The 576,716-nt window shown below is 37.8% G+C and overlaps 2 protein-coding genes and 1 pseudogene across 5 annotated transcripts in view; 1 reads left to right on the top strand and 2 right to left on the bottom strand.

Annotated features, from left to right (window-relative positions):
- The window catches only part of NPAS3 (neuronal PAS domain protein 3), an 857,631-nt gene extending 824,924 nt beyond the window's left edge, over window positions 1-32,707 (bottom strand). For all 4 annotated transcript variants that reach the window (XM_063090950.1, XM_063090951.1, XM_063090954.1 and 1 more), the window contains exon 1: window positions 32,550-32,707. In XM_063090950.1, coding sequence (XP_062947020.1) covers window positions 32,550-32,707 — 158 coding nt within the window. The remainder of the gene's footprint in view (window positions 1-32,549) is intronic.
- Window positions 32,708-133,375: 100,668 nt separating this feature from the next.
- Window positions 133,376-486,466, bottom strand: AKAP6 (A-kinase anchoring protein 6). The gene is made up of 17 exons (XM_063090114.1): window positions 486,152-486,466; window positions 441,504-441,684; window positions 429,375-429,604; window positions 424,290-424,412; window positions 423,113-423,256; window positions 405,048-405,299; window positions 394,752-396,515; window positions 364,333-364,455; window positions 344,556-344,652; window positions 343,257-343,420; window positions 269,736-269,884; window positions 255,070-255,190; window positions 221,895-222,041; window positions 218,628-218,852; window positions 179,032-179,247; window positions 139,655-143,043; window positions 133,376-134,347 (listed from the first exon to the last, which is right to left on the bottom strand). The coding sequence occupies exons 1-16, from the start codon at window positions 486,464-486,466 to the stop codon at window positions 139,696-139,698; spliced, it is 7,599 nt and encodes a 2,532-aa protein (XP_062946184.1). The 3' UTR covers window positions 133,376-134,347; window positions 139,655-139,695.
- Window positions 346,122-351,037, top strand: LOC134371743 (keratin, type II cytoskeletal 8-like; annotated as a pseudogene).
- Window positions 486,467-576,716: the final 90,250 nt, after the last annotated feature.

Genomic DNA, 576,716 nt, shown 5'->3' with positions numbered 1-576,716 from the left:
TGGAGTTAGCTCAAGGCAAAAACTTGAAACAGATGAATGTGCTTTTAGAATGTCTCCTTTATTTAGAGTCTTCTCTTTCCTAGATACTAATCTGCAAGTGATTTTATTCAAATCTTAATCACCACTCCTCTTCCCTATATCACAGAAGAGTACTGCCCCACCACCACCAAAATCATTCTCTTGCCCACCCTAACACCCCAAGCAAAACTCTCTTAGATCAAACTAATTTACAAGAATGCCTTCCAGCAGTATACCTTGTGGAAAGAGAAAGTGTGCTAACCATTCAAATGAAGTGAGTATTTTAGGTAAAGTGGAGCAGCAGTTTTCCATTACAGGGGTGAAGGGGGGATAGGGAGCTTTCTTGTGAGTAAACAGCCTGAAATGAGTAGCATTCGGTGGTAAGCTATCCTATCCTAATCTTTCTATCACTTCTAACCATTTCCCATTCCTGAACTCAATTCTCAAGGACACTTCTAAAAATGTATTCTGTTCAACAAAGAAACATAAAAGATCTACTACTTGGCAAAGTGTTTCTTTTTTCCCCTTTCCTACAGTAGGTTCCTCAGCAGACACAGCAAGGATTTTAATAAGGGAGAGAGCAATGAATGATCAGAGGCAACCTGCTGGATTTATTATGGGTCATCTGAAATTTGGTAACCATCTGTACTCATAGGGTTGAAGATTTTAATTAAAACAAAAACGTGACTACAGGAATTTAACTGTTCCTTTATACTGCAGACTTCAGCGAAGGTTGCATATATATATCTATGCGTGTGTGTGTGTGTTTCATTGAGCAAACTTGATCTTTAGGAATTTTCAAAGATGGGAACAGGCATAAATTATTTTTAATATTTTTGGAAAAAACTAAGAAAAGTCTTTTAGATTCATTCCTTAATAAAGCTTAACAGGGTAACTAAAACATGAAGTCTTTGCTTTTAACTAGTATTATATTGGCAGAGTTTTATTATATAGAATATCTCAGGCTAACCAAGAGTCCCATTGATAGATGTCTGTCACTATCATAAAGAATGGCAACACTTGGATATCTCTTAATGAATGCCATTTACAAGAGTAAAGGATTTCAAAATGGGTTAGAAAAGAACATAATAATTTGAGTCCTTAGTAATGAAAAATTTAAAAACCATGATCATAGATTTTGTTACAATATGAACAAATTGCAGAAATAAAATACATTCCAGAAGTTTATATGAATATTAATTAGTCACTAATTAGGGAGGTTGTATGTATAAAAAATTAAAATGTGATCCAACATGGAGTTCAGAAATTATCATTTCTACTTTGCATGTTGAAAGTTACAAATGTTATTTTAAAGTTATTTACCTTCACTTCTGAAATAGGCCTTTTTAATAAATATTTCCCCAGGGAATTGAAGACAACATTATATATGACATACAATTTCCAGTTTTACTTTTTAAAACATATCCATTTCATTGAAAGAAGCCTTAAACAAAAGCTATCTTTATGTTAGAAATGATGCACATAGTAACTATTTATAGTCATAGTGGTGTGACTATTTATAGTCATAGTGGTATGACTATAAAGAAAAACACAGTCATAATTTTCACAAAAGTCCAATCTTTATTACCACATGGAGGAGGAAGAGCACGCATTTCCAAGTGGCCATTTCTGGGATGGTAATAATATCTAATAGTAACTGTCTTACCCTGGGTATGTGTTATGAGTTGAACTGTGCCCCCTGCCAAAAAAGATATGTTGAAGTCCTAATGCCCTGTACCTTCGAATGTGACCTCATTTGGAAATAGGGTTTTTGCAGATGTAGTTAAGATGAGGTCATTACCATGGGCCCTAATCCAACATGGCCAGTGTTCTTATACAACGGAGAAATCGGCACACAGACACACACAGAGAGAACACCATGTGAAGATGACAGCAGAGACTGGGACGATGCATCAACAAGCCGAGGAGTGCCAAAGATTGCCAGCAAACCTCTAGAAGCAGGAAAGAGGTGTGGAGCAGTTTCTCCCGCACAGCCTGCAGAAGGAACCTACCCTGCCGAAATCTTGATCTTGAACTTCTAGCCTCTAGAATGAGGAGACAATAAAGCTGTGTTGTTTAAGCCACCCGGTTTGTGGTACTTTGTTACAACAGCCTTAAGAAATGAATACAGTAGAGTAATTGTTTTTTATAATTACTTTTAAACTGTACATTTATAATGTGGGGACTTTCTGAATGTATGCTTTAATTACCAATAAAAGGTAAAATGAAAATCACTCCTTCTGCAGAGGTAAGAGAAAACCATGAAACTTCGTGCAAGAATCAAAATGGACATATTATGTTAGGTCTCTGGGTTGGAAAATTAATCAAGTCACAGAACTTGAGGGTAATGGAAGCAATTGAAGGCAGCAATGACACAATCGTGAGGCCAAATATTTTGCTTTTCCTCAAAAATTAAGAATTTTCAGATATTAATTTTACCTATCTCCAACCTAAAATAAATTGATAGAAAAGAATCAAAATCAATTTCAGTTGTTTTACCATTAACAACTTTTGATTCTTTTTGTCCTATTTTTTTTAACTTTTATTTTAACATTTACTTGTACGTATTTGTGGGGTGGCGTGATTTTTCAATACTTGCATATACTGCACAATGATTCACTTAGGATAGACAGCATGGTTTTTATCCTGTGCTTTTAAATTTCATTCATAGGTTCATAAAGTCATTTTTATAAATGTTCAAGTATCTCAATGTGTTTTAAAAATTTAGTCCCTACTATTGCAAATGCCATAAAAAACAGCTTTAATTTTATTTCCCTATTCAACCTATAAGCTACCTTCTCAATCAGCCTCATTATATCGTTCTTGGTTATTTGTAACATCGGTTTCTTTTCACTTAGTTATAAAAGGCAATCCTACCTGACATTCTTTTATGAATTATGGCAGAGCACTGATAATTAATTTTTAATGCATCTTTTCCTCAAAAATGTTTCTGAAAGTAAACATTTATTTGTCTACTCCCTACTAATTCCACCATCTACCATTTAATTTTCATGACCAGGCCAGGATTTTCAAAGTCCACAAGGCTCATGTTAATCTTATTTTACAGATAAGATAGCTGAGATTCAGAAGGGCACAGTGGACATTTGAATCTAGCACCTATATAGTTCTTCCATCATAAAAAATGCATTTCAGTCTGTTATATAACAAATTCCATCAAAACCTAAAAATTTAATTCAACAGACTCCTCAAGTACTACTGATGTACAAGGTAAAAAGAGGATTTGGTTCAGACCTTTTTAAAAATAAAACTACAATCTCTATGGCAAAGATATTGCCAAAGACAATATGAGAAATATTTCCTCATAAAAACTTTGGGACATTATTGGTACATTTTTTTCCTAACAAAATACTTATGGTAATACATATCCAAGATAGTTCCTAATAATCCCACCTTCTAGTACATACACCCTTGTGTACTCCCCACCTATGCTGTACCAGGGTTGATCTCTGTGACCAGTAGAATATGGTATGACACTCCCAAGAGTGGGTTCTAAAAGACTACAGCATCCACTGTGGGTTCACTCTCATTCTCTCAGCTACTCTTTTGAGGACATTCACGCAGCTATGGAGAGGCCTAGGAGAAGAAGAACGAAGACTGCCAGGCAACAGCAACAAGGATCTGAGGCCTGTCAGCAACCATGTGAGTTGAGCCATCATAGAAGTGGACATTCCAGCTTCAGCTTTTGACTCCAACCTCGTGAGAGACCCTGAGACAGAAGCAACCAGGTAAACACTCCAAGATTCCTGCCCCTCAGAAGTTATGTTAGAAAATAAATGTTATTGTACAAGCATATTAGTTATGAAAAGTAATGTGGTTTAAAGCATGGAAAAGTACCATTATTAAACTTTATTTTGGGTTTAGGAAACATGTAATCTATAATTATACACTTATATAAAACTGGTAAGTTCATTGATATAATACAGGAAAGTTTGTATACAAAATACCTACCCAAATCACCTTCAGAACTTTAATACCAATGGCCAAATCAAAACATTTTTTGTATGTTTACATTATATGGTAGATAAATTAAGTTTTTTTAATGATCTCTTTTGTTAGACTTTCAAAACTGCCATTTTTTATGTGTCTCTAATTACACCTTTAAAAATATACAAACTTTCTCTGGCAGAATAAATAGGCTACCTGATTTACAACAGATGCGCCATTAAATCTTCAGAATTTCCTCTACTCATATGGAACTTTAAATGCCTTCATTGAGATATTTCTTCTCTATTTACTGCACATAGTGTGTAATTATGTAACAACTAGATTTTTAAAAACAACTTGAAGGAATGGTCAAAATAATGGAGAGAGGAGAGTTCAGCACATTTGGCCTAAAGAATATGGTATATCAGACAGGTAGCTGAAATCTAGAATCTGGGAGACGTGGGCTGGAATCCTGGCTATAAATTGTGCTAGCTGTGTGACCTTAGGCAATTTACTTAACTTCTCTGTACCTCAGCATCCTCATTTATAAAGTGGCTACATAACACCTACCTCATAGGTTTGAATACGAAACGAAGAATGCATAAAACACTCTTAGCACAGAGTCTAGCATATAACAACATTATGTTCATCATTTGTTAGTGCAGCAAAAAGTCAAACAAAGAGCTGAAGAAAATCTCCCAGTTGAGGACAATATTGTTTTGGATATTATCAGTTATTTCATCCATATTCTGATCGTTGTTTCTGTAATGTGATGATTTTAGAATCTGCATTTTAGTAAGAGCAAAATAATTATTCTTTGAATATTATTTTAAGGTATATCAAGGAAGAACCATGAAAAACTGAATCTTTAATTAGTGGTGTCTCAGAACTCTCAAACCATGGCTCTCCCCAGTGTATTTTTCTTTTGCCTGTAACAATGACAAAAGTCCTAATGCTGACGACCAGGATTGTTCATGCCATGCAATTATCATATTACTTGTCACTTATAGAGAACTTTATAATCTATAAAGCATTTTCCCATGCATTACCTTACTAAATTATCTACTAAGTTCTAGTTGAATACGAGACATTAATTTCAAATGTAAAATTAATCTAAACATTAAAATGGGGATTCCCATTCTGTCTAACTTCAAAGTCAATCATGGCATTAATGAATGCTTCTATCTCTTGGATTATTCTTCCAGGGGAAGAAGGGGACAAATTCTCTAGAAGCTGTGGACCACCAAGTCATTAAGGATGTGTGGAGATTGCAGTCTACCCTCCTCAGTGTCAGCTACACAAGTCATACCACTCCATCTCCTCCCCTCAAAGCCTGTACTTTGTTGAAGTAAAAGGAGAACCTCTCTTTGAAAAACCAGGAAAACCCAGTTTCAAAGTTTCCTTTTCTTCCCCAATGAATTACTTTGGAACAGCCTGGTCCATTATCTATTTTAGCAGCTCATTATTTCAATTTAATGTCCTTATCTGCTGACTTCTTTCCACTTGGCAAAGCTCCTCTTATCAAATGTTACTCTGTATTTAAAATTGGAAAGATAGCTAATATGGGCCTATTACAAGAAACACAGAAAAGACCTTATTTTGCCATTATTTATTTGCATTCAGAACTGCTTATATTTTTAAAGCAACTTCTTTAGCCTCAGAAAAGTACAGCTTTTATCATTAAATTCTGTCTAGACTTTCTTCAGGATCATCAGCTATCACCACTAAGAGAAAAGACTGGATAGTGCCAATTTAAATAACAAATAGCTTTCAGAAGGGAAAGAGATGAAGAGATCTTGAATTAGAAAGAAATAAGTACTTTAAATTTCTGGTGTAAATCCCTATACTTATTTTCCTAGATTTAGTAACCTGTTTTTAATGCTTGCATTTAAAACAGTGCCATTTATAGGCACAATCTATTCTTAACACATACTTTCATCATTTATTAAATTCCTTGTCTAGTTCTACCTTTATTCCGATGTTGTTATTTTCAATTTGAAATAAATCAGTAGTGCTTAATAGTTTCAAAATTCATTTTTAATAACAAATAAAAAAAGGGGAATCTTATGTTTTTCAATTTAAGCCAATATTAACCAACCAATTCATTTTTTGACATCTTCCTCTGCAGGTAGCAGGAAATTCTCCAAAATGCCTTACCACCCCTCCTGTCCTCTCCCTCTCTTTAATACAGTCAGGCCCTAAACTCAAATACAGACACAGTTTCTTACTAACATCAAGAAGTAACAAACATTGTACCAAATATTTGTTAATTCAGCTTCCTTTTTTTCTTGTTGCTTCCTTTGCCTTCATACCTGTAAATGAAAAGTATTTCAAGGGTTTTATATTTGTTGAATTATTTACTTAGAAAGATTTTAACTTGTGTTATACTTAGGTAACAGCACATAATATGCTATTCTGTATTTGAATTTCTAAACCACTCTCTTTACTCTTCTATTTTTTATTTACCACCAAAATGTAATAAATCCTTTCTAAAAAGAATTTAAATAAGACCATAACTGATTAGCAGAGGCCTCCTAAAAGACTCAGTTCCTCCCCCATAAAATGGGGGTATAATATCTTCCTCAGCAGGTTACTGTGGGAGTTTAATGAGATAATGTGTGTAAAGCTCTTAGCACAGTGCCTGAGACGGAAAGAGTTCAACACGTTTCATTCACAGTGACGATGATAATGACGATGATGATGAAGAAGAAGAAGAAGATGGAGGGTATAGTCCCATAGGACATCACACAGTACTCACACTGTCAATGACCAAGAGGCATCCTCAAGTGGAGGGTGGAGCAATTTATCAAAACATGTTATGCAAATTAAGTGTGCAAGAGAGCAGAACCAATACGGGGGTACTTCAAAAACTTCATGGAAAAATAGAATTGAAAGATAATACAAATCTTTCCATGAACTTTTTGAAGTACCCGTGTATAACATGGCAGCACTACAATCAGATATGAATTCACATTTTTCAGAGAACTGTTATTAGGTTTCAAATTACTGGTCAAATAACACTTTGAGTTTTAAATATTTGTTTCTGTAATGGAAATAGTTGCAAAACAGTTTCAAGTTTTAAAACGTTTATTTCAAGAACTGCCATGAAATTACCATTTACATGGGGAATTAGGCAGCACAAACATTTCTCTAAATACTTCCAGAGGTTAGTGAACAGTATAAACACATATGCTAGGTAAAACAAAACAAACCCAAACACAGAACACTGCTGTCAGGGTTCTTATTAAATGAAACTGTCTTATTACAGGTTTTAATCTCCTACTATTTCTTAAATGATCACTACTAGGTTTTACAAAAGTTCTTTGCTTTTTCCTAATTTCACATTAAATACATAAATATATATGTAATATGAATAAAATACATGGAGGAGAAATTATTTCATTCTAGAGTAAGAGACCCAAATAATGTTTTAAAATTGAAATGAATTTATGACTACATTTGACTAATTGATAGGGTAATGAGGAAAATCTGTTTTCATTATTTCTGAATTAATAAAAGTTGCAGTAGTGCATAGAATAACTGCTTCCCCCCCAAAAAGGTCTATAATTTGATATTCCACTGTGGTGTTCTTGGTGATTTGTCTGAGAAATTCTCTCAGCCAACTACCTTTCGGGCACAGGAAGAGATCTGTCTCTTTAGTTTCCATTTGTATTTGAAGTGGCTCCTTTTATATAAAAGTCTGATATTACATTTACTCTTCTCCTGTTTCAAGAAATATTCAAGAATATATACATATATACATATAATAAGATATGGCTTCTCCATGGCTACTGTAATAAATATTACCTTTCCTGCTTCTCTCCTAAACTCATTACATGAGTTTGGTAATGACTATAAAGAATATGTAAAGAATATTTTTAAGTCGATGAAAAAAACTACATAGCTACTAAGAAAATTATAAAAGTAAGGAAACCCTCTTCAATGATCCTCTTAAAGTTCTTCCATATGCTTGATTACTATCCTATAACCAAGATATACTCATCCTCCCTTCCAAAGCTCCCTGATACATACTTAGAAAGATGGGAGAAGCAACAGATTCATCCTAACTTAACAATTATTCATTACTCACACACACACACAAAAGTAAATGAAAACACATAAAATATTAAACATGGTCTGTCCCTTATGTACTGTTCATAAAATGTTTATGTGAGTTTACATAAGCTACCTGACTTCAGTCAGTACATCCCCTCTTTGTGGAGACTTCAGCATAGAAAAAAATATAGATATCACTATATTTATATTACTACTTGATAAATTCAGTAAACAAGGTTTTCTCCTCAGTAAACCTGAAAATACTCAGAAATCTCGACACAAAGTAGTTATATTGTTATTGAGGAGATGAAGTATGTCCAACACTTCTAAAACCAGCACTATGTGCATTTTCATGGAGCTTAAACTGAAAGAGTTCATTCCTTTACTATCACAGTCATAAGTAAGTCTGTGTCTACCAGAACCTTGAATACAATTCAGGCAAGCTGCAGAAGATTTCATAAAAGAAAATAAATTTTAAAATGACAAAATGACAATAGAATCAAAGTACATAAAATAGTTACTCATATAAATATAAACATAGTTTTCTGAAGGGTTAGCTTATTTCAATGGTCTAACTTTAATATCACCATACTCAAGGTCATTACTTATCTTTAAAAGCCTTCCTTGAACTACAGTTTAAGTTTGCACACATGCCTGTGCACACGCACACACACACACACACCCATACATATTAAATACCAGGCATATCCTAGCAAAAATCAGGCCAGGTCTAGGGTCAAAACTTTTATGGTTTCTGGGGAAGAAGAAACAAAGCAAAGTTTTAGGAATAAGAACATTGAGGCAGAAGTAAAGGAGTTCAAGAATTAGTCAGTGTAAGTAAACAGTGTATCTAAAAGCCAGGTAGGTGGTCAAAAGAAAGATATTAGAAAGATAGGACAAATTTCAGTGGTCAAGGCAGACAAGAGTTATATGTGCCATAGTTTGGCAGAACAAGGTAACAGTATCACCATCGACACTTTAAAGCAGACAAGAGTTATATGTGCCATAGTCTGGCAGAACAAGGTAACAGTATCACCATCGACACTTTGGCATGAGCCTGTTCTGGGGCTAGTTCATTTTCTAGAGTTTAGTGTATTTACCTGCTTATGTATTTATTTATCCACTCACTCATTTGACATATAATACACTGAGCACATATTATGTGCCAAGTACTGTACAGTTCAGTCTTGGGTCCCACTGAGTTTGAAGGCATGGACAACACACAGCTGTGCATATGGGTTTAGCGATCAGGAGAGAGAATATGGCTAAAAATGAGCAGCTGTGGTGTTGTAAGCATCTTTATTCCCTTTTATGAAGCTATGGAAATGAAATGGCTGGGTCCTTGCGGGAGTACAGAATTGGATGAGTAGAAAAGCAAGACAGAACCCTGGACAACAAACAGAGAACTTGGAGGAATACCAGAAAAGCTTGGCATCATGGAAGTCAAGGGAACAGAGTGTCTCAAAAAGGAAGGAATGAACAATAGTGTCAAATGCTGTCAAGCGATTATGGAAGATAAAGACTGAAAGTGCCTATTGTCAGTGGATGACCTCGGATATGGAGACATACAACAAAGTTGAATATATACCTGGCTAAGCTGGCTAAGAAAAGACTGAAGATAATGGTAGGTTCACGGAGCGAGAGAAAGGATATTGACACATCTGAAAGCATTCAGTTATTTGGCGGGAGGGGAACTTTCATTTTAAAGAATTTATAAGAAAAAAATCAAGGTAGAGAACAGGGGTCAATGGCTACTTAAAAAAAGAGAAACAAAACTTTAGGTAGCACTTAAAAACAGAAAGGCTCAACTTTAAAGGGAACTGATGAAGCATATTTAAGGAAATACTTAGTGAATCTGAAATAAAGGAGTACAGCAAGGAAGAGCAGTCAACATGTAAAAGCTAACCTGGAGTTTCATCGCACTGAGTTGGAGTCGTTGGCAATGAATAGAACTGCAGTGATTCAAAAGCTAGAGTTTCTACATTTACTCTACATATATGTCCTAACATATATATCCTAACATATAACTTAAAGAAAATGAGAACTTTTGTAAGCCTGTAACGCTTACCATGATGTTACCAGGAAATTCAGGATTAAGAAGTGCATGTCCCCAAACTGAGTGACAGGAGTCAGTTCAAAGGGTAAGATTCAGTGAAACAAAACTGAACATTTTTCAGCTTTCAACATTTCTAAGAGAATAGGCAAATGCAAAATAAAAACCTGAAACTGAAAATAAGTGCTTACAATGAGCAATACTTAAAGATATCGAAGAGAAGTTAAAAATTAACAAATTCAAACGTTTAGAAAGTTAAGATAATGTATTAAAGAACTTATCGCTGTGTCTGACATATAATAATACTCAGATAAACAGTAATTATTGAAATATTATTTTTAAAACTGTGAAACGTATGCATTTGCGCAAATTTTTCAGGTAAATAGGCACAGTACAGAGATGGTGTACGGTTTTCAGAGGAGAGCAATATTTCCACATGGATATTGAATGCAGAAGACCAGTTTCTTCTGGAGATGGGAAGCCAGAGTGGATCTGATCAAATTAACTAAAACCATCATCATGCTAAGGAACCACATCAAATAGCTATTCACAGGTATATTCATTTTTGGAACTCAATACCCTCACTGGGAAAATAGAATACTTTTGCCCATTAGATTGAGTTTTCATTATTAACACTGAATAGAATTTCTAACCACGTTATAGGGTAGAGCCCTGTTTATATCTGCATGGTGCATGTGTGTGGGGGGGGCATATTTTGGCTGCGTTCAGACATATTGGATGGAATTTTGGTTTCAAAAAATTGGATGTGGTGCCTTACTTGTATATTAATAAATTGGTAGTTAAATTTTATTCTAAAAATTATTCAAGACATATGTTAATATGTCTGAATAAGGTTAGTAAGCACTGAATACAAAATTCAGTGTCTACAGATTATAAACTTTGGAGAAAGTAAGCAATGTTCAGAGTAAAGACAGAAAGGAATAAGTATATTTGAACTACTGAGCCACTCTTTCTCTGGAGTTATTATTTCATTTCTTTTTGTATATTAAGTTCAAGCAAATTTATAAAGGTTTAGCTGTCCACTGGTTTGTATGAAAGTAACAATGCTCACCACTATTAGTTAATAACAGTGATGAGCTAAATGAGTTGTGCTTATTCAGTATATCCTTACATGAGATTTTCTGTGCAAAGATTTTTGTTATAGGTACTGCGTGCACAAGGCCATGTGATGAGCGAACTGTTCCACCAGAAGTGAGAGCCCCAGGAAAATGTCAGCTCTATTTGTAACCTGTTCTATTTTAAATGATTGAATTTTTCAGTTTTGGTCTAATCAACTTAAATTATTATTACAATTTTGTGAAATATAGAATTAATGGAATTTAAATTTTATGGAATTATAATTGACTATAAAGTGTGTTTAATATAATTCTAATTGGAAAGAGTTCATTGTTCCAGAATTCATCTATTTGGTGGTATAATTTGGAGGTATAAAAACTATCAATGGTATATTTGGTTCTAATTGATTTCCTTGACTCCTTGCTTAATAGAGAGTTGTGACATCCTGAACATAAAATTATTCTCTGTAGAGTTACAGGGCTATCGTCTTCAGGGAATCCAATCAGACAATGTAAATAATTTAGCTTTGAAATTCAGAACACAGAATACACTAAGAATTACTACTCATTGGTAAAAGATTTGTAATTACAAAATGCTTATTGTTCTCCATTAATTTCATTTTTAAAAATCTGAGATCATGTGCGATAGAGTTTGGACGTTTTGCCGCCGCCAAAAGTCATTTGGAAATCTGATCCCCAATGTAGCAGTGTTGGGAGCTGTTTGGTGGATCCTTCATGAATGGATTAATGCTCTCCCTGGGGGAGGAGGACCTGAGTGAGATCTCACTCTATTAGTTCCCACTATAGCTGGTTGTTTAAAAAGACCCAAGTACCTCCTCTCTCCCTCTCTCTCTCTCTCTCTCTCTCTCTCTCTCGCTTGCTTCCTCTTGCCATGTGATCTGCTTGTACCCACAGGCTGCCTGCCACTTTCCACCATGAGTAGAAGCAGTCCGAGGCCCGTGCCAGACACAGCTGTCCCAGAATCGCAAGCCAAATAAATCTCTCTTCTTTATAAATTACCTAGTCTCAGGTATTCTGTTATAGCAACACAAAATGGACTAACAACAATGGGGTATGCCAAAGGTGGTTGTAGATTTTTGACAGATAGGGGAAATTCCTGGGATGAAATATAAATATGAAATAGGCAGAATTAGAACTGGAATTTGTTTATTCCTTCATTCACTAACTCTGTTCCAGTAATGTTCCAGCACCAGGCATGCAAAATGGAGATTGGTTTATTTCCTTCCAAAGAGGTCATAATTTATATAGAAAGACAAACATAGAACAGAACTATAACTTGTTTCTTCAACATCCATCATTGTGGTTGACAGTCTTCTAAACTGGTTATGTATACTTAGAGTTTTAACAATAGATTCTGATGGTGAACTATGATCTGCTTCTCAACAGACAGACAATTTCTATCACATTACCACCTCTTCAAGAGAATCTTACAGTTTTATATCTTAGTATGATCTCCAGACATTTGACTGACATTTATGTAAGTAGTCCCACTGAACAGAAAGATTGTCTAATGTATCCAATAGAGAATATTTGGATCTAGTCTCATTACTTATTAGATTATGCTTTGATAATTCATTTGCATTAAATTATATTAATATATGTTGTTATATCTTATTGAGATAAAAATTGGGCTAGAAGAATGCAAAGGGGAAAGGCAAAATGCCAAATCACTGGGCATTGACTGGAGGTAAACACCTGATTTTATAATTGGATCTGAGTTGACCAGAAACCACAAGTTATTTTAACCAAACCTTTTAAATAAGCTACATCAACGAATTATGGTATATACAGAAGTGCAATGCTATGCAAAAGGTAGGAATATATTATGACCATAAGAGTGCCCATGTCACCATAACTCACAAAATGTATGTCTAATCACAATTGAGTAGGTTATAAAAAAAACTATGCAGGAAATAGAACCACAGATCATAATTTGCTAAACAAGATCATAATCTCCTCATAACAATCTTTTAATGCGGTACTTTAGCATTATGCTAGGTGTGATCTCCAAACTTTTGGCTGACCTATTTCTTTTGTACTGTAATCATTAGCTTTATAGAGATAGCTACTATGAAATCAGAAGATAAGTTGAGGATTTAGTATAATTGGGGGGTACAAAAAGGCTTGATACCTACGAGTCCCTTGGAGGTATTAAAAAGCAATACATAAGAGAAGAGATAGCATCAGCTGGCCCCATGCTGGGGTGAGAGGAGCAGGGTATGGGAAAGAGAAAAACAGTATAATGCAGAAAGGTAATGTGGAAAATGAAAAAGACCCAGAAGAAAGAATGAAATAGAAAATAACTCTACAAGAGTCAGAAAGAACCTAGTATGGTAAAAGAATGCCATTCCATTAACACAGACTGAGGCTTAAGCCCAGTTTCAAATCCTTAATGGTTATGACCTCATCTATAAAGTGGAAATATTAACAGAACTTACCTTATGGGGTTACGGAGAAATTTAAAGGATATAATGCAAAGACACAAAGTGAACTTTCAACAAGTTAAAGTCTACAGATGAATAGAGCAAACCAGGAAGAGAGCATGCTTACAAAATAGGACAAACATCTACTGTGATAAAATATAAATCATGAGAACATGCATAAACTAACACGATGAGGACCCATCCACTACAGAATCAGTTAAACCTATACAAGCTTGAGGTACTGCACCCTATGATTCATACTTAAGCAATTTGGGTAAGATTACATATTCGGAACCTTTGTAATCTTCTCTCCACCTAGTTGACTTCATGTTGCATTAAGCTCAAAGAAGATTTAAACTATAGGACTACTCCACCACTAGATCCTCTCATCCTTCTGCAATTATCTCGTAGTGGTTTAGACTGTTGAGAGACAAGGCTCTTTGAGTCTCTTGTACTTCTGCACATCTTGTCCTGTAAAAAAGGACAGTTTGTACTATCTCTTTCAGATTGTTTGTACAAAGAACAACCTTGGAGGATAGAGATAAGAGTCTCCACCTGAGCAAATGGAAAACTAGTTTACTGCCCATTCTAAAACATTTAGGTTCCCTAAGCTCAGGGTTCCTCTCAAAACACAACCTACTGCATGTGCGGGTATCATCTTGCCCTCTTCACATCACCCTGTGGGAACTGGGGCTCAGAGAATTCACTTAAATGCTGATACTCTGGCTACTGCTAATGCTATGAGTAATAAACTGTCTTTCATCTCTTCATCTCTGACCCTAGGATTTTTTGTCTCTTCTACCAGCATGCATTAAACTGCAGCAGGCTAACTTGTTAGCTTGCAAGTAGCGTAAAATCTCAAATCCTATGGAGTTCTTGACACGGATTTTTAGGGAAAATATACCACCCTAACTAACTGATCAAATGGTATGAATATGCCATTTCAGGAGATTCTTATGTCCCCTGAAGCTAATTCACTGACTGCTATAACACTGACAGACCACAGGACAGCAGAAACCACACTCAGTCAGGGCCTATTGAAAGTCTTTGTGACCATATATGAAACAGATGCTGCTGACAAATGAATAATAGCAAAATATAGATAGATGTCTGTCCTTGGAACAATACTTGGTAAATAAAAACTATGACAAAAGGGAGAAAAAGGCTGGATCTTTTGAGGTATAATGTGGTTTGGCTTAACTCAAGTCTGAATACTTGCTGTGAATTCCTTTCTACAAAGAACACTGCAGCTATCTAGAAAGCCCAAATTTAAATTCTATTTCAGTATTGAGTACATACTTCCAACTCTGGTGTCACATGTACCAATCCTGAATTTGTTCACTTGCTGGTAGATTTTTACTACAGTGAAAGACTATTAGCTAGATAGAAAAATATGGTTGCCAATGAAAATATGTACAACACACGTATTTAACCCAACTCATAATATTTACCCATTTTTATACTCAATAATGTAATAAAATTAAAATATTTTTTCTAAAACAGTGTTACTGTGAGACATTGTTCCAGAAGAGGTATGTGAAAGCAGTGACTAACGTATCCAGGAACATACACGTGTGGTATGGGGAGAGAAGTAAGGGCACACTAAGGATTCTTCATGTTCTATTAATAAAAATGTGTGTGTTGCTACAGGCTCCTTTTAAAAAGTGAAAATATGTTTTTTTTTAATTGTTCTAATCAGATAATCTCCTAACACCTAGCCAAAATTAGTTTTGGGTAAATAGAGTTTTGATGAGTGAAGAGAGAAAGAAAGGAGTTACAGAAGTCCAGTGCACATTATAACATTTTAAATTTTTTCCTAAGTGTTTTCATTAAGGAAGAATGATAAATTACCTTTTGAGGAACTGAGTATTTCTTTAAGGAAAAATATTTTACCAGTGATGTTCAATTATCACTGACAAGAGCATAATACAGGTATAGGAATAAAATACAAGTGGTCTTAATCTACATATAATAATAGAATACATGTATATATAGTCTAGATCTACTGTATATATGGCAAAAAAAAAGTTAAATTATCTTATAAGAATATACTTACTGTGCCTAATACCATTAATTGGAAAATTTTAAGAAAACAATAAGTGATTAAGTGATACATATATTTTAAAAGTCATTAATCTAATAGACACAAGAAATCTTTCTTTTTTTTTGAAACATAATTGACTATACATACTTGCGAGGTACAGAGTTGACTATCAGTATTTGTGTACAATATGTGATTATAAAATCAGGATTATTAGCATATTCATCATTATAAAATATAATTATTAGAAGCAAGAAATTTTACCCAATTACAAATCTTTAAATTTGTCTATACCACCATCACTAAATCAGTTTACATTTACAAGTAAGGAAGAAGAATTAGAAGAAAGCTCCTTTGAAAAACAAGGATAAAAAGAAATAACTGTTGTAGTTTGGGTAAATATTTCACTACAGAAATGTATTCCTCTATAAATGTTTTAGAAACACACAGAATTTTCAGATATTAGTGATTCCCCTAAGCACTTGCCTGTCCATCAAATGTTACATTGTTAGCTTCCTTCTTCGTGGCATATCATCTAGTTTTCAAATATTTCCAGAGTTCTTCCACTGTCTCAATTGAATTCAACCAACAAATGTATTTATCTCTAAACACTTTTAGTGTTTTTCTTTTGTGCTACATTGAGTCATGTGTTTAATGTATCACTTTAAAATATAACTTAATGCATCCTATTGCTTCCATTGCAATATTTTCTGACCATTCTTGCAATAAGAAGTTTCCTTTCAAAGATGTTTTCTTAGAAGAAAGATATTTAGATAGCCTACATTTTATTGACAGAAACCTGTATGACAAGCACCATATTTGGTCTAAAATTTTAATTTATCTATAAATAGGGAATATCTATAAATGATAATGTCATTAGAAAAAAATTGACCATGTACTTCAACTCATTATTTTGTTTCATATATCTACATAATTCAAATCATGTAATCATAGATTTTTGTGGCTGGATGGGGGTATTAGCAACTCAGTATAGAAATGAAGAAACCGAGGCTCTAAAAGGTTAAAGGTCCTGGGTAGAGTACAACTTCCAAAAAAAGATAATGGAAGACTGACACTGGTGTCTAGGATTTATGCCATTTCATAATGCTATACTAGTTCCCAAGGAGCAAGTAACCAATGGTAATTCATAACATATTGCCCTGACAAGCTCCGTATCCATGGGCTTCTGTCTTAAGCATATGTTTGTTACTGAGTAATGAAATTTTTGCATTTTACCTGCCCATTGTTGCACACACAGATTGACACCCTTTGGTGTATCTTGACATTGAGGCCTCTCTACTGACTTCAGCCCTGGTATATTTTACGGGAAGTTTAAATATCTTGTTTGTTTGTTTTTGTCTTTTTTTTGTGACCGGCACTCAGCCAGTGAGTGCACCAGCCAGTCCTATATAGGATCCGAACCCGCGGCGGGAGCGTCGCTGCGCTCCCAGCGCTGCACTCTCCCGAGTGCGCCACGGGCTCGGCCCTAAATATCTTGATTCAGCAATGTTACAGTATTACTATTACAGCTATCTCTTAAAACATATGAAAACACATTAGCTACAGCATATTGCCATTATCATAAAAAGGGCTTTGCCCCAGTCGTTTGTTTCAGTTGCTATGGAGCCACATCAATACAGCACAGGATCAAGCCTCAGGAAATTCTTAACATTCTGAAGAGAAATACAAAGATGTGGGAAAATTCTTTTTGCTAATAGTATTCTACCTTGCTAGTAGTTATATCAAATCTGAAATAAATGCTGAAAGATGGATATATCTAACTTCTTACAGTTATAAACTTCCCTGCATTAATAGAAAGGCACCAATTTTATTTTTTAAATGATTCTGATTGTCTTGTCCTAAAAACAAAACAAAAAAATACTGTATGAGATTAATCCCTACGGATGAAACCACATGCAAGAGCAGTATAGGTTAAGGAAAAATATGCCTTCATAATGTCTTTTGCTATCTGTGTTGCTAACTATAACTCTTGCATATATAATTCCATTATACTTTTATAATTCAGGGTTTTCAAAATGCTTTTGAGCCATTAATATATTTTCCTGGTTAAAATTCTTTGAGATGTTCTTAACAAGAGTCTTAGATAATGAATTTGGGCAAACTCTGGAACAGTCTTTACAGTATTATCATTCTCATTAATTTTCAGAACTACCCACTGTGTTGAGATGATTGTCATGGGCCTAAGACTTCAATTTGGCTAAATATTTTTGAATATATTTCAACATATAAGTAACTAACAGATGTTTAAATGTTAAGTTCATATGGAAGAAACAGTTAAATGTGTTTACTGTAATCTCAGTTTCTTTCCCATGAAAATTCTTATTTTACTGTTTGTTAATGTTACACAATTTCCTTTATACTTTGGTCAACAATGGATCAATAATTCCAAAATTCCTTCAAAGATAATAATCCTTTAAAACATTCAGGAATTTAAGCCATTTATGCATATATAATATTTAGCATATGTACCATCACTAGTTTTTTTTTAAAAATACTGCCTTAAATTGTAACTCAAACACTTTTATAAAACATACAGACTTTATATAAAGCATAAAACTGTACTTTTTCTTTTCTTTTTCTTTTCTTTATTTTACAGAAAGACTGCTTTCCATTTATATTCTTATTTGGCTTTAGCAACCTGATATATGATACTGCCCTAACCTGCCAGAAAAAGATGTGTAGGAGGCTTAAAATAATATTACTTTAAGAGAGTTAATGCAGCACACAGTTACACACTTTTATCCAGTTTATTCTTTTTTCTGTGTCTTTTTGGTTATCTCTGAAGACTGCTCTGTTTCCATTGTTTCATCCTTTAGCATTCACATATCAGAGCAATAAGTATTTCATTACTGGTTTATCTGTCCAGAGGCTTGAGAAGCGGTAACAATTAACCCTCCCTTCACAGTGATTGATACAGGCTTTGCTTTCAATTTGTTCCACTACACAGATCATGAAATTCTGAATGCAATCATCCTCATTGACCTACACTTTCAAACACGCAGCTACAATGAGACAAAAGTAATTATTAAAAGGAACACAGGACTACTGAGATCTGAAACAAAGTCTTTTAAAAATCTGTTAGATGACCTTCTGGTAAAATTGGCAAATTCTGATGCTAAGGAAAATGACAGCTTTGTGTCTCTGTCTGGAAATATTCAATGCAAGCTGATCAATGTATATTATGGTGATTGCAATGGCTATAGTATGTACTTAGAAAATACAGAAAGCCATTGTAGAACTGTTACAGAGTTAAACTGTTAACATTGTAGCTTCTTCTGTCTAAAATTTTTTCATGGATACTAAACTTCCTGATTTGTGTAAAAAGAAAAACACTGACCATAGCAAAGAATCAAGATTGGAAAAGCAATAGTTTTGCTCTCTAAGAAGAGCTACATACCTGAGTCCTACATTTTCCCTCTCTCCCTCCATTTAGATGAAGACTCACGGTAATAAATTAATACATTTTTTGCAAAGTCTGAAAAATAGCTTCAAATACATATTAATCTAATGCAATCAATACATATATATATGAGGAATGGAGAGGGGCTATTGGAGAGTGGTGACTAAAGAACTATATTAAAACAAGAGTTGCAGTTAAAGAAAATCAGGGCAGAAAGCAAGGCAGCAGGCCTGAGGCTCTAATCACAGAAGAGAGTGACGGAGATGAACCAATACTGCATGGATTAGCAATGAATTATTTTGAACTGTAATCATATGCCTGCACAAAAGAGAGGCAAAAACTAACCATTACTCATAAACTGATCTGCTGATTGAGAGAGAGAGAGCATAATTTCATATGCTAAAATAATTCAGGAAAATGAAAACCTAAAGATGTGGTTACACTTAAGTAACATTTTATTATTAATGTTGGCCACAAAATACATAATATGGAGTGTTTAGAGTATAAACTGTAAAGTGCTTGGATTTAAACAGGATTAAACCAACCGTTTCTTTTAAGATTAGGATGTGATATATCTACTCCTCTCCCTATTCTTCCTTGCCCCCCCAAAATCACTTTCGGGTAACTTTGACACCTCCAATGCATAATTTTTTTTATTTAGTTGTAAAGAAGAAACAGCATTTAAGGAATTAAGTTTCTTTGGAAAATCTGGAAAATTCATATCAAATGAAGATTCAATTGTTAGAACAAATTTTGTTAGGAAGAAAAAAATATCAAAACTGCTGGTGGCAAGAGATTCCTGATATTCTTATGAACAGACTGTTTAAAATGAAGAGCACTTTAATCAGTAGAGGAATCCTCACGTTTCTAATGTCTTGCTGTGCATTCTGCAGGTTATAGTAGCAGCTGGTAGAGGTCATATATCTTTTGTGAGCATCCCAAAAAGGCTCACTGCCAGACTGTTAAATTATGAATAAGCAATGAACAAAAGAATGCAGATACGGTGGTGACAAGATAATCCAAGCAAATTTATCTATGACAAATTTCACAGGATTAACAAATTACATTTACACAGAACAATAAAAATGTGCAAAAAATGATGAGCCTACTTTTCCTTACAGCATTAGGAAAACAAAAAAGTCACCAATCCACTGCATATATTTAAATTTAACTCAGTCTAAAGTAAGACATTTGTAAGACATTCAAGATATCTTTGTAACATTTTTCCATGTTAGGTACACATATACAAATATGGTATATCTGGCATATATTTTACATGAAATTTAGGTTATAAACAGTGTGTGCATGTGTGAGTGTGTATGTGTGTGTGTGTGTATACACATGTGCATACCTTATACCAAAATTTTGTACAATAAAAAAATCATCCCATTCACATATGTGAGTAGAATGCATGTTTTTCAGAAGTAGATTCTGAGGAATAAATTATTTTTGTAGAAAAAAGAATGCTCCCTCAATCTGTACAATACATATTAGTTACTAAAATATCCTTATTCATTGATGACTCCATTTTCTAGGACCAGAGAGAGAGGTTCCACAGTTTCAATCATTCTACTTGCCCCACCAAAATCATGCAACTTTTCGGAGTAAAGTGCTTCTGGATGAAGTTTAGAACTAGCATCTTTTTCCACAGCATTACGGTAGCAGAAGGAAAATTTCGAGATTTAGGGAAGAGGGTCTTAACTATGGCTACATTCACATACAGACTACCCTCAATCCAATATTAAATTTTTCTTTGTAATAAAACTGTTTTTATAAATCTTACAAATGAAAGATCCCTAGTCTATCAGATGCCGTGAGATATGACTGAAATGACCTACGATTCCATAACGGGGTCTTAAAATGCTATGTGGCATTATTTTCCAAAATACGTGATAAAGATTTGAGTTTTAATGCTTTATACTAGGTACCCAAATCAGCACCCTTTGATTCTGCATTAGCCTACTGATGACAATAAAATATGGTAATCAGATGTAATTTATTTTAAGACAGTCTGCTGTTTTAAATTTTATAGTGTATTTTTCACTTACACTTCCTATTACATTTTGCTTTTTATCTTCAATATTTTAGTAAAACATCTCTCTAAATGAGTCCTTTCCAACATTTTATAAAGCAATCTATTCTTTACATAAACAAGAAATTTGCTGAATGTAAAAGTGAATATTTAATTAAGATATACAAGCAAAATACTCACCATTTTCACCTACAAATACTCAAGTACTGCTTATCTAGTCCTTTGAAGCCCTGAAATGTCTAATATACATTTTATAGTATAGAAGAAGCTATTTGGTTGACAGCATTATATCAAAAAATGTAAAGATAAATATGACATGTTTGTCTACTACTGCAAATCTAGCATACATTTTGCAATGATCAGTGATAGAGTCAAATGCTACACAGTTTCCTAAAGTATAGTTTTTGTCAAAAAAAAAAAGTTATATATCAGACCAACCCCTATGGTTCCTGGCATAAAGAAATAAAAATGTTACCAAAGACTTTCCTTTCTTGAAGGTGCCCTGTGTGTGTGTGTGTGTGTGTATATTAGGGGCAAGGGAAATTAAATTATGACAACTTACCATTTATGTATGTATAGTAGTCCATTTTTAACATGGTATGTTTTTAATTAATTGAGTAAATATATGTAAAGCCCTTAGAACAGTACCTGTTTATTAGCACATAAGTGATATGTAAATACTTGCCATCATTATTATGATGCCAGATAATTTGGCAGGAGGCCAACTTGTACAAGTCCTTACATATTTCAAAAGACAATATCCAGAAATATGGTGAGGTACTGAAGTTTGTTATTCTGAAAGCCCTATGAAGCTGTTTCTATCCAGTCAGTGGCAAAACTATAACGTAATAAAAATGCCTCAACTGTAATCTTTAGACAAACTGTGGCACACTCCGAGGCATGGATTATACGAGTGGAAGAGGTCCTGAGTATTTCATATGCTATGACCAAAGAGGCATATGTATGTGGCAAACTGATTCCTCGGAAACCATTCAGTTAAAAATCAGCCCTAAAGTATATATAGCTGTGGAGCTTGTCCACAAAACTATTGGAATGTGAAAGGTAAGGTTAGAACACCTTAAATTTTGATTCTTCCTCTAACTTTATAAACACTGTATTCCTGAACATTTGATGAAGGACCAAAATGGAATAGATATAGTTTACTGTCCACCCAGTCTTTCTACCAATAGAACTCTCTGGCCATCAGTTCAGAAACCTTTGATTTTGGAAAGTCCAAAACTACAGGCCCTTCCAAACTGGTGTAAAGGTATCTTTCTACAGAGACTACATTGCCTAAGTCCACCTCAGAGATAAGCCTGAATTCAGGCTCTAACTCTACCACCTTCCTTGGGAATGCTAAGCCTCTATTTTCTCATCCATCATTGAGAATATTAGCACTTCCCTCATATGGCAGTGAGAAAACTAATGAGAAAGTTACTGTGAAGTATTTCATACAGGGTTTGAAACATGGCAGTGTCCAATAAGTGTTTATTATCATTACCATATGTAACCTATTTTTATTTTTAAATCCCATCAAAACATCTTCCCTAAAATTTGCTATGTCACTTATATTTATGCAGCCTCTTTTCTTTCTTTCCTCCAATAATCTCTAATAATTTTTTAGTCATTATTATATTTTACGAGTTAAATGCTTTTCTACAAGAACACTAAGATAACAGAAGTCAAAAATATAGAGTCCTATATTTCTATGAATTCTGCCCTTCTTACTCTTAGAAAAGGGTGTTTTGCATGTCCAATATAAGAGCAAGTCTATAACCAAAGCAACTCTCTTACAAGGTGTATTATTCAGTACCGTCCCTGGCACAAGTCACTATGGTCCATGGTAGAAGTTCAATAAATACAGTTGAATGAAAGAACCAATCAATAATTACAGTCTAGAGCCAGGAGTACTTTGGGCTATAGCAACATGAAATTTTCACTTGCTTCTCATGATTTTGTATACAAGACCACAAATATTCCAATTAATTCACCAAAACATTATGCTTTACAAATGTATGCACACAACAACTTCAAGTGTTGTTTAATCTTGTCCTTGTCCTAGTCATTTCAGATACAGGAGCCGTCACTTAATTCTTACTAAGCCATGTCCTATTTAGGCACTGTAGTATTACTAATATTACTACAAATTATTCTAACTATAAGGTTGCATCAAACTTAATAGTGCAAACATTCTGTTCACACTAATGAGGCCCAGCGCAGTAAAAATACCATTCAGTTACAGTTGGTTTATTACACTGCCCAATTGGGGTGGGGGGGGGAGCCACTGTTTGCTGTGAAAATACTAACATCAGTAAATGCAAACAACTGAATTTTCCCATAAATTCTAGAAGTTCCTACCTAATCATACATTTAAAGTCTCACATATTCCATTATGTGCAACTTCGATAGCATTTAAACTTAGAGTAATATTTAATCAACCAATCAACTAAAATTTTCAACATACTAACTTCTTCACTAAGTTTCAACCTTATTCTTCCTAAGCAATTAAAGACACATCTATAAAATACCTGAAGTTAGATTCCAAAGCAATTGCAATGCAGAACTTTAAAAAATCAATTAAAAGAATAAGTGATACAATGTAGAAAAAGTGACCATGTAAACAGTGTGTGGGGGGGGAGGTGGCTCTATGTGTGCTTAATTTTCTTTAAATTTAAAAGCATTCTGCATAAGAAAAAGGATCACAAGAATTGCAGAAACCCCAAAAAAGACTAAGGTTTACATTGGGGTCATTATTAATAATAAAGCACTTGAGGAAGTTTATAAGGAAAAGTATTACTAGGAATGATTCAGAAACTTTTATGATATATCCCCCATAAATATACCAAAATATGAAACTCTACAGCTTAAAACATAACTAAATAAGAGATAGACTGTCTAAATCCTTCCCCAGAAGTGTTGCTTTACAAAAGCAATATATATAAAAATATATCCTGTCACAGAAAACCTCACCACAGAGCACGTCCCATTTCAAATGGATACAATTTTAACATGCCAGTGGATCCCAGACTAAGATCTGGGGCAGCAGCGAAAAAGAGTCAAGGGGTTCATGGAAGTTCTGGCATTCCCATAAATGCTCTATTATGGAAGCAATCATTATATATAAGAATTGCAGGGAGAAATTCAAGATTCATATCCTTATAATTATCAAACTGTTCCAATTTGTGGATTATAGTTAAAGTGCAAAGAAATTCTTATCAATTCATTGTGGAGAGAAATATTAACTACGCATAACTTTTAGTCAAAAATAAAAGTTATATTTTTAATATAGAGACACAGGAACCAAAACTTTACTCATGGTAACTAGGCACTGAAAATAGCTTACATAACTTTTTTTAAAAAAAACCTAAATCATCAAATAATGTTGAATTCAATTTGTTCACTGTAACAAATCAAATCTAGTGATTGGCATATTGCACACGAGAAATACCTATATGATTCTCAATTCATAAATCAGAAATTGGAAATCTGAGAGGATGTTGCAGTGTGGGAGGGTCCTATGCAATAAAGGTCATTATAACTGGTGGCTCTGGAGCTATCCTATCTAATATCCTCTCTGGTGGTTCTATGATATGCCATGCATTACAGTTCTTGTTGACAGTCTGTTGCCTTGGAAATATTTCATTATTTCAGTTTTTCCATTTGTAGACCCTTGGCCTTGTGATATGAAGGCCATCTCATTTCATATTTTCTATTATCATTTAAGCAATCTTGTGGAGCTATTTATATATATAAGCAAGTGTTAGACAACACACATCATCATTTATCATTCTGCTTAAACTTACACTATAGAAGGAAATACCTGTAAAAAAGTCTCCACCACCACCTTTACTTTTTAAAACAAAAGCTCTGTGCTACTGGAACATGCTTTGCAAACCAGCATGGGTATATCACATGCTTGACACTTATCTCAGTCTAATTTTCTTCGTTGTACATCCACACAGTGGAAAAACTCTGTGGCAGTGCTATATAATTTGCAGTCTATTGGAGTTTAAAGAAAAACAAACAAGTTTACATACACAAGGTTTTCAACTGGTTCTTTCAGGCTGTGAAGAGGCACTTTCTGTATGTATGATTCAGAGAAATTTAAGGAGTACTAAATAGTACCCAAAGTCATTATCAAGCTTCTTTTTCCAAAATTTACTTTGTAAACATCATTATAAGAAAATGACTTTTGTACTGGATTATTACACTGATCAGACATTTCATAAATAAGACAATTCAAAAGATATATATTTTTAAACTCTATACATTTTTTATTACAGGTGTATTTGAAAAGCAGTAAGAATATAAAGAATCCATAAATGCCTTTGTGAAATTAATGATTTGGAAACCATTTTTAAATAAATGGGAGGATACAATTTAAAACATGCCCAAAGAAAGTCATATTTTATAAACATATTTGTATTCAACAGTTACAGAGAAATAATACTATTTATTAATCAGCAAGTTCTAGGCACAAGTACAAATAAAGGTGGAATGACTCTACTTAGCTGAAGCAAGTAACTATGAAAAACAACCCCTCCTGAACAAACCATCTGACTTCCCATTTCTCATTACAAAACCAAATCAACTTACACGTGTAATGTTTATGCTTAAAGTGTTAAGAGCATTTAAAATCCTGATAACAAAGTGAACCCTTGGGGCATAAAACAACTGTTTGGATAACAGGCCAAGTTTGCGGTTATGACTGTTTGAAACATTGAGTTTATAACTCCTTCCTTCCTTTCCTCTAAAGTGCTCCTCTGCCCCCTATCCCACTATTACTCCTCCCTCTACCTACAGGTTAAACCTTCTCAGATCCAACCTTTAAAATGACAGCATCCAAGCTGAACAAGAAGATGCTATTAAAGGGCATTAAATTAAATACAGTATATCCTCCTACAACTTCAATCAGAATTTCAGACCAAGTGTTATTTAGTTCAGCTCTCAAGTGGAGCAGAATAACAAATCACACACTTTGATTTACCTTCTTCGAATGCCAAATGGAGACAGGTGATAAAGAACGCACTCATGCACAAGCTATGAAGTTTCTCCTAGAAATTAATTCTATCTTCGAGATTCCTATCTCAGAGAAATTCCCAAAATGGCACACAAATAGGCCTTGCTAGAGAGATTACTGGGGCCATCCCAGTAAACACACTTACTACCAACAGAACCAGGGAAGAAAAGGGAAGCAAGAAGGAAGGAAGGAAAGAAGGAAGGAAGGGAGGGAGGGAGGGAGGGAGGGAGGGAGGGAGGGAGGGAGGGAAGAAGAGAGGGAGGGAAGAAGGGAAGAAGGGGAAAAGGAAGAGGGAAAGGAAAAGGGGGTAAAAAGGAAGGAAATCAATTATAAACTTCTGAATTCGCAAAGTGTTCATGAGCATGTTAGATAAAAAAATAATTATTAAAAGCCTTGCACAATGCTCTAATAAATTATTTTTCTACCTACAAGAGTAAAAGTAGTATGTGAATTCTTTATAAAACACTAATACTTCTTAAGAACTAAATGTTAATTTTTAGCTACATGAGTTAGATTTTCTACAGTTTGGTAGTAATAGTTAATGCTATACACATTTAATATCTTTAAAGACTGGATTATGTATGATTTATTTTCAGATATATGATTTTTACAGAATTATTTAGAGTTTAAATTAGTCAATTATGTCTCTACTTAACAAAAGTATTTCCTTAATCCTGACAATTCTGCCATTCCTATTTATGAAGGAAATAAGCATAGTACCATAGAAGCTTTTTAAAAGAATATATATCTGAATATCTCCCTATTTTCTATTGATGTAAGCTATAGGTTCAGTACAATGTTATATAAAAAATAAAACTGTCCATGTAATAATAATTAAATCTTGCAGCTAAGCACTTCTCTTTTCAAGTTCACTTAAGGTTGTGAGGAAAGTAAATGTCCCTTCTGGGGACTGGGGGTGCACATACCTCACTGTATTTGTTTTCCCCGTGAAATAATGGGTAACATTTCATACTTCCTACTGAGCCTTTCCTCTTCTGAGACAAAAAGATATTAACTTTGCTCATACCAATATGCTATATGCAATTAATGTCATTAACGCTGCCAATTAATAGCAAATAGGATTGCAAACAAAGTAGGCTGGGTGGACAGCAGGAGGGAAAACCACGTCGGGGGTGGGGGGTGGATGCTTAGTTACTGAACTCTAACAATGCTACTCACGTAGGATGGTTAAGGATATTTCGAGCACAAACTCCCTTCCCCTTTGGCTCTACTAGTTTAACTAACTTCAAACAGACATGCTCGACTGAGCCCCTCGCCTGGATATGCAATTGTCACCAGGAACTTTTTAAAACACAGATCCCCAACAGTAACTAACGGGGCATAGATACTCCAACTGCTGACATATTTTGGGTCTCGCTGCTTGTTTGTTTATTTGGATTTAAGGGTTTTCTTCTTTCTTTTTCCCTTGGGAGGGGGGATGGAGAGGAGGGAAAGATGAGAGCGGAGGGCAGAGCCGAAGACCCACAAGTTGCGGGGCTGAGGGCGCAGCCGGGGCGGCGGGGAGGCGGCGGCCGCGCGCCTGTCTCTGCTCGGCCGGCCTAGCTGCTCGGCGCGGAGACGGCCCCTGCGCGACACATTCCGGGCCTGGCGCGAGCGCCGCGCTCCCCGCCCCCGGCCTCCTCCTCCCCCTTCTCGCCTGCCTTCCCTCCCCCTCCCCAGCCTCATTCCCTTCCTAGAGAGCAGCTGCCAAGGGACCTGCGGCGGCCCCGGGGATCCCCCGGCCCCCCACCACACCGCTGCTCCCCGACACCCAGCAGCGCCTTCTTTTTGTTTGTTTGTTTCTCTTCTTTCCTTTTTTTCATTTCTCTCTCTCTCTCTCTCTTTTTTTTTTTTTTTTTTTTTCCTGTCAGCGAGTCACTCTATTCGCCGAGCCGGGGAGGTGCGACTGCTCGGAGAGCCTGGCACCACCGCCACCGCCAGAGCCCGCTCGCTGCCGCAGCCGCCGCCGGGTGGACAATGCGCGCGGGGACCTCGGGCGAGCGCTCAGCCGCAAGCCCCCAGACGAGGTCCCCGCGGGCTCGCGGCCCAGGAGGCGGGCTGTGGAGCGGGCCCCGCCACCTTGGCGGCGGCGGAGGCGGCGGCAGCGGCGGCGGCGGGAGCAGCGGCCCCGGCGGCAGGTTCAATAAACAGAAAAGTGTTACCGTTCTCGCCTGGAAGGATCCTGCTGAAAGCTGGGCTTGGTGGGCGCCATCTTCCTGCTATTTTTTTTCCTCTCTTACTTTTTGCCTCTCTCCCCCCGTCCCGGGGTGGGGGGCGTGGGGAGGGCGGGGGGTTGCGTGTGCGTGGGGTAGTGGGAGTGAGTGCGGGCGTGCGCGGTGCTCAGCGGCGGCCCGGCGGGCGGCGGCCGTGGCCGTGGCCGTGGCGGCGGCGGCGGCGGCGGCGGCCGTGCTGCTCAGGCTGGGAGGCTACGGAAAAGTAGTGGGGCTGGAGCCACGCCGGCGGCCGGCCGTCCCCTCGCGCCGCCGGTGCTCCCCGCCGCAGGTCGCCGCCTCCTCCGCCGCCTGCGCCTTCTCCTCCCCTTGCTCGCCGGGCGCCGCCGCCGTCCATGCGCCGCAGAGAGCCCGCGGCCCGGGCCGCTCCGGCTCCCGAGACATGCCCAGCGTGGAGACAGGCGACCGGCGGAGGCGGCGGAGGAGGAGGGGGAGGTGGCGACGGCGGGGGGAGGCGGCCGCGCGGCCCCGCGGGCAGCCCGGCCCAGGGCCCCGCCGCCTCCGGGTTCTCACCCTCGCGCGCCGCCACACGCACCCCCCCCCCCCACACACACACACGGTCAGCCCCCCCACCACCACCACCACCCGGAGCTGGCCTGGTGGCAGGTGGGGCACACACCCTCCCGGCGGGGGTCGACCGGGGCCTAAGCCGGGAGGGGTGGGGAGGGGGAGGATACGCAGGGGGTTCCCAGCTTGACCGCTGTGAAAGTATTTCTGGGCATTTTCCAGCTGCTTTGCTCCAGCGCGCTCTTCGCACGCAGGCACACACACCCTTCTCTCTCTCTCTCTCTCTCTCTCTATCTTCCTCTCTCTCTCTCGTTGGGGGACTGGGAAGCTCGACTGCCGGCGCAACAACGCCACTCAGTTGCAGTTTCGAACACTTCCCTTCTCTGGAGTATCGCAGCCAAGAGCAAAGAAACAGTGAGAGGAACTGGGAGGCCACGGGAGCGAGCTGGGGCAGGACACCGTCCCGGATGCGCCTTTGGGGGCAGCGGAAATAACCCGGGTGGAGGGTGCGCTGGCCCAAGCCAGGCGGCCAGAGGGCCCCGTGGGCGGACGCAGCGGCAGCACAGGCACCTCTGGCTCTGGCGCTCTCAGCGTTCCTAAGCAGGAGCAACCGCATTATTCACGCATGTACACGCGAGTGTATATGCAGACCCCAGGGCTCCCAGGTGAATCCCCAAGCGTTTAAACGCAGTTAGATACAAACGCCTCTCCCAACCTGGGACGGAACTGCTGGTCTCGGGGATCTAGCTCAGCCTTCTCCCCATTTTACAGCTCAGCGAGGCCTAGAGAAAGGGCCGCTCAGGACAGGGCCAGCGCTGGAATCTGTGACCTGGGTAGACCTTGGTCAGAGCGTTTCCTCCGCTAAACCACTTTGCAGCGTGTGGGCAGATTTTTACGGTGAGACTGGGGTCGGTCATATGTTCAGCCAGGCAAATAGAAAGGACTCCTAGAGCATTTCCAGTTTGGACAAATGGAAGAGCGTGAGGGATAACATCAGTCCTATGTAAGGCTTTGCATTTTACCTTAAACTTAAGAAACAATAAAAAGCTGAAAAGGAGGTCCCTTTCGGTCCTACGATTCCCGCAAAGCAGTGCTGGGAGTTGGAAACTTCAAACAAAAACAAGTGTTTTTCGTGGCAGAGGTGTTTAATCTGCATGGTGGTGTTTGGGTTCTCTTTGGAGTTCACTCTACAGGTAGGAGAAAATGAGAGTGATTAAGAAATGAACTGGAGTGGAGAGTGGTATGTACAAGAAATACATGGGCTGGTTGAAAAGGGGGAAAGTAGCTATTTGGAAGTTTGGGCTCCAGGACAGCCAGTCTAGGGAGTTTCTGCCCAAAGATGGCAAATGGGAGAAGCTTGTGTTCACCAAACAGGCCTCTCTTTGCTTGAAAAGCCCCCATTTCTGTCACTCCCTTAGACTCCCCAGAGGTACTTAAAATATGTTTTTGGTAAAACGATGTGTCATCGTCCGCTTTAGCACACATATTGAGGTTTCAGTGTAGAAACTAAGTCTGATCCTCAGAACCCCTGAAGCCGGACATGTTGGTGGCTTACAATACTGATTAAGTGCCAGAGGACAGAGGACTCCTGACTCAGACCCTACCTCAAACACCTGCCAGTAATCTTCTTGCCACACATGACTCACTCTCCTGCATCCAAATTAACTAAAATTAAAGGCAGTAACAGGTGTCATATCTGAGTAACAAAACCAAAGAAGGCTACATTTTTCACAGCTATCATTTTCTTTTCTGTCAATATAACAGAACATAAAAGGCAAGGGAGGGATAATGCATCCCAAAGGCTAAAGTGTAGAGTAGATTGTTTTTAAAGCCTTAGTCTTCAGAACTGCAGTGGGATTCAGAGACTTGAGAAGTGGCCCAAATTCAAAAATGAAGGTGGAAGGCACCAGTGCAGCTTTCAGTGTTGGTAGACTATGGGAGACTACCTCTAGATGCTTCAGACTTGAGGGGAAATTGGCCTCGAGATGATCTTTATGGTGAAGGACACCAACACTCAGAGCAAACCTAAAGATTGAAATTCATGACTGCCCCTTATGCACAATTTAAATCTTATAGGTTAGCTCAAGTTCCCCGGAGGTCTCTGAAATTGTCCAAAGGCCATCTGACATTTTTGACCTTTGACTCCCTACTTCACAGACCATACAATTGTGACTACTGCCTGCACTTCCTAGTTAAAGTGACCACCATATTCTGTTATTTAAATGTTTCATAAACGACAAAAAAAAAGCTGAACCGTGAAAAGAAAAAGAATCTGATTCCTTTCCTACTCCTTTATGTTTGAAAGATTCCCAAATCTTTTGTATTAAAGGATCTCGTAATCACTTACTAATTTAATCATTTAAATGAAAAAAATCTCTTTGACAAGAAATAGGCCCTTTCTGAATTATTTTCAAGAGTCTTTAAAAGTTCCGTCAATACACAGAGCATATAAGAAGTCTTGTGCAGAATATTTGCAATACTGAGCATTAACTTGGAAAACAATGTGTTATGCAAAACCTTCTCTGGTCACTGGGCCATTGGTTAGAAGGCACAAAATATGGCAGTGATAGATCATCTTAACCTTTTCAGTTTAAATACTGTTGGTTCAAATCAAAGGTTCTCAAATCAATGAAGTTTGAAATACAAGGTAAAAATAGGAACTGTTATTTGAATTATGCATTGTGTATATTTTAAGTTAAATGCCATTGGCAAATCTCTCAGATGTTTAATCGTGTGCAATCTGGAAAACACAAATATTTAATTTCACCTTTTCATGTGTTCTTTTCTCTTCCATCTTCTATAAAACTGAGCCCCACAAATGGGGACTTTGCCTTTCATATTACATTATTAGTTTTTCTCAGTGCATTTTTGTGGATTACATTTTAAATATTGGAACATCGAAAGTTTTTCTTAAGGAAAAACTTTAAGATTCTAAGACTTTTTGGTGTCAATTTTTCCCTTTCTTTCCTAATTGAACCAAATGTCACATGCATAATTTTTTTAAAAATCTATAATTATGTTTAGGAGAAAATGCAAATAAGCAGTACTTTAGAACTTCTTTCTCACCACCTAGCCTAACTTTGTAAAATTCGCTTCCTAACTCGTATCTCTGAATCTTACGCATTTGCATTATAATGCATTTAAGATGAATACTTAGCAGCGCCGAAGACTCGGATTTCATGCTGTATTTCCCTGTAGTAACAGGTGACATGATAAAACTATTATGTAGAATTACAGGTCTACAGCTACACGTGAAAACCGTTCCTATTCTGTTTGGAAACAAATGATCAATCAGCCTCCGGTGATCAATTGCCCCCCGGCTGTCCGTCAGCGCGGGTCCGCAACCGGCAGAGGCATTGAGAAAATTCTGCTGTTAAGAGGACAGGGATCCCAAACTTTGCAAAAGCACCTTGTGCGGCGTCTCAGACTTCGCTGCAACTCCTCCGCTACTCGGGGCTGAAGCTCTGGATTTGGGGCTAAGCAAAGGGCAAAGGATGATTTCACTTCGCCAGTGCACTGGAGTGCTTTTCAATCCGGACTGTGAATTACCATTATTTTTCGTCCTCATCTGTAGAACGAGGGGCAGGCAAAGTGAGCCCTGGCGATGTGCATGTGTGTTGTAAAGCAGAAAAGAGGAGGCAAAGTGAGTCCCACCCCAGCACCCTGGGGCGAGGGCACTATCCCAGCCCAAGCGGGACTACTCACCGCTGCTGGTAGGAGGTGATGCCCTGGACGTTCTGCGGGGTGCCGTTGGCCGCGGCGCCGGCCCTCCCCATGCCCGCGCCGGCCGGCACCCCCGCGGCCGCCCCGCCGGCCGCCGCGGCCGTCACCTGCACGCTGAAATCCGGAAAAATTCGGATCATCGCTGCGGCTTCGGCCCCCGGGCGCGGCGGCTCTGGGCGAGGGCTGGCGGGGGCTCGGGCTCGGGCGGCGGCAGCAGCAGCGCGAGCAGCGGCGGCGGCAGCAGCGGAGCCAGGCACCAGCCTGCAATCCCATTAGTGAGCCGCGGCCACTGTGCGCGGCGGAGAGGAGCTTTGATGTGCGCGCAGCGAGCTGGGGGGGCCGCGAGCGAGAGGAGGAGGTGCGGGGGGCGTGCGAGGGACTTGCAAACAGCAAAACGTGTCGGGGTGGGGCCTTTTTTCCCTTTTGGGGGGCGGTGGTGCTCCCCCCTCTTTCCAGGATGTTGCTCTCACTGGCTGCTCCGGCTGCGCCGCGCGAGCCCAGCTGAGGGAAGAAGGGGAGGGGGTGGCGGAGGAAGGATGCACCGGGAGGCTTGGCTAGGACTTGGCCGGTGCAAGGGAATGACGGGCAGCGGAGGGTGCATTTCTTTCCCTCCCCCCTCCACACGCGCGCGCGCGCGCGCACACACACACACACACACACCGCGCACTTCCGACCCAAAGTGCAAGACTGAGGCGCGTTCTCCCCCCTCCTTTCTCTAGAGAAATCACCACCATCCAAGCAGGCTCGCGCCTCCCGCGGCTTCCAGCAACCTGGACTCAAGCCTGCCCGCGTGTGCAGGAATGGGGGCTCAGAGCCTCCTCCTAGCCGGGACTCCTCTTTACCGCTCTTCTGCACACCAGGCAGCGCGAGGGTTGCTAAGCGCAAGTTAGGCTCCTCGAGAACTTGATACTTGTCGAGGAGGGATGGTGTGCAAAGGCGGAGGGGAAAAAAGAAGCCCCTTTTGTGCAATGGAGAGTTTGTTCCTTTATAAGAATGGGCTCTTCCCGCTTCTGGTGGGAGGGCGGGTTGGTCCTGGGCAAACTTGTGAGGTGGAGACTGTACGTCAGGCTGGAGGGATCCGGGTGTGCCCCGATGACCCTCCTCTATACGCCCCTTTAGACCGATGAAACGAATAAATTAACAGCCACAATTGAGACGAACTCTGCAAATTCCAACCACCGGGGAAACAAAAAGAGAAAACACGTGCATTTATTTCCTCGCTTCTCCCAGTTACTTCTCCACATTGTTAGATCAGCGTTTCTTTAGGGGGTGAGGAGGGATGCTTGTGGTTTGGGTGCGCCGTTTGAAGTGATGACTGCACTCCTTCTCACTCTGCTAGTGGGTGCGGGCGGTGGGAATGGATCGGTTCCCCCAGCCCTGACCAGAACCCCCCATTGCCCCACTTCCTCCCCTTTCTTCCGGCTCGAGAGCCTGGAGCGCAGTTGCGGGCGGTGGGCGCAGTCCCTACGGGGTGCAAGGTTCGGGCTCCCCTCCTCTGGCGCGCCCCGACCCCCGCCCCGCTTTGCTGGTGCTGCTGGTGCGTTCCCCTTCTCTTTCTCTCCTCCTTTCCACTCCCCGCGCACCAAGGCCCGGGCCGGGAGCCGGGGGACGAGTGGCCTCCGCGCCCTCCGCACGAACCCAAGTTGGGCTTGGCGAAGCGTGGCGACCGCGGCCGCGCCGCCCCGGCCCTCGGCCAATAGCGCCTCACCGGCGAGGCACCTGCTTAACCCTTTGAGCCTGGGGCGCAGACGGCCCGCCGGCACCCAAAGGGGCAGAACGGATTGGTCAGAAGTTGCCAAGGCCGAGAGTGGCAGAGGCCGCCCAGTCCAGCGTCCCCGCACAAGGTCTATGGGGCAGACGCCTACCCTCGCAGCAAACCCGGGCGTCCCCTCCCACTCTGATGGCTCTTGGAAAACAGCCAAGCCGCACAAAGGCGAGTCCTCGCCCCGGCGGCGTCCCGCGCCTGCCGGGGCAACCTCCGAGCTCCCTTAACCCAAGTCAGTTTCCGGAGGAGCCTCCCGCGCCCCGCAGCCGCAGGGAAACAGCGGGAGGGAGCCCCAGCTCTTGCTGGCCGGGCCCACGGCGCAGCTGCGTTTCCATTTTCCTCTCAAAGAAAATGCTTTGGACGGCAGATAATACCAAGAGATATGAAACTGCTTCGTCCGCCACGTGTTGCACGTAAAAAGAATCGTAATGAGCATCTGTGGCTTGTGCGAGAGATCCCACGAGTTAGTTGAAGACCTAACCGAGGTCCTGACTCCCTCCTTCCCTGGAAGGACTCATTTTCCAGCTTAATGGCATTCATTTAGGGGATACTTTTTCAGAGGCCAAACGCAAGGCTGTTGGATGGGGGGTGGGGGAGTAGGGTACGGGGCTGGGTTGGTGGAGAGCCGTCTTGTAAGGATCCGGTCACAGAAATGGGTCCTCGTCCCACTGGGAGCAGACAGCGGCTAGGCATCGCAGTGGATGGATCTGTGCGTTCTCCGCCCCCTCCTCCTCAGGGCGGGATCTGAAGAGATCTCAAAGACCACTCCTTGGCTCTGCGTAGGCTTTCCTGTGGAAAGAAATGGGAGATCATGCTAATTCTAGAGAGATCGGGAATGTCTCAGGGGTTGGTTGGGCAAAGTCCTCTCTGTCTGCATCTGTCAAGGCCGGCAGTATTGTAGGCCGAAGGAAGCCTGCTAAATGGCTGATGAATGAGGCTAGAATGCAGGCAGTGGCTTTCTATGAAATAGCACTTGTCTGAGTATTGGCCCGTTGTGGGACGGTGCTGTGCCTGCCACCGATGTCTAGGCCAACCAGCTGATGGAGGCTTCCAGCACGTGGCTCCTGCCTTCTTGTATACTTGACTCCAGTAATTAATGCAATATTCCAAGTTAGATCCTGCTGATCCAGAGTCAGTCCCAATGTACCCAGTGCAGCCGACGACCGGGGTGGGCGGCGGGGGGGGGGGGGGGGTATCTTTGGCCAAAAGAGCATAATTTTTAGAAAACCAGTTTCTCTTTTAAAGTCTTTCTGCACAATCGACAATGAGATATATTTACAAAAAATCACCGCTCTTTAATCGTTTCAATACCAATTCTGTGACTAGAAGAGGCCAGCAATTCCATTTTATTTACTGCTTATTTTACAGAATAGTTTGTCTGTAAATGTGTCATCCTGTTTCTCTTCCCTTTTGGAGGAAAAAATTTTCATGGAAGCCCAAGGGGCAAAATTGTCCCAATAGAAAGAATATGTGAGATCTGTTGTTAGATATTTAAAACCAAATAAGCTGAAACCTCTTCAATTATACTTTATACTATTAAAATAGTTCAATGAGCACATTCAACTTCAAAGTTCCAAGCTTTCAGTTTACCCCTATTTAAGAGAATTTTAAGGGTTCCTACCCTTCAGAAACTTTCTTTTCTAAAACAGGACTATGCAAAGTATTCAAAGAAGACTTGCACTGTAGGTTACCTTAGAATGCACATGTTCAGTCCGTTTCAGTATTTTATCCTCACATGTGTAGTTTCAGAAGGTCAGTTTGCATGCATGAGAGACATATTCCTTATTGGATCTGCTTATCTCCATGTTCATTAAGGACCTTAAGCAAAATATAAGTTTATTCTCTCATTAGTAATTCAGATTTCAGTACTCTGCTCCTTCAGTTAAAATCTTTACATGCTGGCAGCTGTTTTGAAATATCTTGAAAGTTGTTTTGGCATTCACCCAACCAAAAGGCTTCAGTTAGCACTAAACTGTATACTTTCTCATTTTATAGCCACCCCAATCTACATATTAGTGCATGTAAAGATATAAAAAAGAATTGTATAATGTTTTAACCCTGAATACATGCATATGATGTATACACAGCTATCACAATTACATATTTACATCTTTATCCTTGTTGTCAGTGTACAACTGTGCCTTTTGCTCGTATGATAATATCTACTCTCTGGAAATTCATTTCCATTTACTTAAATGGTTCGGCTTTGAATTTTCACTATTTGCTGTCAGAAGCTTCCAATGACAGGTAGGAGAGAGGAAACAAATCCTGATTGTATCTAATTTTTGCTTTACTTTTGTCAGATATTTAGGAAGAAAATAAAATAGTGTAGAGAGATCAAGATATGGTAAAGCAAAACAGAAAATAAATAGAATAAAAATACTATGTGTAATGAATAAAGGTAAGAAATGCTTTACTCTGAAATGCAGGATGTTTTTACTGAAATGATTATGCTGCAATAAGAATTTTTTTTTTTCTATAAAGAAACTCATGCGATAATTTACAACAACCTAAGAGACAAGTCTTCATTGTAGGAAGAGCCATGAGCTAATATTATGGTCTCTCCATATCCTGGGAGGGAGATTTCACATTCTGTAGAGGAGTTAAACATTTGATTTAACCTATTTTCCATCTTCACTCTTCAATCCAAATTGAATTCAAGCTCTTACTGCTAAATTTTCTATGCTATTCATATGCCCTCTAGTCCATTCAAAAGCAAAACAATAATGTCAGGGGAGTAAAAAAAAAAATAACATAAACTTAGCAGTACAGTCTTTCTTGATATTCCAGAAGAGAAGCTAAGGAATTAAGAAAGAATATCAAATAAATCATTATTTATAATATATGTATGTCCATATATAATATATAAGAAGAGTTCTGAGGAATTTTTATATTAATGCTATATATATCAAACACTGAAATACCTCAAGCTATTATGCTAAACTAATTCTCAGAGGACTTTATAAATATATAGGTAGAAAGAGAAGAGGTTTAGTTAGAAGAGAGGAAAATTCTTTAGCTATATTTTTAATTCAGTAGCAGACAGTAGGAGGAGGAATTGTTTAGAAAAATTAATATGGGTAGAGAAGGGTCTCAGAAATCCACATGATTTTTTTTAGTTAAAATATTCACATATGTGGCACATATTATTCCAAAGCATGTGCAAATTAATAGACTCTAAAAATAAACTTAGATTTAAATGCAAAGTAACTAAATACTCTCAACATATTTGGGAGGTAAATTTTTCTTTAGACAATAATCTTCAAAGTTGCTTTTACTTATTTTTTCATAACATGATTTTGGAGTTGAAATATTTCTAATTTTTAGGAAAATGATTTTAAACCTACCAGAGATTATATGAGTCCCAAATGTTGGTTCTATTTTGCTTCTTCTATTACTGACTGCATAACTTGAATTTTCATGGAGCCACAAAGATGTGAGTTGCACTTGCACCGTGGACCTAGCAGCCCATGCTAGTTTTTATTTCAGCAAAAATTATAAACAGTGCTAACTGTAGCTTTCATTTCTCTTTGACTTGGTTCCTGCAGGTAGGCATAGCCATGTAGCCAATAGACTCTTTGCTTCACTCAATTTTCTTATTAATTGTAAAATTATTAGTTCAGTGCCTGATTGATTGAAGGAGTAGCTAATTGCTTTGCATTGAAATGTTTTTTCAAGATGAAAACAATCATAATCGATGAGTTCTTATATGAATTTTTTATTTTCAATAGGATAGGATACTGTATAAACCTAATCATACAGCAAATCAAACAAATGGTTTTATTAAGCTCCATGCTGAGTCAACCATTGTTTTTATTAACTGTATATCCCTTCACCTAGAAGGATGGTTCTCAGATTTTGGGGTCCATCAGAATTACAAGAAGGGCTTGTTAAAGTACAAATTTGGAGGCCTTACCTCTGCAGGATCGTATTCTATAAATCTGGGGTAGGGCCAATAATTTGCATTTCTAACAAGTTCCTAGGTGATGCTGATGCCATTAGTACAGGCACTGTATTTGGGAGCCACTAACCTAGAGGGTTTATGACAGAACATCCAGACTTTGTTACACACACTGGCTGAGTGATCAAGGGCAAGTTATTTAAGCTCTCTTGGCTTCAGCAACCTGGTATTAACTCAATTCAACAAAATCGAATTTGTCCCATGTGGGGGAATTCAGACACAGTTCCTTTAGTTTATTAGTAACAGTAGGTATGTAAATAAATAAATTGCAATAAAGTATCCTAAGAGGAACAATAGATTTATGTAAAAGTCATCCATGTGGCACAAGGGGATGGGAGATCAACCAGATGAGAAAAGTAATGAAACATGGCCAAGAGCATGAGTGAGAGTCATGCACCTGGGGGTAAATATGGTTCTACCATTTGCAAGTTGAGTGACTTCAAGCATTTTTTTTACTTTCTCCAAGCCTCAGTTTCTTTATTTGTGAAACTAATTATATAGTTCTCAAAAGATTGTAGTAGAATTAATTGATATAAAGTGTGTAAAGTAGTACAGTGTCCAACTCGTGTTAACCACTCAATGAAAGGTAACCATTCCCATGAGAACAATCTCTGAGTCCTCTTCTGAGTTCTCTCCTGTGGTGATGGCAAAGGTCTTGATGATTACCCAGACAAGTTATAAAATACTTACATGTTCCACTTATGAATGTTAGCACGTCTAAACAGTTATTTATTCTAAACTCTGTAACAATATACCTGGAATTATGAGTGACTAACTTTTTGACCAAAGTCCAGAAAGATACCAGATAAAAGTATTGTATGTGTTCCCTGAATTTGTGAGCACTTTTCTGGAGGCTTGAAGTTCTGTTTTACTCAAAAGTCAGTAAACTTCTGACATCAGTCATATACAGGAAGTGTAGAGACATTAAATAAAATAGCTTCACAAAGTAGAAAATACAATTTGGATAACGGATCCCCTATTGTTATTATTGGGATTAAGGATATTTGGGTTTTATTCCAAATATTTTGAATCAATGAAGGAAATGATAACTGTGATCTTTCACTAGAGAATCCCTTAGTGCAATGATTCACAAACATTTTTGTTTCAAGTCCTCTTTAACTTTAAAAACTTTGCACCACTACAAGAGATTTGGGATATGTACATCACATTTATCAATATTTGCTGTATTCAAAGTTAAAACATAAGTATAAAAACTCCTTATTTATGAGTTCATTTAAAAATAACAATGATAAGTTTGTTACATAAAATAAGTAACATTTTTTATTTTTAGAAAATCTTACCCAAAACAAAAAAATAGAAGAGTGATATTGTTTTATATTTTTTGTCCTCTTTAATATATGACTTAGCGGAAGAAATTCAGATTCCCATATCTCTTCTGCATTTAATCTGTTATAACAAGTTGTTTTGATTGTATGTGAAGAAAATCCAGCCTCACATATATATGCAGTTAGAAAAGAGATGAATTTAATTTTAATAGCCTTCTCAGATAATTGTGAATATCCTTCTTTGCTGTTACACCAAAATCTAACAAGTAGTGGTTTCTTAAAAGTTACTTGTAATATGGAATCTGAAATCATATTAAATAACTTTTCATACTGTGCTCATTAAAATCCATTAATCTATAGATTTTTTTATCTATGCATAATATTGTATAATCATTCACTGATAATTTTTGATACATTGACTAGCTGGGCTATGCGAATCTTCTAAATATTGACACATTTCATTATAAAATTATCAGCAAGCAACATTTGTTAATATCACTACTAATCTGATCAGTAAAGTTTTTAAGCACTGGGAAGCTGTCAAGATCACAATGGCAGATACAAGTTTACTAAAATTTTAAGTTTCATTTGAAAGCTCAAATATTATCATTGGCAACCAAAGACTGTCAGTTTTTATATTTGAAGTGACAGGCACATTTTATTTATTTTCAAGAAATTTGGCAGATGACAAATACCCAATTCTGAATAACAATAGTCTGTTGGTTATTCTTTCTAGTATAAATGGTTTTCTATGAAACAAAAGTGGCTAGTTCAGCTTGCAACTCAAACAATTGTAAAAGTGCTTTCGTGGAGACACTCACTGTAATTAGGTACACAGTAAATATGCTTTACGTATTTTTCCCATTTAAGCACAAAGAACACTTAAAAGGTGTGCTTAAAGATCTAGATTTAGTAGAGTTAATAATGTTTACTGTTTCATCAAGCACATTGTTAAGTAAAACTGGCAAATTTTTACTGTGAGTGTGTGACAGGGAAAAATACAACAACTACTAGTGTAGTTTGGTGCCACTGCTTTGATTCATGCTAATTCCCCCGCAGTTTTGCTCGCCTTTGCTTTTACATCATTAGTGCAAGTGTCCACAGTGAAAAAGGCAAATAAGGTTTTCATATTACCAAATAATTTTGACTTCATGGACACCCCAAAAGGATCCTTAGCCCACACTTTGAGAACTGCTGCCTTAATAATATGCTATTTTCAAGTTGTTATTGTGATTAATAAATAAAAAGTTTAACTCTCTTTTTGCTGTATTTTTTGTAAAGAGTGAAAATGCACTTTGCAGTTTGTATTGCTTTACTATCAAATCATAAATGAATTATTGCCAATGTTGTACTTAGAATTTCAATTTTATGTAGAACTTAAAAATAAATACTTTGGGGGTTTGTTTGTTTGTTTGTTTGTTTGTTTGTCAACCATCCAGAAAGTGGGTATTGCAAAGCAATTCAAATACTTAGTGTTGAAGATCTGAGGTCAGAAATTAATTTTCCCTCCATCTCTGAGAAAGGAAGGGTGATCTCAGAATGAGATGCCAGAAGGATGAAAGGATGAAGCACATAAGGAGCTAGATTAAGTTTCATATCAGAAGGAAGTTTTCCATCATTCAGTACCTGAAGAGGGCCACCTCTGGAGGTGCTGGGTCTCCATTACTTGGGACATATTTTAGCAGAACAAAATGACCACCTTCTCAGAATTCAGATGAGAAATTTTTGCACTGGAGGTCTGTTGGAATCAATTTCCTTTAAGTTTGTAATTTATATAAACATAATCTTTAATCACAGCATCTCCGTACTATAAGCAAAATATCCCAACACTGTTTTCAAAGTATTGTGCAATCTGTCTAACATGATTTTTTATAAGCAACCATAAATAATTTCTTTATTGTTTATCACTATTCTAAGGCAGGGAGATTCCAAAGTTTTTATTCAAAATTTTAAAACAAACTTATTTATTATGCAAAGCATCTTTACTTTCTCAAAAAGGAAAAAGAAAAAACCTGTAATTTAAGTATTTACAATAATTAATTTTATTTAAGTACCCTGGACAGCTGCTCAAGATACAGATGAAATAGGAGGAAAGTAACTCAAACTCTTGAAGTTAGATTGCTACTTGTTATTAGTGATTCATAATCAAAGGCATATCTCAAAGAGATAATAAACCACTGAAGAATTAATCATTTAATATAGAAATTAATATAATCTTATTCAAGAATTATGTCTTGACTTTCAGATATATAATTGATTAAAATTTTAGCAAAAGTATCTTCTTATTTATAGATACAACTTTTCAGTGTTTGTGTCTCAGGGGAATCAAGAAAGGATGTATATCAGAGAAATGTTATCTGTGTCCTTTGCACAAAGCTAAGACACTAAGTAACTCTGTTTTAATTCTCCTTACTTTGACTGAGAAATGATCCCTCCTAAAAAGTGATTTTTGTGGTCATAACCAATGAAAACTAAAAACTTGAGGAGGATTCATTGAGAATTATGACTTATTTTATATATATATATATATATATATATGTATGTATGTATGTTTCTAAAGCAATTGTTCAAATTTAAAAGTATTGCCAATCTTATTTTGTTTGACTTTGAAGAGTGATACAAAATATTTTCACTTGGAAATTTCCCTGTTGCTAAAGATCTTGGCTTCTTATGATTTTCTCATATTTAATTTTTTCTTTAAAAAATTATTATTTTAAACAGTATAGAAGTAAAATAAACGGTATGTGAAGTTACCTTAGCTTTGTGTAATGAAAAACCAAATTAAGAGTTGCTTATATAAGATAGGAGTTTAGTTCTCTCTTATGTAAACATTTAGGAGTAGATGGCCCAGCACAGATGTATTCTATATTCAGGAACCCGGGTTCTTTCTGTTTTATTGCTCCACCATATCAAGGGAGTTGAACTAGTTCACACAGTGTTAAAAGACTGGCTACCCCATCCACATTGTAGGCTGCAGGGGAGGAGTGCCAGAAGTGAGGAAGAGAAGAGCATTTCTATTCCCCTGAAGAACGTACTTTGGAAGCAGCATGTACTACCCTTACAGCTCTTTGGGCAAAACTTAGTCACATGGCATGAATGACTGCAAGATAATCTGGGAAATGAAGTCTATATTACAAAGAGTCATGTGGCCAGATAAATATCAAGGTTCTATTATTGTAGAAGGGTGCAGTTTAATTAAAAAATCTACTTGAAATTAAGAGACAAACAGAAATTCACTTAATCTGAAACTAAAATATTAGAAGTAAACTCTTCATTGAAGTTTATGAGGATTAACTTTCAACAGTATTTATTTGAAATCTAGTAATAACCACATTTGGAAGTACTCACCAATGAAGCAGATGAAGATTCATTTCTGATTGTCAGTGAAGCCAGAGGGGAAAGGATATAGGCGTAAAATGTGGTGACATTTTTCCTTTTGTTAAAAAGAAGATGATGACACATTTCTAAGTATTCTCGTATAATAAGAATTTTTGTACTGCGAGGTGTAATTTTCACTTGACTTATGACATAGAACTTAAACCTAGGCAAATGTGCACTTATGATTTGTTCGATAGCAATGTGGTCATTTACTGTTCCTTTGGCACCTATTAGGAATATGAGGGAGGGATATCAAGGATCAAGATTATCCCATTACCATGCTTATACTTTGTGAGATTTAAAGGAATGATGGACTCAACCAAACCACACCTTTCATTGAGAGAAAGCCTGCAGGCATTCAACAGTTTGAGAATGAGAGAATGCCCTGTTGGAGATCTCAAAGGTCTTACCATTTACAGTCTACTTCTGCACAGACAAAACGTGTCTGGAGAACAACTTGCTCCCTCCAATGTTCTCTACCAGAGACTCTCTTACCTTCCACTTGAGTTTATTTCAAACTTTTATCTAAACTACAGATTTCTTTTGAAGAACATTTTGGTATTACATGCACTGTTCTTGCCATTTGAAAGTTACAAAGAAAGTGGTACAAATGCTTCAGATATTTTTAAAAATAGTTTAGAAAGTTCATATTCTATATGTTAGGGGTCAGGAGAGGGGAAATTTGAGGCAGAGCACCTGGATTTTAATCCCATCCAGGGACTTGGGGAAAATACTTAACCTCTCAGAGAAAGTTTTCTTTCATTTATTTCCTTTCATTGCTGCATGAATTTATGTTAACAAACACTCCTTGAGCACCAACTACATGCCAAGTATTCTTTTAAGTAGCAGTGCTACAGAAGGGTATAAAACAAAATCCCTGCTCATATGGAGCTTTCACTATAGATAAGAGGAGACAGTAATGAACAAATATAAAAGTCAGAAAAGACAACCTAATAGGGTTGTTATAAGGATGAAATAAGGTTAAAAATATATGTATATATATTTTATATATATATGTAAATATATATAAAATATATATATATATATATATAAAGTTTTTAGGACAGTGCCTGACATGGAAACATACTTATAGATGTGAGCTATTACTGGTAGTATTTCATGGATTTGGGAATAGTATGAATCAAAAAATTTGAGTTTACAATAATAGTCTAAAATAGCAGGCCTAGTCTTATATTGAGGGTGTTCCTATTTTCTAATCCCTATTTTGTAAAAAATAAAAAATTCCCAATTTCGATTCTCACAATATCTAATGGAAAATAATTCTACATTTAATGTAATTTGTACCTCCCCCTCCTTTATTTCTCTGACTTTTCAGCATAAAATATCTTCTAAAAAATATGCCCATAAAGAATTGATGGTGTTAAAATGGGTAAAGAAATGAAAATGAAAAATTAGTATTTCTTTCATCATCTGCTACTGGTCAGGCACTGTTAGGCATTTTATACTCACTCACTTTTAACCCTCATAACAACTCTATAAAGTACATATTATTAGCCCCATTTTTACAGATGGACAAACTTCATATATAGCTACAGACTTCAGTAAATATTTGGGACAATTAGAGTTTTCAACATAGCTTATATTTTTAAGTTTTTAGTTATTGTTATACAAATAATTGGCCACATATACTTTTCCTCGAAGAAACAAAGGAATGCCACATCACCAACCAGACTGAGAAGACAAATGACAGTTTTTATATCTTAATAATTATTGATCCTAAAATAAGCCAGGCTTTTTTGCTTTCCCTATTAAGTTCATTCACTTATGATATAAAATGATCATAGCACTAAGTTCAATTAGAGAGGCTCATAGAAATTTTAGCTTTTTTTTTTTTTTCTTCCCCTATTGGGTAATAATAGCAATGGCATAAATCTGTGGTTCTCAAAGTTTGGTACACAGACCAGAATCATCATCATCACCTGGGAATTTGTTAGAAATGAACATTTTTGGCCCCCGCCTATTGAGTAAAAAGCTCTCAGAATGGGGCCAGCAATCTGTATTTTAAAATGCTCTCAGGTGATCATGATGTACTCTAAATTCTGAGGGCCACTGGCATGAGTAATTATTGACAGCCTATAAATAGTGTTACAGATCATTATAATACTGTTTTCTCTGAGGCAAGACTCTCTTTCCCTAGCCAACAAAAGTTATTATTGGTTTCTTCCTTTGTAAAGAGAAAACAAAAAACAAGATATTCCTTTAAAGATCCACAATTTTAAGAAATTTCTAAATATTAATAATTTGAGATCTGCACTTACAGTAAAACTGGAGCAAACATTTCAAAGGCAACCAAAGTCCAATCTCCTTTCTAAATTCTTCTGCTTCTAAAAGGGTAGGGATCTGCATTTCCCAGATGCTGAGTGAGGTTGAGCATTTTTTCATGTGTCTGTTGGCCATTCATATATCTTCCTTTGAGAAATACCTATTCAGGCCCTTTTCCCATTTTTTAATTGGGTCATTTGTTTTTTTGATGTAAAGTTGTTTGAGTTCCTTGTATGTTCTGGATATTAATCCTTTGTCAGATGTATATTTTGCAAATATTTTCTCCCACTCTGTTGGTTGTCTTTTTACTCTGTTGATTCTTTCTTTTGCTGTGCAGAAGCTTTTTAGTTTGATATAATCCCATTTGTTTATTTTTCATATAGTTGCCTGTGCTTTGGGGGTCCTATTCATGAAGTCTGTACCCACTCCTACTTCCTGGAGTGTTTCCCCTATGTTTTCTTTAAGGAGTTTTATTGTTTCAGGATGCATATTTAATCCTTTAATCCATTTTGAGTTGATTTTAGTATATGGTTAAAGGTATGGGTCTAGTTTCATTCTCCTACATATGAGTATCTAATTTTCCCAGCACCACTTGTTGAAAAGACAGTCTCTTCTCCAGTATGTGGATTTGCTGCCTTTGTCAAAGACCAGATGGCTGTAGGCATATGGATTGATTTCTGGGTTCTCTATTCTATTCCATTGATACATGTGTCTATTTTTATGCTAGCACCATGCTGTTTTGTTTATTATAGCTTTGTAATATAGTTTAAAGTCAGGTAGTGTTGTCCTTCTGGCTTTATTTTTTGCTCAGGATTGCTTTAGCTATGCGTGGTGTTTTGTTTTTCCACATAAATGTCTGAACAGCTTTTTCCATCTCAAAGAAAAATGTCATTGGAGTTTTGATGGGGATTGCATTGAACCTGTAGATCACTTTAGGTAATATGGACATTTTCACAATGTTAATTCTTATAATCCCAGAGCAAGAGATATCTTTCCAACTTCTTGTGTCCTCTTTAATTTCTCTCAAAGGTGGTTTTTAGTTCTCTTCATAGAGATTTTTCACATCCTTGGTCAGCTTTATTCCTAAGTATTTTATTTTTTTTGGTGGCTATTGTAAATGGGCTTGCTTTCTTGATTTCTTTTTCTGCATGTTCACTGTTGGAGTATAGAAATGCTACTGATTTTTGTGTGTTGATTTTGTGTCCTGCAACTTTGCTGAAATCATTTATCAACTCTAGGAGACTTTTTTATAGAGGCTTTAGGCTGTTCAATATATAGGATCATATCATCCACAAACAGGGACACCTTGACTTCTTCCATTCCAATCTGTATGCCCTTTATTTCCTTTTCTTCTCTGATTGCTCTGGCTAGTACTTCCAACACTATGTTGAATAGGAGTGGTGAGAGTGGGCATCCTTGTCTAGTTCCTGTTTTTAAGGGAAAAGCTTTGGGCCGGCCCCGTGGTGCACTTGGGAGAGTGCAGTGCTTGGGAGCGCAGCGGCACTCCCGCCGCGGGTTCGGATCCTATATAGGAATGGCCGGTACGCTCACTGGCTGAGCACAGTGCGGGCGACACCAAGCCAAGGGTTGCGATCCCCTTACCGGTCACAAAAAGACAAAATAAATAAATAAATAAAAATAAAAAATAAGGGAAAAGCTTTCAGCTTTTCCCCATTCAGGATGATATTGGCAGTGGGCTTATCGTATATGGCTTTAATTATGTTGAGATACTTTCCATCTATGCCTAACTTGTAGAGAGTCTTTATCATGAAAGAATACTGAATTTTGTCAAATGCTTTTTCAGCATCTATAGAGATGATCATATGGTTTTTGTCTTTGCTTTTATTGATGTGGTGTATCACATTTATTGATTTGCATATGCCAGGAAATGCAAATAAAGACCACTTTGAGATACCATCTCACTCCAGTTAGGATGGCTAACATCCAAAAGACTGAGAATGATAAGTGCTGGAGAGGTTGTGGGGAAAAGGAACTCTCATACACTATTGGTGGGATTGCAAAATGGTGCAGCCTTTATGGAAAGTGGTATGGATGTTCCTTACACAATTACAGATAGATCTACCATATGACCTAGCCCTTCCACTGTTGGGAATATATCCAGGATGGAATGGAAATCATCATGCAGAAGGGATACCTGTACTCCCATGTTATTGTAGCTCTATTTACAATAGCCAAGAGTTAGAACCAACCCAAATGTCCATCATCTGATGACTGGATAAGGAAACGGTGGTATGCCTACACAATGAAATACTACTCTGCTATAAAAAAGAATGAAAATACTACCATTCACAACAACATCGATGGACTTAGAGAAAATTATATTAAGTGAAACAAGTCAGGCACAGAAAGAGAAATACCATGTGTTCTCACTTATTTGTGAGAGCTAAAAATAAATAAATAAACACACAAACAAATTAAAGGGGGTGGGAAGAAGACAGAATAACCACAAAAATTCCTTGAACTATTTAAGTCAAGTGAACAGATATGATGGGGGGGGGGGGGATGAACAGGTAAAGGGGCATGAAAATCAACTACAATGTATATTGAGAAGTAAAATTTAAAAATAAAAAACAAAAAATAAAATTCCTGCCAGAAAAATAAAATTAAATAAATAAATAAATAAAATAAAAAATCATTGCCTAAAAAATAAATGAATAAATAAAAGGGTAGGGAATATATTGCAAAGACTGAAGTTCCTGAAAGTACAGAAAAGCAAACCTAACGAAAGAGAGAGTAGAGAGCCTCACAAGCATGGTTTAGAATGCTTACTGTCCTACCTGGAGGGCCAGAAAGAACAGGTCCTGTTCAATATGTAGGAGGCCAGAGAGTGGGATTGGTTTGTTAAGGCTGTCACTGAGATTAGAGCTTCCTGAAGCTCCTGTCCTAACATCAAGTCAGTTTTTTGCTAAACTCATTCTCATTTTAAATGGGAAAAGATTAGACTGTTGAGTGCTTGGGGAAAAATATAAAACTGGCTGGTAGGCAAGCTTTCCTTTTTAAAGGAAAAATTCTCTCAGCCTTCTGAACTCAAAGATAGCTTAATAAAAGCAATGCAAAAGACTAAAACCAGAGGAAAAAAAATAAGAGGGTAAGAAAAAAGGAAACCAGATCCCCCTTAAAATCAGCATTCATTAAATATCAGTGAAAGAAAATGCCTTCAAAGTTCTTACAGAGGTACTGTTGAGACAGAGGAAGAGACTAACAAATAATTCAGAATAATACCTGGAGACTTTAACTTCAAAATAATATGGGAAACACATGGGCTAAGGATGCAGAAATATGCCTAACATTAAATTTAGCCATATATTTTCACTTGTACACTTGCCCTTCTGTGGTGTGGATGCACCTCTCACCATCTAATCAGAAACTCCTCTGACAGAGACTTGTTGCAAGATGTAAGTGGATGACAGCAAAGACTTGATTTTATTTTCATACAAATGTAAAAAAGTAGTAAAGAAAGAGCTCCTGTAGGTTAACTTATCACCCCAGCCTGTTCACCACAGAGCTCTGTCTTGCACTATGGTTTCGAGAACAGAGGCTAAAGTGGAAGTTTCTGGTGTTACTGATTTACTTGAACAGGGTACTGATGTAAAGGTCAAATGCTCTTCAAGCTGGTGGATGAGGTAGATTTTCAGCCAAAATCAGAATTTTATCAAGGTATCTGGTTAGCAGTTGTGACTGGGAATTAAATGTTAAGATGAAGACAGGAGAGCAAGAGCTTTTAGGGAGGAAAAGGGTGGTGCCTGTAAAAGACAGAGAGAAAGGAAGTAGGATTTGTCAAGAAAAGCATTTAGAACAGGATATAAATCAGATTTGTGGAAGGAGAACTGGGAGGAAGCTGAATTGAGCAGGGAGAGTCTCGGAGTGTGGAACAGTGGGGAGATAGACGGTGTGTTAGAGGAATTCCACGTTGGGCAGAAGTGGCCAGCTCCTGGTACCCCCACTATGCTCAGTCGTTGAGGTCCATCAGGGAAGAGTGTAGCCTTTGTTCAGACATTGTAACACACTCTGAAGGCATTGTGTCTGGAGGCTGTCAGCTATCTGCACCCCTCACAACTGAAGGGCAAGTTCTTTCCTGAAGGGAGATCCATGCAATACACCTCCATGGCAGCCACAGGCCACCCCTTTGCCACGTGGTTCCACTTCTCTGTATTCATTCAGGGGCAGCCAGGATTCCAATGGGTCTCTCTTCCTAAGACAAGCTACAATTCTTGCAACTGGTATTCATCTTTCCCTTCTCCACTCTCCCACTCTCCATTCCCCCTGCTCTTGCTTGTCAACTCTACTGGTGTTGGTGGTTTTTCAAAACTGTATATTTCGGGCCGACCCCGTGGCTCACTCAGGAGAGTGCGGCGCTGGGAGCGCAGCAGTGCTCCCGCCGCGGGTTCGGATCCTATATAGGGATGGCCAGTGCGCTCACTGGCTGAGCATGGTCACAAAAAAGGACCAAAAAAACAAAAGTGTATATTTCTCTGCTGCTGAAGGCTTGGACTTGTTTCAAAATCCCAGGGGTCTACACTGAGATTCTCCAAATTTGGTTTGCCATAAACTCCACTATATTTTTGTACCACTGACTCCACTAATCAGAATCATAGGGTCTGCATAATTATATGGTCCAAGCAGCAAGGCTGCCTTCACAAGAAGTCTGGACCTGCTACCTGTCCCCTGGCAGTATTCCTAGATATGCAATGTGTTGTCTCCAGAACCCAAAGAAATTTACCAGGCATTGTGTTCCCTTCTTGGTTGTATGGTATGCAAAATACAATAATTTGTATATATTTTTTCTTTACTTTGGAGGAGATATCCCAGCATAACTCTGCCTGCTGGGCCCCTAAAAACTTCATAGGCCTTTGAATCCTCAAAGGGTTTATTTCCTGTCCTCTGGAGTAAGTGTGCCTTACCAAGCCTTTCAATATGCTAGCCATCAACCTGTCTGATCAGCATAATATCAGTGCAATGAATGAATGTGATATTCAAGGAATATCCGAATGGTCTTGATCTCTTAGGACTATATTATGGCAGAGTTCACATATCTCTGGAGCAAAACTGTGAATGTATATTGTTGTCCATACCGCGTAGATGTACATTTTTTCTGTTCCCCTTTCTTGATTAGCATAGAAAGTAACACATTTGCTAAATGAAAGGCTGCATATCATGTACCTGAGGTCCTTGCTAGGATGAAATCCTATATTCCAATAGAATGCCCTTAAGTCCATAAATCCCCTTTTATCCAGTTGTACGTTCTGCCCACTTTGTCAAGCACCCTCAAAAATCTAATGCCAGAGGTACTTTTCCAGCTTCTGCTGTTTGATGCCGACTAATTTTCGTAGCAACTTTTGGATATGATTGTTTTCTCTGTTATCAGACCCAGCACAGACATTAGTTATGCTGCGTTATGCTGAGACTTCATCCTAGTTGCCAATACAGCAGCAGGACAAGTGGTAGAGGTAAGTCCTCAGGGGAAGCCCCCATTGCCTTGCTGGAAAGAAGCCCCCTGCGGTGTCTTCCCACAGGGGAGAGTTCCAGCTCTGAACAGGGATGAGTGGGCTCCCTACGCAGGCTCTGAAGGTTCAGAGGAGTCTGAAGAACCAAAATCTTTAGCGGTATCACCCAGATGTCCCCATCCCATGCATATATCAAGCTTCCTGATTTTCCCAACTAGGCTCTGGTCTTAGACCTGCCTCTCCTGAGCTTTCTATCATCTCTGAAGCTCAGTGATTCTAAGCCCTGAGTTCAGTTTTCAGTGTTTTCTGCTTTCCCGCTGTGGACGATAAAGACCACTTTTTAAGTCACCAAAAGGGCCCCATGGACTTCTCACTTAGTTTTCAGTTTAACTGCCCTGAGCTTTTTATTGTTCTTCTGAAGGGTTTCAATTCAATCTAATAACAGCAAGCCAAATTCATTATTCTCTATGCACTATTTCCTACCCATCTCCTACTCAGCACTTTTCAAAGTCCTGAATCATTGTAGCAACCAGGTTGTTTCCCTCCACAGAAACATTGTCCTAGGTCACTGCCTGTGAAGGTTTTAACAATGGGGTCACCACCTTATACCAGGAACTATGCGTGCTCTGTTTACCACCCACAGCGAGGTCCTCATTGCTAGATGAGTGCTGAATGTCCCAGGCCCTAAAACCCATCTTACCATCCATTTACATCCTTGAGGAGGCAGATGCTGAGACAGAGTTAGGAATACACTAGGTTTATTGGGAGGGGTGACACCTGTAAAAGATAAAAGGAAAAGAAGCAAGATTGGACAGGGAAAGCTTTCAGACTGAGATGCAGATCTGGAAGTGTGAAAGGAAAGTGGGAGGAAGCAAAGTAGGAGAGCCTCCGACTGCCGTGCAGATCTCTCAAAGTCTTGGCCAACGTAATGGGAAGCTCCCAGTCAAAGACTGCTCATAGAGGAGAACTGCATTGAGCAGAAATGGCCAGACCCTAGGATCCTGAGAAGGGGCCATCCAGAGTGTGTCCTTGGCTCAAGAGCTGTGATGGATCCCAAAGTCACTACAGCCAGTCACTAATTGCAATCTGAGTGTCACCCTTCCATAGTTGCCAGTCATTTAGTGAACAAATATTTATTTCTTCTCATTTCAAAAAACAATGACAGGTTTAATAGGAGATACAGAGGTGAATAAATATGGCTCTTGCTATCCAAGCACCTGGCAATGTAGAAAGGGGAGAAACTATGCACATCACAAAAAAGTGACCCAAATTGCAGAGTAGTCAGGGACATCTGTTGCTTTTGTTTGTTCAGCATCCAATTCCCTTGCAATGGAAACAGTGCTCAGTTTTGCTTTGGGGAGCCACCCTTCTCTGTTCATGTGGAAATGCTGCACCCCCATCCCCATCTTCACTTGTCCCATCAGCTCCAAGAGAGGGCATGACTTAGACCTGCCTACTTAGGACTTTTGTTGGAAATATGCTCTTTTCCCTCTGGTGGTGTTAGCTGTAAAGATGAAATGAGCCTGGAGTTACTAGGGAACACCATGTGGAGAGAGCCTGCCTGAGAATGAAGCCAAATCAAAGGAAAGCAGAGCTGAGAAAAGGAGCTTGAGAAACTGGATTTGGATGAGACACTCAGAGCCCTTTGATCCCTCCAGACTTCAAAATCTAGATCTACTCCTGGACTTTTCAGTTATGTGAGCCAATAGAGTGTCTCTTTGGCTTAAGCCTGTTTGAGACGGGTTTACTTTCAACTAGAAGTCATTTTCAACTAGAAGATTTTTAATACAAAATTGGTAGAGAAAGGGCTGAGTCTGGAACAGTGGTATATTATACAGCATAATCTTCTTTAATATGGGCCCAGAGAAGAGTCATTTAATATTAGAATTAGAAAAGGCCTTACACAGCCTCTACTTTCAGTGCAATCTATTTAAAAGAGAGTCAGTGAAGGTTGAATGATCATGTAAGGTCACAAATCCACGTGGTAGCAAATCACATTTTGATTCTAAGTCTGCAGGTTTCTAGGCCACAATTATTTTCACTGTAACAACTTATGTCCCTTGAGAGGAAGAAGATTACACAATGTTCAAACTCACAGAACTCCCAGAAACTGAAAAAAAAAAAATTACTTCATAAACAATAGCAGTCAGCTAATGCTGATTTAGTATTTAATGCCAGTAATCCTGGATAATGTGGCTATTGAAGAACAGTTACTAACGTGGGCTTCATACTATAATTTAGCATTACTTAAGTAAGAACAAAATCAAAATATGCACTTTTGAACAAAGTGTGAAATTGTTTAATCCTCACTCAATTTTCTTTTTGTGACTTGCCTGAAAATGTTCCTTCCTTTTGTTCAACACATTTCTATTCTTTTGAACTTATTTGTAAAATCTGAACTTATTTGTAAAATGGTTTTCTGGGGGAAAAACCATTTTGAGAAATTAAAATTAACTTTTTCTAGTGCATTGTTATTTACTTAATTATTGCAAAGAACTTCAGGGAGACTTTTCTGTCTTGAGAGTGCCACTACCTTGTTTTTATAATGTATTCGTATAGCGGCATTTTTTACAAATCAGGTATCCAAGATTTTAAAGGTTAGTTAAATTAAAAGCTAAATTTTTGAGGGATGACTGTGTCCACATAAAATACCTTAAGGAAAAGGTGAAGAATTTATACATTTATGAGTAATTGATTCTTTTATCATTTTTTATTTTCTAGAAAAGGGCTTATGAACCATTTGGGACTTTATATTTCAGAGAAGATTTATTTGTAGGTTTTCATTTGTTTTACCTAGGCATTACATTTTAAAAATTATTTCTAATTTTAAAATGTATGTGGATTTTTTTCATATGCCAGGCTTTTTTGTATATTTTCCGGGTTTTTCCAAAAATGTGATGGTCAATCACGTGCCCACCATCTCATAGTTAGTTTAGTGCATCAGTTTTACAAATTGCAAAATGGAAACAGAGGAGAAGACTGAAATTGAAGAGGGATGGTGAAGGGAGTGCACTCCTGTATACACCATCATTTGGCAACTCACTGGACTTCTAATTTTAAAGACAGATTTGATTTCAGGAAATGTGTCTATCATTTTCAATTCAAAGCCTATTGTTCATTCTCAAGGTGTCCCAGACAAATCTTCATATTCATGACATCATAATTGCAAATAGATGGCACTTAAAATGTATACAAAAGTGCTGTCATTGTAAACACGTAGTTAAAAATATTGATGATGAGAAAAGCAAAGAAATAAAATTTGAGCATATTAATAAGAAATGAGCAAAATCATGGTATTTCGCTATTAAGGAAAGCCTATATTTGCCTTCTTGGATTTAATAAACTCTTTTATACATTCAAGAGATATTCACTGAGCATCTATGTTCAGCACAGGGGAAGCAGAGATGAATGGACCCAATCCCCACCCTTGAGAACTTGAAGAAGCAGGGACGATAGACACATAAACAAATGACTAGGGTACCATGTGAGACATGGTGCACTAGAACTTTGTGATGCCTGATGTGAAAACGGAGATGAGAAGGTGAACGTGTCCTGGGCCAATGGAAGGGAGGACAAGAGAATCCTTCTTGGAGGAGGAAATCAGGAGGAATTTGGCAGTTGTAGAGAGAAGAGTACATTCTAGGTCAGCAGATTCTAGAAGGGGAATGGGAGCAGATATGTCTCATGCAGGGAATGGAGTGTGATCAGAGAACAGACAGGGTGTGTGGTGGACATGCAGGTGAAGCAACAAAGCAAAATGAGCAACAGAAATTAAACTCATGTTTTCATGATAGGCAGGAGTCAGATTTTAAAGACCTTGAATGCCAACTCATGGAATTGGGATTTTTTTCTTATTATCCACAGAGAGCCATCAAAGGTGTTTTCATAAGATTGTGGCATGACCATATCATGATATAGAAAGATGAAGTCTACAAGACTGCAGGTAAATTAGTGGGAATAGAGACTGTAGCTACAGACCCTTTTAGAAAACTATTCCAATAGAAAGTGGCATGGTAATGAGGGCTTGAACAGGGGTAACAGTGGAGTAAAGGAGACAGAAACGTAGCTCGGACAGAGTGGAGGTTGGTGATATTTACTAAATTAGGAAACACAGAAGAGGAATAGGTTTGCAAGTAGGATTGGGAATAGGAATTGGAGAAGTGCATAGGAAGGACATGTTGGGTTTGGGACAAGTTAAGTTGAGGTGCCTATGGGCATCTGGGTGGAGTTGTCCAGTAAACCATTAGAATATGGATCAACAGTTGCTGAGCCTGGCTGCAAACCAGCATTCATAGCACTGAGGGGGGATAGTCCATTGAAGGCAGCTCAAGTCTGTGTCCATTACACACCACAATAAAGTTGCAGTTTTTATCATAACAGTCTTTGGGGTGGTTGCAAACAGACGAGAAAACATTTTTGAGCTCACATAGCTTTCACTTGACTAGTAAAATATAGACTCCCAGAGAAAACAGGTGACCTGATCCAGCCACACAGCTGGTTGGTGTGGTAGAACCCACAATAGAATCCAGACCGCTAGGCCAGTGTTATTCCACCAGACAGAACCAAAAGAAGTTTAATTCAAAGCCTGATGTGATTTAACACATCAAACTCTCTGGGCCTCAACTTTTTCATCTATGAGGAACTTTTGGATTGGATGATCTCAAAATTCCCTTCTAACCTTCAAATTCTATTATTATGTGCCTCATTAGTGAGTAAAACTTAACCATTTCTATCCTGGTTTACCACATTCAAGCTAAGTGAATCTAAGTAAGATACAAACCCAGTAAAGCACAGTTTCCTCATCAGTACAAATTATTATGAGGATTTGATTGTGGTGGCAGCATGCTTCTACATTTAGCAGTGATCATCAGGAAAATGCTGATTAAAACAATGTGATGCTACTACGTATTCTCTAGAATGGCTAAAATGAAAAGGACAGAAGAGACCAATTATCAGCAGCTATGTGGAGAAGCTCCCAATCATTGCTGTTGGGATTGTCAATTGGTCCAACCACATTAAAAAACTGCCTTGTCTAGTAAATATGAACATATGCATACCCTATGGCCCAGCCTTTCCTCCTCAAGGAAATACCAACAGGAACACATACATCTATTAATTGAAAGTCTTGCACAAGCATATTTATGGCAACCCCATTCATTTGAGCTCCAATCTGGAAATTTCCTAAATATCCATTGACAGTAGAATAGATAAATAAATCAAAGCATATCCATGATAGAATGAGAATACAAAATGAAAAGAACAAAACTATGGACAACATAGTTAAGTTTCACCAACAAACCGAAGTCAAACACAAAATAGTACATACAGAATATTTCAATTTATGTACATAGTTTCAAAACAGGAAAAATTACACCATGGTGTCAGAAAATAGGAAGTGGTTACTCTTAAGGTAGGAATAGCTTCAGGAGTGCTGATAATATTCTGTTTCTTGATTTGGGTGCTGATTAAACAAGTATATTTGTAAAAATTCATGGAGTTCTACATCTATAGTTTTTTGCATGTACATGATAATTCAATAAAAGTTTTTTAAAATCTTCCTAATACCTACCATATGATTAGCATTCTCTATGAGTAAATAGTTATTTCTAGATATACCTATGTATTTAACTTCTAAGCATCTATCTATCTCTCTATAGTAGCATACCTTTCTGATTGATTTAGTCCTTTCTCTACAATTAATGGTTTGTTGTAATTGGGAAAAGCATGGTTTTTCCCCACTGGTTGTGGCTGACAATGTTTCCTAGTGGACAAGCGCTGAAATGGAACACCGTACAGAGTTTTACCAGTGAGCTGTTTGAAAACACCATGTTCAGGACCTTGCATGTGGAACTTGCTTAATAAATTTCAGCTAAGGGGCTATGAAGTATTTGACCCTTAATATAAAAATATAAAATCCATAATCGACTAGATTCTTGAATGAATTGACAAGTAAGTCATTATTTTTAAAGGTTGCTTTGAAAGTACCATATAAAAACATCCCAGGCCTAATCTTGTACACTTTATTCTATTTTCACTATAATTTATTACATTACAGAAAATTAATGTTGATTCTACTGTAACCGATGCTTTCTAATTATTGTAATCTGGTAGAAATATGTCCTATTGATTAGATTACCACACTAAAAATAACACACAGTTTTATTAATTAAAACATCGAGGCACGGAAACCAATGCTTAAAATTTAAATAATTTTTAAATTTAATACTGTCAGAGGTTTAAAGCCATGAAAACCAGGAGGGAAAATGTTGAAAAAATTGTTCCAAATACTGGATAGTTGTGATGCCATTAAAAAATCATCCAGGTTTTTAATTGGATTTTTCAGAGATATTTGATATGTTTTATTTCAACTTTAATTTGTGTAAAATTAGAGAATGAAAACTGGAAACTATTTTTTGTCAGCTGGAAAGAATGCTTAAAATTTAAGGGAATTAAGATTTGTGGATTGAATACGATAGTTTCTAAATCTTCAAATTCTCTAGTCCATTTTCTTTGTCCAAATTAAAATAAAAAAGGATGCTAGGTTTGAAATCCTACATGATTTATTTCCTCAAAAGCATCATTTCAAGTTTCTTGCAAAAGATAAATAATTTAACTACAACACTTCCAAAAAGAGTGGACAATTAATGATGACAGAGGTAGTTGCACAATAGCCCACTGAGAGAAAAAAAAAATTACAAGAAAGAAAAGAAATGTGAATACTTACTTGTTTTCTGAAAAGCACTTCTTCATAGCTGTGGGGTTTCCTCTTCAATGTGTATCATACACGAGTTGAAGGAAACATTCTGCTACTAAGCTGTCCTCGTGTTCATTGGCCAGTGGACTGATCTGGGGGGCATGTTTTAACAGCCTCGATTTATAGGTACCTGGACATGGCTTTATATTTACATTTAAAGGAATCCTTTGGTTGCCTGCTTCTAACTGGCCTCTAACTTCTGACCTGGGGAGACATTCCAGTGCCACCCCTGCTTCCTCCAGTACGTCTTCCTCTTCCCCGTTCCCCGTTCTCTTCCTTTGCCCCAGGTCAGCAGCCTTTAGGAGTATTTTCATTTCAAGCCTTTATTTCACAATGATGTAACAGAAGAAGGATTCCCAAAATAAATAACACCCACCACCAGCCCCCTACCATTGTCTGACAGGAAAATACCAATTAGAAGAAAAAAAGTTAATGTAAAAATGACAACTTTTAGAAAACAGCCACTAGTTTTTAGTTTTAGAGGAAATGCAAGTCTTAGTAAATAGGAAATTGCAGTGTTAAAAGAAAAATAATAGTTTAAACTTTCAAGTCCGACAACCACCTATACCAGAAAGTAATGACAAAATAAAAGTTAAAAAAGAAGGTGACGGATAGGCTGATTAAAAACGATCTTAAAAATAAGCTTCCCTTGAACTTTAAATGGAAAAATCCAGAGTTGGGATTGCCAACTGTTAACAAAGAAAAGATTATTCAGAAGAACTACGTGACTTAAACAATAACATCTTTCAGATTGCTCTGGGAAGATTGGTAGGTAATACAAAATTTAAACTAACGTTTGGACTCTGTCCATTTTGTGCACACTGAAGACATTTTTGGCATGCTATTTAAAATATTTTCATATCAGTTTATCATTCCAAAGTATAGTGAAAACATACTTTACTATTAGTATGTCCAAGGCAGAGGCCACTTTACCTTATATAGAAATAAATAATAATTCTCTGTATCCATTTTGTACTTATCTGTACCCTCTAATGTATGTAAGACACAATTTTAAGAAATTCTTTGTAAGAGCAAAACCATCACGTAAACCTGGGCAAGTTAGTTAACTGCCCCACTATGCTTTAGTTTCCCAGTCTGAAAAATGAAGATAATAGTAGTGTCTATTTCCTTAGGATATTGTGAGGATTTAATGAGTTTATACAAAAAACAGCTTAGGACAGTGTATGTATATAGTGTCAAAAATAAAGAGAAAAAAACACAATATAACAGTAATGTGATACCTACTGTTTACAACCAGTTATCAAAACATTTGTAACTGGTAGAAAAAATAAAAAGAATATGTGACCAAGATCATCTAAGGCCTGCAAAGCCTAAAATATTTACTATCTGGGCCTTTACGAAAGTACTGTATTCACCAACCCCTGCTCTAAAAGATAATCTTGACTACGATAGATATGTTTATTAAGTGTGAGTGAATAATACATATGGAATGTCAGCAATATTTAGATTTTCTCTGTGGTTACATAGCATTTACTAAGATTAAAAATTGATTATATAACCAAATTACAATTTCTTGTATAAGTTCAAATGTTACCAAAGTATTTATCAAAGAAAAGCGTTCTGAAGTATGTCTGACATCTGATGCCAGCAAATTGTTAAGCAGGCTTGTTTTATTTTGTTTTGTTCTTAAGCTTGGCCTATGAACATGATCATGAGGAGCCAGTGAGAAACGTAGATGCTCAAGGTTATTATTGTCAAATTAACCTCGTTCAGTGCTGCAGGGATGCTCAACTCCAGGCAGCATCAGCCACATTGTATTGCATGAGTATGAGTTATGCGTAGGGGTTGCCTTTTGAGCAAAAGACAGAAGGGATGAAGTCCCTGAGATGTGCAACAAAGTGGGACTGGCCTCAGCTCCTTTTTGCATGGAATAAAGCCAGTAACTGAGAAAAATAATCTAGACCATGTATTTTTATTTTAACAGACTTTTTGATATCTTCTTGTCAAGAAAGAGAATAGTTTGGATGTTTACACAATAATTTAAGCAGATTAAATAATTTCTTCCAAAGATTTAAATATGATTGGCTGGTGGATGCCAACTGGCTGGTGGCCAGGATGGTAGGACTAGTGGCCTACCATAGAATGGTTGTCTTGGTCTAGGAATACTCAACTTAGTTTTAATCCATGATCTAAAGGAGGACATAGAGGCTGTGCTTATCAACTTTGCTTCTGGCTTAAAATTGGGGGGCCTAAAGGATTCTTGGTATGGTTTCCAAATGAAAAGTTTAACAATGAACCCAACTAAGCAAAACAATCATAATCAATCAATCATTTGCATTAAGGAATGCCCTAAATCATGGCCCTCTCAATATTATTATGTTCAATTAATTTTTGAACCTAAATGTATTTTGGCTTTAAAAGACTCAGGAATTTTGAAGACATACAAATGGCCAACAAGCACATGAAAAAATGTTCAAAATCTCTAATCATCAGAGGAATGCAAATTAAAACTGCAATGCAATATCATCTGACCCCAGTTGGAATAGCTATTATCAAGAAGACAGAAAATACATGCTGAAGAAGATGAGAAGAAAAAGGAATTCTCCTACATTGTTGGTGAGAATGCAAATTGGTACAGCCATTGTGGAAAACAGTTTAGAAGTTCCTCAGAGAACTAAAAATATATATCTATCTACCGTAAGATCCAGCTATCCCACTACTGAGTATATACCCAAAGGAAATGAAATCAATACATCAAAAAGACACCTGCACTCCTATGTTCATTGCAGCACTATTCACAATATCTGAGAGACGAAATCAACCTAAATGCCCATCAGCAGATGAATGGATACAAAAACTGTAGTACATATGCAAAATGGAATACTACTCTGCTATTAAAAGAAATGATACCCTATCATTTGCAGCAACATGGATAGAACTGGATGGAACTGGAAACCATCATGTTAAGTGAAATAAGTCAGGCACAGAAAGGCAAATACTGCATGATCTCATTCATGTGGAATCTTAAAAAAAAGAAAAAAAAAAGTGGTGGTTCTCATAGAAGTAGAGAGTAGAATAGTGGTTACCAGAGGCTGGGAGGGGAGGAGGATGGGGGTGGGGGGAGGAGAAGTGGTAGGTTAACGGGTACAAAGCCATGCTATCTACCCTCAGTGAATCATTATGTGGTATATGCATGTATTGAAACAACACACTGTACCCCCAAAATATGTACAAGTAAATGTTTAAAAAAAATTAGAAAAAAAAGGCTCAGGAATTTTAAAAAGACTGGGATAAGTATGGAGGACAACAGTAATCATTAAATATTTGACTGTCTTTATTAAGTAACAGAATGCAAGCTTAATACATTTTTTCCCAGAGGTGAAATCGTAAGGCAGGATTTAACCCAAGAGTTAAAAAACCGAAAGGCTGCAAGCCAGATTTGGTCCAGAGGTGTGTTTTACTCATTACGCTCCCCCATAGTGTTTTATTTAACATTTTGAATTAATTGATCATTTTGAAAACTCACATGATGACCCATAAATATGTGGATTATCAGCTTCTCCTGAGTCACAGGAAGATCCAGCTATACCTGCCCCTCACTCCCACGGCAGCATTCAGCTGGGACAGAGTAGCTCCCACTCTCATAAGGCAAGGCCTGTGCCCTCCGGTCACCACAGTCCCCACCACTCCCTGTGGTGTTATACCTGGGCTGCTTCACTCATCTATCTACATCCCAGGCCCTAGGCATTTGAATTTGCATGACTCCTGTAAAATAAAGTAATGAAAAAATTCTGAAAAAATGGAATCTGTCTCCATATGTAGTAGATTGCTCAAAGAGGTGTTAAGCTTCCTATCGTGGAAGGCAGCCCTGTTGAAGCATATGACACAGATGTTGTAGAAAAGATTCTTGCATGAGGCTGGAGGTGAGGCTAGATCAATATTTATCAAAATTCCGGGCCGAGCCCGTGGCGCACTTGGTAGAGTGTGGCGCTGGGAGCGCTGCGACGCTCCCGCCGCGGGTTCGGATCCTATATAGAACTGGCCGGTGCACTCACTGGCTGAGTGCTGGTCATGAAAAAGGACAAAAAAAAAAAAAAAAAAATATTTATCAAAATTCTTTTTACAAGAAAAGAGACTTGCAGTGTTATTTTCTTAAATGATTTTCATTCTAATAAGTCTAATCTAATGATTCTTAAACACATAAACATAAAATCTGTGAGTTCAAATCTTATATTTGAGCTCTGATTTATATAAATTCCAAACAAATATTTAAATTAAATTCAAAATCTATTGCTATCAAGCAACTTTGTAAAAACGTTTTGAAAGTCAAATTTTTATGTTTTCAGATATCTATATTTTCATAGCTTCATGCAAGTGTTTATGATGTGAAGGCACAGACTACACGAGTATTTGTGATATTTCATCATCTACATAGTTTTGGATGAACACTTAGGCACTGTGCTTAGTTGGAACTGTAAATTTAGGGATGATTCCCAGGGTCCAAGCATCCCATAAAGGTAGGTCATTCACAACCAACATTCAGAGAAGAACAGATGATTCTAATTATGCCAATTCATTCCAATTATGAATTCTGACATGCTGGTTTATACTATTTGAGATTCACATGCATACCTGTAGGTTCCTCTTTCAAAGAAAAAGCTGTGACTCATTGAAATCAAGTCAAACAATATTTGTAGTAAGTGCTCAATGAGTCGCCACCATTGCTGGGGCTGCAAAAGATGTGTAATATAAACCTCTTGATCCTAATGGGATGAGGAAGGGAATAGGTTGTATACCAAAACAACAACAACAACAACAACAACAACAACAATAATAATAATAATAATAAATTCTGTGTTCAAGATTTACAAGTGTGAAGCCCTGGGTGATCATGTCACCATAGATGTCGCTGTGTGGGCGGTACCTGAAGTTGAGTGATGACTGAGAGTCCAGGAAGTTATGTGGTCATCACCAGGTGTATTGAAGCCATGGTAAATGGTGACAGAGCACAGGTCATAGAGGAAGATGGAGGCTTAGTGCCACCATCACTGAGGAGTTTACAGCAGCATCTTGGTGGCTAGAAGCTAAGGTGAAGGAGAGAGTGGGTTTAGGGAGATGTCCTGGATTCCAGAAGGGGATTGTTGACTGGGTAAAGTTAGGAGAATAATGTACTGGATGTAACACTGATTAAGGAATTGGCTGCCCCTTGTGTAGAACACTTTATGTGCCTCTCTTTGTATCCTCTTGGGCCACTGCTAACTTCAGGAGTTGCTGCAGCAACCAGCTTTACACAAATCTAACCCGATAGCATCTCAGCTCAGCTATACCACTCAGCTCATGTCTTCTGCCTCAGGGCTTTTCTGACAATTCGATGTGGCACTCACGGACGTGCAATCTGAAAACAGAGTTAACACTGTTTGGAACATTTGACCAAGGCTTAGCTGGTGGATGAATGCTCCCCTCTCCCATCCCTTGGGCAAACAATTCTGAGGTGCTTCCTATAATGTTCCTCAGAGCGTCACAGATGGATCACTCTCCAGTTGTCCACAGCAGTGATCAGTTTAAGAACACATTTTTGTATGGTCTTCCCCTCCTTCCTGGGTTCACTCTTTCCAGTTCCCCACCCTGTCCCCTGGGATCACTTCTCAAAAATATCCTACCTGAATGCAAGCTCTTGTTGCAGATCTGCTTTCTTGGAGGAATGTAGGAACTTTAACTGTAAATGGAAGCCATTGAGCGAGTAATAAAAAAAGGTTTCATGGTCAAGTAAAAGCCAGGTTTCAATTAAGTTGATGAGGAAGGATCCCAGAAAGACATAGAGTTTATTACAGAACACAAGTTCTAAAGGATCCTCTTAAATGGGTGCAGGTCAGAGCAAAAGCCGGTTGATAGAGATGAAAGCATGGGAGGAAGAAGAAGGTTAAATATGAACCGTGTACATTAAGTGAGTTCCTCCATAGCACAAAATAAATACGCTAATAACCATGAGGGGCACGTTTGGACAGCTGTATTTATTGCTGTGGCTTTGTAGCTGCCTTTGTCTTCATTTTTTCCTCCCCAGGCAGAACATCAGACAGCCTGGCCTTTCTGTAGAGGCCTATTTCTTGCCAACATGCTGATGTCACCCTGTGTTCAGCCCTTAATGTCACTTCAATTCACATTCATGTCTTTTGTCTTTCTCTTCGTGTCTAATTTACTATAGTTTCACTGAACTTACTTTTCTCTAAATAGGATACATGGTCAATTCATCTAAGAGAAAGTGTCAAGAAATAAAGCATATGTAGACACAACAACACCATGTAGAGTCCACTGGGGAAAAAATTTTTTTGAAATTTCAAAGATATTTTATTTTCATTTTATTTTATTATTATTTTTGGATAATTTTCTATGCATACATGTGGGGTACAACATTAATTTTGTATAATTGTATAGAATGTGTGGTGGTTAGATCAGTATAGTTAGCTTATTCATCGTTACAATACACAGTCATTCTTTGTGTCTGTCGATCGATTCTTCATTAGCCCCCTTCCTCCCCCTCCCCCCTCTGCTTTTCCAGTTCTAGCACCAACAGTTCTTTTCTCTCTTTCTAAAAGTCCAACGTATTACTATGATTGTTGGTTTTTTTTTTTCTATCTTTCTCTCTGTCTCTATTGTTTGTTTGTTTGTGGATTCAGCTCCCAGTTATGAGTGAGAACATGTGGTATTTCTCTTTCTCCAAGCTCATCCATGTTGCTGCAAATGGTAGAATTTCATTCTTTTTTATGGCTGAGTAGTATTCTATTGTGTATATATACCACAATTTCCTTATCCAGTCATCCATCAATGGACATTTAGGTTGGTTCCATCACCTGGCTTTTGTAATAGAGCTGCAATCACCATGGGAGTACAGGTATCTCTTCTCAACCTGATGATTTCCAATCCTCTGGATACATCTGGGGAAAATTTTTAAATATTCATTTACACACAATAATATAATTTAAAAAAATATACATGTGTATTTTTAGCACACAATTCTGACAATACACTAGATTCCTGGGGAAATGTTTTGTAAATCACCACTGAGTTTTGCCATATTCCTTGAACTTTTAAAATTTGAATGAATAAATCATAAAATATTTTAATTCCTATTTATTCTGAGCTGAAGTTTGCCATTTTTAAACAATTTGGTTAAAAATGTTAGGTTATAAAAGGCATTGGTAATGAGTTGTAACAAACAGAGAAAAGACATCTGTTATTACTTCCTGCACCTGCCTAGTCACAAGCCACACGTACACACTGGTCCTGCCAAACCTGTATCAGACAGCAGGCCTGGGAGAGGGGCCTGTGTTTTTAACATTCAACTGAACCTCAAATTGTTATTGCTTCGAAAGAATTCACAAAGGAGACACATTTAGTTAGGAATCATAGAAAACTGAGATCAAAAGAAACCTTTCAGGTCATCGGCTCCCCACTTCCTGCTTTAAAGACAACTATTTTGGATTTTTTCCCTCATGTGTTGCTCACCATAGCCTTAAATTTCTTCACAGACAACTCTTTATTTCATTATTTCACAGGGTAATGTTATTGAGAAAACTGCTTTGTATTTGTAGGTCTCTTGCCCACAGCAATACTAGGTGCAGTCTTTCTAATGCAGAGCAAAGATTTGATCACTCAGTTCCATCACCTCTCTTTTCTCTTATCTGCCCACATTTATGCACATTGAAGTCATCTCACACTCATAGCCATAGCTTCATTCACACACACAGCTTTTAGAATTCATCTTCTTTGTCCAGGCTCTTTCAATTATTTCTGCTATTTGTTTTTTAAGTCCTCCTCTACTTTACCTCTCATCTCTTACTGGTGAGATTTTAGCAGACTTTTTTTGAAAAATATAATTCATGACCCCATATCATAGTTGTGGTGTCAGTTTAAGTTATGGATTTCAGAGCACAATTCAACAAAACATAATCCTAACGAACCAACAGACTATAATCCACAGAAACAGATTTGTCAGGTACATCCTCCCCTCCCCTTTCTTAAATAGCTAAGTTCTCCAAAAGCTACTTGGCCATAGCAATGCTAAGATCAAGATTAAAGTGTGTTTATTAAGCATGTATTAGCAGATGTCTGCTAAGCCCCATATAGAAGTTAGTTTTAGTGCTCTGTCACTATGAGGTTGAAATCTAAGATTATCTATATGTACAGCTACTTAGAGGAAAATAGTATTCTATCGGCATCTGTTTATGTGAAGTATGTAATGGAATAGACTTGGGCTGTTTTCCATGACCAACATGTTAGTTTTCCTGTTGGGAGGTGGAATCACCCCTATACAATAGTCAATTCGTGGGGTTTAGTTGGAGCCACCCGTGCCCTGCATCTCCCAACCCACACAAACATGTGCTTGCACACCCTCTCACACTTGTACTCACTCATTTGGGGGGAGGGGGAGGGGGAAGGGAGGGGGCAGACACCTGACCTTGGCCTGGCCATTCACAGCATTCTACCTGCTGGCCATTGAAATTGCTTTTGGGATGGGAATGCAATAGAACTTAGTCCAATGAGACCCAGTCATGGGACTTTTGTGTTTCCAAAGAAGTTCTGAGAAGGTGGCACATAAACACACTGCTACTGGTGGCCTTCTCGCCAATTCTTAGAGAGTCTTCTTAAAGAAGCAACATAGAGGAAAACAAATCAAAATGATAGAGAAATCAAGTCCTGCTGACATCCTTTGAAATTTAGCATATGGCCATACTTTACTGAAGCCAGTTCTACCTCCATACTTTTCAGTTATATGAGTCTGTTACATATGTCTGTTTCTGTTTAAACCAGTTTGATTTAGGTTCCTGTCACTTGCAACTGAAACAGTCCTTACTGATGTATGTAGTTTGCCAAATAACAAGTTTAGCCAGCCTTTTATATCAGATGTTTTGAATTCTAGCACTTCTCAAAGTGACAGTCACATACCACTTGCTTCAGAATTACCTAGGGTGCCTACAAAATGCAGATTCTTAGGCTGTAACTCAAATTTCTTAATCAGAATCTATCAAGGTGAGGCTCAGGAACCTCATGATTAACAAGCTACCTCTGGTGATTATATGCACATTACATTTTGAAAAACACTTCTGAAGTCATGACTTTACATAAACTCAGATCAAGTAGTTTTTATCAAATTGACCTGTGAGTTCGGTCAAACAGCAATTCTTTTCAAAGAACCAATCATCAGATTTTAAAATGTCAGCATTGATGCAGATAGAAAACAAAGCAAATTCTTAAGGGCATATGTGAAGGAACTGTAATGGGACTTATGTGTTTAAATGACTGCATGTTCTTATCACATCTTACATACAATCTAAGCAGCCATGAGAAGAAATAGACCAGGTACAATGCTCAGAAACATTGGTAGATAAAGTAGGAGGGGAAAATTAAGTAAGTTTACCTTAAGAAGGTGCTGTAGTCAAGGCAGACCACCGTGGAGATATGATTATTCTGTGTCTTTGTTCTCTCAGATGTTGGATGAACTCTACACCTCTCCAATATGGCATTAATTTCCCACAAATGAATAACTTCTCATTTCCCAAAGAGCATCAGTACAAGAAAATACCCTTCATTTGTGAGGACCTTATAGATCCCTCTGCTTCTTTGGACCTCTTCTGTTACATTTAAATACGGATGCATTTAATTAGCTAAGTTTTTGAACCAGACACCTTTAAACTCGAGGAATTCACTTCTAAATCAGTTTTGAGGAGATGGAAAATGTGGAGAAAAATCAACATGAATCTGTGAACTGGTTAATAGGAAAATATATTGTGGTCTATACTAAGCAAAAAAAAAAAAAAAAAAAACCAAAGAAAAAAGGAAAGAAATATTAGTACACTTAACTATTCCGATGAGTCTAAAAAAATTAGGCTCAGTGAAATAATTCAAACGCAGTAAAGTATATACTGTCATTCCTATATGAAATTCTAAAAAAGGCAAAGCTACAATGAGAGAAAGTAGACCAATGTTTGCTCAGGGCTGGGAGTCAGGAGGAGGCATCTACCACAAAGAGGCAAAAGGGAAGTTTTTAGGGTGATGGAACTGTTGTCTATCTTGATTGTGGTAGAGGTTACGTTACTGTTCCCAAAAAGTACCAAATGAATACCTCCAGTGAGTGAATTATGTGTAAATTATACATCAATCAAACTATTATTAAAAAGTGAAATTTAGGTACAGTGGGAAACAATTTTATGGAGCAGGAAAAGTAGGACACAAAGAACAGTACTTGGGAGACATAGGCTAAAGTTTGGGGAGATACTGTAGGGCCTGGAGATGAAGGCAGGTCCCAGCAAAGGGAGACCTTGGAGGTCTAATGGGGAAGAGAGGGAAAGTCTTATCCTAGGGTGGGTGGCAGCTTCCTTACTCTGCCTTGCGTTGCCTGCTGGCTTCAGTGCCACAGTGATCAGAGGTAGAGGGGGCTCACAGCTCTACCTGAAGGTGATTAAAGCAGGAATGAGGACTTTGGAATTCGCCAACTGACAGGAACACAGCAACATAGGAGATATGGACCAGGAAGAGCTGGAGTCAATGAGAGTAACACAAAGTGGCATCCCAGTGTGGGCATGTGTGGTGTGCAGCTAAGAGATGTACTGGAAAGGAAGAGGACACTTCCTAGTCTAAAGAACATTGATCTAGAGACCAATGACCTTTTGTTGTAGGCAAGTCCCCTTGGAATTATTCTAAAGATGTCAACAGATGATTTGATCTAGATAAAAGTTCCAAGCCACTTACAAGTGAAAAACTAAAGGATACTAGTAAACATCCATTGAGTTAGAAAGTTATTCTCTGGGGAAAAAAGGAGCTTTGCAAAAGATAGGGAAGATTGTTTCTGAAAAATTGAGGGCATTTAGCAAGGAAGCTTGATTACAGCAGCTTTACCCAAGACCTTTCCAATGAGAATGGAAGCTTTTTTTTTTTTTTTTTTTTTGAGAGTGCTTTCCCATAAATATCCTGTCTGCATGCTGAGGGAAAAAATGAGAACAGTTGAATTCTGTTCATTTTGTGAACCCCTTAAAAATAATGGGGTGCCCTCATCAGTAGTGTTTTATGAGCCAAAGGATAGGTTTCAGCTGCCAAGGAGGATAACTTTTTATTTAAACCCTAATTTTCTCTTTCACTCATTTACTGTCATAAAGAAAATGAAATTTGGCTTTTAAAAAAAGTGGTAACTCATGTAAAGAAACAATTAGAGGGATTATTAAAAATCCATAAATTATATTAAATTTATAAAAAGCTCTTAGTGCCAATAAATAAGTCATGTTCTTATCTAGACACATTCAAACGGGGCATCCATAAAAAAGCACAAGGAAATGAAAAGTTCAAATGGAAGAAGAATCACTAGATGAATTACTTCATCCTAAATGTTGCAATTGGCTTCTTTTACAGGAACAATTTTTTTTTCCCCAGAGGTGATAAATGCAGAACCTCATCAATCTAGCTCTTTACCCTTGGCGGATACTTGTCTTTCTATATGCATATTTTTTTCTCTTTGGCTCCAGACACAAAGCAGAGTATCATTGTGATCCAGGATTCGTTTGAAGAGATTTCATCTGGAAAGAAGTCAAGCAGGGCACTAGCAGGGGAGCTTTTACAGATTATGACCTGTAATCTGATTAATACCCTGAAATACAAAGATCTGAATGTTGGGAAAAGACTACTTCATATGTGGCCATGTGCCCACCTCCCCGATCCCTTAGGAAGTCATCCCAGAGACTGAGAAGACTCAGTTTGTGCATGCTGGCAGGCTAAGGGGGAAGATAATATAGATATAATAGCATATATTCCAAATCTAGCATAGGATAATCATCTAACAATAGTATTCACTTATGCTGCTATTATTGCCATAGAATTAATATCCTTTTTAGTTTAGGATTTCATATCCATGGTCCTTGATAAAGAGAGGGTGTTAGGTTTGAATTTAAGGCTTTATTTCCACTCAGGTATTTGGGTTAATCCTTAAAGTTTTACTTTTTTACCAAAAGATTATTTAAAACCACTGCTTAACTTTACATGTCCCTTTGGAGACCAGTAAGCTTTAATTCATTCTCTTTTAGGAACCATCTGCTGAAAGTAAATCTTCATAGCATCTAAGTTAAATTGTGACTATGTTTTCCTTTATTTAAACACAAAGAAGTTTATAGAAGATACTCACTGATATAATTTTTTATCTGAAATGGAAGACTAAAGTTTATTTCCCAACTCAAACTTGATTTTTTTTTAGGTTGTTCAGTTTTCAGACAGGCTTTGAATGCTCATTTTAAAGGCCTAAGACATTATTTCTGTTTTGAAAATAATAACTGTACATGAGGGACTAAATTTCCAAAACTGTCCTTTTGTGCAGATCAATCTTCTAACACATTCACTTGCATACTCATGCCCTGTGAGCATGGGGATTAGGCATCCCTACAGTGATTCTCCAAGTAATAAACACTTGACTTAAGAACAATTTATATGCAGAAAAAGTTATCAGAGTAAGCAAACCCCAAACCCCTAGTTCCCATGGGCACCTTTGTTTCCCAGTCATATATGGGGAGCAACTTACTTAGAGGAATTCTTTATCTTACAAACATAATAACAGAGAAGTCACTGGACCTCAAAAATCTCTATCCGCCTGCTCTTTGAGGGAGTTGTTGTTCTCTGAATCTGTTCCCTCTAATGTTGATGCCACCAAGGCAGAGAGATTTGTGAGAAGTGGGAGTGCTTGTGGCTACTGGAATAACATTAGAGTTTCTGACTCACTATGGGTGAAGTTTTTGCAGGCTAGTTGGGGAACTGAATTGCATTTCTGAAAAATATTGCCAGGGAAAAAGTAAATTTCACATTTCAGACAATTGATATATACCAACTCTCAGAACTCACATACTCATATATCCAGAGTTTCTGGGATTATTCTTCTGGAGTAAGTTATTTGCCATATTGATTGAGAAACTAAAGTTAGGCCAAGTAATTTCCAGAAAAGATTCAGAGACTAAAATGACTAGAAATTCTCAAACCTATGTACGCTACATATTACTCATCTCATTCATCCTGCAGGTTGTTATTTTGTTCATACATAAACTTATTTGTCAAAAAATGAGCCAAAGCATTGTTCCAAGTGAAATTTTAGATATGAACTGTTTCAAAATCCTTTTGGGTAGGCGAGACAGTACATTTTAATTCTCAATTCTTCCATGACTCAATGCAAAGGGTCAGTTCTAGTACTACGTGCACCATCCCACAGTGTTCAAACAAATCTCATTTAAAAAACCATATTTTGCACGTCTTATACTTGTAGGGTAGAGAAGAAAAAGAAAATGAAGAAAGGGAGCTTCAATCTGAAGATGTATGGCTGACTTTGGCACTTAGGTAGTGTCTCCACCCTATTTTCTCTATTTATGAATGCTGCTTCTCTGCATTTTTACACTGAAAAATTTAAAAGCAGATTTATTTTAATAGGGAAACAACAGAACAAAATTTAAGATACCATTAATACAATTCAGGAATGGAGCAAAGTGTTAATGCAAAATGAACATACATTAGAGAACATGTAACCTTTCTCAGGATGAACTTCCCACATAAATCCTCTGCTTTCTCTGGAGGCCATGAGACAAATACCTAGGCTGTCAAAATCAGAAAGCTTTTGATATGGGGCCTGGGGCAAGTGACATAATTTTATATACCATTTTCCTCATTTGTAAAACGTGGATAAAAATACCTTCTTATTTTGCAACACTGAGAACTAAAAATAAATAATAAAATGGTTCCAATTTTGTAAAAGTACACTCTAAGATATCAGGCTTTAAATTCAAAGACTATTGAACCATTTGGCTGTGACTTCTAAATGCCTGAGCAGGTGAGTTCTAGTTCTTTTGAATATCCAAAGTTTACTTATTTATTTATTTTCCCCTTTTCTTTTAATCAACTTGCTTATTAAGTTTGGATATTTGCACTGGGCTCACAAGTCCAGGTGCAAATACATTATTCCATAATGTATTTATTATACATTATTACATTATTACATAATGTATACTTCCACATACATTATTTCACTTGGTTCTCATGGCAGCCCAGTGAGGAAGATATGATTTTTCCAGTGAGGAAACAGAAGGACAGAGGCGCTAATAACTCGCCTGAGCCTCATGACCTGAAAGCAGCAGAGGTCAGCCTTGAACCTAGGTCCAGAGGGTCAAATTGTCGTGTGGCCGGTGCAGGCTCATGGCAAGACGGGACACAGCCAGACACAGCCAGTTCTGATCAGGGAGAAGAAGGCCACACTTTTCTTTATCCCTATTGTTTTCAGAGCTGCATTAAAACCCATCAGAATAATGGGATAAGTTCTCAGGAAGAGATATGTATATATGAATATACAACAAATAAAATATAGATTCTATATAGGCAGCTGCGGAGTTCTACGTAGCTCAAGAATTGCTGATCATTAGTCCATTACCTTATTTGTTACAAATATGTTTTTCAAAGAATCAAATGGGGGAAGGAAGCAGGAGAGAACGCGCAAGAAAGAAATGCTGGTAATCACGGTGAATAACAGTCGTAGGGGTAAAGTGACAGCTCAAGGCTTTATTGTTGTCATAAAAGTGGTGCAGTTTTAGAGCTTTAAGATGAGCAAATCTCTGGGGTCTATGTCCACCGTGGTTCTAATAGCATTAGAAAGGGTGAGTGGGTATAAACAATAACAAGATTTATGTTAGTGCAAACTGCTGACTATTGACTGATTTTGAAGAGAGGAGAAAAGAGAAAGCGAAACTAGACCAGACTCCTGTTATGTCCCTATTATTGGGAAAGCGAGAAACTTGACCGATGCTAGTGGACATTAACAATGGGAAGGCAAGCAACTGATTCTGATGCCTGAAGAGTATAGTCGATAGGAATAAAATGGAAAAGAGACAAAAAAGCTGTGGTGTAGCTGTTTGGAACTGAAGGTTTCTAACCACAAAAAGGAGCTGACTGAAAGCTGTAACTCAGAGGAACAAAGATTTTCAAATCCTACTTTGTGGAATAGAGCATCTAACCTGAAGTGGCTACCAATAGAAAACAAAACCCAATACACTTTCATTCATGACTCGTCTTTCGGTTGTAAAATTGATCTGAAGCAAAAGACCTAAGATTTACCTCTTCTACTTGGACGTAACTTTTATTCCTTATTAGTGTACAAGGCATGCCATCTCCCCTCCCTTCTTCCCTTCTTTGTCAATTAAAATAACCCCGAACCAGACTCTTCTCCCTTTTCAGTTTATTATCAATTAGAAGAGATACTTTTCTACTCTGAGGAAACTTCTCATTGGTTTTATGATTATTGTTGAGCTATCACAAACATTGTGGCCTCATCGGTTTATATTAACAATATCGTTCACTCAGCTAGATGTTTTCAGTAACAACAACAAAAAATACTCCTTATTATATTCTCTTACATGGGAAGTCCATTTTCTTAAAAACTACCACATAATTATAAAAACAAATATAAAAACAAATATGCAGGAAAGGAGTCTGGCCACATGAGGGAACTTAACCAAAGTACCATTGACAGATCTTAATAAAAGAAAAATCAAGTTTAAAACACAGAATTGAATACGTGAGCACAAGATCTGCTCCCATAATCTGAGAATTTTATGGCTTCCCTAAAGAAAAGAGTATGTGGTCTGTTAAATCTGATCATAAAATATCTCCTTGAGCCTTTAAAATATAATGTGTCAGATGTTTAATCCATTCAGTATGAGCCGTTGTAGAGCTAAGATGTTAGCCCCCCGATTCCAGGACAGTCCTTCTGGTGGTTTTGCCACAGTCGACAGCCTTCAGAAAAAGGATGAAAACTATAAAGCTGAGAAAATATTGCAAATATTAGGATAGAAATACACTCTCGTTATATATTTATTAAATGTGCTTGAATATCATATCCCTACATCTACTTTTCTATATGAGCACTGAAAAGACACAAATTAAACTTTTAGGTGGTTGTCTATGGAGCATGAGATTAGTAAGAATCAGTCTTAACTTTCCATTTTGTATATCACCACATTATTTGATTTTTTCCAATTAGAATCCATTAATTTAGCCACTAAAAATAAAGTCAATAGCTTTTTCCTAAAAAACATATGAAGTGATAAAAGACCTTTTAAAGAAAAATCTTGTAGTCTCAGACAAGTTCATGCACAGTTAAAAACAAATTATTTGGGGGTGATCTATGGTTAAAACAGAAATCATGATGTTAAGAAGGGTTATTTTTATCTTAGTGCAGCTCTGTAAATTCACTAATTCATTCTAATTTTTTATTACCTTTGAGATGCATTTAGAATCAAGTAGTTAGCAATTATTTCTGCCCCAGGAAGATAAATAATTACCCTAGGTGAGCAACTGATCCATTACTAAGAGTTCATCCTAACTAAAGAACATTTTAGAGTACCAATTCTAGGGATGTATGTTGTAAAAAGATAGACTGATGATTTGAGATTTGAAGCTCATGCTGAAGTAGATTACAGCAAGACTGTAGCTTTGCAGCAAGATCATTACCAACCCTATGCTGCTTAGAAAGCTGGAATGCTCTGGGCGTAGAACCTTCTGTATTCTGAAATGAACATTCTCAAACTGAACAAAGCAGGTGTTTAAATACACACATTTCCTGTGAGAGCAAAGACTATCAACAACAGTGCAGTTAGATTTGTTTGCAAATAGTTAAAATATGTCATAGAAACAAAGGACCTAGCGTTGAGGTGCTCAAGTGAGGAAAGGGTGGGAAATAAAGGGGTGGTGGGAGGTAGCGGAGTGCTTAGAGTTGTCCAAACAATTCCATAAATCAAGTCACTTCCAAAGATATGAGAAGTAGAAGACCAAGATCACGAAAGCCCAGAAACTAAGAATTTGCAGAAGAGACACTCTATAAAGCAATTGAACAAGGAGAAAAAGGGCAAGGAAGAGATACTTCATAGAGCCAGGTCTAAACTAATGCTTTTTGCTCTACACCTTCACATTTATACTTAACCTAAAAAGATTAAAATATCATAATAATTCTGAGATTTCTGGCTCTCAACATTTCCATTATGACACATCAATAAAGCAAGGCAAGGTGACTGAGAAAGAGCGGCCGGCTTTCATTTCCTGCTCATTTGAAGGTCACTTTTGGAGATAAAGATTATATTTTTGCAGAACCAGAGGATACACGAACATTTCTAGAAACTTGTAACATCAGATGTTCTGAACGAGCGAAGGAAAATGAATGATCCTATTAAGATACTTCTGACCATAAATCAGAGGTGTTAAGCTCTGACTGGCTAACTTCAGCTTCCCATTTGACTCATTTGAAAATGGAACTGATGTGAATATAGATTGAGGAAAGATGCTCAGTCCCATTAGGGGTGGCTCATAAGCTACTTTTCACAGATCTGAGATTGAAATACAGTGTGCCTAGCACCCAGGGACAAATATTTGCATCGTTTCATTGTTAAGTGACTCTGTACGATAGTAGAAAAATGGGTGTCATGCTTGTAATACAGAAGAACTGCCTGTGTTAAAACTCACAGGCTTGCAGGGAAGAGTGGCGAGCAATTTACTAACATCCGGCACTTAGGAAGGGTGATCAGAATTTCAAGCTTAACCCTCCCCTCTCCCATTTGCAAGATCATCTATTTCTCCCCATGCACTGATGTTACAAAACTCCCTCCCTCTAACATGAACCAATTTATGCCAGTACTTCTGAATTTTTAGTTTACAGGGACTTTTTTTTCTCCAAATAGCATGGTAAAGTTCTGTCACTCACTCATGGGCAGGTATTTAACCTGTCAGAGCCTTGGTTTCCCCATCTGCAAAATGAAACTAAAATAATTCTCATCCCAGAGGGTTGCTTTGAAGCATAGAACTGGACTTTTTAAATTAAATAAAATACCTAGCTCTTAATAGATGGCCAACAATTGTAATCTTCTTTCTATTAAAAATGTGTCATGGAGGTAAAGATGATATCCTTGACAACAAAAACCCCAACAATTCAGTGATGCAAATAATTATTTTTCATTGCTGAAAACATTGAATGCATTTACCTTTGTTTTTCCAGGGCTCCACACAGTGTCTGGCACAAGATAGATACTCAATAATGTTTGTCTCAGAACTATTGCTTAAAATGACCTCTATCAATGTAAATAGATCAACTATTTCAACAGTCAGCTGAGGGGGGAAAAGCTATCAGAACAGCTGAAGAAATATCAGCGAGCATTTGTAATGGAGGCAAGTGTTTGGAAGCTTGGTGAAAGTCTCTGACTGCCTCTCTTCTGAACTGGTGGATGGCCATGCCACATGCCACTAATCAACACAACTCACAGAGCAGAACATTAGAAACAGCCATTTAAGGATTTCATAAATATCACTTACTCTTAAACGTGAAATAGTGACATAGATACTTGTATCTGCAAAGAATAGAGCAGAGACACCCAGCCACGATCTTTAGAAGAAACCAAATTAGTATCTTACATATTCTAATATAACTACCACAGGCAGTACAATTAGGGAAGTCATATATGAAGGCAATTATATGGCTAATTAAAAAAAACAACCTAAGAAATAAATAATGACTCAATCTATAAATTATAATTTTATCATCTAGGCAGTTTTTAAAACTGCAAGTTGTTGAGAAATAGAACTAAATATTTTTATGCTTAGAGTTGGCTTATAAATTATAGTCCCTTAATACTAACACAGTTCAAAGAAAGAGGAAAAAAGATATTGAAGTAGACGTCTATTGTTTTTTTAATGTAGCATTTTTTGACAAGTCTATAAAATTCTAAAAAAAAATTTTAACTTAAGCAGGACCCCACTGAAAACTCAGTGCATCTGAACTGAGATTTTTTGAGTAAATAAATGATCAAAATGCCATGTTACAGAATCCAGATTCTCTGTTTCTATATCCTAAAAAATTCTTGGTGAGGATACTCTAATTTTGTTTTGACATGTTTCTGGTGCTTGTAGGGATGACTTTTTCACCTAGGTACAAATATTGTAGTTTGTAAGGCTTTGTAAGTTGTTTCTTCATTCTGTGGCATGGCAAGGTTTTCTTTTTCTCTTCACAAGGCTAAATTTTCTTCATTCAAGTTGGAAAATTAAACTAAAATATTTAAAATAGTAAATATTTATCATAAGTTCAGAAACTATTCACTAACATTGTTTGATATAAATGATAAAATCACAAAATATTCAAAAATTAGGCTTTTTAACTTACATCTTTGAACGTATTTTTAAGGTCTAACAAACTTCATTTTAAAAAAGAAAAAAGATATCTTTTCTTTATATCATATTCTGTATTCTTGATCATATACTCAAAATATAATATTCATGGGTTCCACATTCATCCATTCATTTGTTCATTTAAGTGTTCATTCTACAATTTTTGTTGTTTCTGTATTATGCCCTAAACTGTGGAAATAATTATGAACAAATTGCACAATACTTTCTGCCTTCATAGGGTTTATGATCTAAATGGGAGAGAGACATTAAGAAAAAAATGATTCAAGATGAATAATTACAAATGGTGATAAATGCTCTTAAGAAAATGTATCGGGTATGATAGGAGCATAGAACAGGAGACCTGACCTGGTTTGGTGGTTCAGGGAAGACTTCCCTGAGGAGGAGCATTGGATTGAGGTATGAAGATTAGCGGTCAGGCTAGAAGGGAATGCCCATTTGCAAACACTTTCAAAAATTAGGAAGAATTTTTCTACTTCAAAGTAAGAGAGGGCTGGCCAGTTAGCTCAGTTGGTTAGAGCACGGTGTTACAACACCCAGGTCAAGGGTTGAGATTCCCATATGGGCCAGCTACCAAAAACAAGCAAAAAAAATAAATAAATAAACCAGTAAAATGAAGTAAGTGAGAAGAAGTCTGGAGACTCTGAAGCAATGGTTCCCATCCCTGACTGCACTGGGGGAGCTTTAAAAAAATACAGGGGCTTTGGCTCCACCCCCAGAGATTTAGATATAATTATTATGGGATGAGATGGGACTCGTAGTTTTATAAAGTTCCCCAGGTGATTCTAATGCACAGCCAAAATTCAGAACTACTGCTGTGGAGATAGGGGAGGTGTGACTAGAGGAAACACTTGGGATTAGATAATGTAGTACCTTGAGTGCCTTGTCAAGTGTTTTGGTCTTTTAAGAGTCGTGAAAAGCCTTTGAAAAATCATGTGAAAAATGGATATGCAAATAAAATGGTGGCCAACTGAGCAAATGGCTACAATAATGAGCAAATCTTTACCTTTAGTGACCTGGATACACTTCATTCATTTGGTCATATCTTTTTCCCTATGAAAAAATCATTTACTGAGATGTTAATATGGTTTTTTTCCTCCTACATTTTCTGATCCCTTGCCACCTCAAGCAAGTAACCTCGCTTGCCTCAGGGAAGGATTGTGGCAAAGTTGTTTGAAGTAAATATTCTTGAGTTTTGTAAAAGTTTTTTATCATCGAAGAAATTATTTTATTAAATTATTTCATCCTAGAGTGGAAGGGAAGAGATGGCAGTGCCTGCAAACATCAGTGTTGGTAAGATCAGAGGAGGTAGAAGACCTCATGGGAGAGAAGAATAGGGTTACGAGTGGTGGTTGGGAGTCCCACAGTGAAGAATTCCAGAGATAGTCAAGAGTTAGTGAGGATACCTTCCCCAAGAACAACGCTCTCTGCACACTATAAACCACCAGTGTTGATTAACATTGTATTTCCCACCATCCACGCAGGGTGTGAATTTGAAGTTGAGTTCAACTTGATTTAAAGAAAATGAAGATATGTGACATGTCTTACATGCTAACATTCTGGTTACAGTTCACAACCTTTATATTACATTGGGCCATATACAGTAAGCACCAATTGCATGACAGTCATCATGCTGGAGGCTAGGAATAGAGTAGCGTATGCAAGATAGACCATGGTTAGAGCTTACAGCACAGTGAGGAGGACAGACTGGAAATAAAACAATCATCTGTAAAGAGAAAAGCTAGGAAGAAAATTGCAGGGATGCTGAATGTGCAGGGAGATTACTGAAACAGAGCAGTCAGAGGTGGCCGCACTAAGAAGACATTTAAGCTGAAGGCTGAAGGAGCCAGCTACACAAAATGTCCAGAAAAGAGGGGACGGGGAGAACCTGATTTGAAAAAAAGATGGCCAGCCAGACTGGCTGTTCTTTAACAAGAAAAGAGAAGAACAATAGGAGGTGAGGTTTTAGAAGAGTCAGATTGCATAGGGCCTGAGCTAGGAAATCTGAATCATATTAAATGCAATAGAAGGCCACTGAAGAATTTTAAACAAGAGAGTAACATGATCCAATTTTAAAATTAATTATAAAATATTTTAATGTACATAAAAGTATAAACAATAAGATTATTTTATCCACCACCTTTATTTAAGAATGTTATAAGCATCTTTTTAAAGAACTAAGCTTCAACAGATACATTTGAATCTCCCATTCCTCTTTTTCTTTCTCCAGCAGTAATTCATATCCTGAAGATTTGAAGACTTTCACTATAAATATTATCAATAAAAGTTTATATAACAATCTTGATGCTTTTAAGCTGAACATCAATTGCTTATTTGTGAATCATTACTCAGTTTGCTTTTTTGATTAGTATTTGGTTTGGCAAGAATAAAAAGAGACAAGACTCACAGCTGTGATAGAGAAGACATCACTACTGAATTTAGAAAAATAAAAAGAATTATAAAGGAATATTATTAACAATTGTATGTCAACAAATTTTTTAGCCTAGATGAGATGGACAAATTCCCAGAAAGAGAAAAGTTATGAAACTGACTCAAGAAGAAATAGAAAATTTTTTGATGAGAAGTTGATGTATTTTGGTCAACTATGAAAAGCGTTGTGACAGCATCAGGTGCCAGCTATTGGCCATGCTGTGGAGCATGAGCTGGAGCTCACACATTTCCAGCTACATTTTCATAACTTCATACTGCAGCCATCACAACTAAATTAAGCCACAATTTGGTACCTAAAGCCTCTAACTGAAATTTATTTTTATAAATAAATTTTAAAATTAAAAAATATCTTTTAAAATTACAAGAAAATTTACCTGCTGACAGGCAAAAATTTTGGATGCTTTTTGCACTAGTTTTCCTTGTAAATGACTTGAGCAAGTAGGTTGGGTTTCTGATAAAGGCAGATTGGAGGTAGCACTGTATACCTGAAATTTCTCAGCTTGCTTGGCCCGTACTATAGACTATACTTTAATATTTTGAGATGCTTACAAATGACCAACTAATCAAATTGCCATGAATGTTTGGAAAATCAATCAATGCACATACACAATAATTTCCTGAAAGCTACAGGACATGTTTGTAGTCAACACTATGACAGCCCATTTAATAAAAGGCATGGCAGTCGCATTTTATACCGTATCAAAATGCAGTAACATTTCTAACCTTAAATTAACAGTAATACCTCAAAACTGCTCTGGTAGTGTTTTTTAGTGGATTAAAATTTACAATTCAGTAAATGGCTTACAATTACTTACACTTAAGAAATAAACTTTACCAATCGACTAAAATAATGCATGTTAACACTTTGTCTGTGTTTGCATGTAAAAGTAGGCAACCAGAGAACCCTTGCTGATTATGTAAGTGTTTAAATTATTTAAAAGACTCATGCTTAAGAGCTTTAAAAATTATATTGGGTGAATCTCATTTATAAAATTTTCAAGAGACTATCTCAACTTTATACTCCAGACAGGTAGGTGGGATCCACCTCCTTGGATGGTCCCAGGCTTGAGCTTCTTGAGTGACTACTGTAAGGGTACAAAGGAGAGGAAACAATGTTTGTATATGTATATAAATGTGCACCTGGAATATGTGCTTAAGATAATGACTAGTTACTGTTTCTATTAAAACACAAGAAATTAAACCACCCCCCAAAAAAGAAATAGAAAATTTGAAAAGACTTGTAACTAGTAAAAAGATTAAATTAGTAAAAAACAAAACAGACAAACAAAAAGCTTACCAAAAAGAAAAGCCCAAGCTCAGATAACTTCACAATGAATTCTATCAGACATTTAAAGAAGAATTAACACCAACACTTCACAAACTCACCTCAGAATTAGGAGAGAGCATTTCCCAACTCTTTCTCTGAGACCAGCATTTACCATGATGGCAAAATCAAATAAAAATGTCACAAGAAGGGCCGACCCCGTGGCGCACTCGGGAGAGTGCGGTGCTGGGAGCGCAGCAGCGCTCCCGCCGCAGGTTCGGATCCTATATAAGGATGGCCGGTGCGCTCACTGGCTGAGCGCGGTGCGGCCGGTCACAAAAATGACAAAAAAAAAAAAAAAATGTCACAAGAAAACTATAGACCAATATCCCTTATAAATATAGATGCAAAAATCAAAATACTAGCAAACTGAATCCAGCAGCATACAAAGGAGGATTATACACCATGATCCAGTTGAATTTATCCAAAAATGCAAGGTTGGATTAACATATGAGAATTTATCATTATTTACAAATAAGTTCCACTTATCTTTTCTTATTGGTGGAAGTCGTTCTTTATATATTCTAGATACAAGTCATGTATCAGATATATGTATTGTGAGTATCTCCTCTCAGTCTGTTGGCTACCTGTCCACTCTTACTGGTCTGTTTTGATCAATAGATGTTCTTAACTTTAATAAAATAGTTTATCAATCTTTTCAATTTAATGAAATCCAATTTATCAATTGTTGCTTTCAATGCATTTTAATTATTACAGCATTATGATAAGTTTTGGTGTCTCATGAGACAATTTCTCTCTTCCTTATGTCAAAGAAAATAAGATTTATTCAGTTTCTTCCTTTCTTTTTTCTTTCCCCATTCTTGGGTCCTTACTGTTCTAAATGCATTTAGGATTAGTTTTTAGGTTCCATGAAAAACCTTCTGTGTTTTTCATTTAAATTGCCTTAAGTATATAAATTAATTTTTGTGTTTTTGATTTATTGCATTAAATTCTTTGTATATATCATTAATAACATTTAATAATTTTTCTACTTAAATATCTTACACATCTTTTGTTTCATTCATTCACAGTTTTCGATTGTTTAGTGCCAGTCAACTTGCTGTACTCACTTATGTTCTTTTTTATTTTAATTTATTTTTTTCATTTTACATATTTATGGGGTACAGTTTATTGTTTTACTAATGCATTTATTGCATAATGATCTAATCAGAATAGTTAGCATATCTATCACTTAAACATTTATCATTTCTTTATGGTATAACATTTAAGATCCTCTTTTCTGGATATCCTGAAATATACAATACTATATTATTAGCTATTGTCACAATAGGGTGCCAGAATTTATTCTTCCTATTGAACTGTAACCTTGTAACTTTGTACCATCTACCAAATTTTTCCAAGGCCAACTTCCCCTTACCTTTTCCTGCATCTAGTAACCACTATTCTACTCTCTATTTCTCTCTTTTTAATTTATTTTTCTTAATTTACCCATGATAATTTTATATATTTATGGAGTATAATATGATATTTGGGTACATTCATACTGTGTGCAATGATCATATTAGGGTGCTTAGTATATCTACCACCTCAAACATTTGTCACTTCTTGTATTTGGAACATTCAACATCATCTTGGCTAGTTATTCAAAGACAGTACTCTGTTAATTGTAGTCTCCCTATATTACTACAGAACCCTGGATCCCATTCTTCCTGTCTCTCTTTTATATTCACCGAACACTTTTTCCTAATCCACCCCTTTCCCTTCACCCCACCAGTCCCTAGCAACCACTATTATACTCTCTACTTCTATGAGATCAACTTTTTTAGCTTCCACATATGTGTGAGAATATGTGGTATTTCTCTCTCTGTGCCTGGCTTATCTTACTAAAAATAATGTTCTCCAAGCTCATCCATATTGCTGCAAATGGCAAATTTCATTCTTTTAATGGCTGGGTAGTAGTCCATTTTGTATATATACCACATTTTCTTTATCCAGTCATCCCCGGAAGAACATTTAGATTGGTTTCTGCTCTCTGGGGTCTGGTACTTGAGAATTATTGTATTCCTTTGGTGGTGTCCTATTTTCTTGGTTTTTCATATTTCTAGTGTTTCTATATTGATGTCTGGTCATCTTACAGAGAGTTGCTTCTTCTGTTACTCTGGAGGGGGCTTTGAGGAGAGAGACTTCTTTTATTTCTGGTCTTTGCTGGCAACTCTCCTGTGTCACTGAAGTTGAGTGGGTAGTGGGCCACATGCACGGTGGCTGTGGCTGCTACTGTGGCAGCAGGCCACCCTTGCAAAGGCAGGGACTGTGGCAGTGGCTATGGTGGACCACCTGTGTGGAAATGGTTTTTTTGGCATGCTCCTGCCTTCTGCCAGATGGTGGGAGCTGTCCATAGCTCCGTTTAGATTGACTCCAACTCTTGGCTTTTGTGAATAGAGCCATGATAAACATGAGAATGCAGGTATCCCTATGACATTTTGATTTCCGTTTCTTTGGATATATACCCAGTAGTGGGATTGCTGGATCATGTGGTAATTCCATCTATGGTTGTTAGAGAAACCTCTATATTGTTTTCCATAATGGCTATACTAATTTACATTCCCACAAATAATATGAGTTCCCCTTTCTCTGTATCTTTACCAGTATTTGCTATTTTCTGTCGTTTTGATAATATTCATTTTAACTGGGGTGAGATGATCTCATTTTGGTTTTGATTTTCATTTCTGTGATGATTAGCAATGTTGAGCATTTTTTCATATGCCTGTTGCCCATTTGTATGTCTTCTTTCAAAAAATGTCTATTCAGTTCCTTTGAGCATTTTTTAATTGGATTATTTGGGGGTTTTTTACTATTGAGTTGTTTGAGTTCTTTCTATATTCTGAATATTAACCACCTGTCAAATGCGCTGTTTATAAATATTTTCTCTGATTCTGAAGGTTGTCTTTTCATTCTGTTGAGTGTTTCCTTTATGGTGCAGAAGATTTTTAGTTTGATATAATCCCACTTGTTAATTTTTGCTTTTGTTCCCTGTGCTTCAAAAGTGTTGCTCATAAAGTCTTTGCCTAAACCTGTGTCCTGAAGTGTTTTCCCTATGTTTTCTTCTAGAAGTTTTATAGTTGTGGCCCTCACACTTAAGTCTTTAATCCATTTTGAGCTCATTTCTGTATATGGTGAGAAATATGGGTCTAGTTTCATTCTTCTGCATATGGATCTCCAATTTTCCCAGCACCATTTGTTGAAGAGACTGTTTATTCCCCAAACTATGTTCTTAGCTACATTGTCAAAAATCAGTTGGCTATAGGTATGTGGATTTATTTCTGAATGCCCTATTCTATTACATTGGTCTAGTTCTATGTGCCTGTTTTTGTGCCAGTTCCATGCTGTTTTGATTACTATCACTTTGTAGTAGATTTTGAAGTCAGGGAGTATGATACCTTCTGCTTCCCCCCCCCCCTCAGGATTGCTTTAGCTATTCAGGGTTTCTTTTTGTTCCATATAAATTTTTGAATTGTTTTTCTATTTCTGTGGAGTATGTCATTGGTAGTTTGATGGGGATTGCATTGAATCTGTAGGTTGCTTTGGGCGGTGTGGTCATGTTGACAATATCAATTCTTCCAATCCATGAGCATGGCATGTCTTTCCTTTGTGTGTCTTCTTTAATCTGTTTAATCAGTGTTTTATAGTTTTCATTGTAAAGATCTTTCATCTCCTTGGGTGAATTTATTCCTAGGAATTTATTATTATTATTGCTATTGTAAGTGGGGTAGCTTTCTTAATTTATATTCTGCTAGTTTGTTGTTGGTGTATAGAAATGCTACTGATTTTTGCACATTGATTTTGCATTCTGAAACTTTAACAAATTTATTTATCAGGTCTAGGAACTTTTTAGTAGAATCTTTAGGTTTCTCTGTATATAAAATCATGTCATCTGCAAACAGGGACAACTTGACTTTCTTCTTCCCAATTTGGATGCCCTTTATTTCTTTATCTTGCCTAATTGTTCTGGCTAGGACTTCCAGTACTATGTTGAATAGAAGTGGTGAGAATGGGCATCCTTGCCTTGGTCCAGTTCTTAGGGAAAAACTTTCAGCTTTTGTGTCATATATAGCCTTTATTGTATTAAGATACTTCCCTTCTATACCTGTTTGTTGAGAGTCTTTATCATGAAGGGATGTTGAATTTTATGAAATGCTTTTTCTGCATCTATTGAGATGATCATGTGTTTTTTTTTTCATTCTGTTGATGTGATGTAATACATTTATTGTTTGTGTGTGTCAAAGCATCCTTGCATGCCTGAGATAAATCCCACTTGACTGTAATGTACAATTTTTTGATGTTCTGTTGGAATTTGTTTCCTAGCATTTTACTGAGGATTTTTGTATCTGTGTTCATTAGGTGAGTAGTTTTCTTTTTCTATTGTGTCCTTGACTGGTTTTGGTATCAGGATAATGCTGGCCTCATAGCATGGGTTTGTAAGAATTCCATCCACTTCAATTTTTCAAAATAGCTTAAGAAGTATTGGTACTAGTTCTTCTGTAAATGTTTTGTAGAATTCAGCATGTAGTCCTAGGCTTTTCTTTGCTGTGAGAATTTTTATTAATGATTATATCTTATTACTTGTTATTGATCTGTTTAGTTTTGATTTTCTATTTCTTCTTGGTTCAGTCTCAGTAGGGCATATGTGTCCAGGAAATTGATCCATTTCCTCTAGGTTTTCATATTTATTGGCATATAGTTGCTCATAATAGTCTCTGGTGATCCTTTGTATTTTGGTGCTATCTGTTGTAATGTCTTCATTTGCATTTCTGATTTTATTTATTTGGGTCTTTTCTTTTTTCTTGGTTATTCTAATGGTTTGTTGATTTTGTTTATCTTTTCGAAGAACCAGATTTTCCTTTGATCTTTTATATTGTAATTTTAGTCTCAATTTCATTTGTTTCTGCTCTAATTTTTGTTGTTGTTGTTGTTGTTATTTCTTTTCTTCTACTTATTTTGGGTTTGGTTTGTTCTTGCTCTTCTAGTTCCTTGAGGTACATTGTTAGGCTGTTTATTTGAAATATTTCTTTTTTTTTTTTTCGATGTAGGCATTTATTGCTATAAACTTTCCTCTTATTACTGCCTTAGCTGTATCCCATAGGTTTTATGTTGTGATTCTGTCTTCATTAGTGTCATGAAATTTTTTGATTTCCTTCTTAATATCTTCTTTGACCCACTGGTTGTTCAACAGTATGTTGTTTAATTTTCATGCATTTGTATAGTTTCACAAGTTCCTGTTGTTATTGATGTCTAGTTTTATTCCATTATGACCAGAAAAAATATTTGATATGATTTTGGCTTTTTTGAACTTCTTGAGATTTATTTTGTGGACTAACATATGATCAACCTAAGGGATGCTCCATGTGTTGAATGTGTATTCTGCAGCAGCAGGATGAAATGCTCTACAGATGTCTGTTAGGTCCATCTGATCTATGGTGTCATTTGAATCAGATGTTTCCTTGTTGATTTTCTGTCTTGATGATCTGTCCAATGCTGTGAGTTGGGTGTTAAAGTCCCCAAATATTGTGCTGAGATATGTCTCTCCCTTTAGATCTGACAATATTTGCTCTATATAGCTGGGTGCTCCAGTTTTGGGTGCATATATATTTATAATTGTTATTTTCTGCTGTATTGGTTCCTTTAGCATTATATAGTGCCCTTCTAGTCTCTTAGTACAGATTTTGATTTAAAGTCTGTTATGTCCGATATAAGTATAGCTACTCCTGCTTGCTTTTGTTTTCTATTTGCATGGAATATTTTTTCCCATCCCTTCACTTTCAGTCTATGTATGTCTTTGTAGGTAAAGTGTGTTTCCTGTAGGCAGCATATGGATTAATCATGTTTTTAAAATCCATTCAGCCAGTCTATGTCTTTTAATTGGAGCATTTAATCCATTTACATTCAAGGTTGTTATTGATATGTGAGATCTTAGTCCTGTCATTTTGTTGGTTGTTTTCCAATTCTTTTGTGTATCCTTTGTTTCTTTCTTCCTCTATTAATGTTTATCCTTGCTGTTTGGTGGTTTTCTGTATTGATAAGGTTTGGTTCCTTTTTCTTTCTAATTTGTGTATCTACTCTACCAATAAGTTATATATTTTCAGTTATTTTCATGATGGTTGTTATTGTTCTTTCTCTTCTACATGTAGGATTCCCCTAAGCATTTCTTGTAAGTCCAGTCTGGTGGCAATGAATTCCCTTAAGTTTTGCTTGTCCACAAAAGAATTTATTTCTCATTCATTTCTGAGGGATAGCTTTGTTGGGTATAATATTCTTGGCTGGCATTTTTTTCTTTCAATACTTTGAATATATCATCCCACTCTTTCCTGACCTTTAGTGTTTCTGCTGAGAAGTCTGCTGTTAGTCTAATGGGGATTCTCTTATAAGTGACTTGACAGTTTTCTCTTTTTGTTTTTAGAATTCTTTGTCTTTAACTTTGGATAGTTTGACTATGTTGTGTCTTCCAGATGACCTATTTGGTTTGAATCTATTTGGGACCTTTGAGCTTCCTGGACTTGGATGTTCACATCTCTCCCAATACTAGGGAAGTTTTCAGCTATTATTTCTTTAAATAGGTTTTCAATATCATTTTTGTTTTCTTCTCCTTCTGGAATGCCTATAAATTTGAATATTTGTTTGCTTGCTAGTATTCCATAGACCTTATAAGCTTTGTTCATTCTTTTTGTTGCTGTTTTTCTGTGTTATTTCAAAACTGCTGTCTTCAAGATGAGAAATTCTTTCTTCTGCTTGATGTAGTCTGTCATCAAGACTATCAGGTGTATTTTTTATTTTATACAATGGATTCTTTAATTCCAGGATTTGGGCTTTTTAAAAAAATGATATCTACCTCTTCATTGAATTTCTTATTCAGATCATGAATTGTTTTTGTGATTTCATCAAACTGTTGGTCTATATTCTCTTGTATCTCAGTGAGTTTCCTAAAGATCATTAATTTGAATTCCTTCTCTGGCAATTTGGCAATTTCTGATTCTTTGGCATCAGTTACTGGGGAATTATTGTTAATTTTTTTTTTGTAGTGTCATGTCATCTTGTTTATTATATGTTTCTTATTTCTCTGTGTTGATGTCTGCATCTGGTGAAACAATAAGCCTTTTGGGTTTTGTAGAGAGGCTTGCATAGGAAAAAACTTTCACCTGCAAATCCATCCTAAGGTGTTGATTGGGTAGAGTGCAATGGCTTTGTACTGGATAGATGCAGTACTGTGGATTCTGTAGTTTCTTCAGCTGTAATACACTTTTACTATGTCTATGAGTGACTCAGAGACCTATGCTTTGGAGGTTCATAGCAGCAGTGGAATAGCTTTGCTATGGGAGGGATCACTGGGTTGTTTCACAAGCTGGAGTATGCACATGTGCACTGTGGGTGAGTGGTCTCAGGAGCTGGCTCACTGGGGATGCAGTTGCTGGATTGATTCTCAAGTTGGGGGTATGGGTGGATAGTGTGTCAGGGTCTCAGTGACAGGTCACTGTGCTGCTTCTGTGACCAGGGATGGGCCTGCCAGGGGCACATCAGCCAAACTATTTCTCACTTGGATGAGTGTGCATGTGTTGTCTCAAAGACTTACAGGTAGGTTTACAGGTGGGTTTACATGTCATCTGGGCTGTTTCTCTGAGCCAAGGGCATGGGTGTCCTTTGGTTTGGCTAGCTGAGTGAGGTCTTCCAGCAGCCCTTCTGCTGTGCCAGTTCTTGGGACTCAATGTGAGGCTATTGTGCTTCTGTCTGCAGTTCAAGAGCTATACTGCCATGGGCAGAGTTGCTGAGTGACTTCTTAGGCAGTGGGTGAGGCCACTAGTCAATGATGCAGTGAAGGGGTTCCATCTAGCTACTTCTCAGTGGTGGGTGGTGTTGCTAGGCAGGCTTTCAGGGAGGGGGGCTGGTCAAGCACTCTCTAGTCAGTGGGCAGGACTGTTAGGCAGGCCTTCAGTGGGGGGCCTGTCTAGACACTTCCTGGGTGGTAGGCAAGGCCACTAGACAGGCCTGTAGAGGTGGCCAGTGCAGCTGCTTCTGGGACTGTTGGAAAGACTACTAGGCAAGACTGTGCTGGATGGATCAGGCCCAATGGCATATTCATTAGGATACAGACCCATAAGCTGTTTTTCCAGGTTGGGGGCTCAGGCACACACAATTCATTCAGCTGGTGGGGAGGAATGGGGGTGATCCACCTGAGAAATGTCTGCCTGTCTGATCTCTGGCTAGGAATATGGGGTGAATCAGCTCAACAGGACTAGAATTGACTTCCCAGACTGCAGAACTATAGTCACTGTCACTGTGAACCCAGGCTCAAACCATCAGAATCAGGTTGTTGCAGCCTCTACTGTGAGTGTGTTGGGAAGAGGGCAGGGCCGTAAGGCTGGAGAAGTGCCCTGGCTACTGGCCCCAGGGCAGGGTATGCTCTTATAAGGTCTCTGGTGTCAAGATGGCACTGCCCTGCATTGGCTTGGGTCCCAAGCGTGGGCAAGTGGGGAGGGCATAGTTTGCACTAGTTTTCTAGAGTGATGCAGTGTGTGTATTCCAGGCCACTCCCCATACTTGGCTCTGAACTAGTCCTGCCAAAGGATATGCAGGCCTCTGTGATGAGAATGGGAGTTGGTGTGGGTCCTCTGCCTACTTTTTTGACATATGGGAAAGTTCTTCCTGAGCCAGTCCTGATGTTGGAGATGTGGAAGCTGAGGCTGTGGGTCTCTCTCCTCTCTCTGCCACCATCCTGGACTTTCATGCTCTGCAGCGTTCTCTCCAGTCACCTGTGCTGTGTTTCTACACTCTCCCACCAATGCTCCCATCAATATTTAGCTGTCTGTTAGTTGTTCTGGTCCTTTTGTGTGGAAGGAACATGCCTTGGGCACCTCTAGTGCCATCTCGCCTCACCCCCCTCACATATGTTCTAAACATGTTTTGTAGATAATCTTGGATTTTTGATGTGGGAAATTATACCATCTGCACAAAAATGGACAAATTTTTCTTCCTTGCAATCTTTTTTTTTATTTGTTTTTCTTGTCTATCATATTAGCTAGGACCTCAATCACAATGCTGAAAAATCACTATCACCATATTAAGCATGCTCGTCTTCTGGTTTGTGGCTACTCACCTCCTTGCATGAATTGCTAAAAGGTCTATTTCAGCAGAACTAGACCATACCCACATCATCCCCCTGACCTGTGGCTGCCGTAAGAGGAAACATTAAGCAAGGAGAAAAATATAAAAGGATACTTCAAAAATTTCATGGAAAAATGGAATTTAAAGATAATGTGAATATTTCCACGAGCTTTCTGAAGTACCCTAATATGAGTAAGTGTGTATGTGTATTAGTTCAAGAGTGCTAATTGTGGTTTTCAAATACTCATATCTTATTCAGTTTTTAATCTACTATCAATTTCTGGCAGGGGGGTTAAAATCTCAATATTAATGTGTATTTGTGAAGTTCTCCTTATGATTCTGTCAGTTTTTGCTTTGTATATTTCAAGGGTACAATCATTTATGCGGAAAATTCCTATTTAAATAATTTTTTCTCCACCATTTCCTTGAGTGTCTTCTTTAAGAACTCTTAACAGATGTATATTGGTGACTCTCAATCTAACTTGAATTATTCTATAACTGCTCTTTCATATTCATCGATACTCTTTTTTTACTGTCTAGTCTAGAGAGGCAATGGACATAGTGATTTAGAACATGGGTTCTGAATACAAATGAACTAGGTATCAATCTTAGCTCTGCAATTTTCCAGTGATAAAACTTTCGGCAAGTTTCTTAGCATATCTTTGCCTCAATTTCCTTTTCTGTAAAATCTAACAATAATAACAATTCCTACTTTAAGCAACTGTTTTGATTAACTGAGTTACACATGTAAAGTACGTAGAACAAATCTGATACATACTAAGGATGTACAGTAAATACAGATATTCTTGCTATTTGAACTCTTGCTATCTGAAATCAGAAATCAACTGAATTAAGATAAATTTTTGATAAATACATTGCTATTTGCTACTTGCTATCTGAAAGTCAGACATGATCTAGATAGGACAATGGAGTTTACTATCTGAACTTGATGGCTAAATTTTTGCTATTCAAACTCAAGAACTGAATAGATTTGAATAGCAGGGAATACTGGCATTTGTTTTGGTAAGATAAAACTCATACAGTGAAAAAGGCACAGACCTACATTTTGATGAGTTTTAACAAATAACAAGGCTACTTCAAAAAGTTCATGGAAAGATTGATACTATCTTTTAATTCAATTTTTCCACAAACTGTTTGAGGTACCCTTATATATACAACCTCCCCCAACCAATCAAAGCATAGAACTGTTTTAGGATCTCCATTGAGCAGGCTCTGAGGTAGAGTTCAGGGTATTTATTAGGTAGTGTCCTTGGATTCAACACCAATGTGTGGGATGGGGAAGAAGCAGGATTGAGCAAAGGTAGAAGTGCAGTTGCAAAGCAGACCCGACAGCATCAGCCCACCCCGTGGCGAGTCTGAGGCTGGGATGGCCCAACAGAGTAGTTTCGTGGCCAAACCTTTAACCTCTGTTTTGGTCAGTCATTGGATGTAGGTCATCCCTAGAAGGAAATGACCTTCAGTGAGGTGTTGCTCTACAAATGAAGGAATCCCAAAAGGGACTGACAGCTCCAAACTCTACTGATGACACTCCCAACAGCTGAGGCAACAAGGTCTTTCTCAAAGGGGCAGCATATCTCCATGTCCACCAGAAGAGTATTTCCATCATCCTGAGAAAGTTCCCTCACACCCTTTCCAGTCAATTCTCACTCCCACCAGAGGCAACAGCTGTTTTAGATATTTATCACTATGAATTAGTTTTGGTTAATCTTGAACATCACATAAACTGAATCATAAAATCTGTTCTCTTTTATGTCTGACTTCATTCCTTAAACATAATGATTTTTATATTCATCCATGTTGTATTCATGATTAGATCTTTTTAATGTGTGGTATTCTATTATATTAAGATGCTATAATTCGCTTACCTATTTTCCTGTTGATGAACATTCAGATTATTTTTAGATTTGGCTATTATGAATAAAACTGTTATGAACAAGTCTTTTTGTGCAGAAATATTTTAATTTCTCTTGGCTACCTAGTAGTAGAATTTCTGGGTCATGAGGTAGGTGAATGTTTTAAGAAACTGCAAAACATTTTATATTCTCACCAGTGATAGATGAGAGTTCCAGTTACTCCACATCTTTGTCTCTATTTGGTGTTGTCAGACCTTTTAATTTTAGTGATTCTAATGATTATTAAGTGGTATCTCACGGTAATTTTAATTTGCATTTTACTGATGGCTAATAAAACTTCCCATGAGCTTATTTGCCATTTGTATATCTTTTTGTGTGTGTGTGGTGTGTCTGTTCAAGCTTTTTGTATCAACCCTCCCTTCTTTTAAAATAGGTTGTTTGTCTTCTTATTTTTGAGTTGTCAAAGTTCCTTAGATACTCTAAATATAAGTCTTTCAGCAAACATGTATTTGGTAAATACTTTCTCCTGTTCTGTGACTTGCCTTTAATGTTCTTAACTGTATTTTAAAGAGTAAAGATTTTTAATTTTGATAAAATTCTCTTATTAATTTTTTCTTATATGGTTCTTGCTATTTATGTCTCATTCAAGATATCTTAGCATAAACCAAGGTCACTAAGATCTTTCTCCTGTATTTTCTTATAGAAATTTTATAGTTTAGCTCTTGTATTTGGGTCTATGATTCATTTCAAGTTGAGATTCTTTTTTTCTTTTCTTTTCCTTCCTTTTTTAAAAATGGGGAATATATGGATATGCAGCTCAAGTACCATTTGCTTAAAAAGACCATCCTTTATCTGTTAAATAGCTTGGTATCTTCAATAAAAATCAATTGGCTATATACATGTGGATTTATGGTATTCTATTTAATGACTCTATTTTCTCATCTTTACAATATAATACCATCTTGTTGGTTGATTGTAAATTTTGGAGTCAAGTAGTAAAAATTTTACTTATTTAGGTTCTTTCCACATCTATATATATATATTTTAGAATCAGTTTGTCAATTTCTAAAAAAAAAAGCTTGGTGGCATTTTTATTGGGATTATATTCATCTATTATGTTGACAGTTGTATTTTTCTTTTCCAATCTGTATGCCTTTTTTTCTCTCTCTTGCTTTTTTGCACTGGCCAGGACCTCCAGTACAATGTTGAAATAAAGAGACAAGAGATGTAGGACTTTTGTAGATGTGCTTTATCAGATTGAGGGATTGGCCTTCTATTCATAGCTTGCTGAGAGTTTTTAACAAAAATGGTGTTGAATGTTGTCAGTTGATTTTTCTGTATCTATGAGGATGGTAATATAACTTTTCTGCTTTATTCTGTTAATTTGGTGAATTACATTAATTGATTTTTAAATATTAAACTAACCTTGTATTCCTGGGATACCTCATTTACTCATTTTATATTATCATTTTTATGTATTGCTGGATTTGATTTGCTAAAATTCTGTTAAGGATTTTTGTGTCTATGTTCATAAGGGACATTTCTTTTATTACAATGTCTTTGTATGCTTTTGATATTAGGATATTTTTGAGTTAATGAGTGGAGAAGTTTTCCTGCATCTATATTTTGTGGAAGCATAGGCGTATGTTGGATTTGTTTCTTCCTTATATGCTTTGTAGAATTCACCAATAAAACTGTCTGAGTCTGTTCAATTTTGGGGTTGGTTATAAATTCAATTTCTTTTATAAAAATGGTGCTCTTCAGGTTATCTATTTCTTCTTGTGTGGGCTTTGGACATTTGTGTCTTTCAAGAAATTTGTCTACTTTGAGGCTCCTGGTCAAGATGAAGGAATAGATGGTCCCCAGAATCACTCTCTCCCACAAATCAACCAATTTACAACTATTAAAAAGCAACAACAACCACACTGGGGCCACTAGTGCTCAGAGGAAGAGGAGAGACCTACAGAGTGCATGAAGGCGGGAGAAGCTAAGATGAGAGAAAGAAAGGATCTCTCCTATCGTTTTTGATCCCGGCTGCTTCAAGGCTGGAGCTGATGAGTACACAGAGCAGAAGGTGGCAAAAGCCACAGCTGTGCCCTTCAGATAAAGTTGCTTGGAGGCAGCAGGGGAGAAGAGGGCCTTTGTGGTCCCCAGGCCAGCAAGACTACTAATAGGGTTCCCGTGGACCCACACAGGAGCAAGGAGCCACAACAACTGAAAAAAGGAGCTACTCAGAGGCTGGTGAGTCATTGCAAGAGGCCAGCACATGGCCCATCCCATGGGAAGTGTTTAAAGTGTGGGGGTGTGGGGGAGTCGGGCCCACTGGGAGAACATTGGGGTACAGCATGGACAGCTGATCTGCCCCCCCAAGCAGCACAGGACCACGGTGGAGACTGGTCAGGAATACAGAACTTCAGACCAGAGTTTCCACACAACCCAGGTGTACTGGATCTCACGAGAGCCAGAAGTACCTATAAAGTCAACCATTAAAACCTGAGCTGCACAAAAATCCTTCCCTAGGGAATCAGCAGCAAAGCAGCAATTTAGCTCAATCACACAGCTCAAGTAACGGTCCCCACAGGAAGTTCCCCCATTCTGAAAGTAAGCAAAAGACAACAAATTAGTTCTAGCACAGAGTTTAAGTAGCGGAAGTAGCAAATAATCCAAAACAGAACTAAAAGAAAAAATAAAATACCCACACACCATAGACAAAGTTTGATATTAACTAGTAAAAGTCTCACTTCACCAGAGAACACCTATAAAACCTAGAAGGACTGGAAGTCCCGTGGGCCCACAAGCCAGGGAGGGGGAGGTCCAGGGGCCTCAGCCATGCCCCCCGACACTCACAACCATCCCAGTGATGACCACTGAGCTGCTGCAGGAAGTGCTCCGGACCCCTGAACTTGAACAGTGGGGGGCCAACAGCCCTCAGCAACACCCCTACTGACACCCAGCCCCAGCCCAGTGATGACCACCGAGCCACCACAGGAAGTGCTCTAGGATCCCAAGCCTGGGCAGTGGGGGACCAAGGGCTTTGGCCATACCCCCCTGACATCTGCATTCATCCCAGCAATGACCAAGCCACCACTGGAAGCCCCCTGGTCTCCCTTGCAGGAACGAGGGGGGTGCCACAGGCCTCAACCACACCTCCTCTCCTTCCTCCTTCTCCCACCCTATTTCCTTCCCCCTTTCCCTCTCCTTCTCCCACCCAACTGCTCCACAACAACATCTTGCAATGTAAAAACAGATAGAGAGGGAGACTGACCCCTCCTCCCACAACCAGGCAAGAAACATGCCAAAAACCCTGCTTCCATGTGGGTGGCCCACTACAGCCACCATGGTAGCCAAGGCTGCTGCAAAAGTGACTAGATCCCACAAACACAGTGCAGATGGCAAGCCAGCCACTTGAGTGCATTGACACAAGGAGAGTCACCAGCAGAGACCAAAGAAAGGAAGAGGATGTCTCTCTCCACAAAGCCCATTCCAGAGTGAAAGAAGAAGCATCTGCTCTATGATAATATTGGGGGACCTGAACACACCTTTCTCAGCACTGGACAGATCATCTAGGCAACAAGTCAACAGAGTAACCATTACTCTTTCAGAAGGAGAGAAGAAATCTAGGTAATTAGAGGTGGGAAGGGGAGGGAGAGGATGATAGGGAGAGATTGGATAAGGGGCATAAAGAATAAGTATGATTTGTAATAATATATATGTTAGTAATATTGATTTTATCAACATACATCAACACTGAACCCCAAAAATGTGTATAATCAATCATGATTCAATTTAAAAAATGTCTATTTTACCTAATTTTTCTAATTTATCAGCCTAAAGTTATTTACATTCTTTCTTTCTTTTTTTTTTTTAATGTTTGTGCTCTCTGTAGTGGTATTCTCATTTTCATTCTTTATATGGGTAATTTGTCATTCTCTCTTTTTTCTTGATACCTTTACTACAAGCTGATGAATTTGATTTTTTTTAGAAAACCAATATATGGTTGAATTTTTTTTCTATTTTTTTATTTTTTATTTTATTGAGTTTTGGTTATTATATCTTTTCTTCTGCTTACTTTAGGTTAATTTCTTCTTCCTTTCTTAGTTTCTTCAGGTGGAAATTTAGATAATCAGTTTGAGTCCTTTCTTCTTTGTTAGTGTTTAAAGTTATAAATTTCCCTCTCCTCATTGATTTAATTTCATCCTACAAATTTTGATATGTTATTTTTTCATTTTCATTCAATTAAAAATATTTTCCAATTTCCCTTTAGTCTCGTAGTTTAACTCCCTGGTTATGCAGAACTGTTCAATTAAAAATTATTTGAGAATTCTCCATGTGTCTTTTTGTTATTGATTTATTTAATTTTATTGTCATAAAACATACTTTTTATTATTTTAAATATATTAAATTTATTAAAACTACTTTTATGGCTCAAGATACATTGTATTTTGATGAGTGTTCCATATGTACTTGAAAAGATTGTACATTCTTCTATTTTGGGACAAAATGTTCTATAAATTTGTTAATTGTTTCAATTTGATGATAATGTTAAATGTTCTACAGCCTTCTGATTTTGTCTGATTATTCTATCAATTACTGAGAGAGGAGGTTTAAAATCTCCAACTACAATTGTGGATTTTTCTACTTCTCCTTTCAGTTCCATAATATTTTTCCTTTATGTGTTTGAAACTCACTTATTAGCTACTCATATGTATCATTATAAAATGTCCCCATTTATTCCTTGTTCTGAAATCTACTCATTCAATATCAATTAATACTGCCAATTTCTTTTGTTTGGCCTTTTCACATTATTTGTTTTCCATCTCTTTCCTTTTAACCTATATTTTTTCCAACATTTAAAGTGGGTTTCTTATAGACATCAACTATGTGGTCTTGCTTTATCATCCAATTTGAAAAATGTTGCCTTTTAATTGTTTGTTTAGACCATTTACATTTAATGTGATTATTGATATTATTGGTTTTAAATTTATCATCTTGTTATATATTTTCTACTTGTCTCATCTTATCTCCTGCTGTCTCTCTGCCTACTTATAGGAATTAGATGTCTGGAAGCTCACAGCATTAACTCCACTGTGTGTGTGTGTGTGTGTGTGTGTGTGTGTGTGTTCTGTTTTGAGTTTGTAAAAATATTGATTGATTGATTGATTAGATGGCTACATCATTCAATTTTTTGCTATATTTAAATGTTTTATCTTTTAATATTTTATCTTTCTTAATTATATATTTGTATCTTATAGTAAACTAAAAAGTGTTACATTACAACAGCATCTTAGTAGAAAGTACTCCAATTTTATTCCTCTGTGAGGAATGATTAGAAGAAAAAGATATAGATCGAAAGGAAAGTAGGAGATCAGAAAGAAGGTTATTGCTATAGTCAACGAAGAGGTGATAATGGTTTGAAGTAGGATGATGTTTTGGTTATTTATTACTGCTTAACAAATTTCCCCAAACTTAATGGCAAAAAACAACCATTTTATTTTGGATATAAAACAGTCTTGGAGAATATAAAACTTGTCTCTTTATTTTTTCATTAAATAGTTATTATGTGCTATATGCCCTGTAACTGATCTGAACTTGGGTACTCAGGGCTCACTGAGAACAATTCCTTCCCACAGTACTCTTACAGTGTAACAGGGAAGACCAGCATGCAAACAATCAATATGCCAAAGGGTAACTTCTGTAGTGGGGATATATGTACATATATATGCTACATACCACGTAAGCATAAGACTGCTTATAGACTATGTAGGGGCTGTACCATCTAGATTGATAGGATGAACATTGGTTTGCTTTGGAAACCAGAAGGGGACTCTGTGCTCTAGGCAAGGAAGAGTCACATGTACAAAAGAAAAAGAAAGTTGCAAGACAGCATGGCATGTTTGAAGAAATATAGGGTGTTCTTTCTTGGTAAAGGCTGATTTAGACAGCTTTTCAAGTCCACAGGGGTGAGAGAGCAAATTGTTTCTGACAGATTGTGTTACTCTTCTTTGTTCTGGCACTTTATCCTGAAGACATCAAAGAAACTACTCCTATCCTCTTGTCCTGACAGTCAAAAAAAGACCAGAAGGGACCAGACATCCTGCAATTACTCTGGAATATAGTAGTTTTTTAAATATATTGCTGTATTCCAGTAGGTTTTTTAAAACCAACTTACAGAATATTTGTGACTAAATGTTGGGGTAAAAAAAACCTTTCAAGTGAAAGTGTCAAATCCACATTTACTATTGTCTATTCTCCAAGTGTACTTCTAGAGAAATTGCTGAAATTATGCTTAGCAGTAAACGGTTAAACATTTCTATAGCCCAGTTAGACAAGTAAATGCAAGTCTTAATCTTAAGTTTGAGGGGAAACTTAATATCTTAAAATTTTGTTTTCTTTACCATCTGCTAAATATATTTTATATATTTACATATATTAATATACAAACATTGCTAGCGAATTTTAAAGAAATATGTATTCGAGTTCTATTCACTTAGAAATGAGTAGAAAAGTAAATTGTCCTGGACATAAAAAATGAAAGAAAAGAACGTAGTACTTTCAGGAAACATCATTTTTGTACGTGAAGGAAAGGCTATGAAGACATTCTCAGCAAAGAATTCTAAATTTGAATGGGAAACCTTAAGTATTTAAGTACTCAATAACTTAGTCTATTTGGGCTGCTGTAATAAAATAACCATAAAATGGATAGCTTATAAACAACACAAATTTATCTTTTACAGTTCTGGAGACTGGGAAGTCCAAGATCAAGGTGCTAGCAAACTTAGTGTGTGGGGAGGGCTCTCTGGTTCATAGACAGTGTCCTCTCTTTACATCCTCATATGTAGAAGGAAGAAATAAGCTCCCTCAGGCCTCTTTTATAAGGGTACTAATTCAGTTCATGAGAGCTCTGCCTCCAAGATCTAATCACCTCCAAGGGCCCCATCTCCTAATAACACCGTGGGGGTTAGGATTTCAACACATGAATTTTGGCATCTACAAACATTCAGACAACAGCATTCAGTGCTTTTTTTGAAGAAGCAACATTAATTTGATCCAGATTTTGATAAATATTTTTCTTATCAGCAAAAAAAAAAAAAAATCTGAGTTTCTCTTTAAGTCAGTTGTTGTGTTCCGAAGTTCAGACTGCACAGGATTCTGAGGGATGCTCCCCTTTCTCACTGTACATACATTCATGCAGCTGTCATGTTGCATGGCTATCCCTTATAGTTTCAATAATGCTTTAAAAATCTCCCGTTTTTTCCCACCCAAGCAATATAAATAACACTGATAGTATTTCCCATTGTGAAAATGACATTATGGCAATGATGCTAATTTGCCCCTACAAGTGTCTGAATGACTCTCAGGAGATGCCACCCTAAGACATTCATGTCCATGTTCATGGCCAGAAAGGAGCAGAAAAGAGAGTTTCCAAGAAAGCCTGGCTGGCATGCATGGCAGCTGAGCCCAGCAAGTTTGATGATGGAAAAAAGGGAGTCATGGTGGTTACCCCCAGTGTTCATGCTTTGATTATCAAGGATCACTCTTTGGTTTTCACAGAATTTCAAAGAATTTCATTCTTTCATAGCTTCATCTTACTGAGTTCTGAAAGACACTGTCTTGCTAAGGTGAATCACCCTGCTTCATTAAAGTGTCCAGGTACCACTTGTTTTATAGCACCACCCCCATATGTAAGGTCAGTATTTAAAAGTATTCCACAGATTTAAAAAAATAGTTTCAAAGCACCCAAAATTTCAAAAAGTTCAGATTATCAGCTGCAAGTTAGCATACTGAGATGAGTGAAGCTTATTTCTTCTGGCAGACAATTTTTGATCCTGCTTGTGACTGTTCTACATGGTACGAGGCTCAGAGTTAATGCCATTGGGCACCATGCCTATGTTGGACCTTTCTAAATCCTAGTCAACCATTCCATATGTGATGGGTGTAATAAACACTCCATACAACAATAGCCATACTGTTAGTAAATCTAGCACCTGATCATTACCAGGGTGAACCTGGCTACTCAAGTATCAGTTTTCCTCTTAGAAATTCCAGATTATTCAGAATAGAAACTCTGGGGAGAAAACAGAAAAATGAGACTTGATCTCTCCTTTATTTTGTCATTTTAAGTTCTTAATGAGGAATGGGGATTACAAAGAAAAAAAAATGCTAGGAATTACAAATACAAGAGTCCCAGATTAAAATCTGAGAAGTGTGCTCTCGGGTGGGTGTTGGGCAGGGACAGGTGGGATTGCCAGGAAGGTGGAGTGAGGTCCCTGGAGAGTGAGAATGAGAACTTGAAGTAGAGAATGAGGAAACTTCTCCTGACACTTGCTTCAAAAATTATTAGTTAATTTGTTTCAAGTATCAAGTGATCCAGGCCTAAATAAGGTGGATACACAGACTTTGAATTAGATTGACTTCGTCTGCTTTTAGTGTGTGCAGCTAATTTGCACAGCTCATCAATGAAGTTGCTAATTACTAGACAGAACAGTCAATTTTGTGGATTAGTTCAAGTTGATCTTTGGAAGCTTTGATAGCCAGCCTCCCCTGTGATCCTTGCCTCTGGTGTTCACACCTTTGCGTAGTCTCCTCCCACATTGAGTTAAGGCCGGTTTGTGTGGCCAGCAAATATGGCAGAGGTGACAGAGTGTGTCTTCCTAGGCTAGGTCAAAAAGGGCAATGAAGTTTCCGCCTTGTTCTCTTAGATCATTCTTTCTGGAAGAAGCTAGGATGGTGTCATGAAGACACTTGAGCACTCCCTGGAAAGGCCCACGTGCAGGGAAACTGAGGCCTCCAGTCAAGAGCAAGTAACAACTTGTCAGACGTGTGAGTGAGCCACTGTGGAAGTGGATTCTCCAGTCTCAGTAAGCATTCAGATGACTCCAGCCTCAACCAATATCTGAATGAACCTCATGGGAAACTGTGAGCCACAACTACCCAGACACCAAGAGGGTCCTAAATTCCTGATTCACAGGAATAATAAGCAAATTTCATTGTTGTTTGAAGACATTGAGTTGTACTGTAATTCATTACAGAACAGTGGATAGCTAATAGTGAACTTCATTTCCCATACTTTCCGTCTGATTTCTACAGGTTACTCTAGATGTCTCATAAATACCTAAACTTGGAAGCTAAGCCTCAGTCAGGGCTTGCCTCCTTGTGGACTGTTGGTCACCAAAATCAATTTTCCTTAGCTTCCAGGGTACACGACTAGCCTCCATTGTCCAGCCTCCATGTTTAGCTGTTTAGGAGGGGGCATGTGATTAGATTCTGGCCAATGGAACACAGAAAATGATGTGACCTAAAACCTGGCCCATAAAACCTCCCAAATGTCCTCCCCCATACTCTTTTCCCCTTCTTCCTATTTGAAATATAACCCTCAGGGTGACCTTTGAAGCCATGTGTTGAGGATGTTATTACCATTGTCAGCCTGGGTCCCTGAAAGATGTGTGGAGCAATGTCGACCATTGCGTAAGCAAGAAATGACCTTTGTTCTGAAGCCACTAAAGTTTGGGGTCTCTTTGTTACACCAGCTGATGGAGTTTGGATGTATTGTCCTTCCAGAACTCATGTGGAAATCTGATCCCATTAAGGAAGCAGCCTGAGGCCCATGCCAGATGCAGCTGTCCCAGAATCGTAAGCCGAATAAACCTCTGTTCTTTATAAATCACCCAGTCTCGGGTATTCTGTTACAGCAACACAAAACAGGCTAATACACCAGCCAAGCCTATTCTAATCTGCTCGGTGCCCCCCATATTCTAGATCCTTTCTGGAACCTCATCAAATATTATTCCCATAAAATTTTTCTTTCCTACGTACTATTTCTTTAAAATTAAGTTCTTCCATAAGCTGATAAACAGATCTATTCTAATGTTCTCAACAGGTCAGTCTGGATTAAGGTCAATCCTATAAGATATTTCACAATTTAACAGGATCTGCTGGCAGCTATACATTAATTTAAAGAAGTAACTCCCAAGATTTCAGGAACTTTAGCAAGACTCTGAGATAGATTTTGGGGTACAGAGAGATTTCGAGTGATTCCAATCAGAGCATGCAGGCAGCTTCCTACATTTTTTAGCATGTTGTTACTATGTCATAATCTATTCTTGGGATCTTATTTTGGCTGACTCCAGAGAAAAGAAAGGTTTGTCTGTAAGCTTGGTATGACACCACACCATTAGGTCTGCAGCTTCTGGGGACTGGTATTTGGTTTCCTTTCTCATGTACAGTTGCGGCTGAGCATTTTTATCCTTAAATATTTTCCATGTCCCTTTGGCATCAACAAGAGAGGAGGCCAAATAAAGTGACCTGAGGTTTTGTTTTGTTATATACTCTTGAAGAAGATCCCACTAGTTCTTGATGAAGGATTTTTTAGGTTTTTTTTTTCTTTTTTATAATGAAAAGGAGATAAGAAAAAAGAAAGGAAAAGAAAGAATAAAATATTCCCATAGTGTTGGACACAGCTGGAAAATTACACCAACTGAGGAAAGATTACATCATTAGCACTTCTCTGAATGGCCAGGAGGGACAACTGGAGAGTTACTAACATCTGCAAGTAGTAACAGAGTAGTTTCAGAATGTCTTTATGTAGATAATAATATTAAAACATTTCTTTTGTAATATTGTCTTAGCTGGGTTCACTTAGGCTCTGCCTTGTGGAGTGAAGCAGGGTAAAGGAAGGTGCATCTATCCTGTAGTTCCATCACCCATTGTGTGAAGATTTTCCCTATGAGGTGTTAATTCCTCTGAATTTTCTGGTTGCACTAGGTGGGGTGGATGCATCACTATAGATTCATCTGCATTTTTACTAATTTATGTAAACAGAATCAAAGTGTGTGCTCTCTTCAGTCTGTATTTTTTTTCCTCCACTCAGGATGATGAGAGTCATCTGTGTTGTGGCATGCGTCAGTAGTTGTGGTGGACACACCCTCAGGCGACCTCCAATGAGACACGTCCTTTTATAAACTTCTCCCCTGGAGTGTGGGCAAGACCGGTGGCTTGCTTCTAACCAACAGAGTATGGCAAAGGTGGCGGATGCCACGCTCCTCTTTATTTTGTGTTTGCCTCACTGTTAGATTTACATTTTTAATTCACCTAGAATTTATTGTGAATTATGATGTGAAGTGAGGTTCTAAATTTTAAAACAGTTAACAATAGCCCCCAAATAATTGATTAACTTTGTTTCTCCATTATTTTGTGGTGCCAATTTTATCATCTATTAAATTCTTATATCTAGAACAGATCCTGGATGAGGCAGACCTTCTAAAACTGAAAACCAGTGGGATAGGGGTGGGGGAATCAGAGAAAATACAATGAAAAAAAAAATGTAAAAATAAAAAGGAATTAATGGGGAAAATTTTGGCAATTAAAATGGAGGAGAAAAAGTTTGTTCCTGATTGTGAAGTTTTTACAATATTGTGTGTAAATTTGCAAAAGAGAAATTAAAGAAGATACTAATAAATGGGAAGATATTCCATATTTATGGACAGGAAGAAATAAACTTTCAAAATGTCCCTACAATGCAGTGATCTACAGGTTCAATGCAATCCCTATCAAAATCCCAATGGTGTTTTTCACAGAAATGAATTTTTAAAAACTTAACATTCGTATGAAACCATGAAGCCAAAGCAATCTTGAGTGAAAAGAGCTAAGCTGGAGGCATCACTCTCTTTCAAAATATATTGCAAAGCTGTAGTAATCAAAATAGCATGGTGCTGGCATAAAAACACACATATAGGCCAATGGAACAGAATAGAGAGCCCCAAAATAAATCTACTCATTTATGATCAAGTGATCTTTGACAAGGGTGCTAAGAACACATAGTGGAGAAAGGATAGTCTCTTCAATATATGGTGTGAGGAAAACAGGATATTCACATGCAGAAGAATGAAATTGGACCCTTATCTTACTCCAAATACAAAAATTAAGTCAAAATAAAAACAAATGTAAGATCTGAAATTATAAAACTACTAGAAAAAAACATAAGGGAAAGTTTCCTAACATTGGTCTTGGCAATGATTTTTAGGATATGACCCCAAAAGCATAGGCAACAAAAGCAGAAATAGACAAATGGGATTGCACCACACTAAAAAGCTTCTGCGCAGCAAAGGAAATAATCAACAGAGCGGAGAGAAAATATTTGCAAACCATACATCATGTAAAGAGTTAGTATACAAAATATATAAGGAACCCAAACAACTCAACAGCAAAAAACAAAAAAACAGGTTATAAAATGGGCAAAAGACCTGAGTAGGTATGCCTTCAAAAGAAGATGTACAAATGGCCTACATGTATGTGAAAAAATGCTCAACATCACTAATTGTCAGGTAAATGCAAATTAAAGACAAAATGAGGTATCACCTCACAGCTGTTAGAGTGCCTATTACCAAAAAGAAGAAGGATAAGTGTTGGTGAGGATGTGAAGAAAAGAGAATCCTTATACACTGTTGGTGAAAATGTAAATTAGTACAGCCAATATGGAAAACAGCATAGAAGTTCTCCCAAAATTTAAAAATAGAACTACAATATTATCCAGCAATCTCACTACTTGGTATATATCCTAAGGAAGTGAAATTAGTACGCCAAAGAGATATCTGCACTCTCATGTTCATTGTGGCATTATTCACCATATCCAAGATATGGGAAAAAACCTAAATGTCCATCAACAAATGAATGAATAAAGAACATATGTGATATACACTGTATATATATATATAATGGAATACTAGTCAACCTTTAAAAAGAAGGAAGTCCTGTCATTTGCAACAACATGAATGAACCTGGAGATTATGCTAATGAAATAAGCCAGGCATAGAAACACAAACACTACGTGATCTCACTTATATGTGGAATCTAAAAACATCAAACTCATTGAAGCAGAGAGTAGAATGGTGATTGTCAGGGACAGAGTGGGAGGAGGGGACCAAGGAGATGTAGGTGAAAGGGTACAAAGTTTCAGTTAGACAGAATGAATAAGTTACGTAGATCTATTATACAGTGTGGTCACTGCATTAATAATAACGTATACTTGAAAATTGCTACAAGAGTAGATCTTAAATGTTCTCATCACACACACAAAATTGATAAGGTAATAGATATGTTGATTAGCTTGATTTAACCATTTCATAATTATACATATATCAAAACATCATGTCGTATACCATAAATACATACAGTTTGTATTTGTCAGTTATACCTTAATAAAGCTGATGGGGGGGGAACAGAGAAATTTACAAAAGACAAAATACGAGTTTCTGATAAACTTAAACATTGTAAAAGTCAACATGTGTTGAATAGTTAGCACACCCCAGTCACCAGACTAATTGCTTTACATGGATCTTATTTAATCCTCACAACAGCCTTACAAAGTATTAGGGTTTGCATATATTTTAATATCACAAAAATACAAAATACTCATTTTCACTTGTTAAATTAGCAAAGTTTATTGAGATGCTGGTGGTAAGACTATATCTCAGAAAGGACACAAAAAGCACAAGTCATAAAAGAGAAAAATCATAAAGTTCACCAAATTTTAAAACTTTGGATATTTAAAATATACCATTAAGAAATGAAAGGACAAGCCACAAAATGGAAGAAAATATTCGTATTACATATGTCTGACGAAAGGATTTGTATCCAGAATATGTGTACCAAAACTCAATAAGACAGACAACCCCTTTAAAAAATAGGCAAAACATTGAAAGAAACACTTTACCAAAGAAGATATACAGATGGCAAGTATGCATAGAAGAGGCCTCAACATCGCGAGTCACCAGGGAAATGCAAATTGAAACCACAGTGAGATACAATTCAAACCTGCTGGTATGGCTAATATTAATAAGGTTGGTCATACCAAGTGCAGGCAAGGATTTGGAGCAAGTGGAACTGTCATACACTGTTGGTGGGACCGTTCAGCACGTTACCACTTTGGAAAGACAGTTTGGTAGTTTCTTATAATGTTAAGCATTCACTTACCATATGATCTAGAGATCCCACTCCTGCATCTTTGCCCTAGAGAAATAAAAGCATCTCACTGGAAAATCTTCAAACAAATGTTCATCTCAGTTTTATTCAAAACAGCCAAAACCTAAAGCAACCCAAATATCCTAGTGGGAGAAAGAACAAATGATTTGTAGTGAATCCATATTCGGCAATAAAAAGCAATGAACTACTGTCATACATAACAACATGAATGGATATCAGAAACATTATGCTGCATTGAAAAAGCCAAACCCCCAAAATGTGCATACTGTGTGATTCCAAAGTCCTACAACAGGCACATCTAATTTAGTGACAGATCAGTGGTTGCCTTGGCCAAGGAAGTAGAGGATACAAAGGGACTCTCCCTTTGATTGAAATATTCTACATCTTAACTGTGATAGTAGTTGCATGGGTATACACTTTTTTTCAAAACTCCTTGAAATATAAGCTTAGAATGGATCTATTGTATTGCAGGCAAATTATACCTAAATAAAGCAGATTATTAAAAAAGTTTTTTGTGCCAGTGGAATTTTTTTTTATATTATTAAAATTGAAAAACTAAAAAAAAAAAAAAAAGGTTTTGCTATACAGAAGAAAGTTTTGTTAAAGAAATAATGACATAGCCCCATGTTGAAATATTATACATTTATTATACAAAGCATAAATAATATTTAATGACATGTGGAAATGGATTTTTAAGGAGAAAAAGGCCACAAAACTGTAGGTGAATTGAACCTGTCTTTAAAATTTTCAAATCAGCCCTTACAGCTTGAAATTTAATTTCTTTTTGCTTGCATCATCTGTTATTATTTTTTTTAATCTTGGCAAAATTTTTGTTTAACTGCATAGTCTTTTCACAGATTATTGTGTTGCCCGAGGGTACACTTTTTGTGCTTGGCTTTTTATTTATAATTGAGAAGACAGAAGAACATAAGTACATAATCTGTTTCTTCACAACCCAGGAATATATCTAGCCATGTGGAGAAATACATTTTACAGTCTTTTTTGTTTAACAAGACTGAACCGAACCAGACACACTGAGATTATTTCATATTAAAAATTTGGTATAAATAATATTGTGTTATGTTAAAAACACATTTAGGTAGGGCTTACATAATTGTGCTATTTTCTTTCTTGAAAATTAGAGTTCATGAATTTTTGCACAGTACCCAATTTCATGTCTAAAAATAATTATAAACACTCAGAAGAAATTATATTTGACTTTGTTTCAAATTTAGTCATAGACTTTATCATTTTAATTATCCTTGTGATTATTTGTGTGTCAGAGGAGCATTTTACATTTGAAAAGTTAACCCAATTCTCTTTAATTGAGGGAACAGAATCAGAAATTGAGTCCTTGGGCAAAGTCTGGAAGGGAAATGGAATACCAGCTCCATTTAGGTTTCATAGAATTAAAAGTACAAATAGTCTATTGTAATTCCAGGAATAAATTCTGCTGCTAATAAAATATTTTAAGAATTATTTTACTTTGCTCAAAACACACTCAGTGCCTTCCAGATGTTAATTAAATAAGTCCTTGTTCTGAGTATGGAATTCAAGGCCTTCCACAACCATCACCTGGTTTCACCACTTACCAACTGTGACTTTGGGCAAGGTACTTTTTCTGTCTGAGCTTCTAGTTTCTCAGTTCTTTTGAAAAATATACAGGGAAAGTAATAGCTTGCTTATAGACTTGTGGGCAATAAACAAAATAAAATCTTAGGCATATTGGAGATTGGATCCCCCACCCACCCCAACCACATTGAGGCTTAATCCTCAATGTAACTATTGAGGGTAGAAAATCCTATTATGGTAATTGAAAGGTGAGGACTTGGGGAGGTGATTAGATTGTAGGACCATGCCATAGTGAATGGATTAATGATGGTGGTCAAGGGTGTGGTTCTGAGGGCTTTAAAAGGAGAGCACATGAGAAGTTCTGTCTCTCTGCTCTGTCATTTTCTGGCACATGAGACCCCTGGTCACTGTCGCCACCACCAAGGCCTTCACTAGCTGTGTTCCCTGGAATTTGGACTTCCCCACCTCCAAAACTGTAAGCAATAAATTTTATTTTCTTATAAATCACCTAGTTTCAGGTATTTTGTTATAAGCAACAGAAATGAATTAATACATAAAATTGGTTCCAGAGAAATGGGGTGTTGCTTCTAATGAATACTTGAAAATGCAGAAGCGGCTTTGGAACTGGGTGTTAAGGAGGAGCTGGAAGAATTTGAAGGAGCAAGCTAGAAAAAGCCTTGGGTGTTTACAAGACAAGAAAAACTGGGAAAGTTTGGAACTTTGTAGAGACAGGTTAAATGGTGGTGAGCAGAATGCTGATAGAAATGTGGACAGTAAAGGCCATTCTGAGAAGATCTCAGACATAAATGAGGAGAAGTGAGCTTTTTGAAAACTGGGGCAAAGATGGCCCTTGTTATGAACTGACAAGGAACTTGGTTGCATTGTGTCCGTGCCCTAGGACTTTGTGGAAGTGAGAACTTAAGAGTTGTGAACCAGAGTATTTGACGGAAAAATTTCTAAGCAGCAAAACATTAAGGAAGCTGCATGGCTACTTGCGACAGCCTATGCTGAGTTATGGTGGCAAAGACATGACATAAAGCCAGAATTTAAAAGGAAAGCAAAGTGTAAAGATTTGAAAAATTTGCAGCCTGGCTATGTGGAAGAGAAGCAAAGAGCATTTGCAGGAGAAAAATTCAATGGTATAGCCCAGTGGCTGTTTGCTAAGGAGATGAGTACAGAAGAAAGGGATTATCAAGAGAAGGGAAGAAAGACCTTGAAGGCATTTCCGAGATCTTGGAGGCCGAGTCTTCCATTATGGGCCCAGAGGCCTAGGGAGACAGAATGGTCTCAGGAAACAGGCCCAAGGTGCCCTCCATGCTCACTGCTCTTCACCCCAGCATCCTGGTTACTTTGGCTGCTCCAGTCATGGCTAAATTGGCCCAGGTGTGACTGGGCCCGCAGTTTTGAAAGATATAAGCCAGAAGCATTGGCGGCGTCTGCGTGGTGTTAGGTTTGCAGGCTCGCAGAATGCCAGAGCTGTGAAGGCTTGGGAGCTTCCACCCCAATTTCAAAGGATCTATGGAAAGCCTGGGGGCCCAGGAGGAGGTATGTCACAGGGGCGGATTTACCACAGACAACCTTCCCTAGAACAATGCCGAGCAGAAACATTGGGTTGGAGTTGCAGCAGCAAAACCCCACAGCCCTGTGCCTAGTGGAGCCATGAGAGCAGGACCGCCATGGAGACCCCAGACCTGTGGAGCTACCAGTGTGCCTTGCCAGCCTGCCAGAGCTAAAGTATCACCTGAAACCAGAAAAGCTATAGAAGTGGAGCTCCCGAGGACTTGGGGACCCAACCTTCACACCATTAGCAGGAACTTTAAACATAGAGTCAAGGTACATGATTTGCCAGCTTTGAGATTTAATGACTGCCCTACGGGGTTTTGGACCTGTTTAGGACCTGTTATGCCTTTCTTTTGGTCTATTTCTCCCTTTTTGAATGGGAATATGTACCCTGTGCTTGTCCCACCATTGTATCTTGGAAGTAGATAACTTGTTTTGATTTCACAGATGGGGCTTTGAACTTTGGACTTTTGAGTTGAAACAAGTTAAGACTTTGGGAACAAAATGAATGTATTTGTGTGAAAAGGACATGAGTTTCAGGGGCAGAATTCCATAGATTGGATGCCTGCCCTCCAACCTCATTGAGGCTTAATCCCCACTGTAACTGTTGATGGTGGGAAATCCTATTATGGTAATTGAAAAGTATGGCCTTGGGGAGGTGATTAGATTATAGGACCATGCCACAGTGAATGGATTAGTAATGGTGGTCAGGGGTGTGGTTCTGAGGGCTTTAAAAGAAGAGCACAGGAGAAATTCTATCTCTCTGCTGCCATTTTCTGCCACATGAGCCCCTGGGTCACTGTAGCCACCACCAAGGCCTTCACTAGCTGTGTTCCCTGGACTTTGGACTTTCGGCCTCCAAAACTAGAAGCAATATTGCTTTCTTATAAATCACTCAGTTCTAGGTATTTTGTTATAATCAACAGAAATGGACTAATACAAGCACACTATATGTGTGGCATACACTGAATAGTCAGGAGATGGGAACTATTCATTTCATGTGTGACTATTTTTATTTATTTATTATTTCCTATACTGCGTTGTAATTTAAAGGACTGCTGTTATGTTCATTTTTTCCCTTTATATTTTTCATTTTATATTTATAAATACGTATTTATTGAATACCTACCATTGCCAGGCATCATACTGGGTGCTGAGGCTACAGTCTAGTGGGAAAGATAGTTAACAAACAAGAAAAAAAATTCAAGGGGAAAAACAGCTGAAGAGGGATATCAGCAGGGGTAGGGAAGAGATGGAGTCCCAATTCTATAGTTGTCATAGAAGGGCTCTAAAAGGTGCGTCTGAGAACAGAGAAATGAGGAGCTAGGTATCATGCAAAGAGCAGATGGCAAGGGCATCCCAGTAAAGGGAATGGCATGAGCAAAAGGATGGATGGATCAAAGAGCTTAGTGTGTGAATGAGCAGAGACAAGAGGCTGGAAATTAATGAGCGAAAGGGAGACAGTCCCAAGAACTATCTAGAGAAGTCTGCAGGGACCAGGTCTTCGTGGTCTCGGGGCCTTGGCCAGGACTTTGGATACTGTTCTGGGTGCTGTGGGAAACCATGAAAGGATGCCAAGCAGAGGAGTGGGAACATGCAATTTACATGTAAAAGACCATTCTGTGGGACTCTGAGGATGGAATGAATGGGGCCTGGGAGGCAGGATGGCGGTGGAGAGAAGAGAGGCGGTGGACAAGAGAGGAAGAGAAGCCCAGCACTTGGCTCCTGCCTACCTCTTGGGATCCTTTCTTTATTGCTGCCTCATCTCCAGCTGCACCTTTCTTCCCTTCAAATGTGATAAGCTGGTTGCTCCCTACGGGCCTTTGCACTACCTTTTTTCTCTGCCTGGAATGCTCCTCACCCAGACCACTGCCTGAGTGGCTCATTCTTGTAATCCAGGTCTCAGCTTAAAGTTACCTTCTCAGGTTTTTCTTGCTTCTCGCTAGATACACTCCTCATTCCTTTTCTTGGATCAATGCTGAATTGCTAAGCGTCCATATTTAGTTTGTTATAAAATGAACTTCTGGATTTTTTTTTTAAACAATTTTTGAATAAATACATTTAATTATTTCTACAATTTTCTCATGAAAGTTTTTAGTAGTGGATTTTGGAAGTTTGAAACCATGGTAAAGATAGTGTAAATTTCTCCTCCTGCAGTCGAAGTAGCATTAAAGCTACTTCCTACAAACTTCAATAGAAGAGCAACACAGTTTTTGCTTTTCTGACATGTCTCTGATAGTCTCTTCCAGTCTTCATATTCTTTATAGTCTATATTATGATCGAACTAAAGGTAGTTTGTCATGGATGCTTTTGAATACGCATTTTTAAGTTTTTTAAATTTAGAAGTATTCATGTTGTTATTCTGCTTTTAATTCATCTTAACAAGATGCCAAAAATTCCAAAAGATGATGCTCTTTCAAATTATGACCTAATGGAATTTGATAACTAAAATGCATATCTTAAAGGAATTTTTTTTGTTTATCAGTCTATTTCCTTATATTTAACTGGTTGAAAGCTCTTAACAATTGTGTTTGTACATAAATAAAATTGTCATACTCAACATATATTGTAGCAGTAATTCTTGTAATAATAAATATAAATTTTTATTTTAACTGATTCTTTGTGGAATTTAAAACACAAAGTAGATTTCCACCCCAAATTATTTCTAGAATGCTTTTCTATAGTTTAAAATGAATAGCCAGATATTAACAATAAGTCTTAATGATATACCTTGTTGTATCACTGATGTTGTTACTCTGATTAGTAGTGCTGGAAATGTACATCATCACTGAATCAGTAATTATTGACAAGTTCAGGGATGCCAAAAATGACCTTGAAGTAGGCATTCAGCTATCTGGCCTTCCAAAGACTGAAGTCAAAGAAAAATAGGAGATTTTGTTTGAACATGAGGCCCAAACAAAAATCTAATGCATCTCTATTTATTGCTATTGCCTCCAACAACAGGACCCTGTTTTATTATCATTAGCATACTAATTACTAACTGGTTTTTCCTCTTTTAGAGATTTTCTGCATTCTTTTTTTTAGAATGCTGCTCCCTGGGAATAAGGACCCTGTCTGTCTTGTTCAGTAGTGTGACCCCAGAGCCCAGAAAACTGCCTGGCTCATTGTGGGTATCTAATAAATGTCAGCTGAGTAGATGATGGACAGATGGGTGGATGGATAAATACTACTGTAGTATGGGCTAGATGATGGTGGCTTGGACTTCTGCAAAAGAAATGGGGAAAGTAATAGATTTTTTTTGCATATACAATCAATAAGACTACCTGAAGAGTTGAATGTGGGAGATGATGGAATGTTATTAACCACGTTGACTTCCGGGGTTCTGGCTTCAGAAACATTTGTTATCTTCAGTGTTTAGTATAAAGCCTAACACATAGTAGGTGCACCCCGCCCCCAAATGCTTGTTAAATTGGTGAATTGGCCTGAACTTGGACTTTGATAGATTAAATTAGCAGCTATGAAATTGAGACGTACCTGTGAGTATTCTGGATAGGATTTTCTAAAATCTACCCACAGTGCTGTCACTTGATGCTAATATTCTCTTCACAGTGGCTGATCCATGAAGGCACTGGCTGATCCAGGTGGCACGTTAAACCTCACTGCTGTGGAGAGAGCCCCTAAGTATGATTGTCATTGCTATCACTAACTTGTGGTTCCAACCAGGTTGCTCTAAAGGTAAGCAGTTTGCAGTTCCTCTTCCCTGGAGAAAATGAAGGACAGTAATTCAGAAAAATATGGCAAATTTTCAAATTAATTATTGGAACAGTACCTGAACCATGAAAAATTCAGTTTCCAAAAGAGGATTTAAAAAGAGCATAAGGCACTAATTGTCATAGAGTCCTTGTTACATTTTATGGATTTTTCATTTTGTAAAGCAGTGATTCATTTAAAAGAAAAAAGTTGAACAGCAATTCCAGCAAAAGTTAAATTAATACAGACATTAGCCCAGACTCTACGTGCGTGATGTTGGCAGGCTACACACAGCTTTTGTTCCTGTGGACACTGCACCTGGAAAGACACTTCCCAAGTTCATTGCTCCTAAAGCTATTTCCTGGAATGTGAACCCTGATGGGTCCTTGCCCCTGAAATTCATTATGTGGGCTTTATGGGCCTCCTGGCCAAGGTTATTTGCCTGATTTCTTAAGAAAGAGACAAAGCTACTTGAGTGCAGTGGTGTCTTGCACAATATGGAGTCTTTATCATTTTTCTCCTCTCAATGATTTTACAAATAATGATGTGTAGAGAGGAGGGAAGATAACCATTTCAGCATGTAGCCACCAATCATCTCTTATTGTTTTCAAAGAATGGGCAAGTGTAGAATAACACTTTGGGTCAAAAGAAATTTTAAAAAATTTACTAGAGTCACATGCACACATACGTAGAAAAGTTTCACTTTTAGAATCAACAAAATCACAGTGTCTCCTCCCAACTGGCCTCACTACATCAAATCTCCATTGCCTGTAATGATTCTGAAATGCCGTAAGCCTAATGTCCTTTCCCACCCCTCCAACCCTCCACTCTCGTTGGCTCTATGCACTTCAGGTGACAAGCAGGGCAGTGCAGGGTAGTGGGATAGTAACAGGCTTTGCAAGAGATGGGTCTGACTTCATGTTTTGGCTCATCTCTGTCATTGCTGTGTGACCTCAGGAAACTTGCTTGTCTTCATCTGTGGAATGGGTTTAGTAACAAACATCTTTCAAGGTGAGCATCGGGATAGTACATGTATTAGAGATAGTATACATGTTTATTTAAATAGTTTTATGTATTTCAACATTAGCATCAATTTATTGAGTCTGACTATTTTGGAAGGCAGGGGGAAGATCAATATACAGACCACTAGGAATTTGCATTCTAATAGTTGATGCAGCTGTGGGCCAAGTATTTCAAACAAGTAACTTAATAAACATGTTCACAATTTAGGACTGGAATATTATAGTTTATTATCTCTATCGTAAAAGGGTAGATTAAATCTAAGGAAAGAAATGTGTAGATAGCATGTACTTCACTTTTTGTAAGATTACAACTTCCTAGACAGTACAAAATATATAATTTCTATGTTCAGTAGAGCACCTGAAACAGTTGGATCCTCAGTTATATGTAGAAATAAAAGCACCATTTTTACATGTGACTTGTTTTTTATGTTTAATCTCTGAACTTTGGGGTCATAAATAGATTTTTGTAATTGCAAACATTCTGGAAAGAGATTATAGCCTGTGCTTGATTTTCTGGGGAGTTCTAATCGAGCATGGATAACTGGTACCTGCAAATCGTGTCTCCAACCTCACTTTAGATGAAAGTTTCTAACGTTTTCCACTAATGAACATTTGGCCAGAGCTACTGATAAATAGAATGGATGGAGAAGGCTAGCACACAGGAACCCCAGGCCTTTGGACACAACTGCTGCAGTAGTGAGAGTAAGGAATGCCGGAGGGGACCCAAGGCTTGGCCCCCAGAGGAGAGTGAGGCATTTGCCCAGGAGCCTAGAGGGACGTCTGTTCTTCACACGGGATTACAGGGTAACAGAGAGACTGCAATGCCTGGAAACTCAGCTTTATAACCTCATATCAGGGAGAATCCCCAGCATGCTCTGTGAGGGGAATGAAAACCCCACCCTGAGAGGAATGACCCAGCCTTGTGATTGCTCAGAATATTATATTGACAATTCCCAGAAGTGGTTATTCACTTAATTAAGTGCCTACTATGCACAAAACCTCTAGCCTGCAGCTGTAATCTGGCATTTTGTGTGACCTTGATTCTACTTTTATTCGCCTCAACGGAGTCCATGAGCAAAATCTTGTTGTTAGGGAGAGAAAAGTGCTCAGTTTGTCATTTCTGAACTGAAATGCTTCCATCAACCTTGAATTACAGGAAAAGTCTCCTATACTTAGCTACTGTTTGCATCATCATCGTCATCATTATTCCAGGCTCCTGAAAGGGAGCTGAGAGTGCTTCTTTTAATGCCAACTGTGATTTGCATGTTCATAGAAGGTTTGAAGTTTCAGAAATTAAATGTTGGGGTGTAAAATTTTCTTGAAGGAAGAAAGTATGATTGCATCAAACTTTCAAAGTACAATCAAAGTCTAAAGGAAATATAATTATTATTGTCGGTTTATCACCTCAAACATGTTGTTGTAAATGTCATTATATCAGATGAGTTTGGAAACAGGTTTTCCATTTTGCACTTTATTTGACAAGGTGATTCATTGTTTAGTGCAGTTTAAGATGTCAGTCCTTCTGGAAGGAATTGAGCTGAGCTGATGTGCATAAGAACATTCTTCCATCCAAGTATATGATTAAAGAAGTGTTAGACTCCTGAAATATTGTTTCCAAACTTGCTTTGAATAAGAGTGGTTTCTTTGTTGAGATATAATTTATCACAGTTTGCTACATCTGGGAAAGTGTTCATAGACTCTACCTGCTCTCTGTGGTACCTTGCATGGCTCTAAGCCTAGGCAAGATAATCCTATCTTGGGTAAGTTTGTGTGTCACGGAAACCCATCTAGTAATTGCAGTTGTGTTTTTTGGTTTTTTGGTTTTTTCAAATAAAATGTCTCACAGTGAAGCAAGGTGATAGAGTGAACTATTTGTTTGGCCCCACATTATTGCATGTAGTATATTGGATTATTACGTGTTGGTCACCCAATATTAGACACTTCACAACAAAGCATCTAGCTTTTGAGCACTGTAAGGGAGCTAGAGCCTTCTTTTTGCTATTTTGATGAAGCCACAAGCATTTCCTTTTTCTCTTTGTTAACTTCCCATATCAAAATTATAGATAAGAACACAGGTCTTCATAATAAAGAGCACCATTTTTATATATGTACCTACAAAATGCCAGGAACTGGGCTAATTAATGCATTACCTCTACATTTGAAACAATCTTGTAAATTATTTGCATCCCAATTACACAACTGAGGGATCTGAGGCTCTGAAAGAGTAAGTAATTTGCCTAAAGATGTACAGACAGCAAGTAACAGAGTTGGGACTCAAACTGAGGCCCTGGGACTCAATGCCCAGAGCTCTTTTCTCTTCTGTGGTTGGGGTGTGTGTCCAAAACAAATCAAGCTTACCCTCTTTTTTAGCAGTGTGGCCTATAGGTTTTACTGTTTGCCTCGGTAATGCCTACATTTACATAAAGTATCTTTAAAAATTCCATTTGATATCTGACTGTTAGTGTCTTGTTTTAGGTGCAATGCCTACAACAAACATAAGCTATAAGAGGAACATTCTTTCCTTTGTTTCCTCAAATCGAAATATATGCTGATTTCAACAAAGGTCAAAATGTCCCAGGCCTCTTATAGGGAAATTAGATGTAAAAGGACTCCCAAATATCTTTCAAATTATATTATTTAAAATTAACCAGGTAGTGGGTGTTACTGTGATAAAAATTCCTTATTTAAATTGATTTGAACAGCCTTTTTATGAGAATTGCAATGACCAACATTTGAGAATATAAAATAATAGTGATGTATTTATGTAGTTGCCATTAAAAAATGACAGATATGTCATAGCTGAATAATACCCTCTTCAGTGATGAAAGCAGAGACAGACTTGACACTTCCATGGGTTCAAGGCTAAAATATTTTCAAGGCCCCTCAGTTTTCTTTGAGGGTAGGAAGTACAGGATAAATTTGTAGTACTCTCAGTCCTGTCTTGGCTCTGCTGCTTGCAGTTGGAGTCAAGACACCAAATTTTGGGTCCATTTGAAAACTCAAGTGTTCCAAACTAGGGAAAGGGTTTTGGTGAAAATTCCTATTTATGTTATTGCACCAGATGTTTTGAATCTTGAGGTTTGTATGAGTTCGACCATAGGTTTCTCGGCTTATATTCCTAAGAATAAAGCCATCACTGGACAACAGGCTTTGTTTTTGTTTCATTTAGATTTTTTTAAAGGTGTGTCTGTATGCATATAACTACCTACACATGCCTACTAACATATGCACACTTATGATTTTAAGTTGCCTAATAGAATTAAAATGGTCATTATACATTCTATAAATAACTCATTGCTCCGCAAGCAAGAGAGGACTGTATAGAGGCTATGTGCTTGTTCTCTGGTGCCTAGGTTCAGCTCCCAGTTCTAACCCCACAGTTTCTGAAACTTTGGGCAAGTTATTTAACTTCTATGTCCCTCAGTTTCTTCATTGTTAAAGTAGTACCTAATTCATAAGTTTATATGAGTTCATGTTTATAAAGTACCTAGAAAAGTATTTGGAAACGCAGTAAGTGTTTTGTAACTATCTGCTTAATAAATGAAGTTTTTCTTAGAAGAAACATTGATCATAATGGATCAGGAAAGAAATATTTAGAAGCATGTTTTCAGAAGCACAAACTCTTCTGGAGTTTTACTTGGTTCTCTTGAACCAATAATTGATAAGATTTAAAGACAGAAGTCACCTTTTAAAGTGAATTGGCATCCACACCAGGGTAACTACAGAAAGAAACAAAATGACATACACGATGCAAGTCAGTATGACCACCGTCATTCTGAACTACTGTTCTGGAGACAGTAAACAGCAGTGGCTGGAGGATTAATCTGCTTGAATTCAAGGCTAACCTTGGACAAACTACCAACTGTCACAAGCCTCAGTTTCCTCATCTACAAAATGGGAATACTAATGTACCTACTTGTTAGATTGTTATGAGTATCAAATGAGATTACATTTGCTAAGCACTATTAACTCAGTAACAGCTACCTAAGAGCAAAATTAATATTGGTAGTTTTATTGAGTCCCTGGTTCACATTATTTTCTCAACTGTCTGTTAAGAATAAGTGTAAATGGTATCAGTCATCTCCACTCACAATGAAAAAATAAATGAGAACGACAGTAGACCACAGCAAGAACTGAGGAAACCCATATGCACATATGTAGTGATGGCCAGATTTTTTACAGCAATTTGTCAGGTTTTGATTTCTGTATTTTAAAAAATATGTACAGAAATCACAGTGAACTTAGAGAACTAAAAGATAAAATAATATTAGATAAAATAAAATAAAATATTGAAGAAATAAGAAATCAGCCCTGGGAAAAAGAATAGAGAGAATATGCCTTATTTACCTGAGAAGAGACTGACAAGTGACTCCATCAAGGCCTTGAACAAAGGTAGCTTTTATGAGAATATTGACTTTCATTTATGAGAAGGGAGAGGAGCTGACTGGAGTAAGTTGGGTGACATATGGACTTCTGTACACAAACGTTGTTCCCACAGCAGGACAGTCTCTCAACAGAGATAGTATAATTACAACCTCTAGAAATCTTTAAATGTAGGATAAACAACCACTATCCTGGATGTTTAGAGTAATTAAATTTAATTTCTAGGCATGAAAAACTGGATCTGATAACCAGTTTCTACTCTAAGATATTGATTTTGTATACCATTGACCAGCGCTTCCCAAACGCAGTTCCGTACCAGAGTACAGTGTTACTGTTGTGCACGGTGGGTCCCCATGGTGTCCCTTAGGGCTGGTCACCATAAGCAGCCTCCTCTATTTACTTCAGAGTATGATATCATTACTTCAGTCATGCCATGAGTTGAAAAACAGAGAGAATCATTGACTTGGTTGTGTAATATACTGAAAAAGAGCTCATATCTAAATACAAATTTGTTATCAATCAAATGAAAGCCTTTTGGAGGCCAAATACAACCCCTTGGTAAACACATGGCAGTCAGGTCAGAAATGAGAAAATTAAGGAACTTACAGCCTTTATTATTTAGACTGTCGAGGTAGTCTTTGACTTTTCCTCAGGAAAAGAACATTAGAGGAATCCAAGTTGGACATTACAATGGCTTGGCTAACATGACAAGATCTGTATCTCCACGGCAAGTGCTGATGGAGCCCATCCATTTTCAAGAATCCATACCTTGAAAATCTCAAGTGATACGATTCCAAATGACCATAAGAGAAAGCCAAAATGACCTCTCAAGCTAAAAGACACAGATCACATTCATCATGTTCTTTGAATTTTTGTCTTTCTTCTGTATCCCCAACTTGTTTGCCTAGGAACTTTATATTTGATTATAACCAAAGGAGAAAATATTAATTTTATTCAGCCATCTACCAGTCATTCATTGTTTTATTTAGCAAATATTTAGAGAATGCGTATGCTTATAGAATGACTGTTTAAAGCTTTGCAGGATCAATAAAATAGAAAGCTAATTCAAGCTATAAGATATATGCAAAAATAACCATAATACAAGGGAGTATATAAGAAGAGGCAAGAGGATAGATTAGGAAAATAGGTTTTGAACAATTGGAAGGAAGATGAGAAATCAGCATGCAGTACATATTTCTGAAGATAAAATGCGGTCTCTCAATCAGTTAGGAGCATTTTAAGACTTTTCGTGGAACTTATTGATTTATCATTGGTCATTGAATCCATAAAGAGGCCTAAGTGTATGATCTCAACGTAGAATCAAGGCTTATAATTCTCTCTTAGAGACATTACTGCTGGCCAATATGGCACAAATTAACATGGATAGGAAAGGCCTTCCTTTTGACAGATGAAATGTCTATTTTAAATGGCATAACACAGGGCTGGATCCCAAGTGCCCTCCTTTTAATTTTATAACTGAACAAATTGGTTGTCTTTAGATGGCTTAGCCACAGCAAAACAAGCACCTCTCATGTGTTGATGACATGCCTTCCTATATGGTCACAGAAGTGGCTTTGACAAGCAATTCAACCTATTGGCCAACTTATGTCAGGAAGGGCCCCTAAATATTAATTCTCCTAAACCCAGAATGATCAGTTTTGGCAGGAACACATCGATGTCCAGATGGATATTATCGAACTACTCTGTTCAATTGATTGCTCTATTTAGTTCATCTGAGTCACAATTTGTGATTCGCCTGATTAACCCTTGGGATGCAGTTGGTCTCTGTACTGTATTGAATTATGTCCCCCAAAACTCATTGAAGCTTGAATTGTCCCCCAAGTTTTATGTATTAGAAATTTAGTCCCCACTGTGACTGTTAAGAGAGTGGGAAATCCTATTAGGGTAATTGAAAGGTGGATCCTTGAAGAGGTGATTGGTTTGTAGGACCATGCAGTAGTGAATGGATTAAAAATGGTGGTCAGGGGCATGGTTCTGAGGGCTTTAAAAGAAAAGAAGAGTCTTTCTCTGGCTCTTGCTCTCTCTGCACCACCATCTTGCAATGTGAGACCCCTGGATCACTGACACCACCTCCAGATGGGCTTTGGACTTCCCAGCCCCAGAAACTGTAAACAATATTTCATTTTTCTTTACAAAATACCCAGTTCCGTGTATTTTGTTACAAGCAACAGAAACGGGACTAATACAGTCTCCAAATTAAATATTTTACAAGAATCACATTAAAGGTCTTCTGTGGTCAAGGCGGACCTTTGGTATTTCTTATCCTCATAACCTTTTAAGACAGACCATCTCTTTTGTGCCTTATGGTACAGAGTTCTGGCATTTCCATCAACAATTTGTGCATACACTGAATTGTTTATCAAGAAATGCCCTTGATCTGTTTGAAAGTGTTCGTTTAGCTCACTGTTATATAGAGGTGAAGACACCCTTCATTAAAATAAAAATATCAGACAAGTCCTTTTATTTTCACAAGGAAACAACATCTTTGTAATCTACAGATTGGATCTTTTTTCGATTAGCCATGTGAACTATCTGCGAGTAGAACTGGATAGTAATCTCAATTTTGAATTGTCTATTATTCATCTACTGTCAAAAACCTAGCTGAGACTAAGGGAGCCACCAATCACTAATCTTCAAGATTCTTTGAAATACAAGCATATTATACCCTCAGCTCTCATGTAAGCAAATTGTAAGAAGCAGCTCAATGTGGATGTCCTTTTTTTAAAAAAACAATATAAATTATATTATTCATTATGTCATTCAATGGTCATTAAAAAACATATAGGGGAAATATCTCCCAATGTTCAGGTGCAAGAGAAAGTTACTCCTTTTATTAGACAAAAAATGATCTAACTGGTCATGTTTTCTTCTTTACCTTGATTGCTGAGAAGCTCAGAGGGACTTTTCATGGTTAGTTTCAGTATTTTTCCTTAGTCTGAATTTTCATGTAATTATTCCCTCACTATTTTTATTTCTTGGCTCATGTCTTTTATTATATTAATGGTTTTCCACTTAGTTGCGATTTTTATTATAAGCCGCCTCAAATCACACATCCCTTTTGGAAGTAGAGAGTGTAAAAATACATATAAAAAATATCATCTCTTCAGGCACTGCCTGGAGGGATGTCTCAGAAAGTGTGGTCAATGTAATACCTGCAAAATAATATAACCTGGAATATTTGTTATGGAGATTCCTAGGCTCTATGCCAGGTCTGTTGAGCCAGAACCCAGGTGGAGACTGGGATTCTTCATTTTCACAAGCAACATAGGTGAGTCTTCTATAAACTAAAGACTGAGAATCATTGGCCTCGAGTCATTCTCTAATTGATCCATATGTGTAATTGTATCTTCTAATGTTTGTAAACTACCTTTAAGAGAAGGATATACCTTATGTGTCACCAGCACTGCCTACAGCTCTAGTGGGGCATAAATTTAGATATTCACAAAGGACTTGATTAATTGAAAAGTGTGAGGGAAAGTGGTAAGCACTGTGACTGGCCCCAAAATGAATAAGGAATCAGAAAATTCTTTCTATGAACCATGTGTGTCATGGAATTCTTGGCATCAGGGGGGCAGTGGGAACAAAAAGTATTTAAACAGGTTTCAGAATGTGGGGGAGAAGGACCACCAGGACTTTTCTAGTTACACTTGGGAGATTAGAGAAAGAGAGAGAGAGGGAGAGAGATCAGAGATATCCTGAAGTTTGAATCTTGAACAATGGGGAAAATGTTAATGCCATTTGATCTGAGATAGGACATGGTATCAGAGTGGAAAATTTTAAGTTTGGTTTTAAATATGAGGCCCTAAGGAAATCTCTAGGTGGGAAGACAGTTGGATAAATGAACCTAGACCTAGAATTCCTGAGAAAAGTCAAGCTTAGAGATGAAGCATTAGAATTTCGCATCTAGAGGTGAGTTGGAATTATAGAAGTAGAAAAATAACTCAGGTGGGAATGATAGAGTGAAAAGAAAGACTGAGCAGGAAATCTGGGGGAAGACTTGCAGTAGAGGAGGGAAGAAGGAGACACGTATCAAAAATTAGGAGGAAAAGAGAATTTTAGCTTTCAGAAATCAAAAGAAAAATGGTTTTAAAGAAGGGTTTCATTGTGTGTGTGTGTGTATATGTATATATGTGTATATATACACACACACACACACACACACACACACACATATATATATATATATATATACACACACCACATTTTCCTTATCCAGTTATCTGTCAGTGAACATTTAAGTTGTTTCCATGTCTTGGTTATTGTAAATAGAGCTGCGATCAACATGGGAGTGCAGCTGTCCCCTCGACATGATGGTTTCCATTGGGGGAAGGGGAGGAGGGTTAGGGAGTAATTGCCCAAGGGACACAAAGAATAATTACAATTTATAATGATGAACCTGCTAATAATATTGATTTGATCACTACATACTGTACACAAATACTGAGAGTCAATTCTGTACCCTATAAATATGTATAATCAAAAAATAAATAAATAATATTTTTAGGGGGAAAAAAAAAAAAGAATGGTTTCAAGCCCTAGAAACTTCTTTGCTATTAGGTAGAATTCTAATTTCCTGAGGGAGGAACTGTGGTTGAACAGTATCAGTAGAGTAGAGGGTGCAGAAATGTCTGAAGAGTAAGAATGAATGGGAGGGATATAGCTAATATAAAAATTCTGAAAAGTCTGATAGTGTAGGATGGAGAGATGAGCTGGTAACATGACAGGGAAGGAGTGTTGAGAACAGGGCTGCTACTAGACTCTATGGTACATTGTTGAAAATGCAAAAAGATGTATTCTCACTCTGGGGAGACTTATTCCCACATGTGTGCTGACATGACTTGGCCAGCAGGACACTGGATGGCTGCACCTGACTGGCCCCTCCAGCTAGTTTTTGAGCAGTGTGCAAACACCGCCGACAGAAAGTTTTTCATGGCAACAGATATTTAAGCACATATCTAGGTGTAGGAAAAGTTGTCAATTGTTGGTAGAGGTGAGGGTGACATGGACTGTAATTAAGAGACAGGAGACTAGGAAGAACTGCTAGAGGAAAGTAAAAAAGAAGCATGAAAAGATGGACTTAAAACACAGTTGCTCTTAGACAATGAACAGAGCAGATATGGCCATGTATGCCGATACCATACTTGAAATATTTTTCTAATGTCATTAATCCTTTCTCATAATACAGGCATGGAATGGAATCCAAATCTCCTTTGGTATTTTTAAAAAGACCACAAACAGTTGTGATTTCAGTGAGTATCACATAGTTATAAAAAAAAGACTAGGAAAGATCTCTAAGAACTAATATGGAGTGATTTCCAGGGGATATCAAATTAAGAAATCAAAGGCAAAAGTTATGCACACTATGATACCTTTTGGGCTAGAAAGAAGGCAAAATAAGAAAATATACATGTATCTGCTTCTTATCATGGAAAGAAACAGAGGAAGATTAAGCCAGAAGACAATGGATCTGTGCACTTACAAGGCCTGGGGGCAAATGAGATGGAAGGGATAGGACAGGGAGTGACAGTTTTGAGTACACCTTTTTGTATCATTTCAGCTTGGAAAGTGTGTTACTATTCTATCTACTCACAAAATAAAATCAGACCATTAAGAATGGGAGGGAGAAAACTGAAGCAAATAAAATAATCAAACATTCAATTTAAACAGCTATGACATTCATATAATTATTTTAAATGAATGTCATAACTGTATTGAAAGGAAGAAATAAAGAAATAAGGGAGGGAGGGAAGGAAGGAAGGAAGAAATCCCAGTAACTTATGAACTTTGGTACACAGGGTTCAAGGATACACCCTCAATATTGAGCAGGTGGGTAGGGTGTGTGGGAAGGAGAGGGTAGGGGATGGGGGAATTTCAAACAAATCCTCAACTCTTCTTAAGTAGGTTTGTTTATTATCATGGTTCTGAAGCAATTCTGACACTATTTTAAATGTATTGTACTAAGGTACTTCAAAAAGTTCATGGATTTGTATTATTTTTAATTCTATTTTTCCATGAACTTTTTGAAGAACCCTCATATTACCAGCAAATGATGTTTGGTGAAATGTGTTGATGTTGGTATACAGGGTTCTCATGGTGGAAGAAGGAAAATACAAGTACGAAATCGGGGAAGTCATGGAAGAATCCTGTGGGAATTGATGGAAATTGGAGATACTGGTGTGAAGTGATTTCTAAAATAAGTATATGTGTGTGTATGAATATGCCCTTGTGTGGATATGACTGTATGTGTGTATATATATATGTGTATATACATTCATTTATTTCCTAGTTCTGGGGCTGACAGGGTCAAGAAGCGAACATCCCTCAGTAGCAGTAAACACTCCGAGCACTCAAGTCTTGGTCTCTAATGCCAGCCCTGCTAAAATGAACCAAGACTCCTCAGAGAAATGGCTGATTCAAGGGTTGGGACATGTAGATACAAGATAAGATTAGACCTCTTTATTACGCTGGAAGTAAGGAATTGCATTTGAAAAGTCACAAGGATAAAAGAGCCAGACTGAAGAGTTTCCCACTGGCCAAATCTGGGACAATTTGAGCACAAAAATAATTTAAGGGGAGTACTAAATCATAAATAATTGGAGAAAAAAGGAATTCATAAATTCATATCTGTGATAAATAGATATGAAGAGAGGGATCTTACTTACTGTGGAATACCAAGGGCCAACTGGTAAATGTGGACAGAGTGTTAGATCTAAAAAATCAGAATTTTGTAACCATCTTTGTGAAGATGGTAGACAAAAATTATCAGTGGGTGCTAAATACAGAACATTTTGAAGAAGGGGAGGATATTTGCATGGTTCTAAAGTGTTTCTCCACAAAATGATCAAAATTAACATCACTAATGGGGAAACAGATGGATATTGTGTTTCTCCAGATATGACACCCTGAAAAGGACAGAGTATCGCCAGCGCAGTATTTCTGCTGAGAATGCATAATTTCAATCTTATCATGAGGAAAGACCAGACAAACACAAAATAAGGAATAATCTAGTAAAAAAAAGGGGGGGGGGTGTCCTATTCTTCAAAATTGCTGATGTCATAAAAAGATGAAGAAAAGCTAGGGAAATGTTTCCAGATAAAAGGAGGCTAAAGAGATATGACACCTAAATTCAATACCTAAATCATGAACTGAAGGGAGGAAAATGCTATAAAGGATATTATTAGAAAAACTGACAATATTGGAATGTGAAAGGTAGGTCAGATAAAAATATTGTATTAATGGAAATTTATGCAGTTGATAACTGTACTATGGTTATGTAAGAGAATGTAGCTACATTCCCATTTGGAAACATACAATGAAGTATTTAGGAATAAAAGGCCATGATATGTGAAAGTTATCTTCAAATGGTTCTAAAACAATAAAAACCAGATAGATAGATGATAGGAAGGGAAAATAATAAAACAAATGGGGTGAAATATTAGCAATAGGTGAATCTGATTAAAGCATACTATTTTTATTTTTGCAATATTTTATAAATCTAAAATTATTTTCAATAAAAAAGTTTTAAAAAAAACAGTTGTCATTTGTCATTATATTAAATGTTTGTAGTAGGTGTGTTGCCAGTGGTGAAATCTGACAAACATAACCCAGGGACTCTGGTATTTTAGAAAATATCTCTTGAAGATAATAAGAGTTTTGAGATACATTTTTTGCAAACTGAGACTTCACTATTTACTCTTAAGTCTAGAATATTTTGGGGAAAAAAGTCCCATAGGAAGAAAAATCATATAAAGGACGCTAAGAATCATAGCAAAGCCCACATTTTTATTTCACTAAATAGAAATTTAATCTATACTTACACTTTATAGAATTGTATCTCTCCATCACCATCACCTCTCTCAGATATGAAACAAAATACACGGAGAGGAAATGACATATATTAAGGTATTTCAAGCAAAATGTAATGATAGAAATGTATGTTCCTACTAGAACATTAATCTCATCCTTCATAATTAACTATTGCATTTCATCAGGCTCTGACCTTTAAGGTGCTCCTGTTGTGTGTGTTTTTAATGCCTAACTTTTCGGGAAAATGTGCAGAGGTCATAATGAAGCATAATTATATACAGTATATAATTTTCTTTGGCCTTTTTCAAGTGCTAATTTAGCTATCATTTCTTCCTATAGAATTTTTATAAGAAATACTATTTAAAATGAATGTCCTTTCTTCAGTTTTGGCATCAATTACATGTTCAATAAGTATTTAATACAGAGAAGAAATCTAGCAACATATATATGGATGTTAAGTGAACACTGTACAACAAATCCTTATTTCTCTAGTTGGTAAATGAGCTTTTAAAATAGCTTTTTTTTCCCCTCCACACTCTGCTTTTATGAAAAGGAAACAACTAACTAACGTATCTCTCTAATCCTCAATTTTCTTATTATAAAATGGGTATCACCAGTCATGGAGTATTGTGAGGTTTAAACTGAGAATGTAAAGTGCTTAGCATAGTGCCTGGCACATAGTAGGCACTCAGGTGATAATAATTTATTTTATTTAGATTGATTTAAAAATAATATCCAGAGTGTGTCTATTTATTTAGACTAATTTCCTGTAAATTACTCGTCTAAATTTATTTTATTTAGATTGATTTAAAAATAATATCCAGAGTGTGTCTATTTATTTAGACTAATTTCCTGTAAATTACTCGTCTATGATACTAAACAATAATTGGTGATTATAAGATGATGCTGAGTCATCAAAGATTAAGTTGTGTTTAAAAATGTTTGAGGGGCAAGTCACATATGGGTTAAGTAATAAGACCCTTAAATTGATAAGAATAGTCTGTTCAATCATTCTGAATCAGAATCTGTTTTATCTTTTTGAAAAATGTATTCATTCAAGCGTTATTTCCTGTTTATAGAAAATGCCTCAACCTGTAAATGATTAGAAATTTTAATTTCTAAAAAATTTTTAAAATATAGTTTGCATGGAAAGATGTCACTGGTACATTAGAAGAGAATATCCAGAACTTAGAACAATGATAGAAGTATTTGGATAAGTGGCAAATAGTGTACATGTAAAAATGGAATTCTTTCCTGAAAAGTTAAGGAGTTCTCACTTTACAAAACCTTGCCGTAAGCACCATTAATCATTTGAGATTGGCAGGGATGAGAGTACAGATATGAAGACTGATTTTGATTTTCACACCATTTTAATGACAAGATAAATTTCAGCATCTTGACTTACTATATAAAAAGACATTTTAAAATAAATGAAACATATTTGCAAGCAAGCAAACACTCACACCAGAGGGAATTACTTGTTTTGAATTGCTGTCTTAGTGTAAGTAACTTGATCAACTAATAGAACCAGACTAATTCTATAAACCTTAGAGTATTTTTTTGTAAACCAGTGGTTGGGGAATATTGGGATTTAAAAGATGATCTTGTGCATTTTTATGTTCCTAAAGCCTTCAATCATTTTAAGTCCTTGAATAAATTTTGCTGAATAATTTTTGTTTTATGTCTATAATAGCCCATTTGTTTATAGAGTTGGGTTTTTTTTTTTTTTTTTAATGTCAGGTTATGTGTAACTAAGACAAAGAAATGTTTTAGGAATTTTAGCATTGTTTCTTTTTAAATCATTTATTCATTTATATTAAATGAATAAAATCCATTATATGTCTTCATGGTGTGGGGAAAAAAATACCAAAATGGTGTCTAGTGATACTAGTCAGACTTCCCCACATAAAACGAAAAAGGAAGAAAGAGCAATGGAATAGTCAGTAAATTTGATAATATGCAGCTTCTGTGGTAGAGACACAAAAGATTTTGTGTACACCTGGAAACCTTGATGTTTCATATCTTATGGCTCCATAGTTAAGTGGGCCAAATCATCAGGACTGGCATTTTACATTTGCTTTTTGAGTTCCTATTTTTCTGAAGAACATACTTACCAGAAAGTTCAAGTTCTTTGTGCCGTGGATCACTTGGGGCTGCACATGCATGTGAAAGGGCTTCTCTTGTTCTTTGGGCATCCTGTCCCAGGTTTTAGGACAGTTCATTTCAAGCAGAGAGCACAAGCCTCAGTATCAATGATTCTTAAACGTGATGTCACAAGGGGTTTGTAACCAATAATAAAGTACCAAAATTTAGGAATAAGTTTTTAAGTACAAATTAGATTGGCTTCAAAGTTACCCTTAGAGCAATGTCACTCCAGTCAGCTATATTAAGATACTCTTCTTGAGTGGGAGAAAAGGGGGTAGAGTGTTCCCTGCACTGGAAATTGTTTATTAATGCTTGGCAAAAGCCTGAAAGTGTCTCGCTATGGTCTAATTTTTTAAGTCCCCCCCCTCAAATTCATAGATTGAAACCTAATCCCCAACGTGATAGTATTAAGAGGTGTAGCCTTTGGGAGCTGATGAAGTTGTCAGGGCAGAGCCCTCATGAATGGGATTAGTGCCCTTAAAAAAGAGGCCTAAGGGAGCTCCCTTGCCCCTTCCACCATGGGAGGACACAGCAAGAAGCCACCATCCATGAAGCAGAGAGCTGCCCTCACCAGACACTGAATCTGCTGGCACCTGGATCTTTGACTTCCAAGCCTTCAGAACTGTGAGCAACACATTTCTGTGTTTTATAAATTATCCGTTCTAAGGTATTTTGTTATAGCAGCCCAACTAGACTAAGAAAGTCTCACATGTGTGAACACCTTCCAAGTTCTGTGCCTTGCAATGGAAAAGAGACAGAGAAATTGATTTATGCAGGCCCTGATTTATGTCAAAACACAAGGACAAATAAGCTCTGCATAAGTTTTGCTTTGGTGAGAGCAGAATCGAGAATCAGAACAAACGAATTAAGGATCACAATGGTGTCAAAGCATTGGCCAAAATGCCATTGCCCAAGAAACCTTACGATTGTAGGCCTGACCCTCACACATCATTTTATTATTTTACTCTGGAAATGCAAATACAAGGCAAGACTCAAATTAAAAGGAATGGATATGTGGAAGGTATATGGTTGCTTTTAAAGAAGGAGAAAGTGGCAAAAAGGCTTTCTTGAGTGTTCCCTTCATAGGCATGTGGTAGTGGGATGTGGTGGTGCTGTCAAAGGTGAATTAAGGAAAAAAGTAAAGAAGGATTGTTCCTTTTGAACATCTATTCAATAAGGGTGTCCACGTGTGACCATAGCAGAGTCTGTGGTGAATTTTTATTTTTTCCTTGGTAAATTCAGATTTTTATTTATGACCAGCAGTCTGGAAATGAAGGTGTACTTTATGCAATCTTTTGATCTTGGTTTTACCTTTGTTTGGGTTGAAAAATAAATCTGAAAAAACTGACTATAAAACGGCCTGGATTTAATTTTTTGAACCGCTTTAGGAAAACATTTAGAGAAGGGACTCCAGTTTATTGGTACAATGAAGTGAGTTTAGGTTGTGTCAATTTTTCTGATGGTTTTGATTGAACCAATTATTTAGTCTGTAATTGACTAACCCACTAAATCAATTGAAGCCAGGCAGTAATAGCAAGTGAACTAAATTTAAATCCTTAAACAAACTGTGGATGTGGAATAATCAAGTCTATGAAACAAAGCACACTTAATTTTTCTAATGTGAAACTGAAATTGAAAATGCAATAAAATCTAGAAAGTAAAAAATAACCATTGCAGGTACTTATATGTTACATTGACTTTGCAAATGGAAATCTATCTACCTCCAAGAAAACGGTGTCAGAATTTAGAATAACATAATTTTCTGTAATGGGTCGGATAGTAAATACTTTAACTTTTTCAGGCCATATGGTTTTTGTCACAACTACGTAACTGTGTAGTTACAGTGTAAAATCAGCCATGACAATACGTAAACAAATGTGTGTGGCTGTATTCCAATAAAACTTTATTTATGGACACCAAAATTTGAATTTCATTTAATTATCACATCACGAAATGTCCTTTTGATTTTTTTCAACCACTTAAAAATGTAAAAATCCTTCTTACCTTACGGGTCAAACAAAAATAGGCAGTGGGCTGGATTTGTCCAAGTTTGCTGACCCCTGTCTTAGACTAACGAAGCATGAGCTTTAAGAGTAAGCTGTGAACTTCAAGACACAGCAAGAATGCCAGTGATTCATTCACTCTTCATTGTAGAGTAGTTATCAAACACAACATCACCTATGTACTCTATAGTACTTGACAACAAAGTTTACCCTGAGTTTAATAATGAAAAAACAACTGGACCCACCCAGATTGTGGATCATTCCATAAAACTGGCATGGACTATTCAGAAATGTCAATGTTATGAAAGACCAAAGAAAGAAAGAATAAAAGCACAGGGAAAAACTTCAAGATTAAAAAGACAGAAACTAGAAGTGATATGTGATCTTTGTTTGGATCCTGGATTAAAACAAAAATAACTGTAAAGGGACATATCTGGGCATTTGGAGAAATATAGATATGGACTATGAGGTAATCTTTTGTCAATGTTATATTTCTTGAGTGTGAGGATGACATTGTAGACCTGTAGAAGAATGCCCTTGTTCTCAGGTGATATATGCTGCAGTATTTACAGATGAAATATTATACTCTACAATTTAATTTCAAATGGCTTGATCACACACAAAAATGTGTGTGTGTAGAGATGAAATGTAGCAAAATATTAACAGTAAATGAATCTGAGTGATGAGTATGTTAAGGCTTTGTCCTACTCTTTCAACTTTAATATAGGTCTAAAATTATTCAAAATAAAAATTAAGAATATATAGAAAAAAGAGATATAGTTGTAAATTTAGTTGGCCCAAGTTATATTTGAAATATAAGAATTATATGATGCTTGAAAAATCAGTTTTTCTTTATAATTCTAAAATCATTCCAACTGCATTTGGAAATTAAAACAATTTGAATTGTAAGAAATATCTGGATCATTTCACTCTGTTTTAATATTTTCTAGTTGACCCAGGAATTATAGAATGGATAAAAACCTAAGCTGGATGAACCAAACATGACAAAATCATCAAACTCAGGTTCTCAAAAGCCCTACATTTAGATTGTTCTGTTGTTGCATAAGATGCACATTTATTCAGTGTCCGGATATCTGAAAAAATACTTTTTTTCTGTAGTTAAAACCAGTTCACTTCTTCTTGTCATCAGGTGCAGATCATTTTGTATCCTATTTTGCTCACTAGATTTTTGAAAATGTAGAGTAACTAGATAAGAAACAAAGTAAATGGAGTTGTCATTTAATTTGGCGAAAAGTCATAATCACTCTATTCAAGGCCATGAAAGGCACTCTCAGAAATAAACTGTAAACTCTTTGGAGGCAAAGACCACATTTCAGTTGCCTTTATATATCCAATGCCTCACACGATGCATGTTTGTTGAATGACTGAATGACTAAATAAATAAATACCCTGCTTTATATGGAAACAGGTTAGGTTTGGACTTGATGTAAGGAGAAGGTTCAAGACAACTCTGGCACTGGACTGGACCACTGAAGGAAGTCGTGGATTCTTATTTATTTACTTATTTATTTATTTATTGAAATTTACAATAATAGAATAAACATATATCTTGAATATAATTTTAGAGAAAACTTAGCACTTAAATGTTCAGATATTTTTCTACATGTGTGATGAAGACAGTTCCTCAGTTTCAAGGATTCTGTGTTAACATTCAGTCAGATTGAAATGGATCTGAAAACAATGGCATATGAAGGGCGGTTGAGGAAATAATGGTTGGGAGAGGATGAGTGACTGGCCTCAATTGTCTTCGGGGTTGCCATGAGGAAAGAGGGAGTAGAAATACTCTGAGCTGCTCCATAAGACAGAACTAGGACCAATGAGCAAAATTAAAAGCAGGGGTAGGGGGTCACTATGCAGATTTTAGCAACCTGAGAAACAACTTTCTAAGAAAGAGACATGCCCAACAGTGGAATTGTTTGCTTTAACAGATAACGAACCACCGTCACTGGAAGTGTGTGGGCAGAGTTGGAGTAACTGTTTTTAAGGGTAATTGGGGAAGAAGCGCCTACATGGGGTGAGCGATTGAGGCTGTTCCATCTCTTCCAACCTGAGAAGGCATTGTTCAAGAAACTTGAAAGTCATCCTGCAAATTTGGTGTTAACACTAAGCAGATAATTAATAAATACTTTCAATACCTCACATTCTTCTATGAGCATACTCGCGTAACAAGCAATTAGAACATCATAGTTTGTCCTTTGCCTGTTTTACCAATAGATGTAGGTTTGACATTAGTTATTACCCACAGAAAATTTAGGTTGTCTCAATACATAAAATACCATATCCCAACATAGGTCTAGAATGCTCTGAGACATTTCAAAGACTCTAGGGTTTGTTTTTTCTCTACATCCTGGGCCACTATCCCTGTGTACTCTATCATCTCAAACCTAGCTTATTTTCTACAACTGCCTCCTAACTAGACAATTATCTCTAATCTCTTCCCCTGGTAGTCCTGTTGAACACTGCAACTAGATGTCTGCCTAAAACCCCTTTTGAACAACTTACTACCTATTCAAAGGCCTACATAATTCGTCCATTTAGAAATATGTGTGAAAAGGGGCATAAAAATACAAATAGTCATTGAAGTGGTAGAATTATAGATAAGCATTATTTTAATGTTCTTGCTGTGGTCCTAATGATAAATAAAATAAGGTGTGAAGCAAAGACTACACAGTTTCCTTGCCACCTAGCATATTACATACAACAGCACCAACTTAGCCTTTTAAAAGACCCTTCATTGAGTCCTCCCAAGTTACCTTTCCTCCTATTACCCATGCAGTAAAGCTTCATTACTATTCTCTTGTCTAACTTTCTGCTCTCTCCTAATCTCTTTTCTTCTGCTTGTCCCTCTCTGCTACTTCTCTCTGTGTGTCTCTTTCACCACACTTGCTTTCTTCCTCCCCTGCGGGACACCCACTGCATGTCATCTGTGTGCTCTCTTCTCCCTAGTGTAGGGCGGGGCCTTTGTCTTTGTGTTCATCGTTGCAACCCTGAATCTGAATAAGACCTGCAGATAAAAGGTGTTTATGAACTATCCGTTAAATTAATGATTGTCATTCCTGTGACTGCATGAATCCACAAAATTTTCCTTTTTTGAAATTTGATAAATATTGATTTTATATTGTGTGATTTTATATTGCATTACACCTTTTTCTAGTTGTATACATGTTTTAGTGTAGTCCTATCCAAATGAAATGCTACATGTCATCTGTGTTACCTAATTCAATACCTCAATTTAGCCAATTTTTATTGAGTACCTGTGTGTGTCAGGAATTTTAGTAAGCGTTATGATGTAAATTAAAAACTGCATTTAACAAGAGTCAGTAAAGACCAAATGGAATATTTCTTTGCTAATTTCTTTTACACAAAATAAATATACCTGAAATGTATAGTCTAAAGCAAAATAATAGTGACATTTTCTATACTTTTCTATCATCTTTCTATCAAACCCATTCAAAAGAATTATTTAAAATAAATTAAGACATACAAGATATCCTGAAATCCAATATTAAACCATTAATGATAAGTAGAAATTGGTTTAGGGAGACTGGTGTTTAACCATTTGTTGTTCCATGATCTTTAGAGTGACTGGAAAGATTTTGAAAATCATGAAGCCTTCATGTCTAGTCTCTAAGTAATTTTAAGCCTTTTAAGTAATATGGATATTTTGGAAGCTGCTACATGTTATATATTTCCAGAACCAGATGCAACAATTTGGTAAAGAACACAGGTAGAAGAGATCACTAATTTTCCTTTTCCCCCAATAAACTATGTTTATTATGCCAATTTTAATTACCATGCAATCTAATGGATTTAAGGCTTATATTTTCCACATCACTAGACATCACAAACATGAAAGCATTTTAGACTGTCATTATACATCAATGTTTGTACTTGGTTATACATATATACAGAAATTATTCACACATCTTAACCTTGCTATTTCCTCCTTTCAAACCAATATAATTTTACCATGAAAGCAGCTTTTTAATAAATGGTATAAGAAATACAGCAAGGCACACTTTTTAAAAAAACTTTTTTCTCATTACCATCTCAAGAAGCATAAAAAACCAAAAATGTTGTACATAATTTAATAGTAGAATTCACCAGTTTATAATATACAACACCATATAGTTGTTTCTTGAAGTGCTGCATAGATTATTATTTTTTTAATGAAATAAATCAAATGGCATTTTTAAAAGTTGATTAATTTTGAGAGAAGGAAGTGTTTGTTCTCTATGCTGCAATCAAACCAAATGTTGGCTTTTTAGGTAAAACCTTTTCAATAAACATAGGCATCATACCATAAAAAAAAAAAAAAAAAAAAAAATCCAGATTGCAACATGAAATTGGTCAAGTACTGGTAGAGGAGTCATTCCAGACAGGTGAATTTAATGGACCATCAATTTGGTGAACTGCAGAACTTTAAAGAGCAGATGGGAGGGGAGGAGGCAAGCAGAAAAGTCCTGCTGGAGAGAGGGTTGGTAGAGGTAGCTTGGGACAGGAATCCATGGGAGAACAAGCAGCTTTGCTGAACTTCAAAGACAATCATCTAAAGAGAACCAGTGCACACATCCAGATCACAAGGCTCTTGTGGAAAAACTGCATTTAGAAGGAAGATTCAACTTGAGAGAAGTCAATGTAACAAATGGCAGTGACAACGTGAGACCAGCCCAGGGCGGGAAGATGAGGCCACCCCTGAGTTGCAGCCAAGCTTATCTACCAAAAAAAAAAAAAAGACAAGGTTTCAGAAATGTCTTTTTTATTTGCAAAACCAAGCCCTTTGAGGAACCACCAAAAGCTACCATTTTGAGACTACATGCTCATGTTCTGAAATAAAAGGATACATGAATTATAGTGATTGTAATAGGCCAAGGTTCACAATACTGACAAAAAACATTTTGGTATAGATGAGAAAAATACATTGATCTTTTTAAAAAGACATGGTTTCAAAGAAAACAGGAAAAATCAAGTTTGACTTTTTCTTTGGATCTCATCCACTCTTTTTTCTGTAAACTCAGTTTTGAACACTCACGATAGCTTCGAAACAACATGAAAATGTGAGGCTGCTGATGCCCAGTGATGCAGCAAAGTGTTAGCAATGATTTAAAAACCGGGAACCTGGCCTCTCAGCTTTAACCCTCCCTTCCATGACTTTATGTGTGGTGTTGAACAATTCCACTGTTTTATGTTGGTGAAATATTCATAACATTGTGATAATCCTAAAGGTTTCAGCCCCTTACCTATAAAAGGATATAACTGGGGCTTCTAGCTTAAATACCAACACATTTCATTTAAGCTACAGACAGCATTGTGGTAATGAGACTGATTCAATTATTTTTGTACATCTGATGTCTCAGATACAAATTTGTTTCAAACTCAGTCTGTTCTGCCTATCTCTAAATGGCTGAAAGCAACTGGTCAAATGTGAGGAACACCTAAATTCCAGGTTTAGGCAAAGCAGGATGCAATTATTTTAGATCCTCTGACCAGCTCTCAAATGAAGCAAGCTTTTGCTTGTCTGGTTTTAAACAGAGTTCTCATGTCTGATAACAGGTTTTTTTGTTGCTCTTCCAGAACAAAATATTCTCATTCTCCCTATCTTGCCCTCTCTTTTTCGACAATCATGCAACTTGTATAAGAGCCAGAAAAACTTTAACAAAAAGTGGTTTGTCTGGAGCCACAGGAAATTGGGGAGAGCAGGAAAGTTAAAGAACAGGGGGAGACTGGCAGGAACAGATGGGACAAAATTTGGTACAGTAAAACAGGGCAGTGACACAAGAAAGCGTGGTGCATTGTTCAAGTGCTGAGGACATGACTCATTTGAAATCTGGCCACTGAGTAGGGAATCCTTAGGTGAGGCGAATCTGGTCTTACTAAATGCTGGCATTTAAATTCTCTCTGGATAATCAATTCTTTCAACTTGGCCCACTTGGAAATGTTCAGGCTAAATTGGCCAAGGCCCAGATCTGGGTGTATGTGTGTGTGTTTGTGAATGTCCAATAAAATCTTTGTTATTTAGCATGGCAGGGCTAGTTATTCAGAAGTGCTGGATAATTAAAAAAATACTTCACATCCAGCAAAATTTTAATTTATTAAAGTGATTTTAAAGGTAAATTTGATGAGATTATACCTGTATTGTCTAGTGAAAAATTAATACATAATCACCAAAGCTAGTTTCTTAAATCTGTTTGGCCAGCTTTGAGAAATATCAAACACTTAGTGTCAATCCAATTAACAGAATGAAAATTTGTGTTGCATACATGAGGAATATTTGTTCTTACAGCTTCCTTAGGTGGTAAAAACTGAGCAGCAGCACTTTTAATTGTATATATGTATACTTGAGCACGCATTAATACAAGTGATCCCCTAAAATCTAAAACCTACAGGCCACCAACTATTACTTTTACAGACCAATAAAGTTGGAAAGGCAAAGAAGCTAAAAAGTTTTAAAGGAAATATGTGCATTGTAAGTAAACACAACTCCCAACCCCATGCCCCTAACACACACACACACACACACACACACACGCACGCACACACACACACACACACACACACACCAAAATCCCAAACAACCAGAGCAAACCAAAAGGAAAAAACAAAGTACACAATGTTTGCATGTGATGAGTTAAAATTTTATACCACAGGATTTATCCAGATTGAAGTTTAGGGTTAAACCATTCACTAAAGATCAGAGGCTTATGATGAGGATTATGAAGAAATAACTGTCAGAATACAGCAAAAAGATTAGTGCAAAGTACATCTCTTAGGCAGGTCCGAGGAGACACTCCAGACATACATTATGTGCTTCCTCCAAATTAGGCAGAAAGACCTGGATCTATCCAGTTACCTTTCCTTTGATGTGATTTGCTGTAACTGACCTCTCTATTTTTGTAGAAACACGATACATAAAATGAAAATGGTGAAAAGCACAGCAGTGTGTCTAGAAATCAGTGCAAATGCATGCTGTTAGATTATGTTATAACTTCTCAGCTTCAGTGCATTTTTACTTACAGCACAGTAAATAAAAAACCTTTTCAAAACGTTTTGAAAAAACTTTTTGTTGCAGACTGTATCTGCTATTCTAAGTTATACGGCTTCTGGATGGTATTATACTCATTTCATCATCTGAGAACTTATTTCTGAAAAACAAAAACAAAAAACCTAGCAAATTGATTTTGGTAATTTTATGCTTATACAAAGAGTACCCAACTGATGGTTTTCAAATGGCTTTAAAAAGCATTTTCTTTTGCTCTTTTGAATCCTGTAGGAAGAACAACAACAATTAAGCTCTTATAGCCATGAAACCTCATATTTACCAAATAATTTTACTACACGTTCTTGACATTAAATACTGAAGGTATGTCAACATTTTGAGATTTTTTTTTTGTCCTGGTTGGCAATACTTGAACAATACGTGAATATTTACACCCAGGTACCCAATGTTAACAACTGGGGAAAAATTCAGACACCCTGATGTTTTGTCCACATGATACTGAAAAAAAACCTAAATAGTACCACTAAATATGGCTATTTAGAAGGCTCTAGGCTGATAAGTCACTTGGGGGCGATGTGAGTTCTGCAGAAATAAAATCTAGCTGCTTCTCCCTTTGCCTGAAATAGGGCCAGGCATCGTGGGGGCTCAACAAAGTAAGGCTGGCTGGCAGGCCGGCTGGCTGATAGTTTCCCACCGGCCCTTCTGGTAAAATATGAGGGTTACACAGATCATCAGCACATTCACTTCCTCCAAGCCTAAAGATGGAGCTGCTCATCATTTACATTTCATTTCAATTCTATGTCTATGTAAGAGAGAGAAGAAATTCCCAAAGGATCAAAAAAGGAAGAGTACATCCCAGAGGCTTCTCCAGTGCCAGAGCTTCTCGAGCTCCGGATCTCGGCATGACTGCTGACTTGAGGGTCACAGTCACATGATGTCATGCTCAGAGTGGGGTTGCTTTCAAGCCTTTATCCCCTTTCAGAAAACAAAATCAGCCAGGCTCTACCAGCCCTTCTGTGGAGGTTGGCAGAGCCAGCGGTACAATCGGTTCTAATAGAACTTGTTTTGAAGCAGCTTATGGAATTGCAGTTACTCTCCCTTAATGGTCAGTTTTACTGCATACTGATGGGGAATGTGATTATAGGGTAGACACGTTTCACAGAAAATATATTTCTCTCTCTCCTACTTTTGTTCTCACTTGCAGCCAATTGTAAATAGAGTCTGAAACACAGAAAATTAGTTGAGCTATATTAGTAAGTAGGATGCCTTTCTTCAATTTTGTATGCTGAGTTTATTTTTAGGGTATATATATGGTATAGATTCCCCCCTCATTCCCCATTTCTAGCAGCTCTACACAGAATCACACATTTTAATGAGCTTAGGGCACAGGTGTTGAGGGAAAAAAAAATAATGATGTTTGCCATTCATCTTTCAAATTAAATAATGTGTTTTTAAATAGTAACTTTTTTCATAATACATTATGGGAACAACATTTATCTGTCACATTTTAAAAGATGTATTTGTAATAAATGTAAATTACTTTTAGAAAATCAGTAATTAGGCTCATCAAAAAATAAACAATCTGCCACAAAAAAGATAATCTTTAGCATAGTTAAGTATAATAACTGTTATTTGAATAAGTTAACAAATTAGGGTAGATTGCTTCTGTAATTCATTTCCTATAGCACGAGTTTAGGTTACAGCATTAAGCTTCTGGAGTAGGGGGTGGTGATGGCATTAGGCACCTCATGCTTGGGTGAAATATGGTCTCACATTTGAAAGCTCAAATTTTCTTCTTTAAACTTGATTGAAAAAGCATATTCATCACTGGGCCTTAGAAATGGGAAATAACAGAATCTTTGTGTCACTTTTAGAGATACATCATCGTCTCAGAATTATCAATCAATAACTGTCTCATTAAATATGAAGAATGGAATGACTTTCCTAAAAAATTTGATGGAAATCAGCCTGTCACCTTCAGGCAAAATTCAAAAATTCTGTTTTTATCAAAACGCCATTAACTTGTCATGTATTCTCTCTGCATTTGCTTTCTGTGCCTGTTCTCAATCTGTGTGTGGATAAATAAGAGCCTCTTCTTTAACGTCAGCTTCCCCCTCCTGTTTGAATCCTTAGACATGGCCATGATTAGGCGCTGTGACAGCACAGCCTTCCACTGGGGAAGCAAATGTGATGATAGTTACATTAGACAGAAGCATAAAAGGAAGGCCCAAATCAGGAGATGCAGCCTTTAACCTAATCACTGTTCATCTCCAGGCACTGAAGGGAGCGGGCAGCTCTCTGTGCAGGAAACTGAAGTGGGGTGCGCTGCGGCTGTGTGTGCATTATGACTGTGGGCTATTATTGAAATTTGGATAATCTTTTTTCTCCCTCAGTGGAAGAATTTGAGGTCCTAAATTGTTGGAGTACGTCCTCAAGTTTTGTATTCTTCTTGCCAGACTGACGTATATAATAAAGATAACGCCACTAAGAATGTCAATTTTCACTGCTTTTTTTCCTTTTGCTTCAGAGTTGCTTTCATTGTTGAGAGTATTTCTTCTATCTAAATGTCTTTTTTACGTAAATATCTGCCATGACCAGTTATTCTGACTAGTCTTTTCTCCTACCACAGTTTTGTTGACTCAAACTTGTATTTTAAATACACTCATATACAGCTGGCCCTTGGTATCCAGGGGGATTGGTTCCAGCACTTCCCGTGGATATCAAAATCTGAGGATGCTCAAGTCCTTCAAGTAAAATGGTGTAGTATTTGCATATAACCTATGCACAGCCTCCTCTATACTTTAAATCATCTCTAGATTACTAATAATACTTAACACAATAGAAATGCCTTGTAAATAGTTATACTGTCCTGTTTAGGGAATCGAGACAAGAAAAAAGTCTATACGTGTTCAGTACAGATGCAATTTTCTTTTTGAATATTTTCTATATGTGGTTGGTTAAATCCACGAACGTAGAACCCACAGCTAAGGAGGGCCGACTGCATATGTCATGAGGATTATACGTACCTTTCAATGAGACGATTTTCATGCTTGGAGGGGGTTACATTCTACCTATGCATATTTCTATGTCGTTCTTCATGAAGGTTTAGAAGATTTTCTTCACAGGTTAAAGATTTGGAGCTGGGATGCAATGCGGCCTTGTCTTTTGGCTGATGTGCCTTCGAGGAGAGGTCTTGAACTTGAGATTTGGCTGAAGCAGCATTATGTTCTTCTGGCATTCCAGACACACCCTGTTTTTCTAAACTCTCCTTTTCAATGCCCAGCCCCAAAGGAATAAACTCTGAGCTTTCTGCATAGCCATTGGAAGTGTGGGGTAAAACATCCACTTCCTTTCCAACGTTAGTTCCTTTCTGAGGGGGAGGACTTGAAAAGGCCGCCATGTCTGCATCATCAGCTAAGAAAGAAAGATCAATGAACTTAGATGGGCTTGCTCTTGCTTGTAGTGGCATTTCAGCTTCAGCAGGAACTGCAGATTCATTCACGGGCTCCTCTCTATCAGAGTCATCCTCAACACAGGCCTCAAAGAAGCATTCAATATCTTCCCTGTCATCTAAGCCCGAGTCAGCAGTGTCCAGTGGCAACGGAGTGTTGCTCTTCTCCTCTATGTAACTGGTGACCTCCCCACAATCACTATCATGAGATGAGAGAGATAAATAGGAGTAAAAGTCCCCTTTTCTCAGCTGGATGGGCCGGTGAGAATGTTCCAACACTTTCTCCTTGATTTGAGTTAATGAAGTAGGAGCAGCCACCTCGTTTTCAGGTTGAGATTTACTTTTGAGGGCTGTTGAAGCCATGTCAATGATTTCCTTAACAAAGTCATGAACTGAACAATCTTCAGCATCTTTTTCATGGAAAACATCTGGCTCACACTTGCAACAGGAAATGTTGTCGCTGATAGAAGCATTTTCCTCTGTCTCATTTTGTTCAAGTGCTAGGCAGCAACCAGCAGATTTTCGAGCCACACTTGGTGCATTCTTAGATGAAGAATGCAGTACATCAGAGTCTTGTCTGGTTTCTAGATCCAGGTCTGGGCAAGACTTCTCAGTGGGAGTGGAAGCAGCGCTTTGATTTTCAAAATGGTGGTGATTTGGGCATTTCTTTGGAAGATGTCTAAAGGTTTGGGGAACAAATTCCTTTCCAGCAATATTTGAATCATCCGAACTATCCATAAATGCTTTACACTTACAATGCTCACTCTCTGCAATCTTCTTCCCATTTGAACCAAGATTTTCTGATACCTTTGAAATCTCATTCAATTTGTCCTTTTGCCTTTCTGGGGTACTTTCAATATTGCCATTTTCCATGTCAGCTACATGTGGATCTTTACTGACTTTGAAAACATTTTTCTTATTTTCACCCTTTGTCCCTAACTCATGGATATGGGATGAATTCTTACCATTTCCATTATTTTCAGAGTGACGTTTTATGGAACCATTTAGAAGGGTCTCAATGTTCAGGGTATCAGAGGGATTGGTCATCTCACTACTACTTACAACTTTACTACGCTTTACTTCATCACTGAGATCGCACCTTTTCTTATCTTTTGTCAGGGAGAATTTTGGCCTAATCCAGGTCTGCAATTCATTCTTTATATAGTCCAGCCCTGATATCAAATTGCATTCCTCATAAATTTCATCATCTGTTGCAATACTGGAGTCGTCATCCTCATCTTTGATGCACAGCTCTTCTTCAGTCAAGGTGAGCGTAGAGCTGGAGAGGAGGTCGCTGTCATCTTCATCATCAGTGCAAGCAGAGGTACAAGAGACATTCACGATCATGCTGACATTGACATCGCTTTCATCAGCCACCGAACGAGTCAAGCGCTTCCTGAATGATGTATTCGATTCCGGGATCTTGTTCTTGTGTAATACAATATCCTCTGAGCAGAGAGAGAGCTCATCACTGCTGCTCAGTTCTGTAAGAGATGCTGCCGAGTCTTCATTGATAGAAGATGCTATGTCCAGTGACATCTGGCCAGTAAAGGACATCTTTTGGGAACTGCTTTGCAGAGTGATATCAGAAACACTGCGCTTCATTTTTTGTTCTGAGGGGCTCTGGATATTTTCCAAACGATTCAGGAGATCTAATGTCCTTTTACTCAGCTCACCAACTGAGCCACTGCTCACGCTTATGTCTCCAGAACTGTGACAGCTAAACAGATCTTCATTGCTTTTATAGGATGTCAACCAACTTTCTAAAGAAGTGCTTCGCTGGAGGCTGTCAGTGCCATTTTTAAAGATGCTCAATCCAAATAAGTCACCCCCCGGAGAAAGGGACTCAATTGATGAACTATGAGATAAAAGGGAGAGCTGTTTGGCATTCTGCATGCCAGTGAATGTCTTTTCTATATCGCCACTTTTATATGAATTGTGATCCATTTCATGGCATGCACTTGCCAAAATCTTTCCATGGGGAGGTGCATCTGGTTGTAACTCTGTAGCCTGATGTTTAGATTTGCAGGATTTTTTATCAAAATAAAAACCACGAAGCAGTGGATCTTCCACATGTGCTTTTTCACTTTGTGACTGTTTCATTATCATTGGTAATTTGAGTTTTGAGCCTTGGAGGTATGAGTAATCATAAAATGTAAACACATCATGTTTTCCTTGTAATTCTTCTCCCAAACAATCAGGAGTATGTTTGGTAACACTGTTTAAATCTCCAACTTTTCCATTTACACAACCCACTGGTGAAATGGATGACTGAGAGCTATTTGAAGGCTTAATGCATTCCCCCTCATCTTTAAATTTTTGCTTTAACACGTTAACTGCATCTCCTATTTGTGGATCCAGATGTTCAGTTTCAAGGTTACTTGGGGACCCATCCACCGCACTGAGCAAGCACATTTCAGAGTTGGTAGTGGTTTCAGTGTCTCCTTCACTGACGATTCCACTCTCACTACCTGAATTGTGGCTCATGTCTCCTCCGTGGCATTGGCAGGGCTTCACCAAATTAGAACTCCCTAGAAGATCTGGCAAAGATTTGGTAGATGAAAATGAAGAGTCTTTACTGAGACTCTTAGTTAAAACATTAGGCTGTGTCATGCCAGTGAACTTTGGACTGTTTTTCAGAAATGGCATGTGGTTGTCCTCATAGAGTTCAACATTGTGGAGGGTATACACTTGGTAAATGTGTGGACTGGAGGGGGCAGTAGCATTTGAGGCATACCGAGATCCCTCCTGGTCACCTGCCTCCTCTTCATAACCAGGGTCCTCACCACTTGTCTGTTCAAGTTTCAAGGAAGGCATTCCAGGTTGGGGTTCTTGATCAAGATCACTTGATTCTTCATTCAAACTAATTAGCTTATTACTTATATCTGTTTCATCCCATTCCAGGGCATCCTCACTCATCCCATTTAAGTCCATCAAGCCAGGATCAATCACATTCAAAGTCTCCTGTGCAGGAGAAGGAAAAAAAAGAAAAAGAAAAAGAAAAAAAAGAATTAGGGAACACAAGCATGAAAATTTCATTCATTCAAAATCTCCTGAAAAAAAGTCAGGAAAGAAAACTGCTCCAAGCATGGATTTGAAAGATATAGCATAATTATCAACTCTATTCCTCTTTGTAATAACATTCAAAAATTATTGAAATGGGCTTTTCTATCAATAGCAATTTGTCACTGAAGGCAATAACATAGATTAAAATGTAAGATTATTACAGTCAAATTGTAATTTATGAAATTAACCATTTCCTATTGATTCTTCTACATTTTAAATCTTGGATTGGGTGAAGATAAAACTGTCAGTTAGATGAAGGTAAAAGAGTATGGCCTCTGACACCTCTTAAGGTACACCCACCCTGACACTATTGTGGTCCTGTAGTCTGCAGTGGAGTACTACTATCTGCAGCCACACATGGCCAACTCCCTCTTGTCTGGGGACTTGGAATGGAGTTGTAGCCACCACGTGAGCCATCCATGACTAGAGGCTCTTGACGGTGCCCCCTTCCTCTGCCTTCCTTTTGAGGGCCTGCCTCTTCAGAACTTGGCCCTGCTCCCAGTGAGACTCTAGATGGGCAACACGTGTCTGGTCTCCTCCACCTTCCTGGGCTGAGTGCTCCAGGGCACTTCCTTAACCACGGCTCTCTCAGTCCCCTCTACTCCAGCTGCTCTCAGACAGAGATTTCACTTTGATCCTTGTTACTGTGTCTCATTACTGTCAGTCCTGCCCTTATGTATTACAGACAGGAACCTCCCCCTCCAGCCCACCTCTGGCCCCAGAATAATAACTATCTGAAGATTTTCCTGGCTCTCAAGGATGAAGTAGCCCACAATCCCTCATGCTGCTCTCTGCCTGCCCACTTGGGACCCCTGACCTTTCCTGGGACTTCCTGGTTTTACCCCTGTTTAGGTACAGCTTGACACATTCTGGGATGCTGTAGTGGGATGGGCTCCTGGACTATGTCCAGATTCCTTCACCATCCTTACTTGCTGTCCAGCTGTCTGGATTTATGCTAGATCCAAGAAAGGTGATATGTGTACTGCAGGCCCTGACAGCCTCATCCACAGACAGAAACACAAACGGAACTTAGCAGTTCAGCATAAGCTTATGCAGGGTAGCCAGGAGGATGAGCATGGCTCTAGAACCAACAGACTGGTTGAAGGGCTGACTTTGCTGCTTACCGGCTGCGTGACCTTAGGCAAGCTGTTTATCCTTGCTGAACACGTCTTGTCACCTATAAAATGGGATCGCACTGTCCGTCTTTCAAGAGCATTCTGAGTATTAAATGAGCTAATGCCTGTGAAGTGTTGAGGAGGCAGTGGGTATTAGGTCGCTGTAATTTTTAACGTATGTAGAATTGCTCAAGTGGCCTTGAGCCGATTCGTAAAGGATCCCCATGTCTACTTTATTCTCTTTTCTCACCATTCCTTCCAATTTGCTATTAAAACCACAAAGGCTTCATGACATGGTAGGTAGAGAGATGTGTCACACAGTATGACAGGTCAGCGTGTTTGCATTACACGTCAGAATATCTTGACTGTCTGGTTGCAAAACGGGCCACAATGCTTTAATTCATCGGTAGTGGGGAAAAGCTTCACCTGCAGCACATTAGTAGAACTTTCCTAAGAAGCCCTCATCCTTCCTGAAACTAATAGCTCAAGGATACCACACAAACACATTCAGTATAAAATACCCATTAGCGCTTCATCATACTGGATATGTAAGAGATTATCTGTGTAACCTACTTAAGTTTAAAAGAGACCAGTTACAAAGTAAATATTAATTAAGGGATATTTTTAAATTTTCTAACAGAAATCTTTCCTGCTGCCAATGTTACAGCAGTTAATCTAGTACCTGGCAGTCATCACAGTTGCTTAGGTATGGAGTACATTCCCTGTGATGAATTTTTATTAGAATTTCTGTTTATTCTTTGCTTGCTGATAAAGGAAGTACTAATGACCAGTTAGTACGGCTAATCAATGTCAATGTTAAAATCTTCAGCTGAAGAAACAATCAATCAGTCTAATCAAATAGTATATTAATTTCAAATACTATCTTGGCTGACATTGTACTCTGAGTGCTAATAAATAATTGAACTAGTCTTTCAAAGGAGCTCTCTTTGTAACTCTCTGGTTGGCTTTTAAATTTAGCAACACAGATTTTCTGTGAGGGTTCCAAACTTAGGGGCTCACATGGAGACGCAGGAATTGTGTTATCTGGATGTGCCTGCAGTTAAGACCAATTGACGCCTGCAACTCAGAATCGTCTTCCTCAACACAGTCATTTTCTGACCGAATTTTGCCTTTTGGCTTTACCAACTCAAACCGAGAGAGTATAAAACTTACAGTAGCACCTAAAGGAACAAATCCTTTGCTCAATAAAATAGCTGGAGTGAAAAATTTCCAAAGAAAAATACTAAACTTTTGGATGTAATATTTTCCTTTTCTTAACTCTCTCCTCCTATAAACCTCTTAAATTTATTATGGTTTCTGAAAAATGTTTTATGCCAATTCCAGGAAATATCTGACAGGATCCATTAGAAAAATCATTCACTTTAGACTTTCATTTTTTTCATATTTAAGAAGTGCTACTCACTCTGCCCTCACTCCTTCCCTTCCTGTTGTGGATTAAATTCTGTCAATATTTTCAATAAAATCTTCATTTCCTCAGTATTTAACCTCAACCATAAAACATACCCCTGGGGCAAGAAAGTGGGAAAAGTTTCCAAGAGAAAAGATGTTAGAATATTTATATAACTAAAAAAGTTGCCTTTAAAAAAAAGATATGCATATATATTGATGGAACTGATGGGAAAATTATTTGGTTGAATACTCTCTTCGATGAGAGCCCAACACAGGCAATAATAACACTCAAGTTAATTAGGCCTTTGTTGTTTTCCTAGAGGAATTGTTTGGTAATTTTAAAAAGGGGAACGCAAATGTTCCTGTCTTTAATAAAGTGATAAATCTAAATGAATTTAGAAAAAATCTGAGAGTATATGACTGAAACCAAAAGGATGGTGAGTAGTTAATGAGGTTCCAATTGAGATCCAGCAATTCCAGAAATAATTCTGAATTAAATTAATTCGTGCAAGGGTCTTTCATTCATAAACTTGCTTCATAGGTACAGAATTTTTGCTTAAACCAAGGGTGCTATATAAACAACTATACACACACATATCTGTACAGATCTGCTCAAGGAACAAATGGAATTAATTTGTGCTAGTGTATGTTATTATCTTTATTCTTGGAAGCAGGTTATTCATATTAGCATAATACATGCAGAGAAAATAACTAAAAGTGGCTGGAGAAATGATGATGATGATAAAGAACCAACATTCCAATGGCAGCCAGCAACACATGTCTGAATTGACATCCTATATACTTGTATGGACCTAACTCAGGATTACATTTCCAGGATTTTCTTAAAATTTTAAGTTAAATGGTGGGTGTTTATAAAAGATGAGAAACACATTATCAGCTAAAGAGTGGAGATGAAGGAAAATGACATTCACAAAACAGCAACCTAATAGAGATCTGATATAGCTGCCTCTGGATTCCTTTAATTTCCTTTAAAAAGTTGTGTCTTTTCTCGTGGCGCACTAGGGAGAGTGCGGCGCTGGGAGCGCAGCGACGCTCCCACCGCGGGTTCGGATCCTATACAGGAATGGCCGGTGCACTCACTGGCTGAGTGCCGGTCACGAAAAAGACACACACACACACACAAAAAAAGTTGCATCTTTTGAAAGACTCTTTCTAAAAAACCTCAAAAAGACTGGGATGAACTGAAATGTTGCAGTCAAACTTCCGGTGCTCAGAATGAGCAAAACCATTGGGAGATCTTGCAGTATGTTTCCCCGATTTATTCTAGATCCAAGAATAAGCTGAGCAGCATCACATGCAAAAACCTGGGAGGAGAGATGATCTGTAGAAAAGTAGAATACAACAAAAGCATACAAAATAAATAAAAACAACAAAAGTATAAATAGCATCAACAGTAATTGAATAAAGATGAATGTTTTTACCCTTGGATTAAAAGCAGAACACATGGAGGTTTGAAGGAGTGATGGGGAGGAGGAGGAAATAATATATAGATCAGGGTGGTGAAATCAATTTAAACAAGAAGAAATTCCAACATTCATACATTCACTCTATTTTTTTTTGGTGCAATATTTTTCCTAGCTTCAGTCCTAAACCTAACCAAAGTGTCTGAGCATTAGATGCATATATATATTTTCCTAAATTAGACTTAGATAGAAATTATATAGAAACAAACACAATGTCAATAACAATAATGAAGAACTAGTCCTCACAAAATGGAAAGATAGCTTTTAAGAGAACTCTGAGTTTGTAATACTCTGCCTCTTGTTAAGCAGAGAATGGATTCAGAGTTAGCGAGAAAAAATATGGAAGAAAATAGAAATAGAAGAAAAGAAGGTTCACTGTTCATCAGCCATTTGGGGATGGGGGGCAGGAACTCAAACAAATCTGGGTTTGAAATCTGGATCCCTCCTCCCACATGTTGTACTGTGTGATCCGGGACAAGTTATTTAACTTCTATATTCCTTGGTTTCATTTGTTTATCCAAGATAATCTTTGTATCTACCTTAAAGATGTTTAAGAGCTTTAAATAAGAAAATACACGTGAAGCCCTATGGGAGGGCCTGGCACACAGTGGAGGTGCCGTGACTGGCAGCTATCAGCATAAATTTCCCATGTGGAAGTGAGGGGAGAAGAGCATGGCTGAATGGTACTTCACCATAACAGTGTTTGCATTAAAGCTGGTGGTTGGTTGACTAATCCCTTTAGTACAACCACATACATGGGATTCAGTGAAAGAAACATTGACCAGGCCCTCGTCGCACTCCCACTGCACTGTAAATGGGGTGATGCATTTGTCTTTGCATGCCCTAGCTAGGTTTTTCCTGCAGGAATAACCAAAGGAGAAAAGACACCTGCCCAGTCCACAGCCAGACCCATACCATAGCTCAAGGACTTTCTATTTCCTGAAAATAATCTTTGTTTGAAAAGCAGGTCCATTGTCTGTGAAATTCTATCACAACTGACACATTAAAGCAATCAAATCCTGCTCACTATCTATCAGATTGACAATAATGTTAAAGTAACTTGTCTCAGCTCAGAAAACTCTTTGAAAGTGTATCTCACACTAATGATCAAAAACTGTTCTAGTGAATGCTCTTTTTCAATAACAAAGCTGATCAGAAACTCAAAACAGACAAGTAAAATCCAAAGTCATCTCACAAATCTCACTAAAATGAATACTGACATGGACTATTTCCCACTCTTGACTCCACAGATAATTCTGAAATAGTTGAATATGAAAAATTAATCAGATGTTGTTTTAGAGTAAGTTTTATAATAGTAAAAACTGCCTTTATTCTCAACAGAGAACAGGGACAAAAGGGAGTCCAAAAATGGGAAGCAGGGGTTTTCCTCCTATAAATAAGCTTCATGGGGGCAGGGGCTTTGTCTGTCCTGTCTCCACCTGAGCCCCAGCACCTAAAACAGTGCCTGGCATGGAGCAGGTTCTCAAAAAACATTTACTAAGTGAATTAGAGGAAGAAAGGCTTGCCCATGGTCTCATGAACTGTTGAAGGGATCTGGGGAAAGGTCCTGAGGTTAAACTGTGCTGTGGCAAAACCACCTGAAGAATCTCTGACTTTCAAACTGGTACCACCTATCAGTCATAAAAGCTAATGGCCTCGAAAACATGCTCAGTGAAAGAAGCCAGACACAACACGTCACGTACTGTGTAATTCCATTTATATGAAACATCCAAAATAGGTAAACCCATAGGGACCATGAAGATTGGTGGCTGCAGGGGCTGCAGGGAGGGAAGAGTGGGAGCAGGTGGTTACTAGGCATGGGCTTTCCTTTTGGACGTAGAGGTGGTGATTGCACAAAATTGTGAGTATGCTAAATGCCACTGAATTGGTCAGTTTAAAATGACTAATTTTATGTGAATTAAGGAAAAGCCACTGAATAAACAAAAAGAAAACCATTCATAACCTTAGAGAGGGCAGGTCTCAGAGGAAACAAGTACAGTACGTGCTATGGGGTAGCCTGAAGGAGTCCAGCTTCCGTGGCAAAATTGCCCTTGAGACTGGGAGCGTGGTCCTACCAGGTCCTGTTCACCCCCTTCCTTGTTGTCCAGCACCAGTCGTGGAAGGAAAGCAGACATGGAGACACCATGGAGGCCACAGGATAGGGAACTCTTCAGTCTTTCTAACACCTCTTTCCTCAACCCCAGCCACAGTACGCCATCCTGACTCTGTATCTATTTTAACAAAATCTTATTTCATACATTTGAATTTGATTTTGTGTATGAAGAATAGGTCACCAAGAACTTTATTGTTCTATAAACAGGGCAATCGTGAGGCTGCAGGAAAGAATTGCACAGAGAAAGAGGGATACACAAAATATAAGCCCTTCTCCCCTTTCTTCCTGGAATGTCAGTTTCAAGGGAGGGTCTGCCTCACAGAACTATTTTGATTAAGAAGCTATGGTATCATAAGAAACATATTTAGTCTTTTTCCCAGGTTCCTGGCACATAGCTCCTGAAACCCTTGGCGTTTCCTGATGGGGGTGTCTTTTGTTATTCATAACGAGCCCCTTTTGATCACACCAGAGTTTATGTTAATGAGGTAACTTAGGATGGGGCCCCTGGATAGCCTCAGGATGGGGCTGGTGACCAGAAAGACCAAGTGATGAGAGAGTTGGAACTTTCAGCTCCACCCAAGGACCTCTGGGAAGGAGGGGGTGGGGCTGCAGATTAAAGCTGTATAAAAACTCTTGAACAATGATATTTGATGAATTTCCAGGGCTAGCTGGTTAGCTCAGTTGGTCAGAGCGTGGTATTACAATACCAAAGTCAAGAGTTTGGATCTTCTTACTGGCCAGCTGCCAAAAAAATTTTTTAAAAGATGAACTTCCAGGTTGCTGAACATGTGGGGGTCCTGGGAGGGTAGAGCACCTGGAGAGTCATGGAAACCTGGCCCTTGCCTCTCTTCCATCTGTTTGTTCCTGAGTTACATTCTTTATAATAGACAGTAAACGTAAATAAGAAGTTTCCCTGAGTTCTGCGAACTATTCTAGCAAATTATCGAACCCGAGGAGAGGGTCTTGATGATTTATAGCCCATCTGTCAGAAGTTCAGGGACTTGTGCCATTGGTGTCTGAAGTGGGGGCAGTCTGTGGGCCTGAGCCCTTTCACCTGTGGGATCTGACCCTAACTCCAGGTAGATAGTGTCAGAATTGGATTAAATCATAGGACAACCAGCTGGTGTCCGGAGAGTGGAGAGTTGCTTGGTGTGGAAAAACCCCACACATTTGCTGTCAGAAGTGCTGTGTGTAGAGAAACAGTGCCTTATAGAGAAGCGATGTATGTGTGCCGATAAATTAAGGGAATTTAGGTATTGTTATAATTTCTGAATAACTCGTAGGTGTAGTAAATTCAGCTTTGGTACAACTGAAGCTAGGTGGCAATGGATGAATGCCTTGCATCAAGCTGTGCTTCAATGGGTTAATTCTTGTATAAATCATTATTCTTATTTTTTAAGCATCCACTGTAGGAAAAAGTTACTTTTCCACCCACCTCTGAACAATTTACTAAAAATAACTAGAAAAATAGCTGGCCGGTTAGCTCAGTTGGTTACAGTGTGGTGCTATAACACCAAGGTCAAGGGTTCAATCCCTGTACAAGCCAGCCTCCGAAAGGAATAAAAAGTAAAAGTGGAAAAGAATCTACTTCTATTGGAAAATAAATTATTTTATCTTCATTATTGCTTTTAACACAAACATACTGAGATTTTTATTATATTCAGAACAGACTGAATAAAAAAATTGGTTTATTTTTCTCAGTCATTATTCAGTGTTTCCCTGAATCTTCCCCCAGAGTTTCAAGGAAGTACCTAAATTAAGAATTGTTTAAAATGAATTTTGAAAAAAAAAAATTAGGAAGAGGTTTTTAAAGGAAAGGAATTTCTTTCTCCGACCCCTTCAGTATCACATAAAACTAAAATAGAAGAAAGTTCAAAAGAGAAAAACAACCTCAACAAAGTTGGAAAGAGCCCACCTACAATAAAATAGTGCCAGTGTCTTCATTCCAACACAGAGTACATCTGCTTGGATGACAATGGCAGACCCACATGCCAAGTCGCATAACCGATTTTCTCCCCTCATGATAACATCTGGCCCCATTTTTCTTGCATTATTCTAGCTATTTGGTGTTTGCCATTAACTATCAGTAGTTGACATGACACTTGAGTTTTGTGCCCCTGGATGTAATTTTTGCTTCAACTTTGCTTCAGGAAAAGTCCACCCTATCCCTCCTTGATGGTAATGATCTTACATTAATAAAAATCTACAATTTTTAAAACCTACAAAGCATATTGATAGTAAAGAGGCAGTGAATAGTCATGTAAACAAGAGAACTTTATTTTCTGTGGCTTCTCTGTGAGATAGACTTAAGGTCCCAACTTTCAGGCTGAATTTTAAGAAACAGATTTTTGGCATGATCCTGAGATCACCTAAGGTACAAGGAGAACTCTGCCAATGTGCCAAGGTCTGCCTGAAAAGCCACACACCAGAAAACAGAATTCACCCATGGTCAGGCTCTGTGTGCCCTCTGTACTGCATGTATTCACTGAGGGAATCTGTGTCTCTTCATTTCAGTGAGGGTGCTCACCAGGAGCCAACATGGTGTCATTACTGTTCTTAATTGTTTGCCCCGTCAGAAAAATAGGGTATGGTTTTTACTGTCGTTTTTTAATTCTAAGACTGTAATTACAACTCATCATTCAGAGAAAAAAGTAAGAATAAAATGTTGGCCAACCTAGACTCGCAAATTCAGAATGACCAAAAATGGCACACATTTCGTAGTCTCTTTTCCATTTTATCTACGCCAGTCAACCAAACGTGTCTTGCTTTTCTCATATTTACCATCTGATTGGCCCAAGTTTAGGCTGATGAATAGGCAGGTAAGCAATGATTTGTTTTCTTAAGATGGTTTAACCATTGTTTCTACATCTGATTTTATATCATTTGATTTATATCTTTGCTTTATAGCCTCTCATAAAGATAACTGCTTTTAGACTTAAGCGAGACTAAAAGACTCAGAATTGCTAGAACACCTTCTTGAGCTGTCAGTGTTCCCTCCATAAAAATGACTAGAGAGTTGACAAGTTACACTTGATGCTGGAAAGGTTGCTTGAAATTTCAGGATAACTTTTCCTAGAAAGTAATAAACATCACTGAAGGAAGTTTCCACGAGATTTTATACTGCTGAGTCCTACTCTAGAGTTCTTAGACATGTTAAAAATGTAGAATCCCTGGGAGATATTTTTTTTTTTTTTTTTTTTTTGAGATCTCAAAGGAAAAGGATCCTGAGATCCAATTAAATTTAAAAACTCAATTTTGACTGAAATAGAAGCTCTGTCTGGTCCAGGGCTTTCAATGGAAGCTCTCGAGAATTTTAAATGTCAGGACCTTAATTCAAACTGTAACCCAAATCAAAGATTACCAAATCAAAGAAATGTAAATTTTAATCTAGAGAAAAGTGATCTCAAAATGTGAATTCATTTTGTAAATTAAAATAAAAAAGCAATATCAGGGACTTAGGGTCACTTTAATCCCCTAAAATCCTTTTGCAAAGCAAAAAAAAAAATAACCAAAAATAACTACAAGCCCTAAACTCTTTGGATATGGGTCTTTAAACTGGCAACTAAGAGAATATGCTGAATTTATAGCACAGAGAGGCAAGACACTCACCAGCCAGTGGAGCTAATTACCTGAACCAGACTTGCTGAATTTACTACTCCAGGCACTTGACAATGGTAGCATTTGTGACTGATATCTCTGCTTTGCTCACATTCTGTGCAGAGTGTAGCACACTTTGCACTACATAAAGCTTGGTTGCTTTTTTCTCTTAATAAATAGCAAGTAACAGGGAAATATAATGCCAGATGACCTCCACCTCTTACCAAATCAACAATATTTTTCAAAGGCCTACTCTGCAAAAGACATTCTCCTGGCAAGTGTCATCGCTGCTATTAAGGAACATGAGGAACACTTGAATAGAGATCCCTTATGTTTACCTGCAGATAGTTTCCATACTAAGCTAACAAAAGCTTTATATTTTTTCTCCAAAATTAAAGTCAGTCCCCCCCCAACAAATTAATAAATTTCCTTCATTATTTAGTAAAGCCACTAGATGATCTGTGACTCCATAAACTTTAGGAACTCACTTATTATGTTGCCTGATCAGACCTTGCGTTTATTTACACAGCGTAACCATAAAACCCAGCTTTCATTAGTGCTGGGGAGGAATAGTCCTGCTCCCTTTGCTGGGGAAGGTGAAGCTGGAGAAGATAATTAACCATGAAACAATAAGAAGGCTTGCTGGGTAAGCAGTAGTGTGAAAACAGTTACTCCTCACAAAAGAGGGGAAATTAGCTTGCTGGATAAAAAAGGAAGTGTCAGATTGAAGACTGAAAGGCCTGCCAACAGAAGTAGATAGCTCTATGCATCATTAATGAAATTTTTTAACACTTAAACGCCACAGCTGTCCACATTTAAATGCATGTAAATGCCATGTGTTTCCAGAGATTAATATGCATGTTAAAATATTTCTTTCCCCCTTAAACTTCTAGATGTTATCTCTGTCTGCTTCATTTCACCTACTTTCTTTCCAAGAATAAAAATGCACCAGCTTTCTCAGCATTGTGTCCTCATTTCCAAAGCCCACGTACACCGAGCATCCTAGAGACGGGCAGCATGCTCATTATATTTTAACAAACACATTATTTTACATTCCTAATACCGATATTTTAGTAAACAGAAAGTTTGTTTTGATTTTGCTGCTTCACAAAGTGAAGACTTATGATGTGCGTTTCCTTTCAAAACTTCCTCCTGGAGCATGAGTGCTCCCCAAAGCAGCCCCATTTTGGCAGAAATTCAGTTCTGTGCAGTGCCAAAAGAAATAGAATAAACAAACACTGCTCCATGCAGCTGGCGAGATAATTTACATATTACTGCACACCAAACATGAAGACCTGAATATGGATTAGAGCTACGGTGATGACACAAATGTCATATAGATAAAGAGAAACAAAATCCAACACATCGATGTTTATTTTACCACTGCTACTGTATGAGTGCTGCTCAGAAAGAAAAAAAAAAAAAAAAAACTGGAGGAATTGCTTTTTTGAAAATTGAACTTCCTTCCATATTTGCAGTGGGTTCTCTTGGACTATAAAACAAGAAAAGAAAGGAGCAAAAATGTATGGGTTATTTTGGATCTCCTAATATTCACTGCTTTTATAAGTTAAAACAATTTTAATGTGCATCAGTTTGGATAAGGTGGGTTAGTGATCTTACAAGAACAACCTTTAAAATATGAAGACACCTGAATTCCCATCTAGCCCTTTCTCTACCCTTGATAATTTCAGCTGAACACTGAGTTCTTTAATTGAGAATAAGGTCCTTGGTTCAGGAGGTTGAGTAGGCAGCATAGTCCCATTAAAGCTCCTTCAGGAAACACCATCCAGTGGACAGGACTTGCCAAGAGTCCTCAGCTTATGTGTCTTCTCTTTTCATTCCTGCATGTGCAAATTGCTGCAAATCATTTGACCTTTGCTGACCTCAACTAGATATAAATGTCCTAGGGAAGATGGGACATCTGTCTGGATATTTATTGCTGTAACTCCTTTTCTCATCTTTGGGGATGTGAAGAGTCAAGAAAGTAACACAAATAATGATGATGGTGACAGGGAGAGGAATAAAGAGAATGTGAGATATTTCAGCCCCCATCAAATTAAAATGCATTTATCCTGCATTGGAAAATGTTGACTTTTCTTTACATGCAAAACTGCTCTTGCAATGGGACTAAAGTAATTGTCATGACTACGCCTGTGAAAGTGTAAAAGCAAAGGGAGAGATAAGGGCCATGTGGGTGAATCCAGTTAGTTAGATATCATTAAAGTTTAATAGTTAAGAAATGTCCTTAAAATTTAGGAAACCATTTGGGAAAGGTCAAGGGGAGTTGGAGTTATTTCACCAGTGAGGAAAAGGCTACTTATTTTCTACAGCATTTGAAGTTACTCTGCCTAGGACAATGAAAAAGTTCTCTGTTTCCACTCAAGGAATGGAATGATACTGTAACAAGAAAAAAGTAGGTGAGATACACAAGACAGATTTGTTATTAAAAGGGCAACTAAACATTCTCATAGATTCTCAAACCAAAACTTTGGATGTTTTCTAAATTATTCTGACTGACTTTTAAGGCATTCTATAATCTGGTCACATAGAATGACTGAAATTTAATTCTTAATGTTCCTCCAAAGTTAACCTTCACTGTCTCATGAATATTCCCTGCTCACTTGTGTCCCCATGCCCTTTGTTCATAGTAGGCATTCAATAAATATTTTTTGAATGAAGAAATGAATGAATGAATGTAGTTTCTATTGTCCTCACCCAACTTTCTCAAAATTCAGTCTTGAACTCCTCCAAAGATTTCCCTGGTGACTCGGCCCTTATGCTAGAGATAGACCACATAATTTAGCACTTACATTCACTTATTCATTCAACAAATGTTCACTGAATACTTACCACATAGCACCACCCAAGCACTGAGCAGATAAAAATGTGAATCAAAGACAGACTCGCCTCTCAAGTACCTTGCAGTTTTTTATTTAGTTTTGTAATTGGTGCTGACATTCATTCCAAACACAGTCTGGAACAATTATTGTCTCATCTATGTCAATATTGTCTTGCCATCACTATGCACTACTTGCAAATTCTTTGAGAGTGAAAATCATATTCAGTACTACTTCTGCGTAGGCTGATCCCAGAACCATGCTGAGCATATAGCAGGTACTCAGGAGGTAATTCTTGATTATTTGCCTATAGGTTCAGTTCCTTCTAATCATGACCCAATGTAATCATACAACAAACCATCCTTGTAAATAGATTAAATATTCAGTATCCAGTACTCGCACTGATGTATTACAGCTATGTTAAGAATATTTAATCTACGTTAAAATAGCTCTAGCTTTTCAGACCTTGGGCCTATAGGCTCTCCTGTACTATTTCATACTGATACTCTTCTCTATGCAAAAATTATCTTTTTCAATAGTGGTATTTCTATTTTGACCCCTGGATGACTAGATATATCATCTTTTCTTTGACATTCAGCAGTCATTTTATGTTATAAAATCATAAACAGAATTCTAGTGAAACAATAGACCTAAAATATTAGACCTGAATAAAAAAAAAAAAAAGCAGAGTAAATCTAATCTTTCTATAGCAGGATAAGAAAATTATTTGACCCCAGTAGCATTTCCACTTAAATGTTTTCTCTTTAATCAAAATTTAAATGTGACCACTGCTTCATGATCAGCAGGTTGATATTAAGGCTTAATACCTATTATTTCTAGACCAGTGCTTTCTAACATTTTTCAAGTCATGACACAGAAAATGCTAATATGGATTGCATACTGGGAAGGAAGGAGGAAGTTGCTCATTGCAGAAGGCAAATAGCCTGGACTCTACCCAACCCTCCCCAACCCCATGAGGGTTTTAATATCTTAGCCCACATCTAACTAATTCAGGGTACATGGCTGGGCAGCTCTGCATGAGATAACTATAACTAGAGGTTTCTTTGGTTGGCAAAACCATGAATATATAGGAAGGTGAAAAAGTGGTTCCACAAAGACTAAATTAATTGCAGACTAAGTTAGGAAGACAAATAAGTGGACTAAATCAAGTTACAAACTTTTCAGACAACCTTATTGATTCACTCACTAAATTTGTATTCAGAAATGTATTCAACACATATTTACTCAGGACCTAGGTAAAACAGACATGGTTTAGTCTTACGACCCAGTGGGTCAGATTATAATCTGTGATAAAATACAAGAGGTGCACTTGATCTATTCCAGAAGGTCAGGAAATGACTTTTGAGCTGACTTCTGAAGGATAATAGGACTTTTCTGGGAGAGAACTCAGGGTGTGGGTGAGTGGTGAAGGCAGAAGGAGGAAGGCTCTCAGGAAGGAGGGAGCATACTGCATTTGAGGACCAGACAGCAGGCGGGGTCTGGGCTGCATAGAGAGGATATGTGACTGGGAATAAGTCTGGAGACTGGGATGATCGGATTAGTATTTTAAAAGGATTATACAGTGTGTGATGGAGTTTGGATGTGTTGTCCCCTCCAAAACTCATGTGGAAATTTGATCTCCAATGTGGCAGTGTTGCAAACTGATTGAGTCATGGGGGCGAATCCCTCATGAATGGATTAATGCTCTCCCTGGGGGAGGAGGGATTAATGAGTGAGTTCTTGCTCTATTAGTTCCCACGAGAGCTCGAGCTTGTTGCTTAAAAAGACCCTGGCACCTTCTCTCTCTCTCTCTTGCTTCCTGTCACCATATGATCTGCTCGTACCCACCAGCTGCCTGCCACTTTCCGCCATGAGTAGAAGCAGCCTGAGGCCCATGCCAGATGCAGCTGTCCCAGAATCATAAGCCAAATACACCTCTATTCTTTATAAATTACCCAGTCTCAGGTATTTCTGTTATAGCAACACAAATGGACTAATACAGTGTGCATGGTAGAGAACAGACTGGAAGGGGACAAAAGTTGATGTGGCTAAAATTTTAGAGGCTGCGGCAGTGGTACTGTTACGAATAATTAACCAACATTTATTGAAAACTTTCTCTGTACCAGGCAATGTCCTAAGCACTTTAGCCATATTAACTCATTTATGAGAGATTCTGGCAGCTTGGACTAAGGTGGTGATAGTGCATTTAGAGAAAAGTAGATGGGCTTAAGAGCCCTTAGAAAGCAAAACTGGTCAGACGTGACGATGAACTACATGTACTGATAATGAGTAAGGTATCAGGACGACCTATGTTCTTTGGTTTTACACAACCGAGGGATGATGGCACTTCTCCTTGAGATGCAGGATACTGGAGAAGGATCAGTTTGTCAGGGAAGATCAGGAGTTTTGTTTTGGGCAAACTGAGTTTGAAGTGTCTTGGGGAGATCTTGGTAGAGCTGTAGAGCTATATATGTGTCTGGAGCTCAGAGGAGTAGTTCTTGAAGCTATGAGAGAAAGAATAGAATGAAAAGAGCATCCAGACCTGCACACTGGGTAGAGAAAGATGAACAGGGAAACAGATAGAGCAATGTGGACAAGAGTAATCAGAGAGAAATGTGGGAAGAGGAGTGTTTGAGCTGAACTCTGAGGGTTAGACAGGATTTTTAGAAGAACTTTTCTTCTATAAAATAATGCATTTTTTTCTGTAGGAATTTTTTAAACCTAAAATGATATTAAAAAAAAAATCACCCTTAATAATGTAGAGATAACCCCTGTAAATATCTGATTTAATTCCTCATACATATATAGACATGTAATAAAATCAGGACCATAATCATGCATGTATTACATGATCATCATTATAGGCATATCCTGTTTTTCCACTCTGCATTGTATCCTGCTTTCCAATTCATAAAATACTTCTGAAAACCATGATTTTTAATGGTTTTAAATAAAGTTAAAAGTTTACTTAGTATAGACAGTTAAAAATTTTGATTCTCATTTGATTTTTAGTAGGGTTTTTAGGTAATGCATATATGGGACAAAAGTCCTTGGTTGGGGCAACAGCCCACAGCTAGGGGACAATGGCCCATCCAATCAATTCCAATCACTGTTTAGGGATGGGATTATGTACTTTGATTATGTAACATACTGATTGTTATTAAAAGACATTGAAAGAATTACTGTAGGGAAAAATGTGGAAAAATGTTTGCTATGGGCAAGCTGTTTGATGATGGAAACTTTAGAGAAAATTATACTTAGATTTAATCATAAGAATGCAACTCTTGCTTAAATCATTTAAGGAGAGGTTATATTTTAGATTAGATAATGATCACAGTTTATCAACTTAGCTTTTCAAATTGTACTTTGGAATGTCAGTTGTTAATTTAAATGATGTTACTAGTTTCCATTGTTTAAGCTATCCTTAGCCATAGGTAACTTTTGTCACAATGCCCATGTCTTTGTGTGCTTTTGAAATGATTGAATCAACTGATTTTTCTTGTGAAACTTCCTTGTCTTTACAATAAAAAACAGAAGTTAACTTTGAATCGGGGCTGTACCCAGTTTTCTCCTTCTAACAGAGGAATTGCTGAGGTGCAGTCCTTTCAGGTTTCTCATTGCATTCATGTTGCTTTGAGTAAGCCTTTTCTGCATTTCCATTACACAGCAAGAAGTATAATAACTTAGAACCCATATTGTTGGAAGTTCATATTATTTCCTATTTTTTTGGGGGGGGGGTTGTAAATAAAACATAAGGAACACCTTTATTTGCATAGCTCAGATTATTTTCTGATGGTAAATTTGAGAAAGATAAATACTAAGCCAGAGGGTATGAATACTTTTCAGGATACTTGTTGGGTCCGCCGCCAGCCGACCCGAACAGCCCTAGCCTCGTTCCTTTCGGTGGGCAAGCAAATGGCCCAGGATTCCTCTTTCCCTCCAGTCCCCTTTGGAAGGAGATGGGGGAAGAGAGCCATGAAGAGAGGTGAGCACAACTGCCAGCCCCAAACAGCCCGGTTTAAAGGACACTCAGATGCGGTGGGGTTCTGTCTAGCAATTCCGTTTATTATCACACATGCACTTGCTTTTAAAGGCAAATGGGGAAGGGAGGTTTTTAGATCCTCCAATCAGCTTAAAGGTTACAAGAGCATGCATCCTATCTCAATGCCTAGCTATTGCAATCACGCAGTGTTCACGAGCGCGGAAGCACGTATTTGGCCAATAAGGGCTAAGGCAAGGTTCCCGCAGACACTCCCACCCTACTTCCTCCCGGCGCCCGTCTTAGGCTGCCACGTTAATACGCCCTTATGGGCTCATAATGGCGCTGCTTGTAATGTCACTTAAGGTGGCGTTAGTTTTCAAGGCCCGACAGATACTGATAAGTAGCTAAAGATTATGCTGGTTTGCAATCCACTCCCACCTAACACTGAAATTTGTCAATAGTTTTCCCTCTTTTTGATGGGGGAAAAAAAAGCAATTGACAATTTTGAATTTCTTTTATTACTAGTTAGATTGGGGATTTACGTAAAGGTTTAGTAACCATTTGTATTTATTACTTTGTGAATCACTTGGTCATATTCATTGCTCATTTTTTTGGATATTTACAACTAACAGCATAGACAGGTTATTACTGGGGCAAAAGGCTTATATAGTTGGAGTGAGACCAAAATGGAATAACATATCCTTGCTGAGTGGGATATTACCATTACAATAGCATCTCAGTCATTTAAGCCAGACAGAAGTATGCTGGGGAGAAGGGAGGAGGTATTTGGAGATAAGCATACTAGCAAGGAATCTAGTATAGCCATCAGGTGATTCTGAAAGGGGAAGGAAAAGCTAGTCATTGTGAAATAAACCCAAGACATTCTCCATAACAAAGGCCTACTCTTCAATGAAAAAGACTTTATCAGAGCCTTATCCCATCTGGAGAGAGGGTGCTTCTCTGACTTCAGCCCCCCTAGTTTTCTTGTCTTACCTAAGCAAGTAGGCAAACTAAGAAAAACTTGTGAAGGTCACAGCTCAAGGGCACAAGCCCACTAAAAGATGGAGAGTTAATTTTAAGATTAGAGAATACGCCCTCATTACTTATCACTATACCAACAGGGCTCCAGTAAAATAACAGTGGATTAGATCTGAAAGAGCTGAGGAATTCTTAAGAAACCCCAAAGACAATAGGAGAGACAAAAACAAGGACAATAAAGGAATTTGAAGCTCAGCATAAAAGAATTACAGGTATAGAAAATGTGAAATACAGTTTATCTCCTAGCTAGATTAACATAAAACCTCACATAAAAGGCCTATTTACCTCAGTTTCTGTTACCTGATACATCATGTCCAACTTTCAACAATGACAACAAAAAATTACAAGACATGCTAAAAGGGAAGGAAAAGCACAGTCTGAAGAGACAAAACAAACATTGGAACCAGACTTGATATGACACAGGTTTTAGAAATTTTAAGTAACTATGATTAATATATTAAGGACTCTAGTGCAAAAAGTAGAAAACATGCAGGAACAGATGGGTAATGTAAACAGAGAGATGGAAGCTCTAAGAATGAATCAAAAGGAAAGGCTAGAAATAAAAAAACACTATAAAAGAATTGAAGAATGCCTTTGATGTCCTCATCAGTAGACTGCACATAGCTAAGGAAAGAATTAATGAGTTTGAAGATAGCATTAGAGTGAACAAGACTGAAGCCACGTTGGGACCTAAAAACAACCTGGGTTTTAGAAAAAATTTAAAAGACACGGGTTTTTTCTTAGCTTGTATTTCTCTGAGTTCCCTCTTTTCCCATGGTTAATTGATATTTTGAATCTTGGCTACAGGGCAGGATGACATTATTTACTAAGGGTAGAGCTAATTTTTTCCAATTCTGAAAAACCAAGGAAGACATCAATAAAGCTATGCTGACTCCACCCCAAAGCAAATCAAAATCCTGAAGAACCCTAAGCTAACATCAAGGATGAGAACAGAAAGCAGAAAGAGATTTTTCTGGCTGGCTCCTTACACAGAGCCCCCACAGCTCACATCCCCCCATCCTCCTGGGTTTCACTTCCCACATTCCATTCTCTCAACCTCCTCCTTAAAAAGCCCTAAGTAAGTCTGAGCCTTGGAGATGGGTTATCCTACCATCCCCTTCAGGTTATAGGTCCTGAATAAAGCTGCTTTCCTTTTTATCAACATTTAGCTTTTGGGCTCATTTGTTTTCGTTTGGTGGCAGGTGGCCAGACTTGGTTTGGTAACAATAGGTTAATAAAAAATTCCCAAACTGAAATGCAAAGAAAAAAAAGTGATGAAAAAGAAGAAAACATCCAAGAAGTGTGGGGCAATTCCAAAAGGTATAACATATGTATAATTGGGATACTATAAAGAGAAGAAAGAGAGAGAGGAGAAAAAGAAATATTTGAAGTGAAATAGTTGAGAATTTTCCAAAATCAATGGCAGACACCCAACCACAGAGCCAGGAAGCAGGATAAACACAAAAGATCTACACCTAGGCATATCATATAGAAGTTGTAGAAAACCAAAGACAAAGACATAGGTCAGAAACTTGGATTCACATAAGGAAAGGAAAAGCTCTGGGGAAGAAATAAATGAAGGCAAAATAAAATCTTTCCTTTTCCTTAATTGATCTAAAAGTTAACTGTTTGTTTACAGTAACAGTAGTAACAATGTATCAAGTAATTATCCATATGGATAAATGAAATGACTACTTTGACAGCAATATTATAAGGAATGGGAGGAAGAAATTGAGAATAGTCTGTTATGAGTTACCTGCACTATACATGTGAGGTGGTATAGTATTATTTGAAAATAGACTTGGATTAGCCTAAAATGTACATTGCGAGCTCTACGTAACCTCAAATTTCTTTAAAAAGGAATATAATTGATATGCTAAAAGAGAAGACAAAATGAAATCATATAGAATGCTCAATTGAAATCAAAGAAAGCAGAAAAAGAGGAAAAAACAAAGAACAAATGCAATGAATAGAAAATTACAAACATGATACATATTAATCCAACTATATTAATAATTACTTTAAATATGAAAGGTCTAAATAATGCAATTAAAATATAGAGATTGTCAGAGTAGATAAAAGAACAAGACCTAGCTATGTGTTGTCTATAGAAACCCACTTTAAATACAATGACTCAGGTTAAAAGTAAAGGGATAGCGAAAGACATACCATGCTAACACCAATCAAAAGAAAGCTGGAGTAGCTATACAATTTCAGACAAAGCAGACTCAAAACGTGGAAATTAAAACAGGAATAAGGAGGGACATTGCTCAATATAAAGGGGTCAATTCTCCAAGAAGACATACAATTCTAAACATGCATGTACCTAACAACAGAACATCAAAAGACATGAAGCAAAAATTGATAGAACAGCAAGGAGAAACAGAAAATCCCTTATTATGCTTGGATATTTCAACACCCCTCTTTCAGTAATTGATAGATCAGGCAGGAAGAAAATCAATAAGGATATAGTTGACCTGAACATTATCAACACTATCAATCAAGGTGATCAAATTGATATTTATAGAATGAATACTTCATCTAACAACAGCAGAATATATATTCTTCTTCTTTTTTTTTTTTTTTGGCAGCTGGCCAGTATGGGGATCTGTACCCTGGACCTTGGTGCTATAACACTATATATTCTAACCAACTGAGCTAACTGGCCAGCCCCCAGAATACATATTCTTATCAAGCTAATATTGAACATTCTCCAAGACAGACAATAATGTGGGCCACAAAACACACCTTAACAAATTTAAAAAAATAGAAATCATACAATGTATGCTCTCAGACCATAATGGAATTACAATAGAAATCAATAACAGAAAGAGAGCTGGGAAATCCCCAAATACTGGAAAAATAAATAACACACTTCTAAATAACACAAGGGTTAAAGAAGAAATCTCTAGAGAAAGTTTAAAATATTCTGAACTAAATAAAAATGAAAATACAACAACGAGATTGGCGAAATACAGCAAAAGTAGTGCTTAGAGGGAAATTTATAGCATTAGATGCATTTATTAGAAAAAAGGACAGATGTAAAATCAATCATCTAAGCTCCCACCTTAGAAAACTGAGAAAGAAGAACAACTTAAGCCTAAGTCACACAGAAGAAAAAAGAAAATTAGAGTGGAAATTAATAAAATGGAAAACAACAGAACAGAGAAAATCAATGAAATCAACCAGCACTTAAAGGGGTGTGTCCAGAATTAATTCAACTGGCTTAGCCTTGGCCCAGTCTCACTGGAAAGGAGAAAAATGGATGGTAATGTCGGCCATGGAATCCATCACTAAAGACAGGATTTCCTCATCTACTCATTTCTCCGTCATTCGTTCATGTGTTTCTTAGGCAAAAATACATGAGTTACCTACTATGCCAGGCAATGTATTATTTCTAGACAATTACAAAGATAAATAAGATTTGGTCCCTACAATAATATAAATAATAGCAACCAACATTTATTGACAATGTGGCAGCAGCTGTTCAAAACACTTTCTACATATTAATTCATTTAAACCTCACATAACTATGAAATAGGAATTATTGTTATGTCTATCTTACAGATGAAGAAACTGAGGCATAGAAAAGTTCAGCAATTTTCCATGATCACACAGCTCCTAAGTGGGAGAGTCTGGCCCAAGCTCTTAGCCACCATATTCTACTGCAATACTCAAGGAAGTGCCTCAGCTTCCCTTGAAAATCTACTCTGTCTCCTGGAAATCTTCACATTAAGGACACCTTCCTTCCTTCTTTCCTTCTTTCCTTTCCTCCCTTTCCTCCCTCCCATCTTTCCTTCTTTCCTTCCTCCCTTCCTTCCTTTTTTGGCTATTATAAGTGGAAACAGGAGGGAGGGCATGTAGATCTCTCTATAATGCAGTTTCATACACTTGAAGAAAAATGGCAAGAGATTTATGAAAGAAAAATAAATTTATTGGAGATCACTTTTAAAAGAGCTTTTTCGTATTTGAAGCTTGGCTAGAAATACTCTAAAGAAGAGAGCTGTTTTTGACATGTGTAAAGATTTTTTTTAACAACCATCTCTCTTGTAAGTAATTAAGAACAAGTAATTACATAATTACTTGATTATGTAGCAGCACTAAAATTTTACAGGAGGTTTTTCACTTAAACTCTAGCCTTATAAAAATAATTGCTACAACTCAAAATTATTTTCTAAATGCAGTAATTCTTTCTGCTTTTAATTGGGAGGGGTGGGGGGGGGAGTGTAGGATCTAGGTCTATTTTTGTTTAGCAGCCAGAGCCAGAGAAATGTGTAATTTAATAATGTGTCACTATGTTCTGACACGGACTTAAAAACTTAGAATGAATCCCCAAGTTATAATGGTGAGAAACACCTAAGTGGGAAATAAAATTATAAGCCAAGGTCCCATTCTAGAGAATTTCTTTGGTCATAAATTTCTAAAATCATCAGTCAGATTAAGGTGAAATTGCTGTTACCCTAGCCACAAAACAGCATTTTAAAAATACTTGGTTCCTCAAAATGTATCAGCAAATAATAAGACTGAGAGACAGAAAAGGTATTAGAAATAAAGACTCACAAAACATCACTTTATATAACCTCTGTTTGCAAGAAATACGCTTGAGTAATGTAATGTATGGGATTCTCCCTCTTTTCTTTAATTCTATCTTTTTTTCTTTTTTGAAGTGAGCTGTCTCATTGCAAATTTTCTCAAGTTCTTAGAACTCTAATTAAAACGTGGTAATTGGTTATGTTACCTCAATTACCATGATGCATGGACATTGATGCAAAGTGACACCAATTGAATCCCTTGGGTGTTTTACCCTGGGGCTATCCCATTTATCGTGGCCTTATTATTTTCAATTACGTGGCTAGATGTGTTGCATACTTTCAAGGCCAATAAATGTGCAAGGCTTTTCTGGACACAAGATTGCATTTTCAATGCTAGAGCTTTGTAGTGTCAGGGCAAAAGGAAAAACATATTTCTGTGAAAAGTAAAAAAAACCCTGAAATTCAAAGGCACACTCACTGAAATAAAAATATTTCAAAGGAATCCAGATTATTTCTGTTTAAAACATTTGTTTGAAATGCAAGAATGATTTATTTTGTACTGATAACTTCTCCTCCTTCCGAGGAAAATAGTGATAGGACCATTCAGAGGCCTTACATGAAAGTTAGATGAGGAAACAGAGATAGGACGGACAAAGTTTTCTTGCTCTTCAGATGAAGGTTTGGATCTCTAACAGGGCTAAGCAGAGCTGTCCTGAGTAAGTTACAGATGTCTACTATGACAGATCTGTCCTCAGCGTGAATATGACAGTAAGAGTACTCTGAAATGGTTATAGAATAAAATGTTTTCCAATGGGGACGCTACTGACATTTGTGGGAAAATTCTGTGTACAGGGTTGTTCTCTGCATTGTGGTCTCCCTAGACCTACCCATTCAATGCCAATGGTGTCTTCAGTTGTCATGAACGACCCCTAGACATTCTCCTCAAAACTCTAGGAGTGATTTAGGACATTATTTGGGGACATCATCCATAATGTAACATTACATTTTGTCAAACCAGTTTCATTTTCTGAGATTGACCCCTATGTCCTCACCAGTTTTTTTTTTTTTTCAAAAAAAAAAAAAAAAAATTGCATTCTCATACTTCTGAAAGTAAAGAAAAATTTCTGTCTTTTTTACTGATTAGTTTATGTCTTGATTTTGTTTTAATATCTCCAAACTGGTACAACATCTGTTCATATGGTGCAGATAATAGAAGAATCTGAATTGGGAAAGTTGTGAGAAGGAGTTGTAGTGTACAAAGATCTTTTAAGACTGGCAAAAGAGGGATATTTATGGCAGAATCTCAGACTTTATTCACTGTCAACACTCAAAGGCCTTATATTTGCAACACTTTGAAAATAACTTGTCCAGCTAAGGCTTACACATATTAACTATCAGATCATTTTTCCCTTCATTTTTGTCTTTGGATTCAAGAAAGTTGCAATAGTAAACTCAAGAGAGTTTTACATAGAATTCATTCTATTACTTTCAGAAATACTTTTGAAGTAAAAAATACTAAATGATGATATATGACAACCTTATCCAAAGCATTTCATTCATAAAAATACATGTTAAAAATCTAAACTTTATTATTCAATTATTCAAACTTTGTTATTTAAAATTTCATTTTTTATTTCAATTTTTCAGAAAGTTTTCTTCCCTCTCAAGCTTTATTTATTTATTTATTTATTTTAATTCAGTAATTTCTGATTGTTTGGCTTTAAATTTTTCCAGATAATACCAATACTTAATTCCATCTATGTATTTCTTCTGAAAAACCCAACTCTTTGTTTACGAGCCAATGGATAACAGTAGAGGGAAGCATTAGATTTCTTTCCAAATGGTGTTCTCTAACTAAATCCAATCTACCTTGAATCTTCAGATCTTTAACATGTCATGCACATTTTCTTAGGACTGACAAAGTAATGGAAAATAGTATATTAACAGACATTACTGTGCTAACATTTGTTTATATGATTCTTCTTCTATTCAATTCAGAAAGGAATTCCAGGTAGCTTACAATAAAAAGGAAGAATAACAATATAAATCATTAATACAGGATAGGATAACCAAACAAAGTAGTTTTAAGGGGAAGAAAGGAAAGAAATTTTTATCAATAAATCCTCTAAGAGCTAAAAGAGCATCCTGGAGGAAAATATGTCTGGATCCATATTTTCATCCACCTACTAGCTGTATGACCTTGAGGAATTTACTTAATCTTTCAAAAAGTTAGTTTCTTCATCTGCAGTTGTTTTGAAAACTAAATAAGACAATGTATGTTAATGTTACCACGAAAAATGGTAAGACAGCGACTAGGATATAGTACATGCACAGTATTGCTAGAAAATAACACCAAAGCCCCACTCTCTTGGTGACTGACACTTGTAACATACCACTTGGCTTTTTAGAGAGATCTTTGTCAGAAAATTAAACAAACAAAATTAATATGAGAAAAATTTAAAAACTGAGAAACATATTTCCTCACAATGTATGACACTCTTGTGTTAGCAATTTTGTGGATTCCTCTGAGGGAACTGGTCTATTCTGGACTGAATCTTTCCAGTAGAGAGAGATTTCTTGACATGGCATTTGAAAAAAGAAATTTGATTTATGGTATATACAAATCAATGCTGGAAAACCAGCTTTCTTACTACAAATTTCACGATCGTCAAGAGTTTCTGTGAAGCATATGTGAATTTAATAAGAAGTCTCATGTACTTAGCGAAAATGTTTAAATAAATGTCCATGAGCTATCAGTGCTACCAATTCACACGGCAGCCCAGATCCTCTCTTCTCTATTTTCTCTAGTACCTTGAAAAGGAAAATGCTTACTCCTTTTTCTTCTTAAGGTTCTCATTAGAAATGACTGCTTTTCCTAGCCAATTTAGATATGGTTAATTCTTGGCAATTAAAACTACTTCATATATCACATATAAAAATAAAAAAATGTGATCCATAATTTCCTAAATTATGTTGGAAACGTGAAATCACCTAATTTCCAAATACAATTGGCTTAATTTGTATTTATAAAAGTCTTGCTCATTTACTTGATTTGAAGGTGGCTGTATACACACCATTCTTAATATTAAAGAAGGCTTCATCTTAGAGGGGCAGTTTTTCAGGACATTGACTCTGGAGTCAGAATTCCTAGGTTTGAATTTCAGATCAGTTACAAACTAGTGGGGTAACTTTGGACAAATTGCTGAGATTTTCTTTGCCTCAATTTTTTTCTTCTGTGAAGTTGAGAGGATAATATGGTACTGTACTTATATCATACGGTGTTGAGAGTCCTAAATGACTTAAATGTAAATCACTTAGAATGGTGCCGGATGTGTTAGCTATTAGTACCATTGTTTGGTCCTTCAGAATAGGAATGCCCAGTTTCAATTACTTACTCCAAGGTAAGGATGCTTACCATCAGGCTTTAGGGTAATCTATCAACTCCTTTGTAATTAAAATTCTGAATATGTTCATGTAAAATTTTGAAAGTGCTCATGTTTTTTTTAGAAATAGCTTTAACAGGTATAATCTGTGTAGAATAAATTGCAATGTACAATTTTATGTTTTGATATACGAATACACTCACAAAATCACCACTATAATCAAGATCATGAAAATATCTATCACAAAGATTTTACCCTATGATTTTTTTCTAAATATTTTACATTTTACATTTGGGTCAGTGACCCATTTTTACTTCATTTTCATATATGGTGCATTATATAGATCAGTATCACACCCGTGCATATGGATATTCTATTGTTCCAGGATTATTTGTTGACCTTGGCACCAATGCCATACTTTTTTGACTATTGTAACCTTATTATATATAAGTCTTGTTAAGAGGAGGTGTAAGTACTCCAACTTTATTCATCATTCTCAAAATTGTTTTGTCTATTCTAGGTCTATTGCAATTCCAAATGAATTTTAGAATTAGCTTATAAATTTCAACCAAAAAAAAAAATCACTGGGATTTTCATTGCAATTACATTGGCTATATAGATAAATTTGCAGTGAGTTGATATCTTAAAAATATTGTGTCTTCTGATCCATGAACACGGTATAGATAATAATTCATTTAGTTATTATTTAATTTCTCTCAGCAATATTCTGTAGCTTCTTGCATACAGTGCTTCCATATCTTTTGCTTAGATATATCCCTAAGCATTTCATGTTTTTGCTGCTGTTGTAAATGGTATTGTTATTTAATTATTTGTTTATTGTTTGTTTGTTTGTTTCAGCATCTGGCCAGTAAGAGGATCCAAACCCTTGACCTTGGTGTTGTCAGCACAATGCTCTACCAACTGAGTTAACTGAACAGCTCTGTTTTTTAATTTTAATTTCTGATTGTTCATGGATAATACATAGAATATAGTTGATGTTTGTATATTAATCTTGTATCCTATAGCCTTGTTAAATTCCCATATTAGTTCTAGGATCTTTTTGTAAATTCTGTAGCATTTTCAACATAGATGATCATGGAGTCTGTGAGTAAAGATAATTTTCTTAATTTCCAAATGGCATATCTTTGATTCCTTTTTCTTGCTCTTTTGCTCTGCCTAAATTTTCCAGTGCAATGTTGAATAGAAATGGTGAAAGTGTGTATCTTCGCCTTATTCCAAATCTTAGGAAAAAAGCATTTGGTCTTTTACCATTGAGTGTGATGTTAACTGTAGAATATTTGTAGATATGCTTTATTAAGTTGAGAATGTTATTTTATTTTTAGATTTCCGAGAGTTTGTATCAGGAAGGATGCTAAATTTTGCCAAATGCTTTTTCAGTATCCTTTGGAATGATCATATGGTTTTCCTTTCTTAGTCTGTAAATATGGTGAATTACATTAATTTTTTTTCAAATATTAAAATAACTTTGCATTTCTAGGATAAACCTCACATGATCATGATGTATTATTTATTTTATATTCTGTTGATTTTGTTTAATAAAATTTTAAGAATCTTTTTGTCTTTATTTATAAGGGACATCAGTCTGTAGTTTCTTAAATTGTCTTTGTATGGTTTTGGTATCTGGGTAATGCTTGCGCAGAGAACAAGAATAGAAAATATTTCTTTCTTTTCAATTTTCTAAAAGACTTTGCATAAAATTAGCATTATTTATTCCTTGAATGTTTGGTAGAATTCACCCATAAAGCCATCTGGGCCTAAAATTTTCTTTGTGAGTTGGTTTTAAACTAATAGTGCAATTTATTTAGTAGATATAAAATTATCCATAATCTTCTCTTTACAGTCTTTTCCTGCTTTCTTGGTGGGGGGCGGGGAAGCAACTGGCCAGTACCGGGATTCAAATTCACCACCTTGGTTTTATAAGTCTGTGCTCTAACCAACTGAGCCAACTGGCCAGCCTGTATCTTTCTTATTTTTTTTTTGGCAGGTGGCCGGTATGGGTATCTGAACCCTTGACCTTGGCGTTACAAGGCTGCACTGTACCAACTGAACCAATTGGCCAGCCACTACAGTCTTTTATATTAGTAGAATCTGTAGTGATTTCTGTCTCTTATTCCTGATACTGATAATTTATTTCTTCTGTATTTCCTTAATTGATCTGGCTAGAGGTTTATCAATTTCATTAATCTCAAAAAAAAAAAAACACAGCTTTTCATTTCATTGATTATTTTCTGTTATATTTTTGTTTTCTTTTTTTTTTTTTTAATTTTTATTTTGTCGATATACATTGTGGCTGATTATTGCTCCCCATCACCAAAACCTCCCTCCCGCCTCCCCCCCAACAATGTCTTTTCTGTTTGCTTGTCATATCAACTTCAAGTAATTGTGGTTGTTATATCTTCTTCCCCCCCCTCGGTTATTTTTTTGTGTGTGTGTGTGTGTGGGTGTGTGTGTGAATTTATATATTAATTTTTAGCTCCCACCAATAAGTGAGAACATGTGGTATTTCTCTTTCTGTGCCTGACTTGTTTCACTTAATATAATTCTCTCAAGGTCCATCCATGTTGGTGCAAATGGCAGTATTTCATTCGTTTTTATAGCTGAGTAGTATTCCATTGTGTAGATGTACCACATTTTCCGTATCCACTCATCTGATGATGGACATTTGGGCTGGTTCCAACTCTTGGCTATTGTAAAGAGTGCTGCGATAAACATTGGGGAACAGGTATACCTTCGACTTGATGATTTCCATTCCTCTGGGTATATTCCCAACAGTGGGATAGCTGGGTCGTATGGTAGATCTATCTGCAATTGTTTGAGGAACGTCCATACCATTTTCCATAGAGGCTGCACCATTTTGCAGTCCCACCAACAATGTATGAGAGTTCCTTTTTCTCCGCAACCTTGCCAGCATTTATCGTTCAGGGTCTTTTGGATTTTAGCCATCCTAACTGGGGTTAGATGGTATCTCAGTGTGGTTTTGATTTGCATTTCCCGGATGCTGAGTGATGTGGAGCATTCTTTCATATGTCTGTTGGCCATTTGGATATCTTCCTTAGAGAAATGCCTGCTTAGCTCTTTTGCCCATTTTTTAATTGGGTTGCTTGTTTTCTTCTTGTAAAGTTGTTTGAGTTCCTTATATATTCTGGATATTAATCCTTTGTCAGATGTATATTTTGCAAATATTTTCTCCCACTCTGTTGGTTGTCTTTTAACTCTGTTAATTGTTTCTTTTGCTGTGCAGAAGCTTTTTAGTTTGATATAATCCCATTTGTTTAATTTTCCTTTGGTTGCCCGTGCTTTTGGGGTCGTATTCATGAAGTCTGTGTCCAGTCCTATTTCCTGAAGTGTTTCTCCTATGTTTTCTTTAAGAAGTTTTATTGTTTCAGGGTGTATATTTAAATCCTTAATCCATTTTGAGTTGATTTTAGTATATGGTGAGAGGTATGGATCTAGTTTCATTCTCCTGCATATGGATATCCAGTTATCCCAGCACCATTTGCTGAAGAGGCAGTCCCTTCCCCAGTGAATAGGCTTGGTGCCTTTGTCAAAGATCAGATGGCAGTAAGTGTGTGGGTTGATTTCTGGATTCTCTATTCTATTCCATTGGTCAGTGTGTCTGTTTTTATGTCAGTACCATACTGTTTTGGTTATTATAGCTTTGTATTATAGCTTAAAGTCAGGTAGTGTTATGCCTCCAGCTTTTTTTTTTTTTTTTGCTCAGCATTGCTTTGGCTATGCGTGGTCTTTTATTGTTCCATATAAATGTCTGGATAGTTTTTTCCATTTGTGAGAAAAATGTCTTTGGAATTTTGATGGGGATTGCATTGAATTTGTATATCACTTTGGGTAGTATGGACATTTTTACTATGTTGATTCTTCCAATCCAAGAGCATGGGATATCTTTCCATCTTCTTGTATTCTCTCTAATTTCTCTCAGCAGTGGTTTGTAGTCCTCATTATAGAGATTTTTCACCTCCTTGGTTAACTCAATTCCTAAGTATTTTACTTTTTTGGTGGCTATTGTAAATGGGCAGGCTTTCTTGAATATTTTTGTTTTCTATTCCTTTGATTTCTGCTCCTTATTATCCTCTTTTGTTTTCTATTTAATTTTCTAATTTCATAAGGTGAAAGCTAAAATCATTGTTTTAGTGGCATCTCACAAATTTTAACATTTTTTCTGTTTCTATTCAGCTCATATACTTTCTAATTTCCTTTTTCTTCTTTGACCCATGATTCGTAATTGTGTTATTTGGTTTCCATGTATTAGAGGATTTTTCAGATATATTTGTATTATTTATTTCCAAACTAATTCCTTCATAGTCAGAAAACATACTTTGTGTGATATAAATTATTTCAAATTTCAGACTTGTTTTGTGGCTCAGAAGAGAATCAGTTTTGGTAAATGTTCTGTGTGCACTTGAAAAGAACGTACATTCTGCTATTGGATGGTGTGATTGAGCTATATGTCTGTCTATCTATATTTAAGGTGTGTAACATGTTTTGGTATACGTAGTGGAGTGACTACTACAGTCAAGCAAATTTACCTTTCCATCATCTCACATAATTACCTTTCTTTTATTCTTTTGCAGTAAGAGTATCAAAAATTTACTCAATAAATTTCCAGTGTATTATACAGTATTACTAACTATGGTCATCATGTTGTACATTAGATCTCTAGACTCATTCACCCTGCCATAACTGCAACTTTGTACACTTTGACCTACATCTTCCCATTTCCCCTGTCCCCCACCCCTGGCAACCACTGTCGTACTCTCTGTTTCCATGTATTCCTTTTTTTTTTTTAATGTTCCACATATAAATGAGATCATGTAGTATTTTTCTTTCTGTGTCTGGCTTATTTTACTCAGCATAATGTTCTCTAGGTTCATCCATGTTGTCACAAATGGCAGGATCTTCTTTTTTTTTAAGGCTGAATACTACTATATACATACGTCTATATGACCACAATTTTTTCTTCCACTCATCCATCAACAGACGCTTCAGTTGTTTCCATAACTTGGCTATGGTGAATAATGCTGCAATGAACATAGGAGTGCATGCATCTTTAAAAGGTGATGATTTCATTTCCTTTGGGTATATACCCATAAGAGGGATTGCTGTGTGATATGGTAGTTCTATTTTTAATTTCTTTAGGAATCTCCACAGTTTCCCACAGCAGCTGCACCAATCTACATTCCCACCAACAGTGCCTAAGGTTTCCCTTTTCTTCACACCCTCACCAACACTTGTTGTCTCTTGTCTTTTTGATAAAAGCTTCAGATGGAGTGTTTTAAATGTCAGTTTGGCAAAGTTGGTCTATAGTGTCATTCGAGTCTTTTATATTCTTACTGATTTTCTAGTGATATCAGTTATTGAGAAACAGTGTTGGAATCTCTACCCCAAATTATCTGTTTTTCTTGTCTCCTCACAGTCCTATTAGTTTTTGTTTCATGGATTTGTAAGCTCTGTTTCAGAGCACAAATATTTAGCAATGTTATGTCCTCTTGATTAATTAGTACCTTTATCATTAAGAAATGTCCTTCTTTATAATTTGTAACATTCTTTGTTCTGGAATCTACTTTATTTAATATTAATATTGCTGCTCCAATTCTCATTTGATTAGTGTTAGCTTAATATATATTTTCCATCCCTTTACTTTTCATTTATTGTGTCTTTATATTTAAAGTGGATTTCTTATAGGCAATACATATTTCAGTCTTGTTTTTTTCACCTAATCCGGCAATTACTGACTTTCAGTTGGGGCTGTTAGTCCATTTTCATTTGACAGGATTATTGATGCAGTTGGTTTAAATCTTCCATTGTGCTATTTTTCTGTTTGTTACATCTGTTATTTGCCTTCTTCTTCTCCTGGATTGTGTGGTTTTGTTTGTTTGTTTGTTTGTTTAATTCTGCTTTTTTTTACTATTATTATTATTATTATTATTATTATTTTTGTGTGTGTGTCTTCCTGGTACAGGGACCTGAACCTTTGACCTTGGTGTTATAGGCTGTACTCTAACCAACTGAGCTAACCAGTTTTTTAATTTTTTTAATGATTCTATTCCATTTCCTTTGTTGGCCTACTAGTTACAGCTTTTTGTTGTGTTTTTAAAGGATTATAATATACATCTTCTTATCACCATCTACCTTTAAATGGTACTATACCACTTCCTATAGAATAAAAACCATATGAAGTATGGTTCCATTTCTTGCTTCCTGGCCTTTATGACACTATTTTCATTTATTTTACTTCTACATATGTTATAAATCCCACAATACAATGTTATTGTCTTGATTTAAACAGCCTGTTACCATTTAAAGAGATTTAAATAATATGAGAAAAATATTTCACATTAACCCATATAGTTACCATTTCCAGTTTTCTTCATTTCTTTGTACAGATCCAAGTTTCCATCTGATATCATTTTCCTCTTGGTTGAAGGATTTCCCTTAACATTTCTTGTAACAGTTCTGCTGGTGATAAATATTCTCAGCTTTTGATGTATAAAAATTCCTTATTTTTGTCTTCCTTTTTGAATGATATTGTCTCTGTGTATGGAATTCTGGGTTAAGTTATTTTCTTTCAATACTTTAAAGATACTGTTGTTGCACTGTCTTCTGAGTTGCACTATTTCTGACAAGAAGTCTGCTATTATAACCCTTGGCATTATTCTGTATATAATATATCTTTTTTCCTCTGGATGCTTTGAAGATATTCTCTTATAATTGGTTTTAATCAGTTTGATTATGATTTTTGTTGGTGTAGTTTTCTTCATGCTTATTGTGCTTGAGGTTTGTTTAAGTTCTTGGATCTGTGAGTTTAATCAAATTTGGAAATTTTATTTTATTTTATCTTTTCAAAAATTGTTTGTCCTCCCTTCATTTTAGGGATTCCAACTGCATACATTTTAGGCTGATTGAAGTTATCTCACAGCTCACATATGCCTTGTTTTTATTTTGTCTTTTTTTTTTTTTTTCTGTATCATTTTGAACAGTTTCTATTGCTGTTTTCAGGTTTATTAATTATTTCTTCTGTGATTTCTAATTGGTTGTTAATCCCATCCAGTGTATTTTTCATTTCAATGATTACAGTTTTTATTTTTAGAAGTTTGATTTCAGATAGATATCTTCAGTATCTCTGCTTAATATGCTCAATATTTTTTCTAGCTTTTTGTACATATGGAATGCAGGTATAATAACTTTTAATGTTTTTGTCTACTAATTCTATAGTTGTGCCATTTTTGTATCTGTTCATGGTGATTAATATTTTTCTCCTTATTAGCTGAGTTTTCCCGCTTCTTTGCATGATTGGATGCCTGACACTGTAAATTTTACCTTGTTGGATGCTGAGTATCTGTATCCGTTCAAATATTCTTTTTTTTTTTTATTTTTTTTTTTTTGGTGGTTGGCTGGTCCAGGGATCCAAACCCTTGACCCTAGTATTTCCTACAAATATTCTTGAGCTTTGTCCTAGGATGCAGTTAAATTACTTTGAAACAGTTTGATCCTTTCAGATTTTGCTTTTAAGCTTTCTGTGTGAGATCAGAGCAGCATTTAGTCTAATTTTGCCCCATTACTAAGGTAAAATTCTTCTGAGTACTCTATCATATGTTCTGTAAACGATGAGGGTTTCTAGTGTGACCAATGGGAAAGAGAGCTATGCTACGTGAGCTCCAGAGGTTTTTTCCTCTAATCCTTTCAGGTGGTTCCTTCTGCTGAAGACTTGAGAGGATTCCTGTATACATGTCCGGAGCTCCCTGGCTGTGTAGCCCTCTCCTCTCTGGTACTCTGCCTGGTAGCAACATTAGCCACCTTGGCCTCCCTAACAGAGGCTGGCCGTCTCTTGGAGTTGAGGGGACAGATCTGGAGTCTGGGGAGACCTTATCAGACAAGAAGAAGCTTAAAGATAATTTTCTTGGTGTTCGTATGAAGGTGAAATATCTTATGGAAACATAAAGACACTCAAAGCCACTTTGTGCAAATGTGGAGATTTAGAATTAGCATATATATATATTATATATATATATATATATATATAATAGTTAACACATATATAGTACAAGCCAAATGTCAGAATGAAACAAAATTTTTAAAATAAAAGCACATACTAATTCATTCAGCAAATATTTATCTAACATCTATTATATGCATGTATGTCCCAGGCCCTGGAAATACAGCAATGAAATTCTCTATGCAAAAGCAGGAGATGGAATAGGGGTGGTGACGTAAGATGAACAAGCAAACAGACCACTTAGTGTGCAAAAGCAGCCTCCCACTTTGGTGGAATACTCATTTGCCCATCAAAGCAACTTGACTCTCACCCAACCAATAGCGACCAGAGGACCAAGCAGAGAACTATCTCCAACTGAATGATGTATCCTGTGCTCATCGTGCTTGTCGGCATTAGTCCACTCTATGCCTTTCCTGACAGTGATGTTCAACATTTATGTGTGTGTGTGTGTGTGTGTGTGTGTGTGTGTGTGTGTGTGTGTGTGTGCTTATTTTTCTAGCACAGAGGACATTATTTCCTACTTTCAGCAGCCAACCTAAAGAAAAGGGGAGACTTTTCTGTATCTATAATGTATATCTATCTTTCTGCAGTAACGAGCCTCTAAGAAGCAGACAGGCTCTCTCAAAGCTAAGGCTTGTCTTTACTAGAGAAGTATGATAAAAATGACTACATCTAGTCTGATAGTCTGCTGGATGATGATCTAGGGATCTAGTCCATCATCCCTGAAAATATGATTTCAATTAAATCCTTAAAGAAAACCAGTTTTGTCTCCTCCAAATCAGTTTGAATTCTTCCAAAATCAAAACTTTTCCTGCTGTGGTTGGTGTTTGTGTTGTCTTATTATGGCCACTACCACACTTACAGGCTTCAAAGTATAGAAAGAAATATTAATAACCCCTTCTGCCCTTTGAAGCACTCTCAAAAAAAAAAAAAAAAAAGAAAAGAAAAGAAAAAAAAATGGGGGGAAATTTGCCAGCTAAATAGCTTCACAACAAAAAGGTCATTTCAAGAAAGACATCTAATCATGTAGAATCTGATTACTAGTAATAACTTGGAAGTCTTAAGAAATTTAACAACTTTAGCTCGAAACAATTAAACAGAACTGTTGAGGATAAAATCACCCCCTCAACCCAACATAGCTGCAGATGAAAAAGAATACGGCTTACTGATTCACTGTCCCTTCTGTTCCCAGTCCCTAATGCCAAACACATCAGAAAGCAAATATTGAGGCTTTGTTAAAATTAAAATTCGTAGGAGGAAACCATTTTTCAGTGGCAAGATTTTTATGTTTGATTTTTCAATTTTGAATCCTGAACTTTCCAAAAACATACAACTGACATTATCAACATATAAGGAAAACCTTCCTTTCTATGTGTGTATGTATATATTTAATTTATGTAAGTCAAGCATTAGAGTTGTTCCTTCAACTAATAGATGCTAAACTCAAGGCCATTTGGGGAATACAATCTTTTTATTGATAAATTCTTTCCATTAAGGACATGAAGGCTGGGCCATCCTGTGGCTCACTCGGGAGAGTGCAGTGCTGATAACACCAAGGCCATGAGTTTGGATCCTATATAGGGATGGCCGGTTCACTCACTGGCTGAGCGTGGTGCTGACAACACCAAGCCAAGGGTTAAGATCCCCTTACCGGTCATCTTTTAAAAAACATTTTTTTAAAAAAAGGACATGAAGGCTTTCTGGGCAAATATGCATTCTATATTATAAAATGACTTCTAGTCATATATTATTTCCTTTATCTAGCAATAGCTTGAACCTGTACCCAATTTGGAAAATGCTTGAAAGGAATCACTACCCCACCTTGAGCACTGCATTAAAACTCTAAGAAGAAACTTGCCAATTCTCAGCAATGTAACCCCTCTCTGAGGGAGCTCTAAGAAGTAACAACAGGGAGCTGGGATACAAATAGACAGTGTTAGCTCAGATATGTAGGGGAAAGGTAAACAATATCCTTTATTTCATTGCATTATCTGTATAGCATATACATCGTTCCATATGCTCTAAGGTATTAAGTCACCTTCTAGCATAATATTCATGGGGTATTGTATGATTAATGAATATTATTGGTAAAGGAATGATTTAAAAAATTAATGGCTTAGGTTGGTAAGGTTAAGCAAAAATTCCCATTTGATTTTTTAAAAAGACAATGACATACACCGAAATATACCTTAGTAAGGCAAATAAATCTGTGTGATGACAAATGGAGTTTCATTTAGTGGATAGCTCCCCTTTTGTTAGCAAAACCACCTGTAAGATGAACACATTTTCCAAGCTCTGAAAGAATTATTTGTTTGTCTGAAAAAAATGAGAGACCAGTAGGCTTTTAGAAAAACCTCACTCACAGATTCCTTTCCCATCTTCTTTTGTAGCCGAGATTGCCACTGGACGGCTTGCATGACAATGGCTTCCCACCTTCTTTCAAGATTTACAATGATCAGCTGCATGGGTTGGTGGTCGGCGTTCAGATGGCAGGTCTCCCGGTCATCCAGAAGATGCTGGCATAATCGCAGAATGGAGGCCACACCTCGACGTCGCTGCTTGATTTCACGGCAGAGGGACTGCAACACAGAGAGAGACCGATCTGTGAACATTTATAGGGCAGAGTTCCCTAAAACATGAAACACGCTCTTCCACCAGAATTTCAAATTGCAGTGATGCACACAGTAGGAGAAGAAGGGCGCTTAGGTCTCCTTTAGACTGGAGGCCTCCTACACATACCCAACTAATGCTAAAGAATTTAGCTACATCCCATTCCTTTACTCATTTTCACTGATTCCTCCCTCTGAAATATAGGGTCCCACTTTGACACAAACTCACAATTTCTAACTTAATGAAATAAATCATTTAGGTCATATGAATGCCAAATGGATTGATGTGCTTTGATACAAGGTCAAAGGAAACACAAAAGATAGAAAAATCCTCCAAAAGGAAATAAAATGTTTCCAAATTTACTCCTAGATTCTTTGGAGGCAAAAAGTTCAGTTTTCCACTGGCTAAGAATAAGTTAAATAAGATTGAAATAAATTTTGATACAGAAGATCTATTATCTGGAAAAAAAAAAAGATAAGTAATATTTCTCTTCCAAAGCTTGATTAACAAAGCAATAATGTTCTGAAAACAGAAATTTAGATACTGGGTTATTACGGCATTATTTGTTGGTTGCTGTGTTTCTTGTAATAGACACTCACACTAAGAAGAATATGCATACGTCAAAATAGCATTTTGCCCCCAGAAGCATTTGTATTGCTGCAGTGACCCTAAGCTGAATGATTCAAGCAAAATAGTGGGTACACATGTTTAAAAATATTATATCCTTTCTTTGCCTACGGATAGTATGTAAGTGATATTCTAATTCAAAGCCTTCAGGAGAAATGATGATTATATCCACAAACATCACTAAATTACTAATTTCCTCTACTGCCACAATTGGACTGTTCTAACAGTTAACAGATTGCTTATTAATCAACAAGGGTAAACAAGACAATGCAATTTCATTTAGTGTGTGAGTTTTAATGCCTAAAAGTATTTGTGCTTAAAATGTTAATCTAGATAAGGCTTCATTAGAAGAAGTCTTAAAATGATTAAGTGCGGTTCATTGAAATGTGCACAGAGTGGGGGTAGTAGATCAGCAGGTGGACATTTCATACAGATGTTCCACTTATTGATATAATGCAGGCTATAGCCATTTAAATGACCGTAACTCAGTAATAGCTGGAATTCTATTATTTCTGTAATGAGAGAACCCTGTACCTTTAATATTTTCTGAATTTTAAATAAGGTGAATGACAAATTCCCAAACCTCTATTTACGGCAAAATATGACTAGGAATTTTATTATTCCATTTATACCAGTGCAGCCATTCTAGTTATGTTTGCTGAACTTACCCTTATTTATTATCCTAGGGTTCACTACTATTTTCCTGCATAACTCCTGATATAACCACCAGGTCTGACACATTTCTTTACTGATACTATTCATTAGTTCAATGCTCAATGAGGAGAAACTCCTAGATATTCAAAGATAAAACTTGAGGGTCTACTAAAGAAACATTGTTTCCATCTCTTCCTGCAATCCCACCCACTGTCCCCTCTACCCCCACCTGCATATGATGCATATTCTCTCTTCTCTCTCTTTCTCTCTCTGTCTGTCTCCTATACATACGCACATGCACCTGTGCTCCACACACTCCTTCCCCGCCCCCCCCGCCCCTTCAGTTTGCTCTCTTACTCTAGAATAATTGTGGGGCGAGTCCTAATACCTGCAAAATTTTGCCCCAATATTAAACACTTCAAGATAATAAATATTATGGCCAACTGAAATTGGCTCATATGAATATGAATATTGAGGATTTTGTTTTTTGTTTTTGTTTCATTGTTAATTTGTTAAAAGTAAAGGGCTAGAAAAATCAAAAGAGATGTGCCATAGAACTGGATTTTGCAAAACTCTCTTTGGAGTTATCTAGAATCATAACTGCACTTCTCAGGCAAACAAAAAGTCCCAAATCTCCTAACTAAATAAAAATTTGCTATAGATGGCACTAAGGTTTGTGGGGGAGTAAAGCAGCCCAAATGGGCTTCATTTACCTCACAGTCATTTTCAATGTTCTGAAACAGGACACCTGAAATTGTTAGGGGAAATTTTCATAAAGGTCATTGGCCCAATTTTTTTCTGTAATTATCTACAATATATCCAGTGTTTAAGTATTCAGATAATACTCCCCATCCCCATCTGAGCACAAATCAGTCAAGATGAATGTGGAGGTTTAAAAACTGCGAAAGCAGTTACTGTTGACATTCAATATCTGATTTGGGGATTTTCACAATTCTGCATTTTTTTTTTTTTTACCTTAAATATCCAAAGGGCTTAATAATTTATCCTATATGTTCATTTGGAAAATAACACTACTCTTAAGAAGGAGGGGGAAATTGGGAATTTTACATGGCCAACATATTTTTTGGTACTTTTTTATACCTAGAAGATATAATTGATAAAATAACATTCTTCTACATAAATGGGTTTCCATGACAACCATTAAAATATAAATATTTATTTATAATCACAAACACATGCTAAAAATCAGTGAATTTACCAGAAATGTTGCTTAGAATCATTAGTTTACATTATTCTATGATAAACTATGCACAGTGAAATGTTGAGTATAATGCATAGGAACAAATGATTATTATAACTATTTTTGGCTTATACATTTTAGAGGAAATGTACTTTTAAACAGAAACCCAAACTGAGCAGTCTAAGTAAGGCACAGAAGTAAGACAAACTCATCCCTGCCTCCCTGACCTCCTCAAGTGTGTACTGTACCTGCCATATGCTAGGCACTGTTTTAGAAATGGAGGTTTCAGAAAGGATCAAGTTACTCCTTTCCTAAAAGAGCTTAGTCTACTGGAGGTGAACTATAAAAATAAGTACTGTATCAAGTAGAATGCAGAGATCAAGGTGTTAGCAGAAGTGTGTGCAAGCTGCTGTTGGAGGAGTAGATGAAATCTTCAGAGAAATGATTGAGCCAGATGGACCATGATGGGTGATAACGGCTATACGGGGAGAAGGCCCAGAGATAAGTTAAGGTGGAAAACAAGCAAGTAGCCTCGGGCAGGAGGACTGTCTAGTGTGTTGAGGAGAATGAGAGAGCAAAGTATCTGAAAAAGAAGACAGGGAACAGAAAAGTGTGGAATGCTTTTCATTATTGCCAATTTTAAAGCACTTTTTTGACATCTAATGAGGTCATGTTGGTTTACATGCATAGTCATATTGCCTTCCTGGGAAAGTGTAAAGACAAGAAGAGGAAAAGGAAATTTAAATAAATAAAGGAGACAACTATTAAAAAGCAACAACAGCCAAGCTGGGGACAGTAGAGCTTAGGGGAAGAGGAAGAGAGACCTACAGAGTTCATGAAGGCGGCAGATACCACAGTGAGAGAAAGAAAGAGCCACTCCAACCATTTCCAGCCCCGGCTGCTTCCAGGCTGGCCCTGGTGAGTACACAGAGCAAGAGCTGGCAAATGCCACAGGTGTGCCCTTCAGATGAAGTTGCTTGGAGGCTGCAGGGGAGAAGAGGGCCTTGGTGGCTCCTCTTGGTTCCCCATACCAGCAAGACGACCAGCTGATCTGCGTTCCAATCAGCACAAGCCCATTCAGCGTAGACTGGTCAGGAATATAGAACTGCAGGAGGTGCAGTCTGCTGAAAAGACTCAGGCCCAAAGGAGAGTTTCCACACAACGCAGGTGTTCTGGACCTCATAAGACCTGGAAGTGCTTACAAGGTCAACAGTTAAAACCTGAGCTGCAAAAAATCCTTCCTCAGAGAATCAGCAGCAAAGCAGCAATTTATTTAACTCAATCACAAGGCTCAAGTGCTGGGTCCCTTAGGAAATTTCCCAATTTTAGAAGTAAGCAAAGGACAACAAATTAGTTCCAGTGCAGAGTTTAAGTGGTGGGAACAGCAAATAATCAAACACAAAAATGAAAGAGAAAACAAAAACCCCACAGATCAGAGATAAGGTTCTGATATTAAGTGGTAAGGGTTGAACACCACCAAATACCTATAAAACCTAGAAAAACCAGAAGACCCTTGGACTCCCAAGCTGGCATGGGTAGAGGGCAAAGGGCCTCAGCCATGCCCCCTTGACGACCACATCTAGCCCAGTGTCGACCACCAGGCCACTGCCAGAAGTGCTCTAGACCCCAAGCTGAGGGCCTCAGCCATGCCCCCCCAACATCCATGCCCAGCCCAGCAATGACCACTGAACTGCTGCCAGGAGTGCCCTGGGCTCCCGAGCCAGCGCAGTGAGGGGCCAAGTGCCTGAGCCATGCCTCCCAATGTCCGCACCCAACCCAGCAATGACCACCAGCCACAGCCAGAAATAACTCAAGCTCCCAATCCATGGTGGAGGGGGTACTAGGGTCTCAGCCACACCCACCCAATGTCTGTAGCCAGCCCAGCAATGACCACCGAACTGCCACTGGTAGCACATGGGCTCTTAAGTCAGGGTGGTGGGGGACCGAGGGCCTCAGCTACACATCCCAACATCTACACCCAGCCCATTCACAACCACCAAGCTGCTGCTAGAAACCCCGTGGGTTTCCCTGCCAGAATAAGGGTGGTGCCAGGAGCCTCGATCATGCCACTACTTCCTCCTCCTTTCACACTATCTCCTTCTCCCTTCCTCTCTCCTCTTCCCCTACAACTGCTCCGCAACAACATCTTAGAATGCAAAATAATAATAATAAATAAATAAATAGATAGATAGATAAATAAAAATGAAGAAACTACCAATATGACAACATGAAAGAATCCCAATGCGTTGCTAAGTAAAAAATGTCAAGATTAAAAGGTTGCAAACTGTATGATTTCATTCGTGTGACATTCTGGAAAAGGTAAAATAGGAACAGAAAAAAAATCAGTGAATGCCAAGACCTGGAGATGTGGGAGGGGTGATTACAGTGGGGCAGCCTGAGGGAAAGGTTTGAGGCAACAAGCTGTTCCAGTATCTTAAAGGTGGTAGTGATTACACAATTGTTTGCATATAGAACTGTACACAAAAAGAGTGAACTGTATTGTAAGTACATCACATTTTTAGAAAGTGAAAAAAAAATAGAAGTGAAACATAAATAAATAAACAGGAAAACACAAGTAATTATCAGTATGTCTAAGAAAGGGATTCCAAATGATTTTAAATTTAGTTCTCCCCACCATTTGGTAATCTTTAGGCAATTTCTTCTTGTTAGTCTACCTCTGTTAGTATGGCACTTGTTAGGATATAGTTTGGTGTGTTGCTTTTTAATTTAAATAACTTATTTTGTATATTTATTTTAAGTATCTAGTCAGTTTTATCATGTTACTAAAAAGGCAGATTTGCTATAAAAAATGACTATAGAAAAGTAATCGAAATTTCTGAGTCTTTTTTTCCTCTACAATGATGAGATCACCAACCCTGCAAACACATTTTTTGGGGGTCACGTTATGAGAGTTGCCAACAGACTGAAGGCTTTGGCTTTTCATTTATAAACAGCCAATCTGATTTTCAATTCACCAATAGCAAGGCACAGGGCTGTTTTTTGGTTTATGTTTTTTTCTCTCCTGACTTCCTCTGTCAACTTTTTCAACTGTTTAAACCACTCACATTACTAAACTAAATGTGATACATTATCCTTGACACTGGCTTCAGTCTGACACCACTGGAGGTAAGATTTTCAATACTGGTACTTCCTCCTTCGTTATGTATTAAATATATGCATATATGCGAACATAACATAGAAAGATTATATTTATTCTACATATACATCCTTGATATTAAATAAGTGTCTTCTTCTTCACAAAAAGATGTAAATAAGCTTACAATAAAAGAACTACAAGTAGACCAAAAACTGCTATATTAAATAAAATGTAAGAACCAAATAGGAAAAAGAAAGATGAGGAGGAAAAGAATATTTTTAAAAACACCAAAACTAAGGATATGTTGAAATCAGAAAGAAACAAATCTAGCTGAGAAACTCCAAATGAATTTGTCTCCAATACCTCCGACATCATTTTATTCAGCAGGTCAATATGAACAAACTGGTGGGACTATGGGCGATCTGTTAAATTTTAAAAAAAATAAAAACTATAAAGGCAAACATGACTTCGACTTCTAGATCAATCGTTTAACAGTATCTATTGAATATGCCTTCTTTGTGGCAAGGTCAATAAAGAGGGTAGATCTGCATGTGCGATATATACCTGCCTTCAATCTGGTTGGAATGAGGAAATGAACAGAGAAGGGAAGAGGGAACAAAGACAGGCGGGTTCTTCTAGTGTAAATAGTAAGTATCAAGAGGGCAGCTCCAGGCCTTTGTTGTGAGTTTTCTACTCTTCCTCATGTGCTTTTCTTCTTTTCTGCATTTTCTGTATTTTACCATTTTAATCTCATAAGGTGGGCAGCTGACTTTTTGTCTGCTACCTGTGACCGGATTTCCTAGATCAAAGGTCCTCAAAGGGTGGTCCCCAGGCCAAGCAGTATTAGCATCGCCCAGGAACTTGTTAGAACTGCAATTTCTCTGGTTCCGTTTCACATCTCTCAGTCAGGGACTCTGAAGTGAGCCCCAATGAGCCACAGTTTAACAAACCCTGCAGGTGATTCCAAGGCATGCTAAAGTTTGAGAACAACAGTCTGTAGGAAACAGAGGAACTCAGTTTTCAGATAAGAGAATTAATCTAGTTGAGTAGTTTCTTTAGAAGTATTAAAATAGAATTTACAAGTTCTGATTCTGAAATCAAACTAGTAACCAAGAACCTAGGGGCCACAATCATTGGCGATCAATCACTTTCTTATTGTTATCAAATGACTGAAATAAACAAATGAATTAAGGAATAGATCTTTTTATCCAGTAATATCTCTGTTATTAGTATTTTCTTAATGATCTCTGGAATTTTCAATGTAATTATTAAGAATGCTGATGTGTTAGATTGTATCTAATATTTGGGGATTTTACCCCCTTTTTGTCATTTTTATCAAATAAGTCACTTACTAATTAATGACTCAAACACATATGACATTGTGCTAAATTAAATAGAAGCTCTGCTCTCAGAAAGCTTACATAGTAAAACAAAATGATGATAATTGCCTGGAAGGTACAAGGTATCAGGTGCACATAATTTTAATACCTGGAGCCATGATCTAACAAGAATGCAGAGCAAGCGGAAAAAATAAGAGGCTATACTGTTACTCTATACTCTATGCTCCTTCAAAAGATGCTTTTGACTAGCTGGTTCTGGATCATTATTTTGGGGTATGGTTGGCAAAGGTCACACGAATGATCTTCCTTTAGCAATAAGCATTTATTGAGTATCAATTATGTGCCAAACACTGTACTTTTCATTACAGGCTTAGCACTGATGGATAAGAGGCATATTATAAGATGTGGAACCTGTTCTTAAGAGTTTATAATCTGGCTGGAAAGAGAAGACACTGATTTCTCAAAGTGAGAGAAATAAATGCAAGGCAAAGGTTTTTTTTGTTTTTTTTTTTAAATTTTTTTTGTCTTTTTCGTGACCGGTACTCAGCCAGTGAGTGCACCGGCCATTCCTATATAGGATCCGAACCCGCGGCGGGAGCGTCGCCGAGCTCCCAGCGCTGCACTCTCCCGAGTGCGCCACGGGCTCGGCCCCAAGGCAAAGGTTTTTGATAAGACCTAACCCATCAGGTTGTTGTAGGTTTTAAATAAGGTAAAGTAGGTGAATGTGCTTTATAACTAGTAAGGCCATGACCGAAATGTACAGGGTGATTGATTTATATACTAAATTATGGGCATTGACTTGGGAAATGAGAAAGATCATTACTAGCTGGAGTAGACAGATTAGGAATCATGGGATTAGAACTAGGCTGTGAAAGTTGCTGAAGACTGGAAAGATAAAAGGAAAGGAGGAGAGGCATTACAAGTTGGGGAATACATATAAGGTCAAGAAACCATAACTTTTGTAACCTTTTAAAACAGAAGGGTAATTCAACTGGGGTATGATGATAATCATTATTCAATTATCCATCCATCCATCCAAATGTACGTATTGAGTGCCTCCTATGTGAGAGGCACTGTTCTCAGTGGTAGGGATATAGCAGTGAGCAAGATACACAAGAGTCTGCTTTCATAGAAATTATATTTGAATTTGTATGTGTGTGGGTGGTAAGAGGATGGAAATAAAACATACAAAATATAAGGAAATATCAGATAGTGATAAGAGCTATAAAATACAATAGGGTAACATGATAGAAAGTGGCTAGGGGATTACTTTTGATTGGGTCTTCAATAAAGCTTCTCTGAGGAGGTGACATCACAAAGTAACAAGTACAGATGTAGAAACAAACAATAACTTAGTGTTCTGATGTTGTAATAGTTTAGACAAGATGTTTATAAAATTAAAGCTAATTTATGCCATAAAAAGGTTTATTTTCTGATTACGTATAGGGTGTTAACAATTAAATATTGGATGCTTATCAACAAAATAAATAAAATTAAAAAGCTCTTAGTACAATTAAGTTGGGAAAGAATTTCCACAAATGATTCTGGGAAAACTAGATATCCATATGCAAAAGAATACATTGGACCCCTATCTCACACAATATACAAAACTAAAAATAGATCATAGGCCTAAACATAAGAGCTAAAACTTAAACTACAAAAATCTTAAAGGAAAACATAGGAGAAAATATTTGTGACCTTGGGTTACAAAATGGTTTCTTTCATATAACACCAAAAATAGAAACAACTTTTGACTTTTTAGGCAATGGTTTCCTGGATATAACACCGAAAGTACAAGAAACTCTGGAACTTCATCAAAATTTAAAACTTTTACACCTCAAATGACACCATCAAAAAAGTGTGACAACCCATAGAACAGGAGGAAATATCAAGGAAAAAAATATCAAAAAACCTCAAGTTTTTAAACAGAAAAAGGTTTTTGTTTTTTTTTTGTGACCGGCCACACCACGCTCAGCCAGTGAGCGCACCAGCCATCCCTATATAGGATCCGAACCCGCGGCGAGAGCGCTGCTGCGCTCCCAGTGCCGCACTCTCCCGAGTGTGCCACAGGGTCGGCCCAGAAAAATGTTTTTGAATAGACATTTCTCTGAAGAAGACATACAAATGGACAATAAACACATGAAAAAAATACTTAACATCATTAGCCATTAGGAAAATGCAAATCCAAACCACAATTAGATATTACTTCAACTCCAGTAGGATGCCTAAAATAAAAAAGATGGAAATAACAAGTGTTGACAAGGATGGAGAAAAATTAAACCCCCATACACTGCTGGTGGAATTGCAAAATGGTGCCGCCCTTTTAGAAAACAGCATGGTATGTCCTCAAAAAGTTAAACTTAGACTTACCATGTGACCTAGTAATTTCACTCCTAGGTATATATACCCATGAGAACTGAAAACATATAATCAAATAAAACCCATTCAAAAATATTCAAAATATTATTATTCATAATAGCCAAAAAGGTAAAACAATCCAAATATTCATCGACTGATGAGTGGATAAACAAAATGTACTATATCCATACAGTGGAATATTATTTGGCAATAAAAAGGAATGAGGTACTGATACATGCTACAGCATGGATGAACCTTGAGAACATGATGCTAAGTGAGAGAAGCCAGACACAAAAGGTCACATACTGTATGATTCCATTTATATGAAATGTCCAGAATGGGCAAATGCATAGAAACAAAAGTAGAATAGTGGTTTCCAAGGGCTTCAGGGAGTGGGGAATAGGAAATGACTGCTAATAGGTAAGGGGTTTCTTTTGGAGGTGGTGAATACATTCTGAAATGAGGATTTTATGGTGTGTGAATTATATCTCAATAAAGATGTTATTTAAAAGAAAAAAACTCTTGGTAAGGCCAGATATATATTATCAGCCACATAACAGATGACTATAATCATAGAATTTACAATTCTGCTGGGGTGTATCATGATAACAGATGCTTATGATATTACTGATATCATCTAGTCACCATGGTTCTGAAACCATGGGTCAATATAAAGATTAATACACTTAAAAATGATGCAAACTCAGGGATTTTTTTTTTTTAATGTAATGGCTATAAAATTTCCTGGGGCAGCATCACTACTACAAACCTATAAATCTTAGTCAACAGATCAGACATTCTTCTATATGATAAAAATAATGCAGTGCAATTTAAATATAGCTGTTCTACTTCTAGGAAAATCATAAAACATACATGGAAAAGTACACAAAGAAGACTATGGATCTGGAAGAGTAATTGAAGCAAACGTGGAAAATAAAGAATGTTAATTAAATCTAATTATGATATATATAGCAACATTATGATATATATATTATCGTCATCAACCTATTTTACAAATGAAGAAATGGAGATGCAGAGAGGTTAAGTAAGTGACCAGAGGTAACACAGCTACTAAGTAGCAAAGGCAGGATTTTAACCCAGCCAGCCTGAATCCAAAGCTGATTCACAAAGAAACACTATGCTACATTGCTTTTCATGAGAAAGTGGAAGAAGCTTGTAAAATTTCTACATTTTCAGCCTATCTAGTCCCTGACTTCTAACCAGAAGGGGCAATAGCCATAAAGCTATTATTGATAAAAGAGCCAACAACTTCTTTTTGCACACCTTTCAAAGGCCCAATCTTCTACCCAATCTTCTTCCTAGGCCTTCAAGTATGTAAGAATTAGTAATCTATACAATATTTAAGCCCAAGATGGTTATGATAGCAGAGATGAAAAACATACTAATTCACTCATTGAGGAAATACTTATTGAACACCTGTTATACTGGGCACTGTTGTATGTGCTTGAGATACATCAGTGCACAAAACAGACAAAACTTTCTGTTTTCAAGGATCTCATATTCCAGTAGACAGTGGAAGTAATCTCTTTCCTGAGAAAGATGTGAATTATATAAATAATAAAGAAGAGATTGAACAAAGGCAGAAAACATTCATTAGACAAATTATTATCAATGTTTCCAGCAAAAGGTCAACAGATCTTTTGGTCCTGACAGTTCTATTCTCAAGCCAAGAATGTGCTTAACTATATCTAGTGTATAATTGTTACAAACCAGAATTACCTGAAATTGTAAAGAAGTAATTCTTCAAAACAGCAAAAAAATTAAATGAGGTATGAATGACTTGCACATTTTAAAGAAAATATAGGCAAACGACATCTGGGTGTTCTAACTGATTCTAAACTTAAAAGACAACGTCAGCCTATACAGAGACACAGCTCAGTTGCAAACCCTTGGACTTAATCTATACTGAAGTTAAATATTCTATAAGCATGCAGTGAAGTGCAAAATATAGCAATTGAAAAATGACATGATTAAATGGCACGACATGCAATCATTTGCTCTCAATTATATCAATGTATCTTCTTCATTTCTAGGAGTCAGGCAGAAATATTGTTTTTTAAATGCCTCTATTAAATTGGTCACCAATAATAAAATAGATGGGAGTCCTAATAAGCTCATTTACATAACATACATCATACACTACAAAACTATTCTCTCCAGTTTTGCTCATAGATTTGTCTCCTGGTTGTCATGAGTCTTTGCTACATTAGCAGATTTAAAAGCATAATACTGCCTTCACGACCATTTGTAGAAAAACGTTTATGAAACTTTTCTAGTTAACCCTTGGCAGAATCCTTATTGCTAATTATGGAAAAGGTATTGATATAATATCTTGGCTGTCACATTTTATTATGGTGATGGTAGAAGCAAAATCTAGATCTGACATTTTGGAAATATCATCTAATTGCAAGTCAGAAACAGAGAATGACAGTTTTAAGTAGATTAGAACTTCTTTCAAAATAGCAAACCAGTTTATTTAATGTAAAAGCTAGATTTTAAAAATAGCATTAAAGCCCCCTAAATTGGTTCATCAGGCACATCTCTATTGGCTCCTTGAAGAGGAGCTAGATTGTGTGCCAAAACAGTATTGAAATTGTATATGACAATATAAGCCTAGATTCAAACACTAAGTTATTTCTTAGAACTATTTAAAATTAAAATATTTTCAGTGAATATATTCATTTTTAAGAAAAAATCATCTCCTCTCTGTTTGTTCATCTAGTCAGCAGAGAAATGAGGTCCAAAGACAGTGCAGTCAGCTTTTCCTCTATGGCCTGATTGGCCTGACCTTTTAACCTAGATCTTACTTTTTCTTGTAATCTAGTATACTCACCAATCATGGTGAATCATTAAGGGTCACCAGGATTATTATTAATACAGTAAATTATTGAAGAGTCTTGGATGAACGGTGTCATCAAGGGAAAAACTAATCATTCGTTTACAAACATTCACATTTATGTTTTAATAGTTTGTACTTTCATTTGTTGGAAAAACTATATATTAATTTTACTTGGAAGGGAGGATTTCTATTCCTCTTAGCTTTCATCTGTGGACCAAAATATAATAACCATTCTAAAAATGCAGACCCTCACTGTGTTATTCCATAAAAGCTGTTGTTATCCCTGTGTGACATTCTTTAATTTCTTTGTTACTTTCCCTACACTAGGTTAAGTACTTTTAAATATGTTTGTTTTTAAGATTCAAGCTCAGTGGTCATGTGCTTAGTTCATATTCACATGTAATTAGTAATATGTTCTAAACTTCCTTTTCTAAAATAAAAACACTATTAAAATTCCAGACATACAAAACAATATGAAGATTAAGTTACTCTAAAGAAAACTGTAATAGCTTACAGATTGCTTGTATCATTACTAAAATGCTGGGATCTATTACAGAGTCTCCCCAGAATAAAGAATGCACTTTTGGCAATAATCTTTTAAAAACATGTCCATTATTGTTAAGATGCTAAACTAGTCTGCAATTATAGAAAGATAACTTTTAGCAATAAGGGGGAAAGGGTGCTGGATGTAAATGCAACTCAGCCATTGTACTATAAAATGCTTTTTCTTAAAACCTCACAATCACTCTTTTCATAAGCAGATAAGGCATTAATTGTCATTTATTTTTACATTACTATATTTTTACACCCACTGTGCTATTTATCTTTTATTGATTCCATGGGAGTCATTTCAAAGTAATTCTGGGGAATGGATGAAGGTCATTTTCTTTATCAGTCCAAGCTACCTGAAATTATCTTTGCTTTTAATGGCTCTTGTGTATTCACTGGCCAGGTCAAAGGCTATCTAGGACATTCTCAAGGAAAGGAAGAAAAGAAATCTATATGACAAAGTAGATTTACCATATGGTAAAATCTGTGAAAGAAGGATCATAGGAAAGGCCACACCTGGAGAATGAAATAGCATTAAGAAGGAATACAAAAGAACACAGGAGCCAGGATGACCCAAGAGGAATTCCCTGGGATAATATGGAACACACAGGCAACCTGACACACGAGACAGCACAGATTATTGAACTAATTAGTTTCATGCCTTGCTCAATCCTGCTGAATGGTATTTTTCTTGCTCTCTCATTCATACACAGTTGGCTATGCTCAACCCCTCTCGTCAATCAACCTCTTTTTTCCCCAGACTTATCTCTGGCTAACGTACTCTTTATTTCCTATGAAGGCGCTCCTGGAACTCATTACAAAGCTCAGAGTATGACTTGTAGTACAACAGCTAGGAACTGATATTTTAGGGAAGTATTCCTGTTATTCCAGAATCCTACAGTTGGGAAATAAATGGATTTAAGCACTGTAGGGATAGAAGAATGCAAGAAGAGAGTCAAGCTATGGGGAATAACCCCTCTAAAGAGGAGAAAAATGACACTAGGGAGAAAAAGTCAACATTAGAAAAAACCCTTCTGTTAATCCATTTACTCCTCCCTGACCTGGAAGAGTCAGAGGTATAGACAGCTTTATAAACTTCATATTCCTGATTTTATTTTCATAGCATCTAAAATAAATAGGACATTTTCCTGTGAGTTTGGACCACTGGGGATTTGCTTCTTAACTCTTTCCTTTGCATTTGTGGTGGAAGCCCAGGGCAACTTGACTCTTTTTCACCAGTTTTCAGTATTCCCAGATGTGCAATAATACAAACCACACTCTCAGGGTTGTTTAGAAGTTTAACTAATAGACAACAGCAAAACACTCTTCAACTATTACATTAGGTAATAGAGAGATGTTGACTAAATGTTAGCCAACTGGTAAATTGTTGTAATGATTATCTAGCTCAAAACAATTTCTGGAACCTTGTGAAAGGAAACGTAGTAAGAACTTCGTTCTGTAAATGCTCTCATAGCTAAAACAAAGTGGGGATCCAGGAGAATTTTTCAAGAGCATTTTCTTGCATAGAGCTAATTTTTCTTTTAGTGAAATATATTTTCTTCTCTTTTGGGAAGAGACACCACACCTCTCTCCTGTGTGCTCCCCCAAAGAAGATTGAATACATGGAGGATAGTCCTGTCTAGATAGTTCATCCCATCTAACATTTTGGCAGCAAAACAGAACATATGACATTTAGCCATAAAGGTTTTTTAGTTGAACACGTGTGAAACAACTTGGATTGAGGAAGAAACCACGAATTAGAGCCTTCTAGTTTTGCAATAACTAGTTGTGTGATGTCAAGTAAATCACATAACTTCTACGTACCCTCAATACCCTTTCCCTAAAATGCAATGGTCCTTTAGCCTTTAACATCTTCTGGCATCGGATGTTACATAACCTTATTCTGAGTCAGAAAAAATGCCAGATGGTGGTTAGATACAGACTTTTAAAAAGTAACTATAAAATACAATCTCTCAAATGAATTTATGTTGGCTCTCTTCTCTAATGAACTTCTAGGGGAGATAGAAAATTTATTTCATTATGCCTTTGTAATGTTTATTTATTTTCCTTTTTACTGGCCTTAACTGGAGACAGCTGCTTTAACTGGATAAGTGAGTTGTTAAAATCATTTGCATGAAACCACCTTGCTTGGTCTCAGATTCTGCTCATGTCTTGGTCATGTTCTAACATCTATAAAGTCTAACTCCAAATAACTTTATAGTGAGAACCACATACCTAAGCAAAGCACACAAGATTGAAAATTTAACTTCCACTGTTGCCTTCATAAACTTTGAAGTCTGTTGCACCAGTATTTTATTGAGAATTAGGACGGCATGGTTGAACGGATAACCACTGGCTCTATTGCTTGTGGTCTTGGCTGACAGACGGAGGAGTGAATGGGTCTTGAAACATCCTTCCAATTCCTAAAAGTCATTTCTGTTGTCATGACTGAAGGACAATAAAGAAGGACATTTTGAGAAAAGGAGGAGGACATGAAGGAAAGAACCTGGGTTACTGCATAGTCTGTGCTTCTCAAAGGAGCTTTCAACATCAGACCTGTCAATCTATTTTTATACTTATCCTCATGACATTAAATCTCCTTGGAGAACAGAATGTGATATTCTAAATGTACAAGGTATAACTTAGGATTTAATCAACACTTTAAAGCATCAGTGAAACCGAGAGAAGTTAGACTATTTTTTTTTTCCAGATGGGAATAACGATTTATGCCTCCGCCCTATCTTAAAGAGGTTTTGGGAGGATTAATGAGCTAATGTCTGTAAAGCTCTTTAAACTCCTTATATGGAGGTGCAACATAAACACAAGGTAAAAACGAGAGGAAACTTTACACTGAGTTGAGCTCCTAGGAGTAAAAATGAGAAGCTGTTACAGGTCAAGATGGTGAATCTCTGAGTTCCAATGCCAGAGGAGCCTTGGTTTGTTGTCATATGTATTTATTTTTAACTGTTTAAAACAGCACTTACTAGTACTAATAAGCATTTCTACATTTCCTATCAGTCACAGTGGCCCTTGTGATAATCATTTTTAATTTCTATTCATCAAATGAGATAAGCTTATTATCTATCTATTTTGGTGGCTGATCAGTACAGGGATCAAACCCTGGACCCTGGATATTATCTATATTTTACAGAGGAAAAACTGAGATGTGAAAATTGCAAAGACATCAAGGATGACCTACAAGAAACCATGAGTCTGTCATTATTAAACTATAGCCTGGACTGGGATTCAGGAGATGTAGGCTGCCATCTGGTTCTGGTTGTGTGGTCCTAGGTGAGTCATTCAGTTTATCAGAAACTTGGCTTTCTTCTCTTTGAAATAAGGAAGCCAGGCTAGCTAGGTGATCTCAGATCTCATCTGGTGATGAAATTCTACAACCTGCTAAGTACTTCTTGAGTACCTAGTGACTCCAAGGCATTGCCTATGGTACTATGAAGAGCATGCAAAACAAAACTTCAAGATAGTTCCTACTCTTGAAGCTGACATCCTACTTTGTTGACAAGATACACAGACTTATACCTACACACACCTGAATAACATTTAAATAAGCACACAAAACGACACAGGGATTTCTTCAATCATATATCTCCAGGCCTCCATACATGCACTTACTATTCTGTTCCCTGCACCCCACTTCAATGCAGATCTCAATTTAGAGTCACCTACTCTAGGAATTGCTTCACTTCTCCCTGAGAACACATTCTCCCCTCCCCAGGAATGTCCTATGTACCTCCACAGCACACTATGTTAACTCCCATCAAATTACATGCCATGTCCTATTCTACTTGTCTGTTTACTTGTCTGTATCCCTCTTCCACCTGTGTTCCTTCCGAGTACTATGGATGGTTAACCATAGTACCTTCATTGCTAAGCACAGCACTTGACACAGGTGTTTAAGAGAAAGGTGTCTGCACTCACTAAAACACAACTCATTACTTTCAATGCCTTCTGGTGAAGATTCTCTTCCTCATTTAAAGGGGAGTGTGGGATGATGCAGAGGCAACAGTTTGTATTCTGGGGAGAGAGGGGTTCTTTGTGGGATTAAGGCCTAAAAAGGCCTCTTCCCTCTTCCTCATCCCTACTGGGGGAATGTCAGCAAGACAGTGAAGTAGGACTTTTCAGTGCTCATCCCCTCACAGACTCATCAATTTGAAAAATTATCCACATGCAAAAATGATTTCACAAGAGCTAAGGAAATCAGGTGGGAGATTATAGCCTTGGTTGTAGCACAGGAATAAGAAAAGATTGATTAAAGAGGGTAGAACAGACAGTTCCACATTACTCGGGCCAACCTTCTCCAAAGCCTGGGCAGCACAGCACAGAGAGATACCCTCTGCTTAGGAAAAAGAAAATAAAGGGAGCACCTGACTTTCTTTAGGACTCCAGCATGTGGCCAGCCCTCATAGCCCTAGGCAATACCCTGGCCTCTGCAGCCCTAGACTACAGGATGGCATGTATAGACCCAGCCTCTGGGCCTGCCCCAGTGTCAAGGTGACACACACATCACAGCTCCAGGTCAGCACCAGTAGCCCCAGGCTCCAGGCTAGCTCCCACAGCCTCACACTCCAGTGGACCCAGGATCCAGGCCCATCCCAATTGACTCCAGTTTCTGGGTGATCCCCATCGACCCAGATTTCAGGCCTATTCCAGCACCGGGCTGACCCCCATTGACTCAGGTTCCAGGCTAGTCTTCATGGTCTTAGTCTCCAGTAGACCTAGGGTTTAGGCTCACTTCAGTATACCATACCCCAGAACTGGACTGATCCCACATATTCAAGCTCCAGGACTACCCCTATGAGCCCAGGCAACAGGTCAGCTCCAGGACCTCATGGTTCAGGATCCAGGCCTGTCTTCATGGATCCAGATGCCAGTCCCATCCTAGCACCAGGCCAGCCCCTACAGACTCAGGCTCAAGGACTACAGAGCACCAGGTTGGCCCCAGTGAACAGAAGCTATAGGCCAGCCCCCACAAACACAGGCTTCTGGCTCATTCCAGTGGACCCAGCTGTAAGCCTGACTCCACAGACCCAGGTTCCAGACCTAACCACCTACTGATCCAGGCACCAGGCCCACCTACCTAAGGACTATAGTAGCAACAACCTCACCCAGGAACTGCCAGATGCCCTCCTTAGAATCTCTGGACTAGGTAAAGGGCTTTTCCTAATGAAGCCAGTCTATAAAGACTGAAATAAGTGCCTATTTCTTCAACTGTGCAAACACTTGTGGCAATGCATAGCCACAAGGATCATGAATAATTAGGGAAATATAATCACCTAAGGAACAAAATAAAACACCAGTAACAAACCCTAAAGAAATGGAGATTTATGAACTGCCTGGCAAAGAATTAGAAATAATTGTCTTAAAGAAGCTCAGTGAGCTACAAGAGAACACAGACAGACAACTAAACAAAATCTGGAAAATAATACATGCCAAAATGAGAGTTCAACAAAGAGATAGAAATCATAAAAAAGAACCAAACAAATTCTGGAGCTGAATAACACAATGACTGAATTAAAAATTCCATAGAGAGCTTCAACAACAGACTTGATCAACCAGAATAAATAATCAGTGAGCCTGAAGACAAGTTATTTGTGATTACCCAGTCAGAGGGAAAGTTAAAACAAGAGTGAAAAAGAATGAAAAAAACCCTACAAGAATTATGGATACCATCAAGTGAACTCATATATACATATAAGAGTCTTAGAAAGAGTAGAGAAAGAGAAGAGGGCAGAAAGCTTATTTAAAAAAAAAAACAATAGAAAACACCCCAAATCTAAAGAAGGACATAAACATCCAGATCCACTAATCCCAAAGAATCCCAAATAGATTAGATATAAAGAGATCTTCACCGAAATACATTCTAATCAATTCTCAAAAGTCAAAGACAAAGAGAATTTGAAAGCAGCAAGAGAAAAGGAACTCATCAAATACAAGGAAATCACTATAAGATTATCAGCAGATTTCTCAGCAGAGCCCTTGCAGGAGAAGAGACAATAGGAGGATACATTCAAAGTGCTGAAAGAAAAGAACCTGCCAACCAAGAATACTATACTTGGCAAGGAAGTTCTTCAGAAATAAAGGACAGATGAGAACTTTCCTAGAGAAACAAAAGCTATGAGACTTCATCACCACTAGACCTGCCTTATATGAACTGCTAAAGGGAATTCTTCAAGTTTAAACAAAAGAATGTTAACATGAAAACATACAAAAGTATAAAACTCACTCTAAAAGTAAGAATATGGTCAAACTCAGAATATTCCAATATTGTGGTAGTGCGTAAATCTGTTTTAACTCTAGTATAAAAGTCAAAAAACAAAAGCATTAAAAATAATTATAGCTATAATAATTTGGTAATGGATACATGACATGAAAAAATGTAAACTGTGATATCAATAACATAAAATGTGGTGGAAAGAGAAGTGAAAATGTAAAATTTCTGTATGCAAAGTTAAGTTTTTATCATATTCTAATAGACTGTTGTTATAACTATAAGACATTTTATGTAAACCTCATGGGAACCAGAAAGAAAAAACCTGTAGTACATACCCAAGAGATAAAAAGAAAGTTATCAAAGCATACCACTACAAAAAAATCACCAAATCAAAAAGGAAGATAGCAAGAGAGAAAGAATGGAATGAAAGAACTATGAAACAATCAGAAAACAATTAACAGTGGGAAAGAGGGAGAGAGAGAAAGGGAAGAATTGCTAAAGGGCCACAGAAAAAACAATCACATTGTATAATGTTCACTACACTGATTATCCTAATTTGAGCATCACATATTGCACACAGGTATTAATATTCAATGCTGTACCCCACAGATATGTACGATAAACTATGTTACAATAAATAAATAAATAAATAAACTTTAAAAAACATAAAAAAACAATTAGCAAAATGGAGTACTAAGTCCTTATTTATCAATAATTCTTTTATATGTAAATAGATTAAATTTTCCAAAAAAGTAACATAGAGTGGCAAAATGTATTTTTTAAAAAAACAAGATCTAACTGTTTGCTGCCTACAGAAGACTCGCCTTAGCTTTAAAGACATATACAGGCTTAAAGTGAAGGGATAGAAAAAGATATACGATGCAAATGGTAACCAAAAGAGAGCAAGCGTATTTATACTTATGTCAAACATAATAGACTTTAAGTCAAAAACTGCTAGGAAATACAAAGAAAGTCATTTTATAATCACAGAGGGGTCAATTCATTAACAGGATATAACAATTGTAAATATGAGGGTATTTCAAAAAGTTCATGGAAAATAGTATTAAAAGATAATAGAAATCTTTCTGAGAGTACTTCAGAAATTTCATGGAATGATGGATATTATCTTTTAATTCTATTTTGCCACAAACTTTTGAAATACCCTTATATATGCACTCAGCATCAGAATACTTACATATATAAAGCAAATGTTAACAGAAATAAAGGGATAAATAGAGAGCAATCAATAATACTAGGGGACTTCAGTACTCCACTTTGGATAACGGATAGATTATCCATACAGAAAATCATTAAGAAAACTGTGGACTTGAACAATACTATAGACCAAGTGGACCTTACTGACATATACAGAACATTTCACCCAACAGCAGCATTCTTTTCAAGCACACAGAAACATTCTCCAGGATGGTATCTTAGGCCACATGACAAGTCTTAAATTCAAGAAGACTGAAATCATATCAAGCATCTTTGCAGACCACAATGGTATGAAAATAGAAATTAATAACAGGAAGAAAATTAGAAAATTCACAAATATGTGAAAATTAAAAGCACATTCTTTAACAGCTAATGGGTCAAAGTTGAAATCAAAAGGGAATTCAACAAATATCTCGAGACAAATGAAAATGAGAACACAACATACCAAAATTCATGGGATGCAGAAAAAGCAGTTCTAAGAGGAACTTTTATAGTGATAAACACCTACATTAAAAAAGAATTAAAATATCAAATAGACAACCTAAATTTACACCTCAATGAACTAGGAAGAGAAGAATAAACTAAATCAAAAGTCAGCAGGAGGAAGGAAATAATAAAGATCAGAGCAGAAATAAAAGAGACTAGTAAAACAATAGAAAATATCAATAAAACTAAAAGTTGTTTTTTTAAAAAGATAAACAAATTGACAAACCTTTAGCTGGACAAACTAAGGAAAAAAAAGAGAGACGCCTCAAATAAATAAAAGTATAAATGAAAGAGGGGACATTACAACTGAAAGCACAGAAATACAAAGGATCATAAGAGACTACAATGAATAATTACATGCCAACAAATTGGATAACCTAGAAGAAAAAGATAAATTCCTAAGAACATATAATCTACCAAGACCAAATCATGAGGAAGAAATAGAAAATCTGATCCGGCCAATAATGAATAAGGAGATTGAATCAGTAATCAAAATCTCCCAAAAAAGAAAAGGCCAGGACCTGATGGTTTCACGGCTGAATTCTACCAAACAATCAAAGAAGGATTAGGACCAATCCTTCTCAAACTCTTCCAAAGAATTGAAGAGAAGAGAACACTTCTAAATTTATTTTATGAGACTAGCATTACCTTTATACCAAAGCCAGACAAGGACAATCCAAGAAAAGAAAATTACAGGCCAATAATATCCCTGATGAATACAGATACAAAAATACTAAACAAAATACAAGTACTAACAAACCAAATTAAATAGCACATTAAAACGGTCATTGCCTTGGATTGAATGTTCCCTCAAAACCTAACCTCTACTTTGACAGTGTTAAGAGGGTGGGAAATCCTATTATGGTAATTGAAAGGTGGGGCCTTGAAGAGGTGATTAGATTCTGAAGAACATGCCCTGATGAATGGATTAATAATGTTGGTCATGTGGTTCTGAGGGCTTTAAAAGAAGAACGCATGAGAGGTTAGTCTCTTTTTTCCACCATTTTCTGCCATGTGACACCCCCTGGATCACTGTCACCATCACCAACATCCTTAGGCAGGCAGCCTACTCGCCACTCAACCGCATTGACACAAGGAAAGTCACCAGCAGAGCCCAAGGAAAGAGGTGAGTGAGTGTAGACCTGTGACCCAGAGGCCCAACCCACAGAGGGAAGTATGCTGTCACACTCAGTAGCATACCTGGGCAGGAAGGCAGGTGTGCAGCCCACACAACTGCCTTGATCTGGGGAGAGACACACACAGAACCCCCCAAGAGTGCAGAAACTCAGGATAACCAAATAGGCTAGGAAAGAAAATTCCCAATCACCACCAACCCATCCCCCACCTGGGGGAAGCAAGGACCCAGGAGGAGCTCTGCCTGTAAGAAAGAGGAAAGAGAAACCCTGCCTAGAATCATCTACTAAAACTGAGGAGCTCTAGTATGCCCCAGTGCACTCATCAGGGTCATGTGACACTAGCTTGGGGTGCCAACAAGCCTACCAAGGGTGAACGACCTCAGCCAAAGAGTAACAGGTACTTCTCCCAAGAACCCAAGGGCTTGCTCACATCTTTGATGAACAAACATAGTGTCACTAACCTCAGCAAGGAATCACTAAAGGCCATGACAACACTCACATGCAACTCCAACACTGAATATGGCCAAAGTACCCACACAGTGACTACCCTACTACATCTACCTGGAATCAATACTAAAATACCCTACTCAACAGTCAATATAAAACACACCTATAGGAGGAAGTCTCTCTCCTCAAAACCCACTCCAGAGTAAAAGAAGAACCAACTGCTGTGCCAGATGAGAAGACATCAACACAAAGAAACCGGAAATATGGAAAAATGAGAAAATATAACATCTCCAAAAGAATACAGTAATTCTCAAGCACCAGACCCCATAGAGCAAGAAATGGCTGAAATGACTGAAAAGGAATTTCGAGCAACAATCATAAGGAAGCTTAATGAGACACAAGAAGACTCAGTAGACAACAAAATGAAATGAGAAAAAGTATTCAGGATATGAGGGGGGAAATTTACAAGGAGTTTAATACCTTTAAAAAGAATGTAGCAAAACTCCTGGAAATGGAGGATTCATTAAATGAAATAAAAAACACAATGGAGAACTTAAGCAGAAGGAAGAATATCTGATGTTGAACATGGTCTTTTCAAAATAGCCAAGACTGACAAAAAGAAAGAAAAAGAATCCCAAAAAATGAAGAAAATCTATGAGAGTTAGCAGGCAACCCTAAGCACACAAACATCTAAATCATGGGCTTTCTGGGAGGGGAGCAGAAAGAAAAATACATTGAAAACAATGAAATAATAATGGAAAACTTCCCAGGTATAGGGAGAGACATGGACATCTAGATCCAGGAGGCTCAAAGATCCCCAAACGGATACAATCCAAAAAGGTCCTCTCAGACACATTACAGTCAAACTGGCAAAGCTCAAAGACAGAGAGAAAATCTTAAAAATAGCAAGGGTAAAGTGTCAAGTCACCTCTCAGGGAGTCACCATAAGACTAACAGCAGACAGACTTCTCAACAAACTCCACAGGCCAGAGGAGAATGAGACAACATATAAAAATACTAAAAGAAAAATGCTACCAGCCAAAATACTAACCCAGCAAGGCTATCCTTTAGAAATGAAGGAGAAACAGTGTATTTCCCAGACAAACAAAACTACGGGAGTTCACCACCACATGACCAGCCCTGCAAGAAATCCTCAAGGAAGTCCCGCATCTAGAACCCAAAAAACAATAATCACTACCATATACACAAAAGAAAGAATAAACACACTGATAGAACAAAAACACAAATAAGAAAGAGAAAGAAAATATATCTTACCACCTAAAACAACCAACACTGAAATAATAAAAGGGAAAGAAAGGAATGAAAGATATATAAAACATCGAAATGAAAATCAATAAAATGTCAGGAGTAAGATGATACCTGTCTGGCTAGGCTAAGGCCTAAAAGTCTCACAGCACCAATTGTCTAGCTCTTAATCCTGTTCGTGATGCCAATTGTAAAGCTACTCGACCCTGACTATGCCAGTTGTGGTGCTCTTTTACCTGATGGTAGTCCTGCACTGACTAGGCTAATTGTTGAGCTAGGGCTGGGTCTGGAGCCCCCAGACCCCTCAAGCCCATTCACAGACTGGTTCACAAATCCTTCATACACCAGGCTGGGTCACCAGACACCATACACACCAGGCTGGGTCCCCAGACCCCTTCACGCAGGTCTATGAGCTAGATAATCGGACAAAAGGTCCTTGGAAGCTGTAGGTTTGGAAAGCAAAGCTGTGCCAGTCAGATGCTCGAGGCTGATGTCTGCCCACCTGTTTCACTCAAACTACCTCTCTCCCTCCCTCTCTCTTTCTCTCTCAAAAACAACACAGAATAGCAACAAAACTCAAAAGATACATTGGCCCGCAGGTGCACCAACTCCACACACACACACACACACACACACACACACACACACACACACTTTGTAAAAAAGATATACCATGCAAACAGAAACCCAAAATGAGTAAGAGTAGCTATTCTTATATCAGATAAAATGGACTTTAAACCAAAAATCATAAAAAGAGACACAGAAAGCCACTATATATATTGGTAAATGAAAAAGGGATCTATCCAGCAAGAACACATACCAATCATAAATACTGTGTACCCAACACCAGAGCACCAAGATATATAAAGCAAACACTTTTATACCTAAAGAAAAAGATAGACCCCAATACAATATTCAATAATAGCTGGGGACGTGAACACCCTTATCTCAACATTGGACAGATTATCTAGGCAAAAAATCAATAGAGAAACACAGGATTTAAACTACACTTTAGACCAATTGGACCTGGCAGATATCTACAGAACCTTTCATCTAACAACTACAGAATATACATTCTTCTCACCAGCACATGGAACATTCTCCAGGCTAGACCACATGTTAGGTCAGAAAGTCTCAAGAAAATTTTAAAAACTGAAATCATTTCAAGTATCTTTTCAAACCACAATGGATCAAAACTAGAAATGAATAACAAGTGAAACTCTGGAAAATACATAAATACATAGAAATTAAACAACATGCTCCTGAACAACCAATGGGTCCAAAAAGAAATTAAACATGAAATCAAAAAAATTATTGAAACTAATGAAAATAAAAATACATCATAACAAAACCTGTGGGATAGTACAAAGGCAGTACTAAGAGGAAAGTTTATTGCAATAAAAGCTTACATCAAAAAAAAAAAAAAAAAGGAAAGATTTCAAATAAACAACCTGACACCACAGCTCAAAGAACTAGAAAAACAAGAACAATCCAATCCCAAAAGTAGTAGACAGAAAGAAATAATTAAGATCAGAGCAGAACTGAATGAAATAGAGACCCAGAATACAAAAGATCACTGAAACAAAAAGTTGTTTTTTTGAGAAGATAAACAAAATGGAAAAACCATTAGCAAGGCTAACTACAAAAAGAAGAGAGATGACCTGGATAACAAAAATCAGAAATAAAAAAGGAGACATTATAACCTATACCACAGAAATAGAAAGAATCATTAAAGACTATTACAAACAACTGTAAGCCAACAAATTTGAAAACTTGGAGGAAATGGATAAATTTCTTGATACATACTAACTACCAGAAATGGACCAAGAATAGAAATCCTGAACAGACAAATAACTAGCAATGAGATTGAAGCAGTAATCAGCAGTCTCCCAACAAAGAAAAGCCCAGGACCAGATGGTTTTACTGCTGAATTCTACCACATCTTTAAAGGAATTAATATGAATTTTCCTGAAACTGTTCCAAAAAATTTAAACAGAGGCTATTCTCCCAAACTCATTCTATGAGGCCAATGTCACCTTGATTATCAAAGCCAGACAAAGATACAACAACAAAAAAAGAAAACTATGGGCCAATATCTCTAATGAACATAGGTGCAAAAAATTCTCAACAAAATATTAGCAAACAGAATACAGCAACACATCAGAAAAATTATACATTGTGATCAAGTGAGATTCATCTTAGGGATACAATGATGGTTCAACATATGCAAGTCAACAAGTGTGACGCACTACATGAACAACATCAAGGACAAAACCATATGATTATCTCAATAGATGCAGAAGAAGCATTTGACAAAATTCAACATCCCTTCGTGATAAAGACCCTGAGCAATTAGGTAAAGAAGGAAAGTATCTCAAAACAATAAAATCTATATATGACAAACCATCAAGAATATCATCCTGAATGGAGAAAAACTGAAAGCTTTTCCCTTAAGAACAGGAATAAGACGAGGAGGCTCATTCTAACCACTCCTATTTAACAGAGTATTGGAAATACTAGCCAGAGCAATCAGGCAGGAGAAAGAAATAAAGGGCATCCAGATTGAAAAAGACAAAGTCAAACTGTCCCTATTTGCAGATGACATGATCTTATTAATAGAAAAACCTAAAGACTCTACAACAAACTCTTAGAGCTAATAAACAATTTCAATAAACTTGCAGGATACAAAATCTACATGCATAAATCAGTAATATTTTTAGATTCTAATAACAAACTAGCAGAGAAAGAAATCAAGAAAGCAAGCCCATTTAAATAGTCACCCCAAAAACAAAATACCTAGGAATCAGTTTAACCAAGGAGGTGAAAGAGCTCTACAATGAGAACTACAAGTCATTGCTGAAAGAAATTAAGGAGTACAGAAGAAGATGGAAAGACAGTCAGTCCATGATCTTAGATTGGAAGAATTAACATTGTGAAACTGTCTGTAATACCCAAAGTGATCCACAGATTCAATGCAATCCCTTTCAAGGTACCAATGACATTCTTCACAGAAATTTAAAAAAAAAAAAAAATCCTAACATTCATATGGAACAACAAAAGACCTCAAACAGCTAAAGCAATCTTGAGTAAAAACTAAATAAATAAATAAAAATAAAATAAAAAATAAAGCCAGAGGAATTACACTACCTAACTTGAAATTATACTACAAAGCTACAGTAACCAAAACAGCATGGTAGTGGCATAAAAATAGACATTAGAACCAATGGAACAGAATAGAAAACCCAGAAATCAACTCACATACGTATAGCTATCTGACCTTTGACAAAGGCAACATCAACGTATATTAGGAAAAAGACCACCTCTTCAATAAACGGTGATGGGAAAACTGGACATCCATACGTATAAGAATGAAACCAGACCTGTACCTCTTGCCATATACCAAAATCAACTCAAAATGGATTAAAGACTTAAATATAAGACCTGAAACTATAAAACTTCTAAAAGAAAACATAGGGAAAGTAGGACTGGGGAAAGACTTTATGAATAAGATGCTAAAAGCAGAGGCAACAAAAGAAAAAATATACAAATGGGATTATATCAAACTAAAAGTCTTTTGCACATCAAAATAAACAATTAAAAGAGCAAAAAGACAACCTATAGGGTGGGAGAAAATATTTTCAAACTATGCATCTGACAAGGGATTAATATCTAGAATATGCAAGGAACTCAAACAACTTAATGGTAAAGAAAACAAATAACCCTATAAGAAATGGGCAAAGGAGCTGAATAGGCATTTCTCAAAGGAAGACACACAAATGGCCAACAGACACATGAAAAAATGCTCACCATCACTAAGCATCAGGGAAATTCAATCAAAACCACATTAAGACAGCATCTCACCCCAGTAACGCTGACCATTATCCAAAAGACAGAGTAAGAAATGCTAGTGAGGATGTATAGAAAGGAAAATCCTCCTACACTGTTGGTGGGACTGTAAATTAGTGAAAACATTATGGAAAACAGTATGGAGGGTCCTCAAACAATTACAGATAGAACTACCATACAACCCACCAATTCCAGTGCTGGATATACATGCAAAGAAACAGAAATCATCTTGTTGAAGGTACACCTGACCTCCCATGTTTATCACAGCTCTGTTTACAATAGCCAAGAGTTGGAACCAACCTATATGTGCATCATCAGATGACTGGATAAGGAAAATGTGGTATACATACACAATGGAATACTACTCTGCCATAAAAAAATAATGAAATTCTGTCATTTGGAACAACATGGATGAGCTTAGAGAAAATTACATTAAGTGAAATAAGTCAGGCACAGAAAGAGCAATACTTAAGTCCTCACTCATAAGTGGGAGCTAAAAGAATAAATAAATAAGAAAGAAAGATACAGCAATTACAGTAATTCACTGAAGTTTCAAAAGGAGAGAACAGAACAGAACTGAGGCCACCAAAGGTGGGGAAGGGGTAGGGGGAGTGAGTGTAAAATTGATAAAAGGCCACAAAAGATGATTACATTGTATAATGTTGTATATACTAATTATCCTGACTTGATCATCATGTATTGCACACATGTATGGATATTCAATGCTGTACCTCACAGATACGTACAATTAATTATGTTTCAATAAAAACAAAAAACAAAGGAAGCGACACCTACAGAATGGAAGAAAATATTTACAAATCTTACACCCAATAAGGGATTAAAAATCCAAAATATACAAGGAATTCAAACAACTCAACAGGAAGAAAACAAATAACCTGATTTAAAAATGGGCAAAAGACTTGAGTAGACATCTCTCAAAAGAAGACATACAAAGAGCCAAAATGTATATGAAAAAATGCTCAACATCATTAATCATCAGGGAAATGAAAATTAAACCCACAATGAGATATCACCTCACCTGTTAGAGTGACTACTATCAAAAAGTAAAAAGATAAGTCCTAGTGAGGATGTGAAGGAAAGGGAACTCTTACACACTGTTGGGAGAAATGTAAATTAGTAAAACATTATGGAAAACATTATGAAGTTTCTTGAAAAAATTAAAAATAGAACTACCATATGATCTAACAATCCCACTTCTAATGTATATGCTAAGAAAATTATATTAGTGTGTCAAAGAGACACCTGCACTCCCATGTTCATTGCAGCATTACTCACCATAGCCAAGATATGGAAACAATTCAAGTGTCTATCAACGGGTGAATAGATAAAGAAATTGTACGAACCCCCCCACCCCACACACACACAGATACAAATGGAATACTACTCAGCCTTATAAAAGAAAGAAATCCTGTCATTTGAGACAACATGAATGAACTTGGAGGACATTATACTATGTGAAATAAGCCAGGCACACAAAGAAAAATACGGCACGATCTCATTTATATATAGAATCTAAAAAAATCAAACTCAGAAGAGCATGGAGTAGGATGGTGGTTGCCAGGGTCCTGGGTGGGGGCGTAGGGGGGAGCAGTGAGGAGATGTTGGTTAATGGGTACAAAGTTTCAGTTGCACAGGATGAAAAATGGTTAAGTATGTGAGGTGATGTATTTGTTAATTAGCTTGATTGAATGATATCACAATATGTACATATATCAAAACATCACATTTTACACCATAAATATACACAATTCTTATTTGTTAACGATACCTTAATAAAGCTGGGGGGAAATCCAGCCTCCTCTCCCATTGTAATTGCACTATTTCAAGCCCTGAGGACATATCACCTAAGTTAGAAAATAGCAACCTCCTGATGGGACTTTCTCCTTCCAAGCTGCTTGACACATTTTCTGCAAAACCACTCTCCTGCTCTGGAACACTGAGGACATCCCTGATAAATAAGTGTAGGTTCCTTGTCCTGCTTTCAACATCACCTGACATTAGGCAGTTAGTTACCCCTATGCTTCCATATCAATAGATAATTTGTTATTCCATGAATATGGTCTATACTTTCTCATCCCTGAATTTCACTAAAACTAAAGAAAATCTAAATTTTTCCATTTCCTTTTTGTCTTGGACTGATATATTTGTAGCAGGAGCCATTTATATAATCTAAGAAAGGACCTATCTCAACACCCAGTCCTGGATAACAAAAACTCATCCTTAAGAATAAATAGATGAAGAAAAATCAACACACACATCAAAAGACATTGTAATTCAAAAGAGGGACCTGTTTGAGAACTCAAGAGCAATACACTCCTTTTGAAATAAATTAATACAAAAAAAAAACCTTAGAAAATTTCAATTCATTTCTCAAAAATATGCACAAGGATATGGTATCCATGGCACTGAGGTAAGCACTTTTGAAGATGGAACAAATTAAGATCAGTAAAGATTATACAAAGATGAAAAAAACTTTTGTTGAATTAAAAATTGCAATAAAAACAATAAATTGCAAAATTAGGTATTGCAGAAACAAAAAACAAGCCTGAGACTTTTACCAGAAGTAGTCTCTGGATAAAGATGTGAAAATAAAAATTTTTTTTTTTTTAAGTGAACGCAAGGTCTAGGGGGTTCAATATGCAGACAGCAGAATTTACAAAAGGAGAGAACTAAAAATATGGAGAAGCGGTGATAATTAAATAATCTTTTAAATTTTCAAACTCAATTAGGACTCACAGTGTTCTCAGTAAAAAAGTAAAAAGAGACCAACACCCAGTCCTAAGCAAGTGAAAAAAAAGTTACTATGTTGGAACAAAATGCAGACTTCTCCTTTGTGACTGTAAATCTCAAAAGAATCATTAGTCATTTTGATGGCAAAAGATTAAACTTCCTGAGAAAAATTTTATATTCAGCTAAGGTATTGTTTATATGTGAGGTAAAAGTAAAATACATTTTCAAACATGCAAGGGTTTGGAAAATATACTAGGAATGCACTTTTCCTGTGAAAATTATCAAAAGATTATCCAATAGTCAGTACTAAGAATAAATTTCTTTAAAAAATGGAAAATTGTATTAAAAAGACTGAAGTTGAGCAATGCTAAGACTATCATGAAGAATTAACTCTGAATTACTTTTAACATTCTTATAAAATATAATGCAAATATCAAAAAATTCTTTAAGTTATGAAAATGGATGTGATTATATTAGTAAAATAATAATAGCTAATAACTTAACCCAAGATTATATCAACAAAAATGAAGAAATAGAGTGGAGAATACATAGAAAAACCAAGCTCAATTTTTGTTTTTTAAAGTGGTATTCTTGATATTGTAAATAAAGAAAAAAAACCAAAAAACTTCCAATTCACTAGAGCACAAATGAACAAAACAACACTCCATGTAGCAAAATATGTAAACAAGACCACAGTCTAAGCTTCCTGTATTGTTATCATTCAGCTCAGTACCTGCCACTTGGTAGGTGACTAATTAATATTTATTCAGTGAATAAATGAATGAATGCAATGAGATGAAAGATCAGCAATCTTAATCAATAAAATAAATGTGAATGAGCTTGATCTTCCTATTAAAAGATACAGACTTTCAGATTTGGTTAGAATACAATTAATAAGAAGAAACTCACCTAAAATAACATGATGCTGAAAATTTTACATATATTATGAAGCCTTTACATATATTATAAAGGACTTCAAGTCATGTAAGAGATGAGAGAGTAGTCTAGGCTATGATTTTAGGTTCTCTGGCTAGTTCTGTTAGACTCAAATCCTCTATCACTTTAGTCTGGTCATTAATTTTAACCAAGAGTTTTCTGTCATCCATTTCTTACAGACCTGTACATTTGCTTGTCATCACTGTGACAGTAGTTTATTGGTGTATTTCTTTTTACTTTAAAAATGACTCAATCAAACAAGTCCCTGTTGATTTATAAACCAATAAAATATATTCATGTTATCCATGCTGCCATCCTGACTGAAGTTCATAACTAGGAAGACTTTTCACTTTCCCATTTTAGCCCAGCATCTGTATTTAAATTATAAAGATATTATAATGTCAGAAAGGAAATAGGCACAAGGGGAAATCTTGCTACCATGGCACCAGAGGCAGTAACATTGCAACTTTGGTTCAAAAGATGCTTTTGTCCTTTTGAAGCATCATTTTCAATGAAGTAAACATGAATCCTGGTGTACAGAATTGTCTAGATGCAACAGAAGTTTTGTGCCAAACTGAAAGTGTTTAGAAGAATTAAATGGCATTTATAATTTAATAAATAATTAACAGCATTTGTAATTGAATAAATTTACCAATGGAAAAAAGATGGCTATCACAGAATCACAGAATACATGAGTTGGAGAGAATGCTTTCAATCCAGGAACATATATTTACAAATAAAGAATATCAGGCAAAGAGAAGTTATTTACCCAAGATTACACAGCTGCAAGTCCTAGATCATAATGTTGCCAACTAACAGAACCCAGTGAAGGAACACAATAAGTACTATTAATTGATCAATTATAGAAGAATGATGTGGTAGTAACATTACAGAAGATGATTGACAATTCAATACGAACATTAAAAAAATTTTTGTTTCTCTCCTTAAATCAGGATCTAATTGTGTACGTGTGTGTGTGTGTGGCAATAATGTTAGAGAAATACGAAGATGTAAAAAGAGGGTTTACAGAAGAAAGTCAGGGAGACAGAAGGTGAAGTAAATGGACTCCAAGTAACTGGTTTGCCACCTCGCTCAAAAGCTGAAAAGCAGCTTTAATGTAGAGACCCCCCCCCCACTAATAATCTGAGACTTGGTTTTCAGCACTCCAAGAGAGATGTCCCTTCCACAGGTCAAAGGCTAAACATGGGAGGTATAGACTATCTCCTTTTTTCCTAGTCTTGGGAGAAAAGAAATTCTGTTGTGGTTTTACCTATGTGGTAATAGGTCAATGATCCAAATAACAGATAAGTCAGCTCCCTAATCATACAACTCACCTAAAGTAATTGAAACACCAAGGAATTTGCTTTATCTATTTACTATAAACCTGCTGTATTAAATACAATTTTTTTTAAAAGTGCAGGTTTATGCTTTAGTAATTATTCTGAGAGCTAAAATATATTGAGCTCTAACAAAAGCTCCTATTTTAAGCAGCTTTCATACATATTCTCTCATTTAATGTCCATAAATGCTCTTTGAGGTAAGTACATTATTCTCCCCAATTTTAAGATGAGAAATCTGAGGCTTTAATGAAGTTCATCAATTAGAAAGAGGTAGACCCAGGATGAACCCAAGCATTTTGAGCCCCCACACTTAAGCCTCTACACTACAGTGGTTCAGATACTGTTTCAGTCCTCCACTTACTCAAGTGGAGAGTTTGGAGACATTTTTACAATTCCATTTTCCCAGTTTCTGCCTTCTTTGAGTTTATTGACAAAGAAAATTACATTTAAGGAATTATAAGAGATCTATTAAGAATAGAAACATTCATCACTCTGGTTTCAGAGCCTAAAAGCAGGTCTGTCTGATTTTTCAAGGCAATGAAGTAAGGACGGGTGAGGTCTTGCCCTCATCTTTCCTGATCAGCAGGGCAGCCCTGGACTTCCATGAATCTGGTTTTCCTGATAGCAGTAATACAAATGACACACATGAAATGCACACACAGCTATATCTCTGCTTCCTAAAATCAGGGAGCAGAACTCCCCACATCACAAAATTCATTCAATATCTTATTCTAGTAAAAGGTGTAATCAGAAAGAACTGGGCCTTTGTTCTATTTTCTTTTACTTTAGAAAATTGAAGTGGGACTGCCTATAAAAATCTACTTTGGGTCTTCCCACCACCAGACAATAGCGTAAATAACATTTATTTAAACGTGTCTTTGAATTCCAACCTTACTGCAGACAATTTTTCCTACAAGGCAGTTCTAGATTATATCCAATTACTTGAAATTATTTCCAAAGAAGTGCTAGGTGATGGATTTTTTATATGTGGTGGGGAAAAAATCTGATAAAAGATTTTTGATGAACATACGCAGTTCATCAAAATAATTGCTTTTTAAAAAATGTATCTAAGACATATAGAAAGGACTAAATCCTGTCGGGTGTCTGTTGATTTTTTGCAAGCATTTTGCATGCTTTTGTTACAGCCAGCTTGAATTACTGTAATTCTTTGTTTGCAGCTTTGCCAATAGCATTATTACAAAGTTTGTAAAGGTTCCAGGACAGAGCACCAGGGGTGATGCTAGGAACCTGTAAGAACCATGACTGCTTTTCTCATACATCAAAACTTCTAAAATATTCTCTCTTGTCTTTCAACCTAATCTCTTTAAAAGTGTGGGTTGTGGGATCACAGAAAGTGGTATTATTTAACGTGCCATATGAGATTGATAATAGTGGACATGGAAATTCCCCCTAACTGTCTTGATTAGATTAGTTTTATTTTTATTTCTGGAAATACATGCATTGAAATTTGAGAAAATATTTCTTAAAGTGTGTGAACTGTTTAGCTCTTTTATTTCTCACTTTATTTTGTAAAAGTACATTAGTGATATTCCTCTTCAGCATAATTACTTGGTAATGACGCAGATTTCATTGTTAATTTGAAATCCTTTTAAAGGCCCTACTCCATAAATTTTAATTTCCAAAATTTAAAACATTGACTGTCTGACTTCCTCCAGCTGGCTGTCCATTACTCAGAAATGGAATAAGGAACAATACAGTAAGCTATCAGTTAATGTGTTTTTCTCTTTCCAGGAATTGAATCTACAAAGTACTGGCAGATTCAGGAACAGTTTCTAGGTCTGACTTTTGGCTCCATCACTTACTAACTGTATGACCTTGAGTAAGTTACTTCAATTTTCCTCACCCCAATTTTCTCATCTATAAATAGGGGATAATACCACTTGTCTCAGGATGATGACAAGGATTAAATAAGTGAATGCAGGTAAAATATTTAGAAACTGTGCCTCCTACCGCATGAGCACCCGGTAAGTATTAATTGTGGTTGTTACAATCACAAGAATTTTTGTCCTCCTAATGCAATTCTATAGCATGGTCTCCTTTCCTTAAAGGAGAGGCAGACGGTAGCCATTCCCAGGTTTATAATAATATTTGTAATCTAGAGCAGGGTCAAGAAACTATGGCCTGTGGGTCAAATCCAGTCCACTGCCTGCTTTTGTAAATAGTCTTGTAAATTAGTTTTATCAAATATATCCATATTTATTCATTTACATGGTGTCTATGGCTGCTTTTGCACTATGACGGCAGAGTTGAGTAATTGCAACAAAGATTATATTATTATCTGGCCTTTTACAGAAAATGTTCATCAATCCCTGATTGAGAGTAAAACAAAGTTTTAATGTTTATTTGAAGGTCAGTGAATGACAGGATGGGAGAATAGTTGAACTTGTACCCAAGACCATTGCTTCTGCTCTGTCTCTGCTGTTGGTTGCTATATGGATCCAAACAAGTCACATAAATGTTTCACAACTCAGGTTCTTCATTCATGAGAACAAATAAGCACACATATGAGAGAACTTCAAAAAGTACATGGAAAAATAGAATTAAAAGATAATATGAATCTTGCCATAAACTTTTTGAAACCTCCTCAAATAAAGTGATCATAATTTTCAACTTACAAAATTAGTGTACACTTTAAGTAGAATAATGTGCATAAATGTGCTTGGTCAAATTTCAGTTACTAAGCAAATTTGGGGCACTAATCACTGACTGGGTTACCAAATCAATTCACTCATTTACCTTCTTGATGACAAAGTCTGGTAACAGGTCTAAACTTGCTTTCTCAGGCTGGTTCTGGGCCCAGGCCAGTGCTGTGGCCTCCCTTAGCTGGCAATGGATAATTTCTCCCCAATTTGAGTCTTTAGAATAAAGAATTTGGTTATGGGATACAAGGAACATATGATTAAATAATTACTTTCTTTTCTCTCTGAAGGGTCATCGTTAAAAAATAGTGCTTTCCAGCCTGTGGCATTGATGCTGTACACTCAGCTGTACGGGGCCCTTTGCCAGCTGGCCTCCTTGAATCCATGAAACGCTGTCCTGCATTTTGTTGTCACAGTGTGTTCACTCCCTGACAATTTCGCATTTCTGTCCCAGGGCTCTGAGGTTCACTCCTTTGTATTTCCCCCTTCTGGCTGGGCTTTGACTCTTTTCTTTATTGGGTAGAACTTTCTCTTGTGTCTAATCTCACCTTTATCACATTTACTGCCTTAAAGGAAAAGAAAATATCCCACAATTGCTTTTTTTTTTCCTGAAAACTTAAGATCCTGATCCCTTCTCTCACCCCAGACCAAGCTATGAGAAGGAAACGCAGTTCTGTCTACAAAGCGATGGGTTTTTCTCTTACATGCAACACCCTCCATCCTGTTCTCCTGGATAGTGCAGTGTGGTTTCTCTATCATTACTCTGGGTGTCACACCAAGAAATTATTAAAAGCCTGCGATTTTAGAGAAGAGTGGAATCATACAGATAAACCCTGTAGATAAAGTGTGACCAACGATGGCAGGAGACTTTTGGGAACCCAAAAGAAGAGGAAGAGCATGGCAGAGCTTCCCACATGTAAAGGTTCTTTAATAACTCTTCTGTCTGAGCTGTGTTATCACTTAGAAAAGGCAGAGGTTTCTGTTCTTCAGATTTGCAGTAAATAAAAAGTTTTTATTTTGTATCTGCTTATTACCAATTATGATTTTGACAGGTTATGAACATTATATTAGATTATTATTGTGTTATAAACATTTGGTTCCATTTTTCCAATGAATGTGGTAATACACAGATCACTCGATTAATCACACACTAAGCACTAAAACTAAACAGCTCAGAAATATTTAAAATTCTGGCTGGGAAAGTCGTTTACTCCAACAGATATGCATAAACATTTTTTAAAAAACAACAAAAAAGTGCTATCATGCTAGATCCCCTGAATTTATTGGCTGAAACTCCTCAAGGTCAACATTGGAAAGAAAATAGAGTTTCAGGTCATAAAGAAAAATTATCAGGCCTCCATAATCACATTTACACTGATATAGTATAAAAATGCAAAACAAAAAAGCAAATATTTTCACATACCATGCCCCCCGCACCCCCACTCCAATATCTTTAATAGCTAAAATTATTTGCTATTCTGGTCAAATTGCTGAAGATAGTAACTGATAAAACTACCATAAACAATTAAATTTAGTTCTGTTCTGCTCTTCTCTTCGAGTCCCCTGATATGGGAGGACACTCAGTAAATATTAATTTTCCATAGTAGTTCAGAAAATGGACTTTAGAATCAGACAGCCCTGGATTTAAATCCTAATTCTACCATTCATTATATGTGACCTTGGACACACAAAACTTAACCTCTCTGTGCCTCTGTTTCCATATCTGCAAAATTAGGATCCTAATAGCAACCTGATAGCATTGCTATTGGATTAAATGAGATACATGTACTCACAATGAAATATTATATTCATACAGTTGTCAAAACAAGTGAATTACACCCATACCCAACAACATGAATGAATCTTGGCATTATAATATTAAATAAAAAGGAAAGTCCTAAAAGATAACTTACAATTACCTTTTTAATCAAGTTAAAAACAAGTAAAATAAAAAAAAAATTCTTTCCTATGAAAGGAAAGCAAGAGAATAATAAATACGGGGTTCAGGATCATGATTAACTCAGGGCAGAAAATCAGGGGATGAAATGGGGCTGGGGAACTACGTAGTTAGGTGTATATTATTGTCAAGGTTCTACATTTTGTTTAGAGTAGGAAATGATCTGTTTATTATTTTATTTAAAAATAGCTAAATAGAGTGGGGTATAAAAACAGTTTCATGAATAGTGACGCTGAAAACAAAAATGCTTCAAGAAAAAATATCTCTGAAGAGAAATAAAACAGCAAAAGGCACGTGATGATCTCTATGGTACTTTTGAATAAAAAATTCTATGAGTATTTTCAGGTTTGAAGATGCACTGAGTAACTAATGAATTAGGTGTAGTGACTGTTCCCCTAGTGGCTAGAAAGTGTTAGTGCAACTTTAGCAAAAGACTAGAATGCTAGGAATTATCTCATGATCTGGAAGCCTAGAGACTGCTTTCTCTCTCTCTTTCTCTCTCTCTCTCTCTCTCTCTCTCTCTCTCTCTCTCTCTCTCTCTCTCTCTCTCTCTCTCTCTCCCTCTCTCTCTCTCTGTCTCTCTGTATCTGGTGCTGGTTAATGTCTCTCTGTATGATGGTCTCTGACTCTATTTCTCTTTGTCTCTTAAATCCTTTTAAATTTGTTCCTAGCACCTAGATGAAAATGATGCTGATGTCAGTGTACAAATATCTATGGATGAGATATTTGGGTAAGTAGGTAGGTTTATACACAATTGTAATAACAATCATCCTGTTGTTTCCAATTATTATTATGTAACACATTTGGATTTTTAATGCTAAGAGATTTCTATCCCTTATGAATGCACCACTACAGAAAGTAGAAATAATAATTTACGTATGTAAACTCATAACCCCATGAAATAAATACTATTGGGAGCCCATTTTACAGAGAAAGAAATTGAGCCACCAAGGGATCATACAATAAACACAAACGAAGCTTGCACAACTGGACTGGGATTTGATCTAATCCCAAAGCTGAAGCCATTAATCAGTTTACTAAAGCAGCAATAAAGATGTAATAGAGAAAAAATACATTTCACAACATCCAGCCCACTAATTATCAGGATGCTTTATAAGGTATACGCTAAGTTCAGATAATGCAAAGGCAAGTATCTGCAGACTCTATCTCCCTACAGTGGGGGTTAGGATAGGACAAGATGTGAAATAGCAAATCATCTAGGTTTTAGATTTTATATCGTATAACCCATTTGCCTTGACAAAACACTTTCATTTAACTTCCAACTTGATCTTGTCAATTAAATGGCAGAAGAGGAGGTTTTCAACCAAAACAATGTACAGGTACACACCTGTACAGATAGTTTAGTGGGAAGTACTGTGGTCTTACCTTTGATGGTGCCTCTTCCTAGGTTATGCAGGTGAGCAAAGAGAGCCCAGCTATCTGGCAGAGGGAAGGTGAATACATGTGACTAAATTCTCTGACAGATTGCTGGATGATTGCAGGGCAGGTCACATTAATAAAACCTGGTCCTAGACAGTTTTGAGAAGAAATGGTTGCTTGGTTCCAAGAAATTCTTTCCTTCTTGGTTTTCCTCTTTCTCCTCTTCAAGATCTTTCATGCTGGAAAGCTTCTTGGCACCGAATTCATATTCTATAAGCCTAAAACCTCAGGCTGACACCAGCCAAAGCCCAACTAATCACAGCATTTAAAGGAGGGTTCAAGCACTGTAAACTAGCTTGGGCAATAAGGGAAAACATTCAAATGATAAACAGATTTTGAATAGATAACGTGTGAACAATAGAAACAAATGGGAAATGCTTCTTCATGGACGTACAGTGAAAAAGAACACAGCCGTGTTGCTAAGGCGGGCTTTATTCTACAATAGAATGTTACCTGTAATATAGGAACCTCCTTTACTTTATTTCTTCCCTCCGTAAATAGTTGACTTTTTATATGTAAAAATTATATTTCCTTTTGTTAGCATTAATGGCCTTCAATTAAATCATGTGCTTTTATCATATCAATTTATGGAAGTATTTTTAGCCACGTTATTTACAGAACATTTAGGTCTGTCTTTCAGAGTCTCCAGTAATCTTCAGTGTTTGCTGATCTGCTTTTAATTTATCAAAGTCCTCCCTAAACAGGCACTGCACAAAACACACAAGCAGCAGAGATTTCCCCTACACAATGTGTATTTGATATGCTTAATGTTCATCTTTATACACACACAGACACTGGCATATAAGAAATGTGGAGGGTGTCTATAAATTCAAGGAAACATTTAAGTGCACAGTGATACATAGATACATGCGTATAATACTTTATGTACTTGATAAATTTTTCATCCCTATCATAAAGAAAGCTTTTTATCAACTTTGATTGTTTTTTTATTACCTTAAAGTATTGCAGTTGTTTCTCAGCATTCATTGTTCCTTCCTTTTCTTGTCTCAGACAGGAATTGAAGATGAAAAGCTCTGTATCTCTTAGCCACCCTTTCAGCTCTTTGATCCTGACCTCCAGCTGCCTTACCAGGCTTCCGCTTTCAGGAGAGAGCAGGTCACGTGGACCGGGCCCACTGTGCCCTGCCATTGTGTCCTGGATCTTCTCTCCTAGGGTTTTCTAATGCATCAGATTAAAAACACAAAACAAAAAAATAAAACAACAAAAAAGCAAAACAAAAACACAGATTAGTTTAGGTACCCAAAACACATCACAGTTTGGTTGGTAACAAGAGCCACCCGGAAGTGTCCAGCTGTACCTGCCACCTCACTACTGACATTCAGTTCCCATTAGCTCACTGTTCCATTTGGGATTTGAATTCTTGCACCATGTGTGTTGTTCTGACTGCCACTGGATGCTTAATAAGACCTCACGCACTTATAGTTTCCTTTAACAGAAAGGAGATTTGGCCCAAAAGTTCACATGATCAGATAAAAATTCATTTGAATTTTCATGACGGGAGTTTACAGTAAAACATTTTCTGCAAAAAATGTTCAGGAGATAGAAGTCTGAGTTTAATCAATATACGAAAGCGGCCAAGAGTAGACCGTGCATGGAGAATTTAATTCCTTTTTTTGTTTTGTGAACTACAATTCCTCAAGCCATATGACTGAGGGCTTTTAGAAGAGGTAGCCTCCTTGGTGCTGTTGTTGATTTTAACTGACTTGGAAATTGTTCAAGCCCACAATTCTTTCCACTTAGCATTTGTGGAGGATAGACTTTCTAATATAGGTGTTAAAATAATCCCCAAACCACTGTGCTGGAGGCTATTTTAGATTAACCACTATGGCATGAAGGTGTCGTGGGGGAGAGCTGGTTTTTTTTTTCCTTTTGGTGGAAAGCACTCTCAGAATCAATAGGATTTAATCTATAATAATGAATTAAACCTACAAAAATAAGCTTTAAAACACAAATAAAATTAAGTCAACAAACATTCATCTGCTGTGTAGTGTTCTGTAAATAGTATCTTTAGGAGATCGTAACAGAAAAATAGCCTTTCTTGGCAACCCCCTTGTATTTTCATGGTGCAAATATTGATAATTTGAAGACCCTCAGTGGAATCCAGATTTAGCTATTGTTTTTATGCTGTAACAAAAGTAGCAGCAGGAGGTGAAATCAATGCCCTTGGAGGGTAGGGTCACAAAAAAGAATTTATTGCCACTTTTTTGTTCTGGAACAGTTTGCAATCATAAATTCTTCATAAACAGAATACTTCAGAGAATGGTCCGTCTTCATAAATATACGACAGAGGACATCAATTTCATTTAATTCACAATTTGTGTCAGCACAGCAGATGCCAATGCCTGCCTTGATAGGGTTGTTTAATATGCAATTGAGACAGAGTAATATGCAGCACAGGGGACAAAATTTCACAGATTAAACTGTACGCACCACTGACATTTCATTCTAATGTATTTCCATTCCACACTGTTCACCTTAGATGAAAGTAATATTAAAAACCATATCCCTCTATTTTACTATTGTTAAAAGTTAAAATCCTTGTCTTTAATTTTTTTTTTCATGCCAATTAAAATGTAATCATGCCAATTAAAACAGTATGCCTGGTGGTGTTAGTGTGGCACAGGTTTTGTTAAAATCTTCCCTCGCCCTACTCTGTCCCCAAATCATGACAAAACTGCATATTGTATCTGAATTTTGTCAAAATGGCAACCATTTTTTAAAGTATTTGATTCATAAAGAATAGCTAAATATTGCTTCTTTTTTCAATATAACATTGATTTAAAATTGTTGTTGAGGAAGCACTATACATGCCATACTTAAATAATTTTCTAAAAAAGATTATTGTTAGTTATTTATCAAATTAGCAATAGCTATATTAAAATACAATGTAAAGAGACTATCACTTCATCAAGCACACAAAGTTGCTGTTCTCATCTATTTAGTAAACAACCTTTTAAAGTGTCATACATTAACCACATTTCTCCTGTCTGAGAATCAGCACAATTTAGTAGGTTCTGATTTAAATCACCATTTTATAAGATGAAAGCCATTAATTACTATTAAAAAGCAATGTAACAATAGGATAGAGTTAAAACTTTTAACATTTCAAGTTACTTTGCACAACTGCAGAGTGTAGTGAATTTAGATGAGAAGCAAAGACTTAAACTTACAGTCTTTTAATCACTTAGATTAAGCATGGCATAAACTGAATACTGGCACTCCTCCAAGTCATCAAGGTACATGGAGAGCTTTTTATTCAAAATATTTTTGGAGTATTATTTCTTTTTTTAAAAAAAGTCTTAAGGCAGAAAAATGGAAGGCATGCAAAATTATGCTCCATAACTGACACCACCCATACTTAGCTGTTATAATTAATCATTTAGGTAATTGACGAATTCAGCTTACCCTTGATTTGAAGTGAAGGCAATTTAGGAGAGAAGCTGATGAAAAAATACAGTTTAACTTCTCTCTCTCAGCTGTCTTCCAACAAAAGGACAGAACTGTCTCCTGCACAGTGCCATCCTGGTCTCTGGGTAACAGAATCTCTATATTGCCTTTTTGCCAGATTCTTGCATCTCAGTCTTTGGCTGAGACCCAGCCCATCATTGCGTGAAATGAATTACATGAAACTTTTTTTTTTTTTCCTGGCTTTTGGTAAAAGTGAGCTGGAAATTGAGGCACAAAACACAGGCTGACTTAATTCTGCAATTCAGATTTGGGTCAAATTTGCATCTTTGTTTTGGTGGCTTTAGTGTGACTTGAAAGCTGTAGTGACAACTCCACTTTTCATCTTAAGGGTACAGTAAATAGTTAAACAGTGGATGTCTATAACATGTACCTTCAGAATAAATTCTATTAACGTTCATTCAAGCATGACAGTCAGTGTATATCAGATATACTGTATTATAGTTGACTTGGTGCATACCCATAATACATGGCATATTTTACTTACTTTTTTATGTATTAAAGAACCAAAATTATTAAAATCTGAGAGGAGACAAGCTCAGGAAAAAAAAAAAAAATCAACAGAAGAGGAAAAGCAGTGTTTTCCCCATAATAGCATGAATAGCTTGTTTGAAATGTAGGTAGTGAATTGAAAGAGAGATATTTGTGCCTCAAATTAGAAATCAGACAGATAGAGTACTTCACTACACAAAAAATGTACACATAACCTACAAACGGTAATAAAAATGCAAATACCCCAAGCAGTTCCCATTTTTCATTAATTGAATCCACTTTTTCAAGGAGATCATTTGGTAGTAAAACGCCACCTTTCTTCAAAGCTTCAACCTTACTAAGCAGCTCCATCTTTTTCAGGTGCCTGATGGACATTTCCACACTGTATCGCTAAAATGAAAAGAGAGAGAGATCATCAGGGAGAGAGGTGTTCTTAGAAAATCTTTGAGCACAGAGTTTGTGATGCTTATAGGTGTTAAAAGTTTTCATTTCCAATAAATTTACAGGAGGCTAAATGTAAGTACCTTGAGTAGTTGAGGAATATTGCTGAAAACAGTTAAAGATTCACATACACATACATGAACATCTAAGTTATTGCATTTAATTGACTAAGATTTATGTCTTTATAAACAAAAGTTTACACACACATTTGATCTTTAATTTAAATATTTAAAATATTCCAAATAGGAAAATACCAGGTCTAGGAGGATTTACTATTACAGTTAATTTTGGTCAACATTTGGCTCCAGGGTGCTGCCCACCTCTCATCTCGTCCCCCAAAACAAGTCTGAGTGGCACAAATAAAATTATCCATAAAGATTATGTGACTTCCTCCGTATCCTCTAAGTTCTACAAATTCTCATTTAACATTTTATTTTCATTTTTCTTTGACTTAAAATCTCTGTTTGGGCTTGGAGAAGACATACATATAAAGGGGAAAAAAGAAAACCATTGCTTTGCGAATGGTGACAAACCTATGCTTCCTTATTGATTACTGTAAAATGTCCCCAAACATCGCAGTTGATTACAGAACCCTCTCCCTCAATATACACTGTATTTTAAAAAACTGCCATGTGAGTTTTTCCTGAAAGATGTTTTGCTGGAGATAACGTAAGTGCTATTTAATATGACAGTTACTATGGTGATTCTCTTCAAATAACTCTATTTGGATAACTTTACAGTTAGAAAATTCTATATTATAATGGCTATAAATGACCGTGGCCGTATTTTTAAAATGTGCATGTAGAAACACCTCTGAGTAGAAAAACTAGAGTCCGGTTAAAATACTAAACATATTTTGCATTTTCCGCACATTTCCAAAATATAATGGCAATTCCAAAACTTCTTTCTTTGAGGCACAAAGATTAGGTCACTGAGTTCCATGGTAGCATTGTTCCTTTGCTCTAAATGAGCAAGGTTGCCCTAAGATAAGCACCCTTCTGAGATCTAACAGGAAAAACTTCTGTCTGGGCAAAGTAGCATATCAGCAATTTCAAAATATGCCCAAGCACGTGGGTGATTTTATTCACCTTGAAAACATGATATTATATAAGATCCCAAACTAAAATACAATTGGAAGCAGCCTAAACGAAAACAAGGTGTGAAATCACTGTTTCAGTTGATAGATCTTCAGTATCTGCATGCATATGTTTGCATACTTTTAGTTTCATATTTTAATCTTTCATTTACACTAAACATGCACATCATTTGTATTATGTAAACTTCCCCAAATGTTAGTCATTTGTGGATCACAGAACAAAATGTTTTAAATGAGGTGATTTAAAGCATTTCATATTATTAATGAATGTTGATCAGGGTGTCAGAGTACCCAAAATTACATGAATATGCATAGTGAAGAAAATCAAGTGCCTTAGAGCACTTTCAGAATTTGGCCTGTGATATATGAGAAATTCTGATTGCATTTTCTAATGGCAGGCAATTACCAGGACCACACTACTCCACCACTTAGAAAACATACTGTCCACTTGAGTTCTCTGGACTCAACACTCAACAAGTATTCTAGAAACCTAGATAGTGTTTTATTTGTTAGAGTAATGACTGGAGGAGAAGGCAATCTTCTTTACGCAATCAGATTCCCACCTAAAGACGATGTAGCTGATGAAGATTTACATAATTATTTTGATAAGATTTTGATACAATATTGGGGGAACCAGTATTTCAAGCAGGCAGAAGAAGGCTATTCAAATCTTTTACTCATGCCATGTGCATTAATCAACAGAGGGAGTCCTCTGGCTGTGCCACCTGGTAGTGGTTTCTACCAGTTATCACTTTTACTTGTGACAAGTTCATCCCCTCTCTTTACCCAACTTTGAATAGCTCTTACATAGCAGATCATTCAAGAAAGAGAACAGTTTAGATGTGTCCCATAAAAATGACAATCTTGTAAAAATAAAAATATAAAAAGCAATTCATTTAATTTTAGATGTAATAAAATAATTTTCTCTGCGAAATGTGGCATAAGAAGCCACTGCAATAGCTATTATAAAAGGTTATTACATTTAAAAAAAACTTGTCTTTATGTGTGTTCTCTGTCTTTGTCACCACGTAGCCTACTGTATAAACAGCCTGATGAAAGATGTGATTGATGGACAATGCCTTCAAACTATAAAAGCTAAGAGAATCCAGTTAATTGTTAGATGTATTGGTATGTGGATGAAAGGTACTAGAATGTCATGTAATTTAAGGTGAAAATATTTATTTTAATTTTTTGAAGCACTCTGAAGGTTGAATCTGATAAGATTTAGGGCCTCAAGCTGTATGTCTAATAATGCCAGGAGGGTTATATTTTTGTTGATGCTAGTACGTTTTTGCTCTTCTCTCTCTAACATCTTTTTAGAAGCATTAGACGGGAGACTCAACTGCCAGCTCTATCAGTTCTTGGTCATCCTATCAAGTAGGGCTATACTTTATCCTGTGGTGAGAAGATAATTTAATCTTCATATGCATTCCACCCACAGCAGTAAGTGAGCAAAGGCTGCACCATTGTATTCTGTAGTCTGGAAATGTTATGATATAGACTGCTCTTCAATAGCCAAAAATGAGATTAGCAAAGTTAAAGTCAGATGGCTTTTCTTCAGTGCTAAGGTAAATAAGCATCCAGTATTTAATTTCCCCACACCACCTGCTGTGGGCCTCTCTGTCTAGTCAAAAATAAAATATACTCTATTGAAAGGGCATATTTACATTATTAAGTGTATTTGCTTGGTCAATTCAATTTTGACTAATGAAGCCTCCTAATAGATACGTGAATGGTCTAAATTAAAGACACAGGCCACTACTAATCTAAATGCCACTCCAAGGTATATAAATATAAAGAAAACTTTTTAAAAAAAGTTAAAAATAACCACAAACACTAGCTCACTGTTTTCACTAAGATTTAAAGAAGTTTTAGAACATTCTCATTCAGTGCTTACTTTTTAAAAGCACACATGCTAAAATTGAATGATAAAACAAAGCCAGCAAAAATAAAGATTTCTGAGATAAATATACTTAGAAATGCATGAAGACTTGATTGAGATAACTTTTTTGACAGTTATGCTAAAGGCTTTTTTCCCCCCTAAAACCTTTTTTTGTTGTTGTTAAAAATCACACCGAAAATTCTGCCCAAATGGAGCCTGGAACAATGCCTTGAAACAGTGTTAATTGTCACCATGGAAACCAGAAGAATAAGCCATTTTGAAACTGGTATAGAAGGCACACATTGAGCAACTCAAGCATTTTCCTGCCTCCCTCAATGTTAAAGAACAAGATGCCTTGTCACTGTGAGGTCAGAGAAAGAAAGCATCATGAAAGGGTTGTAGATGCTCACTGTCTAGTAAATAAAAAAAATAAAAAATAAACTGTACATAGCTAATGCTATAAGACTCTACCCAGTGAATCTTTTTGAAATAGAAAGATCATCAAAAGATGGCCAGGACTGGGGGGTGGCTTCCACCTAAGCAAAACTTCAGGGCTATATTATGTGAACCTTGCCCCCAAAGCTCCCTGGGAATTCTGCTGTTGTAATAAAACTTCAGAAGAGGAAAGAAAAAAGGCAGCATGATGGAATTCAAAATAATGCTCTAAAAGCACACAGAGAGATTAAGACATCCATTGTAAGACTTTTGTATGGTGCTTCTGTTGGTTATGCTGAAAAGAGACCAGACATGGCTGAACAGAGAGTGAAGCTTTGGCTATGAGAAACGCAAGAATTAAACCAAAGAATTTTCTTGATTATTAGAATAGGGCTGCTGTCAGAGTCTGTGTCATCAGGGTTTGAGTATTTACATCTTACGCCATATTACTTTTAACTGGGTTTCAGTTGACTTTATACTAGAAAGAGTTATGACAAAGAAAATGATTTAGTTATTAGAACGATAGGTTTGAATATCTTTCCTGGTGCAAATTAATACCACAAATACCTGTATACCCAACATGATCCCTTACCCCCACAATAGATAGAGAAAATACACTGAGAAAATAATATATGGCTTATTCAACCAACAAGAAAGCATTTGCTAGGAACACACCAAAGTACCAAACTACCAGCAAAATTATATGTGAAAATATTCATTTTTGCACAAAAATGCAGGAATGTTTCTATGACTCATGTGTTTTCTGGCTAGTGTTTGCCCTCCTCATTTGAGGCTTCGTGGTGGCCCCTCAAAAAGTCCGTGCCTAATGCCATTCTGTGGTGAACAAAGAGTCTTTTTATATGAAAGTCGAGGGTCCACTGCTCAGCTGTACATGCGGAGTGCAGGACTCTGCTCGAGGCCAGTGTCGCCTTTGCAGCAGCTCCTGCACTGCCCCCTTTCTCAGAAGACCAGTGTCCAGCATCTCATGATGCTTGTGATGCTTCACATGGACTCAGTATCACAACACTTCAGGAAGATGTTCAAAACTGAAGAAGAGGGCCGAGCCCGTGGCGCACTTGGTAGAGTGCTGCGCTGGGAGCGCAGCAACGCTCCCGCCGCGGGTTCGGATCCTATATAGGACTGACCGGTGCACTCACTGGCTGAGTGCTGGTCACGAAAAAACGACAAAAAAAAAAAAAAAAAACTGAAGAAGAGTGTTCAAGCCCAAGACAAATAATAGTCGTTATTTCTTGCAAACTCCTTGTTTTTTATCACTGGAATTTATGGCGAATAATTGCACAGAGAAATTATAAAGACTCCTACAATTGTCCTTGTAAATTAATAATAGGCTTTCTTGATTGGGATAAATTTGCTGCTGAGCCTTTGGAAAAATTAAAAAGTGCAAAGTCATTTAAAATTGCCAGAACTCGCACAGCAAATTACATCTGAGGTTAAGAACTGAGTTTTCCCCACTCTTCAAGCTTATTCCATTTGCATGATCTGGAAATCACATTACATTGGCCATGTATTGTTAATTGGACATAGATTGCATTATCTTTAATATAAATCAAACTACAAATATTAAAATGAATTGCAAATTCCCTAATAGAAGATCATAAAACAATCTTTTCTAAAGTATCTCCCATTAATAATTTAATTCCAATTATATCACTCAGAAAACTTAAGCAGGAGACCCGGCAACTTATTTCTCCAATCATTTCTTTTACATAAATATCTAAGCCTTTTAAAATAAATATAGCCATTGTTATAGAACAAAAAATAAAAATATCAATAACTGAAAACTTTTCATATCTATTTCACGTAAAATACTGCTTAAGAACACCAAATCTACCTGTCTCCTCCCTTCCCTATCCATCTCAAAGATGAGAAAAAAGTCTCCTACAGGAAAAATTCACTGTTTAAAAACTATTGTGATCATACACTGTAAAATTATAAAAGTGATCATTATTATTCTATTTATTTTTTTAAAGATTCTTTAGTTCCTTAGATATTTCTATAAATTTGATACCTTTTTGAAGCCTGTGCATGGTCTTTAATGAGTTTATATTAAATATTTAATACTGTTTAGGGCATATCCACTACTACCAAAAACAGTTATATTCCCAGCAGTCCCACTGTTTCAGGCAGAGGACTTGATTGATCCTCCTAGCCTGAATTGAGTAGAATGAAAAGAAGCAGTTGGAAAATAGCTGCAATCATTTAATGCAGATGACCTCTGACAGCCTCGCAGCTCTTCTATCTGAACAGAAATTTGCATGGGGTCTCTGTGCAGAGGAACAATGTAACCTAAATGGTAGACAATCTTTATTCTAATGAAGTGGGTGTCAAGGTCAATGTAAAACTGCAATGATAAATGGTGCACCACTAGGCAAGAGAAGTTGCATAGGCATTGTAGTGCTTTCACATTAATTGAAGCTGAAATGCACTGCGTGAAAAGCACAAGCCTCTCTTTTCACCATAATGTGTTAATGCGCCAATGCCATGCCGAAATGATTTCTTCAAGATGTTTGCCTGTTGACATGTATTTTATTGCAAAAAATAATGCAAATTCAGAATTATGGCAAAAATGAACATTTTTCGAATTTAACGTTTTCCTGGAATAGAACTGCAAAAATTAAATAAAATGTCCCCCAACACAGATCTGACACCTAATGTAATTCCTTTGATCCCTTTTCTTTCCTTTTTCTATTTAGACCTGTCTTTAATTAGTTTCAACCAAGCAACCTTTTACAGAACCCTTCATTGGGTACTTTCATATTGAGCTAACCGTAAAGAGGACAGAGGAGTGGAGAATCAGTCAAATATTATTTTTCCCCCTCATTTCTAAGTTCTCTTCTTGGTCTGCAGTTAAGATCTTCAGGTATTGTTTGTCCTGAATAAAAATATAATGAAAAGCCTACAGTTTGCAAAAGAAAATAACTATTTTCTAGCGTGGGAACTAGAAAACTATAATCTGGTAGTTTGACATGGCTAAAATGACTCTACAGCAATAATTACACCATTTCTTCAGTTGATGTAGCGATTTTGACGCAGTCAGTATTTTTCAACCCATAAAAATAAGAACAGTAAGCTGCTTTTTAAAAATCCCGATCTACTTAAGCCTGAAAAGGGGACATTGTTTGCTAATACACTCATTAGCAACCAAGCACTTTAACTTCATCAATTAAACAGGAAATGGAGTTGCACATTAGTTTTCACAATTTGCTGAAATACTGATAACAGCATATTACTAACCATTTGAGAAACATTTCCAGGCTCAATTCATAATATGTTATAAACTGGATGCATTTTTATGATTGACATTTTTTTCTGATTCCGGTAGACTCTGTGATATAGCTACATTTTCAACACTAAGCTTCCTGCTATGAATAGATTTTAATAATGCAATCACAGTTATACTAGTCAGGAATGGTCTGTAGGTCTGTAGGCCCATAGTCTTGGTGACTAGAAGGTTATTAATATCCTTTACTACAAAATAAATGATATTGCTAGTTTGCAACTCTGATGTAAAAACAAACGGTCTCAAATAGAAATCAATAGTCCTGAAGTGCTAATTCAGAGAAAAAAATCTTAACACGAAGGAGGATAGTGAAACAGAAAAAAAAAGTTACCGATGAAACTGTTTAAAAAACTGTACAGCTTCATCTGTGTGTGATTTGTCAGGTCTGAAGCTTTGACGTGCCCAAGGGGCAGACCCCAGCAGGGAGTAGGCTGCCGAGCTAAATAGCTGTGAAAGAAGTCTTAATGTAGGATGGAATTCAAACTAACCTTGACATGACCTCGGGAAAAATATGCAAAAAGTAAAATGAATGCTCTCTGCAAGATACATCCTAATTTTGTGGTAGAGCTGGTTAGTTTTACAAACATAACTGAGATCTTAAAAGAAAAATAGAAAGCAAGTAAAAGGGGAAAACTTTAGAATTCGGGCAAAAAACGTAAGCAGGCATGATGTGTTAGTGTGAAGGCATGTGAACTATTTGGAAAGAATCCAGATAAAAACCCACACCGAACAACACTGTTGTCAGCCTGTCTATTCAGGAAAATTGTGTTTTTTTGTGTTTTTTTTTAAAGTTGAATATAAATGACACAAAGCCAAGATTACATCATTGCATTACAAAGTCTGTTGTGGCTTTTAGCTGAACAAGCCCCATGGGTCTATTGGTTTAGGACAGTAATTCAGTAAGGAGGTTTTAATGTGTGATTTTTTTTCCTCTGCTGTCAATAAAAAATAGAGGAATTTAAGGAAAAAATATCCCATGTGCTCTCTAGTCTATTCCTTGCTTTGAGCTGTATTTGGTAAGCCAAACTCCAGTTTTAGTTGATGTATTTATTCCTAATTTGACTCTATTATAAATTTTGCTTATTTGAAGTGATCAGCTTAGTAGGAAGGCATTTGCTCTAGCTCCCTGGCCGAGAACTGGCTAACTCAATGGATATATGGAAATTTTAATTGAGTGTCAACTTGTGTAGAAATTCAATCCTATTACCTTCTCAGTGCAATTTTGTAGCAATACCAGTTATTTACTACAGTACTAACCAGATTTTAAACATAATTAAATTGCTAAGAACATATACCCAAAATCTAATGACTTAAACCCCCACAGCAAGGATGTGAATTCCTGGATCAGGTGTATGTGTTTCCACTAGATTTTCATAAGCATAAAGTGAGCAAATGGATGCATTCATTTCATTTAGAAGCACAGAAGTACAGGGAGTTTTCCTGAGAACCTGTTGAACAACCATATGTAAAGATTACTGTGTAATGGATGTTATGCCACAGTTCTCTTCTTTGGTTCAGTCTTATTCAATATTTTATTAACAACATAGATAAGGAAAAGATGAATATGACATGTTGATCAGATTGCCAGATTATACCAATCTAACTGATCAATAAAGAATAATAAATATTTTAGCTCAGAGATCATAAACTCAAATACCTACAAGTAGTGGTGTGCTAGAAAATTGGCTCTGGGGTGGGGGAGGGGGAGGGGGAGGAAAAAGAAAAAGAAAAAGCCCTGATTTGTAGTGTTTGCTGATTTCCCTGGTGTAAATAGCTCCACCATGGCAGATTCTAAGCTACCAATGGCTGTCACTACTAGCAAATTTCCTAAATATTGAACAGTCGGCTCTCACAAGCCAGTACTACCTAGACTCCAACACCTCCACTACCTGGCAGATGAGGTAAAGGAGTTGACCAAAGCGAGGGAAGGATAACTCCTGTTCTCTCTTTTATATTCTAACTATTGCTAGTGTCATGGAAAAAGAGAACTATTTTCTCTACTAAAAGAAAAACAATGCAAAAATATGATTATTACTGACATCTGATCCCAATGATGGTAGATAAGAGGGAGTAGTGTGAGCTATGCCCCATCTAAAAGGGGCAACCCTTATTCAGCTCTACCAACTGTTCCCATATAGGAATATGGCTTCAATATGGCTTCAGTATGGCCAGGAATATTTTTTAAGAGTAGCCAGAAATATATATTTTTATGTGAAATCTCATAACTTTTAAATGCTACATTAAAACTTTTTAATACTATACAGGCCAAACCAATGACTCTGATCTGGATCTGAATTTGTAGGTAACTACTTCACAACTTCAGATGATAGTAGACTCTAAGGGGAACAAAACATGCGGGCATAATGAATTAAACCTAAGGAGAAATGACAAACGTCAAGCCTGATAGAATTAATAACCACCCCACCTAGCCCCCCCTCTCACCCTTTGCCCCCCTGCCCCACACCCTCTGCCAGAAAGATGGAAATTTTACAATTGAATAAAGAAGGGAGGTGACTAGACCTCAACTGCCTTTAGGTTCAACATGAGTCAACAGGCAATGAAAGGTAGATATAAAAAAAGAAAACATGATTTGGGGTTGGATTGAGACGAATATAGGGTCAAAAATAAGAAAGGTATGAACACATAGATTAGCTTGACTATAACTTACTGGGCCCAAACCTGCATTTCTGGTTCTGCGTGGGGTCCATTTTCCAAAAGGGACCTAGACTTTGTATGAAATGTCCAAAGGACAAGGAAAGGAAAAGATGCAGCACTTCCTGGAGGGGCAAGATGTTGAAGGGGCTAGAAGTATTCAGCCAAGAGGAAAATAAGAGATGCGAGAGAAGAGTGGAAGAACATTTTAGCAGACTTTGAATATTAAGTGGACTATTACATGGAAAATATTGATTGTTTCTTCTTACCTCAGAGGTCAGGCTGGGGATCAAAAGCTGAATCACAAGTGGGAACACAGCATGGGAGACAGTGAGTCCCCATTCACTAGAGGTGTTCAGGCAGAGACCTGAAGTCTACCTGGCTGGGATATTTTATGGGATAATGAGGCATTGCATAAGGATTGGCCTGGAAGATAGACTATAAAGTTTTTCTCTCTTTTATGGCTGATCTAGCCCACATTCACCAAATCATCCATAACAATCACATTATTCTATGTAGAAGAAATGCCAAGACTGAAAAACACCAAGTTAAAAAGATGTCATTTTCTGAAACAAGATTCCTGTATAAAATTCTCATTCAGAAAAACCTGGGAGAACAACAAGCAGCAAAGATACAGCCACATAAAACGTAAGCTGTACAATCTAAGCTCAAGATAGGACATAGAGAACAAAAAGAAAGGGCAAGGTTAACTGAAAATTCTGACACCATCTTCAATTCTTCCTACTTTAGGAAGGTATTTCATTGAATTCGAAATATTAAATGAAACTTTCAATTTCGTTTATTTGATTAATACATTGTAGGAGACTATTACAGAATTTATGCAATTGGGCCCATATTTCAACAAGGTCCTTTGTGTAGATTTTTTTTTAAAGACATAAGCATCACAAATGCCTCTCTCAAAAATCTTTCATCAGTAGACTTTACTCCAATAAATCTAAGAAATGCATTATAACCCTTGCTACCAGCAGCATGGGCATAATGGCAATCTTTCCTCTATGCTATGAAACTTCATGGTTGTGCTGTATTACACAGAAAATGTACACATCTCAATGAGTTTTCTGTGCATTCCAATGCACTTCAGTGACGGTGTGGATCATTGCCATAATACATCATGACTGCTCTAATTATGGTTTCATTATGATGCACCATATCAGGGTTGTCGTAATGCCATGTCAGCACATAGTAAGAATAGTTATGCAATTATGTAATATCTGTTAGAGTATGTGATGTAGGATGGAAAAAAGACTTGAGGAATAGCAATTAATGTAATGAAACTCAGTTTTCTCCTTTAAAAAAGTTTCTAATTTAAAAGTATCATTTCTCCTGTTTTCTATCCCCCAACCTAAACAAACACCTCCAAACACATCTATTTTTGTTTAATTGAGCACTACTATATAATTCAGTAAAAGTTTTTAATAAAGCAAAAGAAGAAAAAGAAAAGAAAAATTCCTGACTTTAGCTGTTTCCTACATGTAATAAAAGAATAAATTTACCTAATAGATGCTACAAGGAATCCGGTAGAAATTTAAGTATAGTAAATTAAAGTGCACTGAAGACTTACTATCATGCAAATTTTAAATGCAATGTTGTATACTGCTGTCTTCCTTGACCTCTTATGTAGATATAATATTCCTTGCCTCACCCACTAAAACTATTGACCAGCTGTGTCCTAAATTAACTATAATTCATATAATGAGACAAAGCTTTCATATCCATATTTGCTTCCCTAAATTTTGACCATAAATATTTGCTTTCCTTTTCTAGCTGCTAAAATCTACTCAAATATCTATAAAAACAGAAATCTCGTTATTTGTCTTGTCAATTTGAAGAATAAACTTTCAAAGGGTGCAGGCTATATCTTCTTTGGTCAACCATATCTTGAAAATTTGAGGCCTTCAGGAAACATTGAGCTAATTCATACTAAGTGGTACATGAACTGCTGTTTGTTTTAATATACAATCATAGGAGAATTTATATATCAAAGCTTACCCCATTTCTTTATAGCTGAATTACAGGCCTGTTCAATGCAAGTATTTATAATGGAAATGCTGATGAAGCCTAAACTGTGGACGTGTATGGTTGTGCAGTAGCAGCCATTTCAAATATAGATATATTTTTAGCATTAGGAGGCACCAAGTTTGTTTAAATCTTGACTTTTTTTCTACAATTGCAAGTAATGTTAATAGCACACTGTAAACGTTAAGGCTAAGTGTGCAATGTCAAAATAGATTGGATCTCTCTGAAAATTGGAAATTCAGGCTTTTCAAACATTATCCAGATGTTTGGCTTTTATTCAGATTTCAAGAAAGAGGGAACTAATATGATATAAAATTCATACATGCATATTTCATTAGTGCCTTTTGTATCGCTGAATTAAACATTCTGAAACGTGCTTTTCCAAAATCACGTAGAGTTTTAAACCAGAACAGTTGCCAAAATGTTGCACACCTCACAAATAATGCCAAATTAATTTCATAAGGAAGAGACTATATATTTCTTAGGTTAACTCTGTTGATGTTTCCTCAAAGAGGTATCTTGCTTTCTTTTTGAGGATAAGAAGAAAAATGAGAAGTAGAACACTGTAGCCTTTAGTTTGTCAAAAGGGTGTTACTGAAGAACATGACAACTTTTAAAATCTGAGAATCAGCTGCCTAAATGATGGCCAAAAGCACTATTGCCTTTACTGTCACTATCAAAAACTACCTTTTCAAGTGGTGCAAACAGGCATTCCCCAGGGATTAAGGACTACAGCACTGAGAAGCTGCACCCAGAATTTACCATGTGTTGGAAGGTGGTAAGACAGAGCTGATCAAAACACTTCCAGGGTTGCCTGCTCTCAAAATACAATGGAAATACCATTGTACCTTTATGGGCTCACATGTGCTCACACACTGACTTTTTTGGTGGGTGCTTTTAACTTTTCAAAGGATTTTCACATCTGTAATCTTAATAGATCCATAATACTATGGGGTTTTTCTTGGTGACTGCCCAAATCCCTGTACAATAAAATATTTGATGCCTTAGGTCACTTTTTGAGGATATCTGTGGTGTCGTCACTTCATATGAGGACAAATGTGGTTTCAGAATTATATTATAAGCTCTTGCAATGGACTGTATGAGGTCAGGGACCATGTGTTGTTCATCCTTTATCCACTATAACTTTTTTTTTGGCAGCTGGCTGGTATGGGGATTCGAACTCTTGACCTTTTTGTTAGCAGCCGCTGTGACTCTTAGTACTATGGTTTAGATGTAGGAGATAATTGGAAAATATTTATTCATTTGAATTTCTCTCAAAAGAAAGATTAGGTGGACCTATATCAGCTATTGAAACACATGCCAGGTATAGTGTTAGAATGTAAATGCCTTATTTATCTTTGAAATTCATTCTCTGTGAAAAAGTTATTTGGTAAAACATCCATTACAGAAGTATTATTCACTTTTTTTTTTTTTTTTTTTTTGTCAGCTGGCTGGTACAAGGATTGAACCCTGGACCTTGGTGTTATCAGCACCACACTCTAACCAACTGAGCTAACTGGCCAGCCCCAGAAATATTATTCTCAATTTTCAGATAGAAACTATGAACAAAGTTAATTGTTTCCCATGGACAGAAATGGTGAATACAAGAAAAGTTTCCAAAAAATGTATCAAAGAAAAGAGGAAGGTGACAGCAGTTCTTTGAATATTTAAGAACACCTTTTATGAGGCAATGTTTTCTCATAGCAAGAACGTTTGATCAGTATGCAAGAGGCTAGGTCCAATTTCCAGTTCCAACACCAGCATGCTGTAGACTTAACACCCTTTTTGTTCTAGCCCCAACCCCACCTCCAGTCCTTTTGTTTCTTTGGAGTATCTGCCCATATTTACCAGGAAGAGATTTTAAGACAATAAATTGTAAGGATTTCAGGCTTTAAGATTTAAACACTGTTGCTCCAGCCTCAAAAAGCTTGACTGTCACTTCAATAGAGTGTTCTCTTTTTTTGTTCTCCTATGGCAAGCCCATGGGGAAAGTTAGTAATATTACTTCTGTTTTACAGATTAAGAATTGATAGATAGAAGCTAAGTGACTTGCCCAAGGTCAGTAAGATAGTGAGTGCTAAAACCCAGAAATAGAATTTCAGGAGGAATTCAGGTTAAGCTTGCTAGACCAAAGTAGTAGTTTTGAAAATGCATCTTTAAATCTGAATCTAGAAGTCTAAGGAAATGGGTGGGCCCTGAGAGTGTAGTGTAAATGAGGCCAAGAAATGCCATTCAAAGTGACACTGGAGTGGCCAAAACACACTTAAGAACTCCACCCATGTGGCCTCAAAGGATAGATACATTTTGGTGTAGGTTCATCCTCCAACAGTCCATAGATTTTGAATAACATAAGGTTGAGGCTAAAAGGGCAGATAGGAGAGTTCTCACTGATAGTCACACCTGCCACTCAGAAGAATGATGGCTCACAGTTTAAAGAAGCTCTAAGTAGAGGTAGAAATTTATTGGTATAAACTAAGACCATTAAGAGCAAACCTTGGTTATGACAACTGCTTTTGAGCATATTTTCCAGCTATGTAAGTGAGTCTACCATAAACATTCAAGGAAGTTTATTAGAATGGTTCCATCAAAGAGAAACAGAATGTGTGTGTGTGTGGTGTGTATGTGTATGTGTGTGCGCGTGTGTGTCCAATCACAAGAGACAAGAGTGGTAAAAGTAAGGAGGAGGAGGAAGCAAAGATTTGGTGAACAAAACGAAGGAAATGCATAGATACGTAGGGAGAAGGTAATAAGTAAACAGCCAGACAGGGGAAACAGTTACTAGTCTACAGAGACTAAATCATAAAAACTACATGAAAATAAACAGCATTGCAAGAAAGGAAGGAAGTTATAGCTAAAGAAAATGTCTTCAGTGAATGACTTCCCTGAAATAATCAGTTGAAAGAACATGATGATAATGACTTAAAAATCTGCATAAAGGCTGAAAACATTTATTAAGAGGAGACTGGAACCAAAAGAAGCAGAAGTACGAGGATGTGGATATTTAGTACAGTTTACAGTCACAACAACAAAGAACTTTTCAAGAAGAAATAGGTACTAAAACTTGTGATTTTGAAGTTTTTTCCTAAGCACCATTGCTAGGGAACCCTTCTCTGGACACCGTCAGTCTTGTGACTGTCACTTTTGCCTTTTGCTACATGATCCAGAGGAAGTCATGTCATATTTCCATAGTTATCTCATCTGCAAAACAGAGAGAGAGATACTTACCACTTATCTACCACAGATATTTTAAGAAGTAAAAAGAGCATGTTCTTAAAATAATTCAGATCTCTATAAAAAATGCACCATTAAAAAAAGTCACCAACTTTAACACACATGACTTTTATAATAACATTTTTTTCCATCTGTAACTAGTTGCAAGTAAGATTGCAAGTTTCCCATTAGTTTTTATTTTATCATCTGTCTTAAAAATAAGGCATTAAACTGTTTTCTGGCCATATCAGAGTAAAATAAGTCACATCACGGTGGAGTCACTGGATGTATTTAATACCCACCATTTAGATACTACATCAGCAAAGTATTCTACTTTTCTCTACCCTTAATTAAGGGAGAAGGGAACATGTTGCTATTACTCAATAATACTATTTCTGAAAACCTACACACATACAACCATTTAATCACACACTTCTATAAATATGGTGACAGAAAAGGGCCCATGTCAAACATTTAAATTTGTAAATCAATGAGATTGAAGGAGATTGGCAAAAAAGAAGGAAAAAAATAATATTAAAATATATGCCTGGAATCAGACAGCCCATGTTCAAACTTTTTTGCATTGCTTATTAGCTGTACACTTCTCTGTGCCTTAGTTGCTCATGTGGGGATAATATTAATACTTATTTTATAAGGTTGCTGTGAGAACTGAATGAGCTAATAATATATGCAAAGATCCTAGAACAACTCCTGTTACATAAAAACCACTATATATACAACTGTTTGTTCAAAATTGATCTAAATGTTGCATGTTAAGAAAATATGATGTTTGGCGTAACTTTTCTTATCTCTTTTATGCTATTAGCTTATATATTTGTGTATATAACTTCTCTCCACTAAATCTAGGAATCAATATTCAATAGAATGAAAAAAAAGACCTTGCTTTTTATTGACTTTCACTGAACGCATGTCATAAAATTTATTATGATTTGTCACTGGTTTTCTACCCTTCTCGAGTGTATCTTGCTAGATTTGGTAAAGTCCTAGGAGCATGTCAAGCTAATTCCCAAATCTGAAGGTTTTTTCCTATACTGTATTGTATTCTTCTGCAATGCACCTATCTCCATTCCACTTATTTAACTTCTGTTCAGCAAGATCCAGTTCAAATATCATTTCTTCCATGAAGACTTTCTAAGCTAGCACCTATTTTTCATACCACACAAATTTGCTATCTTTGCTATTATTTCATGTTGTTTGGTTTTACTTTTCTGAATGGATTATAAATTATGTAAGGAAAAGGATAAACTTCCTCTTATTTGGTTCTCTGTAGCATACTGTAATACCTCACGAATACTATTGCCTCATTCTTATCTAGTCACTAATGTGAAATAACAGCGTCCCTTACTCTTTTTTTTAAGTAAAAGTGATTTCATTAAACCATTAATTCCTACTATATATATTAGGACATATAGACATATGTAATTTTCAAAATATAGGTGAGAAAATATGAGAATTAAGGTAGAAAATGTCTTTGGGCTTAGACACACAGAAAGGGATGCAAATTTCATAAATTATTAGTGGAGTTTGTTACCAATTAGTGCAGTTTGCAAAGTAGAAAAACTTGTAATCAATTTTTCCCCAAGCAAATATGAATCTGCTTTCAACCATATAGCTCTCCAGAGAAGTAGCCCCAGTAGGGAATTTGAAATTAGAGTGATTGCCTGTCACTAGGTCTCCCAGGGTAGACTTTGAATTCAAATGTGAGCCTGTTCTTCTCCAAAATGCCTTAGGGACCATTCAGGTCCTTTCCTCATAGACAGCTAAATGCCTTTAGCCGTATCTCCCATGACATCCAATGTGACAATTCAAATATAAACCATCGATGTGCGTACAGCTATACAGGCAGAAGGTAAAAACAGGTTGCTCATATAATATGAAATGACCCATTTTCAATGGAAATATAAGTGAATATATTTGTTCCACACTGTGAAAAAAATCGAGGAGCATTTGGTAATTCTGCCTAAAGAAAAAGGTCAAAAAATTAACATGTGAGAAAATAAGATATCAAAGAGAAAGATGAATTTCCATGATAGACTTAGCAAGACACTGTAGAGAATCTAATTGAATAGTTACCTACCACCAAATAAAAGTAAAATGGAAAGGAAAGGGTTTAAGAAGTTTCATGAAGTATGTATTTATGATACTACCTGAAATGAATGAAAAATAGCGTGGCATTAAGAAATTACATACTTTTTATTGTAGTTAAAAAATACATATATTTACCTATGAGTTTGTCTGTTAGCCTTTGAAATTCAGTTCCTAAAATTCTGATTTTGCCAGATTGCTTATAGGCAAAGTCAATTACTAACAAAAGCAATCTCTGATTTTTTACCAAAGAGAAAATGAAGTTGGAATGGAACCTGGAGCCACTCAATCCATCCCCCTCACTTAAGAAGAAAATGAGACCTGAGAGGGTAAGAGTCATTGCCTGAGGGGAATCCGGCCTCCTCCTCCAGTGCTTTATCAAATGGCTTCTCAATCTTCCTCTGCTAATGCTGGTCTTTAGCAAAGCTTAAAAACAAGATCAAAGAAAACTCAAAAGGGGATCTATAGAATAAAATAACAAACTAGGGCACTGAGATGAGGTACATCCATTCCCTTAAAGAGAAATTAACATGGAGATCTGAGCATCAGTGGCCTTTGTCTTTTCCTAAGGAAGCTTCAATATCAGTTAACTCTGTATACCTATGAGAGTGGGATTGAGTCATGAGAAAAGCTATTAGAGTGACAACCAACTTCTTTATTAAAAAGCAGCTTTGATGTGTGTGTGCATGTGAGTATGCATTTAAATATTTTCATTTTGTTTTTACTGTTTTAACTGTTCCTAACTAATCTAGCATTTATTTTCTGAAAAGGTGAGTGTGAATTTGTTTGTGTTTTGGGGCCAAACATGAGATACAGTGTGATTTCAGAGCAGTCAAGAAGCCACCAGAGATGTTCTGCAAGAGCACAGTAAAACAGCCAAAATTGAAAGTGTATAGGATCCACTTTCTGATTTTTCTTGGAGTCTCACAAGCACAGTAGAGTATAGGAGGCCACCTGGTGGTGAAATGAACCAATTAACCATTTAATGTTACTCTGAAAAGCAAGCAAAACAGGAAGAGTTTGAATTGTTACAAAAGGAAAACTAGAACCTTGGGCAAAAGAACAATAGTCAGCAGGTATTATTGCAATACAGCAGACAGAACAATTAATTTGGAAATCATTGAAGTCTACAGAATAATGTATATTCCTAAAGTGTTGCCATAATGGTTATTATTTATACAAAGATCGGCAAATTCTTTCTGTGAAGAGCCAGATGGTAAATAGTTTAGGCATGCTGGCCATATGGTCACTGTTCAAACTGCTCAACTCTGCCATTGTATTGTAAAAGCAGCCACAAATACTACATAAACAAATGCATATGGCTGTGTTCCAATAAAACTTTATTTGAAAATGAGCTGTGAGCTGGATTTGATCTGCAGGCCATAGTTCATCACCCCTTGATACTGCTTTGATTATGTTTAAGAACATACTATTGACCAAGCACTAGGTGAACCCCTTATATACATTACCTCACTGAATGCTAACAACAGCCTTTCAGAGTGGGTGTTATTATCCCCATGTCCTAGGTTTGAAAACTGAAGCTTAAAATTCTTCAATAATTTGGAGGAAAATGTACTAAGCTTCTTCCAACTTAGAAATGCTTTGTGTGGCCTCATGACTATTTTTCTTTCTGTGACTGCGTGCACTTGTTCTGACCCTCCCTCCCATTTATCTTGCAGAGGCTGCTTTGGGTTTCCCTGGATGATGACTTTGCTCCTGTTTCTCCACCTGATGTTCCCTTGAAATGTGGTTTGTCTCTTACCATCTCTTTCTCCATCACTTCTTTGATGTTTAAAAACTTTATGTCAGTTTTCATAACAACAGATGTAAGCAAGCATGAAAAAGAGACAAAAGCAATGTATTAAAAATAGATAGCCACATACACAACAATAAGCCAAGGAAACTGTTATAGTGTGTATGCTACAAATGGAATGTGAGCCAAAACCACGACGCTCACTCTCACATAAATAATATATTATGCATCCACTGAGAGAAGAAGCATCTCTGTCCCTAAAAGGAAAGAGGAGTTTTTTTGGTCCATTTTTATGGCATTTTCTTTTTCTTTTCAAACTCTCCTTTTTTTTTTTTTTAGGTGTATACTATAAGTCATACCATCTCAGACAGGCCATATTCCTCTTCCAAACCACCCGTGAAGGATTTTATTACCTGTTAATAAGAGAGAGTTGAAAAATCTGATAGAGAAATCCATGGAGCTTGTTAAAGCCCTTCAAATATACGGATTTACCAGCAGTCTCTCAAAATTAGCATATTTTCTTCTACAGAAGAAGATAGAAGTGGTTTCACTTAGATGGAGTGTAGACAAAACTGAAATAAATGATTTAAAGTAATTTTTTAACTTAAAAAAAACTGCAAAAGCTTCAGAAGTGTGACTATATAGAAAACAGAGAAGAGGTTTAATTACAGAGCATGGATTCTGGCTGATTTGACAATTAAATCTAACAACAGAGGGGATTTACACTAGACATAAGAAGACTTTAGGGGCAGAGAGCGTTGTTAAACATTTTAATGGCAGGTTGTGGAATTCCCTCTGGAAAGATCTTTAATGGGGGACAAATTTTCTCCTATCTGGAACGGATAAAAAACAATCCTTGAAAGAGAGGGAATGAAATGAAGGTCCTTTTGAGGTCACTTGCGATCCTGAAACTCCCCTGAAATTCTCACTTCCCATGGAACTAAATAACTGTACAAAATCTCTAAGAGATTAACTTTGGAATATTCAGGAGAAAACAGTCATTAAGCAGGTGATGCAATTCAGAAAGTATTTACTAGGTGCCAAATATTACCTAGCCCTGGGGAGATGCCCACCCCAGCAGGGCACAGGTCTAAGCAGCAGTGTGTACAATGGACAGGAAACACACAAAAAATAGCTTTGTGCTCCAATCAGCTTTCTGGAACTATTTCCTGAGCTTGGTGAGCTCAAAACTCCCACAAGAGCTGGCTGTCACATGAAGTTTCTGGCATTACTCATGGTATCCCTGGATCTTTTTGTAAACAGAAAAGGCTTCTGACAGTGTTTCCATACTTTATTTCTTTTTCTAACCCAAACTTGGACGGATGGTGGTGCCTTGTGAAACTATCATCAAAACATGGATTATAAAATGCTAGCCAAATTTGAATGATTTTGCTATATTTCCATGTTGTAGAAAAAGATTTCAATTAGCTCAACCCTAAAGATTCATTTATACTTAAGTTTTAGTGAACATGAGGATTTTTGCTCGTGGTTTATAAGACAACCAGTGTTTCACAGAATGGGTCTTTAGTACCCCCAGGCAGATGACAGTGAGGAAGAGGAGAGAAAAGTCACACAGACAGGGACGTTCATCATGCATCTTTTCAAATCTCAGTGTGTGCTGGCTGATGAGAAAGGACAAAGTTCAGTGGGAAGACAGTAAACCCAAAAGGATGTCAGGGTGGAGACAAATATGGCCAAGAGGTGAATTCCTTACAAATCTTTATCAAATTCTGATTTTAACTGGTACATCTTTTAATCTTTTCTTAATTGCTTAAAATAATTAAAATTCACAATTAATTGTTCAGTACAAAAATATAAATGACAACATATGACAATTTTTTAAAAATTATGAATAGTGTAAACTTTTAAAAAATGAAAATGTGGGAGAAGGTTTCAAAAGTATGTTTCAGCCCTCTCCAGGCATTATAGCGGGGAAATTGAATTTTTGAATTTTCCTATTCTCAATTAATTAGCTACAGCTTTGGACTCTTTCAGGTTCTCCACCCACCCCAACCCCTCCCCATCATAATGGACTTGGATTAAAGAACCTGCCCAAGTTCAAGTCCCTTATTATTTTTCTCACCCCCTTGATTATTACATTTTTAGAAACACACACTCATCTGAAGTCAAACCTAATTTTCTATAATGAATGCGCCAAGGAACTCTCCTGCCAACTATGGTACAAGAAAAAATTGTGTTTATATACCTACCATTTCTAATGACTGTTCATGTTCACCTACATCTATTGTTTGATTTTTAGGTTTCACATTTGCACAGTACATTTTATATGTGTAAATAATCATGCTGGTATATGTTTAAATAATCAAGACTACATCAGAGAATTCAGTGGTTTGAGAGGCTGGAGACTAGCCATAGAATTAAGGTGATTAGTTGTGCATTTTTGTGTCATTTATATCTCAGACATGGGTGTCTCTCTCCTTCCCTTCCTCTCTCCCTCTTTCTTTCCCTACCATTGTCCTTTCTCTCTGATATCCACCTGGCCAAATCTGAGTACCCTGAGTATTAAAAACTGTCCTTAATGCACTTTGGTTTTTCAAGGAGAGATATTTTTGGTTTTGTTTCATATATAATATAAAAGGCTATGAAGTTTTAGACTTGATTTTCACAGCATGAAAATAGGTTTGTTTTCTTGAAAAAATAATGAATTGATAGGATAGTTCTGATTAATAGAGTTTAATTAATTACTGAATAAGTCTTGTTGGAAATCTGTTTTTCAACACATGCTTATTGAGTTTCTGTTATGTGTCAGGCACTGTGCTAGGCACAGAATATATACATCAATAAACACAGACAAGAACCCTGCCCTCCTGGAGTGTGGAGTCTAGCAAAATAATAATCATTCATTCTCAAATTTAGCACACAATGTCCAAATCTATCATCATTATATTAAAATATAATTCATAACAAAGTGCGCAAAGCTAAATTATCTTCGAGGGCTTTCTCAGGGAGGCACTTGCAAGTATCAAAAGAGATAATACTATGGTATGGAAAGTCAGAAAATTCAAAATTGCAAGATTTATAACATAGAAATGTGCTCCAGACTGAAACTTGGAATAGATGAAGGAATTTTGTATAGTTATTTATATATGCATGATGTAAATGTCTTGGGACTAGCAGCATATCTGGTCCAAAGAATCTGGCTTCATCCAAATTCAATACTGATGAAAGACTTTTTAATTAAACAAGTTGATACTTTGTATACATGTGTGTGTATGTGTACACACGTAAATGTGTGTGCAAAGTCATGTCTGTGTGTATGTTCCTCTTCCACAAACTTCCCAGTTTTCAATGGCTAAAATGAAATGACAAGAGGAATACCAAAAATCACAAATTTTCTTCACACAAATGTCTATGAGTATATGGAATCAATTACTTTGGAAAGCAGCTGAAATAGTAAATTCAGATGAGTTTCAGGAGTGTATAGATGTCCTTCTGGAGAAAAGCTAGAGCTCTGTGGTCTAAGAGGGTTTAGAAGTAAAATTGAAATCAATTGAAATCAACCCAAAAGCGACAAGGGTGTTAGGCTCATTGGTTCTTTCTTAGCTTCAGAAAAAGAAAATGTGTGTGTGTGTGTGTGTGTGTGTGTGTATTTATATATATTTATATTTATAATTATATTCATGTGTGCATGTGTGCCTTATGCAAATGAATCAAGGTTCAGCAGGAAGACCACTCTTTTCTTTTAGCTTACCCCAGTGTGCCATTAGGGATAGAGTGTCACAGAAGTGCCTGGTTTAAGAATGTATGAGCTTCACAAATGCCCACATTATTAAAAATATGCTTAGGAATGCCCTTGTTTCTGAGAACTAAAATTGCTTTCTCAATAGGACTGGAATTTTTTTTTTTTTTTTCAACAAGTGATATTCCTTTAGAGCATCTCTCCAATGGGGACCTTTCTTCAGTAACTTCCTTTGGCAATAACAGGATCCATAAGGTTGAATCCTCCTAGGGCCATGCTGCCTTTAGTCCATCTTCCAAAAAGCATAAATAGTTTCAGCCCTGGTGTTGCTAAATCTGTCAAAGTACAGGAGGCCCCCATGAGTCTCAACGTGGCAAAACTTTCTCAGGGGGCTGAGTTGCTTAAGAATGTTTGGGGGCTTTCACAGAAGAGCCTGATGATTGGCTAAAGAGCCAACCTAAGCCAAATCATGTTTTCTTTGCAGAAGTACCATCTAATATTTGGGACCTTCTTCCTCCTATATTAGCACAAAAAGCTCATGTAGAGGGAGGAAACAGTGTTTTTGCAAGAATCCTACCGGTTGTAGAGAAGAGGCTACGGGGCAACAGTGAGCAGGCAAGCAGCATGTGAGAGAAGGACTGTGGGCATCAGAGCCCCCCCGACTGGGTTTGAACCCCAACTACTCAGTTCTTGTGGTAGTTATTGGTACAGTTCAACAAATATTTCTAGCTTTCTGCTTTTCAGGCACATGGTAGGGCTGCATTTTCCTAACCACTTTGAAGTTGGTTGGGGCCAGGCGATTAGTTCTGGCCAATAATTTTGAGTAGAAGTGACATGTCTCCTCCAGGTGGGAGGTTTAATGGCCAGAGTGAGACCCTCCAGAGCTCCCTTTTCTGTGCTATGGTGAGGGAATATTTAAGTGCGTAGCTGCTCCATAAGTCTGAGTCCTGGAGTGAGGACAATGCCAAGCAGAGCCAATGGCCAACCTAGGACGGACATGTAGTATGCATGAGAAACAATCTTTGCAGCGTTAAGCCTCTGAGATTTGGAGGTGGTTTGTTATCTCAGCATAACCTAGCCTAACCTGACTGAGAAACTAGTTCTTTGTCTTTTAGGCTACCTACTTAACCTCTCTGTGTTTTAGGCTCCGAGTGTCTGAAATAGAGAAAATACTCCAGAATCATTGTGAGCATTAAATAAGATAATGTGAGTAGGGCACGGACACAATCAAATAGTAAGATTTGACCAATATTAGTTTCTTTCTCCCTCCATCCTACTCCCATCCCATTCCATACAAACACACTCACACACACATGAACACTTCTCTTTTTATCAATTGGTAAAGTAGACAACATCTGTTCTTGGTCCCTTTTCTGGATTTCTCTACTCTATCCACTCCCTTCTTTTCCCAGTGCCCTTCCAATTAAGCTAGATGTTAAAATTGGCACTTAATTAAATATCATTCTCCTACACCCCTCAACATAGAATATCTGCATCCAGTAGAGTGCACTCTTTTTTAACCTCAAAGAAACGAATCTTAAGGATGAGATTTAAGGCAGTATGAACATTTGGTAATGGAGATAGTTGGGTTGGGAGATTCCTAATACTCAAAAATTGATGTCCCTCAGACACAGTTGTGAGATAAGGACAAAAAGCAAGGAGGTTAATGAGTTTCTGCATGAAAGCACCATGGCTGAGCTTTTCCCGTTGGTGCTGACCACCTATTCTGAACAGGTACAAGGACTTCTTCTGAAATAGCTAAAACATTATCTAGGTATCTTCTAGCCCTACCTCCTGCTTGAGGAATACATGCATGAAATTCTAATGAATTGTAAAAACTAGAATGATAATAAAGACAAAATACTTGTACTCAATAGTATATGCATCTTATACACTTCTTTGTGGTATAGGTATGATAACCAATGCCTTCCTGATGCAACTACATGGAACATTAAGCCTAACGTTTATCCTTTTTATATCAATACCTCTTTGTCAATGATAACACTTTGTTTTCTTCTTTAAACTTTGGTACTCTTTCTTTTTTAACAAAATAAATAACCCCAAATTCATATCATAGTTGTCTGTAAAGTTTAATCACACATCATATAATTGTTTTCCAGCTTCAAATCAGAGCGGCCCAAATATAAATATAACCACTGAAGATAAGTAATTTAAAAATAGGAAATGCTAAAAAGTAGGTGAGGAACATTTCCATTAAGTCACTCATCTGAAACACATGTATAATACTGAGTAGTTCAGGAGCCTAAGATGGTAGTGAACCAAACGCCCTTTCTTAGGAATTTAAATGTTCCTCTAATTTATTTCATGGAAACCAGAAAGAAATCTACAAATATCTGAGGTTAAAGACAAAGCTTTCAGCTTAACATAGGAGGAGAACACTGCACACTCCCATGTAATTAAGTAAAGGTCATTATTCAAAGAGTTAAAGGCTAACATTTTTTGCAATTTAATCCAAAATTTATTAGCAAACTCTAATGATTATCCTGATTGCAATTTAAAAAATCTCCCAAACAGGTCAACTCATTTAAGTGCTATCTGTAATCATTTGGATTTTAACATGATGGTTATTACTTATTACCCTGAAACCAAGCAGTGCAATGAGATATTGATTACTTTTAACCTTTAGATCCAAGGATTCAAGAAAGGTCAGAGGAGGGGAACACTCAACCTCTCTTGGCTGGCGAATGGATAGCCTTCAGGAGAATTCAAATGATTCCCATTGGCCAAGTAGATCCAAGATTAGTTTATTCTCTGGGCTGACAAGAAATGATGATGCTTTTAAAAATAACACTCAGCACATATTTAGTGAAGTGTTGCATTTATATAACCAATGGCCTCAGATGTGCTTCACATTACAGCAAGTTTCAGGCTGTTAACCCTTTACCATGTTTTGTTGGGGGAAACACCTTTGTTGGAATGAGATATCAAATGTGGTAGCTTTCATTGTAATAAACTCATCTCATTAAACTAAGATCTCTTGGTAGGTTCCCAAAAGGCTGAATGCAATCATTGGCCACTGTCGGCCTTTAGCATTTCTTTTGGTTTTCTTTTTTCCATGACAGCATTTAGAAATATTTTTCACATTTGTGCCACTGAAAAGCAATGAACTCTAGGTAGGGTCCAGCAGAATTACAGGCAAGAGAAACATAACTTTTATGTGTTAGATTAATTTGCAGAACACTTGGCACTATTATTGCCAAGTCGTCAAATTGTTCCAAGTTGTTCCGGAAGGTTGTTATTAATAGTATGTTTTCTGAGGAAAGTTCTGTCTACTTTTGGAACTGCATTTCTGTTGCCAAGGAAACTCCTTTAAGCACAGTTTTCTAGGAGCACACTGCTGCTTTTGTTTGCCAGTGTCCTATTCATATCATCTAAGCAAGCGTTTTACATGCTCCAGCCCGCAGTCCCAAATGTTGAAGTTTTAGCCCATTTAAGTTGCTTTTCAAACATTGCTAATGCCTGCTATGATTTCCCTCTCTCCCTGCCTCTCCCCCCTCGATGCAAACCCCTTTTCCCCCTTTCTTCTTCCTACTCTCCTTCCAACACGCCCAGTTCTTGCTATTCAAGGTTTATTTTTTTAAACAGTTGCATTAGGGCAGATAGTTTTCACAAGTTTTTGATAAATTAACTTTAATTTGAATAATAATTCCATAGGTTGTAGCATTAGTCCTTCAAGTGTTCATTATCTTTTCACTCTAAAATTAATGTAGTCATTTCCTACTGACTCCTCTACCCCATTTATTGAAGTGCTGAGGAAAACATGTCATTGAGGACCGAGCCAGCCCTGTTGTGATTAAGCGTGGTCACATGGCCCATCTCTGCCAAAACGAGGGCCCTGAGAAAAGGTGACAAAGACAGTGATTTCCTGTCAGCAAAGAGTACGACAGGGCTGTCTAGAAGTGATGCAAATGAGGGAAACTTTCCCCACAGCTTGTTTGATCCACTCTAGGCCTGAGCAGACCAGGCCAGGGACAGCGCGAGCTGCACAATGCGGCGGAGGCCAGCCCCAGCCAGGACACCTTCCGGACAGCAGCTCGCCCGCCGGAGACAAAAACTGCTGGCGGGGCTTGGCTTCCTCATCCCTCCACACACACAGCCAACTCTTTCTTGGCATCCTATTCTTTAACATCCTTTTCTTTTTTTCTCTTTTTAAAAAAGTGATTCCAATAGAAATGATAGGCTCCAGCATGAACAGTGTTTCATACATTGTTCAAAACCACATTCATCTACTTTTTCTCCTCCAACGTTTTCAGGATTTTTGCCCTCTCGCAAAAGAAAAAATATATATTCAATTTTCATAGCAAACACTGATTCATCAAAGCTCAAATTAATATGACATAAAGGTCTAAGGACTTTTTGAACTTTAATAAAAATGGAACAACAAAGTCATTTCTAGATAGCAGTGGAGACAGCCCAGGTTCTTCCATTCTGATCACTTTAAAAATGACTTGATAATGTTATTTGAAATATTCTAATGATTTTAAACATATTCTTCTTATCTTAATGGGGTTTTAATCTAACATACAATTAAGCTATACAATTAATCTACCAGGAAAGAGGTAAAAAATTATCATTAAGTTCTTGTGCCTGATATATCTGGTACATTTTTACCTTGACTGCTTCAATAACCAGTAATTTGTTTCATTTTGAACAATCAGGCAGAGATGTAAAACTCAGTACTGAAATTCCAACATAAGGCCTAATTGATAGAATTTAATTTTTTGATGCACACTTCTATTCTATACAATAATGTATGAAATTTTTTTTTTAAGTTGATGATTTTCTTCTATTTTAAGCCTACTTACTGTGACCTGGACTGTGAACCAACCTAGCATTACGTTTTTAAGGAGCTCAAGTTCAGTCATAAGGGTACCAAGCCATATCTAAAGTTATTCAGATCGGGCCAGCCCCATGGCTCACTCGGGAGAGTGCGGTGCTGGTAGCGCCAAGGCCACGGGTTCGGATCCTATATAGGGATGGCCGGTGTGCTCACTGGTTGAGCGTGGTGCTGACAACACCATGCTAAGGGTTGTGATCCTCTTACCGGTCAAGGAAAAAATAAATAAATAAATAAATAAAGTTATTCAGATCAATTGGGTCCAGAACAGAATGAAAAAGATCTATTCCAGAGGGCTGAAATTTGTGATTTTATAAAATATAGGAGTAATATGATCAATCTGTTTTCTATGAGCCATTCATAGCAATGACAACATTATTTTGGCATCAATAGTTATAAAATAACCAGTGAACTATGCTCCATTTTTCTTCTTTTACTCTATATTTCTTATTCCTTAGAATTTCTAATCCTATTCCATACACATTTCTTTTAAAAGTCATAATGCTTGTCTTTTAACACACATCCAAATTCTCTAGAGTAACATCTTCCCCTCTCCTTTAAAATTTACCCCTTTTTCTGTTATCTGTTGTTGTTGTTTTCTTAAGCCAACTCTTCTTTCATTGTCTGGTTTTTAAAATTTGTTTGTATTTGTTTTTTTAGCATTTTCTTATCTATTCCTTCAGTCGCCCAAGATTTTAATTTACTCCTTTGCTCTTTTTTATTTGATTAACTTTTAATAACTAATTTTAGCTGCTGTTTTTTCAATGCTTATATTTCTCTCCCACTTTTCTAATATTCTCCTCTTTTACAATATATTATATTGATGTCCTCTCTTATTAATCCTAACTGGCCAAACAAACGTTGAAAGGAGCCACCTTTTGGTGAGAGCTGTGCTCAAGGTCTCTACACATTACCTGGCAACAGAGTCACAGAAAAATAATTCACTTTTTAGAAGTATTATGGTTAGAAATTTACTTGTAAGACATACTGTGTTAAAAAATTTCTCTAACACACCATTCTAAACCTTCATATAAAAAATTCTGAAAGAGCACCTTTTCATATCTAAATATCAAAATAAACTTGATTTCTTCAAGGAAGCTTCTTCTCGTAGAAAATGTAAATTTTGCAGTTGAGCACATTTCCCTCTTTGCTCTCACTACCAGGAAACTCAAAATTTGGGGACCATCTTTAGTAACTGTATAGGACTTTATAGTCTATGTAGAGGCATATTAACTTTTCTCACAGACATAGACTCTAGTCTATGTATATTTTCCCCAGTTCTGATTTGTATTTATATTTTTATAATATTTTTATTATTTTCATGTGGATTCTTATAAACAACTTCAAAGTACTACTAGGGTAAGAATGTAATTAATCTGTTTAGTAAGCATTGTATTATGCAAAATAAATGTCTTTTTCCTTTTACATGCAGGATATGTTTGGATAATACTTATATCAATGGAGAAAGATGCAGGAAACTTGCATTTTCCCCATAAAAACCAGAACCATGCAAGTAACTAACCTTCAAAATTAAACATAAAATCTTCATTGTAAGTTCCCTGAAAGTACAAAAGTCTTAGTTGAAGTGGCACCATAATATTTTTAAGCTGGAAGGATACTTTCTATTCTATTGTAGAGGAGCTGCTAAGCTGTTCACTCAAGGAACAAATTTACAAATGTGATGTTTTAGTGAGCTTTATATGATATGAAAACAACTCTTGCTCAATCATTACAATCACCAGACTGCAACTTCTGAATTTGGCCTTTGAAATTAACCTTTGGACTCTGGAACCCCACACCAACTGGGGATGACTAGGAGCTCTGTCATCTGTGCTCTGTAGGTAGCAGAGAACGGGCAGTGTTTTGTGGAGAGGTAAGGAGCCCCTGACAGGGTGTACCCTCACAGCACTATAAAGTCAGCTGTGACTGCTGGGGAGGACAGTACAGCAACAACAGCCACAGCCTGAGCTGGAACTCTCCAGTTGTTGAAATGCTTCCAGGTCACTCAGTCTATAAAATTTATAGGATGGGGGAGGAGGTGTCTTGAGCTTCCCTGAGCCCAAGAATAATGCCACCTTTGATCTGTAGAAATGAAAAAATGGAGCTTTTCCTTTGCAAGTGGGTTTTAAATATTTCTCCATTAATAGTTAATGCACATGCAGACCAGCAGAGTGACAGCTCCCTGTGATTATGAATTCTGGCTCCGTAACTATAGTCCAAATAGGAGCTGAACTTTCAAAATCACGGTGGTTACTTTTGACAAATTAAATAGTCCTACTTAGGAAGGTGGGAAGAATGAAGAGACAGAGAGAGAGAGTGGAGCAAATTCTCCTTGGAGGTGATTCTTAGATTGAAGAGGAAAAAAACAGAAAGGACTACATTTGTGTTTTCTAGGCTGACGACACTGTCAATGTTTATTAGAAAATAGGTACAGAAAGTCCCTATTCAGAGGTAGACAAGACAGAGAAGGGAGAGGGAAGGCATTGGCAGTGTGGCTCACTGTCTCAATACAGGAAAAAAGTATATAAATATACTGAAAAGGGAATGATTAGTTTTTAATAAGAATTAGGTTGCTCGTAAGACTGTGCAGCTTAGAATAAATTAGAAAGAAAATGGTCATACATTTCTAAGAATCTGAAAATAACAAATAGTTTTTTTTTAAATTACTTTATAGCTCATTATAGTATTAAGGTTTCTAAATTATGTTAGGTTGTATCAATTCTTTATTGATATTGTATTCCTTGCCTGTTAAATCCAATTCTTTTCCTATATCAGTTCCTTGTATATTTTGCTGGCTTTGGGTAACCAAACTATCTCAACAGGTGTCCTACTTGGGAGCTCTGCTGAATGCATAGTTTGGGGTATTTATCTGTAGTTCCATATGTAGCAGTTAAGGCCAGGTGATTTTCTAGCAGAGACCAGAATATAAAAATAGACAAAGTCAGGAAGGTAGCATCTAACATTGAAAATGCTAAATACGCTTCACTCTCACTAACTACCATCTTACTAGATTTTCTCTAACCCCTCATTTCCAAATGTGTACCTGGGGGCACTGTGCAATGGTGTGAATTGGGATCTGGGCATAACTATCTATGCCGGGAAAGGAGTTGAGTGATGAAATACAGAGAGCAAGCCAGGGAGAGGAGAACACAGCTTCCGAATGCTATGATAGCAGGAATCGTGGTTCCGTTTTGGTCTGTGGTTTCCAGGTGTTTTGCTGTCACTCAGCTGAGTATCCCCGTCACAGGTTCATTAGTGCCGTGGGTCATGGGCTTCATCTCCATCCTTAATTTCTTAACTCAACAGCTGTTGTTCAATATCAACTATGTAAGGTGCTTGCTTAACAATGTGTAGAATACAAGTCTAAGGAATTTTTGTGGTGTTACACAAATGTTTTAAGAAGTAAAGATGATCCAGATAAATTGAGATGGACTGGAAATGCTGTGAAATGGGTTGGGGTCCTGTTGAGTTGTCACAATGACCGGGGACCATGATAGTAAATGTTCTGTAGTGCGAGGGATAGTCTCACAAAATAACAAAAGAATTGTTTTGCCCCAAATGTCAATGGTGCCCTTAATAAGAAACGTTGCTAAAGCATTGGTATCTTTTGGGGCAAACAAATATAAATCACTAAAGATGATTAAAGTTGTCTCAAATGGTACTTAAAGCCTAGGAAGGCCTGGGGACCAATTGAAAAGCTTTACTTGGGCTATGATCAATAGGCTACAAATCCCCCTCCCCAAAGGCATCAGTTCAGTTGATTCCTGGAAAAGCATATTAGAACAGAGGAATGGGATGTTGAAAATGTTGACCTAACCTGGGAATCCCTGGAGATTCTCAGGGAAGATCTGAAATTAATTCTCCTCCACCAGTTTTTCTAATTCACAGCCACCCCAAGTTCTAAATGATTTCTTTCTCAATATCCTCAGCATTACACTGGAGGTTTGTAAACCTCTGGAATAACTTGGGGACTCACATAAAGAAAGATACTACAGACCAGCAGCATTTGCCCTTGGTTTCTAACTCAATCTTTAATTTTGCTTATAAACCAAATGCAAAGTTAGTGCTGGTCTCATGAGCTGAGCTATACCGAGCACCTAAAGCAGGAGGGTGACAGGACATGAGTCACAAATGAAAAACAACACTATGGAAAATGTTTGGAAAAATACTATAACCCAGAAGTACTGAGTGGGTGGAATAATGCCCTTCAATATGCCAGAATGGGAATTTTCAGGCAAAGCACTTACAAGGAAAGCACACACACAAAAAGAAGACTGCACATTTTGTTCAATGATTTCCTATTAATTGTGATGTAAATTATATGGATGTGATTTTGACAAAGAATAGCACTGTTTCGGAAAAAATAGTGGCTATGTGCAAAATACAAAATGCATCAAGAAGAAAAGAAATGTTATTTGGCATCATGAGTGCAATAAAGTTTGAGATAACGGCTTATAATTAGGTAAACTTTTGTATTTATTTTTCCTGTTTGGCTCAACTTCTAATGCTTAAGTATTGGGAATAAAATATTTTTCTATCCCTAAATTAAAATAGATTTACAGGCATTTTTTATACATAATTCCTGACCCTGACATAAAATGTGAAATCACCTAGCTGTGCTACATTAGGTTGAGACTGTTACCGTAATAATAAGTTATGCCAGAAGATGTATTGGATAGCTTTGTTGCTAATGTGGACAGCTATCCATACAGGAAACAGCTAACAGTCAACAAGCTCCATTAGTGTTGGACAGAATTCTTTACAGAGTAAAATGTGCCTATTTGCTGAATCCCTGGGGAGCTTATATCTTTTCTTCACTAAGATGATTCTCAGAGGACACTAATTAAAGTCAACCAGACCTTTGAAAAGTACAAATATCTCTCGTTAGAGGAGGTAAAAGTTAAAATAATTTATTAAGGAAAAGTAAATCAAAACAATAAAATTGAAGAAAGAAGACAACTTTTATTTGACCTTGAATGTACTTCTTATTCTATAAGAAATTTTAAAAAGCTAGAGAGTAGTTGTTTCTTGTCATTATACTGTTGCTGATTCTGTGGTTAGTTATTAATTTTATTTTTTATGATTCACAATCTGCTCTTTGAAATATGCCATATGCTCAAAGCAATTCAAGGATGACAACTGTCAGAATTACTCCAATAAAAATTGCTTAAATGAGGAAGATTTACTGCAGTCTGATATTTCAGTGGAAAGACCCTCCCCGCATTCACCCCCAATTGCTTTTACAGGCACTGTGGATCTTGCAACCATTTTTTTCAGTCGAAATCACATGGTTGTTTTGTAAGAACTTCAAGACTAAGAATTTGTAAAACACACCAGGCTAAGGGTGAATTAGCAGACATGGAAAACAATATAGATAGTTATTAGATGAATTGCCTGCAATCAATATGTGAGTTCCAAGTTAGTTTTCTTAAATCACACGCAAACGTATTGACTTAATATGACAAGGTCTGCTCTATGTATCACTAATAAACATTAAATTGGATGAGCCCCGTACCCTGGCAGCAGCAAGCCAAGCCAAAGGCAAATTTCTTTTTTTCTCTCGGAAGATCTGAGGGGTGCATAGAATCCACCTGAGTGCTCCAATCAAAACACATTTTGTTAAGTGTTACCAGTCCATTTATCCTTCGTTTGTTTCTGTCTATTTATTAATGCAGTTTCATTTATTGCTATTCATCGTGAAGATAAATCTTTGTCCTTCTATAGAATTACACCAAATAGAATGTGATAAAGGGAACTTTCTTGCAATTATGATGTCGGTGCAGCCTGTCAGCACACAAGGGATGGAAATGAGTTTGGGGACAGGGAAGGGAATTCTAATAGACACCATGATACATACAATGAACGCAAAGATATCCTGAGAGAGAAAGACTTGTCAGGCTAATCAGATCTTCCACAGCAAGGTAAAGGTAGGAAGGGTAGTTCTAACCTTGTAAAGATGCTGCTGCTGCTCCTCTGACATCATCAGGTCGTGGCTGTCCATCACAAGGGACTCCATGTCAATCAGCCAATCCCAAAGCTCCTGATATTCTGAATCAAAGTCCAGAAGCCTGAAGATAAGGCACAAAATGTATTATGCATAAATACAGTGTAGCCGTTAAAAATCTCATATTAGAATAATATATTCTTGAAAACCCGTGATGTTCCTAGGTGATACCTGTAAAAAGAGAAGGGAAAATTCTCTGTGTGGTTACACAGTGGGCAAAACAAAAACTCAAGCCTGTGACACAGCCACCTCTTGGATTTTGAAAACATAATATGTAATTCCGATACTCATACCTGAGATGTGGCAGGGCTATTTCTATTTGCTGACCCTTTCTGAGGATTTGCAGCACTTGAACAAAATGCCCACCACTATGTCCTTGAAAAAGAACATTGCCATTTAACAGATTGAGGAATGGGAGAGCCAGTGACTTGTGGAAAGTCACCTGGTCCAGAATTTTGGGTAAGAACAGCACCCTCAGAATTTGAACACCTTTCTCATCTACTAGATTTTCCATAGACATTGCATCCCAATAGATTTATGATTAAGAATAGTAATTTAACTAATTTCTCTACAATGATTATGATATACTATCAGGTCCAAAATGCTATTTTCACTGGGAAATGACTCAATCATTTATCTGTCGCTCTGCTGTCTACCTGCCTATCTCTGCAAACATATATCCTGCATTTATTGTCATGGATGAGTAGCCAGCATTTTAGCTTAACACTCAGAGATAGGCTTGAGTGACTCTGGTAAGCCAGTGAGAACCAGTGGCAGATCCAGTATTAGACAGGTGTTCCCCGCAGACATGTAGGAAACAAAGGTAAGGACAGGAAGTCAAAACAATGAATCTTTGAATAGCCAGCAATCATTAAAATTCAAAGGAGGATCACTATGGTTTTCAACAAAATAAATCATTAGAATAAGGAGCTTAAAAGGATTAATGTGATTCTCTATTGAAAGCCTGGTGAATAAGTAAAGCCCAGATTCTTCTAACACACTGTGATCAGAAAATGAAAGTGGAGGACAAAAAACTATGACTTTGCCTTTCCTCCCAAAAATCATCCCCCTAAAGGAAATCCTACAGTTTTGACAAACTGTAACTGAGCAAAACCCTATCAGTACTAATGAAACAGCAGCCTCAGGTATGAATCTGGATTTATCAATTGAGTATTTCATTACTACGTTGTTCCTGTCTCTGTACATTAAATGACTGTTTTCCAAGAAAATGAACAACCACTTTTAGTAACTTATAATTTAATCTTAATAGATCTGTCAAAAAAGATTTATGGTGTGCCTGGTGATGGGGGAGACTAGATCCAGAATTGTCTATTTTATTTTAATTTCTTTCCCATAACTATAAAGATCCTTGATTGGGACCATAAGCACCCAAGGGCAAGGACCATCATTGGCTAACATGTGGAATTGATGAATGTTTACTGAGTGCCGATGATGGGTATAGTTAATGTAGCCAAAAGCTTCAGTAAGGCTATGGTGGCCTAAACCAGTGCTTCTCAAACTTAAATGCACATGTGGCACAGCTGAGGACCTTGCTGAAATGAAAGTATTGATTCAGTAGCTCTATGGTGGGACATGAGATTCTGCATTTCTATCAAGTGTTGGCAACACTGCTGGTCCTTGGACCATACTTTGAGTAGCAAGGACTTCCAGCATACATGTGAAATCTGAACTAGTATCCCATCTCAAAATACTAAAAATAAGCCAATCACTGTAACAGGGACAAATAAACCATCGGGCTTTCCTTATTAACTCCATGACTAATACAGAATGACTAACAAGCATTTGCTTATGACAGGTAAAACTATTTAGAAATAATACATCCTTAATTATGGTCACCATTTATTTCTCCTTGTACCCTCCCATATTTTAACCATAAAGACAGGGGAAAAGTGGAATGCCATCCACAAAATTAGGAGAGTACGATCCAGGGGAATATTAGAAGCAAAGAGGAAAGAAAGGGATAAGCTCACCCCTTCCACTTCCGTGGATTTGGAGGAGCAGGTGCACTCAGATGTGTGTCCTCCCCTCTCTTGGCTTAAGACCTAAAGGGAAGGCATGTGAAGCACATTGAGGGGAAAGCCAAAAGCACAAGGATGTCAGTTCCATTTCCTGCCAGGAACTCTGGGAGGAGATTGCCTTACGCAATTACCCGGAGTGCGGATGTTGTAGTCAGAAAGAGTGCTTTTGTTAGAAGGCCCTTTGCTACCCGGTTCTCTCATTCCCCCAAGAAGAAATTCCAAGATTCCTGCGAGTTAAACTGGTAAACTTGACAGAGGTGTTGCCATGGCAACAATGGGACAATGACCCATTGGAGAGCCAGGTGAGTCTCTGAAGCCAGACCTGGCAGAGTTGGCAGGGCCATTGAGGGCTGAGATGAGGTTTAGTCAGCAAGAAATACCACTGGAGCCTGACCAAGCCAAGAGATAATAACATAAGCTAGACCAGCTATAACCCTCCATGGGGGCAACATCATAACGTACTGGACAAGACCCATTTCAAGAACTCAGCAGTTTTATCCAAGCACTGCATTAACCCAGGAGACCCCACTGAACCCCAGAATCACAAGGTCATGTAAACCCCTATATGCTCAGATCCGTCTTGGAGAAAACTGTGTAGAAGAATAGTAAATCTGAAAAACTGAGCATTGATCCCAAGAGATTACTCCCTAAAGAGAATGTTAATGTATTAGGGAGGCTACAATGTATTTAAAAGCCTAAACGTTCACCTTAAAGCAAGTTTTTTTGGCTTTCCCATGAAAGTATGTGTACAGTATCTCATAAAAATTATCAATCAACAAGAGAAAATAAAGAAGTTTGCTTTCTTTTCATATATGTGTACGATAGCAAAAGAAATTTTGATAATGACTTAGCAATTTAAGGGCAAGGGATGAATTTACTATCTTTGCATCCTCAGCGTCCAGCATAGTATCTGGTGAATGATGATGAACGAATGTAAATAATGAAACCAAAACCTTCAGTAGGGCAAGGATTCCTTCAGAAGAGCATCACGTGACTGCTTGCTTTGGTATTCGCAATTGCTGATACCAAAGCAAATAGTGCATCATGGACAGATTTCTTCACTCATTCTGTACGTAAGATTTTGTCTTTAGTATATGATAATGGCACATTTGCTTATTGAAAATGATTATATGTAGTAGATGCTCAATTAAAGTTGCCTACGTATTCCTTTCACCTCCTCCTCTTTTCTATAACAAAATTTTAAAAAGGAGGTTTGTGAACAAGAGAATTATTAATGAATAGATTTTAAATAAATAAAAAATAGAGAGAGAATAATAAAATACTCTGAGCCACAGAAATTTTCTCACTGGCTCTTTATCATGCCTTTATATCTATTGAGCTGTTTCTTTCTATTATTATCATTATCAAGAGCCTTAGAACAAAAGCCATTTCTTCTAGTTACATGCACCTAAGACTTCTCTCTATACTTGAGACCTGTAAGGAACTCATAAGCCTAACACAGACATTCACCATTTCTCCGGTTTTGTCTGTTCTCATCGTAGGTGAGAATATTTAGGCTGGATATTTGATTTGTTAGATACAGTAAATGCTTCAGTACCATATTCTCTTTCATTGGTGTAGAATCAGCACCAATTTTCCAAATAACAAATTCTTACAAAGTTCTAACACACACAAAAATTTTTTTTAAAAATGTATTTGTGCCTCATTTCATATTCTTGGCCATGTGTTAATTCACAAGTGGAGAAGACCTGAGATTTTTCCAAATTTGGTGAAAATAAAATCCTGTATGTAACTTTCTAGCAAATCAGAAATAAATTACTGAATTTCTTTGCTGGTTCTTTTGAAAGTTTCTGAAATGACACAATTTAATGTGCACGTTATTTCAGGAAAATTCTTAGGTAAGGAAGTAGTTTACTTTCTTGTGTTTATATCACCTGCAAAGGCACATAAGTGTTTTTCAAGTAATTTTAAGAAAGACAACATCTTCTAGGAAAAGTGTAAGCTACTATACAGGAAAACAGAAAAGATCATAGACGAGTGAAATTATCAAGGATATGTTAACTAGCATAGAACTAGTTAACAATTCTATATCCCCTTGAAGAAATGCTGATTTTATCAGCTGAATTCAGAACCAGTTTTTTTTCTTGAATTACTAGTGAAAAATGCCCTAGTCTCTCTTTTTAAAAGAAGAGAGGTGATTGAAACTGTGGTAAGAAGCTTGGAATCTTATAAGGATTATGAATACAAGACTACTTTTTTGGGAGGGACTTTGCTCATAAAATGTTTTTCGTAATTGTGCTTGCGTTTATGTTAACTCATTCACTTTCACATGTAATCTCCTAAATGTTAAAAGTTCTGAAAGCATATCATTTTAGTGCTCTATGAATATGTTACATTCTCTATGAAAGTGTTATAAAGCAAACTCATATTGACTCTATGAAAGTGTTATAAAGTGAAAACATCACCAAAATGGTATTCTTTTTGATACTTTTTCTTTAATTTGCCATATGTCTGATCTTAAATGGGTCCACAATAAAGAAGTTGGACATTCTGTTGTAGGTATCATGTTTCAGGAGGTTTAAAAGCTTAATCATGGGGGAGCTGAGGGCCAGCTACCTCTGCCCGGGTGCAGGCAAGAAACAGAGCACATCCAGGGTCCTACGGCAGGAGCCGAGGGCAGCATTCCCAGGAGCACACTCAAAACACCACTTCGGCACAGGTGGTGCGCCACAGCCACGGCTGCCGCAAAAGTGGCAGATACCATAGCAGTAGCCACAACTACCATGCAGGCAGCCTGCCAGACACTCAACGGTATCGACACAGGAGAGTCACCAGCAGAGACAGGAAAAAGAAGAGGACATCTCTCTCCTTAAAGCCCAACCTAGAGTAATAAAAGAAGGAACTGCTCTACCAGATGACCAGACATGAACACAGAGGTATTAGAAATATGAAAACCCAATAAAATACGACACCACCGAAAGAATACAGTAATTCTCAAATACCAGACCCTACAGAGCAGGAAACCCTCAAAATGTCTGAAAAGGAATTCAGCAACAGTCTGCTGAGATAGGAGAAGACTCGGACAACACAATGAAACAAGAAAAAAAATCCAGGATGCGAAGGAGGAAATTTACAACGCGATCAATGCCTTAAAAAAGAATGTAGCATTTTAATATAGGTGTTTACAAGTATAAATTCTCCTCTAAGCACTGCATGAGCCCTGCATCCTATAAATTTTGATATGTTGTGTTTTGATTTCTATCTCAAAGTACTCTCTATTTTCCTATTCTTTTTACCCATTGTTTATTTAGGAGAGTGTTCACACATTTGTGAATTTTCTAAATTTCCTTCTGTTATTGTGGTCAGAGAACATATTTTCTATGATCTTAGTCTTTTAAAATGTATTAAGACTTGTTCTGTGGCAAAAAAAAAAAAAGTTAAAGTAAATAAATAAATAAAAGTTTAATCATATTATGAGGAGAAAAAGTCTTCTAACTCAAAGTCAGTTTCTGTTACACAAATATAGAATTATGAATGTATTTATTTTATAGTCTGAGACTCTAATAGAGACAGAGACAAGGCTATAGAGAAATAGATGTGCAATTTTTTATTCAGTGTTTAAGTTTGTATTTAATTACTATAGTTAATTGCCAAAAGCATTTCCCAATAACTCACCTACTATTTTACTCTGCCGTTTTTGGTTTAAAAAAGGCTTTTCGCCAAAGAAATAAAATACTAACAAGCTTATTTAGTATCATTTTTCTGCAGATTGGATAGCAGTATATTACTTTTAGGCTGGCATAGTTTAAGAAATAATCCTTCCTCTGAATCCTGATGGGAGTTATGTTTGACTAGCTAAGTGTTTGAATACATAAATGCATTCAGCTTTTGGTATTTAAAGTGAGCATCATTAACTCAACATTTCAACTTAAACTTTGCTTTAATGATAAAGTTTCACCCAAGTGAAATCAATGGGAGGTGTGTGTGAATATATGCGGTATCAGCTTGGCTCACTAAGGAATTTTGATGAAAACAGACAACCATACTAAGAAAGCATCAAAACAGAACAGTTATTGGTTGAAGAAAAAGAAAACACTAAAAAGTCCTCACAGTTTTCTACCTAAAACTAAGTAATTATATATATATATATACACACACACACACACACACACACACATATTTGGGCATTTAAGAATCCATCTTTTATACGCTTAGTGGTTCATTTTATACTACTACATCTAAAAACACCACACTGGTTCCTGAAATGCCACCTTGTCTATATTGGGAGTTCTATTAAATGATCCAATTTTCCTAGCTTCCTTAGCATATTGATTCTTTCCCCAAATATTCACTAAGTGTTCACTGTTCACATTATTTGCCCAGGGAAGTTTGCCTCTGGTTTTCAGAAAAGACACTAAAGGGAGTGGTAACAGAATCTTGAAAAAAATTTGCTGAAATAAAATACTAATAATAGATCAAAATTTCCCATCATCCTGTATTCCACGTGGCACGTTAGCACAGAAGGGAGATACAACAGTGGCACCTAGCTGAATCATAATATCATTAAAGCATAAAATTCAGCTTTCTAGACATGGAATCTGGTATGCACAGTTGCATGTAGAATCCCTTTCCACTCTAAACATATTAAAGTGTGGACACTAATTTACTATTTTGAATGAAAATTCATGAGTGCCTTCCTCATGAGTAAAGCAGCCTGCCTTTGCCATTAATAAATAAAAAGTCATATGGAGTTCTTTCCAGCAATAATTTTCTCAATTCTTATATATACCCACGTATATGTGAAAATGTCTAAGAGAAATAAAATCAACCTACAAACTTGTTAACAACTGGCCCCACTTTCTCATGGACCGTCTGTCCACAAACACCTGTTGTTGAAATAAAAGGCATGAAGCACCAAGATAATCCATACAATTCTAACCACCGAGATTATCCATAAAATGAGAAATATCAAAGTAGATTTCTGAATGTATTTAGAGGATTCTATTAGGTTGTCAGGAAGTCAAACCCTTGTCCAAATTTTCAGGTAATACACTGGACTAACCTCTATCCAAGAAACTGGAAAACATTCTAAAGAATTTTAGAGTCAGTAGCTTGGAGAACAAACGCAGAAACTGTAATTCAGAAGACAAAGCAAGAGATTTTGCTACTTAAAAAGAGATAAACCTTCCTAGGTCATCACCTGTGTAAGAGTGGACTGGATCCAGACCTGCTACTGGCACACTGGTGTGGGTTAGGCTGCTTACCCTTTTGTAAAAGGATCACCCTACTCTAGGTCTCACTGGTTTTCAAAGATTAGGAAATAGAGAATATTTACCCTTGGGGTTATGGTAGGAGATAAACAACCTGAAAATAACTCTGTCACCCAATCCCTAACAAAAGCTTGGGAGCAGAACTAACAGGGAGAGTTCTCCCAAGATCACTTTGTCTATCTCCTCCATTGAGGGTGACCCTGCCCAAAGAGTGCTATGCTCAAACTAGAAAGTTTTTAGTTTCTTATAGAACTGTTCCTACTGGATTATGCTTCTCCATCACTTCTGCAGCCTACATCCAAAAACTGCCATGGGAATCTGTTTTCTGTGATAGGGGTGTACTATCACAGACACCTGTCATTTCCTTAAAGAACCACAGGAGAAATTCTTCTCAGGTCTCAATAGCTTCACAAATTATACTTCACCTGATATATATTATTTTTAAACTTAGGATAGTATGAATTTTCTGATGGATGAGATTTCACTCTCTTCTTTGGGTTTGGAAATCTTACAGCCAAATCATACCCTTCTTGAGGACATGCATAGAATATGCATTTGTTTGTTTTCTTACAAATATTTTACTTTTTCCTGAACTACTTCAGTCAAACATTTATTCTGTTTTATTGTCAATATTTGTGTAAGTTGACCCAAATCCTTTGTGGAAAAAGATGGAGTAATAAATAAAGGAATACATTTTAAAGAAAAGAGGTAAGCTCTGCACACTAAAACGAGGTAGATTAGATTTGTCTTAGTGACTTCTCATTGTCCCTTTTAGCACCTCTTTCCCTCTTCAATGGACCCCATCAACTTCCCAAAACAGTATATAAATTGATCATTGTCAAGATGAAAGTGCGTGTGTGTGTATACATATATATCAATCACACGTACACACATGAGTGTATATATACTTATGCGTGTGCATATATGTATATATATACATATACATATATATATATATCTTTATTAGTTGCCTTTACTGTTTGTTAACTTTGAAGTCATACTTCCCCAGAAAGTATGCTTCCATCTCTCTGGTTTGCCCTTTGTTGGCTCCTGGAATGGATGGCACTAAATCACTGAAGTGGAAGACTGTCTAGGTCTATGCATTAAAAGAGTATAATATCATGACACCAAATGAATATATTTCTACTGGTGAAATTTTGTTTGTTTGTGTGTTTTAGCCCAGAAAGAACTATTTTAATAATCACATAGTGGTCAGAATATCAGTCATGCAGGAAGTAGGTAGGCACTTTTTGCTCCTCTTGACTGCACACTGCATTGTTATCTTACTATTTAACAATACTAGAGTACAAGGAAAGGAGCAAAAAGGGCCTGAATTGAACATTGATCATCTGTTCATTAGACTGAGATAGGGAAGGAAGTAGAAATGCAGGATGAAAATAAGGTTTCCTTGGGCTGTCTAGTAATTTAATTTATCTGTGAGAATATTCTCGACATTGGCACATATGAGAGATTGTACTTCATTTTATGGCTGGTGTATACCCAAAATAAAACATTTTATTAGCAATGTTCCAAAAATACCCATTGAGCAGAAATTCTAAATGGTCATCGTGTGTGTGCTCATGTGTATGTGTGTAAGAAAGAGAAAGAAAGAAACTAGACCCATACCTCTCACCATATACTAAAATCAACTCAAAATGGATTAAGGATTTAAATATACACCCTGAAACAATAAAACTTCTTAAAGAAAACATAGGAGAAACACTTCAGGAAATAGGACTGGGCACAGACTTCATGGATACGACCCCAAAAGCACGGGCAACCAAAGGAAAAATAAACAAATGGGATTATATCAAACTAAAAAGCTTCTGCACAGCAAAAGAAACAATTAAAAGAGTTAAAAGACAACCAACAGAGTGGGAGAAAATATTTGCAAAATATACATCTGACAAAGGATTAATATCCAGAATATATAAGGAACTCAAACAACTTTACAAGAAGAAAACAAGCAACCCAATTAAAAAATGGGCAAAAGAGCTAAGTAGGCATTTCTCTAAGGAAGATATACAAATGGCCAACAGACATATGAAAAAATGCTCAACATCACTCAGCATCCGGGAAATGCAAATCAAAACCACATTGAGATACCATCTAACCCCAGTTAGGATGGCTAAAATCCAAAAGACTCTGAACGATAAATGCTGGCGAGGTTGCGGAGAAAAAGGAACTCTCATACATTGTTGGTGGGACTGCAAAATGGTGCAGCCTCTATGGAAAATGGTATGGAGGTTCCTCAAACAATTGCAGATAGATCTACCATATGACCCAGCTATCCCACTGTTGGGAATATACCCAGAGGAATGGAAATCATCAAGTCGAAGGTATACCTGTTCCCCAATGTTCATCACAGCAGTCTTTACAATAGCCAAGAGTTGGAACCAGCCCAAATGTCCATCATCAGATGAGTGGATACGGAAAATGTGGTACATCTACACAATGGAATACTACTCAGCTATAAAAACGAATGAAATACTGCCATTTGCAGCAACATGGATGGACCTTGAGAGAATTATATTAAGTGAAACGAGTCAGGCACAGAAAGAGAAATACCACATGTTCTCACTTATTGGTGGGAGCTAAAAATTAATATATAAATTCACACACACACACACAAAAAAAAAAAACTGGGGGGGGAGAAGATACAACAACCACAATTACTGGAAGTTGATACAACAAGCAAACAGAGGGGACATTGGTGGGGGGGAGGGAGGGAGGGAGGAGGGAGGGAGGGAGGTTTTGGTGATGGGGAGCAATAATCAGCCACAATGTATATTGACAAAATAAAATTTTAAAAAATAAATCAATAAAAAATAAAATAAAATGAGGTAGGAAAAAAAAAAAGAAAGAGAAAGAAAGAGAGACTGTGAATGAGTATGAACATTCATCCAATTGTACAGAGATACTTTTAGCCTGTTGCTCAACAGAAAACCAGAAAGATCATGCTGCGGCAGTGTAATCCAGGGTGATTATATCCCTTCTAAGGTGGTTAAAGTCATTCAGCTTATCTTATTGCTTGATTAATTTAAAGAAACAAACTTGGTCTTTAATCAAGATATATTTACCTAGTGATTGATTTGTTTTCACTTGTCAATATCTCTTCTCTTTTATATATATTTGTGTGTGTCTTTTCACACCAATCCAGAGGCACTTCTTTTCCGTAAGAAAAATGAACTCATCTTTCCTGCCAAACTTTTAGCCCTTTATTTATTTAAAGTTTCTTTCATTTGGCCTGTTGTGCTTGGGAATAACCTACATATTCTGTTTGGATTTGGGAAGAAAATTCATGCTAAAACCTTGCGTGATGAGGGATGAATTACACCTATATTCTTAGATAGAAGGCAAAAATCTTGACTACCTCTCCACCTGTAGACATTGCCCAATTTCCCCCACAGCCAGAGGAAGTCTGGCAAATGGCCGATGAGACTGAGGTACCTTGTAGAACTTCACAACTTGAGCTGAAGTCTCTAAGAATTCCCTTGGGAATCCCTTCTGATCCCAGGAAGCAGAGTCAGAAATCCTTTCCATACCCTTTTGCTTCAACATCAAGTTATTTATAGAAATCCTGAACACACACAGATACACACATCCTAAATAGTTACTGTCCTGTAGCTGAAATCTTCACCCTACCTCAACCCAGCCCTCTCCTAATGGCTAAAATGTATGCGTCTTTTAAGAGAGCTCAGATGTTCCCTCCTCCCCTAAGCCTCGCTTTCCAGCTAGGCTGGATTAGGTAGCCCTCCTCAGCATCCCCATAACACTCTGTACCTTGAGTTTGCTCATTGTTTCATGAGGACATATCTAAGTGTCTGTGTGTGTGTGTGTGTGTGTGTGTGTGTGTCTCCCTCTCTATACTGACAACTGTGCAGATTAAGTCATGTGTAGCTCTTTCATTCCTAGCATCTCGTCCACTCCCTGCAAAATAATAGTTGCACAATAAAAATACATTAACTGATTTTTCATATGTTACATTTAATTTTTGCCTTTTTAATCTCTGTACTTCATACAGAGTTTGACATATAGGAGGTACTTAAAAATCTTTGTCAAATTAATAAATGAGTTAATTTTGTTTTGACTTAGACCTGCTTTGCAATGTCTTGTTCAAACTTCCTTGCGGTTTTAATGAAATCTCCTTAAGACTCTTCAATTTCTCTATAGTAGGAAGATACCCTAATTCAAATTTCATACAGTATGGAATAGTCACAGCATAGGATTTGGAGAAGAAAAGTTTATCAAGGGTCCAGATGAAATCCTCAGAGAGAGGGCAAAACATAACTTAATGGATTATCTGCTGCATTCTAGAGCCAGGGTCATGAATTGAGGTCTTAGCTCCATCTTAAACATCCTGTCTTGGACAATGGAGTCACCCAGCCTTTTTGCCTCTCAGTTCCCTCATTTATATACTGAACAAAAAACACAGTTTTATTTTATTTTATTTTATTTTTTTACTGAAATTAAAATCTTACTTTATTTATTTTTTTGACATTGAGCCAGAGAAATCTCTGGCATACATAATTTTATTTTTAAATTTTAATTTATCAATATGCAGTATAGTTGATTTTCGTATCCCTTTACCAATTCCTCCTATTCCTCCCTCCCACTCCCCCCTCTCCCCCATCAATAGCGTATCTGTTCACTTGTCTTTTAAATCTACACCAAGTTTTGACAGCAAATAGGATACTACTTAATGAATTAAACAGCATCTTTGAAACTCATTAAAAAAACAAAATTAGACAAACTCTCGATAGGAAGACGTGTCTGAAAAGAGATGGTTGCACTTTACAAAATACATAGAATGTATGCTTAGAGCATCATGCCATGCACATAGCAGGTGCTCAGCGAAAATTTATTGGATGAAAGAAACAAAACAATCAATAAATGCTTACAGTTAAACTGAAAAGCATCAACCTCTGCTGCTGTTGAAAATCACCCAAGACTCCCGCATTTGCAGGTTCCTCCAGGAGCCATGGTTCCACTTTGTGTTGCTGGAGCCAGGGCCAAGCATCTCCCATAGGTGAACCCACTCTATTACTAGTGCCCATCCAGGCTCACGTCCGTTCAGGGAAATGCTCCCACTACATACTCATGACTGCTAACCACACAATGCATAGTTTTATAGGAGCTGTGATATATATCACATTGATACACACCTTTTTGTCAAGCCAGAGAGGTTATAAATTCATTTCTAAAAGGTATTTGGGTTATATAAAGTTCTCAGAAATTTAAGATCACCATTCTGTGTAGCAGGTGAATATTCCCTGGAGTAGTGTTATACATTTTTCAACTACATTCGTACATATAATCTTCTTAGCATGCATGTAGGAATGAGGAGGAAATAAAAATATATAAATTGTATCATCAACTTAATTTTCTCTTTAGTGTACTGTAATCTGCATATGGAATGAAGACCCTGGAAAGCCCACACTATTCCCACAATTACTTATTGGAAACAATGCTCATTCTGTGTAACAAAAGGGATGGTTAGTGAAGTTTATGTATCATTGGAACAGATAATTTTACAAGTCTATGTTCTTAGGGCTTCAGAATTAAGGATTTGACTGTGGGAGCAGAGAGTCTAAGGGGCAGGACACCCCAGATAACCTCACCCACATGCATTTCTCAAACAATGCTTTTCTGTATGTAAACAGAAAATAGAAAGGAGTATATGATTTTTTGTCTTTAGTATTAAATAGCTGGCTTTTCTTCAGTGCACTCTTAAATTTCTGCACAATGCACAGCCTTCAGCACCCCAAGGAGCATAAACAAAGGATATCAAGCAAGTTCACCTACTCCCACTTCACAGAACAATGCTTGTTGTTAACTAAGCAATTCCCAGTGATTTGTGGAGCCCAGAGTAAGTACTCAGGTTGGGTCCTTGGAATCTGGGGTCAGAAGCACGTGGTGCCATTCAATCCCCAGGGCTTTCAGAAAACACGAAAATGTGACCTGAAGTTTGTGCTGGCATGTACACCAGAGACCATTTAGGCATTTAGAGAAATTAAAGCACATTAAGGCCTCAAAACAGCTCATTGTTTGTGCTCCAAGATTTAACCTCTTCTTTCTTACTTGCTGCTATGTTTTTCTTCTGGTGAATAAATGTCGACTGAATCAAATAAGATGAACTGAATGTATACATAATACATCTCACGTATAAAAAAATACTGATGGTGCAACAAATTATATAGATAGGTGAATGTGAAAATTTGAAAAATCCTTTTTCATTTTCTAAACAGAATTATGACTCTGATCCTTTTCGTGTATACTTAGACTCTGGGCTTTTATAAATAAGACAGAATTTGTAATCTGTGTACTTAACTTATTCCAAAACTTTCTATGAGGATTGTAGGTCCAGTCAGAATTATAAGCACTTTAAAAGTTAAATGCAAACAAGTATATGAAAAGACTTCTTTACTCCTGCCTTTTTCAGGGAATATTTTGGCTATAGTTATACCCCATAGGATTAGTTTCTCCCCTTTGTTGTCTGGCTCAAGTATAAAGTAAAACAGGCTACCATTTCCATTTTTATGAGTATGACTATTATCAAGTTGTTAAAACTATGAAATAATTAAATTTTATCACTACCCTTTTACTCTTTAATAGTCACCTATTAACTATTAGAATTGAGCCAGAAAAGAGAAATATATAGAGAGACAATGTTTGCAAAATATTAGTCATTTGGAAATATCAGAATACATTACTTAACTATTCAATAGTATGGGTAGTTAGTATAACATAAATAAAGCCCTGTGGCTCAGTCTGAATGAAATTGTTGATGGGACACTGAAGGTGTTGGGTTCTTTCACATATCATAGACAATTCAAGTGCTAGCCTATTATTAAAATTGACTTAACATGAAGCTAAATGGCTAGCCCATGGTCTCTAAACAACTATTAAATTTCTACATTATTGAGTAAAATTGTGTTCTATCAAGTTTGCAATGAGGTTCCGATGTTTAAAAGTTCTTTAAATAGACTTTAAAATAAATAATGGAGTTTATGAAGGGGGAACTACAAGGAAAAAATAATTTATAAAGAAGAAAAACCAATAGTATAGGCACAATATATTCACAAAAACATTTGTAAAATTACAAGGCTGTATTTAAAAAAATAATAATGAAGTTAGGGAGTTCTGGGTTAGATGACAGAGGCTGATAAAATCCAATCTTCAATTCTGGCATGAATGGAAAAGAACATAAATGCCTCATCTACTGAGTTTCTCCTTGTCTGTTATCTAGAGAGGAAATGCCTGCGAAACACCTACCAGGGGAAACTCATTGAAAAAGTAGATTAATGAGAATAAAGCAACAAAAAGAATAGTTCCCTACCCATTGCTTCCCACTGACTGAACTTTTGACATATCAGCAAACTCTTCTTTCCTCTTGCTGCTGCTGGTGTACTGCTCACTGTACAGCTTGAGGGACATCTGCTCAACAGCATCTCTTTGTGCTTCCAGGTAGCATAGTTGAACCTCAGCCTGGAGAGAGAAACAAAGAGGAATTGCTGTTTTAATCCAGAAGGAATGCATTTCAAGTGAGGTGTAACAACTCAAAGAATGGGAATTGGGCACATCATTCTACTGCTCCTTTCTGAGCTGGATTTAATGGGATCAGCTAGGCATATTAAAGAATTATATTTTAGATCTGAATCTTACAAATTCTTCCTTAAAATATGACCTGAATAAATGAACTCTCAGGAGACTCAGTAAATATCACAAAGTATCCCTGAGATCATAAGACTGTATGATGAGACCCTACATTAAAGTTCTGTGAAATTCCTTAATAATATTCTTCCTCATACTGTCACACATGTAACACTTATTTTTTAAACATTTGCATGGACACATATTCTGAATGCTTCTCTGTTATCTTCCCCGAGGAGAATAAAAAAGCCTAGCATTAACTCTAGTACCTCTTCAGTAGTGACAATAGACTTCTTTTATTATATTTTTTTGGTTCTCTGTATTATCTTAATAATTTTAAAGTAGAGGGAATGGTAACTTTGCTTGCATGCAGGTTTGAGTTTTTAAATCTTTCATAGCTACTTGGTGCTCACTGTAGTAAAGGAGAGGTAGTAAGTTCACCATGCTGTTTTCTATCAAACCAAGGCCAAAAGAATGTTGAATAATATTTGGCATGGAAATGTATTGAATAGATGCTTTATTTATTGCAGCTGTTGTGATCCCTGTGGCTTTAGAGTTCCCTACAACACCAGATGAGTCTGAGAATGAAGTCTTCTCAGGGGCAGGCTCGCCCATGATGAAGGGAAAGAGCAATGCTGAGTTCATGTACATTGTGGACCAAAGAAAGGACTCTTATATTCCTTTAATGCACTTCACTAAATCCAAGCATGTCCAGTAACATTTCTGATAAACTTTAAAACTGCTACTTTACAACTTTATTACATATTCTCCTAAGAAAAACAGTTCCAGGTCAGCTGTTGGGTAGTCATCAGATTTCTATAACATTGTAAGAAAAGGCAAGTCAGACACAACCTTCTACTCTTAGCATCCAGAGCCAACCAGGGCCTTTTGCCTGGTCTCTAGTCTTACAGATTCGACTATAGAGAAATAAGAGAGTTAGAAAGTGGCAGCTGCTTAACAGGCCAAATTAGGACTATGTAAAAGAAATGAGAATCTTATGAAAATAAGGTCTCAAGCCATTCTAGAATTCCTATGTTAATGCTTTTCATAAGCAGCTCATCATAAATGCTTTAGAGTGTTGAGGAAGAACTTAAAGAAACAATGTTAAAATTACTATAGTTGTATAATTAAAGTTTCAGAAATCAGTTCAAAACTACAGTCTACGTACTGGTTCATGTGAACTTTTCTTGCCCAAACTAATTGCTTTCAATAAGAATAGACCACCAGATTAAGAATTAAGTCAAACACTATAGACAAAGAATAATGTTATGTAGAATACATTCAGTTAGGGGTAGGAGGTGTTGCTGGTGGGAAGGCACAAAGGAAATGGTAGATCTGGTGTTATTTAGCATTTTATTAAAGATGTGTAAGAGGAGGTATGCAGAATGTGATGGCATGTGTAGAAGAATGCCATCTAAGAGGTTTGCAAACATCGTGGAACCTGGAGGAATAACACCTACTGACGTAAGAATTTTTTTTTTTTTTTAGAAAGGATAAGACTGAATATAGAGAGGCAATGAACAGAAATGCAACAGAATGCATCTTTTAAAAGAACATACAAATTCTTGCATTATAAATGAGATAACAAAGATATAGAATAATAGTCAAAGAACTCAAAAACCAAATGCCATCCTCTTCTTTCCACCTCAAAGCTATAGGGATTAATGAGTAGCTCATTCTGCTCTAAGTATTCCACTGGAAACCCCATTAGAATAACGTATGTGCACCATTAGGTGCCAAGGGGCATGTTTGATATCTAGAGGTTCCCTGTTAGTTTTTAACCATCCTAAGTAACAAATTGGACCACAGTTCGTGCTAGGTCATGATCTCACAAATGTGTGCCACTGGTCACAAAAAGGATCATAAAGAGGGAAGTTGACTTAATATAGACTCATCACCACTACGGAAAAATAATCAGCATTCATCTCTCTGTGATCCTTGGCCACTTCTGTGTACAAAGGGAAACACTTACACAACAGGGGTGCGTGAAAAGAAATTTGGAGAACAAAGCTGAGAACAACTGAAAAGATAATTAGTCACCTTACAAAATGATTGAAATGTTGTAGTCTAAGACTTTTATTGCACAATATCTCACAGGCATTTGACATAGGAAACTTCCCTTCAGTAACAAGGAGATGAATTAGATGGCCCAGGTCTTTCCTATCCATCTCTATTTCTATCTCTGCTTTCAGTGATTCGTTCCTCAACATGATGATAAAAATAGAACCAAAGTAGTTCCTTCTGCTAAGGTTGAATGGCTCTGCCAGTACAAGTCTCTCTGAAGACTGTCTTAATTTTTTCTCGTGCTATATCTCAGTCTAAGAATAAGTTTTTAGGAGAAAGGATTTGAAAAAAATATAGTTCTTAAAAATCACTAACACAATCTCTGGTTAAAAGAGTTTTATTTGCATCCATGGTAACAGTGGATACTCTTAAAAGTGACTATATTTTACAAATGAAAAATAGCCTGATTAAGTAACATTAAAGATGTGTAATCAACAGAATTTGGCAACTTACTTATTAAAGAAAAAAAAGAGGGAACAAGACTCAGTGATGCATCCACCTCTTCATTTCTACATCACTGACAGGCCCACAGTGCCATCGATAAGTGTAAGAAGGAAAAAAGAGCAACATGGGTGGATGGAAGAAATGAGCTGGATTTATCTGAGTCTTTTAGTTTGAGGTATTGATGGGACACTCTGAATGAGATGTTCAGCAAGCAGGTGGAAGTATTAGAACTGAAATACAAACCTAGAGGCAATGGTTGACATGATGAGATGAAATGTGAATGCCATGAGAGAGAGGAGACAGTGAGAACAGAAGAAGGATCAGTTGTCACTCTAGTCTAGGCCTGCATCACCACTGGCTGACCCAATGCAACAGATTCTCAATCCTTCTCCCACCCTCCCTCCATCTCCACCCCCCCCAAATTCATTTTATATATTGTCCATTGATTGATCCTTTTGAATCACAGCTGAGGTCACTGGTGTGCTCTAGGCTTCATTCTGGCTCTCTTTTCTTTATACTCCCTTCCATGGTTTTAAATGCCATCTGCAAAGAAACGCCTTCAGTCCTCTCCTCTGGGCTCCAAACTTACATATCCAACCCATTGCCTGGCATCGCTACTTGCATTACTTTAGGCCTTATGGTTCTCATCCTTACCATATCACCCAAACCTTTCTGTAATTTGGCCCTTCTTTTAAAATAAATGGCATCATCTATTACTCTAAGGTCAGAAACCTGAGAGTCTTTCTTGATACCTCCTCGGCTTCATTTCCCACAGTAAGTTACTCCCTAAGTTGTTGACTCCTCTTCCAAAATGTCTCTCCAACCTGTCCCTCCAGGCTGCACTGCTGCTGGCCTCACTCAAGCCCGCATCATTGCTCTCCTGCAGTACAGAAATTATCTTCTAATATGTATCTTCTCTCCCTCATTCCTACCCCTCCAATCTCTTCCCTTCCCAGTGGCCAGAATGGTCTTTATACAACATGAGCTGGTTTTGTGCTACATTCAGACCCAAAAAACAAACTTCTCCCCATGGCCACGAGATTTGGCTTCTGCCCACCTCAGACCTAATTTCCCACTAGTCTTCTCTTGATCACCATGCCCTGTTGTCTTGCCTTCTCTCAATTCCAGTTCTATAAACAGTTCTTTCTCGCCTCAGGACACCTGCATATATATTGCTCCCTTTCTCTGGAATATTCTCTTGTTAATGTCTTCTCATCCCCAGCTCTCAGCTGGCTTGTTACTTCTCAGAGAGTTCTTCCCTGACCACCTTATCAAAAGTAGATCCACTTTATTTTCTTCTATTTCAGAACTAGGTTTTCTTCATAGCACATGTCACAATTTAAAATTCTTACATTTGCTGGTTTATATTTTTTTCTATTTCTATCTCCAGACTCCAAGCTTCATAAGAGATTGTGTCCTCTCCCTTGCCATTTTGCACCTTGGCAGTACCTGAACATGATAGGAGCTCAGTAAATATTTGTTGAATGAATGAATTGTATGTTCATGCAGCCATCCATTTATCACTCATATGTTCTCTGAGACTTTATCATTGGAAATGGTGGGTACATGGAAGAATACAACATAGTCCCTTCTCCTGAGGGAGTACAGTGTGGTAGAGGAGAGAGCCATGCCAACAGGTAGCTACATGTGTGTCAAGTGAAAAGACCATGGTAAGGACGGGAAATAAAACAACTAATTACCTGAAGGCAGGGGGTGGGCAGTGAAGGCTTGATAGAACTGGCATTTGAGCCAGCGCTGAGATAATAGGAATGGCTTTAGCAGTCAAGAAAATGATAGATAGCTTTAGAGGCAGAATAACTCATTGGTTCAGGGACCCAGCATCGAGAAACAGTGTAGCATGTTCAGAGAATGGTGGCTGGAACTTCAGGGCTTTTGGATGAAGAGGCTAAAGTGAAAGGAGACAGACTGTGGAGGAGGTCAGGCTAGAAAATTTGGATACTATTCTGGTACAGTGATGTGCCACCAGAAGTTGCCATTGTTTCTGTGATGGCCTTAATCTTCCTCCATTTCTCTTCTTCTGTCATGACAAGATAATCATCTGCTGAATTAGGGCAAACATGCTTGCATAGCTCCCGTCACTGATGTACTTTGAGAACATTGCATTGAGAAGAGAATCAGCAGTTTGCACCAAGCTGGAAGCCCAACATCCCAAACACTGGGAATGCCTAAGAGATTCCAGTAACTAGTACCTCTAGTAAATGTTTAACATAATATTATGGTCTGAATTGTGTCCTCTCACCTCCAGATTCATAGGTTGAAGCCCTAACTCCCACTGTAAATATATTTGGAGATAGGATCTTTCAGGAGGAATTAAGATTAAACTAGGTCACAAGGGTGGGTGGAGCCCTAATCCAATAGGACTGCTGTCCTTATAAGAGTAAGACACACCAGAAGTGTGCGTGCACAGAGGAAAGGCCATGTGAGGACACAGCTAGAAGGCAGCCATCTGCAAGCCACAGAGAGAGACCTCACCAGAAATCAAACCTGCAGACCCCTCACTCTTGAACTTCCAGCCTCCAGAACTGAGAGAAATAAATTTCTGTTATTTAACCACTCAGTCTGTGGTATTATGGCAGCCTAATAAAGTTATAAATGCTGCCTTCTCATCTGAGATTTAGTACAGTTGCTTTGCTACTTATCATTAGTAGCATGCTTCCTCCTGTATTTTGTATGCACCTAGTGCCTAAATCACTAGGGATACTCCTCTTCAAATTTAGACTACAAATTAATAATTAATAATTAATCAGGACACAATTTAAATTTGGCTTGGTATGTGCTGATCCAAATTCAATGATCTTCTTTGGGGCCCAAACCCTAACCTGAACTCAATCATATACTTCTCTTTGATCTTGTGTCTAACTAATAACAAAATAGCCCATGATACATGGGAGGGTTGTGGGGAGAGCCCAGGATTTCAGTTGACCTAACAACAGTCTTGAAGGATTAAACATGTAATAACTTTTATAATCACATGTAGACACATGCCTTATCCTTCTCCTAAAAACACTGATTTGGTTAAGAAATATCCACGATTTCATTATTACCACATGTCTCAGCATCCTTTGTTGGGTTAAGTATCCTGAGAATATTAAAATTAATTTTCCTATTTCTTAAGTCATGCCATTGTAGGTCTCCCTGCTCACTCATACTGGACTTCACATGTTCTCACCACATCTGCCACCTATCTGCATCTGGGTTTACATCCTTTGCTTTCCCTCTGGTTTCTGCAGCAGCTGTCCATATTGCTAATCTAAGGCCAATCCCTTCCACTTGTGCACCAGACTCTCTCTATCCACACAAAAATGATCATCTCCGAAAACTGCCTTTCTTTCCCGTATCAAATTCTTCCTCTTCCCATTATCACATTAGCCCCCAAAATGATGCTGTTTTTCATGGTTTAAAAAAAAAAAGAAAAAGAATTTGTTGACACTAATCTATCCTCAGCTATAGCCCCATTTCTCTGTTCTCCATTACAGCAAACCCACTTTTACTTGTGTTCTCTATGCTTGCTGTTTCCAACTTCTCTCCTCTTTTCTCTTGAACACACTCCAGTCAGGCTTTTGTCCACATTCCCCATGCAGTGGTCAAATCTCAGTCCTCAATCTATTTGGCTTGCTTCAGCAAGGGCTTCTGGGCATGTTCTCTGGCATTTGCTCTTGTTTGCATGACAGGTTAGACCCTCACTTCCCTCAGGTCTTTGCTGAAATGTCATCTTGTCATCCAGGTCTTCCCTGACCTGCTACTTCAAACTACAACTCACCCTCATCCCCAGCAAACCCTACCTTCCTTCCTACATATTTACCATACGTGGCCAAATATGTTACTTATTTTATCTTGTCCATCTTCCTCAAGTGGATTGGAAGCTCCATGAGGTCAGGGAGTTTTGTCTGTCTGTGTTCACTGCTGTATTCCTAGCACCCAGCCCAGCACATGGTATGCAAGAGATACTCTATGCAAATAAATTTTACTGAATTTGAAACATCTAAAATGGTTTAAAATGTACAAAGAAATAAACCAGATAGTTTGAAGGTTTATTATAGCGTCAGCTTGATCTTTAAAATTTTTGCCTTCATTCTCTCTTAGGAAGGAAACTATTTTTTCTTTGACAGTAAAAAAAATCTTAAAATATATAACTTGTGTACTCTTCTCTATGAAAAAAAAAAGAAGAAAAGGAAAATTTCTTTTAATTCAAGAGTCATTTGGGCTTTTGGAGGAGACATTGAAAATGCCAGTTTGTATTTGGAAGAGTCCACACTAGCTCAGGAAGATCACAGAGATCCTTCAATATAATGGAGGGAAACCTTGTTTTTCTGGCAATAATTATGTCATTTAGGGATATTTTCCTACTTTTACTACACAGACCCCCACAGGCACTGCCAAGGATTAGAATCTACGCTTGGAAATCTCCACGATTTCAATAGGCAGAGTTCCCCATACTTATACCAGGATTTAGAATTGTCAACTTCATGGTGTTTTTTTTCTAAGATCATGGTTATTTTGTGTGATTTTGCATTTGTTGTCACTGTTCACCAACACTGTTCATAATTTCCTAAAATAACTCATCTTTGGTATTGAATGCAAAGTGCATTTCCGTTGTCCAGAAATGAACTCTCAATAGACATTTATTCACATATCCATAATTAGCTACATTCTGGCTAAATGCAAGTAACATTTAGTATTACCATGAATGAGAATCTCATGTTGTTTTTCTAGTCCTGCATGAATGACCCAGTGGGGTGCCAAAGCTTCCTTCTATAGAGTTGGAGAAAAGAGTCATTAGGCTAAAGAAGTGATGTATTTATTTAGAGTAAAGTTGATTAAGGGTCTTCATTTATACATTAACAAATACATCTTAAGTGTCTCTTGTGCATAAGACATTGGGCAAGACACAAATCTGGGTCAGACACCATATCTATCCTCAGAGAACGTATAACCTAGAATCATAGAAAAATCATACTACATAACAATAACTCAGATATTCATTCAAGGATAAGACGAATATTATACTTCAAAAACATTGTCAAGGAAACAATCAGTAACTATGTTAGAATGTTCTTATCATTGAATAAGAAAGTCATGAAAGTATTAAAAATATAAATATTTTCCCTTGTTAAAAATTAAAAATTAAATATTTTCCCTAGCAAAAATTTAACAAATATCGAAGCTGTTTCAGTATTATTACTTAGCAAAGACTATTTCATATACTCATCTTTGTATGTTAGTATACAAAACTATGATCATATTGGCAGCTCCAGAAAACCTAGCCTTAGGTTCTCAAGATTTATCTATAGATCTTATGTTTAATGAAGTCAGGACAAATGCAAAAGATAACTGATTTAAGTAAAAAATGTTATATTAATACATTTAAAAGGACATCTTTATTTCTATTGACTTGATGTTGCTTGCACATCATTAAAAACTATAATGTTTAGGAAATTCAATTTTAAAGTTACATCCTTAATGATATTGTTAAGTGGTAAGCATTTAAACAAAGTGGAGAAATGAACATTAACACTATTTTCATTATTTCTTCTGCATTTGTTTGTGTGTCAGAAAATGTTTTCTTCCACCATTTTAATGAGAGATGAGATGTTTATTAAAAACAACAACTCCGCCTCTACTTAACAAACATAAGGAACAAATACAGCACACAATAGTGTTTGTGGAAAACTTCATCCACCCCTACAACCTCCCTCCTTTTGGTAATGCAAGTAGTTAAACTCATTAAAAATTCAGCATTTTATGTCATGAGCTGGGGGAGAAGGGAGTGTGATTACACCTTGTGGACTAGAGGGAATGATTAGAATTTTCGATGTCTTTCCATTACGGTTTCCTTAGCAAATCTCTGCACAATGACACAGGCATCAAGCCTGTGTTTATATTCTCTGGCCACACACTTATCCCCCTCTTCAAAATTTCACTAAGCAAATCCTTATTTACTTTCTTGCAGAAACTAAAAATTAAAGATGTATAATGTGAAGATACAATCGTAGTTTCTCTTGCCCTGCAGGACTGGCAGATTCTTTCCAAGTACAATTATGCAGGCAAATGCTGCTATTAACTCCGTGACTACTACGTGCAAGCTGGTTCCTTTGAAATTCTATAAAATAGTTGCCCTTAGTTGGTGATAGAAAGGAAGGAATGAAGCAGGGACAACAAGAATTATTTTACATACGAATAATAACAATTTAGTTATCAAAACAGAACCGAACAAGTGTGCCTTTATACTGTTCTTTTAAAAATTTAGCCTCCCAGGGTTCTAATAAATCAGGGCCTATGGTTCAGGAATGCACCGTAGCCTCAGCTCACTGCCTGTATCCTCATTTCAAAGAGAATCATTCAAACCGACATCCACCCTGTCAAGAATCTCGACTTTGAGCTGCTAATGTAGAATAAAAATCAATATAAATTTTGATCATTTGATGAATATTTACTTCTTTCTTTCGTGTTTGGGGATTTCAAATTGAAAAGTGCTGAATCAAGTCATTTTATTTTTTTGTGTTTGTGCCAACACCAATTTACTACCCTCCAGAAAGTTCCTGAACAAGATGTCTCAGGTGGCATGCGTGTTGGTTTTTTCTGTCAATCATAACAGTATGTCAGTAGGGAACCATAATCATTTCCCTTTCATCCTCTTAGTGTTCCAAAAAGGAATATTTTGATTACTACCCTGGAAAAGGTAAACTTTCTCATTTAGACATACTATTGTAAGCCTGGGTGTCTGTTGTTTTTGGCATTCAGCCAAGCCTAAATTGATATGATACTATTAAAAGTTAAACACTTCATTTTAAGCTCCAAGGGTCATGCACAATACATAAAATTTACAAATGGGTTTGTCTACCAGCAAAATTCAGTATCGCCCCCAAGACAAAGAGCTTTTATAGAAGCTGCCATCTTTTCCCATGCATTTTTCTGAAAAATAACAGGAGAATATAAACTGACTCCTATAATCAACAAAGACTTCACAGTAAAAAAGATTTTACATTTTTATTACCAATGAAAAGTAAACGCACTACAGACAAATGACATTTAAAAAGCTTGGCAATTAAATAGTGATTCCAGGGTGAGGCTAGTAGGGCAGCACGGCACTGTTTTTACTACAATGCTTTGATAAATACAGAACAAAAGCTTACTATTCTTACAGGATGTTCCCATACTGATTTTTAAAATAATGATCTTCCCCAATTTGAAAAAGACTAAATTAATTGCAAGCACCAAAAAGGTAAGCTATTCTCCTTTTGAAAAAATTTCATATATGACATAGTGGCAGAAGACTCAGTATTAAGGAGGTATTTTTGCTGGTTCCTTATAAATTAAATAAAAATGGCAGCAGCTGCCTATCCCAAGGATGATACAGCCCTGGACAATCACTAGATATTATGTAGACAGATGTTTTAAATAAAATAAAGTATTTAGATTGCTAGATACCTTGCTAGATATGAAGGCAATTATACGATGTCTTTGTTAAATTACATTTTTCATTTTTGTGAGGGGAAAAAAGAACTGTCCTGGAAACAGTACCAACAGGAAATGATCCTATATCTAAAACAGCTGGAGACTGTAACTAATATAAATTTACTTGAAAATAAAAATGCTGTGTGCCTCTGGAGACATGCAGTAACATGCCATAAAAACAGATGAGAATATAAAAGTATTTAAAAGGGGGAAAATACATTTTATCTGATATTATATTGAGGTGAGTTCCACTGCTAAATGAGAAATATTTAAATATAAAGAAAAAAAAAGAAAATCAGAAAAGGCATTTTAAAATTTATAATAGATATTTTATTTAAAACTATATTTGTAGGAAATATCAAAATACTTTTAGGAAAAACCCTTTGCTTGTTAATGTATTGATTATTAATCAATTTACTAAAGTCACATAATAACGTAAAGGCAGATAATTGTGCTTAATTGGGAAATTCTAATGGAAGCAGAGGATGCTTACTATGAGTAAGAAGGACCCCGAATGGTGAATAAGAATATTTCAGCAATTCTCAAAGCCGTATGAAAAAGCCTCCATGCAAAAGCTCCGCACTGCCTCTGTCCATCCTGTCCTAACCCCACACCTGTTAGCTGTTGAATTGAAAAGACATCTGGTATACCTAATTCATACCAAATATTCACAGGCATTAACATCTTAACATAGACTATCTCCAGGTTCATGAATTTCAATATTCTTCACTTAAAGTTTAAAATGCATTAATCTACAAGATAATTTTATGAAAAGATGTGGGTGGAAATCTACTGGCACAGCTGGGATGGGGAGAGCCTGGAAAGCACCCTTAAGTCTGGGTGTTCACCTCCTACATCTATGCCTAAGACTCATCCTGCTCCAGCTCATAGGGGTCCCTGGGCAGGTAGGAGGACACCATGTGAAGCTGGGATTTGCTGTGGGACCTCAATTTGCACAGTCAAGGAAGATCACAGAGGCTCAGATGCTGCCATGTCAGCTGGAGAGGAGCCCAGCAGGAGGCAAGTGCGATGAGGAGAATGAAGGCAGGATGGAAGAGCAGGGGATAAAGGAGCACACACTGTGAGTGTCAAGGACAGTCATCATAATAGTGCCCACAGCACCCTAAACGGAGCACTCTTAAACAAAACCTTGACTTAAAATTCTTTTGTAAATAGACACTGCAACAATATCCTCAAAAGTGAAACTCTGGGACCTAAACTGAAACTCAAAAACACATCTAATAATTCTTCCCTCCTTTCTACAAGTTCACCAAATATTAAAAGGAAAATACTGAGACTATTTTCTGGTAAATCCATAACAAAGCCACACACAGACACACACACACACACACACACACACACACACACACACAGACACACACACACACACACACACACACACACACACCTCTACAACAGTGATTACCATGCACTTATATCATCTTTTTGACTACATAAATTATCACTGCTGCTTACAGCTTGTAAAGCTTGACTTGTTGCTTAGTTGTTCCTGAAAACTCTCACTAGCTCTTTGCTATTATATCAAGAGGAGACTGAAAAAATACAAATACACATTTTTTTCTCTTTGATGGCTTGATTCCTATCCATCAGGCATATTGATACTCTAAGTGAGGAACAGGTTAAGCAAAATTATATCCTGCTTTCTCTTCACTTTGGCTTACCTAAAATTATATCTTTTTCTACTCTTTATTGTATTTTTATTTAACATTTACTTGCGTATATCTGTGGGGTGCAGTGTGTTGTTTCAATAAGGCTAGAGTGAAAAAGTGACTATTACAAGCCAAAAGACTAGTTATAAAAGGATTCCTAAACATTGTCTGTCGAAATCAGACAAATTTCAACAAAAACTGCCCCATTATTATTCTGTTTTCTCCCATATGTAGTAAGACAAAACAATGGTAGGTAAATGCTATGCTCAAAATCTATTTAAAGGAAATGTCTGACCTCAGCCTCGACCGTGTGTTGCCGACACATCTCTCCTAGGTACCTGAATCTTTGGAGGCTTGCCTTGTCTGGCCTTTGCTGTCCATCACTCCGGCCTCCTCCTGAGCTGCTCCTGCCCTTGTCCACACACTCCAGCGATATTCATCCTCTTTCCATTTCAATTCCTTGAATGAACTAACTCCTTCCCACCTTGGACATGGTGTTCTCTCTGCCTAGAATTTTCCTCCTCTCTTCTTTACATGGCTAATATCTTTATATCTGTTAATTCTCAGTTCAGATGTTACTTTTTTCCCCTGATCACCTTATCTAAGGTAAGTATCTCCTACTATTCTCTCTCTCAGGCCTAATTTATTTTCTTCCTAACATTTACTACAACTTACAATTATATTTATTTGGCTGGGCATTTTATTTTGCTTATTTGCATGATTGCATGTTTTTGATCTATATCACACTAAAATGTAAATTCTACAAGGGCAGGGATCACATTTTTCTTGTTCATAATTGTATTTCCAATGCCCAGAAAATTGTGTGTTGAGTGAATGAATGAATGAATGAATGAATGAGTTGTTGAGTGACAGATCATGAACTATCTCAGTAGGAGGCTAGAAGGAGAGCTGATATCCTTGTAGAAAGCAGAAATCCTTGGCCAGTGCTCACAAACACCTCAGGTTGCTAGTCTTAGATGTAAGATGTAAATGTTCTCATTCAAAAGACTTCCTGAGCTGCGGCAGGATAAATATCTTTAAAAGAGATGCTTTGACCAAAGTCTCCTGAGATTCCTTCAGTTTAAGAAGTGGATTGGGATTGTCTAAGAATTGTAAACAGTAATACTCCTGGAAGCTATTAAGCCTCTATGTTACACATTTTAATTTAAAGTGATGATGTCTAGTTTTAGCAGGTCTCTATGAAACTTTAACCTTGGAGATAAAAGACCCAGTTGAGCCAAGACATGGAGAAAATATGTCACATTCCAGACCACAGTGGGAAGCAGAATTCTCAAAACCACAGTAGAGAAGAAGAGTTATCAATACATAAGAGTGAAGGCAGGAAGATTCACAAAGGAACCAAGGAAAATGACAATGCTTATTCAATGACCAAACCCCTGAAGCTGAGCTCTCAGAGACTCAGAAAACACACCTGATTCAGCTGTCGATTATCAAAGGGGAGAGGGAGGGGGCTATTTACCTCTTGAAGTGCCGACAACTTTTCTTCAAATTTTATTTCTTGCATTTAGGATGGAAGTCTGAGATATCTCATATTCTTAAACAGAATCTGTTCTATGGATGACTGTCAAAATATAAACATCAATTACAATGCAATTTTATGAAGGTATTATTGGACTGCTTTTCTTCACATAGAAGGGCTTTAGATCCGATGATTCTGGTGTCCTTGTTTCTAATTTAATACTGTATGCCCTCCACTACATCCGAGATGGACGAGTTATTCCTTGCAATTCTTGACATGACGGCCTCTAGGAGCCTGTCTCATCTTTCATCCATACTTTAAATTAAGCTGAGAAACTAGACAACTAAAGTTCTAATAAGTATCTCAAAAACAAGAGTAAGTAGCCTCAGATAAAAGCATAAGAAGTCTCATTTCAGTATGAGTTTCTAGGCTTTGAATTTTCAGCTGCAGTTCAGTTGTTCAGGTTATTTTGCTTTTCGGCTGTAGCTGACACAATGAAAGTTGACCATGTAAGTAAACACCTGGAGGTATAACTCTATCAAGACTTGGAGAAAGAACCAAGAAAGAGGGAGTTCTATGCTGGGGAGAAAGATATTTGGGCTGCATGGAATTTCTCATGGTTATGGGCAGTTGAACCAATCATTATTATGAAGTGATGTTAAAACTCTTCTGGTGATCGGCTATTGCACATGAGACACAAGTCACAGGGGTAGCTAGTGCCTTTGTACTTGAGTCATTACACATACTACTGGCCAAATTATTCAGCATCCAAACTTCCAGCCATACATTTAAATTCCCCTGTATGATGGCCCACATGAGAAAAGGCCTCTATGTGAGGCTTCCCGCAGCACATCTTTAGTCACATCATTGCACTGATTTAAAAATCAAATAACAACAAAAACCAAAAGCCTTTTAGAGGTTGCCATTTTCTTCAGAATAAAATCGAATGTCTTACCTCAGTTTTTAAATACCTCTCATGGCTAGATCCCAGTTCACCTTCCCATGTACCCTTCACGACTTCCTTTTCTGACAAATAGCAAAACCCACCTATACTCATGTCAGACTAAATTGTGTCCACCCACGTGGACAGCTTTCTCACCTCCGCTTCTGGGGATTTCTTCCATTTCTACAGCTCCACATCCTACATATCCCTGCAGGCTCAAGAACCTCCCTTCTCACCTGAATTTCCTGGACACAAGATCTGTCCCTCTAGTATAAAACATATCTCTTTATACTTTATAGATATTCATGACTCCTCTTTCCTATTAGATTTTAAGCTCCCCAAGAGCGGAATATAAGTCGGATTTATTTTGATATCACCCACAGGTTCTTGACACATAGCAGACACTTGACAAGTACTGCTGAATGAATGAATTAGGCAGAGAGAGGGCCTGATATGGTTTGTTTGTATCTAAGAAGAGCCATTTTAAAAGATACCATCTTAAAAAGCTTTTTAACATTTTGGGGCAGGAAAAGTACAAAATGATCCTGGAACATCATCTTGTACCAGAAAACAAAGAAACATTCATAGTCTATTGGAGATCTATCAAAAGAGCACAGGTGCCATCAGAAAGAGGCTCTCTTTTGGCAAATATGGGACATATAAGCATCAAAAAGAAAAATTATCGTAATTGATTGTTGCATATTGAATAAATAAAAATCAATTCATCTATAATTGTACTCAGAAGACTGAAAGAAAAAAAGTGCCACCATTGAAGATGACTATTACACTAACTCATTACCTCAAAAATTGGTAAATAAAGGGAAAAGTACTTCACCTGCTTTTTAAAAGAACTCTAGCTCATCTGAAGTTGCTAAAAGAAAGCAATATAGAGAAAAAATGCTATCTAACAATGTGGAAGAAATAATAGAATTAGGAAATCACCATTTTACAACTCCCAAAGAAGTAATTGATTCCAGCAAGAATAATCAATGGATCCTAAAACCCTTAGGCAAATCCAAATCTTTGATGGGGAGTGGAATATTCACACGATACCCAAGCACTGCCCCACAGATTACCTGCTAATTATAAGAGAAATCTTCTCTATACAAAGAAGGTAGCTGGCTGTCACCACTTTAGCATCACAAATAGTGGGCAGCCTAACATGACGAGATGCCATGTGAAGTATGTATGCCCAAAATGGGGAACTTGAATACAAACAAGTCCCTGGATCAAATTTCCAGTTTACAGGAAACAGGGGTAGAGGAAAATGTTACTAGACACCATGAGGTAACAACCAGAAAACACAGAATAAGAAACATCCCACACAATGATTCACCTGGCTTCTTCAGATTGGCATTTAAGGACTGCTGGGACCTCAGTTTGAGTGGAGCTTCGAGACAGAAAGAAATGTGTGAGAGGAAAAGATGACAGTGAGAAGTGAAATCACTTTGTGTTGGTGTTAAATGCACTGCTGTCTTCAATCTGCTTAAGAACTAGCCCTAAGAAAGAACTGTAATTTTTAAAAAATGATAAACATCTTATGATTAGTCAGAATCCCACACCCAAAATGAACTTCTCTACCATTTTATAGAACATTTAAAAAGAACTATAAAACTTTATACTTTACATAATTAGATATTTATATTTTATAGTTCTATCCCAAATAGTCTATTATCCTGTAAAACAAATGTTGATTTTGTCCTGTTATTTGAAATAGTATGCAAATTAATAGATTAATTAGATGTGGTACTTCTGGATTCACTATCACCTATATCAGTTCACTATTCACTGGATACCTGGATAAATGCTTAAATCATCGTTGAGAGTAATGTTCTGCTTGATCAGGAATTACTGGCTAATAGGACACTGATACTTTGGATCATAAATTGCATTTATATCTTTATGGCTTGTGATTTCACTTGCATTATCTCATTTGATAATCATAACAACCTTGTGCTGTGCACGAGTAGATCAGGTATTATTATCCCCACCGAACAGATGCAGAAACCAGAGATCAAATAAATTTGTTTGTCCAAAGTCACATAGCTAATTAGAGGAAGAGCCAGGGGTTTCTGGCTCCAGGTCCAGTGCTTCTTCTAGCTGCTTCCCAGGTATCCTCTCTAGCCAGTACTCCTGAAACCATCATTTCCAATTCCTAGCCAGGCCCTGACTGAGACTGATAGCACAGACGCGAACAGCTAAAGCAGCTGGGGTATGACATCAAGTCATAAGGTATGCACATTACTTTCTACAAGGCTCAATGTACCTTGTCCTGTGAGTCTTGGACTTAATCAAAATTCTCTGCTCCTGTTTCTTCCAGATATGACACTGATTCTGCACCTTTGATGGCTGTGCACTTCCACTGTGTGCTCCTTGTGTGCACACTCTGGTTACCTTGTTACAGCTCACCTCTCAACTGCCTTGTCACTCCTTCCCTTCACATGTCCAGGGTGTGATAAGCAATAAAGCCTCACCGTGAGGATCTTTTTCTTGTCGGTTCTGATTGCTGATCTCCAATATGATTTATTGTCATTATCATGATTTATGCATATGTAGGGTTCATAGGGGATCTGGTGGTAACTTAGAAATTTCAGGCTGGGGTTGCAGTACATGTTGAGCCCTGGGCATCTCCACATTTTGTCTTTCCATTACCCCTTTCTAGAGACACTGTCCCTGCTCCCCTCTGACCTCCTTTCTGCCCATTTACTACCATTTCTCTGAGCTGCCTCTCCAGGGCTTTCACGTATGGACCATCCTGACTCAACAATACTTGCCCCACTCTTCCCCTCCTATCTTGCCCCTCACTCTCTTGTCCCCCCACACCCCCCAACTTCCTCTGTAGTTGGATTCCACCTGGCCCTCTGCTCAAAGCAACCTGCTTTTTCTAAAGAGGACATCTGGACCCTAGATGTCTGGAAACTAAGAATGTCAAACCCTGTTTATAGTTCATTTGAGCCTCGGGCCCAGGACTAACGCTGGGCCAAAAAAGAAGGTGGTTGAAAAAAATTAGGACCAAAAATGACATTTGGCCCAGTAGTTAAAGGAGAGCCAGATGAAGGGAAATAGGGCCTAACATTTATTGAAAGGCTGTGCTTTGAACAGTCTCATTTAATCCTCTCAATGTCAAGTGGATCAGAATAGTACCTGGGAAATTCACGGAATCCCTGGCACCTGCTCAGGTTTCTCTTTCCCTCCTGACATGTCTAGGCTTGCACATCCCAACATAGGCTTCATGGAGCAACTGAGGACTTGTCTGATAACCTGTGAGATAATCTGCCCTAGTCATGTAGCAAGCACCAGTGGCCTTTGTCTCCCCAAATTCCACCTAACAGCCACCTTAGGAAATGTTGTCCTCACTGTTCCTGTTCTGTAGGAATAATAAGTTCTCAAAATGAAATGTTACTCTCCATGTGGTGAGCCTTGAAAGACAAAGAGGTTAAGAAAAGACAGGTGACCCTGCGAGAAAGCAGCAGAGTGAGCAATGAGACATAGACAGTCAAGGACAAATGGCTGGAGTTAGGGGAAAAAAAGAAGAAATATAGAGCCAGAAATAGTCAAAAAGCCTTTTTTATATTTTATCTAAGTTCCAGAGAAGTCATAAGATAGTAAATTAAGAAAGAGGGATGGTGAGTTGAGTTGTTAAATGTTCACCTCCCTCACCCCAGTTTAATTAGCATTTCCATATTCTCTATGAACACCTAACCTTTCCAAACACCCTCAAAATCCCATGTGTTAAAAATTATTCACAATTTGGTAATGAATCAAGTATCTTCCTAGAGTGGATTCCAGGTCCATACAGGCCTTACAGACGCCTTAAAAAGTTTGTTCTTATTCATAACTTAGGGGGAAAGCAAATTAATGTTCTATAATCTATTCACCAGGCTTTACAGTTACTTCTTTTCAGAATTCACTCAAATCCCTGAACTAGAATTTATTGCTCTGGCCAACTTCTTCCTCCCACCAACCAAAATGTTGAAGTTCCTCTCCAGGCTTTTTGAGTGATTGCTTCACAATTAGGAACAGCCCAGCATACCCATTAGGTTGTCACTTCCTACCAGATGTTTTCCAGCTGTTCTCAATGTCTTTCGATTAATGCACTGCCATCTGCCACCTTAATGGTAGCACCATGGGGAATGGATGCTTTGGCGACTTCACTCTTTGAGTTGTAAAGACTTGGCCTATTGCCTCATTCTGAGAAAGACTGATAGGCACATTTGTTAGATTTCTCCAACTAGTTGTTGCATTTATTTCACCTACTAACTAACCACTATCAAGCCATTTGTTACATAAAATAGGTGTGCTCTCACTATCACATCTCAGCCTGCATCATTCTTCATTAATGGACACATCCACATCTCATTTCTGGCTATCATATGTCCTCCCATCAGGACAACAGATGACGTCTTCTTGCCCAAACAATACTATTCCCTTTTATCTTTTTATTTATTTATTTATTTATTTATTCTTACCAGAATGCCAATAGAACATCAGGACAGTAAGCAATTACATGCCTTTCTTGTCACCTTGCTTTCCACCTTACACATGGAAATCTTATGCTTGTTTGATATTCTCTACAGCTGAATGAAGACAAATCTTGGCCCTCTGAGATCGACGGTCAGTTATCAGAGTAAACGTCAGCCAAGGCACAGCAGTTACCATGCTGCTTTCCAGGGACTGTAAATCAGTGTGTAATCTATTTGTGTATTCTTATTGAGGAGATTATTTCTCCCTTCAATTATGCAGAATGATGGAAATTATTTTTCTGAAACCATGATTATACTAGATGTCAAAAAGGTTAGCACTGTTAGCTCATAATCCCTTCCAAAGGCCCAGTGGGAATGGTGCTACTGGGACTTCAGCAAACCTTAACAGTTAAATTGAGGAGAATTGATATTCATACTAATTCCAATGTACCTGTCTCCAGTCATCTATTTACATTTTTAATTAATTATGTTATGATTTGGGCCACTACCACATGATAACCCCATGTATTATCTTCCAAAATAACACAAGCCTTCTATGGTTCTCTTAAATGAATACCTGGTTTGTTTAAACAAGCCAGATCTGCTTGCAGTATGGTCAGATTATAAATTTGGAACTGAAAGAGAATGTTAACACCTTCCCCGCCAGCATATACACATGTTCTTTGGTCTTGTAACATTGGTTGCTTTATCTGAACAAGTACTCTATTACCCATTCCAGCTTATATTTAACAGACATTAACAAAAATATCAGTCTGGCAAAGCAATAAGATCTCAAACAGCAATTTCATGCTTTACTTGGAACAGCCATAAATGTAGCAACCATGTAATAATCATGTGCTAAAAGTTCACTCATTTCCACGTTAGTCAATAAATGTATTTAATTGTTTTACAAACACTTAAAGAATGCCTTCAAGTTAGAAAACACACTAGTATTTTACTGAATGTGCTGGTCTTTGTAAGCAATGAAGACAAGGAGATTCTAGTTAGCGAGGGACAAAAACTGTATAACAACTACAATACAGGCCAGAATCGTATAAAAGAAGTGAGAACAACAAGCTGAGGTGCTGATAGTTGGTTGGGAATTGGAAAATACTTCACGGAAGAGGTGGTATTCTCACTGGGTCTTGATGGATGAACAGAATTTTGACCAGTAGACAAGAAAGAAATATGGTTAGGCAAAAAAAGAAAAAAGAAAAAGAACTCTTTATAAACGAACCGATCAAACTCTACTGTACTTCATATAATCACTGATATTTTGCACCCCTAAGAGTGTTATTTAAGTTTTCAATGTAGTTAATTGAAACCCTACTAGATGCAAATCAAAAGTTTCAGCCTTAATTGAGATATTTTGAAAATTGAACCCATTGCTTCAGGCAGGTGCTACATGAGATTCCATTAATATAGGTAATTAACATTAGCCTCTGCTTTAATTAACATGCACACTTTAATTAGCAAAGCATTAACCAACATTAAAAAATCTGATCTTCATGCATCACAAAAAACTGCAAAGTTATGACTACTATGTTATTTTTCTCCGAGGTTGTAAATCACAAAATGGCATTCACTTTTGTGAACGGCATTCACCAAATTTAAAATATTAAACAGGGAGATATATACAATATGAGTGAAAACTCCATCAAAATGAAAAAGAAAATACAGAGCCAGTAGCTTTCTCATTTTAAACATGAATTGCATTATAATCTTTCAATGATCATTTGGAAGGCAGAAGACTTTTGACTTGAAAAATCCCCATAGACTGTCACATTCCTTATATGCAATAAATCAATGACTATGCTGGAGTAGCATTATTGATGTGACCATTTACCTTCTAACCTCTTCTCATCCTTCCCAGGGACCAAAGAAAGCACCAGTCACTGATGATATTTAATACATGAGGTCTCAAACTAGCAGAAACTTTATTTTTAAAATAATCTACATTGTCTGTTTATATCTTTAAGATCCAAATGTGTTAGAATAGTTCTTTATTGTCAACCTACCATGTGCTGGCCCATCAGCAATTAATTATTAAGGATGCGATTATGCTAAATACAGAATTGACTTTCATGTTCCTTCCTTACTACGATCAATTAAATGTGTCAATTTTCAAGTTCTGTTCATATGCTAAACAATACATTCTTTATCACTTTAATGAAAACATCTTCATCACTATATGGAATTGAAGAAGTTTATAAATGATACCCATGTAGCACATTGATGCATTCTTTTGTCCCAAGACATGCTAAAGTTATGGTAAAAAAAACATAGCAAGTTTTTTAAAACATATTTACAGAAAATTGATCATATCCCAATTAAGCATTAAGAAAAACATTCGTAATATTGCACAAAATTAAAACTAAGTCTCCAGTAAGCCAATTTTAAGGCAGTATTTTAGACACAGAGAAATGTGAGTGACCACGACAGAAAGAGTCCTGGATCTCTGACTTTACATTCAAATCTAAACTAGAAACACCAGAAATCAGGACCACTGTGGCAAATGTTGGTACAATGAGAGAAAAAGAGTGAGAGAGCAGCACTCATAGATTTGTAGGCTTACTTGCTGTTTTCAGTGGTTACTTATATCGGAACTGCTTGTTTCCAGTGACTTTAAAGAGGCTTGGGCTTCTCTCCTGTTCCTACCACTGGCCACTTCAGCACAGCCACCCCAGGGTCAGCATGAGTCTGCATCTCCACTCTCTGCACTCTTATTCAGCTGACAAATTGGGAAATGAACGTTTCTTGGGTTTGCAGAGCCATTCTCCAAGCTGTTACAGTGAATTTCTTGGCCCTTTTCCCTATGGCAAATCAGAGCTTGGGCTCCCAGGAGACCACGTGGGAGCAGGGTGTTCCTCCTGGATCGGTGCTGAGGGCAGTGCCTGGAAACAGCTGCAAGGGCACCTCTCAATTCTGTTTAAATGAATTTGACGAGCCTCTATCAAATGCTTCCCCTATTCTGTAGATTATATTACAACAAAATTCCTTACATTAGGTTGCCATATAGCAGTATTACCCATGCACTGCTCTTTAAATTCACTTGGGCTTTCACTCAGGAAAAGTAAAAGGATAAACAGAGTGAATCATATTTAGAGCCTGTATTAGTCCAGGTTCTCCAGACAGACAGACCAATAGGATATGCACATAAATATACGAGAGGAGATTTATTAGGAGAATTGGCTCACGCAGTTGGGAAGGCTGAGGAGTCCCATGATAGGCTATCTGCACTGGATGCCAGCAGCGTGGCTCAGTCCAAGTCTGGACAACTCAGAACCAGGGGAGTTGATGGTGCCCTTGGTGTAAATCCTGGAACTCGAAAATTGAAGAGTCTCAAGTTCTGATGTCCATGAACAAGACAGAAGAGTGGATCCCAGCTCCAGCGGATAGGGATAGTGATGCACCTTTTTTTCTCCATTTTTATTCTTTCCAGGCCCTCAGGGGATTGGATAGTTCCTGCCCACGTTGAGGGTGGGTCTTTCCTACTCAGCCCACTCAGGCCAACATGCTAATCTCTTTTGTAAACACCCTCATGGACACACCTAAAAAAGATAGCTTTACCAGGTTTCTCAGCATTCCTTCATCTAATCAAGTTGATGCCTAGAATTAATCATCACAGAGCCAGAGTTTTAAGGAGCACAGAACCCTGATTTATCAATGTGTTAAAAACCCTCACAAACATCCCTCTTGGTTTTAAGTTCCTAGGACCTTTCTTAGAGGAGTCCTTCAGAGATACAAGAGTGGGTCCAGAGCATCAAGCACCAAACCAATTGATTAACTGCATATAAATATTTAGGACGATTGCCTATGAGTGAGGGGTTACTCTCCACTCAACTGATGTATTCCCCTTCCTCCTAGAGCAATGTTTCTCAGAAAGCAGTCCTCCGATCAGCAGCTTCAGAATCAGCTCGAGGAGTCACTAAAATGCAGACTCTCAGGCCAAATTAGGACTGAATGAATCTTAGTTTCTGAGGGTGGGTCAATTTTAACCAGCACCCCCAGGTGACATTTACCCAGTAAATCTGGATAACCACTGAGAGAGAGAAACCAGTCTCCTATTTAACACACTACAGGAAATGGTCACGAAAATAAGCAAAACATTCTGTACCTAATCTCATACCTTCCTTATAGATTAATGTGGGAGAAGAAAATAGGTTTTGTTGGGAGAGAGCTTTCATTAAATGGAATCACTTTTGATAATTAACAAAATTTGATGAGCAGATAATAAAAGTCACAGAAAATAGAAAATTTCATGTTTACTTTTAATATATTTTATAGTTATCTCTGCTGTAAATATTGCTTCATAAGTGCATTTTAAGCATGGAGTTTTCAAACACACTGCTTTAAAAAAATCAAAGTTAGTTCTGCTGGAAGAGTACTCTGCTTTTAACATTTTTACTTCACCAGTAGGTGGCTGGATCTTTATCATGTTTCATTTCAACTCACTCCTTAAGATTTTCACTGAAATAAAAGAGAGAGGCATCTTGAAAGAAACAGAATTATCTTAAGAGAGACAGATGTAACATATATTGACTTTCTTTAGATTTCTGATTTTATTCCACATGATATAATCGCCATAAATCGGGGACATTATGGTTCAACTCACTTACCTAGACAAAAAGGTTGGCAAAAGGGGCTTTCCCCAGTCTGATGCCAATCTCCTTTTTTAATATTATTTCTCATTACGTTTCACACAACCTCCTTTCCCAGGCAATTTGTCTATTTACCACTGGCCCTCAAATAGGAGCGCCTCCTGCTCCCGAGTCTTTGCAAGCAACATTTCTCCTGCATGAAAAACCTTCTCTAATCTGCTCTCTTACTTAGGTGAAACCAGACAGTCCTCACAAACACCATTTTTATCTCCCCAATTCCAACTCTTACACCTTTATTCGTCCACTATGTATCACCGACCACCATGTATTGGTAGAGATCTATCTGCTCAAATATGTAAGTCTTAGCTTCCTAACTAGATCATGAACTTCTTAAAGTCAAGGCATCTCCAAACTCATTTAGGATCCTGCCTCACACAGCAGTTGCTTGAAAACTTGACGTCGACATTTCAAAAGATTTACTAACAGGTCCAATAATAAATTGTTCAAATATACTACAGGATTTAGCCCTTAGTGTGGGTTAAAGTTAACATCTTTCATCTATAATCTAGTTAAGAAACCAGATAAAGTTTCATGTCGTTTACAGGAGTCACCAAGGTAGGAGAATAACAGAATGTTAGTGACTAGATAAGTAGGGCCTTTATATCTTAATTAGAACAAAACTCATTTTTTTTCCTGAGGATATACTAATCGCTGCCACAGTCAACTGTTTCTTAATCTGCTGCATATTCACTCTTTTCCTGATAGTCCATATTTCTATTTCAATAATACCTTATTTCTACCAGATGAATTTTTCTGAATTCAACCCCACAGTTGGGATTTCCTCTTCAAAATATTTTATAAAATTATATATTAAGTAAGATTGAAGTTGCAAATCCTACATACATTATTTTGTGAATTTACAGAAGTCCTTAGAACATGATTCTGTTGTATCCTTTATAAATTGTGTAAAAATAGCTGATTCATAATAGTTCTAATTATGTACAAGGTGTCTTACTAAAAGACTATCAGCGTGCATTTATATTTTCCAGTAATGAGCTAACAGAAAGAGAAATCAAGAAAGTAACCCCATTTACAACAATCAAACACACAAAATAAAATACCTAGGAATCAATTTAACCAAGGAGGTGAAAAATCTCTTCAATGAGAACTACAAACCACTAGTGAAAGAAATTAAAGAAGACACAAAAAGATGGAAAGACATTCCATGCTCTTGATTTGGAAGAATTAACATTGTGAAAATGTCTATACTACCCAAAGCAATTTACAGATTTAATGCAATCTGCATCAAAACACCCAGGATATTATTCACTGAAATGGAAAAAACAATATCAACATTCACATGGGACGGTAAAGGACCTCAAATAGCCAAAGCAATCCTGAGGAAAAAATATATATATATACAGCCAGAGGTATAACACTACCTGACTTCAAATTATACTACAAAGCTATAGTAACCAAAACAGCATGGTACTGGCATAAAAATAGACACTTGAACCAGTGGAACAGAATAGAGAACCCAGAAATCACCCCTCTGGCTTACAGCCATCTGATACTTGACAAAGGCAACAAAACATACATTGGGGAAAAGACCGCCTCTTCAATAAGTTGTGCTGGGAAAATTGGATATCCATATGCAGAAGAATGAAACTAGACATGCACCTCTCACCATATACTAAAATCAACTCAAAATGGATTATAGACTTAAATATAAGACCTGAAACTGTAAAGTTACTAAGGGAAAATATAGGAACTAAGTCTGGGCACAGACTTTATGAACATGGGCCTGAAAGCACAAGCAACAAAAGAAAAAATAAACAAATGGGACTATATCAAACTAAAAAGCTTCTGCACATCACAGCAAAGGAAACAATCAACAGAGTGAAACAACAACCTACTGAGTGGGAGAAAATTTTGCATCCAAGAAGGGATTAATATCCATAATATACAAGGAACTCAAGCAATTACACAGTAAAAAAACAAATTACCCAATTAAAAAATGGGCAAAGGAACTGAATAGACAATTTTCAAAAGAAGACATACAAATGGCCAACAGGTAATGAAAAAATGCTCAACATCACTAGTCATCAGGAAAATGCAAATTAAAACCACATTGAGATATCATCTCACCACAGTTAGACTGGCTATAATCAAAAAGACAGAGAATAACAAATGCTGACAAGGATGTGGAGAGAAGGGAATGCTTCTAACACTGCTGGTGGGACTGTAAATTAGTACAACCACTATGGAAAACAGTATGGAGGTTTCTCAAACAACTACAGACAGATCTTCCATGAAATCCAGCAATCCCAGTTCTGGGTATATACTCCAAGGAATGGAAATCATCATGTCAAAGGAATACCTGCACTCCCATGTTCATCACAGTTCTGTTTACAATGGACAAGATATGGAAACAACCTAAATGTCCATCACTGGATGATTGGATAAGGAAAATGTGGTATATATATACACCATGGAATACTACTCTACCAGAAAAAAGAATGAAATTCTCCCATTTGCAGCAACATGGATGAGCTTGGAGAAACTTATGTTGAGTGGAATAAGTAAAGCACAGAGGGATAAATACCAGATGTACTTACTCATAAGTGAGAGCTAAGAAAGAAAGAAGGAAGGAAAGAAAGAGCACAGTGGTATGTTGGACTTGCAGAAGGAGGGAGCATACCTAGGGATACAAAGTGGAGTGGGGAAAGAGGGATGGGGAGGGAGGTCAGGGATAATTGGGTGGGGGACATGGGGTGTAATCACAATTTGTGGTAATGGGCATGCTGCCAGTATGGATCTGGCCACCACATCTTAGGCATAAGTGGTGACAATTTGCTTTGTACCCCATGAATATTCATAACCAATTTTTTAAAAAGTAAATAAATTGTGCAAAAATAGCTGCTTCATAATATTTCTAATTGTGTACAAGGTTTCTTACTAAAAGACTATATCTCACTCTAACTAATCCACAGAAGTGTGTGTGTTGTTTTGATTTAATTGGTTTGTTTCATTTTGTGATTGGTTTCTTCTCAATTCACTTTCTCACAGAGCAGAAAATTCTCATTTTAGTCAATGGCATTTCATTCCATGACAGAACATCCCCTAGAGCAGCCCTTAGGGTATGAGAAATATGCTGTGGGACTATGTCAGAAAAACAGACCCAGAAGGTCAGTGATGCAGGCTTCAGTATCCAACTCCTATGAAACTAGAGTTTGTAATGGCCTCACAAAGCTCCCCCAGCCACTTGCAAATGACATACCAATATTAAATTGAGCATGACATTTTTTGGAAGAGGAAATTACACAGCAGATCAATAGCTGTTAAAAATTATGAGCATTTTATAGGGCAAAGTCTGATTTTTAATAAAGATCTGAAATAATGACTTTAGGTTTGAGCAATTAGTAAGAGTTTAAGGTACAATGGTTTCAAATTAGACTTGTGCAAATGGCAGAAGAACCCAAATGGCCCAAGACATGAGTCTTCTGATTTGCTGCTATGAGTCTGCACAGATTTTTAATAGGCAGCAACCTGGAAATTGCCAGTCATTCAAACTTACATGAATGTGCAATGATGGAAATCAATTATTGTGTTTTTCTGTTGAACATATCAATTTATGGCCATAAATAAAAACGAGGCAATATTTTGTTTGCTCTAGTTTTGCTAACACAGAGACCAGAGAAAGCAAATGAATGAATACAAACATGTTACTTAATACCTATCAATTTCATTATGGTCTTCAAGATGAGTATTATTTCCATTTCATAGATAAGGAAATTAATACACACACCTTATTTATTTATGAATAAAAGGAAAAGAAAGAAAGAAATGGCCAAACATGGTAACCAAACTGTCAATGGTAGAATGCCTAAATTGAGGCCAAACATGTACCAATTAATAGAGCAACTCTTCCATGCTTTAAATGTGATGGCATGCAAAGTTGCATGGGAGTAAAACAGCGAAAAATTAAAAAGTTTCAGAGATGAGCATTTGGAAAGAGGAATGGGAAGAAAATATCAAGTGAAGAGAAAGGTGAACAAGCTCAGAGGACAGTAGTAGAATTGTATCTTGAATGGAGAGTAAAGTCTTCTTGACTTGAAATGAAAAATTAATTTGGTACGATGGCCAGTAGTATCTTTAAAGGAAAGGCAAAATACCTTTGATTTGATTGAACAGGTAATGATATAACGAATGCAAAGAAATTAAAATTCCTTTTAAGAATTTTTTGTGTGTTTTTATAATGATCGGAAGGCAAAAGAATGCTTAAAAATAACCCAGCTCCCTGATATTCTGGGTTTGCAAGAGAAAGAAAATCAGGTAAAAGGCAGGTGAGGTAATCTAGACATAAACAGATAAGAGCCTAGGCCCCTATGACAGCTGGGGAAACAGAAAAACATGATTCCAAAAGGGCCTTGTTAAAGATGACTCAGCAGGACTTGGTAGCTAATGGTTCCCATTTAGGAAGTAAAGGAGAGAACAGTGAAAATTACTTTCAGTCTCTCTTGCTGAGGAGCCTGGCAACTATTGGCAGGGCAATGACAAGAAAAGTGGAAAGGCAGGAGATAAACTTGGTTATTATGGAAAGTTTTAGGTGTCAACAGCATATGAAACTGGCAAACTTCCACAGGCAATTGAAGATGGAACTATACTGTGCAAAGTGGGCAGAGACTGAACTGAGGTTGTGGATCTGGGCACCACTGCTTATGGTAGAGTTAAAATCACCCCAAGTGGTAAGACTCCTAAGGGAATATGTATATACAAAGAAGAGCAGATGATCTAGAATCCATGCTCAATGGGTGGCATTCAATAAAAAACAAATCTAAGCTGTAAGGAAACCAGAAGGAAATTACAGTGTTGTGTTGTTAATAATCTGCTTAGGAAGTGGATCTTCTACAATACAAGGAGATATAATTGACCTGTTATGGCTTGAATGATTGTGTCCTCTACAAAATTCATGGTGAAACTTAATCCCCAATGCAACAGTATTAAGAAGTGTGGCCTTTTGGAGGTGATTAAGTCCTGAGGGCTTAGTACCCTTATAAGAGGCTCGAGGTTGAAGGGAGTGCACTCTGCTCTTCCGTCCCTTCTGCCATGTGAGGACACAACATTCACCCCCTCTAAAGAAGGCAACAACAAGGTGCCATCTTGGAAGTGAAGACAGAGCCGTCACTAGACACCAAACCTGCAGTGCCTTGATCTTGGACTTCCCAGCTTTCAGAACTGTGAGAAATAAATTTCTGTTCCTTGCAAATACCTAATCTTCATGCATTTTGTTATAACAACCCCACATAGCATAGACAAGACTATCTGCAACAGACACCTGACCACCTCCATGATGACAAAGAACCATTCAAACAATTTAGAAGAGTGATAAATCCATCAGACCCGTGATCCTTGGCTGCTGTGGCACATACAATAAGCATGGGCACCTTGCTTAAAGATTAAAAAGTGGCTGGGAATGTGGAGGAGTGAGTAAGGCAGACACTGTTTAGTTTAAAAGTGTGAGCCACTGGGCATCCAGGGTGGGAGCCATTGAAGTATATGTTAAAGGGCAATGAGGGACTACTGAACAAATTCCTATGACCAGTCAGTATGAAGAGCACCAAAGAACTTATACAAGTGCCCAGGCCCTCTGTGTCCTTGTGGGGCCACCCCCAGTTGTTCCTCTGTATTCCACTCAAAGGGAAAATAATTAGGTATTATGTATCATTTTTTCCTTTATATGTCAACCTTATGGCTTAGAACAAACAAATTTTACAATCCTCTTTGGTGAGTCACAAGAGTTACATTTATGAAAATATAAAATAAGAGAAAGAGAGTTTTTGGAACTATCCAGGTTAAACCAGCTCTCTTAACAGGTTTTGTTATTTTATCAAAGGATTAAAAATGTATGCACCATCTAGGTGAGTGAAAAACAGGGCTAATAATGCTGCTTTTACTGTTATTCCACCTTCATGGGGAACCCTGGTCTGATTAAAACACATTTGAGCTGGTAATTGATTTACATTTCTTTTTTAGGTGATGTGGGGTTTTTGTCCATTAATTGTACTTAGCATTCAGAAGTAGCATTTAGATGGATCATTGGTATATCTTTAAAAGACAAATCATTGTAAGGTATGTTGGGCTTCTTGCACAGTACACAGCTAAGGTGATTTAGGATAAAGTACCACAGAGTACACTGAGTATAGTCATCTGCATTGCTTGCTACTTTAATGTTTAGGAAGTTTTATTTTAGAAAGGAAGAAGAGGACTCCAACATAAATTATCATTTTTATCTCTCAAATTTATAGCTATGAGACAAACTCAAATCTACAGAATTAAAATAAAACTCTAAACCTTAGATAACTAATTCAACATCTATATTGGGGAAAGAAAGAATTAGAGCCCTCCTCAGGCTCTATTTTGAAAAGTGATCTATGTAAATATGATCAGTGTGTGCTGCTTGGAGAAACCCGGTGTCACCGTCAAAGACAAGGAACTTTTCAAGACACTCTGTCTCCTCTTCATTTGTTAAACTGACTTAAAATCACTTACCAAACCAATTTACAAACCTAGCCTACTAATTAATCAGCTTGTACTTTTTTATATTATTCTTATGAAATGCACGTCACTTCAAAAAAAGGAATTATATAAAATTAGCCATAAGTTATTTAAAGCAATTTGTTTACTATTACATATTTGTTCCATATTTACATCCTAAATTTATAGACTAAAATTTATATTTTATTAATTCATATTATAAAAAAGAAGAAATAATTCATAACATTTATATTAAGAAAAAATCAAATGTCTCTTTAACTTTATAACTGATAAACATAAAACAAAAATAAAATTACAAAGGAATCTATTGCAACCTTTCAGTTCATGCTTAGAAATATAAAGAAATTTCGAGAAATTTAATGAAAACTTTGCAGCACAATTAAATGTAAAGTAAGTTTTAACATGCATTTCTCCTGCCAATTGGCATACATAATAGAAAAATGGTAGAGAATAGGTTAAACAGTCTAAAAGGATTTTAACCTTAAATTTGACAGAAGTTAAATGGCTGTGACATTGGGTTCTTCTGCTTTATTCCAGCTAGTAATCCACCCTCAAAGTTCCTGTCAGGTAAATGACCTTGTATTTCATTAACTGATAATTAAATGGATTTATTCCACTAACGGTTTTAATTAAAATGCTAGAAATATTGATTACCCCTCTCATCCTTATTCCCCCAGATGAAAAAAAGGTTTTAGGAATGTTTATTTAGAGAAGACAGAGAATTAAATTAGATTGAATCTCTATGAGACCCGAAGACTGGTTCTTTCATTTCTGCTGCTCAAGCAGAAAAAGGTTTCAATTTTTTGATGTTTGATTAATTATTTTGAAATCCATTTATGCTTACCTTGGTGTTTAATTAAAAATGTCATTTTTAGCATAATTAAATTGGCTATCTGTGGAAGACTAACTTCAAACTTATATTTTAAAAATGCCATGCTTTTTTTTTTTTTTTTGGTAAAAGAAACTTTTTAGTTATTTGCTTTTTCAGTAGTGTACCACCTCTTGAATGAAAAACTAAAGAGAGCTGGAGCTTAATTGGATTTCCTACATTTGAATATTAGGCCACATATGCTTATGACTACTCTAAGTGTATTTGGCTGTGCTCTTTTATCCATTAGTGATTCATTCATTCTAACAAACACAGAGTATGCTCCTCCAAATGTGTTGGATTTCATAGTGTTTACACTGACAAAATGTGCCTCATAAAAGCTGTCTTCACCATGCGTGGGTGCTTTCCTACAACACTGACTCAAGTAAGTTGAGATACAGTTTCTACTGTCAGTTCTGTCACAGCACTTCCAGGCAATTGGAAACCATTTTCGCTAAACATCGGACCTGACAGTGGCAGAGTAGAAAGTGCAATAAACAGGAAAGGAAGATCTGATCCTTCTCACTTAAGGCGATTCACCCAAAGGAATGCCCTCATAAGTGCTCACCAAAAAGACAATTCTGAAAATGACCGCCATTGTTATATACAAAATGTGCTAAAATAGTAATTTCTACATAGGAAAATGGTGATGCATAGAAAGCCACAACCTGAGAGGTAACTAATAGAAACCAAATCTTACTCACGAATGAGATATTTAGTTATAATTTTTAAACCAAAACCAGCTCAAATCAACATATTTTTCTAAAATGTCTGTTTTTAAAACAACTTCTCAATTTTCTTCAAGCTCAATTTGGGACTTAACACATAGTTCTGACTTGTTGAAGTCACAGAAAGGAGGACACATGCAATTCTCATGCTTATGACTACTGAGGCTGCAAGAACTGACAGTGGCCATTGCATTACTTTAAATGGAAGGACCATAAAGTGAGAATACCGACCTGAAGATTCTAGATAAATTCCTATGTTGCTGCCATATGTCACAATTTGTCTTTTTTATAGCTTAATGGTATATCTTTTTAGGGTACACTTACGTACTTTCTCTTGTGATAAAGAAAGGCAAATATAGTCATGCAGATAATATAGTGCTTTGAATTCTTCGATTAATTTGAGAATGGCTTCTGAATATGTTTGCGCTCTGAATAGTGTGGCGTATTTCACAGAGCTGGGCAGACTGGAATCATGGTGGCCCAATGTTCTACAGACATGAAGCTTTGAGCTTTGAGTGCTAAGAAGAATAACAACTTTTAGCACTCGTATAATGTGACGCCAACATCTACACTGGCTAGATTATAGTAGTCTAATCTCAACATTGTGAATTTATTTTAAAGATTGTTATAAATCTTTGGTGCATCTTCATCCTGTCTTATTATCAGAAGAAACTCTTGGTCAAAGCTTTTGTCAGACAGCCGCATTTAAAAACTGAGGATGCCACTTAAAGTCTGCTCAGTCTTCCTATCAAAAGATAAGACAAAGAGGATGGACATTTTCATTTGCAAAAAGAGGACTGCAAAAAGTGAAAGTTCGCAGGATTCTAAGATCCGATTTTTCTTACCAGTAAAAAGAAACATGTATGATCATATATCTCAATTTTCTCATCTACCAAATGGGAACAATGCCTATAGAAAAGGATCTGTCTGTTCTGAAAGCATTGGCATGTGCACATGTGAAGACCACTGAACACCACTTGCAAAACAATTATTGAATCAGAGGTTCAAATTTGCATAGAGGAACAAAGACTTAGAGATAAAGGATGTTGGCTTGAGCTACTATACTTGAAAAATGTCACATTTCATTTTCATAATAACAGAAGCAGGGTTTTTCATAATGCCTACCGTTTCTGGTATTTAAACAACCACTTGTCAAGATTACTGATAGTTCTATCACATACACTTACTTTCCTGACTATCGTTTTGGGAGACAGTGACATGGTATGCCCTCAGATACACATGAAAATATTTTCAAGATACCAATATAGTTTTGGTGCCTTTCCTATGAACTTTAAGAAACTAACCACGATGAATAACTTTATTTTAAGACTGATATATGACATATTTTAACCTGTCTACATACAAAAGTAGCGCTGTTAACAATGGCAACTTTCTTCAAGTGTGCTGTGAATCACTGTATTCCTTTTCCCTTTTTTCATGCACCATTGCCACTATCTTACCTTCAGCGATTTTGCTAGATTTCAATGAAGATGGAACTAGAGGGCACACATTAGAATTTTATATCAGTTCAAGAAGGGAAGAAAAGAAAGACATATGAAGCCAGAATGACATTCATTGAAGATTCCCTAGGGAAGATAACACATGTTTTTGTCTCTCACCTGCTAGGCATGCTAAATCAGTGCAATGATAAGCTAATTTATGAAAGATATTTCATTGAAACTTGGACATCTTTACTGTTTCTAGCTCAGCCATTAGAATTCAGAAATAATGGCAGGCTAATTTTTAAAATGTAGATGACTTGGACTTTCTGATGTACTGCTTGTGGTACATTTTGTACGCAGCTTCAGATTTCTAACTAAAATAATTGTTACCATGCAGTTGGTTAGCCTAATCTCAGAGCTCTATCTGTATCTCTGTGAAACTTGTCACATCAAGGTTGAATACCATTATTTTTTTATTAAGGTGTTGAAGTGATGAGGTTTTGAGGAATCCAAATATATATAAAGATATCTATTATATATTACTGTATGTGTTCTCAGATGCACAACTGCCATTTAGTTCTTTAAATGATCCTTTACAATGCTTTATAACTCAAATGCCCAAACTTGGCTTTTTATCTGCTTTTTTAATACCCAATCTTTACCCACTTTTTTCAGAACTATGACTTTAACAAAGCTATTAGGCAATCACAACCAGAAGAGTGGGCCTAGAGGTGACAGAGATGACTCCAGAAGTGTGTGCTTCAATATTTCCAGGTGGGCATCATTACAGCACAATGCCGTCATGGTAACCCCTGAAGCCAATCCTATTTTGTTAGCAATAGAGCAGATAGTTTTTCATATAATTGATGCCTTCTCCAAAGAATGATAAATTAAATGTGTATCAAATTAAAAGCATCTAAGCATAAAATTAGAGTCAGAACAAGCATTTTCCATTAAAAAGTGCTATTTAGCTTTGTATGATATTTTCCAAAGACTTCTTCTCCCTGCCATGCTCTGATCCTCCTGCCAGGTTCCCAAGAGTTGTGTATAAACAGTGTCTGCCTTCCTTACTATCCACCTGCTCCTCTTGCCAGACTTACATGAGTTCAGCACAGCCCTGTCTGAGTCATGTGAGCTCATCAGCACAGGAATGAGTTCCCCTGTCACCCACATGAGACTGTGTCATCAAGAAACATACAAGGTAGAAGCAGGCCAGTTTTAAAAGAGAGAGATTGTCTGTTTACCCACAAATATATTGGCAATCAGCAATGATGGGAAAGGAAATGCAGCAAACGTTACTGATAGCTTAATGGCATTTAAATAAAATATTCAAGGTTGAAAATTTCCCCAATGCTACCTTGCTTCTTTAAGTGGATTCTTTTTAGGATGAAATAGCTTTCCCTAATACTATGTATACCAGTAAATAACTGGGTTTTTAGTTAATAACCTAATTTTTCTATGCACAGAGTCTAAATTTAAGTAGATTCTAACCCTTTGAGATTAGGTCACTGCCAAAAGTAACTATTCTTTTTCTTTGGCTGGATAAAGAAAGCACCATTCTAAGCTATGTACTGATGCATGTTTTACAGCAAAGATGATAAAAGATTTAGGTTTGTTGGTAGAAATAAATCTGGAACTGGGAGGTGACTGGTGACTTTTGTATTTGAATAATACATTGATTACAGTAAACATACCTGTTAGTCTGTCAAAGACCAAAAGCATCATAGTGGTTTTTTGGAACAGAGGAGGCCTCTCTTAACAAAGACTGAAGGGGATTTTATTGGGTGATCATATGGAGAACTATTGAGCTCTTTGTGTAAAAAATTGGTGAGAAGGCTAAAAATAAGTTATATATATTTAGGGAAACACAGATGTTTCAGTATGTGATAGTTGGCAAGGAGAGAGAATAGAGAAAAGGAAACAGAGGCAGAGAAAAACAGAGAGCCTAAGTGATTTAAAAAATCTTGGTCCCAAGATACAATAGAGAACTAAAGCAGTGCAAGGCCTTGTTATATATACAGACTTTGTGTCATTTTAAAGCAAACTAGAAAAAAATTTTGAATACTTGAAACCTTTTTTACTTCCTAGGCTAACAGAACTCTCCGGAACATCCTAGAAACAAAACCCCCTGGGCAGTATTTACAGAGAGATCAAATGGATGTCTCAAGAAACCAGCACTATGTTAGAGTTTCTTTGCTCCAAGGTCACCAGATATAACCTAGCCAGGTTAGAAATTACTGACAGCTTTCCTTTCTTATTTTGGCCAGGAAACATTTGATAGGAGAGAGAAACGACCTTCACAGAAAGAGTCCGTTCTCTGGACATTATTAGACAGCCTCTGGAGTAGCAACGTTCCATCCCTTACAAATTCCTGAAGAGCAACCCGAACTCCATCTGGACTGAGATCTGTGTGGACATTGGACTTACGATGCCTCTGTATTATTCTGCGGCAAACAGATCCCCAGACTAAATCAGACCATTTAACATCAAATGATCTGTTGGAAATGGTCTACTCCAGCAAATGTCTCATCCTCAAGGGTCTGCAACTGAGTAGCTTTCAATAAGTCAAAATTATGTTTTCTGTGTATCTGTGTACACACATGAGCATCATAGGATTTATTAATATTTCAGTGTGTGAGGTTAATATATTTATGAAAAATAGGGAAAAGAAGTAAATAACTGCAGTCAGCATTATGAGTATATGTTAACCTGTGGTTCGAATCCTAACTGAAGATGAACTATGCATTTTTTTAAACTCTCTCCTTGTTTTTATGCATTTTTAATTTCAGATTAAAAATGGCTTTGGTCTGAGAAGAGAATCAACACTAAGTACCAAGTTTATTATAGCTCAAATGTCCACTTACATAAAGGACATGTCTCTTATCTTTATGTTTCTCCCTGATGACGCATAGTTGGAATAAGGAAAACTTGTAACCTTTTGTCGAAAAGGAAAAAAAAGCAAAAAACAAAAAACAAAACAAAACAAAAAACCCCATGCATATGAATCAGGAGGGAGAAAAAGAAGCAGGGGAAGGTGAAAAGCAGGAGATAAAAGAATGCAGGAAGTAAATAAAAAAGGAAAAGCAAAAAAAAAAAAAAAGAGGAAGGCAAACAGGAAACACCTTTTTCCGCATAATATCTGTCCTGGTAGGTGGGTTTTACCATTGATTTCTGTTTTCTACTTTCAGGGTTAGAAGATTCCAAACATGCATTAGAACAACTTAATGATAAGAGATTCTCTTAAGAGAATCAGAGCACTAATCTTCCTTATTACATTTGTTGCATAAGAGTTATAATGAAATGTACAAATTTATTCTAGTTGTCGTACTCTCAATTTATCCTCTTAAACTATCATGAAAATTTTTTTATCCTAATGAAAAAAATTCTAATGCTATCGTCATATGATATTCCCATGTTACCGTATTAACACTGATATACTTTAACTATGCTTCATGTATAAATTTTTTTTTTGACCGGTAAGGGGATCGCAAGCCTAGGTACGGTCCACACCACGCTCAGCCAGCGAGCGCACCGGCCATCCCTATATAGGATCCGAACCCGCGGCCTCGGCTCTACCAGCGCCGCACTCTCCCGAGTAAGCCACGGGGCTGGCCCTTCGTGTATAAATTTATACACACTGAGGCATATGCATTTTTGTGTGTGTGTGTGTCTTTTTCGTGACCAGCACTCAGCCGGTGAGTGCACCGGCCATTCCTATATAGGATCTGAACCCGCGGCGGGAGCTTCACTGCGCTCCCAGCGCCGCACTCTCCCGAGTGAGCCACGGGCTCCGCTGGCATATGCATTTTTTAATGGGACTTACCTGAGTAATGCTAATGGGGAGCCATACATGTAAATCGTTGTGCATCAAAATGAAAATATATCTCTCCATAGTCTCAAATAAGGTTTCTTGGGGGTTCATGTAATGTTTATGGGGAATTCATTTATATTTGTAACCAATTCTAATCATCTGACGGTCATAACACGTGGAATATTTTTAAAATGCTCCCTTCTGTGGTGAATGAATGAAACAGACTATGTTCAAATTTGTTGCTCTCCTCCGAGCCCATTTAAAAATGAGATGCCTAATTTTAAGGATATATTCCTCCCATTTAAAAAAACAAATCAATTTTGTGAAAGAAAAAATATGTACAGCTGCGGAGTATATATAAGTTCAAAAGTTTTTTTATTGCCTGAAATAGAGACACAAGAAATTACATTAAAGTTTTAAACAGAAACAGAAGTTTTCAGCCAATGTAGATCAAAATCTATTAGAGATAAAACTGTTTTGACAAAAACTCAATAAATACAATGCCACTGGCTGCAAGCCTATTATGGAATGCGAATGGAAAATAAGAATAGCACTCCTGAAGGGGCATTGCTAAAGTGACACAAAATAAACACAACCGTTTCAGTATAATTTTTCACATTAATTATGTTCTCTTATCGTAGATGTATAACTAGCCAAGTATAACAACAATAACAAGATAGTACTGAAGTTATTTTGCAAACAGGAAAAAGCAAATAAAATAATACTGATATGCTAGTTATTAGATTACTAGCCTTTTATCTTGTGGGATAGCTTCCCTGAACAAAAAGACTATATTAATCATTTCTGTTCCTCCAAGTTAACGATATTGCATTTCTGGAAAATAATGTTAACAGTCTTTTTCCTTAAAGATACCTTCATTTATTTGCTGATTTGCCATCTCCAAATTTCCAGCTACTAAGAACATTTTCGAAAGCGATTTCTACCTTAACAACGTTGACTTTTTTTTTCTCTTTCCAGGTTAAAATATAATCCCCTAAAAACATGTTCCCCCTTTCCTTAAACGAACACTTGCACCTTGTTATTTACAATTTTATCAAGGAAATACCTAAAAATTACACCATTTTTAGTTTCCTCAAATAAACTGCCCTTTCTTCAAGTTGCAAACATATCTCTCATAATTTCTCGCAGAGTGGAATTTAGAGACCACAGAGGATTAAACCAATCTCCATCCGGCATCTTCAAGATTTGTCCTCTAGAAGCCATTGTTTCTGTCCATCAATCTTAGAAACAAGCCCAAGGTTCAAGCCCAATAGATTTGGTTAACATAAGTCCTTCAGTTTATACTTAGAAAACAGCAAGAATTGCCTTTCTCTTTGCCTAGAAGGTCCTAACTTTCCGATTTTCACAATAGTATTGTGCATTATTGTGTGCTCTGCTTCTTGCGTTTACGTAATTTGTACTCTCTTGCATTCAGATCTACTCTTCTGTACACTAAGCATGCCGGATTTAATCGAACGCACACCTGATTACTCATTACCATTGCAGATAGGGGATGGGCAGGTTTTTCTTTATTAGTCCCAAAACATTTTTTTCAGTGAAAAAAAAAATTCACAAGAACCTTCCTGGGAGTAGAAGAGCAGTAATCTTCTTCTGCATCCCTATCAATAAATGGTATCCACAATGTGCCTTAAAAGAAATCTGAAGATTCTCTGGGCAGTACATTTAATGGCAGTGCTTTATAAAAACATGTCACCCAAAGATTATCAAAGGGACATAGCAATGGCTAATGACTCCTTACTATTTCACATCTTTGGACTTTTGTTTGTACATTTTTGTTTGTTTGTTTGTACATTATTTTTGTTTGCTTACTTTTGTTTGCACAAGTTTTGTTTGTATATTTCTGTAACAGAGAGTCCCATGCTACTACTACACAGATTCTCAGAAGGAGTATTTTTGTGTCATTTCTGAATAACATTCTTTGAAGCTTAGCATTCATAAGATTTAGAACTGTGATCTCTTTGGGGGATAACAGAATATTAGAATACACTACTAGATGTACCTAAGACTCTCAATCAATTGAGAGTTATTTGTGAGGGCTGCTGTGAGCACAGGCAAGAGCAAGTTGGTCTCTATTTACAATGTGAGGCATATTGAATACTGACTTTTTCAAAGGATTGATTAGGATGGATGTTTATGTTTGCACTTTATTATTGTTGAAATTTGTGAATTGTTACAAAAGCAAATTGTTTCTTTTCACCTCCTTAGATTAGATATGAGGAGAATGAAGAAGACATGTTGAGGAGAAAATTGGAAGGTCGTGGACCACAAAAAGAAATAACAGAACTGAATTCTCTCTAGGGCCTAAATCAAAGCTCTGGAGTGACTTTAAAATGTTTTTTAAAAATGATTTAATATAGTGAGTTGAGATACATTACATTAGATATAATTAGACCTAGACAGGAAAGGTGGTTCTGAGAAGCTAATGAAATATCATTAAGGTTGAATATAAGATTGTTGATTAGGATAAAACTAATCCTGATTAGGATAAACAAGGTAGGAGCTAGAGATCTTATTTTTGCTCTTATTTATTTTATGAGTGAAGAAGAGGTGTGCTATCTTGCCTTTACTGGGAAGAAAAAATAAAGAATATTATCATTTTTACATTCTGCTAAAATATTCTATCACAATAATGTCTTTTCTATTTTGTTTTTTGGAAGGACATTTGCCTTGAGATGTATCTATATTAAGGCAAAAGACATTAATAAAAATTGAATTTACTTGTTGTATATTTTGCCTATATAGCAAGGAACAAGGCCCCAAGCGGTCCGGCTGGTCCTCCCTCCCAAATATCGGCCCACACCACGGCCCTTCTCGTACTCTCTGCTCCAGCACCACAGTCTTTCTCCAGTCTCATAATCCCCACACTCTCTCAGCCTGAAAAGATTTTCAGTCCCTACTCCCTCCCCCTTTGCCTATTTAATGCCTATTTAATACCCATTTAATGTCCCACTTTACCTATTTAATGCCTAATTGTCCTTAGATTTCTACTCCTTTGCTTCCTTGATGAACACTTGCCCGACCTCCCTGACTAGATCAAATCAACTACAAGTTCTTCTAACCCTCTGGACTTCTCCCTTGTGGTATTTTTCACAGGTGCAATTCTATTTTTATTTGTGCAAATATTTGATTATGCTCTATGTTCCTCAGCCTCATGAGGGGAAAAAATTCTGTCTGGTTTTGCTCACTATTGTTTCTTTTTCCAAAAGCTTGGTGCAGTTCCTAGCACATGGAAGGTTCTCAAAGAACATTTGACAACTGCATGAATAAATGAACAAATGAATATATGAATGATTTTCACTTTTTATTGGAATGGTTGGTGCTGTACTCCCGGAGATACAATTAATCATTAGTTCTAGTCTTGAGATAGATGAAGATAGCTGCAGCTATAAAAATTTTCCTATAAAAATTTAAAATATACTTGAAATTGTTTTTCTCCAGGAGCAAACATCTTTATTCTTTAGGCACATCAATAATTACACACAAACCACAAGTTCATGTACACTCATGCAAAAACAACTTAGATACTTCTGAATCACTTATACGTTCTTTAATCATCTTCAGGGTTTATTTGTGTCAGTGGATCATAACATTAATGTGAACCTTTCAGTAGCAATAGCATGTAAATCCAAGTGTGTGTTATCCACACCGATGAAAGAAAACCCAAGTAAATCTTACATATGTGAAGTTACCTAGATTTTGAAATTTAGGGAGTGTTATTGCCATATCAGGACCAAAATTCCCACAAAGACACATAAATTCATAAAGCATTTCATATTCTTTAATTGTTCTTTCCTCTGTACTTTCAAAAGATATCATTTATTCCCTGATTCTAGTCCATGTTTTTTACTGTCATTCTAGTTATAATTATACATATTATCAAGTCTGTTTCCTTATCTATAACAACCTTAGGAGTAGGAACAAATTCTGTTCATTGTGTACCACCTCCAACACTACACCTCACCAATGACCAAGCACAGCGCTTTGCTAGTTAAAACTCAGTAAATGTCTTAAGTAAAGGAGAGAAGAAAAAAGAAAGTAGGAAAGAGAGGGAAGGAAAAAGGGAAAAAAGGTGATATATACAAAAAGTGGTCTTCTCATTTATGATACCATTTTGCTTAGATCAGGCTATTAGATAATATCAACACTTTGCAGCAGTTATTTCACAAAAATTGAACAATTTTTAAGGGTTTCTTCACAATATGCAATCACCTGATTATATTTTTATTCCTTCTCACTATCATTCTTCCTCAATTATCTGGCTGAAATGCGAACACACAGTGAAACAGGCAAAATGCTGGATGCAGAAGAGAAAAAGAAACAAAGCATAGCATATAAAATATAGAGTTGAATATGTTGATCATTAGGCCACAGGCTGCTGACACTTTCCAATGCCTCTGTCTGTGTCAGAATGAAAGTTTGGGACAGTTAATTCTACCATGCCTCTCGTCCTTACTGTCCTTACTAGTCCTTTCCTCAGAACCAGAGGCCATTAATTCTCCCCCCTCTTCGCTCACCATAACCGAAGAGCGTCAGTCTTTGTGTTCCAATAGCCTTTTCCAAACCATTGCTCCTTTACTCTAATTTAAAAATATGTCTCTTGGGACTCACCCTGAACCTCTCTGTGTGGCCTATTGCTACTGGATTTCTTCCACTCGTAGGTTGAGGATTATGGCACCCGGCTCGGGGTCTTTGTCTCTCCCCCTCTCTCCCCACTCCCATTCTGCTTTGAACAATTCCAGTATACGTGAGTTTGGCTCTTCCCACATTCCAGTTCTTTGACTTTCTCAATTCCAATGACCTACACCATTCTGCAACCCACTCCCATAACCATATCCTTACCATTTTTAGGAAGTGAATATGAACTTTCATGTTGCACTCTCTGGTCACAAACTCTGATTCTCCCAGCTGTCTGTCTGTCTGCCTGTCTGTCTGTCTGTCTGCCTGTCTGTCTGTCTGTCTGTCTCTCTCTCTCTTCTCTTCTGTCTTTCATTGAATAAAAGTCAATGCACTTATTCTTTCCAGACATATCCTGAGTAATTCTAATCCCTTTCCATGTATCAGCTCTCTTCTGCCTCTTGTTTCTTTCCAACTTAGATCTCAGAGTTCGTTACGCCAGTCACTCTCTTGCCTCTACTTCCTGACCTTGACTCAATTGAACATAGTATTGTACATGTTACAATCAAATATCCCAAAACAAAAATGAAAATAAAACAACAAAAGAAAATCTTTATCAAACATCTCTCTTTGGCTGTGATCTTGTTTTTTTTTTTTTTTTTTTTCCTTCCTTTCACAGTCAAATATCTTATTAGAGTAGTCTATCTTTTCTATTTTTCCTTACCTTGAATTTTTTCTTGAACCCACTATGATCTGGCTTCTGTCCTGCAGACTCAATCCCTTCTCCACAATTACCTATCTTTGAATACACCACTATTCACCATTACCTCTTCAAAAACCTGTCGCTGCCTCCCTTTCTCCCCATCAGTTACCAAGTTCTGCTGATGTATCATGACGTATCACACGCTAACGTTTATTGAACTTATGCTATGCACCAGGCCCTGTGCTTTAACCTTTAATCCTCACAACAACCCTACGGAGTACATAGTATTTTTATTATTCCATTTTATAGATATGGAAATTATGATAGTGTGATAGGCTAAGCCAAGGTCTTTCTACCTCTTCAGTACCCCTTGGGTCCATCCTCTCCTCTCTATTCCCACTGTCACATCCGTGAGGTTCCTCCTTCTCACTGCTTTCCTGGGCTCCATTTTGTGTCCCCCATCCATTCCCTCCACTGCTTCCTAGACCTCTCTAAATTGCACAGCTGATCACGTCACCCCCTGCTTACATACCTGCACAGGAGCCCCTTAGCTATCATACTAAAGCTCGAGGATCACACATGTCACACAAGGCTGTGCATAATCTGTTCCTCGCCTGCCTCCTGGCCTCATCTCATGCCTTTTCCTCCTTTCCCTACACCCCAGTGGAATTACTTATTGTTCAATGACAGTGTCATGCCATGTCCACTGTCTGAAGTACACTTTCAACCAACTAATTTTTATTCATTCTTTAAAACTCATTCCAGCACAGCTGGTGCAGAAAGCCATTGTGATCCCTGGTGTAGTCACTTTTCTCTACCACTGTGACTTATCTCATTGCACTCCCAGCACAGAGCTACATGTCACTCTCATACTCAACTGTGAGTTCCTAGTGTAGGTCTAGCAGGACTGTGGCTTCCACAACCACCAATGCCAATCACAATGCCTGTCAATATAGAGGAACTCAAATATTTACTTCTCAATCTCTTCTTTCTAATTCAGCTATCCTGATTTGAATACACACATCAAAAGAATGTTTTCAAAATCTATGATACACCTAAGTAAATTTTAAAAATCATTTTGCAAGTGTAACAAATGATGTTTTGATAAGTTAGCATTCCTAATGAAGACAGCATCCATGAATTTAGAGTAAAACAGACACCATTTGCTTGTTTTGATGGGTAAGTCATTTGATTGCCAGCAATTATGTTATATGTATGTAGATATTTCTGCACATGTACATTTGTTGCATTTCAAAATCTGTTATTTTTAAAGGTATAGAGGTTTTTGGCTTAAAATGTCTAATATATATTGGGACACCTTTGTTTTAAATAATTTTTAAAGTAAGCACAAAACATTTCTGAGCGAAACACAAAGTTCTTACAAATACTAGTCTATATACAACTCAGAGAGGAGGCCACTATTTGCATGTAAATCAGTAAGCTTAATGGTGGATTTCAGGTCTCTTGAGAACGATCTAACATAAAGCAACGAATAAATTGAATGGTGCCACATTGCTCTCATGAAAGCTAATAAACATGGCTTTATAACACCCTATTCTTTGAAGTACTCTCCTCTTCCACCACTGTTGGGCTTAACATATATATCTCTACAACATTCAAATATATATTCATACTTTTAAAAAATTAGGTACTATAATCACTCATTTTCCACAGTCTTCATATGTATTTAGTAAAATATGTCCATTGAACACAATATTTTTCCCATAAAAATAATTTGGCATTCTTTCCCCCACTCTAATTATCAGTACTTATCAATAATACTTTCAATTATCAATTGAAAATATCCATGGTCTATTTTTTCCAGTGTCCTTTCGATCAGATTTGGTTCTAACTCATTCATTTTATCTAGCTACAACACTAGCTCCCAGCTGCAGGACAGCTTCCTAGCCACCACTAAAATTACTTCCAATTTAATAATTACAGACGGATCAGTGATTTGCTTGCATCACATGATCCTTTTTTCATGAATAATACAAATTAAAATGGACAATAAAATATCCATATAAAGCCCCAGTTACTTATTTTGTATGTAACTTATATACACTTTAATCCCTTAAGCAGGGATGTTTACCCTGAGCATGACTCATACAGCAAGTTTTCCATAATTCCTTATTCTTCACAGTTGTATAGAATTGGCAAGCTGCTTTTCTGTGCCCCCATTCCCTCACTAAAATAAATTGACTTCCAGAGTTTCCTGGAAAAGCTGTAACTTTATTTTCCTATCTGAAAGCAATTAATAAAGTACTCATCAGTGAGTCTCAAATAATACAAAACAACTTGACCTTGGCAGAACATATACTTCATTTAGCTAGCAATGATCTTCCCTTTCAAAACTCCCCTGATTAAACTTAGTAATACTGAGGTCACTCTAGAGCTTTACACTGAAAACTAACCCTGGTGCCTGGGCCTCACTTCCTTTAGATTTGAATTCTTGATATGTTTGTATCTTAACACCAAACCTCTTGTTCTGGCTATATGATTCTTTCAAGTATGAGGTGTATTTAGGAAGAGAACTGGATGACATGACAAACGTTGGCATTTTCAGACTGATCCAAAAGTAATATTCCATTAAAACTATGGTCATTTCTACACTGACTCCCTCCCCCACAAAATAACTGACTCAAAATGAATAACCTCAGCAGGGGTATTACTATCTCAACTAGACTGCACAGCCATGATGTCCTCAGCCTACAGAAGGATACAGAGTAGGTTTAACTCACTGTTTGTCTTCAAAAAGATGAGAACCAAATTCATAAGAAACAATAAAGGGCAAATAAAAGCACCAAGATATTCTTAAGGGAAGACTTCATGGAGAAGGTGGGCTTTGAACTCACACTTGATATTTGATTAGAATTGAGATAAATCAGAAGGGAAAAAAAGTATGCTGGGTGAAGGCAACCACATAACGCCAGCCAACCCTTACTGAGGATTTACTGTGTGACAGGTACTATACCAAGTGTTTTATATGCCTGCCACTCGTTAATATCTCAGCCTTGTGAGCTGGTTACTCTTATTATCTCTATTTTGCGGATAAGGAAATCGAAGCTTAGATAGCTTGCCTAACTTATTCAAGACGACCCAGCTAGTTGGTGGTAACGCCAGGGTTCAATCCTAGACTGTCTGAATTCAGAAGCTACTCTTAACCACTATGCTCTAATGCCCTAAACATACCCGTAGAGCTTGTGGGACAGTGAGGAAACTGGCCCAACTAGTGGCTGAGGCTGTGTGGAGCAAAACCAGAAAATAAGTTGGACATATGAATTAGATTATAGGCTGTCTTGAAAATAGAAAACGTCAAATCTGAAATAAGGATCCAAGGAAGATTTGTGAGCAAGAGAGCAATGTTGGAGGAAGACTTAGAGTTGGGGAGACATGCAGAAGTACAGACTGATTTGATGAGGTTGGCGAAATGCTCGGTCAAGCCTCTGGTAATTGTATTTGGTAAGCTTTGCTGCAGTAACAACCCCCAAATGTCATAGGCTTACAAAAACTAATGTTTACTTCTCATCTATGTTACAGGCCCACTAAGGGTGGCTGTAAGAGAGTGGTGGGCTTTCTCCATCTGTCTTCTTCATTTCTGGACCCAGGCTGAAGGTGCACTCCCTGTCTGGACATGCTATTCTTGTAGCAGAGGAAAAGAGCCAGAGAGCTGGTGAAGGCATGCAATGGCTCAAAGCATCTGCTCACTTAAACTGTCCAAAGCAAATCACAGGGCCGAGCTCTATGTCAATGGGGCAGGGGTGCATCCTCTTCCACAGGAGGCCTGCAGTCGCGTGGTAATAGGCAGGGGTACATAATCCTCTTACAGGAAAGGGGAGTGAATCATGGGAACAATAATACAATCTACCAGAGGAAGCCTGTGCTCTTTGCAGATGCTGTCACTGTACATTAAAGCAACGGACCGAAATGAGTAAACTTCATAGAAGGGGGTGAAGTCTCCTGTTCTCTTCAGATGGAGGGCTCTGTCCTAAGAACGACTGCTGTTCAGTTTCCATATCTTCTGATGTAGCAGTCTTGTGCTGTATGATTTTATCATCCTGTGCTTAAAATCCATCATACTGAAATGTGAATCAAAGACAGCTTATATGAATCAATGGGGTGGATATGAATCCTTCATACTCTGTTTTATTAAAATTAAAATGAAATAAAATTAGAAAAGAATAAACAGAAGTAAACAGAAAAAGGACACCATGAAGATCTGCCCATACTTTCTTGATTTTCCATCCTAGATGGCATTATATCTAGGATGATTTTTACCTACTGACTCTTTGTGGCTGCTGACCTAGTAAACTATTCCAGTCCCATAAAAAATACATGTGATACAAATGAGTGACAGTTAAGAATCAACTAATCTAAATACATTTTGATGCTAACAAGTCACCCCCAAATATGCAAATGATTAAATCAAATAAAAATGATGTGATCATATTCTTAGAATGAGTCATTTCCAAGCCTTTCTTTGGAATTTTTTAAAATATATAAAGCTAAAGTCTGAATCTTAGCTTTGTGCTGTCTGTTTTATTTTCTTGCTGAAGTCTCTTGCCCCTACTGGTCATTTATCACTCCCAAGGTCTTTCTAGAAAGTCACTGTTTCTGTGGTCCAAATTCTGGTCTTTCAATCTCCTTCCCAGCTTCCCATCAAGCTCTCCTGTTTGGATTCTTGGATGTAGATGCATATCTTTGCAAATTTACCACTTCATCAGAGCATAATGTTTCCTGATACCAGAACATTCTCATTAAAGATCAATTTTGCCCGACATTCAATTAGAAAACGGTCTGTCTCTCTCTTTTCTCGCAATTCTACCAAATCTTTGACAGGGGAAGCCCAAGTTTTACCAGAACAGAAAACCTGAAAGTCTAGGGAAGACAACATATTGGAATGTGTGCTAAGTATTAAGTATTTAATAAATATTTGTAGAATAAATGAATAGACAAATGGATAAATGAAATGACGGATCATTCTAGCAGTTAAGCCCCTCGTATAGCAAAACCTCCTAAACCTTCATCTAAAGGCATTTAAAGAGAATTCAATATATGCTTTTCACATAAAATGCTCTATAAATATTTGTTATTGTTTACCTGGGCAAGGAGGAAAAAGCATGCTTGATGCTTCATAGCAAAACAGATGTTGCAGTCACAATATCACTTCCTACCCTCTCCCATTAAAAAACAAAACAAACAAACAAACAATGTTTACAAGCCCGGGGGAAAGAAATGAATATAATGCTGAAAATCCTAACACTAGGAAGAGAAAATTGTCTTACTTCCATCTTCTGAAATGCCTTTTCCTGAATACTGTAGAATGCCATTAGAATGTCATCAAGGTCTAAAAAAAGTCTTCCTTTGTATTATAATGATCTACTACATGTAACCATGCTTATAAGGAATATTGACAACTCACAGTACAACTACATCCAGAGTTTATTGTATTTGCTTTCTAAAGACCTTTACCTAAATTGACAATCAAAATGTTGCTGTAAATTTTTAAGTCATTTTAAACATCTCATTTTTGTGGCAACTTCAACAGCTTATTGTAAGGCTCCTTTCCACAGAGTAACTCAGATATCCTATGAACTGCACCTTACTGGTGAAATGCTGGAGGGCTGGGCTCAATCATAGCAATGAACTCTGAGGTACTGGAAGAATGTGAGTAGAATCCCATCTCTTTATGCTGCAATTACTGCTCTCAGGAGATCAATAAATGTATTTCTCCTAGTTTTGTACAACTATACAACTGCAACATACAGTGTTTACTAAATCTGTTTTGCTACATTTGTAAAACCTATTTAAAATTTAACCAGTCTCAATCTTAAAAAATCATAAACTATTCAATCATGAAATCCAATCATGAAATCATAAACTATCCAAGAAGGCATTCCGAAAAGTGGAAAATTGGTAAATATAAAACCTGTCATTATAACATCATGAGTTTATTTGCATAATACAGAAGTGGTGCTAATCTTAATCTTATACACAAATACAGGGTGCTCAAAGAATAATTTTCTAAAAAAAAGATGGTAAACAATAGATGAAGTATTTCAAGCTCAATGTGAGATACTAGTAAAACAAGTATGAAAATAAACCTCCAAACAAAATGAAAAGCTATTTGTGGAAAATGAGACACGGAAAGCATATTTCTTAATAGAAAATAGGAAGTATAAACTATCTTGATCTAATTTAAATCCCTTTATATAATATGTGATTTTTAAAAATTTGCCAAAACTATTAGCAGTAGAAAAAAGACTAGAATGAAATATTATACATCAAAATGTTAGTTAGCCATCCTTATCATTCAATGGTAAGACAATTGTGACTTTATTTCTTTTTATTATTTTCTGTACCTTCAAGGTTTTCTTCAATGAACATCTATTACTATTAATATCAGGAAGAAGAACTCATTTAAAACATTAAAAGAACTTATTAACCCCTTTTCATCAGGAAAGCTTAGGCAGTCTTTACAAATGCTACGAGGAAAGGCTTACCTTTTACCTCAGATTTCAAAGGACATAAGAGGCTCACATATCAGGTTATAATTTCACTTCCACTGGGTTTATTGCTTATTTCTAAGTCTTAGTAGGTAACATCTTCGATAGAAATATTTTCTCTCTGGTCCAAAAGTATCTTGCCTTTTTCCCCTGAAATATTGCACGAATTATTACAAAAATGTCTTTGAAAGTAAAATCAATGCTGATCTCAACTCCACTGTGTTCACAGGTTTTTCATCAGATTCTATAAGTAACACATTGTATTGCTTTTCTTTCCCACAATAGCAACATGAGCTAATTTCCATTATATTGTTTTTATAGTTGAAAAAAATCCTTCATTTTCTAAATGTTGAATAGAACGATGAAGTTCTTATATTCTCATCTGGGACCTTAATTCTAATTTCAATTTAGAGATGGTTTGAAATAAATTAAACAGGCCTATGAAACAAGATCTCCTCCAAGTTCAAGTTTAAAATGAAATGAGATCTTCAATTAAAAGTTTTACATGTCAAACTGTGACAACTTTATTTAATAGGGACAGGAAGAGGCAGTTGAGAGCTGAGCCTCAGTCTGCATACAGGAGAAGAGAAATCTACATATTAGGATAATAAATGTCCAGGTATCACACAGAAATGGCCATATAAATTAGCTATGGGGAAGCAGTTTTCTTTTCTTCTTACATGGAGGTTATTCCCAACTAATACTTTAGTGAGTCAATTCTGGGTTCTAGCGCTTCTGGCTTCCTGACAAATGAATGCTTACATGCAACTAGCTGCACTGGAACATGTCATAAATTCATATGTATTTTCTCTTCTTAGAAACAAAGCTTAGGATTGTCCTCTCACATTTATGAAAAAGGCTGACTTACACTTGGACATCCAGAAAAGTGGGACTTAGTTTAAGCACTTCTATGAGCTCTTGGGGGGAAAAAAATATACTGAATGGCTTTTACATTGAGAAAAAACATGCCTATCTTTTTCCTTCTTTTTTTTTTTTTAAACTAGCACTTCAGTAAATCACATTGCTAGGTTGTATTATGATGCATGATGTTTTCATAGTAACGTGACATGTCTAAGTGACAAAATGCTGGCTATCTACCAAAAATGTAAAGTAGTTTAAATCCTTTGCCAAAGAAAAAGGGCCATTATCAATTCCTTTAGCAAATTTCTTTGCTGTGAATAGCAGCCAACCAACTTAACACCAAATCTTCATAAAGTTTATGATTACAAAGAAACAAAAGGTTTTAGGTATGGACAACTTTGCTTATTAAATTGTTCATTATCCATAGCTCCTTCCTTCTTGGCTCAAAGAGGTAAAATTATGAACCTTGAAATTGACTTACGTCTCCTTTGTTTCTGGAGAGCAGTAGTCGTAGCAGATTCCCTCCCGAAACTGCACACCCCTCCCATTTCTCGGAGAGATCTGAACTGCAGGTGGTTCGTTGTTTTTAATTTAGAAAATGGCTTATTTATAAATCATGGATGGTAAAGTTCTGGCATTAACTTTCACTTTTGTTTGGCTCAACTTAAATATTTTAATACAGTGTTTAATTTATTCTGACTTCTCACAGATAATGCTGCCCTGACAGAACCGGTGACATGTAGATGTGTTGAATTCTCTACAGAGATTAGCTTCCTTAAAATGTAGAGGGAAAAAAAACATATTTGGGGGTGATTGTTTTTTGTTCCTGTTTAGTTAGAAAGAAACAAAAACAGGAAGGAAGAAAGGAAGGAGAAAAGAAGGGAGATGTATATAGTCTTTTAAAGGCCTGGCAGGGCCGGCCCGTGGCTCACTCGGGAGAGTGCGGTGCAGATAAAGGCCTGGCAAATGAATCCGAACATAGCCATATTAATGGGCCATTTGCCTTACCAAAAAAAAAAAAAAAAAAAAAATTTTTAAAAAAAGGCAAAAAAACAAGCAGAGAATTTCCTTTTATTCCTTTTTTTTTTTTTTTTAACCTTTCAGTGGTCCAGGTGGTTGAATTTATTTCCTGGAATCATTCACCCAGCCCTAATTCTAATAGAAGACTTCAAAGTAGTTTGTGTCTAATAACAGCTCTGCGGAGGCCCTTGAAATTCTAATAAAGACCCATCAACCTATGAGAAGAACATGTAATTTTATGTTCATTACTTCTTGGTGCCCAACTGTAGAATTTGGATGGTTGCACCTCAATTAAAAGTTGAATTGAAGTTAATATCACTTAAATAAAAACTTCAATAAAAAGTTAAAGTTGTATTCTTAATGGCATTAATACCCTCTAATGACCGCTACAGTCATTACCACCAGATAACTGACCTCCTTGACCCTTTCCTCACTGAGAAACCTGGCAACACAGTCAATTATTTAGCAGTAATGAGCACTCTATCGGAGATCATTGTATAACCACGTACTTTGACTTATCATTCTGTTATCTCCATTTTCCAACAAATGTTGCATTTTTCCATTATAGGTTTTTCTATTTCTAAAAGAGAAAGGTGCTCAGGCTCCACCTCCCCCCCATCCCCCATTTGCCCTACAAAAGTTCACCATATAACTGGCAAAAATTTTAGATGTAATTAAAAGGGTGTAGATTGGGGAGGTCTGCTATTCATGAGCAGTGACTGCTGCCTGTTAAAGACCTTCATCTCCCACCATTTGAGACCACCTTAAAGAATCAGAAGAAAAAAAAGAAGGTTTAAAATGGAAGTTAACTGTGGCTTTCTAGGTCTTTTTCTAACTGGGCATATGGTGTTAAACTTAGAAGTGCGGGAGACAAAAACAAAAAAATTACAAATGGGTGATTTTAACAGGAGAGACTTACACAAATCCTTTAAGGACTTCATTTCCTGTTCCCTTTCCTGGAGACTGCCATTAGTTGGGGGTAGTGCCAGAGAAGAAAGGGAAGTGACACTAACCCAATTTTCTGCTAAAATAACATCTTAGTAGGTTCAGCTCCTGAAAACATTGAGAAAATCTCATTCCATAATGTAAGTTATTTTAGGGGCACTGTTTAAGGAAAAAGAACAAACTCACGATGCTCTGCAATTTTATATCTTAATGAAGAATGTATCGAGTTGGTAGAAAATAATTCCAATTTTTGCACTAACTCAAACCCAGGATTTGCAAAAGCAAAATAAAACCGGATACTGATTAATAACTAATTTTCTTACAAGTCAAACTGAGTTAAGAACTGAAATTAAGCAATTCTGATCTGTGAGATACCCCTAGTTTGAAGTTCATTTGTTTCTCTGATTTTCACATTAAGTTTTTACTGCAGTAGAAAATTTTTCAAAGAATGAAAGCAAGATAATCTTTGACTCTTTTGTGTAGAGATACAAGATGAACTGAGCATTTTATGGCACTTCCAGATGTAAGCAAACTTTTTAACAAAAATTTTTCCACTAACATAATATGTTGCTCTGAGGAGATATATAATCTCTTTCTCTACAAGTCTGCCAGATGTATAGGTCTATATCCACATCCATAAAGCCTGATTAAAAGCAGGGAGATTGAGTTGAGATTGGCCTAATAGTTCAGTGATTCCCAATTATTTCAAGGCTAAAAAAGAAAAGAAAAAAGAAACATTGTTCATTCATTCACCAATAAGGCAGTACCTATCATATACTGTGCAAGGCGTTGGTAAGAAAACAAAGATGAAAGAGTATAGTTTCTGCCCTCGAGGAGCTTATAATCTAATAAACAACATAAAACAGAATGAAATATGTGAGAATTCACACGGAAGCAACGTGCTGAGGAAATGCAGCAGACGTGATTAATTTTGACTGAGGGAGAACTAGAAAGTGCTTAATAGATGAAGCAGTGTTTGAGCTAGATTTTGAAGAAATACTTGTTGAGGTTGGACGGACAGAAAGTGGAGAAGAGCGCCCACCCTGAGGGGATGGCACATGTGCTGGCCTGGACCTGTGGCCGAGACTGGTGCTAGAGGAGTGGTGAGTAGCCCAGTGGGGCTAAGGTACAGGCCTTGCAGCAGAACTAAGGGCCAGTGCATCCGGAGAGGTGATCTGTTGCTGGATCAAAGAAAACTTTAAATACCTTGTTAAGGAGTTTGGGTTTGTTCATTGGCATGATGACAATGGAAGTAGTGTGATCAGTATATAGAAAGTAAAATTGAAGCTGAGAGTCAATTAAAAGTCAGTGACATTACTCAGCCCCAACACCGGGTACAGGAAAGGCTATTGGGGTGTGGGTAGACACTGCCAATGTTAACTATAGGATCGTAGCAAACACATCAGGATACCCTTAGAAGCCCATCTGTAAAATAAAAGTTATTTGCAACCCAATGAACTCTATTTATAGGGAGTTAGGTTTCCAGGTAAAGTCTGTAGCTCTATCTGACCAGGATGGTGAAGGCTGGACCATGTACAGCCAGTGGGTATAAAAAGAAGGGAGGTGTAAGAGAAAAACATCCTTGTGGCTCCACCAAATGCTAGTGTTTCCACTGACCCTTGACCCGAGCTGGGCAAAGCAAACCAAGTTAGACACATATTTTATTATTACAATGGGCTTCCCATTTAGTCCCTATTGGTCTCTGTACATACTAGAATAAAGCCAGGCCAAAGTGAAGTCACCTAAATAGCACCTGGAATGACCCCTAAAAGGCTGGTGAAATATCACCCCTTTGGTTGAATTGATGCTTATCTCATGTCTTTCCCGCAGATGCCAGAAGCAGGAAGACTAATGTTCTACATGCAGCTGGTATGACCACAGGTGAGGTTTCCATAGACCAGAAAGAAAAACTGTCAAGCAAACATTTTTAGTACACTGAAAGGAAATGGAGCAAGAAGGTTTGTTGTTGTTGTTTTTTATTTGTATAAAATATATTGTTCTTCCAGGCTGCAGTGAAATAGTTTCTATTTAATTGCACAAAAATCCTAAGAAGGTTACAGCAGTGAAACATTAAAATTCTAAGGGCAACTAATAACATTAAAACTTTATAGCCCCAGATAGAATAATTTAGACAAAAACAACATGAACATATGTTTTGTGTAATAATAACAAACATTTATAGCTGTCAAGAGAGAAAAACACAGGTTTATGCACACCTTAATGGTGTGCATGGGTGAGCATGAGTATATTTAAAACATAATATATTACAAAAATGACAGCAGGCATGGCTCTTCTGGGTACTATGTTAAATCAATGAATAAATTACCAAAAGTGAGCTGTGGCTGTTTGGATGTGTAATTGAGCTTAACGTATGTAGTGTTATTTCAAAAGAAACTGTTCAAGGAGTTTCGAGCCCAATCCACTCTGCATCTATCCTAGGCAGTTTACAAATAGCAATAAATGAAACCGTTTCACAGTAGGAAGGAAGTTTAGTTATACACATTACTTAAATTGAGGAAAAGTTCATTTTAATATGCTTTGCAGGAATTGAAAACAAACTTATAATAATTTGCTTATGTTCACCAAATTGGAAACTGAAATGTTAATACCTGAATTTAAATTTATTTTAATTATTCATTGTATGACTCACAAAATCACTAGAAATTATCTGTTCAACTTAAAACAAATACATACTCAAACCCTTCATAAATATATGTTTATTATTCTACTTGTTTTAATTACACCATTTGAATGCCACACTTTTTCAAACAAATTATTAGGGCTACAGAATATGAAATAAATTTTAAGCTTGTTTGTGCCAACAACTTAATGGCAATTGGTAATAACTGAGCTGCAGACAAAGCCATTAATGTGATTTTTTAGAATAAAAATAACTTCTCATAATTTTCTTTCTAATTATAAGGTTGTTTATCTTACTTAATACTCTACCACAATTTTATGAAACAGGAAAAGAGATGTGTTTTCTTATTTTTCCCTGCCTATGTTTTCTTATTTTTCCTGGCCTTAATCGTCTCATATTTTTCTGTAATATATAGAATGCTCTGACCTTTTTACATAGGAAGTCTGAAACAAAATTCCATGAGAATTAAATCCTGAATCTTTTGAATTACAGATCTTGCTAGGTAGCCAAAAAGGCCACTCAACAACTATAATTTCTTTTTAGGAGATTGCAGCTTTAAGCCATTTAAAATGTTATGATGGGCTTAGGTAACAACCATGCTGACTCCTTATTTTTCATTTCTTTTCTGTTAATAGGGTCATTATATCACGGCAGATGCAGGATGCAGGAATGTCATGTTTTACGAAAAGGAGACTATTTTTCTTGAACCGCATATTTTCATCTGTCCTATTAGTCCTGTGCTTTGTTGTCATTTATGGCCACGTAGTACAACCAGTATCTTTCGGTGCTCCCTGTAATTGTGTGGGGCCCTGGACTCATAAACCCAAAGGCTTGCTTTTCATTCTGCACTAGATGAATAGCTTCTAACTAACACTGAAACTACCAAAAATAAGTTTGTACTTACCAAGATCTCCTTTTCATTCAAAATCACAATGTGATCAGATAGGAGGCCATCCCTCTGCATTTTCAGCACCACTTTTACTCATGTTGTCACTGTTAATTCACTTTGCCACTCTACTCTTTTCTCCCAAAATATTGCACAAACCAACCAATTTACTGATTCTGCCACATACTAATCCCCCAGGGTTTCCACGCTTCTATGAGCAGATGATGATTAACACAGTCAGGGCAGTCAGATGCAGACAGACAGTGGAGCCCACTTACTGCTCAGTGCTTGTTAGGATACCAAGATATGAAAATTATTAGGACAGGAAATACTGCTTTATGGACTGGATATTTAAAGACCTGGCCACATATGCACATTTACAAATAGGTAAAGCTACTTGGAAAAAACTTTCTTCTCTCACCTTCCTTTGAGTCTTCTCTGTCTGCAAATTAGGTCACGGTTCTCTGTCTCTAGGCATTGATCCCACAGAGACATCACTGGTTGTTAAGCAGCGAGAGTCAAATACTTTGCAGAAAGGAATTTACTGAGGCTTATTTACTCTGGCTCTTCTGGCCTTGCCAGAAGAACCAGAGACTTTCCATGACTGCACTCACTTTAGGTGAACCATTTTCCTTTCCTGGTATAAACTGAGTCATACAGAATTCATGGGCAAGGAGTAGGGGGACGTGGGAAGTGGAAAGGGATGAGCAGCTAAGTCATTGTTAAAACACCAGCCAATTGTCATTTCAAATGTTAATCTATGAATACCAGACCTAACAAGAGTAAATCATAAACTCAGCCATAGAAGCAGTTTACTGTGGATCTCTAAATACATTTTAATAAGGTCTTAACATCAAAGACCCTTGACAAAGCATAATAATAATAATTTCCATTAACAGCAAACATTCAAAGCATATTTCAAGAGTTCAGATCCCATAGCTTTTAAATCTCAGGGTCTAGTCTCCTTAGGGTATAATGCTGGAGTTTAAAAAGTATGAAGAAGGCACATACTGAATCTGTGGGATCTATAGAACCCACAGTATTTTTGCACTGAGGAGGGGCACAAGGATTCATAGGATGGTGTGTGGAAGGCATGGCCTATGCCGGAACTGATTTTTTGGCCCCCAACAGCCCTCACCACTGCCGCTGGTACCACCCAAGGTCCTCATGGGGCATCTGGCTCTGAGAACTGGGGCATCTGGTTCTGAGAACTGGTGCCTCGAGGTGGTGCTCTCCAGGTCTACTTCCTGTTCTCCTTTTCAAATTCATTCCTCGGCCTGTTGTTTTAGACTCTGTCTCTTCTTCAGACTTTGCCTTTGGTTCTCACGCCTACTTCTCCCCGGATGCTGCGATTCTCCCTCATTCAGTGTCCCACTCACTGCTCCTCACTGTAGCCCAGGCCACGGCCACAGCTCTCCACCCACTGTTGCATGAGAATGGGGAATCAGACCCCCATCCTGATGGCAACTATAGGAGCTTAGGAACGGACAGACTATCTCTGGTCTTCTTAGCAACCACATATGAATTAGTCAACCAAGTCTGATATTTTCATATCTGTCATCTACTCTCTTCAACAACCCTGGGAGGGAGGGAGGTAGCAGTATCATTCCTCATTTGCAACTGACAAGACAGGTGCAGAGAAGGGATTCTCTGACTTGTTGGCCCTGGGGTCAGCACCGTCCATTTGCCTTATGACTTATGGATATATGGACTTATTTCAAGCTCTCTCTTGTCTAGTAATGGAATTATGTCTATTTGTCTCCATCATTATTTCTGGTGTCAAAGTCAGTTCCTTCCCATTGAGAATAACTGATAACATTAGTCTTGAAAAAAACATTAATTTTTTTCTTTGAAGCATGTCAGTCACTATATTACCAGTACTATATCATGATATATTATTACAGTTTGTTTGAAATAGTAGCTTACCAAATCAACATAACTTTTCCTTACATCAGAATTATTTAAAGATATTAATGACATATTAAAATTATGAAGCACTAAGTAACTAAAATGAAATCGTTGAAACTAAATAGTTGTACAGTCGTGCATTCTTTCACCAACTTTTGGTACTTTTATTAAACTTAATACAATTTTCAGATATATTCTATTAAGGAATGATAATCTCACAGAGGTTATAAGAAAAAGGAAATAAATATGAAAGGAGATACACTTTATTGAAGTTACATATTTGATTGTCCTCCCTGGATGCTCAATAAAAATTATTTAAATGAAAATTAAGTGTTTAAAAATTACAGCATTAGTACAGCTGCTGCAGTTATCATTAATTCATAATTGGTATGTCTAGGAAGTCAGTGAGCTAACTCACTCATAAATAACCCTGTTTAAAACGTCTTAAACTATGCTATCTCTCCTAATTAACCATTGATTGTATAGTATAAGCATGTATTGAAACAACACACTGTACCACACAAATATGTGAAAGTAATGTTAAAATTAAAAATAATAATAAAAAAATAAAAACTTATTTTTAAAAAAGTCCTGAAAATCCACATTTCCAAGGATGGACATCATAGGCTGCTTCGTTTTTCGTTTCTTTTTTTTTTTATATTACCGGCTTTGATTCCATCATATCAATTAAATTTAATCAATTTAATTCAACGTAACCTCAGAGTATGGATCAATCTACAAAACTGATGCAAATACTTAAAACACTAAAAATATAAATAACCTAAGGAACACCCACATAATTTAAGAATTTTGATTTCTCTTTTGGATTTTTTGTTCATTCAACAAGGATTTTTCGAGAACAGTCTCTGAGGGATACATTATGCTGAGCATTGCAGTGTACAGAACAATGAACGAGCAATGGTTCCCCACCTTCAGAAGCAGGCAGCTTGTGGAATATCTTCAATACAAAATTCAGAGACAGAATGTGATATGTGCTATAACTGAGGTAAAAATGCCATAGGATCATTGAGAAGATTGAGTCATTTTGACACAGATGGGTGCTGGGTGGAGAAACAGCACTAACATATACCAAGGTAATGGAGAGATTAAACAGGTGGAGATGGGCAAAGATACAGAGAGCTGAGTAAGAAGAGCACAGAAAGGAGGACAAATGGGGCAGCAAATGTGGCTGTAGCAAAGGAAGACAAAGGAGAGTCAAAGGAACAACTTTGAGGAAGGAAGAAAGGAAGGAACTTTATAGGAAGCAATGGAAAGCCACGAAGTGTCCCAGGTAGGACAGGTGCAGTGAGCCAACAGGAAGGTCAGGTTTGGAGGTTAGTTTTAGAACTATGTCCTGTGGAACACGTGAGCTTTGCGGATGTTGAAGACAGGGTGGGCTAGAGAAGGCCCAAGGGGCAGTGAGCAGGGGGCAGAGTCCCCAAGTTCTGAGTCAACAGAGACATTTCACTTTGATTTGTTTTATATGTTGGGGTTATAAGAAAGATTTAGTTTTAAAAAATCAGCTAATAATTTTTTATTTGATACCCACCAATCAGGATCAAATGTTTAATTACAGATTAGGAAGCTGAGGCTCAGAGACTGATTTGGTAACCAAGAAGTCATGAGTGAACACGGATGAGAATAATTTCAATAGAGTAATTATGGCCAGAGGCACCATGTATCAATAAGTTGAGAAGAGATTTCTTTTTTAAAGTGGTGGTTTAGCAGTGGGCAAAAAATGAAAGGTAAAAGAAAATATTTTGAGATGTAACAGAAAAATATTCAAAATAAACATAATGACTTATGTTTAAGTCATTAAGACACTGAATTTACTGGTTATGATGCTTTTATCCCCAATTAAAAAAAAAAAAAAATTCAACTCCTACTAGTAGAAGGCTAAAGGAAGAAGGAAATTATAAAAAGTTCAGAAGGTAGGACCTGTGCAGGGTTGATCAACTCAGGTGTTTAATGACATAAAGAACCCATATTTCCCCTCTGCCACTCTTGGCATGTAAGTATTGTCCTAAAGGTAGTTCCATTCCTAGTGACAAAATGGCTATAGCAGGTGAGCTTCTCGTCCTTGTTAAAGCATCCAGAGTTTGAAAGGGAACCTTTTCTTAACCTTTTCTTCTTGTTTGTCTCTTTCTATGAGACAGAAAACCTCTCCTAAATCCCACAGAGACTTCTCTTCCCATCTTACTGTCCAGAAGTCCATCCACTGGCTGTGCCCAGACCATTTACTATTAACATGGCAATGGTTGCCTGATGGACTAGGTGATTCTCTGTCTGGCTGGGGTACAGGGTCCACATCACCCGAACTGCACAGTATGGACAAAGGTGGGCATGTGAACAAAATATGTGGTTCTGTTAAGAAAGAGGGGGAGGAAAATGGCTATTGGTTAGGCAGCCCACAGTGCCTGCTAAATTAAGAGTAATAAACATTATTCGATGCTGCTGTTGATGATTATATCATTAGCGCAACATACCCAGCCTGTTTCCCTTTTATGAGGAGAATTGTGCCTGCACTTCCTAATATCCAATTTTATCATTTATGGGAAGAAAGAGAACTATTGATTGCCTTGGAAAAGCACACAAAACAAGAGCTTCTATTTCAGGGCATTCATTGACAGAAGGCTGTTGTGAGAAAACGTCTGCTTAAAATTCAGGATTGCCAAAGAGATTCTATCTTCAAACTCTTTTACCTGATTTCCCTTTTGTGTATTAGCCAATAGAGAATAGTCATTAAGCTTTTTGTGTACAACTGAGACTAAAAGAATCTGTAGATAATGATAGAAGATGCTATTTGTCAAAGGTCTGAAGTGGGAATACAACTGAAAACTACTACACAATTGGATAAAATACAAAAGTAATTACAAAGGAAAGAAAACACTCAGAACATGAAATTTAGCTTTATTCAGTGATATCTTTGTTCACATCACTGTTCTTTTTGTCCTATATTATACAGTTAATAATTCTTAGCTTCCAACCAAAAAAGAGGGGAAATTTTTAATTACGGATTGACAGTAATACAAAGTTCCCACTTATTAGGAAATGAGATGATTTCATTTCCTTCTAAAATGCAACAGAAATGAATAGCATCACTATTCAATGATAATCTTGAAAAATACATTGTCTTTGCTGTTCAGTCATATTAGTTTAATTTACTTGAGAGAAAAAACATTGTGACACAAGGAATTTACTAATGACAATGGGTAAGGGGCCCAGATAGCTGTCATTTTAAACATATGTAGTCCTTAGAAGAGTTTGTCAAGAGGAGGAACAACATGTGATCAGACAGGTGGATCAGCGGAAAGGCACTTAGGAAGTGTACAACAAACCAGGTTCTGGACCCTCCAAAGCTTTGAGTAATGGGGAACATTTCAGCACATTAAGCTGGTTGGCGCTACCCTATGACACTCAGCATCACTGATGCTCTTGAACCTGTTTAGCATCAGAATCATGAGTTCATATCACACTCTTATTAGTCTCCTTTCAGCTAGAAAAGAAGTGAAAGCTTTGGTGATGAGAGGTTAACAAGGAGAAAAGAGCTGAGACTAAGGAGTTTTTAAAATTCCTCATATTCCAGAATTACACAGCCTTCGGGTTATGGATGAACTTCAGAAGGTTCAGATAAGTACTGGAAGTTCAATGATGTTGATGAAACTAAACTAATTCCTTTCTAGTGATACAGCTAGGCCCCAAATTCCCATTAGAAATGAATCGTTTTACTGGTTTTAGTCAGATGGAACTATGCAGTGAAGTCCAGTATCCCCCCCCCCCATCTATCTAATGACAGCCTGAATATATAAAAGAGGAATCAAATGAAAGACAGCAGAGAAATAAATTCAACCAAGCTGGTTTGGAAAAATGCATGAGTGTTTGTGTTTGTGTGGGTTTTATAGAGATTGTGTTCCAGAAAAGCAATCCAGGCCATCTTACAGAGCAGAGCTCCCCAACCCTGTATTTCCTAGAAAGATCTGAAAGAGTATAAACCATATTATGTTAGCTAAACCTCATTCATCATTTCTAGAAGGATGTGCATGTACACAGATTACAATGGATGAAATATAATATGTCAGAGATTAAACTTTGTTAGAGAATCAAATAGTGGTATGATCTAGTTCTGTCCTTTGAATTTATGTCAATTTAGAGACCTTTACCTTCTCAGGTTCCATCTCACCTAATCTTGTTACAGTGCGTTAGAGCAAAGACTTCAAATTTCATCAACCAGTGTGCTGTTCAGCTACTAAGTCACATCAGATGCTTTTCGTTTCTTTTAAAGAAGCAACTCAGAGAATATCCTTTCAGCAAGCCTGCTCAAACAAAGACTTAAAAGACTCTAGTAACCTATTAAAACAGTTAACCAACTAGACTCACCTTAAGAAAGTATAAAAATAATAATAAAGTTAATGTTTTTCTTTTTTTATGGTATGAATTACTAGTTATTTTGGGGAAAAATAGGTGAAATGGTTCTTTTAAAGGTTAATTTTATTTTTTCTAGGAACTCATTTTTAAATTAAAACACTGATTGTACATATTTATGGGGTACAGAGTTATACTTTAATACATGTATACAATAAATAATGATCAAATCAGAGTAATTAGCAAATTCATCATCACAAAAATTAATCATTCCCTTGTGATGAGGACATTTGAGCTCGTCTCTTCTAGCCATTTGAGAACATACAATAAATTATTGTTAGTTATAGATGCCCAGCACTACTGTACACCACCAGAACTTATTTAGTAAAAATAAATAATCTAGCTGTAATTTTGTGTCCCTTGACCGATCTTTCACTATCCCCTCTTTCCAATCTCTAGTAACCACAATTCCACTCTCTGCTTCTAAAAGTTCAACTTATGTGTTGTCATTTTTTTAGCTCCCACATATGAGTGAGAACATGCAGTATTTATCTTTCTGTTATCGGACTTATTTCACTTAACGTAATGTCTATCAGGCTTATCCATGTTGCTGTAAATGACAAGATTTCATTCTTTTTCATGGCCAAGTAGTATTCCACTGTGCATATATACCACATTTTCTTTATCTTTTCATCTGTCAACTAACACCCAGGTTGATTCCACATCTTGGCTATTGTGACTAGTGCTTCAATAAACATGGGGGTGCAGATATCTCTTCTGTATGCTAATTTCCTTTCCTTTGGATAAATACCTAGCAGTGGGATTCCTGGATCATATTGTAATTCTATTTTTAGTTTTTTTAGGAGACTTCATACAGTTTTCCATAATGGCTGTACTAACTTATATTCCTACCAACAGTGTATAAGATTGTTTTATTTACAATAAAAAGCGAGGTGCAAAGGAAATGGGAGAGAAATATAGAAAGGAAGAATGGATGGTAAGATGGGATTGTGCCATTATTTACACAGCTTCGATAAAGAAAGTATCATGAAAGATGAGCAGATAATGTTAGGTTCTGTCCTTAGCTTTAAAAAGAATATTATATATCCAACAAATAAAATTAAATAAAATATATTTTAAAACTCAAATAATGTGTAAAATGAGTCACATGAAGACATTTAGGTTATAGTTGCTGCCCCAAGGAGTTTGCAGTCATGGTAGAGTGCAATCACCTTAAAAGTTAACTGTAAAAGACATAAAAGGAAATAAGAAACAACAATGAAAATGGTGTCATGAGGCTGTGTGTGATTAATGACCGAATGCATGGTATGTACAGTAAATGCAATACAGTTTACAGATGTGAGCAATCACACAGGACTGGAAAATGGTAGGAAATCTCTGTTAAGAGGTTGGGATTTGAATCCTACTCTGTTCTGCAGTCCTCCCTCACCCTCGACCCTGCCTCTGTTCAAGCAGTTGTTCCACTGATGCATCACATTGAATTTGCCTTCATTCTAAATCCTTTGGCTTCCTTCCCTCTTGACTGTTGCTTACCACCGACATTCCTCCTTGCTCTCCTATCTCAGAAGATGTATCTTCCTTTTCTAAAACTCGCAGCTCTACCTGATTCAGTTCCTCTTTCTCATCTGAATCATTGCTCCAATAATATTCATCTGCTTCCTTGTACTTGTTGAAACTATCTTCCTCAAGGGTCCCTTTTTCACTAATCCTATTCGTCAGCCTATACACATGCTAAGTTCACCCCATCCCATGAAACGTTCCTTTGACCTACAGTGCTACTATCCCGTGGCTGTCAATTACAGGTGGCAGAGGCTAGGAGTTTCACTGTTGAGCCAGTAGATTCTCACTTAATCCCCAGTTTTAGTATGGCACGCCTGCTCTCAGCTATCGTAGGCACTTCTCAAACTTCTACCTCTAACTTACTCTCACACAATAGTCTCTTACTTGTTAATATCAACTTCCGAGGCTATAGCTATTAGTTCCATGTGAATTGCCAAACCTACAGCCTCAGCGCTGGTCTCTACTCCAAGCTCCAGGCTTGCATTTTCAGCTGCGTGTTGTATGTGACCATGTAAATTATTTTTAGGCTTCTCCTATTCCTAAATCATTGTCCTCAAACTTGCTTACACCTTGAAATCACCTGATGAGGCTACAAAAATATCTATGCCCAGGTTATGCACCCACATATTCATATTAATTGGGCATCAAGGTCACTGTACTAAACAGAGTTAATTATCTTCCCTTTCAAAACTGTTCCTTATCAAAATGTGTCCGACCTTAGTTAATGGCAACACCATTGTCTTAACTGCTCATGCTCATTCCTTTAAGTCATTGTTAACTCTTACTTTAGCCCTCTGTCCCCTAGAAATCAAATTCAATTATTTCTTCTTCGGTGATATCACTCTCACTTTTTTCTTTATATTATTTATTACAGCCACTGCTTTACTGCAGTTGCCTGTAGTTACTGTACTAGTTTCCTAATTCATTGTCTTGACTTTCAGGCTTTACTTTTTCATCCTATCTTTGCCATATGTTTTCTATGGCAAAATCCAATCATTAAAAACACTCATGGCACACTAGTAAAACACAGCTCTTCAGCCCGATAGTCACAGCTCTTCAGTATATAGCTCAAAGCCTTACAGACTTTCTTTTCCACTAGGTCCTCATTTCTTTCCATAAACACACAGACACTCCATACTCAAAACAGCCAAACTATTCACCATTCTCTAGATTTTCCTCATATATTCCCTTTTCCATACTTTTGACAATGCTATTTCCTCTGCCTGGAATGCCCTCCCTCCAATACCTTCGTACGACAAATTTAGCTAAGTATTAGAGACCTCCACAAAATCCATCTTCTCTTGTGGGGGTTCAGGGGAAGAAACTTCCCAGAGCCCATCAGATTGAAATAATGTGTCTCCCCAAATATCCCTATCTCTATATGCCTTATTATAGTATTTAACACACAGTCTGCCTTAAGTTAGAATTACATTTGTGTGTATCTGTCTCCACTGCTAGGCAGAGAGCAAGGACAGGTACAATATCCCATCCAGAGCTATGTCATCACAGTGTAGTTACATATCAATATTCATTCATTTTAAGGGTAGATAAGAGCAGTATAGATAGAAAGGGAAAAAACATGAGAAAAAAGGGGAAAAATGCATTTGGTGGATAAAGTAGAATTATGAAATGAAACACTGACACAAGTCTTAACTAAGCAGGTGGAGTCAAATGACAGGCTGTGGAGTTTGGCTTTTACCCTGTCACAGAAGGCTTCTTTGTTTCTGTTTTTCTGTAGCTGCCCAGCATGGGGATCTGAACCCTTGACTTTGGTGTTGTAACACCACACTCTAACCAACTGAACTAATCGGCCAGCCCTTGTCACAGAGGTTTCTGAGAAGACTATCTCAATAAACATGATTATCTGATATGTGTTTGGAACTTAAGTTTTTTTCATCAATAAAGTGAAAACAATAACAAGCATTAGGACTCCTAGCATTCTTAGGAAGAATGAATGAGACGGTCCAGGTGAAGGCTTGACATGCACCTAGACCACAGTAAGCCTGCTGTGAATGCTAACCCCACTAATAGATTATTAGAGTATTCAAAAAGCTCATGGAAATATTTGCATATCTTTTAATTCTGTTTTTTCCGTGAACCTTTTGAAGTACCTTCGTATGTTGTTATATAAATATACACACTCACAATAGTTACACAATAATATCTAGGACATCAAAGGTAAAGAAAGTTTTTCTGGCTTTGATTTCCAGAGATTGAGAAAGGAAAGAATAAGTGAGAGAGAGAAGGAGAGAGACCCGTGAAAACATGAATGTCCATGAGACTGACTTGGGCCACCTGTGCAACCGATGCCTCCACATGACAGCTGAAGCAGTGGTTTCTAGCACCTACTACATTTTACTGGACACATACTTTTTTCTTTTATCAATCTCCTACTGTTCCTTCTCTCTCTCTTCCTTTCTTTCTCTCCTTTCCCTTGTCTCTTGCTTTAGGCTTTTTTCCCCCTCTCCCTCTTCTTACTCAGTGAGGTCCATGGCCTTGCTTAGCCCTACAGGCTAAACAAGTGTTGGCCTTGCAGACCAACTTAGTATAAAGATGAGAAGCCACTGCTCCAGCCTAACACAAAATGGCCTGAAAGCTGCAGTGAGATGGATCCCTGAGCTCTGGCCCGGCAGGACCTCCAATCTAGTTAATATTTCCTGAGAAACATTGCCCTTGTAGGTGCAGTGGGAGGTAAGACTGGGAATGTTCTCTGAGTGCTAGTGGCAAAGAGCATTACAGTACCTTGAAAAAGTATCTGTCTCTGGTAGCATCACAGCTGCATAAAGTGCTATATTCCAACTGGATTCCAAAGAGAAGGAAAAAGCAAAATGTGGACATCTCAAATGCCTTTTGACTTCACTGGCTGGGAGAGATACTCTGGGTGTGAGAACTGCTAAACAAGTGTTTGGAGTACAGTCATGTGCCACATAACAATGTTGTGGTCAACAACCAGCCATACATGTGATGGCGGTTACATAAAATTATATACTGTATTTTTACCGCATCTTTTCTATGTTTAGATACATAAATATAAATTGTGTTGCAGTTGCCTACGGTATTCAGTTCAGATATATAGCCTAGGAGCCATAGGCCATGCCATATAGCCTAGGTGTGTAGTAGGCTATACCATCTAAATCTGTGTAAGTATGCTCTATGATGTTTGCATCATGATAAAAGTGCCTAACGATGTATTTCTCAGGATGTATTTGGGGTGTTGAATGCAGGTGTGTGTACATTTGACAGCTGCTGTTTTATAAGAAGTCCTAGGCGACTCAATAAACACAAGCACCAGAGCAGAGTAATCCCTTTAGCAGGCTGGGCTCTCTCCATCTCAGCCCACTCCCCTGCCAGAAACAACACATTTTGGGAAAAAGTGTAAATCACACACTGAGGTAATTGTTTCACACTTTCAAAGAATTTACTTATTAGTTTTAAAGCATTTTTTAGAGGCAATTCTGTATCTTGCTTTCTTTTTTGTACTTAAATACTTAGAGGTTTTTAAAAAATGTTGACCTCCGCTATATATCAAAAAGCCTCTCTAATATATTATCTTTAAAATAGATCAGGCTGAGGTACAAAATGTGAGTTCTACTAATAAAAGATGGCTGCTTTTCATAGAATATAAATCTGTATCCAATATCATACATCTTTGCCACTCTAGGTATCATAGATACAGAGATAAGGCAATTTTGGACTAAATAGGAAAAAAAGAAAACAACCTACTCGAGTCAGTGACATTTCCCTGTGTTGATAAGAGACAACAAAGAATTTCACTCCCAAATTCTCGCTGAGCCAAATGTTTCCAAATCTTCAAGGCCACCAGCAATGGAAGTATAACATGAAAAAACAAGATAAGCTATAGTCTTAATGTAAAATATAGACCATAATAGGGCCAATATTTTTATTTTCTCAATCATTTTTTCAGGCACCTCATTAGAGTGGCAGACTATTTAAAAAATTCCTCATTTTGGATCACCCATACATCTGATAGTATGTAAATTTAAGTGCCTCAAGGAGATTAGAGGAACCATTCTTTATTTTATTCTATCACAAATTTAGTAACCACACTGATCTTCAAAGAAGTAACTCACTTTTGTTTCTGTCTTTCAAAAAACACTTTTGAAGCAAAGTTGCCCTTCTCATAACAAAAAAAGGACTATTGAAAAATCCACAGTAGAAGAAAGAGCTCTCCCTAGGTACTGCAAATCAGACCTATGTTTATATAGTTCAGCAGGAAAGGAACTGAATCAGATGCCTGCTTTTACCAAGAGTTCTGCACAGAAGAGGTGGAATTGGTAATGCATTTACCACTCATTTGCTTGCATCAAGAACCCCATCGCATTGCAGTCTGCCAACATCCTAATTAGGGTGATCTGAATCTTAGGTGATCTATTATTCTAGATCTAAGATAGCCCAAACTACGTTAGACAAGATGTTACAGTGTGCTTACACTGAAATGATAAGGCCACTGAGCAGGAAAGCATGTCTTCTCTCATGTCTGGCCCAGCACTGGGCAGAGTTTTCTGTCAGCACTCAATAAATAATGGCCAGGCCTTTGTTGTCTGTCTTTCCACTACTTTAGCCACAATTTAATCTAACTGTATCATTTCTGGTTTCTTTTGACAACATGTACCTGTGCCCTTCACTGCATAAGGAAGACAGCAAAGTGTCACAAGTAGTTATTTAGATGTGTCTTGGTATCTGCAGGACTAACGTGTAAGTACAATTCCCATTTATTATCTTAATGCTGCTTCTGAAGATCCTATACTAAAGAACATGCTAACTACATAAGATTCTGAGCCAGAAAAGAAAAGAATGCAGAGACAATTCTTTGTCTTACTAATGCTTTGGAAGAATCAGGGTCAAATTCCACTCCAGGATAATAATATCCAGTTGCACTATTACCCACGAGGCACCATATAATGCAGAGAAAATATCTTGCAAAAGTACTTTCCAAATTGGCTCCTTTATACCCCTCCAGTTAAAAAAAAGTTACCCATTATTCATTAGCATAGATACTGGGTTAAGACTTGGGCATCTGGTAAACAAACAAAAACGTGTTAATGCTGGACTTGCCCTCTCTTAACATGTAAAGAAAGTTCAGGTTGTCAGCGACATACCCAAGTCAAAGGCCATGCAGATGTCCATTCTCAGCCAGTATCTAAAATTGTCATTTGTAGGGCTGAGCAAACATGTTTAAGAAGTGTCCTTAAGCTTACTCTCCTGCTGTTGTTGAACAGATAACATTGATGACCTTCATAGTACAATAGCCATTTCCTAAGGATGATGACTTCAATCTAAGAACCTCAAAGAAGGCAGATGAAATAAGCATGATCCTAGAGTTCAAAGCTGCTACCCTCTGCTCCTTTCCACTAAGGAAATGAAGATGTTGGTTAGAACCCAGGCTAGGTCACCCTTGTAGTAACTGTAAAGTTTTCTGAATTTACAAGAAAATATTCTCTGTTTAGGAAACTTACTGTTTTGTTAAAAAGGACAAAGAAACTGTTGTTGCATGCTTTCAGTGATGCCAAGTTTGCTATGTCATGTGGGGAAATCCTGGCCTCAACTTGAACACATCGCGATGGTGAATGCTCCATAGGTGAAGAGTAAAGAAACAGAGGATGAGAGAATTTTTAAAAAGGCAATGTGCAAAATTTAAGAATGCTTTCTTGCTTTCAGGATTTTTGTTTTTTGCCTTGAAAGGTCAAAAAAAGAATGGAACCTTTGTCAGGCATTAGATATTCACTGTGTTTTGAAATCCCTCCAGCTATATACACCATTTTAAAAATTTAACATACTGAAAGCATAGTTTAAGGTGATAAACCTTCACCAATCTATCTTAAAATAAAATACATAATTACAAACATATTTTCAATTCTTGGGTATGAGTGTGGAAGCTCTGTTTCTAGAACTGGTGAATTCTGTTCTCTATTTCCATGTATAAAAGATCCCACAGTCCTGGGAAAACACTTTTTTAAAAAATGAAACACAACAAATAAGGCGTGCTGCCGAGTCCTGGGGGAGAAGTTTCCCAGAGTCTTTGAATTTCCTCCTATCCTCCTTCTTTACAAGATTTCTAAGACCAAGTCCTTTTCTGCAGTCTCTCAAACAAGGTAAAAAGGAAAAATACCCGCTAGATATATTCCCTAGATTTTCTATTATGCTTCTCAAGCTCCCAGTAGCTTCTGAAGTAAACCTAAGATGAATTCCGGAGTTATATTTATTATGTTTTAATTTTAGTTCCTCTTTTAGGTCTAAGATAAAATAGATGATCATAACTGCCATGCCTGGAGATTCATTTCACGGCACAATTTGTACATGACCTGTGCAAGGTTATGTCATGGAAAGAGGCTGACATGATGGATAAGAAGCCAAATCCAGCTTTTAGTCTCGGAGAACTTGAGGGTAACCTATTTAAGCTTGTCTTATTTACTGCAATATGGCAAAAAAAAATGTTCTGTTTAAACAGTATATGTTAGACATATTCTGTATAGAGACCTCATTATGGCTTGGATTCTATCAATTGGAGACATAAGAGGAATTATTACTGGAATCACTATTCATTAAAGATCGTTTTTCTCATACTGTGAGCCTCAGTGCAGACTGTGGCAACTGGCCTAATCATCGTCCACAACATGGTCTCAGGTTCCAGCCACACCACACCTTTTTACACCTCTTGGTCTTTGCACCTGCTGTTCTCTCTGCCCATTATTTTCACCCTGGTAAAAATCCTTTGTACCCCTTATTTAAAACATCAACTGCCCTGTAAACCTTTCCTTGATACCCCCAGGTAGGGTTAGATGTTTTCTTCTCTGTATACTCACAACACTTTGTACCTTTTTCTATCAGAGTATTTATCAGATGTACCATAATTATTTGTTTATTGTCTTTGTTACCAGAATATAAAGGCTTGTACATTTACCCTTATTTAGGATTTACTATGTGCCAGGCACTGTTCTAAGCACTTTAGGTATATCAACTCTTATAAATCTGCATCACAGCCCTTTAAGATGGATATTATCATCACTTCCATTTTACAAATGAGAAACCTGAGGCACAGAAAAGTTTAGTAATTTTCCCAGGGACACACAGCTAGTAAGTGCCAGTCATTGAACCCAGGCAGTCTGACTTCAGAATCTGAGCTTCTGTTATTCTGTGTGTTTGCCTCAGTGACTAAGGGAAGCAGTTCATAGACATTAATCAAATAGAAAGAATGATTACCCTGATTTCTCCATAGTTTCCTAAGCTTCAATTTAGAAATACATTTTCTTTGTCTTAAATTGATTTTACATTCACCCTTGAGTATGGATGAGTTTATTTGCCCAGAGAAAATTCTTCTCAGACTGGGGAAGAAAGAGCTAGTAGGAAGGTGGAAGGCCTGGTCTGCTAGCTCTGCCACGTCAGGGTCTCAAACTCAAGCGCCTCCTTCAGGTTCTGCACCTGTAGATCCCACAAACCTCTCCTCACAGCTGCTTTTAGATATGCTATATTGTGCACGTAATGTAACATGAAAATGCTGTGGAATAGAAATACCTCAAAAAAGAAAAACAGGCATGTTATTTTTTTGTTAACTGATGTAACTCAAGGTGTTTTCACTTTGGGAATGATTCAAATAGAGAGGTTATTTGGGGTTTTTTTTGTGTGTGTGTGTGTGTGAAGTGAGGCATCTAAATCATTAAGAACCAGATGTTTTTATTTTTCCTCCTAACATGTGAATTCATATCTCAAGTCCCCTCAGCTCAAATTGTCACCTATTTTACCTTTTAAATCACTTTTTAATTCTCATATTTTACATGTATTCTTTATTTTTCTGTTTATAATAATTCTTGCTCATTGTAGAGATTTGGAAAATTCAAAGATATTTAAAAATATGTAATTACATATGACAGGTCTCTTCCAATTTTTAAAATTCTCTTCTAAAACATTTTTAACAGCTATGTAACCTTTCATTAGAATAAGATGTAGCATAATTTAATTAAATAGTTGCTATTTTTAAACCTTTCAGTTGATACCAATTGTTTGCCATGTTAAGCAACTTCCTGTTGTATGTACTGCAGGAAAAGGGCCTTCTTAATACCTGTTACAGTGGTTCTCGGGGAGCTTGCTGGAATGCAGATTCTGGGGCCCACCGAGGAGGGTCTGATGTGGTCTGGGAAGGGGCTTGGGTGGGAAGGTCCTTTTTCTGAGAAATGCTGATGTTGCCTCTCCTTTGATAATACTTTCTCCATACTGGGTATCTTCATTCCATCTCGATACCTACCTACAAAATGAGCTGATTTAAAAGTGTCAATTTTAAACTGGCCCTGGTGAATGGAGTCACTCATTTTCAATGTAGCTTTTATTAATTTAGGTGATCTCACCATCCGTTCAGTTCCTCTTTGGCGTCCCCCTGCCATTCCCCCACCCTCCATCCCCCCAAGCCCCATAGTACAGCCAGGATTTTTAAAAAACCCACAGCAGGTTTTTTATACTGCAACTCAGCGATGTCATTTCCCTGCTTACTCCAAACCCTCCCCTTGGCTGACAGCAGGCCACCCAGCTTCCCCAGCACACTCCTTCCTCTCTCTAATCACGCCAGCCTGCTCACAGAATGGCGCTTCCTCAGAGAAGCCCTCCCCGATGCCCTGATCTACATCACTTCTCCTGGGCCAACCTCTTGTCACTCCCTTTTCTTTCCTTTCACAGCACATCATGGTCTGAGCAGGCAGGATCGTCAGATTAAAGTCAGTCTCCCCCACTTCACCACAAGTTGCATGAGACAGGCACCGAGGCTAATTGTTCGTCTCTAATACCTGGCACCGTACTCGGCCCTGAGCAGCACCAGGGAGAGGCAGCACTCTAGGTGGTGACAAACATGGGCTCTCAGACCAAAGGGCTCAGATTCAAATCCCACCTCTCCTACTTAGTAGCTGTGTGACCTGAGGAAAGTTACTTAACCTCTCTGTGCCTCCATTTTCTCCATTTGGGATTATCACAGAACTACCTAATGAATTTGTTGTGCTAATTAAATGAGAGAATACAGAAGTGCTATAGAACAGCATACAGCAGGTAGAATGCACCCGATACAGGATAGCTTTTAAAAAGCAGGCACTTAGCATATTTTTGTTAAATGAGTCAAATACAACTGAATTTTAATTGTATCCTTTCTCATCATTTTTCCACCCCACCACCACACAGCCAAAGCATTAGCCCAATCAACTTCTCTCTGTAGCCTGCTCCTGAAATTAGCTCCACGTCAGCCCTGAGCAGTCTGCTGAATATGCTCTCCATTCCATGTTACTAGTTCCAGCTTTGATCCTTTCATCACATCCCTTCCCAAAATATGTGCTCATGTGCCAAGCCACCTCTCTTCCTTTCGTCTAGTATTTCCTGAAATGTGACCTTCTCCATGGAACTGTCTTTAAGTGGAACTGAGCTCATCATTCTATCCTCTGTTTCCAACAAATAATTAAAGGTGGTTGTTTGAGGTTCCAGAGCTGTAAATCATCTCTTTTCACTGGCTGCATAGGTCTCACTGGGGGTTGGTTGCAGGGCTGGTTGGATTTCTGCTCTGCCTGCATTTAAGAATGTGAGTCTAAGAGGGCAAAGTGTTTGTTTAACTTGCTCTGTATACATTTAGCACAATGCCAGTCCACATGGATGCCGAATGAATGTGATGTGATGATGATTCACTTACTTTGTCCATGCCAGGAAGAGAAACCATGAACTCTTAGATCTGTTTTGCTCATGTTAAAATACGTTTTGATGCTGAGTCTATTAGGAGACTGGTTTACTGCATTTACTTTCACAAAAGAGCAAATACAAAAGGGAACGATTGCATGAAAATATCAAATTAATAAAATTATTTTCCACACTGTGAGTCCAAAGATACCTTTAGAACAGTGGCACTTTGTACTAAATGTGCTCATTTAAAGTTCAATTGCATATATTTTATGGGTTATTTTGTATATCTAAAATGGATAACCAAAACATGTCAATACTCATTTCTAAAGTACTTGTTGTATTCGGTGCATGCACCATTATGGAGAATTTACACTCAGAGCAAAAAGATTTGTAGCAAAGCATATGACCTTCTTCCCACTACAATGACCATCCCCTAATTAGGCAATGCATCTGATAGTCATTAACAGGAATGAGATAATGAATCACTTTCTCTCTTCTTTGTTAATTTGCTGTAACCAAGCGGCTAATGGATGTCAGAGCTGAGTGATTGCACTGATTATAGTGATTTATAGTTGCAACAAAACAATTTAAAACCATTCTGATTATTCATGTTAAAGATGCTTTATGTTTTGTTTACTAAATGTTTTATGTCCCCCTTTCTCTCACCCCTAAAGTACTGTCCCTCTCCTACCCTGCCACTTTTCACAAAAAAAAAAAAAAAAAAAAAAAACCTTTTCCTGGAAAACTTGAAAGTTGTAGGCTTTTTGGGGCGGGGGGGAAGTATTGTTTTAAAAACTAAGCCATTTCATTTTGTTTATATAGAGGGAGATATATAAAGTTTACCCAGTAGAAACGAAAAGCCTTAGGGGTGGAAGGAAAACTTCAGTGGTGCCTAGTTCAAAAGAAGACAGAAATAAGAGGAAATAAGGCAGACTTCAAGCCACTTACCTTGGGGCTTCCAGTCCCTTCCTCATCCTGCGCAGACACATCAGTAGCCAGGATCTCGGCTTTGATGGTATCCAGAGCCCTGAGAATCCAGCTGTGTTGCCGTTTGATTTGCCTCTGCAGCTCCTTCCATTGACTTGCAATCATCCGCAGCATGTCCTTCAGTCCTTCTCCAAAAGAAGGGAAAGCACAGGTTGTGGACCTGACTGTGTCTTTACCGTTATTATTTTTTATTTAGTAATTAGGTGGCTATTTTCAAACAATACACGTATTTTTAAATGATCATTACCATCACATGCCATATTTGCATTTGTCACCCAGAGTAGAGACCAGCAATTCTTGCCACAAGGCATAAGGACACAAAAATGTGTTAACCACATAGATGCCTGCTTTAGAAATTGACCCTAGACTTAGTGAATTGACTGAAAAAAAAATGCATGTGGAACAAAAATCACGATGTGTAAAAATTATTAACACTATAACTTGACATTCCAAATAAAAGACCCTGTAGGTATCTGTGTAGAGACTTTGTAACAATCAGAAAGATGTAAGGAAATAGGTAAAGTCAGTTCAATGAGAAATACAGTAAATGGGCCAGAATTAGGACAGCAATCTTTAACACTGGCACATCCAATTAATGCTGTGTTTTTCCTAGTTAGCTGTAGTAAGATCAAAGTAGGAGCCAAACTGTAACTCGTCTTATCCTATGGGTTTCTATTATCAGGATAAGTATAACCAAATGACAAAACTATTTCTTATTTATAATCTGTTCCTCATAAATACATTAATACTGGGGTAGGAATTGGTTGAAGGCCAAAAACTCTAATGCAAAGATCAGCAAAGAACATGCAAAATGTTCATGTGTGTGAATTGGCAGGGAAATAATGAGGTATCTTTAGACTGCCTGCCTTATATCTGTAATGATATCTATAAGTACCCCAATGCATATGCATTATAACTATATGCACAATTTTCATTCATTATCTTAATGTTATTTCCAGAGCATCTACATCAAAAAGCATGTCAAAGTGAAGTTCTCAGGAATGTGATTTCAATTGAAACTCAGGTGAACAGCAAGCCCCAAATAAAATGAACAGACCATTTGGAGGCAGTATTTCATCTTAGAAGTATCACAGCATTGTATGCAGTATATGAAACATTTATAAATCTTGAAGGTCAATCTGATAATGTAAATATTAATAATACATAAGGAAGTGAATATATGCAGTAATTTACAGCAATGCTTCTTCATTCTTAATAGTCGGAAGACATAAAGACTTGCAATATTTCAGGAGGATTTACCTGCTTTGTGAGATGCAATAAGCTCGAGAAGTTGGTGTCCTTCCTCCTCCACAGCTTCCTTGAGAGCACAATGACTGTCTACATTCAACTTAAAACTCTGCAAGGAAAAACATGAGCATCAAACCCTGGCAAGACAGTTGCACATAAAACATTCATACAAAATTACTTGCTATTTTTTATCAAGAACCACACAGCCCAATTTACCCAATAGACAAACTAATTTGCAATACTAAAAGCTATTGATATTTCAGATCTGGGCTCAAAATGTTTCCATTAGATTAGCAATGTGCATCTGTTTGGAAACAGCTGACAAATCTAGAAATTCATTAGGTTTTTATGAAAAGTCACATCCCGTAGGCTATATCAAGAGTAGCAGTGTTCTATAAAATACATTGAATTTCTACTAGCACATATGAGCTCTTTTCTTCATTTTTTTAGAAATGTTAGTGATAGCTCTATTTATGGAACCATAAAAAATTGGCAGCATAAAATATATTAGCCTTATGTGCACATATATAAATCCATTAATATAGCAGCGTTTGATTCGGCTCTGCTTCTCACTTTTCACTCAAACCATAGAATATAGAGGTGGATTATGTGCTGTATTGAGGAGTTAAATGGTTTTCAAATCTTGGCTTTTTAAAAGTTTCTTCCTTGTAATGTGGCAATGCTTTACAAATGAATACATCAAGCACATTAGGGGCATTTTCTGGTCATGATAGTCATCTAAAAGACAAAAACTGCTATCATGGTTGAAATCCAACTCAGGGCCATTTCTTCTAGGAAGTCTCCCCTAATGCCTTTTGCGGAGTTAATTATTCCCTTTTCTCTGATCATTATACTGGTTTATACTGCAGACTTTTTAATATTGTATGCTGCTTTATTTCTATCCTCGGCTACGAGGATAGAAATTATAAGTAATTTGAAGAATTGCCAGTTTCACGTTTATGTCCAATTCATGTCACATACAAAGTGTTCAATATATGTTTGCAGGAACAGTGGATATCTGTTGAACTTGATCAATAACACTCTCTAAAGGGGAAGGACTCCATATAAATATTTCCAGAAACACAGATGGTTTTCCAAAGATTTTTCTCTCTCTGGAATGTTATAAGGCATTCCAACTACAGAAGGTCCAATGTGGAGTAATCATAGTAACCAATCAGTTGAATTGCTGGTTAGTCTTCAGGGTGAAAATTCATTACTTGACTCGACTATTTGGAATAAGCATGGATTTTGAAATGCTGTGTGCCAAATTTTGGTTTCTTCATGATAGGGTTCCAAAATAAACAACATCTTTCGCTCTCACTAAACATTCATTGAGCAATAGTTGTATGCACGGTACTATACTTGGTATTAAGAATATTTGATAAAAGTTTGAAATGATACAGTTCCAGTTAGAATGTAAGTTAGATTAAGGAGATTAACCAACCATAACTTGTGAAATCAGGTGTTCATTCATTTATTCATTCATTTAGAAATCATGAATTGTGCCTGTTCTGTACACTGGGCTGGGTAATAGAGACCTAGGGGGGTATAAAGCATGGTCTTGGGCATCAAAGGGCCATGGCTCATGTTACTAGGAGAAAGAAGTGCAGCCTGAGTCAGCTGGGATCTTCAGTGGTGAGTCTGGGCTCTCTTTTTCTTAGCAGAGAAAAGGGGTCTTTTTAAAGCTCAGAAGACAGAAACAGAATGATCAAAAGGGGACAGAGACATGCAGATCAGGCCTTGAAGTATAATGATAAGAATTTTTACTAAAAAAAATGACTCCAAAATGATAAATCATTTCACCTGAATAGAGAAATAAGGTACAGTAAAGTTTCAGCCAACATAACAGAAAGTGACAATATTAGGTTTCCCCAAGGGTAACCTTGGGGACATTTCTTGTCCTCTTTCAGATATAGGTATTTGGTTGAATAAAATAAAATATGGTAATGTATGGGAAGCCAGATGCTTCTGGTCAATAATAAATTAAATATTTATTATTTTATATAATCAAAACATGCCTGGATTTACTTTTATATGACTGCCATGGAAATCCTCACCTCTGAAGCAAGGCAACATAGAATGAGATACACATATGTTTCAGGGAGAAAAGACAGGGAGAAGAAAAACACCTGAGATCAACCCAAGAGCACCAAAATTTGGAAAGAAGCCCATTCTAGAAATTTCCTCATAACAGTAAATTTAACCTAGCGCTCTTTTTGACTCCTGTCTACTTACAACAGACTTGTGTTGAATGGCTGATAATCATGAGCTTCCAAAGAGGTGCAACAGGCCTACGCCTCAGAGCAAAAGAGAACCTAAGGAACTGTAAGTAGGTTGGATAATTTGACATAATTGAAGCCAAGAGTATAGAAAAGATGCAGCTGGAACTGGCTCTGCTTCCAGATGATGTGGAAGCATTTGATTAAGAAATTGGAAAAGATGAGGTATTCATTATTAGGAAAAAGATAATCTGATAAGCTTGCTGCTGTAGAAAAGAACCATTTAACATAACTATTACCCAAATGATACAATATTGCTTGATTTTCAGGTGCACCTATTAACCATTAATAATATCAACCAAGGAAATCACAACGGGCCTTTGAGAACGCAGCTGAGCAAGCACATTAACAAAATTGTCAATGAAATTTCTGGATCCTCCGAAAGAATTCTGTAAGAAACTCTCCCCATTTTGCCCCCACCTCTTTGCTAGGGAAGGAAGCTTAGACAAAGCTTCTTCTTTCCTTGAACTCAGTACTTGGATACATTTCTTCAGCAATGCCTTATGGTGTATAGTCCCCCTGAAACGTCCATAGTATTCCTTGAAAAGGCAGGGCATCCTCTGGAGATGGAATTTATGGCAAGAACATTGCCATAGGCAGATACCACAGTCCTATGGCACTGATTATGTGACATTCCATAAATATGAGTAATCTGGGTCCCAGGGGACACCAGATCTTTTTTAGTATCTTTAAAGCAGCATGTAACTGAATGAATAGAAAAGAATAACTAAAGAAATAAAGAAATGCTATGACCTACATGAAGCACTAGATTATCCGAAACATGATACATCCAAGGTCAGCCAATGGGCATTTCCATTACTGCAGCCTCTGGCACCATCAGCTTGTACAGATCTAGGTGTATTACTCTTTGTCAGGACCCAAATTTGGGTATGCCCACTGACTGTACTTTGGTCATGATCAGATCTTACAAAGCAGATAAAATAATGCATCTAACCCTATTCCATTCAGAGTTCCAAATAGCCCACTTGAGGGAGTGTAAAGGTCATATGGACATGAAATGAGACCAAGTAAATATACACCTTTATGGAAACAAAACAATAAAACAGAGAACAAATTCAAAAGAGAGCATAAGCATAGATATGGATCTCCTGGTACAGGAAATAGTGGGAAAGATCATAATAATATTCAAAGCCTTAAATATCCAAAATGGTTCATTCTTAGGAGCATCATATAATGAACACAGATTTTCAATTATCCCACAGAATACTGTTAGTGTCTGCTGGGTCCACTGAGTTCCATGAGTTTTGTGATGTTTGTGAACAATCAGAGAAGCCAAAAAGAGTTATTGAGTTTTTCATGACCTAATTTTAGGTTTTTCTTAAGGCATAAAGTCACTCAACAAATATTTATTGAGCACTCACTGCCAAGCCTATAGATACAATAGTTAACAATACACAATCCTGGTTCTCAAGCAGCTTATATGAATTGTCTGCTGAGCAAAAGAGATAAGAAAATAAGTAGCCTCATATGACCCAATATAGAATGTGTAATTTGGGTTTGGTGGATAATAGAAAGTGGAGCCTTAAGCAAACTGAACAGTGATATGCCTTGCCCAACGATATTCAAGTTTTTCGTTTTGTTTTGTTTTTAACTGAAGTATTATGCTGGCCAAGCAAAAACAAGACTGTGGGCTACATTCCATATGCGTGTGATGAGTGCTGGATAGTTGCTGTGGGGGCCCATGCTGGGGTCCAGGCTCAGCAGAGCCTGGCAGGGAGCTTGTGGACAAAGAACTGATTTGTACATGGAATTGGAGGTCTCCTGTTTTGTAGCACGAAGCAAGGAACCGTGAGCAGCTCAGTGTGTCGGGTAAGCAGGGGAGGTGGCAGCTGTGGCTACACAGAACTTGGCCCCAAGAACCATGGAAGAGTCGTGGAAGAATATGCCAGTGACATGAGAGAGTGACTGGTGCAGATCTGTGATCTAGAAAGATCTTTCTGGCCATTGTGTATACAGTTGATTTTAAAAGGACAGACTGGAGACAAGGAGGCCATTTAGGAGGCTGCTGCGGTAATATAGGCCAGATGTTTCTGCATGCTCATATTTTTTTTAATTAAAAAAAGGTATGCTTTTTTCTAAATGAATGGAAGAAGGAAAAATGGAGAAAATCTTCTTTTTAAGTGTTTTTCTCAGTGCGTGAGAGCAGCATGTGCCAGAATTCAGTTCTTTGGCTGTTCTGATGATAAATACCAGAGGTTATTAGTCAGGAGTCTCCAAATGTGAAAGACATATTGAACTGATGAACTTTTCCTCCCACTGTCATTTTAAAGAGATGGTGTATATGCTGATGAATAAGACACTTGATGACACGTTTTCTTCTCACAAAAGATTTTTACTACCCTAAGAAAATGAAAACTTATCTTTTTACAAGGGCAGGAGGAAGAATGTGTGTTGAGTCAGAAAAGCCAAGGCTGGAAAAGTCACCTGCTACCTGCCTCAGGCCACCCCCACCCCGGTTCCACTCTGAGCTGTGCCCAGCACCTCTCTCCATCCTCACAGGGGCCCCTGGCGGGGAAGGAAACCACGATCCCCTGCACAGAGCCTGGCAGTTTCTCTTCTCCTCTCCACATTGCCATCTGTAGCAGATGGTCAGATGTCCCAGCCCTAAAATGTAAAACATGCCTTCAAAATGCCATATGTACCAAGAATTGGAAGATTTTTGAGTAAACATTTCTTGAAGAACCTCCTGGTCCCACCTAGACTAGCTTCTCGGCTCCTTCTTGAATCTCTACCTGGTTTGGCCTGCCTGCCTCCACTCCAGCCTCCACCATATCCATCAGGGTGACCCAGAAGTCCTACAAGGTGTCCACCTCTGGGTCCCGGGCCTTCAGCAGCCACACCCACATGAGTGTACCCGGTGCCCACATCAGCTCCTCGAGCTTCTCCTGTGTGGGCAGCAGCAGCAGCAGCTTCCAGGGTGGCCCGAACCTGGGTGGGGGCTATGCTGGGGCCGTCATGGTGAACCAGAGCCTGCTGAACCCTGTAAATCTTGAGGTGGACCCCACCCTCCATGCCGTGCACACCCAGGAGAAGGAGCAGATCAAGACCCTCAACAACAAGTTTGCCTCCTTCATCGACAAGGTGCGGTTCCTGGAGCAGCAGAACAAGATGCTGGAGACCAAGTGGAGCCTCCTGCAGCAGGAGAAGACACCGGAGCAACACGGACAACATGTTCCAGAGCTACATCAACGAGCTTCGGCGGCAGCTGGACTCACTGGGCCAGGAGAAGCTGAAGCTGGCGGCAGAGCTCAACAACATGCAGGGGCTAGTGGAGGACTTCAAGAATAAGTACGAGGGTGAGATCAACAAGCGTACAGGGGAGGAGAATGAATTTGTCCTCGTCAAGAAGGACGTGGATGAAGCTTATATGAACAAGGTGGAGCTGGAGTCTCGTCTGGAAGGGCTGACGGGTGAGACCAGCTTCCTCAGGCAGCTGTCTGAAGAGGAGATGCATGAGCTGCAGTCCCAGATCTCGGACACATCTGTGGTCCTGTCCATGGACCGTAGCTGCTCCCTGGACATGGATAGCATCATCGCCGAGGTCAAGGCCCAGTATGAGGAGACTGCCAACCGCAGCCAGACCAAGGCTGAGAGCATGTATCAAATCAAATATGAGGAGCTGCAGAACCTGGCTAGGAAGCATGGGGATGACCTGCGTCACTCAAAGATGGAGATCACCGAGATGAACCAGAACATCAGCTGGCTCCAGGCTGAGACTGACGGCCTCAAAGCCAGAGGGCTTCCCTGGAGGCTGCCATTGCTGACGCCAAGCAGCATGTGGGGAGCTGGCCATTAAGGATGCCAACACCAAGCTGGGCAAGCTGGTGGCTACCCTGCAGCGGGCCAAGCAGGACATGGCACAGCAGCTGTGCAAGCACCAGAACTCCTGAATGTCAAGCTGGACCTAGACATTGAGATCACCACCTACCACAAGCTGCTGGAGGGCAAGGAGAGCATGCTGGAGTCTGGGATGAATAACATGAGTATCCACACGAAGACCACTAGTGGCTACTCAGGTGGGCTGAGCTTCAGAAGCCTGAGCTACAGCATGCCCTCCTCCAGTCCACCGTCAGCCCTGGTGGCAGCTCCAGCCCCTTCAGCCGCACCAGCTCCTCCAAAGCTGTGGTTGTGAAGAAGATCGAGACCTGTGATGGGAAGTTGGTGTCCGAGTCCTCCAATGTCCTGCCCAAGTGAATGGCCCCTGCAGCCCCACCCGCCTCCTGCGGCTGCCCCAGAGCCTGTGGGGGAGGCAGCTGTGCTGGGGAGTGTGGGGAACAGGAGACCCACCTGAGGCTCAGCCTTAGCCTTAGCCCTCAGCCCACCCTTGGGGAGGGTCTATTCCCTATGGTACCCCCTCTTGCTCATTCCCCAACTAAGAACCAATTCAATTGTCTTTTGCAAAATAAGGCCTCCCCTGGCTCTGCCAACCCCCCTCCAAAAAAAAAAAAAAACTCCTGAAAACTTGGTTAGATGTTCTATAGCCATTAAAATGAAGACTATGTGATCACGTGGAAAATACATAGAACAGATTACAAGCAAAAAATGAAAATTCAAAATTAGATCTATGATAAGATTATAGCTACATAAGTAAATAGTCTCAGTGCTTAGAAAAAGAAGACTGCAAGGGAACGCCATGAAATGCTTACATCATTTGTACAGGGTAGGACTGGAGTTACCATGGTCTGATCTTACAAACCAGGTTCTGAGTGCTTTCATTTTCTGAAACATAAAATGGAAATTCTAACTTCTAGGATGTTACGAAAATGAGAGATAATGAATAGAAAGTACTAAAGCAGTGCCAGGCAATAAGTAGGGCTAAAAAGAAAATTATGGACTTTTTAAAATTCACTTTTTCTATTTTCTTTTTCTTTTTTTTTTTTTTGTCTTTTTTGCGACCGGCACTCAGCCAGTGAGTGCACCGGCCATTCCTATATAGGATCCGAAACCGCGGCGGGAGCTTTGCTGCGCTCCCAGCGCTGCACTCTCCCGAGTGCGCCACGGGCTCGGCCACTGTTTCTATTTTCCAAATGTCCTATGTAGTAGATGGTACTTTGATATTTTCAGACGACATGTGTCCCTTATGGTTGAGGCTCTCTGAATTCCTCAAGGGCAGATACCAGGTCTCCTTGGCTTTCGTGTCACCACCGAGCATAGGCCAGCCTACAGGGGACAGCTGAACATAAATGCTGCTATGGGAGAGACGGGAAAAGCAAGCCCAGACTGAGACGCCCATGGCTGCGTCTTCCTCTCGCCTCAGGTGTGCCCCCGTGGAGTCGTCCCATCCTTCTGGGCGTCTGTGTCCTCATCTATGATCCAGGCATCTGACTCAACGTTTCCTTGAGCAGTGCTTTGATCTTCTCTTCTCTAAGCCAGGCCGTTAAGGATAGGCGGCTTGGGAGAATTTGTATTTCTTTTAAACCAGAGAATTCTCTAAGGGGGAAGAATCCCAAAGGCCATCTAACCACTTATCTACCCCAGGGCAGCTCTGTCCCTCCACCGTCCCATGCAGATGTGTTCATTCTATTTGTAACCATCTCCAGGGAAGTCTCTTCTAACTTCTCATCCCGAGTCAGCAACGTTTCTTCGAGGAATGTAAGAGCTCTGTGAAGAACAGCATCAGCTTCCCTCTGCTTCGGATTCTTTTGTCAAGTCATCTGCCCAGTGCACGGTTGGACATCAGAAGCTTTGTGAGACTATGCCAACAAAATCCACATGTCCAGTCACTGAGCCCTGCCAATTGATTCTCCATCCTCAGCTCTCCATACTGACTAATACTGCCTTTGACTCAGGTCCTCATCATCACCCCTGGCCAGGTTGAGCACGACAGCCTCCAGCCATGGCCCCCTCAAAACTACATTTATTCCTTATTTGTTGTGTGCCAACGAAGGTGCAGGCACTGTCTTAAGCTTGAAGGATACGGCTATGAGCAAGATGGATATGGTCCCTGCCCTCACAGAACTCACAGTCTAGTGGGGGAGGGAGAAGAGGGGCTTGTTGTATAAACAGGGAATTGCAGTCAATTGTGCCAAATGAGCAATGACATGGTGTGGGAGGGTGCTGGTGATAAGCCAGGGCTCTGGGTTCAAATCCTGGCTCCTCCATTGCTCACTGTGTAACTTTGGGCAACCTCTGTGTACTCAATTTCTTCATCTGTGAACAACAGGGATTGTTAGTGCCTACTTCATGGGGTTGCTGTAAGATGAAATGCCTTGATACCTGCAGAACAGAGCCTGGCATGTCATACAAGTGCAGCAAAGTGTTTTTATTACACAAAATGATCTGTCTACAAAACAATTCTGACAAAGACCTTCCTCTTCTGAAGATGCTCCAGTGGCTTGCCAAGGCTGCAGAATAAGGTCCAGGCCTCTAGTGTGGCCTACAGGGCCCTCTGAGGTGCTGGCCAAATCCCCTTGGCAGGCCCCGTATCTGCCTTGAAATGTGCCTCAACTGCTTTGAGTTTCCAGCTCACACCAGCTGTCTTGCTCCTCCAAGAGTCTGCTCTCGCTGGCCCCTCTGCCTGGCAAGCCCTTCCCCTGGCAAAGTCCTGCTCAGTCTTTAAAATTCATCTCAGGTGTCACCTCTCCAGCAAGATTTCCCAGACTATCTTTATCCTACTGGTCTTCCTCTCTCAGTACCCACAGTACCTATGCAGAACTCAGAGCTCTACTTTCTACACTGTGTTAAAATTATTGATAGATGTGACTGTTTCCTACATGTGAATTCCTTGAGAGTAGAACCGTGTTTTCACTCATTTTTGTATTCTCAGTGCCTAGGACAGTGCCTGGCATTCAGCACACACTAATAAATATTCAGGGCAGCAAATGCATGGAGACTCATAATAACCTTCCATGTAGCTTTCAAACAGCCTATAGCACTTTGGGAGATATTGGTGCAATCACTCTTCACCGGGGAGTGGTTGATAAATGTCCCAAAATTTTACTCAGTGAACACCATGTAAATGAGCTGTCATGTTCCTTTGCCTACAAAATTACTTGCCAATTACACTTAGATGATCCCAGCATAATTGCCATGTAAACTGCACCCTGGCTGAGATAGCCCAAATCATCAATTTAACTTTACCCTCTCATCATATGGTACTTACCACATAATTAAATAAATGGTCAGCCACTACCACAATTGTGTATTTCCCCATTCACCATTGATTTATCAGTTATGACAATCTCAAATACAGCCCCAGGTATAATATTAGAAGCTTAAAAAACATTTAAAACTCTGTACTCTTGAGAAAGAAGTTTCAAGTTTTTGATCAAAAAGATAAGCATTATAGAATCTTTGTTTTCCTTTTAAAAAAAGAAGAAAAAAGGAGACACTAAGATATAGACAAAAATCCTCATTCTTCCTGAAGAGACTTTCTTCTTGAAACCTCAGATAATAAAAACATCTCCAAGCATGTGAAAGTGAATTTAGCTCTTCAAACAACTTACAGTTTATTTCCAACGGTTGTATTTTTTTGTGAAAAGTAAATGCATCTTACTGAGGTTGACATTCTTTCCTGATAGACTGGCTAATATCTTATGCAAGAATTAGATAGATGAGAGAGATCCTGAATGGTGACAGTGGCTCTGAGTGACGCGATTTTCACTTGCTTCCTGGATGCTGCCTTCACACCTGACACAGGTAATCACATCGACTTCTCAGCATGGCCACATTAGACCAGATGAATTCCCAAACAGAGGTTCTGTCTAAAGAGACCATTTGACTTCCAGAACACACTGCTCAGAGGCCCTGATTGAAAAGGAGGTCAGTGCTGGCCCAATATCTCCCCACCCCCTGAGGTGGAATAATTGATGTGCGGCAGCCCCTACAGATGCGGAGTCGCTAGGGTGATGGATAGGTATGCGTGTATTATTCACGCGTACATCTGCTAATATACAGGTCCCAGTGCAAACACCAGGACTTAAGAATATTATGTGGATTTAGGACAATCCCTGAAGGACTCCAGTTCCATTAAAAATTTGTTTGGCAGCCTGGGGCAGATCTATTCCAACTCCCACATGCTTCCTGCATTTGAGAGGGGGAATCAAACCACTTTAAAAATAAATTTAATAAATTTTGTAATGTCAAGTCATTAACATCCTGTCTAGTCATACAATCTTCATATTTTGAAACAGTAACATTAATCTATGGAATTTTTATTAACCTTTTTATATCTGAGTTAACATTTTTATTTTCCTTGTGTCTTTTGCCAAAGGGGATAGATTACAACCTAAAAACAGAAGAAAAATTACTATCTTTCTCTCTATAGATGTTTTTCTTGTCACAAATATACCAGACAATACCCAGGAATCCCTGTGACCAGAGTCCATTTTGGTTTGTAAATGGTAGAGGAAATAATTTAACTTGCAGACATACTTGGTTATTGTTCGATGATTTATAACACTAGTTAGAATTTGCTGCCTGTAATGATTCTAACACTGCTTTTACAAATGTTCATTCATTCATTTAGCAGATATTTTTAGTACCTACTATGGATGTGCAAGGCTGGGTGCCAGAAGAGACACAACAGAGACACAAGCCATCCCTCCAGGAGGGGACAGCCACAAGAGAACAGGTGAGGGAAGGTGGACGGGGAGAATTTCGACTTCTCTAAGCACACCTGAGCTGCCACATATTCTCAGGTCTTCAAGGAAGATATGCACAGCTCACCCAAAATGAAAAAAGCAGCCTCACATGCAACGTGTTTACATGATTTCCACAACAATAGTAAGTAGATATGACAGGCATTTTTCTGGCTAATGTAAATATCTGAAACTTTTATCTCAATATTATTTATACCAGGTGAATTGTTTCAAGACTCCAAAATTCCATGTAACACAGTGGATAAGTAGGATCTGCACATGGGTCTACACAGGGAGAGAGATGGTAGGTGACTGCACCCAGGCCCATGTGAGACTCCCGTCCATACACAGTGTCCTCTGACTTGTGCATAGACCATCAGAGTTCAAGGTTTGCCTGTAACCTTCTCTTCAGTGCTTAGTACACCACTACCCTAAATAGGAAGTGCTTAATAAATGCAGCATTTCCTTGGCATTCTAATTAAAAGCAGTCATAAGCTCCTAAAACAAGAATAAATAAAGCAATAAATTAAGAAAATGTCTAGGCATCAACAATTTTCAAAATAATGGGAACTACTGGGTATTATGACCCAAGAGTCCTTTAACTGAGTCGGGCAAAAAGTACATTCCTAGGTGCTTTATACAGTGCAGGGATCCTTTTTAACTGAAAAGGGAAGACAACACTATTGTCTCCTAGATGTACAGAATTAGAGTTATATGAGCAAAGGAATGTGTTCCAGGACTTTCATTTGCCTGCAATGAGCGTCCTACCTCCCACATCAACCTTCAAATGGCTGCATGCTGTAAATTCTTGACAGACCCTTCCATCCCAGAGCCATCAAAGGAAAGGAACTCAAGGCTAGGAGTGGAGTATTTTAAGTCCCCCAAAGAGAAGTAATATTGCTGCTCCCTACTAAACTCTCAGCTACTCGCCTGAAACTGATGGGAATCAAGGGAGAGAAGCAAATGGAACTTCAAAGCTCTGGCGAGGCCATCAGCCCTGCTCAGCAAGGCCAAGGGAGGCGGCGGGCGGGCACCTCTCCTCACACAGCTCGAGCTTTTGAAGTCGGCCTGGCTGCTCCCATTATCTGAGCAGCACAGCTGCGGACAGGAGCTGGTCCCGTGATGCTTGCCTTGCTCCATCCGTGGCTACCGATCGTCTCAGCAGAGAAAGGTAGGCAGGGAGAGGTGGGCACCAGGAAGTGGGAAAAAGAAGACCCTGTCCCCCCCTACCTTCAAGCAATGAAAAATGGAGCAGAGGCGGAGACAGGAGGGCAAGTAAAGGAAAAACAGGAGAAAGAGTTTGGGGAAATTTTCCTGTAGGGCTAAAAACTGTCAAAAGTATGGGGGGTTTTTTTATGATACAAATGAAAGCTATTTAATCAGAAATATGATATAACATGAAGATCTAAATATGGATGATAAATGTGTGTTAATATCTTTGCTGAGAATTTTGTTAGCTGGACACATTATTAGTTAAATCCATTCCGTTTTTATAAGTACTTAGGGTAATGACACAATAAGAAAAAAATTTCAGACCTTCCAGGGTACCAAGACTACAAGCACTGTCTGAAGGATTTTGGTGCTCCTCTGCCACCTTGTGGCAGCCACCTCAAATTGCAGGTACCATTCCTAAAATGAACAGCAACGTTCAGGAAGGTGTGTTTTCTAAGTCTACCCTATAAACACGAACTCAAAACTCGTACACACACAAACATGGACCCCACTCACTTTTTAGGATCTAGAGCAAAGGCTGTGCCTAGAGTATGCCAGACTCTCATTACATGGAGTCCCTGTGTTGCTGCTGTAGGCAGACACTAATGGGACAAGGGGATTCTCAACTGGTGTTAAAATAACTTGAATGTTCATTGAGTATTTATGCAAAAGCATAAATAAGGAGGCAGCTTAAATGCTCTTCATCATGAGAATGATTAAATAAACTCTGGCACATCCACACAATAAAATATTAAGGAGCCGCTAAAAGGGCAGTAGATCTTCACATACTGTTGGAAAGATAATCTGTGATTAAGATACAAAAAGCAAGATGCACAGTGAGTATAATATGAATTTTAAAAATCCTTAAGATGTATGCATTTTTACATGAAAAGATTCAAAAGGATATAGAACAGTTTACAGTGGCTACCCAAGGGAGGGTAAGGCTTTTTACTTTTAATCTTATGCTCTTTTATATAGTTTGAATTTTTCCAGTGAATATAATTTAATGTTTTTCTTTAATTAGAGTGCTGTAATTACAGCAGTTATGTGAAACAAAGTTTGCTCCACCTTCAGCACATGACCCTGATGCTCACTGCGTTCTTATGACACTTGGCCCTTCTTTTCCACGTAAATGCTATTTATAACATTCACAATACTCGGTTCTGCTGCACACACAGGGAAGCTCTCAGCAACTTCCACATCCCTCACTACCTTCAAGTCTTTCCCAGACTTCCATCAGCTATAGGGCCGAGGGACTTCCAGTGCTATTCTTCAAGGACATTAGTACCGTTGGGGGAGTCCAGCGCAGATGAAACAGATTTCTGACTAGATGAGAGTGAGCATAAAAAAGAGAACTGCTGACACATCTCTCTAATCTGTCCCTCTTTCTCAAATCTATCCCCTCTTTTCTACTCTTACCAACCTGCCACCCAACCCTGACTCACATCCTCACCATTTCTCTCACTGCTCAAACAGCCTTTAATCCACTCATTCAACTACAGCCTCTGTAACTGTAAAAATTGTTCTTTCCATGTCTAAGTAAGTAAACTCCTTAGAACACACTGGTCTTTCTAGGACTGGAATCCAAACGTGCTTTTGCCAAGGGCAGACCCGTTACATTTTCACCAGCCTGGCTCTCCATGTCTGCCTAACCCTGGATTCTTCAAACTGTTGATATATCTGTGTTCTTTTGGAACAGAACCCCAAGAATAGTTTCTTTTAAAAATACTTTCTATTCACAGATAAGAGTCTGATTTCCTTAATATATAAAAAGCTCCTATAAATCTTGAAGCAAAAGATCAATGACCCAACAGAAAAACAGGCTAAGAACGTGAGCAGATAGTTCTCAAAAAGGAAATACACACGACTCCTAAAAATATGGAGAGATATTCAACTTTACTTAAAATACAAGAAATACAAACTAAAGTACCATAAGATGCTGTTTGTAAGTATCAGAGGGACAAACTTACACCAATGTGATAACATACAGGCATTCCCAGACATTTCTGGGTATAAATTGGTACAATCTCTATCAAGGACAGTTTGGCAACACACATAATCTTAAATATGTATAAACTTTGACCCATACATTTCACACATAAGGTATTAATCCTAAGGATGTACTTATACTATGCAAGATGTTGAATTTCCAAGGATATTCGCTGAAGCACCATCAGTAATAGAAAAAAAACTGCGAGCAAACTAAATTCCCATTATAAAGGAATGGTTAAGTAAATTACGGCATGTTCATAAATGGAATACTGTGCAGACATTCAAAAGGATGAAGCAGTTCTATATTTATTGGTTTCAAATTTTTGCTGATATAAACTAATGGAACAAAGTTAAATACATATATGCATTTGTTTTAAGTGCCTGGAATAACTCCAAAACAATATAAAGAAACAAGGAACAGTGGTTACCTCATGGGAGGAGACCTGGTAACTGGGGGAACGTGACTCGCTTATGACTTTTACCTTTTTACTGCTTTCCTTTATCCATCTTTTGAATTTTGCGTCACATCTATACACAAGTAGTCAAAAACAGTTTTTAAAAAACTGATAGCAGCCTGCCTGTACCAGGATACCCTTCCAATACTACACTCAAATCCACTTTCAATTAAGCCTAGAGTTATTCTCTTATCTAAGCCATGAAGCTCACCCAGTTAATCTATGCCAGGTTGACCCTACCTTCACTGAATTTATGGTTGATTCATGTCACTCCCCTGTTTTCAAATAAAACCTACCCTTCAGTGACAACCCATTGCCCCCAGAGAAAAGTTCAATTCATTAAAAAGCCATTCAATCTCCTTTGCCACCCAGCCCCAACCTGCAAGACTCCAACCTAGACTCAGCCATACCAGGTGGCTCACTACACCTCCTTACCTTGCCTATAAAATTTTCTCCCATCTCCTCTCCTCCTCTCTGCATCCAACAAAATTATATACAACCTGTGAGGTCTGCATCAAATTACCTCTTTAAATCTTCCCTACCCCCAGGAAGAACCAATAAAATTTTTGTCTGTGCTCCTAAGAGTACTTTGCTTATCCTACAAGCAGTTTACTGTTCAACCCTATATGAGTCATTTATGGGTCTGTAGATGACTATGAATAATCTATGGTTGTCTCCCTTAGACTGACAATCTCTGAAAGAAAGAAACCAAGCTCATTTATCATATATTCCTCACACCTAAATAACTGCCTGGCACTCACAGGTGCTTGATATATCTGAACTTGAATCCATAGTCCCCATTCCCCCATCCATTTCTCATTTATCAAATTGAATTAAGAATGTTGTTTCTCCAGGTCTATTTCTACATGGTTGGTTAATGTTTGCCCAACATAACAAGATGCTGCCCATGCAAATTTACTTCCCAAGTTTAAGATGGGCCCGGTGGTTAGTTCTTTTTCTTAAATCGTGCAAAGCTGTCTGGTGTCGGTTTGACTTCACTCTCTCCTGCTGGTTATTCTGATTGGCTATGGATAAAAGAACTTCTGATTTGTTTTCCTATGAGTGATTGCATTTGGTGAGTTAGGCATGCATGAAAATGACTTGGGAGATTAGAGTTATCATTTCAGGAGTAAATGGACACGAAATAAAGTCTCTAGAGGGGGAAGTTGCTAGCCTGCTTTGCTGGTTTACTCGTAAGCACACTAATCTGAAGATACTATAAATTCTCCTAAAGGAAAAAAATAAATATTTAGCCAAGAACTTTTTTTTTGATAGTTATTATTATTATTATTATTATTATTATTTTAAATCCTATTTTTTTGATTGTTTGTTTGTTTTTGGTGGCTGGCCAGTGTGGGTATCCAAACCCCGTGGCCTGTTGTTATAAGGCTGCACTCTAACCAACTGAGCTAACTGGCCAGCCTGACAGTTATTTACTATGCTTCTATTTATTATGTTTCTAGTCAAATGTAGATTTTCTACTCAAAAGTGACTTTTGCTTCTTTAGCCAATAAAAAAGGTGGTGGGGAAACAGCTTAAATGTCCATCAACATGTGAAAGGATAAACAAATTGTGGTGTATCCCTACAATGGAACAGTACTCAGCAGTCAAAGGGAACGAACAACCAATGCATTTAACAACAACATATATCAGAATAAGTATGTGAGTAAAGAAACCAGACTGAAAAGAAGTGCATATTGCTTGATTCTATTTATATAAAATTCTAAAAAGTGCAAACTAATATCACAGTGACAAAGCAGATCAGGGATTGCTCAGGGATAGAGCAGCAGCTGGGAAGGGGCGGGAGGAATTACAAAGTGTCATGGAGCTGCTTTTGGGGTGACGGATATGTTCAGTATCTTGACTGAGGTGATGGTTTCATGGGTGTCTATATTTGTCAGATTGTCAAAACTTGTAAAATTGTATATTTTAAAATATGCAATTTATCGTATCTCAGTTATACCCCAATAGAGCGGTTTAAAAAAAAAAAAAAGTGGTGGGAAGAGGACAGAGGTGAGGGAAGGAAGAGAGGGAAGGGAGTCCGTCCAAGAACACATCTATACAAGGCTGTTTTAAAAGTAGTTTTCAAAGCGGGAATGTTCAACATGCTCAACACTTGCAAAATACCTTCCCAGAATGACATTTTCCTGAAAATGTCATTTTCTAGGAAGATAGGAATTGTATTTTTGAAAGGAGCAGCCAGGTTGCAAGCCGATGATTAATTATCATGGAAAATCATTGATGTATCATTGCAATTTCACAGTATTTCTTACAGTTGAAATAAAACTTTTTCTCATCTCTCGTAAAGGTATTGTAAAGCTTTAATTGATTTGTGTTGGTAAAAACCCTTGGTGACTGTCGTGGAAAATAATTGAATTAACAATCAAAATCAGAATGTACAACTTTTGTTATTGTTTTTATGTTTGTTTTTCTTTATAATAAGTATTGCAGGATGCTAACACATTATTAAACTGGGGAGACTCTGACCCTCACTCTAGAGGCTTACGCATCTATTTAATGTTAAATTATAGAATCTATAGCAATGTTTAAAGAAATTCATGTTGCTATCTCTACGACTGGATAATCTTGCAAACACCACTTGCTCACTCATTAGAGACCAGTAATGTTTTATGCAGGGTGAACTAAGTAATGTACATCTCTAGACATACTCATATATTGTCTTTTGTGGGAAGGTGGATTTTTTTGCCTTATTTTGAGAAGAATAATTTAATAGTAACTCAGCATGACAATAAGAAAATACAATAAAAAATACAAATGACAATATTGATCAGGAGGACAATGTAGACACTGATGGAGACAGAGAAACTCAGAATTTGTTTGAAAGATGTTCGAGCCACAGGCTGTATCTAGAGTAACAGACACAGCATGCAGTGTACCGGTGACTCTTAATGATTACCCTTAAGTGTCACTCGGTGGCAATCCATGTACACTAGGTCTTCTGTAACTGCTAGACATTATTATTCATAATTTCAGACGTGAAGTTTGAGATTGTGATTTAACATCCAGTGAACAGGTGTAAAGATCACAGTCCCTCACTATATGCAAAGCAGAAATAAAGATGTTCATACGTTATTTCTATTCCAACCAATACAATCGGGCATGATAGTGGAGAAAACTCACCCAAGAAAGTGCTGATCGCGAGACAGGAACAAGGCTATTCTTTAAGAGATAAATATCTTAAGAAGGGCCCTTTGCTATGGATCCCTACCCTGGAGATCCACAACAACATGGATAATGATTTCCACATTTTGGATGAGAATGTCATTATGAGGCAGGCGTGGATACCTGCAATTCGTTATGGTCACCTGTAAAGAGGCTGCAGTTTACAAAGCTGGATAGAATACAGGAGTCATCAGCCACACGTGGCCATTGGAATTTAAATGTAAGTTAATTAAAACTAAAAATGCATTTCCTCACTTGCAGTGGCCACCTTTCAAGTGCGTGGTAGATACATATAGTCAGTGGTCCCCATACAAGGCAGTGTACTGTAGAATACTCCACCAGCACAGGAAGTCCTCGTGAACAGCACTGGGCTGGACTGAGTTAGAGGCCAACACAAGGACGCCGAGTAAGGACTCTGTACTACTGGACTGGTTACATGGGAGCCATATCACGCAAGACCCAAAGAGGAAAGTGACCTTTGTGCACACTCTTCCTCGCCTGGCTTTTGATAAACAACCCACAGTTAAAGTGCTCTTTATGCCCCCATGCCCTCTGGGACCTCAAAAACTAAATGAGTGTTTTCCAAAAAATATTAAATCAAGAGAAATTAAGACAGCACACTTAATGTGAAATAAAGTTCATATACTCCTGTTTAAACACAGATTAGAATTTCTGTCAGGACAATGCCAGTGAAGAGTTGACATTCTAATTAACACAATTTACATTATAAAGCACTGAATATCTTTATCTTGCTGTTATGAAATGCCCTCTTTAAAAAAAAAATAAAATAAAACTCTACTCAACAGGGAATTGAGCACTGAGGGCAGTATTTAAAAACCCATGTACAAGAGAGGTGGTTAGGGTCACTGGCATTTTATATACCATCAACCCAGGTCTCTAAAGAGGGAAGCAACACACTCATCCTGTACCACACAGTTTTGTCATTCTTTGTCATCCACAAGGCTTTTTGCATGCAGAATTTTGAGGCTGCTTTTCTTGCATGCTGCAAAACACAAACACCAAATAACCTAAAACATTTTCTCTCTCTCTCTTTCCTCTCTTTTCTCCCTCTCAGTTTCTCCCTTCCCTTTCTTGCTTAACATCACAGCAAACAGTTCTGGAACCTGTGAACTTGCCTACATGTGGGACCCCCACATGATGTTTACTCAATCCAAATTCTGAGTGTGTGAAAGGGATAGAAAACCAACACCACAGTTGGGTACCCAAGGACTCGTGTTCATTGCCTTTGTCAATTTTATGCTATCAGTGAAAGGAATAAAGATGAGGTACTTAAAGCTTGAATTTTCATTTCCTATGACAATGTGCTTTTTCTTCATGCTTTATCACATTCCACTACTTGGGTTCCACCCCTTCATAATTGATATCGGCCATTTGAAGCATTCAGTAAAAACCACATGAGGTTCATCAAATGTCCCCTAGTCTATAATTCTGCTTCTAACATACTCAGAAGCATATTTATCCAAGTGTTTTTTCACTTCCCCTCCATGGTTTTACCCGTGCACGGGGATGAGCCTAATGACAGTTGTATTAATTATATGCTGAAAAACCCACATAGCAGCAAAAATGATGGAGATCATCATTTTAAATATTTTATTAAAATAACCCAGTGTAGAACAGATAAAGTAGACTCTCTTGATAATGAGCGGTTCATTAATTTTACAAGAATTCTAGGAAGCTTAGAATGGTCATCAAAATGATCTCTTTTCTTTTCTTTTTTTAAGAAGAGGAAAACCTTGAATGGTCACTTTAGAGAGCAAGGCTCGAGGAACATTTTCTAAAATATTTTCAAAAGAATGACCCTTCTGGAAAAAGCTTTGAAAAAGTAGCTTTAAAAAAAATGAAAAAAGAAAAAGTAGCTTAAAATATGGAAGATTTAGATTTCATAGTATTACTGGAAATGCCTGTAAATTTTCAGCTTCTGTAGTTTACCCCATTAAAACCTGGTTTCATTAGCATATGATGACTTTTGATAAATAAAACGGATATTCCCCACAAGCAAGCAGCACGTTAGAATCCTTTGATTACTGACAGCAGCAATCTTGCCTACCAAGTGTGTCTCCAGGTACAGTTTAAGGCCGTCCGTCTCTGCTTTGGGGGGCGTCCAATTCTCAGTGGTTTCCATGGCTTCGTTTAACCACTGAATGAATTCGTCCAGCTTGTTTACAAACCCCTTGTGAGAGAAAAGAAAAGGGAAAAAAAAAAAAAAGACAAGAAAGGCATATTAATTGGTTGTTTTTTTTAAAAAAAGCAATCTTAAAAATTACAAACTTCACCCATAATGAAATTGATACCGCTGCACTCCCATCCTAGTGCCACCTTTGCTGTGATGGAATTTCCTCTATTTCTGGCCCTGAAATCTATCAAAATGGGAAAGAAATTGTCAATGACCACCTCAGTTTTTTCTTAGGGACACTTTTCTGAGGAATGTGGATTGAATCGCAGGGTGTCCCTGTACAGGTGACTGACCTCGAAACATCAAAACATTTCTGGCATTTGACAAGCATCCCTTGCCAAAAAATCAGGTCAGGTCTGTCAGGAACACTCACCGACTTTGGGGGATAAAAGCATTCCTGTAAAGATGGTGTTCTTGACTCAGAAGCCCATGGGGCTGAGTTGCCTCAGCTGCACTAGAAATATATTTTTAAATTATATAAGCGTTTAAAGGTACTCGGATGAGTTGCACTGACAGCCCAATGTCTGTGGCCGAGCCTGGGTGCTCAGAAGCAAGGAAGAGTAGAAGTGGAACCAAGGAACAAACGTAACCCCTGACTCTGGGTGTGTCCAGACATAAAGAAATATTCTTGGCTAGGAAACACAAATCACAATACTCTTGCAATTTTTCAAATAGTGGTTATAAAATTTTATCGATCATTTAAAAGAACACATCTGTAGAAACAAAATATTTTGAAAACATAAAAGCCCAGCTACAAACTTAAGCAAAGGAAGCTGGGCTGGGCTCCTGCTTTCTATGTCTAGGTAAACAGCACCACCTGGAGGTCATAAGGAGCAAGAGCAGGCTTCCACATCTGTACTTACAGAAATGGCTTGGGATGCTTTTGTCCTGTTAAACTTAACACATCATACTGGCCTTTTGATTAACTTTGATTAGTATTTTTTTATGCTTAGCTGAGGATATCCTGAGACTGAAGTGAGAAACAGGTGAAAACTCGTTTTCTTTATCATGTTTCTCAGAAGCTAGGTTTTGTTATTAAGATTTCTCTTAGATAATACTTTAAGATCCATAACTCTTTAATTCAAGCAATTGGTTTGCCTCAAATAGAAAATGGGGTTGAGAACAGTAATAAAGAGAAAGACAGACAAATAACACTCAGAAGCACATTCCTGTTTATTAAAGGCGGACAGAGCAGAGATGTGAGCAAAGAGGCCCTTGCTCAGAGTCAGATCAGACTGTCCTGCCCTTTCAGGTGTGTTGTCAACCTGCCAGGAGCTCACTCTGTAACTCCATGTAGTGGTGTTAGGTATGTTTTTCCATGTTCATACATACTTTTAGCTTTCCTTTTCAAAAATATCCCTACTGTACCAAGTCTCAGAGGACAATCATACCCAGGGACACACATCGCAACTAGATTTCACAAATGCAAAATTTTCCATTTAATATTCTTTTGAAAATCAATCTATAATCACACAGTTTTGGTAAAGCCAATAAGAAATATCATCTCAGAGACATCTTAATCAGAAACTGAGACCTATGCAATTACAATTGGCTAAGCTGGGAAATATGAGGTAGTTTAACCTGTCCCAAGTCCTAATCTCCAGTTTTAAACTAATGGTATCATTAAGGCTTCCTTTGGTCATCACTCAAAAAAATTTATTCTAAGTAAAGTAAAAATGTGCCCACCAGAGAAGCTTTCATGAATTTCACACAATGTATTCCCTTACCAAATGCATTTTCTGATGATCTACCTGAATCAACCTTTTATCTAATTTTCTATTACAACTTTTTCTAAAATTTGGTAATCCATACCAAATAACTCATTTTGCTCCTTCTCATAAATTTAGGATATCAGTTTGTCTGCTCTTTCTTTCCTGCATTTCCATTAATTTGAGAGTTGCTTTACTTTTCATTTCCTCCCCCAAATCTGACCCCTTTAATGTAGAAATTACCCATACTGAAGCTCAGTCTTCTCAGTACAGCCTCCTGTTCAAAACATCATTTTCCAAACCCTCCTTTCTGATAGAATACCTAGGGCTCAGAATATTTTACAAGTTTATATCTGACCTGATGTTTACCACACATCCTTTAAAATGTGTACAGTAACTTCATGAGCAGAAGTAAGAGCAGAGTCTGTTAAAACTCAAGTACTAACTCTTGATACTCTCAAAATTAATTTTTTGGAGAAAAATGAACAGACCCTTTGCTAACCAGATGGACTTACAGGAGTATTGTCTATCATCTACAGAAGCTGATCAGAAAAGCAGAATCTAAATGGTTGATAATTGTGAGAGGAAAATAGTAGCTTATTGTATTTATAGTATTAAATAGTATTTACTATTGAATTTTGACTTGGGTTGTTATATCTGTATATATAAATTGGTTTAGGAAGAAATTAAGGTAGGAAGTAAATTATTTTGGAAACAATTGGTTGAATACAAGAAGTCAAATAGTAAAAGATGTTATTTGAAATATGACCAGTTGTAGGCTATTCATTATCGCCTCTCCCTCCAAAAACCAAGCAAACAAAATATTATGTGTGTATACATGAATGCATGAGTACCTCATCATGAAAGGTTAGTCTTGGCCAAAGAGTATTAAACAATGTGTGTCAAATTTCCTAACAGAACCATGATCACATAGTTAGCTGAAATCCATGAGATGCAGAGTAAGCAAAACCCAAGGGACCCAGGTGAACCCTTCTGGATGGTATCTCTGTGTAGCCCAGCCAGACAGCAAAACAAGGCTGTCTAAGATACAGGAAACAAGGGTCCTTTCAAGGCTTCTCTCTGGGTTTCTTCTGAATTATATCCCATCCTCACCAATTTTCATTTGTTGCACATTTTCCTAACTCTTTTATTATATTCTAAATTATATACTAAATTATTAAATGCTAAAAAGTTTCATCAATCACAGTAGAGACCTGAGAAATCCTGGTGTGTCTAACTTGTAATAAAAACCTAAGCACACATTCCTCTTAGAAAGATAGTTTTCTACCTTGTCTCCTGCTTCTATGTGTAGCCTCAAGAATGTAAATATAAACAGAAATCATGAAGGCAAGTGAAACTGGAGTGTGTCCAGTTCTTGATACCTTTGTCACCTGCTATTTCTCCACCTTTCTCAGCCCTTTTATTTGTACTACCATCAGTGTTCTGTGTATAATAGACAGTGTACTATCACCATATCATGAGGTGCTCTTAGAAAGACTAAGAAAATGCCACTCAACACACAAACCATTTGGATATGCTGGAGTATTCACGTTTGGACACATACAGGGGCTTTGACGCTCCAAGGCAGGCCCCTACAGAGTTGCTGGACCTGGATGCACTCCTGCAGGCTTGTTTCAGACTCAACAGCAGACTCAATGGCCTTCTAGAGAGGGGGCAGACCCTGCTGCACTTCCTCTTGGACCAACAGCTTATTTGGGTAGCAGCTTTTTGCTCTCACAACAGACCTCTACAGAGCTGCTGGGTCCTGTGGTGTCCTTGCAGGCTTGCTCTAGGCTAAACAGATGATCCAGCAGCCTTCTATAGAGCTGCGATGATCTGCTACACCAGTGTACACCTGCTTCCTGAGCTGCTGGACCCTCAGCCACAACAACCCTGCCCATTGTCACAGACACCAACAAAAACTACCAAGGACCCTACACATAGACCACAACGGCACCCACAGACAACTCCAAGACTGAATACAGTTGAAAAGTCATACAAAGTCTGCACTACTGCACTCACCCAGAACCAACCCTAAAATGGTCAACCTGTCAATTTAGAACACTTCTATTTCAAAAATTAGAAAAAGTGACTGCCCCTCCAGATGCCCACATATCAACATGGAGATACAAGAAGAATGAAAATATAAGGAAACATGACACCCCTTACAGGAAGACAATAATTCTCCAGTTATACCCCAAACAACAGAAAATTGATGAAATGCCTGAAAAGGAATTCAAAGAATAATCTTAAAGAAACTTAATATAATGCAAGAAAATATAGATATAAACCATAATAAAATTTTTTAAAATTCCAGGAAATGAAGGAATATTTCAACAAAGAGATAAATGTTCTAAAAAAGAACCAAGCAGAAATCCTGGAACTGAAGAATTCATTCAATGAAATAAAAAAAATATGATAAAGAGCTTAAGCTACAGGCTAGAACAAATGAAATTAAGAATTTCTGAACTTGAAGACAGGCTTTTTGAATTAACCCAATTGGACCAAAAAGAAAAAGAAAAAAGAATTGTAAAAAATGAAGAAAGCCAATAAGATCTATTAGACAACCTTAAGTGTACAAAAATCCATATCATGGGCAATCCAGAAGGGGAAGAGAAAGGAAAAGTTATCAAAAACTTACTCAATGAAATAATAAGTGGAAACTTACCATGTATTGGGAAAGATACAATCTTCCGGATCCAGGAGACTCAAACATCCCCAAACAGATTCAACACAAAAAGGTCCTCCGCAAGACATTATAGTCAAATCATCAAAGTTAAAGACAAAGAGAGAATTCTAAAAACAGTGAGAAAAAATATCAAGTCACCTATCAGGGAATCCCCATCATACTAATAACAGACATCTCAACGGAAACCATACTGGCCAGGAGAATATATTCAAAGTGCTCAAAGAAAAAACTGTCAGCCAAGAATACTATACCCAGCAAAGCTATCCTTCAGAAACAAAGGAGAAATAATGTCTTTGCTAGACAAACAAAAACTTTAGGAATTCACCATAAAAACACTGGCCCTACAAAAAGTCCTCAAAGGAGTCCTATATCTGGAATAAAAAGAGTGATAACTACCATCATGAATACACAAGAAGGAATAATGCACTAATGGAGCAGATAAGTAAATGAGAAAGAGAAAGAAACTGTATCTTATCACTTTACAAAAAACACCAACAGCAAAGACAAACAATAAAAATGAAAGAAAGAAACACAAAACAACCATTAAAAAAATTAAGAAAATGGCAGGAGTAAAGCAATACCTTTCAATAACAACCCTGAACTTAAACTCTCCACTTAAAAGATATAGATTGGCTGAATGGATTTTAAAAACTATACCCAAATATGTGCTGCCTGCAAGAAACTCACTTGACCAGTAAAGACACACATAGACTAGTAGTGAAGGGATAGAAAAAGATATTCCATGCAAATGCAAACCAAAAATGAGCAGGAGTAGCTATACTTATATTGTATAAAATAGACTTGAAATGAAAAACTATAAAAAGAGACAAAGAAGGACCTTATATAATAATAAAGGGATCAATTCAGCAAGAACATATAACAACTATAAATATATATGCACCCAAGATTGGAGCACCCAGATATATAAAGCAATTATTACTAGGTCTAAAGGGAGAGATAGACCCCAATACAATAACAGTTGGAGACAACACCCCTCTCTCAGCATTGAACAGATCATCTAGACAAAAAATTAACACAGAAACATTGGATTTCAACTGTACTCTAAACCAAATGGACTTGACAGACATTTACAGAACATTTCATCCAAAAACTGCATAATATACCTTCTTCTCATTAGCACATGGATTATTCTGCAGGATAGACTACATGTTAGACCACAAATCAAGTCTCAAAAAATTTTTAAAAATTGAAATCATACCAAGTATTTTTTCAGACCGTAATGAAATAAACCTAGAAATCAACAATAAGCAAAACTGTGGAAACTATGCAAATACTTGAAATTAAACAACACGTTCCTGAACAACTGATGGGTCAAAGATGAAATAAAGCAGGAAATCAAAAAATTTCTTTAAGCAAATGAAAATAGAAGTACATCGTACCAAAACCTATGGGATAAGGCAGAAGTAGTACTAAGAGGGAAATTTATTATAATAAGTGCTTACATCAAAAAAGTTGAAAGGTCTCAAATAAGTAACCAAACTTTACACCTCAAGGAGCTAGAAAAGTGAAAACAATCCACCCCAAAGTTAGTAGATGGAAAGAAATAATAAAGATTAGAGCAGAACTAAATGAAATAGAGACCAAAGAAATGATTTAAAAGATTAATAAAATAAAAAGCTGTTTTTGATAAGATAAACAAAAGTAGCAAACCATTAGCTAGACTAACCAAGATAAAAAGGGAAAAGACCCAAATAACGAAAATCAGAAATGAAAATAGGAGATATTACAACTGATTCCACAGAAATACAAATAATCCTTTGAGCCTCTTATGAACAATTATACACTAACAAATTTGAAAATATGGAGGATACAGAAAAATTTCTGGATACACACAACCTACAACACCTGAAACAAGAAGAAATAGAAAGTCTGAACAGACCAAGAATGAGCCACAGGATTAAATCAGTAATAAAAAGTCACCCAACGAAGAAAAGTCCAGGACCAGATCACTTCACTATTGAATTCTACCAAGCTTCTAAAGAAGATTTAATACCAATCCCTCTCAATCTATTCCAAAAATTCAAAGCAGCAGGTATTCTCCCAAATTTATTCTATGAGGCCAGCATCCCACCAATACCAAAACCAGACAAAGACACAACAAAAAAAAGAAAACTATAGGCTAATATCCTCAATGAACTTAGAAGCAAAAATTCTCAATAATGTGCTAGCAAACATAATTCAACAGTTTATCAAAAATATGATACACCATGATCAAGGGGGATTCATCCCAGGAATGTATGGATGGTTCAGCACATGCAAATCAGTAAATGTGATACACTACATCAACAAAATGAATGACAAAAACCATATGATCATCTCAATAAATGCAGAAATAGCTTTTGCTAAAATTCAGCATCCTTCATGATAAAAACTTTCAACAAAATAGGTATAGAAGGAAAATACCTCAACATAATAAAAACCATATATGACAAACTCACAGCTAACATCATCCTGAATGGGAAAAAGCTAAAAGCTTTTTCTCTAAGAACAGGGACAAGTCAAGGATGCACTCTCACCACTGCTATTTAACATAGTACTGGAAGTTCTAGCCAGAGAAGTTAGGAATAAAGGGCATCCAATTGAAAAAGAAGAAGTCAGATCGTCTCTGTCTGCAGATGACATGATCTTATATATAAAGAAACCTAAAGACTCTGCCAAAAAGCTCTTAGAATTGATCAACAATTTCCATAAAGTTGCAGATATAAAATCAATATACAAAAAAAGTAGCATTTCTATAAACCAAAAATGAACTATCAGAAAAACAAATCAAGAAAGCAATCCCATTTACAATAGCTACCAAAAATAATTTAAAAACCTAAGAATAAACTTAACCAAGGAGGTGAAAGATCTCAACAAAGAAACTATAAAACACTAATGAAAGAAATTAAAGAGGACATAAAAAAATGGAAAGACATTCCTTGCTCATGGATTGGTATGATTAATGTTGTGCAAATGACCATACTACCCAAAGAAATTTATGAATTCAACACAGTCCCTATCTGAATACCAATGGTGCTCCTCACAGAAATGGAAAAAACAATCCTAAAATTCATATGAAACAATAAGAGACCTTGAATAGCCAAAGTAATCCCAAACAAAAAGAAAAAGCAGGAGGCATTACACTACCTGACTTCAAAATATACTGCAAAGTGATAGTAACCAAAACAGCATGGTACTGGTGTAAAAACAGACACATGGACCAATGGAAAAGAATAGAGAACCTAGAAATCAACCCACATACTTACAGCAAACTGATCTTTGACAAAGGTGCTGAAAACATACATTGAGGAAAGGACAGCCTCTTCAATAAATGGTGCTGGAAAAACTGGATATCCATGTATAGAAGAATGAAACTGGACCCTTATCTCTCACCATATATAAGAACCAACTCAAAATGTATTAAAAACTTAAGTGTAAGACCTATAACTATAAAACTGCTAGAAGAAATCACAGGGGAAATGCTCCAAGATGTAGGACTGGGTAAAGATTTTAGGAGTGAGACCCCAAAAGCACAGGCTCAAAAGTAAAAATAAATGCGATTTTATCAAATTTGAAAGCTTCTGTACAGCAAAGGAAAGCAAAAACAGACAACCTGCAGAATGGGAGAAAATATTTTCGAACTACACTTCTGACAAGGGACTAATTTCCAGAATATACAAGGAACTCAAACAACTTAATAATAATAAATAAATAAACCTAATTAAAAAATGAGCTAGAAAGCTGAATAGATATTTCTCAAAAGAAGATATACAAATGGCTAAGAGTTACATGAAAAACGCTCAACATCACAAATCATCAGGGAAATGCAAATCAAAACCACATTGAGATATCATCTCACCCCAGTTAGACTGGCTACTATCAAAAAGACAGAGGATAACAAATGCTGGTGAGGATACAGAGAAAGGGGAACACTTATACATTGTTGGTGGCATTATTAATTAGTACAGCCATTATAGAAAACAGTATAGAGGTTTCTCAAACAACTACAGATAGAACTACCATGTCACCCAGCAATCCCCCTATTGGGTATATACCCAAAGGAATGGAAATCATCATGTTGAAGAGATACCAGCACCCCCATGTTCATCACAGCTGTGTTCACAATAGCCAAGGTATGGAACCAACCTAAATGTCCACTGACAGATGATTGGGTAAAGAAAATGTGATACGTATACACAATGGAATACTTCTCAGTCATAAAAAAGAATGAAATGCTGCCATTCACAGCAGCATGGATGAACTTGGAGAAAATTATGTTGAGCGAAATAGGCCAAGCAACAGAAAAAGAAATATTCTCACTCATATATGGGAGCCAAAACAAACAACTACAACAGACAGCCAAATTAATAACAATAAGTTGAACTGTTAAAAGGAAAGAGAACTATGGCTACTAGAAGTCGGAAAGTTGAGGGGGGAGGAAGGATAGTGAGAAGCTGGTCAATAGGCACAAAATTATAGGCAGATAGAAAATATAAGTTTTACTGGTGTACAGTGGATCCAGGAATCTATAATTAGCAATGATTTACTGCATGTTATCAAACGACTAGAAGAGAAGAGATCAAATGTGCACATCACAAAGTAATGATTGTTATGCAATGATTAATATGCTAATTACTCTGATTAGATCACACGTTGTATACAAGCATTGAAATATAGCTCTGTACCCATAAATATGTACAATCAACATTTCAATAAAAACTTAATTAAAAAAAAGAAAAGAAGGGTGACATAAATAACAACATAAGGAAATGGGGAAAATTTTTTAAAATGTTTATTTTGGAGTGAAAGTAAAATCCTAGTATAACAAGTATTGATCATTCATTCACTTAACAAATATTTATTAATTGACTACTATGTGCAAAACACACTACTAAACATTTTTAGGATTACAAAAATAAATATCATGGTGGCAAAAATTTCAACAGAATATGAAGCATGTCTGAGCACTGAATTCTTGAATTTTAATAGTTAAGAAGTAGTTTTACACTAAACAAAGAGTTGGGACACTCTCCCTGACCTTGCAAAACATATTCTGTCTACATCAGAATTCTGTTTATATCCTAATTTGTTCCTATCCTTAGTATTGACCTATTTGTGTGTATATCTCTAATATTCTGTTTATACGTACTTACCTAAAGAGTCAAACATCACTATAAAAATCAGATTTTCTTCATGACACAATCCAATGCTGCCATTGCACTATGGAAAAAAAGCACATTGTATGCACATTCACCTCACTGCCATAAAGCTGAATTACAAACCTTTGAAAGGCCACATTTTAGCCTTCCTTGTTCAAACTCTGTCAGTGTGCACATTCGGTATCTTTCCTGACATTTTCTACCATCAGTTTCCTATTGTCACTTTCTGCCCCTTCTTCCATTAGTTTTCTCTGCCTCCCTGCCAAGCCATCCAGGGGTCCATGAAGGGTAGCCCAGTCCATCAGCTCCAGTTCTCCCCACCACCTTTCATGACCTAGTTGTTTCCTTCTGAGTGGGTCCTTTGTCACCCTCATATTTGATACAGACTCTGAGAGGCCGTAAACCTTGTTTGGAGACAAGCCAAGATTCAACCCCTAGAAGAAATCCCAGTCATCAAACTTGGGAGAAAATGGAACAGTGGCTGGCCCTGCTACCACCAGTTGGCAGCACACCTCTCACTTTCAAATCATTTGAGTTTTGAAAGTGCCTTCACTAAGTGCTTTTTAAAAAGCTTACTTTTAAACTTTCTAAAGCATCAATCTCTTTAAGACTAAGAAACACATTGAAAGTGCATACACTTTGTGCTTTGTGAAAAATAATTTGCTAGAGTCCTCAGCTGGCTACCATACATTTGAAGAGTGTATTTGTAGGGAAAATTTACAGTCAAGTGTTGAAAATAGCTATACTCTCATGATGAGCTAAGAATACTCATTATTTCTTTCATTTTCCTACCTATTTCTCTTCTACAAAAAAAGCCTTGTTTGGTTAAATATAAACTGTAGCAGTGATTACCTTTGCCCTCTTTCAAGATTGTCATCCACAGCCAGGATAAAAAGGAGGGCCTTCCTCATGTCAGATATGGGGCCAGGAAATATCAACATGGTAGAAAACAAGATACAGTCCCTGCCTTGTGGAGTTGAAAGTCTAAGTGTAATTATTTTACATGACTTTTAGAAAACTGAAAACTATTTCTCTAAAAGGGGAATGGGGAAGTATACAGCAGGAAGTAGACACTGTTGTCACCACAGCACTGAGAGGTGGTACTTATGATGACCATTTTTACAGATGAGGAAACTGAGGGTCAGAGAAAGTGAGTGACTTGCCCAGTGGCAGAGTCGGGATTTGAACCCACATCTTACTCCAGAGTCTGTTCTTCCCACAGTACCATGCCACCCTCTGGCAACAGCGCTCCTAGACATATGATCAGACCCAGGTGGAGAAGCAGCCCTTTTTCCCAGTCCTACCATCTTGGCACTGAGATAAAATTCACTAAATTCTAAGTCCTTCCCCGTTCACATTCACTACTTCCTGTTATTTTTTCTGAAAAGAGACTCGTGATGAGGCTAAACGCTTCACAAGAAACACTCTTTCTTTATTAAGCAAAGATCACTATAAAATTCATTTCTAAATTACAGAAAATATAAATAAAAAACTTAAGGGAGTTACGTGCTTGAACAATCCCGTTCTACCAGTGCGTCAATTACAGGTGAGCTCGACTCAGTTGAATCGCAGAGGAGATGGCCCTTGTTCCCAGGAGGCAATCTAGCCACCCACTGAACCGCTAGTTTCCTTCTGGTGTTTGTTGTTTGGATGTGTATGTGAACGTGTGTGTATCTACCCCCAGAAGGATTCACATTGCTTGATGGACAGAGAAGTCCAGGGTAATGATGTCTGACCCAGTCTAGATCAAGTTAGCTGCCCTCAGACAGGAACATGCTGAAGAGCCTCACAAAAGTGAACTATTTTCACTATATTTATGAAAAAATTGGTCAATTCTCTGCTATTGAATCTTTAAAATCATTAAGAAGTATTTGCCTCTTTTTCAGTATTCCAAGACTAAAGGATTCAGTGAAAGTGCTTATTCAATAGGTCATTTAAGTCTCATAATGACCCTGTGAGGTGGGTATTAATGTCACCCCCATTTTATAGATGAGAAGAGTGAGGCTCAAGAGGTGAGGAAGCTTGTGCAATACCCTATGGCTAGAAGGTGGTGGACTCAGTACCTGAATCCAAAGAGCCTCACTGGCACTACATAAAGTCATGAAAGGCCAGCGGATCTCACAGCTTGTCTATGTCACTGGCAGAAATTAGAAATTGAAAATCATTTAAATGAGCATTATTTGGAGCGGGTAGGGAGACAGGCAAGAACATATTAAAAAAGGAAAAAAAAAAAAAAAGCAACATAACAACAATGCTCATCATGAGCCAGTGTGGATAATGATAAGAGAGCAGCTGCTATAGCCAGACAAAACTGGATTTGATTCCAGGCATAAACTAAATGAGCTACTTAATGTCCTTGAACTTCAGTTTCTTATTCTATAAGATAGGGAGGGACAGTAATATTCATCTTAGTGTTATGTGAGGACTATAAGAGAAAATATGTTTTAAAGCCTGATTAAAACAAGAACTTGATAAATAATTTTTAAAAATCATTCTTAATCAGTAAGAGAAAAGTTCCCAGACAGCCACAACATAAGGGGTGGTGGTACGTTCCCTGGGCATTCAGAAGAGTGGTGTGGCTCCTGCCTCACATCATCACTGAGGCAGCATCTGAACCTGCAGGTTAGCAAGGATCTCACCACCCCCTCCTCCACCAGTGGATCTGGAGGGCATCACATTTCTCTCTTAATAGCCACAATTTTAAGAATAATCTGACTTAACTTTTCAAAACAGGGCACACTGTTTGAAGCCAGTCTTTACATTAGCAATGGGGCTACCAAAGAGTAACAGTTAAAGGATATTGTGATCCTCTTAACCACAGTAAAGCTAATTTAGGCTTTGAAAAATAGTAAAATTAGAACTCCATTTAGAAACAAATTTATGCATTGAAATTTTATGTGTATATTTACCAACATACATATTTAATTTTTCTATTTTTGCACATAATTCTTATACACACAGTTCCTATATGAAATGTCTGATTTAGACTTTTGTACAATAGCACTCAAATGCAATTTGTCTTTCCCATCCACCTATCTATGTACTTAATGTGCCACCACCAAGACTCAGAGGCCCAAGATAAAGTGCAAGGGAGTTAAAATCGGTGTTATGAACTCTGCCACCTTACTCATTTACCCACATTCCTACCTACAATACCCAACACAGTACAAGTAGTTGACAGAAGAGAAGAGATGGTGTGTGCTTTTAGAACAACGATGGAACAGAAAATGAAGTGGTTTCGGGCAATGTTAACTGTGATGCCACCAAAAACTCAAACACTGAAATGCCTTATGAAATATTTAGCTTCTTTTCTAAAGGTTGAATGGAATGGCTTTAGAATATAAAAATATTCCTGATAAAATTATCCCAGAATAAAGGTAAGAGGCTGTCAGCAGGAAAGAGAGAATAAAACAGGCATGGGATGGTATTACCTAAAATTTACCAAGTGGGGAGTTCTATTCTGAACTCAGGATCATGTAGAAGGGATAAATTGAGCTGAACTTACAATTTCTTTAAATACTATTCATGGTGATTTCAACTGGAAAAGAAGAGCCCGGAAAGATCCCTCACTCTCATAGTGGAAATGGGTTTCCTCCATCAAATCTAGAGGCTTTGAGTTTAGTTGCTCCCTATGGGTTTATAAAAATGAACTATTAATGATTCTAAGGGCCAAACAAGAGTGGAATGCATATCATCAAAGTCTAATAAAAATAGATATGAATAAAAGAATTGAGAACCAACTGGAACTAATCATAGCTAATATTAATTAAGTACTTACTAGGTGCCAGGCACTTATTTAATCCTTACAACATCCCTGTATCATAAGAATCCCACAGGCTCCCTTTTATAGGGAGGACGCTGAAACACAGACAAGCTCAAATAGTTACAGCTGTCAGGAGTGAGTCTGGAGATGCTCCCAGGTAGTCTGCCCAAAGTTTTGCTGACTTCTCAATGAGACCTTGCCTCAAGCACCCCTATCCTCCAGAGGCACTGGGTGAGCAGATCAGATCATCTTTACCTGCCTCTAAGTCCCACATGAGGACCTCAGACACTCATATCTTAGCATTTAGGATTATGATAGTTTAATGATTTATTTGCAGGTTTTTCATATCCGGTATCACACATAACAATTCTTAACACTTGGGTGCTATCTATCAGCTATTCCTCTAATAAGTTATGAAGTTATTGAATAGTCACAAATTTCCCCATTGTGCAGATGAAGAACAAAGAGGCATTATGTAATTTATTCAAGCTCATAAAGCCATCACATGGTATTTAAATAGTTCTGTTCCAGAGCCCAACCTCTGGGCTACTATGCCATACTCTTTCTCTAACCAGACTTGCTCCCAAAAGGTCCACAGACAGAAAACAAAGGGCAGTAAGATCCTCTGTTGTCCATTCTTATTTCCCAAGCCTCTGTGGGAACTCCAGTCCTTGCCACATAACTCAGCCATTCCTATCACAAGTCCTCCTTTCTTTTCTCTTTCTTGACTACTGTTCTCTTTTGCCTGTTTCTTTTCTTCTCCCTCCTACTAATCCCTCTCCTTCCTTGTTCTCCATTCCTCTCCTTTTTCCCTCCCCCCCCTTTCTTTCCTCTTCTCTCTCTCTGCTCATTCCTTCTCTATTTTTTCTACAGCTCAAAGTCTTCCCCACCTTGTTGGAACTAAGCAATCACTTTTAATAAACAACATCTCCCAACATGTCCTAAAAGTTTTAATGAAAAGGGCTGGCTCCTTGACACTGAAGAGCAGAGCTGAAAATGTTATAATTCTATGTTTAGATTAGCTCTAAATACTTTCCTGATTAGTAAGACCTCCTTGCAAATCAAATATCTGGAATAACGACACACATGACTGGATGGGAGTGTTTGTAGAATACAAAGATTACTCAAAAGACTACAGGAGATTGTCAAGTTGTTGTTTATCTAGATATTCTAAATTTTCTCCAGGGAATATATAGTTCTTTAGTAATAACAAAGTTATTGTTGTTTTTAAAAAGTTGGAATTCCATGTGGAATGTTTATCACACTGAATGAACAAGAAAATGCTATAGCCAACATTCTACCAGAGAACATCAGGGCAGCGAGTCTGTAAAGGCTGACAGCTCAGCCAGTGGACATCATTAGAGCCAAGAAAACAGAAGATTGTATTATCCAAGCACATCTGCTTGGAGAGGAGAAAAGGGGGAAGGGAAAGAGCTCCCATGGAGATAAGAAGCACAGACCCAGCCTTCCAAAGGCCCTTAGAATCCATCCAGTTCAAAACCTTCCCACCCCACCCCCCATTTTACTGGTGAGGAAACTGAAGTGTAGAAAGGTCAAGTACTTGTCTGATAGCACATACCAGTAGGTAGCTGAGCCAGAAGAACTTAGTTGTTATATCCTCAAGTATAGAGCACTAATTGCACATTTTAAAGTTTTCATAAACATACTTTGGACAAGATTTCTGGAGGTCAAAAATTTTAAAAAGGGACAGAACTAGAGATTTTAAGAATTATGTAAAATTTCAGATTACTATTGGTTTAGCCAATTGTGTATACTATCTAGATTGGGTAGCAGTAGGCCCAGGTGAAATAAGGATTAATAAGCCTTTTTTGTTCAAATTCCATGTATGTGAACATACCTGCACTTGTGCCTATTAGGTCCTTTATTTAAAAAAAAAATATTAATTGAGCTTTCTTGCTCAGGCCATTCTTGCCATGTAACACCCTATGTCACTGCAGAGTCACCACCACCAAGAAAGCCCTCACCAAATGTGTTACCTGGACCTTGGACTTCCCAGTTTCCAAACAGATGGCAGTGAGAAGGTGGCTGTCTGCAAGCCAGGAAGAGGGCCCTCATAGAACCCAACCATGCTGGCACACTGATCTCAGAGTTCCAGCCTCCAGAACTGTGAGAAAATTAATTTCTGTTGTTTAAGCCAAAAATATATTGAGATTTTATTAGGTATCAGAAATTGTATTAGGGCCTGAGACTCACATATAAATGACCCAGATTCTTCTCTTAAAGAGTTCAGAGCATAGTAGATACAAAGTGTGATATAATGTGTAATAATATAGATCAGTGGTTCTCCTTTAAACTACTAAGAATTATTTTCGACTCTAAAGAACTTTTGCTTCTTTGGGTTATACCTATCAATGTTTATTTTAGAAATATAAAAACATGTATTAATTAATTAAAAAATTACAATAATAACCTATTACATGTTACCATAATACATTTTTATGAAAAATAACTATGTTTTCAAAAAATAGTGAGAAGAGTTGCTTTCTCTCAGCTGTATGCAAATCTTGTGAATGTCTGGCTTAACAGAAGACAGCTGGATTCCCATTTTCACTTCTGCATGTCATGTACCCTCTAGAAAACTCCACTGTATGCCAAATGAAAGTGAAAAAGGCAAATAATGTTTTTGGTCTTAATATGAAAATTGCTTTCACCTTGCAGACCCCATGAAAGAGTCTTGGGAACTCTTAGAAGTACCTGGATCACACTCTGAGAAACTCTGTTGTAGATCATCCCAAGTGCTCACGAGCCATTGGAAAGGCATTCAACTCAATCCTGGGACATCAATGGGAGCTTCTTGGAGAAACTCACAACTAAGGTGAGCCCTGACAGATAATTGTAAGTGATTCAGAAAAATCCAGAGGGGACTGTGAGGAGCAGAGAAGAATGTTCCTAGCAAATAAAGCCCAAGAGAGAACAGCTCATTCTGAGAACTCTAAGTATCTGAGCATGGCTAATGCTCTAGATGCAAATAGGGAAACATTGAGAAATGAGGTTGGAAGTCTGGCCAGGAGCCAGGCCACAGACAACATGTTCTGGAATTTAGACTTTATCCTGAGGACAATGGGGTGATCATTGAAGTTTTGAAGCAGGGGAGTGAGAGAATTCAACTGGCATCTTAGAAAACTCACTCCGGATGCAGTGTGGAGAATGGATTGCCAGTAATAAGGCTGAGAGTAGAGAAGCCAGTTAGACGGCTGCCACGGTACTCTGTGAAGAAGTCGATGAGGCTAGACTAAGACAGCATCAGTGCACATGGAGAGAACATGCCAGGTTTATAGGGTATGCTAGAAGGTAGAAAGGACAGACCAATTGGATGTGATGGATGAGAAAGATGTTAGAATCTGAGATGACTGCCAACTTTCTATTATGGTTGGAGGTACCATTCCATGAAAGAAAAAAAAAGAAAGAAATTCAGAAGGAGAAATAATTTGCAAGAGATCAGATATCATAAACTTGGTTTCTGAACCCACTCAGTTGAGGTGTCTAATAAGGCAGCTGGTTCTATGAGCCTGGAACTCTGCAGCAAGATCTGGTCAAAGAAAGCAAAATATAGGTGTTTCTGGAGAGCAGGGCCTGGATAAGATAACCTAGGAACAAGCGTAGAAAGGGCAGGTCCACTATGTCTTCTGCACTATGAGGCCCAACAGTGCCACATTCTCAACTTTTTCCAACCCAGCCCCTCATTCTGTTGTCTGTGTTTTTCGACACTGGCTGTGCCTCAAAATCAACTGTGAAACTCTTTAAACCGAATTCAGAGAAGGGAAATCTCTTCAAAGACTCTCAGGGCTGCAAAGATAAAGAGCCCACAGCTGCAGGGCACTAGGAACATATTAGTGTTGATCTTGGGGAAAAAAGTATTCACTGCCCCTTTGTGATGAGCTTGCAAGACCTGGTGCAATCAGGAGACAGGATGTTGTAATAGGAAGTACTCTGGACGGAGACAGGCTCTAGTTGTAAAATGAGGGCATTGAGCTGAACGATTTCTCATGCCCTTCTCATGGTTAACATCTGTGGTTCTCACCTCCTTCAAAGCCAGAGGTGTTCAAATGATTTACCTTCTCTCTTGTAGTTAAACAGGGAACTGATCTTTCGTGTCTTCCACACACCCGCCCGACACCTACTCCATTCACCGTATCTATCCTTCAAGATCCAGCTCAAATCATCAACAAATCATCCCAATCTTCTGCTGCACACTTTCCAACACACTTGCTTAGTCTTTCCATGTTTAGCAGTCAGGGGTTTGAGGGACAATTCTGAATCTATTGGAGACCCTTTCTTTTTCTTCCCATAATATGTTGTAATGATCTTAAAGAGTGCTGTGGGAATTACATTTATAAGGGCATAATTATTAATACATATTATTAATATGTATAAATACAAATTATAAATAAATAAGCATATTTATAAGATTGCTGTGTGACAATATTATAGACTAGAATGTTGTTTGTATTTGTCTGAACACACATTCATAGCATAAATTCCCCTACATAAACTTCCTAAGATGTCAGAGAGCGCATTAACTAAAATTATTGGGCCAATTAGAGGAGAATTATCTCTAATACAATATAAGAATCATCTGTCAAGGTAGGAGGCCCAGAGTTTCACAGAAAAGAGGGTCCAAGAAACTGAGGTGGCCATCATAGACCCCAAGAAGAGGGAGATGTGGCCTTAACCATTGTGAGTGCAGCTTCTGTAGGAGGCTGAAGCTTCATAATGACCAAGGGGGTGAAAATGGGAGAAGAAAACAGGGTGGTATCCTTCGATCCCAAAAGGCCAGAGTCATCTGTATACAAGGAGTTTCTAAGACCTGACCCCTCCCTTCCCAAAGTAGTAACAATAACAATAACATCCATTTATTGAGAGCTTACTATACACCAGGTACTATTCTGAGCTTCTTACACATTTTACACATATAATCATTACAACTCTATTGGTAGATATGCTTTTTAATTCTATTTTGCAGAAAGGGAAACTGGAGCACAGAATGGTCAAGTCACTTTCTCAAAATAGCACAGGTGGTAAGTGTAACACAGGTGATAAGCTGGGACTTGGTTTAGGCAATATGGCTCCAGAGCCCGCACTGTTGACCACCATGCTTCACAACTAGCTGGCACCAAAGAAGCCCTTCACCTATTAATATGCACTGCTCTAGGAATCTCTTCCTGACAAATGTACCTTTTCATTTGCCATAGAGTTCCATCTACTACTTTTCTTATTATCCGTCTTTTTGGTACCTTGAGCAAGGCTATTCTTGGAGTTCTTTCCGGCCATGTTTCCCCTGTATAAAAGCATGTCTAGAGAGAGAACGGGGCACAATATTTTTCATGAGCCCTCCATCCCACTAAGAAGACCCTGGTAAATGGTCTCTCAAATACAATGTCATGCACCAAACAATTTGAAACTCGAGATGTGGTGAGGATAGGATAAGGAAATGGTTTTAATTAGACTTCATTTTTGAAGAGTACGAACAGTCTTCTCTACGCTATAGAAAATAAAGAAATCAAAAGCAAAAGTAATTTGGCTAACTCAACTTGTCAGCTTTATTTTGGATCTCAGGTAGAAAGAAAAGGAAGAGTACTAGATTGCCAGTTGTGGCATACACCTCTCTCTCTCTCTCTCTCTCTCTCCTCTCTCTCTCTCTCTCTCTCTCTCTCTCTCTCTCTCACACACACACACACACACACACACACACACATACACACACACACACACACACACACACACACACACACACACACACATACACACACCTTTCTCAAGCAAGTAGTGCTGAATAGACTCCAGACAAATCTAAACATATCAAGACACCACCTAAGTGACACCTCTCCATTTTGACTTTCTTAAAGCATTAAAAAAGTAAAAACTTCCTTTATTCCTAGATAAAGTATGAAGGCAGATGGTAAAGCCACTGGCTTCCTAAAAAGTAATGCACTGAGCCTCATCACCCTGAAGAATGGAAAGCACATGAGCCTAAGCTTACAGGCTGCACCTTTCCAGGATAAAATTGCTTATTCACCATGAAAAATCCAGGCCAATCATCTTTACATAGTAAGATCCATAGCCTCAGACATGGTCTAACATCATGAGTGACCTTGACACAAAACGCACGCTCTGGGAATGACTTTCCCCTTTTGTCTGAACAGAACACAAGCAGCAGCACCGACAGGCAATGTTCAAGACATCACAACGGCAAGTCTGCCAAAGCAAATATTTCCTATCTGTTTCATTTAGCTGACCTTATTTGCTATACATTCAGGCTAATCTGTACCTAATTCTTACTGGGTTGCTCACTTGTTTACTGTCACTATTGGCCCTGGTCTCATGGTATCTTACGAACTCTCGCCAGGCCCCAAATTCCTTTAGGATGTCTGGTTCTCATCACATTGCAGTGTTAGGAAAGCAGCACAAATAGTTTCATACTTCCAGGTTCATTACTGTCACAGCCTCACATTCACTTAACATGAGGATCTTTCTAAGGGGAATTTGAATTTACCTGGAGTCCCATGAAACATAAAGCCAGCCGTGTTGAAGTGATATATTCTAATGCGTATTTTACAAATAAATGTCTGTGTCTCTTAGTTATTTCTCACAGTCAGTCTCTCATGAAATTTCAGAACTGAGAAGTATTTTTAGGTCATCCAATTCAATTCCTTTACTAATGTTCATTTTTTAAAACTGAGGCTTGAGAGGTTAATTTTCCAATGTTACAATGCTACTCTAGAGGCAGAATTAAGGTTCTTATTCTAGTTTTTTCTAACATAATTGATGCTAATTCCCTGAAATCAAAGGAAAAACCACAAAAATGATGACTAATATTTACATAGCCTTTAGAGTTTGCAATGAGCCTTTGCTCTTCGTAAGTTCATATAATAATCCATGCAATGGCATGACAAATGTAATTAATATCTCACTTTAAAGACTAGAAGACTTATTTAGTAAACTTCCAGTGACTTATCTGAATTTTCACATTTAAAAAGTGTGGCTATGAATTGCACCCAATGTTCCTGTACCTTTGGGTAAATTATTAACTGCTCTATGTCTCTCTTTCCTCAATGGTAAAATGGGAATATAATATAACAGTGTCTGTATCAAGGAGGGATTTTTTTTTTCTTGAGAATAAAAAGGGATGACGTATTAAATGAATAAACCCCTTAGCACTTTGCCTGACACATTACAAGGGGACAATAAATATCAAGGTTTTGTTTTGAACTTTTAATTGTTATATTTCCAAAACATCCTACCATCAGTACAAAGTTATTACTTTAGGTTTAAGGATAAAAAATAATTCACTAATGTCCTAAGAATTATTTTAGTTGAGTTAAAAAATATAACATTGAGTTTATTCCTCTTTTGATTTTCATCATTATAGAAATATTTGCTATTAAATGCAGTTAGGCACCATCATCATCTTGATGTAAGGTGTTATTGAATCATAGCCTTTCCATACCAAGAAAATCACGAAGAACTATTTTCATCCTGATGTTTACAACTGCAAACAAAAGGGCAAATCATCTTCCCTCTGTATTTTGGAGGCCAGAAACCAGATGTAGTGGCTGGATATGGCCTCACGGTGGTGGTAAATCAACATTGATAAAGCCTCAAGTCCCAGGGAAGGCTCTGCAAAAACCAAATTGTCGCAGGACTGAAATATTCCCAGGGAAGGAATTTGCTTTGGATCCCTGTGGTTCTTCTCCACCAACCTTGAGCAACGACCTTGACATACTGTCTCAACAAATCCATTAGCAATGTTAATTCACAGTCTTTTTCCTGGCATTGCAACCACTAAAATAGATAGGAAAGATTTTTATTACCCTTAAGAAGAGTTCGGTAGCCTTATCTCTAAAAACGTTATGTTGATTTAGAATTCTCATCTTAGATTTGGACCACGGTGTTTGCATATAAGATAACATTTACCTTTCCCCCATTCGTCTACTTTGTATCTTAATCTCATGTGTCCCTTGGAACCATTTGTTAAATTCCTTACATCTGCCAGCCCCAACTTTCAGCTTGAAATCTCCACTCTTTTGACTTCCTTTCTCTTCCACTCTCTTATTTTAAAACAGCCACAGAATTTTTATCTATTTATCCTTTATAATGCCTCCCACCTTTGCCTCTTTCTTTCTTCGGTCTGCTTCCAAAACTACAGTTCAGAGCCTTTTACCATATGTCCAGGCTATTGCAATAACCCTCAAAATAAGCCTTAGGGGACTAGCTCCCAACCTTGACTACACATTGCAATTGCTTGAAGAGCTTTAAAAAATACCCAACCCCAGATATTGTGGTATAAGTGGTCTGGGGTGGAGCCTGAAGCTGGGATTTTTTAAAAGTTCCCCAGTGATTGTCATCTGCAGCTTCAGTTGAGAACTACCGTGCTAGAGGTTTATTCAGCATGCCATGACCAGAATAACCTTCTTAAACTACAGACTCTCTGAGCCAAAAATTTTAAGTAGTTTCCCATCTTCACAAATTAATGACTTAAAGGCCAAATCTATCCCACAGATGTATTTTATTTGGCCTATTTAAAAGTTGTTCAGACCCAACATTAAAAAATGGGGAGATACATAAAACTCAGATTTCCTACTCTTTTTTTTTTTAAATTACAAGATCTTGCCACACAGGGCCCACATTCCTGTGCAACCATCACCTGGAGCTGAGCATTGGCTGCCCCTTAGACATATCTATAGCCTCCGGTTGATTCAGTCTCCTCACTCCCAATTTACACCTGGCTGTATGATTCATTTATATTACCTGCCTGGCCTATTAGAGTCATTTTAGTTCGCAACCCTAGTCTAGAAGATAAAGTTCAATCTCAATGATACAATCACTCACTCATCCACTTACATACTCATTTATTCATGCAGTCATTAGAAAGGTATTTATTTTGTGCCTGTGCTATGCAAACATTTGGAATTCAAAGTCCCTCATATTTTGGCCCAAGCCTCTCCTTCTAAGTTTATATTCCCCTTCCTTTAAACAAACCTTTTTCTATTCAGTGTTTAGTTTACGAGACACCCCCCTCCTGATATTCGTAACCTGGAGGCTCATTTCCAAAACTTCTTTTCGACAAAGCCTGGGCCAATGGGATGTGAGCACAAGAAACATGCGAAACTTGCAAGTCATAGCCATAGGAACGCTGGCTGCCCTCCACTTCCCCTTCGGAGCTGGAATGCAGACATGGTGTTGGTGAGCCACAGAAGAGCAACAGGGAGAAGGAACCTGGGTCTCCGGATAAGCTCTACCTTCCCTGGACTGTCTGCCTCTTGTTAAGTGAGAGAAAACGAGACTTCTATCTTATCGTATTGGGGGGCCTCTTTGTTTATAGCAGCTTAGCCTATATGCCAAAACACCAAGAATCTCTCTTTACTATTTCCCAAACATACCTGAATATTCTTGTCCCCAGCTTTGGCTTATGTCAAAGTGTTTATCATTAACATTCTGCCTCCTCATCTCTGCTACGTAAATTCTGCTTATCATTAGAGCCCCCGCCCAAATATTCCCTCTGCTGTGCTGCATGGCTTGGCTATACTTGTTATTAGCCTCCTTCTCCCAGTGCATGACTTTTCACTTAGCACTTATCATACATTGTTTTATGTGATAAGCACAGAACCTTGAATTATGTTGCCCTCTCTCTCTCAAGTTCTAAGTCCAAAATGTAACACAAAATTTTAGATTGTGCGTAGAAAAACAAAAAAGACTATTCAGAGTTTCTACAGTATTCCACTATTATACCTCTTGTTGAATAATCATCTGCACTGTCAACTCATGCTCAATCTGTGATCCTTAAGGACTCTTGTATCTTCTAATTTTAATTACGAAGCTGAGCCTGCACAATTCTTTAGGAATCTGGCTTTTTCCCTTGATAATTAAACTAAATTATAGTTCTTTATTCTTGGTATCTAGACAATTTATGGACTTTCTGGATACATATTTCTAATACTAAGAAATACACTGAAAAGATCAAGGGTTCACGCTTGAATGGTGATGCAACTCACAGCACTCTCATATTTGGAATCTGACAATCTCTAGAACACTAGAGGGAAAAAGTAGAAGGTACTCTCAGGCAGGGAAATTAAAAAGGATAATTGGTACCAGAGAGTGAGCAATAGGTCCAAAAGAAAAGCAAAAAAAGAGAGAAGATGTAAGAAAGAGAGAATACAGAGACATGAGGAGGACTAGCAACTGTGAAGGGAAAAGTTAGCATAAGAGAGAGGCACATACAAAATGTAATGCTGGTGAAAAAAAGTGGAATCCAGTAACCTCAAATGCTTCCTCTCTGATAGGATGCTCATTAAGATATTATCAACATCTAAGAGCAGACTACCTCTGCACTAACACCAGGTAAACTAGTATGTGGTTGGTATAAAGGAGACATCAAAGGCAAGTGGAATTGAATCTATAGGAGAACCTTGATTGTAAGTTACTCTGGGAGTGAATAAAGAAAGATACAGCTGTGTTTCAAATGGAATTTACTTAAATCTCAAATCAAGTAAATAATGACTACACAAGACTTTTTAAAAAGACTGACTCTCAAGTGTTTTTGTTAGAAACAAATCCCAGAAGGTGACTTGCTCTAGCCTTGAAGCTGGGTCCTATCCTACAAGAAAGCCTGGGGAGAGATCCTTAAAACACGAGAGCTAACTGCACTGCGATAAAATAAAAGAGAACTCAAAGACCTAAAAATAAGATCCAAAACTCTTAGAAGAAAACACAGGGGAAAAACTTCATGATATTGAACTTGGCAGTGATTTCTTGGATAAAGTACCTACCACACAGGCAACAAAAGCAAAATAGACAAATGGGAATACATCAAATTTAAAAACTTTTGTGTATCAAAGGGCACAATCAACAGAGTAAAAAGGCAATCTACAGAATGGAAGAAAATATTTGCAAATCATACATGTAATAAGGTATTAATATATAACACTAATAAGGTACTAATATACAATACCTTATTATACGTATATTATATATAAAGAGGTCCTACAGCTCAACAATAAAAAATCTATTAAATAACTCTATTTTTAAAATGGCCAAAGAACTTGAACAGATATTCGAAGGTAATATACAAACAGCCAACAAGCACAGAGAAAGATGCTTGGCATCACTAATCATCAGGGAAATGCAAATCAAAACACAGTGAGATATCACCTCACACCCATTAGGATGACTGACTACTGTCAGAAAAACAGAAAGTAACAAGTAGTGGTGAGGATGTGTGGAAACTGAAACCCTGTGCACTATTTGTGGAATTGTAAAATGGTGCAACCACTATGGAAAAGTATGGAGGTTCTTGAAAAAATTAAAAATAGAACTACCATATGATCCAATTATCCCACTTTGGAGTATACATCCGAAAGAACTGAAAGCAGGGTCTTGAAGAGATATCTGCACACCCATGCTCATTACAGCACTACTCACAATAACCAAAAGGTAGAAGCAACCCAAATATCCATCAACGGATGAACAGATAAACAAAATACGGTATATACATACAGTGGAATATTATTTAGCCTTAAAAAAAGAAGGAAGTGGAAAAGGAGATTTGTTGGTTAATGGGTATAGAGTTTCAGATTTGCAAGATGAAAAAGTTCTGGAGATCTGTTTCAAAACAATGTGAATATATTTAACACTACTCACAACCATACACTTAAAAATGGTTAAGATGGCAAATGTTATGTTGTGTGTGTTCTACCGCTATAAAGAAAAGAAGAGAAAAGAAAACTCAGGACAGTGTGATACTTCTTCTTAATGACTGACACCATCGGTGTGGTGTCACCATTGTGTCAATTTACAATCAAAATGAGGGTTGAAAAACAAGATGGGTCCTATCTGGACCCATCTCACCTCTTGGAAAAGAAACGAGAAAGTCAGTGCCAAGTTAATCCCAAGACAAAACCTCTTCCACAATCATGTTACACTGGTATTACCCACCACTGCCCAGCTCCATCTCTAGGCAAAAGCAGGAGCAGACTTGATTGCAATTTTACACAGCCTAGTTACAAAGAACAAGCACTCAGCTAACTATTTTCTGCACTGAATTCAAAATAACTTATGCGCAGGAACATCCTTAGCTGGCACTAAAGAAACTTTTTAAATAGGGTTATAGATGTCTCTAGGAAAAAATGCAACAACAGCTGAGTCATTGAACTATAGCTGAGATGCCATAATCTGGCATTTGAAGACATTTATTTCTCTGTGGAGAAATGGGTTTAGCTATGTCATGTATTCATCAATTTGGTACCTGAGTCCAACCTAAGGGAGTCATATCTTCCAGGTCAAGTTCTGAGAATTTAGTGTGAGCAGGAAGCCTGTGATGTGAGAAGTGGACCTTGCACCATATCCCAAAGGACAGGTCTCCTGAAATGCTTCACTGTGGTGCCACCAACCTGCACTGCTTTCTGCCAGCCCTCCTGGGACTCATACAGCTGTTAACCTGGCATCAGGAATTACCCACCTTGGACAAGTGGCTACTTACCAAGCAGTTAACTTCTATTCAGGTCCTGAGGAAAAAGCCACACTGTTCATTGACTAATTTCGTAGTGGTTTGTGGGCTTTACAAATAGATTTTTCTAAACATGTGATTATTGCCTAAAGTCCTTGGCCTTTGAATACATCTCAGGGAGAAAACTAAGTGAGCTCTGGCACCCCAGTTGGAATCCCAGCTCTTACCCTTAGCAGCAGTGTGATCCTGGGCAAGTCATTCTCATTCAAGACTAAGATTCCTCACCTGTAAGGTGGGACCGGTAACATTCTTCCACAGGGTAAATTAAATGAAAGAATTTACTTCAGAACCTGGCACATAGTAGATGCTGAGGTGCATTATTTCACTTCCTTTTTCCTTACTCAAAAGCAGGGGTCAGCAAATTTGTTCTGTAAAGGGCCAAATAGTAAACATTGTAGTCTTTGTGGGTCCTACAAAAGTCTCTGTCACAACTACTCAACGCTGTCATCGAAACATAAAAGCAGCCATAGACAATGAGCAGGGCTATATTGCAATAAAACATTATGTTAAAAAGCAGGCATTGGAGCAGATTTGGCCCCTGGGCTACAGTGTGCTAACCCTTATTACTCAGACCACACGTGTCCAGATATCATGTTAAGTTGCTTTTTCACCATTCTGTTTGATTCCATCTGCTCCAGATATGTTCTTCCCTCTTTTCTCCTCATTGCTTTTATTCTACTTCTTGAATATATCAGAACAAATGGTCTGGTTCATTGGATTGACTCATTTTTTCACTTTTAATGTTAAGCTTTGAGAAGCTCTCATCAGGGATGAGCACTCACACCTGAGATGCTTGGTTAATTCATCCACACACAGGTTCTGGATGAATTAACCAAAGTTGAACAAAATCCCCTGAACTCTCACAGAGAGACTGGGAAAGGGACTATCCCTCAGGAACTTGCAAAGTTTATTGAGGAACTTTTATTTATGGAAAAGGAAAGTTGCAACTTGTCTCCCAGTTTTAAAAATATTGCTTAATAAATACGTTTGCATTTACTTGTATATACTTAAACAAAGTCTTAAAGGATGTTGAACCCACAATGGTGGATAAGAAAGGGAGGGAGATTTACTGGATATTTTTAAATATCTATGTTTTTAAATCATGTGAATACATTATCTATTCAAAAAAAATTAATTTTCCCAAAGAGTAAAGAATATGTATTAAAAAGAAATCTTTTATAATAACAAAACCAGACTACTATAAGAAAGACACAAACAAGGGGTGGGGAGTGACAGGAATCCACTAGTCATCTCAGATTCTTGTCACCAACCTGGGTGTTATCCTGGGGATCCAGCCCCATAAAGTCCCTTGTTTTTAGTGGACTTCTATGTGCCTCCTGCCTTATGTTCTGTGACTCAGAGAAGACAGGGTAGAGCGCTCAGGGCATGACGACAGGAAGAAACACACCACTCTCCATTTGGTGTGTTTGGAACCAGAAGCAGTATGCATTCTTCAGTATTTTGTCATTTTTTTATATGAGGCCATAACTCTTCCCACAGGGTTCCATAAACCCTCCCTTCTTGTCTCAGTGTGTGCCACAGTCACACACTCACAGCCATCATCTGGTTAAACATCTCTTCTTACAAAGGAAGAAATGAGGCCCAGGATACAACATGACGATCTGTGGGCCACACCAGGCTTTAATGACTGAACAAGGCCTAAACCCAGTTTTCTGGATCCCATTCACTTCCTCAACTGCTCCGCTTGACCAGTCTACACCACGGCATTCCCTTAGATTAGTTGCCACAGGCCAATATCTCTGCCTGGTCACCAGCACTGTTTCCAGAACCATCCTTCTGTTACTGCCAATTAAATCTTTCGTAAAGGCTATCGGAGGCCATGGACTACCCTGCTTTAAGTGTGCTGGCTCTGGGTTCAAATCCTGGCTTCTCACTTACTAGCTGTGAGGACTTGGGCAAGTTATCTACTTCAGCTTATTCATCTGAAAAATTCCTACCTCCTAGGACATAAGTAGAATAAGCCAGATAAAATACTTGGCACAGAGCCAACCAAACACAAAATAAGAGCTCAAGAAACATTAGTTGCTGGGGGTTGTTTTACTAATTTCAGTTGCTTTCAGTGAAGTTACTGTGGATGCTTAGTGAACAAATTCTAATGACCTTGGTGTGGCCTTCAGGGCCTTGCAGCAGCCAGGCCTGTTATATGTATGGAAACTTTCATTGTCCTCTGACCACAGACCTTCCAGTCAGGACAGCTGTCTTTGCACTCCTACATCCATCCTCATTCCCATTCCCACCTACCTCTGTGTTTTAGTTTATGCTCCTCCTACCTGAAATGCCCACCTTCCTTCTTCCTATCTGTCTAAATCCTGTACATCCTTTAAAGTCCCACTCAAAGTTTAGCACTTCAGAAGAACTTCCCAGGCAAATCCTAGCTCAACTGATATTATTTCTTCTACACAATATTGCAGTATTTACATACAGTACAGACTGATCACCTCTTACAGAGAGGCACGAAAGCATTTAGTTAATAGTATGAGATCTAGAGCAGACTTCCTGATCTCTCTCAGCCTCAGTCTTCTCATCCATAAAATGGGGTTAATATTAGGGTTCTTGTGAGGATTGGATACATAAATACTTAATATATGTCTTAGTCCATTTTCTGATGCTATAACAAAATACCTGAGACTGGGTAATTTATAAAGAAAAGAGGTTTAGTTTGGCTCACAGTTCTGGAGGCTGGGAAGTCCAAGATCAGGTGGCTGCATCTGGTCAGCTTCTGGTGAGGGCCCTGTGCTGCTCATGACATGGCTCAGAAGCGGATGGGAAAGCAGGCACATGCAAAGGGGGCGAAATACGAGGGGCAGCCTCGCTTCATAACAACCCATTCTCGAAGTAACTAATCCAGTCCCACCAGAGCAAGAACTCACCCACTCCCACAAGAATTAACCAGGTCCCACCAGAGCAGCATTCTTAATGACCTAATCACCTCTTAAAAGCCCCTGCTTCCAACAGTGCCACACAAGGGACCAAATTTCCAACATTTGAATTCGGGGGGAAACCACAGCACTATATGTTAGTAATTACTAATATGTTATTATTATTATATATTTCTGTTAACTTTTCCCTCTTTGTTTTATGAAACCACATATTCTTCCTCCAGAAGAAAAATGCATATTTTTCTCCTTCTGTCCATATGCATTATATTTTTATCCAGTGTCTAGCGTAACGCTGGTCCCAGAGTAGTGTTCAACAACAATTGAATGTAAAAAAAACTGAGAGTAGTTCCAAGCCAGTGACGGGGGTTACATCAATACTCTCTACCCAATGTGATGGCTCCTGCATCCTTTGTCTCCCCTGCTCTTACAGTTTCCCAGTGAGGGAGATAACTACGACCCCTTTCAGGGAGTCAAGAAAAGAAAGAAGAAAACTGGACTAAGAATCAGAAGACATGGATTTGTATCTCAGCTTCCCAATTAAAAGGGTCTATCTAGCTATCTATCTTAGCTTGGGAAAAAGCAGTTAAGTTCACTGGGCCTCTATTTCCATCTCTGTAAAAGGAGAATAATCTGGCATGACCTGCCTTCTTCACAGGAAGGTTGTGAAGATCAAGTAAAAAAAATGAATATGGAAGAGCTTTGCACACTGTAAAGTGCTATACAAATGAGGCAAGGCATGGTCATTTCTATGTCATCGGATAAGAAACCATTACAATTATCAAATTAACTCTATTTCCAATGGCCTTCTGAGGAAAGGGCCATTGCCACAATAATCATACTGTATCTATTTTGGCCCAGATGCCTCTTAGAGAATCAAATCACAATTTATATCATGAACTCAGTCCTGAGAATTTTGATAAGCCTGACCTCAAAGATTTTATCACATTAATAATTCATTAGAAAAGTACAGATTTACCCAGAATGTCAACTCCCCAACCCAGAGCCCACAGGTGGTACATGGTAGAGATAGCGTGGTTACTAGCTAGAGTTCTCAAAAAGGAGAAAGAGTAAGGAAAAACAAAGATTCTAGATAAATTAGAAATGCCTGGTCTATTTATAAGAAGTTAACATCAGAGATGTGGGAGGTATTCTAGGTTTAGAACAAATGGCTAAAAGCACTGAGGGTAACTGGAATATTCTATTCATGTACTCCTGAGGTACTTGTATGTGCATAGCTATTGCTCTATTTTATTTTGTATCACATCCAAGGAGTCCAGCATTCATCAGTAGCCATGTTAGGTTTGAGCGATATTGGCAGAGAATTCTACACCAGCAGGGACACATCAAGCTAATGCACTGATAAGGGCAGTTTCTAATGATGCATACTCTGTCACGATGCTGTGATCCCTGTGCTTTTTCTTTTCTTTCTGAATTGTTAGGTTTGTCAAAAATAACAACACATTTTATAACAGAGTGGGGAGGGGTTGACCTCCCAGCATTACTTCCAAAACTCAGGTGAGCGATCATTCAGGTTAAGAAGATCACCTTACCTCTATTTTTTCCCATATGGCTTCATAGTTGTCTTGGTGTCGAATATCTTGCATCAGTTTCTGAATTAAAGCTGATTTAGTGGCAGAATGGCTCTCATTTTTCTCGGAGGATGACATTTTCCATGACTTCTCGTCAATATATTTTTTCATTCCAGAGACAGGCATACACAATTCCTCATCAGAAAGAATGTCACTCAGGGGCCCAGATTCAATGCTCTCCCCCAGTGAAGAGGCTATGTCACTGGACGAGCTTGGAGATACCCTGCCTAGCCTTGTATGCTTCCTCTTGACATGGTATGTTGGATAGATCTCAGAATCTGAATTCATTTCAGAAAGTTCCCAATCATCAATATTCTGAATAGTTTCTCCTCTGGGTTTCTGAGGCAGAAGCTTTGTTAGGTTTTCCAACTTCAAAGCTAAAACTTCTGTCTGCTTGAGGTGAGAGGGCAGCGCTAGGTATTCGTCAGAACCATACCAGGCCTCAACAACCTCACCATTCCTGGTGACGTGACTTGGGGAGTAGGAGTAACCTTTTTTGCTTTCATGTTTTGAAAGAAGGGGTACCGAAGACACGATGCTGTCTGAATCAATGGAGGATTCACTGCTCAGAGTAAGAGGTGGCGAACTGGATGTTTCTGACTGCACTGGCAGTTTGGCATCCTGACTTCTCTGCTTACAGGCCTCAAGGGAGGATGAGGAAGTGGAATCTGTCTCTGGCCCCCTTGTGGCCTTGGAAGGATGAGGAGGAATTCCATTCGGCACCACTGAGCTCCCCATGTTTTCAGCTTGCTTGCCTGAGCCTGTTCCCCGTTTAGGTGTTCGGCATGGAGGCACCTCTTCTGAAGTCTTACGTGGCTTTTTAAGTCGAGGTTTCTCTTTATGATAGTCATTAAGTCTTCCCAGGCTGGAAGAGATTTCCTTAATGTGACTTTTGACTGTGTTTTCAAGATTTCCATCCCCCACCTTGTGCAAACACTCAAAAGACTGGCTGGCAGCAGCAGGGCTGCTGGGGTAGGAAGACCGTAACACCAGGCAGAGCTTGGACCTGTCAGGAGGATCCACCAGCGAAGGAGTGCTCCTGCTCATCTCAGGCTTCAGACCAGCCATCTGCCTCTTTCCATCACTGCCTTTCAGATCCTTCTTAAAAGTCTCATCTTTAAGGAAAAGGGCTCTTTTTGGCAATGTGGGCTGTGTGGGAGAGTCCTCGTTGTAATTAAAGCAATCTCTAATGGATCGCTTGGGGGTTGCATTCTCACAAGAAGGAGGCTGTTGGTTCTTTGCACCAAGGTGGGAAGAGGAATTGGATTCTTGCTTCACCGTCTCAGAAGAAGGTTGAACAGCATTTGTCAGAGCTTCCCCTGAAGATGACATCCCTGGTGTTAAGCCTGGTTGCTCTTCGACTGCAGAAGCGTTGTTTGCTTCACATGTGCCTTTGTCATCCGCTGAAAGAGAGACTTGAGACGCCTCCTCACGAACTGCTTCACTGCAGTTGGAAGGGGGGTCAGCAGCCACCGTAAGTAACCCGACACTTCGGATAAGCTCGGGGAACTCCTTTTCCATCTCACTGTAGCTCCAAGAGTCAAAGGGTTTAGTTTTGACCTGGCTAGAGGTCATGTCACCCAGGCCACCGAGCAAATCCTCACTTGGACTGTAGTCAGACAGCTCAAATGCAGTAATACCACAATCCAGAGACAAGTAATTTTGAGAACATTTGATAGTTAACTGTCCTGAGTCATCCACTTCTGTTAGAGAATCAAGCCGACCCTGAAACAGACAATGGCAATGGTTTCAGTAAATGCAATGTCAATTACACTCAACTGCTCTTCAAATGAAATCTCAGTACAGGCCTGTACAGAGGTCAGAAATGCATCTGTCTCAATATATTAATCAATTACCACATTGCTTTATACAGCATCCTATTCTTAAACATTTAAAGATTTTTCTTTAATCTGGAGCATAAAGCCTTAACAGAAATGGTCAAAGTCACATCAAAAATATCCATTATTGCCTTAATTTTCTATTTAAAAATAGTGTATTGTTCATTTAATAAGAATTTCTTAAGGGAAGCCTTAAGTTATAAAATTTCTGGGAAGAGAGTAATATAAGAATAAAATCTCTATGAATATCTATTTTGCTTTTCACTGTCACTCCAGCACCTACCACAGTGACTAGCTTATTGTAGATGCTCAACAAATATTCTAAAAGTGGAATAATTAATTATACTAAGCCAGTCATGTTAAGTATATATTCACGAATCACAGGGAGGTGAACTACTGAATTTGCAAATATATGAAGAGTTCAAGACCAGTTCTGTTTGGCCCCACCCTTTCAAAGACAAGCACAGGTAATCGTGGAGAAAATTAATGACTGTCAAAACTTTATCATTTAAGTCCCATCTCCTTTTACATGCATTCTCTCCCCCAGCCCCATTGGTGTATGTTAGATACTAAGTGCCCACTTCTCTTATTATTTATAATTCTAGGCTGATTCAATTTGAAACTCCCTCATGCTAAAATATAGTATTACAAGTAAGTATTTTTAATTTCTTAATCTTTATTGTGTGACTAAGGCTTTACCTCATTACCAATGCAGTTTCTGATATCACACAACAAATGGAAAGATTTTTGGTTGATGCTTTGTTTAGGGTAGAAGAGCTCTTTGGATCCCATTATGCCTACCAGGCTGAGGGACAGCCTGGTTTTATCTAGCACCCTTGGGAGATGAAGGAAGGAAACTGAAAAGTAAAGGGTCATTATCTCCCCAGGTTGCCTTTCTCCCCTTTCTCCTGGAGGAAGAACCAGGGTGAGTCAACTGAGTCCAGATCCCATGTGGCTGCTGGATCCTGTGTTCCTTTCAACCAGATTATCCCAAGATCTGCCCTCTCCAGGATCTGACATCAGTTTTTAATGTTCATTTGTTTTCTTTTTAGAATGTTCTCTCCCATCAAAACTTCACCTTGCCTTTATCTCCCACTCCCTTCACTCACCCCATAACATGCAGATAAATAATAATGGCAATAAGCCTCATTTAACTATCCTAAGCCCCAGTTTCCTCATCCGTAAATGGGGATAGCTGATTACTATTATTACTTTTTCATTTAATTCTTACAACTCTCTTCTGGGGTCTGTACTACCATCCCTGTTTTACATAAAAGGAGCCTGAGCCAAAAGAAGATACATAAGTAGCCCACAGCCTCATGACTAAGGGCCAAGCTAGGCCTTGGACCAATGCTGTCTGACATGAAGTCCACGCTCTGACTGTTGGATATTATTTTAAACTGACATGCCTCCTCCTCCAATTTGTTTTCCACACTGCCACCAGAGTTACCTTTACAAATTGCAAATCTGTTGCTATAACTTCTCTGCTGAAAGTCTTTTCATAGCTTCCTGTTCTATTAGGTTAAAAACCCAAACCCTTCCAAGGCCAGTCATGAAAAGACCTTTCTGATGCCACTCTTCCCCTTGCTGGTTACAAACAGCCAAAGCATGTTCCTTTCAGTTTCTGAACACACTATGTTCCCTCCTGCCCCAGGGCCTTTGCACATGTTGTTTGCTGTGTCTGAAAATCTTCCCACCTATATCCCTTAACTAGTTGACTCTTCCTCATTCTTCTGATCTCAGCTCGAGTTTCACTTCTGCAATATTCCAGAGCCCCACCTATTTCAGAAACTTTTATTGTAAGCTCTCAAATTTGTGCTGTTTTTTCTTTAAGCATTTATCTCAGTTTATAAACAAATACTGTTGTGATTATTTAACTAATTTGTTTCTCCCACTAATTTGTTAGCACCACGAGAATATAAATCACACAGAAAGGCTGACTCACCAGGGTACCTACAGCACTAAGCATAGAATGTGTAGAGTAAGCATTCAAAGGTACATTTGTTTAATAAATGAGGAATGAATGAATGAATGAATGATGACATTTTGGAATGTCTCTCTATGCCTTCATGTAATTTCTCCCTCTGATTATGTAGCTTTAGTTGACTGTAATAATTAAAAACCCAAGCTTCAGAGTCAAATTCTAGCCCTAGCACTAATTAGCTATGTGACCATGTGCCAGTAGCTTGATTCACTAATCTTCATTTCCTTCACCTGTTAAAAGGAAATGATAAGCATGTCATAGAGGTATTGAGAAGCCTAAGGGAGATAATATATGTAAGACACAAATCCAGAACATGGATAAGTAAATGCTCAATGAATGTTCACTTTTATTACTTAAATCATTATTTTTAGTAGTAAGGTATATTGAGGAGAAAAGTTTCATCAAGATGAGAATATCTCTAATGCTAAATTATACTGCACAATGGGAGAAATCAATATTAACTGCCAGTCTCAACAAAAATCATCTAAATGCAATTATGTGACTTTTGTATTTCATACCTGGACTAGGCTCTTCAAAACACAAAGTCAGAAGCCAAAAACACCAAGAAATGAGTCAGCCAAACAAAAATCCCATTTTATCCAATTTTAAGAGACTGATAGTAAGATTCCCAATTTATAAGCAGGCTCTTTTTTTTTTTTAATTTGGTTGTTCATTACTCAGAAGTTACTTTTCTACAGAAACAGTAATTATAACTGTTGGTTAAATTCCAAATCTATCCCATAAGACTTATTCAAATTACCAACTAGTTGAGATTTACAACATTCTTTTCTATTATTTTTATCAAAGTTACTGCACTGCAGTACTTATATAAGGTTAAAAAGGCACTAAAGGAAAGTGTTCCTATCACAGATAGAGAAAAAGAAATTTTTGAGTTCATGTGAAAAATTAGAGCCCCCAAAGTGCCAGACACCTGCCTTTGGACAAGCAGGGAATCACCATGGCCCTAGGAATGAATTTGATACCCATTTTAGTGGTCATAGCACCTTAAGACCAGGAATACCATATTGTTCGGGAATAACAGGGCCCAGTAAATGATGTTAAATGAATATGCTGAATATATGTTAGATGAATAGATTGTTAAATGAGTATATGAATAGATCTCAGAGAATAGAGTATGGCTATCTTTTCCTAAGTCTTAAGGGATCTCTAGCTAGTCCCTAGTCTGGAAAAGAAAATACCACATTCAAAAACACTTAATGCTCCAAAGGGAGCCTTCGTCCATCCTGTTCCCAGTCAGGCCAACTAGCTCAACTGATGAGATAGTGGAGTGATCAGCACTGGAGGAATAACTATTTTTTATTCATATTGCATTTGTTAATGTAGAAAAAAATCCTTCCCTGGAAAAACAAAACAAAACAAAATGAAACAGCCCATAGTCTTGCACCACGCAAAGGAAATTTTAAGAAATTTCTCTGAAGTTACTCAGAGCAGATGGATAGTGAGTTAATAAGTTTCATTTAAAATATTGCTCTTACTTGGGAGAGTGCAGTGCTGATAAAATATTGCTTTTAGTAGCACTAATATTTTTATTCCCATTTCTTCTTTCCACATCACCTTCCCAGACAGTTTTCTAATGCATGTAAGTAATAAAGTCTCAGGTACACATGGAATTAGGGGATGAGTGCATGTTGGTTTTGCTGCCCTTTTTATTTCAGAAATATCACATTTAATTGTGTGGGGCAGATAGCTGTGTCATGGCTGCCTGGCAATGTCTCCACCCAAATATACCTCCATTTAACATGTTATGATGCAGCTTTTCAGATGAAGGTTATATTTTATGGAGGTTGTAATTTATTCACTCTATTGAAGGGTAATTTATTCATTTTATTGCTGGCTTCAATCTTGTCTCAGACATCAAGGAAACCCCCTTTTCTTTTTTCTAATTTGAAACAAGAAATTTTGCTTTGTTCCTTACCCATAATTAAGTTAACTGAAGCCTAGTTCCAAAAGATCTCTTAGATCTTTCTTTTTTAACACTAAATTTTGCCACCAACTGAACATGAGATTTAATATTCATAATTTAGAGATTTGAAGATCTCCCTATTAAAATGTCCCAAGGGTATATCAGAAGCTGTTGCTACTTAATGGTAGTTTTGTGCCATAACTTAGAGTTCTTACTGAGATGAGAGTTGGAAATAGAATTTCACTGTTAAAAAATTTTTTGCATGCTTCCCCCTCTTCTTCCTCCCCTAATCTCAGTACATGGTGTTTGTTTATGCTTTAATTCCTAACATATAAATTCATGGGCCTCTTATCAGAATGCCATAGCCCCCCAGAGTCCTCAGACCACATGGACTAGATCCTTTCTCAGACTCCTTTCAGCTCTACCGTGCTGGGATTCTATGATACCGAATGCATTCCAGAGAGCAGCAGCAGACTGAGAAGAGCAAGTAATGATGGGGAAATGTGAAGCAAAGCCAAGTTTTGTTTCTGATGGGCCAGGAGAAAAATACACAAAAATCTTTCATTATTTTAATTTATGCTATATTAATGATTCTTTAGAATTTCCATTTTCTACAGGCTGAAATTATGAGTCAAATAATTAATCTCCATGACTAATTTCCAGTCCACCAACCTAAAGTGATATCTCCCTATTCTACACCTAAAGCAGTGATAATCTGCATTATTTAATTCAGTTCAACTCATCAGATGTTTATACACAGCAATACGAACTCGGTGCTGTGGGAGATACAGAGATGAATATAGTATGGAGCCAATTCTCATGTAGTTCAAAACGTAACACATAGTTTGTCATGATATAAATTGGCCCACTAGTAGTGCTGGTGGAGGAACACATGGAGTGCTATGTTGTGCGCCCTCTGGAAGGACCAGTGCAGCCCCATGAAGGACGTAAGTGGAGGAGGTAAGTATCATTTAGGTAAAGTGCGTAAACACACCACCTGGCACCTGGAAGTTCTCAGTCGACATTTGCTGTTGATTGTGTTAATATCATTAAGAGTGTGACATTACCTCTCTCGACCTTGGTCCTTCATCTGTAAGATGGATACAGTAATTGTACCTGTAAAATGAGGATAACAGCACCTGCTCTCCTACCTCCCAGAACTGTGTCAGGATCAAACAAAATTATGAAGAGGATTCCTAACATGTGTTACTCATCTTTGAATGCCTAGTGTCTTGTACATACTAGGAAATCAATACATATTTAGAGAAGGTAGAAAGAAAAGAAGGAAGGAGAAAATAATTATTATTGTTATTAAAATAGACATCAGTTAAAAACTGGTTCTGGTTTGTTTTGTTTAATTATTCTTATATTCATGTCCTTAAGCATTCACTTAACCTCTCTTACATTCAGTTTTTCCATCTATAAAATGAAACTATTTTCAATGCCCCTTGCCCTCCTTACTAAACAAAACAAACATAAAGTACTTATCACAGTCTGGAATATAGAAAATTTCAGTTCGACACATTTTTTACACAATTTTGGGCTTTGCCTTAAAGCACTTTTTCGTTGTTTGGTTGTTGACTGGTTAGGCATCTAGATACGGTTTGCTCCATATTTAAATAAAGAATAAAACTCATATATTTTGTTTTTTCAAGGAGAAAGGTAGAACTTGCCACTTTCTCGAGTTTCAAACTTATTCTTTAATGTGACTCTGAAATTCAACTAACCTCAAAAAAGAGACAAATGAATCTCCCTTCACTGAAAGGACACCTATGAGGGTACTCTGAAAAGTTCATGGAAAGATAGAATTAAAAGATAATATGAATCTTTCCATGAACTTTTTGAGGTACCCATCCAGTTTATCAATGTTTCATTTTTGGGTTTTTTTTTGGGGGGGGAGTTATTCGGGGTTTTTTTGTTTGTTTTTTGGTTTGGGGGTGGGGTTTTTTTTTGCTATTTTCCTCTTCATTCTGCAAATTTTTCTCAGCTGAATTTATTCTGATGAAGCTGAGAATTGTGTCCTAATTCCCTTCCTGTTTTCCACAGTTCTGTTGTGCTGGCAGAAACAAACAAGACTAAGCAGTCTTTTACATGTTCTCATGGAGCCACACTAGAAACACCAACAAATAAGATCAGAAATCCAGCTTCAGGAAGAGTGGTAATGGAGGCAGAACATCAATTCATAGAAAAATACGCACAAAGCAGATGACTGAAATCCACTGTCCTTTACCCCTCACATAACATACAAGGGTACATCAAAAAGTTCATGGAAGGATTTGTATTATCTTTTAATTTTATTTTTCCATAAACTTTTTGAAGTACCCTCATACTCTTGGACCTTCTCACAGGACTAAAGACTGACCTCAAACATAAAAATGCACTACAGGGCTTGCAATCAAATCCATATATAATTGTTGAGTTCACATTGTGAGAATCATAATGGATGCTATTGAATGTAAATTCACAACATAGCAGTGAAAACAGTGGGCCAGTAACAATTAGTTCTCCTCAATGGCTTTTCATCATTTCTTGAACTACCACTTATTGAATAACACAAAGTCAAGTAAGTGCAGGATGAATGTATTCCACAGAAAAATAACAACAATGATAATAAATCCGAGAGCACTGCTATCTCCCCAACTCCTACAACAAAGAGTTGGCGATCAATTAATGTTTATTAAATAAATAAATAAATTTGTAAAATGAATTGGTTTAAATCAATCATTTTAAATGTGCCCTCTAGCAGTAGAAAGTGGCCGCTGATCAGTACTGTTGGCAAAGCTACCAGAACACATGAGGAGGGGGGAAAAAACAATGTATAGACTTGGGGATGCCAGGTATATATCTAAAGAAGATCTGTTTGGAGTTTAGACAAACCTTCCTAATCTCTGATTTGCATTAGCACATACCGTCACGAACAGCAGATTTAGGGCAGAACTGGTCAGCTTGAGATTTCCTGTAGTCTCCCATAGCAGCAAGACCTCTAGCCGAGAATACCCTAGGGATCTAACTAACACTCAACCCACATATTCATCTATGGTTACTCTACTGAAGTGTACATTACCTCCCCACTGCTAACTGAAAACAGAGAGCTAACTGAAAACAGAGACTGTGACTTAAAGTTGGAGATAAGCCTGGTGGATTTTGATGCCCATAATCCTCTAGGTCCTGCATAGAGTTTGCCACAGCAGGAGCATCTTTAGTTTGAATAAACAAAAATCAACAGTAATAAGTTATTTATGAGAATAGGCACAGATTTTTTGCATATGTTGTTGATAATGCGGAGCTACTGAAACATTAATAAATTAATAAGTAGTGGATTATGCAACAGTCATTACAAGGCCTTTTAATATCATATATTTATGCAAATGCCTTACAGACTTGTAGAATATGAGTTTTCCACAAAACTAATAGAGCACTAAACTGGGTGTCAAGAGCCAAGGGACTACACACACACACACATTAGTCTCCATGTACCTGTATAGCTCCTGCTGAACAAGCACAATGCTTTTTTCTATAAATATGTGTCGATTTTATTCAAGAGTGGGGAAGATGGTTCACTTGGATTCAAATTTACAGTGTCTATTCTTAAGTTATCCATCAAAAATAACAACAAGCTCTTTAAAATATTCTTAATATGAGTAAGAAAAATCAAATATATTGGTTGTATAGCATTCTAATGCCCATTTGATTCACTGCATTGAGAATGATTTTTCTAAAGCCCAAATATAATCATGGAAGTTCTTTGAACAAACATTTCTTTGTGCTCAAAATAAAGTCCAATTCTCTTAACATGGCTTTTAAAGCTCTTGATCTTCATGATCTGACCTCTGCTTACCTATCAGTCCAAATTCTGCCTCCTGGTCCCTCAAGCCTTTTGCTACAGTCCTACCTGAAGCTCTCTCATCCTGTCATTCTCTCTCTTACCTCTGGGTCTTTGATCATGCCATTCCCTCTGTCTAGAACATTTTCAACCACTGTTCACCAGTCTCATCCTGCCTCTCCTTCAGGTCTCAGGTTAGACTTGCTTCTTCTGGAAAGCCTCACCTGTCAAATTAGGTGCCCCTTTCTCTGTCCTCCAATGGCATCTTGCAGACTTATCACAGTTTGGCCTTAACGTTTGTTCACTTGTCTCTGTTCCCCACTAGACTTGAAGCTCCCTGAACGTAGAGACCATGTTTTGATCATTGGTGTATTTTTAGCACCTAGTGCCTGGCACATAGTAAGAGTTCAATAAATATTAAATAATTGAAGGGGGAACAGGAAGCCAGGTTAGCACTGACAACTATAGATGGTATCTGTGCAAAGTATCAGGTGTAAGTTAACTCTGATCTAAAGCCCCATTCACATAAGAAGTGTCCTACCTTCTGTTCACTATACCTTGATTCAAAGCCCAGCTCAGGACCTGTGTATTTACCTTCAAAGAATTCCTATCCCACATCTTTATACTGAAAACATTCTCAAATGGGCACACTTGACAAGGCATTACTAGACTTAAAGAAAATACTCACCTCCTTTGTCTCTTCGGAGAAAGCTTGCAGAATGTCCGTCTGCCTGGTGTAGTTGCCATTGGCGTCCTGCAGACCTTGCAGAATGCGCTCTCGCAGAACCAGCACTGAGACTCGGAGCTGGTGCCAGAGGAGCTGCACTGCGTGGATGTCCACAATCACGTTGACGGAGTAGGACAGCAGCTTCAGGGAGAACTCCGTTTCAAGGAGGGCATGAATTTGCTCCACATGATCAGAGATATCTTCACAAATGTCCTGCAGAAAAGCAAAGCACAATATATGAGGACAACTTTGCTTATCCTGGGGGGATGTGGGGGTGGTACAAAAGGTCACTTTTTCATTGAACACCAATTTTCAGGGCCAACAGTAACCCATGTTGGATACCTGGCTTTGTTTTATTTCAAATACACGATTGCGGGCCATATTCCTCTGCACTGGGGCTTCAGTACACATAGGTAAGTTGATCTTTTTCTAAACCACAAAAATCCTACTCTTCTTTCAGATGCCCAAATTGAAAATTCAGCCAAGATGAGAGGTTCACGTTACCAATCCACTCTCTGTTCTCCTTTTTACTGTTGTTTTTTTTTTTTCTGGGGGGAGGGGGGTTTCTGGCTAGAGAGCCAACTGTTGTTTGCTAGCGATGAGCGACACTGAACACACAATATTTCGGGATAGGCGCGTCATCCAGACACCTAGCATGAAGAATATGGGCTAGAACGTGTGGTTCATAGGACTCCCAGCCACTCTCAAAGGGGCAATTGTCACAGGATACAATTTAATATTTAAATTCACAATGCATATCTAAAATTTCAACTTACACCTTGCAAGCAGAATCACTCCTAAGAAGCAAAGCCAGAAAAATTCCAAGGATAAAAAAAAGACAAAATAATTTTGTTTTGTTTTTACAATCCAGACATTTTAAACAAAAACATTACTAAATCAAAGTTTCAGTCTCCTTCACACATACTATTAGGTAGGCAGATTTGGTATCTGACACGTCACTTGTTCTTACAAGTTCCCAAATTTCCATTGTGCTGTCAGAGGCCAGCAGCACAGAATAAATGGCATCAACAGTAGTATTTACACGGGCAATTTAAGAGACCATTAAGCATTAAAATGATGTGTCAGCTGAAAGTGCTGAGTTTCTCATTTTTAGTTGTGCATCAGAATAAAAAAAGAGGGGGGGACTTTTATTTATGATTTTTGTTAAGGGTAAAGTTTTAAGATAGCATTTGAGTTCTGAGCCCTACCATCAGTGTCAAAATAGTCATTCTACACTAGAAACATACCCTTCTGATTTTATGTAATTCAGTTTTGTTTTGTTTTTTTTAAGAAAAACTAAAGTTTATAACCTGTATTTTACAAGTAATAACAATAGGCCAAAAAAAAAAAAATATCTATTGAAGAATGATGGAAAGTGGTGCTGAATTTTGAATAGTAATTATTGTACAATTCCAATAAATGCTCTAATATTAGTTCTTGAAACCCAAGAACTAATTGGTGACAATGGAACAAATTGGTGATAATAACTTGAAACAAATTGAAAGTTTAAACTAAATAGACTTTGGGCCTAATTAGGTAAGGTTCTTCCAAATGTGGCCCATGAGTTTATGTAATCCTAAAGAAATTTGGGACAAAAATGACATTATCCTGTTAACCAGTACATGGGAACCAATCACAGCCATCTTAGCTAGTCTCTGCTGACCTCAGCACAAAAGAGCAGGGCCCTAATTGCTATCACCAGACATTCCACATTGCCTGGGGTTTCTGCTTGGAGCACCTATTCCATGTATCCCCCATACCTCTTAGTCCTGGTGTCCTTGACCACTATCTCAAAGCAAATGCCCTGGTGTCCTTGACCACTACCAAATATCCTTTTTCTTCCTCGGATGTTCATTTCCATGTTGTTCTGTGTCACCTTGGGAAACTCCCTCTCTTTCAATACTGACCTTTTTTCAAATTCTCTATATTTTCCTATCTAGTACCCCGATTCCATTATAAAGACACTGTTTAACTTCACAAAATGCTACATCTACCTCCTAGTCTCACCTAAACCTGATTCTGCCCAAGGATCCTGCTTCCCATATTGACCTCCCAGGGGAGGCTAGTCCTCACCTGAGAGATGGGGGTAGGGCTGATGGGGGAAAGGCTAGCCTCAGTGCCTTTTTGCTACTTTGCCACTTTGGGGTCATTATCTTTCCACCTACATACTCACACCCTTCTTTCCCGACAGGTGCCTACTGTCTGCTAAACCTTACTGTTTTCCTCCCTCTCTGCTGTTCCTACATTCTTCACTTTCATTTCTCTACATGACGTTGAAGAATGCGTCTGGTTTTCACTGATGACCCAGTCAACACCCTAGCCTCAAATTTCCTTTGCTCCACAACTCCCAGGACCTTCACGCCCATTCCACTGGACAACCCTCTGCCATAGCTCTACTCTCAACCTGTCATCACTCCACCTGCATAGCAATATCAGGAGGTCCCATGTGCAACAAACCTCTCTTTGTTTAATGTTTTGACCCCCATCTCCCACTACAGGTGCTCTTCAACCTCATCCAGGCCACCAGCCCCTCCACCTCTCTTTCTCATATACCACCTCCCTCCTAGCACAGCATCTACAGTGATCACTTCAACCACACTCTTGGCAATATTCTCAACTTCTCCACACTCTTCCATAACTCAGATTTGTCAGCCTCTGTCTCCTGGGCCTCACTTTGATCCTACAGATACAGAATAACCTTACCCACCTAGGAGGGGCATAATGGTTACCCAAGCCTTTGTCTTTGGCTCAGAATAGACAAAGAGGCATTGCTCACTCACCTACCCCACTCCCATCCCTCAATACAAAAGGTTATATGCAGCCCTGGCAAAAAGCACATGCCATCCACTCCTCTCACACATGATTTGGCTCCTTCCTAACAGAGGTGGGAATGTAGACAGTCAGGTTATGAGTTAAGACTGCCAGATGACTATGCAGGGGAAACAGCAATCTGAAAGGGGATCTAAGCATCACTGCTGCCAGTTAATTTAGTGTCCACTCCCCACTCTTTACATAACTGTAAGGGTAAATTGTCCCCTTTCCCATAGAAGCAGATGGGCACTGAGGGAAAAGAAACACCCTCCCCGCAAGTGCTGCCTTCCCTCCATTGAGTATTTTGGCAATGTGCTCATGCAGTCTCCACTGAAATTCTGGACCCAAATAATGCACAGCATGGTGCAACTTTCTGGAATCTATTAATTTATTTTATTATTTTTATGCCCTCTACACTGCCACTAATTGTCTGATTTGACAAAAAATGCATGAACACAGAAACTGTAGAATAAGAACTATGCAAATTTATGTGTATGTGCGTGCATGTGTGTGTGTGTGCGCGCGTGTGTGTGTGTCCCCTTCCCCAATATGGACTTTGCTTTGAACATTTGATGAGAGATTTGTTTATGAGGTAACTGAGTAATTGTACATATACATATACTTTTTAATTAAAGAAAACCTGATTTTCTCTGCCCCTCTACATAAATGTTGAACAAATATTTAAAGAATAATTAGTTTGAAACTGCTAATGCTGAAACCCTTATCCATTGCCATTTTGTTTGACATTTATATGAAAGAAACTGAAGATTACGAACATTTTGCTTATTTTAATGCAATTAGATAATCAGATATTAGAGATTTTAAAAAATAATTTGCTGAATGGCTGCCTCCCAGCAGGAACTGTTTGAAATTAAAAGGCTCTAAGAGATCGGACCTTTGGAGGTCCTGTGGGTACTTGATTAACAAGGCATGGGGGTGGGGGATGTCGGGCCAGGGCCTAACTGATCACTGGTGATCAGACTCGATTGCAGATGTGACTTGAACAGATGGCAACTGGAAACTAGACTTGGCTCACATGGCTGAACTGCCCAATGGATAACAAATTTGTGAGCACTGTAGCACTACTCAGAGGAAACTAAGTGGTAATTTCAGAAGAGAGTCATAGTTTTTAAGAATATGAGAAGAAACAATTTCTTCAGGACTGGAAATCTATATCTATAATCTCTATCTATCTATCTATCTATCTATCTATCTATCTATCTATCTATCAGATCTCTATGCAAAATATCTCTCCTCACCTGTCTACTGAGAGTATTAATGGGAGGTAAAATCTTTCATGTCACAACTAGAGATTTTAAAACACTTAACATGGCAATGACTGGTTAAGCTGATATAGTAACTAACATTCATAGTGAAGTGTAATCACCTCACAAATGTTAATGTTTGGTTTCAAATTCTTTCCTGTCTGATAGAGGAGAGGATATTAATAGGCAAGAAACTGAGTCTACAGAGGGAGTAAGGTCAGGAGAGAGAAGATGCTGAAGATTGTATAAGTGACAGCCATGGAACCCTTTCCAGCACGAATGGTTAGGTCCACCAGTCCATCTTCTATATAGAAAGTTATTCTTGGAAACTTACCATTCATAGCCTTAGTGTGAAATTATCCCATTTCTCCTGCACACACATAATTCTTTCCTGTATTCCTGTAAGTTCTAGCCTCTTTCCCCAATGTCTCTGCCAGATGTTTGTTCTTCAACCTTTGGATTCCTCTCCTGATTCCCTAGTTTGCCTCACCTGGGACAATGGGACCACAGACAGATCCACCAGTCCAGACTCCTCTCACTCTCAGGCCTCCAATGTCAGTCTAGTTCCCTTAAGGCAGCTCCCACCCCTTGTAAACCATGTCCAGGAACAGAGGGCTAGAGGACTCTAGGGATGTGAAGGTACAGGAAAGGCAGAACCAGAAGTGACTGAAGATACCGAGACACTGCATTAACCTTCAGAAGCTTGCTGGAGCTGGCCCTGTTATCTTATACTGTTGTGGACAAATGAAAGCTAATACATCTAACTTCCTATGAACATTATTATTTGGCAACAGGATGCTGTTTCATGTAACTTATGAAGATTTTTATCATCAACAGAAGCTAGCTTCATTCCAGAGGATTCATTTCTATGTGAATGTTTTTCCCAACAAGAGGGCTGGTTCCCCAGGATCTCTTTATATAATTAGTGGTTACTCATAATTTGGCCACCCCAAAGTTCTGGTGATATGGATCTCACTTTGAAAGACTAACAATGAACAAAAATTAACTTACATAGATAAAATTGTTTAGTTTTGTTTTTAATTTTTTATTGAAACATATGATTGTACATATTTACGGGGTACAGAGTTATATTTCAATACCTATATACAATGTGTGTTGATCTATTCAGAGTAATCAGCCTATTTAGTTTTATTCTTCAATATGATCAATAGGTATCGATTGCTTTAGCAACTTAAAATCTCCCATTATTTTACATGGATTTCATTCATTTCCTTATATCTTTTCCTCTGAGAAAAGACGTTCTCCAGCAAGCTCACTTAGATGACTAAATCAACAGATGTCTCAAAGAATAACAAACTGCTATTTATTTATTTATTTTGTCAGCTGGCCAGTAAGGGGATTCAAACCCTTGGCCTTGATGTTATAACACTGTGCTCTAACCAACTGAGCTAACAGCCAGCCCCTAAACTTTTCATTTTAAATTGAGGATAGTTTTTAATTGTCTTTCAAGCAATAACTGTATTTTTTAAAAGATACTCAAATTCTTCCCAGCTCAACTGATAATTTTTATTGAGAGAAGGATAATGTCTTTAGAGATTAATTACCTCAGTGAGTATATTGAAAACCTACTACGTATTTATCAATGTGCGGGGGATACAAAGGTTAATAATGCCTAGGCCTGCCCCTCTGGAGTTCTCTGCCTGGTGGGAGGGGGCAGGTAATTGGAAATTATAGCCAGGCAGAGGAGTATTAGTCCATTTCTGTTGCTTATAACAAAACACTTGAAACTGGATGATTTATAAAGAAAACAAAATTTATTGCTTACAGTTTTTGAGGCTGGGAAGTTCAAAGTCCATCTGGTGATGGTGACAGTGACTCAGGGGTCTCACATTTCAAGACAGTGGAAGAAGAGAGAGCAGATAGAGAGAGAGACAGACAGATTCTCCTCTTAAACCCTCAGAACCACACCCCTGACCACCATTTTTAATCCATTCACTACTGCATGGTCCTAAAATCCAATCACCTCTTCAAGGCTCCACCTTTCAATTACCATAATAGGATTTCTCACCCTCTTAATTGTCACAGTGGGGACTAAGTTTCTAATACATAAAACTTTGTGGACACAATTCAAGCTTCAATGAGTTTTGGGGGGACATAATTCAATCCACTACAGGAATGTTCATGGAGGGTACACCGATGAGGAGGAAATGACTGTGACAATAGGGGTAAGGAGGAAAGGAGAAAGAACACTTTTCAAAGGAAGTAAAGTTTGGACTTTGAAGGAAACAACCAGGAGGATAAGATAGAGAAGAGTGCTCCAGGAAGCAGCAAGTATCAATGTGATCTCTATAACTATGGATCTGGGCTTGGTGGCAATTTATTAGACATGGTACCAAACACAGAATCCATTAAAAAAAAAAAATTGGACTTCCTCAAAATTTAAAACTTTTTCTCTATGAAAAACATTTTTTAAAAAAGGAAAAGATAAGCTATAGACTGGGAAAAAATATTTCCAAATCAAATATACAACAAAGGACTTATATTCAGAATATATAAAGAACTCTCAAAATCAACAATAAGAAAACAACCAACCCAATTATAAAATCGGCAAAAGACTTGAATAGACACTTTACCAAAGTGGATATAATAATAGCAAATAAGCACATGACAAAATGTTCAACCTCATTAGCCATTAGGAAAACCCAAATTAAAACCACAATGAGATACCAGTATACACCTATTAGAATGCCTAGAATAAAAATTACAACATTACCAAATGCTAAGGAGTTTCAGAGGAAGTAAAACTCTCCTACACTGCTGATGGGAACGCAAAATGGTACAATCACTCTGGAAAAGAGTTTAGCAATTTCTTATAAAGTTAAACATACAATAACCATATAACCTAGCAATCCCACTCCTGGGTATTTACCCTAGATAAATGAAGACTTATATGCAAACAAAAATGAAAAGAAGCTCCATTCATAATTGCAAAACCTAAATATCCTTCAATGGATAAATGAACAAACTATGGTACAGCTATCTGATAGGCAGCGATTTTTAAAAATTAACCATTGATACATGCAATAATTTGGATAAATCTCAAAGACATTGTACTAAGTGAAAGAAGCCAGTCTCAAAAGGTTACACACTGTATAATTCTATTTATGTGACATTCTCATAAGAAAAATCTACAGTGTTAAAGTGTAGATGAGTGGCTGCCAGGGAGTGGGGGTGGAGAGGTCATGACTATAAATTGATAGCACAAGGGAGTTTTGGGCGGTGATGGAAATGTTCCATATCCTGATTGTGGAGGTGGTTATACAGATCTACACATGGGTTGAAATTTGTAGAACTGTACAACAAAAAAGAAATTCAATTCTGCTGTATGATAATTTTTTAAATAATAAAAGAAAGAAAGTCAGTTTTTAGTCTTAGTAAAATGCATATAAAAATTAAGAAGGTCACACGCTCCCTTCAGATTCCTGGAAATTACAAAAAGTACAACTCTTAAGGTCATGGCATTATAATCATCAGCACTAATTCTATATAGTCATTCTATATAGCTTTCACATTATATTCTGGCAAGTATAAAAGAAAATGAGGCTATGAGCCCATCTCAAAGTGAATCAAAGCAATGACAATGGCTAACAGCATTCTTCAGACTTGCATAAGGTGTTTTCCACAGACATTACTGTGCTAATGTGGGAAAGTGATGCTGTCCATTGTCTTGTTTAGTTCACATACAGCACAGCAGCCCCTGTGCCATTCAGAATTACTCACAAAATAAAATGGATCGAATATATTATGTTGCCGACTGCTCACCTCACTTAACCTTCTAGTCACCTTGTGGTCTTGAAATTGCAGCCGCTACCTCCTGTCATTAACACAGGAATCTTCTATGGTTACTGAAGTAGCTGACACAAACACTGACGTGACCTGAGACTGTTTACAAATAAACTCTAGCTGGTTGGATCAGTTGGTTTTGGTATTTTGTTTTTAATTTGGTGTACGCTTATATGGGAGGGATGCCTTTTCTTTTTTATAAAACAAATTGTCGTATTTTTTAGTTATATCATATATCTTCTAGACAGATACAGGGATGCTAAGGTAACTGTTATCTATTTAACACAAGTATGTCCAGTTTTCACCAGCTTGTGATAGAAATGAGGGCATCCTTCCTGTGATTGCTCTAATTGCTGACTGTAATAACTCTGAGTGTGATCCTCAGCTCCTGCTCATCGTCCCTGGGAGGGGATCTATTTGATGCCCCATTATGAGGCCACCATATGCCTTCTCAACCATTCTCAAAACACGTTCAAGGTTTCCATGTGCAATTACAAGTGTACATGGGTGAAAATTGCCAATCTCCAGGGTTCCGCGTGCATCTGGAGGGAAACCTCTCCTTCCAACAACTTCCTCACCCAAGCATTGAAGCCACACTATTTCACAAAGCCCCCTCCCACTTCTCCCTGCTTCTTGCTTCCCTCCAGTCCTCCAAAGAGAACACAGCAAATTCCCCAATATTACAACCAGCCTCTCCACAGGAGCAAACAGTAATCGCCAGACATTTCTCCATTCATCTAACATCTCAAATAATGTTTCTCTTTCTCTTTCCCTAAAAGTACTTTCACTGTTTTTCTCAAAACACTCTTGACTTGCATTTGTGTAACTGTAGGACATAGTCAAGTGGTTTCGCTTAAACAAAAGTAAGTTGAAGTCTACTTTTAAATAATAGTTCTCCTCATTTCCACTTCTTTTTCCTATAAGAGTATCAAAACTCTTGACCCTCATCCTATCCAAGGCATTCCATTACATTTATAATGAAAAGTTTTAATGTTCTAAAGTCAGTAAACAAGACTGAGGTAAATATAAGATGAATTTTGTGTATACATTTTGGTCTTACTGCAAAATGTCATGTCATCATTTCTGCTCATTTTGTTTACAAGCGATTGCACAAATGAATGATTAAAAGGTATCTTTACCCATATTCTCACCGTATGTATGTGTGTTCATTAGAAAAAACTGAGAAGAGATTCTTACCTAATACAGGTACTTTATATTTTAAATTACAGATCAAGGGAACAACACAGTTACTTGTAACGAAACTCACAAGTAAACCATTTGAACTAAAACTTGCAACTTTATACAAAAAACTTCCTATTGCATAGTATAATGTAATTTCAGTTGAATATGAAAATTGTACTTTCTCCAAAAACAGACTTGTAGAAGTTCCTATGACAAGATATTTTTATTTCCCTTAAAGTAAACTACCTTTATCCATAAAGTAGGAATAGAGAGAAACTTCCTCAACTTGATAAAGAATATGCACAAAAAACCTATAGCTAGAATCATATCTTAAGAGTAAAAACTAGAAGCTTTTCCACTAAGATTGAGAACAAGGTAAAGACTGTTTCTCACCACTCCTTTTCAACATTGTACTGGAAGTCCCAGCTATTGCACTGAGAGAAGAAGAAGAAATAACAGATATACAGATTGGGAATGAAAAGATAAAGTGGTCTTGTTCACAGACATGATCATTTACGTGAAAAATCTGAAAGAATCAACAAAAAGACTCCTGGAACTAATAAGCAATTATAGCAAGTTTGCAGGATATGAGGTTGACATACACAAGCCAATTGCTTTCCTATATACCAGCAATGAACAAGTGAAATTTGAAATAAAAAACCCAGTATGATTTACATTAGCATCCCCCAAACTAAAATACTGAGGTGGCTACCAAGCCATGAAAAGACATGGAGGAAATGTAAATGCTTATTAGTAAGTGAAAGAAGCCACTCTGAAAAGGCTACACACTGTGTGATTTCAACTAAATGACATTCTGGAAAAGGCAAAACTATGGGATCAGTAAAAAGAGCAGTGGCTGTCAGAAGTTTGGGGGGTAGGAGGGAGGGAGAAATTGGTGGAGGTGGAGTATAGGGGATTTTTAGGGCAATGAAACTGTTCTGTATACTACAAAGGTGGATACATACCGTCATACATTTGTCAACATCCATTGAATGTACAAGACAGAGTGAACATAATGTAATCTGTGGATTTTGGGTGATAATGATGTGTTAATGTAGGTTCATCAGTTGTAACAAATGTACCGCTCTGGTGGGGGGTGCTGGTAATGGGAAAGCTATGAACGTGTGGGATCATATGCTCTGTCCCTGCCTCTTAATTTTGCTGTGCACTTATAACTGCTATATAAAAACGAGGTCTTCAAAAAAACACAAACTAGACTACCCTCTATTTCTCCTTCCTCTAACAAATATACTTTTCTAATGGTCCTAGTTTCTTCTTTGTCACATTGAGAATGACTGTAATGGAGAACAGCAGGAAGGATGCTGAGACCGGTTATGATCATCACAGTATTTCTCTCCAAAGGTTGAAGAACTGTATAAATAGTGGTATCTTTTTTACTGCTAAAATTATGTGATGATGAAATGAGATAATTTGTGTGAAAATGATTTTAGTATTATCATTAGCTGTTACTCATCCATCTCACTGACTAGACTGTACCTTTCTAGAAGCAGGAAATGTGTCTTTCTTGTCTTTGTGTCTGTAATGCCACACCACTATGACATTGTCATGCATGTGTACGGTGTTCAAGGGATGCTTGCAGATTTGAATTCGATTGTATTTCACAAATCAAGAGGAAAGCCCTAAAAAGCAAGTACTAGCATAGTTTCCTCTCCAAAGCGTATCCACACTAATCTACACTCAGTCAGCAAATATATGTAACTGATACTGTATCGTCTCCTGTACTGATTAGGGGAGGTGTTGAAAAAGTGTGTGAATTTGGGAAAGCGGGGGAGATGGTAGAAAGAGGAGGATAAAGATACTGAATACAGACTTGGTAGCCTTCACACACCTGCCTTCGCATCTCTCAACGTCTCCTTTGCCTTCAACTGAGAAAGGACCAAATAGAAGTTCTGTCTGTCAGGCCATACTTGGCTATATCCAAATGTGGATTGTTCTGCTTTCCATGATTCGAAAAAATTTTTCTTAAAATTGTTATTTAAAAGCTTCGGAGAATTCATTGATTGAGCAATCACTTTAAACACCTAATCCCTGGCTCTGACATATGTGAGGGGGAAAAGACCCTGAAAAAAAAGTTTGAAGAAAAATTGACCAGGTTTAAAATCTGAGTTCATTCACTACTAAAAAATCAGAGCTACGGCCTCGACTCTCAACAGCTCATCTGGAAATTGCTCAGAAGATCTGTACTTTCCCTCAGACATCTTTATATGACTGATTTTTTTTGCAGTGTGTCAGGTAGAAATTGATAGAGAAGCCAGGAGTGTTTTTTACACTAAAGTGTGCTTGTTAATCATGCGGATTCCTGGGCCACTCCTTTTGAAGACAGCTTGGACCAAAGAAACTACACTTTCTTAAGGACATGGTGGCCTTGACGCCAGTCTTCTATGCACCACACACTGAAAAACAATGAACCAGAGACAGGTCATCTATCCAGGCTGAGTAACACTGAAATAGGAACTACGTGTAAGCCTGCTGCTACACAACTGTAAAAACGAAACCTCCCAGCAACTTGCAAGGTGGCCCGCCACTGACATTACACAGATGTACCTATAGTAGAATTTACATTCTTTGTGCCCCAGAAAACAATTTTCTATAACTTTATTTACCCAGTGCTGACAGTGTTGTGATAATCTCTAAGGCAGTGTCAGATTTGTAGGTTTTTCTAACACGCATTCTCTTTTTTTCTGCTTTTTTTTTAACACTTGTATTATAAAATGAAACAGATGCTGATTATCACATACATATATATATACACACGTTTACTCTTTTTTGATAGTTGATAGCATCAGCTTTTTTGATAGTTGATGGTCAGTGCTTAGCTCTGTTAATGCATTTGGATTGTAAAATGATGGTATTCTATCATTTTGTTTTCATTTATTAGCTGTAATAACTTTGTTAGAAAATTCTTCCCTTTATCAACCATTTGATTACAGTGGTACAATTCATAAAGGAAAGTCAAGGTAAATATTTTATTCTTTCCTTTTTTTTTTTTCTCAGTTTTCAAGATGTTTAAACATAGTTCATGTGTTTTGATCCACTGCAATTCTTAACCTTGTTGAGACTCAAATTGTCCCTCTCTGGCCAGTGGGATTCCCATCAATTTGGCTTCAAGCTGACTATTCTAGTAGTCTTTGATAGCTTCGTTGCTTGTCTTGTACATTCCAGGCATTAAATCAGACATATTGTTTTAGAGAGACTCGATTTTTTTATCTTAAAAAATTTTTGACTGTACATATTTGTGGGGTACAGTGTGTTGTTTCAGTACATGCATATATTGTACAATGATTTGCTTAGGGTAGATATCATTTGATGGTGATTACATTCAAGATCCTCTTTTCTAGCTACTTAGAAATATGCAATATAACATTATTAGTTCTAGTCGGCCTAGAATGCCAGAACATATCCTTCCTATCTACCTGTTAATCTACCACTTCCTCTTCCCCCCGTCCCCTTCCCTTCTGGGCTTTTAGTAACTATTATTCTACTCTCTACTTTTATGGCAATGTCTTTTTTTTTTTTTTTAGATTCCACTTACGTGTGAGATCATGGGGTATTTGTTTTTCAAAATCAGACATTTTTCTAAGAAGTCTTGGTTTCCTTCAATGGGAAAGGTTTTTCCAGACCACCATCAAGGCAATAGGGATGCTCATTACCACCGGGTTGCTCATTGTTTCTAGGCTTTGCAAATTAACAGAGCTAGGAAACATGTACATTTAAAAATAAAACACCTTAGGAGTTCCATAACTGATATTTCCAATTCAAATTCAGGACTACAGTCGTTTTACCTAACATCTTCTATACCATATCTGTATGTCCTTTCTTCCACACCAAGAATTTTGGTTCCGAGTAACTCAGGGGGTGATGGAATTACACGATCTCATAATTAGTCATTTATTTCAACTTGCATTACACATATGAGAGTTTCAGAATAACAATACTATACCATCTTAATACGCGACTAATACTGGCCCTGAAGCAAACTACTAGGACAGGCTCTTAAAATATACCTGATCAAAGTGGCTTTCGTCACCACACAAGAAAGCCAGGTCACCTTTGGTTTGTCTAAACTGATCTTTGAAAGAAAAGAACTTATACCCTAGTTTCACTGTTCACCACAGTTCATATTACACAGTTTAAAGTTTGGAAGTTTTGTAATTTCCTTTACAGTCTTTAAGTTCCTTCTAGAAGGAAAAAAAAGCTTTAAAAAAATATGGCAAAGAACCGTATGATCACTAGTTCTCTTCCAGCGAGGGAAAAGCACTTTGGCTTTATACAGCATGCCCCAAGAGGCCTCCTGCCTCAATAAACCCTTCCAACCTTTGCAGAACATCATAGAATATGCAAAAGGATGAAAAGCAATGAAAATAGTGATCAACAATATACCAAAGAAACTGTACTCCAGTGCTGGGTGTGCCAGATAGAGCAGACTTTTTTTTTTTTTTTAATCTGTCCAATATAACAACTTGAAGCCGTAGGGTTATTATTACTTATTAGTTTAGGGTTATCCAATGATGAAGATGGATCTTCTCTTCAAGCAGTGGACTGTAAGCATCCCTTCATTCACCATTTCACGTGGCAAAAGTTGCACATTTTACATATTTTCTTTGTTCAGTGGTCTGTATGTCATTTCTTTTTCTATGAGGTGTGTCTGCCTTAGAAAAGTAGGGCAAGCACTGCATTTGTCTATTTTGCTTTATAGAGTGCAGTACCACATGCAAATAGATTCTTAATACATGCTGGTGTTACTGATATTGAATTCACAAACCGTAAAATAAAAGCTTGAAGATGATTATGAGAAAGAACGAATGAATCAGAAGATGTATCTAGATCACTTTGCACAAAGCTGTGCATCAGAAAGTCAGAGTTCTTGACTTAGATGTGTATTAGTTATCTGTGTCCCCACAGATTGCTGAACCTCAGTTTTCTCTTTAAAGTGCTAGATGGGTGATCTCTACTCTCAAGCTCTAAGATTTCCCTTTGTTTTCTTTCTCTTACATTTTGTGCACCCCTCCCATAACTAGTAGCCTGAGCTTTAGTTACCCAGAAACTTTGGTATATCTCTGAAAATCCTTGTAAAATGACCACTATTTCCTGCTGGTAGTAGAATGAGCAGCAGACCTGAATTCCAGTACTGGGGGCATTAAAAGATATCCCTCTGGCTCCTGCAGGTGACCCTGCCACATACTCTGAAATAACAGTGCAGATTCATAGCACCAGACTGAGGAGGAAAGATTTATGGTTTATTCAGAATGAGAGACAAGACCCCCACCCCCCACCCCAGGGTTAATACCCTGAGGAGCCCTTTTGATTGTGTTTTTCTTAGTTATCATGGTGGGTTCAGGCTATTATTCCTACACCCTCCTCCCCGCAACCCCAATCACACCCAGCAAAAACACACAAATTTCTTTGAGGCTCATTTTCATCTGCCTGTACCACTTTCTACTCTTTCTTCATCACAGTCATTTAAGATTTTATCCATTAAAAATAAATAATTAATTAATTAATTAATTTAAAACAATATTTTATCCTCTAACAATCTGTCCATACCTTAAATAGTAATATAGATTTGCTTTACCTGAGATAGAAATTTTCTAGTACTCTTGAAACTTCAGAGCATTTCAAGGGATAAAGGGCCTTAATGGTTCATCTACAAATGTTTTCTCTTGACCTATTCATAAATACTTTTTATTCTGGAGGAAAAAAGTTAAGGAGACGGAAGTTCTATTTGGGATTTCATTGCTGACTCATGGTTTGACCTTGAGCAGGTCAACCTCTTTCTTAGAGGTACTTTTTATATATTTAGATCATTAAGACCACGGCACAGCCTCTAAGGCTTCCTCTCCCACATAAATATCCACAGCAACTAGCTTGGCTGCTGTATTTAAACACCTACGACATGCCTGTTGGAAGCTAACATTAAAGACTCAACATTTAGGTCTCACATCTGTGAATGCAGAACAGGAAATGAAACCTCATAGGATCAGATTCCTATGAGGAGCTAATGTTAGGGGTCATGGTTAGGACCCTGTAAATGAGATAATGAAGAGATTGTGAAGATAACAATGAGATTGTGAAGCCAATGCCACCCTTACAGAAGGGTAAGGCAGACGGGAATGCAAGTCATCAATTAACCTTTTGGAAAGCTTCCTTTGCCTCCCATTGACCCAATAATTTCATTGCTAGGACTCTCACCTAAGACAATAATGGATTTACTTATTGAAATGCTATCACAGAGTTGTTTATAATGGTGAAAAATTATAAAAACCAAAGATCAAAAGAAAGGAGACATGATGTAGTGTTCCACATAGTAAAAAAAAAAAAAAAAAAAACAGATGCTAAAAATGATGCCGGAAAATATATTTAATGGCATCAGAAGATGTTCAAGACATATTGTTAACTGAGAAAAAGTAAGTTATAAAAGAGTTTTATAAAAAATTATAGCTATGTACACTCATAGAGAAAGAACTACTCTGTTCACAGTTTTTTTCTAGGTGGCAGCATTACAAATGATTTTTATTATACTGTTTATATTTTAAATTTCTCCACTCGGGATTTATTTCTTTGGTGAGAAAGAAAAAAAAGCAGAATTTAAACAACAAAGAAGTGAAGTCAGCTCCATGGCAAAACAAGGAATACAAGTCAAACCATGCATAATAATAAATAATATAAAGTGTGATATCAAAGCAGCTTAAGAAGACCAATGTGAAAGCAACAGGATCCTCAGACGCCAGCATTCTTTTTCAGTAAGGAGGGATCTGTCACTTCATTCACAGTTATCCTGTCTTTAATTCCTAAGGGCTCTATGTCAGGTGGCCAGGTGCTATTAGCCAGATACTAATAGATAAATATCACATCATTAATACTGGTTATTAAGACTTTTAACTGTGTTTGCTGTGATTGATTTTTTCTTTAAGTTTAGCAGGCTTGAAATAAAGACATAGGTGAGGAAAAGACATTTATTTATCTGAAATAAGAGTGGGAATGTAAACACGACTCATCCCTTCTCCCTTTTAATTTGACTGATTGTTTTGTTCCAGAGTATGGATGAATATATCACCAATCCACTTCTACAGTTTCCTACAAACTCACAAGGGAGGAGACATTTCTGAGGACAGATTCCATCACTTGACAAAGCAGGACCTTGTTTACCTCCAGGAGTAACCCTGACACTCTAGGAACCAGAACCTCCCACTGTCAAGCCTTGAGTAATTACCGGGGGAATGAAGATATCTGAGAACTTAGTGCTCCCTTGGGGGTACACTTTACATAACTAAAATTTCAGTTCTTCACAATTTCTTAGAAATTATTACAATATATAATTTTTGCTAATTGATTTCTGTAAATATATTCACTTTCATTAACTCAAACAATTTGTATTGGTAGATTTTTTTGTTCCTATGCTCATCCCTTCATCCATAAGAATTAAAAAGCAAAATGTATACATCCAGAACATTTTCTGGAAAATTTAATGCTGAGCATTAGAACCTAAATTAAAACACAGAATCCAGCTCATGTCTTAATTAAGAAAAGCCATTTTGGTGTTATGCCTTCTCATGCTTGACTGTCCATATTAGAACTTCAGCAAGCCCTAGATATACAAAACAAGATGAGAGTTATTGAATTCCAATAATGTGGTTTTAAATCTACCTTCACTGCCCTTTTCCAGAGGCCCCTTTGGGAAATAAAAATGAATCAAAATAACATATCTGACCACCAAGTGCAGCAACCATCCATTTTTAATGCCCCAATGAAACACTAAAATGGAGGATGAAGGGTCCATTCAAATAATCCTATAACACTGATTCAGGCTCCCCAAAGGACATTGTGCTCTACTTCTGAAATCAGCTACCAGCTAAGAAACAAATTCAATTTCAATGTACTTTCCAAACCTCCAGATTAATTTTACCTATAAGGTCATTTTTAAACTCATTGCTTACTTAGGTTGACTATAAACTTAGTGAGGAAGAACTTTCTTCTCTCTGATTACACACACAGAATTCTATTCATACCAAACAATGAGCAGGGTTTCAGAAAACACACAAAAGGAAAAGCAGGACCAATAAATGAGCTCTGAACAAGCACAAATATCAACGAAACCTCAGATCATCCCTTTCGACATTTAATCCGTGATAATAAGCTGCTCCCCACAGTATCCTAAATCTTACGCCCATCTGACCCCCATTTAGCTACAGACAGAAACCATTTTGTGAATGTCTAGTGAAAATCCAGATGTATACAAGTAAATTAACAAGTAAGTTGTGAAATTCCAGAAACAAAATCAAAGGGGCAACTGAGCTGGAGGTACAGAAAATATGAATAAGACAAGACTACATGAAAGACTTACAAGGATGAGATATTACTTCTCTAAGATTTAGACCTTACCTATTCCACAAAAGGGCAGAAACTGCAGATGATTTACAAGTAGTATACTATACTATTACAGTTAAATTAAAACTGGCAGGAGGGAGAAAGATGAACTAGATAGTTAAAATAAGGTAGTTACTGCAGTCAAACACTCGGTTTAGCTCTGTGAAAGGAGGAAAAAACGTGTGGTCAGAAGTGGGTGGCTGAAGAAAAAGAACTGGGATGGGCAATTAGAGACATGAAGGAATTATCAACAGTTAATATAAGCGGGTGGCAGGGGGTGATTTCCATAGGCAGAGTGAGCTAAAGAAAGACCTCAAGCATCTACACGGGGAAGTTCTTGCTTCTTTAGAGTTGTGTGGCATCTCTGTGACAATAATTCAGACTTTGAATGGAAGCAGAGGCAAGGTTTGACTCAGAAAGGTAGGTTGTAGAGAGGTCTAGTCTGGAAGGGGTTCAACTCAATGATCAAAGAGAGAACACTAACGACAAGGAAATTCCCAAGGAAATTTTATCTCTGAAGCCAGCAAAAAGCGGACTCTGTAATTAAGCTTGGTCCCTGTGGCCTGTCTACTCACTCACGCTATATCGAGGATTTGTGCTCCAGGACTGCTCACAAAAGTGTGAATAAGGGTCTCGCACTCCAAGCGGAGGGTAGAAGGTACGTGCAGGGTGATCTGGTCCGGAGGGACCTCTTCTCCTCCTTTCTCCCTCAGGTTTGTGCAAAGGTCAAGACCATCAGGGGCCCCAGGGAGCCCTCTCTATTAAAATGCCGCTGGGGTTTTATCACAGAGCTCCAAAGAGTGAGGATTAAATTGGCCAGCTTGACTCCAACAATTTCCCTCAGCTGACATGGGAAAATAAACAGATGTATCCTTGAAATGGACAAACGTTCTGTCATTATACGATGAGGGCCAAGAGGCCATCTTGACATTGGAAAAAGTAGTTAAGTACCTAATTATAACAGCATTCCTTCTTCATAGAAAGAATAGGCCCATCTTAGGTGGAAAATATTGGTACAGACACAGCTTTCAATCTATAAATAGGCTGTGTAAGTGCTACAACAAAAGCTGACAACAACCATGTGAGTAGAAAGTAAAATAACACACGCACAAAAGTACCAAAATATCTCTGGGAAGTAGGATTTGCAGGTAATTATTTTCTTCATATATGTATCCATATGTTTATTTATACATTATAATTTATTATAAGAAATATGAAATACTTTTTCAAAAAATAAGAATTTGGTGGGGTTTTTTGCTTGCCTGTTTGTTCTTCAGCATATACACAAAGATCCAGCATTTAAAATATACTAGTCGGTGATGAGTGCATTATATCAGAGTGGCACAGTTAGGAATCAGGGGAGAAGAGCTGGACAGAGAGAGGGAAAAATAACACAAAGGCTTTGTGTAAGGGCCCTGGAATCTGGTGATAGTCAGTGCTAGACCCCCCTTTAACTGCTCTGCCCACAAAGATATTACAGCAATCCTTGCCCATGAACTCACTCCAAAACTCCCTTTAAATGTAGCCAGAATACATTCTGTTTTTCAAACTGTGGGAGGTCAGCTGCACAGCGGGGCAGCAGCCAGGGTTTAGGGAATGACAGAGATTTCCGGGAGAGGCAACTTCCACAGGAATAAAGGAGTGTCAAGTAACATACAGCAAATGTAAATAGACACCAAGGCTGGAATGACCAGCCCCTCAGAAGGACTATAAACAGCCAGCACAGTCTCAGTCTCATCAGCAAGACTCTATTTGCCTTGGAGCCAGACTGAATCTGGGAATTCTGACCAACTCTGGCCACCAAAGAGCAGGCGGTGCCCTGATCCACCCCAAGCAGGAGGCTGGTGTCCTGGAGCCACCTCCCCGGCTTGTGTAAGAGCTGGATGAAACAGGACAGGACAGTGTCATTTATAGCAGTGCATCCCCCACTCTGCTTGTACAGTCAAGGAGGATTCGTAATCCCCACACACCACGCAAATGGCCAATGGGAGGATTTTAAAGCTTAAAAAAAAAAAATGTTTTACAACAGAAATAATCTGAGTTCATTGCAAAAACCTAGAAAAGATAAGACAAAAAAAATTAATCAGGAACCATGTCTGACTTGTTTACTTCTTATGCCTAGAGCCCCAAACAATGCCCGGCACATAGCAGCCACTCAAGAAATAATCACTGAGTGAAGAATAGGTAGATAAATCACCAATAATCCCATTCTTCATACAAAATGGTACATAACTTTCTAGATTGTATTCTATGTTTGTGTTGTTTTCTGCTTAATGGCATATCATGAATATTCTTTGATGTTAATAAATATGTTCATAATTCTTTATGGCTGCTTAGTATTCCATTTTATGAACATACAATATATATGTAACCAATCCTTTGAAGCTGGATGTTTGGCCTTGGAGCAGGTGTCATTTCCTTAAAGGCACATATATCCTGCTGGTCAATCACCAAATCCTTCTGAGTTTTTCCTTTTGTTAGAATGTAAATTCCATGAGAACAGGGGCCTTTATTGTCTTGCTTACAACTGGATCCCCAGTACCTCACATAGTTTTTGATGATCAATAAAGATTGAATAAACAATGATTCTTGTGGCAGTCCCTCTTCTTTTGATTTTTATTTCAACTGCACTGCTCCCATCTGAGCTACTAGAATAGCCTCCAGCCTGGTTTCTTTCTAGTATTTCTAACCGCTTTTCCCAATGCAATCATCCTTTACTGAATTTAATACCAATAATTGCCACTTATGTGATTCTCTTGTTCAGAACAACCTTAAAAATTCCAAAATGTTAGGACAGATTCAAAAGTTCTTATTCTAGTTTATCAAGGACCACCATACAAGAATCACAGAATACTTTACAATGGGAAGCTTCCTTAGAGACTTTTTTAGCCTGAAAGCATCATTTTGCACCTTAGGTAATTGAAGCTCAGAAGGTTCAAGGACTTGCCAAGGACACACGGCTGGCTAGTGACAGAACCCAGGTCTCTGAGCTTGCAGTTCATGGTTTTTTCCTTCAGACTGCACTGGCTGCTTCTCAGACAACTTTGCCAACTTCCCCTCCTATCCTCATTTCAGAGACAGTTTTCATACTATCCCTGAAATAGGCCTGACTCATCCTGACTCTTGCCTTTTGCTCATGGCATCGCTGCTGCCTAAATCATCCTCCTGTCCTGCCTCTGTGTCTGATCAAATTTTGTTCAAGGCCCAGTCAAGCCCTGTCTCCTCTACAATGCCTGTCCCAGTCCATGCTGAATTGCCTGCCCCACTCATTCCAGCACTTAATTATGTTGCCTTGCAATGGTAAATATTTCACAGCTGAGTGAAATAGCTCACTGCATGTGCAGAAAGGAAAAGAATAGTGGAAATGGGGGGGGGGGGGAACCACAACAACGTGCTGAGCCAGTCAAAAACATTCTGCTGCCAGAACACAGCACTTAATAAAGCCCAGCCGTCCAGGCATGGCATCTTGATGTTTCTTATCGCCCTTTCTTATTTTAAATGTAGAACTTAATTTGAGGCCAGTGTTTCTGGTTTTCTAATTGTACAGACTTCTACCTTAAAAGCAAGATTACTTTTTGCACTTTCAGGTACTGGATGGTGAGGTCTTTGAGGAAAAGGATTGTGCCTTAGTTATCAGTATTTACCTTGTAAATACTGTAAATAGAATACTGTAAATACAAGTACCTTGTGCAAAATTAGACTACTAATTTGGAAAAAGTCTAATTACTTTTCTATAAGTTATTCTACAAAGGCCCAAATTGAGGTTTGCTATGCTATCCCTAAGTGACTGATATCATTGACAAATAATAAGCAACTGTTGGATACATAGAAACAATGCATGTATTACTGACTAGGCCAGAAGGAAGATAGTCAAGAATTTTACTTAATAACTCTGCAAACTAACAAACAAAAATCTCTAGTATGTTTAATTTACCTTATGCTAGTCATTAGTGTATCCCCCATTCTATAATTTGGGAATGTACTGGTTTTTAGTCATGTTCACAGACATTTTTTTCTTTTTCTTAAGGTTTTCCTAAGAAGTGTTTGTGGGGGGGGGGGGGGTATAATTATATATGTGACACACAGAAAAAGAGATGGGCGATTTCTTTAAGGTAAAAGAATTAAAATAAGATACAAATATGAAAGACAGTTAATAAACTATAAATGTCATAAAACTGCTACATATTGTTGATATACTGACACATAGGTTTGGGTTTGAATGTCTGTTTACATACTTCTGAATCAGGGTCTGGATAACAGATCCATTCATGATTTATTGATGCATGAATGGTCCATTTCCACCTATTGACTGATAAGTGTGTGTGTGTGTCCAGATACTCACATATGTGTACATAATCAAGGCCAGATCTTATAGCCATAGCATGTCTGAAATTCTCGAGTGAGGGGGTGGGGAACAGATTATGTAGATGTGGTAGGGGCTGGTCTCTCCATAATACAGCATAATAATCTTTGTAGTCTCTTTTATTTTCAGTTTCTACATCATGGCAGAATAAATAGAACTATGACTTTTGGTTTACAATCTACAAAGCTGACTCAGTATTTTTAGGATAGTTCTATCAAGTATCTGACAGTTATAGTCCCTCTCTCCACCCCTCTCCCATCTCACCCCCACCTCCGCTTACTAGGATTTTGGGACATTTTTTCAAGTCATTGAGATGGTGGGGGCATTACATTAGTGCTAGACTTCACACATCCAAACATAGTGTTTTCCTTCAACTCTTCATATTGTGGAGCTATCTACCTTCTTCAACAATACAGTTAAAACAGTAATTTCTAGAATTCTACTTTAGGAACTGCCTTCAAAGCAAGTTCACAAGCTATATAATCAAATGAATATCATGTCTTCACATTCACCTCTTATTTTCAATCAAAGATTAATGCTCAGCTTAATAACCCAGCTTTCTTACCCAACACTTGGCTCTAAATAATTTTTGCCCATTTTCAAATATCAAATCTACCACCAAAAGCATGAAAGCTAGACACCATAGAGGACTTTCAAAGAAGTATGCAAAAATCTCTAAAAGAGATTCCAAAAAATGAATTCTCAAACTACTGTGGTATTATCACACTGTAATTGTGAAAAGGACAATATTTGATATAAATACCTTATGACTGGTTAACTAAATAGAATCATTCATATATATATGTATGCTATTTTATCTGTAATATATATATACAACTTATGAAAATATAAATATACATTATTCATGTAACATATAATGCCTTATACATAACACTCAATAAATATACTTTTTCAATAATTGTTCATAAAGACAGGATCAGTATCATTGATTTCCCCTTTTGCCTCAGGCTCCAATATGGCTCAGCACAGCATTGTTATTGATTCTGTCTTTATTTAAAATTTTGATATTTCATTCATCATGGATTTATCTGCATTAATTTTCATTTTTTAAAATGTCACATTAAATATTATATATCTTTATTACTAAGTTTTTTTGTCATCCTCTTAAACTTTGTCCCAGCCCTCCTTGGCCAACTCACTGGTTCAAGGAAGACAAGAGACATGTAAAGCAGCACCTCCCCTGCTAAGCCCAGCCTACACTGGCAACCTCCAGCCAACCAGCAGACATCTGAGCTAAATAAATGCTTATTGCTTTATACCATTATGAAGTTGATTGTCAGACAGTTAGAGTTAACTGCTAAATAGCATTGACAATTATAGGTCTATACAAATTAAGTATTTGGGGCTAGTGGACCCCAAGAATTTTGATAATGTTATTCAAAGTTTGCTGCTTATCTGAAAAAATTAGAGGTTATGGTAGATTATATTATTGATTTCTAATGTCAGTGGTTTTCCCTGTGAAAGGATTGGACTTCCTCACCTCATTGATACCAGGCTTGGCCATATGACTTACTTCAGCCAATGAAATGTGAGCAAAAATGAAGTAGCTGGAACTCTAGAAGCCACCCAGTTACTCTGCCATTACTCTGCCCTTCCTGATTTCAGAAGACTAGCATACCCCAAATGGGGCCACTCCTTCAGCATGGGGACAGATGATAAGGACATGGAGCAGAGCTGACGACTATTCTGCAATGGGCATGTAACATGAGCAACAAATACACCTCATTGTTTTGAGCCAGGAAGATCTACAAGTTGTTTGTTGCCAAAAAGTAGCTTAATGAAAGCTAACAGAACAAGAGAACTACTGTGAAGGAGAAGGTAAGCCTACAACTATTCAAAGATGATATGACTGCCTGCTTGGGAAAACTCAGGAACTGACTTAAAAATTCCAACAAACAAAAATATTCAGTCAAATAGCGGAGTAAAAAATTAACACCTAGAAATGATTAGTTACCATATATATAAATAACAAGCTTTTGGAAGCTATAAGAAGATTCCATTAACAATATAGCAACAACAAAGTTAAAATGCCTTGGAATAAACAACAACAAAGTTAAAATGCCTTGGAATAAATATAAGAGGAATGTGGAAGATCTAAACAAAGAAAACTTTAAAACACTACTCATGAATTAAAAGAAGAGAGAGAGAGAGATAAAAAACCAAAATAATAAAACATGTTCTTGGATAGGAAAATTCCATATCGTTTAAAATAGCAGCCTTCCCTAAACAAATTACATTTATTTTATAAATGTAATATAATTCCCAATACAAATAACAAAAGGTTTGCTTTTTTTTATTGGGGTGCGGGGGTTGAAGTGTGGGGATGGAAAATAGTCTGATTCTAACTTAAAAATGGACAATCAAGAATAGCCAGAAAAAACTGGAGGGGAAAAACAGGAGCAATGAGGGCAGACTAGTATAGCTAATACTAAAATTATAATCTATTTTAGTATATACCGGCAGCCAAACGCGGTTCTGTCCACCTTGTGGCAGCAACTGAGTCCCAAACAGCACGCAGTTGCTGCCACCAAACTTCCAAAAGAGACAAATGATAAAGTATGCCCAGTGACTCTGAAAGACTTTGTGGCTACTTCCGTGGAGGCGATGGACTGTTCTATTTCGGCCAGGGAACAGGCTGAGGTGCTCGCCTTTTGGAGGCAGATGAGGACTGGAGGCCTCATGCTGAACTGGCAATACATTGGTCAGAGTCAAATGTACAGCGAGTGTTAGCAATGGTGGACACCAGCGCAGAATGCAGCCTGATACATGGCAACCCGCATAAGTTTCCGGGGGCCACAGTGAATGTTGATGGCTATGGAGGACATCCTATAAAAGCCAAAGCTGTGTCTTTGCTGCTGAGCATAGGATGATTGCCCCCTCGTGTATATACTGTGTATGTATCCCCAGTAGCTGAATATATCTTTGGCATAGTTGTACTTTATGCGTTATACCTGCCAACTACATTGGAGAATTCCAGCTGCAGATATGGACAGTAAATCCTGTGTTATGGGGACATGCTAAACATGACCCACAGGTATTACCCAAGCCAAGACGTGTAGTCAATGTGAAGCAGTATCGCCTGCCAGGAGGACATGCAGAGATAGATGCCACTATATTGGAGTTTAAAAAGGTTGGCATCATTCGTCCCGCATATAGCCTCTTTAATGCCTTGGTATGGCCAGTAAAAAAAACCTGATGGTACCTGGAGAATGTCTATGGACTATCGAGAACTGAACAAAGTAGTGCCTCCTTTGCATGTGGCTGTGCCTTCAGTTCACGACTTAATGGATCAGCTGACAGCTCAGCTGGGAACTTATCATTATGTTCTGGACCTTGCGAATGCTTTTTTGTTCTATATATGCTCCCCATTTGGACAGAGTGGGCGTTTGAGCTACACCCATTTTGGGGGCAGTTGCCCAAGTATGTAACTAACCCAGTATGGGGTATGTCATCCTTACTAGGACCTTGGCAGTTCCTGTGATAGTTTCAGTAGCCATCAGGGCAGAATACAGAGCTGCTAACTGTTTCTCTGTCAGAGAATAACGTACTTCAGCACACTTCCAGAGCTGAGACCAGAACCCCATAGGTGTTCGGAATCAGTCTTGTGGCTGCCAACACCATAGTCGACCGGGCACAGACATATTCTTGTGTGGCCAATGTATCTGCTTGATGGATCTGCAGCAAGTTCCCCAGCAGTGTAGCTGCAGGATTCCCGTGGAAAATCATCCCAATGATGACTGCTAACCAGACCTGGTTGGTGCAGAATTTTCCCTTGACGTTACATGGAATGTCACCAAACAACACATTGTAAAAGAAGCAAAAGCCCACCTAAATTCTTGTAAGCCTTGGGAAAACTATAGTGTATGGGATGGGTTTTCATGGTTAGTAACTGAAAGGGCGGAGTTACAGGGACAGGCTGCAAGATGCACTGAATGTACCATAGGTACAGAAGTTGTGGGCTGGATCCCCAGTCCTCAATGTCAAGAGGTACAATATGATACTATCAATAGGTCAAGGACTACAGTAATACCAATACCACAGGGAACATTGTGGGTATGTGGAAACTATGGATGGGGTTTCTGGCAGAGACAAGACCGATTCTGAACACCTATAGGGTTCGGCAGCCAAATGCCTCAGTAATTAAAACTGTGTGATATTGGCACATAAATGCAGACAGACAATTGGAGAGAGTAGGTCTAGAAGTAGACCCAAATTACCTGGGTATTTGAGCATAAAGGAGGTATCTCAAATCAGTGGGGAAAAAAAAACCAACTAGATTAATATCTGGGAAAAAATTAAGTTGGATACACTATAAACCTTGATGAATCCCAAATGGATTAAAGATTTAAATGTAGAAAATGAAAACGTAAAAATTATTAGGAAAAAAATAGGTAAGTTATCTATACTCTTGGAATGGGGAAGACCTTCTGAATTCACAATCTAGAATCATTAAAAGAAAGATAAATTTAACTAAGGTGGAACAAGAAAGAAAATAAAAGAAAACTTCTGCATACTAATAAAAATATATACCATAAGTAAAATCAAAAGACAAATGACAAAACCAGGAAAAAAATATTGTAGTTCATACCTCATGACTTATTCCCCTAATAAACACAGGGCTCCTATAAATCAATAAAGACCACAACACAACTGAAAAATAAGGAAGGTATATGAACACAGTTCATAGGAAAAGTAATACCCATGGTCCTTAAACCTATGAAAACGTGCTCAAACTTTCTCATAGTAAGAGAAATGTAAATTTAAACTACACAGAAATATCATTTTTTGGATACAAGGCAGAGATTTAAAAATTTCTTTACACAAACTACTGGCAAAGGTACAGAAAATAGGTGCTTTTAAGCATTCCTTATTGGAGTAAATTAACAAAACCACTATTTGGCCATTTTTATCAAATTCCAAAAGCATTTACGCATTGACCAGCAATCCTACTTCTGAGAACTTATGTCTCTAATATGTTTACATTTTTTGTGAAATGACTTATGTTTAAGCCTATCTACTACAATACAGTTTGCAATATCCAAAGATTTGAAACAAAGTAAATATCCATCAATGTGGTACATTTATTCACCAGAATACTACACAGCTATAGAAAAGAATGATGATGCTAAGAAGGCCCTCCGTATTCTGACATAGAAAGATCTTTACCATACATTGTTAAGTTAAAAAAGCAATGTGTGGAACAGTGTGTATTGGATAAAATAGGAGAAAAACTAAGAATATATATTCATATTTGCTTATAAATGCATATACAAACTGTGGAAAATATGCAAGAAACAAGCAAGAATGAGGACCTACCTGGTTGGGGTACAGAAGGGCCAACCCTCTGCACTGGAGGGTGGAAGGGAACTTTGCACTGTGTATCTTTTCATATTTTTAAATTTTTGACCCTTGTGAATGTATTGCATATTCAAAACCATAAGACAACAACAAAAACTCCAAACTAGTTTGCTGTGGGTAATTTGAAGCTAAAGGGCAGTGGTCTAATTACATTGTCTTCAGTAAAACCTGCCCTTGATGAACACTTACGTTATAATCAGCAGTCCGGGAGAGCCATCACTCTTTACCACTAATCTGCTTTGAGGGATTTTATCTCATTTCTCCATCTAAAATATCCCCTTCCATCTTAGAAATAAAGCAGCTTATCCAAGGACTTCAGTTCAATAATTTCACCATTACAGGCACTTCTGTTACTATTCTTCTAAGCACTTCTAAAAAGCTAAAAACTTCAATTGAACAGACTGCTCATTAGAACCTAAAATGCAACTCATGCATTGATTGAAATGGCTTGATGAAGACCTTAATAAGCCTTTGCTTTGAATTAACTGCTTCAGTCTGCGGAAGGAAAAGGCCCAATCGGAATGATGGAGCAGTGCTCAGAATGGTACTATTAGTTGAACTATCCAGTAATAAGGCATATTTGCTTCATTATACTGGGCTCCCTGTCATTTTCTAAAACAGCAGAAATAGGATACTGTCATTAAGTCATAGAGCGGCATAGGAGAACCGATGAGATAAAATATTGAAGACATCAAGTTTACTGCACGAACTGCATCTACATGGACAGAGTTAAAGGGGAGGCTGAGAGACAAATAAAGGAGAGGAGGCAGGGCAGTCTGACGGAAGAAACCTCACTCTAGGGAGCGAAGACCTGCATTCTACTTACATTTTCCCATTAACTAGCCCATCAGTTAATTTGCCTGGGCATCAGTTTCCTGATTTGTAAAATGTGGTAATAATAATAATACCTTATCTGCTGTGGTAGAGACTCTGCTATGTGCTCATGAAACCTACTTCCTTTTCCTTCTGGGCACACACCCAAACAACATTTCTCAGGTCCCCAGGCAGTTAGGTGGGGCCATCTGACTGAATACTGGCCAATGGAATGTGGGTGTAAGTGATAAATTTTGATGCCAGGCCTAATCCCTAAAACCTCCTTTGGGATCCTCCATGTACTCTCTCTTCCTTGTCTGCTGGCTTGATTCATAAGACACAGAAGACTCTGAGGTCCTAGAAAACAAGACTCTAGATCTGTACTGTTCAAAACGGTAGCACTTAAAATATACCTAGTCCAAACTGAAATGTAATAGAAGTGTGAAATATACACTGGATTTCAAAGACCTCATATGAAAAAAAAGAATTAAAAATAGCTTGTTAATAATTTTTATATTGATTACATGTTGAAATGATAATATTTGGACAAATTAGATTAAATAAAATATAATATCAAAATTCATTGTACATATTTATTTTTACTTTTTTATTATGGCTACTGGAAAAATTTATATCATACTATATCATATTACATTTTTATTGGACAGCACTGCTCAGGATGGAAGTAGCCTCGGTCCCTGAATGACTGCATAGGGCAGAACTCTCCAGATACAGTGCTGTGCCATAGTCCAAAATGTACTTTCAAGGGGAAACTACAGGGCTCGACTCTTGTTCCTTCAACAGTCCATTCTAAAGTCCTCTGCATATGTACTTGCCCCAGTTAAGGAAAAAGGGATATGTTCATACCAAACCAGGGTGAAGGTGCTGGAGGCAGATTATCTTATGACATGATGATGGCTATGACCATCATACCTTCAGAGGCCAGAAATATTTGGCAAAACTGGCAAAGAAAAAGAGAAAAGGTTGGGAGATATGCAAATCAACTGAGAAAACTGAGCCTTTCTGATATAGACCGTTCCCCACACATATTAATTAGTACTAAAGTACAGAATCACTCAGGGAAGCCTTGAGCATACTCAAAACTTTACATTCTACCTAGTACTGGCACCTGCACTGGCCTGGCCAGCATCACCATAATGGGTGCAATTTTAGCCATTGGTACCCATGCATCTCAGATGGTGAGGCTGCTTCCATCCAACAAGAGACTCTGGAGAAGGATGTTCAGGGTCACAGAGTGATACAAGTGTAAGAAATAGTAATTGGTTTAGTACTGTCTTTTCCCTCTATTCTTGTAATATGAATCCTTCAGGAACATCACGATATTCATTTTCATATAAACATTAATAAACAATTTTATCCAGTAAATACTTCATAGCAATCTGTCCAATGAACAGGTCATGGGATATGTGTGGATACCCACCTGTCCACAAAGCTCATCAAGTCTTTTGATAGCAAGGTCACTGCTTAAAAATATCTGTTTATATTTCCTGTTGATAATTCCATAGAGCAAGCTGATGAGACATGTTAAGTGAGTTTTCCTTCCCTCATCTCCTCTCATCTTTACTCTCTTTGAAAGTAAAGATCTAGTCTAAGAGCATCAAGCACAAAGATACTAAAGAAAAAAAAATGGCAAAATTTTAGTTTCAGGTATTTCTTGGTCATATCAATTACAACTAAAATTCTATACATTATAGATAAATATAGATATATTGTTTTGATACATACAGATACAAATTCAAATACTGAAAAGCATTAATTTTTTATTAGCTACATATGTACTCACTGATCAAGTGCCACTTTTAATAATAGGTATTTGGTATGAATGAGTACTCATCAACTGCAATTTTGAAATTTTTTAAGTTACAAATCATGTAACAAATAAATTTTGTGTCTAATCTATCTCTCTTTTTAAGAGATTAATGCTTGAAAAATTTAACATGTGAAGTGTATAACACTCATTTTAAGTTTTATAATAAATATGTAATGATATCAAATATAATAGGACAAACTGGATAATAAATGTTATAATATCTCAAATATCATATAATATATTAGTAGTGAGATTTATTTAATATTATTACTACTGTATCAAAAAATGTTATCCAAGTTCTATCCCAAGCATCAATATCAATGCTTTGTATTATCTACTATATTCATTTTCTAAACAGGTCAAATGATAATACACAAAGACCTGTCTGTGCAAGATTGAAATCATATATCACCTAAAAACTGAAGCAGGGAGCAACTTCCCTAATTGCATAAAGAATGACAGCTCTAAATGAGTGAATAAAGATGAAAATTCCTTCTTTCTTTTTATGCTGTTGTGCTTTAAACTTTTGTGTTGTGAAATATGGCTTGCATAGACAAAAGTTTATGTGATAAATTTGAATCATAACAAATAATTACAGAGCGCTTCCGGTCAAGATGGTGGAGTAGATGATCCTCAGCATAACTGTCTCCCACAAATCAACCAATTTACAACTATTAAAAAGCAATGACAGCCAAGTTGGGGCTGCAGAGCTCAGGGGAAGAGGAGGAGAGACCTATGGAGTGCATGAAGGTGCAAGAAGCCACAATGAGAGTAAGAAAGAACTGCTCCAACCATTTCAAGCCCCAGCTGCTTCCAGCCTGGAGCTGCTGAGCACACAGAGTAGGAACTGGCAAAAGCCACAGCTGTACCCTTCGGACAGAGTTGCTTGGAGACAGCAGGGGAGAAGAGGGCCTTGGTGGCCCCCAGGCCAACAAGACTACTAATAGAGTTCCTGTGGACCCACATAGGAGCAAGGAGCCAGAACAACTGAAAAAATGGAGCCACTCAGAGGCCAGTGAGTCATCACAAGGGACTAGCACATGGCCTGTCCCATAGGAAGTGTCTGGAGCACGGGCAGTGGGGGAGACAGGCCCATCAGGAGAACACTGGGACACAGCAAGGACAGCTGATATGTCCCTCCAATCAGCCCAGGACCACTCAGTGGAGACTGGTCAGGAATATAGAACTGCAAGGAGTACAGTTTGCTGAAAAGACTCGGGCCCAGATCAGAGTTTCTGCACAACTCAGGTGTTCCAGATCTCACGAGAACCAGAAGTACCTACAAAGTCAACCATTAAAACCTGAGCTGCACAAAAAGCCTTCCTCGGAGAATCAGCTGTAAAACAACAATTTAGCTCAACCACAGGGCTCAAGTGCTGGTCCCCACAGGAAGTTCCCCCATTTTAGAAGTAAGCAAAGGACAACAAATTAGTTTCAGTGCAGAGTTTAAGTGGTAGGAACAGTAAATAACCCAACACAGAACTGAAAGAGAAAACAAAATACCCACAGACCAGAGACAGATTTTGATATTATCTAGTAAAGATCTCATATCACCAAAGAACAGCTATAAAACCTAGAAGGATCAAAAGTCCCCTGGGCTACTAAGCCAGGGAGGAGGTGGGGCTATGGACCGCAGCCCTCCTCCCCAACACCCACAACAAGTCCCAAGGGTGGGGAGCTGAGGGCCTCAGCCATGCCCCCCAACACCCAAACCAGCCAAGTGACATCCACCAGGCTGCCACAAGAAGCACCCTGGACTCCCAAGCTGGGGTTGGGGAGGGGGTGAGGGCTTCAGCCACACCCTCTGACATCTGCATCCAGCCCAGCAATGACCAAGCCACTGCCAGAAGCCCCCTGGTCTCCCCTGCAGGAATGAGGGGGTGCCATGGGACTTAACCACACCCCCTTCCTCCTTCTCCCACCCTATTTCCTTCCCCTTCCCCTCTTCCCCTCCCCCCCAACAGCTCTGTAACATCATAGAATGTAAAAAATATATATATTAATAAATAAACTTAGAAAAAATAAAATAATAAATAATTATAAGGTGAATACATGTGTAACCACCACTCTGCTGAAGAAATTGAACATTACTAACAGCCAAGATGCTCCCCAAATGCCCTTTTATCTAGAGGTGATTGAGCCTATTACTTTATAGTAATCACTTCCTGGGTTTTTTATTTTGCTTTGTTTTATCATTTTACCTACTTAGTATGCAAGTGTAATAAAATAGTTTAAGTGTTTTGTTTCTGATCTTGATATAAATGGAATCATATAGTATGTATTCTTCTATCTTGCTTCTTTTGCCTACCATTATGTCTGAAAGATTTTTTCTTCTTATCTTGGGTGTTTTCCATAATGAAAAATGTTCTAATATACAAAAGAATATATCATTTATACATAAAGCATAAAGAATAATAAAAGGAATACTCATGTATCTGTCACCCAGCTCTAAAAATTTCCCTCATTTCGTAACTGGGTTTACCTAACAGTTTCCAAAATGTTTTGACAAGAAAAAGAGAAAAAGCAGGGAAGATGTGTACAACTCTTTAACCACCACCTATTATTGATGTGATAGTTCAGATCCTCTAAGCATCTTGATCCTCTAAACATCTATACCAGTAGTACAACCATGCCAGTCTGACCTCCCAACCCCAGCCCCTTGGAGCTGCCTTGGCCTGGATGGTGACTGAATAATTCACTACGGTGGCCACGGCTGCTGAGGCTACACTGCGTGGAAAGGAACAGGTGCATGAGTAAATCCCTCTGGGGTCCTGAGGTGCAATAAGCTGCTTTTCTCTAAACCACCCACTCCATTCTCAGCCGGCAGAATCCTCTACATACAAAATTATTCTGTTGCTCTGATTCCAGTCCTAGAGACACATCATGATAGCTCATTCCCGGGTCCCTGAGAATGCCTTCCCTGAGTGCTATAGTGGCATCTTCCGGAGATATTTACTTCTTTCTGGTAATATCCAGCTTATGGCAGGGCTGAACAATAGCTCCAATTTCTTCCTATATCCTCCATGGTGGCCAGAGGCAAAGAGTCATTCATTCACTCACTCATTCATTCATTCATTCAAATAAATATTTATCAAGTGCTAACAGTATATAAGGCACTCCACTAGGTAGTGCATGCTAAATGGCACACGGAAAGCAGAGTGAGAGCTCTAGTAAAACCCCACACAGGGACAAAAAAGAAAACAATCATTGAAGGTGTACTGACTATAGGATAGTGAAATCTCTGGAAGAATGAATCAAGGTGTATAGTATAAAATAGTTGTTTCCTTTTTGGAAGTAGGTAAATTAAGTTATTTTTGGCTCTTTCATCCTGAGAGAGCCTATGAAGCTAGACACCAGGTGTCCCCTTATACTCCACTGCCCACACACCCCTCCGCCACACCACATCCTGAGTGTGCTAGAACTGGCAATAGGTCTCACTCCCACTACAGTAGCTTCTTATGGCAGACCAAGTAGTGTTGTTCATCCCTGAATACCCAATGGCTGACATAGAGGAGGGCCTCAATAAAAAACTGGTGTGTTAGTGAACAAGTAAGTATTTGCTACCTGAAATATCAACCACAATCTAAAATAAATTTTAAAATTAAGTTCCCTATGGAATTTCCCTTGGTATAAATAAGTCATGCCTTAAGATGTTGATACACATGTTAACTTGAATATTGAATAACTGTAAAAATTCTAAATGGTAAAGATTCTTTTTTTCTTTTGAGGGTATCTACAGAAGCTAGACCTTTATATAAATGACTGGGGAAAACGGTTCCTGCATCTAACTTAGGAGATGTCAATTATCATACTTCCAGCCAACATGCAACAGTGAGGTCACACCTATAGTTTGTATCTGGCACCCATTCCGATTGACCAGTGATCATCTCATGCCACATGTTAAATGTATGAATATCATGTATTATATATAATGAAGGTTACTTACTGTAAAATGACAATCACATGACAATGAAGGAAGGATGACTACAAAAGCCCTAACACTGTAAAAATGAAATTGTAGGAGGACCTCTGAAAACTATCAGTGAATTCTATTTAAACCTTGATTAATCAAACAAATATATTAATAAATGAAATAGTTGCATAGTTTATTTTGCATAAATACCTTAGATACAAACTCCCTTAAAAAGTCTTTAAAAGGCACCTGAAATGGCTATGCAGGTGTTAATATCAGAAAAAGTAAATTTCAGAGCAAAAAATATTACCAGGGATAAAAAGGGTCACTTTATAGTGATAAAGAATAAATTCACCAAGGGAATATAACAATCCTAAATGTTAATGTACCCAATAAGAGAGCTTCAAAATACATAAACAAAAACCAACAGAACTTCAAGGAGAAACAAATTCACAACTGTAATTAGAGATTTCAATGCCCCTCTCTCAATAATTGCTAGGGAAAAAAAAGGATATAGATGAAGAGAAGACTTGAACAACACTAGCAACCAACTTGACCTAATTGACATTTTTCGGTCAATTAGGAGAGTCAACTGATTCTCTCAAACAACAGCAGAATACATTCTTTTCAAAAGCCCATGGAACATATACCAAGATAGATCATAATAAAACAAATCTCAATAAATTTTAAAATATTTGAGTCATAAAAAGCATACTTTCTCACCACAATGAAATTCAACTAGAATAACAGAAACAATAACAGAAAGATCTCTGGAAAATCCCCAAATATTTACAAAATAAGTAATGCACTTCTAAACAAAACACGAATCAAAGAAAAAGTCAAAGGTAAATAAGAAAGCATTTTTAAATGAATGAAAATAAATATACAACACATAAACTTCTCATGCTGCTGCTAAAAGCAGGACTTTAGGGGAAAATGTATATAGCACTAAACACTTATATAAAAAATAAAGGAAGGTCTCAAATCAATGACCTCAGATTGCATGATAAAAAATTAGAAAAAACAAAAACAAACCACTCGTACACATAGAGAAACCTTAAAATTGTGACATACATTTGGCCATGGGCAAGCTATGCGGGGGATGAACCTTCTCAAAGACATCCCAAACCCTGTTAAATATCAACTCTGAAACATTGAGGATGTGTGCCCACAGTCACCGGATCTGATAAACACTGTAGGCAGCACTTGGCAGAAACAGTAAGTTCTTTTGAAAAGCCCAAACAAACAAATTAAGAATTGAAAAAAGGACATTATGCATACTGAATTTATTCACAGGAAGCAACCTTTGATGATCTTCTTTTTAACTGGATAGCTCTCATACTTAAATCACACGTACTTAAATGCTTAAATCTCATACAAGAGTACCATTTTCATACATCCGAAGTTGTCAAATATTGGTAATTCCATATTGTTCAATTTAATAATTCCTGAAACTGATTATATATACACAATGTTAGAAGAGCAATAATATTTCAGCTTTTCAAGTTTATTAAATCAATGTAATGTACAAACAATAAGATAATATTCTTTTAAACTTTTATTTTTAATCTCTTAAGCCTCAGACCGTGACCCTTGTCCCCAGAAAATCTTTTCCCACCAAAGGCACAACTTAATATCCAATATATCTAATAGGCCACCCCCAAATCCCACCACACAGACATCCTTCTAAGGCTTCTTGTGATCATATACATATACACTCTATGATAACGAAAAGACAGTTTTTGTTGCTGAGAAATTTATGCAGTTATGCAATATCAGTGAATCCGAATTTAAGAACCTGACATGCAAAAAAAGAACCTCAAAACATAAATTGTGACTTCCTATTGATTTTATAAACATATTTCTTAAACATCATCAGCTCTCCAAGTATGTTTTAAATCATTCCAATTACAAAACCCCATTTACACATGTGTTTCAGGAACATGTCTGTCACATGATATGAGGTATACATATAAGTTTGTATAAATACTGGATTAAATAACCCACTCAGGTGGAAGTTTCATAGCATCATTTACAGCATTTATATACTTATTTTATGTGCCAAACACATGGAAGCCAAAACTAAATTCAATGCTTTACAATGTGGATAAGACAGGAATAAGAAGAGCAGCAACACTGCAGCATTTTATGCTAACTACACTGATATGGGCACAAACAGTAGAGTAAGTGAGGTGACTTGGAAAAGAGCAGTGTTGACGTCCATCTTAGTCTGAAAATAAAAGCCAGACCCTATTAGCCAGATTTAAAACACGAAAACCATATGTTCTGGAATACACTAAGAGGCTTAACATATTCTCCCATCGTTTCCCACAAATATAAAAGCCTGCTTTTTGGAGCTAGAATAAGGAAAATAAAACAGAAAAAGAGGAAGGTAAATTTTAAAGAGACATTATACCACACTCCAGATAAATAACACTGTGTGAACTCCTCCAGTCTCCCTTACATCCTAGAATATGAGTGCACTTGAGTAACGACTGTTTGAAGACGTGTCTTTGGCGTATTGTCTAGCTAGGGAGTGAAACAGGGCCCACCAGTACTGGCATGCTGTGTGCAGGAGAGACACTTGAGACTTGCATGCCCAGCTCTGGAATGGGACAGTGTAATGACCTCTGTCTGTCTTATCAAGAATGCCACATAAACAACAGCCTACCTGAACTGCACAGCAAGAAGAGGTCCAAAGTGCGGTGGGCTCCTACACAGACTGCTACAATTTTGTGTCCCTCAGCCAAGCTGTCCGCTTCTGTCAGTTGCTCCACCACCACCAGACAGGTTGAGAGCAGGGCAAAGAAAGCCCCGATCTTGTGACTCAAGTCGATCTGGTTTTTACCCGGCTGTCACCGGTTAACCACCTTTACAAACAGAATCTAAAACACAACATCTGACTTTCTTTCCATACCTGAACACTTAAAGGCTTTAGGCCTAACTACCTAGAGGCTAGTTATGAACTGTAACTATAGTAAGGTTTCAAATCCTCAGTCACTCAGCTCCCACACTGCTAACTGGAATTTCATTCCACATGTGCCCCTCACAATTAGCAGGGTTATTTTAGGCACTGACCTAAGTTCCCGGAGAATGTAAGCTGATGGCAAAGGGATGTCTAATGTGTCAGTTGCTTGGTTACAATAGAAAGCTCATATGTGAAGCTTACAATCTGTGTGCAGTGCTTCCTCAACACCCCACTACATGGGTTCTTGCTTAGCTGAGAAGAAACACTGAAATTATACACCTATCTTTAAATACGCATAGAGAGCTTAGACCCATCATGAAAAAACACAGAGCAGTTACAGAAAAGTAGAGATTGTCAGAGAGTGACAGAATTTAAGAGTGGCATGCAAGTAACTTGGACAGCTGTTTTATAAAACAATTTTAAATTCTAATTGGCAGTATCCAGTCACATAGTGCTCATCGTTCCACAAGAAGTCCCAGTAAGGTGAACTAACTGCCCTGAATCTTACCAAGATTACGCATTCCCTTCTAAGCTCTCATAGAGAAAGCTATAAATACAAAAATACTCCAAACATTTTTCATAATTAGGAAAGTTAGTTCCCCTCTACAATTTGATACTTATCTACTAATGACACTAAGTCATGCTATTTCTGATAAAGTACCCCACCTACTGGCTAATATGACTGTTTTGTAGATACATATCTCAGCAGAGAAATAACCAGAAAAGAAACAGTGAAAGGAAACTGCACGGTGCCTCCTTACCAGAAAGTTCCTCCATGCCAGCTCTGAGCATTCTGACTCCCAGAAGCCACATGGGATAAAATTACAAGGCTTCTAACTTCCCCACCAACCCCTACTCACGGTTTCCACAAATGTCAGAACACCAGGAGAGAGCTAGAATTCCTGGGTCAGGAGGGGAGAGAGGGGGCACACAAATTAGATATAAAAAAGAATCGCTCAGGGTTGGAGATTTGCTGAGAACTACTGGTAGAAAGAATGAGTCAAATCTTATTTTCAGAGAAGTTTAAGTAAAAAGGTGAATAAATCTGTTGGGAATGGTTAGCCATGGTCTCCTGAAAGAGGGAGAGCCAAAACAGACAAAGTCTGAAAGTCCCTTCTCTTCCCTTTACTTCCGCTCTCTCAGACTTCTTGACAAGCACTCTGTGGTCACCTCCTCTGGAAGCCTCACGACTCCCCTTGCTTGGCTTAATGTCCCCTCCTCAGTGCTCCCAGGCTCTGCCTCTGCCTGACACATTAATTCTCTCTACCTCTTTCCTCACTCCCCAAACAGGGAACTCTAGTCGGCAGTTGCTGTGCCAGGTTCATCTCTGCAGAGCTTGTTTCAAACAGTACTGGGCCCTTAGCAGATGTCAATGAACGTTTGCTGAATGAATGGATTCTGCAATGTTATGGAATCACCAGAGCACAGGTGACCTTCTTCTGGGTTCGACAGGCCACCCCCACCCAACTCCCATTCTCCTGAGATTGTTAGCTCAGGACGGCCAGCAGTTCTGAGGTAGCACGGTGGCTGGCACGCAGCCTCTGTTATAAAACACATTATAAAACTCGAGTATCTCTGAAGGAGCAAACGAATGAACCAACCACATGTTGAATCTTTAGTAAGAGTGTGCCTTAGCGTCCAATCCCAGCTCCAATCTTAAATCAGGCATGCTCAAGTCAGTCAGTTCCAAAGATAAGAATGAATCTACCTTCCCTGAGCCAAAAGGCTTTTTTCACACAATTCCCTAACATACAATTACCTTTTTTCTCCACCACCAAAATCCCACTTTCTGCAAGCTGAGGTTCTTCCATTTGTGATGATAACACAGAAAGGAAAGACACATCCAGCAGTCAAAGCTAACTCATAATGTGGATTAATCACAGATCACATTGGCTATAAACTGGTGACACTTTAACCTTCTAATTCTTTGCATATCTTTCAAGAATAAGGAAAAAGCACATTTTCTATTAGTAGCGGTGAAGCATCTGGATCACTGGAATATCTCTTAGAAGTTATTTTTTTCATCACTGTTTTTAATCTATATTTGATAGCATAGCCTGTGGCAATTTTTTTTTTTTTTTTTTTTTTTTTTTTAGGAGAGAGAGAGATATAACCCCAGTTCTGTGGTCAGTTAAATCCTGGCAGAAAAAAAAAGGAACATGTACTTCACAGGGTCCTATTTTTAATTCTCATTTAAATAGCTGTCAGCTCTTGCCAGCACAAAAGAAGAAAGATGACAAAATCAAGACAAGATTTTTCTGACCAGAAACAAGGATTAATATCAGTCTGGAAAGCTATGCTTATTTGAGAATTTACAGATTCCTCAGAGAATTTAAGAAACATCCAAACATAATTTTCCATAAATCTGCCACGCACCAAAAGTATATACATATATAGTATCCAAATAGAGGCAGTTGACAGCTATAAGAAAGATTCTTCTAAGATTCCTATAAGGGAAATCTATTTCTTTAATGACTCCCATTGTGAAATATATTCATTCATTTAAATAGAAATTCATTTGTTTGTTTAATATTCACTATATATTAGGCTCTGCTCAGCTGTCAGAATTTTAAAAATGAAAAGAACATGGCCCCTGTCTTCAAGGAATTTTGACTCTGTAAGTTCTCAGATACACAGATAAAGAATTACAATGTAGTTTGAGAAGTGTAGTGATATCTGCAGACGGTGTCATGAGAATGGGAAAGAGAGGAGAGGCACCCAACCCAGAGTAGAGAGAGAAGCAAGCCAGTTAGAGGCGCTGAGGCAAAGCAAAGTTCTAAAAAAGAAGTAAGAGGGAGCCAGACATGGGCTAGGGGAGAAGGCTTTCCAGGAAGAAAAAGCATCATGAGAGAAGACCTGGAGGAAGAGTAGTACGAGATCTTTTGTTGAGGGAGCTGAGAACACCTCAGTATGAGAAAAGCCTAGGATGCAAGGGTGAGACTGAGCAGAGAGGCAAGAGATGGTACTGGAGAATAAAATAACCCCTCACACTTCAGGCCAGCCCAGAGGAAGGCATGTCTAGGATCAGGGCTTGCAGTGCATCTTAATCCTGAGGGGCTTCTGCAGGCCTTTTAGGGGTGGAAGACTTCAAGGAAAATAATTCAGTTAAGTCATGATTTAGTTTCCCATTTGAATCATGAATCAGTGCAGATAAAATCAATTGTTGCTACATAAAAACTGCATAACTGATGTTCGATATTACTCTCTATATAATATTTACAATCCAGTATGGGTGTTGCTATAAAGATAAGCTACATTTTTAAAAGCACATGCAATACATATTAAGGCAATGATTCAGAATCACAAAGTCATTGGAGTTGGAAATCCTCGGGTTCAATTTCCTCTTATTGTAGAGAAGGAAACTAAAGTCCAGAGAGGTTGTCATTTATTCCAGTCACATGCTAGAAAGAGGCTGCCCCTGTACACGGAGGGGTCTCTGAGTATCCTACAGTACACCTTGCCTGCCTTCAGTATCTGCTTCAGGAGGGAATATGTATAATATAAGTATAATTTTATCCTATGGGTTCTAGAGAGCCATTGTTGGATTTTAAGCACAATATCAAAAGCTTGGGTGAGATTTGTGTTTTAGAAGGGTCTTTCCTTGTATTGATAGGGGAGTGAGAATAAGAGTCTGCAATAACTCAAAGGATGATGATAGTTGGACCTAAGCAAAGTAGTAGGGATGGAAAGCAGAGAACAAATTATTATAGAAACAGTAGGTAGATGTAATCGACAGGATTTGGCAACCTGTTGGACATAGTGGGTGAAGAGGCAAAGGAGCTGAGGATGAGTAGCTCCTCATTTCCTGGCATGAGTAACCAAGTAACCCAGGAGGAAGCATCTGGTGGGGTGCACATGACACATTTTGGGAGAAAAGAGAGGCCACCTAGCTTTTGAGAAAATCAGAATTAAGCTGAGATTGGTGGAGTGACACATGCCATGCCAGATCACCTTCACACCTCTTGTAATATTAAATGGCTTTCTTGGTATTTGAAGTAGCTTGTGTTAGCTTTGTTTCTCTTAGAGGCATAAACATAAAATTATGATCACTGTACCCTGAGAATACTATTGCACTCTAACAGTATCTTAAATTGCCATTTTATATTGTTCCTTGATTTCTATTTCTGTTTATGGCAGACTAGCTTATGCAGATCAATCACCTCACTGAGAACAACTAGACAAGCTGGACAGAAAAGAATCAGTTGAAAGCATCAGAGAGTTAACAAGGCGGCAGAAATTTGAGAGCCTAAGATCCCACAGAGAATGAAAGTTCAGAGAGGTAAGATTTGTGGCACTGTTTTCCCCATCAAGGACTTTGCAGATTTGTAAGCAGAGCCTAGAGGTTGAGAAGCTCAGATCAACTAGCAGTCTTCAGTGCTGGAGGGACAAAAACTGGAGCTCACAACCCACCAAGGAGGAGGTGCCCTGGTAAAATCTGGGCTCTTGGAGAGGATTTCTAAAAGACCACTCCAGAGAAGTAGGAGCAAACCAGAAATAGACTGGTCCTCACAAGATGAAAACAGCAGTAACCAAAAAGTGATAATATTTCATGACCAAGTTGGATTAATTCATTCTGGGAAAGCAAGGTTTCACATTTGAAAAAAGAAATATTTTTAATCATATGATGATCTCAATAGATTCAGAAGAAAAGCATTTGGTAAATAGGCAGCATCCATAGATAAACTTCATAAACATATTTTGAGCAAAAGAAGCCAGACACAAAAGGATATATCTAGCATAATTGCATTTATTTGAAGCATAAAAGCAGACAAACTAAACTATGTTATTTAGAGATGTTTACAGGGGCAGTAAAACTATGAAGCAAGGAAACAACGATGACAAGGTCAGAAAGTTGGTTACTTCTGAAAGGATGAAGGGCGTGTGATCAGAAAGTAGTATGCAGGGTATTTCTAAGTTCCTAGCAAAGTTCTATTTTTCTTTTTTAATCTAAGTATTTCTAGAACAGGTGCTTGCTTTAAAGTTTTTTTTAGTTTAAAAGCATTACGTACACACATATTTAATTTAAAACATGAATTTAAAAACATGAAAAAGGAAATACAAGACTTGAACAAAGAAGCAGACTATTTTCATTAGATTAAAAGACTCAAAATTATGAAGACGTCAGTTCTCCCTAAATTCTTCTCTAAATATAACATAATCCTAATAAAAACATCAACAGAATTTTATTTGGGACTAAACAAGTAGATTATAAAATTTAGGTGGGAAAATAAGCTACAAAGGCACAAAATTTTTGAAAATATTGTTACTTTCACAATTTTCCTTTTAATTGGAGCTGGGGATAGAGACAAGACCAGTCAGATAGCTATTAAACACATTATAAAACTATAATACATAAAGCAGTGTGGTACTTCTACATGGTAAATAGGTAAATGGAACAAAATATAAAGCTAGAAATGAAAATGTAATAAAGATGGCATCAGTGGAGAAAAGATGATTTATCCAATAAATGATATTGGAACACTAAGATAATCTTTGGTTAAAAACCACACTTATATACCTATGTTTTAAAAATGTACATCAGGAGAAATTCCCAAAGAATAAAGATTTAAATGTAAAATTCAAAACTTAAAAGTATTGGAAGAAAATTCCTAGGAAAATTGTTTATAATCTCAGAATGAGGAAAAGAAAAAGTATGACACAAAACCTACAAGAGAAAAATATCAACAAACTCTACTACAAAAATTTTGCATTTCTATTTGAAATATAAAATGCCAAAAATAGAATTAAAAATGAATGGCAAACCAAGAAAAGTATTTGTGGATGTTCACATCATTTTCTACAAATCAACAAGTAAAACAGTAACAACTCAAAAAAGTTTACAGAAAAGGTATTAATATAAAGATTACGCAAGAGGAAATACAAGTATCTTTTAAATTTATGAGAAGATATTCAACCTCACTTGTAATAAGCGAATTGAAAATTAAAACCACATTGAAATGCCATTTTTCACCTATCAGACCAGAAACATTAATTAAAATATTGATGAGGATGTGTTGAAAGAGGCATGCTCATATCTCGCTGGGCGAGAATGTAAATTAGTACAAGATTTATGAAAAACAATTTGGTAGTATCTACCAAAATTACCAATACAAGTTACACATACTTTGGCCCAGCAAATGACAATTCTAAAGATTTTTTTCTATAGATACGGGTATATTCACATGATAGAAGATGACATTTCAAAGTTATTCACTGCAGCACTGGAAATAACATAAATGTTCATTAATAGAGGACTGATGAAACTGAACTATGCAGTTGTTAAAAAGAATAAGATAACTCTTAATACTCTGATTTGGGATGTTTTTGGAGATGTATTGCTGGTGAAAAAGACAATATGCAATACATTTGTGTAAGAGGTGCAGCATTTACATGAAAATGAAATATGAATAATTCATTTATTCATAAATATTACTTGAACATATTTTCTGTGCCAAGCGCTTTTTTAGGCCCTTAGAATATAGCAGAGAACAAAACAGGAAAAGAGAGACAGTAAGTAAATAAAATACAGCATGTGTCAGATAGTGTTAAGTGCTGGAATAGAGAGTGCTAGCGTGGTAGTGGGATCCTGCTTTATATAGAGGGGTCAGTATGAAATCTCTGACAAGGTGATATTTGAACAGAGGCCTAAAGGAAATGAGGGTTGAGACAGGAAGATGTCTGGGGGGAGTGTGTCCCAGGAAGTCAGAAGAGCAAGTGCAAAGATTCTTGCTAAGACTCTTGCAAAGACACTTGGAAAGAGTGAGAGTAGGCTTAGTGTATCCAGGGAAAGGCTAAACAGAACTGAATAAAGGGGAAAGTGTAGGAAATATAGCCTGAAAGGCTGGCAGTGAGAAGGGAGAGACAGATCACACAGAGCCATTGCAGGGACTTCAGGCTTTTATTCTGAGATGGGAAACCACTGGAGGATGTCGCGGGTTGGTTTCCTGGGAAGCAGACTCTAAAATGGAAATTAGTGTGCAGGAAGTTTATTAGGGATTGCTCTTGGGATGACCTTCTGAGGAAGGGAAAGGAAGAAAGCAAGGTTGGGGAAAGTTGGGCTGTAATACAGTCTCAACTAATGCGTCACTCCATCCCTGACACTGATATGGCCCTTCAAATTGTTCCAAGTTGGAATAAAGTTCTGACCTTTATAGCCCCCATGACAATGAGTCCTTAAATATGGGATAAAAACTGAGATCACAGTGAGATCATCAAAGGGTGGGAGAAGAGGAATTGGAAACAATAATTGGAGCCAGTTTTTCAAGGATTACTGCTGTAAGGGGAGCAAAGAAATTGGGTGGAACCTGGAAAGGAATGTTCAAGTCAAGGAAGAGTTTCTCATCTTTCAGGCCGGGACATGCTACAGCTTGTCTGTGCACTGAAGAGAATGATGCCATTTGTATTTGCTCTGGAAGGATATATGTGAAACTGACAGCAATGATTGCCTCTGGACAGGGGAACTCCGAGGCAGGAGAACAATGGTAAGGGGAAGTGTTCTTTTCAGTGTTTACCATTTTGTTTACTGTCTTTGGAATTATACATCTTTCCATGTATTATCTAATCACAAAACAATCAATAAGTAAAATTGAAGAGATAAAATAGATAGTTATATATGGATGCAGAGTTCTCCTCTGATGTGTCTTCCACCTCATTTGGCTCTCTCTCTGAGGACATTGAGTCCACCTTTTATCCTTGTCACCCATGGGCGGTTAGCTTCGCTGGCTGCTGCTGCTTCACATCTTGCCTCCAGTTGGAGCTTGGAATTTTACTCCTCACTACTCACTTACTTAATCCTTCAGTCATCTGTTTAGCAGAAGGACCTTCATATCCCTGACATCTATTCCATAGTTTCAACAGAACTGAGCATGATGTCTTCCTGACAAACTTCATGGCAATCACACAGGGACTTGGCTTGTGGGCACACTCATGTGTGTGAGTATGTGTGTGTGTGATGCTTCTTGGCAACAACATTCACTGATTTTGGCTGTTAATCATTTAATAAGAAAGCTAAAAACTCCATACATGGCAAATGCTCAGCAGATGCCTTTGCTCTGAGTGAGTCTTACAGTTTGTTTTTGACACTTAGGCCAGATGCCCACTAGGTCTGTCAAGCTATGTGAAAGATTCACTGAGGAGGCTAAACCCCAGCCACGCAATGCCTAGTCACAGGAGGATCTAAGATTCTCTAATCATCCTAGCTACATTTATATAGTGCTTATATGTCCGGGCATCATTCTAAGCATTTCACAGATACCATCTAATTTAATGCTCATTGCAGTCCTATGAGGTAGATGCTATTATTATGACCATCACTTCACAGAAGAGGAAAACGAGGCACAGTGACCTGCCTCATGCAGCCGTTAAGAAGTGAAGCTGGAATCTGAACCCAAACAGTTGGGCTGCAAGAATCAACTCTCTTAACCACCACTCTAAATTGCCTTTCAGTTGTAGCAAGATTGCTATAAATAAAACTGCTTTGCCACTGAAAAGATCAGGCTAAATCTGATTTTTGAGACCAAAGTATTAATTATGTGACAAGGCATTTTTGCAAGTCTGTGATACAACACTACTCTTAGAATCGCAGCACTAAATTAGTTTGTCAAGATAGACACTCACACACATATGGAGGCCAAGCTGCCTCTGAACCAAGCTTCAACCACCAGCCTCAAGCACTGCTTGGGAGAACTGTGAACCCCACCCACAGCTTCCCTCTGCAGTTGCCTCTGCTTTTATGCATTGCTCCTCTCTCTTATGGATCTCTCTCTTATTTTTCCCACTATGATTAGAAAGACCTTCAACTTGGGTCCCAGTGTCTAAGGCTTTTAATCTTTATCTGACGCAAGTACAATATGCCTAGATAAGAGTCTATGTATGAGAAACAAGGCTAAAATCTAGTAGGAGACCCACATTGCAATACAAACATCTCAATACAATGCATCTTTGAGAATAAGTCACATAAGGAAGATTCAACTCAAACCTCTTCCAGCCCCCATTTGCTATTTGCTCTTGTCTAGTAGGGTCTGAGATGGCTTTGGGAGCTCCCGAATAAAGAGGCACTACGCATCTCTCCAGGCCTCTCAATCCTATCTAAGGAATAGCTTCTGCGGACCCACCCTCCTGCCCCAGCCTTCTGTTGATAACCCTTTTAAAAATGACTCACTGTGAGAATGGTAAGTGCATGAGGTTAGAATTTTTGTCAGTTTAATTCACTTCTATACCCAGAACTGTGTCTGACATATGGTAAGTGCTCAATAAATATTTGTTGAATTGATAAATACTATACAACAACCTAGAAAATATACCATAGAAAAATGTTTTAAGAATAATACATTAAACGTTTGTTTTTGAGCAGAAACAGGAAAATTTAAAGGCACCAAATGAATAATAATTATAATATTGTATAAGTACTGCTAGTTAAAAGTGGCCTTAAAACATTTTTATGGGTAGTTAAAAGAGCTAGAAATTACTTCTGGCTGCAGACTCTGCTCATCAGATTCTGATGTCAGGATGCACATGAGCGGGTTGGTTGTATGCTAGAGCTGCAAACAGAAGCTGGTTCTGCTTGATCCTCCAAATTGAGAAAATCCACAAGATGCTTCTTCTGAAGGTTTGCTCTTCATAGAATTATCAATATACACCTGCCATCAGTCCTTCAAGACACCTTGCCCAAATGTCACCATCAAAGAGCTGACAACAAAAACATTCACTAAAAAATGATGAATTGGGGGGAGGCCTGAATCGTATGCAGTCTATGTGAAGGCAGAATGGTTTAGTAATTAGGAGAGCAGATTCTAGAGACAGCCTGAAGGTCAGTCTTAGCATTACTATTAACAACTGTGGGTCCTTGGGAGAGAAACTTGTGCCTCAGTTCCTTCATCTGTTAAGTGAATTAGGACTAGGACCCACATCACAGGGTGAGAATGAAAAGTGACAGAGCATGCAAAGTACCTGACAGCAGCAAGTCTTGAATAAAGATTCACCATGGTCGTTACGCATTCAAGAACAAGGGAGAGTAAGTATAAAAGAGCACTACACTGAGATGTCCATTCCTTTGATCATCAGGCAGTAGTTCTATGTGTTCATTTCCAGAGAGAAAATTTTAAAAAATATACTTCCTGTTTCTCAAATAAAAATATAAAATTGAGAATAAACAAGGGAGAGCTGCGGCAGTGAACAAACGTGCACTTCTTTCCCAAATGAGTGCAAGGTTAAAGTTTTCACGTTTTGCCAAAAATTGGTAGACTTCCTATTCTTCGAAGCAAAGAGCATATAAACAAATTTGTAGAAATTTAACACAGAGATCTGGAATCAGAACAAATTTTGAAAAATGAGCGAAGTGCAAATATCAAACAGAATTTTTAAAATAAATGCAAGATCAAGTGAAGTGAAAATGTATTCTGCTAAGGAAACTTAAATCTTCCTCCCTCGGGGAGAGGAGCTAGTTTCCTGCAACACGCAATCCCTATTTCTTTCATGTGTCCGTGAACTATAAGCCAGCGCCACCTGGAATTTAGTTTGCTTACAAATAAACTTGTCAGTTTACCTCAAAACCTTTCTTCTCTCTACAGATAATTCTAATTTAGGATCAGACTCAGTCACTCAGCTCTTTCATCAGAGAACTTGTACTGTATGTAGAGGTTGAACCATGTGAAACCACCTATATTCAACTGCCTTGACCTACAAAAACAGCAGTTCCATATGGTTCAGCTTTGTTTGTTGTAAGCTGGAGGGATGTGGTCTTGGTGGTGTTGGGGAGGCAAAGAAGTCGATGGCTAAGAACACATTTATTTCCTGTTAATGAATTTTTACTTCATCTCCTCGAAGTTGTCACATCACAACACCAAGCACTTGTTAAGGAATTGCAACCCCTTTATATGTAAGGAATTAAATTCTTAGCACTGATGAAAAAAGGGATGCTCACTTTGACAGCAGCAGTAGATCTATGATCCACCTAAGAAGGTGTAAGGAAGTGTAACCACTAACCACATGAAGGAAACAATGGCTTCCTGCCTACTGTGCTGGGATGAAAGCCACATGTGTGACAGATGAACAAGTTATTCTGAGAAACAAGACCGGGCAATTATCTACCATTTAAAGCACTACACTTTCAGTCCCCTCCCCATAATCCACACACTTCGAATGAACCTTGCCCAGGCAGACTTACTAAATAGTTGGGAAATGCTTGGATTATGAACCTACAGGAATGCAAGGAGCAAGGAGCAAGCAGCTCACCCCACCGAATAGGCATTTCAAGCTCTTTGTCCTCCATCCCTCTCTCTTCTCGTCTCTTTCTGCTTTGCAATTCTCAGTAGAGTGTGACATTTGACTCATTCTGAGAGTGAACACTATATTTTCTGGCTTTCCTAATTTGAAAACCAGATGGCCCCTTCACTGACCCCAGGGAAGAGGAAAAACAACTTGTTATCAACAATTTCATTTGGCTTCCACTTTTCATTTTCTAGTTTTCAAACACAGAATTCCATTATTACCTGTTATACATGCACCCTGGAAACAGCGGGAGCAGCCTGTGAAGCAGGCTGCTGGCACACCACTGCCTCTAAGGACCAAGCCTCATTTTCTCCTAGCTTCACCCCTGGTCTCTGTCCCTATCACCACAAAAAGCAAAATAAAATTCTAAACTGTGTTATATTGGAATTATTGTTTCAAAATTTGCAGTAAGAAAACTGTGGGTCAATCTTAGAGAAAGTAAATGCAGAACATAGATTTTCCACATTGCACCTCCAGCATTCCACAGGGATTTATACGCAGGCAAATAGGTGTCTGGGGGGAGCTTCTGGGCTCAACTTTAATCATTCTGAGAAAGAAACAGTCCAACAACCAGTTTGAACTGGATTTTCACTCTCTGTAACCCATGTGGCATTCCAAACATTTCTAAGCATTAGGATTACATCATTTTCTCTTTTTTTCCTTTAATACAAACAGCCATTATATTCCATTTTCACGACCTTTAAGTTCCCAATATCAAATTACCCAGCTGTTGTTTCAGTCTCTCTCAGTTGCTAAGAGATGGAGATGGTGGCAGACCAGACCAATTTTCCTCAACATAGAATTGCAAGTTGACATAAGAGGGAACTAAATTCAGCCAAAGCACAATGAACCCAACAGTTGGCAGCCAGGCTGTGTGTCTTTTCACAGCTGCAGGAGACAGTTGGTTCAGAGATCCTCCTGCCATCTCTCTGCCAACAGCACTGCCATGTTTTCGTGCATTCTCCAAAGTGCCTCTCAGCAAAGAGAGGCATTGCCATTTGCATTACTGGAATCAGTCTTCTGTAATATTGCCTCTCCTAGAATTAAATTCCATGGCTGAAGACCACGATCTTTTCTGAGCCAAGCCCGCCTTTAATAATAACAATAGAGAAAACACTTGGAGTGAGTGCTGTGGGCAGCATCTACACACTTGCTCCCTCCACCCCGCCTTCTGATCGAGGCACTTATTTCCCCAGCTGCCAGGAGTGTTTGCTGCTTATTGCTCTCAGCTGAGACCCTCCCTGGGAATTGCTCTCAGCTGTATCACGCAAGGTCACGCCCTTCCCTGGAAGCTTTCCACATCCAACGCCCGCTCAATGGGAGGGGGTGTAATTCCTGGGGGCATGGAGCAGCCTCTTTGCAGTCTGGGTAGGAGTGGTTATGGCCTCTCTTATAGCTGCACCGAGGTTCAGTTCCTCTCTCTGCTTGATTCGACTTCCCTCCTCTCTCAGACGTGCTTTTTCTAGGGCTCACCACCCTCCACACACAAAAAAAGTACCAAAAAAAAAAAAAAAAACCTCCAGCATGCAGATCTCAAAGCCTCAGAATCTGCTTCTTGGGAGCCCAACCTATGACAAAAAGAAAATTCTCAAACCTCTCATTTCTTTTACAGAACAATCCATTAGGCTTCTGTATATTGAAGTCTGAAAGAAATCTCATAAGGACTATTTTTCTTGGTTTATTCATAACTGTGCCAGCACAAGAGTCATAACCCAGAGGGCATGCTTGACACGCTGCAGCCTCTGAAGTGAAACAACACAAGGTCCAGTGTCTCATTCTCATCCGAACTCCCGTCCCGGAGCAATGTCAACAAAATTACTCTAAAATGAAGGTAAATGAGACAGGTAACAAAATATAAAGACACTTTAGAGCCAGGATGAAGGTGTGGGTGTCAATTAAGGCTAATTGTGCAATGAAGACATTAACTGCAGCCTTGATGGGGAGTATAGAATTCCATCTACCCAAACTGGGTGAGAGAATGTTGAGTTTACAATAAAAATTGAATAAAGGTATAATACACTCAGGGGACAGGGAATGCACTGGGTTGTGAAACTAAGTCCCAGCTGATAGCCATGGACTTGGATTTCCCTGCCAGCAAGGAAGACAAACTATAAGAAGGTTCAGCATGGTTAGTCTGCAGCTTAGGATATGTTCTGGTCCACAGTGTCTTATCTCTACGTCTGTCCATAAATGGATTACACAACTGGTAATGGATCAAATAACTTCTGATTTCTTTAGTTGAGTGACTATAAAACCCTAGGAAAACATATAAATATAAATATAGAAATGATGATGTAAACCTAATTCATGGTTCTTTGTGCTGAATTTAGTAATAAGTTTTGTGATTATGAAGATAATCTCTGTGATTTAAAATTTTGGAAACATTTTAAAGAATCTGAAATATAACATTGCCTTGAAGTTTTAATTTGAGATGTTTAATAGATATCATCCAATGAAGGTAAGAATTTGATTAATTTTGTAGTGTAAAAGAACCTGGTTTATTGTAGTTATCAATTTGGTTTATTACATTTTCTAACTTCATAGAAATATTTAGCTTAGGTTTCTAAGTCTATCCTATTGTGCATTCTAATATATTTGAGATCATTAGATTAAATGTCTTAGGAAATTAAATTTGTGGACATTAATTTGTTAAACCTACGAACTAATCGAACATTAACCAAAAAACATAGGCTGTGACTGCTGTTTTTGTAGTAAACTTGCTAGATTTATAATAGAAGAAAGAGATGGGTAAGATAAAATTAAGATTTAAGAAAAACCAAGGATTAAAATTTCCAACTTTAATAATAATACAAGCTCTAAGTGCTCCTTTCTACTTCAGTTGTCAGGAATTATTTAAGCCTCACCTATTGTCTGTTCAAACTATGTTTTTCTCTATTACAGTAAATTTAAATATTTAGTTACTGTTTGCATACCCTAAAATTTCAGAGTTGGCAATTTTCCTCTCAGCTGCTTTAAATGGTTCGCTGATAATGTTATCCTGGAGATGAAGCTGACAGATCCAGTAGGAAAGGACTATGCGTTCTTTGTTCACTGGCTGATGTGAGCCCCAACAAGAGCAGTGATACAATTTATGTGAAATAAGCCATGAGTCAGGGAAGAAAATTGCATAATCTTTTCTGAGAATAAAATATTGTAAATTCAAAATTGTAATGAAACTTTTTAGTCTTGGTTTGACTGATGTTCAGTCTTTGGGGGTGGGGGTTTAAAACCTCTAAAACAGTGCTTCTCAAATTTTCATGTGCATCGGAGTCACCTGGGGATCTTGTTTCTTGTTAAAATGGAAGATGTCCTTGGGGACGGTGGGGAAGGAGACAAAGATCCTGCTTTTCCTAACGGATCCCAGGTGTTCCTAAGCTTCCAGTCGTCCACGGATCACTTGAGCAGCAAAGCTCTAAGCATCAATACCCCAGTTGATGTTTTATGGCTTTTTTAGAGGTAAAGATTCTGTCAAGGGTGGTGGGAAGGGAGTAATGGTATATAAGTGCTAACCAAAGACCTAACATGGCATCATTTTATATTAGTAATTATATTTGGAGGAATTGATGTTTTGCCATTTAAAGATTTATTTGTTGAAAGAACAACTTAAAGTAAATAAGCAATTTCCCAACATCTATAGGTTATTAAGAAATAAAAAGACATTAGACTTGAAAAGTGATAAAATATGTCATATGAATGTCAATAAATATATCAGTTCCAATCATTAGGTAACTGAGGGCATAATCCTTCATTTTGGAGACAGATATAATGCAATCTGTATTTCATAATTTAGAAACATCTTTAAGAGGCATTTTTTTTTTTGGCTGATAGGCCAAGTGATAGTTTCTTTTAATTAGCTAAGCAAGGAAAGATTGGAAAGATGTAAAAAGCTTGTTTCTCTATCAGCACTAGGTGGTGCTACAATACAATTAAATGGTAAATGGATAGCAACTACCTTCCTTTGCCAGGATTCAATTAATGATTTAATTAATCACTAAGTCTTGCCTACTTGCTTTCAGATCAAGATCAAAACTGCCTTGAGTTTATTCTACACAGTACTAGACATGTTTAAAAAGTTTACTACTACTAAGAAATGCTAGGAATCTACTGGTAGTTTAATATGTCACATAACCTGGCAGGGTTTTTTAAATGTATGAGCATTTGTGTGCAAATGTGTTTTTTAATTCTTCTTACATGACTTGGGGGCATGTTGCTGGTCACAAAGTTCGTTATACACTGGCATAAAAAGGAGGCTGTGAAAATCTCCTTCCTTGGAGATTGCTTACGGGCAACACAATACCCGCTGTTGCTTTCCACAGGCCTGCTTCAAAGCAAGTTGATGAACTTTACCAGGCAATATCTAGAAATTATTTCCTGGCACAAGATCTCATGGCAGGACAGCAAGGCACTTCCCCAAAGCTGCATTAGTTCTCACAGTAAATCCCATGAGTCAGGGAGAAGTGAGAAAACAGGAGGGATCAGCAATTTTCTAGTGGAATGCCTAGCTAATACCTCTTCCAACAGTGTCACTACAGAGTTTAGGACGATCTGTTTTTCACATTCCACTAAGCAGAGATTAATTTGGACTAAACCTACCTATTATTCATATCTTATTAAGAATCACTTGAAACGAACACCTAATATCAGTACCCTAGAAATAATGATGTTGATGAAGGTGGTATAGGATTGTTGGAGCGAAGGGAGCAAGTCCAACTAGAATGCAGGACATCACAGGACTGACAAGTTTTTGGAGGTGGTTGTGGTAATGATAGTGCTTTGATCAGGAGAAAACAATGTGAGGGTCTGGAGTACACAGGAAAGAGAATGAAGGGACAAAGATGGGAGGTGGGAGGACAACAAAATAGACAATTGTTCCTTGGTATCCAGGGGGGAGTGGTTCCAGGACCCCAAGGATACCAAAATCTGCAGATGTCAAAATCTTGTATACAAAATGGCATAATATTAGCATATAACCTACACACATCCTTCTGTATACTTTAAATCATCCCTAGATTACTTATTATAATACCTAATACAATGCCTACATATCACTTCATAGTACTGTGTGTGGCAAATTCAAGTTTTGTTTTTTGGAACTTTGTGAAATTATTTTTTTCCAAGTATTTTCTATCCACGGTTGGTTGAATCCACAGATGTGTAACCCATGGATATGGAGGGAGGGCCGACTGACGCAAAAACAAAAGTCCTGTTTTGCAGTTTTGTGTTAAGTAATGGTAGCACAGATGTATGAACTAGCAGAGACCCTTCCTAACACTTGATCTAAGCAAGAGAGGCAACATCCAACAATATCCTGTGTAGTGGATTGGATTATATCCCCCCAAAATTCACTGAAGCTTAAATTTTGTCCAAGTTTCATATATTGGAAGCTTAATCCCCACTGTAACTGTTGAGGGTGGGGAGTCCTATTATAGTAATTGAAAGGTGGGGCCTTGAAGAGGTGATTGGATTGTAGGACCATGCCCAGCGAATGGATTAAAGGTGGTCATTGGGGGCGTGGTCCTGAGGGCTTTAAAAGTAGAGAGAGGAGAATCTGTCTCTCTTTGCACGCTCTCTCTCTCTCTCTCCCTCTCTCTCTCCCTCTCCCTCTCCCTCTCCCTCTCCCTCCCTCTCTCCCTCTCTCCCTCTCTCCCTCTCTCCCTCTCTCCCTCTCTCCCTCTCTCCCTCTCCTTCCACCCTCTTGCAATGTGACACCCCTGGGTTACTGTCATCACCACCACAGGGTCTTTGGACTTTGCAGCCTCAGAAACTGTAAGCAATAAATTTCATTTTTTTAATCACCCAGTTTCAGGGTGATAAGCAATAGAAATGGACTAATACACCCTGCAAGCACAGGCTGCCTAAGCACAAAACTCTAAACTTGAATTAACAAGGTTCCTTGCCTCAAGGAGCTCCCAATCTAGTGTTTCTGTGCTATATTAACAGAAGTGGGCTAACCTTCACTACATGAAAGAGCAAGACATTGTCTCATATGCCTTTGGTGTATTTATTTCCCAAATACGGAAAGCAAGAGATGGAAAACTAAGTCCAACAGCTCAAAAGACATAGAGTAAGGAATATTTTGGGCATGTAACTAACTCTGCTGAGTATGTAATTTCATTTCCTCTTCACTGATGTCATCAGTAAATATTAATAGAGTATTCACTGTGCTCAGGGTGCCAGTGTTCCTCTCAATTTTTGAGTAGAAAAATCACAAGTCTTTGTAGTTTCCAAAGGCTATTGTCTGTGTCCTATCTTAGGACGACCTCATGAGAGTTTCCTCTGCTGGATCAGTTTATCTAACTCATCTGAGTCCATCTCTTTGAAAGGGAGGTGATCCTTAGGGTGAAAATGAGGGAGGAGGATGATATCGACAGCACAGCCAGGAAGACAAGGGCTATAAAGCAGTTGGAAGTCCCTTGAAGGATCAAGCAAGGACTAGAAAGAAAAGGAAACATGGAAGGGAGGAAAGGTGAAAACAGAAGGAAGTAGAAAATTAAAGCAGATAAAGCTAGGAAAAAATGAACATTTAATGACAGGAGGAGAGAAATGGAGAGGTGAGCCCTGAATGTAAGGTGAGGAAAAGATTGGAGGTCTTGTTGCAAGGTAAAAAGTGTGATTCTGTAGGAGTCAAAGATCAACTTGGGATTCTGAGCAGTTCCACACCAAGGATCAGAACACTGGGAAGAGATACCCAAACCACCGAAGAAAAGAACCATCTCTGCTTTTTAAGACAGCATGGTTTAGACAAGCAGAATGAAGACATAGTGTCAGAGATGTAGTTACATGTCCAGGAACCGATGATCACCTCTCTAAGACCCCATTTCTTGTCATGAGAGTGACCATGCTTTTGGTGCAGGTTTGTAAAAAAAAAAAATCTTATCTGAATGTTAGTGATTCTATCTTTTAAACTTTATTATGAAAATTTTCAAACATGCAAATGCAGAAAGAACAAGATTATGCACTGCCAGGTACTCGTCACCCAGGGATAACAGTCATCACCCCTTGGCCAGTCTTGCTTCACATGTTCCCACCCACTCCCCTGACCTCAAATTCTACTGAAGCAAATCCTAGACATCCTTTATGTCACCTAAATAATATTTCAATATGTATTGCTAAAGACAAGAACTCTTCTTTTCTAAACACATCCATAATACTATTATACTTGCACAAAAATTAATTTCTTAATATTGTCAAATATCCAATCGGTGCCCATATTTCCTCAATTTTCCTATGTATCTTGTTTTTACAGCTTATATTTTGAATCAGGATCCAAACAAGACCTACACACTGATCGGTTAATTTGTTTCTTATATCTCTTTTAATCTATAGGCTTCCTCTCTCTCTCCCTCTTTCCTGGAAATTTTGTCGAAGAAAATAGGGTTGTTTGTTCTGTGTAGCTTCACACAGTCTGGGTTTTGCTAACTGCAAGCCCATGGCATTATTTAACACATTCCTCTTTTTTCCATGTTTCTTGGAAATTGATAGATCTAGAGGCTTGATTATATTCAGGATTCTTTTTCTTTTGGCAAAACTAATTCATGGATGGTATCGTGAAGTTTTGTCAGGCGTTGCATATGGTTGTCTTTATTTTTGTGATTATATCAGCCAATGATAATCACTGCCAACAGTCCTTACATGGATGTTTTTCCAGTCATTTTGAGTACTTAACATATATTCTCCAGGCGAATCCTCAGTAACCACTCATGGAAACAATATATCCTAATTTCTTGCAAGTTTGTCTGTGGCCTTTATACTTGACGTTGAATTTGGCTGAGTCCTTAGCTCCTATTTTCCCTCCCCGAGTATCCTAAATTTGTTACTTTGTTATCTTCTGGGAAAAAAAATCTGACAAAAAATTCTGGTGACAATCTGATATTCTTTCCCTTATTAATGACTTGGTTGTTTAGCCTGGATGACCCTAGAATTTTTTTCTTCTTTTATTTTTCCTTTTTATGGCCCAATAGTTTTTAGTTTTCTGGGTAGACTTTTTTCCTCATATGCGTAGTGCATTTCCAATGTATAATTTTAAATCATTAAATTTATTTCAGGAATGTTTTCACAAAGTAGAGATATTCGTATTTGCTCTATTCCACTGTTTCGGTTTTCTTTCTTGAGGATTCCTATCAAGCTTGTGTTGAATCTCCTTGGCAATCTGCCTTTATATATCACTTTTTTCTCAAATTTTTTTTGTCTCTTTATTTTTTTTACTGAGGTGTAGTCTACATATAGTAGAATTCACCCTTTATAAGAGTACAGTTTGGCAAACATTGGCAAATGTAAACAGTAGTATGACTAAGATATACAACATTTCCATTACCCTGCAAAATTTCTCTCACGTCTTTTTGCAGTTAATTGCCTCCCCCTCACCCACATATACATGCTTCCGTCTCCAGCAACCACTGATCTGTTTTCCGTCCCCATATTTTGCCTTTTTTAGGATGTCATTTAAATGAAATCACACAGCATATAGTCTTATGTCTGATTTATTTCATATAGCATACTGCTGTGGAGATTTATTCATGTTGTTGCATTTATAAGTACTTCATTCTTTTTATTGCTAAGTAGTTCTCCTTTATAAATAAAATTTTCTTAATCTTTTCACCAACTGATGGGTATTTGGTTCATTTCCAGTTTGGGGCTATTATAAGTAAATCTTTTCTTCTCTCCATATTCTATTTTTCTTAAGGTATTACCTGTCGTGTTTACTTGCCTTAGTGTTTCTTCTTTCTAGTAGTCTTTATTCCTGAAATTATTTTTCTTTGTAATTCTAATTCTTTTCTGAGTTTTTTCACCTCTGTTTTAAAATCTCCCTTCTCTTCAATTATCATATTTCTGGGTTTTTCTAATTCTGATTCATGTTTTTATTCCATAGCTTCTATCATTTTCTTAATTACTTTTGGGAATATTAAATATCATTTTCATATGTTTTATAGGCATATGTTTCTGGCATGCTTTCATTGTCTGTAAAGATGTTATTTTGTTCCTTACTCTTTTTCAAAAAATAATAATTTAATATGGTAATTGACATTTTCTGTTGCTCATTTTCTTCATTACTATTATGGCTACTAATAATACTTTTAGGGACATTTGCAATTACAGATAATACAGGAAAACTTCCTAAGAAAAGAATATACAAAACTAAGTATAGCATCAGTGACACATATAATTACATAGCTTCTGTCATCTGTAAAAAGTAGGTAACATTATTACTGTCCATAAATTTCATAGTCAGTATTTATCCTTACTTTACTGAAGAAGAAACTGATACACAAAAATTTAAAAGCTTCTTCAAGTTTACGGCAAGACAATATTACAACTGTAAGCTCCTAATTATCAGACTATACAAAGGTACTTCAAAAAGTTCATGGAAAAATGGAATTAAAATGTGATATGGATTTTTCCATGAATTTTTTGAAGACCACTTGTATATAAAGATGTACATAATTGGAACAATGATCCTTCTCCTAACCCAAAGTATTTTTTTTCTAAGTAGAATAGGTAGATTTTTCCTCTGCTGTAGGTTCCTTTTTTAAAAATGAAAGCAAATTTGAAATATTTCTGACTGCTAATACTGCTTTGGAGTGGGAAAAGAGTTGCCACCTTGAACAAGTTAACTTTATTTTATATACTTATCTGTATTTACCAAGGCTTTTCATTCATGCTAATGTGCTATCAAGTAGGCAAGTGAAATAAATGTGACCTTGGTCATTGGGGAATACCTGTTGCAAAACCAATGGAATCCCTAAATGGCAAAGTACATAATTGTGAGTTGCTGAAATGATGTCCGGGTCAGCCTGGCAAAGTTAGGGGAAGGAGGTCTCAGGCAAGCGAACAGAAGGGAAATGTTTAAATTCTCTATTTTGGTGAAACATGGGTCCCAATTATATAATTAAAGTTTGTGGCCTCTGAACAGAGATGAAAATGCCAACAGGAAGAGTTCAGAAATTTCATGTGTGTGGCACAGGTGGAAGCACGTGGTCCAGAGGCCGGGCCCTGTCTGCACAGCTTCACCAGGCGCCTGACCTCTGTCAGGATGTCAGCCCCGGCAGCACACGGGAGGAATTTCCAGTGTGGTCATGACACAAGTATCTTTCTGTTTGGTTTCACTCTCTCATCTAGCACTGTGCTGAAGTACTGAAGTTGATCCTAGATTAAAAAGGAGCTTGAGGTTTTTTGAGTTCTGCCTGCCGCAGCACATTGCTGAGTATGACAGGGAGGGAATGCTCTCACCATATTTTCTATATCAAGAACTCTAAGTTATCCAAGGCAAGTTTCTAATTCTGACCTCCCTCTACTCCACATCAGGGCCATGTGAGGGCCAAACAGTGAAGCAGATAAAATAGGATGCAGAATCCTCATAACCTCTGGATGCTGCTAAAAGTGCCTGTTGCCAGGGGAGCTTCACACCTTCCCCTCCCCAAACTTGATCAAAACTTACCTTTTCTATATCAGATTTCCTCAGGCCCTACTCGGTAGATGGTAAGCTCCTTTCAGTAGACAAATTCAGTGGTTCTCCAACTTTGTCCTCACCAAGAAACCTCTTTTGTTAGCTTTCTCATTATATCCAATTCCTTTCTACAATAAACCCCATGCTTTGAAAGATTGTAGCTGTTGGACAATTTATTCAGAAATTATTACTTTCTTTTTCCATGTTTTTCCTTTTATCAATGACAAGGTAACTGCTGCTCAGAGCTTCCTGACCAATATGAGATAAGAGGCGTTAGTGACCTCATGGACTTGACAGAATTTTAGACAAAAGCCAAAAAAGAAATGTCAGTCTGTGAAGCCATCAGGCATTCTGAAGTTTCAAAAGTAGTTTCAAAAATATCATGTATTTGGTTATCACACGTTGAAGATCACTGGTTTTTTTCATATTAAATTATTTCTCCTAAGGTGTATTATTCCCTCTTCTTGGGTAAGATAATATCTTTTCTTTGATTACAATGCATGTAATTATCAGCACTAAAGAAGTAGCAAGTTCTTTAAGAGCTATATTTCAGGCCCATGGACATGACCCAGTTCTCAGAGTCTGATCATGACCAGCCCTATCGGCCACCCACAGATATGAGACAATTTAAGATACCTATTTTGAGGCAGATATTTTGACCCAGCCATTTGACGAAACATTATTGAACCACAATATAAGCTTCATTGATTTAGATTCCACCTGCACCAAAATTATTTCTTTCAACTTGAGAGCATAATTTCATTTAAAAGGCTTGCTATCAGCTACATATTTTTGTTATCTGACAATGAGACAAAAAAAAAATCTTGCATGTGTACTTCACATTTGTATTTGGTGATTTGTTTAAATAGTATTATAGCTTTTTACTCAGTACTTTGGGTTTTGTAAAAAAAAAAAAAAAAAAAACAATTTTGATCTCTACTTTTTGTTCTTTTTGAAGTCAAAATTAAGCTACATTTCTACTTTTTTCTTCATTTTTGAAAAATTTGCCAAATTAAATGTGATGGCATTAAGGACATTCCAAGTACTACAGGACTGCTCAGCATTAAAATTAAATCGTGGTGAATGTTGCTTTGCATACAAATGGCACTGTGATAGTTTTTAGACCAACTTCCATGAGTCCTATCAGCATTAGCACTACTATTGTACCTGCTTTATAATCAAATATACTCATGCATTTATCAAATTTTAAGCACTTCTAAACTTTTGAAAAGCATGTGTATCTGCCCTTTTATGCATTTGCTCCTCCACCACTAAAAAAGCAGAAGCAAATAAACAAAACACGTTCAGCTCTTAAAAAAATTGCCAGGTAAAGGTTAGAACCAAATCCTTTCTTCTATCCCTACTCTCATCAAGTGGCAACTCTAGTATGTTCTTCTTTGGTCAATCACCTTCTCCCACCAACCCATTTTATCTAGACAGATGCACAGTCAGTCAGTAAACTCAGTCACTTGTTTAGGATTTGTACTTCATGTACTTCCAAAGTAGGTTTGGAGCAGGTTACAAGTATTATGTAATTTAAAAACATGGCAACTGATAAAAACAGATCACAGTAGATCTCCTGGAGATAAAGGGGACAGGGACTGCAAGGTTTACCATATTTTTTTCCCCTACCATTAACATCAAAAAGGAAAATCTTGAAGTGAGTTAATTTTCCTCTAAAAAAAGGGGGGAGAGGGCAAGCAAATTTATTTGCAAATTTATTTTCAATCAAGGGTTTCTTGGAATTTTGAGTAAACCATGCTTGATGACAAGTTAGCAAATACAACTTGATGTAATCCCATTTGTCTATTTTTGCTTTTGTTGCTTGTGCTTTTGAGGTCTTACCCAAAAAATCCTTGCCCAGTATTCCACTGTATAATTCTCATATCCACATCATCACACTATCCAACCGCTGCATATTAAAAAAAACAAACACAAAACCAACTTTTTTAATTGAAACATAATTGATTGTACATGTCTGTGGAGTACAGCATTGAATATCAATACCTGTGTGCAATATGTGATGCTCAAATCAGGATAATTAGTGTATTCAACATTACACAACATGATCATTTTTTGTGGCCCTTTACAAATTTCTCTGTAATCCTCCTCCACCTCCCCCTTTCGCACCTCTGGTAACCTCAGCACAAACCAACATTTAAATGAATAAAAGAAAGAAAATAATTTAACATAAGGAAGCGCTTAGGTTGGGGAAAACAACCCTATCCATTCCAAATCTATAATTATCTGCCTTTTAAAATTATATAGCAAAAGAAAAATCTTAAATTAAAAAAACAAAACTCTTTAAACACCTAGAAATGTGTATTATCTGCATGTTTTCATGTCATGGAAAAATCAAAATTTTTACTGTAATTTATCTTCCTGTTGGTCTGCTCCAGCAAACTATTACTCCTTGCCTTTTATCACCTCGTTTTTTTACATCTTGCTAGTTGAAAATATCAGCAAGTGCAAGATCAAGTATTGCTGTGCATGTAAGGCCCTGCAGCATAGCACAGGAGTCAGTCATGGCCACATGAAAAGCTATGCTATGCCCAGAAACCTTGCCAGCCTTTGGTTCCTGTCAAAGGACAAGCATTCTCGGTTGCATTCCAGCACATGACTTGCTGGAGGGGTTCTGCCCTTTCTAAGTTTAAGAGTTCTACTGCTTCTTAGAAGACCTCAATGCAAAGAAACAGGCCATCAATCTTAATTTCTCTAAGTTATTTTTTGCTAGCAGCTATTGGACATTCAAAAAATGCCAGTGAAAAGAGAGATCCTGAGAGGGGCAACTGGGAATAGACACTCAGGGAAAGGACTTTGAAGGCATGTTCGGACAGTGCTGGGAGGAATTGGCCATCTGGTTGGTTTTACAGGCTGGACCAAATCTCCTGCATAACTTGAGGCTGTTTATACTCATGGTGTCTTATGTCAAGTCATAAAGTGATTAAAGTTCAGAGATGAGCTAAAGACAGAGACTCTGAGATCTTCACCAAAAAATTTGTTTCTAAGGAATACTGTCTAACTTGGATGCCATTCATGAAAACAGATTTGATTTGGCTTAAAGAGTCAGTTTGAAAATTCTATAATCACTACAGGAATTTCAAGTGGCTAGTAAGAATTTGGCAGCCTCGCTTTCAAATGGCCCACTAAGTCTATACAAGCGTTTATTTCAAGGATAAACTTCTTGATAAATATTAGTTATCAAACTAGATTACAGCACTAGTTTAACTTTCATCTGAGGATTAGAAAAAATCCTCACACTCCCCGCTGCATCATTTAGCGCTGTGGAATATAGCGGGAAGGACACTAGGCAGAGTGTCAGAAATCTTCTGAGGTCTAACCTAGATGCTGCCACTTGTTAGCAATGTGAACCTGATAATTTATTTCACTTCTCTGAGGCTCTGCTTTCTTATTTGTTGAAAGTGGAGTGAAATTGGATGATTTCTCAGTTTTCACTCTATTCTGACATTAAAACAAAAATTATCCCAATTCTCTAAATGTCCTTTATGGAAAATCCTATCCTCATATTGGTGTGCTTGTGCCTATAATAATAAATGATGTTTCTGAAGCCAGAGGTCTCTTTCTATGAGGAGGTCTTCAAAGGTCATGTTCTCCTCACCAACAGCAATACTATCACTGTCATTCCTTACTCTGAGTGTTAAACTAGACGGTAGAGGATTCAGGGTCCCTGATGTCCATTCTTACAACCAACATGCAGCTCAGTAATATGAGTCCCATACATGACAGTAACTTTTTAAAAAAATTATTCATATATATTATTTCATTTGTACTTCATAACTACCTATTAAGGTAAGAGGTAGGTATCATTATTCCTACTTTGAATGGAAAAATTAAGTGAGACAGAGAGTGTAGTAGATTGACTTATGTCCCCTAAAACTCATGGAAGCTTGAATTGTATCCCCCAAATTTTATGTATTAGAAACAGCCCCACTGTGACTGTTGGGAGGGTGAGAAATCCTATTATGGTAATTGAAAGGTGGAACCTTGAAAGGTGATTGGATTATAGGACCATGCCATACTGAATGGATTAAAAATGGTGGTCAGGGGTGTGGTTCTCAGGGCTTTCAAAGAAGAGGAAATTCTGTCTCCTCTCTCTGTTGCTCTCTCTGCTTCCACCATCTTGTAATGTGAGACCCCTGGGTCACTGTTGCCACCACCAGATGGACTTTGGACTTCCCAGCCTCAGAAACTGTAAGCAATAAATTTCATTTTCTTTATAAATCACCCAATTGTGTACTTTGGTATAAGCAACACAAACGGACTAATACGGAGAGGTAGGGTGATTTGCTCCAGTACATATAAATATACTATTACAATCAACCAAATGAATGTTTATTGACATAGTCTCTGGAGGGCAGCTCAGCAACATGTTCCAAACTGTACAACATACATAGCCTTTGATTAAGCAATTCCAGTTTTAAATATTTTAGACAAGTACACAAAGATGTACGCTCAAAGATAATAATTAATTATAAAACTTTTTATAATAGGGAAAAAATAAAAGCAATCTATGCAGTAGTCCCCCCTTATCCATAGTTTCACTTTATTTGGTTTCACTTTCTACAGTTTCTTTTTTTTTTTTTTTTTTTCTTTTTCGGTTTTATGTTTTTATTTTTAAATTCTAGAAATATAGGAAGGCAAGTGTGCCTATTCATAGACGACAACTTCCTTCAAGACAGGGACCTGATGCTATTTGTTTACAGAGTTAGGAACAATTGTGTGTATATAACAATAAATAAGATTTAACTTTCTTTCTTTCTTTTTTTTTTTAAGTTTTATTTTGTTGATATACATTGTGGCTGATTATTGCTCCCCATCACCAAAACCTCCCTCCGTTCTCCCTCCCCCCCCCAACAATGTCCTTTCTGTTTGCTTGTTGTATCAACTTCAAGTAGTTGTGGTTGTTATATCTTCTCCCCCCCCCCCAGTTTGTGTGTGTGTGTGTGTGTGTGTGTGTGTGTGTGTGTGTGTGAATTTATATATTAATTTTTAGCTCCCACCAATAAGTGAGAACATGTGGTATTTCTCTTTCTGTGCCTGACTTGTTTCACTTAATATAATTCTCTCAAGGTCCATCCATGTTGTTGCAAATGGCAGTGTTTCATTCGTTTTTATAACTGAGTAGTATTCCATTGTGTAGATGTACCACATTTTCCATATCCACTCATCTGATGATGGACATTTGGGCTGGTTCCAACTCTTGGCTATTGTAAAGAGTGCTGTGATGAACATTGGGGAACAGGTATACCTTCGACTTGATGATTTCCATTCCTCTGGGTATATTCCCAACAGTGGGATAGCTGGGTCATATGGTAGATCTATCTGCAATTGTTTGAGGAACCTCCATACCATTTTCCATAGAGGCTGCACCATTTTGCAGTCCCACCAACAATGTATGAGAGTTCCTTTTTCTCCGCAACCTCGCCAGCATTTATCGTTCAGAGTCTTTTGGATTTTAGCCATCCTAACTGGGGTTAGATGGTATCTCAGTGTGGTTCTGATTTGCATTTCCCGGATGCTGAGTGATGTTGAGCATTTTTTTCATATGTCTGTTGGCCATTTGTATATCTTCCTTAGAGAAATGCCTGCTTAGCTCTTTTGCCCATTTTTTAATTGGGTTGCTTGTTTTCTTCTTGTAAAGTTGTTTGAGTTCCTTATATATTCTGGATATTAATCCTTTGTCAGATGTATATTTTGCAAATATTTTCTCCCACTCTGTTGGTTGTCTTTTAACTCTGTTAATTGTTTCTTTTGCTGTGCAGAAGCTTTTTAGTTTGATATAATCCCATTTGTTTATTTTTCCTTTGGTTTCCCATGCTTTTGGGGTCGTATTCATGAAGTCTGTGCCCAGTCCTCACTTTCTACAGTTTCAAATACCCACTTTCGACCAGGGTCCAATAATATTAGATGGAAAATTCCAGAAATAATTCATAGGTTTTAAACTGCACACCATTCTGAATAGCATGTGGAAATCTTGAGCCATCTTGCTTGGTCCCACCCAAGACATGAATCATTCCTTTGTCCAGTGTATCTACCCACCTGTTAGTTACTTAGCGGCCATCTGTTATCAGATCGACTATGATGGTATTACAGTGTTTGTGTTCAAGTAACTCTTATTTTAATTAATAGAGGCCCTAAGTGCAAGAGTAGTGTTGCTGGCATATTGTTATATTTTATTATTAGCTATTACTGTTAATCTCTTACTGTGCCTAATTTATAAATTAAACTTTATCATAGGTACATATATATAGAAAAAACATAGTATATGTAGGATTTGCTACTATCTGCAGTTTTAGGCATCCACTGGGAGTCCTGGAACATATCCCCCGAGGACAAGGGGGGACTAATGCATATCCATCAATAGGAAACTAGGAATATAAATTAAGGCATTCATAGGCAGTAGAATATTATATAGCACTAAAAAAAATGATACGTACAGCTATAGTTAATAAAATAGAAATATGGCCACAAATTAATTTTTGAGTTAGAGAAATGAGGTGGAGAAAATACAGTTAAAACATTGATCAAGCTATCCAATAAAACTCTTTGCAATTACAGAAATGGTCTTCTGTGCTATCCAGTACAGTTGCCACTAACTACACTTAAGATGAGGCTAATGCAATGACGGAACTGGATTTTTCTTTAGTTTTATTTAATTTTAATTGATTTAAATTTACATAGCCACATGTAGCTAATGGCTACCATAGTGGACAGCACAATAGACCTAGTTATTTTATGTGTTACATTGTAATCAGGAAAAATATATATATAATATTTTGTTTAAACATCATCAACAACAACAACAAAATCAACCAATCTGTATCTAGGAGACAACCAGATAAAGGAATAAAATAGTCAACAACAGTTTTACCTAAAGAGCTTCTGTGCCTGCAGCATGAGGCCCTGGTGCACATTTTATGTGCATGGTTTCCATACCTGGGCATGACTATGCTAATTTGGCAAGTTTCCTAGATACTGGTCCACATACTAGCAAATAAATAACTTTATGTCAAGAAAGCTATATCTTTTGTGCTAGCTGTGCAGAATAGGCCTGTGCAGAATAGGCCAGAAACAAAGAGTGATAAATGGAGGGAAGCAGAAAATGGAAGCTGGAGCACTGAAAGCAAAACCAGATTTGAGAAAGATGATAAATTATTCAATTCATTGAATGGATTTGTAGTAATTAGGAAGATCATGTTTTCTACTTACAAGTTTTGATTATATCAAAATGTACTGAAGCAACAAAATATCTCATTTTCTCATATACCAGCCAGTATAAAATTCAGTCTAGGGGAATCATACAAACCTACTAAAGGCTAATTTGACTTTTAGAACTGCACAAAGCAGGAGGGATGTTTGTTTGTACAAAGGTATTCCCAAACTCCAATCTATTTGCAAATAAAAAACAATAGAATTAACCAGTTTTTCCACTACCAGATTAGATAAATGAAACATAATAACAAAACCACTTTCTCCATTTGTGTTATCAATGTTTTTCTATTATAAACAAGATATAGCAAATATATTCATATAGAAGGCTTTTTTCTATGTTTAAAATTTTAAGAAGCCTTCTTAAGCACTGAATTGGCCCAAATTGTAGTGTTCTTAACAGTAAAACTATAATTAACCAAGGTCCTCAATTAATTGGATCCCCTCTCATTCCATTTTTTAGGAGAGAAAAAAAAATCCCCAGAAAAGATAGCAAAGAAAGTAGAAAACTTAGAGTGTAAATCTCTTAATATATCTAAATCTATATTACTCTATTATGTGAAAGTGAAGTTCCAGGTGATAACTTTAAAAATTGCAGTATCCTTAATCCTGAGAAAGATTTAGGTATGTTCAGTACTACGCATTTGAAATTTGAGGGAGAAAGTGGAACTAATACATAGAAGAAATTTTTTAGCATGATGTAAAATAAAATTTATTTTTATTTCATTCTGTTAACTAAAAATTTCAAACAAAATGTGTTCTGTCCCTAATAAGCTTTGTCAATTAAGACTTTATTTTATTGTGTTTTAATGACCAAAAGCAAATTATAGAAGAGTATATTATGATTGGTAGTATATATCATTGCCACAAATCTAACACACACTCACACAGACACACACACCCTACCATAGTCACAAAAGCAGCAAGCAATGTTTGAACTAGGAAATAATCATAATCAGAACTACTAACATTTATATAGTATTTGAGGGATTTCAAAGAATAATAATTACTTCATTTTTACAACAGCCTTTAGAGGAGGATATTTACAGTTAAGGAAATTAAGGCTCATATAAATTACTGAATTCTTGATGTCTGACTTCTAGTAGCAGAGACAGGGTCAGAACCAGGCCTGCCATCTCCACATCCTGGGGTCTGTCCACTCTGCCTCACTCTTGGCATGGCCAGCAGCAGCGAGGAGGCTTGAAGGCGGGGATGACAACTGTCACTGAGTCGAAGAACTCCCAGTCCAGCATTAAAAGCTGGTTGATACTAAAGAGGCATCAAGCTTTCATTGCTCCCAATGTGCTTCTGAAATCGTTGCAGCAGCTTGAACTAAATGAGCCACTGTCAAGAAAAGGGACCAAGACACCCCACTACGCTCTATAAATTCTTAGAAGACAGCCACAACCCAGTTTTAAGAATACGTCAACTGTTTTAGCAGCTACAACCTGTGTGCTTGGAATCTAGTTTTTTCCACATAAATTAGATTAGCAGTCCTCAAACCACAGGACTCAAGGTAAAAACTGGCAGTTCATTGGCAAGGTCTCTTTCTGAAGCCTTTCCCTTCCATCTACCCTATACAGGACCAGAGCACTCTCCCCCACCAAAAAACCTTTGCTAAAAAGGTGTCTGGGATGTATTCTCGATGTGAATGTAAGCTAATGCATTAGTTACTCATCTCAATGACATTTATTGTTCATAAATTATTTATTTTAATATTTTAATGCTTTAGCTCTAATTATAGAAAGATAGCTTTTGTGGAGAGTAAAGGAAAATCAGGCATTAAAGAGCAGATAGGGAAGTTTTTCAAGGTGAAGATCTCTCCTGAAATCCCACCTCCTACCTGGGACTGGGGGCTTCCCTAAAGCCCCTGATGTTCATGTATGTGAAGAAATCTAATGCAAACAAGAATCTAGATGGCTATTTTCTACTGAACACAACACAGTGGAATCAAGTGTGCATTCTAAATATTTCTCTTTCTCTCTCAAACCCTTCTCATTTTGGAATCAGGAAAAAGTGAACTTAATAACCAGTATGGTAGAGTATACTACAGTCATTAGCTGTATGTAACCCCCGTGAATGGGTTTCAAAGGGTATCTTGAAATAGTAAGCAAAATATTATAGGCAGGTATGTGCAATGTCTTGAAAAGATGGTTTATAGTTTTCATCACATTCTCGAAGAAATTACTAATATCAAAAGACTTTAAGGTTAGAAAAACATATTTTTTTCCTAGCTCTACCACTTTCTAGCTGTGTGACCTTAGGCAAGTCAATTAACCTCTCTGTGCCTCAAGTCCCTCACCAGAGGGCCAGGTATTATTGCAAGAATTAACTAAGATAATGCATGCAGAGCACTTTGAGGAAAACAAAGCATAAAAGTCAGGTGGCTGGTTGTTATTATTACCAGAATAAAGGACTTGAGAAACTTTAAGAGAAAGAAAGAGTCCTCACCCAGATGAAGAAAGAGGAGATGGGGAATCAAGGCCACACACTAGACAGATTTTATAATTTGCTTAGGGTGTGCCTGGTTATCTTTGCAAAATGTTAGGGCTGGAAGGTGCCTTACAAATTTTACAAATGAAAAAGCCGAGACACAGAAAAGGGAAACATTGCCACATTGTAAAGTTAGCAACAGAACTTTGATGCCAAATTTTGGTTCTAGTCCACGCAGTTGAGAACAAAGAAGCTGCCACTGAGGTGGTGTTGCTACCTCAACTACGCACCCAAACCACTCAACTTCACCTAATTTATAGGCATTTTTCCTCCCTTGAAAGAGGACCTTTGCTCCTGTATATCGTTAATCAAGATGTCAGTGCATTTCATTTCTAGTTCTTCCCCTTTTGCTTTCTTTACTGCAGAAAAACCAGTGTGCAAGGGTAGATTTATGACTGATTTAAATACGTCAGTGTACCTGTTTTAACCTTTGAGACCAAGACTCCTACCGTAGGAGCTGTTAGAGAGAATGCCGTGAATGAGCACATTCCCATTCCAGCTCTCACCTGCACAGAGAATAGATGTAAATGAATATTAAGCTGCCAACTAGTCCAAGATGAGTTAGATTCATAACTCCACCTCAAATATGAAGATGTCACACACTGGAAATTGTGAAGAATTAAACTGATAAAGGACTTTCATAGGGCTTCAAGATTTATGTTGGCCCAAACTTCAGGTTATATTAACTGGAGTCTGCTGTCTTTGAAGAAACTTAATTAAGGTTACTCAACACCTCATTCTTATTAAGAAAGATGTCAAATTTTGCTCTAAGTTAATTCCAGCAAAATCCTGCTTTTTTGGACAAATCCTAAGCCCAAAGCTCATATGAATGATTATACTAATTTGAAAATGCTTATGAATGCATTTTATTATTTCTCTGGAATATCCTTGGGAAGTTATCGCTGGGATACTAATGGCACTTAGAGACAGCAGAAAGAAAATTTTTAAATGATGATGTGAGAATTCAGTCAATCAGTTGACCAAAAATGTGTTTGCAATTTTGTACAACGAAGTAGGAGAAACTGCCCTTAAAACACTCTTAGACTTGCTTGAGGTAATTATAAAACAACAAGTGAAAACAGCAAATAAGAATGCAAGGTAGTAAACACTGGTGCTAAATTATGGATCAAGCAAGGACGCTTTCTCAGAGCAGTGTGGGCTGAGCAGTGAGAAAGGAGTTGTGTGCTAGCCTTTGGATCACTGGCTTGAAGTTAGATGTGGATGAGAACGCAGTGGTCGTGAGTATAGAATTCCTGCTGTGATGTCTAGCTAGGGTCATGATACAAGGAAAAAGAAACAGTGATTTTAAATAGCTTCAGTCTGGAGTAAGATTTCTTTTGGGCTATCTTTGTCTAATAAGTGCACAAAAATATCAATAAGAGATCACAAATAAACAAAGAATTTAAGTTTGGTGAGGAATAAAGTATAATACATTGACTTTTTAAAAATAAAAGCAGACACCATAAAATTCTATTAAATAAATGCTTAGGCTTTATAAAGCCTTGTGCTTTAAGCTTCAGTAAATTTGTTTTGGAAATCTGCAACACATTTATGAAATTGCATTTTAAAAGATGTACTGAATTTTAGAATAACCACATTAAACAGCTACAAAATATTTATTGTTATTTATGGTCCTGTGACAGGCAAAAAATATAGTTGCTTGTAGAACTGTAGGAAATGCTAAGCCCAGTGATTATTAAAAACCTAAAACAAATAAAACAGATGTCTACCAGGTCTCAGAGAATTCACCATTTTTTCTAACATAATATATTTTTACAAATTTACAATTTAATTTATGAAATTTTAAAAAGAAATATTATTTTTTTCAAATACAGACACCTCAGGTTTATAACTTATAACAGATACATGTAGATCACAAGAAGCAGAAAGGAGAAAAGTGGAAAGGAAAGCATATAATCATATGCATACAAAATAATGTCATCATTTGTATTAATCCATAAAGAGCTTGGATTCGTTTTGATTTATTTAGATCATTACTCATTGTAAAACACCATAACCCAACAGATATATATACCCAAGGGAGAACGGCCAGAATTAACACTCTTACACAGAACCCTGCACATCATTAAGTCCATGTGGGTGGTTAGCAAACAGTTTTTGCCATGATAATGAAGTATCTGTTTACCCACTTAAACAAATCCTACATCTTTCTATACAAAACATAGTACAGAAAAACTCAAGTAAGGTAAAATACCTCATCATCTTTGAATGTCTTCTTGCAATAACCATTCTTTAATGACATCAAATTTTTGTTACCAACATAATTTACCTCTAAATATTCATTGATGCACTGTTTCTGAAATTGCAAACAGAACTTTTGAGGTGAGGATTTCCCCTCCAACTCATACATACCCCTAAAGTGCAAAGGGCCCAGGATGTCCTGTCCTAGGACAAACAAAATGAAAATATGCATACCCTCAGATTTCCAGCGTAGATGAAGGAACTGACTCTCCCTGAGAAAGATCTGCCAATTATCCACAAATCTAAGTATACTGGTTTGTATTCAATCAACAAAATAATCAAAGTAAATGTGTTTTATTTTAGATTGTTCATTCTGTTCTGATTTCAAAGTCATACAAATGTACCAACAGAGATTCACACTTATGGGATAGAAAGAGCAGATTCCTTATAACAGCTAGAGTAGTCATATCTCAAATTGAATGCTGTGTTCATGACTATGCAATTAACGCATGTGAAAATATGGGGAGAACCCACAGAAAGACTGACCAGCAAAAATGATTTTACCAAGTAGGGGACATTTTAGCTGCAACTGAGAGGATGTGTAGCAATTTTCCCAGGCAGAGGAGTTTGGGGTGAAGAATGAGGTGATTTCCCAGGGAGAGAGAAAACCATATTCCATGCATGGATTTCTGCAAGGGCCTGGCTTGTTAGCCATGGAGGAAGGGAAACGTCAGGAGAAGGAACAATAATAGGCCAGTTGGGTCAAGATTTTGATGGAATTTATAGGCCACATGCAAGCTTTTGGACTTTATCTAGGAGGACTGCTAGAAGCTAAGGGAGATAAACACAGAAGTTAAAGTATTTTTTTTAAGTAACATTTCACTTCTAGTTATTTCCAGGATGGGGGCATAGACACATACATAAAAGAGTCCTAAGCAGTGTTATTTGAAGGATTTGAGAGCAACCCTTAACGAAAATCTCTCTGCCCATCATGTCACTAATGCCTGACTCTCACGATTACAGAGATGCATTCCTATGGCCAGAGCAATAATATTAATTCCCCTTGCAAAGGTAAAGTTTGAGTTGCAGCCACTGTTAACACACTGTTTGAATTCCTTTACAGAGTCTTTTCATAGAAATTAGTCCTGTGGAAGGAGGGGAAAACACAGGAGGCACTGAAGACCTTCTTCATAACTTGCTCAAGACCAGTTTCCCTCCTTGTGAGCTAATTCTCCTGTGGACCTTATACGCATCCCCTCTTCCTCGGGAGCAAAGCACATCACTTTCCATACTGGATTTCACATGTTTCTTTTCTATTTAATGATATAGTTGGCAAATCTGCCTAATTAAAATGATGAAGAAAATTGGAGCATTGAAGTATCACAAAACAATAGATGTGGCTTACACCAAAAAGCTCACTAATAACAGCCATACTGCTAAAGTGAACAGAGGAGAGATTTCTATTGTGTTCCTTTTTATGCAATTCACTTTTATACAGAGAAAAACAACCCTCAGCCCTAACACCAAGTGAAAATAGACAGAGGTTCAGTTTGAGCCTGACGGGGGCACATTAAGCCAAGAGAACCAGTCACCTGTGACTCCCTGGCTTGCTCTCTGAGTTGCATCATTCGTCTGATCTGGTGGACTTTTTCTTGCTCCCTACTTCCACTGCCCAAGCCCAGCCACTCTGTGTCATTTACTGAACAGCCTCCTAACTCTCACATCTCTCACCTTTCCAGATCACCCTGCACACACCTGCAAACTCATCCTAAGACACAGGTTTAACCACATTATTCCTTTGTTTGTAAATGTCTTTATGACTATTATATCAAGCCCAGATCCCTCCGAGGCATTTTAAGTGTTCATGTGTTTCCCCTAAGCTCAAACCTCCCATCATACCTTGGTTCCAGACAGGAAAAAGTCTCTTCTGTCTTTCATATTCAAAGCAACCTTTGCTCACGCTATCTCCCATGTTTTATATTTTGCATAAGTAGCCATGTAAGGCCAAGCAGATGATACACTGCACAACTTCTAAAGGCCATTCGTATGTAACCTGCACAATCTTAAGTGGACAGCCTTGTGCCTGAACCTATCTGTAAGACAATTTCTAGTTCGATGAGTTCTTGTGAGAATTAAATGAGAGAAGAACATTTGCTTTATCTAGATTGGGTTTTTCTTCTGTATTTAAAGAACTTAAGGGAATAACATAAGATACATTTGAAGCATGTAGGCTAGTGCCTGGCATGTCCTTATTCCCTTCCCTCCCCTTTGTACTGACTTTGTGAGGTCACTTGAAAAATTGAAGATGTTCAAATGAATTATGTAGGAGCCTTTGCTCCTAAACAAGTGACTTTAAGTCCCTGGCTGTCTTGTTCAGAGGAAAGGTAAAATACATGGAACAAGCAAGATATACCCCAAACCCCTCTGCTCAAAAACATCTCCTTCGAGGGCTTGTTGGCTTTCGCTGTGGATTGGAATCACCTGGTGACTGATGCTTAGGTCCAAACTCAGATTCTGAGGTAGCTGGTCTGGAACATGGCCTGGGCAATGGGTTTTTTAAAGCTCCCCAGGAGATTCTACTGTGCAGCAAGGGTGAGAACCATGGTCTTGTCATATGCCATACCTGGAAATCAATTTGTTAACATTTCTCATTAAAGATGTTCATCTCTTGTTCCACTCACCTCCATGTTAGGATACTAGTAATTCACACCTTAGTACCATTTCACTTTAATTAGATCACATGTTTCCCTCTTTTGTGATGTAAAATCGTCAAAGGGTAGAATGGGCAAGGTGGCAGCAAGTAATAAAAAGAGAGAAATAAGTTCTCTCACTTATTCAAGGTAGTTATGACATCCCTACTCAAAGGAACCCCAGGACTTCATTTAGGTCCCTATTTCAAACTGCTGACATTCCTATTTGTGATGTATTAAAATACAAATAGGTTGGATCTTTTTCTTAATTAAAAACATGCAAATAAACAGTGACCCCCCCATCCTCATATCCCTTCATTTTAACCGTCTAGTATAGGAAAACCAGAGCTATTATCTCATACTTTATAGCCACCCAAATTTCTCCCACCTATAGAGGGGTGTGAGGCTGTTGCACTAAAGGAGAAAGAATATTAGACTTAAGGCTCAAAAGGCATGACTTGACTTCCAAGCCAATAACTTACTAGCTTTTTGAAACTTGATTTCCTCATCTCTAATGGTGGATTGTTGTGAGGATTGAATAAAATATTATAAGTAAAACTCCTGGTACATATTAGGCATTCTGTGAATGTTATTGAACTGAAAATTTCCTAGGCAAGGAAAGGGTTAACTCATAGGTGGTTGCCCCTACAAACATCTAACTCCCTGAGACCACAAAAACAGATGGCTACTGTTGCTAAGTGATAGCTCATGCAGACATTATTAAACAAACATTTGTAAGTAGCCAACCCCAATAACATTTCTGTAATCAAAATAATGCTAGTTTCTCCAGATTTGTCTCATTAGACTGATCTTCAAATCCTTTTATGATATGTATTTCTTTTCTTACAACTCTGTTTTCATGGTTTCTTTCAAAATTGTGAAGTCTATGCCTCATTTTCCCTACTACTTTTGTTAATTAAAAATTACACAGCTGGACAATCTGCCAGACTTGTTCAGCCACCTTGACAAGTCAGGCTCCCATTCTGAGTTCTCCTTAAGACATTAGTGCATATGGCTAAGGTTCATGCATACCCAAAGATCTTCCATAATAACATGTGTCAGAAACCACCAAAGTTAATTTTTTCCGTGTTTCCTTTCCCATTTCTTCACCAAGAGCGTTTCTATGTAGTACAGAACAGGTGCTAGGTCTGAGACTAAAATCATCTCCCAAAATCATGATGAAAATATGTTAATCATTCAACAACCAAGAAGTATTTATCAATCACTTAGCTTGTTTACAAGCATTGGATGTGTGTGTGTGGGTTGGGGCAGATAATTAATAATTAATTGAGACATTTTTACGCATAATTGGGTCTTCTAAGTATGTACAATTAGCCTTTCAAACATCAAACATCCTTTTTAATTCAACCATTTTTACTGGTCAACAATACCAAATATTCTTACACAATCTCAGCACTAATTATAGGAAAAACTTTTATACTAGTAAGCACCGTCATGAAACCACACTCCCAAGGTACTTGACAACCAGTATCCAGCTTCCCTAAGAAGACACCCCCTAAGGAAAACACATTGTCTGTCATTCTGGCTGCTATAACAAAACACCTTAGACTAGGTAATTTTTAAACAATTGAAATCTATTTCTCACAATTTTGGAGGCTGGGAAGTGCAGGATCACATCACCGGCAGATTCACTGCTTGGTGAGGGCTTACTCTCTACTTCTAAGATGGCACCTCATTGCTGTGTCATTATGTGATTGACAGGAAGAACAGCTCCCTCGAACCTTCTTTATAAGGTCAATAATCCCATCGTGGGGGTAGAGCCTAGTACTGATTAATCATCTACCAAAGGCCCCCACCTCTTAATACTATCATATAAGCAATTAAGTTTCACCACATAAATTTTGGAGGGACACATTCAGACACATCAACCAAAAAAGAGACCACAGCCACAAATGTGGGCTTCGGGAAAATAAAAAATTTTAACATTCTCATACCCACCAAAAATAGGTCAGCTTCATTTCCCAGTTTCCTGAGATTTGGGATATGCCTTCAGGGTTGCCAATTTAATGGGCATTTTATGTAAGTTTTGATTCCACATAAGAAGAAAAAACAATGTGGCACAAATTAGCACCAAATTACATTTACTTGCATAATATGTTCCAAAATTGAAGTATATATCAAAGATATTGGGGAAAGTTAAGAATGGTCTAAAGCAGTAATTATCCAACTGTTCTGGCCTTGACTCAGACAAAGACATAAATTTTAAATCATAAGCAAGCATATATAGATGTTCATAATTAAAACCAAGTTTTACAAAATAGCACTTATCCTTACTTCACGTAATTTTATTCTATTTAATTGTTTTAACTCTTTAACTCACTAAATTGATTTCAGAACCCACTAAATGGGTTAAGACCTACTTCCTGAAAAATAGTGGTCTTACTTAAGGGCAGAAAGGACAATATCTACTCTTCCCAGAAAACAAAGGTATTTTGAATCCAATCTGAAACTGGTGCTTACTTCATTTAAGATGTGTAGGAAACCTCTCAAAGAGGGTATAATTTGAATGCTTCAGGCTTTAACACATCGTCATCTTAATACTAAGCTCAGAATCCTCCAAGCCCCCAAGAACTGATGTCAGAAGTTTAGTTCCACTTAGAGTTCCGTTTGTCAAGAACTTCTGAAATCCAAGGGCATATTACTCATATGCCCAAGAGTGAGCCCTGCCTGTTGCTCATGGTCATGGCCAGGAGACCACAGACATCACAGCTGTCATCTTGGTGCCAGTGCTGCCATCTCAGGTAGAGCTCACTAGTTAGTTTAGCACTGGGAGAAAGAGAACACTCTTTCCCTCTGCACCTGCCAAATGAAGGGAAAGTCAGCCTCGGCCACTCGGGAGATCCTTTGGATCACACCCACAGCCCTTTCCCCTCACTGGTTACTCACACTGTCCGGGTGCCTGCTCAGGATGGGTTCCAGAGCCAGGAACATACTATGCAAAAACCCCCCACTCCCGTATGTCCCCTTACACTGGGGCAGACTTCTTGCCCCTTGATGATGCTGAATTCCCTCCCAGGAGTCCTATCTCCTTGGACTTCTGACATCTTCAGTCGATCAGGCACATCTGATGTACCAAATCCCAGCCATGGAGAGAATTCAAGCCTTTTTCACAGCAGGCCTGCCAGACCTCATGTGAATCACTGGGCATCTGGATTGGTAACTCCAGATGCCAGGAGCATTTCAGTCTGGGTAGAGCCCAGCCAGAACATCTTGTAAACAGAGACTCTATCGAATGCTCCAACCTTTAGAATCAGGCCTAAACCAAAGATACAGGTAGAAATCTCACATGGAGGTGGTTTAGAGCAGAATCTATATAAAGTGGGTTTGGGGGAAGCTGATTCCAGCTAAGTCACTTCGAGACTTCTGTTTGTTATCCAGCCACATCATTTAGCCTTTGCTAGCTAGTCTCTTTCCTGCTATCAAGTTTCCAGGAATACAAATAATATTCTCCCTGAGCAGACTGTTAATCAGGATGCAGGGTGCCTGTTTAGCACCCAAATACATTGACTCAGACCAGAGGTCTCAGTTCAAATCAAAACCTTTTAAGGTTCTTGGTCTGGTTTTCTTGCACAATACAGCTTCTGAACCCGAAGAGGGAGGGGGGAGAGTTGCTAAAAATGGTTCAGCTGGTGTCTCATATTTCTTATTAAAGAATATCTGGAAACTAAGAGGCAAATATGTGGACTACATTTTCAGTTTAAAAAATAATGGAAAAAGTACTCAGTATAATATATTTATTTCCATTTTTTAAGATTAGATGTTTTTACTCACTTTCAAAAACAATCACTCCCCCATGGGAACTTTATAATAGTGGTTTCTAGTTCATTCTGAAGGTTACAGTAAAATTTCCCCTAAGAACATGGAAATAAAGAGATAAGATTGTTCTCTAAGAAATAAACTTTAAGATCAACACAATGACCAGAAAATAAACAAAGTTACCTTTCAAAAAAGAAAAAAAGAGTATCTCAGGGTCTAGAAGACCTATGAGTACACTTATTGTCCAAAATTATTACCAAAGAAGGAGTCAAAGAGAAAGGGGGATGTGAGGGGCCAGGCACAGCCACGTACAGTAAGAATAGACTCTCTTGGACACACTCTCTGGGCAGGATCACCAAGACTTTTGAACCACTCACAGACTCTCCCTGATAAGAGAGAAATGCCCCAAACATACTTGGGCCTTGATTCATCCAATGTCTTTGTCCTAATTCAATCCTACTGAGCAGTGTTCTTTATGTGGCTTGTTGTGCAAGGCTGTCTGTGGGGAGAGAAAGCACTGACTATACAGACTTGGATCCATCTACCCAACCACAGATGTGAACTGAGCCCCACTAAGTGCCTTGGCCTGTCCCAGGCAACAGGGATACAATGGAGAAGTAGACATTTCAGCTCCTTGGGGGAAATACAAACAAGTAAACAAACAAATAGGAAAATTGCAGCTAGTGATAAGAACCACTAAAAAAAATTAATAAATAAAGCTAAGTAATGAACTTGACAATGGCTGGGTGGTGGGTATTTTAAGAATAGGGATCACACCAATCCCACTTCTGGGTATATACCCAAAGGAGTGGAAAACATCATGTCAAAGGGATACCTGCACTTCCATGTTCATCACAGCTCTGTTCACAATAGCCAAGATATGGAACCAACCTACATGTCCATCAATGGATGATTGGATAAGGAAACTGTGGTATATAAACCATGGAATACTACTCTGCCATAAAAAAGAATGAAATTCTCTCATTTGCAACAACATGGATAAGTCTGGAGAAACTTATGTTGAGTGAAATAAGCAAAGCACAGAGGGATAAATACCACATGTACTCACTCATATGTGGGAGCTAAGAGAGAAAGAAGGAAGGAAAGAAAGACCACAGTAGTGCACTGGTCTTGAAGAGGGAGAGAACATTCCTTGGACTACAAAGGGGGGGGAGGGGAAGGGGGAGAGGGAAAGGAAGAGGGAGGGGGAAGGAGGGGGGGATAATTGGGTGGGGGACACGGGGTACAAAAGCAATTTATGGTAATGGGCATGCTGCCAGCATGAATCTGGCCCTCACATCATGCCACAAGGGCTGACAATCAGCGTTGTATCTCATGAATATTCATAATAAATAAATAAATAAATAAAAAGAATAGGGCTCAGGAACAACTTGTTTGAGAAAGTGACATTTCATATAAAAGTGGAGGTATAGCCTACCCGGAGCATTTTCTAAAAGTATTTTCACCAAGGTTTTTTAAAAGTTACACATTGACACGACGGTACAAAGATCCTGATGAAAAGACCTAGAACCAGCACGTGAAAGGGCGTGTGAGGCGTGTGGATGGGGTAGGTAAAGCGTGGCTCCTTTATCTGTGCTTGCCCTTCACGAACACAGCGTAGCCCCACCACCTCACTCCCAACCCTGCCCAGCCCTTTCCCAGGCTTGTGCCTGAGATGGAAGAACTTGTGCCTCAGGCTGACAGCTGGATAAGGATCCAGAATCTGCCATCCAGTAATGGTGGAAGACATTGGGATGGACACATGAATTTGGAAGTTGTCCATGCTTAGATGGTCTTTAAAGCCGTAGGTATTCCTATCTCTGTGATGGTTATTTTTCTCTGTAAATGAATAAACTCATCAAGGTAGTGGGAGCCAAGCTGAGATGCCGCATAGCAGATGGCTGGCCTTGCCCGGGCTGGGCCTGCCCTTCTGCTTTGCCACAGGTCTCAATTGAGAGCTACTCCTACAAGGTTGTTTTACTGCGTTTCCACATATAAAAGACTGTGCCCAAGTTCCCCTTTATTATGGATCAATGTGGAAAGCCGAAAAAGTGACATGTATTTAAAATATTTTTGAAAAATGCATCAAAGTACTTATTGGATTGCAAAAAGAAATATTATGCAAATAAAGGGGAAACTTAACTAAGCAAATTAAGAGACAAAACCCTTGTGTAAGATTGTTTTAGAGGACACAAGCACTGACTTGGGCTCGGTGTGGAAGGGCTCTATTATTATAAAATATTTGAGGACATTACAGAGAATGTTGCTTAAGTCACTTGATGAAGTAAGTATCAAAAAATCATGACAGAAATCCTAGAATGAAATGAAAGGGACAATTTCAATTCATCCCTTCAACAGCCACTGGTTGAATAAGTACTACGTGTTACTGTGTTGACTTCCTTCATGTCCTCCTCGGGCTCCTTTTTCAGCAGGGAAGACAGAGCATACTAAAGGGTGGAGCTGATGGAGGCAGGCAGGAGATACCTGCTGACCGAGGTAGAAGGTGGTAGGCAGTGCCAATGAGAAAAACACAAATTGCCCTAGTGGTGATTTATCAAACACTAAATATAACCCTATGTTAATTGTACAAAAACTTGACATTCCTATTTGGAATTTAAATTTAAATTTTACTTCCAAATTATTGATGTAATTAAATAAAGTTAATTGACACATTAATGTTTTTAAGAGCCCTTACCGACATTTTTAGATGTCTTCTAAAGTTATTTCCATTTTGCCCCCATTCTCTTTTATCATTTACTACCTTTTTTGTGTAAATCTAAAAGATTCTGGAGAGCAATAGTCAAGTTTCTTTGTAAGCCCAACCCTATATCTGCTTACGGGAACCACAAGTGGCTCATGGGAGGGGACGAGAAACAAGGGGAGGGCAAAGCAGAGCCTCCTAACTTCTATTTCATTCTAACTCCAAGGAGCTGGAGAGCTGTTCCTTTGATTAAACAAACCATGTTTCAGGGACTGAGTCATATCACTCCCCACTGCCACAGCAGGAAGCTGGCTGGGCCTTGCATTCTGTTGAAGCTGATTCTTAGCTATCTCTCTGTCATCCTTTTGTATTTTCTTCCCAAGAACCTGTAAAAAGGAGACCTCAGGCCTGCCCAACCTGGGAGAAGTCCAGCCACCTTTGAGATTCTGGCTCTTTTGTCCTCTCTCCCCCTCCCCCCACCTCAGTCTCTTGAACACTCCCTCTAATATGGCAGCAGGGCTCAGGATCAGTTCATCCAGCAGAGAAGGCTGAGCCAGCGCTGCTCTAGACTTTGGAGCATACGCACTCGCTTAATTGCCCATCTTTTCCTCTCATGCGGATGGCTGCACCCTGTAGAACGTTTAAGTGTTAAGATCCAAGAATCTATTTGGCCTTTCATTTCAGATCATTTAGATGAACCAGCTTTAGGAAAAGGAGTTTTCCTTGGGATCTTGTCTGACTAGAAATTCACATTGAGGTTTGTGACCAATGCCCTGATTCGTTTTAAACCTGCCTTGCTTTGCTGGTCATCGACCTGAGCATGTATTTCCCTCAAGGACCTGGGAAAGAGGAGTGGCTATGGCAGGGCGAAATCCATGGTGTTCTGGGGCCCCTAGACCAAAAACTCTATTAATATCACTCTTTACTAGTTCTTCCATTTCATTATTGCTGTTAGGGTTTTTAAGGGCTCCAGAAGCCACAGACATTTTTCAAGTGACTGAACTTTAGATGAGTTGTTGTAAGAGCACCTTTGCTCTGCACGATGCATCATACCTGAACAAAAGGACTCATTCTAAAAGGAAAGCGCTGCCCTTCCGCACCATGCCAGATTCATTGTTTGCCACAAAGGCAGCATCTGCTTCAACAGAAGATGATACTCACGTCCACATACTCACAATCACAGTTCACTTTTATATCTTACCTTTGAGAGTCTTTTATTAAACCCTTTCTAATAGTTTTTAAAAATACTTTTGTTATTTATCACTGATTTCTATGACACTGCACAAAAACACCCCTCCCTTTGCCCACTTCTCCATATTACCCCCAAAGGCCAGTTTTATCCTCGATAATCAGCACATCAAGTAAGTCAGGGAAGAATTAATTCCATCCATGTTTACCCCCAGTGATAACGGTTTCAAACCTGCTACTCTTAATTTTCTTCCTGCACATCTCCTCGTTGGGAATTATAGAACTCAGGCTGCAGGTGCCACCACAGCCTTTTTCAGACTCTGTCCTGAGAGGAGCTGAGCCCAGAGACCTGCCTTACCTTTAGCTGTACTAGATGCACATCCACGTGCTTGCTGTCTGAATCCTGCTGGACTGAATAGGTTAGGTCCCGGACCCTCTCGGAGGTCATCCGGAGCCAGGTCTCAATTTCAGGGAGGTGGAGAACAATCTTCCAGTCAGCCCCTGTGTGGAGTGGGGGTGGCTTCTCGTACTGCTGGTCAGAGTCCATGTCCTTCATTGCCTCTTGTCCCTCACCCTGCTCCACAGTGGGTGTCATGTTGATGGCCATGGGTGAAGCGTCAGTAGCCATGGGATCCAGGTCCTGTGACCTCAGCGGGGAAAGTGTCACGCTCATGGTTCACATGGAGAAGTCTAAACCTTACTTTTTTCCAAAACAGCTGAAAGGCAAGAGGAAAGAAAGCAAGAGTCAGACAAGATTGCCAAATAAAGAAATGATAGTTCGCAGAAGAAACAGGATTTCTAAATTAAGCCACATTTCTAAATTAAGAAACCATAGCTCATAACAAAAACAGAAAGAGGTGTTTTGATTTTCTACATGGTAGCCCCAAGAGCCAGCATATAATAGGAACACAAAGACATAGTGGCATTGCCTACCTTGACATATATTCTTCCCTCATGCCTCAGTGAGAAAAATCCTGATTTTCAGCTGTGCATATTCCTCCCAGAATTTAAAACTACATTCCCTATCTCCTTTGCAGCCAGGTGTGGCCATGTGGCTAAGTTCTGGCTAACGAGATGTAAGTGGAATTGCTGTGCAGAAATTCTGGGAGGACTGCTTAAAAGGAGTGACTCAATTAGGAAATGCCCCCTTTCCGAACTACTGGTTCTCCTTCTTCCTCCAGCCTGTAATGTGGACTTGGTGCCTGGAGCTCCAGCTGCCAACACAGACCCAAAGATGCTGTGGAGTATGCCGGCTAGCAGATGTTGGAGCACGTGGGTGGGAACATGGGTCCCACATGATAACGAGGAGCTACTGTACAGTCCTGACTGCTGCCCTGGACTTCTTTTATGTCAGAGAAAAACAAACTTCTATCTTGATTACGCCATGATTATTTGGGGCTTTTCAACTATAAGCATCCAAACATCATTTTGGCTATAACCAATATATTCAGTAAATGAGATAGCTCGAGAGGAAAGATATTCTAATTATCAAAAGCATTGTATTGAATTCAAGAGATGTTGCTCCTTTCTAGGATTTGTTAGATAAATAGAAATCATGTGGCAATTCCAAATCTTTACTTCCTGAAAAGTATAAATCATGGATTATATCAGATAGCTCTAACTCTCAATCTGAATTATATTAATATTTGGTTACATTGAAGTTTTTTTTAGAGGCTTCTGGAATTTCGAGAGTAATAACTTGCTCTGAAATACATAATAGTAAGATGTTAATCAAATATTTTAAAATAACGTAAGTGTAATTCTTAATAAAGTAAGGTTGCTTTTTAAGATAAAGTTGATTAGTTTACTAATGATCCAGCTATTATATTTATCTCTCTCCTGGAACCAGTTTAGTATAAAGTAACTACTTTTAGGCTCTTGTATTTTAATACAAACATTTTAAATAGACATTATTTTCAGTCTTGGGAGTAGCTTCTACTAAGACAATAAATAATAAATTTACTTTTCTTTTATAAGTTTTTTTTTTTTTTTTTTTTTTTTTTCTCGTGACCGGCGCTCAGCCAGGGAGTGCAACGGTCATTCTTATATAGGATCCGAACCCGCGCTGCTAGCGCAGCACGCTACCGAGTGCGCCACGGGCTCAGCCCTATAAGTTTTTTTCTCTAGTTCTACACATTCAAGTTAGTTCATACCTTCATTCCCCCAAAGATAAAAGGTGGCTGAACAAAAGATCAGAAATTAAATGTGATTATCAAAAAATAGGTCATAAAAAGGGTCTTTAAAAAGTTCACAGAAATATTCATATTATCTTTTAATTTTATTTTTCCACAAACTTTTTGAAATACCCTTGTTTTTCTTTAGATTCTTAATATTTACTTAGTGGCAAAAGTGAAATTATTTTTACCTACAAAAATAAGAATAGAAAGTCATGCTCCCAATATGACCAGAAACGTGTAACCTTCCATACAGTAATGGGCACAGGGAATAAAAAGACATGTTGAATTGACCAAAGCCTTGGAATAAGTTACTCCTACGACAGATTACTTCAGAATCTTTACAATAATTCAGTGTAATATTCTTCCCTAATCTCTTGAGCATCAAACTCTTGAATTAAACAATAAGGAGGTTTACAGATGAGTTTTTGAAAGCAAAGTTATTTTACAAAAAGCAAAATACATGTCACCAAGTAGGTTTATCACTTTGGTGCCTGACTTAGAATGGCTTTAGGCTTCAATTCAACAGCAAGAGGGAGAAATCCACACCCCACATTTTTAACCATCTTTGTATTCAGTTTTGAAAATAACAATAATCCTAGACCTGGCTATTTAAAAAAAAAAAAACAATTAGAAGATAACAAAATTTCACTGAGAAGGACAAAACTCCAAGAAGAGTGAGCTACCTACCCACTTCTTCATAAACCATATCCCAGCCTCCAACAGGCTCTGATTCTGACTTCCAAAAACACTTTTAAATTATTAATCAGTTCACTGCCTTTGGGGAATCAGTTTAGAATCACAATCCTAGGGAAGGAATCTGATACACAAAGGTTAATAAAGGTTTCTAGTTCAAGGACATACAACCGGTTAAAAATAAAGAAGACTTTGGTGTCCCAGTGTTTCCTTCTTCTAAGAAACCAGATTCATCCGAACTAGAAAACTAAATACCAGGGCAGTGTACAGTGAACTGTTTCAGCTGCACTCACACATACCCACTCGCCCCCAGGCCCCTGCCCAAGAGCCCTGCACAACTGAAAAATGGTGCAAGTCATTGTATTTTCTCTGAAATCCCTAAATCAAGGCAGGGTCTTTTCTGGAATAAACATCCTTCTGTAAACTAAAAAATATGCTAAAGAATTTGCTCAGTGCAACCTATAACGTTTCTATATATGCCATCAGCTGTGCACCAGGTAAGCACAGTGCAGTTTTATAGGATCTGGGGCAAAATGTTCCACAATTCTGAGCCTCAGTTTCCTCATTTGTAAAATGACAAAATTGAACTAGATAATCAGTATGATCCTATCTGCCCTTAAGACTCTGTGGTTCTTCGGATTATTTATCCAGACATTTTAAAGTTCCTGGAAGCTTCCTGCCTATGCTGAGAGCTGTGTAGCTGCTAAATGATGGCCTTCCACTGTACCAAAGCACACAAACAGCATCGATAGATTTGTCCTACTTAACAGAAAGAAATAAATTATTACTGTGAAAAAGTATGCATTGTTCTGTAAATCATTATTTACACATTAGGTGTTGCTAATTCTTCCTACAGGAAGGAATATGGAAGATTCTCTCCTCTGGAAGTTTGCTACTTAAGACTGACCACAAAGATAAGGTTATATATGCAGAGTACAAATATAATAAAATAAAAATATTAGACAAAAATGTAGCTGGAGAGGACAGACTGTGCATCACACGTGAGGAAAAGACAAGAAAACCTTATATTCAAGCCGCCAAAGCAAAATTTTCACCTGGATGTGATGTTCCCACGTTTAACTATGAGCGAGAGAATTTCTATAACCCAGAGAAGTCAAGTAAAGCAGTGCTTTACTCAGCTTTCACCCCAACTTCTGTTTACTTTCACTCCTGTATACCTCTGCCACTGGGAAGGGAATACCATCCATGTCATAATAGCACAGCAAGCCTGGCAAGCGGCACAAAGTGGGTTAATTACTCCTTTTCATGGAAAGCAATTACTCTAAACATTTAATTTTCCTTTCTATAGTTCATATTTAAATGCAGACCCATGGATGACCATACTTTATTTCCTATTTTCACGAAATCACATCTAATTTGAAAGATAAATGTGTAAGTCAAAGGAAAAACACTTCAGGTTATAGAGACCTATAGTAACAATCTTTGTGTCCACTTTTTCCTGCCCTTATCATGACTATTCAAGCTTGCTTTCCCATTAAATAAATGATTCCATTTGACTGCAAACAAATAGTAAGAAATTAAGCAAAGTCTATAACTCTAAATACTATAAGTTTTGTCTTCTTTCTTTACAAGTCATCTTACAGTAAGATTCCTTTCTAGTCACAGAGAATTTTTTTAAGCCACTAAACAACAAGTTCTGACTATGCAAATGAAAGCATTAGGCAAAGAGCACACAGATACCCACCAAGTTACAACTCTGTCTCCAAGACAATGTGAGAGGTGTGATCAACCAGCTTTTTGGAACACAATGACCCCTCCTCCTTCTCCGCCACCTCAAAATGCTTGTCTGTGGCCACCTTTCCAGCATTAAAGATAATACCACCTTTATCCCAGCTGCTATTAAAAATAATATCCATCAAATCCTTTCCTTTTCACAAATCCAAAGAAGCAGCAATGATTAAAGTGCAAAAGCTGAAAGCAGTAACGATTTTAAAGCTTTTTTAAAGATTTGTGGGAGGGTTTTTCCCACCTCACTTTATCATCCTATAGAAAGAGAAGAAAACACACCATGGATTGCATACTAACAAGGACTGGTTCTGCTATCTCCCTGACAGTCCACAAGTTCTGAGTCAAAGTCTGACCTTAGCAGAATGCATTCAACTTGAATAAACAGACAAATTGAAATCAGGAGAGTGTTCTTTGGCCAAATCAGGAGGCAAACCATCCAGTTGCATTGCCATCAAAGCTGCCTACCTCTTTGTACCTTCTCCTGTAATTGTCCCTCTTAAATCAAAGAACAGAAAAGCCAGTATTTGCCGAGCGTACTCACTGTAAATTCTTTTGTCTCTAATGGCTCTTCAGGATTATGTGTCTGGCTCCTCCTTCTCTCCCTCCTCTAGTTCTCTTCTTTTGGCCAAACAAGATAAAGGCCAATGTCGGGGCTGCTCCATGCCGGCAGGTTACTGGTACCAGTAGGGCACCAGCTTCATATGCCCTTAGTGGCCTAAATCTCTTGCTAAGAGAGAGCTGCTATGCAGTCCCTATTTGGAAGCTAATGTATAAACTCCAGGACTGTGCAGTTATAGGCAGGCCTTTTGCAAACAAGTGGTGATAAGTGAGCTGGGAAAAAGGAGACAGTTGCCAAAACAAGGATCACTATGGAAAAGAGTGTTTGGATGGACATTGCACATGCAGTCATGGTTCAGAAGAACCAGGACCCTACTCCTAAAAAACAAGCAATCCTAAAGCAGAATAAACTAACAGTACTATGTTAAAATGATCAGCTGACAAAGCCAACCTGAGCTAAATAGATTCAAGCTCTCTTTTCTCAGAAAGAAACTGTTCTTTCTAAGTAAGGGAGGCAGTCTTGTCGTCATGTAAATCAACCCTAAACCTAAATATTTATTCTCAATCTCTCTGTGACCCGCTTACTCCTTAAAACACAAGGAAGTGGCTAAAGCATCATTCTAGTCAGATTAACAGATGTGTTTGCTACACAGCACATATTACAAAACAGAGACAGAGAAAATTGTGTTGGACAGCACTAAGTGTCCTTTTTTCTCTCTTTCATTTCTTTCTTTTATATTCTCATAACCACTATTCACAGGGCCTATTCATACATACACTAAATTTAGAAAGGAAAAAAATTCCCCTGGACTGTTTCAACTTTTATCTAAGTTTAGCTCTCACAAAATAATTGCATTAAAGATAAATAAATGAACTCAAGAGGTGTACCCTGTGTCTAAATCCAGGATACCAGAATCAGGCTCTGTGAAGAAAACACAAAAACAGATTTAATAAGTTGCTTAATTAAATGCCGCTGCCTACTCAGATGAATGAGGATCTGATACATATAGTTTCAAATCTTGCTGGCTGCCTACCTCCCTGGCCTCTTGTGAGGTCAAGAACTGGGAAACTTTAAATGGCTTTAAGCTCCTAAATAAGAGACCCAAAGAGTTGCTGCCAAGAATTAAGTTAAATTTGTGCTTAGGGAAAAAAGAGAGAGTGGCTTTTGTAAGACACTTCTGAGGACATGTCCACAGTCTCTGTCTGGTGCCTCCTCCTTTGCCCTCTTCTCCTACCGACCCCTTGCCCTTCAGCACTCACCTAGAGTAACACTGCGTAGTGAGATCACTTCGGAAATCCCAGATTAGTGTCACTTTCTAATCCTCCTGCAATAACAGGCCAGTGTACAAGTGCAGTGGGGGAGGGGGCAACATGTCAATAGGGGGTCCCAGACAGATCTCTATGATTTATTTTTTTTTTTTTGTCTTCTAATGGAACATTTGTTCAATTTTCTTTTTTTTTTTTTTTTTTTTTTAATTTTATTTTGTCGATATACATTGTAGCTGATTAATGCTCCCCATCACCAAAACCTCCCTCCCTTCTCCCTCCCCCCCTCCCCCCCAACCATGTCCTTTCTATTTGTTTGTTGTATCAACTTCAAATAATTGTGGTTGTTATATCTTCTTACCCCCCCCCGTTTGTGTGTGTATGTGTGTATGTGTGTGTGTGAATTTATATATTAATTTTTAGCTCCCACCAATAAGTGAGAACATGTGGTATTTCTCTTTCTGTGCCTGACTTGTTTCACTTAATATAATTCTCTCGAGGTCCATCCATGTTGTTGCAAATGGCAGTATTTCATTCGTTTTTATAGCTGAGTAGTATTCCATTGTGTAGATGTACCACATTTTCCGTATCCACTCATCTGATGATGGGCATTTGGGCTGGTTCCAACTCTTGGCTATTGTAAAGAGTGCTGCGATGAACATTGGGGAACAGGTATACCTTCGACTTGATGATTTCCATTCCTCTGGGTATATTCCCAACAATGGGATGGCTGGGTCGTATGGTAGATCTATTTGCAATTGTTTAAGGAACCTCCATACCATTTTCCATAGAGGCTGCACCATTTTGCAGTCCCACCAACAATGTATGAGAGTTCCTTTTTCTCCGCAGCCTCGCCAGCATTTATCGTTCATAGTCTTTTGGATTTTAGCCATCCTAACTGGGGTTAGATGGTATCTCAATGTGGTTTTGATTTGCATTTCCCGGATGCTGAGTGATGTTGAGCATTTTTTCATATGTCTGTTGGCCATTTGTATATCTTCCTTAGAGAAATGCCTACTTAGCTCTTTTGCCCATTTTTTAATTGGGTTGCTTGTTTTCTTCTTGTAAAGTTGTTTGAGTTCCTTATATATTCTGGATATTAATCCTTTGTCAGATGTATATTTTGCAAATATTTTCTCCCACTCTGTTGGTTGTCTTTTAACTCTTTTAATTGTTTCTTTTGCTGTGCAGAAGCTTTTTAGTTTGATATAATCCCATTTGTTTATTTTTCCTTTGGTTGCCCGTGCTTTTGGGGTCGTATTCATGAAGTCTGTGCCCAGTCCTATTTCCTGAAGTGTTTCTCCTATGTTTTCTTTAAGAAGTTTTATTGTCTCAGGGTGTATATTTAAATCCTTAATCCATTTTGAGTTGATTTTAGTATATGGTGAGAGGTATGGATCTAGTTTCATTCTCCTGCATAACGATATCCAGTTATCCCAGCACCACTTGCTGAAGAGGCAGTCCCTTCCCCAGTGAATAGGCTTGGTGCCTTTGTCAAAGATCAGATGGCAGTAAGTGTGAGGGTTGATTTCTGGATTCTCTATTCTATTCCATTGGTCAGTGTGTCTGTTTTTATGCCAGTACCATACTGTTTTGGTTATTATAGCTTTGTAGTATAGCTTAAAGTCAGGTAGTGTTATGCCTCCAGCTTTATTTTTTTTGCTGAGCATTGCTTTGGCTATTCGTGGTCTTTTATTGTTCCATATAAATGTCTGAATAGTTTTTTCCATTTCTGAGAAAAATGTCTTTGGAATTTTGATGGGGATTGCATTGAATTTGTATATCACTTTGGGTAGTATGGACATTTTCACTATGTTGATTCTTCCAATCCAAGAGCATGGGATATCTTTCCATCTTCTTGTATCCTCTCTAATTTCTCTCAGCAGTGGTTTGTAGTTCTCATTATAGAGATTTTTCACCTCCTTGGTTAACTCAATTCCTAAGTATTTTATTTTTTTGGTGGCTATTGTAAATGGGCAGGCTTTCTTGATTTCTCTTTCTGCATGTTCACTATTGGAGAAAAGAAATGCTACTGATTTTTGTGTGTTGATTTTGTATCCTGCTACTGTGCTGAAATCATTTATCAATTCCAACAGTTTTTTTGTAGAGGTTTTAGGCTGTTCGATATATAGGATCATGTCATCTGCAAACAGGGACAGTTTGACTTCATCTTTTCCAATCTGGATGCCCTTTATTTCCTTCTCTTCTCTGATTGCTCTGGCTAGTACTTCCAACACTATGTTGAATAGGAGTGGTGAGAGTGGGCATCCTTGTCTAGTGCCTGTTCTTAAAGGAAAAGCTTTCAGCTTTTCCCCATTCAGGATGATACTGGCAGTGGGTTTGTCATATATGGCTTTAATTATGTTGAGATACTTTCCCTCTATACCTAACTTATAGAGGGTCTTTGTCATGAATGAGTGCTGAACTTTATCAAATGCTTTTTCAGCATCTATAGAGATGATCATATGGTCCTTGTGTTTGAGTTTATTAATATGGTGTATCACATTTATTGATTTGCGTATGTTGAACCAACCTTGCATCCCTGGGATGAATCCCACTTGATCGTGATGAATAATTTTTCGTATGTGTTGCTGTATTCTGTTTGCTAGTATTTTAGTGAGGATTTTTGCATCTATATTCATCAAGGATATCGGCCTGTAGTTTTCTTTTTTGGTTATATCTTTACCTGGTTTTGGTATCAGGATGATGTTTGCTTCATAGAATGAGTTTGGGAGATTTGCGTCCGTTTCAATCTTTTGGAATAGTTTGTAAAGAATCGGTGTCAATTCCTCTTTGAATGTTTGGTAAAATTCTGCTGTGAATCCATCTGGTCCTGGGCTTTTCTTTGTTGGGAGCCTTCTGATAACAGCTTCAATCTCCTTTATTGTTATTGGTCTGTTCAAATTTTCTACGTCTTCACGGTTCAGTTTTGGGAGCTTGTGTGTGTCCAGAAATTTATCCATTTCCTCCAGATTTTCAAATTTGTTGGCGTATAGTTGTTTATAGTAGTCTCGAATGATTCCTTGTATTTCAGATGAATCAGTTGTAATATCGCCTTTTTCATTTCTAATTTTTGTTATTTGAGTCTTCTCTCTTCTTTTTTTTGTTAGCCATGCTAATGGTTTGTCAATTTTATTTATCTTTTCAAAAAACCAACTTTTTGATTCGTTGATCTTTTGAATTGTTTTTTGGTTTTCAATTTCATTCAGTTCTGCTCTGATCTTAATGATTTCTTTCCGTCTGCTAACTTTAGGATTGGATTGTTCTTGTTTTTCTAGTTCTTTAAGGTGAAGTGTTAGGTTGTTCACTTGCCATCTTTCCATTCTTCTGAAGTGAGCATTTAATGCAATAAATTTTCCCCTCAATACTGCTTTTGCAGTATCCCACAGGTTTTGGTATGATGTATCATTGTTTTCATTAGTTTCAATAAACTTTTTGATTTCCTGCTTGATTTCTTCTTGGACCCATATATCATTAAGTAGAATGCTGTTTAATTTCCATGTGTTTGTATAGTTTCCAGAGTTTTGTTTGTTATTAATTTCTAGTTTTAATCCATTGTGGTCTGAGAAGATACATGGGATAATTCCAATTTTTTTGAATTTATTGAGACTTGATTTGTGACCTAATATGTGATCTATCTTGGAGAATGATCCATGTGCTGATGAGAAGAATGAATATTCTGAGGTTGTTGGGTGGAATGTTCTGTAGATATCTGCCAATTCCAATTGGTCTAGAGTCTTGTTTAGATCTTGTGTTTCTCTACTGATTCTTTGCCTAGATGATCTGTCTAATATTGACAGTGGAGTGTTCAGGTCCCCTGCTATTATGGTATTAGTGTCTATTTCCTTCTTTAGGTCTAATAGAGTTTGTTTTATAAATCTGGCTGCGCCAACATTGGGTGCGTACATATTTATGATTGTTATGTCTTCTTGATGGATCAGTCCTTTTATCATTAAGTAGTGTCCCTCATTGTCTCTTTTTATGGTTTTTAGTTTAAAGTCTATTTTGTCAGATATAAGAATAGCCACTCCAGCTCGTTTTTCTTTTCTGTTTGCTTGGTAAATCTTTTTCCATCCTTTTACTCTTAGTCTGTGTGAATCTTTATGGGTGAGGTGGGTCTCTTGTAGGCAGCATATAGTTGGGTCCTGCTTTTTGATCCAGTCAGCCAGTCTGTGTCTTTTAATTGGGGAATTTAAGCCTTTAACATTAAGAGTTGTTATTGAAAGGTGTTGATTTATTCTTAGCATTTTATTGGTTGTTTGGTTGTCTTAGGTGTCTTTTGTTCCTTGCTTTCTGATTTACTGTTTGGTTTCTTTGTTTGTTGGTTCCTTAGGTTGTAGATAGTGTTTTTGTTAGCTTGTTTTCTCTTCATGAATGCCATTTTTATTGTACTAGCGGGTTTAGATTTTTCTTAGGTTTTTATGGCAGTGGTAGTTATTTTTCAGGAACCAAACCCAGTACTCCCTTGAGGATTTCTTGTAAGGGTGGTCTTGTGGTAGTGAACTCCCGCAGTTTTTGTTTGTCTGAGAAATGTACTATTTGCCCCTCATTTCGGAAGGATAGCCTTGCAGGGTAGAGTATTCTTGGCTGGCAATCTTTGTCTTTTAGTATTTTGAAAATATCATCCCATTCCTTTCTAGCTTTTAGGGTTTGTGATGAGAAGTCTGATGTTAACCTGATTGGGGCTCCCTTATAGGTGATTTGACGCTTCTCTCTTGCAGCTTTTAAGATTCTCTCTTTGTCTCTGAGTTTTGCCAATTTGACTATGACATGTCTTGGAGAAGGCCTTTTTGGGTTGAATACGTTTGGAGATCGTTGAGCTTCCTGGATCTGAAGATCTGTGATTTTTCCTATATCTGGGAAGTTTTCTGCCACTATTTTGTTGAATATGTTTTCAATGGAATCTCCATTTTCCTCCCCTTCTGGAATACCCATGACTCGGATATTTGAGCGCTTTAGGTTGTCTGATATCTCTCTCAGATTTTCTTCCATGTCCTTGATTCTTTTTTCTTTCTTTTTGTCTGCTTGTGTTATTTCAAACAGCCCATCTTCAAGTTCAGAGGTTCTCTCTTCAACTTCGACAAGCCTGCTGGTTAAACTCTCCGTTGTGTTTTTTATTTCGCTGAATAACTTCTTCAGTTCAGCAAGTTCTGCTACATTTTTTTTCAGGACATTGATTTCCTTGTATATTTCCTCTTTCAGATCCTGTATACTTTTCCTCATTTCATCATGATGTCTAGCTGAGTTTTCTTGTATCTCATTCAGTTTCCTTAGAATTATCACTCGAAATTCCTTATCAGTTATTTCAAGGGCTTCTTGTTCTATAGGATCTAGAGTATGAGATTTATTAACTTTTGGTGGTGTACTTTCTTGATTTTTTGTATTTCTGGTGTCTTTTTTTTGGTGTTTATTCATTGTGGCAGGGGGTTTCACAGTCCACCGGTTTAAGACTAATGACTAACTAGGATGTTGCTGTGGTTGCCAATTTGGTATGGCTCCCGCCGTGACTGCTCAGTTGGCCTCTAGTGTCTTGTGTGTGTGGTTGCCTCGGGTCTTGGGCTTCTCCGGGGATCCACCTTTCTGGTCAGCTTGTACTCTGCTGGGCTGGTGGATCACGTACCACAGGGTGTGTGATCTCTGTTGAGCTTTCACTTTCTGTACAGGACTTCTCCCCGTTCAGTGTGCTCTGGCCCAGGCTGTTAGATCGTGCAGTGGCGACCCCACCGGGTGTGTGGTTTCTGTCGAGTCTCCGCCTCCCTGGCCGCACGTCTCCCCCCTCTGTGCACACTGTGCTGGGCTGGGGCGTGTCTTCTGCACCCCTCGTCTATCAGCTGGGCCTTCAAGACCCTGCTCAGCACCGCCTCGCCCAGGAAGTCTACCAGGTTTCTGCTAGGCACAGACGACCAGTCTCTCTGGGTGCCTTTGTAGCACTGTGTAGATCTTTCTCGGGTCTTGTTCACCTTTGTATCCCCCCGGTATAAACCGAATCTAGTGCCCGCCTGCAGCCTGCTCTCCGGCAGGTTCAAGCAGACCTGGGAACTCTCCTACCACACTATTCCCAACTTGAAATTCGTTAGGCTTTTTTCCAAACTGGTGGTCGCAGAGATGGTATCTGCCTCCCAGTAACAGGAAGTTTACCGGGGCCGGAGTCCAGGGTGTGGTGGAGTGACAGTCGGCCCGCCCGTACTTCCTAGCCCTCCCAAAACTGGTCGGGACGCCCCACACCCCCAGCCCTGCCAGAGAACCGTGGAGGGAGTGGGAGAGGAGGTCGGCCCGCAGGGTCCGGAAAGCCCCGCGCCAGGCCAAGCAAATGGGCTCAGTGATGGCCGAGCAGGGCGGAGCTGCCCGCACCTGGGAAAATGGAGGCAGCACCGGGGCAAGGAGTGGCCTGGTGGTGCAGGCGGGGAGCCGCGTGGGCATCCACCCCCCGAACAGAGCTTTGCCAGGGATCACTCACAGTGCTGTGCCAGGTCGGGCGCTCGCTCTGTCTCTGGTTTGTTGCCTTCCGTGTTCTCGGCGCTGCCGCCTCGGGCTGTTCAGTCGCGCGCCGCTCGGGCGCTCCCAGGAGTCTTCTTTAATGCCGGCCTGAAACCTCGAATCCTGGATAGGGCAGCTGGCCGCCTTCAGTGCGGCCCCAGCCTCCGGGATCCTGGCTGCATCCACAGCAGCCCTGGCGCCGTGTTCCCTGTTTCAAGACTCGCTTTAGCAGCTAAGAATCAGTTCTTTTCCTGCTCCACACTTCAAAGCTGTTGCCTGCAAATGAGGCAGCCTCTCCTGCCGGGGGCAAAGTGGCGTTGAGCCCCCACGACCGGCCAGCAGCAGCAGTCCTCCCTTAAGAGATGGCCAGAGGAAGGTCCACAAATTTCCCGGCTGCCTGAGGCCCAGTGGCCACCTTTTCCACCTCAGCTACTCCGCGCCAGCCGCCGCAGCCGCCGCCATCTTGAAAACCTCCCAGATCTCTATGATTTAAAAGATCTTCTTGGTGTTACCATTGGTCTTCTCTCCCTCTCTCTCTCTCTCTCTTCCCCTTTAATATTTCCTTTGTGTACAGCTGTGCCCCCAGGCAGATGGCTGATTACATCCAGCTAATCACTTAGAGATCTGCACCCTGTCCCAGGTCTCCCCTCAACCACCTGCTAACTGCCTCGCCCAGCGCATAGTGTCTTCTGTCAGCCATAACACACTTCATCAATCACCTTCCTCCCTCATCCCCACCTCCTACCCCTCTCCCAGATTATGCAGATCCTTCTCCTGGGGCAGGGGTAGGAGGTTGACTCAGCTCGTCCTCATGCCTCCCGTGTTTTCTTTCCTCCACTCCAGCAGCCGGTTCCTGTCACACAGAGATTCCTTTGCCTGCTTCAGCCAGGCAGCTGCAGTGGTGCCTGTGGTTATCAGTGCGTGGACCTGGACACAATGAACACTACCGGGTGTTCATATTTTTCAGCCCCACCCCAAATTGCTAAAAGTCACTATTAAGCATTAGGTAGCCACCTTTCTTTTGTTCAAGAAAATGTCTTGAGAGGGGCTGGATTTGTAAAACCCTAATGCATAATTTGTACAGTTGTTGCATCAATGCTGTTAAAGCAAAGAAAATGAAACAAGAGTCATTTCAAATCAAGTGACATTATTGATGTTCCCCTGTGGTGTAGTGGCTAGGATCCAAATCAATTGACATTACTGAGAATCAACTATATATAAGGCATGATATGTATTATATATGACTCATCAGATTTACCCTCAAGGAAACTACAGTTTAGTAGGGACAATCTCTCTCTCTCTCTCTCTCTCTCTCTCTCTCACACACACACACACACACACACACCTCTCTCTCTCTCTCTCTCTCTCTCACACACACACACACACACACACACACACACACACCTATTTCACAGGTAGGCCTGTGGTCAAATATAAGGGAGGCCAAAAAAAAAAGCACAGTGAGGAACTCTAAGATTGTTAAAAAAGAGAAATTGGATTACAACTGCATCCTAGAATGGGACAGAAAAGTCAGTGTGCATATTCTTATTTACTAAGAAAACAAAATGAAAAGTCAGCATTATGAAAGGATCAGCATCAACATGGACTTTGTTAACACAAAAAATCTCTTTCTGACCCAGAAAAGAAAGGGAGAGAGAGAGAACCTACAAGTCTGACTTTTGGAACAGTGATTTAAGGAGTTCTGTGCTCTGTCCTACCTACTCCATTAAATATAAAAAGAATTTTCCATTTTTAGTTTCCCATTAACCCTACTCACAATCTTAGCATCATAGATTTAAAGTGGAAAATTTTTAAGGATCATTTTACACAATGTTTTTACTTTTTTCTTGTTCTAAAATTATTTTTTAAATTAATTAAAAAGTAATACATATTAATCAAACATTGTAAAAATAGATAGCATTGAAGATAAAAGATTTCTCTCTATACCCATATTCTTATCCCTGTCAACAAGTAATAATAGTCTATTTATCTTTTGTGACCTTAATATGTAAAGTAGAAAGGACATGAGCCCTAAGGGAAGAGTCATCTTTAAAGATTCTGAAGTCTAAATTAGTTATCTGTATTAATGCAGTGTTATAGAAGTGTTTGCTAATTCAGTGTTTATTTACCAGTTGTTAATAGGTATTTTACAAAAAGTTGCTACTGAAAATAAATTGGGAATGTGCAGGGCAACTTCTGGGTAGAGACAGCCAACTGAATACAAATATCTAATTTTGCTCCCTCCAGAAATCCCACTAACACTACTGAAAAGGGTTTTTTTTTGTTAAGTATAAACATTCAAGAATGGGAGGAGAAGCAAAATATGTGAAGCTAGAAATTGGATGAAAAAGTGATAAATGACTTAGCCAAATCACAAAAACTAAATCCTAAGTCAGCAGTGCAGAGATCAAAGAACCAACCTGATTTTTACTTCAGAATCCTTAAAGTATTTTGAAATTGGTAGAACCAGGTAACTTGGAAGTAGATATGGAGGGGTATGTAGGGAAGAATTAACTTTACCCAGAGAGAAACCTGGCCTTTGTCCTGGCTTCTAGGACGTAATCTCTAAACCCTCAGAATTTGCCAAGTGATAGGAGTGTCTTTGTTATTTATGATGGGCCCCTCAGACTACACCTGATAGTTTATGTTACTGAGGGGACTTAGGATGGGGGCTGGCCAGACAGAAAGACCAACCCTGTGATTATAGGGCTGGGGCTTTGGGCAATCATGTGGACAATGATTCAATTAATCATGTCCATGTGATGAAGCCCCCTAAGAAAAACTATGGACATCGAAGCTCAGGCAAACTTCCCAAGTTGGCAATACTTTATGTGTATTGTCATACATTGATGACAGGAGAGTAATGCATCCTTGAGGATCTGGAAGCTTTATCCCAGTCCCAGATTCTGCCCTATCTGTTTCTTCCTTTTGCTGGTTCTAATTTGTACCTGTTTGTTATAATAAAACTATAATCCTAAATCTAGCATTTTTCTGAGTTCTATGAGTTGTTCTATGATTTGGTTGGTATTACCAAATCTAAGGGACTCCATGCAGACCCCCAAATTTATAATCAGCTGGTCTGGAGTGAGGATGGCCCTGGGGACCCCCAAACTTGCAACTGATGTCAGAAGTCTTGGACAGACCTAGCAGTCTTGGAGGATTGTGTCCTTAACCTTGAGTTTGACCTAACTACAGGTAAGGGGTAATGATATGTCAAAAAAATTCATCTTGATCAAAAAAATGTTTAGAAAGTGTTAGAAATTTAGGTCTCTCCTTGCTCTGTGTGATTGGGTGGTTGCCCCCATCCCCAATTCTGACAGAAGACTGGAGATTTCTTCCCTAGAAAGGATAAATCACACAGTCACTAGACTGAGAGACACAGGTCAGTATAAGAGTATTCTGAGAATAGGGTGGTCAAGTTAATGTAGGCATTCTGAGTCTTGATACGCTCCTCAACCCTCTTCCCTGATTGACTCTTCAAATACTGGCAGCAATTTTTTTACCCTCTAGTCAAGAGACTAAAGATTTCTTCTCTTGGATATCTGATCAGTCCAAGGAGACAACAAGATACTGAAAATGGCACATCCAGATTACTTTACAGTGACATTCACAGTCAACAGACCCACTCACACATTCAGAGCATCCAGTCAGCTTTCTAGTCTGTTACTCTGAAATACAGTAGGCAGTCACGGATTAGCAGAGATTTAGGGAAAGCTCTAATATGTACAAGAGAGCATAAGCAAGAAACAAAAAACTTCCACCTGGAGGAAACACACTATGCAGGGAAAAGATGATTTTGATGAAAAAGAAAGATTATCAGAGACACAATAATATATCTGTGAAATAACAGGATGTTATATTTAAAAAGAAATATTTGTAGAACAAAAAAGAACTGTGGAAAAATAAAAATATGATAGCAAAAATGAAAACCTAAATACAACAGCTAAAAATAAAGTTGAGGAAATGTCACAGAAAGTAAAGTAAAAAGATAAATAGAAATTAGGAGAGAAAAGGTAGGGTAATTAGTGACAATCACAATTCAGGAGGTCCAACATCTGGAGAACAGGAGTTTCTAAAGGCAAGAGGAAAGAGAAAGGAGTAAATCACTGAAATCTTTCAAGAAAATAAAGGACACGAGTTCCTAGATTTAAAAAACCCGTCTAGTATATGAAAATAGACACACATCAAGACACATTACCTGAAATCTCAGAATATTCAGGGGAATGAGATTTGGGGTGAAGGTAGAGGAATATATAAAAAGGATCATAAATTAGATTGTTTTAGATTTCTCAACGGCAACATTGGAAGCCAGAAGACAACTATTTTCTTTAAGAAGGAAAAAGAATTCTTGCCTAGGATTGTATACCAAGGATAATATCGACTGATAAACTATAAGAGAGTAGAATAAAGATATTTTCAGACACACATAAAAAATAAAATAAAAAGAACAACAACAAAAAATCCAACACACTTTTCTTAAGAGATACCAGAGGTTGTACTCTACCCACAACAAAGGAGTAAACCAAGAAAAAGGAAGTCATGGTGTGCAAATAACAGGAGGCCTAGCCTCCCAGGGTGATGGGAAAGGAAATCCTAGGACAGCAGTTTTGCACCAGGCAGGGAATGCTTCCAATCCAGACTGGAATGGGTCAGAAGGCCCCTGGCAAGACTGCCTCAAACAGATAACATTGAGAGAAAACCTGAGGTGAACAAACATACCTAGGAGAGATCATTCAACTGGTGGGGAACTGGGGGTCAAATTGGGGATAAACACATAGAAAACTAAGCAAATAATTATAAACTCCAGAAAGAAAAAGTTGCACAAAAATAGAACAAGAATCATATTTCTGTATGTGGTTTAGCTATAAATTGCCTTTAGGTATTCTCGATAATTTTAACACTGAATGTTGCTGTAACCCAAATCACTATATAATTTTACAGGGAGAATGTTGGGAATGGTGTGTGTGTGCACACATGTGCACACGCAGCCCTAGGAGAGAGAATGAGAGCGAGAGGTGGGCTGGGGGAACAAGCTAAATAAATTCTTACCTTTCATACTGAGAAATCAGTAGATACAACTAAGAAAAAAAAATATGCTTGAGAAGTAGCCATACCATCCTATTGTTTTAAAAGGTGGAGGTTACCAAAATAATCAGCTAAAAGGTGGAATGTGGTTGCCTCTGGAGAATAGGAAAGGGAAAAGAGGGGCTGGGAACTGCTGTTTGTTTTAAGGAACCTCAGAGCTACTTAACTCTTAACTATTTGTTTGCAAACATAAAACATAAAAATACCTAGATTAAAAAAGAAAGAGTTTCTGTATTGCAAGACAGGGCTTTTATGCTCTCAGGTTCATTGAGCATTTCCAAATCGGGGATAGGAATATAGGGTGCATCCGTTCCCAAATTTATTTGACTATAAAGATGATTTAATGGGGGGGGGTGTCTTTTGTTTTTTTGGTAGAGAATGTCACAAAACAGTGGGGTACAACTCAGTTGATGCTAAATTTAAAATGCTAAGTTCAAAATTGTGCCTGCCCACGCCTAAAACACTGTATTTTTTTATACAAAATGCTCACTGTAACTCATTTCAATAATAAGGTTGCATTTATTTCACTCAGATAATCCCTTTAAGAAAGAGCCACTTCCTGTGAACTAAACCTGATCACATGATGAAAGCCACAGGTGATTAAGTGATCAAGTTGAAGGTGAGGTTATTTCAGTATTTGTCCCATGAGTAGGTTTTACTGTGAAGTGAATAACTTATTTTTGAAGACAACTGTATCAGGCTGAGATATCAAATAATGAATTAAGTAAAACCTTTCAACTAATATTACATTTGTTTTTCTGCTGTTCATGCTGTAACTTGAGAACACATCAAATAACTACCCACATTGCTGTTCTTTCATAAACAGAAGGCATTTTACGGGTGATGAACTCTCATAAAGACAAGGATTTTCAAAAGCATTATTCCTATTCACTATTATGTCCTATTCACCCTAAACTCCCAGACATGCAAAAAAAGGTTTTCTTTAGAAGACTCTGATGTCAGATTAAAAAGTACTAATGGGAGATAGCAAGGACTCTTAATATCCAAAGATCTGATGTGATACAAGATTCTCTCTCTGAATGTTCTTTATTACAGAAAGAATGAAAAGGTCTGCCACTATGTCTGCTTTTCAAAGAAATAATTTCAACAAGATATAACCTGTTAATTTCAAATATTTTACAACGGTTTTGCTCAAAATGCATCAGGTTCATTAAATAGTCGAGCATTTCAGCCCAATCAGCTGTCTAAATTGAAGGTGGTTGTCTAATAAAGTATGACTTGTTCTAAAATGAATTGGTGTCAAAAAATAATCCCTAGAACAAATAAAAGTTATATATTTGATCTTCAAAGAAAATAAAATACATATTTTCTAGTGGAAAGGACATAGGTAGTATAAGCTCATAAATATTTTTGCTTCGTTTATGATGGTAGGCAATAAGAGCATGGGGCATGAACCAGCGCAGCATAAATTAACCTTCATTGAATTTTTGTCTCTTCCTTAATAATTTATTCTCTTGCTTAATAAAATAAATAGCTATAATAGGAACTGCTGAGTAAGAGCTAATGACTTAAAAGCCTCTAAAAAGAACCCAGCAGATCCTTCATCAACCCTAGAAAATTAGTTATAAATTGAATATTACCAGATACTTTGCCAGCTCTTCCGTTCAGCAAAAACAGAAAAAAGATTTTTTTAAATTTAGGGGCCCATCTAAGTCACAGGACAATAAAAGGCAAAATGCTGAACACTGTAAAAGGCCAATCCATACTCTCGCTCCTCTGCCATAAGAGTCAAGACCTCCGCTAAAAGCCAAAACCCTTGAGCCATTTGATTTCATCACTTACCACGAAACAAAGTCTAGCTGTGGTGTGGAAGGAAGGGAACAGCGCTCTCCAGGAGAGGTCATGACTTCTATGCCTTTCCCTTCTTGCTTCCTTAGGCAAGTGGTGAATAAGAGCTCAACATCCAGCCATACGAGCAGCTGGCTGCCGTCCAAGACTGATTCAGATGTTTGGAAGCTCACTGTCTCCTAACCTTTTTATTTTAATTTTCCATATCTTTCTCTTTCTTAGCAATAGTTTCTCACAATCGATGTGGTACTCGATATGATACAATTGGTCTTTCTCAGTAGGCTCTAGAAATCATCTATTTATAATTTTTCAATTAATGCTTCACAATCATAGCCATCACATGACACATCTACTTTTGGTCTTACTTAGTCATTTGCAGCCAAATACAAATGAGTCTCAGACAAATTCTGCTTGTCATAACCTCTGTTTATTGTGCTCTTTGCCCTGATCCTATAACTGATAATAGTTCTGTATGATTCAAACCTAGATTTGGATACTCAAGTTTCTTTGAGTTTCCTCAAGAAGAAATGGTACTTCATATGCCTTAAAAAGAATAATCTAGAATATTTCACTAACATTCAGCTGACTCCATTTTTAAACAAGGGCATTTGGGACAACATTTAATTAAGCTGGAGTCTATAAGGTGAAAATTTAATTTCTTTTTTTTTTTAACACAATGTAAAACACAAACAGCTGATAGAATATGGTCTTCTCGGCTTCAGTGTGCAAAATACCAAGAAAATTTAAAAGGAAACAAATTTAGACAGATTTATAAGGAGGCAGAGGAATATATTAGCCTGACAGTTTTATGTACACTACAGTTTAAGGGGAAAAAAGATGGAGGGCATTTATTGAGCATCTCACTTTGTCTGGCACTGTCCTAGGTACTCTGGCAAACAAGTCAGTCAATATTTATTAACCCTCCACCCTCCAGGGACTTCAAGTCCCGGAAAAGAAGGACTGACAGCTTCTGTGTGTATTTACTTTTCACCTGAACTGTAAAGAGAAATAGGTTAGAGAAAAACTAATTTTAAACCTAAAGAGCAAGTCTCTTGTACTTTTCAACCAAGTTTTAGTCTATATTTTAAAAAAAAAAAGGAATCTGCCTGTCCCTTCATAGGGTTCTCGTAACAAGGTTTATATTTAAACTTGTTAAAATATGTCAAGATTTATATATACTAAATATAACAAGGTTTACATAACAACAAGGATCTCAGTGTTCAGGCAAGATTAATACAAAATTTAGAATATTTATCTTTATGAGAGCAAAACATTTTAAATAGCATCTTGGGTTCAGGTTATGAAGCAGTTACATATATTAAATAACACTGGTTTTTATGATGCAAAAAGTAATCAAGGAAAAATAAACAAATTGGACTTCATGACAATTTTAAAATTTTGTGCATTAAAAGACAATATCAGCAGAGTGAAAAAACAACCTACAGAATGGGAGAAAATATTTGCAAATCATATACCTGATAAGAAATTAATATCCAAAATACAAAAAGAACTCCTAAAACTCAGCAACAACAAAACAAATGAACCAATTCACAAATAGGAAACGGACCCGAATAAACACTTTTCCAAAAAAGAGATACCAATGGCCAATAAGCACATGAAAAGATGACCAACGTCACTAATCACTAGGGAAATGCAAATCAAAACTACAACATACCACTGCACACTCACTAGTATGGCTACTACCAAAAAATAAAAAATAACGACTGTTGGCAAGGATGTGGGGAAGTTGGAACATTTGTGCACTGTTGGCAGGAATGGAAAATGGTACACTGTGGAAAACAGCATGACAGTTCCTCAAACAATTAAAAAAGGAATTATCACTTGATCCAGCAATTCCACTTTGGGGTATATACCTAAAAGGATTGAAAACAGGGTCTTGAAGAGATATTTTTGTACACCCATGTTCATAACAGCATTATTCACAATAGTCAAAATGTGGAAGCAACCCAAGTATCCATCAATGGGTGAATGGATGAGTAAAATGTGTTACACACATACAACATAATATTATTCAGCCTTAACAAGGAAGGAAATTCTGACATATGCTGCAAAATGGATGAACCTTGAGGACATGATGCTAAGTGAAATAAGCCAGTCACAGAAAGACAACTACCGCACTCGCATGACTCCACTTATCTGAGGTCCTTAGAGCAGTCAAAATCATAGAGACAGACAGCAGAAAAGTGGTCGCCTTGCCAGGGGCTGGGGGCAGAGTGAAATGGGGGGTTATTGTTTAATGGATATAGAGTTTTAGTTTTACAAGATGAAATGAGTTCTGGAGATGAATGATGGTGACGATTGCATATTATAAATGAATTTAATGCCACTGAAGTGTATACTTAAAAATGGCTAAGATGGTAAATATTATGTTGTGTTTATTTTACCACAATTTTAAAAATTAGAAAAAAAAAAGCACTGGGAAGTAAGAAAGGGAGTGTTATCAGCAACAGAAGTATTGTAGGTAAATCAAAATTTTTGTAGGTCTAGAATTTATCCGCTAAATTAATATAAGGCCTCAAGTTGATACGTGAATTGATTTCTGCTCAGTTAAGGCAAACCTTAGGAAATGTGTGTGCATTGCCTACAATAACATTGCAGGATGATGTCATCCAATGACTTATAGAGGGTCTTCTGTACCTGTGTAATATATTATACTTCCCAAAGAATGTGTAATCGTGCAGATTTAGTCCCCTCTTCTTGTCTTTTACTTCTTTTCCACTAGTATCACCAGTTATGTCTGTGCCCATTAAATATTTAAATAGAAAAATATCCAAAATCTCATCCTGAGGTTACAATTGGATCCATTTTCAAAACTGATTGGGGAAGGGGGAGTTAAAATAAATAACTCAATTACTTGTGATCAAACTAAACATGCATCCAGACCTAGTTATCTAAACAAAGGCAAGTTTAACTCAGCGACTGCATTAGTTTGGTGAGTTATTCAAGGTCATTTACTCCCTAGGGCAAAAGTAAATAGAGATCTGAACTGCCCAGAAGTTTCAGTTTGGTCATTATTTCTTCTTATCTTGGCTATTAAATGGAAAGGCTTCAATATTTCCCTTTGTGCTTTGTGTCATCTTAATAAACACTACCTGGACAATAAGGATAGAATATATTAGTATATATACTCAAGATGAAAATATCCACTCTGGGATAGAGCTACTTCAAGCCAGCTTTTCCTCACTCAAATGCCAATAAACAGAGCAATTCTCTCAGCTGCAAAACATCATAAGGTGAGCTCTGAAGACGAGCAGAACAAAATGTTCTGAGCAGAAGAGATGGAGATCTAATGTGAATATAGATATATCCAGGGCATCGTTTCCTAAGGCATGGTCCATGTAATACTGGTCCTGTGAAGTACTTGGAAGGAAATGTTTGAAGGCTGACACATCTGAGAAACTCTGCTTACACACACCCCTTGCGAAAGACACACAGCACATATAAGCTCCCAGGAGTCTTCAGAAAGAAACTTGTTAATTTTGTACAATTCAGTCTTTTCCAAACATATTTTTCTGCATTAGCAGAACCAGCACTCCTTGGTACACACTAGGAACACTGCTCTAGAAAACTTCAAGTATTCTTCATAAACAGAGTGTGCATTCTAGGTCTCATGTAGTCAAAAGCCAGAGACCTTCCTGCCCTGCCTCAAAGCCCTTTGACTTTAGCAGTCCCCACTCCTTCATGCCCAGGCGGACCCAACCTCAAACTACTTATTTTAAAAGGAGAAAAGACTATGAGTTGTGCTAGTTTCCATTTTTATTTGCTCTTCAATTTCAACTCTGAATTTCCCATTCTATTTTTCATAAGCTTATGTCCCTTTCAACATTTTTAGTTTCAGACTGGGACTCTATTTCTGGCATTCTAGATTCTGGCTAGTCAAGCCCATGACTACCTTCTGACACTGACATCTTTTATGCTCAGTGTCTAGCTTTTCCCTTTGATCCTGTGCAGAGACCCGTCAATTTAGGTCTGTCTCTACTTTAGGCTCATCCTTCCACCTCTGACAAAATTAATAAAGGCAAACCCTAGACTGTAACAAGGAGGGTGTACTCCACAGAGACAGTGTTTCTTGCAGCTTGGATTCATCCATCAGTCAATGAAAGAAATGCTCAGAGTTCCTTCTTTCATCAAGACATCATGCCAAGAGCTGTGGAGGATTCAGCAGAAAACACACTGGTGGGGCATTTCACCTTGAGTTACATTTGGGGGATGAACTGGGCCAGGAAGCAAGGGAAAAATTTGTGTTTCAATGACTGAGGTTCCCCACTCAATGGCTATACATTACAAGGATTTAAGAATGGTTTTCCCTGAGTACTTTCTTTTGGTCCCTAAGACTATCCATTACCTGCTTAAAGCTATTCTTACATAGTATCTTTGGGTGATGAAGACAACAAGCTGTTAAAAAGGAAGGCAGGCAGTTTAAAACAGTAAGGACCTCTGCATAGCCTCCACAGTAGAAATCTGGAAGGTGCTGTATATAGGATGGTACATTGTGAGATTGACTGCCTTGTTTACAATGAAAACCTCCAATCTAAAGATTAAAATGTCTATACCTACTCTCAGCCCACTCTACCATCTTTTTTTCTTTAACCAAAGGTACTCGTATTTGTTAAGAAATATGGCACTAGACCAAGGCAGGTTGCTGATACCATCTTCCATGGCATGCCATTGAAGATCTGCTGTGCATATCGGCACACTGGCACGTGTTGATTCATTTTATGGGGATCGTTTCGTTGGAGACTTGAAGACTGTGACTATTGGAAGCTCTGTTGGAGTATTCATCAATTAATTTTTAGCTTTACTTCCTAACGACTCAATAGAGCCACAAAGGGAAATGAGTAGTAATTTTCCTTTGGCTACAACATCTGATAAAGTGGAGTAACTTTACCTTTATAACCCATTATCTTATGCAGACATAGCCTTGCCACAGATGCCCTTCAGAGTTGATGTTATCAAAGAGGAGAGTGGTTTCGTATCAATATTAGCTACAAAGATTATGAAGTATGTCACAAAATCAAGGAAACATGTCATGCAATTTAATTCACTTCCAAAAGATACAAAGAAGATGGTAAACTCCTTAAAAGCAAGGATTGTGTGACACAACTTGGCATCCTACATCGTGGCTCACTCAGACCCTTCTACACAGCAGGCATGTGATAAATGTGTACTGAATATGTGAATGAGTCAGTGGGGGAGTGAGAGAGTGAGTGTGTGAATGATTCAATTAGTGAAGAAATAAAAATTCAATAAAAGCCTTTATATGAATAAGCTGGTAGACAACAGCATGCTGCATACTAAATAAGTTGGGTGTGAAACAGTTGAAGAGAAAAAAAAAATCCAGAGAGGATGAAAATAACTACTGGAAAAATTTTTCTTTTGTTTTGCTTTCTTTTTAGTAACAGGAAACTTTTGAAGTAGCACTCAAACTGGACCCTGTCTCACAAAAACCAACATCTTCAATAAACCCCTTCTACTTACCAGCACATTTTTAAAAATCCATTTCCTGGTATTAGTGGGCAAATTAAGCAGCCAATATTACAAAAAACATATTAGAGAAGAGAAAATAATTTTATACTTCTGGTAAAAACAAAAGGTCAAATACTCTCATTAGCTTCTATTCTCTCTCAAAACCCACAAAAACATCACTGAAGGTATTTTTTAAAAACAAAGAGAGTAAGACGATAGCCGCCAGAAAATTTTGTAAATCAAAAAATAAATGGGCAAGGAGCTCCAGTGGCGCAATCGGTTAGCGCGCGGTACTTATACAAAAAATAAATGGGCAAGAAGTAAATGATTTAGCAGATCTGAGAAATCTAAACCCTGAACTGGTGGTGGAGAAACTGAGTCAACCTAATTTACAGGTAGAGTGCTCAAATGCCCAGAACTGATGGCACCTTGTCCCCCCTGGAAGTGGTGGGCTTAACAATAACATAATCTCCTGGGAGCCAGTTTAAGAAGCAGCTAGAACCCCCGATTCCCTGTTGGAAGTCTGCTTCTCTCTGGAGAGAATAATATGGAGGGTGTCTGGACTAGAGGATACCAAACACAATTGAAGGCAGGAGCATCTCACCCTAAACTGGGGAATTAGGTACTTATATGCTTATTGAATATTTAGACCCCATCTTCTTTCTCCACTCAACTCCCAGAAGAATCCCAAAAGAATGAAAAAGAAAAAAACAAAAAACAAAAAAATGGTTAACACAGTCTACCTATGGGGAATAAATTGGGGTTTACTTTCTAAAATTCTGAATAGTTGCTCTTTCTCACTCAAGGAACATTTATTATCTTAATAACAATAATTATCTTTAAATATATCATCATACATCATCCAGAGAAGTGAGTAAGCCAAGTGGCCCCTCCTGGGAAGCCTCTGAGGTTCTGGTCTTTAAGAGACGCGCATCCTACATCCGTTTGAATGTGGAATTTTACTAACTTTCACACTGTTTACTAGTTTTAATGTCAGTTTCAAATTAGAGGAGGAAGAAAACCTTTGGCATTAGGGCTTTAGCAATACGAGAAGTATATTTAACATGTAAGAAAAAACGCTCTTATGAGAACCACACAATTTCAGAGGAGAAAAGAACCTCAGAAGCTGTCTGTCCACCTCCCACCCAAGTAACGAATTGCCACTTCAAGATTCCTGGAACATGTTGAAGGGTTAAGAGCTGCTATATATTTGTTTATTTTTATTTTTATTGGGAATGAACAGTTTAATTGAATAGGTTTTTCTTTTTCTTTTTTTATTGAAACATAATTATTTATATATATTTGTGGGGTACAGAGTTGACTATCAATACTTGCATACAATATGTGATAATCAAATCAGGGTAATTAGCATATTCATCGTTACAAAACTAAATCATTCTTTGTGTACATTAATCAATTTCTCAATAACGCCCCTCCCTTCCCCCACCTCTAGTAACCACAGTTCTGTTCTCCCTTCTGAAAGTTCAATGCATTATTGTGATTGTTCTTTCTTTCTTCTTCCTCCCTCCCTTTCTCCCTCTCTCCTTTCTTTCCTTCCATCTTTCTTTCATTCTTTTTTAGCTCCCACTTCTGAGTGAGGACATGCAGTATTTCTCTTTCTGTGCCTGGCTTACTTCACTTAACGTAATTTTCTCCAAGCTCATCCATGTTGCTGTGAATGGCAGAATTTCACTCTTTTTTATGGCTGAATAATATTCCATTGTGTATATACACCACATTTTCCTTATCCAGTCATCCATCAATGGACATTTAGGTTGGTTCCATATCTTGGCTATTGTTAATAGAACTGCTATAAATTGGGAGTGCAGGTATCCCTTCAACAGGATGATTTCCATTCCTTTGATTGCTAGATTGCATGGAAGATCTATCTATAGTTGTTTGAGAAACCTCCATATTGTTTTCCATAGTGGCTGTACTAATTTACAGTCCCACCAACAGTGTTGAAGGGATCCTCTTTCTTCACATCCTTGCCAGCATTTGTTGTTCTCTGTCTTTTTGATAATAGCCAGTCTAACTGGGGTGAGATGAAATCTCAGTGTGGTTTTGATTTGCATTTCCCTAATGATAAGTGATGTTGAGCATTTTTTCATGCACCTGTTGGCCTGTATATGCCTTCCTTTGAGAAATATCTATTCAGCTCCTTTGTCCATTTTTAAAGTCGTTTGAGTTCCTTGTACATTCTGAATATTAATAGCTTGTCAGATGTATAGTTTGCAATTATTTTCTCCTATTCTGTAGGTTGTCTTTTAACTTTGTTGATTGTTTCCTTCACTGTGCAGAAGCTTTTTAGTTTGATATAACCCTATTCATTTATATTTTCTTTTGTTGCCTACATTTTTGAGGTCTTATTCATAAAGTCTTTGCCCAGTCCTACATCCTGAAGTGTTTCTTCCATATTTTCTTCTAGAGCTTTAATACTTTTAGGTCTTATATTTAAGTCTTTAACCCATTTTGAGTTGACTATACATCATGATCAAGTGGGATTCATTCCAGGGATGAAACAATGGTTTAACATACACAAACTGATAAATGTGATTAATATACCACATCAACAAAATCTAGGGCAAAATCCATATGATTAGCACTTGACACAATTCAACATCATTTTGTGATAAAGACTCTCAACAAATTAGGTATAGAAGGAAAGTATCTCAATACAATATAAGTCACATGTGGAAAACCCATTGCAAATGTCCTCTTGAATGGTGAAAAGCTGAAAGCTTTTCCTTTAAGAATAGGAATAAGACAGTCTCACTACTCCTATTTAACATAGTATTGGAAGTACTAGCCAGAACAATCAGGTAAAAGAAAGAAATAAAGGGCATCCAAGTTGGAAAAGACCAAGTCAAATTGTCCCTGTTTGCTGATGACATGATCCTATACATAGAAAAACCTAAAGACTCTACAAAAAAACCCTCTCAGAGCTGATAAACAGATTCAGTAAAGTTGTAGGAATATGAAATCAATATACAAAAAAAGCATTTTATACTCTAACAACAAACTAGCAGAAAAAGAAGTCAAGAAAGCTAGCCCACTTACAATAGTTAAAAAAAAAAAATACCTAGGAATAAACTTAACCAATGAAGTAAAAGATCTCCACAATGAGAACTACAAATCACTGATGAAGGAAATTAAAGAGGACACAAAAAGATGGAAAGACATTACATGCTAATGGTTTGGAAGAGTTAACAATGTGAAAATGTCCATAGTACCCAAAGCAATCTACAGATTCAATGCAATCCTCATCAAAATACCGATGACATGCTTCACAGAATTAAAAAAACAAAAAAAACCCCCCCAAAAAACGTAACATTCATTTGGAACAACAAAAGACCCAGAATAACCAAAGCAGTCTTGAGCAATAAATAAATAAAGTTGGACACATTAAACCACCTGACTTCAAATTACACTATCAAGTTATAGTAATCCAAACAGCATGGTACTGGCATAAAAACAGACACCTAGACCAATGGAATAGAATAGAGAACCCAGAAATCAATCCACATACTTACAGTCAACTGATCTTTGACAAAGTCACCAAGAACGTACATTGGGAAAAGTACAGCATCTTCAATAAATGGTGCTTGGTAAACTAGATATTCATATGTAGAAGAATGAAACTAGACCCACCAAGAGATGCTATTTTTTGAAGAAGATGGTTCAGTTGTAAATCACCTGTAAAGGTGCCCAAGTCTGCTTTTAGAAATTTTATCTAGTGGTCTAGACTTTAAAGAAGAAGGAAAAAAAAAAAAAAAAAAGCAGGTGGTTTTCTCTCTAATCCATTAGTTTCAGTTCAAGAGTTTTGGGCTCCTTTATCATCTATGCAGTTTTGTAGCCCCCAAAATATTTCTAAGATTCAGCAGTAACAGGAAATGAGAAACTAGTATGAACTCTCTGAGATATCTGACAGAGGATCCGTGTTGCCACAAGCCTTCCCACCTGCACCAAACTACCATCAAACACATCCTAGTCTTCTAGGAAGTTAGCTTTTTCAAAAGGGAAGGACATCTTTGTATAAGATTGGGTATATAAACTAATCCTGTTTGGTTATGTTAACTAGTCATCCCGCACATGCAGCCTTTCACCAGCATCATCCCTGAATATGAGAGCCCCAACCCCTTGCCAATATCCATCCACCAAACCATGATCCTCATTCCTGCTCCAAGGCCATGAGAGTAAAGACACAAAGATCATCTTTCTTGCCTACATATACCTACTTGGAGATATTTTTAAATTACAGCAAAGTATAATTAATAGCCCTAATTACAATAACAGCTAAAGTCAAGTCACACTCAATTTACCAGTATTCTTAGGAAAAACTCCACAGCAAATGCCTGAGTTCTCATTCTTATATTTACAGAAGTTTCTCATCCATCCAGTGAAAATTAATGTGCTCCCAATGGTTAAAACCATCACCAAAACGATCCTGTCTGTTACTCTGAACACTGAAAATTTTTAAGTACAAATATTGTTGCTAATCTGAGACCTATTCCTTTCTTTTAATCCTTTTTAAGTCTCTAGCCCAACTGGCTTCAGTCGTTTCTAAGTTGGATTTTCAAATGATATAATGACTACTTTTATAAGATAATGCAACATTTGAAGACTCATTATAATTTTTATTTTATCCCTCAATAGACTCCTGTTCTTTCCCCCTCCTTCCCTGTTCATTTCCCGTTGAATAATTCTGGCTCCCAGCCACCCAGAGTCTTGGAGAAGATCCTGGTCAGCCACCCACTCCCCCCACTAGCCATGGTGTGCGAAACAGTAATTTTTACTCATACCATGACAGCCCCTATTTTCTTACAAGTTTTTCAACCTTCTCTGTGTTACAGATTTGGGGGGTTACAAGGCCAATGATTTGTGTGGGTAACAGAGGATTCTAAAATTCCCCCAGAAAGAGCCTAATCTTCTGGCACTTTTCTGCACATCATCTGGCAGTAAATACCATCTGCAGTCCAGCAAGGTGGACCTTGGGGTGTTACTGGTACCTCAGATCATAACAGGCATTACAACCAAATATTTTACCCAGGCTCATCCTACTTACTAGTGTGGAAGCCCTGTTTCCTCCAAGTCAGTATCTCCCAATTCAGAACCCTTGAGGACTTTGGGTTTTTGTGTATTTGCAGAGGTTGGCAATGAGAGGTGAGTTCTGTGCCATTGCTCTGAGTACCATTTGTTAGTGAGCCTTTGAGTCTAAAACTATGGGTTTCCTGAAAACCTCAGGAGACTGGGATGAGAATTAGAGAGAGACCAGAAAGTAGAACAAAGGAAGGAGCTGAGAAACTGGGAGAGTCTCAAACCACCTCACTGCCATGCAGAGATGATCAGTTTTAGGAGCTCTGCAAACATGCCTGCACCTGTTTCAGGTCAGCCTCCCCAGGTGCCCCTTCACTGCTCTGTGGAGGCTGAGTCTCCTTCCTGTGCTGTGTGGGGATCTCCTCAAACACAGCAGAACTGGAAAGCTGATGCTGCGCAGGCCTGAGAACAGTGGGGACCGGACGGGCTTGTCTAATTCTCTGAACATAAACTTGGCAGGAAGTTCTTTGTGTTACTAAGCAACCGAACATCTGACATGAAGCCTTTTAACAAACTTTTCCATAGATTACTAAGAGTTCCCAGAACAAATGCATGTCTGGTCCAGTGAAGAAAGAAGAAGGAAACAGTGGTAGCCAAGAAGGGGGTGGGGAGAAGAAAGCCACAAGGGTGAGAGGAACCAGCAGGTCCTTGAGATACAGGGGAGCAGGAGGAAGAGAAGGGCGCTGTAACAAAGGCACTTGCAAGAGGCGGGAAGCGTCCAGGGAAGAAGAGTATGAATACGGAATGGTACAGCATGGTCCCGAGTGGCATCTGCTGCAAGCTCTAGGAAGCAGTCTTGCAGCAAAAAGAAAAGAACTTCCAAAGTTTTCATTTGTTATATAGGACGATGGGTTCTCCCTCTGTTTTGTTATAATCATTCCCATTCAAGCCTTCGCCTCAAGTGCACAGCTGTCAGGACAGGAAACTAACAGGCTTACCAATCTCATGAAGACAGACAAGGAGTGACTTGGAAAGTTCTCGACTCATAACTCAATGTCCTGGGCAAGAAACCTTCCTGCTGCTCTTCCGGATTCACTCTTAACTCTTCTCTACTCTGCTCTGTGCCCATGGTACAGACCATGAAGGGATGAGCTGTTTGTGAAGAATTTTAAAATAATAACAAACCAACCAAAGGTCAACCTGCTTTTTATTTTTATTTTTTAAGGAAATGTATTTGTTTTTTCATTGAAACATATTGATTGTACATATTTACGGGGTACAGAATTACATTTCAGTATATGTATACAGTGTGTAATGATCAAATCAAGGTAGTTGGCGAATTCATCACTGTAAAAATTTATCCTTTCTTTGCGATGAGAACATCTGAGTCCCTCTCTCCTAGCCATTTGAGAACATACAATAAATTATTGTTTATTACAGATGCCTAGCACTACTAACCTGCTCTTTTATTAACACTGTGGCTAAAATTCTAAAACACAGTATTGCTGCAGTTTTAATAAAATATTTGTAGACCCAGATTATGTCTCTCTCTCTCTTTAAATTTAATTTTAAAAAACATTGTGTTCTGCACAGAAGTTAATTCAAAGAGTTTCCAGTTACACTGCCAGCCCCAACACGCAGAGACTCAGCTACAGACACTCCTTTCCAGAATAAGTTCTAAGAGTTCCAGAACCATCAGTTTTTAATATTTATTTTTACCAGCATATTCATTATTACAAATCATAATTAATTCTTTATACCCCTTCAGAACTTGCTGCAGAAGCAGTTCTTGCCTCCAGCCCCCACCCCCACCACCAAGTACCATAGTGATTGTCAAGAGGAAGAACCAAAATATCAATTCTGTCATTGCATGTGGCCACCTGGAATTTTAAATTCACATTTAAAATTTAAAACAGTGAAACAATGTAAACTGCAAAGTGTAATATTTTTGTTAGGTAAATATAAATGACCATACATGAAATATTTAACTGAATTTGAATAACTCTAACATTGTAATTTAGTCTTTTTTAATTGTTTATTATATTTATTGTAAAACTTAAGGATGAGTCAAGAAAACAGTGATTATGACTGATCATTATTGAAAATAATATTGTCCTATATAAGCAGGGGGAGGGGTCTTAAAAATAATTGGCTCTGGGTGTCAAAAACTATAGATAGGTGCACTATTGCTGCATGGAGCACACAAACGCCTCCTCTGCCCTCTGGCTTCTGATTGGGTTCACAGGGGACCACCAGCTGGAGGATCAGGCAAGGAGAAGAACAGATATGCATTCCTTTCCCTCCCTGCAGGCTTGCTCAGGTCTGGCAACATCCTGTGACTTTGATCAGAAGTCACAGCTCCTATAAGAGGCCCTCTCCACTCCGCTGGTTCTCAACATTCTCTCTCCCCACCACCTCCACCCCCCACATTCCTTTTCTGCATTATGGTAATTGCTCGCCCCTCTCCCCAGTTCAGACCCAGGGGCAGAAAGGCACTGCCCTCACCCCTTACTAGCCTGAGGATACCACACTACCCTTGTACTTTCCCCATGCCCTGCCCAAACTTTTGTAAATTTAGTTTTATTTAAACTCTGAAAGTTATGCAATTTGTATGGATTAACTATTTCCTGCTGAGACCCTGACTAATATATATTCTTATTCCTCGTAATCCCAGTTCCCATCCCGACTCTTCATTATTCTAGACCTCAAATGAAAATTTTTCTCCTCCTTAAAGATGTATGTTCTAATTCCCTGGGTTCTTAGGATCATGGAAATAGTTGTTTAATTACAGTTTCACTGTCCGGGGAAGAATGGGGAAAATATCACAGAATATGCATGTAGCTGAGGAATCTGCTGCAGCACAGCTTCTCAAAGTCACCCTCCCTTTCCAAATGCTTGACAGTCAACTCATAAAAATAAAATTTGACAAATTGCCTCATTTAGCCCAACCCCTCCCCCCCACAAAAAAATCACTTTGGTATTTTTCTGCTTCTCCCAAAAGTGGGGACTAAGAACATACTAGTCATACCACTACGCAAATTAAATTTACACACTCTGGGATTAATCAAAACCTTTAATCATTTTTAAAGGGCTAATCTTAAAACTAATGGAAAGAATTAATTTCAGACAGTACTGACTTCAATCTGTTCAAATCCCTTGCATTTTATTTCATCCTTTTCCAAGTTAACTACAACTATAATGATGACTAAAATACTCTACTAAAAGTTTTTCTTAGAATAAAGAATATTTTTGTCGTTAATATTTTCCAAACAAAAATATTTTATTGGGGCAAGAAGGAACATTTCATTGAATTTCCATTGAAATTCAAAGGATCTTGATTTTCTGGCCTTGTAATGTTTAAAATGACTTAAATACCCTTATAGTGTGAGAACTTGACCACCAAGAACTGAGGAAACTCAAGCAAGAAAACATAGAATTATACTTTGCAAAGAGTAAAACCACACGATTTCTATAAAACAATTCATCAGTCTGGTTTGACCCTAATGTAATTACCCAGGAGAGAATTCCGTGGTGGGAAGGGCTGCAGAAGGTACAATTACCATGGCTAATCTGTATTGATAAAAATGAGCTACAGTTGAACAACAACAAAAGCAACAGCAATAATAACAGCTTCATCATGCTCATCATGCATGCAAGGCACTGGTTAAATGTTTTTCACGCACTGACTCATTTAATGCTCAGAGCAACCCCAGGAGTTAGATCACTATTACAATTCCCACTTTTCGAATGACGAAACTGAGACTCAGAGTGTAAGTAATCTGCCCAAGGTCACAAAGCTAGTAAGTGACAGAGCTAGTAAGTACAAGCACTGGCCATCTGGCTCTGAGCCCATACATCTAATCACCATCATATATCACCTCTATTGAAACTTGAGAACACATTCTTTTTAATGGTGTGTAATTCTAAAAAATACAATCTTCTTAATCACAGCACATGAATTTGTTTAATCTCTGTACCTCTTCCAGGAACAACTGAAAATGGGCACTGAGGTATCCCAAGAGAACTCTTACTGCCATAACTTTTGTGAGGCCAAGACAGAACATAAACACCTTAGCACCTAGTTTTGTCAGGAAGAGAAGAAAGTCAATGAACTAGTTTAGTAATTCTTTGGTAATTCTCATCATTTGGGAGAAAATCAAGAACCCCTTGTGATTCTGTTGAGCTCTGGTCCTTCTCCCCAGAAAATGTCGATTTTGCATTCAATTTAAAAGAGTTTACAGAAGCCTTAATGCCCGTCCATAGGCCCTATGTGAGAAAACCCTCTTCTTAGATGATTTCTGAGTCTACAGAGCTGTACTTCATAGGAAAAAAATTATCAACTGATGAACTAATGTTTATTGAACAACTATATGCAAAACACTGTGCTGGATCTTATGTGGAGAATACAGGAAGAGATATTACATAAGCCTTGCCTTCAAAGAGCAGTATAGTCAAGTATGAAAAATAAGACAAGAGTAGGAACATTAACTTTTCCAGGTACTCACAAGAAAGAACTCTCACTTCTAGCTTGGGATGTCAGGCAAGACTTCAAAAGAGGACTCGAAGCATGAAGTGGTCTAGATAAATGATTAGTATTGAAGAGGAAACAGGAAAAGGCTTTTGATACCAGGAAATAATGGAATCCTTCATATTAAACACTTGCCAGAATTTGTGGGTTAAAAAATTTAATTTTATGTCAGCTGCTATTAAGAACCTTACTTTCCTACCAGGTGGTGTGCTTTATGCCATATCAGTACCAGTTGGCTCACCCAGCCTAGCTACAGGCTGGGAGGATATCACGCACCTGGAAGCCCTTGGTCTTTCCTCTCAGAAGCCAATGAGAATATGCATTGCACAGTTAACCATGATAAGGATACCTGTTAATAGAAATTGACTTGAGGTGCTTAACTCATTTCCCCAGGACCATAAGTACCAACAGATAGAAATTTATTTTGATTCCAAGGTGGCTTTGTATCTCATTAGCGATCCCATGAGCCTTCACCCTTTTCATACAACTGTCAACAGTCCTTCATGTTCTGAATAAAGAAGCTGTCCAAACTGGGATTAAAAAGAAGAGGGGGGGAGAATCACACTGTTCTCTTTCTCAGACTCCATGTGGATGTGCTGAGCTGGCTCAACTCCCTAGAGAGCTCCCTTTTTATTTTCTTTGCAATCCTGGTAACGATTCAGAATTCAGGCATTTGCATCACAGGGCCTCGATTCCTGATGCAATTCTTTCCAGCAAAAATACAACCCAGAAAGACAGGGTATATTTGAAATTCTAGTAGAATTGATTGAAGAATTCTCAAAACTAGAATTAAAATCTGAAGGGAGACAAATTAAATTACTCACTGGCTAGGGTTGCCAGAAAACAGCAATGTATAGAAATAGAACATGAAGAAGACATCCAGTCAAACTGTCATCATGCATTCAACCAGAAATGGATTCTGCAGTCAGTCCCACATGTGTAAATGAGATACAAGTTTGGAGCAGTTTCCTCCTTTCAAGGGATACACAAGTTTGAAGTGTTACAGCATATTCCCAGAGGACTGGGTGTGATTGGGGTGGGGGTGGCGGAGAAAGCAGAGAAGAAAGTGTCAGAGGAAATTGTAATTCAAAAAAAAAAAAAAAAATGAAAGCATAATTTGAAATGAACTCAATTACTTTGGCACGCTATAGCTGGGAGTGGCAGGAAATAAGACTCAACATACCAATAAAATGGCTGCATCTCTTAGAATATTTGAAGCTGCAAATAACCAGAAAACCCTGACTCAAATTGTATTTAATTTTTTTTTAAAAAATCCTATTTATACAGTATCTCACATAATGAAATAACAGAGGTAGGGCAGAACCTAGCCAAGGGGGAGCTAACAGGATTCCAGCTCTAACTCCCTGGGATTCTCTTAGCTCTGCTCTCTACCCTAGACCAGCTTCACCCTCAGGATGACGGCAAGATGCTTGTGGCAGTTCTAGGCATCATGACCTGACATGACAATGTCTAGAGGAAAAACAGAACCAGTTTTTCCTATGTCTTTTTCTCAGGATTGAGGTAACCTTTCTTGGAAGCCCCCATCAGACTTTCCCTCCCATATCTCTTCTGGCAGATTTAGATCACATGCCCATTCCTAAACTAATGGCTAGTGGGAAGAATAGGATTACCATGATTCTCAAAGTGTGGTCCCCAGACCATTAGCAGCACCTGAGAACAATGCCAACTATTAGGGCTAACTTCAGACTTACTAAATCAGAATCTCCAGAGTTGGAGCACAGCAGCCTGTGTTTTAACATGAATTCCAGGTGATTCAGATGAACTTAGGTTTGTAAACCACTGGTTTATACTAGAATGAAATGGATGTTGGATTCTCAACCACAATGACTGGGACACCAGTCAAGGAATCAGCAATCGAGGGAGACTACACCATTAATCCTGAAATACTCCTGCAACCAAACACCTGGAAATTCTGCATAAAATATAACCAACAATCTTTCAGATGTATAGCCAAACTCTCAGGAATGGAAGGGAAACCTCAAGGGCCCCAAACAAAGAGAAATCTGGAAAACACGTATTCAAATTTCTGTTACTCTGGAGGTCATTGCTGTCTCAGTTACAAAGGGTCTTGTGTGTAAATGACACATGGGGTGGCCACAAGGTAGGGAATTAGAACTGAGATTCTTATGTTGAGCCAATACCCCAAGGGCTATACCCTATGAAAACAGGTGGGCTGGGAGAAAATCTACCAACAGATGGAGGCAACAACGAACCTTGCTGAGCTCTGGGTGAGGGGAAAAAAAAAATCTTCCCCCGAGAATTTGTAACCATAGGCCTGTCCTCATGTGGGTTTGAGATAGGATTTACAGTACCTGCAAGCGCAGGTGAACCCCAAGCAAAAAAGCTAACATAAAAATAAGTTCCCAGATGTTATTGCTGAGGTCCTGGCTGAAGAAAACAAGAAACCTTTCGGTAAAGACATAGTCAACTCAGGGCACACAGGATTCTCACAGACAATAAGAGCCTGCGACCCTAAATCACAAAACACCTGAGTGGACATGTCGTCATGATCAGGTGAGTAGCAATAACAAATACGAACTTCATATAACAGAATTATCAGAACAGGCTATAAGACAAGTGTGTTTTAAATTATTTTATGAAATGAAAGAAGGAATTGAAAACAGGGGAAAGGAACAAAATAATATTTAAAAAAAGAACCAAGCAGATTTGAAAAAAGAGAAAAAATAGGGAAATGTTTTGCCTCTATCATCCTCAACAAGAAAGGCACGAAGGGTCTTCAAAAAGTTCGTGGAAACCTTTGTATTATCTTTTAATTCCATTTTTCTATGAACTTTTGGAAGTACCCTTGTGTAAGGTAAATGATGGACATAGACTTATTCCCCCCCCCCCCATGCTTACCAGAGTTCCCCCTTCCTCCTGGGAAACTACCCCTGGCCAAGGTAGTTACCTAAGAAAAGGCACATCTCCTTTAAGACAAATGGAAGACTGGAGGAACCAGTGACCCTAAGAAGATTAGCACGCTGGTGTTAAAGTACTCTGGCACCAGGAGAGTAGCAAATAGATTAATTTATCTGCTCAGCCAGATCTCCAGCGTGCTCTGAGTTGGGTGAGGGTCTGTGCATAAGCATGCAAATGACTTACACCACTCCTTTGATCTGTTCACTATATAACTGTTGTATGTACTCCATGGTGGTGCAGATTTCCAGCTGGTCAGCTGCCACCAGCACCTCCCATAAGTCTAATAAACCAATGTCTCTACCTATTGTAACAGCAGGTGAGTTCTTTGGAATAGGCAAACACTATGCGCATGCCCTCTCAGATTTGGGGTTCCAGCAATACATCTTGTATGACCTCAACAAGAAATCAGCCCAGGCTGGAACAGAAGTTGTCAGAGAAGCTAGGGAAGCTTGAGGTTATTCTCTTTACTTGGTAGTGTTTTGTAACTTGGTTATCTAGGTGAGGAGTCCCCAGAATGCCCAGCTTTAGGTGGTATCCAATGCCTCCCGTACCTGAAGAACTTTATCCCCGTTCCGGGCTCTAACATGGCAAAAAACTAGAAAACAGCTAAATCACTGGTGATGATGTCTTTGAGAATATGAGATGAATATTTGATGAAAAGCTTTGTGAAGTCTCTTTCTCTGTAGAACCTGTAGAACCTCTTTATCATGTTTTAACCGTTCAGCTTAATAGTTATATTTTATGTTATTTCACAACAAAGCCCAACATTTCAGAGAGTACCATATTAAACCTCTGCTTATATGAATGAGTCTTTTCTTTCAAAGTTATTATAGCTTTCTTCTGACACTCTAAATAAGTAGTGTTTCCTTTAAAATTGATTTCTAACAACTTGTTAAAATATATGGAGAAACAGAGTGTCCAAAATGTACCATCAATTTGCACTAAATCAAAATTTGATTCCACTGTTGGAGAAATGCCACTATGAAGGCCCACAGCTTGATAATCATCATATATTTACTTATTCGCAAAGGCTGCCCCACCCTCTCTGCTGGCCAGACCCAGCAGAAGCCTGAAACCATGGGAGAGGTCTGAGTGCACGGTGCACACGTCTGGAAAGCACGAGGATGCATCAAGCCATGCCCGTCAAATGTGATATTTCTGTCTTAATCCATTCCTGGCTGAGGGAAACACCACTCCTTTGCATCCTCTCTGCATTTCCAGTATCTGTGAATCACTTGGCAAAACCTGACACTGAAAGAAATACAAAGGGCGACTTAAAGCCAAGAAGCCCTTGCCTGACCCTGCCTCAGGGTGAACAAACACGAGTTTGAACAAAGGCTTGGAGGAAGCAGATTCTCCTCCCCAGGGAGAAGGCCTCGCACATGCCATCTCCTTCCATCACAGTCAGAGGCAGGGCTTCATTGTATTTGGGGTCACCATTTGCTGCTTGGGAAGAAAGCATGACAATACTCCTGGCCCTTGCACAAACACCAGTGATGTTTCTTATTTAAGGAACAGTTATTTGCCAGAATGGAAGCTACGTCAAGGGCAGGGGGGTCCTCTTCTCTTAGAAAGTGGTGGTTTATTATTTATCTGAAACACAGAAGTCCTCCTTGATTATATCCTTGGAGTTGATGTGTCCACAGAGGGAATAAATACTTGAAGGCGAACACAGCATTGCCAAACCAGTAGAGCATTCTCAGAGATTTATTCTGTGGTTACTAAGAAAAGTAGAAAGGGATAGGTGATGACAGTTTGCCTGTTCAGAAGCCCAAGGCCTCAAAGAGGAGATCTCAGTGCTGCATTTTCCCTAGAGGAAAAGTTGCTAGCTGTTTTTAGCAACTAGGTGAGCTCTTATTTACCTAATCATTGTCAGGGGCTAGTTTAGCCATCCTGTATTATACCCACCCTTGCCTTGAAACATCCAACCATAAAAGCTTGGCAGAGTGCACTTTCCTTCCAGTGACTTAGCCCAGTGTCACTGAGTGCCTGTAGTGTGCTTAAAGCTATGTGTTAAATCCTATGGGGAATAAAGTATATAACTCATCAAGTATATGGCTTGTTTAAGAATACAATAAAACGTGTTTTGATAACTTGTCCCATTATTGTGGGTTTTCCTGCCCAACCTGCTTTGAAGGGCTCAGTGGCTCCTCCAGTGAACAGCTAGAGCTCATTTCTTGGCACCATGGCCCTGCCCACCACCCGTGGCTATCCTGGCATAAAAGGCAGCACACTTGGAAGTCTAAGGTAGTGGTTTCCAAAGCGTGGTCCCGGGACCAGCAGCATCAGTACCATTGCAGAACTTGTCAGAAATGCAAATTCTCAGGCCCCACCCAAGCTACTGCATGGGAAGCTCTGGTACCGAGCCTCAGGAACTTGTGTTTTAACAAGTTAGTTCTCCAGGTGATTCTAATGAATGCTAAAGTTTGAGAAGCATAGTCTAAGGAAACTACGTTTTTGCTCTCCTACCTGCCAAATTATCTTTCATTGTACCTAGTTTCCACTTCCCACCTATTCAAAATTAGAGAAGGTTTTTTGTTTTTTTTAACAAGTTAGGACACTTCGGGCTGCAAGTCACAGCAGACACTTATCAAACTAGCTTAAACAATGAGAATATTTATTGGCTCGTGTAACTAGAAAACTAGTATAAAGACAGGTTCCATGGTTGACCTAATCCACCAGCCCTGGGTTGGTTTCTGAAGAATTCTATTAATTCTGCCCTCGTCTGAGGGTTAGCTTCACCCACGCGCTGCCAGCAAGATGGCAGCAGCAGTTCAGTCTCACGTCTGCACATAAAAACCTGTAAAGGAAGAGAGAGGGCTCACTTCTGGAAACTCTCCCCAAAGTATGAGGGAAAACTTTCCCAGAAGTCCCAGCACACCCTTCCTCTTTTATCACTGGCCCAAACTGCAGCACATATTCATTCCTGAACCAATTGCTGGCAGGAAAGATGGAATTGATCAATTAGGCCCAGACCAGCATCTAGGGATGGAGTCAGTATCCCCGGAGGTACCTGTTCCATGTAGGGGAGGGTGGGTGCCAGAAGGAATTCATGGTCCAGCTAGACAGGAGAAAAGACTGATAGGAAGACAACCCCAAAGTCAACTAGGTTCCAAAAACATGCTTTTAGGAAAGATAATCATCTGTTATTGACATGGTAGCAAAAGCTAAATATCATGAGGCTGGCAAGCCGAGACCACAAACCCCTAAGCATTGAATTGCAATTCGACAAATTTTGCAGGCAAATTCAGGAGTTAAGAGAAAAAAAAAAAAAAAAGAAAAAAAACTAGTTTCTTTTTCTTTCTTCTCCTATGATTCTCCCTCTTCTCCCATCCCATAACAATATAATTTTCTTTTGAATGGCAGCAGTCTTTTGGCCATTTCTCCAGATATAAATACACATTAGAAATAATTAATGACATGTTTCACTCACAATTTATCCTAATGTTATAACACATACTTGCCAGTCTCCTTTGGAATCCTCAGTTTTTGGAAGTATAAAACATTTGTCTCAAGCAAGCAGAGAGTGTAATCCTTGTGGGTGACATTCAACGCATCATGAATGCTCAGTCAACTTTATTGATGGTGATGGTAGAAAATAACCTTGGAAGAAGAGCATCAGAAAAACTCCTGAAAGACCACTACCAAATGGCTTTCAATTTCATGCACTGCTCAAATCTCACCTTTGTGAATGTTATAGTACCAGTCGTCAATTTCATACTCGAAAAAGCAGAATTTATACACTGTACTAAGTATAATCATTTAACAATGATCTGTAGTTAACAGCATTTGATGGTTATTATTGATTTTAAATATGCAACAATTAAAGCCTGTGGAACATGGTTTAAGGTAGACATTTTCTACATGATTTCTTTTCTCTTTAAAAATTTTATTTTCTTTTCATTTAACTTCCATATTTTATCCTATTTTTTATGCATATATTCAACTTTTCCAGTTAGAGTTGAAACAAATAACTTTAAGTACATGGCAAATATGAAGTCTTTATGAATGTATCTATTTCTTTAGAGAAGCACTTTCTTCCTTTTTATCTTTATTGGTCATGTCCAAAAATACTAATAGCCAAGAAGAAGACTAAGATTTGTATATATCCATAAATCTCTCCCTGCTATAGTTTTTCTTCTTCATTTTTTAAATTTTAGCTTTTCATTTTGACTTACACAAGAGTTTCAAAATAGTTCAAGGAAGCCCTAGTAGACTCTTCACAGAGCTTCCCTAAATGTTAACATCTTATGTGACCACAGTACAATTGTCAAAACCAGAGAATAAACATCGATATGATATTATGAACTGATCTACAAATCTTATTCAAGTTTTGTCATTTGTCCCATTAATGTCCTTTTTCTGGTGTAGGGTCCATTCAAGTTCACATAACACATTTACTTGTCATGTCTTCTTAGTTGCCCCCAATCTGGGACAGCTCTTCAATTTTCTCTGTCTTTTATGACCATGACAATTTTAAAGAGTACTGCCTGCTATTTTGAAGAATGTCCCTCAATTTGGGTTTGATAGGTTTTTGCTCATTATTAAATTCAGGGTGTGCATTTTTGGCAAGAAGACCACAGAAGCGATATTGTACCATTCTCTGTGTGACATCAAGACACACATGGTGTCAATATGTCTCAATATTGAAGATGTTAACTTTGATCGCTCAGTTAAGGGGTGTCTGCCAAGTTTCTTCACTGTGATGTTACTATTTTTCCCTTTGAAATTAAGAAGCATTTTGTGGCAAGATACTTTGAGACTATGAAAATACTTTTGTTCACTAGGTTTAGCATCCATTGATGATTCTTGCCTGTAATAATTATTATTGTAGTATTTGACAAATGGTGATTTTCCTATTTTTATAATTTCTTCTACATTTATTACTTAGAATTCTACTATAAGAAAAGATTTCCCTTTTCCCCATTTATTTATTAATTTTAACCCTACGAACTCATGGACATTTACTTTATTCTATGAATTATAATCCATTAATATCATTATTTATTTTGATGCTCAGACTGTTTTCTATTTAGCCAGCAGTAGCTCCATCAAGCTGGCTCCTACATCCTGTTGATATGCCCCAATCATTTCTTGAGCATGTCCTTATTTTCTGGCATAATAAGATGCTCTAGGCTCATCTTAGACTTTCTCTGTGTCAGCCCTGGAATCAGCCATTTCTCTGAGGAACTCAAGTTCCTTTTATTTGAGAAAAGTATTTCGAAACCAAAATCTGGACTGGTAGCACTCATGGCTAGTGGGTTTTCATCGCTTCTAGGCCCTCTCAGTGGGCAAAATTAGGGATTATCTGTATATATTCTAAGCCATGCAACACAAGCATTTATATGTATTTCTTTATATCTGTGTGTAAACGTTGAAAACCGTGGGTTCATACCGATACCCCTAATTCCAGTCCTCACAGGGATTACCCTAGCCATCCTCTCCTATTTGCACTTCCTTTCTCCAACAGTGAGAGACTTAGTTTTCATTGTCTACAATACACGAATGTATTTTTTAAAGTTCGTGGAAAATTAGAATTAAAAGATAATATGACTCCATGAACTTTTTGAAGTACCCTGGTATTTATTTCTTTGCTCTAGAATACACATGAAACCATTTCAAAATCGCTAACCCACACCCCTGTGAAGAACAAACTATCACCTAGAGAACATTATTTGTGTGCAGTCTTTTTTAGCCTTTTGCCTTATAATATATAAGCAGAAACCGTTTCCAAAGTTGCTTAGGATAATTCTTTCCTTCTCCACCCATTCACTGCTATTAATGTTATTCAGGTGTAGAAGTTAGGCTCATTTGTGACTATTGTATTCCATTGTGGATTTCTCCACATCCTGGATGATTTTTTCAGTAAGTGAAACATTAACATGGTTCTAAAAGTCAGAACTTTACAAAGAGGTATATTCAGAAAAGACTGACTCCCCGCTCATCTCTTCTCCTCCATTTCCTTCTCCTCCAGTTTTTCCCTCTCACTCCCTACATATAACCAATCTCATTTTTTTCTGGTTTTTCTAGCCTGTATTTTTTTTTCCACGGATGTATATTTTCTTATTTGCTTGTCTTTCTTACATGAAAGATATCATACATTAGATAGTCATTTACACTTCACTTTTCTCACTTAATAGATCAAGGAAACCATTCCATGTCGGTACATAGAGACTGTAATTTATCTTTATGTCTTTTGTTCGGGGGATGGAATTTTCTTCAGAAGGATGGAGGAAAATGTCATGACAGCTTGTTCAAACTCTGGAATATTTAAACTAATATTTCCCCAAAGAAAATGTTTCTAAAAACACCAGTGGCACAACTAAGCGTGACTAAATCTGGAAAGATTCCTACTTTTGTTGCACAAATGGGTTCCTTGCTCATCTACAATAAAGCATGTCACTAGAACAATAATCTATATAGATTTTTAATTACTTTATCATTTCTGGTATCTCTCTTTTGACTATATTTTAACTTTCTGGTAATTTAATAAATTATTAATGAATGTATCTTATGAATGCTTGTAACTATGGGCTAAGACACTGCAGCTAGGAAGATAAAAAGCAAAGTAAAACAGAACTAATGACAAGTCTATAAAGCCAGGCTCTATGCCAAGAAGAAGATGTTAAAAGTGCCCAGAAATTCAGAAGAAGAGAGTCTTGCCCAATGGAATGATTAGAGACAAGAGCAAACTTGTATTTGCTAGTGATGTACTGACCCAATGGTGTTTTGTTGTTTTACTAATGAAGTATTATAGGCCTAAGAAATAAGCTAAAGGAGAAAGTTCATCTGTGTGAATGTAGCACGGATGATCCCAAACCCCTCCAGCAACTCAATACAACCTTACTCTGATCTCATTAATATATAACTTAATCATCACTAGAAAACAATGAAAAATAGCCACAAGAACCTACAGGCTAGAAAGAAAACAAAAACATTAACAGGCTAGAAAGCAAAAGGAAGGATACAAATGACAACTACACTTCCACACACTCAGCTTTTCCATGGTCTGATGAACATTTTAATACAGTATTAGCAGAGAAAGTTATTCTGAATCCCTCGGTTTATACAATAATTTCGTCTCCAACAAATTATCCTTCTTGGTTTCACATTATCTCAACCTTTTCTTCATTATCGACACTCCTTGGGTGCTGTTTTAGACATATTTTTTGTAATTGCTCTTCATAAAATTTTAATGCCATAGATACCTTGTACATGTATTGTATGTGTATCTGTGCTTTATAATACGGAAGGAGTAGGATTTCTTTGCCCTCCAAGAATCAATTTTTGCCCGCTGGGGGTGATACTGCCTTGTTGAGAACGCAGGCTCTAGACATTCTCCATGATGCCATTTCCTGCTTAAAAGTCTTCCATTTCCAAAATGAGGGACATGAGAAATAACTAGATGTGTCAATCTACTGAGCAGCAAATAAGAGTAAAGTGGAAGGAAGAAAATAGCTAACCATTAAAAATAAGAAATAAAATACAATTCAACTATAAATCAAGGGTAAGTGAAATAGATTTTGTGCATTATTAAGACTCCACATCAGTTGGAATTGGCTACGTAGTAAAGTCAGCTGTCTTTGCCAATGCTGAAGCTCACAGCCCACTGTTAAAGAAAACTCTCCTCACTGATCAAACTGCAGTTGCACTTTCCAAAGGCAGTAAAATACCAGATATTGTAGCTTTGGATCATATTTAGCTGTGTCACTCACAGCCTTACTATAAGACAAAAGTTAACGAACAAGCAAACTAAGCCACCTCTTTAAGACAATGCCTAGAAAAGAACCATTTTCTTGGAGATTGTAAGATTGGACCTAAAGAAAATAATCTGAGAATGACACACTTTTCAAGAGTAGGCATGTTGGGTTTTTTTTTTTTTTTTAATTATTATGAAATGATAAAATTAGGAGATTCCCCTTGGCATTAGGTGTGCTGATTATACAAGAAATTATGGGGAAATTCAGGACAGTCATTTCCTAATAAAGTTGGGGAAACAATATTGGATCTTTCCTTCCCTAATGCCCTGATCTCCCTATAAACAAATGCTGGCATGATAGGCTTTTGTGAAATTAAAATAATGGAACTGGAATAGAGGGAAGCAATGCACACTGAGTGCCATGCAATCTCATTAAGTTAAAATGTTTATTTTTCAAAACCACCCCAAGAAGTGATATTTCAGTTCATTTTAAGAGATGAGGAAAATATTGCTTAGTAAGGTGATCTAACTTCCCTCAGGGTCACAATTACTATACGATGAAACAGGGATTTATATTTATATTTAACCCCAAAATTAATGTGCTTGTTCCATCATAGGTTCAGGACCTTGCTAGTCACCTACTGCCCTTCCTGACCTTTTCCATGCCACTTCCTACATTTCCCTCAGTCTTTCCTCTTTAACATACTGGTACACAAAACATGCATCTTCATGTTCCCTTAACCACCTCTTTTTCTCTTTCTCTTGGTTAGTGTCCCACTGGCACTGGGTTGCTCCTCCACTTTAAAACCCCGTGGATTACTTGAAGCTGCAGGTCTTTCTTGCAGCTCTTCTGGAGGAGTCTAATGACACACGCCTGCTAAATGACTTGTTTGTTTCTCATTGTCAAATGCTAGCCAGTACAGTAATGCTTTGCATTGCATAGCTTGGCATTTTCCCTTGTTTCATTTTCCTTTTACTCTCAGTTCTCACCACCCAGGCTCGCACCTTCAAATAAAGCACCTAAATTCTTGCCTTGGACTCTGTTTTCTAGAGGAACTAAGTAAACACTCTTATACTTACCTTCCTAACATTTGGCATATTTTATCCTGTGTTACATAGATTTTTTTTAAAAATAGACTGTTTTAGAGCAGTTTTAGGTTCACACCAAAACTGAGCAGAAGGTACAGAGATTTCCCATATACCCCCTGCTGTCTCATATGTGCAATGGCAGGGGTAGATGGGCAATCTCTGTACCTTCTGAATCTGTCTCTCTCTTTCTGCTCTCTCTGCTGCCACTATCTCGCAATGTGAGACCCCTGGGTCACTGTTGCCACCACCAGATGGACTTCGGACTTCCTGGTCTCAGAAACTGTAAGCAATAAATTTTGTTTTCTTTGTAAATCACCCAGTTCCAAGTATTTTGTTATAAGCAACATAAACAAACTAATACAGAAAATTGGTACCAGAGAAATGGGATGTTGCTTATAACAAATACTTGAAAATGTGGAAGCAGCTTTGGAACTGAGTGTTAGGCAAAAGTTGGAGGAGTTTGGAGGACTCAGAAGAAGACAAAGAGATGAGGGAAAGTTTGGAATGTCTTAGAGACTGGTTATGTGGTGGCAAACAGAATGCCGATAGAAATATGGACTGTAAAGACCCTTCTAAGGAATTCTCAGATAGAAATAAGGAGTTTATCAGAAACTGGGGCAAAGATCACCCTGGCTGTGAACTGGCAAGGAATCTGGCTCCATTCGGTCCATGACCTAGGACTTTGTGGAAGTTGGAACTTAGGAATTGTGAACCAGAGTATATGGTGGAAGAAATTTCTAAGCAGCAATGCATTAAGGACGCTGCATGGCTACTTGTAACAGCCTATGCTGAGTTATGGCATCAAGGGCATGACATAAAGCCAGAATTTAAAAGAGAAGCAGAGCACAAAGATTTGGAAAATTTGCAACCTGGCTGTGTGGTAGAGAAGCGGAAAGCATGCAATGGTGCAGCCCAGAAACCATTAGATAAGAAGATTAGTACAAAGGAAAGGGATTATCAAGAGAAGGAGAAAAAGACCCTGGAGGCATTGAAGAAGCCTCTGGGGCCAACTCTTCCTTTTCTGGTCCAAAGGCCTAGGGAAACAGAGTGGTCCTGGGGAATAGGCTTGAGGAGTCCTCCACAGGCTCACTGCCCAGGACCACCTCGGGAAGCTGCTTCCAGCACAAGCACCCCAGATGCTTTGGCTGCTCCAACTGTGGGTAAATTGGCCCCGGCTGTGGCTGGATCTGCAGCTTTGGAAAATACAAGCTGGAAGCCTTGGTAGTGTCCACACAGTGTTAAGTCTTTAGACTCACAGAATGCCATAGCTGTGGAGGCTTGGGAGCCTCCACCCCAATTTCAAAAGATGTATGGAAAAGTCTGGGGGCCCAGGAAGAGATCTGTTGCAGGGGCAGAGTCACCACAGATGACCTTCACTAGAGCAATGTTGAGTGGATACGTGGGGTCAGAGTCGCAGCAGAGAAACCCCATCAGCACCACGCCTACTGGAGCTGTGAGAGCAGGACCACCATGGAGACCCCAGATCTGTGGAGCTACCAGTGTGCAACACCAGCCTGTGAGAACTAAAGCATCACCTGAGACCAGGAGAGGCATAGAAGCAGAGCTGCTTGTGGACTTGGGGACCCAACCCCCACACCAGCAACCAAAGAAGGTCAAACATGGAGTCAAGGTACCTGATTCACCAGCTTTGAGATTTAATGACTGCCCTGCTGGGTTTCAGACTTGTTTGGGACCTGTTTTTCCTTTCTTTTGGCCTATTTCTCCCTTTTGGAATGGGAATATATACCCTATGTTTGTCCTACCATTGTATCTTGGAAGTAGATAACTTGTATTGATTTCACAGACGGGACTTTGAACTTTGGACTTTTGAGCTGAAACAAGTTAAGACTTTGGTGATAAAGTGAATATATTTGCATGTGAAAAGGATATGAGTTTTGGGGGGCCAGGGGCAGAATGTAGTGGATTGAATTATGTTCCCCCAAAACTCATTGAAGCTTGAATTGTGTCCACAAAGTTTTAAGTATTAGAAACTTGGCCCCTGTGACTGTTAAGAGAGGGGGAAATCCTGTTATGGTAATTGAAAGGCAGAGCCTTGAAGAGGAGATTGAACTGTAGGACCCTGCAGCAGTGAATGGATTAAAAATGGTGGTTATGGGCATGGTTCTGAGGGCTTTAAAAAGAAGAAGAGAGTCTGTCTCTCTCTCTCTCTGTGTTCTCTCTGCTTCCACCATCTTGCAATGTGAGACCCCTGGGTCACTGTCACCACCACCAGATGGACTTTGGACTTCCCAGCCTCAGAAACTGTAAGCAATAAATTTTATTTTCTTTATAGATTACTCAGTTTCAAGTATTTTGTTATAAGCAACACAAATGGACTGATACACCTCACTATCAAAATCCCACGCCAGAGTGGTACATTTATTATAACTGATGAACCTACACTGTCACATCATTATACCCAAAGTCCATAGTTTACATTATGGTTCATTCTTGGTGTTGTACATTCTAGGGGTTTTGACAAATATGTGATGACCTATACCTACCATTATAGTTTCATACAGAGTATTTTTACTGCCCTAAAAATCCTCCGTGCTCCACCTATTCATCCCTCCCTCCCCTCTAATCCCTGGAAACGAATGATCCTTTTACTGTATCCATGGTTTTGCCTTTTTCTGATGTCATATAGTTGGAATTATACAGTATATAGCCTTTTCAGATTGGCTTCTTTCACTTAGTAATATACACTTAAGGTTCCTTGTGTCTGTTCAGGGTATAGTATCTCAATTCTTTTTAGCACTGAATAATATTCCGTTGTCTGGATGTATCACAGTTTATCCATTCATTTACTTAAGGACATCTTGGTTGCTTCCAAGTTTTGGCAATTATTAATAAAGATGCAATAAATGTTGTGTGGACATGAATTTTTAACTCCTTTGGGTAAATACCAATGAGTGAAATTGCTGGATCATACCATAAGAGTATGCTTAGTTTGTAAGAACTACTGCCAAACCATCTGCTGTGGATTGGATGTCCCCCCAAAACTCATTGAATCTTAATCCCCACTGTAACTGTCAAGAGGGTGAGAAATCCTATCATTGTAATTGAAAGGTGGGGCCTTGAAGAAGTGATTAGATTGTGAGGACTGTGTCCTCGTGAATGGATTGATCCATTCATGGAGTAATGAGTGCTGGTTCTGATGATGTTACAAGGAGAGCACGTGAGAAGCTTAGCTCTCTCTTGCTCAGCCATTTCACCAAGTGATGCCCTGCATTTGCTGTAGAGCCACCACCAACAAGGCCCTTACCAGATGTGTTCCCTGAACTTTGGGCTTCCCAGCCTCAGAAACTGTAAGAAATAAATCTCATTTCTTTATACATCACTCAATTTCAGGTATTTGGTTATAAGCAAACCATTTTACAAAGTGGCTGTACTAACTTGCATTCCTACTGGCAATGAGTGAGAGTTCTCATTGCTCCACATCTTTGCTAGTTTGTTGATATCCACAAAATAACTTGGGATTTTGACTGGGATTGAACTGAATCTATATGACAAGTGGGAAAGAACTGACATCTTGACAATATTGAGTCTCCCTATCCGTGAAGATGGAATATCTCTCCATTTACTTATTTCTTCTTTGATTTCTTTCATAAGAGTTTTGTAATTTTCCTCATATAGGTCTTGGACATGTCTTGTTAGATTTATATCTAAGTTTTTCATTTTTGGAGATGCTAATGTAAATGGTATTGTGTTTTTAATTTCAAATTCCTTTTGTTCATTGCTGGTATATAGGAAAGCAATTGACTTTATTTTATTTATTTATAAAGAAAAAGAAATTATTTGCTTACAGTTTCTTTATTTTAATTTGTTATGAATATTCATGGGGTACAAAGCTGATTGTCACCATTCATGCCCAAGATGTGATGGCCAAATCCATACTAGCAGCATGCCCAATACCACAAATTGCAATTATACCCTGTGTCTTCCACCCAATTATCCCTGACCCCCATCCCCACCCCCTGCCCCCCACTCCACTTTGTATCCCTAGGTATGCTTTCTCCCTCTGCAAGTCCAATGCACCACTGTGTTCTTTTTTTCCTTCCTTCTTTCCCTCTTGGCTCCCACTTATGAGTGAATACATGCGGTATTTATCCTTCTGTGCTTTGCTAATCTCACTCACCATAAGTTTCTCCAAGCTCATCCATGTTGTTGTGAATGGGAGAATCACGTATGATTTTTATATATTAACCTTGTATCCTGCAACCTTGCTAGAGTTGCTTATTGGCTCCAGGAGTTTCAGATTTTCAACACAGACAATCATGTTATCTGCAAACAGTTTTATTTTTTCATTCCCAATTAGTACACTTTTATCTCCTTTTCTTGTCTTTTTGTAGTAGCTAGGATTCCAGCACCATTTAAAAAGCAGTGGTGAGAAGGGACATCCTTGTCTTGTTCTTGATCTTAGCAGGAAAGCTTCCAGTTTCTTGCAATTAAGTATGATGTCAGCTGTAGGTTTCTTATAGTTGTTCTTTATCAGGTTTAGGAAGTTACCCTCTACTCCTAGTTTGCTGAGAGTTTTGTCATAAATGGATCTTGGATTTTGTCAAATGCTTTTTCTGCATCTATTGATATGACCATGTGATTTTTCTTCTTTAGCCTGTTGATGTGATGAACATATTAATTAATTTTCAAATGCTGAATCAGTCTTGCATACCTGGGATAAATCCTACTTGGTCACCATGAATAATTTTTTCTGTACATTAAATTTGATTTGCTAATATTTTGTTGTTATTTGGATATTTATGTAGAAATAAACTTTTCTATACTAAAAGTGTGGTAACTATATTCAAAAACAATTTAAGAAAATGGAAAATAAAGAAAATTACCCCAAATCCTACCTTTTAAGCAAATCAATGTTATTCTTTTCCTGTATATCTTTCTGATATTTTTTATTTGTTTTACATAATTTCTAATAATAATTATAATACTACTAATAAAATTTGTATATTTGGTTCAGAAACTAAAAGACACTGTAAGAGTTATCATTGTAAGAGTTACAAATGATAGTTAAAAGAGAACAATATTTAGATAGTTAAAAGTGTTAGGAAAACAAACTATGCTTTTTGGACACCTACTTTATTGTTAAACTGCAAAGAGGACAACATATGTCAGATAGTCCATTTTCCATTTATTATTTGTTTCAAATACTAGGTAGACCTTAATATTTTGATTTCACTTTTATATTTGTTTTTTTAAAAACCTTTTTAAATGAGAAAGAAAAACAGGTGAGGAACATCCTAAAGATAGTAGTTTTCATGTGTCTTGTGAATCTCTTAAACCTGTGATTTTGATTCATTGTTAAGGTTGCCCCAAGCTCCAGAAGGTAATGCTGCACACTGCCACAATGACTGGTTTCATTTCCAGGCCACTATTCCAGATTAACAAACACATCCAAGTAACAAATCAAGAAGTGTATAGGAAAACCATCTCCTATTCTTGCTTCTTAGTTAACACACTCAATACAAAGCATATTCCTCAATAAAATGTTTTTATATATACGCACACATTTCATGTGCAGTAATACATTAATGTTACATCTGAGGTGAGGAGCCTTTTTAAGAAGTGAGTTTTACTTTCCACAATTTCTTCTCTCCATCCACACAACGAAACCTGAGGCAATTATTTTAAAGGATGGTGACTATCTATCTAAATTCTCTGATCTGGAAACATGTCCATGACATATTGTTGAGATAAATATTCAGATAATATTCAGGGAACTTTCATTTCTGGCAATAAAAGATTAGCAGGATCCAGGTTACCCTCCCACTATAAACAACAAGAAAACTGAATAAAATATATAAGCAATAGTTTTAAGCAGGGCTGGGACTACGGTGAAGCAAGAAAGGTGCTTAAGGAGCAAAACTTAAGGAAGAGCTCCCTTTAAAGGCCAACCCTGCATTTGCATGACCCTGAGAATAAGTCCTTTTTTAGATTTTGCACCCTTGGTGGGTACCTCTCCTCACTGTACTCTCAGCTCCCGTTGGACTGCAGACAGCAGTATGACTATAATTCCTGGAACAGGGAGAATAAGTGAGATCATCCCTACAGTTACCAAGCTCGGCTTTCCGCCTGGAGGCAAATTCTAGACCATCAGGCGGGGAGGGAGAATCCTAAGAGAGCTAGTGGTCTCACTGGATTGAGGAGACAGAAATTGGAGTTTGAAGAGGGTATGGCAGCTAGAATTGTCAGAGCAGAATACAAGAGAGGAAGAAGTTATAGAAAAAGAGTTCTAGAAATACGAATAGAAATCTCTTCGAATTTTGACTGAATACAATCCACATACACATAAAATAAAACCCTGAAAGGCCAGGCATCTTCCTAGGAAATAACAATTAACGAGAGATGTAAGTTGAACAATTTCCAAAGCTCACACAGAATTAAGACTCATCTGAGTTCCCACTAGCCAGAATAGAAAAACTTCCTTGAGTACACAGGGCATTCAGTAGAGTCCCCATTAGGGCCATACTCTAGCATTAAGACTAAATCACTCAGAGTAAAGACTACTCTAAACCAGTACTATAATAGCTTATGAATAAAATTCTAAAATGTTGAAATGATTTGCAAGTAATCTGATTTTTGCTAGTAAAACTTCAATACTCATTAAAGAAATACAACAAAATCCAGTATGCACAATTAAAATTCACAATACCTGGCATCCAAGCATAAATTACCAGGCATTTAAAGAAGAAAAATGTCATTAATGATAAGGAGAAAAATCAGACAGTACAAACAGATCAGAAATAATAAACATGATAAAATTAGCAGACAAGAACAGAGCTATCATAAATATGATCAATATGCTCAATGATTTAAAGAAAAATATGAAGATAATGAAAAGAGAAATAAAAGTCATTTTAAAAAAAGAAACTTCAGATATTAAAAATACAGTACCTTGAAAACTTCACTGGATGAGATTAACAACATATTAGATGCTATAAAAAAAGTTTAATAAATGTGAATACACTGCAATAGAAAGTCTCCAAAGTAAAACACAAAGAGAAAAAAGTCTGAAAAGAAAAATACAGTCTCAGTGGCCTATAGAACAATGTAAAGCTGCCTAACATGTATATTTGGAGTCCCATAAAAGGAGCAGGTTCAGAGAAAATATTTGAAAAAAGAAAACAATTTTCTATCTGTTATGAAAAATAAATACCCACAAATTCAAACTATTTGATGAATTCCAGGCAGGATAAACACAAAGAAAATTACACAAAGTCACTAGTAAAATTGCTGAAAACCCATGTTAAAGAATAAACTTAAAAGCAATTAGGGAGAAAAAAGATACTTTATGCAACAAGGAACAAATGAAAAATGACCACAGGTTTCTTGTCAGAAACTATTCAAGACAACAGAATGACATTTTTAGTGTGCTGAAAGAAAAATACTGTCAATCTAGAATTCTATATCCGGTGAAAATATCTGTTAAAAATAAATTATTTTTTAGACAAAGAATAGTTAAGAAAATTTATCACCAGCAACCTTGCACTATAAGAAATGCTAAAGGAAGTTCTTTAAGCAAAAGGTAAATAACACACAATAGAAATGTAGATCTACACAAAGGAATGAAGGGCATTAAAAATGGCAATTATGGGGATATACAAGGGTACTTCAAAAAGTTCATGGAAAAATAGAATTAAAAGAGAATAAATCTTTCCATGAACTTTCTGAAGACTGCTTATATATGCATATATGACATTTTTCCCATTAAAAATGTCTTTAAGAGAAAATTGACTGTTTAAAGCAAAATAACAGCAATGTATTGTGGGATTTACAATATATATAAAAATAAAATGTATGACAACAATAGCACAAAGGCCAAGAGGGGAAAAACTGAAGGTTGTTAGATTTTTAATTTATACATGAAGTGGTACAATATTATTTGAAGATAAACTAAGATAAGTTAAAGATGCCTTTTGTTAACTTTAGGGCAATAAAGCAACATAGCAAATAAAAGAAATAAATAGAGTAGATAAAATAATAAATATTCCATATTAAACAATACTAAAATAATAAATACTTGCTACGGTTTGAATGTTTGTCCCCTACAGAGCTCATGTTGAAGCTTAATCCCAATATGGTATTTGAAAAGTGGAGCCTTTGAGAGGTGATTGGATCATGAAAGCTAGGCCCTCATGAATGGATTAACCCATTTATGAATTAATGGGTTAATGAATTAATGGTATCATGGAAGTAGGCTGGTGATTTTATAAAGAAAGGAAGAGAACACATTAGCATGTCCTTGCTCCCTTGCCATATGATGGCATGTACCACTTTGAGACTCTGCAGAGAGTTCACACCAGGAAGAAGACCTCACCAGATGTGCCCCCTTGACCTTGGTCTTCCTAGCCTCCAAAATTGTAAGAAATAAATTCCATTTTTTTATAAATTACCCAGTTTCAGGTATTCTGTTATAAATGACAGAAAATGGACCAAGACAACACTCAACCCAAAAGAAGTCAGGAAAAGAGGGAAAAGAAAATAAAGAATAGATAGAATAAACAGAAACCAAAAGGAAGGTAGAAATTTAAATCCAACCACATCAATAATTAGATTAAATATAAATTGGCTAAACATTCCAATTAAAAGGCAGAGAATGTCAGGATTAAAAAACAAGACTCAACTACATACTGTCCATAAAAAACCCACTTTAAACATAAAGACACAAAAAGGTTAAAAGTAAAAGAATGGAAAAAGATAAACTATAGGAAAGCTAAAAAGTCTGTATTAATATCAAACAAGTGGACTTTAGAAGAAGAGGAAGCAAAAAGGGACATATGATAATGATAATGAAGTTAATTCATCAAGAGGATGCAGTAATCATACAGACTTTCAAACTCTTAACAGAGTCTCAAAATATAAGAAGCCAAAACTGGTGGAACCAAATGCAGAAATATCTTCTTTTGTAAAGTGTCTTTTCAAATCTCTTACCCATTTTCATTGGGTTGTTTGTTTTCTTATCATTGAATTTTAAGAGTTCTTTATATTTGTCAAAGCTCATTGAACTACACATTTAAAATGAGTTTACTTTATTTATGTAAATTTTACCTCAATACACTTGATAGATAAAAGTAAAGCTTAAGTGAGGGGGTGGAGAATTATGTTGTCATCTGCCTCTTAGATTCTTGGATTCAATAAAAGCAGTTTAAAACTTTAAAAAAGCAGACTACAAAATAGATGTATAGTATGACCACATCTGTATAAAAATAATGTTTGTGTAAATACGCACAGACAGATGCCAGGAAGGAAGTTCCCCACATATTTACACGGGTTGATCTCAGGTCCAAAATGTGGGTAAGTTTTTCTCTATGAATCTTTCTTTTGTTGGTGTCAATCAATGGCACATCTCTATTAAGCTCTTTGTGTGCAAGCTGCTGCCCTGGAAATATACCTGTGCAGCTTCTACTTATCTGCATACAGATGGCAGGCAAAGGGCAAACACTAGATAAGTCTGAAGAGTCAATATGATAAATCTCAGGCATCTGCAACATTTTCTTTCTCTGCAGTTCCTTCTCAAGCACCCTCACCAAGATGCCTTGTGCTTGCCAGCTCTCTCTGGCTTCTCCTAACAACCAGACAAGTCAAGATATGAAGGATACCAGCCATGTACACTTATTATTCCTTTGGTCAGAAAAGATGGTATCCATTATCCCTCCCACCACAAACTAATGGTCAGAGGTCTTATTCATGGCAGAACACAGTATCTCTTCTCACCAGATTCCTCTTCCTGGGTTAAGACCCCACTCTGCTCCCTCACAGGTTTCCTGGAGGAGCCCCTTCCCTCAAAATCTCCTTTACCTCTACCTTGTTCCTCCTGCAGAACATGTCAGTCTCTCCTGCTTTTACCTCAAACTCAATTCCAACCAATCCTTTTCTAGAGCCTCTCAGCTATTGTCAGTTTTCTCGCGCCTTTGATGTGTGCACGCGTCCAGGGTGCAATAGAAAGCCCACAGAATATGAGGCAAAAGAATTGTGTCTAGTCCCTGCTCTGCCTCTGGCCAGCTGGTGACCTCTGGCAAAGTCACTTGGCATCACTGTACTTCAGTTTCTCTTTCTGGGAAATGAAAAGCTAAATTGAGATCTTTTCCAGCTCTCATGCTAGAATTCTAGGTATATTTTCTGTTCTTTAATGACATTCTGGAATACAGCCAAATCCCTTCTATGGTATGTCAGAAAGTCTAGCATACATATTTCTGACTTTAAACATGTAGTTGAAATGTATCATCTTCATTTTCAGGGGCATTGTTGTATAATGGAGCCAATTCCCAAATTACAGATTAACAAAATCTCATAGAAGGGGAAGTCTCATTTTTTGCATTTTCCTACCTTCAGTTATTCTCTCTCTCTCTCTCTCTCTCTCTCTCTCTCTCTCTCTCTCCTCTTCCCTCCCTCCCTCTCTCTCCCTCTGTCCCCTCCCCATCTCCACCTCTCCTTCCCTCTCTCTCTGCTCACTCACAGACGGCATGAGTAAAGCAGCACAGTGAGCATCAGAAAGCTAGTAAACCTGCTGAGCTGTATTTAGGAATAAGATTTATGGCAAAGTCATTTGTATATGAATACTAATTTATTCTGATTTAGCTCATCCAAAAGTGGATTGAAAAGCTATCCCCATCTCTAGGTGACTTCCATCAGGTCTATGTGGACACTTGCTGGTTGCAGCCCAGGGGTGCCATATATAGATTCAGTGACTTCTGTGAAGAGGAGGAGGCTTTAGGTCAGAGTCCACTGAGAATTCACTTTCTTCCTGACCAGAGTCCATGTGGACCATACAGCTGCTCTCTCAACTTCCCAATGGTTAGGGAGGAACTGGTTCCAATCAACATGCTTTGGAGAAAAGCAAACCTCTCAATACACCGGATTTTCACACATGTGTGCAGAAACATGTAGAAACAGATAACTAGAGCCAAAAAGAGTATAAACTTCCAGTGATTGCTATTGATGACACTGCAAGTTTTCCCCAGTTAATAAAAGCCTGGGAAAAGGAAAATAAACTCTCCATGCAGAAAAAGAAAAGCTGAAGACCCAAGACCAGGACATCAGAGAAGAAGATCTGAATAAGACAAGAGCAGGGATACCTCGCCAAGGAGTTCCATAACTTCCTAATCAGGAAGCACTGGAGACTGACTATGAGAATGACACGGCATGCTATTTGCCATTTGCTTTAAATTAACATTTAGCAATTTGAGGTTCTTTGCACTTAATCCCTCAGCTCCTTTACAAAGTTCCCAATAAAGCACCTGATCATGTGTCACTGAGGAGAGACATCTGAGTCCTAGTGCACAATTGTAGATCCTGTACCCATAGTACAGAAAAACAGCCCCTTGCACACTGGAGCCTAGGGCAAGAATTCCTTTCCTTTTTGGCCATGTCTGAGGCTTCAAAGCTTGAATATGAGTAAACATTTAAATAAATGTTTTCAATCTGCATCATGGCTGCTGCTTTGCCCCTCAGAAAATGTTTATTAGGTCCACCCTTCTTTCCAGGGTATCATGAAGCTAGAGGGAGTTTCTTATTGAAGGTGAAGTCAAAGCAAGACCAGTGATAGCATCCTGACAGGTAAAACACTGAGAAAGTAGTCTAGAGCTACTTATTTCAAATTTGCTCTTTGTAGATTTCCCTAATGCCAAACATATCAAAGCATGGAATATTCATAAAACCTCCATTAATTTTGTAAGTGTCTATCACCATAACTGGAATCAACTTTTGCAATTGTGGCTTTTGTTATAAGGATCATCCATAGCCCTTCACCCATCTTAACTCAGCCCATTCCAATCCCTCCCCACCCCTGCATATACAAGCACAAAATGTTTTCAGAGTTTATGCGCACTTGGTATTTTGCCAGTGGTAGTCATGCCCCCACAAAACCAAAACAAGTAATAATAATATGGACTTTGTTCTCCCCTTTTCGAGGAGCTCATCCAAGGATGGGGCCCTACCAGCAAACAGGCTAAACCAGTTCCTATTAAACCAGTTCACCAGAGACATTGTAATAGTACAAGGAACACCAGCCTGCGGCCAGGAAACTGAGGTTCTGGTCCTAACTCTGCCACATATTTTCACCTTAAACAAATCATTTCACCCCTCTAAACTCAAGAAATAGGATTGAGGTCCCTCCATTACCAAAATTCTATGATTCTATGACTTCTTGCAGGTAGCTATTATCAGCGATCCTTTACTTGTCTCCTCCTCATATCACTAAGCAACAGTTAACAAAACATGAGGTGAACAACCTTAGAATTCCCCAGATTTTATAAAAGACAACTAGGGGTGGAGTGATAAGCTGCATTTCACCAGGGCGCTAAGTTCTCAAGGCAGCAGATGTGATAAAAGATACTCCTTTTGAAAATCATGCCTGAAAACCCATTGGGAAAGTACCACATTAGAGATTGATGCTTGACCTCTCAATAACGCTCTTTGCCTGTAGGCTTGGAACAGATGACGGACTCTTTCTCGGGTTGAGCAATCGATGAAAATGTTGGCTCGCCTTCAGGAGCCATGTTTAAACCCCAGAATCACCCTCAGCTCAGGTAGGTGCTCCCACAATGGGAGCCCTGGAGCTGACAACAACAGAGGAAAAGCGAAAGCATACCTCCCACCCCAGGGAGCTCTCCGAGCGGGCTTAGGCTTACCAAGTGAATCAGCATACAGAACTATTAACGGTATTTAAATTTCTTTCCAAATGCTCCCGGTTGAATTTGTACATGTTAAATGTCACGTGATGCAACTCCACTGTAATGTCATCAGGCAAGCATACTGGATTTTCTGGCACTGGCCAAATTCAGATATTCTGTCTCAGGCTCAGAGTATGTGATAAATTACAGGTTTCAAAAACCACAGTCATTCTAGAAAACAATACAGTCCCTTCAAAGATAATTCACCTACCTTTTCAGACTAAAATAGAGAATGACATAGTACAATTTTACGTACACACACACACACACACACACACACACACACACACATACACACACTTATACACAGTCCTATCATTTCCTATTCGAGAACATTGACCTATTCATGTGGCAAGTATGTGATATAACATCATTTTCAACAAACAGTTAAATAACAGGTATTCTTTCAAAGTTACTTTAAGGCCACTTCTTTTTTGTACACCTAAACATTTTATTGATGCTCCAATGTAATTTCATCTTCAGCCTCTGTCACTATTTTTCACCAGGAAAAACAAACAAACAAACAAAACACCTGAAATCTGCCCTTTGGACTAGAATCTCAAAATCCTACCTCTAATTCTAGAATGAAGCATGATCTTTCTAAAGCAGCATTTTTTAAAAGACCGGGTTGTAGAGCTCTGGTGCTATGAGGAACTTCTGAGCTGGTATCAAAAGGGTGAGGCCAGTGAAGATACCAAAAGTGTGCAGGTGAGGGCAGCAGCAGCCTCTGTTGCCTGCTGTCATTCCCACTCCCATGACCTCTTTCCTGTGCCGGGCAACCACATCCAAATGACCACATCCCTCCCTGTGCACAGAGTTTGCTCCCGTCGGTCCAGCTTCTCTCCCATGCCTGGTGCCCACTTCCACACTCCCCCTCCACCACAGGCCAAGAAGCCAGCGAGCATCCATCAAGGACGTGCTCTGGACACGCTACTGTGACAGGCACTTGAATCCTGCCAAACCTCCCTTCTGAGACAGGAAGATGAAGCCAGGGCTTAGAGGACATCATGTCCTTGGTCATAAGACACTCTATCTACTAATGACAGCTAACATTTATTGAGCACTTACAATGGGCTGGGTTTATACTAAACACTTTCGTGAAGTAGTTAATTTAATCCTTACTGACCTTATGAAGTAGAAATAATTGTTATCCCAAATGACAGACGAGGAAACTAGGCCACAAACAGAGTACGCAACCTCCCCAAAACTCACACAGCGGGTACATGGTGGGACCAGGACCTGACTCTGAAGCTGGTACAGAGATGTCCTCTTCTCAGAGACTCCTCTGAAACCCTACTCTCAGACATGGGCGTAGACTCCAGGCAGAATTCCCGAGACAAATTCCCAGCAGAGGGCTTAGTTGGTGAGAGGGCTGAGCAGCACTGGTATCAGCAGACAAGAAGTAAAGGAATGGGACAGCAGCAAAAGCAAAGGAGGGAAGGGAAACGAATGTGTGTTGAGGACCTGCTGAATGACTCATAATCTTGAAAGCTATGTATTTACAATCCCCTTTCCATAAGTAAGGGTACTGAGGCCTAGGAGGTTAAATAGCGTACCAAAGGTCGGTGAGGACAGCACTGACCTGGAGATGAGCAGGTAGAAATTTGCATTCATCTAGGAAAAGAGAGGAAAGAGATGAGGTCACACAGTAAGTAGAAGCCTGGGCCCAGGCAGGTGGGGATTTGGGGGCAAGGCTGGGAAAGAGACCGATTAGGAGCTGAGAGAAGAACTGAGGAGGATTGGGTGGGCATACACGATTGGAGGATGCTTTGGGCCAGGTGAGGTGAGTTAGAGGAAAGGCAGGGACAGTGAAACAGAGAACTAAACTGGAAGCTTTACGGAGCAACGGGGATCTCTTCCTCCTCTTCTCTTGGGTTTGCTCTCCCAATCCAGCCGTTCCCTTTAGCGTAAGCTTTGCTTTGTGTCCTAGTCCCCCCACTGCTCTGCCTCCAGATCTTAGTCTTATATTTTTAACTCTCCTTTAATGGCCCAAACAATGGAACCAAGAGCATACTTTTATTTTATATACAAGGGGACTTCAAAACGTTCACTGAAAGATTTATATTATCTTTCAACTCTTTTTCCACCAACTCTTCAAAGTACCCTCGTATTTATTGAATTAGTCAGAGGCTCCCACTAAATTTTTAAGTTAGCTAAACAGATAATTTTCTTGAAACGTTACTAAAATTAGAACCAAGGTTCTCTTCATATGTAGGGGGACCTTCCTCATCGATATTTTCTACATTTCTTTAAAAATTTCTTGTTCTTACCATAGATTTGGTGCTTTGTGTATGTGTTTCTCCCATTGGATTATCATTTTTTAAAATAAGACTTTGGAGATTTGTTCATTTGATTGATCAGACCTGCTAAAAATACTAACAAAAAAACTCTTTGGTAAGAGGGTCTTAACTGAAATTTTTGCTGAAATCTCGGAAATCTTGAGAAGTAGAAGCTCTGAAGCAGATGGCTGCTGTCTATACCTGATTATAAGTGGTTTTAATGATAGGGGTTGCTTTTTTCATAGTACAAGGAGATAATTCATTTAAGCAGCAGATAATTCTGGAGTGGTTTTAGGGGTTTAGCGACATCACTAAGGACTAGCTCCTTCTCCTGCTGGGCCATCCTCAGTGTGTTGCATCGTTTTCCCTTATGAGAGGCAAAAATTGTATATCTTTTCTATTTATGCGCCTCTTGAAGGGAGAACCTGGAGAATCCATTTAACAACTTTTCATTAATATCTGAACAAGCTACTCCCATAACATAAAACACAACTTCAAGCCCAAATGTAAGCGAAAAAGACCTCTCAATATCTTCATTTACTCATTCATTCATCAAATTATTGATTTGTACCCATTCTGAGGTAGGCATGGGATGGAGAATTGAGAGAAAAATAAATTATAAAGGGCAGTCTCCAGGAGCTTTCATTCTGGTACAGGAGACACATAAGAACAGATTGTCACAGGTCACCGGGCCAAGTACTATAAATGAGGAAAGAACAGAGGTGGAGAGCACAGAGCAGGGGCAGGTGACTGCCTGAAGACACTGAGAAAGCTTCATAGAAGAGACATTCCCCTGAGTATTGAAAAATATGCAGACACTGGCCAGGTGACTTTCCAATGTCAGGAGCAATAGGCTCCCGGGATGGAAAAGGAGCTAGAGAGATCGGATTATAAAAGGCTTTAGCTGCTCAGCTGAGACAAACAGGAGCTGAGACAAAATTTGAAGTGATCAGCTTCATTCACATTTTAGGAAGAAAAGTTGCAACACTGTGAAGAGAAGTTTGTGCAAGGAAGAACCAGAAAAGAGGCGGTTGCAGTCATCCTCAAGATGTGATAAGGGACTAGGCAGGACAGCAGCAAGGAGGAGTAGAGAAAATGAGCAGATGCAGATCATGATGTGAAAAAGTTTGGTGCATGATTAGAGGCGGGAAGATAAGGAGGAAACATTGCCAAGGGCAATTCACACATTTTCAGGCTCAGTGGAGACTAGACGGATGGTGATGCCATTCCCAGAGATTGAAAATAAAGTTTTTGGTGGGGGCTGCTAGCTCAGTTTTGAAGGGTTGAGTTTGAGGCCATAAGAATCATCCAGGTCAAGATCCAATCAGAGATGCAGAGCTCAAGCCTGCGGCCAAAGCCCACGTGGCAATCAACAATGGAGACACCCCCTGCTCATAGGAGGGGCTGACATCATGGGCGTGGATCAATGGGGAAAAGAAAAGAAGCAGGAGGCCCAAGGAACAGGGTGAGAAGAGGGGAGAGAGAAAGGAAATGAGAGAAGGCACAGTCGTCGTTCTTTACCCCGAAGGGAGGTATATGCCCACCTCGCCTCCTGGCCCGTCTTCAGGCAACTGCGTAAAATGAGAGAGCAGAACACAAAGAACCAGCGTCATGAGGACAATTGACAGCAGCAAGGAAGAGGCAAGAAGAATAAGGAACTAACTCCTGCCTTGCTACACAGTATTTAATGAGATTTTTTTCTTTAAAGCCGAGTAGTCTGAAATAATTCCATAAAGGAGAAAATAATCCTACATTCTTCAATTGTCATTGAAGGAATTACTCTGTTAGGTAAGTATTAGTCTCAGTTATCTAGAAAATTCACTTAGGTGAAACAACATTTATGAGAATGTCAAGATAAAAAATTATTTTCATTTATAAATATTCTTTTTTTCCTCAACCATTTGAAACAAAAACACTATCCTGAAAAGAAGCTACTGGTTTTGGTCATCTTCCCAGCGTTATAACGGTAGAAAATGAATTAGACCAGTTTTGAAGTCACTTTGAGGTGGAGCCTAATAGATCATGCACATAAGGACAATCAATAAATACTGTTTTCTGGTGATGATTAGGCCGGTCCCTCTTCCACAGCAGGCGCCCAGTCCTCAGCCACTTCCCTGTCGTCCAGGCACGAGCTCCCACTGACTTCAAAGGAAGCTTTAAAAATGGATTAAAGCAAAGATCATATATTGACTTCAAAGGGAGCGCTGAACACACAGAAGATATTTCATGGGGGAGGGGACGGAGATGGAAATTTTGTTCCTCTTATTATTTCACACTTAATGAATACCATCAGCACGGCCCATGCATTCGGCTAAAAGTGTATTTTCTTCCCTTTGCGACCCTTTCATTTTGATGGCATCATAGTAGTTGTTCATTCTAGAAAAAAAATAAATTACTTGTTCTAAAAATTTCAATATTATTACAGTGATGCTAAATGTTGGTTTTCTCCCAATATGATGTGGTGGCCATGACAATAAAATTTTGTCACACCATGCAAAATATTGTCATTTTAATTGTATACCATAATGTCACTATGGAAAATGATGAGAATTATTCTTCATAGCATAATGTTCTTTTATTCAACACAATCAGGTTTGATTCTCAGGACTCTTTCTCTCCCAAATACAAATAATATAATAAATTTAGAACTTTCAGTATAAGCATCTGTGGTGCCTGTGCCTCTCTGCATGGTGATTATCAATGTACCACCCCCACCACTTTAACACATACAAATTCAAATGACTTACTTTTCATGGCATTGAAGAGACTCTAAAATAAGAAAATATACTCCATGTGGGGTTTGCCCTCTCCATAAAAATCCTCAGACTCATTCTAAAACGATAATTATAATTAATCAGGGGTGCTTATACAAGTATTGTAAGCTAATAAAACTCCTACAAAGCCCTCTAAACTTGCAAAGATTCTGGTGTTCTGCTCCAGAGGTAGGACACCAGTTAACAAAAAGACAAACAAAACTTGCTCACAGGTGGGGTTGATGTCCGTGAAGGAGGAAAGCAGCCATTTTACCCAAGTGCGCAGGCCTTTTCTAGGGATCTCTGTGCTCCTCTGACTGTTCTCATGGCTGCCTATCTCCCTCAGCATGACTCACCCTGGCTTCTTCTCGTGTTCTCTCTCTCTCACCACACACACACACACACACACACACACACACGCACACGCATGCATGCATGCACACTTCTGTATGACTTAACCACATGTGGGCGTTGTGAGCTGCATGATGCAGGAAAGAGTGTGGGAGGGAGTCAGAGGAGGCTCTCCTTTACTCCCCACGGGAAAAACAGAGGAGACTGCAGCTGACTGTGTTATACAATTCAAAGGAGAGAAAGATCAGACATAACATCACATTTGATTAAATTCCATATAAGGATTCACAAATGAAATAATGAAACCAGTGGGACTGCTGCCAATAGTAAACCAGAATAAGCAAGAGAAATAATCACATCAAACCGGTAAGAAAGATTCAAAGAGTGCAGGCATGCACTGATTTAGCTAAGAAACCGAGTCTGACTTTAAACGATAAGACAAGAGCAGAACTGCTCAGGAAAAGGGATGTTTCCAAGACTTAGTGGTATACCCCATATGCAATCAAGACAAAAATAACCAAAATGTTGCCTTCCTCAGATTACTCCTCAACTGAACCCAAAAACAAACAGTACAAATTTTAAAAATCCTAAAATATAATTAACTTTCATTCTCAAATAAAAACCTGATTTTAGTCAAATTTATATACACATTTTGAACCAAATAAATTCTTTTAGTTGAGAATTTAGTTTTATTTAAAAGAAAATGTTCTAATATCCTCTGTTTTGTGCATTTTATTTATCCATTCAATAGACACTGGCTGAACCATTACTGTACAAAAGGCACCGCACTAGATCCTATGTAAGAACACAAAATGAAACAGACGTGGATTCCATTTTCCTGGGGCCACAAGAGGGGTACAGGGCATGAATCATGATATCACAGCGCAGGATATGTTCTATGGCCATCAGGAATAAGATACAGATAAAGCTTTGTGTGTCTCACTTAAAACCAGCTGAGGAAAAGTAAAGTCCCACTTAACTTGGAGGGTTTCAGAGCCCTAGTTCTGAGGGAAGTTTGTAGATTTTCTAAGAGGAAAGGGATGGTGCCATGGTCAAATCAGTTCAAATACTTCTGGGAAACACTTGGTAGACAAACATGGGACAGCTTCTTTAGTGTAGGACTTCCCAATACGTTTGACGAGCTAAAGTAACTTGCAGATTTCCAAGAGTTGGCAGCATTTCTCAAACTCGTTTGACTGTGGGACACTTTTTTACGGAGCATCTCATGGAACAAACGATCCACAAAACACACTGAGAAGCCCTAGTAGAGCTTGAGCTTTCACAGAAGACATGGAGCATTTTAAATTGACCAGTCTAGAGTAAGTAAAAAAGAAGACAAGTTTGGAAAGGTAGGTTAGGGTCAGATCACGGACAATTGTCATCGGCTGACTCCTCTTTCCGAGAAATTCCCTCTTCCCTTGGTCACCATGATAAGGCCAGTCTGGCTCTGCCATTTACTAATTGCAAGACCTTCAGTAAATTTCTTGACATTTCTGTCCCTGAGTTACCTTATTTCCTCATCTAAAAGAGAGTTGGACAAATGATGGCAAGTTGGTGTTTGTAAGAAATTAGAGATTTTCCAGATGGCTTGCCCTCAGCCAGGAAGATCATATACTACATGGGGTGTCCCATGTGCTCCAGACACCTCCTGCGACTTCTGAGCAACAGCCACTGCCTCAACATGAATCTGCAGCCTGTCCTGCACCACATCCAGAAGCTGGAGGAAAATGAAGGTGTGGCGGGATCTCAGGGTGGGGGAAGCAAATGGTGCCTTTGCCACTCATGGCCTCTTACGGTCTAGCTGCTGTGAACCAGGGTTTTAAACTCCTGAAAAATAGGATTCTGGGGCTAGGACTCTCCAGATTCAAAGTAGCATTTCTATTTACATCTCATCACTGTTCCAGAAGGAAAGCCCACCTACCACAGCACCTATTCAAAATATCTGAGGTTACCCCAGCCATTAAGCTACCCCTTGAGTACAGTCTCTTAAAAGTTTCCCCACGCTTTGCCTGAAAATCCTTGCAAAACGCCATCCTATAAAATAGGGTTGTTATGAGGATCCGTGAGTCCACAAATATAAACTACTTACGACGCCTGACACATAATAAATGTTATTCATCTATCGATGGCCTGGTTTCTTTCCAGCCTTCTGACCATTCCTCTCTGCCTCACTTACTGGCTCAGCATTTTCTTCAGGCTCCTTAAATACTGGCTTTCCTCAAAATTATTCCTTTAGTTCCTTTTCTCTGCTTACTCTAAATGCTCTCCTTGAGTGATGGCTTTGACATCCCAGGCTCCCCATACCTATAAACCTGGCCCCTACAATTCTCCAGAACACCAGAGAGTACTTCCAAACACGACCTGAACATATTCACCTGAAATGTCCAATAGGCACCTTGAGCTCAACATGTTCAAAACTGTACTTAGCATCTTTTATTCTACTTCCAAACCTCTTTTTCCCTCTGTGTTACATCTCTCAGCATCAAACACTCAATTGCTCGGGGTGAAAAACCTTAAATTCGGTTTTCACTTTTTCTGCTCCCCCAGTTGTGCCTTTGCCCTCTACCATTCCCCTCCCCACATTCAGTTGGTCAATTGATCCATTGATTCCATTTCTGGATTGTCTCTGGAATTAATCAGTACCTCTCATTCCTGCTACAGGCTCTCATCACCTTATCACCTCTTATTTAAATTTATGAAGTAGGTTTCTAATTTGTTTCCCTGTTCCAATTGATCCTCCACACTGTGATATTTCTTAATTACAAAATTGATTATTGTATTCTTATACTTTAAAACCTATAAAGATAATAACTTGACATCAAATATCTTAAACAATGAACTCTAGTTAATGATATTCATGCTGCAGTGTTTAGAGAAAAATGTAATGAAATCTGTATTTTGTTTTGAAACATATGAAAAGTAAAATGTACTGATGAATTGTAAAGGGATGGATAGATAGGTAATTACACTAGTAGAGCAAAATGTTAACAGGACCATCTATAAACAGATGGTAGTTATACACGTACTCATTTATAACTCTTTCAATTTGTTACACATGTAAAAACTCTTTATAATAAAGGAATGGAGGGCGCAGGCTACGATGGCTCCCTGTTGTCTGTAGGGCGGCATCCAAACATCTTAAGGGGGCCCTCCACGACTGGGCTTCCATGCACCACTCCAGCCTCCTTATTGTCCCCTGATTTGCATCCTGTGTTCCAGCCAAACAGAATGAATCAACATCACCTAATGCTTCACAGACTTTCCTGTGGCCACAGCTTTGCCATCTTTTATTTTTGCCTGGAAAACCCATCCATCATTCCTCTATCTGGTAAACGTCTAATCATTTTAACAGTATTAGCATCTCCTCTGGGGTGACTCCCTGGACAGTTAACTGACTGGTATTTTTTCCATCTTTCTCTCAGCTGTACTGCAGCACTGACTGTGTGGAGCTGTGGTTGGTGCTTCCGTATGTTTCTCCCAACTGCACAAGTTGCTCCTTGATGAACTGTCTCCCAGTCTTTGTATACACAATACCCAGCATAGTCCCAACACATTTTAGGCCCTCAATACATGTCTCTGAATTAAACTAAACACCAGACTAAGAAGTGAGCTATTTCCTATATAAAGTTGTAAGTTGCTTTCTCTGAGCCTTTCTACTTCAGTGGCAATCTGTCTGTCCTCTGTTCCATATGCCAGATGTTCTGGCTATCCCTCCTCTTTAAACAGGTGTAAATATGACATATGCATATACAGCTATTGTATTTTAATCCAAATGGGTTGCATACATTTCAAATCTGTCTTCTATAATTATGGAATAAGGGTTTTTGTTCTAGAGACTTTTACATCCATAGTGAGGAAAGGCTCATTGACAACTAGCTAACGCTTGGTCTATTTCTAGAGGTGTTAAAAATGACCTTATACCAAAAAAAAAAAAAAAGCCATAACTTTTGAAGTGAACTTTTATACTACAAAGAGCTAGAACCATCAGACTCTGAAACATTAAAAAGTCCCCTCAGAATTTCTACAAAAGGTTGCATCCAACCTCATCTTTCCCTAAAACTTAACAGGCAACAATTACCAATAACACTTCAGCCTCTCAGTCTACTTTCTTCTAACCATTCTCAGTGTTCTCATAAAAACCAGCTTCCAAAAACCCATAGCACTTGCCCCCCCACACACACACATACATACACACAGAGCAAAGAAAGATGTGAAGATGAAATTGTCTGCACCATTCATTTTTTAAAGGTGACATTTTGCTTTTAGGGCTCCTAATCACTCTTTCTACTGTTTTCAGAAGAATTTTTTTCAATTAATAATTCGGTGCTTGGTTTCAAAAACCTGAGTCTTGCCATTCCTTCTACTTTGTCTATAGCTTCCAAAAATCAAAAATGTGATTTTTAACAAATGCATTATTATATAGAATTTTTCCTCTAGTAAAAAAAAAATGTGTATATATATATATATATATATATATATATATATATATATATATATATATATATATATATATAAACACACACACACATACACACACACACACACACACACACACACACACACAGGACTTTCAGAGTTCATCATTATGGCATTTAGTTTGGAAGACTAGTACTTTGTATCCATTATAAACACTACTCTTGATCCACTAAATTTACATTAGTCCAAGTTTCACAAAACAAAAACATCCCCTCCTCTGCCTGCCAATGGTGACCTTCTTTACAGAAATCTTAAATAGTGACTCAGCAATACTCTATAGTCACAGAAGCCCACAAAGGACCCATCAAAAATAAGAGAAAAATGTTAAATTACGAATACTGAGTGTTTACAAAGTGGTTACAATTTTGATTTGCATAACAAGGCTTTCCTGACTCCCAGCCTGTTAGACACTCCTTTCCCCGTCAGCCTCCTCAGGGCCACGTGCATCCTTCTGTATGGCGACTTATTTGTTCATCTCCTCTACAAAGGTGGGAGGTAGGGCGTCATATATCCCCAGGGTAGAGTACAGTGCCGGTAATAAAGTAGGTACTCAGTAAATGGGAAGGAAGGAAGAAAGGGAGGGGAAGAAAGAAAAGAAAAACAAAGAGGGAAAGAGAAAGGACTGGAGAGGAGTGAAAAGAGGAATAACCTGCATAGCTTGCAGGTGGGGGAACTGTCCCTCAGATTACATAAGGACTTGCCCAAGGAAGGTCCACTCAGTACTCAGACCTTGGTCTTTCACCCCAAGCTGGACCTTAATGCTGTCTATCCCCAACACTTGAAGTATTCTCCTGCCTCTTTCTAACCTGTTCTGTCAACTCATCCTTCAGAAAACAATAGCTCCACCTCTTTCATGAAGCTTTCCTCACTTATTTCAAACCACTATGAGCTTTCCCTCTCCTGAAGGCCCATGGCACTAATTTTTATATAATCATTTCAATACTTAAACACAAACAGTAGTCTTCAGGCGTACGTTATATTTATTTACCTATCCATATTTCAGAAAAGATTTTAAGGTGACTTTTTACACATGCATGTTATTTCTCTCTAAAATCCATGTATATTCATTAGAGGTAAGGGCTAAGGCTCACATATCATGCTTATATCTTTTAGGTTATAGGAAACAAGACAAGAATTTATTTTTAGAACTTAATTTTTGTATTTCTGGAGTCTTATTGACATAGTTTAATAAGAGTATATACTCTTCTACTTCTTAATATTACCTCTTAAACTAGCAAATAGCTTCCTTCAGAAGAAATCAACCCAAGTGAGTTTAAACAAGATGATTTATTGACTCAGTTTTCCACCTTCAGGAATCTACTGAAACTAAAAGCAGGAGTCATCATGAGTCATTCCTCTTCTTATACAAGGAAAGAGGGTGCAATTATGATTGGGATACACAAAGAATGAGGCAGGTCTCTCCAGTACTAAAATCTGCCCAGGTCTTTGCATGCCAGCACACCTAGAAAACACAAACCCCGAGCAGGTCTTTCACCACTTATACATTTGTCTACATGTTGAGAGCCTTCGGAAGAGTTAAGGTATTTTAGCATTAAGAGAACTACCCACACATCCTCCATTGTTTACAGCGAAGTAAAAGATTTTTATACAAGTTACTCAGTCCTTCCTCCATTTCACCAGCACTAAGAGTGCCACTGATCTCCTCCCTGATCAGTCAATAAGTTATTTATGGCTAAGCCCCAAGACTGTGCAATTAGAGACAGTGCAGAGCTCTGCTAATGATCATACACTGGGAAAAATGGTCCTAGTCTGGAAAGAATCAAACTCAGTCATAATTTGGGTTCACTTCCAGTAACTAAGCATTTTAATAGCACTTTCTATACCTAGCATTCAGTGACCATTTTTATAAGCATTCCTCCTAAGAACCCAGAACACCATCAGATCAACAGTACCATCTTCATAAGGCAAAACTGATGGTAGCCAAGGACCAAGAAAGTCTCTCCATTCTGGTGAAGGTGATGCCACTCCCCTGAGGACAAGCATCATGTTGCTTTTCCAACAGCAGTTTCTGGTTTGTAATGATTTGTCCACAGTCGTTCAGTCTTTTACTAGGTCCACTCTTGACAGATGGCAGATGTTTCAGAATCTCTTACCCGGTCCCATAAATGCCATGCATCACATGCTCTGTGGCCAAAGTGAAACAAAACATACTGGCTTAGAAGTAATGGTCATGTACTGGCACCATGTTAAGCTGCTCTAGGGGGCTATGATTTAAAAAGAACTTACATATTTTGTCCTTTTTTTTTTTTAAATGATGTAGAACATCAAAAGGAATTATTTATATTTGGAGCAAGTCAACCACTATAGGAGAGAAACTCAGTGCTTAAAATCTTGTTCACCTGTCAAGCAAAAGACAATTAAATTCTTTAATTCAATTTAATAAATATATCATGCACTAACCATAAGCCACTTCTTGAAAGGAAAGAAAACAATGATCCTGGGATCAAGAACACAATCACTGTGAACAAGTTGTGTCAGGTTAACCTCCCCCTACTTTTTTGTTTTTAAACAGGTTTACTTGACAGGCAGTTCAGAAAATGTAATTGATGTGTATACCTACCTGGATTTCATCAAGAATTTTGACTAAGTTAGTTGTGATGCAGACAAGATAGGACAATAGGAAATCAGTAATAGATCTAATGACCTCATCTAACAGTTAAGAGTTTCTGAGTCCTTATATTCTGGAAGGAGGTTTTTGGTGCCACATTGCACTAACTGTCCCTTGCCTATTTTGGACAGCAGGTCTCTCCTCTAAGTGCTTCTCAGACCCACCCACTTCCCTCCATGTCACTGCACATCTTGGTATCAGTCCTGGCTGTCTTGCACCTGAGTCCCTGCAATGGCCAATCTCTGCCTCCAGTCTTGCTTCCCTCTGGTCTTTTCTCCAATTTTAAAAGGGTCCCTGGCTTTCTTACCTGCTTTGCCCAGTTTATGCCTGTTGTTTATGCCAGAATAATTAATAAAGCCCCTTTCATTCTCCAAAATACCGCCTCTGGGTTAAATTGTATGCTAACTTTAAACAGTGTGATTCTAACCGTATCAATCCCAGACTTCACTCTTTCAGTGGCTTCCCCCTGCCCTTAGAGTAAAGCCCAAATTTCTCTGGCATGGTTTCTTAACTTCTTAATGGCCACTAAACTATAAGTTCCATGATGGCAGGGAATTTTTGTCTGTTTTGTTAACCGCCATAAGCCCAGTGCCCAGAACAGTGCATAGCACATAGCAGTTGCTCAAACACGTGTTGAATGATTAGCTTTTAAGGGGCCCACAGTCTGGGCACTGCCTGCCTATCCAACTTCATGTCTGCCTTCTCCCGTTCACAGTCTGCTCTTCAGTCAGATGGTTCTGCGTTCTATTCCTTCCTCAACTCTAGGCCTTTGCATACGTTCCTCCTTCTGCGTGGAACTTTCTCTTCATTCCCCCACCTCTGCCTCTGTCATCCCCCTAAGCTCCCACCTAACTCCTTTAGGGACCAGGTTTAAAACCACTTCTCCTGGGAGGCCTTCCCCAACCCTCTAGCTAGGAAATGTCCTCCCACTATGTATGCCCACAGCACCCTAGGCTTCTCCTACACTAATATTCATCACATTTCACAGTTAATGATTTTTGCACTCTCTCTCCCCCCACCCCCTCTCTCTCTTTCTTTGCTAGTCTGTTTGCTCCATGATAGCACTTATACATATTCCCAGGACCCAGGCACCTAGTACAATGTCTATCACCTGGGAGGCAATTAATAAATAACTGGTGAATTAATGAAAATAAGCTAATGTGATTTTAAAGGTGCAGTATAAAGATGAAATGGAATGATAGTCCTACCTTACTCTGCAATGGATTACACTCATTCCTGGGTACCATGTGTTAATTGCTCAGAGAAAACAGGAAGGTTAACAGACTGCAAAACAGAAACTGAGATAGCTAAGCCTAGGAATGAGAGAAAGAAGGAGGAAGGGAGGAAATGAAGGATGTGAGAACTACCTTCAAAATTTCTAAAAAAATTTTTTTAAAAAGATGAAGCATGTTTTACATGACCCTGGTGGGACCAATGGAAGGAAATTAGAGAGCAACCGGTTTGGGCTTTTTAAGCAGTCAAAGCTACCTGAAAATAAATGTGCTGTGTGTGAGGCACTGAGTTTCCTGTCTCTGGAAGCATTCACAACAGACCAGGTTATGACTTGGTAGAGAGGTAAGGTTGAACTAGACTAGTTTTAGTAGTAAGTAGCAGAAAAGAAAAGTAGTAATGATTGCAGTAGCTAAGCAGTTTGGTCAGATCAGAAAGGGAGTCCAAAGAAGGCACTGGGCTGGCTGAGAATTCGTCCCTGTACCACTCCTCATGACTGTGAAGGCAAACAGGCTGGGTCAAGTAGGACAAAAAGGACAGCATAATGAGCAGGTGTCAAAGGTGACATAGGCACCGAAGAGAAAAGCAAACTCACAAAAATGTGGTTGATGGCAGTCCATTCCTGTCCAAAAGTACAATACAAATATACAGATAAATACTGGAAGCAGTCAACTTTTAATAAAAACAAAGAAAAAGAAAATATGTTCACTTTAATTCTAGGCAAAGAGAAAAGAAGATGTGATCTTTTTCAAAATAAATGAAAGCTGATAATGCTTATGTTCATAACCTAGCTCCTGAATGATTAATAATTTAAAAAACAAACAGGCAAGGAGGTGGGGTTGACCACACTTAACTCCATGAGCATGAACGCTTCTGACCACTTCGTTCTTAACCCGCACTTGAGTCACTGGTGTAGCAGCACGTGTCTTCTCGGGCCCTGTGATAAGACCCCAGGTGACAAACTGGTGACATTGATCTGTGTTTTGGAGGCTCTGTGGTTTTGCTGACTTAGTTAGGCAGGAAAGAAATCCCTGAGTCTAAAGAAGTGGCAGGGCCTCTCATGCGGAGCCCATTCTAGGGGAGTGGGACAGCTGTGCCTGGAGGGCTTCCAGAAGACCTTCTGAATAATTCATGGCCTGAGTTAAAGCAGCCCACTGCAGGGAATTTTATAATGCCCTTATGTTTGACTACCATGCAGGCCCCTTTCAAGAACCTGTTCCAGTGCTTCATGAAGAGGGAAGTCGGCTAGTTTGTAAAGCACCCTGGAGTGTGCCCAGGAATGTCTCCCCCCAGCCTCCTCTGAGCTCCGCTGTGACCTTCACACATCTTTCTTTCTCCAAGGGGACAAGTCTCTGATTTGAAAACCTCAATCTTCATAATTAACATTTTAGCTAAATGGACTAAACATAAATGGAAATGCTTTTTGCCACTTTAAGGACTGCACCACTTTCTACACACACACACACACACACACACACACACACACACACACACAGCATTTTCTAATCCAAATGTACAGAGAGAAAGATTTCACTCTCTAGTTAGAAAAGAAACACAGCAAGAGATAAAATATGCAATGCCAGTTAAAGTCAACATTGTAAAAATTAGAAGGCTCAGTTCTCAGGACAGATTGTCTTGCTCTCACAATGGTTTTCTAAAGACCTTGGACTGAAGTCAGAGAGTATCTGCCAAGGATCACAGACATCCCCCCACCCCACCACCACCCCACCCACAGTCACTATTGGCCACTGGGTGGTGTAGGAGACTAGCTATTAGTGTACAGTCTGACAACAGATCTGGAGGAGACTTTGACCCTAGGAGGGACTGCCCCACAAAGAATGAAATGCTGGGAAATCCCCATCGTCAATATTAGTTCAAGTGCCATGTTCTAAGTGAAGGAGGACTTGTTAGCAGGTAAAATAAGGAAGTCTGGCAACCAGGCATCAGGCCACTGCAAATGGACAGGAGCAGGACAGGAGGTGATGGCATGGGGACTGAGCAGAGGTGGCTCTTCATGGAGGGGTGCAAACAAGAGTGGGAAAGAGAATAGGGGCAGGGGGAGGATGGGACCAATGGACCCGCTGCTCCATGTGTGTGGTTTTGCTTATATGTCTATTTTAATGGAAGAGCTTGTGTGTGTTTATATCCTAAGGGGATGGGCCAATGAAGAGAAAGGGAGGTTTGAAGATACAGGGAGTAGAGAAGGGTTAGACCAGCAGCAAGGAGCCCAGGGGTGGACTCACTGCAGACAGGGCGAGGATACTTCCTCCTGGGGAGGAAGAAAAGCTGGTGCAAACAGCGGTGAGCAGGCAGGACGCTGAGCTGCTCCCACCCTAGGATCAACAGTCTCTTGGTGAGGGAGGGGCAGGGTCTTCCCCCTGAAGAGGGACAAGGTGAGGTAGTGGGGAGGGGCTGGGGTAAAAGTGGACTGGCTGCTGAGGGGACAGGGCAAAAGCTCACCGGGAGGACTTCCTGGTGGCCCAGAAGCCCTCCTAACAGTCTGCCTGGGTAGCAGCCACCCTGGGGACAAGGGCAGCTGGGGAGGCTGTTCTGAGGAGGTTACACAAGTGGGAAAGGATTGGAATCAGTAGTCAAGAGGGTTAAATGACTACATGAGGCCCACATTGTATGGTCAGTTCCAAAGGAAGGCTTGACAGGCCCTGGGGTTGTCAGTAAATCCTGGCGAGACATGAGACACCCCTGATGGCAGGTGTCCTTGTGAGTTGCTCTACAAAGGGGAGAGATCTACAACACAACATGAAAAATTAGTGTGGTAATGCCTTCTGGGCTGCAGAAAACTGCTGTCTGGAGAATCTCTCTCCCTTCTCTCCTATGACTTAATCATTAGATAAGTAGCTTTATCCTCCAGACATGACCCACTTGACAGAGTTACTGCTACCTCATAGCTTAAGAAATTAATACATAAGAGCAACCCCTGAAGCAGGTAGGGAATGTGTCACTGTGTCTTGTCATCTGTAGCACCTGTCAGGCAGGGAGAGAGTACAGGTGCTGACTGGGTGCAAGCTGACCTTGACTCAATGTGCTAACTTGGACACAAAGCTTGGACGCTTTGAGTGTCAGCTTCCTCATGTAAAGTAAGAGGGTTGGTCTAGGACAGATAATCTCTTAGATGTTCCCTGATTCTATTATTTTTCATAATTCCATCATTAACACTACTTATGAATTATATGCCTGATTTCAGATGCAAAACATCTCTGCCAACCTACGTCTACAAGTTGGCAATAAATAAAACAGAAACATTCTGACTGTGACCTCTATGTGGCTGGTCATGATTTGCTGTTTGTGTTGTCAGTCATCATCTAGAAAAGTAGTCTTCCCAACTGGGACTTCAGGAATACAAATTATAGAAAATGATTCCAAAAGCCCCCTCCATAGTTTTTCTTTGGAGTGAAAATCTTATCTCCTTTCCCTTGAGATATATACACTTGGGTAGGAATAGAGAAGGGATGGGACAGGAAATGGATAGTATTGGAGTGAAGAGGGAGAATACAGTCTACATAAATAAAAGGTTGGAAAATACCTCCAGTGTGAAAGATCAAAAGAAATTATAGCTAGTTACCTTCCACCACCACCACCCCTTCAACAGGTGTGTTCAGGGTTGAGGAGGGGCACTGGCGTTACAGCTGCAAACCTGTGGTCTCGCTCTGTCCCTGCCCACCAGGCAGCAACCACAGTTTACAGTCCAATCAGATTTCCCAAGGGCCCTGGTTGTGGTAAAATGTAAAGGGAGGTTGCAATGGAGACCTCTCTATCAGTGTCTAGAAGAAACCCAGAGAATACTGAACTGAACTGGTCCAAATCCATTGCATGAGTTTATTTTGTCCCCAAACCTGCCACTCTCTTTCTCATGCCTTCCTTTTCCTGATCAGCTCTCACAAAGAACAGTCCAGATTTACAGCCTCTACACCCTCCTCCCGGCATAAAGCAGCTTCCCACCACACTCCTGCTTTTCCTATTCTCTCTCCTACCCCTGTGACTGGAGACGCTATGCTGAGCAAGAGGGACATAGCCCCTGCCTTCATCCTGCGTACAATGTATGGAAAAACCAGCCATTTCTGTTACAATCCATCCTCTTTCATTCCTTTCTTGCCTGTGCAAATGTTGCTCCCCACACAGAATGAAAGCTCACTGCCCTCTTGCCTCCCTAGCAACCACATGGTCACCTTTTCGGTTGCAGCTCAGATGGCACCTCCTCTGTGAAACCGTCCCCTACCGCCTCCCACCAGGTGCACTTACTGCTTGTTTTCCTGCCATCCACAGCAGTTAGTACATTACCATCCTGTTATTGGTAGGGCTTTATTTGTTGGTTTGTTTTTGTGCATCTGTTTACTCACTAGGTGATAAATCCTGTAAGGAAGGGAACCGGGTGTTTTCTCTCTGCAGCTTCAGTGCCCAGAAGAGCAAGCTACAAACCTCAGGGCTCTCGGTGGTTTATCCTTTCCTCCCTTCCCCTACTCCATTGAAGTCTTGACATACACCTCTGAAATACTGACTCTCTCTTCTGCTCTCCAGCACCACAGTCCCAGCCTCACGCCAGCCCCCTCACGCCAGTCTCACCTGGCCTTTCGTCATAACCTGCTCGCCACTTCCAGCCCTCCCACCACACACTGATCTTCCAAGCTGTTGAAAGAGTAATTTTCTAAAACATGGGTCTGATTGTATAACTTCCCTATTCAATAGGATAAGGTCTTAACTCCTTAGGACGGCTCCAGCTCCTCGCCTCTCCAGTCCCAAGTCCTCCCTCCTCTCTGTGACTTGCCTGGCCCCACCAGCTATTTATTCATCTTATGCCCAAGTCACATTAACCAGTGCATGCTTCTGTGCCTTAACATGTGCTGTTCACCCTCCCTGGAACCAGTCTGTTTCCTCTCCTCCCCAAACACACACACACACACACACACACACACACACACCTTTTCTTGACAAAGTGCCATTTGGGATAAAAAGCCCAAATGTCAACTTCTCTCTGCAGCTTTTCCTAAGTCTGGCAGAGTTCATTTCCTTCTTTCACAGTATGCCCACATCACTTTGGTTTAATGCACTGAATTTTAATTCTGTCTATACAGCTCTGTCCCTTACAATACTATAAACTCATTAGTGCCCATGATATATCCTATTCATCTCTGTAATGCAAATAAGTGATATAGTACTGATGTGTAGGTTTGTAATAAAAGTTTTCACCCCTGCTAAAGATGATTGTAGAGTCTGCATTCCCAGGAATATTCAAAAAGAAAACATAAAATATTTAACTTGAATGCTGGGGGCACTCACTGGTCCACAGGTAGAGGGACAGACTAGACAACGGGACTCTCTCTGTTCTAGTTCAATTCTCATAGCATTAATTGAGTACCTACAATAGGCCAAGCACTGTGCTGGGTAATCTTGTAAATCAGTCACGTTTTTCATTGCTCACAACAGACCTGTGAGGTAAGCAAATCATTTCCATTCTGGTACTGAAGGAAAAGAACTTCAGAGAAGAGAAAAGACTTGCCCAAGCTCCTGCACTCAGCTAGCAGCAGAGCCGCTACTGACACAGTTGGGCAGGGAGCCTGCACGGCAGGAGCGAGACTTCGAGAACTGAAGCACAGCAATGGCCCACTGGCTCTCAGTGGAAGGAAAAGAGCAATCAACCGATAATAAATGAAAGAACAGAAATCAAATAATTTTCCCTGTAGCCTAAGTGAACCCTGCTCTCTATTGAGACCATTGAAATCTACTGAAATCTCTATTGAGACTGAACCTTATAAAGTGTAAAGCAACTTTAATAAAAACCAGTAAGAATCCCATCCTCATTACAACTGCAGTGGAAATATCCCCTGCAGATAGGAGACAGATTTCAGAGTCAATGAAGAAAACTCTAATTGGTCCCTTATAACATACTTTATTTAGCAGAACTCAAAACAAAAATCTAGATGGCCTCTCCTTAAATGGTCCAGTGATTCACTAGTTACTGTACTTTGAAGTAGCTGCCAACTCGGCTGTTTGCTCGCCTCCTCTCCAATGGCCTCAATGGCCTCCTGGCCTGTGTCTGTCACCACCTTCCCCCCCCATTCCCCTCATCCTCTGGCATTTATAGCAGAGCCTAATGTTGATTCCCTAATTCCACTAGATCCTCCCCTACCAGATCATTGCTCACGCTGTGTTCTCCGCCTACAGTGGCTTTCCCCATGAGTCTATACTTATATAAATAATTGAATAAGTAAATAAATGCAGGAGTGACAAATGTTACTTACAGAAAAAATTCTCATTAATAAATGTAGATTAATGAGGAAAATCAAAGAATACCATTATAATACCACAGTAATAATTGGTACAGGCAAGATCCATTGATAAATGCTATAATCAGCACGCAAACTTTTTAGAAAAAGAGGATATTTGCATAGCCTCAAAATATCTCCCCCCAGATTTACTAATGACTGTGGTGCTTTTAACATATGCTCACAAATTCCTTGATAGACCTTCCTCCAAGAGACGGAACTCAATTTCTCTCCCTTTGAGTGTGGCTGAACTTAGTGACTTGCTTCTAAGAAACAGAGAATGGAAAGAGAAAATAGAAACTTTATTAGCAAATACCACCTTAACTATGTGATCAAGGCTAGAATCACCAGCAATCAGTTGTGTGGATATGATAAGCCCTTTAATATAATATGATGAGAAATGCACATCACTTCTGTGGTATTCTCCCCCAAATTCATAATTTCAATCTATTTAGGAGGAAACACCAGAAAAACTTAAATTGAGGAATATTTTATAAGCCACTCTACAAAACTAGTCTTCAAAAGTGTCGATGCCATAAAAGACAAGGAATGACAGAGAAACTGCCATAAAGTGGAAGAGGCAAAGAAGATATCACAACTGAATGCAATGTGGGGCCCTGGACTGGATACTGGAACAGAAAAAGAGGTATTCATGAAAAAACTAGGAAAATCTGGGAGGGGAAAAAAGTCTATAGTTTAGTCAATAGTGTGTCCCAATGTTAATTTCCCAGCTTTGATACATGGTTATGTCAGATGTCAACAGTGGAGGAAGCTGGGTGGAGGGTACCTATGGGAATATTCTGTATTATCTTTTCAACTCTTTTGTAAATCTAAAATTATTTCAAAGTAAAAAGAGTTTAAATAGACGCCTTTTCTTTTTTTCTGCTTCTTATATGTATTTTGTACTTCTGTTATCCTAAAATGAGCATGCTTTCCTTGAAATATCAGGAACAAGCTGAAAAATGCTCACTTACAAAGACCACCTTCTTGGAGAAGGCTCCTCTCAGGAGGGTGAATCGCTCCTGCTGCACTCCCTCAGGATTCTGTCTGTTCAGAAACTCAGCTGCAGCACTTTGTTCACCCCGCTTTATTTTACAGTTGTTACGTGTGTCTCTTTTTGGCAACTCCACACAGGCAAGGGACCTTTTAATCCCACCCAGCACTTAGAATCCAATGAGTGTCAGCTGAGTTATCATCATGGAAAGCAGTCTTCATCCATCTAAGGCCAATCCCTGAGCCAACCCTAGCTTTGGGACCAGCCTGCCAGCTGCTCGTTTCTTCAGACCTCTTCTGCACCTGGGACCTCAGCAGGTGTCTGCTTAGATGGCACATTATACCAGAGCTCTGAGGCCAACCAGTCTCTCAACGATTCAAATCTCTACCATCTCTGGCCACCACTGAAACTACAGCCTGTGTGCTCATTGATTCCTACCCAGTAGGCTTCTCATTCTGGTCCAGGCATCTTTTCATCTAAGCCACATCCCATAATTTTCCTCCCTTCCTATTATCCCCTGGGGAGCCCCAGCTATAAACTCAGCTCCAAAGTAAACAAGCCTACCTACAACCTATACCTGTCCTCAGAAAGTTCCATCCACCTCCCAGTTTTATTGGAATTATGGCTCTCCTGTTATGACAGTCCTCTTGAGAGGTTAACAACCAGAATACGCCTAGAGTAAATTGCTCCGGCTCACTGCATACCTAGCCCCTCACGCAACACACGGGTCGGACACCAAATGTAGAAGGAAAAAAAAGGGAAACAAGTATATCCAAATTCTTTTAGATCCAAAACTTCATTTTTCATGAGAAAATGAACAAGTTTTCATTTTTATTCAGGGAACAAACATGACTTCATATGTTGAGCGTCACCTACAGGATTTGCACAAGAATAGGAATTCCACGTTCTGAGCCAAGGAAGTACAAGTGGCAAAGATCAAATCCCGGTCAAAACTTTTAGTACTTTACCATAGTCCTAAAATTTGTACTTGGAAATCTGCCCCAGCATTCTAGAACAGGAAATTGAGAGCTGGAAGTGTACACTTTGTGGAGCCACAGCTAATGCACATGGTGTTTCAAATCCCTTAAGGCTATTCTACTTTTTGAACCAGGTAAACAACAGCCTAAACACAGTGCTCTTTGGTGCCCTGTTTCAATGCTGTAGGAGATGATGGTCTGGATGTGGTTTCAGGGTCACTTGCATGTGCTGAAAGGTAGCTTCTTCTCCCCTTCAGTAAAGTGTAGCTGATACTCTGTCTTTCTCCAGGCTTCAACAACTGGTCTCGAAATCACATCTGAGGAAGAATGCTAAATAGAATCCCATGACTAAGGCTGCCCTATATGCCAATTGCAGGCTGTGCTTTGCACAAGGGCACCACTTCTAAAGGAGTGTCCTTCACATCACAGATATCATAGATTTGCATATTTATTAGTGTGCAGTTCCAGATGTCAGTTGAAAGTACCCTGTTCTAATAAAATCAGTCTGTTACAACAATTTCCTAAAGGTAGAAGTAAGGTGATTTGAGGAAGGAATGTCTTTTTCTAATTTGCATAAATGTGCCATATGGGCTAGTAGCAGCCATGATTTAATTCCTTGCTGTAAAGTCTGTTTACCATTCAGTAATTCTATCTCTAAATTCTTACACGTCAGTCCAAAGCAAAACCCCACAAATATTCCTGACTTTTTTGACTATTTCGTAAGAGTTTCCATTTGCAGTGAATCTAACCTCAACTCAGACAAACATTTATAGATATGAGAGAAAAGAACAATATCATGCAAAATAATGATATATCTAGCTAAAACATTATCTTAAAGCAGATGTGGTTGGCTCAGCTTTTATATACAGAAACTTACACCAGCTTTCAAAATGTCTGCAGTTTCATTTCCCTGCATGACAACAGTTCCTTGACCTAGTTTCTCCACTAGAGAGCTCCAATTATCTTACACGGTGAGGTTAAAATTTTTTCCCAAATTTATAATGGAAGAGACTCTTTAATTTGCTCCAATTCCTATAAACAAACTTACTCTCAGCATGAAACACATAACTGTGATTTTTTTTTAGTAACACTAAATTTGTCAACAAATATTTGTTGCGAACAATGTCTATATGGTAAGAGCTCCTACCATGCTAGGAGCTGGAAATACATAAATAAGTAAAGTTCTTCAAGAACTTCATACTTTAGTAGCAAAGAGAAATATATAAATACATGATTGTAATTCAGCGTGATATGATCTTTACTAGAGGCATATGTTAGGTTCGAGCGTAGAAAGGAAGGAGGGAAGAATCTTCAAAAAGTTCAAGGAAAGATTCGTATTATCTTGTAATTCAACTTTTCCATGAACTTTCTGAAGTACACTCATATGCGAGGCATCAAAGAAGCTTCCCTAAGAGAAAGCTCCTGGGCCTGCATTGATAGATGAGTAAGAATTAGCAGGTGGGCAAGGCTAGGGCATACAACAGTCTGTACAGGATTAAGGGCATGAAAATCAAGAGACATTCAGGAAGTTCCAAATACGTGTAGAAGGTTAAAGCAAGTTGTGCAGGCAGAAGTAAAGGGAGGATGGAGAGAGGAAAGTGGCAGGAGATGGAACATGTGACATTGCCTGTGGAGGGCTTTTCAGGACATGCAAAGAACGTTGAATTTCAACTTGTAGGCAAAGGGAAGTCATTGAAGGATCTTATGCAAGGAAGTGATATGTTCAGGTTTTAGAGCATATCAGCTTTTTTAGAATTATCATCTGGCAGCCGTATAGAGGGTATATTGAAGGCAGTAATACTGGAAGTTAACCACAGAGCAGATGAGAGATAAGAAACCTCCAGGAAGAAGAGGTATAAAAGGAAATTCAGGTATAGACATATGGGGCGGGGGCAGTGCTGTCTATGGGATGTTCAGGGGAAGATCTCTGGACATAGAAGTCTAGGCTGAGGATATAAATCTGTGATTTCTCAGGATATGGATAGTAGCAATCAGCATGTCAGCAGTAGCAGTCAGGGTGAGGCCCCTAGGCAGAGAGCTTAGGCAGGGATTCTTCACCTAAAGTTTTTGGACTTCTGAGGGTTCTGTGGATAGAATTCAGGGAGTTCTGAGAACTAGAATGGGAAAATAACTACATCTTTGTTTTCACTAACTGAAATTTCCCTCAATTATAAATATAAGCAACATCATAGAGTATTAATAGTACCTATGATGAAATCAGAATACCTATGACCACTGACAGAAATCTCAGATCTTTTTATTTAGTGTTTTAATAAAAAGCACACATATCATAAGTTCTGGAAAAATTTTTATAATTGCAATTCAGTATAATTCATTTCCTTTGCAATCCTATGTATTTTACTCAATGCATTTAGAAACATTATGCAGAGAAGGGATCCACAGGATTTCACCTCCTGCAGAGGGTCTGGCACAATTCAAGGACGCCTGGGTTAGGAAACAAACACTTAAGTAGTGGGGCTTAGGGTGGGGTGGGACTGAGAATAATCAGACAGACAGGCAAGAGAAGAACCAGCACAGCCATCATTGCAGGATTTACAAGAACAGAACGTTTCAAGGACCAAGTGGTCAACAGTGTAATAAAATAGATTATGCAAGGACTGAAATGTTTTCCTTTAATTTACCGATTAACACTTGTATAAGTTAGAGTTATTTTGCTGTAAGCAATAGAGGGAATATTGAGGGAATATGAGGCAGATCACAGACTCCAAGGAAAAATTGAAGAATCAGTCCATAGAAAGGACAGGAAAAGATAATGTCCAGGGGGGTTAGGGTAGCAAGAAGGAAATGCCCCATCTGTCGTTTCTCTGACTTGCTTATCTGCTCGGCCTGACTTGGAGTCTTATGTCCGCTCCTGGGCTGGGAGAGAGCAGTGCACCTGAACGGGCAGTGACACCAAGATCTACAGAGGAGGGTAGCTCCTCGAGATGGCGCACTGTCAGAAGAAGAAAGGATGCTGGGCAAGCGACAGAACATGCCCACTTCAGGGGGCCTTACTGGCAACCTTAGTGAGAGCAGTTTCAGTGTAAGGGGCACAGAATCTAGTCTGCTTTAGTCTACAAGCTGACTTAAAGCGAAGCGGAGCATCCCACTCTGCTGAAAATCTTGGCTATGAGAAAAGAGAAATGGAATAATGGTAAGAAATAAAGGCAAGGTCAAGGGAGGGTTTTTTGGTTGTGCTCATTTTTAATCTAAAAGAGATTTACGGGATATTTATAGACAGAGGAAAGAGGCAGAGTAATAGGAGAAGTTAAAGATCTGGATGAGCTCTGGAAGATGAATTGAATCTGAACAGAAAGAAGTCACTATTGCCACTTACCGTGCCAGGCACTTATTATGCCAGACACTGTGCTAAACAGACTTTACCTGCATTATCTCCTAAAACTGCCAAGTAGATACTATAATTATTCCCATTTCACAGAATGTGGAATTAAGTATTAGCCAGTTTCAAGCAAATTGTCTAACGTTACACAGCTACAGAAGCAGAGTGGAGAGCAGACACATGAACTTTCCGACTCCAAAACCCATACTTTTAACAACATTTTGCTTCTTTCTATAAAACCCAGCAAAAGAAGGTAAAGAGAAGTGTCCTAATTTGTAAGTTTGTACCAGGGAGGCAGAACATGAGGGGGATTCCTATCACTTAGCTTCAGTTTTCTTTGCAGGAAAGTGCCAGCCATTGATGGAGAAAAGGAAGACTGGGAATGGCACAGTAAGGCTAACCAGTGAAGGATTGTTACAATCTGAGCTGGCCATGGGAGAGACCTGGTTATGATACGAGAGAAGGCTTAAAGACCCCCTACATAGATGCACACACACACACACACACACACACACACACACACACACACACACACACACACACACACACACATTCCAACAAGGTTGCATAGGAACCAGTGCCCGTAGCTGTGTAACTCTCTACAGCAGGGCTACCCAGCAGGGGTAGGGGGCGTGCAGACAGACCCAAGCTCTAGTCCAGCTCAGGCTGTTACAAGCAGGCATGATAATAAAGAAAACTTATATTTATCCAGATTAGTGATTTCTTTGGCTCTGAACTCGAATAATCGGAGGTTACTATTCTTATCCTACTGAGCCAGCAGTAATGTTTTTAAATTTTATATACATATATATATCTGTGTGTGTGTATATATACACTAACAACTTCAGTTAGCATCCATCTAAAAGATTATGACCTAATTGTGGCCAACTAGCAACATCTTTCCTACTTCTGTTTTTTCTAAATGGTTAACAAATTAATTTTCTTAAAAACCCATGATTATCAAATATTATTTTTAGAGAAGAGTAGGTAATAATATTGTGTAATATGACAAAAATTTGGAAATGCCTAAATGATTCTTTTAGACTTCTAGGCTGGAAGAAAATAAATAATTTTAATGTCCATAAGAAGTACATCTAAACAGCTTAAAAATGAAGATGTAGACTTCATAGTTTAACATCTTTGTGGAAGCAATACTCTCTCAGAAACATTTAAAACTCACCTGGAAAATTATTACATTCTACCTCAAAACCAAGTCCATGATGTAGTGTTTGATAGACAAAAAAAAAAAAAAAAAAAAAAAGGTCACAGTACAGAAAGAAAAGCAAGGTTCCAGTTATGCATTTTAAAGTACATATCTGGGGCCGAGCCCGTGGCGCACTCGGGAGAGTGCGGCGCTGGGAGCGCGGTGACGCTCCCGCCGCGGGTTCGGATCCTATATAGGAATGGCCGGTGCACTCACTGGCTGAGTGCCGGTCGCGAAAAAGGACCAAAAAAAAAATTAAAAAAAATAAATAAATAAAGTACATATCTGTAGATCACAGAAAACATCTGGGAATGTATGCCCAACTGTTAAACTATTTACCTGTGGGATTAGAATGGGGTGTGCTTGGAGTCCCCACTCAAAGAAGGGAATTTTTACTTTTCATTTTCTACAATACTCTGATTTTAAAAAAACTATATTACTTCTTTAAACCTTCAACTATTTTATTTGCTTCTTTACTTATTTGGAATAACTTTAGATCTGTAGAAAAGCAGGGAAGATAGTAGAGAGTTCCTGTAATACCCTCATCCTGTTTCCTCCATTGTTAACATCCCACCTTACCAGGGAACGTGTGTAAAAACTATAAAACTGACATGAGTACATCACTATTAACTAAATTCCAGACTTTATTTGGATTTCACCAGTTTTTTCATTAATGTCCTCTCGCTGTCCCAGCACCTAAGCTAGAGTACCACATTGCATTTAGTTGTCATATCTCCTAATTTCTTCTGGTCTGTAATAGCTTCTTAGGCTTTCCTTGTTTTTCATGACCTTGGCAGTCTTGAGGAATACAGTCCAGGTACCCTGTAGAATATCCCCAATTTGGGTTTATCTGATGTTTTTATCATTATTAAAATGTGGTTATGAATTTGGGGGAAGAATACCACAGAGGTGAAGTATCTTTCTCATCACATCATATCAGAGGTACACGACATCATTGGTGACGTTAACCTTCATTACTTAGTTAAGGTCATGTTTGCCATGTTTCTCCACCATAAAGTTCCTACTTCTCCCTTTCCATTCTCTGTTCTTTGAAAGCAAGTCACTAAGTGTAGCCCACCCTCAGGGGTCGGTTAAGCTCTTCCTCCTAAAAATGGGAGTACTTACATATATAATTTGAGATGATTCTATAAGGATGATTTCTCTCTTCTCCCCTGTTTAATTATTTATTCAATCATTCACTTACATTAGTATGCATTCATGTATATTTATGTTACACTGTACATTATAACTCGATACTACAGTATTTGCTACATTTGGTCAGCAGAAGCTTGGTTCCTGTGTCCCTTTGACATGACCATCCTTTTGTCCTTGGAGCACTTCCTTACTTTCCTGAACTACATGATGCTCACGCTCATGAAATTTTTCCCTGCCCCGGCCCTAGAATTAGCCATTGCTCCAAGGAGCCTTGATTCCTTTTGTTGAACAATGGTGTATAGAAACCAAAATCTGGGCATCAGTGTGTTCCTTCAACTACTTTTGAATAAGTTTGTTGAGGATTTGCATTAGTGCAGTATATGAAGTATTTCTTAACATAAAGCCTGACACACAGTAAGCACTCAATAAATGGAAGAAAATATCATTATCGTTGTTATTATTACTATGCACGTTTATAATAAATATAGAACTTCCGATTCCTAGTTCAAAATTGAATCCCACTAATCATTTCATCAAGCCTAACATGCACACAGACCTTTCTATATTTCTGAGGCTCCAAACCACATAAAGCCAAGAAATAGACATTCCTCCACCCCTGGACCAGGAGTTTGCATTCTTTGACCATAAACTTTTTTTTTCCAAGCATCTATGTAGAGCCATAAAATCAAAAGACTTTTGTGGAAAAGATTTTCTTTGCTTCAAAAGTTTTTAAGGTTAAATGAAATGTTTTGAAGGGCATTAAAAAAATAAACACTCCCATATATAAGTCAAACTCACTTTGGCTCTATAGAGAGCCATTTCGAATTCCTGCCCAAAATAGCTGTTGTTTTGAAATACTGCAATGTCATCACTTTGGAAATAGCTACTGTCCTATAGATCTGTTAAAAGCTCCTTCAGCAGATCTACCCTGCAACCCAGCTCTCCCACTACTGGGTATATACCCAAAGGAAATGAAAACAATATATAAAAAAGACACCTGCACTCCCGTTCATCGCAGCACTGTTCACAATACTGAAGAGATGGAGTCAACCTAAATGTCCATTAGTGGATGAATGGATTAGAAAAGCAGTGGTATATATACACAATTGAGTATGACTTAGCTATTAAAAAATGACTTCCTATTATCTGCAACAACATGGATGGAACTGGAACTGGAAACCATAATGTTAAGTGAAGTAAGTCAGGCACAAAAAGGAAAATACTGCTCATACCTGGAATCTAAAAAAATAAAAATAAAAAAAAGTGGTTCTCATAGAAGTAGACAGTAGAATGATGGTTACCAGAGGCCAGGGAGGGAGGAGAAGTGGTGGACTAATGGTACAGAACTATGCTATCTACCCTAAGTGAATCACTGTGCAGTATATGAATATATTGAAACAATGTACTGTACCCCACAAATATGTACAAATAAATGTTAAAATATTTTGAATAAAAAAAATAAAAGCTCCTTCAAATAATTCCTGTTGTGTCAAACACCAATGCCATTGTTCTTATCGAGTAATAGGTACCAGAGAGTCCCTTTTATAAATTAGAAGCCAATAGCAAAGGTCCTAAGGGGGTGACTTAAAGGGTACCTCTACCTCCAGCACTCTGGCTGGTTAGAGTGTCTGCAAGCAATCCTCTGGCATGAGAATCCGATTAGAGTTCTGGGAGGATCTGTGAAGAGGACCCTGAGATCGATGGGAAGACACCAGAACACAAGAATAGGAATGGGTAAAAGATCTAGGGCCACTCGCACCTTTCAGAGAGTTATCTGGTCCCTGCAGAGTTGTTAGGTTTGGAGCACTGTGGAAAACTCACTCGGTTTAGGATATATCAGAAGCCTTGAGGGTTCAGGGCAAAAGCATTGCAGGAGAAACACTAGGAGATAAAAGGAAACAGAAGCTCCCCATCTGACACAATTCTTCTGAGTTTGTCAGTATCCACATTCTTCTTAGGAAATATTCTCAGTTTCTATCTGTTTTTGGATACCTGCTTTTTTGCTCATGCCACCTTAGAATATACTAATTTTATTTTTGGTTTTTCTTGTTCTGTACCGAAACCTACATTCTTCTGGGCAAGGCCAGCTGTTGCCTACGATAGACTGCATCCTCTAAAATCCCCTGGTGCCTGTGTAGTATATTTTTGGTCTGGCCCACCTTGAACTTCTCGTTTTTGCTCCTGGCATGGTCCCACCCAGCTGTTTCCTCCAGGTCCTTGACCTGCATTATCTCCAACTCACTGTTCAGAGCAGTCACTCTTTGGGGGTCATGGCCCTAAGGGACTATGTGGTTTCACACAAATGTCCTCCAGGCCCTGGAAAATGTATTCCAATTTCTTTGAGGAAAAGGATTATATGAACCAAAGCAACCAAAGCCACCATGGGGAATCTAAGCAAAGCCTCATAATTCTGGTTTGTCCTTCCTCTCCTCAGGAAGAGGTACAAGAGGGACCAGGTTAACAGAAGGGGCAGATTCCTTACTTTTTAATATTGGAATATTACTGTTAACTAAACTTTAGACCTTATTAAAAAGTAGCCAAGGGGCAGAGTGCTACAGTCCCAGGAGGCCAGCACTGGAAATGGACATACAGTCAGGTACACTGGTATTACAGAGACAGCATGGGATTGAGAGTCATTTACACCTGGATTCAGTTTCTTATTCACCCCTCACCAGTTGAGAGACTTTGGTCAAATCATAGATCGTAGGCTTTAATGTCTGTAAAATGGTAATCCAGTGTTACAAGATCTATAATTTATTTTTAAATACTTCAGTATAATTGGTATCATCACCAGTATACACTGGTGATATGTCTGACAATTAATTAAGTTTTATTTCTAGGCCAAGTCAGCTAAAGTGATACCTGGAATGTACTGTCTGAGGTTGGGGGGGGGGGGGTGCCAGGAAGCATTATATCAGAAACAGGGTGGCTTCACCCATACCTCAATCGATAAGCAACATTTAGCAAGCTGGAAGTTAAAAATGGCATTTACTTGGTGGAATGAAAGGTATTTAAGACATGTGCATTAGCTAAAATGGCTTAGAAACATTTTCAAGAAGAAAGGATAAGAATCCTGTGATGCCTCAATGTGTACCCCTTAGTGATGTTGTCTGTGGCTCAATCCCTGATCTGTCATTGTCTCTGTCTTTGTTTGATGCTGCTATAACAGAATACCACATACTGGATAATTTATAATGAACTGAGACTTATTTGGCTCATGATTGTGGAGGCTGGAAAGTCCAAGAACATGGCACTGGCATCTGGTGAGGGCCTTCATGCTGCATCATTCTATGGTAGAAGGCAGAAGGGCAAGAGAATTATAGTAGGCTGTTTCTGTTGTTTATGACAGAAATACCTGAAATTGGATAATTTGTAAAGAAATGATATTTATTGCTTATAGTTTCAGAGGCTGGGAAGTCCAAAGTCCAGGGAACACATCTAGTGAGGGCCTTGGTGGGGGTTGTCTCTACACAGTGAGGCAGGGTTTCACAAGGCAGATGGCAGAGCTAGAGAGAGACTAACCTCCTCACTGTCTCTCCTTTTAAAGCCATCAGCACCACACCCATGACCACCATTAAACCGTCAATTTATTACTCAGTGAATGGATCAATCCATTCAGTAGGCATGGTCCTCACAATCCAATCACCTCTTCAAGGCCCTCCTTTCAATTTCCAATAAGCATACTAAAGAATGCAGAATCCTACCTAAGTAAAGCTTTTACTCAATATACAGTAGGAGCACCTAAAAGAAAAGAGTGCTGAGTATTCATCAAACATATCAAACAGGTCATAAAAAATATTTTATGCCTGCTTTGCTAATGAATGCTAGTCTAATAAATATCTCTATATGTGGCAGATTTTGATGTGAGGCTTGCATTCATTTCAACTTCGTATGAAGTTTGTGGAGGAGTAATTATGACCACCTCAAACCTCTTGGGTGGCTACTATGATTTCCAAAAAGAACCTGAAAATTGGCTC

The sequence above is a fragment of the Cynocephalus volans genome, chromosome 3 (genome assembly GCF_027409185.1).
Source record: "Cynocephalus volans isolate mCynVol1 chromosome 3, mCynVol1.pri, whole genome shotgun sequence".
Taxonomy (NCBI): domain Eukaryota; kingdom Metazoa; phylum Chordata; class Mammalia; order Dermoptera; family Cynocephalidae; genus Cynocephalus; species Cynocephalus volans.
The sequence above is the reverse complement of the archived record's forward strand: the minus strand, read 5'-3'. Positions and strand labels throughout refer to the sequence as shown.

Excerpts from the sequence above, each read along its gene's own strand:
- AKAP6 (XM_063090114.1), bottom strand. The coding sequence starts at position 486,466 with ATGAGCGTGACACTTTCCCCGCTGAGGTCACAGGACCTGGATCCCATG. Across the intron at positions 429,605-441,503 it reads CTTCTTGCTGTGCAGTTCAG|TTCAGCATGAGGCCTCCAGT; the intron begins GTAGGCTGTTGT and ends ATGTATTGCCAG. Across the intron at positions 343,421-344,555 it reads TATTGCATCTCACAAAGCAG|GACTGAAGGACATGCTGCGG; the intron begins GTAAATCCTCCT and ends CTTTTGGAGAAG.